This window comes from Nycticebus coucang, chromosome 16 (assembly GCF_027406575.1).
Source record: "Nycticebus coucang isolate mNycCou1 chromosome 16, mNycCou1.pri, whole genome shotgun sequence".
In the NCBI taxonomy this organism is placed as follows: Eukaryota; Metazoa; Chordata; class Mammalia; order Primates; family Lorisidae; genus Nycticebus; species Nycticebus coucang.
In genome coordinates, this window is record NC_069795.1 from 11,558,027 (window position 1) to 11,963,486 (window position 405,460).

Sequence of the window (405,460 nt, forward strand, 5' to 3'; positions counted from 1 at the left end):
AAGCAGCTCCCACAAAACTTGATGGTGGCGTTGGCAGGTGAGTCCTGGCAGCTGACTCGGGCCCTTCCCAGCAGTCAGGGGAAGGCCCTGGCAGGCATTTCAGCAGCCCAGGTACAAGGAGAACCAAGTGCTAGTTTTACCAAATGCTTCCTAGGGTGGCTTAGACTGTACTGTCCAAGGGCTTCCCTGAGCCACTGGTTTCCGGGGCTACCCATTATGCTTCTGTCCTGGATGAGCTGAGGCTCTTACATCTAAAAGCAAAACAAAAACATCCAGGCATGCTTGTTTTCCTTTCCTCACTCTCCAGCACGAGGTGTCTAAACTTGTAAAGTAAGTAAATCTGGACCAAGCAGAAACATTGCTAATCTCACACTTCAAGCCTGAAACGACTCTGTTATATCTAACATACACCAGGTGTCCACGTAAAAGTGCTAGAGTCTGCTATCAAGCATATCTCCGACCTCAAGAGGGAAAGGAGAATAAAAAATATCAAAGCCCCAGCCTGAGCAAGAGTGAGACCCCATCTCTACCAAAAATAGAAAAATTAGCCAGACATCATGGCAGGCCCCTGTAGTCCCAGTTACTCGGGACTGAGGCTGAGGCAGGAGGATCAGGGTCAGGAGGGGGCTCCTGAATCCAGGAGGTTAGGTTGCTGTGAGCTAGGCTGATGCCATGGCACTCTAGTCTGGGTGACAGAGTGGCACTGTGTCTCAAAAAAAAAAAAAAAAAAGGGGCAGCACCTGTGGCTCAGTGAGTAGGGCGCCGGCCCCATATACCGAGGGTGGCGGGTTCAAACCCAGCCCCGGCCAAACTGCAACAAAAAAAAAATAGCCGGGCGTTGTGGCAGGCGCCTGTAGTCCCAGCTGCTCGGGAGGCTGAGGCAAGAGAATCGCGTAAGCCCAAGAGTTAGAGGTTGCTGTGAGCTGTGTAAAGCCACGGCACTCTACCCGAGGGCGGTACAGTGAGACTCTGTCTCTACAAAAAAAAAAAAAAAAAATCAAATCATACTTTCTCTTTCCAATGGAAACTCTAACAATTATTATACATGCAAAGCACATTTTCCTCTTATGAATCAAAAAGGCCAAAACAAGTAGAAAAAACTATATAGAGTAGAGACATAGAAGCCTCTTTACCCCATACAAGGCATTGGCAAATACTAAAATACACTCCAAGATCTCCACCTCTCAAACCAGAAGTGAATTTCTCCTTTCTCCCCAGCAGCACTGGATTCTAGAACATTCATGCTCTGTACAGTCAGTAGCTTTATGTTGGCCCAGCCAGCATGCCTTGCCTCAAAAGGCAGACCTGCAATCATTCTAACCCAATGGCTCCAGCATCTGATCAGCCCCCAGCATCTCATCCCCCAGCATCCTAACCCAATGGCTCCAGCATCTGATCCCCCAGCCACTAAGACAGTGTCTTGCTCTGGAGGACACTGGGTACCAGGTTGCCACACTAAGATATTATATGTGTGGTCAATTTACCAATTTTCTAATGGAATTTTTTTCCAATTAAATTCAGGGTTACTTAAGATGAAATAAGTTACTGTCATATACTTAGGTCATACTTCAGGCTGTTCAAAGAACAGAAAAGAAAAAGATGACCCCTCCCTTACATTAATATTTTCTGGAGGCACAGCTTCCATCTCTCTTATCAGAGGACAGGGACATATTATCCAAGCAAATGAAGAAATCTGGCTCCACCTTCTCAAGGATTCCTAGTGACCCCAACCTAGAAAGGTCCCTTTTCTCAGGTCAGGCAAGGCCTGGATGGGAATGGACCACGTCTTGAGGCTGTGGTGGTCACAGCAGCCCTGGTGTTGGGATATGCTAACCATCTGTCTACCTGCCCCAGAGGGACCAGGGTGTGAACTGTCCCTTCAGGAGAGCTGGTCTATGAAGAAGGCCCAGCCCAAGGGCTCCTCTCCTTAGAGGTCCCAGAATCATTCTCATGTGACCAGGGAACCCCCTTCCTGGGTGAGCGGATGTCAGAGTAGGCAAGGGGAGCTCACAGGGGCTCAGGGAGGAGGAATGTTTGCAGAGGTATCTGATAGGCTGGGAACAGTGGCCTAGAGAAATGCTATATTTAGAAATCAACCATCTAGAAGACAGACTCCTTATTGGCAAGGGGCATTTCATTTCTACAAAATATGACCCAGATGGTCAAAAAAGTAGAAGTGAAGGCATAGAGGCCCAAGGGTTTGAGACTCCACATACCACCCACATTCCTCCTCCTCCCTGACCCAACCCATGAGTCTCATGGCCAGATCTGAGGGCCAGCCCAATTCATCTATCAGTACGATCGGTCACATGACAAATGACACCACTAAATACAAGGACATGAATCCAGAGCTTGCTACTTTGAAGGGCATCTCAAGAATTCTCAGTAGAATCACTTGGGAAAAGAAACTCACATATTGCTTTTTCATGCTACATTAATTGCAATAATGGGACACTGTGAACAGGTGATCTGGAACCTAAAGGTTTGTCATTGTGTAAACCATACCCTGCCATACGTGAATGACAATGTCCAATGTTACTATGCAAATAAAGTCAATGAAGAAAAGATAGAATAGAAATAAAAGGATTGGAATGATCACCCGGTACTCCTCCCATTTTCACATTTAACACTGTTTTTCCTATCATGACACCATGTTCTTCATAAATACATGGAACAAAGGCTATGGTTAGAGAAATAGGAAAGCATGAATTGTATGTCTATTTATAGATTTAATTTAAGACAGGTCCTTAATAACATCAAAAATATATAAACTTAAAGTATTTTAAGCTTGTTTTCTGCTGGGAAGTGGTAGACAAGTGCATGCCTGAAGTTAAACTTGGTCTATAACATGTTCTGTTGAAAGTTTCTAACATCTGCTTATTTCCAAAAATACTTATGTCTGTTATTCTTGATATAAAATTCTACATTATCTTCAATAAATAAATAATAAAGTATTTCTTAAAAGTATGAAATGTAAACTTTGTTGTCCTTTCCAACACACGCTTTAAAAAAAATTGCTTGAAACGTGACTGGGTTCTTACGGGAAATTAAGACACCACACATTCAGTTCCCAGCAAGGCGAGTACTCTGCCACTGTGCCGACACCATTGTTTAGAAAGCACGGCTATAGCCCTAATTAAATCCTCAGGACCTACAATCAAAAAGAAGACCATGTATGCAGGAAAGCCAGACTCTGGTACCAAGAGAACATGCGGAGAACATTTTGTGACCAGACACACTGGGATTATGAGAACATTCACATGCGAACAAAACACAGCTCATTCTTTTCATTAGCAAATCAAGTTAGCCAACTATCTAATTAGCCAACCTATCTCCTGGCGTTTAAAGGGAAAAAAAAAAAATCAAAGAACTCAAACCAAACAGGTTGGCACATGGTCATACATCCTGACTCTGACAATGAACACAAGTATTCCCATTACCGAGAGGTTGGTGTGTGCGCGACGGAGTGTGGGAAAGAGTCTGTGAGCCTCCTCCCACACCAGGTCCGCGGGCCCGTGTGCTCCTAGTGGCTTTCCTTCCTTTTCATTCATCACCTCCAGCTGACATTTTTCCTTTTCACATCTTAAGGATCCAGAACATGGCTTTTGGGGGAATATACTGCTGAGATTTCCCATGACAGTCAGAATCCAGCATATTCTAGCAGAGAACAGGCTCAGAGCTGGTTACCAGTAACTATACTTATATACTACACAAAATATCACAGGGCCTCTGAGCCAAAAGAGGATTTGCCAACATAGCTGGCAACCAGGACCTGATAACATCCTGAAATTGCCTCTCTGGTGACCTGTGATGATCTGACCCAGCAGAGTATAACTTTGTCGATAAAGAGTTTCAGTGGGTGGCACCCTAGCTCAGTGGGTAGGGCACCAGCTACATGCACCAGGGCTTCGAACTCAGCCCAGGCCTGCTAAAAAACAAAAAAAATAGCCTGGCATTGTGGCGGAATACCTGTAGTTCCAGCTACTTGGGAGGCTGAGGCAAGAGAATCACTTGAGCCTAAGAGTTTAAGGTTGCTGTGAGCTGCGATGGCACAGCACTCTACTGAGGGCAACAGAGTGAGACTCTGTCTCAGTAAAAAAAAAGAGTTTCTGTGACTATATTCCAAGCATACTAGGAGCCAGCACTGAATCACCCATGGGTGTGCCACTGCATTTTCATAAACATGTATTAGTACAAGGCCTAGAAGGGGATGAAACGGCTCTAACGGCACACCTGCCAGAACCTTCCATAAACCAGCTTTGAAAGAGCTAAGCCGGGGCCAGACCAGAAGACCATCACATCGTGTGAGGGAGTATGGGGGTTCAGACAAGAGGACCACCGTAATTGTTTCCAAAACACACACCAAGGACTGAGCAAGGAGTCTACTTGGGGGCTGTTGGAGGTAAGAAATGAAGGGGTGACATGAGTCCTCCAGACATTGAATTTATAAATCTACTTTATAGTTACCAGACACATCCCTCCAGCCCAGGGATGGGCCAGACTTTCAACAGCACCCCACTGGGGGCCATGGGACTGCAAACACCCTAGAAGCTGTGATGAGACTTGCATTGAGGACCAAGGAAAACACAGTTTTGTCTCATAAAATGGGAAACTCTTTGTGCAGAGTGAAAAGGATTGTCGAGAATTATTCCTAGAAGCTTCTAGGCGACCTGTCACTGCTGTCCCACATCCCAGTGGCTGAACACCCAACGGTGGTTTCTTAGAAAAGGAACACAATTTCCAGACAGCAGGTGCCGCCTGGGGCTAGAGCCCTGCAGAGCACACGCTGGGCCTGTCCCTACGGCTCATCAAACAACTGCAGGTCCAAGCGGACCACAATCTCCCCCGTGGGGACCTCGTGCAGTAGGAGACACTTCGTAACTGGCCCCTTGGAGCCCTGGTCTTTCTTGATGTCTGCCACACGGATCTCCGTCCGACCCAAAAAATCTGAAAGGAGAACAAAAAGACTGCTCAGACAGAGAGAATTCCTTCTCTTCAAGACACGTGTCTGGGATATTGGGGGTGTCACAGAGAATTATTATACACTCCCCTCTTCTCTGACTTCACATGTGAGACTAGCACTAGGATTTCCTGCTTACTCCCTAGCAGAGTGGTCAACATGCAGTGTTTTCAACCTTTTTTTTTTATTTTTAATCTCACAGCACACTTCAACCTATAGTTCAATTTCTGTGGCACATTTAAATTATGTTGATTAAAAAAAAAAAAAAGAGTTGGCTCGGCACCTATAGCTCAGTGGCTAGGGCGCCGGCCACATACACCAGGGCTGGCAGGTTTGAACCTGGCCCGGGCCTGCTAAACGACAATAAACTACAACAAAAAAATAGCTGGGCATTGTGGCAGGCACCTGTAGTCCCAGCTACTTAGGGGGCTGAGGCAAGAGAATTGCTTAAGGCCAAGAGTTTGCTGTGAGCTGTGACATCACAGCACTCTACCAAGGGTGACACAGACTCTGTCTCCAAAAAAAAAAAAAAAAAATTACAAAATTAATAAAATAAAAAGATTTGGGAGTTAAGAAAAAGAAAGAAAGCATTTCTGAATACAAGCCTCATGACAGGGAAGGAGGGAGGGCCGCAGGGGCCGAGTTCACTCACCATCTGGTGAGAACTGGTCTCTCTCGAACACAGTAATACAGAGAACCTCCTGCTCCAGGTCTCTGATGAAGAACTGGCAGTTGGAATTCCACTTGGGGTTCAGCGTGTCCTGGATTGTCTTGGTGATGTGGCACTGGGAGCCCATGGTCACTTCACAGTACGGGTTGCTCTTTCCTGGGATGAACAAAAGCCCTTGCCAGGCAGGAGGGACACTTCACTTTGATCCCCCTCTGCCACGCTTCCTAGGTGCCGTTAAATAGAACAGCTGGGTGAAAACTCCAATTTAACATCATGCTTAAACTGAGAACAGAGAATTAGATGAATGGGCTGTTAAGCCAGGCCCTTCCTGTCCCCTCACTTTGGCCTCACTTCACGTCACATCTACTGTGAATGCAGCCCCTCAGGTTGCTCTGAAAAGCAGAAAGGTAGAAAGAATTAAAAAAAAAAAATACCTCCAGGTTTTGAGCAAGTACTAGAAAAACCAGTTTGGGAAGGAAATGGGGAGCATGGAAATGGACATTTGGTTGGAAGCCAGTGGGGCACTGGGCACGCAGAACAGGCTTCCGGGCCTCAGTGGGTGTTTGGACGGGAGCTGCCCAGGGCCTTACCGTGAGACCGACAGGGCTTCAGCTCAATGCCTTCAACCACATTCACCATCAACCTTCCGATGCCTGTGGCCCTTTGGGAACGCACTATGACAGCAGGAAAAACAACACAAAATGCTTCATTTGAACGTCTGACACCTGTCCCGCACCTGTCTGCCTCACAAGCCATTTTATGATGTTCCTGTCCCCACTCAAAAGTAATTCTCGCCTCCTGTTCTTAAACTGTTACTTCCTGCTCCTGGAATTTGTCGTCTACCTCCCATCTGCAGCCTACCCCACACTCACATCCATCCCATCTCACCCCCCTCCTCTAGGACCAGGGGCATCCTCTACTCCCAGGAACCTGGATCCGGCCAAATGCCCACCCACGCCTCGCGGGGACATTACCGAGGTAGGCCTTCTCCCGCTTCTTCTTCTCAGTCTCTATGTAGAGTTCAGAAGCAGCTTTGATTTTCTGTACCCAGGCAGTTCTTGGACAGAAAAAGACAGAAAATTGCCAAACAGAACTCAGGAAAAAAGCTGCAGGTCTGCTAAAATTCTGTTTCCAGGACTCTATTTTCTTTGTTCGTTTGCTTTGAACAACAGTCTCAGGAAAAAGAGTCTGATTTTCATGTCACAGGATGCTAACACTCATTCCTACCATCAGGAAGAAAGGCCTAAGGGTCATGTTTATGGATGTACTCTGGCCCGGCTTCCACGTCCCGTCCCGTGGAGGGAGGTCTGCTGACTTGGAGGGCATGGCACGCGCCCCCTCTTCCTCCCTTCCTGGAGAGCATCACAGATTTGCCTAACCCCGTGAGGGCAGAGGGATCTCTCTTGTGAAATCAACCAAGGGAAGAACAAAACCATTTTCCCAGATTAAGAAGCACTTGATGTGAAAGAGCAACGCGCCCAGGGGAAGCATTTGGGGTTCTGCTTTCTCCTTCACTTTTCCCTGAGAACCATATGCGCAGTACCTTTAGCCAATTTTCTTGCTTGGTGCAAATGCTCTTTGGAATGTTGTTGGCCTGGTGTCAAGTTCACCCTTCAGAAAATAATCTATTTCATTTGCCTCCAGGGCAGAGTCTTGAAGACATGATTGAAGCAAAATACCCAGAGCTCTGGGATCCAGAATGCCTGTCTAAGTGAGTCAGGTAGGGAGGGGTTCAGGTCTGGGTGGTCCTGTTCATTCCCAAATCACTTCCTTATTGGTTTCTGTCACCTGGAAAACCTAGAGAAACTTGAGATGTTCCATTTATCTCAAAGTATGCTGACAACATCTAGAAAAAAAGTTCCTTTTTTGAGACAGAATCTCATTCTTTTGCCCTCAATAGAGTGCTGTGGCCTCAAACTCTTGGGCTCAAGCTATTCTGTTGGCCTTAGCCTCCTGAGTAGCTGCAACTACAGGCACTCACCACAACGCCCAGCTTATTTTTAGAGACGAGGTCTCACTCTGGCTCTCGCGCGGTCTTGAACCTGTGAGTGCAGGCAATCGCCCGCCTCGGCCTCCCAGAGTGCTGGGATTACAGGTGTGAGCTACCAAGCTGGGCCAAACAAACAAACAAAAAATTCTTGAGCAAAATTAGTTTCAATCTATTTTACTTTGAAAAATTCATACCATCATCTGTCAAACTTTTGAGAGGCTCTAGAAAAAAGTCCTGTGCCCTTCACCGCTGGAGGTTATGGCATTTCAAGTGGGGAATGTTGGACCTAGTGATTAACCAACCACCCCAGAGGTCCCAGACCCAGTGGCCCCGGGGCCCAGTGCCAAGGAGACGGCAAGTCTTACCTTTCATTTATGCTTTCAGCTCGGAGAGTGTAGACTCGGTCAATGTGGGAAATATGGAAGATGGGTTCATCTCCGGAAGGATCAGTGGGTAATTTTACTAGAACCTCGTTTAGGAAAATAGGCTGGAAAGTAATGCCCAGACATTACAGAAATCGGCAGTGGGTCTGTGAGTTCCAGTGAGCTACAAGCATGGGGTGTGTGTGGGTGCGCGCGCGCGGGTGTGCACACTTAAGTGAATATGTCCTAGAAAACGAGAGTGAGCGTCCGTGTTTCAGTGCACGTGCCTGTTTGTGGTGTTTTCCAGTAATCAGACTAAAGTTACATGTGTATTCCAGTAAACTATACCAGAAGAATGAGTTTTTGTGTTAATATCGGCTTTCATATATTATAAATAATAAATATGGATTTCTGCTCCCTCCATTTTTGCAGGTATTTTTAAGTCCTTCAGAAAAAGATCCGACTTGTCCATTTTTCCCAAAGTATCTAAATAGCAGTCTCAGTCCACTTTACATCCAAGCACCTCCCTCCAAAGATGTTCAACACACAGTTTCTAGTAGCAATCTATAGAAACACAGCTCACTTCCCCAAAATAGAGCCAACTGCTGCTTCAGAGAAAGTTCTTCTATACGGACGTTCTACAGGAACTTAGAAAAACAACATCCCATGACACAAAGACACACGGACACAGCCAGCCACGTATGAGCAGACAATAGAAACAGCTTAGGTAAATTCTCCGCGTATTGACTGTTTAGATAAGATTTGCTGGAAAGGGGAGAGGCACAGATGTTGCAAGCTACACTGAGAAGTTTGGTGGGGGCTTTAGGACTACTCGGAAGGTGGCATGGCCACTTGAGTTGATGGCACGTTGCACCTCTACTCCCAAGCCTGTTCCATCTATAAACTAGACCATGAGCTCCTTACAGGGTAAGGCATTCCTTTGTCACATCCCCCGGAGACTCACAGCAGCCATTCAGCAATGTATAAAAGTCTCATCAATCGAATTATGTGTTATTGGAACTGCAATGGGGTTCATACCACCCTCCACTTTGGTCACCCTAAATCCTGGCTCATCTTCTTTGCCCTCCGCTCCACCATAGCCCCCAATCCTGCTAAAACTCTGGCTCCTTCTGCACTTTTTTCTCCCCAAACACATTAGCCCTGACTAATGTGCAATGTACAATCTAGAATCGGACTTACTGTTTTGTACATTTTGTACTGCAGGTTAGATTTGGGGCTGAAGACCTTGTCGGTGCCAGAAGACCCCAAGGGCTTTGTGATTTGAGTCAGCAGGAGGAAGTCGTTGAAGAGGAAACCGTATAGCTCCTTGTTGCTCTTGGCCTTGTAGAGTTTCCCACTGTGCAGAAACTTCCGTGGCCCCAGGCAGTTGGTCACTGAATTGAACACAAGTTGCTAAGAAAGGAAAACAAAACCCAGAGAAGACACATAAAGGAAGGTCATTTTTTATGCTCTTGTGTCTCTGTATCTGACAGCTTGGGCTCCCTCAGGGTCTAAGGCCTGTGTCTTAGGCACAAAGCAAGGTCAACTTTGAAGACTTCAGCCAGTGCCTTTTGGAGCCAAGAAATCAAAGTCACTCGAAGGAATGTTTCTAGGGGTTCCAAATGTTAAGATGAGTCTTGGTTACCATTCAGAAGGCTTTTCCCATGGCGGGAGGGTGCTGGTGTCTTAGGGTGTAATCTGTGTGCTTGTTACCTTTGTTATTTACTGGGGAAATGGGGCTGCAGGAAGAAAAGTGCCCACTGGGCTCCCATCTTGAGGGCCACCTGCTTTGTGCCGAGCGCCGCACAGGAACAGCGTGGACCAGCTTTGCCAAGAAGGCTCCGCACAGGTGCGCGAGTCACTTGTGTTTCTGGAAATATCAGGAACTATCTGTGTACAATGCCCTGGGACAGATGCTACTTTCCAAGGTGAGAATGGAGTCCAGGGCCCTAGCACAGGTGTGATGGCAAAACTCAGGGGTGTTTAGTGACACCTCAATGCCAAACTGGACAGGCCCTGTATTGTATCTCACCCGAATCACTTACTCAGAAAGTGTGAGGGGACAGCCCTCTCCCCCCACTCCCTGACCCTCACAGATGTCTGCAGGTGAAGAAACGCAGCTCTAACATCTCACCGAGGTCTGTCACCTCATGCCAGAAGGTTCTGAAGGAGCAGGGGAGGACTGAAGGGCAGATGACCTGCTAAAGCTCCCTTTTTGACAGCAGAGGGAGAGACTGAGGCAGGCAAGGCAAGGCTGTGCACTGGCTACTGAGATGACCAGGCAGAGCCCAGAATTCCACGGCCCTACCTGGCTACACACCTGCCCAGGGACCTCCAAGTTTGAGGTGTGAGCTGTGAGCCCTGCAGACTTCTCTGAGGACGGTATTTGAGAAGGGGTGATGGGTTCACAACATATGTCCCCCCAGAGATGCTGGTGGCCACCATCCACCTATTCTATCTCCAAAGTGAGAGAAAAGATTTGGTGGCACCCATGTGACTGGAGATCTACAGGTAGCAAAGGAAGTGGCCACTGCACTCTGCTCTCAGCCCCAAAGAGGGATGACAGCTTCTAACCTCCTAGAGGGACTCTCAGAACCCAAAAGACCAAAGTTAACACCCCAACAGGAGCTTTCGAAAAACATTCTTCACCCCTTGCCCTCTGAAGAAGAGCCTAGAGACCAGTCTGGCCCTTCTTGTTTGCTAAAAGAGGGTTCAAGCCACCTGGGGACAATGAATCCAAAGAAGGCAAGTGTCATTGGAGCCAGTGACATGAAGGATGACATGGAGGCCAGGACAACACTGAACACATGTGAATAGTATTTACTTTTCTCTATTGTCAGATAAGAACGCTAAAGGCAGCATTTATTGGAAACTTCAATCACTGGTATGTGTCCCAACATGGATCCCCTGGGCCATGTTGTGACCCTAAGTCAGGAAACAGAAGCCAGTGTACCCCTTTCCTGTCACTGTGAATGAACAGCATAAAGACAAAAACAAAGCTGATGCACAATGGCTAGGAAAGACTGATCAATAAAGAAGGACAGTCATCTGATTCTGAAGAGAGCACATGAGCTGAAAAACAGAAGGGCAAGAACTTACTGACATCTTAGGATGAAGACCCCAGCCTCACTGAGTCCCTCTGATTGGAGCTGTTAGGTTCCGGGAAGGAAAAGGCCCTTTCTAAAGCACGTGTGGCCATGTCAGCATTTCTGCCTGGCAGTTCGGGAGCCACACAGGTCCCTGGTCTTCAGGATCAAGTTAACATCCCTTTGAATGACACATGGGCCTTCAGTGGCCAGGCCGCGGACTGCCTTGTTGTTCCTCTACCTTCCTCCCCGATGCTCTGTTGAGAGCGGGCCCTCCACACTGAATGCTCTGCCCCCAGCCTTTACTGAACAGATATCTTCACCCTTTGATGCCTGGTCAAGTTCTGCCTTCTCCAGGGCTCTTGAGAAGTGCCCTCCCATTACCTGTTCCCACAGCATTTGGAACCCAGCTCAGCCTCATTGCTCCTCACATTGTGTTATAAATCATGGCTTAACACCCCCCCCGCCAACTGCCCATCTTCCTCCAAGACCATAAGCTCCTTGAGAGTAGGGGTCACATCTTATATTTACATCCTCAGGGTTTAGTACTGGGCAGTGGCACATGGAATGATAGCTCATTGGCAGACATTCAATAAATGCTCATGGGTTGATGAGCAGGTGAGAGAATCATGAGCCAATCCACCAAAGACTACCCCCAGATGGTGCAGCCATCTAGAATGAGACTAGAGGAAAGCTTAAATGACAAGAAGACAATTAAAGACCAAAGAAGAGACTTCTGTTTCTAGAAGTATGGTGCATTAGATATTCTGAATGACTCACCAACAAAAACTAAAAAGAAAAAAACAAAAACTGAGTAAAATACAAAGATTCAATTTCTGAATGCAAGCAATCTGGTGAAAAAAAAAATAAAAATAAAAACAAAGTAAGAAATTTGTGGAGGCCAAAACCAGAATGAACACAGGAACCTTGGAGGGTAACTGAGCATCAGAGCGAGCTGTGGCTCTCAGGGCCTCTCTTGAACCAGGTGATGTTAAACTTCCATTGTAATGGCCATGTAGGGTGCAGAGACACATGTATCCAGGGCCAAAGTGAAGCGGAAGATCTTCAAGGTGAAGACCTTTCACAAAAAGCTGGACTCAGAGGAGGAATGACAAGTGAACTCAAGCACAGAAGGAATGAACAAGAAACCTTTTCTAGAAGGCTTTGACCATGGTGTATGGAAGGGAAATATGCCCATGAGAATTTGTGACCACCAGGCAGCTCTCACTCAAGTTTATAACCACAACTCACACAAATGGCATGATCCCACTCCCCCAAACCCTCTAAATTAATTTAGGTATTTCTCATAGCAGTCCTCCCAGGAGGAATGCAACTTCAGACAACAAAGACGCCCATGGGTCTTTCATGTTGTTTCAAGCAACATTGAGTTCACAGTTGAAAATCACAATACATGGCCAGGCATGGTGGTGCACATCTGTAATCCTAGCACTTTTGAGGCTGAGTCAGGAGCATTGCTGGAGGCAAAAAGTTTGAGACCAGCCTGAGCAAGAGTGCGAGTAGGGGCACACGCCTGTAGCCCCAGCCACTTGGGGGGCTGAGGGTCGCTCGAACCCAGGAGTTTGAGGCTGCAGTGAGCTATGATGATGCCACTGCACTCTAACTAGGGCAACAGAGCAAAATACTGTCTCAAAAAAAAAAAAAAATCCCTATATATAGAGAGAAACAGGAGTGTTCAGAAGAAGCTAGCACAAACAACAGACAAAAAAAACAAGACCCATAACTTTAGTGCTGTGATGATCAGTTTTGGAGTACATAGGAATATGTTTAAAATGTGTTAAGAAATAAATGAAAGCCAGAGCGGTGGCTCACACCTGTAATCCTAGCACTCTGGGAGGGCGACGTGAGTGGATTGCCTGAGCTCAGGAGTTCAAGACCAGCCTGAGCAACAGTGAGACTCTGTCTCTAAAAATAGCCAGGTGTTGCGCTGGGCACCTGTAGTTCCAGCTACTCGGGACACTGAGGCAAGAAGATCAGTTGAGCCCTAGACTTTGAGGTTGCCACGAGCTATGACACCAAAGCACTCTACTGAGGGCGACAAAATGAGACTCTGTCTCAAAAAAAAAAGAAGAAGAAGAAGAAAAAGAAAGAAAGAAATAAGAAACATGAATGTTTTAGCAAAAACTAAGGAACAAGAAAGAAACCAACAGAAGAAAATAAATAGGACTGGCAATGGGAAATAATATAATTGAGATACAAATCTTAGTGGAAGGAGTCCACAGCAGGTGAGAAGCAGCGGAAGGGAGGTCAGGCAGCTGCAGGTTGGGTCACGATTTCGCGTTTCCTCTTCCAGGCTGGCTGCCAAGGCCTAGCCAGGGGAGGCCCGGTCCCAGCCCGGGGCAGCTACCTCAGACAGGCCTTCGCACTGCACGTGGGCCTGGATCCACTCCAGCCGGTCTGAGTTCTCCTTCTCACGAACGCCTTCGTTCACCTGGGAGCACAGCTCTTCCGCCTTCTCCAGGGCATGCTTCAAGTGGCTGTGGTCGGGGTGATTTTCGGGAGTGTTTTCTAGGATCTATATAGGAGAGCAGACAACGACATCTCCTGGTCAGGCCATCCTCTCACGCGGTGCGGGCAAGCCTGCATCTGCTGTCCTGGAGGGCCAGGCCCAGCAGAGACAGGGCACAGTCCCTTCCTGAACAGTGCCCACTGGAGTGACCACAGCTCGGAGTGACTGCAGCTCCGAGTTCCCACCGCAGTTGCTTTTTGTTGGCACCAGTGGGTGGCCTTGCAGAAGCCCTCTCCTCTTCATGGACCCCCATGGGGGGCAATGGGTGGTCACACCCTAGAGGCCTCAGCCAAGGGTGGGAAACCAGCAACCATCTCCTTTCATTCTTTTAAGCACCAAAAGAAGCAAGAAAAGTTTTATCTTTCTCTGCTGCTCCCCCTTCGTTTTCTAATTTCATATTAACATGAGGGTACAAACAATTAGGTTACAATGTTTGCATTTGTTAGGTAAAGTCCCCATTGTAGTTGTGTACTGAACCCAGGAGGTGTGCCATAGACCCTTACATTGTGCCCATCAGGTGGGTGCTGCCCCCCTTTTTTTTTTTTTTTTTTTTGTGGTTTTTGGCCGGGGTTGGGTTTGAACCCGCCACCTCCGGCATATGGGACCGGCGCCCTACTCCTTGAGCCATAGGCACTGCCCATGCTGCCCCCCATTTAATAAAAGGATTTGTTCAGTAAAATTTGGATCAGTCAAAAGGCCACGCTAAGGACCTAAAAGGCCATATGTATTGAACCCAGGAGGTATGCCATATACCCCAACTGTGTGACCTGTCCTGCAAAATGCTAACATCCCAGGGTGAACCCTCAACCACACACGAAAACCCACAGCATCACAGAGGGTAATTGTAATCCTGGAGCCAGAAGCGCCCTTAGAATTTCTCTTTGAAAAATCTTCATGCTTGGGCGGTGCCTGTGGCTCAAAGGGGTAGGGCGCCAGCCCCATATGCTGGAGGTGGCAGGTTCAAACCCAGCCCCGGCCAAAAAAAAAAAATCAGCAGTAAGAAAACAAGTGGCTTAGTCCATTTGGACTGCTAAAAAAAAAAAAAAAGAAAGAAAGAAAAATCTTCATGCTCAAGCCTGAGCAAGAGTGAGACCCCGTCTCTAAAATAGCTGGGTATTGTGGCAGGCACCTGTAGTCCCAGCTACTCTGGAGGCTGAGGCAAGGGAATCACTTGAGCCCAAGAGTTTGAAGTTGCTGTGAGCTATGGGGTCATACCACACAACAGCAGGGTGACTAAGTGAAACTCTTGTCTAAAAAAAAAAGAAAATCTTCATGCTGTTCCATAGAGGAAGAAACTAGGCCCAGAGACCAGGACCAAACCCAGGCATCCCAGTCCCAGTTCTGTGCTCCTCTCCCGCCTGCTCACTCAGCCGGGGACATGCATCGGCATGCTGGTCTGTGATCTGACGACGTCCCACCAACCACCCCCTCCCCCCCCAATGAGGCTTGAGAGCAGCAGGGCACCACATTCCGTGTGTTTAGCAGGCAGCCTGGGGTGTGAGGGGAGCAGTGGCGCAACAAGGGCAGTGGCACCCTGCACTGATGTCCCCTACAGACTGGCTCCTTCCTGGATCCGTGCACAGCTGCAGGCACCCAGGCACCTCTGGAACTGCATGCAGACGGGACCATTGGAACAAACGTGCTTTTCTGAGTAGAGCTTCCCAAGTTGGCAGGTGACAGTTCTAGTTTTGACGCTAGACCTCCTGGGTTTCAATCCCTGCCCCACCGTGGGTCAGTTTCCTCCTATGAGAAATGGGGATGTTAACAGCACCTCTGTTATAAGGTCGTCTAAAGGACTGAATGACCTGGTGCAAGTGGAGCATCTTGCAAAGCACCTGGCTCAACAAGGGACAGCAATTACCATCCGATCCTTAAAGGACTTGGAGGCCCCTAAAACGATCATTACCCTGTGCTCTAGAATGTGCTCTAGAAAAGACCCTAAGCTGCCTCTGAAATGCACCAGGAGAATGTTGAGAGCCTACCTGCCTGGGCCTTGTCCACGTCCAAACAATTTAAGTGAATCTTACCCTGAATGATACCGCATTTCAAAGTTATACCCTGGTATAAAGACCCACGTGAGTGCTCACACCCTGGGCCCTGTGTGTCCACCAACCAATTCCAAGCAATGGCCTTGACCTCTGGACCAATCCTGACTGCACATTAGAATCCCTTTGGAAAACTTGATGCCTCATCCCCGACTGTATCAGAATCTCTGGAGGTAGAACTCAGGCTTATCATTTTTCTAGTGCTCTCCAAATAATTCTAAAATGTAGCCAAGTCTGAGGACTAACATTCCGACTGGAAGCCCACACTGCCAGCTGGTGTGAATTGATATGCTTTATTTCTTTTTTTTTCCCCCCTGTGATGCCATTTTTATTTTGTTATTTCTCTTATTTATTTATTTTTATTTTTTTTTTCACCATATACTGGTTTTATGTACCATTTGACAAATTTTCATCACACTGGTTATCATAGCCTTCCTGGCTTTTTCTTAGTTATTGTGTTAAGACATTTATATTCTATATTTAGTAAGTTTCGCATGTACCCTTGTAAGACGTACCGTAGATGTGGTCCCACCCATAACCCTCCCTCCACCCATCCTCCCCCGTTTTGTTTTATTTCAAAATGAAAACAAGTTTATTGACTTTTCTAATTATAAAAGTAATATTGTACAATGTACAAAATCTAGAAAATGTAGAAAGTTATAGAGAACCTAAAAATCACCCATAACCTCTCCACCTTGAGAGAACTTGTGTATATATTAGTTGATACATTTTTCTTAGACACATATATACATAATTTTTTCATACTTGATTTTTTAAAAATAAGAATTAGATCATGCTACCGTCGTATACACCCTGCTGTTCTGTACACTGCTTTTACATGTCTTTTTCATGCCTATTTCATATGGATCTATACTGTCAATGTTAAGGGTTCTATAATATTATCATTGCAAAAGTAAACCGCAATACATTTAAGTAGTTCCCTTCTCCTAAAAATTCATATTCTTTCCAATTGTTAGATATTTTTTAAATTATTTCCTTAGAATAAGTTCCTAGAGGTGGACTCTCAAAGCCAGGAGAAAGTGCAGTTTGAGCTATAAATTGCCCTACAAAGGCTGCACCTACAAATTTACCTTCCACCAGCCAACTGCCAACACTGGGGACCCACAGTCGGTCCAACATATGGCAATCTGGCAAGCCAAAAACAAAGCATTTCCTTGTTTTGTTATGCATTTCCTTTATTACCAATGAACGTGAACTTTGTGTACATTTAAAACCTAAGTATGCTCAGTGATAAAGCTAACACCCTGCTTAGTAAGAGCCAGACACTTCACAGATGTTAAGTCAGTTAATTCTCACATCACTATGTGGTAGGTACTAGTGTCCCCATTTTACAGACAAGAAACTGAGGCCCACAGACATTAAGCAACTTGCCCAAAAGCACACAGGGGTGGTACCAAGATCCAAACCGCGTTGGTCTGGCTGCAGACAGTGTGCTCTTTACTGCTTCAGGATAGAGAAGCAAGCGACAGCAATTACCATCCAATCCTTCCAGTTGTGTATTTCACCTATTTTTCTATCAGAACATTTGTCTTTTTTTTTTTAGTTATAAGAGTACTTGATGTAACTATAGATGTCAATTTATATTTTATTACCTATGTATTAATAGTTAAAAATATGTTTATCCAGTGTATATCTGTCAGCTGTCTTTTAACTTTGTTTACTATATTTTGTTGTTCAGAAATTTTGAAGAAAAATGTTTATGCAAATAATATGTTAACACATTCTTGATATGCAAGAGTCAATAGATTTGGAAGTACATAAAGCAAACATGAAGCCTTTCTTCACGATCTCAGCCAGGAGGTAACTACCACGATCTCAGCCAGGAGGTAACTACCACCTACAGACAGACGGGCATTCCTGTAGATATCCTTTCTATATTTAATAGTCACATGTACATTTTCTTCCCTCTTACTGCAAAATACCATTTTATAGATTGCTTGGTGAGTTTAGTTTTGTTTTTACATATAACAGCATTTTCTGGATATCTTTCCATGCTAATACATAGAATAGAAGTTGTCCTTTATCTTTTAAAATATAGCATTTTTAGAGTATAGATGTACCATAATTTATTTAGCCATTTCCATTAACAAACATCTAGGTTGTTCTCCAGAATAAACTTTTTCTTAGGTCCTTTTAAAGTTCTATCTTCGAAACCATGCTAAGAATTTCTCCACCTCAGTATTATAAAAATATTAAGTCTCGGCCGGGCGCAATGGCTCATTCCTGTAATCCTAGCACTCTGGGAAGCCAAGGTGGGTGGATTGCTTGATATCAGGAGTTTGAGACCAACCTGAGCTAGAGCAAGATCCTGTCTCTAAAAATAGCTGGTGTTGGGGCAGGCTCCTGTAGTCCCAGCTACTTGGGAGGCTGAGGTAAGAGAATCACTTGAGCCCTGGAGTTTGAGGTTGCTGTGACCTATGACGCTAGGCACTCTACCAAGGCCCTCAAAGTGAGACTCTGGCTCAAAAAAAGAATTCAGTCTTAGTACTTTCATGGCTTTTCATGTATGTCTTACAACTGGCCACTTTTTTCATCCTCTCCTCAGCTTTCAGTTCATTCTCCTGTGTTCTCTGGAGGGTAGCAATTATGTTTCCACAAATAATGGAAGTTTGTTTTTTCCTTCTGAATATTTATGTCTCTCAGTTTTTTTCTTGTTCTTGTTTTTCTCCCCCCTAGCTAGATCTAGGGCACCTATTTTAAAAACTTGTTCCAACTTCAATTTGCAATTAAACAAGTCTTGAAGTAAAGTGAGTATTGAGCTAATTAAATAGTAATAGTGGCACTGGAGGGGAGAAAACAGTAGGTTGAAAACTTCTTTCAAAACTTAATTATTTAACTTAGCCAAAGTGTCCCTGGTGTATTTTGTGGGGTCAGGCTTGGGTTGGACTGAGGAGATGACTTATGTGGGAGGGAGATTTGTCACATGTAAGGAAATTGAGCAAATAAGTAAACACGTTGAAGATAATGAAAACCAGACTCTTCAAGGAGTAGGAAGCTACAATATAAAAAGGGGAAGGCTGGAGTAAATTCTGCAGTATTGGGTTAGAATAGCAGGGATCAGCAGGAATTCATGGGTTTTAACATACATGGACTTATCTAGAAATAGATATAAATATACGTGCATGTTCATATGTAAATATATGTGCAGGAATAAACATGCATATATTTCCTAGCTCTGCTGCTGAGAAGCCCAAAAGGCAAAAACGCCTCAGTAACAATGAACACACCAGTGCCCACATCTGGGTTTCTAAATACCATTCTCCATTAAAAGGAACCAGACAGATCTAAAGCCTCCTTCCAGAACTTATATTCCCTATGGTTTTACAAATATAATCATAAGTTCAGAGAACATATCAGTATCAGTCTATTTGCTTGTTCCATAGAAAGGATATTGAAACCGTAATTTTGTTCTTTTCTTTTGGTATTGGCTTCCTGTAAGTGACAAGAGAAAATCAATCACCTAATATCAACATAGAGTATCTCATGATGGTCTCCTGAAGCTGAGCGGGAGGATCAAGGCATGGAGGCACCGTGCCTGTCTTAAAAAAAAAAAGAATCGAGAACTAAACTCTTCTGACTTCTAAGGTAGAAGCCACTTGGTTGCACAACTGAAGGATGTCTGTTATTAGCTGTTTTCACAGTAAAACAGTTTTTCTTTCCGAGTTACCAACCAGACACCCCCACGTCCTGTTGGCATATTCTATCTACACAGCAGACACCAGGTGTGCTGGCCGGAGGATGTACCTGCGACCCCAGCCCTCTGTCGCCAAGGAAGCATTCCTCTGCTTGAAAAGGCAAGGCAGGTACTTACATTTTTAATGATCAGTGGGTATCTTGTTACCCGTTGCATAGGCTTGAGTATGAAGCTAGAGAGTGGCATCCCTTTACAGCGCAGGTCCATTGCCAATCTCTGAAATACGAGATTTTTTTTTTTTAAGTGTACTTAAGAAATCTGCAAAATCCAAAGTCAGTGACATCAACGCTAATCTCATTTATCTCATTTATCTGGATGACAGCTGAGAGGGGTTGGAAGAGCCTGCCTAGTTATCCCACCCAGAATGAGACAGTTTCCAGATGCAGGCTGGGAGCCCTGGGGACTTGAGTTTCCTCTCTCAGAGTGATGAGATTATGGCTTTGCAGAGAATATTTCTTCTAATGTCTGCAAGAACTTTATAACATTCTTGGGCACAAGAAGAGTCACAAGACTCTTCAGTCAGAAGGAAAATTCCCCTCAAGTCTCAGAGATGCTGGAAGGGCTGAACCTCACTGTTAGCGCTGGGTGGAGCCTACAACACCTCTGGGAGTCTCGGGCAGAGTGGAGAGACACAAGCAGCGAGCTGTGTGCCCACCCTTGCCTCCCTCCCTCTTTTCCTCCCACACTTTTGCCTATTCTGCCAACCTTCTGGAGGACAATGGTCCTGACCCAAAAAGGTGAGTCCTGTCCTCAAGTCACAAAGCATTCTCTGGTGACTCAGCTCTTGAAGGCTCTGGTCCAGTTTAATGCCTATAAATAGGCAGCTGCCTCAACCCAGAGCCCTGAGACCTGAAAACAGTCCGTGCCAGGATCTGCCTCAGCTATGGACATCATCATTCCAGGCAAAGGCTAGCCACCCCCACCCGGCTGAGGCGGAGAGGGGTAGGGAGGGACAATAAGGTCCCACCCAGGGCTGGTGTCAGCACTTCCCTGAAGTTCAAGTGCATCCAACGATGCACTTCCTGCCAGGGCCCAGGAGGAGCCCAGCCCTCAGCAGAAACCCCGAGTGGCCCATGGCCCCCAGCAGCCCATCATCCACTGTCTTGTCTCCATCTATTCCAGGCCTCCCTAGCGATCTTCCTCACCTTAGACTAACCTCAGTGTCACCCTCCTTGACCAGCAAATCTGAGCATTTGAAGCTTACGTGAGGCCATGACCATGCTTGCACTTCACCTTGACCGCATGACTCTGGGGGAGGTGAGGATGGCCTGCCCCTAAAACATAGATGTGGCCCAAAGAAATGCTGGCTTATTCATCAAAATGTACCTGCTTACTGGGAGCTATTTTATTCTTTTCCTATTTTTTTCCTTCAGGAGAAGTGAGGGCTATTTGGATGGCCCAGCATGGCAAGCATGGACTCACCCTGGTCCAGGCCGAGTCCCAGTGCCTGGGGCCTCCCCAAAGATCCCCTGGGGGACAGAGGCCCTGGCATCCCACAATGACCCCCATGGACTGCCTAGAGCTGAACACATAAAGCAGAAACAATGGGAGATGAGAAAAGAGGCCACTGAGACTCCTGGCCACTCCCTGTGGAGGCAGAGGGCAAAGACCCTCAGAGTACTGGGGACTCCGAGATTAAACCAGAGAGGAAACCTGAGACCTGCCCCACCCGGCAATGAGAGATTTGCATGTGTTCCAAACAACACCACCAACTCCTGGAAAACATCCTTGAAGACACTTCAAAACTTCCAGGTCTGGGGCCAGCTCCTCCTCCCCAAGCCCACTCCTCTGCAACCTGCCCCAGCTGTGGACACCACGTGGCTATATCTGACAGTCCTGTGGTTTTGCCACAGCCTAGGGTCCTGCTGGCCTCCAGGGGGGATGCACTTGCAGAGCTGTACATGAGCCCCTCACACCCCCAGCTACCCAAAGTCATCACTCTGGGGAGCAGGGCCTCCAGGCAGCCCGGGCTCCTTACTTTGACAAACTCCTTAAAGTCAGGGGCCTCGTCCGTCTTCTGCTGGATCAGGGCGGCCCCGTTGAGCTGGCAGCTGCAGAAGCGGATGTAGGGCTGCATGTGTGGCAGCTGAGCGCTCAGGATGTCCCCGATCATCTTCACCGGCATCTTCTCCCCCGACATCTTCTTGCGGACTCGCAGAGCTCTGCACGGAAACAACAGGAGGTGAGCCCCTGCTTTCACGCAGTCGGACGGCGCCACCCCGTTTCCGGGGTTGTACAGAAACAGAATGCGCGTGAGGGCACAGACTCCAGGGCCACCCGAGGATCTATCCGGGAAGACAAGGCAGAGAAGGAAGTGAGCCTGGGCCTCAGAGAGGGGGCACCAGGGCACTTCTCTTTGGAGTGGTGGCTGTTTACCACAATTTGTTTATTCTTATGGAGAAATATGGAATCCTTTCCTTAGTACCTTGGACAGGATCCCTGTGTTGACGTCTCACTTCATAGATTATCTGGTATGGCTCAAGGACTGAGCCTATTTCTGAGGACACCGCCACCCATGGGAAGTTGCTTTCACCGCTGGAGGATAAGGAAGCTGAACTTCCAGCTCAGCAGAACATGGTTAAGATGGCAAAGCAACGGCCACAGAACAATAATCCTGCTATGTTCACCAAAAGCCAGTTGTATGTGAGTGTGAACTGTCACCTGTGCATTGCCTGTGGCTAATTTGAAGGTGACTAGAGTAAGAAGGTTCTGAAAAGAGAAGTCTGTCCCTGTGACAATGGGCCAATGCACCCAAATAATTCATATCCTAGAAGCCAGGAAGAGGTGTCTGTTGGGAATAAGACATATTTGTTCTGGGGTCCACCTGCAGGGTGAGCACTCAGGGCCATGGTGACCAGGACCGTGCCTGCATTCTTCCAGCTCTAAGGTTGGAACTATTAACAACCAAGATCGGAAAGAAAGACTTGGCTCTGAGCTAAGTACGAAGGATGGCTGTGTACTACATGGACAGGACCACAGTGTATGGGGCCATGGGTGCGTTCACCTACCCTAGTTTTCACAGGTGGGTGGGTGGATGGACAGAACAGAATAGTATGGCATATGAATTTATGATAACCTGAGGCTGGGAAGATGTCCCTAGGAATTTCTATGGCTGCTTTCACGGACATAGTGGAGAAGCCCTTGGGTAGGAATTGAACTATATTATTCCAAAGAGGCTCCCTGGTATTAGGATTAGGCTTTAAAAACTTCAGATCACTTTCTTTTCTTTCTCCCACATTTTGGGCTAAAGAAAAACTCCTTGGACTCAGCAAGTCAAGAAAAGAAGTCTCAGGGACCATTAACTATGTGGTCAGAGCAATCAGTGGTCCCACCACTAGTGCATGCCCTCCTGGGGGAGGTCAGCTCCGGCTGCATGGGGTGTGAGAAGGGGCAGCTAGGTATCCTCAGGACTGCCCAAAGCCTCTTCCGCCTGAGAAGTTGGTGTGGAATATCCTATAACACATAGAAATTTGATCAAGGGTCACATCACCAACAACGTGGAGATACAAGAACCTCAAATAACCATGTTACAAACTTGCCACAGATGGAAACAGAAAGAAATCCTATTATTCCATCGTTTTCCCATGAGGAGCACTTTTTTTGCAAGGGAATGAAAATACTTTCATCCTTTTCCCTGCTCCCCATTTTTGAATGATGAGGGAAGACAGGAAAAAAGGGAAAGAAGTGTAGTCCTTGGCTGGAGGAAGCTTGGACAGGACTGGATTCTGGAGGCCCACATTTGTAGCCTGGAGTTGCCCCCAAACCAGGGCCTGATTGACTACAGGCCTCTTGGGTTCAGTTGTAGGTCTCCTTCAGTGATACTCCAACTCGCACGGGCAAGACTTTTGGAGACCTCAAGGTATTACCAGGCCCAAAGATCACGTGACTCCCACATTCCTAGGAGTACTGGCCTTTTGGTGAGCTGATTTGCAATCTCGTAGAAAGGTTTACAGATTAGAGACCTTGAACTACAAAGGCTAATCGGCCATCTAAAGAATGTTTCAAAGAGGGCTCAATGTTTGCTGAATGCGCGAGGGTCCCTTTTTTTTGAAGTCTGAAGACCAAGTGCACAGTTATGCCCCTAGCACTTACTAATGCTTCTTAGGTGTTGTGTTATATACATATATGTATACGCACATACCATACACAAACTTATTGCTCCATTTCCTGTTGGGGAAACTGAGTCACACAGAAATTGAGTGACTTAACAGAAGTCCCACAGCTAACAGGTAACAGAGGCAGCCCTTGAACCTTGGGCTGAACCCAGAGCCTGCAGTTAGAACCACAGATCAGGGGCCCCACCACACCTCCCTACTACGGCTGCTCTGAGCCCCTGCTCATCTTCCCAGAGCAGCTGCCCTACCCCTGCCATCACGCCCTTGCGTGTCACCTGCTTTTCTGGGCCCCAGACCTCAGCCTCTGCTTCTCTCCCCACCGTCTTCTCCTCCACCAATGTTTTCTTCTTCCCTCTTCTCTTCTTCCCAGCCCACAGTTTTGTTTTTTCTTCTCTCTATTCTGTCTTTACCACCCAAGGTATATTAGTTTACTTCTTATTTTTATTTTATTTTAGAGACAGCGTCTCACTTTATGACCCTCAGTAGAGTGTTCTGGCGTCACAGCTCACAGCAACCTCCAACTCCTGGGCTTAGGCGATTCTCTTGCCTCAGCCTCCTGAGCAGCTGGGACCACAGGTGCCCACCCCACAACGCCCAGCTATTTTTTTGTTGCAGTTTGGCCGGGGCTGGGTTCGAACCACCACCCTAGGTGTATGGAGCCGGCACCCTACCCACTGAATCATAGCAGGCACTGCACTATTTTTTTTTTTTTTTTGGAGACAAAGTCTCACTATATTGTCCTCGGTAGAGTGCCATGGCTTCATAGCTCACAGCAACCTCAAACTCTTGGGCTTAAGCAATTCTCTTGCCTCAGCCTCCCAAGTAGCTGAGACTATAGGCAGCCACCACGAAGCCTGGCTATTTTTTTGTTGTTGTTCTTGTTGTTGCAGTCGTCACTGTTGTTTAGCAGGCCCACGCTGGGCTCAAACCCGCAGCCTCGTGCATGTGGCCAGCATACTACTTACTGAGCTACGGGCGCCGAGCCTATTATTTAGGTTTTTGTATTTTTCTTTTGTTTTCTTCATAAGCAAAATAAAATGGTGTCCATTCTTCTTAAATTAAAAGGAAGGTGAGTCAAATACCTTATATTTAAGAAAAACACTTTTTCTGGGGATAAGTTCTTTCATTTTTTTCTTTCCAACAAAGGGACAAGAAAGAATCTTGATTTAAAAAATAGTTCCCGATACCAAGGTTGGCTATCACCTCACGTCTGCTATCTGACAGCCGCCCTGAGTGGCCTGCATCTGGGCTCTGGACATAAAAGGTTCTAGGTCTTTCTGCCCCACCCCGCTTATAAAAGGCACATTTCTCAGCCCTCTGCCTTGGACAGCAGGAGACCCAATCCCAGTGGGCATCATTAATAGCAAGTCCCCGGGTTCCAGTTGACCAATTATTTTGGGGGGGCCTAGAGTGCAGTGGTGTCATCATAGCTCACAGCAACTCAAACTCCTGTGCTCAAGTGATCCTCCTGCTTCAACCTTCCAAGTAGCTGGGACTACAGGCATCCTCCATGATGCTTCCAGCTAGTTTTTCTATTTTTAGTAGAGATAAAGTCTCATTCTAGGTCAGGATGGTCTCAAACTCCTAAGCTCAAGGGATCCTCCTGCCTCAGCCTCGTGAGTAGCTGTGAATATAGTCATACACCATTTTACCCCGCTAATTTTTCTATTTTTCATAAAGACTGCAGGGTGGAGGTTTTGGAGTGGGGTGTGGGGGAGGGAGTCTTGCTCTTGCCCAGGCTGGTCTCTAACTTCTGAGCTCAAGCGATCCTCCCACCTCAGCCTTCCAGAATGTTAGGATTACAGATGTGAGTTACCACACCTAGCCCCATTTGGCCACTTTTAATTTTCCTTTTATTTACCTATCATTTATTTGATAGAACCTATGCTTCCCCCTAAGTACCAGGGGGAAGCATAGGTTCTTATCCTTGGATCAGGAGTAGCAGATACGTGGCTGCTCACTGGTGGCATTCCAGGGATTACTGTGTTCAATTCTCTTTTTCTCAAAACACCTCCCCATCCCAGGCTGCCAGCAGCCCTCAAACTTCTCCATCATCAGGGTTCTGCCTTTTCATGAAAAAGTCATGTCTATGTGGCCAAGCAAATATAGGAAAACATTCCTTGTCCAATTTATGATGTGAGTGTTCACTGTATAATTCTTCCCAGTTTTCTGTGTGCTTGAAATTTTTCATAATACAGTGTTAGAAAATGAAAAAGAAATTAGGTCCCCAGCAGGCTCCTATTAAATTACAAGAATTTTATCTGGAAGATGAAAACATTAGCCTGTTAGCCCAAACCAGCTAATATGACAATCAGAGAAACAGGAACAGAGGCAGGGACCTGGTGATGGGAGGAGGTTGGTCATGCCCATTCACGTTTACCCCTCTGATCGGCTTGCTCCTCGGAATGACCCTGAATGGTAGACAGACCTGGTATCCTGACTACAATCTCCCTGAAGCAAAGCCCTGCCCAAGGCAATTGCCCCAAACAAATAAAAGGTGCCAGAACCCAGGCAAAAACTTGGAACATCAGATTCTTTCCATGGAAACTGGACTTAGAGGAACCACAGTTCCAGGCCCCCAGGCATCCTCCACAGAGTAGCCACCTACTGTGGGACTTGGGCAAGTCACTCGACCTCTCTGAACGTCCTTTCCCCAGCTGCAATGGTGCTTTCATTTCTCACCTTCAGAGCCAGGGAGCAAGTCAGTGCTAATAAGAGGAAGAAACCTGTGGGCCTGGCCCCAACAGAGCCCTAGAAAGGAGCGGCTTCTTCCCTCACAGGGTTAAATTAGGAAGACAACAGAAAGGCTGGGGAGGGTGCCAGCACCACAGTTTCCCCCAGGCTAACCCTGATGGGAGGGAGGGAGCCCCCCTAAGGCGCACTGGAACAATGGGAGACACATCTCCGACCTCCTACGATGGCGATGGCTTCCCAAGGAGAGAGGTTTCAACTTACACATGTATTTTCAACAGAAAATCTTTGTGTCCAACACTTTAGGGTTAGTACTTGTAGATGACCCCCTTCTCCCAGGTGGTAGAGTAGCCATTCTCCAAAGCAAGGGTGCTCAGCTTCTCCCACGGGGGTCCCCAACACCCAAGCTCAGTCTCCCTGTGTACCAGGCATCTGTTGTCTGAAGATATCTGGTAACAGCCCTATGTGATATGCGATCATAGGTACACTATCAGCCCCATTTTACAGGTGAGGACACAGAGGCCCAGGGACCATATGGGAACTGCCTTAAACCACACAGCCAGGGCTACAACAGATGCCAGCCTGAGTGCCCGACAGAAACCTCAGCTTCCGCCTCAGGGGCACCTAGGGTCATCTTTGATTACTCATCCTCTGCAGAGCTAACGACTCGTGCCCACCTCTCTACGTCTCCTCTCTGCATCCCTCATCCACACCCAAACACACACCCAGGAAAATGGGGACCTGAAATTAGTTGCTGAGAACAATGCAGGGACCACATTTAGGAAATACTGGCTTTTAAAAAAAAAAAAAAAAAGGAAATACTGGCTTTTCACTGGTGACCATAGAGACCAGGAGTGGATGCAAAGTTCAGGGAGGGTGCACCCACTCTCAGGTCAGGTAGAGAGTGTCCCTCCTCCCCAGCTGGGTGTCTCCCAGGCCTTATAGGCTGTGACGCCATCTGTTGTCCTAGCAAGTGATGTTATCATGACAGCCTGGTGAATATAGATATTGACTTTTGATCTGTTTTCTTTTTAGAATTGGGAGGGACTCTTCTAATGACCTAATCTAAGCCCCTTGTTTTACAGATAGGGAAACTGATGCTCAAAGAGGATGGGCAGTGAGTCGGGCTCCAGGTCTCCTGACTCCTGGCTGCAGCTGCCTCTATGAACTAAAACGACTAAATATATACGGCCCCAGGCCAGCATCCACGAGTCATTCCGAGGAATCGCTGACGTTATGCAGGGAAGAGTTCCACACTTTTCCATTTGCAGGAGCCAAGGATGCCTCAAAAGAGCAACATCTCCCCCTGGGATTCTGAGTCTGAGGGAAGGAGGCCAGGAGGGCTGCCCCTCGCCCAGGATGAAGCTGGCCAGGAGCAGAAGCCAGAATGGGCCTAGCCCTGGAAATTCAGGAACCATAGGAGAAGCAGGAGCTGGGCTGCCCCGCCGATTGGTTCTCCACAGTCAGAGAATCAGGATGTGTTTCTGGCAAGCATGAGGGCACAATAAGGTGTGATGCTTGTGAATGGCAACGAGCAAAGAAAAGCAGGTGGACACACGGGGACACACAGACGACCCACGCAGAAGCACTAGTGGGTGACAGCTGGGCAGCCGGGCAGGCTGGGGGTTAGAGGAGAGAGGCTTACTTTAGCAGTTTGATATTACACATAATCAGCTCCTTCCAGTTGACAAAAATCATAGCAACCTCTTTCTCTGTCAGCAGCTCAGACTCCATCAGGGGTTTCTGAAAGATCTACAGATGCAGAAAATGAAGCAGTTGAGAAAGCAGACAGTTAGCTTCACGCCCGCACACACGCACACACACACACACCAGCCTGCTGAGAGCAGGGGGTCTCCAGTTCGCAGCTTGGCTGGGAGGCCCAGAAGCTGGACGCCTGGCTTCCTGTACCCCACGGGGGTCCATGTGGTTTCACAAGGAAGGGAGGCGGGCGGGATTCTCTAGGAGACAGGTCTTCACTCTGCCAGTAGGAAGCAAGTCCTGTGGATGGGCTGGGCAGTCTCATTAGGCCACCAGGAGGGGACAGGCCCAGCATGAAGAGTGAGGGCTTGAAAACACATGTGGGTGTGGGTAGCCCCTGCACTCTCGTGCAGACAAGCCTCGGACACCCTGACAATGACAGCCCAGGCCACGGGCCCTAACAAACTGACTCTATGGCCCCGTCTGCAACCTTCTCAGCTGGGCCGGGCCAGACCCAGCACTGGCAGGCCCATGACAAGGGGGTGTGCACTGAGCCCCTCCCATGCTGTGAGGTTGGACAACAATAAGGCACAGATCACAGTGCCACCCATGTCTGGGCCCTTGGGCTGCAAGGTTCGTTGTTATCCGCTGTTGGAGGCAAGAAGCTCTTTTCAAGCTTCTTTAGGGATGAGGACCCTGGTCCCTAATGGTTCTATTCCACATGAGTTGAATCTGGCATATGAGGTCTGACAATTAAGTTTACAAACTCATCCTAGAAAAAAGTGCTACATACCTCATTGCTGAATATCATAATGGTCACCTTCGAAACACTCCCCTTGGCCATCTGGTGACCATAGTGATATTCAGCAAGAAGGTATATACCACTTTTCCTAGGGTGAGTTCACAAACTTAATTACCAGACCTTATAGGATATCAGCTCTGATGGCCCTTCCAAAAAAAGGGGTCCAAGATTGCTTTGAAGAGTGGACAAGGTATTGGCATCAGCACACGGCTACCTTGAAGGTGAGCACAGTGATATTTGGCAGTGAGGTACGTAGCTTCGTTTCTCAGCCTTTTGGGTAAGAGCAAGCATAAGGAGGTATGTAGCACTTTTTCTAGGATGAGTTCATGAACTTAATTGTCCAACCTCATATACGAGAGCAATCACATACAGCTGTTTGTTTTGTATACTGCACCAAGGTGCCATATCTAAGGAGTGACACTCACAGCCTAGACATTCTAAGCTGTATATTTAGTAATAGTCAAATGCCTTAAGAAAGGGGCACTTTGTATAATTTGTGCCAACACTTCTATGTATCAATGGCAGTCTTGTGGGCTAGCAACCCATTGCTACTCCTCCAAAATTGGAAGGCCCCGCCACATCTTCTCTGGATGTTAAGACTATCAGAGGAGATGGTTTCACAGCCAGCGTGGTAGTGCAAGTCTGAATACCAGACCATTACAGCACTTTCCCAGTTGTAGGGTGTCCCTCAGCTGAGCTCTGGAAAGCTCTGCTTCCTGACACAGCAGCTTCACTGCTGAAAAGCAGTCGCACCCAACTCCGCACTGTCCATCTTTTCTTACAGGGAGGCCCTGGCCCTTCAACGGCTACCTGGGAGGGCAGATGAGATACAGTATTACCCCGGGCCCGGGCATTTGTGGGGACCTGAGAGGAGACATCTTCATTCTCAGCGACAGATTTTTCTCAGGGGTAATAAGTAACACTGGGAATAACTCGAGGTATCAGCCAGATGGCTGCCATTTTGCGATGCCAGTGCTGCGGGCCAGGGAGTGGATGGGCATGGCACCATGGCATCAGTTATTAGTGGCTGAGCTGCTACTTTCTCTAACTACAGCCCAGAGTTCCACTTCACAGTTGACACTTCTCCATCCATCAGCTCCTCAGGGACTCATTTGTCCTTTGACATGAGCAATCTCTGTCCCCTCCATGGGTGTGACTCAGAGTTGCCCACAGATAAGAATTTAACCACCTTTTCTGGGGTGAGAGGCTCCTGTGTAATCTGTCATCCAGATGCTCCCTGCATGTCAGAATCAGGGCACAGCCTCCAGGGCAGAGGTGCTCCCCATCCCTGAGGCCCGCTTCCCCTCCAGCCCCAGTTGTCATTACCTCTGTGACCAGCTGTAGGTCATTCACATAGTTCTCCTCCGTGACAATGAGTTCGTGGATGTACCCTTGTCTTTTTCTCTCAGTTGGGGTCAACATATCCAAGAGATGCAAGTCTGAACACCCTGGAAAACACAACCATTTGGGACAGTTCAGGACAAGTCTGGATATTGAAGGTCCTTACAGCTGCTGAGTCCTGGGTCCTCACGCCAGTCCAGTATGGTTGTAGGTTAAATTGTGTCCCCTCAAAAAAACATGTTGAAAGGACCTGTGAAAGTGACCTTAATTTGAAAGTAGGGTCTTTTCAGATGCAACCAACTTCAGATAAATTCAGACTTAATTAGGGTGGGGCCCTTATCCAATAGGATTAGTGTCCCTGCAAGAAGAGGATACAAAGACAGACAGGCAAACATTAGATTGATGTGTGTCCCAGTCAGGGCACACCAGGGATTGCCAACCACACCAGAAGCCAGGAGAGAGGTCAGAATAAATTCCACCTAGAGTCCTCAGAGGGAGCTCAGCCCTGCCAGCAACTCTAGCCAGACCACTAGACTCTGGAACTGTGTGACAATAAATTCCTATTGCCTGAGCCACCCAGTTTGTGAAACAAATAAAAGGAAACAGTCCTGCTTTATCAAAAACACTAAAATAATGTTGAGAAAAGACTTAGCAACAATTGGCCAACATTTCCTGAGGGCTCACCCCTGCCAGGTGGTCAACCACATACTAGTTATGCTAGTGTATACTAGAATTATCCCCTCTTAACAGATGAAGAGCCTGAGGCTTAGAGAGGTTGGCTCACCCCTGATCTCTCAACTTGGCAGTGGTGAAGATAAAAGCTGAACCTGAGACTGACTACAGAGGCTGTGCTCTGCCCTGGCCACCACTGTTGGACCCAAGTTCCGAGTGGCTGTAGGTCATCTGTCCTGAGGTGGGCTTTTGGAAGCTGAGATGTCGCTGCCAAGGCTCCCCCTGGGGACTGGGCAGGAGCAGGATGCATGGAGACAGTGCTGGGAAAACCCTGGATAAAGCCATCGCCTGCGCTGTGGCAGCCGAGCAGCAGGCAAACAGGGGAGCCCCTGCAGCTGCGGATAGTCAGGCGGAAACCATGACAGAGGCCAGGGCTGCCAAGGGAAAGGGCCACTCTGCTACCCTGAGATGACCCCTGCATGGACCCCTGCATGGAAGGTAGGGCTTGCTGGAGTCTGCTTCTGACTTAGCCCATTGTGTTGAGGCTTATCGGCTGCCCTTCCCCAGGCATGCTGGAATGAGGGGTGGGGAGGCTCGGCTCTCTGGAGTGCCCCACAGGCAGACCTGGACCCACTTTTTATGTGTGTGTTTTTTTTTTTTTGGCCAGGGCTGGGTTTGAACCCGCCACCTCCGGCATATGGGACCAGCGCCCTACTCCTTGAGCCACAGGCGCCAACCCTGGACCCACTTTTTATAAGAATTCTTTTTTTAATTACAGAAGCCAGACTTGTAAGAGGTGCCGTGAATGAAGGTGACAGTGTGGGCTGGAGTTCCCTTCCCTTCTTCTTCTCAGCCCCTATGGTCCCCACAAGGGGGCACAATGGCGAGCACAGTGTGGACACCCCTGCTTGAGACCAGTGACTCTCAAAGCAGGGTTCCCAGGCCAGCAGCAGCAGCATTACCATCACCTGGGAGCTTGCTGGAAAGGGAAGTTATCCTGCCCCTGCTGAATCAGCCCTGGAGTTGGGAGCCAAGAAGCTGCGATTCAACAAGCTCCCCGGGTGACTTTTCAGGCCCACTGAAGTTTGAGAAGCTACTCTGGGCTTCCAGGACTCCTCAGAGTTTCCACCTTCCTCAAGGGAGTCACTTGGGCGGCTTATGGCTGATTTAGCCTGTGGAAGTTTCTGCAAATAGAAGGATCCCTTTGGGGCGAATGATATTCTTAGACTTCCTGGCAAATGCGTCAGTGCTCTAGAGATTAACTCCAGGGTTGGGGTGCTCCCAGCCCTGGGTTTTGTCCCCTTTCCTGGCCAGTTGCCCTTTCTGGATGCTGCAGCTTCTCTTGTGGGAGCAGGAACATCTCAGGACTCAGGAGAATGCCGGGAAAGCAGCAGGAATGAGCTGTCGTTATATTAACACCCTCCACACCCTGCCATCCTAGCCCCACTCAGACCAGCACTCTGGCCCTGAGCTAGAAGGTGGGTACAACTGGTCAGCACAGGTCTGCAGGTGTGTCTGGGCTAAGGTTTGGCCCAGCCATTCTTCCTGCCGGAGGGTGTTGATTGTCATTTATTAAAACAGCTGCATCAACAGGAACTCTCAGGAAGGAAGCCAGCCCCCATGACTTGATCATTCAGTTCAGCTGGCTTCTGCCAAGTGGCCGTGTGAGCTCAGGTTTGTGGGAAGCAAACTGATGTCACTGAGTTCTTTGACTTTTATTAGGAAAGTCACCCAGGAAACACTCTTCAGTTGGTTGGGGTGGAGAGATATTTTGTTCCTATCCTATTTTTACCCCACTCTCCTGTGAATAAGTCAAAGGGCCCAGGACTCAGGCCAAACGCAGCCTTTGCCTGATGGGACTTGTGTCTCCTGTCATAGAAGTGGAGCGTCCTCTGGAGTACTCAGGACATTCCCTCCTTCAGGGATACTAGAATATTGGCACAGAGCAGTAGTTCTGAAAGTCACCCCACAAACACTGAGCAGTGACGTTTGCAGTGACACAAACTCAGGCTAGCCACGGATGCTGGTTGGACCAGCCTTCCAAATGTCCTGTTAAGAATGTCACCCAACTCTAATGGATAACATGGGTTCTTGCCCCAGAAAATGCACATGTACAACACACATGGCACACACACATTTGGCACTCAAGTGTTATCAGGCTCGCAGGCCCTCTTGAAGCCCCATCATGGATCTCATTTGTTCACGCGATGTCCTACCAGGAGTCTAGCACTGACTATGCTGGGGATTGGGGACAGAACAGGACAGACGCCTGCCTTCCAGAGGAGGGCCTGAGACCTCAGGACTCAGAGGTCCTCAGTTGCAGTGATCCTGCTCTGCCCTCACCTAGGGCTGGGCGTGTAATGTTGGTTCTCCCCACGATGAGGCGACTGCTGGAATCTGGCGGGCTGTGACCCACAGGACACAGAAGTGGTCACCCCAAATGCCAGCACAGTAGCCCCCTTGTTGAGAACATTGACATTACTTGAAACTGAAAACCAGACCAAGATTGAGCTCTGCAGCCGGGAGGTGTCAGTGAACAGAGGAACCAGAAGACTCACTAAGAGCAAAGGCCTATGAGGAAGGACAGCTGGCTTGCTTTGGATTTCAGAAGTTCCCCTGAGTCTTTGAGCCCCGTGCAAGTTGTAAGGAAGCTCCAAGCCAGAGCAACAGCAGAGGCTTCAGGGTAAATTTAGGCCACTGCTCTGAGAATCCCAGGAGCCCGGGGCCAGTTTGGGACAAGTTGGAAGGCTGCTGCGTGGCCTCCTGTTCCGGGCAGCACTGGCCTCAGGCCCGAACACTCTGCAGGGTCCCCAGGCAAAGCCGAGGGAATCAAGAGGTCCAGAGGTGGCACTGGCTGAGTCTGGTCCACCAATCAGCCTGCCTGGAGACAGAGGGATGGCCCTGAAGGCCTTTCCAGAGCACAATGAAAAGCAAAGGTTTTATGGGGAGATTCGCCTCTGCCTATGTGCCAACAGTGTTGGCTTGGAATAGGCTTCTTAGCCACTAAACTGTCCCCTGGGATGCCATTTTTAAAATGCTTTCTGGTGGATACCAGACCAAGAGAGCCATTAAAGACGTGAAATAGGTAATTTGAACTCAGAAATATCCTCCTTTGACAATTTAATATTTAGAAAAACAAGAGAGCTTAAAACCTCCATTATTCAAGTCAGCGTAAATGGGAAAGACACTTCAAATAGAAGAGTTTTCTTTAGGAGAGGAGGGACATGGCCAGTTTGCTGGCCTCTTTTCCCAGTGAGAAAGGAGAGCAGACAACACAGCAAATGATTTTCCATGAATATCTCAGTGTGAGAGGAAGGGGATCTCAAATCCAGTCACAGCTGAAATAATATTGCGAATGACTCCAGGCGGCTAAAAATGATCCCCCACTACAGGCCACATAGAATTCCCACTCTATGTGCCATCCCTTAGAATTTTGTATACTCAGACACATTTACGGAACAGTCCCTGTGGAAGGATTTGAGTTGGAGGCGCTGGAAATAAGTATGGGGAAAAACTTTACTCAAAAGCGGTCATCTTTTCCCCCTCAACTGATAGTCATATGAACGGCATCAATTTCAATAATTTGTTTTATTACAAAAGTAATACATGAGCACGTGTTTCTTGTAAAATGTCACAGACAGCAGAGCACTTTGGGGTCCCCTCCACACCTTTCCCAGTGAGGAGCTTAATTTGGAAAACTGAGGCAGCCCCACAGCACGCTGCCCGGTAAGCAAAACAAATAAACAGGCCTCCTTCCTGCTGCAAGGAACAAGGGCCAAAATATACAGTAAGTCGGTCAATAAATATTTATTAAGCTTCTGTGAAGTCCAAGACACACAAATAAGCAAGACACAGTCCTTGTCCTCAGGGAAACTTACAACCTTGAGGGTGGCTCGACAGGAAAATTAAAATTAACATAGCAAGGATTAGAGACAGCCAGTGGGCAGTGCTGATGGCGATGGCAGGACCTCAGCCAAGGAGCGGCTCTTCCTTGGGGCCCTCCTGGGGCTGGGTGTCCACCTGGGCTGGGAGGCTGAGGCCATATATGGAGGGTGTGGGTAGCAGCATTCGCCCAAGTGCCAGGTAAACAGATGCTGCGGGAGATTGTGTGGAAGAGGAAAGGGCCAGATGACAGGGGTTGGTCGTGATATTGGAATGAGTGTTCAGGGACAACACGCAGAGGGCCCAGGAGAGAGGGCAGCGTGGAAGCCCACGGTGCCTTTTCATCTTTAAGGAAAAGGACATTCCAGTGTGTCTGGGGACATTCAGCCCACATCTTCTGGCAGTATACCTGCTAATCGGGCTCCACGGCAGGCTTCCCCCCGCCTCCCTGGTCTGTCCCACCAGGTGAGTCTGCGCAGTACTCACTTCTCCAGGGAAGATGAAGCTCATGTGCTGCCGTCAACACCCGGGGCAGAGCCATACGCGTGGGTGGCCTGACGAAGGCCACGTGGATGTGACGTGAAGAGAGTCCTCTGGCCAGACTCAGGGCCGCTCCACCCTGCAGCTGATGCCTGAAACCCCGGCGCTCTCCAGGCAGTAAAGTTGGGTGCTCCTGTGGTGAGCCACATCTGCACTTGGCCCCGGGGTTCGGTGGGGAGCAAAGCAGGCTGGCTCTTGTCCTCTGGAACCTGCTACCTGCTGAAGGCTTGGATGTCCCAGACTGACTTAGATCACTGCTAAATCACAGGCACCTTATAAAGGGCATTGTGGCAAGTTGTCACCTGTCCTTGAGGCCTCAGAGTTGCAGTCCTTAAGATGACATTTATATGGGGGTCTGGAGAAGGCAGTAGGCAGAGAGGTGAAAGGCAGGGGATGCCACCCCGTGGCACCAAGACCCCTGTGGGTCCAGCGGAGCTCAGGTATCCCCTCCAGCCTGTCCTGGAGACCATCATGCCCCTTGTAGCCATGGGTCCCTTGGGGGTGGCCTCCACTCAGCTGTAACCCAGAAGCTTAAAAATGCCAAGGTGCATTCCACAGAAGCTTCATTTTTTTTCCAAGAAGGGGATTGCAGTGTATGTGGGTTGCTGGGCAGGTTAATGATTGTTGTGAGTGATGAAAATCAAATTCCTCTCAAGGATAAACCATCTATTAACTTTCCGTAAGTATGTATGTGCATGTTAGGGGGAACAAAGGGGCTTGTGGCTTCACAGCTGGAATTCCTGGCACGGCATGGTGTCCCTTATGGTGTCAATTCTCCAGTTCATTCCAGTTCCCTTTGTGTCACCGCCCTGGCTACTCCTTCCGAGTTCCTGCTTTCAATGTGCCCTCCCCTGAAGTATTTCAGGTATCCTTAGAGCACTGGAAACAAGGCCTTTGGTACCAAGGCAGACTGAGGTGGTCTAACAGAGGTGCAAGCGTGTTTGCATCAGAAGATGAGTCTCGACTGGAGGGATCTGGGAATGTTTAGCAGAGGGGGAGGAGTCTGAGCTGGATTTCATCAGGCGGATATCAGGCTGGCTGGGTAGAGGTGAGGGCTTCAAATGGAAAGAAGAGTTGGAACAAACAGGAGTCAGAGTGGGCACCAGGGGCGCTGGGAGCGGGTATGAGAGATGGAAGACAAGCTGGGCTTTTGGTGAACCATGAGTGTTGACGTAGGAGGTTGCTCAGAGCTCCACTCCAGGCGTCGCACAAATGTTACTCAGTGACTCCTCGCCAGAGTCCCATGCGGTAGGTACTGGTGTTATTCCACACTGAACAGATGAGGAAACTGAGGCACAGAGAGGGTAAGTCAATTAATAAATGGTGGAGTTCATGCTCTTCACCACCATGACCCTGGCCCTGCCAGACTGCTGGTGACAGATGTCTGCTCGGCCCCTAGAACAAAGTACCATAGACCGGGTTAAGCAACTATATTTTCTCACAGTTTCAAAGACAGCAAGTCCAAGATTCAGGCGTCAGCAGGGCTGGTTCCTCCTGAGGGCTGTCTCCTTGGCTGGCACACGGGGATCTTCCCGCTATGTCCTCACATAAACGTGCAAATCTCTGGTGTCTCTCAGTTGCCCAAGTTTTCTCTTCTTGTAAGGACACCAGCCAGATTGGATCAGGACCCACCCTAACGGCCCTGTGTTAACTTCATTACTGCTTTAAAGAACTTATCTCCAAATAAAGTCACATTCTGATGGACTGGGGGAAAGGGCTTTAACATTTGAGTGCTGGGGGACATGACTCAGCCTTAACAGATGGGAAACTCAAGTCAACAAGGTCCTGGCTGCAGAGCCCAGAAGGTCTTGCCTGTATTTTGGGAGATCACGGTGGCAGCTGTGTGTAGGAGGGTATAGGCTGTAGCCCTGGAGACAGGCTGCATACTGGCATTACCCAAGGAGCTTTTAAAAATCCCATTGCCCCTGCTGGGACCTGCGCGCCCATCATTTGTAATGCTCCCCTGTCGTTCCAGTCTATAGCCATGAGAGAGCCACTTGATCAGAGGAAAGACAGCTTGGAAATCAAGAAGCCTGGCACAGAAAGGGAGAGGGATTTGGAAGCTAGATCCATCTGGGCACTTGTAGCGTGAGAGTTGCCACAACCGCTGAGCCAAATCCAGCCCTTGGCAGGTCCCTCAAGCAATGATCCACGGGGGCTTGATGGCTGTGTCCATAGAACGGCGCCTCAGGAGGCCAGACCCCCTGCAGCTGCATGTGAGGTCGCATTGCCACCACTGACCCCAACTCTAGGGCTATAGCTTCAAAGGTCATGCTACTCAAAGCCTTTGTTTTATGGGTGGAACAGCGGTGCACGGTACCCTATGGTGACTTTCACCATCCAGAAGGAGACCTTTGCTGGTGGAGTCTCAGGAAATAGAGCCATGAGGAAACCACCAGCTTTTCAAAGGGTAGCCTGGGGGTGGTCCATACCCTTTTCCCTCCCAGTAGCTTCCTGCAAGATCTGGCTGAGGGGATGTGTTTGTTCTTGGTCCCCGGGTTGTCAGGGGCTGGCAGCCAGTCTGGGTCAAGGCAGCTGAGTCTTCTCTGAAAATGACCTTGGGCTAATGAGTCCTGGGACAGCCCCAGCCCATGGGAAGCTCTGGAGGCCAGACTAGCTTGGGGCTGTTCCAGGGCAGGTGTACTTCTCAATCCAAAGGAACTTTCTTCTGAAGAGTCTAAACACACACAGCCTGGTCCCGGGGGTCTCTCCTAACCCAGCAAACTGACCACATCAGAACACAATGTGCACCCGTGACGTGTCCTGTTCATCCCCACCAGCTGCAGAGATCCCCAGGCCCTGCTTCCATGGAGCTTCCATTCTGGTGGAGGAGACAGAAAACCAAACGTGAACAAAGATAGTATTGAGGGTGAGTATCAGAATGACCAAGGACAATTTTTATGATTAGGAAGCTCGTTTTCTGTTTTAGTGTCTTTTCATGGGAATTTATTTTTATAGAAGGCTTTATTTATGCTGGCTTTATGAGGCCACATGCAGTGGGAGCATGGACACTGTGACAAGCCCTGCCAGCAGGGCAGGAGGGCAGACCTGTGAGCAGGAGAGCATTCAGGACTGTCCACCACGAACACTTCCTAAGCAGATCCAGGAGTGAGGTGCCACAGGGGAGGCGCAGGTGTGAGAGGGAGGCCTGACCTTCTGGTTTATGATTAGCAGGGAGGCAGGCAACTGCAGTAGGTGGGCTGCAAGGTAGGGCACCATCACTGCTTATTCCTGTGGTGGCTTGATGGGGGCCTTGCCTTTAGCAAACTCACAGTCTTACTTTTTGTTTTGTTTTAGAGACAGAGTTGTTGCCTGTCTGACTCTGTTGTTCAGGCACCAGCTCACAGCAAACAACTTCACACTCCTGGGTTCAAGTGATCCTCCTGTCTCAGCCTCCTGAGTAGCTGGGACTACCACAATGCCTGGCTAATTTTCTTCTTTTTGGTAGGGATAGGGTCTCACTCTTGCTGAGGCTGATCTTGAACTCCTGAGCTCCAGGGATCCACTCACTTCAACCTCCCAAAGTGCTATGATTATAGGTGTAAGCCACTGCCTCCAGCCCCACAGCTGAATGAGAGGGGAAAAGTATCTATGTATCTATATATCAGTCTTTCTATCCAGTCATCATAATATATGGTAGGAAATTCAGGAAAAGAGCTGGGTCATGGCAAGTTCATGGAGCAGGGAAGGTGTCAGAGAAATCAGGAGAGGTAGAGGCCAGTGGGTGGGAGAGACGGGGAAGGTGAGGCAAAGACGTTTTCCTCCAGCTGGGGCTCACTAGTGGCTTAAACTTGATGCAGGAATCCTGGGGCGGTGGTTAGGAGAATGTGGTGATAGAAGACTCTGGACAGGCAGGGCAGGGCTGAATGATGAGGGCAACAGGGACCCAAGCAGCCACACACCACCCCGACTGGACAAGCAGGCACACAGGAGCCCTGGGAGGTGCATGGACTTGGAGAGGTTGGGTCACATTATCTCAGGGGCTGGAGAAGGTTCTATGTCTACACTGCCTGCCCACCCCTCACCTCCTCCTGGCTTGGGGCCAGTGGGAACCAGGCATGGCTTTTTTTTTTTTTGTAGAGACAGAGTCTCACTTTATGGCCCTCGGTAGAGTGCTGTGGCCTCACACAGCTCACAGCAACCTCCAACTCCTGGGCTCAAGCGATTCTCCTGCCTCAGCCTCCCGAGTAGCTGGGACTACAGGCGCCCGCCACAACGTCCGGCTATTTTTTGGTTGCAGTTTGGCCGGGGCCAGGTTTGAACCCGCCAACCTCGGCATATGGGGCCGGCGCCCTACCGACTGAGCCACAGGCGCCGCCCCCCAGGCATGGCTTCTAATTCCCTCTGGGGAAGGGGGTCCCGCAATGAATGTGAACCTCTCCTTACAGTAGTTAGGAGGTCAAAGAGCATGTTTTTTTTTCCTTTTTGGAGGTCAGAGGCATGGTTGCCCATTGGGGCAACAAAAGCCTAGACTTTTGGGAAGGGTCATGACAGTGACTCCAAGGTCCCTGAAAGAACCTGAGAGAATCCTGGGCCGGGAGCGTGGAGAGCAGCTCGTGATGGGCCCAGCCTGGGGCTCTGCAAATCCAAGGCCTGCATGGGTCAGGGAAGGCAATTAAAACTGAGCACAAATACAGATGCATGAGGATGGGAAGGTGAGAAGGCTGGGGAAGGAGGCAGCCAAGCAGGGCTAGTGGGCCAAGTGGGAGAGCTGGGTCTTCATCCATAATGACCCAGGCCCCCTGGATGGCTTTAAGCAGAAAAAGTTGTGTTTTTTAAAATAGCCCCCTGCCTACTGCATGGTGAAGGCTAGAAGGAGGTGAGAGTGGGTGAATGGGTACAGAAGAGACGGAAGCAGCTTGTTCACCCCAGGGCCTTTGCACCTGCTGTCCCTCAGGCTTAGCAGGCTTGACTGCCTAGGTCTTCACAAACACCTTCTCTGTAGTCAGGGTCCCACCCCCATGTCACTCTTTGGGAGGTGCCTTCCCAAGGCCATCGTATCAGCTACAGCCCTGGCCTTTAGTCACATTCTGTCCCTTTTCATCCATCACTTGCTGAAACAACTCTGCTCACTTCTCTGGGGCTTGTTTCCTGGCTCCTGCCAGCTCCTTTCCCTCCCTCACCAGGCTGGGCCCAGATCCCTGGGGGAAAGCCAGTGGGCTGGGCCCCTCCCGCTCTTATAGGCCACCCAGCAGGGGGGCGGGAAGACGGGAGGGAGGACGGGTGGGGTGAGGCTTCCTGCTGGAAACCAGGTCAGTGGAGGGCCCCTTGCAGAGGGTCCAGACACGAGGAGGCCTTCTCCTGGGGACTCAGGGCTCCAAGGTAACACCCCAGAGAGGAAAGAGGCATTCCTGGCTCTGCCTCCTCTGCTGGGCAGACTGCAGCCCCGGGCTCTGCTGGGGGCCTCATAAACAGAGGCCTCTCGGGGTGCACACAGACGGCACTCTGAGCGGCATCCCCGGCAGCTCATGCCCCTTCTCCAAGCTGCATGATTGCTTAGAAAAACCCAGTGGCTGGCAGGTCTGGGGGGCCGAACGTTCCATTCTTTGCTGGCAGGAGAAACACAAGGCCACAGAATGCTGTGATGAGAAATAAAGGACCCAGTGACTCAACGCATTTGTGACAGGTTTATTGTGGAGCGCCGCATGAGTCTGCCAACACAGTCCAGACATTTAAAAGCCTCGCACATTCCATTCTCCCTGTTGGCCTCCCCACCGTCAGCCGTGTGAAACACCGGCAGCTTGTCCACATCCACTGAGTCTGCTGAGTAGGCTCTGGTCCTAAGTCTAGAGAGGGGCCCTGCACACGGCAGGCGTGCGGGGAAGATGTCTAAAAGCTGCGGCTTCCACGCAGGTGGGCCTCCTGCTGACGGAGGAAAAGGGGCTGTGTGAGTCACGCACAGATGAATGGGGCAAACCTGGCAATGAGATTTTCAGGGAAGCTGTCCAATTTTTTCCTCTCTGAAATCCCTAATCCATAAAAGCATGTTTTCTATTAAGTCTTAAAATGCACCCAGCCCACCTGCTGTCCTGGTTTAATGTAAGAAGGCAAGCAGGAAGCCACTTGAATGGATTCTGTGATGCTCACAAGCCAGGCTCCAGTGCCTTTTCTCTCCAATAACAATAGTCACAAAGCTAATTTCTTCCTCTCTGCAAGGTGTCATCATCCTCTCTCTACATGTAAATGAAGAAACTGAAGCCCACCCACTAGCAAATGGCAAGATTGGGATTTGAACTTGTGCTCTGAGCTACCATCCTGACTCGCTCTTAGCCTCTCTAAGGGCCCAGGATGTAGTTGTGTTGATTTTTCCCTCTGAAACACCATCTTCCTATAGGCAGGTGGCCCATAGGATAACAAAATGTCCCAAAATTCTAAGAGAAATGGAATAAAATATTAGACTGAACTCGTAGTGAAGCTGTTATTACCATACACACACACGGCACAAAGCTTTTCTAGCGGAGGCCAGGAGTGAAAATTGAGAAGCTCCAGCAGCATGTGTTCTTACGCAGGCACAGAGCAGAGGCATCTTGGGCAAGCCTGTGCCTTTGGCAAAGCTGCCCACAGTCAAGGGGAGAACTGAAGTTTGAGGCATGCTGGCAGTGAGCTTGTGCATTGAAAATGTGCACCAGTGTGTTGGAATCCTTACCAACAGCTCCAAACTCCCGGAGGAGGGACGAGGGATGAATTCCCTATCATTCTGTACAGGCACAGGCCCTGAGGCTCTGAGAAAGACAGGGCTGCTCTTTTCAAATGTTACATCTGGAAAGAGAACTAGCCAGGGAGTTCAAAAGCTACCTGTGAGAACATCACTAGGTCCCCTAGACCCTCAGAATCCTCGTAAGGGCAAGGCTCGGCCCTTCATTGAATAACATGCAGGGAGCATTGCTGCACCCCACCTCCAGTCCGGGCACTTTGTAGGTGGGGTGTGAATACAACCCAGGATGCATGAGTGTGTGGGAATAGGGGGCAGAGAGGAAGGAGGGAAAACCAGGGGTGTCAGTGAAGCAGCTTCCTTAATGAAAACAGGCAGAAGAAAAGTGCTTTCCCTGTTCCTGGGTCAGAGTTGAGAGAAACCACAAGAGAAGGAACTGGTCAACTTTAAAAATATGATAGGGCGAGTCCAAGGAAGGGATGATTCCTCTTTTGAGGCTTGCAACATCATTTGCAAAGGATGTGCCAGGCCGATGTGGAAATAGCAGCTGTCAGCCTCTGCCAGCATCTTCCGTAAAGTGGCATCGACCTGCGTTCTGGCTGTAACCTGACCTCACCATTCAACTTACTATTACCAAGCTTCAGAGAGGCCTTTAAGTCAAGGTCTCACTGTGTCTGCCAGCCACGCACACACACACTGTTGGTACCATAAAGTAATAAAATCCTGCCTAACACAGCAGCTTCTAGGAGGTAGCATGCTTAACAGCAAACTGCATGGATGCTGTACATATATGATCTTAAAGCTGAAGCTCATTTTTTACAAACACAACCTTAATTTTCCAGAGTTAGGTCATGTAACTGAAAAACGCCTGGAGAACTTGCAATTTAAATAGACTCTTCCTGAGAGGCTGAGAAGCCTCTGGAATGGAATCACTAGTCTGCATGTGTGGTTTTCACGTGGGAGTTTTCCTTAAAGAAGGGCCCAAGAGAACACTGTCACACGTCACATAAGGCTCTCGTGACCTTTGCTCTTATTATTTGTTCCCCTGTCCTACCAGATCCAAACTATCTGGCACAGTGAAGAAGGGGCTCTTTTTCTGTGCATTTTGGGGATCATTGGCGTTCAATGTAGATTTTTTTTTTTTTTTTTTTTGTAGGGACAGAGTCTCACTTTATGGCCCTCGGCAGAGTGCCGTGGCCTCACACAGCTCACAGCAACCTCCAGCTCCTGGGCTTAAGCGATTCTCTTGCCTCAGCCTCCCGAGTAGCTGGGACTACAGGCGCCCGCCACAACGCCCGGCTATTTTTTGGTTGCAGTTTGGCAGGGGCCGGGTTTGAACCCGCCACCCTCAGCATATGGGCCGGCGCCTTACCGACTGAGCCACAGGCGCCGCCCCGTTCAATGTAGATTTTTAAAAAATCATCATGGGTATTTTTGAAACGGAAAAGAATGAATAGGATTAATTTATAATTTTGCTAAAAGAAAAAATACTGTCTCAGAAATGACTTTTAATGTTCCAGGGAGCAGGACTGACTGAGGCTTGCTGGGCCCGTCCCCCTCCCGTTACCTGAGTGTGCTCTTCCCCCACCCCGTGCTGGAGTGGGGACTTGGCCCAGATGAAGATCCCGGGTCTTCAGCCTCCTCCTTACACCAAATGAGCAAGAGACTCCAGGAAGCAGCCCCTTCCAAGGGCATTGTTGCTTTGGGGAAGCTTTCATCTAACAGGAAAGGAAATTAGAGAGACATCTTGGTTTCCCCTCTGGGATGTAGTGTGTTGAGAACTGAGACTCTGCTGCTCACTTGATCCACTCACTTGACAGGCACTTTTCACTCCCGAACCTGTCATGTGCCGGGGACGACATACCGTGCTAGGTGGAACCATAAGAAATCACTGTTTATAGGCAATTTCGTATAGCTAACCTACCACTTAGCGGGTCTTCCAAAGCTAGTGTTACTGAGTTTTTCCTCTGATGGTGGAAATAGCAGCTGTCAGCTATCAAAGAAGGCCTGGAGATCACCCAATTACCACCATTTGCAAAGGGAGTCTGCCTGGGTTCCCTCCTAGAAACAGGGCAGACACCGGCTTCTACCATATACATCATGGTACAACATTTTGTAACTTTACAAAGACCTGAGTCATTGCTTTGGACCAGCTTCGTTTGTCTGGGGCCTGGGAAGCCCAACCACCAAGGTCCCTGTCTCTACAAAAACTAGAAAAATTAGCCCAACATGATGGTGTACACCTGCAATCCCAGCTACTCAGGAGGCTGAGACAGGAGGATCACTTGAGCCCAGGAGTTTGGGGTTGGGGTGAGCTGTGATGACACCACTGCCCTCCAGCCTGCAGTCTAGCCTGTGCAACAGAAAACAAGACCTTGTCTTAAAAAAAAAAGCCAGGCTTGGTGGCTCAGGCCTATAATCCTAGCATTCTGGGAGGCCAAGGCAGGAGAATGACTGGATCCCAGCCTGAGCAAAAACAAGACCCTGCCCTACTAAAAATAAAAAAATTAGCCAGGAATAGCAGTGGGCGTCTACACGCCCAACTACTTGGGAGACTGAGGCAGGAGGATCACTTGAGCCCAGGAATTTGAGATTGTAGTGAGCTATGATTTCACAGTAGTGTAGCCTGGGCAACAGAGTGAGACTCTGTCTTAAAAAAATACATATGTAGCTGGGTATTATGGTGGGTGCCCTTATAGTCCAGCTACTTGGGAGGCTGAGGCAAGAGAATCGCTTGAGCCCAAGAGTTTGAGATTGCTGTGAACTATGACGCCATGGCACTCTCCAAGGGTGACAAGTGAGACTCTGTCTCAAAAAAAACCAAAAACAAAACCATACACACACACATATGGACATATGGGCTTGGCGCAGTGGCTCACACCTGCAATCCTAGCACTCTCAGAGGCTGAGGCCGGTGGATTGCCTGAGCTCACAGGTTTGAGACCGGCCTGAGCTAGAGCAAGATCCTGTCTCTAAAAACAGCTGGGTGTTGTGATGGGCACCTCTAGTCCCAGCTACACAGGAGGCTGAGGCAAGAGAATCACTTGAGCCCAGGAGTTTGAGGTTGCTGTGAGCTGTGCCACACAGCACTCTATCTACCAAGAGTGACAAAGTAAGATTCTGTCTTGAAAAAAAAATGTATATGTATGAAATGAGCTCATTAAATGATTAAATTTACTGAACAATAGTTGTCAGAGCAACTTTTCTGGTTATAAGCAATCAGGTGAACATGAACCAGTGGCCAGTGGGGTGGGACCAGGATTTCTTGAACTCAGCTTGGGCGACACCTGGGCCAGATCACTCTGTCGTGTGGGCTGTCCTGTGTGTTGTGGGATGTGGAACAGCACCCCTCTGGCTAAGAACCATTAGGTCAGAAGGAGGCTCTACAATCAAATGCAGATAGAATGACTTACAAGGAGGAAGAACAGTTTCCTGAGAACAACCTGTGTCAGTTTCAGAAACACAAAACAAGTCTGGGGAGGGAGCCACAGAAAGGGTATTTGAGAGAGTGAGGTATGCATAGGATGGTAGTTATTACCCACCTTGTCAACTGTATTCCTTCTAGCCCACATACAGGAAGGGGGCCTTCCTGACTCGATTGCTGCTCCACCAAGGAATAGGTCTGGGGACAGTGAGAAGGACGCATCTCTGCCTACCTCTGGGCCTTTGCACGACCTGACATCTCTGACTACAATAGCCATTTCTCTTCCCTCTTCCTCTGGCTCCTCCTCAGCCTTCAGGTCTCAGCTTAAATATCACTTGCTCCTGAAAGGGTCTCTGATCCTTTCCTTGTAGTCAACAACTCCCTGCCCCACTGGCCGTGCAAGGCCTGCTCAGATGGGTCTCACACCCATACTTCTAGCATAGAACTTAGCACCCATCACACACGTATGAGATTTACTTATATGGACTGCAGGAATTTGTTTTTCTGCTCATTCCTTCCATTAAAATACAAACCCATGAGGACAGGGACCCTATGCCACACTCTAGCCAGAAGCCAGCAGGGCTTATAACACACGGTAGATGTTGTCCCAAAGACGTGTGCCGAATTGATGAAGGAAATCACTTCCAACTGAATGGCGGGGAGGGGCCTAATACTTGAACTTCCTGTGGATGGAATCAAGCATGTGGTCATCATAGCGACAGCTGCACCGATGTGTATGCTGGGGAATTTCTGCAGAGGCAACAAGACTGAGTGTGCCAGGCAGAAGCTGCTCCTGCAGAATAACACGGAAGGTGTGCCAAGTCTGTTTTTAGGCATGTACTTGTGGGGTGTTGACCAGGCCCTCATGATGACAAATGTTTTGTATCCTGAGCCAAATCACACACCTTCAATGTGTCAACAAAATAACTCAAAAGCCCGATGAGATAGTTAACTGGTAAGCCAGGTGGTAGAGTCCTAGGCTTCAAATCTGGTATTATAAGGAGCAATCGTTTCATATTGATCAGGGGAGGGGGGAAACAGGGAGAGAGGGAGGACTGTTCCAGGAAGACTCGGTGAGACGCTGGTTAGGTTTGTATTTCCAAAAGCACACGTCACAGGTGCCACACGGGCAGCAGGCCAGTGGCTGACATCTAGTCTGCCTGGTTCCCCAACACCACTGCCAGGTTCCAACATCAAGAACACAGAGACATTTCCATCTAACTTTTATATGAAGAATTTAATTATCTATACATGTAACTAATTCAAAAGGTTGTATTACAGTTGTTAAAGCCGCAGGTTTATATATTTATATATTTTACATTCATATCCATGAAAATACTGAAGCGCAGCTGAGCGGGCAGGAGCAGTCCCCGCTCTCTGCACCGTGTGAATGGATAAAGGACCCTCACAACCGCCAGCACGGGCTCGGGACAACGGGAGGGGAAGACGTGTTACAAAGTCATTAGTAGGACAGCTAGATTGTGCTTGGGGCTCCCCCACCCCACCTTCTGCACTGTCAGCAGTGGGCATTTTTATTGAAAGCTTTCAACTAGGGTTTAAAAGACAAACAGGGCTTCGGCTACAGCACATCTAAACACATGAACAGACCATGAGCTCCATTTCATAGTAATCTGTAGAAATTCCACAGTCTAGTTAAAAAATGTAAACACTGGAAATTAATTGCAGGGAGACTTCTATACATTCTTTCTTGTCAAGAAAATTACTTGTTCAAAGTAATTTATGTCATTCCACGAAAAAGTAATTGGAATAAAATTTCACGTAACAGAGACTAAACGTCGATTTCGTTGATGGTAACAACCTCAATGGTGTTGTCTCCTGATTTCATGGCATGAAAACACACAAAATTAAAAACCCAAAACAAAACACCAACTCAACCAGATAAATCTGAGACCAAACAAAAACACAGAGTGCTGTCTCATGTGGCTACAAGGTCACTGTGCAAAATAAAATTAATGCAATACAATTAGAGCATCATACAAAGTCATAGCTTTTGCCATGGAAAGAACGAATTTCTTATGTACAGGATGTATTACATGCTCAACAAGGTACATCTGATACAAACAAGCACAAACCACCTTCTGTTTAATGGGCTCATTCTACACATCTTTAAAACAAATATACTAAACTCCTCTGAAATTCTACAGCGTGGGGGAACCCCAAACTACACAATTTAGTTGGTATCACTGGACAAAATAAAAAGTTACATCAAGTCTCAGATTTATGGACATTTGGAACAATTTTTAATAGCACATGCAGCATTCCTTGATAGTGGGTCTTTTTGCAAAACCAAAATAGCAAAGTAGGTCTTTATTTTTTTTATTAAAAGGCTAAAATATATATATATTTAAAAATAATTTTAAAACTATTGAAAACACCTGTGCAAAGGTGGGGGGAGTCAATTTGAGTAACTAGGAAAGCCACAAAAGGACCCACTACCCTGTGTATTTTCGTAATTTTTGCTCCTATTTCGGCAAGTAATAACTCAAACATTGCGATCACATGCAACTAAGGTAAAATGAGGTAAACTGCTCTGCAGTGAGTTCTTCTACTCAGAAGGCAGTAGGTGATCATGCTGGAAGTCACATGATCAAGGCTGCATCTCCCATCATCCCTCTGGGCAGTGATATGGGATAGTGGGTCTCTTTGAGGACTTTCAAGCCTGAGGGGGGGATGGACAACATATGATTCCTAGAAAAAGGAGGAAAACAACACATAAGCAAAACAAAACAATGAGCAAAATTCAAGCTAGGAAAATGAGTCAGGCATGTAAACAGCATGATGCCAAAATGATTAAAGAAAAAAGAAAAAAGGGGGGAGGGGAGGGAGGGGAGGGAGGGGACATGCTACAGAAGGAATGAAAATTAAAAAAAAAAAACCCACAAGATAAAGTCTTGCATTACAGAAGGTCTTCAAAGAGACTCTTGCAAATGCAGCAATGGTCTAGCTTTAAGTTCTGCAAACAAAGCTCGGCAGAATCAGAGCAATGCTGCATGTTTTACTGGAAGATACCAGAGAGGCGAGGCAACAGAGCCACCAGGGCACTTACATTGCTGGCTTGGGTCCATGTCTGTGGTCAGCTTCACATAATTGGACGGGAAGAGCCCCACTTGTCCATTCACTTCTCCTTTCCACCAGTCGGGGTCCTCCTTGTTGAGGACGTTGATGATCTGGCCCTTGTTGAAGGCCAGCTCGTCGTCATTCTGTGCTGTGTAATCGTACATCCCGATCACCTGGCACACTGCGGAGACAGGGCGGGTGAGCAGCCGCACACCCCCACGGGTGCAACAGGTGACGTGCAGCCGCTTGGTATTTTCCCGTATTATTTCTGTCTTTTCAGGAGAGGAGGAAACTCAGTGGAAGTGCTCTAATGGGATTTCAACAACGTGGCAATAAGAGGAAGACGAAGGATTAAAAACCAAGACAACAGCAAAATTTTCACACTGAGTCTTTGGTTTTTATAATAGCTTCCTCTTTTCATGTTTACTTGTCAGCAGAAAATTCACAGCGCTAATTGATCACCTCCGTTTCCAGTTGGCGGAACTTATTTATAATGCGGACGCTGGGAAGGCTGGCACAACCCCCAGCTCCAGGACAGCTGCACAGACAGTAAAGTCATGGGGACTTTGCTATAGTTTTTCTCATTTTTCTATTCTTTTTTTAGGGTGGAAGGTAATGATCATCTGACCTCCAAAACTTCCAAACCTTAATGAAAAGTAAAATCAGTGTTTTAAAAGATCATTCTGCTGTATCTTTGTGTCTCCAAATTTTGACGCGAAGAAAGAAATCTCCATATGCAAGAACAATTTTTCTTCTCTGGTTTTCACTCAAAACAATAGGAGGTAAAATTCTCCTTCTCTGGCACTTCCACTTTAGGAAAGTCTGCACAGTTAGGCCACAATCCCCAGTTAATCTGTCTTAACCAACCTATATATTTAGGTTTATGGTTTCAAATTCTCCAGGTAATTCAATCACTCCAGCAAATGGTGTCAGTGGGTTTCAGCCAACCCAATAAGGGGGCTGGGTGCTAACAATAGGGGGGACACCCCCCAGCTCTCCCCTGCTGGGAGAGCAGATCCAGCCAGTATTACCCCTCTCTGCTTGCACAAGGCAGATCCAGCCAGTATTACCCCTCTCTCCTTGCCCAAGGCCACAGGCTCAAGCAAAAGAAGCCCAGCTGGGATCGGGATTCATCACAATGGCGGCCGATCGTTAAACTTCTTGGAAAGGCTGCCAAGTTTTAATCTTATTTCACTGGGGACATAAAGTGCAGGCATTTAACCACAGGGCACCAAAGCAAAAATGCCACACTTTCCACAAATGCCACCCAAGAATAGGTGGCTTACAGACCTACAGCGGAAATCTGCTCCCCTAACCTCAACCCTCTCAGATATTACTAAAGCATCCAATTTAATCCCTTCAATCAGCAAAGAGCCAACCAGGTCAACTTCAGTGCTGTCCTTTTTCAGTCCTCTAGGAAACTGTGCACAACATCCTGTCCCCTCAGCGCAAAGGCCCCTCTGCTCACAGTGAATGTCACAGAGGTGTTATTTCAGCCTTCAGTGAACACCACATTACAGCCAACAGACCCCATGGCCTCCATCGCCATCTTCTAACCTCGTAAGAACCCAGCCATTTATTTTTAGGAGTCCCTTTCTGTGGTTTCACCCCCAGCCCAAATCCCAACTTAAATAGCTGGAAAGAAATAAGAGAAGAATCTGGCTTCACTGCCACGGCATTCACGACTCTGTCAGAAGAGTGTTCCAACAAGGGCTCTGTTGTACCCAGCACAGTAAAGCTACTTAGATATTTGGTCCTTTTGAAAAACATACTCCATATCACATTACTTGGGTGTCAGTCCCAGCAAGGACAAGAAGTGCTTAGAGCCCATGTGAAAAAAATGAGATATTTAATGAGAAAGTTGAGTGGAAAAACTCAAGTGACATGCAGACAGGTTCCAGTTAGAGACTGCAAAGTCCTTACCTGCTGGTAACGCTGCAGACTTTGGCGGCTCTGTTGGAGTGATTTTGCTCGTCCCAGGGCTCAGAAGTTTTACATAATTAGCTGGGAACCAGCCAATCTGGCGTTTTTTCCCACGTGCCTGATAAGAAAATAATTATATCAAGAAGTTTTAAAGGTTCATATTCTCTAACGATAAAGTTCACTTTGAAACACAGCAGTTTTGCAAAGTTTACATATAACTGAAAGACAAATAACATTAATAGTAGAATCTAAGGATTACTGTGTCACAAAAACAAATACTGTACCTAAAACTCAAATTGTGGCAGTCATTGATCAGTGAAGCCTGGGATATTCTTGCACAAGCTAGATTGGGTGGATCACAAATTCAGAATACACCACAGCATGTCTAGGATAGGATACTCTGTTGGTAACGCTGGTACTCAGTTGCTCACTTCAGTAATGTAGAGATTACACTTAATGCCAACCTGATATGTGGGTTTAGGAATTAGCTGTCCACATCTATTGCATGTATGCATACAACAATTCCAGAAGTATAATACTATTACTTTCCTCAATTTCCAGATGAAGAAAGTGAGGCTGATGGAAAAGTTGAGTGGCAGCCCAAGGCCACAGGCTAATTAGTGGCGGCTGAGATCCCCCCTCAGTGGGGCTCTTCTTTACGGTAGCATGCAGCCTGAGATGCAAGATGGCACACGTGCAGACACACAGAACATGAGGAGCCCCAACCTGACACTGTTTTCAAAAACCATCAGACCCATGTGATGGTGACCACCCATTTTTCATTGTCACTCTTCAGTCTGATTCAACACCAGATCCACCTATGGAGTGTTACAAGGTAAGGATTGTTGGAAAAGGACAGCAGGTAATGTGGAGGAATTTATGAGAAAGTTGGTGAGCTGAGGCCTGCGGTGATGATACAATCCCATGAAAAGACTCGAGTCGAGAAGGGCTATGTCTACCCTGCTGCCCACTACCAGGAAAGGAGACTTCAACACGCATGCACATACACGCAGGTGCCCGCCCACCTGCACACGACACAAGGCTACAATGACAACTGTTGCCTCTGGGGGACAGGGGCAGGAGGGAGACATCTGCATTTCTTTTATAACTTTTGAACTTAAAGCCATGCGAACATATTACTCATTCGAAAAATAAGGAAATAAAATTCAAAGAAAAGAAAACTCCCACCACCTCGGCCCCATCCTCCCACCTGCCACTCTATCAAGAGGGGTCCCTCTGGGTCACTTGAGAACACAGATCAAGTTTCCTTTCCTTGTGGTCTGACAGACTTCATGCCCTTGGCTCAAGGACCAAAGTTTTTCTTTAAATTAAGAAAAGAACTTTTCTATATTATTCACTTCAAAGAGCAGCCCAGGACTAAAGCTTTGATGCTCACGGTGAACCTGCGGTGACTGAGCCACGTGGTGAAGAGGGTCTATGTGTTTATCTACCTCAAGCGCTGCCATTTGGCTCACAGCCACCCACTAGTTAGTCCCCCCACGTCTGTGGTCACTTCCTCAGCTGTGGACCCAGCTGAAATCCACTGTGGTGAAAGTGCCAGGAGCTACCCCAGGCATGGTCACTCACCCCCCCCTTGATGGTGGAGTCTAGGAATCATTGAAAACTCTCTTTCGAGCCAGGTGCTGGGAGCATGAGGACTGAAAAGCATGGCTGTTGCCTTCAAGGAGTGGATCAATTACATGAGGAAATAAGAAATATGCACGGAAAGCTAAGTAATATAAAATACTAAAGAATGACCACACAGTTCAGGGGACAGGGACAGAGATGGCACAATTCAACACAGGGAGGGGGAGCTGCAGGTTAAAGGGCAGGCAGGGAGGGAGTGGATTTCTAGGACTCCAGAGGACGTATCTGGCAAGTCCTTCTAGACAGGGATTTTATGATAGCTGCGTACTATGAGCTCCCCAGGGAAAGCTTTGTCTTTGGTTGTGCTCCAGGCTGAGCCTCCCATTCTGCCCAAGAATCCTTTCTTAGGCCCCGCATGTTCAGCTCACCACAGTGTGGCTCTTTCCCTTCCTGCCCTTGGCTGGCCTGGACAAAGCAGTGAGTAGAATAGTGTTGTAACCACAGGCCTTCCTGAGCACCCCTGGAGGGGCCATCTTCCACAGCTAGCTCCTAGCACAGCAAACGTGCCATCTCCCTCCCTCTTAAATTTACCGAATGCCTACACAGTCCTGATCATGGCCCTTTGAGAGCCAGTGGTCCAAGAGGTCAGTCCACAGGCCCAGAATGGACACCAAGGTATTACACTATAGACTCCTTCCTCATGAAGCAGTTCTAGAAATCATTCTTTCACGTGTTCAGCCAATCCTTACAGAGACCCCTTGCTCAACTCTAAAGGAGGACGTCAGATTCTGTGCTCCTCTCTAAACGGCTGCTGGGAAATTCAGCCCCCTGTGCAACAATCATATGGGTGAGCCATGGAGGACAAGGTCACCCTTCACTTTGGGGGTTGGCGGAGATTGTGAGTGAGAAGGGAGACACGCTATCAAGGAAATGCTATTGTAGTAACATTTTCAAGGCAACTTTTTATTTAGAAATAATTTTAAACTTACAGAAAAGTGGCAAGAATAAGAAAAGAAATATTCTGAAATGAAATAAAAAAAAAAATGTACCCAGAGCACCCATAGCCATTTACCCCAGTGCACCTGCTCTTTGCACTTCATCCTGCCGGCTGCCTTTACGCACCTGCTTGCCTCCTCCCACCCCCTTCCCTAATTTTTTCTCTGAATCATCTGATTACAAGTTGCCTGCACCCTAGCTCTTCACCCCTAAATACTTCAATGTGTTTTTCCTAAAAGTAGGAATATTCTCTTACATAACCACAGTACAGCTATTGCTTTTAGTAAATTTAATGCTTGTACACAAAAAATTTTCTTTTGAGTCAGAGTCTCACTTTATAGCCCCGTAGAGGGCTGTGGCGTCACAGCTCACAGCAACCTCCAGCTCTTGGACTTAGGCGATTCTTTTGCCTCAGCCTCCTGAGCAGCTGGGACTACAGGCACCTGACACAATGCCCAGCTGTTTTTTTGATGCAGTTTGGCTGGGGCTGGGTTTGAACCCGCCACCCTCGGTATATGGGGCTGGTGCCCTATCCATTGAGCCACAGGTGCTGCCCTGGTACACAAATTTTAACCAGTCTAGTGTCCTTATCCCAATAAAATCCTTTAAAGTGTGATTTTTCTTTCATACAGGATCCAGCCTGGACTCAGATATTGCAGTCAGTTCTCATGTTTCTTTACCCTTCTTTTTACAGGTTTTGTCGTTTATGATATATATATACATATTTTTTTTCTTTTTTGTAGTTTTGGCCGGGGCTGGGTTTGAACCTGCCACCTGCAGCATATGAGTCCAGCACCCTACTCCTTTGAGCCACAGGCATCGCCCATGATACTGATATTTTTAAAGAATACAGTCACTGCCTCCCCACTTTCTAATTGAACATTTCTCGTTTGGGGTTTAGGTAATGTTTCCTCATGACTAGACTCAGGCCTTGCATTTCTGGCCAGAAGAGGATGTGAGTGACACCGTGTCCTTCTCAGGGTGCTGGTTTTGCACGTGTATAATGTCCACTCGTCTCTCCACTGGGGAGGATAATTCTGACCACCTGCTTAAGGTGCTGTCCTACTTTTCCACTGTATCCTTAATTAGCGCATTTCCCCTGCAAATAGTAAGTGATGTGTAGGGAGTCACTTGAAGACCAGGTATATTTTCTGTTCCTCTTCAAATATTCTCCTTAGATTTGGCATCCACTGATGATTCTAATAATCTTCACTTACCAAGATGGTTGCAAAATAATAATCTCTTTTTTTTTTTTTTTTTTTGAGACAGCGTCTTGCTCTGTTGTCCAGGCCTGAGTGCAGTGGTACAATCATGGCTTGTGGTAACCTAAAATCCCTGGACTCAATGATCCTCCTGCTTCAGTATCCCAAGTAGCTAAGACTATACTATAGGCATGCCCCACTATGCCTGGCTAAATGATAACCTTTTTAAAAGTAATTTTGTCTCTGGAAATTAGATTTTAAAGAGGTATCAGGAAAAGCAAAATGAATAATAAGATGATGCGAATAATGTGCACACACGGAGGAACTTAAAACACTGTTGCACAGACGCGGCCGTGAGTGCAAAGCAAGCCACGTCTGTAGCACACCTGCCAACACCACTGAGGAAATCCCCACTTTTTTTGGTAACATGTAATACTTGAGGGTGACTCATAGCAGGTATCCCCTTGTCCTAAAAATTCTCACCATCCCAATAAGCACTATCCGAGCTCAGGGAGGGAGTAGACAACTTTTCAGATGATTCTCCAGCCTGAGAATTCTGCTACCGGCTCTCTGAAGCTTAAGAACCAAACAGACTCAAAAAATGTGGTCTCTCCCACTATCCAAATACAGAATCCAGGCAGTGAAGGCTTATTTATACTTTACCACAAAATAGTGTCCTTTTGAGATTTTGCATATTCAAACTTGACAGAGAATTTGAAACAAATAAAGAATATACTAACTTGCAGCTCTCCTTCCCACCATCCACCTGGGTTCTTTTTCCGGATCAAAATCAGCTGACCAGGGGCCAGAGTGAGCTGCTCAGGACCAGTAGCAGTGTACGAAGCAATAACCTGGGCAATCTCTGAAAAACAAGACCAAACATCGCAGTGCACAGTTACAGTCAGGAGAAGGCAGGTCTAGGAAGACAGCCACCTGCCAGGTTCACATTAACCATCATCAAAACCAACGAATTAGGATGGTTTTCTACTAAAAATATGGCTTGCTGAATTGCCCCAGCTCCAGTTCCACTGCAAAGGCAGCATTTCAGGGCTTGGCTGACACATTTGTCCTGACTGGTCCACTGTAGGACACCCTCATCATCTCTCAGAACTTACCATCTTCCCTCCGTGAAGCCCCTTTCTTGTCCCCTTCCCTCTGCCATGTCCCTCCCACAATCACTGTCAACACCTCCATGCCAAGGGCTGGGCCTCATTCCTTGCCCCAGCGTGATGACACTCAATGACGATTAGATGAATAAAGGACTCAAGGGAAACTTTTCCACCTGCCAGTTAAAGCAGGAAGAGGAAGTCTGTTTTCCTCAGAAACCACTGGGAGCTTGGCAGGAGCTCACTTGTACATTGTTGCTGTAGGCCCTCACGCCCACCATGGCCATTTTCTTTACAGCTCACATTTTGAGAATGATCCCAGAATACCGGCAATGAATCATGGCAATGCAAATTTCTTTCTTTTTATTTCAAGTTAAAGGAAGAACCTGAAGCTAAGAAGGGAATTTTATGCAAAAAACAATTCAGCCCAGCGAATAAAAATGTACACAGTTCTGTACTTTTTCTGAATATGAAAAGTCCTACGGGAAAAATCACAGCAGTACTACAGAATGGGCTCTGAAAACTGCATTACTACTGGCCCAGGAGGTCAAGTATGAAAAGACAGAATCCTTCTCTGACTGCGTTCTGGTGCATCGGCATCAGCTGCTCTCTGAACTTTGAGAAGCAAGACAGAACAAACTATTCCATTCACTTACATGGAAGGGGGGGAGGGAGGGAAGGAAGGAAAGGAAAAATGAAAGAAAGGAAGGAAGGAAAGAAGATGGAATGAAGTCGATAGTAAGAAAGAAGGCAAAAAGGCTCCACTCTGATTGCTTTTCTCTAAGTATTTCTTACTTTTCTATTAACTCCAGGGAATGAATAAGATTCAGCCTCTTGGCTTGATGCCCGTAGCTCAGTGGTTAGGGTGCCGGCCACATACACCGGTGCTGGCGGGTTCGAACCTAGCCTGGGCCTGCTAAACAACAATGACAACTCCAACAAAAAACAAAAACCAGGTGTTGTGGCGGGTGCTCACAGTCCCAGCTATTGGGGAGGCTGAGGCAAGAGAATCTCTTAAGAGCAAGAGTTTGCGATTGCTGTGAGCTGTGACGCCACAGCACCCTACCAAGGGTGACACAGTGAAACTCTTGTCTCAAAAAAAAAAAAAAAGATTCAGCCTCTTTAACAAACCCTATTATCCTGCTCTGCAATAAGGAGCTGGTTGCCATGACAGGAGTGCCAGGCTGCTCCAGTGCAGGCCTGGCCCTGCCTGAGACTTCAAAGAGTGTGGGGAGGCAGGAAAGCCCAGTGTGAGCTTACCAGCCCTTCCTTGGATCTGACTGGGGCTCTCTAGTTGGGAAATCTATGCTGCAAAGAAGACTCTCCTGTCACGCCAATGTTTAGATTTTGGTTTGGAGAAAGCCCAAATTTGGGTCCTGTTTGGAATACTGTTACTGCTCCTCAAAGGACCTGGTGTGTGCAGTGGCAATGTGCCCCAACACTCTCTGCCATCTTTTGTGCCCCTGAGCAGCTTGCTACTTTCGGTACAAAGTGAAGCCCACCTGGGTATCATATATGACATATCTACGCCCTCTGGAATGACAGATGTTCAAAATATAGCAGAATCACACCAGGTGGAGCAAGTATCTGGAGCCTAACTAAAATCCTAGACAACCTGAAAGTCCTCTTTTCCTTGCCATGTAAGCCCATTTGGAGCTGAGCACCAGCCAGACACACAGATCCCTCTGTCAGCATTTCAGTGACTAATTCAACCTATAATTTTCTAAGGATATGATAGCAAAAGAGCTCAAATGACCTAGACCAGGAAGACTCGCCATACAAACCATATCATTTCACATCTGCTTCATTTTCTTTCTCGTACTACTATTTATAGAATGTGTGATTTTATTTAAATAAACTAAAATACTTTGAACTCCGAGGGATGCCTATAATTTTGTACCTTCAGCGTATACCTGAGGAAACCACTCAATGGCTTCTAAATTAATGGGACCTTACACTCCAATAATACTTTTTGTTCCTCTAATATTCTCCACAGTTTGTGTCCTGGAATTTAATGTGTTGTCAGAAAATGAAAAAAGTCTTCCCGAGACTAACAAGAAGATAACTGAGAAGCAGCTGACCTTGCAATCCTCCAGCTCCATGAATTAGAACTTCCCACCATCTTGTCTGAATTATTTCTTCGCAGTCCAAGAAAACACTCTGCCCAGTAACATCCCCACTCCCCATGTGTGAAGCAAGAGCCAGATTTCATAACCACAGATATACATTGTTCCATAAATTCTAAGGACAGGATCTGCTCTGACCACTCTTAAGAAAGATTCTTTTGTCTTTATTTTGGGCTTCTAGTCCTAATAAACAAAGGTTGGGAACAACTATCAATTACATTCAAAACATTGAAAAGTAAGCATCAGGGTTTGTAACTTACCAGGTTTTTTTCCTAAACTCCCTGTTTTCCCAGCAGTTCCAGAGCCCTTAAAACAGAGCAGAAGGTCTCATTTGCATGCTGAAGTTTTGATTGTGCAACTTAAAAAACGATTAATGATGATACAAACCCGCTTGAGCCCTCAGAACCCCTTTTCATTCTGGGGAACACGGCAGCACTGTATCATCTGACATGGGATGTGTATCAGGAAAACATAGGACAAAATCAGTCACTTAAAACATGTGGCTTTTACTCTTTTTTTTTTTTTTTTTAAGAAGTAAGAACAGCAAAGTATGTGGCCCCACAGGATCTCAGAGGGCCCAGTACTGACCATGTGTAGCACAGGTACATTCTGGACCCAGTTAAATCGAACAGGAGATTCTGTGCTAGGAAGACCACTAATCTGTGTCCTAAGCACTGTGCTCCTGCTTTATTTTCAAATAGTTAATTATGAAATACTTCACACATAGAAAGTACAGAGGATATGACAGACCATGAACCTACCCTACCCAGGCTTAATACATCAGAGTATTAACATTTTGCTACATCTGCTTTAGAAGCCTTCTTTTGTAAAGAACTAAAGCAGTACAGGGGCAGCTGGGACCTCCCTTCCCCCATCCCATTCACCAAAGGAGCTGCTGTCCTGGGTAGCCTTTCCACCCAATTTCACAGTGTTTAGACACTGAAACTTCTCTGTCAATGCTGGAAGCACAATCCATAGAAGTAGAGCACATTTCTTTTCAACTATTAAGCGTTCTAAAAGTGCTTCGGGGTTGAATTCCTCTCCTGGATACTCATGGAATTTTAAACCAGCTGAGCAAGCCAACAGAGACCCCGAGAGTCAGGACAGGAGCCAGAAAGTAATCTGTTGGTACAAAGTGCTTTATTCTGAATTAATTTACGCCCTTGAGTCCCTATCTTGCAGTAAATTAAGTATTCCAATTAAAACAAAACAAAAGGCTTAATAAACTCAACAAGAGTTATTTGAAAGAATAAAAATATGCCAGTTAGCTACTAGAAATACAACTTATCATAGTCCATTTATTTTGTTTATTGAAATTTAATAACTGTGTACCTGGAAGAGTTTGGGTTTAATTTTTACCCGGCTATACTTTATTAATGAACAAAGCCATACAATACCAATCTCTTCTTGCTATTTCTTTAAATAGGCTGTGTGTCAAATAAAAGAATACCAACAAAACAAGATTCCAGTGACCAGTTACTATCCCAAGAACAAAGCAATTGGCAATACCCAGCAATTCAAGTGGCTTCGATGTGCTCCCTTGAAAAACCACAACCGGCACCATCAGCCAGGACATACTCAGCAGCCAGGTTCTGCCTGCCCTGCACCTGAGGAAAAGCTGCCCCAGACCGCCCCAAAGAGAGAAGAAAAGCAGGAGGGGACAACTTCTCCTTGTGGCCAGACGTCAATTCTGCTGCAGGAAGCTATACTTCAGATATACACAGACATTTAGCTATACTACTACTATTTAAAAGTATAGTTAAATGTTTGTCTAAAAATCTTTAGTACTGTTAGTTTCCCTGTGGCCAATAATTTAAGACTGTGGTTAAGAAAGCACCTGACAACCTTGTTTACCTTAAAAAAAGTCATTGTGTTTTTTTTTTTTTAATTTACTAACACCAGATGGTTTTTAAAGATAGAAAACTGTAATTTATTAGAATACAACACAAATAATGTGTTTTGTATTTTAAGTGATCCAAAAGGTAAAGTTATTTGAAGCGTTTCATGCACGGTAGTAGAAATCGAGTTTAGTTTTTAGCGTTTTCTCCCAAACGTCCCTGAAATATCATCTGTATGGTTCTGATTAGATTTGGTCTGCTGGCCTGGGGAAGAGTTCTCCCTCTCCAGGTCTGTAGGATCCAACATGCTGGCTGTCTGATAGGGGGAAATCACTTTCTTCAGGCTGCTGTCAAATTCTCCAGGGGTGTGCAGACTTAGGTAAATCCACCCGTGGGAATTTCGGTAAGCTGCAAGACCACTGCAAGAAAACCAAGTAACAAAATAATGACGGCACCCCTTAGAAAAACAAAACCCAAGCAAATAAAGCCATTTCTGGGAACCACAAGGAAGGTGAGATGGCAGTCTCGGAAGCAAGTCACCAGGCCCAGTCTCACCAGGGAGCAGTTTTGAGCAGAGGGGGCTAAGGAGGAGGCTGACATTCCTCCTCCTCCTGGCATTTAAGGTAGAGAGTGAGCTTCATCTACTTGCTTACACTAAGAAAGCATCTCTACAGGTCCTTTGCCAGCCTTTTCTCTCTCAGTATCTAGGGGGTGTGAGGAGAAAAAGAAAATAACTGTGAATTGACTGTTGATGCTTAAAAAGAAAGCCCATTTTTGTTGTTGTTGTTGTTTTTTCATGTTCAATGGATCTGTTAAATGATTACATGGATTGCCTGAAACTCTCTTAACTTGAAATTGGCCACTATAAGACAGACCCTCAGACTCTGTGGTAGGTCCATCCTACCATTTCATTAAACTTGCATTATCTCAAGACTACAGTTTATGTAATCAAATTTTTACAGCTCCATTTAACAGCCATGGGACATTTCCAACTTATAACAGCATTTAAAATAAATTCAGCCCCTGATCACTAGATATAATGAGTCCTTGCCCGAGCCCAAAGTATACCAATCTCTCAGATCTTCTGTTCTATACTATGTAGGCAAAAATATAAATTTTAAAACACTGACTGCCACACTAGACAAATTTTTTTTTTCCTTAGAGCCACAGTGTTTTACTAAGTCAAGAGATACGTGACTTATATATGGTTCACGAGGGCTTGGACTCAAAACTAGCATCAGTTAAATATACCTCACATGGCAGTTAATGTGTTAAAAACTTTTCACCACCCAATATTTTGGAACAGTTTACATTGGCAAAATATTGCTGTATATCTATCTTGGAGCATCTAGAAATCAATGACCTTGAAGACATAATTAAGAACGTTCATTCCAAATCATAAGTCAGTTATAATTTAACAGATTAATACTGAGCATTATTATCCCAGCTGACACAGACCAGCCCATCACACGAAGCATCCACTGAGCCCCAGTGAGTTCTGCTTGTGGGAAGTCAGTGCTTAGCCTGCAGCACCAAATAACAAAGTCAAACAATTTTAGTCACACTGTATTTACTGTCACGTTCCAAAACCCAACAAAGTTCCACCGTCAAACATCATGATGCCCAACAGAGAGAATCACTGCACAGAAAGGGAGAGGAAACAGTTAATGTGGGTTTACCTCTGAATCTTTAAGCCTCACATAGTTAGAAGGGAAGACTCCGGACTTGTCGCCCACTGTTCCTGTCCACCAGTCACCATCTTTCTTGGTAACCAAAATCACATCCCCTTGCTGAAAGGTTAAATCTCCTTGCTCAGAACTCTCGTAAGTGTACATGGCAATAAATTCTGGTGGGGAGAAATATTGAGATACGGAGAGAGCTTGATTGTTTAAAGAAATCCCAGACAGCTTTGCAAAAGCAAGTTCATGAATAAGGAAGTTAGGATAAGATCCATTCAAGAGAAAGGCTGGTCACAGATAAAATACAGAGCTGCAGGATGCAATGGGCTACAGATTCCCCAAATACACATGAAACATCAGTAGCTGCAGACAGGGAGACAATTCCCGTGAAGACCCAGCCAAAGGGACAAAAACCCAAGAGCGTGTGCACTGACACCGAGTACCCAGAGCGACCTGTGATTTAGTGTCATCATTTCTTTGTAAATGAAAATGGCTATTATGTTTAATTTTAACTAACAGTTACTTAGTACCTACTACTTTGTACTGAGCGCTGGGTCAGATGTATTCACCAACAGGCTCTTGGTATGTACATCAAATATTTGCATTTCAGTTTTGAAGATATCAAGTCATAATTTTAGAAATTTTTTGGATAAAGTATATTAGTATATCCTTTATGTAGATTAGACCCACTTCTTTCATTATTCAAGTATCCTATCATGCCACACACATACATGGTACAAAGCTGTTAGAACACAAAAGAAGATATATGTATTATTTAGTTAAAAACAGGCATCTACTCATTCAAGTGTATAAACTGGTAGAGTGGACTAATGATAAAAGGAGTGTCTACTCAAGCCCCGAAAATAAGCAGGACTTTCACAGAAAGTTAAAAAGACAAATCACGGTTTTATATTATTATTCATGTAATTTAGTTTTAAAGGGTAAGAACTCATTAGTAACTTGCGTCTGAAGGGTATGCTTTCCAGAGGAGATTTTCTTGTTAAGTAGAACCCTGCATCACTCTTGGTTGATTTCACTAAGGCTCAGCGCCAAGTCACACACTCAGAAAGACCTTAGATGTTACACTAGTAGAATAAAGCTTTGTAGAAAGATGGACATATTTCCTATTTCTACTTTTTCTCCATTTCACCGTAGGCCTTTGTCTGTATATTTTAAAGCAATACAAAACATCATTTGCCCAAAAAGTTCATTTTTGTGATGGATCACATTTGTTTCTCACTAAGACCACAGATGATGCTGCTTTCATGTGGAGGCTAATGTTGATCAATAGGCAGATATTTAGTATGGAGAATCCAGTGGCTAATTACAAGGGCCTCTGTAGGAGGTACTGATGAAAACTAAAGCAAACAAAACGTAAAGGCTGCAACCCCTGCACTCACGTGGAACACTGAAGGGGAGCCTCCTTCAGCTTTACAAGGTTGACCTGTATGTGCCGAGGCTGGTGGCGACTGCTGGCGGAGATTGCTGACCTCCTGGCAGACACAGGCCACTCAAACATTCCAGAGAAAACAGAAGACTCTGTCTCTAGCCCTGCAGCTCTGGTAATGCATACCTCCACAGCAAAAGTTGGAAAAATGATTTCCCACACAAGGAAACAAAAGTTTGGCAGCTTTAATAAGGACATTCTTTTTTCCATTAATAGGCTCATTTTTCTGATTTCTCAATATTCTGACCCTTCCTTTTCCACTTTGTTCCCTGTTACTGTTTTGTAGTTCATATTTGGCTGTTTAAGATAGGATCATTGGCTTTTCCCATTGATTCCTCAACTTAAAAGTCACTTTAAGATGGATCCAGATTTTGAAATAACATTGAAAATGCTTAAGGAACTTCAGAATCATGAACTTTGGCTGAACTTGATACTGTAACATAAAATATAAAGCAGACTGAGAGACTTAGGTTTGCCTTGCCCTCCCCTGTACAGAGGCAACTGGGAGGGGGCTTTTAGGGTTACAATAAAACCCAGCGACAAGACGGTGGATGTGCAGAGGCTTTCCCTTCTCATGGACCATTTACCAGAGGGCACTGGCCATTCCTGAGCCAGGATTTTAAAAGCCACCCACTGAGGAGGCTGAGGTGGGAGGACTTACCTGAGCCCAAAGCAACATGGCAAGAACTCATCTCAAAAAAAAAAAAAAAAAAATCTTATCTACTTCAGCTGGTTTTCAGTTTACTTTAAATTTGATTGTTCAAGGCCAGGTGCGATGGCTCAAACTTATAATCCCAGCACTCTGGAGGCTGAGGCGGGTGAATTGCTTGAGCTCAGCAGTTCAAGACCAGCCTGAGCAAGAGCAAGACCCTGTTTCTACAAAAAAATTAAAAATTAGCTGGGTGTGGTGGTGTGCACCTGTAGTCCCAGCTACTCAAGAGGCTGAGCCCAAGAATTTGAGGTTGCTGTGAGTTGTGACACCACCACACTCTGAGGGCAATAAAGTGAGACTCCGTCTAAAATAAATAAATAAAATAAAATAAATTTGATTGTTCAATGCAGTATTAACAAGAGGCTCACTAATATATAACTAGCTTCTGCCAGAATTTCAAATGCTAATATCCTTTCATATCCCTCCACAATGCCAATAGTCTTCCCTAATTTCTATGCCTAAGTCATTCCAAAATAGATGTGATAAATAGTAAGATCAGAATTTAACTATTCTGTTGCTTAATTTAAGTATATGTAATTCATTTGTGACCTATTTATTCAGTCCTCAAGTGTTGAGGTATCAGTACCTATTTCAGATAAATATTCCTCCCTGCTACTGCTTGATGAGAATGCTCCCTGCTGTAAGCAGCTCCACCAGTAATCGGGGAAGTGAAACAAAAGAAAATAAAAGTAGCAAATATTCACTGAGCTTTGTTCCAAAAGCTTTATACAGAGGAAGGATCCCATAATCCTTGAATAACTGCCTGCCTCAAGGGGTGGTTCTTATGCCCACCTTACAGATATGGAAGCTAAGGCATGATCACACTTACAGGGCTACTAAGTGGGGGCACCAGATACAAACTCCAGCCCTCCAGTGAGCCTTAACTGGATATAAGACACTGAAGTTTGTTTTTTCTTGGGGGGCAGGTAATTTGCTTTTTACTATACTAACTGCACATATTGTTTTGTTCTCCTAATACTGGATAAAAAAGTCATTAAGGTAATGAGTTGTACAGAGAACTCTGCTAATAATTGTTTTCATGGTAATAGCAAAATTTAGATGCAGTAAAATGGATTTGTTTAGTGATGATGAGGTTTTAGAGAAAAATATTATTTTACTTTAAAAAGTCCTCTTGAAAAAGGAAGATTGTTACTGAGAATCTGAAATACCACCAAAACTTAATCCTTGGCTGGGCAGAATGGCTCATGCCTATAATCCTAGTACTTTGGGAGGTTGAGGTAGGATAATTGGTTGAGGATGGGAGTTCAAGACCAGCCTGAGCAAGAGTAAGACCCTGTCTCTACAAAAAATTAATACATTAGCTGGGCGTGGTGGTGTGTGCCTGCAGTCCCAGCTACTCAAGAGGCTGCTTGACCCCAGGAGTTTAAGGCTGCAGTGAGTTATGATTACACTACTGCACTCTAGCCCAGTTGAGAGAGGAAGAACCTATCTCAGAACAGAAAAACTTAATCCTTGCTGTCTCCATTGAAATAACTGTTTTAACAATCACATTTTTCAAAGTTTATAAGGAATGCAACAATCTCATTATGGCAAACAAACTAAATGAAACATTCTATCCTTATATAATTTGTTAAAGGTACCCACAAAAAAATCTCTATACAAGTGGTTAGTTATGACATCGGCTAACCAAAAACACTGTTCAGACTTCTGCATGGACAGACTAACTAAATCAGCACTCTTCAATTTGTGCTGTGATGCTGATTGTACTGAAAGTAGAAAAGACATAAGCTTTTTACCAGTAGGGCCTGAATTATGTAGGTTATGTTTATTTGAATATGATACAATACTTAGGATTGTGGTGCAAAGTAGAGATAGGGCAAGAAAGCAATTGATTATTTGTGTAACAAACACCAAAAATGAAATTTTTAGGCCTAAATAATCTAGGTTGGTTATTTACATGGAACATAGAAAGTGATCTTCTTGTTTCAGTTGGGATGGTACAGATGGCACTCGTGTTACTAAGAGATCTCTACGGTGGTGTTAGTTTAAAAAAATATACTTATCTAGACAAGTGAGACAAGACTAGACTACATTTTAGGGGAAGTAATGACCATAATTTAGCTATAGAGATGCTCAGAAAACTTGAGCCTCAGCAAACTGACTCTTCCAAAAGTCAAAGGGCTCATGATCAAACTTAATTAGAAAATTCAGTTTCTGATGATCAATAATTCTAACAGCACGTTGGAAGGCTTCATGAAGTACTTTGTTTTTGTAAAGACTTAAACTCTCACTTTACCTTAGAGTTTACTGATTATAAGTTAATATAGTCTATTTTAAAATGAAATCCAATCTCATCTCAAATGTTACTGTTTGTAGTTACACAATGCTCTTGACCCTTCTGAAGAACATAATAGACTCAGGCTCTCACCTTCTCCGGAAACGACTGGCTTGGCTGCTGGGGAAGCCACTCTCTTTAGACTAGCAGGACTCTCTGAAGAACCAGACTCCAAGCTGCAAGGAGGAAAACAATTGTATCTTAAAAGAAAATGGTACACATGACACTAATTTTTATGAAAACTGCTTAACTTTTAAAACTTTGAATAATCTGTAGCTGAAATAGTTGTACTTAGCTAAGTTAAAAATATATAATAGGGTGCCTCAGAAGTTGCCTCTACGCTCACCATTCTTGTTTTTCAGCACTTTGCTGTGCTGGAAACATAGCCTATGGTCTATTTCAAAGCAAAATTTTTACTTTTTTTATCTTCATAAAGCTTGTAATTTGTTTTCAATATCTATACAGTTGGAATAATTAAACAACCACCTTGTTATGGCTTCATGTTATAAAACCCTAATGAAAAAGATAATTCATTCTTCCAATTGCCCCAAATGTTTAGGGCTTCTAGGTATTCACCTAAATCTGGCATAATAATGGCTAGTAAGGATCAAAAGCATCATAATCTCCAACCAATGTGCAAAATTGTTCTAGGTCTCAGAATAAAATTCTTTCTCACATAAAGCAATGAAAAATAAGTCTAGGTTTCTATAAGAGAAGAAAAACGACCACTTATCTATAGAAGGCTCCCTTTCCGGATTTCACACACTCTAACTTTGGCAGAGCCCTGAATCTCCTAACAGTGAGCCTTAACTAGTGCAAACAATAATTTAATGTGCAATATTGTTTTCATTGAACAGAAGCGGATAACACAAATATACCTTGTAGATTTCCTTACAGGCCCTGAAACGAGTTTCACGTAGGACTTGGGGAACCAGCCCTTCTGGCCTTGGACTTCTCCAAACCACCACATGTCTTGCTGCTCCAGGACAGTGATGATGTCATTTTTGTTAAAATTTAAGTGGTTGTCTTTTTTGGCTCTCCAAGGATACAGGGCTTGCGCTTGCAGTCCCTCCACCTTTTCACCCTTGTGTGGAATGACATAAAGGACCTCTCATTACATTGTGGTTTGTCATCAATCATTGGCACTCCTCTCCAAGGAGCACCCACACAGCCACAAAAGGCCCTGGGTCCATAATTGTTTATTTCTAAGGGTGGGAGCATCAACCTTCCAGCCTATTTGCAAAGTCATTGTCTAGCCATCCAGAACTCTCTATTAAAACAAGTCAGGAGGTCATATTTATTGTTATACGTGGCTGTGTCCCTTTTATAATCTGGTTCTATTGTCCCTCTCAAGTTGCCCAGGACACCTTCCCTATTTCTGACCCGATTTGGATTTTTAGTGGATGATTAGCAATGGAGCACAGATTTTATGAAATTTCATGAGACAATCAACTAATATTTTAGTTCATGTGGTCACAGGGAAACAGGCCCCGTATTGCTTCAGTTTCTTTTGAGAGAAGTAGGGGTTTGGTTCACATAAATTCACTGTCATTACCATTTATTGTACATTTATATACAAGGTACGGTGTGAGATTACAAAGATAAAAAAGAGTTATCTCAGGCCCAGCGAGGTGGCTCCAGCCTGTAATCCTAGCACTCTGGGAGGCTGAGGCAGGTGGATTGCTTGAGCTCATGAGTTCAAGACCAACCTGAGCAAAAGCGAGACCCAGACTCTACTAAAAATAGAAAAACTGAGGCAAGAGGATTGCTTGAGCCCAGGAGTTGGAGGCTGCTGTGAGTTGTGACACCATGGCACTTTACCCAGGGCGATAGTGTGAGACTCTGTCTCAAAAAAAAAAAAAATCTCGGGGGAGGGAATTTGGTAAGCTCTCACCTTAAGAGGTACAATGTAGGGGTATATGGCAAATTTCCGAAGTGAAGGGCTCAACTACAACTTGGACTTTACTTAAAAAATCCAAATAATGTAACCTAATTGTATGTACCTTTACATTAATATGAAATTTTAAAAAAGAATAAAAACACTTTGTTTTCAAATAAAAATGATTTGTCTCCCAAAATAATTAGGGTAAATCACTTTATTATAAAGCACTATAAAAATGGACAGCAAGATACATGTATTATTAGCAAGAAACTCACAAGTGATGTGGAAGAAAGAGATAAAAACCACCAAGTACACCACGCTGCAGAATGAAACCTGCTAAAAAGACCCGACTAGTCACTGTGGGAACAAAGAGAAAAGAGGGATGAATTCTGCCTGGGAGCATCACAGAAAATTTCCCAGAGGGGATAGTATTTGAGTTGGGCCTTGAAGAAGGGGGATTTTGATAGCTAGGGCTTCGGAGGAGCGGCACTCCAGGCCGAGGGCACAGCACCAGCAAAGGCCTCGAGGCAGAACACAGCAAAGGGTCCAGGAAGAAGAGCACAGTCCGGGGCTGCATGTGGCCTAGGCTCAGGGAGGGGTGCAGGAGGAGATGGTGCTGCAAAGGCATGGTGAGGCATTTATTATCTTTTCCAGAAATACCACATAAAACCATTAAAACCTCTTAAAAGCATTTACTAAAAAATAAAATGTCAATTTTCAATTGTATGCATAATTGGACAAGAACAAAGCATAAGACCCAAATAAATTCAGATTTGTACTCGTCTTGTACGTTGTTTTTATACTGACATTAAGTTATGATTATATCTGCTAAATGGAGCGCTTACAGCAGGTCAAACAGTTCCAGGTCTATGCTAATAAGCTCTAAGTCCTGGTCTTTGTGGCTTCCCACCTTCTCAAACACACAGCACCCCTGTTTCCTTCCATTTTCCCACACACTCCTTCAAGTGCCTCGTAACTGACGGGGTTTCTCTGGATTTCAAACACCAGAGAAGAGACCTTGCATTTGTGAACTTCCATTTCTCTCTCTCTCTGGAACTTCACGCTCTTTTCACTGTGGAGCCCACAGCCCTACCACACTGTCTAATCCACTCAGTCACTTCTACAGATTTTCCTGCCAGGAACAGGGTCCAGGGCCGGCCATTTCAACTCTGCCCCCACTGGCAGTTCTCTCCCTCTGAGAACTCTGTCCTGGGTCTGCCCTGTCCACCTTTTCACGTGGGTGGCCCCCACTGAGCCCAGCCTGAGTGGGACAGAACATGCATTCTAGGTTAGAATCCCAGGCCTGTTTCTTACTAATTTTGTGACCTTGATCATTGTTTGGTCTTTCTAAGCCTCAGTTTTCACATCTGCAAAACAGATAATAATTTCTTCAAAAAGTTGTTAAGAAAGGTTAATAGGGCTCGGCACCTGTAGCTCAGTGGTTAGGACGCCACCACCTACATCGAGGCAGGGAGGTTCAAACCTGGCCTGGACCAGCTAACAACAATGACAACTGCAACCAAAAAACAGGCGGGCATTGTGGCGGGCGCTTATAGTCCCAGCTACTTGGGAGGCTGAGGCAAGAGAATTGCTTAAGCCCAAGAGGGTCAGGTTGCTGTGAGCTGTGACATTGTAGCACTCTACAGAGGGCGACATAGTGAGACTCTGTCTCAAAAAAAAGAAAGGTTAACAGGATCTGTGCATAATATTGCTATGACAGTGATAATAACAGCAATGGGTTGTATTTACCATTCTTGTTCTGTGAAGCGCTGCTCAGCTGAGATGACGTGCAATGGTCAATTGCTACACCAGGCAGCTCTTCACTCTCCCTGTCAAGATCCTGATCTGCCCACTCCTGGCTTCAAACCTCTGCTATCCTCCGCAGACCCCGGGGCTTACTGAGAATGCCACCATGTAGCCTCCCCTGACCTTCTCTCTCTTCTTATCTTCTCCATCCTCTCTTCGCCCTTCCTCACCCAGAAGGACACCCATTTTTCTTTTCTGTGCTTTCCGCGTTGCGTCCACCTCACACTTGTTGTGTCTTCTGACACTCCAGTCTTCCATCCTCACCTCTACTGACAGCATGGTTGGCTCGTGCCTTGCCCAAGGTCCCTCCACTCTGCCCTCCCCTTACCAGACCTTTCTACTTTCTCCCCACTCATTTCCTTTTGCCCCTGCAGCCGGGCCGCGTCCTGCTCCTTCCCAGGTCACAGTGCTGCCCTACTGCCACATTGAATGGTCTCTCCTTTGACCACAGCAACATCCCTCCACCCCACTTTCTGGAAACAACTCTCACCCCCATCAGAGAACCACCACAACTGAGCATGTGACATATGTTTCATGCTGAGCCAGGACAGCCGCAAAGGAAAGTGACATTTCCTGCTAAGCCACCTCCTACTGTTCCAGGCCAAGGACACAGGCATCTGTGGACTCGCTATTTCCTCCACACTGTCTCTCCTTGGATGACCCTCTGTGCTTCCTTAGATCTGAGAGTCTTCTGGAGGCAAGTGGCTCTACCTGCACCCCCAGTCTCGCCCTCTTCCACCCTATTAGCTGTGCCCCCCGGCCGCCACCTGGGTGTTCTTCACCATCACTCAACACGTGTAAAAACCAACTCTTTCCTCTAACGAAATTCCATTTCTCTTTCTGCCTTCCTCGTGTTCCTCCAAGTTGGACCTTTTTTTTCTCTGCCCCAGCCATTGTGCCTCTCCTTTGGCTCCCACAGGTTGTGACTCTGCCCTGGTAACTCTCCCTGTAGGCTCTCCCACCCATGCTCTCCGCTGCCACTTCCATCAGCACCTTCCTGCTTGAACTGAACTCAGCTGAGTCTAGGCCTCCACTGTAACCTGCCTGTACTCCCTCTCTTCCCAGATCGGAAACCGTCCCATCTCCTTGATGGGCTTCTGCCCTGTGGCTTGATTTTACAGAAATTTCATTCCTTTATCTTCACTGTATTATTACACAAAAGAGAAACATTCAGAAGAACCACCATTATCTTTTCCTTCTAAGCAGGGTTTTTCTGAGCTTCCCATTAACCTACAATTGGTCAATCTTTTCTGATAAACACTCAATAGTCTAGCCAAATGGAGTGACCCATGATTTTCCTTAAACAAATTCTTATTTTCTGCCTTGAAGTCCTCTCTTCCCAGCACTTTCTGTCTGACATGCAGGCCCTCTCCATTTTCCAGTAAGATCTTACCCTCTGGTCAAGATGCAGCTCCAATGCCACTTCTGTAGCAAAGCTTCCCTGATCAACCAACCCAGGCAGAAGTCTACCCCCTTTGGACTCTGGCTATTCAGTGAAAACGCCAGGCTCCAGAACCAGATCCCACCTGCCAGCCAACCCCGATACACATAACAAGGCTAAGTCCCTAGTGACACTGCTAGCAAGCATGTGCTGAAGTCGTTGGCACCAGATGACATGCTAAATCTTCACACTCCCGCTGGCTGCCTTTACCTGGCCGAGCACAGGAGACGGGGAAGAGCCGGTGGCTGTGGCTGGAGTGAAGGCTGACCTCTGCCTTAACTGGCCGGCACCAGGAACAGTGAGAGAGGGCTGGGCTGCCCACGCATCCCAGTTATCCGTTTCTGGTTTCTCATTTGTGCTAGTTGGCCACCTGGAGGGAAAAGCATGCCACCCCATAAATAGTGAGCACTTCCTAACATGCCAGCTCTTTACCCACAGTGCAGAAATACCCCAAGATGGCAGTGTAGGGGCTGTCCAGCACATATCCAGTACATTCGCACGGCCCTCTACGGTTAACTGGGCTTAGTTATAAAGTGATTTTCGTCTTTCGGATATACACCTAGTAGAGGAATTGCAGGATAGCACTGGGCTTGGATTTGAGTCTGAGCTTCACATGCTAGTGACATTGGTAAAATGGAACACTATTCTGCCACTTATGGTTAGTTGTGAGGGTTGCATGAACTCTAAAGCACCAGAGAAACGTGCTCACATGATTGCTATCATCATTTGTCATAATAATAGCTAAGTGAAAAAAAAAAAAAAAAGAAGTTACATGATGCGTATGAAAACATGCCAGCTAGGCAGCTGGAGCTTCTCAAGACCATTTCTCTGCCCCACCCATTCTGCAGTCAGCACTTGTCATGGGCCTAAACCCCCTGGTAATTACAAATGGCATCCTCAGAACAACCAGTTGCCCTGGATCTCAAGGACAGCTCTAATTTTGTTATTTTATAATTTTAGATAAAAACATCTGCATGCGTGCAGATCTAAATGCAATTTGTTTTTTTACCTCTTTACAAGACATATAAACACATTTGAGAATCAATATATTATAATTCCTTTGTTAGTTTACACATCCTGATTTGTGGTTTGGAAAATAAAATGATTATAGCAGGAAAACTACATAGCACACATTTACTGAGGAAGAGAGTCAAACTGACTTGATCCATGGCAAAAATAAATCCTGAGAACCACGGTATTAGCTTTCTATTTTAGCCTAAGCTTTAGTTTAAAAAGTCAAAACTTTTTAATCAAGATCAAAAGAGAAAGGGAAGCCAGGTGCGTTGGGCAACTGTAGTCACAGCTACTCAGGAGGCTGAGGCAGCCAAGACCAGGGGACCGAGGAGTAGCCACCTGGGCAACACAGCATGACGGCCCCCAACCCCCACCCCCGCGATGTCTCTTAAAGAATTTTTAAAAAAGAAAACAAAATCAAAACAAAGGAGGAAGGAAAAGCTTCAACTTGGAAGTCAAGCTCATGGGAGGCTTTTTTTTTTTTTAAGCAGAGATTAGATAGAGAGGAACTTCTTTAGCACCTTCAACTTTTTATATGAAAATATAAGTATGAAAAACTTGCTATTCCTTACGTCCTTCCCTCCACTTCCTCCTGCCCTGGGTCATTATTCTCCTTTCTTCCCTCTATCTGTTCCCTCTGATCTTTCTCCAGCAATACGCCTTGATTCCTTTTTCTTCTGAAAGATGATTAAACTTGAAAAAAAATTTAAAATACCTCTTATTCAAATCACTCTTACTTGTATTCTAGTAGAAAATAACTTTAGACAACTGTACATATAGGTCATGGCCCTATAACTAAAAGTTGACAGCACTTTCATCTGTCATTACAAACCTCTGCTTACACACTTTTAAAATGCCATTTCCTGATGAATACGGGCACAGAACTAACAACAGCCAAGGGCACGCACCTCTTCACTCCCCGATAAGTTTGTATAAGACTAATGACAGCGGAAAGCTTTATAGGAAACAGCTTTGTATCTTATTCAAAGCCATGTGACTAAATTCAATTTCTGCTTCTGCCCAGCAAAATAGTACTATTTGCATGCAGGAAATGACTGAATATTTGCTGACTGACATGAACCTCGAAACATTATTAGGGAACAGTATTTCTCCATTTCTTCTACATGAATGAAAGGTACAAATAAATTACTGACTAAAACAGATAACAGGCTTTATTTTGTACTGGGGTAAATCATTGTTGGCCAATGGTACCATGAAATCCAGTTCAGAGACTGTGATCTCCAATTTGCCAGCCAGAGAAAGGGGAAACGAAAATAAGCCAGCTCCCTTACAGAGGGACAGCCCAGGATTATGAAAACATTTAGAAGAAAAAAAATGAAAGACGACTAAATTGAGATTTTGAAAATTGTCAGAATAAGCATGTCTACACCTACGTGGAGCTGAAGTCTGCCCAGTTGTTGGGGGTCGTGGAGGGCTCTGCAGAAGTCACAGCCAAAGGAGCAGGGGTCTCACGCAAAGCCAGTTTGGGGGCGGGGGCAGACGTCAGATCAGTCACTGGTTTGACTGGAGCAGGAACCTCGTTTTCTGGGATTTTCTCTGCATAGTTTGCAGGGAACCAGCCTGTCTTTCCCTTCAATTCTCCGCCAAGCCATCCGGGTTCTCCAGTTTGGCTTTCATCCACCTGTGGGAAAGTCGAAACTTTAATTTAAGTGGAACCCGATCAACCCTGAATACACCCAACACTCTACCACAACAAAGCCCCTAGGCCTCTGTCCCCTTTAGACTGATATACGGCATAGACATTTATTTTCTCTGGAAAAATTCTCTCTACACATTAACTGAAGAAAAATGGCAAGTACTATAATTCAAGTTCTTATCCTGTGCTTTTTAAAGCCTCCCCATTCTAATAATGACAGTTGAGATAAGGGCATGAGGTTTAAATTGTTCAAGTTTCATCACTCAGGAAATCATGTAATTATTAAAAACAATTTGACTTAGGTTTATTAAGTTGAAAGCAAAGGTGTAATTAATATTAATTTAGTACTCTAAAAGCTTCCAATAACTAAGTAGTATTTATTCAGTGCAGGGATAAGAAAGATAAAAAATAGAGCCTTAGTAATCATTTCTAGGGGAAGCAAAGCTGACTGCTGAGGTTAGCTAAAAACTCCAGAGATAGGGGTGGTGCCTGTGGCTCAATCGGTAAGGCGCCGGCCCCATATACTGAGGGTGGCGGGTTCAAACCCAGCCCCGGCTGAACTGCAACCAAAAAAAAAATAGCTGGGCATTGTGGCGGGCGCCTGTAGTCCCAGCTACTTGGGAGGCTGAGGCAAGAGAATCGCTTAAGCCCAGGAGTTGGAGGTTGCTGTGAGCTGTGTGATGCCATGGCACTCTACCGAGGGCCATAAAATGAGACTCTGTCACTACAAAAAAAACAAACAAACAAAAAAAAACTCCAGAGATACATGATGAGGAAATTAAGGAAGTGATTATTTACGGCAAACAATCAATCTCATTAAGGTGCTACAATCTTCTTTTGTACAAATTGAACTTTAATATTCACAAAACTATACATGAGAATACAGAATTTTGCTGTTTAAAATTTCCAGGGCTATTTATTATACCAAATGCTTTTAATGTTTGTATTTTAATTCTCTGACTCAAAAAGATCATTCCAAATGACCAAAATGATTCTATTTATCTTTACCCCCCTTTATTTTATGAGCAATAAGAGAATGATTTTGGGGGACAATCACATTCAGTATTAAAAAAAAATCATTTTCATTACTGTAAGTCACATTAGAATCTACCTACCAGAGAGCTTATCTAATTTTTACTCTTTCATCTATTGGCTAAGGAGGTAAGACATTTAACACGTCATTGGACATTAATGCTGCTGTTTAGAAATCACAGAAACAGGTGATAGGTTTTTAGGCAACAATGATTTTCAAAAACCTGGCAAAATACCAGATCCTTCTCCAATACTGAATCCTTTTGAGTACTCAGTAAAAACAATAAAGCCAAAAGCCCTCAAACAAACCAAATACGTATCTGTACTCAACACAGAGTAACAGGGGCTAATACTTATTAGCTCACTTGAATAAACCAAAGCTTGAGATGGGGTGGAGAAAGTAGACTGCAAGTCTTTTACTACTTAATCCTGTGTGTTACTTGCAAAATAATCAGCAAGTAGGGGTTGGCCTGCTTGCTGATCCACTTTAGAGAATCTTTATTTTCATGGATAAAAGCAATTTTGAAAGCTGAGAATTCTCCAAACCACCAAAAGAGAGCTTCTTCAGGTAAACCACGGCAATGCCTCCAAAGGTTCTGTTTTTTCTTTATGCGTCTCTCATTCACGCTCTCACTTATACCAAGTGAACACATTAGCCACTTCTTGGCCAACTCCCCTTCATTGTTTTGTTCATACCGTCTTTTCTCTGGGCAGCCTCAACTGTTTCTGCAAATGAAGATTTAGGATAACATTTTTTCCACGTGGATCTTCTTTTATTCTAAACTCAAATGGCTAGATGCTTTTCATTCCTTGTTTGTTTCATGGGCATAATAAGGCATACTGTAATTTTGCAGCTGCTCTGCACTGGAAGCATAGCTGTTTCTATTTGAGCCAGGTTGTACCAGAGCCTCCCACACTTCTCAGTAGGTTCAATAGCCAAGCTCAGCCCCTCTATTCTAAGACCAAAGGTGAGGTCAGACAGGATGAGCTAGAAACTTGAGTCAAACACTCAATAATTTAATGTCAAGAGCACAAAGTGTAAGGATCAAAAACAGAGCTCTACGATTAGACTGCCTCAATTTAAATATTAGTTCTACCACTTACTAACTGGTCAACTTTGGGTAAATTTAATGTCATGATGCCTCTGTTTCTTCATCTGTAAAATGGGGATAATGACAGTAACTGTCTTATAATGATGCTGTGAGGACTGACAAATACTTAGACGACTGCCTAGCACAGGAGAAGTGTTTAATGACAGAAATTGTAAAACCATCTCTCCTGTTGTGCAGCTCTGACTTTGTGCTATTGTTCTCCTATTTGGGCTTTTATCTTGTTCTAAAAGCCCGATCTCTACTTTACCCCAGTTCTAGGTAACAATCTCTGTGGGGGGAGTGCAGGGGAGAGGCTGAGGGGCAAGGAGTTCAAGTCAATCCTCGATCACTACCTCTGTGGAACTCCTACAGGTCTGCCCAATTTGGACTGCTTCAAGTGTCAGCTGCTTTACTTAATAATGTCCTATGATACACAGTCACCCCAAGGAGACAAGGGTCTCATCAGATTATTAAGACTTCTGTCAGACAGGTGGAATGTGATCTGAAACCCTGAAGAAATATCCCACCCTATGGTTGGGTCGAGCTTCCACCCTAGTTAACCATCACCCCCGCCTGACCCCAGATATGAAAGTGCAGAGCCACTGCCAGTGCTGGACTTGGACACGGAGAGGGGCCACCTCAGCCTCTTACCTCTGCAAATAAGAGCTTCCACCAACCCTAAGGATAACAGTGAAATCAGTATTTCCCTTTTGACCAAGGAAATTCACTGGTTTCAACAACAGCCCAAACAAGAATCTCAATTAGCTTCATTTATGCTTAATAGGAATCTATTAATTTTAATGAATTATACTTTAATTTTAAGGTTCAGAGGATATAATAGAAATGCTCAACATCTAAATTAAATTAACCACTTAGAAAAAGCACAGAGGCCAAATAGGAAAATGAGAAATACTTCTTCCTGGATGTGGAAAATTTTAAACATACTAATCCAATTTAGAAAACATAAGATTATAGCAGACCAAGAAGTCAGGTACATGAACTTCTTTGTGACATGGCAGCTACAGTGTGGCTTTTACATAAACTATATTCACCCACGAGTGATTATAAAGGGGGTATTTTATTAGTAACAGTTTTGGTTTTAATACAATTCCATTTAATCAGGCCCACTGCAATGTACCACACTATTTGGGGGTAATTCTAGTGGAACATCACTAAAGGGAAATACAACCCCCAGATATCCCATTTCTGGGACTATGTTACAGAGCTTATCTATAAAATATTAGTAATTATACACTGTATGTTATAGGTCACTGATGCAATGGTGAAATGTACAGAGCAGCTTTTAGGTTTAAGTTCATTTGGCTAAAGCCTAATAATGCTATGCCTCTCTTCTCAATGTTTATATGCTCAATGGCTACTGTTTTCATTAGGTAGTATTAACATTCTTAAAACCTCAGACTTTGTCACAAAGGAGGGAAACATTCCATTTTCTCTCACCGAGTATGACAAACTGGGAGACTGAACAGCTTTAAACTGTGTGCACAGACCAGCTGGTCGTGGCTGAAAGAGATGTGCCGAGGAGTGCGGGTAGCGGCATATGTTTTATGAATATGCCAGTTTTGAAATATAAGCTTTGCCCATAAGCTCCTTGATGAAGATATAACTCTTTCCTAAAGCTCTAAGTTAGGCCGGGCATGAGGGCTCATGCCTGTAATCCTAGCACTCTGGGAGGCCAAGTCGGGTGGATTGCTTGAGCTCAGGAGTTCGAGATCAGCCTGAGCAAAAGCAAGACCTCCATCTCTACTTAAAAAAAAAAAAAAAAAAAAAAACAGAAAAACTGAGGCAAGAGGATCACTTGAGCCCAAGAGGTTGCTGTAAGCTATGATGCCACGGCACTCTACCCAGGGCAATAGCATGAGACTCTGTCTCAAAAAAATAAAGCTCTAACTTAGAGGTCAGCAAACTTTTCCTCTATTGCAATTTCTCAAGCTGCTGTTGCAGCACAAAAGTAGCTATGGACAATATATGAGCAAACAAACCTGGGCTGTATTCCAATAAAACTTTATTATAAAACAAGAAGTGAGTGGGCCAGGCTTGACCCATCCCTACAATCATATACACATACTGGTCCCTCAAAACAGCACTGATGTTATGGCTGAGCTCAGATGTTAAATTTATGGAAATCTAAGGAAAGTAGATGAAAATGGCATTGCTGACTACACTAAAAAACAAAACTGTCCACCAAAAGAAAAAGAGAAAGTGTAAGTTCAAGCTGTTACAAGACAGTTTCCAGAATTAATTGACTAGCCGTTGCACTGAGCTATGATGATACCACTGGGACACAGAGGAAGACCCTGTCTCAAAAATAAAATAAAATAAAAATGAAGAGGGGATTATTTTTCAGAAATTATTTAGGATTAGCCAAGACAGGAACAAGAGATCAGGTTATATCAGTGGTTCCTGAACCAAGCTCTTTAACAGAAACAATTGGTGAGACTTTTGCATACTATGATGGATTAGAAGTATCCAGAATCTCTGGGGGTGAGCCTTGGCATGGTTATCTTTCTTGAAGCTCCCTAAGCAATGCAAATGCCCTCAGTCTTGCACCAATCTAAAGAAACCATTTAGATGATCAGCCTGTGCTCTTAAGATAAACCTCAACGGAACAGCATTGAGCATAAATCTTCTCATTTCTTTTGTTTTTCCAATATGTTATGGGTATCAAATTGATTTTTTCATTCTCTGAGTACTGAGAACTCTAGATAAGGTGAGAGGCCATATATTTTAAAAAAATCCAAGCCTTAGCCATCAAGGTCAAACTCAACAAAAAAGCTTCCATTTATAAATCTTGGGTGGGCATGATAGTTTGTGCTTGCAATCCCAGTGCTTTGGGAGGTGGGAGAATAACTTGAGTACGGGGGTTCAAATCAGCCTGAAACAGCAAGACCTCATCTCCATTTAAATTAAAAAAAAAAAAAAAATTAAAAAGTAGTCTCCCCCGAGTGCATCAGTTTCTTTCCCTTCCTCTGATTCCTTTCCTCTTTTATTTTGTTTATTTATTTTTTTGAGACAGAGTCTCACTATGTTACCCTCAGTAGAGTGCCCAGGCTTCATGAGCTCACAGCAACCTCAAACTCTTAGGCTTAAGCGATTCTCCTGCCTCAGCCTCCCAAGTAGCTGGCACTATAGGCGCCTGCCACAACACCTGGCTATTTTTTTGGTTGCAGTTGTCATTGGTGTTTAGCAGGCCCGGGCCGGGCTCGAACTCACTACCTTCGAGGTATGGGGCGCCGAGCCATCCTTTCCTCTTTCAAATTCCTAGCAGAGTTAGTGGATATTCATTGAGAACTTCATCGCATATTGGGTTTTTCATGTATTTCTCTTTATTTTTCTAGAAAGATTTTAACATATAATGGCGATTTTTTTTTCTTTTTAGACAGAGTTTTACTTTGTCACCCTCAGTAGAGTGCCCGGGTGTCACAAATCATAGTAACCTCCAACTTTTGGGTTCAAGTGATTCTCTTGCCTCAGCCTCCCAAGTAGCTAGAACTACAGGCACCTGCCACAATGCCCAGCTTTTTTTTTTTAGAGACGAGCTCTCACTCTCAGGCTGGTCTCGAACTCCTGAGCTCAGGCAATCCACCCACCTCAGCCTCCCAGAGTACTAGCATTACAGGTATGAGCCACTGCGCCTGGCCTCATCTTAGATGTATCAACTACATTTAGAATAGGACTACATATAAGAAATCACAATTTTTGTTAACCATGAAAACTGGACTAATAATCAAGTTTTTCTAAAAGCAAAATATTTTAGGCTGGGTGCGGTACCTTATGCCTGTCTGTAATCCTAGCACTCTGGGAGGCTGAGGCGGGTGGATTGCCCTGAGCTCACAGGTTCGAGACCAGCCTGAGCCAGAGCGAGACCCTGTCTTTAAAAATAGCCGGGTATTATGGCAGACGGCTCTAGTCCCAGCTACTTGGGAGGCTGAGGCAAGAGAATCATTTGAGCCCAGGAGTTGGAGGTTGCTGTGAGCTATGACACTATAGCACCCTATGGTGGGTGACAAAGTGAAACTCTGTCTCAAAAAGTAAAAGCAAAATATTTTTTAAAACTTCTCCCCCCCTTGGGTGGCGCCTGTGGCTCAAGGAGTAAGGTGCCAGTCCCATATGCCGGAGGTGGTGGGTTCAAACCCAGCCCCGGTCAAAAACCACAAAAAAAAAAAACTTCTCCCCCCCAGACTGCCTCTATTTAAAAATGAAACATTGATGGACTTCTAAAAATCTAACACATATATTTAGCTATTTTTCAAAGAAGTTTGAGAAATCTGGGAATCAATGTGAACTCCTGATTATTCGACCATGAGACTGACAAGTTATGTTCTACTATATGTTTTTCATGTTCTTGTTTCTTTACTACAAACCACATGAAATTAAAAAAGCAAACCCTGTTGCAATTACATGTCCATTTTCATCTTTTTGCAGTGATTGCCGTTCTCACAAAGGTAATACAGTTGAATGTATTGTGGTGCTTGGAGCATCACAATGCATCTTGTAGGACAAAACAGGGACATAACTATCCTTTCAACAAGCCAACAAATTATGTCCAGTAGTACATTCCACATTTCATTACAGATTTGGGATGTCTGAGGTAAAGTAAACACTATTTCAGTCCTGGGTAGACATTCTCTGTTATACTTGCCTTTGATGTGTGATTTATTTTTAGTTTTATTAAAAATTACAAATGTGATACATTTGTAAATATGAAAATAATATAGAAGTAGATAAAATTCAGCATGAAATCCTCTTCTTTATTGGTAGCCATTAACAGTTAAATGCATATGATTCAAGATTTTATGCATATATGGACACACACATGCATATATACACGTAGAATTTTACTGCTAGCCAAAAATGCAATTACACTTCAAGTATGGCTTCTGTTTTTTATTTTTTTGAGACAGAGTCTTCCTCTGTCCCCCTGGGTGGAATACAGCAGCACCATACCTCACAGCAACCTCAAACTCTCGGGCTAAAGCAATCCTTTTGCCTCAGCCTCCCGAGTGGGTGGGACCGCAGGTGTGTGACACTACACCTGGTTATTTATTCTGTTTTTTTTTTTTTTTTTTTTAGTAGAGACAGGATCTCACTCTTGCTTAGGCTGGTCTCCAACTCCTGAGCTCAATTGATCCTCCCGCCTTGGCTTCCCAGGATTACAGCCATACATCACTGCACCTGGCATTGCTTCTGCTTTTTAATTGGAGGTCTTATTTGCATATGCAAATCTATTTAGTTTTTTAAATTGTATCATAATTTACTTAAACCATCCTTTTACAGATGGATATTAGGCTGTTTTCTCTTTTATGCTTTCACCTATAATACTGCAGTGAACAGTCATGTGCACATGTATTTGTAGATATGCCCACAACGGGCCTAGAGGAGGAGAAAAAACAGAATTCTTGGGTCAAGAGAAATGAGAATTGTAAGTGTGAACGGACATTGCGAGTACCCTTCAAACAGCTTAACCAGTTTATACAACCATGCTGATGATATATACTACATCCACTTCCCTACACTTTTGCCAAAGCTAGACATTATCAAACTTTTAAACTTGCTCACTTGATGGAGAAACAATGTTATCTTGTGTTTTTATCCTGCATTTTTCCTGCTCATCCATTAAGTTGAGCATCCTTTATTTATTTTTTTAAAAAACTTACTTTTTACTTTTCTTCACCTGTGAATGTTCCTTCCTGCTCTTCCCTGACATGTCTAAGTCCTGTGGGTCTCTTTCAAGACCCAAAGTCTTTCTGTAAAATGGCTAGTAACCTTTGACCTTGTGTGTATTTTACAAAATAGAAATATTAATATTTGTATGTTGTTAGATCTATCCATTTTTTTGCTTTTTATGGCTTCTGGTTGTTATAGCTTAGAAAACATTTCTTCACCAGAAAATTATTCTCATATTCTCCTTAAAAAAATGCTGTTTTTTTCCCCCCCTGAATTTTATCTTTCAAGTTTAATCTACTTGGAACTCTTCTTATCCATGGCCTGAGTTGGAGATTTGATCTAATCACTTGCCAAATACAGAGCCTTCGAATTAAGTCCTTTGATGGAATCTAGCAAATAGAAACCCAGTACACAAGCTCAGAATATTCACAACTTTCTTTTATTCTTAATTAAAAAGCACAACCTACTACACAGACTCAAAACATATTTTTACGGCCATGACAACACCCAAAGATATGTGTATTCACATGGAATTACAGTGATTTAAAAGAACAAAACATTTAATAAGATGCAGACTTCCTGACAGTTAGGACTTACCCATTCCCCTTTAACCTCCACCAGGAAAGCAAAGGTTTGAAAGCAAGGCAAAATAATATTTAATGAAATACTTTATTCTTACAGCATATCTAAACTCTACTCATCTAAGCAAAGTAAGCTGGTGCTTAAGTAGCCAATTCAAGGAAAAGGATTCACATCATCGTAAAAGGACTAGAATCATAGGGGCAGACCTGAGTATGTTCCAGAAAAAGAGCAATACTTTCTCATTAAAATACAGATCGCCTCTAACATTTCCTTGTCATAACATTTCATAGTATTTCCTCATTTTAAGAAGACAGTGTTACTTTTCTGCACCTTGTATTGCAACAAAATCCAGTTTCAAAAAACATTAGGCTTTTTTTTTTTTTTTTTTTTGTAGAGACAGAGTCTCACTTTATGGCCCTCGGTAGAGGCCGTGGCGTCACACGGCTCACAGCAACCTCCAACTCCTGGGCTTACGCGATTCTCCTGCCTCAGCCTCCCGAGCAGCTGGGACTACAGGCGCCCGCCACAACGCCCGGCTATTTTTTGGTTGCAGTTTGGCCGGGGCCGGGTTTGAACCCGCCACCCTCGGTATATGGGGCCGGCGCCCTACCGATTGAGCCACAGGCGCCGCCCCATTAGGCTTTTTTTAATAGTGACATTAGGCTTTTTTTATAGTGACAAAAAAGAATCGTAATGAGGTCCCTACCAATGTTACTTTGTATTTTCAGAAATTTTAGATTCCCACTATTGCATGCTTATTTATTTATTTTATAATTAAGTGGCTTTAAAAGACAAGCAATCTCGAGCGGCGCCTGTGGCTCAGAGGAGTGGGGTGCTGGCCCCCATATGCCGGAGGTGGTGGGTTCAAACCCAGCCTCAGCCAAAACTGCAAAAAGAAAAAAAAAGAAAAAAAGACAAGCTATCTCATGTATGAGGCAGTATGAGTAAAGAAGTTTGGGGCCATGAGGAGCCACGGTGCAGGAAACAGGAGACGGTGAAGTCAGAAGGCGCTGCTAACACACACTGCTGGCTCCAGTCACTGCTCTCATTCACAGGGGTGGTGTGTCCAAACTTGAAAGAAACCAACAAGTCTTTCTGTAAAGAGTGAGTGAGGCTGGCACTCAGCATGCTCTAGGCATTCAGTAGCTGTATGCTACTGAGTAAGGGCATGGAGTATATTTGAAGACTTTTTTTTTTTTTTTTTGGAGACAGAGTCTCACTTTGTTGCCCTGAGTAGATTGCTATGGTGTCCGGCTCACAGCAACCTCAAACTCTTGGTCTCAAGCGATTCTCTTGCCTCAGCCTCCCAAGGAGCTAGGACTACAGGTGCCCGCCCCAACGCCTGGCTATTTTTAGAGATGAGGTTTTACTCTGGCTCAGGCTAGTCTCAAACTCTGAGCTCAGGCAATCCTCCTGCCTCGACCTCCCAGAGTGCTAGTGAAGATGTTTTTGTTATTAAGGTGATTTTGACTGTTAAAGATTTGGGAACTGGGCAGCACCTGTGGCTCAAGGAGTAGGGCACTGGCCCCATATACTGGGGATGGCAGGTTCAAGCCTGGCCCCAGCCAAAAACTGCAAAAAAAAGAGAAAAATTTGGGAACTTTGGCTTTGGCCTTGGCCAGTCCAGCCCATGGTAATTACAGAGAGCTATCAGGAAAAAAAGGGGAGAAGGACTGATTTCTCTGAGTGCCAAACACATTGTTTTCTCTCTGTATTTTGGCCCATTTATTCTTCACAAAGACATATGATGGGTGCACACAAGACAAATGCCTGAGTAATGGTATAATGACCTGTCCACCTCATTGTACTTCAAAGACATGGAGAAGTGTGTGAGAAAGAGGTTTATTTCAATTTTTTTTTTTTTTGGAGACAGAGTCTTACTCTGTTGCCCTGGGTAAGTGCTGTGGGGTCATTTAGTCACAGCAACCTTAAACTCTTGGGCTCAAGAAAGAGGTTTGTTTCAATTCTTAACTTTCATACTCCTTTAGAAATTCTAAATCATTTCCACCTTTAAAAAAAGCACTACGAGTAATAGAAAGTTTCACCCCTTCTAGGACTCTTATTCTTAAATGAATAACTAGATTAAGTAACTACTGTTTTCTTTTAGAAAATAACTTAGGGCAACTACATTGCTTTATTCAGTTTAGGTTCCTACTAGATTTAGTCACAACCCTAAGATGATTATTATAGAGAAAGGCATTCAACTATAACAAAGCAAAACTGTGAATTTTTTCCATCTTTTAATTTACGGAGTAGGAAAGCAGATTAATGATTTCATTGCTTTTTACATAATTCAAAGTTCACACAATTAAAAGGAAAAAAGATAGGTGGCGCCTGTAGCTCAGGGGTTACTGTGCTGGCCACATACACCCAGGTTGGCGGGTTCGAACCCAGCCTGGCCTGCCAAACAACAATGACAACTGCAACAAAAAAATAGCCTGGTGTTGTGGCAGGCGCCGGTAGTCCTAGCTACTTAGGAGGCTGAAACAAGAGAATTGCTTAAGCCCAAGAGTTGGAGGTTGCTGTGAGCTGTGACTCCACAGCACTCTACTGCGGGTGACATAGTGAGACTCTGTCTCTAAAAAAAAAGAAAAAAAGATGCTTTGATTCAAAGATAAAGTTATTGTCAATTATGAGAATAATGACATAGTATTTTGCATGTAAAATAATTTCTTAAAGACTCATAATAGATATCATATATACATTATATACTTATAGTATGTAAGTAGCAATCTAAACTCCAAAATTACCAGGTATTCATAGATTTAAAAATAGAGTAAGAACACTGTCTTTACCAATTCTGTTTTAAAGTGATATGAAGATTTATTTTTAAATACCATCATTCATTCTGATAGTAAAGGAATATTGAGCTTACATTATTATCCTTCAAAACCTAAATGCTGGATTACTGGGTTTTACATTCACTGATAATTTCCCAACTGTTGAATAAGAGCATAAAAGAGGCCAGATGCCAATCCTCAACAGAAATGACACTCTCGCTGGACTCTTTCTTACCATGACTATGTCTCCCGGCTGGATAGTGATTTCATCATGACTTCTGGATTCAAAGGGGTACAGGGCTCGGTAGTATACCACTTTCACATTCTCCTGTGCAGAAATGGTTAGTGGACCTTTTTCTGTTTACAAAATGGGTTGGGGAGAGGAAAGGGAACAAAAATCAATGATTACAGGGAACACAAATTTTTGACAACAAGCCAAGCAACTGACATGTCCTCTATTGCCTACCTTAACATCTGAACTACCATCATGCAGTGAGCCAAATCTGACATCAACATCTCAAACCCATCAGAGAGTTCATTAGTACACTCTCCCTGAACAAAGGTCAATCCAAGGCTGAGTGTAGCCAGGCGGCCTAAAGGTCCCTTGTCTCTGCCTCTTGGCTCAGCCCCTAGCAGTCCACATCTGCAAAGCATCAATATCCGCCCCTCCCCGGCCAGGGAGTAGAGCACAATGTACCAGTGAGGCTATGACCCCAGATCTGAATCAGCCAAGGAGAAAACTTGCTTGGGACAGGACAGAGAAGCACAACTTTCCAAACTAAAAGACATGGAAATTCTGATGCTTGAGGTAAGATAAAACACAAATGCTGATTTCACCAAGAGCAGTTATTACTGATAATCCCTGGTGAATTAAGTCTTCCCCTACATTTTCCAGGGAAAAACACGAGCCTAAACATGGATCTTAGATGAAAATTGTTTAGATTTTAAATAAGATAAAGATTTCAAAAATGCTTGCAAGCACAAGATATTAACTACTAGCCCTCTCTAAGCTTCTTTACCCAAGAGTGACAAGTATTTTGACACATTATCTACTTATTTGAAAAGCAACGGGACATATTATTTCTATGTGATCCTGAATTATATGATATACAAAAATTTCCACTGACCAACAGGGAAAAACAAATCGTCATCTTATACTAGGCACTAAATCAATTACTAAGCTAATATCAAGTAATGATAAAATCATTTTCAGATTAAAAGAAAACTATCACAAAACAAATTCGCCCCTCCTATGCTATGGTCACTACTGTACAGGCATGATGACTTGGACTGTGCACATCTGTGGACAGGACAGTGCCTGGCCTGACTCTGCACCTCACTACCATATCTGCCCACCGTGCAGGCGAGAAAAGCGTAACCTTTATGGAATAGCTTGAAAGTGTTTTTATTTCCAAATGCCACAGCACTTTAAAAAGAGCACACTGGCAATAAAATTTTAAAAAACTGATATAACTTACCACACAAAGGAAAAACAATTTTTTTCAGCTATTATTGGCAAAACTGTACAGTATTATACAACCACATAAGAACTTGAAAATTACATACCAGCTTGCATCTGACACCATATAAGGGATAGCTTTTCTGAGCTATTTCAATTAAATTGCTCTTTCATTTATCTTTTTTTTTTTTTTTTGAGACAAGAGCCTCAAGCTGTCACCCTGGGTAGAGTGCTGTGGCATCACAGCTCACAGCAACCTTCACATCCTGGGCTCAAGCAATTCTCCCGCCTCCGCCTCCTAAGTAGCTGGGACTACAGGCTCCTGCCACAACACCTGGCCATTTTTTGGTTGTAGCTGTCATTGTTGTTTGGTGGGCCCAGGCTGGATTCAAACCCGCCAGCTTGGGTGTATGTGGCTAGCGCCTTAGCCACTTGAGCCACAGGCGCCAAGCATCATTTATCTTTTTTTAAAAAAAGATACATGGTACTATGTTCAAAGGGCACAACACTGTCACGTTTTAACTTTTCAAAAGTTAAAAAACAAGTTTTATGCAGAGCAGCCTGAAGACAGTGAGTTCCACATCACCGTGGAAGTAGCTCGGAAGTTTCTGGGGAAAAAGCAGGTTATTTTTGCAGAACAGGGTAAGAGTTCCATTTGGAATACCTTAATGTAATTTGCTAATGGAACTCAATACAGCTTTTTAAACTTTGTAGAGGACTTCAGGGTGACAGAGTAGTGAGGGCTACATAGGGCTACAAGAATTACACAACCTTGAACAAGTGAAAAGCTGTCCTGTCCCAAATCAGAGACTGATATCTTCCTCTGCTAACGCAGACAGGGCCTGATTAGATATGGGCATCTCGTAAGATGGTCTGGGAGAGAAGATGATCTATTTTCCCGAATAATTATTGGCTTCTGGTACCTGTGGTGGACCAGGGTGCTTGGATAGCTGGCTTAGCTGGCTCTTGGTGCTGATGGAAAAGCCGACCCAGCTTGTCTTGCACCTCGGGTCTGCCTTTTTCCTCACCATCCTTCTTTTTAACGCTGTCTTCCCTCTTCTGTCTTTCCTCATCGTGGAGTTTTCTCGGCCGCTGATGCTCCTCATCCTGCTGCACGTGCTCCAGCCACTGCCTGTCCCTCTCCTGCGCGCGTCTGCCAACAAAAAGGCTTGATTACAGCAAGGAAGCAATTCTAATTCTGCACCACGGTCGCCTCTTTTCACAAAAAACTCTGTCTAGTCAATGGGACAATAAACACCAAGGGAATATTGTTCTTCAGAGGGAGCATGCTGAATCAACGAGACAAAGGCTCTCAGGCTCCAGCTCTGAATGACAGGAAACCACGAGGTTTAACGAAAATTTCTGATGTGTTTTATAAAGTGGTTGCAAGAATAAGAAAAATATTTCTTAATGTCAAAACTGGTATTAAAGCACCAAAAACAAACAAGAAATCCATAAAACACACGTGAACACAACTTCTGTGAAAAGAAAGTATGCCCAATACTGTAAGCAAAATATTGCTTAAATAAGTCCATGATCAACAGATGGTTAAATTCCTCCCTTGCTAAGGATGCAGCACACGTACGTGAACACATATCGCTCCCTGAACCAGAAGCTGAAAGCAAGAGATTATTTTACTGATTCCAACTATTGTGTTTTTGTTTTTTAATGTAGCTAACGTAAATAGGTAACTGAATTTAAATTTAGGCTTTGAAAAATGTGATGTTCTCAACTTGAAACCCATAGGAAAAAACTGGGAATGATCTTTCTGTCATTCCATTAACACCTTTGTGCAATAACAAATGATAATGATAACAATAACTAGCTCTCCATACTATTGATGCCTCTAATCTTCACACTGGGTAGGTGGGTCTTAGAGATGGGGAAGCTGAGGCAGAGACAGAAAATGACTTGCCCGAGCCGCTCACACAGACAAGTGTGCCTGTGGCTCACTGACAGGCAGTCTGGTCCCTCCGTCTCCTCCCTGACTGGTGGCCTGTGACTCGGCCAAAGGACAGAGGTCACTGGATGGAATTAAGAAACTGCCACAGGAACATAATGTAAATAAATTATATTTTTAGTCTTCATTGTCAAAAAAAATCATATTTACTTGTGCTCTGCATGAATAGAAAAAAGTAATGCAAGATTTTCTGAGACTTAAATCTTAAACATTTTGCTTACACTTTTTAAAATGTCTTTTAACAAAACATAGAAAAAACATCCACCATTTTTGAACAGGTAGGATGCTCATTGTTGTTCATAACATCAAAAAAGCTATTATAAAAATTACTTTAAATTTTCTACCAAGAAAGGTTACCATTTATAGTGTGTAACTAACTTCTAAATTTGGGGTACTATTTATCTATGTAATTAGAGTATGTATTACATATTATATTTGCATTATGTTATTTTTTGTATTATGATATTTTATATTTATTTCTATTATGTAGGACTATAAAAGGTCAGTGCAGTATAGTGTGAATAAAAAAAAGCATTTTATAAACTCTTAAGAAAAGGATGGAGTTAGAGTTAGTCAATACACCCAAGGAGGTAATCCTTAGTCCAACCTTCAAGAAAACCATAAAATGGTCCTCTAAATTGGCTCGAGACTCCAGCCACCTCCCTACTAAAATTGAAAAAAAAAAAAAGTAAATAAACAGACAGAACCAGAAGAGTGTGTATGCCCTTAATAAAGCATGCACAGCTTTAGGACTGGAGTTCAGCCCACTACAGTCAATGCCTCGCCTCACGTATCCATTTCTTCATCCGTTTGCTCTAACTTCAATCAGCAATTTCTATAATTTACAGCATTATCATTTGGATGTACTGTCACTTTTGTCCTTGCAGTCTAAAATTAACAGAAAATTTAAAAGTAAATATCTGATAACACAATCAGACATACCAAAAGTTAGCAAATTTCTACAGTTGACTACATAAAGTTACAAGTAAAAATAATAAAAAAAAAAAACACAAGCATTCAAATAAAAATAGACAAAAACGTGTCTGTATCCTTAGCAGCAGTGCAAATTCTCCCCCTTTGTATTCCAGTTTAATTTGCAGTTGAAGGAAAGAAGAAAGAAGGCAGAAGGGCACACTCCAGCAGAAGCCAGGGGGGCACACTCCTGCAGGAGAAGCCCCTGCAGAGAGCTAGGCCAGTGGCTTTGACTTCAAACCAGGCACTCTACCACTGTTGTTAAAAGGCTGTGAACTGGAAACGTATTTTGGTCATTAGCATGCAAATGAGCATGCCAAGTGTCCCAATTTCCTTGTATAATTCCATTAATCTACATAGTCGTAGCTTGGGAGAACACTGCAAAACAACCAAAAACTTCAGGAGGTACCTCCCATGGAAAGGTTTATACATACATGTGTTGTGCTTGCGCACACGCTTCTAAAGGCTGGAGGCTCTTTCTGGTGCAGGCACTACTTGGAGACGTCAGACAAAGAACAGTAAATTCTCAAAGTTCCTTCCAGATGGGTCCACGATCCACTGAAAACACTCACCTTTGGGCTTCTTCTTTTTGTTTTTCTAATTCTATGATCTTTCGCTCTTGTTCTTTCTGTTTCAGTCGTTCAGCCTCTATGGACTTTTGCTTCTGGAGTTGCTGCTTATTATGTATTTCTCTTAGTTCCTATTAATAATTGAAAAACACTTCATGTAATGACACAGGGGATAGGCATTTCAACTATTATCAGCATGCAACATTTCATAGCGGAGAAGCATGGGACCCTGAGAAGTCAACATTTTCAGAGTTGGAAAGGTATCTACTTGGAAAACTAGAATCATTCTCCATTCTGACACGACTGATTTCCAAGAGCTGCTCAAGAACAGTCTAGAGAGCTAGGACCAAGTATACCATTTTTCATGGTTTGTTCTAAAAGAACCTTGCTAGTGAAGGGCAGGAGAGGGACAATACTGCTAAAGGCTCTGCAATAATAATGGAATGTAGTCAGTTCTAAGATATGGTGATGATAATAAGCAAAAACTCAAGGCTCTGGTAATCAATCAAAACCAGCCTCTACTGGCTTTGAAAATACATATACCTTGTCTTCATACACTCTCTCCACCAAATCTTATCACCTCCTTATGATACCCTGCCTTAGAACAAATGGACATCTCTCTGGTCCATGATCACCTCCAGGGTCTATTTTTCTTTAAATCATCTCTTTCAGAGCTTCTTCTCTTACAAAATCCATTCATGAATTTGCCAACTGCCTTAAACTAAACCAGCAATCAGGTTGAAAGTAAAAAGCTATAATTTGATCACTACCGGGGATCCCATTCTCTCACTTGACACTAGACGCAGGAACAGCAGTCATTTCCTTAGCAGGCTACTAAAAATAAAGTGTATTCTATGGCAGTTACAGAACACCAAATACCCAAAAGCAAGGAAGTGCCTGCTGAGGAAACTGATTCCATAGGCATCAAATGATCCCTAACAGATTAAGTTACTGGAACTCCTTACTTGGGCCAATAGTAAATCAGTTGGATCAAAGTGCCCAGAACAACCAAGAGTGTATTTCCAGTTGATTTCATGGTGTAATTAAGGCCAGTCCTCCCAGTGCATAGCCCAGGGGCCTACATGGGGTGATTTTTTTTTCTAATTAATGCAATCATGGGACACCATATACTGGTCCATGGGGTGATTTAAGGACTAAAGCCTGCCCTGCCTTCTACTACTTTGCTCATGGGCTCTAAATTCTTATCTTTAGATTCATTTGGATATTGAACAATGAAGGCAGAGTGTTTGTCTCTAGAAGGCAACTGTTGAAATACACTTTTTATTAGAAAAAAGCCCTAAGGGTTACGTTAACCTTTTCCAATTAGTTAGACCTTGCTGAGGTTAAAGTTAGACTGCATATACAAGTGTTTTGCATACTGTAAGTTATCTTCGACAGGCTCTTGAAAGGAAGCATGAGATACAAGAAAAAGTTTAACTGCAACCGGGGGATCGGGAAAGGAAGGTTTTTGGGGGGTTACATTGGAAGGAAGGCAAGGCAGGGAGGGAAGAACATCAGTGGGGAACCCAGGAGATGATGCTGGGAATATCAAAGGATGTAGAAGAAGAGGTAACTATGTAAGGCACAAATTAGTGGATTATTTCCTATGGCAACAGCTCTAGGTATGTCTCCACTCTTGGGTCATACATGTGTCTTGACATGAAAAGGAGAACTGATGAGTATAATTATGATGATGTGTTAGTTAGTTCAATGTAAGAATTTCACATTGTATATCAAAGCAGTACCCTGAACCCCATAAATGCATCACAATGCACAAATAATGATTTAATAAAAAATAAATAATATGAACAATTAAAAAAAAAAAAGAAAAAAGAAAAGGAGAACTGTAGTGGAAAGACACAAAATCAAACTCTAAGTGTCCTGAGGGAGGGACCAGAGCGCCAAAAGTCAGCACTGCAGATAGGGATGGCCTACACATTAGCACAATGGTAGAGAACCTTTGAAAGGAAGGGTAGAAAGTGACTGATTTATACTTTTTCTCATTTTAAAATTTCATTTTCAATACCATTAAATTCCTTTTTTTTTTTTTTTCCTTTTTGAGACAGAGTCTTACTTTGTTGCCCTTGATAGAGTGCTGTGGCGTTACAGCTCACAGCAACCTCTAATTCTTGGACCCAAGCGATTCTTTTGCCTCAGCCTCCCAAGAAGCTGGGCCTACAGGTGCCAGACACAACACCCAGGTATTTTTATAGATAAGGTCTCACGAAAGATAGGAGAACAGTCCAAGATGGTGGCTGAGTAACAGCTTCCCTACAACAGGGCACGGTTAGTGTGGGGAGATAAGACTCCAGGCATCTCTGGCTGGTGGGATCTGCCTATAATCATCCCTTTGAGAATACAGGGAGTCAGCAAGGGACTTCCAGACCCCAAGAGGAGGACAAAAACAGTGAAAATCTGGCAAGTGGTTGTGTGTGTTCGATCGACCTAATCCCGCTGGCAGCCGTTAAGTAGAAGCAGCAGTGAGACTGCAAACCAGAAAGGCCTTACCTGTGAACTGTTTCGGTGTTTTTGGACTTGGAACTAAGTTGAACTGCCTTGGGGAGAGCTTGAGCAGGAGTGCAGACAATTCTGGGCATTGTCTAGGGCCCCAGACTGAGCCGCTGAGCCAGATGGAGCTAATAGTGTTTGGCTGTGGGCCATAGGGAGCCATTCTGAGAGAACTGCTCTGGCAAGCTCTGCCCTCAGGGCCGCAGAGCAAGTATCGGGCAGGAGCTAGTAACCTAGTGACTGAGCAGCCTAAAGGCGGGGATTGAGCTGCCTTACAGCCTTAACCCTTAGGGGCAGAGTGAGATGGGTTTTGGCACTCTGGAGTCTTGGACTGTTGCCCTGAGTAGACAGCCGTGGCGTCACAGCTCATAGCAACCTCAAACTCCCAGGCTTGGCACCACCGGATGTCCATAAGCGCTGTGCCACAACCTGCGACCGCCGGGCCTACACATGCCCTGACCAGGAACTGCGGGAGCCACGCAACCCTGCATCCTTCCTCCTGTACCCTCCCTAACTCCACATTGGCCCACTCGTCTGGCCAGGGACTCCGGTCGCTGCGTGCCCTCCGGAACCCTCCCTGTCTCTATGAAGAGCCCTTCTCCAGGTGAGAGACTGCTGGAGCCTTGGGCTCTCTGTGCCAAAGTCACTGGGCGCCAGGCACTCCCAGAACCGTGCGCACCACCTCCCGCCCTGTTGCTGGATCCGGGTGTGTCACACTCCAGAGCTGCTTCAACAACCAGAACTCCCTAGCTGGGGAAGCCCCAGAGGAACTACACAGGATCACTCCTTACAAAGATCCCACTGGGGTCTAATCTTGGAGAGAAACCTCCACAACTCTGAGGACAGCAAGAGGCAACAGTGAAAAACAATCATGAAGTGAAATCAACAGAAAAACTCTGGCAATATGAATGAACAGAGTAGATCAATGCCCCCAAGGATCAATGGGGCAGACACAGCACAAGATCCCATGCACAAATAGTCAAGATATCAGAAATCAAACTCAGACTCTGGATAGCAAATATGATCGAATTAGAATTCCAAGAAGTAACCCAAAAGATATCTCAAGAATTCAACGAATTCAAAGACCAAATGACCAAAGATTTTGACACATTGAGACAAGAAGTTGCAGCCCTCAAAGATCTGAGAAACACAGTAGAATCCCTCAGTAACAGAATGGACCAAGCAGAAGAAAGGATTTCTGACACTGAAGAGAAGGCTTTTGAATGCTCCCAAACTCTCAAAGAGGAAGAGAAATGGAGGGCAAAAATAGATCACTCTCTCAGAGAGCTCTGGGATAATTCGAAGAAAATCAATATTCGTCTTATAGGGATTCCCCAAAAGCAACAAAGTGGCTTCACAAGGCACAGAGTCGCTTCTCCATGAGATTATGAAGAACTTTCCAGACATACCAAGAGATTCTGAAATTCAGATAACAGACAGTTTCAGAACTTCAGCACAACTCAAACCCAAATAAGACGTCCCCCAGACACATCATAATCAATTTCACTAAAGTTAATATGAAGGAGAAAATTCTGAAAGCAGCCAGATGAAAGAAAACCATACCTACAAGGAAAGAATATTAGAATAACTGTAGATCTCTCTGCTGAAACCTTTCAAGGTAGAAGACGATGATCATTGATTTTAATCTCCTAAAACAAAAAAACATTCAACCCAGGATCCTGTACCCAGCTAAACTGAGTTTCATTTATGACAGAGAAATTAAATACTTCAATGACATTCACATGTTGAAGAAATTTGTCACAACTAAACCAGCTCTCCAGGATATTCTCAGACCTATCCTCCATAAAGACCAGCGTAATCCTCCACCACAAATGTAAACCCACCCGGAAAATTTTGATCAAATTCCAACTTCCACTGTCACAAAAGGATTAAAAATGTCCACCAGACTCTCAAAAGGCTTATCAATATTCTCAATTAATGTAAATGGTTTAAACTGTCCTCTAAAGAGGCACAGGTTGGCTGACTGGATACAAAAACTCAAGCCCGATATCTGCTGCATACAAGAATTCATCTTACATTAAAAGACAAATACAGACTCAAGGTGAAGGGATGGTCATCTATACTCCAGGCAAATGAAAAGCAGAAAAAAAGCAGGCATGGCAATCCTATTCACAGACATAATAGCCTTTAAACCAACCAAAATAAGGATAAGGATGGACACTTCATATTTGTTAAAAGTAATACTCAATATGATGAGATTTCAATTATTAATATTTATGCACCCAACCAGAACGCACCTCAATTTAAAAGAGACACTCTAACAGACATGAGCAACTTGATTTCCTCCAGTTCTATAGTAGTTGGAGATTTTAACACCCCTTTACCAGTGCTGGATAGATCCTCCAAAAGAAATTTTAGATTTAAACTTAACCATTCAACATCTAAACTTAACAGACATCTATACAACATTTTATCCCAACAAAACTGAATACACATTCTTCTCATCAGCCCACGGAACATACTCCAAAATTGACCACATCCTAGGCCACAAATCTAACCTCAGAAAAATTAAAAAAATAGAAATTATTCCTTGCATCTTCTCAGACCATCATGGAATAAAAGTTGAACTCAATAACAACAGGAGTCTGCATAACCATACAAAAACATGGAAGCTAAACAACCTTATGCTGAAGGATAGATGAGTTATAGACGAGATTAACAAGGAAATCACCAAATTTTTGGAACAAAACAACAATCAAGACACAAATTACCAGAACCTCTAGGATACTGCAAAGGCAGTCATAAGGGAAATTTATAGCACTGCAAGCCTTCCTCAAGAAAATGGAAAGAGAGAAAGTTAATAACTTAATGGGACATCTCAAGCAACTGGAGAAGGCAGAACACTCCAACCCCAAACCCAGCAGAAGAAAAGAAATAACCAAAATCAGAGCAGAACTAAATGAAATTGAAAACAAAAGAATTATACAAAGATCAATAAATCCAAAAGTTGGTTTTTTGAAAAGGTCAATAAAATAGATAAACCTTTGGCCAACCTAACCAGAAAAAAAAAGAGTAAAATCTCTAATTTCATCAGTCAGAAATGGTAACGATGAAATAACAACAGACCCCTCAGAAATTCAAAAAATCCTTAATGAATACTACAAGAAACTCTACTCTCAGAAATATGAAGATCTGAGAGAAATCAACTAATACCTGGAAGTACCACACCTACCAAGACTTGGCCAGAAAGAAGCGGAAATGTTGAACAGGACTATATCAAGTTCTGAAATAGCATCAACTATACAAAATCTCCCTAAAAAGAAAAGCCCAGAACCAGATGGCTTTACGTCAGAATTCTACCAAACCTTTAAAGAAGAACTAGTACCTATATTACTAAACCTATTCCAAAATATAGAAAAAGAAGGAATATTATCCAACACATTCTACAAAGCAAACATCACCTTGATCCCCAAACCAGGGAAAGACCCAACAAGAAAAGAAAATTATAGACCAATATCACTAATGAATATTGATGCTAAAATACTCAATAAGATCCTAACAAACAGAATCCAACAACACATCAAAAAAATTATACACCATGACTAAGTGGGATTTATCCCAGGGTCTCAAGGCTAGTTCAACATACAAAAATCTATAAATGTAATTCAGCATATAAACAACCTAAAAAATAAAGATCATATGATTCCCTCAATTGATGCAGAAAAAGCTTTTGATAATATTCAGCATCCCTTCATGATCAGAACACTTAAGAAAATTGGTATAAAAGGGATATTTCTTAAACTAATAGAAGCCATCTACAGCAAACCCACAGCCAATATCGTATTGAATGGAGTTAAATTGAAATCACTTCCACTTAGATCAGGAACCAGGCAAGGTTGCCCATTGTCTCCATTGCTCTTTAACATTGTAATGGAAGTTTTAGCCATTGCAATTAGGGAAGAAAAGGCGATCAAGAGTTTCCACATAGGGTCAGAAGAGATCAAATTTTCACTCTTCGCAGATGATATGATGGTATATCTGGAAAACACTAGGGATTCTACTACAAAACTTTTAGAAGTGATCAAGGAATACAGCAATATCTCAGGCTACAAAATCAACACCCATAAATCTGTAGCCTTTACATATACCAACAATAACAAAGCTGAAAAAACAGTCAAGGACTCTATTCCCTTCACAATGGTGCCAAAGAAGATGAAATATTTGGAAGTATACTTAACAAAGAACGTGAAAGATCTCTACAAAGAGAACTGTGAAACTTTAAGAAAAAAAAATAGCTGAAGATGTTAACAAATGGAAAAACATACCATGCTCATGGCTGGGAAGAATCAACATTGTTAAAATGTCTATACTACCCAAAGCAATATATAATTTTAATGCAATTCCTATTAAAGCTCCACTGTCATATTTTAAAGATCTTGAAAAAATAGTACTTCGTTTTATATGGAATCAGAAAAAAAACCTCGAACGTTACTCAGCAATAAACACACAGCAGGAGGAATCACACTACCAGACCTGAGACTGTACTATAAATCAATAGTGATCAAAACAGCATGGTACTGGCACAAAAACAGAGACATAGATGTTTGGAACAGAATAGAAAACCAAGAGATGAATCCAGCTACTTACCGTTATTTGATCTTTGACAAGCCAATTAAAAACATTCAGTGGGGAAAAGATTCCCTATTTAACAAATGGTGCTGGGTGAACTGGCTGGTGATCTGTAAAAGACTGAAACTGGACCCACACCTTTCACCATTAACTAAGATACACTCTCACTGGATAAAAGATTTAAACTTAAGACATGAAACTATAAAAATACTTGAAGAAAGTGCTGGGAAAACTCTTGAAGGAATCGGCCTGGGTGAATATTTTATGAGGAGGACTCCCCAGGCAATTGAAGCAGTATCAAAAATACACTACTGGGACCTCATCCAACTAAAAAGCTTCTGCACAGCCAAGAACATAGTAAGTAAAGCAAGCAGACAGCCCTCAGAATGGGAGAAAATATTTGCAGGTTATACCTCTGATAAAGGTCTAATAACCAGAATCCACAGAGAACTCAAACGTATTAGCAAGAAAAGAACACGTGATCCCATCTCAGGGTGGGCAAGGGACTTGAGGAGAAGCTTCTCTAAAGAAGACAGATGCACGATCTACAAACACATGAAAAAAAGCTCATCATCCTTAATCATCAGAGAAATGCAAATCAAAACTACTCTGAGATATCACCTAACCCCAGTAAGAGTAGCCCACATATAACAAAATCCCAAAACCAGAGATGGATGGCGTGGATGTGGAGAAAAGGGCACACTTCTACACTGCCGGTGGGAATGCACACTAATATGTTCCTTCTGGAAGGATGTTTGGAGAATACTTAGAGACCTAAAAATAGACCTGCCATTCGATCCTATAATTCCTTTACTAGGTTCATACCCAGAAGACCAAAAATCACAATATAACAAAGACATCTGTACCAGAATGTTTATTGCAGCCCAATTCATAATTGCTAAGTCATGAAGAAGCCCAAGTGCCCATCGACCCAAGAATGGACTAGCAAATTGTGATACATGTATACCATAGAATATTATGCAGCCTTAAAGAAGGATGGAGACTTTACCTCTTTCATGTTTACATGGATGGAGCTGGAACATATTCTTCTTAGCAAAGTATCTCAGGAATGGAAGAAAAAGTATCTAATGTACTCAGCCCTACTATGAAGCTAATTTATAGCTTTCACATGAAGACTATAACCCAACTATAGCACAAGACTATGAGGAAAGGGCCAAGAAAGGGAAAGGGAGGGGGGAGGTTTGGGTGGAGGGAGGGTAATGGGTGGTGCCACATCTATGGTGCATCTTAGAATGGGTACAGGCAAACTTACTAAAGGCAGAATACAAATGTCTACATACAATAACTAAGAAAATGTCATGAAGGCTACGTTGAACAGTTTGATGAGAATATTGCAGATTGTATATGAAACCAGCACATTGTACCCCTTAATTGCACTAATGTACACAGCTATGATTTAACAATAAAAAAATAATAAAAATAAAATAAAAAGATAAGGTCTTGCTCTGGTTCAGGCTGGTCTCCAACCTGTTGAGCTCAGGTAATCCACCTGTCTTGGCCTCCCAGAGTGCTAGGATTATTCAGAATTTATGCAAAAGACTATAATTGAAAGATACAGAAGTGCAGCTAATCATGTGTTAGGAGGCACTGGAAAATGGAAAGCAATACAAAGTAAATTTAATGAATCTGCAAAAAAAATTATGACAATAAGACAGTTACAAAAGCAATTCCGAAATGTATCAAATACATGAAAGAAGATACTTAAAAAAGTTAAAATACAGGCTCCGTGCCTGTGGCTCAAGTAGCTAAGGCGCCAGCCACATACACCTGAGCTGGCAGGTTTGAATCCAGCCCAGGCCCGCCAAACAAGGACGGCTGCCACCAAAAAATAGCCAGGCACTGTGGCGGGTGCCTGTAGTCCCAGATACTTGGGAGGCTGAGGCAGGAGAATCACTTGAGCCCAGGAGTTGGAAGTTGCTGTGAGCTGTGATGTAACAGCACTCTACTCAGGGTGACAGCTTGATGCTTTGTCTCAAAAAAAAAAAAAAAAAGTTGAAACACATTTTGAGTATGGCAGTTTTATAGGACAGGTTGAACCAATCTTTGTAACTGTCGAAATACATGGCAACTTTAAGGCCTGCAAGGATGGAGTTTGCAGGAACCATAAAACGAGGGACATCAAATAAAACAAGAAGGCTCTAGCATCTAATGATCCAAATCTCAACACTGCAGAATTTTTTGTTGTGGTTGTTGTTTTTGATGGTTTCCTTCATCCAAGTCAAACACGGCTGACATACACAGTCAGTGGTAAGGAAACAAACACGCTGCGCGCAGGCAGGCATCCCAGGCTTTTTCTGTTGTTGTGCCCTCGGGAGTTTAAGATGGCATTAAAAAAAAAAAAAAAAAGGAGAACATGGATGATTTCTAGGTTGATAAAGTTTTTTAAAAGTTGAACTTCAAAAAAAAAAAAAAAAACATCAAACTTCTGAGAAGGCAATGTACAGAATGAAGGAATACAAACGAAGACCCAGCCAGGGACTCGCCTTCCTTTGCCATCACAAAGCCCTTGTGAAGCACAGTCCCTTCAAAGAGGGAGCAGAGGGCTGCACGATTCTCTCATTCTTTTCAAATACTGTTGAAATCCTCATGTGCAACTGCAGGTTACTTAAAAGTACCCTTTTAATTCCTTCAGGGAAGAAAATTTCAAGGTGACAAACAAATCTGGTGTCATTAAGTTCTGTATTTACCTAGGAAATGAGTGAAATATCAGGAGAAATGGTTAAGAAAAACTTCACCACACTATGTCAACTTTTCCTGGTGGGCAACCTGAATACAGTGACCCTGAAAATTCTGTTAAATCTACGTGCACTTTGTCACAGTTATTTCTCTACTATAACAAAGATAAAAAGAGAACAAATAAGAATTACTAAGAATCAAAAGTCAGTATCTCACATGCGACTTTTCCTCAAATTATTTTTTCTAAAATCATTAATTCTACAATCACATATTTCTTGGCTGGATATTTATCTAGAAGTAAGGTATTGCGTATATAATTCTGTTGACTTTTCCTCTATGAATTCAAGTGTATATGTTTTACACGAGATATACTGTGGAATAATTCAAGATTATCTTCCAATAAAGTATAATTACTGACTTAATAAATAAGAAATGATTAAATAAGCATTCAAGAAGTTATAGCTACATGTTACAAATACTTATATGGGAAAAATAAGACTATAAAATTTGTAGTATATATATAAATTAAACCAATAACATAAACAGAATTCTTAAGATAATAGAGCAAAGTTTTTTAATCAGGGTCCCTGAATGAGGTTAGGCCTTGTGAACACCATGAAACTGCATGAAAACCTGGAGTATTTGGGCATTTTTTTTAGTAGCAAAAGCTCATTTTTTTTTTTTGAGAAAGAGTCTCACTATGTCGCCCTTGGTAGAGTGCTGTGACATCTACCTCAAACTCTCAGGCTTAAGTGATTCTCTTGCCTCTGCCTCCCAAGTAGCTGGGACTACAGGTGCCTGCCACAACGCCCGGCTATTCTTTCTTTCTTTTTTTTTTTTTTTTTGAGACAGAGCCTCAAGCTGTCACCCTCAGTAGAGTGCTATGACATCACAGCTCACAGCAACCTCCAACACCTGGGCTTAAACAATTTTCCTGCCTCCGCCTCCCAAGTAACTGGGACTACAGGGCCCGACACAACGCCCAGCTATTTTTTTTTTTTTTTTAGTTGCAGCTGTCATTGTTGTTTGGCAGGCCTGGGCTGGATTCGAACCCACCAGCTCAGGTGGTATGTGGCTAGCGCCTTAGCTGCTTGAGCCACCGGCACTGAGCCAGGGCTATTCTTTGTCGTAGTTGTCATTGTTGTTTAGCTGGCCCGGGGTCAGGTTCGAACCTGCCAGCCTTGGTGTATATGGCTGGCGCCACAACCACTGTGCTACAGGTGCCGGGTTGAAAGCTCATATTTTTATTAGATTCTCTTTGATCAAACACAGACTATGAAGAACAAAAAAATATTGCCAAATAAAGATTTTGTTTTGTATTAGTTAAGGTAAACAAAAATCAGCTTGCTTTTAATTTTCTTCCCTTAGACCAAAGAGGGAAGTCAGACCAAAGAGGGAAGTCACTCATTTCCTCCAAAGAACTAAGATATTTGAACCAAAAAACATCTTTGGACGTACTATGGCATATAGCCAAAGTATTTCAAAAGAAATATGCTTGACAAATTAGATGCCCACATAAATGCAACTAGTTTTCCACTGAAAACTATGCCTCACTTTTAAGTTTACTGAAGATGGTTACTCTACTGCCATGCTAAAGGTCACAGAATTACTTGATTTAGTAACTGTGATGGTCTCTCTCTCCTTCATCTGGTCTTAAGAGACGCTCAAAATAGATGTTATTATGTGAAGTGATATTTCTCAAAACATAAAGTATTCACCTAAAAAATATGTATAGGATTCTTGTTAATATTACTTTGCACAAATATTTATGAAGAGAAAATTTCTTTTTAATTATGACAGAGTTGCTTTGTCACCTTCAGTAGAGTGCTATGGCATCATAGCTCACAGCAACCTCTAACTCTTGGCTCAAGCGATTTTCTTGCCTCAGCCTCCTAAGTAGCTGCAACTCCAGGCACCCACCACAATGCCTGGCTATTTTTAGAAGCAGGTGTCTCACTCTGGCTCAGGCTGGTCTCGAACCTGTGAGCTCAGACAAACCACCTGCCTCAGCCTCCCAGGGTGCTAGGATTACTGGTGTGAGCCACTGCACCCAGCCCCATGAAGAGAAAAATTAACTAGCAACAGGGACACATGAAAAGAGACTAGCACTTAGTGAACATTTATTTGCTAATAAATTTTTCCGAAGGTTTATTTTACTTTTGGTTTACGCTTCAGGCTGTACCTTGAAAATGAGAGACAAAAACAAAACATACCTTCATTAATTCTTGAAATTCATGAACCCAACACCATAAATCAGAATAATAATTTATAATAATTTTTGTACTGTTAATATTAAATTGACCTCATATGAAATTGATCTAGGTACCAGCATCAGAAATTTCACATGTTCTTTTAATCTATGACATAGTATCTATTCAAAAAGTCTGAGGCTAAGTGCTATTATATAAAGAAACATTATTTTCTCACCTAGGGATAATATGTCACACCTACTATCAAAGTTTATAAAAGGCCTATTTTGTTTTGTTTTTTTGAGACAGGGTCTCACTCTGTTGCCTATCATCATAGCTCATTGTAGCCTCCAACTCCTGGGCTCAAGTGGTCCTTGTGCCTCAGCCTCCCGAGTAGTTGAGACAACAGGTACACACCATCGAACCCAGCTAATTTTTTTCTTTTCTGGTATAGATAGGGCTTTTCTTCCTGTTGCCCAGGATGCTCTCAAACTCCTGGCCACAAGCAATCCTCCTTCTATATCTACCTCCCAAAGTGCTACAAGGCAGGTGTGAGCCACCACACACACCCTAAAAGCCCTTTTGTCTTTTTAAAATATGTTAACCTTTTGGGGTGGCGCCTGTGGCTCAAGGAGTAGGGAGCCTTCCCCATATACTGGGATTGGCGGGTTCAAGCCCAGCCCTGGCCAAAACTTCAAAAAAAAAAAAATAATAAAATAAAAATAATAACAAATAAAAAGAAAAAATATGTCTAAAAAAATGTTAACCTTTTGTCAAGTAAATGGCTGTGAAACAAATCATAAGCTATTAAAGTCAGTCAACAAACCCAACAAGGACTGAATTTATACCTGTGCAGACAAATTCAAAAATAACTCATAGAATTATGACCAATCAGGGTGGTGCCTGTGGCTCAAAGGAGTAGGGCGCCAGACGCATATACCGGAGGTAGCGGGTTCAAACCCAGCCCCAGCCAAAAACTGCAAGAATTATGACAATCAATACAAATTTATATTCAATTTATCAAAAAATTATAAAGTTTATTTTACTCATTTTTAATTCTTTTTTTTTTTTTGTAGAGACAAAGTCTCACAGTACCTCCCTCGGGTAGAGTGCCGTGGCGTCGCACGGCTCACAGCAACCTCTAACTCTTGGGCTTACGCAATTCTCTTGCCTCAGCCTCCCGAGCAGCTGGGACTACAGGTGCCCGAAGCAACACCCGGCTATTTTTCTGTTGCAGTTTGGCCGGGGCTGGGTCGGAACCCACCACCCTCGGCATATGGGGCCGGCACCCTACTCACTGAGCCACAGGCGCCGCCCAATTCTTATTTATTTTTATTTTTTGCGACAGAGTGTCAAGCTGTCACCCTGGGTAGAATGTCCTGGAGTCATAGCTCACAGCAACCTCCAACTCTTGGGCTCAAATGATCCTTATTTTTTTTTCTACTTTTAGTACAGATGGGGGTCTGGCTTTTGCTCTGGCTGTTCTTGAACTTGTGAGCTCAAACTATCCACCCACCTCAGCCTCCCCGGAGTGCTCAGATTATAAGCGTGAGCCACCATGCCTGGCCATTTTTAAAATTTCTATATTAACTTATTTTTAGAGATGAAGTCTTGGTACATTGCCCAGGCTGGAGTGCAGTGGCCATTCACAGGCATGATCACAGTGCACTGCAGCCTCAAATCCATGAGCTCAAACGATCTTCCTGACTGCAGGTATTTGCCACTGCAATCAGGTAAGTTTATTCATTCTCGATGCATGAAAAGTGAGAGAAGGCCTCTAAGCAGGGGCTCACACCTGTAATCCTACCACTCTGGGAGGATAGCGTGAGGTCAGGAGTCTGAAACCAGTCTGAGCAAAGTAAGACCATGTTTCTACTAAAAGTAAAAAAAATAGCCAGGCAGGGTGGCACATGACTGTGGTTCCAGCCACACAGGAGGATTGTTTGAGCCCAGGAGCTTTAAGTTGCTGTGAGCTAGTCTGAGGTCATGGCACTCTAGACTGGTGACAGAGTGAGACTCTGTCTCCAAAAGAAAAAAAAAGAAGTGAAGAGTGTAAAGAAAAGGATATATTGGTTAGTTATTTAAATTTTGAGTAGGGGTATACTAATGGTTAAAAACATGTTTAAATATCCTAAATTAGAAGGTAATATTTAACCTTTAACCCTTGGCACAAAGTGGCAGTCAAAGTTAAGCGCTAGGGGAAGGGGGTGTGTGTGTGTTTGTGAAGACACAGGGAGAACAGCTAAAAGGTCCTGCCCCTCTGTAACAGAAATAGGTTATTAGGAATCTTCTCCCACGAGGCTTTAGAAAGTACTAACCCTGGTATAACCAGAGAGAAAACTGACTTCAGTTTGTCCTAAACATCTCAGTCTTCTCCCAAATACCTCAACTTTATTGACAAAGCAGTATTTTATTATTTTAAATACATGTTGTTCTAAAGGGTGAAAGTATCAAGATGTTTGGCTTAATTAGAGAATAAAAAAAAAAAAGAAGAAAATATCTTTTAACAAGATTTGAGTTCTGCTTTCCTTCTTTTCCGAAATCATATTTTTATTAACATTTTTTTTTTACAACTTAAAAAGAAAAAAATCCACACTATAACAAAAAGTTCAACCAACCAACCAGTCTACTGGCATGGCACAGAACCTAACGTACAACATCTGTTAACTATTCTGATCTTGGGAGTATTCTATACAGTCTACATTCAAGGAATCTGTATAAAGTTTCCACAATCACAAGTAATGAGAGTTAGAATGAGAGTCAGAGGATTTTATTATTTCTATGCAGAAGAGGTATTTTCCAAAGGATTATACAGGTAAAAATAAAATTTTATCTTGAACAAAATAAGACAGCAAACCATGAAACAGCCAAACATTATTCCACTAATTAAGGGGAACATCGTTGTTATTTGAATTCACACTGATTTCTCTTGCTGTCTCTGTATCTCCTCTTTCTGGATCTTTTTCTTTCCTTCATTGTTTCCCTTCGCATGCATTTTTTTTCCTGACTTCTCATTCTGTTCTGTAGTTCTTTCTCCAGCTCTTTTCTTTTTTCCCCTGGTTGCTAAACATTATGCCTTTCACTGCCTTCATAATGAATGAGCCTGCCATGAAAACAAGTGTCTGAAACCAAGAGCATAAAAGCCTTAGTTAAGCAAACAAACTTATTTATTATAACTGGCATTCTCATTTCAACATCAATTCAGTTCTGAGGCACAATTTTTAGAACAGATATTGTTACAGGCAGAATTTACACTTCTAACAGCCCCATGTGTCTAATTTAAGAAGCATGGATTTCCCAAGTATTAAGAAATATAATTCTTTATTCTGAATTAGTCTAAAATACTCAAAGCTTGCTAAGAAATAAAGTATTACCCACTTTTGGAACAGTATACTGACCATAATATTGTCTCTCATATGATGGAAATATGCACATAGACCTAAATAACTGAGTGCTCTTTGATATTTTTTGCAGACAAATAGCAAATTCAATGATCTAACAAGCTTGTTATAAAGATATGTCTACAGTATACAGTACCTTGTCCAGCTTATAAATCAGAGCTTACCCCATCCCACACACAGCTTGTCAGGAGGAAAAATTCAATCATACTCCATGATAATAATAACTAATCATTAACTTTTACAAAAAAAGGCCTAGTGCTTTATGGTAAAGGCTAACTTAGACACTGAGCACTCATCTGCGTAGGGGAAAGTGAAGCACAGAGCTGGAGATGGTTCATCATTCTTAGTCTGAGAAAGATGTGCATTGCCTGAGTAGGGCATGGAGACCTTTAGAAAGAAGTCTAAGTGGATGACGCAGCCCAGGAGAACTGCCAGGCACTGCAACACTGCCTCCTCCACTGCCACTGACTGGAAGAAAGAAATGCTCAAATGTAAACGGGCATTCACATTAGGACTTGTCCAGTACACACCAACTAGACAGGAGCCAACAAGGACTTAACTTTTCAACATGAAACACAGTATCTTGCCCCTGTGGGTGTTGGACTCTCTTTATTTGGCATACAGTAGAGCCCTGAAAACTGTAAGCTATACTTTATGCTGCTGCTGTAGCTATAATTATAGCTAAAATATTACAACACAGAACATTGGGCTGTCAATGCCAAGGAGAACTCCTACAGTAACTGCCAACATTGCCAAAGGCAAGGTGAAGTCAAGTGCTACTATCCCAAGAGTCCTTATTAGTAATGTTCTATTTGACACTTGTTTAGAACCATAATTTTATACCAATAGGCAAGCTCCATATGTAAGAAAAATAATTATCAGAATGTCTCTGTGTGCCTTTTAGGCATACAGAGTCTCCAAAGGAAATGAAATTTTTATTTTCTTGTAAACTGAGGTATAAAGAAAAAGTCAGAGATAATCTATAATTTTACATTGAAGTTTCTGGGACATGAATTTGAAAAGACTATTTCCTAACATGAAAGAAATAAGTATCTTTTTTAGAATATATAAATACCACACTTATAACGTAAAGTATTAAAGTACATGAAAAAATAGCCTTTCTTAGAAGGAAAGAATGAGCCCTCAATTTTTAGGAGCTCAGATAGAAACTTAAAGGTTCAGGACTGTGGAGACATTACTGCTGAATCTGGAACCATTTAACAGCAGATGACCATAACTGTAAGTTTGCTTTATGTTTTCAATATGTTGCTTCCCATGTGCAATGAATACATGCTAACCTGACAATAAGGATAAGTTTTTCTCTTTAATCAATGACTTGAGAGTTTCCATCATTGCTTATCAGATCTTGGGTACGAAAGGCAGGAGTCTAATTCTTCCTGGAGAAAATGGGAGAAACCCACAAAAGAATGAATCTGAGGGTGGCGCCTGTGGCTCAAGGAGTAGGGCGCTGGTCCCATATGCCAGAGGTGGCGGGTTCAAACCTAGCCCCGGCCAAAAAAAATAGAGTTGGGCGGCGCCTGTGGCTCAATAAGTAGGGCACCGGCCCCATATGCCGAGGGTGGCGGGTTCAAACCCAGCCCCAGCCAAACTGCAACAAAAAATAGCCGGGCGTTGTGGCGGGTGCCTGTAGTCCCAGCTGCTCGGGAGGCTGAGGCAAGAGAATTGCGTAAGCCCAAGAGCTGGAGGTTGCTGTGAGTCGTGGGACGCCACAGCACTCTACTGAGGGTGGTACAATGAGACTCTGTCTCTACAAAAAAAAAAAAAAAACAAAAAAAAGAATGAATCTGAATTAGATTGGAAAATGGAATAAACCTACTGGACTGGAAAATGGAATAAATAGAATAAATCTATTCTAATTCAATGGAATAAATCATTCCATTTCCAGTGTAATTTAGATTAGACTGGAAAAATGGAATAAATCAGATTGTATGTGATAAAACAGACTTAATCTCTAAATTCTTTCTCATTAAAAAAACTGAGTACAGGGCGGAGCCTGTGGCTCAAGGAGTAGGGCACCAGCCCCATATACCACGAGTGGCAGGTTCAAGCCCTGCCAGGCCAAAACTATTAAAAAAAAAAACAAAACTGAGTGCACTTATATTTCTCAATCTCTGTCTTACACCTGACTAAACCAGGGTGCAATTATTCTCTATCTTACCTTTATACCTAAGAAACTAGACAAGACTTTGAGTGTGCATCAAAGTAAGCGAATAACATATTAGAAGCAGTTTTTCACCAAAAAAAGATGTGTATGTGTGTGTGTGTGTACGGAGAGAGAGAGAGAGAATCGGTCTTTGCTAAATGTTATCCTCATCTGTGGAGCCGGACATTTAATAATCTCTTAGTGAACTAATTTTAAAGTTTTGGACTCTGAAAGACACTTCTCCAGGGGCACTGTATTGATACACTGTAATAAGGGAACTGCATTTTATGCTTCCAGGTGAACAAGCTACATGAACCTGAGATACAATTGTTCAGTCCTAATTTCTTTTCTATACTTTCCAGCTGGTTTTCTTTTGGGAAAGGAAGGTTTAGGATAGTGAAGTCACACCATCTGGTTAGAAAACGACTGAATAATTGCCCATGTTTCACTCCTGGCAGGTAGAAGTAATTTTGGCATCATCAGTGTGGATGGTCTAAAGGCAGTGCTATAGCAAGAGAAGCATTGAAGAAATCCCACGGGACAGGATGCTGGCTCTTCCTGGTGTCCCTCATCATCCAAGAAACTATCATTGCTAATGAATACACTTTTTTTTTTTTTTTTTTTTTGGAGACAGAGTCTCACTATGTTGCCCTCAGTAGAGTGCGGTGAAGTCATAGCTCACAGCAACCTCAAACTCCTGGGCTTAAGCGATTTTCTTGCCTCAGCCTCCCAAGTAGCTGGGACTACAGGAGCCTGCCACAACGCCTGACCATTTTTTTTGTTGTTGCAGTTGTCATTATTGTTTAGCTGGCCTGGGCCAGGTTCAAACCCCACCAGCCTCGGCCCATGTGGTTGGTGCCATAACAACTGTGTTATGGGTGCCGAGCCATGAATACATGTTTTAAAGTCAAGGGAAAAAAAACGCTTCATATTTTCCAGGGTGGTTACAACAAAGAAGGTAGAAGATACTCAAGAGACTAAATGTTAAATCAGCCTCTGAGTCATCTCCATCAAATTATAAATTTTCGAATCTTCAATTTAACCGTTTCTATTTTGGTTTCACCATGTTTCAGAAAAATACAAGAAATAATAACTGTAGAAAATCTAACATATTCACTAAGCCCTCCAAATGGATGTTAAATAACAGAATAATAAAACTTTCCTGACTTGTAGTGCTTTTACTTACCATGTTAATTTACATGTAAAGTTAATAATGGAAAACCAAAATAAAAATTTAAAAGAAAGAATTGGCCTACTATAGAAATAAGTATATTTGGAAAAAGGGGTAGTGGGAAAAAAGGGCTAAAACCAGGCTTTCTCAAAGAAAATCTGATAGTGAAGACAGCACTGGCCAAGTGAACAGAGCAAGAGCGAGTCACACTGCAATTTAAGAGTGTTCTCTTCAGCAAGGGCAGCAGCAATTCAACTGCCATAATTATTTAGTAGTCCATGTATCTTCTAGGCATTTATCAAAAGTCTCTCATTTTTTTGTTGTTGTTGTTGAGACAGGGTCCCACCCTATGCCTCTGAGCAGAGTGCAGTGGGCATGGTAGCTCACCACACCTCAGACTTGGGCTGCGGGCACCCCGCTGCCTCAGCCTCTGGGATTACAGGTGCTCGCCGCGGCGCTCGGCTGGGTTTTTCCATTTTTTTTTTTTTATTTTTATTAAACCATAGCTGTGTACATTAGTATGATCGTGGGGGTCTCACTGTCGCTCAAGCGAGTCTCGAACTCCTGAGCTCAAGCGATTCTCCCTCCTCGGCCTCCCACAGTGCTGGGATTACAGGCGTGAGCCACCACGCCCGGCAAAAGTCTCTCATTTTTGATAATGAAAAGAGTGCATCATGTTCTAATACTTGAACCTTATCTGGGGAGGCAAATTTCAAGAAAAAGGAATCTTAACATTGAGGCAGAAATCTATACTATTGTCTGGATTCAGAAGATAACGGAATACTTAACATTTGATACCTTGTATTCCAAGAGACTATGAAGAAGCACTACCAGCTGGAGACAGTGTTATATTCTTTATGCTTAAAACAGTGACAAGTCACAAGAAGAGTTATTATGAGTATTTGTATTATACTCATTATCCTAGAGATGGAAAACTTACAGCTGTACTTCTAATACTGACAGACCAAACAATTATATACACATAAATATAGAACATATATAGTGGACACACACAATGTAAGCAGGAGAGTAAAGCCAAGAAAAACACTAAGTCAGCTCAAATAATATTTCCCCTAAGAGTACTTTCCTAGAATTGTACCATTGAGAAAAGATCATTACCTAATACTCTGAAGGAACAGCACGAATACCTGAAACTCAGATGTCTACACAATATGGCTTAGAATCTCAACCCAAAGGTCAATTAAAGTTTTAAATATGCTTTTTAATTAAAAATTTTTTTCTAGTAATTAAGAATAGAGTTTTACTTCTTTCTAGCATTAAAAGCTAAGCTTGCCAGAGTCAATATAAAGAATTCTAAATTAGAAAAGGAAAACAAAGTATTTGGGGAGGGGGGAAAGCATGACATCTAATTTCTTATAAGGATATAGTTGATAAAAACTTCAATATCTACTCAAATCTAAAGCCATAGAGGATTATTGTTTATAAGAAACGAACTGTTTGCATTCTGGTTTTATTATAAGAGTTATTAACATTCTTAAGATGATAAAGCTGTAAAGTCAAATTGAAAACACCAAATCAGGAAGGCTATGACCTAACCATTGTATAATTTCTCAGAGCTCTGGCATTTTCCTGGGTTTCACTGTGCCCAAATGTGACAAAACCATACACCACTTCTGTCACATAGATGAAAGTGATTACTCAATGGTAAAATTTTAATAATGTGAAGTAAAAAAATAAAGATCTACATTTAAGCACAATCTTGAAGGTAAGAAGTGGCAGAAAAATTCTTAGTTTAAAAAAGAAAATAAGCTCTTTTAGTAGTCTTCAAAGAACATAAGAAAGACAAAACTTGGAGCCTGGCTTTTGGAACTCAACTTGATGTGGTTATAAATGGACAAAAGGATAGAGAAGTACAAAAATATAATACAGGTTACAGAAAGATGTCATGCTGGGGCCACTCACTCAGCCCTAATTTATAGATGCCCAATTCATTTGTAAACACGAAGTCTTTCACAAAGGCTCACCAAGCAGCCAATACATTTTTCTGCCTGGGGTTCAATATCAACTAATCATCTGGACAAAGAAAAATTAAAGGGTAGCACATATACATAGGCACACACAGAATAGTCACCTTTAGCTGATTATTGAAAATATCAATCTCCTGTAGTTTTGATCTTGTTTCTTTTTCCACTTCATCCAGCTGGTCTCGTAGCTGTTGCCGGGCTAGTTCTTTTGCTTCTAAGGCTCTTTTAATTGTAAGAAGTGAATCTCCTATTTTAGAAAAACATTGTAAGAACAAATTGAACTGGCAGTGAGACAAGTGTGTGTGTGTGTGTATATTTTTTGTATTTTTTGGCCAGGGCTGGGTTTGAACCCCCCTGAGACAAGTATATTTTAATGTTCTTGTTTCACTCAAGGAAATTCTTGCTAGTTAAAAATAAAAAAGAGGTCAACTTTAAAAGTAAAACACCTACTGTGCAAACTGTTTTGCTGAACTTGTTTTAATTGGTCATTGAGTATCTGTTTTTCTGGAATAAGTCTTCCAAGCATCTGCTGAGATTCCTGGAAAGGAAGAAGGAAAACAGCAGTGAATGACAGGGAAAGTCACCATATCTACGTCAACACCAGGCAGAGCTGACCTCAGTTTTCTCATCCCTCAAAGACTTTTCTTTCTTTTTTTTTTTTTTATTGTTGGGGATTCATTGAGGGTACAATAAGCCAGGTTACAATGATTGCCATTGTTAGGTAAAGTCCCTCTTGCAATCATGTCTTGCCCCCATAAAGTGTGACACACACCAAGGCCCCACCCACCTCCCTCCGTCCCTCTTTCTGCTTTTCCTCCCCCCCCATAACCCTAATTGTCATTAATTGTTCTCATATCAAAATTGAGTACATAGGATTCATGCTTCTCCATTCTTGTGAAGCTTTACTAAGAATAATGTCTTCCACTTCCATTCAGGTTAATACGAAGGATGTAAAGTCTCCATTTTTTTTAATAGCTGAATAGTATTCCATGGTATACATATACCACAGTTTGTTAATCCATTCCTGAGTTGGTGGGCATTTAGGCTGTTTCCACATTTTGGCAATTGTAAATTGAGCTGCAGTAAACAGTCTAGTACAAGTGTCCTTATGGTAAAAGGATTTTTTACCTTCTGGGTAGATGCCCAGTAATGGGATTGCAGGATCAAATGGGAGGTCTAGCTCCTCAAAGACTTTTCAAATCTCATCCTAAAATCTCTATGGTGAAGCTGCATTTAATTGCTAGTTAGGGTGGCTCTTGCTTTCTTGCTAAGAAATTAACTCTGTTTGCCAAATGCTTTTCCCTAAAATAAAGTTAAGACAATTATAGCTCCCTTGGTATTTCTTGAATTTTTGTTGACTTGCTGGAGATTTATAAGCATTAAAGAATGTATTTTTTTTTTTTTTTTTTTTTTTTTTTTTGTGGTTTTTGGCCGGGGCTAGGTTTGAACCCACCACCTCCGGCATATGGGACTGGTGCCCTACTCCTTGAGCCACAGGCACCGCCCATAATAGCTTATCTTTATTCTGTCTTTTTTTTGTGTGGTTTTTGGCCGGGGCTGGGTTTGAACCTGCCACCTCTGGCATATGGGACCGGCGCCCTACTCCTTGAGCCACAGGCGCTGCCCTAAAGAATGTATTTTAACGACAACTCTACAGAGAGAAAATTGAAGAAATAATCTCTCGATGACACTGGGATAAAAGGCATATTTAATGACCCTGTTGGTAAACTATCTCAGTAGTTTAAATAGAAACTATTAACTTAATGAGGCTGAATTTAGCTTAAACTAAGTTACTAGAAGTTGAAAATAGAAATCAAAGATAGATTTTTAACAACTAGAATCTTTACTATTGTATGTATTGGATGGAGCTTTTAAACACATTGAGATATTGATGCTTGAAAAAGAATTTGAAAAAAGTACCACAAAACTTTTGAACCAACTATTTTAACTGACTCAAGAAAACAGTTAAATCACAGCGCATGGGCTATTTGGAGTTTTCATGGATAATTTGCCAAGTATAGTACTTGCTTAAGTGTAGCTGAAATTAGCCTGTATAATTCCTACACATTTCAGTAAAATGGCAGCCTTCCCAGGTTGTAATAAGAAATATTTAACTTATATTTCTACTTTTATAAAAAAAGAACTTTGCTTTTTCCTTATTGCCAACAATGGGGACCTGTTCACTATCTATGGCGAATGTATCTTGGTCTGTTAACCTATATCTTGCCCTTGCTCTATAAACCTGTCTTTCTCTTCCACAATAAACTTTATTTTACACTTTAAAAAAAAAGGATAAACTAATTTTAAAAAAGAAAAAAGGTTTATAAAAATGTTCTCTGTGCATTAAGGTTCAGTTTCAAAAAATAGAAATGACATTAAACATGTTCATCAGATGATGAGAACCAGTCTTTTAGAATAACTGTAGATATAGACTAGCTGATGTGGAATAAAACTTTTTGTAATATATGTTTGAATGGTAAAGAGATTTAGCTCAGTAGTAAGAATCTAGGAGCACTTCTATGAGTAAGCACACCAAATAAATTTTTTTGACAAAACAGAATATAGAAATCAGAGAGTTTTCCCGCCAAAAGTAGCCAACTCAATTTCTCCTTATCTTATTCTCCTCCCTAAATTAAGGCAAGACCTCTTACCCAGTATCAGTTTCTTTTCTTTTTTTTAAAGACAGGTCTTAATCTGTCCATAGGATCTGGATTATAGTGGCATCATCATAGCTCACAGTAACCTCAAACTCTTGGGCTCAAGACATCCTCCTGCCTCGCTTCCCAACTAGCTGGGACTACAGGCATGTGCCACAGCTCCTAAATTGTTACTATTGAGCTAATTTTTTTCTATTTTTGGTAAAGACAGGGTCTTAATCATGCTCAGGCTGGTCTGGAACTCCTGACCTCAAGCGATCCTCCTGACTTAGCTTCCCAGAATGCTTGGATTATAGGCATGAGCCACCATGCCTGGCTGTATTTTAAGACAATTTTTAGCAATGAACTTCTGGTACTTTTTACTTTATATGTTCATATCCTAAAATATCAAATCAATGAAAACTTTTTCAAGACATCGAAGTACATGAAACAGCAACTCAACAGAAGTCAAAGGAAAAGAGACAAATCAACAATGACTGAAATTTTAATGCTCTTCTCTCAATAGCTGATAGAAACTGCATTATCAGTAAGGACACAGGAGGCTTGAATACCTCCATGAATCACCTTGATCTGACACGTGACACTCCAACTAACTAAAATTTTGAGTACACATTCAAGTACACATAGAGCATTCACCAAGAAAGATCATATACTGAGGTACGAATCTCAATTAAGTGTAAAAGAATTAGAAGATAAGACAAAAGAAATTTTTCAAATTTCAATTAAGTAACTATTAAAAATACAACTTATTAAAAATTTATAGAATATGTCTATGGGAGCACATAGAAGGATATTTATAGCTTATAATGTTTATATCAGAAATGAAGAAAGGGCTTGGCGCCTGTAGCTCAACAGCTAGGGCGCCGGCGACATACACCAGGGCTGGCGGGTTCAAATCCCGCTGGGCCTGTTAAAAAACAATGACAACTACAACAACAACAACAAAAGAAAATAGCTGGGTGTTGTGGCAGGCCCCTGTTGTCCCAGCTACTTAGGAGGCTGAGGCAAGAGAATCCCTTAAGCCCAAGAGTTTGAGGTTGCTGTGAGCTGTGATGCCATGGCACCCTACTGAGGGTGACATAGACTGTCTCAAAAAAAAAAAAAAAAAGAATGAAAGAAATGAGGAAAGGTTCAAATTTGATTATCTAAACTTTCTCCATATTTAGCTTGAAAAAAAAAATGATGAAAAGAAAATAAGTAAATAAAAAGTAACAATAAATAAAAGAATATAAATAAAACAGAAAACAAGCATACCACAGGGAAAAATCAGTAAAGCCAAGAAATTGTTTTTTAAAAAAGAAATCGATGGATGGGCGGAGCAAGATGGCAGCCGAGTAACAGCTTCCTTGCATCTGGGCACCGTGAGTCTGGGGAGATAGGACTCCAGGCATCTCTGGCTGGTGGGAACTGCCTATCATCACTCCTATGAGGATACAGGGAGTCAGCGAGAGACTTCTGGACCCCAAGAGGAGGACTAAAACAGTGGAAAACCGGCAAGTGGTCGCGTGTGTTCAACCCGTCTAAACCCGCCCACAACTGTAAGTTCAGTAGCAGCGAGACTGAAAACCAGAAAGGCCTTACCTGTGAACTCTTTTGATGTCCTTGGACTTGACACTGAGTTGAACTGCCTTGGGGAAGGCCTGAGTGGGAGTGCGGAGAACTTTGGCCGTTGTCTAGGGCCCCAGTCTGAGCCGCTGAGCCAGACGGAGCTAATAGTGTTTGGCGGTGGGTCACACGGATCCATTGTCAGTGATCTGCCCCGGCAAGCTCCGCCCTCAGGGTAGCAGAGCTAGAAACGGGTGGGAGCTGGTAACCCAGCAACCAAGTAGCCTAAGGGTGGGGTCTGAGCCGCCTTGCAGCCCTAACCCTCAGGGGCAGAGTGAGACCGGTTTTGGCACACTGAGTAAGTGGATAGCCACTTCAGCAGTGATTCCAGCGAGAAAGCTGGGAAAGCTTCTGCTCAGCAAGTTTACAAGTTCAAAGTGCCTTTTAAGTGGGCTGAAGAGAGATTTAGGGTGTCTACCTGCTGGGGTTTGAGAAATCAGCAGCCTCCAGTCGTATCAGAACTGTGACTAACATCTCATACCCCAAAAGACCACGTGTTGCCCAGACAATATTCAACAACATATACAAACTGCTTTGTTTTTGGTTGTGCATTTTTTTTTTCTTTTTTTTTTGTTTGGTTGGGTTTTTTTGTTTGTTTATTTTGACGTTCTTGATGTTCTTTTGTTTCTTAATTTCAATCTTTTCCATACAGATCCCTTTTTCTTTCTCAATTTTTCTAGTTTAATTATAATTTCCCATTGCTGCCTTTTTTAATAACTACAACTTCATTTTTGCTAGTGTTTCTACCGCTATCACTTGGTTTTTCACCCAATTTTATCGCCATAAAGTTTTCTGTTTGCTTGTTTTAGTTTGATTTATAGCATTTTTGTCTTTCCTCTCTACTTGGTGGAGGTGGGGTACTGTGTCTGACCAGGTTAGCAAAGAGCTGCTGACCTCAAGGGAACCACCCAACTGGGCACCCAACCCCCAGAAGGTGGGGTTTTTTAAGGTTGTGTCAAAGTACCCTACTGTACACCTATACTGCCCTGTCTCCCTCTTTCTGTGCCTCTCTTCTTTTTGTCAATATTCCTTACCCCTACCCCCTCTCCTTTCTCTATCTTTCTTTTTTTTCTTATCACTCGGTCCTCCTTTCTTTCATCCCTTTTTTGCTCTTCAACCTTCTCACCTTTCTGGTCCTGTAACCCTTAGTCCACAGACACAAGAACTTAAAGAGCAAGAGGAAGTGAAAGGAAAATTAGGACAAGGAAACAGATAAAAGAAATCACTCATGAGGAAGAATCAGCAGAAAACTCCAGGCAACATGAAGAACCAGTCCAGAACAACCCCGCCAAGGGACCATGAGGTAGCTACTGCAGAGGATTCCACCTATACAGAAATGTTAGGAATGACAGAAAGGGAATTTAGAATACACATGTTGAAAACAATGAAAGAAATGATGGAAACAATGAAGGAAACTGCTAATAAAGTGGAAAATAACCAAAAGGAAATCCAAAAACAGAATCAAATCAGAGATGAACGATATGAAGAATATAAAAAGGATATAGCAGAGCTGAAGGAAATGAAACAGTCAATCAGGGAACTTAAAGATGCAATGGAAAGTATCAGCAACAGGTTAGACCATGCAGAAGAAAGAATTTCAGAGGTAGAAGACAAAGTTTTTGAGATAACTCAGATAGTAAAAGAGGCAGAAAAGAAGAGAAGGAAAGCAGAACGTTCACTGTCAGAATTATGGGACTTTATGAAACGTTCCAACATACGAGTTATAGGAATTCCAGAAGGGGAAGAAGAATGCCCCAGAGGAATGGAAGCCATACTAGAGAATATTATAAAAGAAAATTTCCCAAACATCACCAAAGATTCTGACACACTGCTTTCAGAGGGCTATCGGACCCCAGGTCGCCTCAACTCTAACCGAGCTTCTCCAAGACACATTGTGATGAACCTGTCCAAAGTCAAGACAAAAGAAAAGATTCTGCAAGCTGCCAGGAGTAAGCGCCAGTTGACCTACAGGGGCAAATCCATCAGAGTGACCTCAGACCTCTCTAATGAAACTTTCCAAGCAAGAAGACAATGGTCATCTACCTTTAATCTACTTAAACAGAACAATTTTCAGCCCAGAATTCTGTACCCTGCTAAGCTAAGCTTCAAAATTGATGGAGAAATCAAATCATTTACGGATATACAAACATTGAGGATATTCACCACAACAAGACCAGCTCTACAGGGAATACTTCAACCTGTTCTGCACACTGACCACCACAATGGATCAGCAGCAAAGTAAGAACTCAGAAATCAAAGGACAGAACCTAACCTCCACACTGATGCAAAAGATAAAACTAAGCAATGGACTCTCACCAAATAAGACGAATAGAATACTACCACACTTATCAATTATCTCAATAAATGTTAATGGCTTGAATTCCCCACTGAAGAGACATAGATTGGCTGACTGGATTAAAAAACACAAGCCATCCATTTGCTGTCTGCAAGAAACACACCTGGCTTCAAAAGACAAATTAAAGCTCCGAGTCAAGGGTTGGAAGACAATTTTTCAGGCAAATGGAATTCAGAAGAAAAGAGGAGTTGCAATCTTATTTTCAGATACATGTGGATTTAAAGCAACTAAAGTCAAAAAAGACAAAGATGGTCACTTTATATTGGTCAAGGGAAAACTACAACAAGAAGACATTTCAATTCTAAATATCTATGCACCAAATTTAAATGCTCCCAGATTCTTGAAACAGACCTTACTCAGTCTGAGCAATATGATATCTGATAATACCATCATAACAGGGGACTTTAACACACCTCTTACAGAGCTGGACAGATCCTCTAAACAGAAATTAAACAAAGATATAAGAGATTTAAATGAGACCCTAGAACAATTATGCTTGATAGACGCATATAGAACACTCCACCCCAAAGATAAAGAATATACATTCTTCTCATCACCCCATGGAACATTCTCCAAAATTGATCATATCCTGGGACACAAAACAAATATCAACAGAATCAAAAGAATTGAAATTTTACCTTGTATCTTTTCAGACCATAAGGCACTAAAGGTGGAACTCAACTCTAACAAAAATACTCGACCCCATCCAAAGGCATGGAAATTAAACAATCTTCTGTTGAATAACAGATGGGTGCAGGAAGAAATCAAACAGGAAATCACTAACTTCCTTAAGCATAACAACAATGAAGACACAAGCTACCAAAACCTGTGGGATACTGCAAAAGCAGTTTTGAGAGGAAAATTCATCGCTTTAGATGCCTACATTCGAAAAACAGACAGAGAGCACATCAACAATCTCACAAGAGACCTTATGGAATTGGAAAAAGAAGAACAATCTAAGCCTAAACTCAGTAGAAGAAAAGAAATCTCCAAAATCAAATCAGAGATCAATGAAATTGAAAACAAAAGAATCATTCAGAAAATTAATGAAACAAGGAGTTGGTTTTTTGAAAAAATAAATAAAATAGATAAACCATTGGCCAGACTAACTAGAAATAGAAAAGTAAAATCTCTAGTAACCTCAATCAGAAATGATAAAGGGGAAATAACAACTGATCCCACAGAGATACAAGAGATCATCTCTGAATACTACCAGAAACTGTATGCCCAGAAATTTGACAATGTGAAGGAAATGGATCAATATTTGGAATCACACCCTCTCCCTAGACTCAGCCAGGAAGAAATAGAGCTCCTGAACAGACCAATTTCAAGCACTGAGATCAAAGAAACAATAAAAAATCTTCCAACTAAAAAATGCCCTGGTCCAGATGGCTTCACTCCAGAATTCTATCAAACCTTCAAGGAAGAGCTTATTCCTGTACTGCAGAAATTATTCCAAAAAATTGAGGAAGAAGGAATCTTCCCCAACACATTCTATGAAGCAAACATCACCCTGATACCAAAACCAGGAAAAGACCCAAACAAAAAGGAGAATTTCAGACCAATCTCACTCATGAATATAGATGCAAAAATTCTCAACAAAATCCTAGCCAATAGATTACAGCTTATCATCAAAAAAGTCATTCATCATGATCAAGTAGGCTTCATCCCAGGGATGCAAGGCTGGTTTAACATACGCAAGTCTATAAACGTTATCCACCATATTAACAGAGGCAAAAATAAAGATCACATGATCCTCTCAATAGATGCAGAAAAAGCATTTGATAAAATCCAGCATCCTTTTCTAATTAGAACTCTGAAGAGTATAGGCATAGGTGGCACATTTCTAAAACTGATTGAAGCTATCTATGACAAACCCACAGCCAATATTTTACTGAATGGAGTAAAACTGAAAGCTTTTCCTCTTAGAACTGGAACCAGACAAGGTTGTCCTCTGTCACCTTTACTATTCAACATAGTGCTGGAAGTTCTAGCCAATACAATTAGGCAAGACAAGGAAATAAAGGGAATCCAAATGGGAGCAGAGGAGGTCAAACTCTCCCTCTTTGCTGACGACATGATCTTATACTTAGAGAACCCCAAAGACTCAACCACAAGACTCCTAGAAGTCATCAAAAAATACAGTAATGTTTCAGGATATAAAATCAATGTCCACAAGTAGCCTTTGTATACACCAATAACAGTCAAGAGGAGAAGCTAATTAAGGACACAACTCCCTTCACCATAGTTTCAAAGAAAATGAAATACCTAGGAATATACCTAACGAAGGAGGTGAAGGACCTCTATAAAGAAAACTATGAACTCCTCAGAAAGGAAATAGCAGAGGATATTAACAAATGGAAGAACATACCATGCTCATGGATGGGAAGAATCAACATTGTTAAAATGTCTATACTTCCCAAAGCAATCTACCTATTCAATGCCATTCCTATCAAAGTACCTACATCGTACTTTCAAGATTTGGAAAAAATGATTCTGCGTTTTGTATGGAACCGGAAAAAACCCCGTATAGCTAAGGCAGTTCTCAGTAACAAAAATAAAGCTGGGGGCATCAGCATACCAGATTTTAGTCTGTACTACAAAGCCATAGTGCTCAAGACAGCATGGTACTGGCACAAAAACAGAGACATAGACACTTGGAATCGAATTGAACACCAAGAAATGAAACTAACATCTTACAACCACCTAATCTTCGATAAACCAAACAAGAACTTACCTTGGGGGAAAGACTCCCTATTCAATAAATGGTGTTGGGAGAATTGGATGTCTGCATGTAAAAGACTGAAACTGGACCCACACCTTTCCCCACTCACAAAAATTGATTCAAGATGGATAAAGGACTTAAATTTAAGGCACGAAACAATAAAAATCCTCAAAGAAAGCATAGGAAAAACACTGGAAGATATTGGCCTGGGGGAAGACTTCATGAAGAAGACTGCCATGGCAATTGCAACAACAACAAAAATAAACAAATGGGACTTCATTAAACTGAAAAGCTTCTGTACAGCTAAGGTGACGATAACCAAAGCAAAGAGACAACCCACACAATGGGAAAGGATATTTGCATATTTTCAATCAGACAAAAGCTTGATAACCAGGATCTATAGAGAACTCAAATTAATCCACATGAAAAAAGCCAACAATCCCTTATATCAATGGGCAAGAGACATGAATAGAACTTTCTCTAAAGACGACAGACGAATGGCTAACAAACACATGAAAAAATGTTCATCATCTCTATATATTAGAGAAATGCAAATCAAAACATCCCTGAGATATCATCTAACCCCAGAGAGAATGGCCCACATCACAAAATCTCAAAACTGCAGATGCTGGCGTGGATGTGGAGAGAAGGGAACACTTTTACACTGCTGGTGGGACTGCAAACTAGTACAACCTTTCTGGAAGGAAGTATGGAGAAACCTCAAAGCACTCAACCTAGACCTCCCATTCGATCCTGCAATCCCATTACTGGGCATCTACCCAGAAGGAAAAAAATCCTTTTATCATAAGGACACTTGTACTAGACTGTTTATTGCAGCTCAATTTACAATCGCCAAAATGTGGAAACAGCCTAAAGGCCCACCAACCCAGGAATGGATTAACAAGCTGTGGTATATGTATACCATGGAATACTATTCAGCCATTAAAAAAAATGGAGACTTTACATCCTTCGTATTAACCTGGATGGAAGTGGAAGACATTATTCTTAGTAAAGCATCACAAGAATGGAGAAGCATGAATCCTATGTACTCAATCTTGATATGAGGACAATTAATGACAATTAAGGTTCCGGGGGTGGGAAGCAGAAAGAGAGAGGGAGGGAGTGGGGTGGGGCCTTAGTGTGTGTCACACTTTATGGGGGCAAGACATGATTGCAAGAGGGACTTTACCTAACAATTGCAATCAGTGTAACTGGCTTATTGTACCCTCAATGAATCCCCAACAATAAAAAAAAAAGAAAAAAAAAAAAAAGAAATGAGAAAAAAAAAAAAGAAATCGATGAAACCCCAAACTTCAGCTGGATTGATCAAGAAAAGAAGAAGAAGGAAAAACAGGAAGGAGAAGAGCAAAAATGGGAGAGGTAAGGAGGAAAGAAGAGGAAGAGGCCAAGAGAGCTGAAAAGGCAAGTTACCAACACAATAAAAGGAACGAAAGAAGAGACATCAGTACAGATACTACCGGTTTACAAAGAATAAGACATTATAAACAACCCTGTACAAATAAATCGATAATTTAGATGAAATAAATTCATTGAAGAGACCCAAATTATTAAAACAGATTCGAGAAGAAAAAGAAAATCATAATAGCATATTTACTTATTTATTTAAATTTTGGATTAATATGAGGATATATATAATTAGGTTACATTGTTTTTGTTTGGACCTAGAACTATTAAATAAATTTTACAATTAAGTCTTACCACAAAGAAAGTCCAGGCTCAGAAGGCTTCATTGGTAAATGCCACCAAAATTTAAAGAAATACCATTTCAAAGCACACATTTTTTGAAAAGAGAAGAGGAAGGAATACTTTCCAATTTATTTTCTAAGGCCAGTATTACCCTGATACTAAACTAGATAAAAACATTACAAGTCAACTACAAACCAATGTCTGTCACGAATTCAAATGAAAAATTCCTTAATAGGCTCAGCGCCTGTAGCTCAGTGGCTAAGGGTGCCAGACACATGCACCAGAGCTCGCAGGTCTGAATCCAGCCTGGGCCTGCCAAACAACAATGACAACAGCAACCAAAAAAAAAAAAAAAGCTGGGTGTTGTGGCGGTTTCCCGGCTACTTGGGAGGCTGAGGCAAGAGAATCACTTAAGCCCAAGAGTTGGAGGTTACTGTGAGCTGTGATGCCAGAGCACTCTACCAAGGGTGACAACATGAGACTCTGTCTCAAAAAAAAAAAAAAAAAAAGAAGGGCGGCGCCTGTGGCTCAGTTGGTAAGGCGCGGAAAAAAAAAAAAAAAAAAGAAAAATTCCTTAATAAAATGATACAAATTGAATCCGGTTAATTCAAGTTTATATATGATGACCAAGTGTAGTTTATTCCAGCAATGGAAGACTGGTTTAATGATCAAATTGCAATCAATGTAAATCACCATATTAACAAAATAAAGGAGAGAAAACTAAATAATTATCTCAATAGATGCAGGAAAAAAAATGGCCCATTTCAACAACTGTTCATGATAAAAACTTTTGGCAAAAAGAGAACAGAAAGTAAATCCCTCAACCTAATAAAGGGGAGCTATAAAAATCTGGTTTCCATAATACTTGATGGTGAGAAAGCTTTCCTCCTAAGATGAACAGGCTATATGCAAAACATACATGACAGATGACTTGTTAATAAGAACATATGGGGTGGTGCCTGTAGTTCAGTGGGTAGGGCACCAGCCACATACACTGAGGCTGGCCAGCTCAAACAACAATGGCAATTACAACAAAAAACAAAAGCCAGGTGCCTGTAGTTCCAGCTACTTGGGAGGCTGAGGCAAGGGAATCTCTTAAGCCCAAAAGTTTTAGGTTGCTGTGAGCTGTGATGCCACAGCACTCTACCAAGGGCAACATAGTGAAACTCTGTCTCAAAAAAAAAAAAAAAGCAGCAGCACCTGTGGCTCAAGGAGTAGGGTGCCGGCCCCATATACCGGAGGTGGCAGGTTCAAATCCAGCCACGGCCAAAAGCTTCAAAAAAAAAATTCAGCCTCTTTAACAAATCCCTACTACCTTGCTCTGCAATAAGGAGTTGGTCGCCATGACAGGAGTGCCACACTGTTCTGGTGAAGGCCTGGCCTGGCCACAGTAATTTCACTGCTAAAAATTTAAACTAGAGAAATAAAACATTTCCACATAGAGACTTGTATACAAATGCTCATTGAAGTTTTATTCAGACAAATCCCAAATGGAAAGTACTTGAATGTTAATCAACAGGTGAATAAACAAATAAGGAAATACTACTCAGTGATGAAAAATAACAAACTAGTCACGACATGGATAAATCTTAAAACATCATGCTGAGAAAAAGTAGTCTGACATAGAAGCATCACAAAGTTCAAATATAATGAGCTACAGATAATATTTATCTAAATTTGATACTCTGGCACCCGTAGCACAGTTGTTATGGCACTGGCCACATGCACCGAGGCTGGTGGGTTCAAACCCAGCCAGGGCCAGCTAAACGACAATAACAACTGCAACAAAAAAATAGCTGGGCATTGTGGTGGGCGCCTGTAGTCCCAGCTACTTGGAAGGCTGAGGCAAGAGAATAGCTTAAGCCCAAGAGTTTGAGGTTGCTGTGAGCTGTGTTGTCACAGCACTCTACTGGGGGCAACATAGTGAGACTGTCTCAAAAAAAAAAAAAAAAAAAAAAATTGATACTCCGTAATTCAACACTTGATACCAAACCAGGTGCAACAGCAATAAAACGAAGTCAAACTAACAGTACTCCACTGTATCTCCAACTATTTTATATGCATCTCTCTCTCATATCCTCCCTAAAATACTTAATTGTGCTAAGTTATTGCAACTATCGTGTAAAGCCAAAGTTCTGCTGGTGGTCTGCAGATTCTATGTGATTGGGCCACCACTAGGTCTAACTACAGTGGTCTTTCTGGGGTAACTGGTATCCGAGACATGCTACAGCCTCGGGGCTCTGGCACTGTTGGCTCCCTGCCCAGAGCTTGCTCTGCCAGATATCCACCTATTTTAGTTAGCCCTTCACTGCTTTGAGGTCTTTGTTCAAACGTCACCCTCACAGAAGGCCTATGCTGATTCCTTCCCCAAGACTCTCTTTCCCTAGTGGCTCTCCACAGGACTTCTTATCTTCTACTAGAGTAGAGACTTTACTTATTTTGTTAGTTTCTGTCCCTCTTGTGGAGGGTCTGTAAGGCAGGGTTCTCGCCTCTCCCCCACGGCTGTACTCCAGTGACTGCAGCTGTGTTCCCCAAAACTCTGTTGAGTTTATTTACTTGACAGCCTCTTTTACAGACAAGGACCCTGTCTCCTTCATCTTTGCTTCCCAGTACCTGATACATGGTAGACGTTTAATGTTTGTTCAGTAAAAATAAATAAAATGAATTCACATAGGCCTGCCTAAAAGCTTTTAAGGGACATATTTCCTCACCTGCAATTGCTGCTGTAGATGGGTGATTTCAGCAATTCTCAACTCTCTAGATTTGTTTGTACTCTCAATTTCTTGCCTTTGGGTGGTCAGTCGACATCTGATATCTTGAAGTTTTCCTTCCAGTTGATTCTTTTTGTCATTCTTTAACAAATGAAAGATAATAGGAATTATTACCCTTTTTAATGGCTCAGTACATTTCCAAAGTGTAATCAAACTTCACTCACTAGAGCTTCTAATTCAAATTCCAAAGTCTTTTTCTTTGCTTTCAGTACAACTATGTCTTCTTGTTCTTTGTTTCTCTGATTTAGCAGCTCTTGCCTTCGGTTCCGTTCCCACTCAAGTTGTCGTTGCCTTTCAAGTTCCCGTTTTGCAGCCTGTGACATTTACAGACAATATATTAATTTTTCAGTTCTTATACTATACAGTATCTTTCAACAAAAGTGACATCTAGTAAGTCTTTCTTTTCAGGGATGGAATATTATTAAACAATGCAAGAAATCACATTACAAACAACAGAAAGAATTTTATAAAAATACATTATTCCTTCTATTGAAAGAGGAATAAAGAGAACTATTATACTGATAGAAGATGAGAACTGACAGGATTATTTCACCATTAGAATTCCATTCTTTTTTAAAAAAGGTTTTACTGACACAAAATAACTCTACACACTTATAGGGCATATGTGATATTTTGTTACATGCAGAGAGTATGTAATGGTTAAGTCAGAGAATTTAGGGTGTTCATTGCTTCAAGTATTTAATCATTTCTATAAGCTGGGAACATTTCTAGTCCTCTGGTCTAGATATTTTGAAATACACAATACAGTGCTGTTAACTATAGTCACCCTATTCTTTTTTTTTTGTAGAGACAGAGTCTCACTGTACCGCCCTGGGATAGAGTGCCATGACGTCACACGGCTCCCAGCAACCTCTAACTCTTGGGCTTACGAGATTCTCTTGCCTCAGCCTCCTGAGCAGCTGGGACGACAGGTACCCGCCACAATGCCCGGCTATTTTTTTTTTGTTGTTGCAGTTTGGCCGGGGCTGGGTTTGAACCTGCCACCCTCGGCATATGGGGCTGGCGCCCTACTCATGAGCCACAAGCACTGCCCTAGTCACCCTATTCTATCAAACATTAGAACTTATGGAATTCCATTGTTTAAGCCTTCAACAATGCATAATAAAAGTGCTGTTTCTTATTTACTGACTCACAAAGAGGGAAAATTTTTTATCAAGCATAGTAAAGCCCCCTAGAATAAAAATAAATGAACACAACTTGATTTTGTTCCATCAAAAGAAAAATTCTTATTTATCCTTAAAAAAAAAAAAATATTTTAAAAGTGCGTGGCTTGGACCAGGTACAATGGCTCAGGCCTGTAATCCTAGCACTCTGGGAGGCCGAGGCGGGTGGATCGCTTGAGCTCATGAGTTTGAGACCAGCCTGAGTGAGACCAAGATCCAGTCTCTACTGAAAAATACAAAAACTGAGGCAAGAGAATCACTTGCGCCCAAGAGTTAGGGATTACTATGAGCTATGATGACCCCGCGGCACTTTACCCAGGGTGACAGCTTGAGACTGTCTCAAAAAATAAATAAATAAATAAATAAATAAATAAAAATGTATGGTTTTGCCAGGCAGGGTGGCTCACGACTGTAATCCTAGCACTCTGGGACGCCAAGGCGTGTGGATTGCCTGAGCTCACGGGTTTAAGACCAGCCTGAGTCAGAGCCAGACCTGGTCTCTAAAAATAGTTGGGTGTTGTGGCAGGTGCCTGTAGTTGCAGCTACTTGGAAGGCTGAGGCAAGAGAACTGCTTGAGCCCAAGAGTTTGAGGTTGCTGTGAGCTGTGACACCACGGCTCTCTACCCAAGGTGACAAAGTGAGACTCTGTCTCAAAAAAAATAGTAAAATAAAACCCAAAAATGTATGACTTCTACCTCCTTAATTAATCATTCATTTCCTTTTACCACAAAAGCTTCAGTAATTTCTTGGGAAATCCCAGCTCTTCTCAACACTAACTCTGGTAACTAGAGCACATGTCAGAGTACTTGCTACTGTTCACTGGAATTGTCTCTGACTCATGGATCTCCTAACCACACTGGAAGGTCCAGGAGGTATCTGCAGGGACAAATGATTCCTGGCACATGGTAAATGTCTATTATGCAATTCTGAATAAAAACTCAAAAATCTTATATTCTTCACACTGAAGAAGAGAAGGCTGTCTATCTTTTGGTTGTCCATTGTAGAAATTAAAATCTTCTTAGTGTTTGTGCCTATCTGCCTGAACTAAAAGCAGCTAATGGGTACAAGCTTTCCAAAGCAATGAGCGAAGTATTATTTTCTTTCTTTCTTTTTTTTTTTGAGACAGTCTCGCTTTGTTGCCCCCAGTAGAGTGTCGTAGAGGCATAGCTCACAGCAACCTCAAACTCTTGGGCTCAAGCAATTCTCTTGCCTCAGCCTCCTGAGTAGCTGGGACTACAGGCGCCTACCACAACGCCCGGCTATTTTTAAAGATGGGGTCTCACTCTGGCTCAGGCTGATCTGGAACTTGTGAGCTCAGGTGATCCGCCTACCTTGGCCTGCCAGAGTGCTAGGATTACAGGCATGAGCCACCATGCCCAGCCAAAGAATTATTTTCTTATAAAGATAAATCCTTCATCTTTATATTCCATTCACATGAGAGTCATGGCATTGCTTCTGTAGTAACATACCAAAACCAGAAAGGCAGACAAGAAGATTGGCTTGTCTAATCTCTCCAGGTATGGCATCAAATTTATGAAGCCGTCTATAGAAGTCAGGGAAGATTTCCCAGGCATATTTTTAAGAGTGTTAAAAAAAAAAAAAAAAGTTGCAGGGGGCGGCGCCTGTGGCTCAGTGAGCAGGGCCCCATATATGGAGGCTGTTAGGTTCAAACCCAGCCCCAGCCAAACTGCAACAAAAAAGTAGCGGGAGTTGTGGCAGGCTCCTGTAGTCCCAGCTACCTGGGGGGCTGAGGCAAGAGAATCACCTAAGCCCAAGAGCTGGAGGTTGCTGTGAGCTGTGACACTACAGCACTCTACCGAGGGCAACAAAGTAAGACTCTGTCTCTTAAAAAAAAAAAAAAAGTAGGGCACCAGCCCCATATGCTGGAGGTGGCAGGTTCAAACCCAGCCCCAGCCAAAAACTGCAAAAAAAAAAGAAAAAAAAAAAAAAAAAAAAAAAAAAACAACAACAACTAGGGTGGTGCCTGTGGCTCAAAAAAAAAAAAAAAGTTGCAGAATAATGTAATTGGTTATAGCCATTACGGTGGTTTTAAAAATAAAAATTACACAACCCCCACCCTCCCAATCACATAAAACTTTGTATTTTTATATAGATGTATAAATACAAGGAAACAGTCTGGGGGAAAAGCACTTTACTGGTAGCAGGGATTTCTAACAAGACCGTACCATCAAAATCTTGTACATGAATGCTCATAACAACAGTATTACAATAGGCAAAAAGTAGAAACCACCCAAAGCCCGTAAACAGATGAATGGTTAAACAAAATGTAGTATGTCTGTGCAAATGAAATATTATTTGGCTATAAAAAGGAATAGAATTCTGATTCATGACACAATGTGGGTGAACCTTGAAAACATTGTACTAAGTAAAACCCAGACACAAAACACTACATGCTGTCTGATTCCATTTGTTAGTAATGTCCCTAATAGGCAAATCTATAGGGACAGAAAGTAGTGGTTGCCAGGAGTTGGAGGAAGAGAGGATGGGAGTAACTGCCTTGCAGTTAAGGAGCTTCCTCAGGAGGTCATGAAAATGTTCTGGAATTAGATAGAAGGGATGGTTGTACAACTTCGTGAATATATGAAAACTCTTAAATTATATATAGATATATAATTTATAAAAAAATATGTGTATGTATATATATACTTTTTTTTTTATTGAGACACAGACTCACTTAGTCACCCTGGGTAGAGTGCTGTGGCATCATAGCTCATAGAAACCTCAAACTCTTGGGCTCAAGTGATTCTCTTGCCTCAGCCTCCCTAGTAGCTGGGACTACGGGCGCCTGACACAAGGCCTGGCTATTTTTCTTTTGTTTGTTTGTTTAGCAGGCCTGGGCTGGGTTTGAACCCACCAGCCCCAGAGCATGTGGCCAGTGCCCTAACCACTGAGCACAGGTGCCTGAAAACTCCTAAATTATAAAAAGGTAAAAAATAAAAGGCTATTAACAGATCTTTGGGCTAATTCTGAAGGTGGGGGAGCTCAAGCACTGACCACGGGGCAGCGGCTCACCTCTCGCCTCTCGATCTCCTTCCTCCTCTCCTCTTCTCTCTGCCGTTCCAGCTCTCGCTGCTTTTCCAGCTGCTTTTCCAACTCCAGCTGCCTCTTTCGCTCTTGCTCCTGCCTCTCCCGCTCTTTCCTCTCTTGCTCCGCCCGCTCCAGCTGCGCCAAGCGCTCTTGTTCTTTGCGCTGCTGCTCTAAGAGAGCTTGTCTCCGTTTCTCCAGTTCCAGATTGCCACGTTCAAAATTCTCCCGCTTTTTGTCTTCGAATGTTACTTTCAAACAAGGAACAGACCAATTATGAAAAATCATTATTTTCAACATGTTATTTCCAAATTCCCTGGTCTACATAAAACTTTCTGTACAAACTCAACCCTGGAACTCCCTAAGCTTCCTGACTGTTACTCTTGTTAAAAGGCACTACAAAATGTCCTTATCTAACTTCTCTCCTTCTATCCCCTTCCCTCCATGCCAAATGCTGTTTCTAGAAGAAAACCCTTCCTCTAATACTTCCAATTCATCACCCATCTCCTTTCCTTCCCTGTTCTTCTGTCCTTTCCCTTCTCCATGACCTTGCTTCAGCAACTGATCTCCTTAATCTCTGCCTCTCTCTCTCTCTCTGTCTCTGTTAGCTGGTAACTGTGCTGATGCGTCTTCTGACAAGACGATGTCTCTAACAGAGGCAGAAGGTTAGCATTCCATGTTTCCCACTGTAGAATAAGCCCTGCCCTAATCATCATGTAGACCAAAATCACTGAATAATTTTTTCTAATCCATAATTCAGTTTCTATTTTTGACTTACCAATTATGAATTTTAGACCAATTACTCAGACCTATCTTTTTTGTTTCTCTAATCCTTGCCAACCCTTTATCTATTTTCATATTTTTTTACATATTCCTTTCCTAAAATCCCATCTTCCCTGTCCTTGCTGTCTTCAGCACTGTCTACTCGTTTTTGGTTTGCCTCACATGCTTCTTGCTACTAACCAACACCAGCCAAGGAAGCTCTCCTTGCCAGCCTATGCAGCATCCCTCCCAGTGATCCAGCTCTATTTAGGAACTGTCATTTCTCACTGTTGTCTCTCTACAAAGTGAGATCTGTAGGTGTGAGCATCCTCCCTTGGCCTCTTCCCACTTTGCTATTTGGACTCCACGGCTGTAGACAGACTTCCCTCAAATACTGTAGTCAGGGATTAGAGATCAAAAAAGGCAAAGTCTCTTGCTCTTCTTGTACCTTTCTTGATTTCAGAGAAAGCAGCAAGCTCTTTATTCTGACACTTTAAAACTGAAAGCCCTTCCAACATGGAAAGAAATCAAGTGATGACCTATGCTACGAGATGAATGAATATCAAAAATATTGTGCTAAGTGAAAGAGGCCAGACACAAAGGGTTCGCTACTGTAGGATTCCATTTATATGAAATATCCACAATAGGTAAATCCATAGAGACAGAAAGCAGATTGGGGTAGGCAGGAGCTGAGGGGAAGGGAAAACAGGGAGTGACTGGATAAGGAGCTTTCTTCTGGAGTGATGAAAATTTTTCAGAACAAGATAGAAGCAGTGCCTGCACAACACTGCAGGTATACTAAATGTCATAGCTACGGGCTGAATGTTTGTGCACCCCACAAATTCAAATATTGCATTCCCAACTACCCCAATCTGATAGCATTTAGAGATAGGTCCTTTGAGGGTTACATTAGGTCATGAGGGTGGGGCTTTCATGATGAGTAGTGTCCTCATACAAAGTCCTGTATTCAATCAGTGTAACCTGGCTTATTGTACCCTCAATGAATCCCCAACAATAAAAAAAAAAAAAAAAAAAAAAGAAAGTCCTGTATTCATATACCAAGGAAATGCCATGTAAGGATATGTGGAGAAGGCTGTTGTCTGAAAGCCAGGAAGAGAGCTCTGACAGGAATCAAAGAGCCTAGTATCTTCACCTTGGACTTTCCAACCTCCAGACGTATGGAGTAAGTTCCACTGTATAAGCCACTCAACCTGTGGTACTTTGTTATGGCAGCCAAGCCACTGAAATGTACCCTTTATATTATGTGAATGTCATCTCAATTAACAAATTCTGAAAGTCTCTATATATCTTTTTAATTCTAGCATCTGGCACTATTCCTGGGCTGGGAGGAACAGTGATAAATGGCACATGCTAAATGGCCAATGAAAGAATGAATGTACAAACGAAATACTATGATAATATTGCTTCCTGTTCAAAATTTAAATGAATATCTACTACAACAGAATAAGATAACTCCAAATTCCAAGAATTCCTGTCCTTATCTGCCACTCAGACTTCATTCTGATTCTTATCAAAACCTGAAATGCTCCTCACTTCTACGGTGATCCTATTCATCTTCAAGTCCAAATTCAACTATGACTTCTTCCAAGAGATTTAATTTCTCATGTCCCTCCCAGTCAACACCAACCAGTCGTAAGTAAGGTCTGTTGTACATCTAGAATACTCTCTAGCCATTCATCCCATTTATGCACTATGTTTAAATGATAACTTATATGGATGTCTTAAATACCCTATTAAAAGCTTCTAGAGCAGTGGTTCTCAACCTTCCTATGCCATGACCATTTAATACAGTTCCTCATGTTGTGGTGACCTCCACACATGAGGAACAGTGTCTCGGTTCCTAAGACCATCGGAAATATGTGTTTTCCAAAGATCTTAGGTGACCCTGTTAAAGGGGAAATGGGGTCACGATCCACAGGTTGAGAACCGCTATTCTACAGGTATGGACCATGTATTATTAACATTTAGGTTCTTTCCTGTACTCAGCACAGAGCCTTACACATAGAATATCCATAAGAAGTACTTCATCAGTGAAGAAGTGATTTCGTTTAGAGAATAAACTGGGAGAGCTAGTGTCTGGAGCAAACCAATTAATTGCCAACTGCGTTACATGCAGCAAAATGACAGTGACAAAGTATTTACCATAAAGAGACTCCATAATAAACTCCATTGGCTTCTTAGTAATATTTCTGTCTCATCATTAAGAATTCATAGCCACCTTAAAATATGTTAATAGTATGGGATTGGCACCCATAGCTCAATGGTTAGGGCGCCAGCCACATGCACCAGGGCTGGCAGGTTGGAACCTGGCCCGGGCCTGTTAAACAACATTGATAACAGCAACACAAAAATAGCCGGGCATTGTAGCATGCACCTGTAGTCCCAGCTACTTGGGAGGCTGAGGCAAGAGAATTGCTTGAGCCCACGAGTTTGAGGTTGCTGTGAGCTGTGACACCACAGCACTCTACCAAGGGCAACGTAGTGAGACTGTCTCAAAAAAAATGTATATATACATTTTACTGTAAAAAATGTATATATACATATTAATGTAAATCTATTTAGCATTTACAATGACAAACCCTTCATACCATATATATACATGTATATATAATATATAGACACATGTGTATATATACATATTATATATTATTATATATGTATATACATATATACACATATGTATATATTATAGATATATCTTATTATATATTATATATGTATATACATATATACACATATGTGTATATATATATTATATATACATGTATATATATGGTATGAAGGGTTTGTCATTGTAAATGCAAAATAGGTTTACATTAAATCCAAACAAGTTTCCTGCTAATAAGCAGTTGCTAATTCTCCTGCAATAGGAGAAAAGAACAGTAGATAATTTTACTTTCGCTTCTGTGTGGTTGGCATTAAGCAATCACCCGAAAACTTATTAAAGTTGTCTCTTTCTAAGATCAATTAAAAAAACACAGCCAAAATGTCAAAAACTGATTTATTTTTACCTCCATCTTTGCCTGAGGATAGACAATCTCTAAATTATTTAACTCAAATATGTAGACTGCCTTACCAGGTAATTTCTTTTCTAATTGTTGTTGTTCATCTTCCAGAACTGGTTCCTCTGGTAGCCTCTGATCTGCAGATGTTGAACTTATGACAGATATACCACTGCCAGATCGAACTCTTCTGTAATTGTGGGTGGGAGGAAGAAAGGGAAATTCACACAGAGATGTCTGGTTAACACTGGACAAGTTATGAAAAAGAATTTTAAAAGATTATACCACATCTTGGAACAAATTTCATTTAGACTAAAGAAAGAATAAAGATTTGGTCTTCCTTCTCTAGTTACAAAGAGTTTTTTGAAAATGCATATCTGCACAACATCAGACTCTGAGCGTGAAACTGAAAATGCTTAGAAGTGTGACCAAATTTAGGACAATCCCAAAGGTCTGACTTATAATTTGTAGTCATAAAGTGGTTAGATCAATGCCTGGGACAAAGTGGTCACTCAAGGTCAGGTGCTATTTCTATTGTCCTTGCAAGTAACTTTAAATTCCTCCAAGGGGAGATCAGCATCTCAGCTAGCTGAGAGAATCTCTTTTCTAATCATAAAGTATCTCCATTTCATCCCTTAACAAACATGAAATGTCTATACTTCATAGTTCTTAAAACAACTCAGTTTATTAATTTGTTTCGCTTTAAACCTATAACCTCTCTCTGTTAAAACAATCTCTCTATCCTCTTTATACTTTTATTATCTGCTTCCAGCATAAATGTCTCTCCCAGTGATTGCTGCAGCTATGAGTTTTACTGGCAAATAGTATCAGCACTTGCTGCTTTCTACACAGTCCTAGTTTCCTCAGCTTGCTCCCATACCACACATGTGCTGACAGAGATGGCTCTGTTTCTCTCCACATGTGCTGACAGAGATGGCTCTGTTTCTCTCCATTGGAGGGAGATTTTGCCCCAGTCTTCTGTCAAGCTTAAGAAATCAGGACAGAAATTCTTATTGCTGTTTCTTTAATTTTTCTTTGTCCTTCTAAGACCTCATGTTTAAAGCCAGGAGACTGAGCTGTCCAGGACAGGGTGTGCATGCAGAAATCATGACAGGTGTCTCCCAAGTGAACCTCAGGGACTCTCCTGACATTTCTACTGGGAGTGCTTTTCAGACCAAGATAATTTTCTCCATTTTCCTAATTCCAATTAAAGGTGGAAGCAGTGGCTTGCCCCAGTTTTACCAGCTACTCCAGAGCTGAGGTAAGAGGATAGCTTGAGGCCAGGAGTTTAAGACTAGCCTGGGTAATACAGAGAGACTATCTCAAAGAGAAAACAAAATAAAAACAAACTAAATTTTCTACATTGCCAGCATTTTTTTTACCTCTTGAACATGCAGAATTCACAGGCATGATTTCCTGGCTGTATTTATTTTTCTTTCTTTCTTTTTTGTTTGTTTGTTTGTTTCTGTTGAGACAGAGTCTTAACTCTGTTGCCCAGGCTAGAGTGCCATAGGATCAGCCTAGCCTCAAACTCCTATGTTCAAAGCATCCTCTTGCCTCTGCCTCCCAAGTAGCCTGGACTACAGGCGCCCATCAGAACACTGCTAATTTTTCTATTTTCAGTGGAGATGGGGTCTCAATGTTGCTCAGGCTGGTCTTGAGCTCCTAAGCTCAAGAGATCTTCCCACTTCAGCCTCCAAGAGTGTTAGGATTACAGGCACGAGCCACCATGCTCAGACTTTTTTTTTGTTTTTGTTTGTTTTTTTATTAAATGAGATAGGATCTTGCTTTGTTGTCCTCATGCATAATCATCTCACTGCAAACTCAAACTCCTGGACTCAAGTGCTTCTCTGTGCCTGGCCTCTTTGCTTTATTTATTTATATTTATTTTTTAAGACAGAGTCTGACTCTGTCACCCTGGGTAGAGTGCTATGGCATCACAGCTCATAGCAACCTCATACTCCTAGACTCAAGCAATTCTCTTGCCTCAGCCTCCTGAGTAGCTGGACCTACAGGCCCCCACCACTACGCCTGGCTATTTTTTCTTTTTACACTTGGGGTCTCCCTCTGGCTTAGGCTGGTCTTGAAATCTTGATGTCAAGCTGTCCACCTACCTCAGTCTCCCAGAGTGCTAGGATTACAGACATGAGCGACTGCATCTGACCCTTATTTGCTATATATGAGCTCATACCATTTCTTTTTCACTGTAAGCATCTGTTGTTAAAATTTTGGTAAGGTTTCATTATATAGGTTGGTATAAAAATAAAAAAATGGTTTGATATTTTATTTCATTATTTCACTAATATATTACACTACTGGTATACTAAAGAATAGAATGGGTTCAGGATTAATATAGAAACTGGATAAGAAGATTCTCTTTAATTCATGGATATTTCATTTACTTGCTAGGAATAAAAATCACTATAAGATACATAGCCAACAAAACCAAGTTTGGAATTCACATACTCTACACACACTTTCTTACAAGACACAAATGTTCTTTACCTAAAGGAGGGTGGAATGTATTCAGGAGGAAGGACAGGTGGCAGTGGTTGGCCAGACATAGCTACATCGATTAGGTGCATAGCCAGGATAAATTCTTCTGCTGTGAGTTTTCCATCTTGATCAATGTCAGAAAGATTCCTATTCAACAAAAAGTGCATTGTAATTTAATTTTATGAAAGTGCATGCTTTTAACAATTCATGAGTGATTTAAAAGTGTTGTTTTCTTATTCAGAAATAAGGCCAATTGAGTCTCTCAGTGCTTCGGTTTGTAAAAACAGTACCTATTTTGAACTTCTGCAAAGACAAAATTCCATATACTTGAGATGGTACTCTGCATCCAACAAATGCTGTGATTATAGTGATATTCCTCTCAATCCCTGCAAGTCTACTTAACATATAGCATATTCACATTCTATGTATCTTTATTTTACTTATTTATTTTTTTGAGACAGAGCCTCAAGCTGTCACCCTGGGTAGAATGCCATAGCCATCACAGCTCACAGCAACCTCCAACTCCTGGGCTCAAGCGAGTCTCCTGCCTCCGCCTCCCAAGTAACTGGGACTACAGGTGCCCGCCACAACACCCGGCTATTTTTTGGTTGCAGCCATTGTTGTTTGGCAGGCCCAGGCTGGGTTTGAACCCGCCAGCTCAGATGTATGTGGCTGGCGCCTTAGCCGCTTGAGCCACAAGTGCGAGCCCATTCTATGTATCTTTAAATGCTAAGTCTTATACCTGGGATCAATAAATTATCAGTAAAGGGTCTTGTAGTAACAGTTTTATGGTTCGTCAGGCTTTGAATCTCTACCATAATGAATTCTGCCCTTTCATCAGGAAAGCAACAATAGATAATATACAAACCAGTGTGAGTATTTTTACAAAAAAACTTCATTTACAAAAACAGGTAAAGGCCAGATGTGCCCACTGGACATAGCTGGCCACCCTAAAATTCAGACCTACAAGGTTGGATCTTTATGGCCTCCACCCTCAGCCAAGGTGTCTCCTCCTCAATCTCGGGATTCACTCTCCATGATTCTTCACAATGAACTTGCCTAAAGAACTAATTACAGTAAACAGATGTTCCTAGCAAACCCAAATATGTGATTTTATTTAACAACTTCTGGACACCAAGAGAAGATACAACACTTCTGTTCAGAGAACATCATTAAGAAAGTGGCTACATTAAGAAAGTGGCTTTGCCCATGCAAGAGGTTAAGAAACTTTCTGCTTACTTCTGAAATTTCTTTAGGTTCCGCATTTTTTTATTAACATATAATTTGCATGCAGTAACATTCACCCTTCTTAGAGTAGAATTCTGCAAGTTTTAAGAAATATATTCATGCACCCCCATTCCTGGAGGACCCCAGCCAGCTGCCCCTGAAGGAGGGAACCCCAGCCTCAGGCTATCCCAACTATCAGCAATACCACTGAGGAAGCTGCCACCTGCCACCACCACCATAGGAGCCGCTCCTCGCTTCCCTCCCCGCTGATCTACCTCGAAGGGAGGGCTGGCTCCCAGTTAGCCCTGGGACCCTCCAGAAAAGGCTTCTACTGTGCTCCCTTGTCCCAGGGTGGGGGTGGGGCACCCCAGCTACCCTGACAGATGGGTCCCCTGTTTCCTCAGGGCACCCTAGCCCCACACTGACATGTAACAAGCTCTCACCCCAGCTCCTTTGTGTGGCACCCTGATGAGTATTTAAAACCAGTTTTGAAATGCCAAAAAAAAAAAAAAAAAAAAAAGAAATATATTCACTTGTTTAACTAACACCACAATATAGAACAGTGTCAGGACTAATACCAATTCCCACATCTTAAAGTCAGCTGTAAAACACTGACCTCTTTTCTGTCTCTCTAGTTTTGTCTCTTGTAAATGCCAGACAGCAATTGTTATACAGAACAAAAATACAAATTAAATGAAATGAAAACTCCCTGCTTCATCTTCCTTATTCTATTTTCCTTTTCATTTCTCACCATTAACAACTCCTAGGTAGGCCAGGTGCAGTGGCTCACACCTATAATCCTAGCACTCTGGGAGGCCAAGTTGGGTGGATTGCCCTGAGCTCACAGGTTCCAGAACAGCCGGAACAAGAGCGAGACCCCACCTCTTAAAAAAATAGCCAGGCGTTGTGGCGGGTGCCTGTAGTCCCAGCTACCCGGGAGGCTGAGGCAAGAGAATCACTTGAGCCCAAGAGTTGGAGGTTGCGACGAGTTATGATGCCACGGCACTTTGTCTCAAAAAAAAAAACAAAAACAAAAACAAACTCCTTAGGTAAATCAGATTAGAAGGCAACTGGAATTTATACTCATTCATTGCCAAACTTTCCTGAATTAAAATATTTAATTAAATTTAGTTAAAATATCTTAATTACAATCTTTTTGATTGATTGGTTCAGACAAAGTCTCACCCTCTTGCCCTGGGTAGAGTGCGGTGCTGTCACAGCTCACAGCAACCTCAAAGTCCTCGGTTTGAGCAATCATCTTGCCTCAGCCTCCCAAGTAGCAGGGACTATAGGCATATGCCACCATGCCCAGCTAGGCTTTTTCTTTTTTCTTGTCTATAAGACAGCAGGCTGGTTTTGAACTCCTGAGCTCAGGTGATCCATGTGCCTAAGTCTCCCAGAGAGCTAGGATTACAGGAATCAGGTATCATGTCTGGCCTAATTAAAATATTTTTCTAGCCTATAGAAGGAGAATAATAACATTCTAACAGGAGGTTTTCAAGTGTTTTTTTTCTTTTTTCAAAGAGGTCACATTAAATATAAGAAATTTAAAATAAACATTTTTATATAATCTGGTATCATGAAAACAACCTAATAAACTTTCACTTTACCCCCATAAATGTTAGATCTCAAGTTTATATTTCAGGGGGACCTGGAATACTGGTACATACCCAGACTTAAAAAGGTCTGGGTATGTAAGAGATACAAAATGTTTATTAAAGATCTATGCTGGTGCCAAAGCACAAAGGAAGAATAAGGGCATAAGGAGTTGTACTAGACCTTGATCACTTATGAAGCAACTACAGCAACGTCCCTTGCAGGAAAATCATGAATGTGGCATGTGAGCAGTATAGACTAGATTTATTTTCCAGACATAATCATTAACACTCAACTAAAAAATGCAGCCTTTTTCTTTGAGATAGTCTCATTATGTTGCCCCAGGCTAGAGTGCTGTGGCCTATGCCTAAGTCAGAGCAAGCGCAGAATCTTTAGGCTTGTAGGGAACAACTCTGGTCACACAACAAGGCTCAAGTGATCCTCCTGCCTCAGACTCCCAAGTAGGCTGAACCCTGCCTGAACCCCTCTCTAATTTTGCTATTTTTAGTAGAGTCGGGGTCTCACTCTTGCTCAGGCTAGTCTGAGACTCTTGAGCTCAGGCAATCTTCCAAGATACAGACTTCTTACAGAACCATTTTGATTAACATTTAAATGTAAGGCAATCTACAGGATCTAGGCAATGCTCATTAATAACTATGCAGAAGCATTACAAAATGAGAGAAATTACGTGTCTCCTGATGTCACACAATAACATGTCTGGCCCAAAAATAAATAAATAAAAATCAAACTTCACTGATCCATGCTTTTTGGCCAGGGATGATTTTGTGCCCTAAATGTCTTTTGTCAGTGTCTGAAGACATTTTTGATTGGCACAACTATGGGCAGGGTCGTGCTGCTGGCATCTAGTATCTAGTGTGTGGATGCTCCTACACACCTCACACGGCACAGGACAGTCGCCCACGACAAAGATTTACTGGGCCCAAAATGCCATAATGCCATGTTTGAAAAGCCTTGCTCTAGATCTAATTACCAATATATAGGAACAGATTAAATAACACCACAGAGGAGCAATCATCAAAAGTCAGGACAACAAGACACTACATGACAAATGATCTGGTTTGTTTTTATAGGGGTTTTGGTGGAGGGTAGAGAAGTAAGTGGAGAACATGATAAAGGGAAATTTATAGATTAAAGGAGACTTCAAAGATGTATCAATGAAATATTACAAAGTAGAGATTTATTTCAGTCTTGATTTGAACAAACTACAAAAATTTTGAGGCAATCTAAGAAATTTGAACACCATTTGATTAATTTAATGATAAAGATGACTTACAATTTTTAGGTACACTATTGGCATTATGGTTATGTTTCAAAAATAACTATCTCTTTTGAAGACACAGATTAAACATTTACAGAAGAAAAAATACAACTACTGAGATTTGGCTTAAAATAATTGGAAAAATGAAAGAGACAACCAAGACTGGTCATTAGTGGAGAATTGTTAAATTGTGTTATGAGTTCTTGAGAATTCACTGTATTAATCTCTTTGAATTAGTATTTTTCATAATCAATAGAGGAAAAAGTTAAGAGAAAATCACTATAACAAATCATTGAAAATTAAGCATATTCTCGGGTGGCGCTTGTAGCTCAAGTGGCTAAGGCACCAACCACATACACCAGAGCTGGCAGGTTTGAACCCGGCCCAGGCCTGCCAAACAATGACGACCACAACCAAACAATAGCTGGGCGTTGTGGCGGGCACCCATAGTCCCAGCTACTCGGTAGGCTAAGGCAAGAGAATTGCTTAAGCCCAGGAGTTGAAGGTTGCTGTGAGCTGTGATGCACGGCACTCTACCCAGGGCAATAGCTTGAGGTTCTGTCTCAAAAAAAAAAAAAAAAAGAAAAAGAAAAAGAAAAGAAAGAAAACTAAGCATATTCTAAATATACCCCTATAAAAATGTAATCTAAAAATTCCTGAGGCCATACCAACCTAAAAAATAAAGTTTCCGTTTTATCCAAACCAAGGAACCTTTCACTCCTTACCATATTGAAGCCAGCTGAGCCTGTGGTAAACTTGATTGCATAAGAATAGTTCTTGCTTGGGGACCTAAACAGAAACCAGGGAAAGGATACACAGATGAGTCAGCAAATATTCATTGTACAGGAAGCTCAGGATTCTGCACATATGCATTCTGCAACTTTATGCAATCATAGTGCTTTAAACATTTGCTTTGACTCTGGGGGCTTTGTAAAAAGGAAATTAAGTGCCAATGAAAAAGGGAACGAACATAGCACAGCATCTGACACATATTTAATGAATTTTTGCTAAATAGATGTTTAATAAAGAATGAGTGGCTGGGGGCGGCGCCTGTGGCTCAGTGAGTAGGGCGCCGGCCCCATATGCCGAGGGTGGCGGGTTCAAACCCAGCCCCGGCCAAACTGCAACAAAAAAATGGCCGGGTGCTGTGGCGGGCACCTGTAGTCCCAGCTACTCGGGAGGCTGAGGCAAGAGAATCATTTGAGCCCAAGAGTTTGAGATTGCTGTGAGCTACGACACCACAGCATTATATTGAGGGTGACAAAGTGAGACTCTGTCTCAAAAAAAAAAAAAAAAAAATATATATATATATAACCTGCCGTTCTGTCTGGAGTACCATCTATATTTGTATAGGGCATTATTACTTTTTTTTGTTTGTTTGTTTTTAGAGACAGAGTCTCACTCTGTCTTCCTTGGTAGAGTGCCGTGAAATCAAAGCTCACAGCAACATCCAGCTCTTGGGCTTAGGCGATTCTCTTGCCTCAGCCTCCTGAGTTGCTGGGACTATAGGCCCCTGCCACAACGCTGGGCTATTTTTTTGTTGCAGTTTGGCAGGGGCTGGGTTCGAACCTGCCACTCTTGGTATATGGGGCTGGCGCCATACTCACTGAGCCACAGGCGCTGCCCCTGGGCTTTATTTATAAAGCTAAGAGTTATTCTGCCTAGATTTAACATTTTCTGCCATAATAATATTGGCAGAATATTCTGCATAATGGCAGAAAATGTTAAATCTAGGCAGAATAACTGCTGACCTCCATGACCATCAGGAGACAAATACTAGGAAGATTCAGAGAATCTTAGAGGATGAAGGGACCTCAGAGGGATCTCTTCTGTTTCACCATAGAGATTTTTTTTTTCAAGACAAAGTCTCACTTTGTTGCCCTAGGTAGAGTGCTTTGGCATCACAGCTCACAGCAACCTCAAACTCTTGGGCTTAAGTGATTCTCTTGTCTCAGCCTCCAGAGTAGGTTGGATTATAGGCACCCACCACAATGCCTGGCTATTTTTTTGTTGTTGTTGTTGCAGTTGTCATTGTTGTTTTAGCTGGCCATGGCTGGGTTCAAACCTACCACCCTTGGTGTATGTGGCTGGCACCCTACCCACTGAGCTACGGGCTCTGCCTACTGTGGAGATTTTATGAAACTTTTTCCTTTCAGTTTAAATCAGGCCCAGGAGAGGCTTGAACCCACGACCCTTGGTTTGCAAAGCCAGTGCTCTAACCACTGTGCTTCTAAGTTTTTTATCCTGCACAGATTTTTTTTTTTTTTTTGAGATAAGAGTGTCAAGGTGCCACCCTGGGTAGAGTGATGTGCTGTGGTGTCATAGTTCATAGCAACCTCCAACTCCTGGGGTTCAAGGGAGCCTCTTGCCTCAGTTTTACGAATTTTTTCTTTTAGTAGAGATGGGGTCTCACTTTTTCTCAGGCTGGTCTCAAACTCATGAGCTCAAACAATCCACCTATCTCAGCCTCCCAGAATGCTAGGATTACAGGTGTGAGGCACCACACCCGGCTAGCCTGTACAGATTTTAAAAACCAAAAATAGGCAGATTACTTAAGGTTGCACAAATGGCTAATATCACAGCCAGGATAGATTACTCGAGATTGTGCAAATGGCTAATATCACAGCCAGGATTAGAACATGCGTCCTATGTTACAAAAAGAAAAAAGAAAAGGTAAAAAGAAAAAAAAATTCCTGGAATGTTAACTCTTCTTTCAAAATCAGCACTCATTTCCCCCCCCACCATAAGGTATAGCTCTCTTGCCCAGGCTGAAGTACAAAGACTCAATTACAGCTCACTGCAGCCTTAAATTTATGGGCTCAAATGATCCTCCAGCCTCATCCTCCTGAGAAACTGAGACTACAGACATATACCACCACACTTAGTTAATTTTTTAAATTTCTTATAAAGGTGGTATCTTGCTGTGTCTTGAACGCCTAGCCAGGTAATCCTTGTGCCTCAGCTCCAAAAGAGCTAGGATTACAGACATGAAACTCTCATTTTTTTAAATAATCTTAAATATCTTCATTTCTGCCATGAAACTAGCCTTAGATATCAGATGAAAGCTAGAAAGTGAGATTTAGAGTGCATGATTAAACTAGTGAGATGGAAGGCAAGATGAACATACTTTATCATCAGTACCACCTCCTAAAGCATGGTCTCAGGAAAACCAATGGGCCAAGGAACAGGAAGTAGTGACAATAATATTGGAAGGATTTTTCAAATGCCACCTCAACAAAAAACAAAGAAGTGGGCAGTGCCCATAGCTCAGTGGGTAAGGTGCCAGCCACACGCACCAGGGCTGGTGGGTTTGAACCCAAAAAAATAGCCGGGTGTTCCGGCAGGTACCTATAGTCCCAGCTACTTGGGAGGCTGAGGCAAAGAGAATCACTTAAGCCCAAGAGTTTGAGGTTGCTGTGAGCTGTGACACTACAGCTCTCTACTGAAGGCAACAAAGTGAAACTCTGACTCCATTAAAAAAAAAAAAACAAAAACCCAAAGAACTGGATATGTGCTTTGCATGGCAAATAGTAGGGGTTAGGAAAATAGGAAGGAAGCTGTAGGATCCAGCCAGGTTCAGTCTAGACTTTGCTGAGTAACTTGGGGAAGGCGGTTGCTTCAGTTATTTGAACCCTAGTTTTCTCATTTCAGAAGTTTTTCCACATTAACAGGTCTATGATCCACTGTACAAGAAACTATAGTATTTGGGCGGCACCCATAGCTCAGTGGGTAGGCACTGGCCAGGGCCACATACACTGAGGCTGGCCGGTTCAAACCTGGCCCGGACCAGTTAAAACAACAGTGGCAACTACAACCAAAAAATAGCCAGGCATTGTGGCAGGTACCTGTAGTCCTAGCTACTTGGGAGGCTGAGGCAAGAGAATTGCTTAAGTCCATGAGTTGGAGGTTGCTGTGAGCTGTGACGCCACAGCACTCTACCCAGGGCGACAGCTTGAGACTCTGTCTCAAAAAAAAAAAAAAAAAGAAATGAAACTATAATATTTGAGCTTAGCACAGTGTTGTTAGCACATAAAAAGTGCTCCATAAATGGTAGCTAATCATTACTGACAATATGTTAACTTTTATTTACATAATTCCTGACAGAAAAGCTGTATTTTTATTTATAACTTTTGAATCATTTTCAAGTGTTTAACTTTTCATGGAAAAGATTTTAAATAGTATCCTAAAATTCTTCTCTACCCTTCTGATATAAAAGAATCACCATTTTTTCTTTCTTTTTTGAGACAAAGTCTTACTTTGTCACCCTCGATAGAATGCTGTGCCATCATAGCTTCTCACAGCAACCTCCAACTCTCAGGCCCAAGAGATTCTCTTGCCTCAGCCTCCCAAGGAGCTGGGACTACAGGTGTCCACCACGATGCCTGGCTATTTTTAGAGATGGGGTCTCGCTCTTGCTCAGGCTGGTCTGGAACCTCTGAGCTCAGGGCAATCCACCCACCTTGGGCTCCCAGAGTGCTAGGATTATAGGCATTAGCCACTGCGCCTGACCAGAATCACTACTTTTTTTTTTAAATTCATTGAGAAGTCTTCTTCATAAAATCTTTCCCCAGACCTATAGCTTCAAGTGTTTTCCCCCAATTTCTTTGAGGATTTTTATTGTTTCAAGCCTCGGATTTAAATCTTGAATCAATTTTTATAAGTGGTGAAAGGTGCCGGTCTAGTTTCAGTCTTTTACATGTGGTTATCCAGTTCTCTCAGCACCATTTATTGAAGGAATTCTTTTCCCCGGTGTATGTTCTTGTTTGGTTTATCAAAGATCAGGTGGCTGTAAGATGTTAGTTTCATCATGGCACACCTTTTGTGTGTGGGACAGAACCATAAAATGAACTCTATCTAACAAAATCAAATATTCTGACCTGGTTGCTTATACCCTCAACATTAACCTGAAATAATTTACTTAACAAAAAAAAAATCCATTGAGATCATGTTAACACTGACCTTTTATAGACAAAGAAACAAGATCAAAAGTGGTGAGCCCCAGCTAGTCCGTGAGTGAACTATGCTCCAAACTCCTCGACTGGTTACCTTTCACCCTACATACTCTCCCAAACTAATCTGGTGAATAGGCAGCTTCAAGTTCATCTACAAGGTTGAAATTGAGAACCTGAAGCTGAGTTTTGTTCACAGAAGTATTATTTTGCTACTGTCTTGAATTTGCATATGTGGCTTTCAATACATAGGAAGAAGCCTAGTCTAAGTTCTTCTTTACCAAGAAGCAATGGGGCAAAGGCAGGAGGTTTGGTAGAATAAAGTAACTATGGAAGGAGTTGCCAGTAGATGAGAACATAAGATAACAGAGATGGTGAAAACACTACTTAAAAATAAGCGAACAGGCGTGGCGCCTGTAGCTCAGTGAGTAAGGGCGGCTGGCCACATACACTGAGGGTGGCGCATTCGAGCTCGGTCCAGGCCTTGCTGAACAACAAGTGCATCCAAAAATAGCCAGGCATTGTGGTAGGTACCTGTAGTCCCAGCTACTTGGGAAGCTGAGGGGGAGAGAATCGCTTAAGCCCAAGAGTTTGAGGTTGCTGTGAGTTGTGACACCCCGGCACTCTACCAACATAGAGACTCTGTCTCAAAAAAAAAGGCAAACAGGCCAGGTGTGGTGGCTCACTCCTATAATCCTAGCACTCAGGGAGGCCAAGGTGGGTGGATTGCCTGAGCTCAGGAGTTTGAGCCCAGCCTGGGCCAGAGCGAGACCTGCCTCTAAAAAAAAAAAAAAAATCCAGGTATGTGGTGGGTGCCTGTACTCCCAGCTACTTGGGAGGCTATGGCAAGAGGATTACTTAAGCCCAAGAGTTTGAGACTCCTGTGAGCTATGATGCCACAGCACTCTACCAAGAGTGACAAAGTAAGACTCTGCCTCCAAAAAACAATAAAATAAGGCCCGGCGCGATGGCTCACACCGAGCCAGGTGGATTGCCTGAGCTCACAGATTCGAGATCAGCCTGAGTCAGAGCAAGATTCTGTCTCTAACACAGCCGGGCCTTGTGGCAGGTGCCAGTCCCAGCTACCTGGGAGGCTGAGGCAAGAAGATTGCTTGAGCTCAAGAGTTTGAGGTTGCTGTGATACCACGGCACTGTACTGAGGGTGACAAAGTGAGACTCCATCTCAAAATAAATAAGTAAATAAAATACAATAAAATAAAAATAAGCAAAAAAAGAAAGACATTTGGAAAATATCTTTGACCAAATATCTAGAAATAAGTTACATTCAGAACAAAGATCATATTTCACAAAATTAATTTTTATTTGTAAATAAATACCTGTTAAATGTCCACTCATAGTTTTGTCATGACTATTGAATAATTGTCTATATTTCAGTCTTGATGACTGAGGAACAGCCCATTCTGCCACTGGAGGGGCACTGTGAGAAACAAAAAGAAGAGAGACAGGATTAATCATAAGGAATAACCTATGAAGTTCTTTAAAATCAGTAAACTAAGAACTTCTCCAGATAACAATACATAACTTCAACATTTTATTCATTTTCTAATTACTATTTCTGAATCTCTTCCCATGAATATTTCCTATTTTTAAGGTTCTGAACATTTCTCTCAAAATAAATAAGCTCATTATTTTTCTAGAATCAAGGTAAACACAACAGACCAAGTGGGTGTTTCACATTAATACAAATGATTTAGAGTTCTATAGCAGCCCCAGTTGTGCATTCAGAAGCAAATAAGAAATGATCTTCCTCATGGGAAAGAAAGGGTGTTTCAGGTTTTCTAAGATGTGATAATAGCATTGTGGCTTTTTAGAAGACTGTCTTTATTCTGAGATTGTGCTGAATGCTGAAGCTTCTACAGATCAAATGTGTGATGTCTAAGACCTACATTCCCAGGATTCAGGGCGAGCCTGTGAATATGGCAGAACGGTGACAGCTGTTGAGTCTAGGTGGCTGACCCCTGAATTTTATCAAAAAACACATTTGGGGCGGCGCCTGTGGCTCAAGGAGTAGGGCACCGGTCCCATATGCCGGAGGTGGTGGGTTCAAACCCAGCCCCGGCCAAAAAAAAAAAAATCACAAAAAAAACCCAAAACACACATTTGTAAATAGGACAAGAAGAGAGGCATAGAATTAGAGTATGAAATAGTCCATAATAAAGTGGAGAATCAAAACTACACCAGCTTCACCAATGAGACACGAATATCTCAGCACTATGTATATGCTGTTGATCCCTAGACAGAACTAACAAGAGCAACCTTCACTTTCAACAAGTGTAACCATTCTGCTGCTAGAGATCAGCTAAGGACTTTCCTCCAACCCCCACCTCGTCCTAGCTAAAGGAGGCCTGTCTGGCTGAGATAGGCTACTCCTCCCCTGTTCCTCTTCCCCTTCCCACCTAGGGGTAAAAAAGCCACCCCCTTGCCTCAAGATGAAAATATCTATGTATTTAAGTGTGTTTAAGCCACCAGCTTCTTTCAGGTTTTGATAATCAAAGGCAATTAGACAAACATTTGAGAATAAAAAAAACTATTAACGCTAAAAAATGAAATAAAATAAAATGGTTCTAAAAAGCCCAGGAATTTCTAATTTCTAGAAACATTTCTCTTTCAGTTAAAAAGCAATGCTGACAGCAAACAACTCCCTAATTCTTCAAAAATGTTTAACTTTTATTTAAAATTTTAGCCAATTTTTGCAATGCAGGCTACCCAATCTAACTTTTGGGTAACATATTAATAAGAATTCAGTTTATTTAAATTCTCAGAAATTTGGCAGAAAACTGTGAGATGATAAGTGTAATCTGGAACAACTTCTGTGTGTAACACCATCATGCCTGGCAAGATAGTCAGCTTCTTGATGAATAGGCAGGACTTGAAATCAGCAAAATACTAGTTTCATTTCATTTTGTATGTCATTAAAATATAGGATCCATTTGTTAAGGAAGTGAAATTACTTCTGGGAATTTTAAATCCTATCAAATGGGGAGTTTCCTAAAGAGAAAACGTTAACATTTCCAGGGTCATGGGAGATCAGCAGAGCAAGAAAGGACAGAGCTCAGCTGTCTTGACTATAATCCAGTACCAACCTGTCCTTGCCAATGTGCCATAACCCTGACCTAAGGGAAAACCTGCCAGCAGTCAGTCTGGGTCTGGACATTCTTAGTGATTAGCTCCTCAGATCCCACTGCCCACACAAGTTTCATATTGGCACTACTGACTCTTTAAGAGTCTGATGTATAAACTAACTCTGATTAATTAAACACAAAGGCTGAGCTAACAGTAAAAATGACATTCCCCTTCTGGGACATATTACAAGTAATGCCCATTCATTTCAACAAAAATATCTATTTCAAACATGTAAAAGCAAAATCTTAATCATACACTGAACCTCTTAATCATCATTTATATGTTATCTATGCCCTTATTTTTAATATGTACAGGTCACCAAGCATAGGAAAACAGCTCCCAAACATTTGAAAAGTACCTATATGAATTCATCTTTTCAATTTTTATAAATTTCTTAATAAAAAACACCATAATTTTTTTTTTTTTTTTTGTAGAGACTGAGTCTCACCTTATCGCCCTCGGTAGAGTGCTGTCGCGTCACACAGCTCACAGCAACCTCCGAATCCTTGGGCTTAGGCGATTCTCTTGACTCAGCCTCCCAAGTAGCTGGGACTACAGGCGCCCGCCACAACACCTGGCTATTTTTTTGTTGCAGTTTGGCCGGGGCCGGGTTTGAACCCGCCACCCTTGGCATATGGGGCCGGCGCCCTACCCACTGAGCCACAGGCGCCGCCCAACACCATAATGTTTTTTTCTGCTATTTTTTTTTTTTCTGCAACAACTCTCTCATTTTAAACTAGTATTTTGCTGATTCCAACTCCCACCTATTCATTAAGAAACTAACTATCCTGTTCCTGCATGCCAGGAATGTTGGGTGTTATACACAGAAGTTGTCCCAGATTACATTTATCAACTCACAGTTTTCCGCCAAATTTTTGAGAATTTAAATAGACTGAACACTTATTAATATGTTATGAAAAGTTAGTTTGGGTAGCCTGCATTGCAAAAACTGACCACAAATTTAAATTATTGAAAAGGTGACTACTAACACAATAATCCATTTGTAGAATTAATGTTTGCTAATACTGTTTATTCATTCTGGTTTTTTTTGTTTGTTTGTGTTTTGAGATGGAGTCTCATTATGTCACCCCTTGGTAGAGTGCCATGACATCACAGCTCACAGCAACCTCAAACTCTTGGGCTTAAATGATTCTCTTGCCTCAGCCTTCCAAGCAGCTGGGACTACAGATGCCTGCCACAATGCCAGCTATTTTTTGTTGTAGTTGTCATTGTTGTTTAATAGGCCTGGGTCGGGTTTGAACCTGCCAATCCCAGTGTATGTGGCCAGAGCCCTAACCACCACCTAATGGGTGTCGAGCCTGGTTATTCATTATTATTATATTTTTTTTTTTTAGAGACAGAGTCTCACTCTGTCACCCTCGGTAGGGTGCTATGGTGTCACAGCTCACCGCAACCTCCAACTCCTGCGCTCAGGCAATTCTCTTGCCTCAGCTTCCCGAGTAACTGGGACTACAGGTGCCCACCACAACGCCCGGGTATTTTTTTGTTGCAGTTTAGCTGGGGTTGGGTTCAAACCCACCACCATTGGCATATGGGGCCGGCGCCCTACCCACTGAGCCACAGGTGCTGCCCTGTTTATTCATTCTAATGTCACAAATTCCTTCTGCAAAGTCAGAATAAACTAAAAAACTTCAGCATGATATAGGAGAAAGAAAAAAAAGCTTGTCCCTAATCTCTAACAGAGAAAATAAGAGTCATCTTAATTGCAATCAGTGTAACCTGGCTTATTGTACCCTCAATGAATCCCCAACAATAAAAAAAAAAAAAAAAAAGAAAAAGAAAATAAGAGTCATCTTATAGGAAAGAATAGTTAATTAATGTGCATAAAGCTTTTGGCATTGTGCTTTTCATGTCACTGATTTTCTGTAAATTTTTAAAAAAGGGGCTGGGTACAGTGGCTCACGCATGTAATCCCAGCACTCGAGGAGGCCAAGGCATGTAGATCCCTTGAGCTCATGAGTTCGAGACCAGCCTGAGCACAAGGAGACCCCCATCTCTACTAAAAAATGAAAAACTGAGGCAAGAGGATCGCTTGAGCCCAGGAGTTTGGGGTTTCTGTGAGCTATGATGCTATGACACTCCACCAAGGGGAACAAAGTGACACTATCTCAAAAAATAAAAACAAAAATAAAATAAAATAAAAATAAATAATTTTTTTTAAAAAGGTGAATATATTACTGAATTACATTCAACATATTCTTCTCATTAAAGTGGGAAAATGGCTTGATTCACCATGCATATATTGGTTTTGTCCACGATTCCTGGTTCCTAACTCCCATAGCCCTGTTACAGTGAACAGAATCCCTGTCTCTAACCTTCTCCTATTCTCCTTGGACTTGTCCAAGGCAGCATTCTAATCTGATAGTGAGTCCTAGACCATCATACCAGACAGTCTTGCACTATACCCTGGAGGAAGGAAGGATCTGAACAGACAGGCATGGCTGGGTTTCCCCACTCAGTCTATTAGTATGAAGATCATAACCTTTTTACCCAGTCAAATTTCTACACAGCTGGCAATCATCCCTCTGTAATGAAGCCTCCATACAAACCAATAGAACAGGGTTTAAAAAGCTTCTGGATGGCTAGGGGGGTGGGTAGCATGCCCAGGGAGGGCACGGTTGCTCCAGGTCCTTCCCCCATGCCTCACTCTGTACATCTTTTTGTCAATATCCTGTGTGATATCCTTTAAAAATTTTTATACATAAACTTTTAAATAATTAACACAATATAGTTTATTTGCTTTTCTTCCTCTACCCAAGATGTCTATTTTACTATTTAAAACATCTTACCACTTCCGATTTGTTATCCTCTTAGGAAATGCTATATCCTTGATTTCTGTCATCTCTACAACAAATTACTAAACTTAGTGATATTACCCAGAATTAAGAAAATTATTCTTAGCACCCTACAAAAGTCTATAAAAAAGAAGATAACAAAGAATACAGATAACTCTTATTCAAACTTATAAGTTAATCTGATAATGGTTTTAACCAAACTTTCCATTTAAAAACAAGCAGACTAGCCGGGAGCTATGGCTCACACCTGTAATCCTAACACTCTGAGAGGCCAAGACAGGAGAATTGTTGAAGCTCATGAGTTAGAGACCAGCCTGAGCAAGAGCGAGACTCTGTCTCCACTAAAAATGAAAAACTGAGGTAAGAGTATCTTTTGAGCCATAGAGTTTAAGGTTGCTGTGAGCTATGATGCCACAGCACTCTCCTCAGGGTGACAAGAGTGAAACTGTCTCAAAAAAAAAAAAAAAAGACAACATAAAAACAAGCAGACTTACCTGGCCACATCAAATGATTGTGCCTTCTGTAATTTAGTGTTTAATTGTGACCCAGGACCAGATCTACTAAAGGAAGAACTCTTTGGCAATGTGGCTGCTGTAAAAATAAATAAATTTGAATAATTTTAAATCTACAAAGAAAAACTTATTTACCAAAATCAGAACACATAGCCATCAAATCTGAGGCTGAAATAATTCCTCTTTTCTTACCAGCCTGGACTTAAAAAGAGCTATTCCCTCCTTACTTTCTATCCTCCTGCCAAAAACGTTTCTAGACTTACTTGTTCTACTGAAAATTCACCTAAGCAGTAACGCTGACATCCGTAACATTTTACTCTTCATTAAACATTTAGCATTACATTTTACAGAACCTGTTTCAATAAAGAGGTAACAGCTTAAATATATAAAATACCATTTTTCTTAACTGCACTGAGGGAATTGAAGTATTGGTTCCAAATGTAAGTCAGAGCCAAAAAGTCACAGACTGGAGTCTCGGCCAGATAACATGTGATACTAGGAAGGGTCAGTTTTTGGGTCTGATTCTCATTCAGGCTGGTTAGTTGTATGTCAGAAAAATATACCCTAATCTCAGCCATGTTACCTTGCCCTTGCCTAAAGTCTGGCGACATTTGCAATTAATTGGCCACGAAAGAAAACAATATTAAAGAATGTGTGGATTCACTAACACTTTGGGAAAATCAACTACATACTCTTTCTCAGCTGCCGTAACATGTGCAGTTGTGATCATATATGAAAGATGTGTGACAAGAAAATCTAAAAACAAGGAGGTGCATTTAGATTCTCTGTCTATAACTTAAGAGCCATCTTGTGACATAAAACAAATTCTGGGGCTGCAGACACAGAAATGTTTGTAATACTAAAACCTATGTAGTCATTGCTATTAAGTTTACCCAGATATATCCAAAGTACTTTTTATTTTTTTTTTATTCTTTTTTTTTTACTTTTTTCTTTTTTGTAGAGACAGAGTCTCACTTTGCCGCCCGTAGAGTGCCATGACGTTACACGGCTCACAGCAACCTCCAGCTTTTGGGCTTACGCGATTCTCTTGCCTCAGCTTCCCGAGCAGCTGGGACTATAGGCGCCCGCCACGGCTATTTTTTGGTTGCAGTTTGGCCGAGGCCGGGTTTGAACCCGCTACCCTTGGTATATGGGGCTGGCGCCCTACTCACTGAGCCACAGGCGCCACTCCCAAAGTACTTTTTAAAAAAGTATTATCCATATTGATATGACTTCATTAAGAGACTAAGTACCTACATCTATAGTTAATGCTTTCTATTAACTAAAGGAAAAAAGACTTTGAATAAAGTTTCAAAATGAAATTAATTAAACCAGGAACTGTTAAATATTCCTTTGTTTAGGCAAGCATGTAATACTATAATAGTATAAAATGTTCTTTTTTCTTCTCCCCACCCCATACATAATTCTATTCCCAGGGGATTGGCTTATTAGCAACTCATAGCAGCTAATGCAGAGTAGTAACTAATACATAAAAACACAAAATATTCAAATACTTCAGGCCTTAAAAGGAAATTATACTCTTGGCTTTCACTGTTGAATTGACATTTGTCCACAATGATACCTGGAAATATATATCCCATTCCTTTTCCCTCTTTCCACCCATTTAATATGTTGGGGAAAAAATGATAAATCAAGAAAAAAAAAAGGCCAGGCACGGTGGCTCACGCCTGAATCCCAATACTCTGGGAGGCCAAGGCGGGTGGATTGCCCTGAGCTCAGGAGTTCGATAGTAGCTTGAGTAAGAGTGAGACACCATCTCTAAAAAAATAGCTGGGAGTTGTGGTGGGCACCTATAGTCCCTACTACTTAGGATGAGGCAAGAGAATTGCTTGAGCCCAAGAATTGTAGGTTGCTGTGAGCTATGATGCCATAGCAAGCACTCTACCAAAGGTGACAGAGTGAGACTCTGTCTCAAAAAAAAAAAAAAAGGTATTTTCCTATGGAATATCATTTAAATATAATCAGAAGGTATAGGCAAAAGATTTAACAACAATGATAATGTAAAGATTTTACAAGTTGTAAAAATTTATATGGTTTTAGCAGATCACATACCAGGATGAGCAAATGCAGGCAGAGGTTGTATGACAGGGGGAGCCCCATTAGCCAGGGGAGGCACTGCTGCTGTTGGAACAGAAGATACTAGGGGTGGAGACATTCCAACAACTGGAATGGATCCCATTGGCACTGGAGCAACAGCTGTAAGTGGTGGCATGCTGGCGATACCTCCTATACCTACGAAGGAAAAAAATTCCAAGAAAATTCATTTCTGATGACATTACTAAACTCAGTGATAATTAACCCAGCACTGCTTAAAGAAGAAAATCACTTTCAGGTTGTAATATATTCCCATTTAAAATATGGTTTCCGAGCGCTGGGATGGTGAACACATACATGAAAAGTGTTGAATCGGTCCTGCCTGAAGAAGGCACAGAACCTCTTCATCCTTTCCAACATCCTGAACTATTCCTCTCTGCTATTTGGCTTTTATTGAGAGGTATCCTATAAAGTTTAGAATAAACCTTTAGATACAAAATAAGTAAATAAAATACGGTTTCAGATTTATTGTCTTAGAGAGTATCAAAAATTATGTTAAGGATCATATCAAAAGGACTCAAGACCGAACTTCAAGAGGGATCAAACAAGATGAGGATCAATAAGAATAATGTGGGATAGTTAAAAGCATCAAATATAATTAGAACTATGAATTCAAAATGCTGTTTAAAAACAAAATTCTAACTCGTCACCATGGGAAGATGCTAGGTAATCAATTTATTATTTTTTAAACTAGTAAATGGGCTCAGTGCCCATAGCTCAGTGAGACTGAGGCTGGCACGTTTGAGCCTGGCCAGTGCCTTCTAAACAATGACAACTGCAACCAAAAAATAGCAGGGCGTTGCGGTGGGTGCCTGTAGTCCCAGCTAGTCAGAAGGCTGAGGCAAAAGAATCACTTAAGCCCGAGAGTTTGAGGTTGCTGTGAGCTGTGACACCACAGTACTCTACCGACGGTGACATAGTGAAACTCTGTCTCAAAAATAAATAAATAAAATAAAACTAGTAAACAAAAGGAGGGAAATCAAACATTCAACCTGACTTTTCAATAATACTATACCTCAGGATGACCGGTAATGTAATGGTGGGAAGCATCTCGCTTTTTCTAAGCAATAAGTGAAGAAGAAATGATAAAACAAAAAAAATGTTTTTCTTTTTTCTGTCTTAATTTAAAAAACTTCTTTTATGTAAAGTACATGTATTTTACTGTTTAAATTCCTATTATTTTTTCTTTCTTTCTTTTTTTTTTATTTTGAGGCAGAGTTTTACTATGTCACCCTTGATAGAGTGCTGTGATGTCACAGCTCACAGCAACCTCAAACTCCTGGGCTTAAGCATTTCTCTTGCCTCAGCCTCCCGAGTAGCTGGGACTACAGGCATCTGCCTCAACGCCTGGGTATTTTTGTTGTTGTTGTTGCAGTTGTCATTGTCGTGTAGCAGGCCCAGGCCGGTTCTGAACCTGCCAGCCTACTTCCTGCCTGCAAATAGGTAGATAGATAGATCTAAAGAGTGGATCAGAGTCAAGGAGGTAGATCACCTGAGCTCATGGGTTTGAGACAGCCTGAGCAAGAGCAAGACCCCACCTCTAAGCCAGACATTGTGGCAGGGGACTGTAGTGCCAGCTACTTGGGAGGCTGAGGCAAGAGAATTGCTTGAGCCCAAGAGTTTGAGGTTGCTATGAGCTATGAAGCCACAGCACTCTACCAAGGGCGACAAACTGAGACTCTGTCTCAAAAAAAAAAGACGGGCGGCGCCTGTGGCTCAGTCGGTAGGACGCCGGCCCCATATACCGAGGGTGGCGGGTTCAAACCCGGCCCCGGCCAAACTGCAACCACAAAATAGCCGGGCGTTGTGGCGGGCGCCTGTAGTCCCAGCTACTCGGGAGGCTGAGGCAGGAGAATTGCTTGGGCCCAGGAGTTGGAGGTTGCTGTGAGCTGTGTGAGGCCACGGCACTCTACCGAGGGCCATAAAGTGAGACTCTGTCTCTACAAAAAAAAAAAAAAAGACGAGTGGATCAGGCGCAGATTTGGATCTCTTTGGCAAAACTATAGAAAGCACATAAAATATAGTTGTCTTTCTGTGATCTTGGCAGTCACTGATGTTTATTGCATATATTTATTCATTTATAGAGAGTTGCAAAATAGTGATATTCTAATCTTACCATCTCTTTGTCATTAATTAGCGGGAATCCTTTTATAAAGAAGTGCTTTTTTTTTTTTTTTTTTTTGTAGAGACAGAGTTTCACTGTACTGCCCTCGGTAGAGTGCTGTGGCGTCACACGGCTCACAGCAACCTCTAACTCTTGGGCTTACGCGATTCTCTTGCCTCAGCCTCCCGAGCAGCTGGGACTACAGGCGCCCGCCACAATGCCCGGCTATTTTTCTGTTGCAGTTTGGCCGGGGCTGGGTCCAAACTCACCACCCTCGGCATATGGGGCCGGCGCCCTACTCACTGAGCCACAGGCGCTGCCCAAGAAGTGCTTATAATGAGGATATATTAGTTGGCTATTTAGATGTATAGCTAATGCAGAAAAAGTATAATAAATGCTTAATTCTTTCCCTTTGCCTGTTTTCAAGATAATGAATTGGTTCTCTATGATCCCCCTATGGCAAATTTTAAAGTAAATATCATTATTGAGTCATACATTTAAAGATATTTGAGTTTTAATCCATGGCACTTATTATCATTCTTGAGGCTCAAACTGTCCAATCTTTGGGCTTCTGAGCACTTCTGATATCACCCATGGATTCTTTGATAGCTTCCTTAATGACTAGTATTACAAGATGAGTCCCTCCAAACTCATTATGTACATGTCATACTCTAGACTTAGATTCAGCTGTTTTTCAAAAAACCTCTGGTTTCTTTTAGTGAGAAATGGTTTTTCAAGTTCACAATCTGGGTGTTAGGGATGCTCACTGCTGCTGTGGTAGATCATTTTCAGTTCACAGAGCTAGGAGAGGAATGGATGGATAGATGAATAGGCAGAATGAGGGGCAGAGAGAGCAGCTTATGAGTTCATGTGGATACTTGTGATTCGAAAGTCCAAATCTAGGACTATAAGAGCTTTTGTTTAATATTTGACACCTTTTCTTCTAGACTTTTTTTTCTTTTTCTCTTTCTGTAGCTTCCAGGAATACTTTGCTGAGAACGCCCACATTTAGAATAGAGATTTTTCAAAGTATATGATAGAAAGGAATGTTAGAATTAGACTATTCTATAATTACTCATTTTTTAACTACATATCACAGAATAACAACACTAATACAACCACTAATAAACACATAATTTCTGATAGCATTAAATCATTTTGCTTTTCTAACATTTCTGTTATATATAGTTTTATCGTTTCTACATTGTCAGAGCTCATAGGAATTAGATCTTATATTCTCTCCTTCATAGCCTTCATTTACTATTAGATGTACAGGTAACTATGTGTTTAACACTGGTCCTAATGCTGATGTATCGCTAGCTAGTCTTGGTTATCTAGAACTAATTCAACCTGGTGCAAGCCTGTGGCCTATCAGGAACCAGGCCACACAGCAGGAGGTGAGTGGCAGGCTAAGCTTCATCTGTATTTACAGAAGCTCCCCATTGCTATCATCACTGCCTGAGCGCTGGCTCCTGTCTCATCAGCTACAGCACTAGATTCTCATAGGAGTGCACACCGTACTGTAATTGCACATTGGAGGGATCTAGGTTGTGTGCTCCTTACGAGAATCTAATGCCCCCCAACCCCAGAGAACCTCTGAGAAAAAATTGTCTTCCATGAAACTGGTACCTGGTACCAAAAAGGTCAGGGGTTGCTGCTCTAACAGATTCTTTAAGAAAGTTCTTATTAATATTCCCTGAGTCCTTCTAAACTGATAACAGTTTGTCTATGTTCTTTCTACCTGAAAGTCAGTTTTTCTGGACACAAAATCCTTGGCTCATTCTTTCCCTGATAATTCTAAATATGTTACACCATTTTCTTCTGGCATAAAATACTGCTCTCAAAAAGTCTGAAGATAATCTTATTTTTCCCCTTATAAGCCATGTGCTTTTTTTCTCTATATGCCCAAATAATTTTTTTAAAAGTAGAATATATCTTGGTCAGGCACAGTGGCTCACTCCTGAGCTCATGGGTTCGAGACCAGCCTGAGACAGAGCAGCAAGAGGATTGCTTAAGCCCAAGAATTGGAGGTTGCTGTGAGCTATGATGAAGCCATGGCACCCTACCGAGGGTGACAGCTTGAGACTCTGTCTCAAAAAAAAGAAGTAGAATATATCTTAGTATTGGTCTTTGTAGATCTATATTCGCAGCCATATGATACTCTCTTTTAAATATAGTGTCAAATCTTTTAAGAAAGCTGTCTTAAATTCATATTTAGCATCTGTTCTGTCCTCTTGCTTTGGTATTCTTCTTCAGGGACTCCTACTGACCATATAGTCAATATTCTTTGCCTTAAAATTTTGCTACTGTTTTTCAAATCCTTTTTTATTTCCTTCTCCATTTCCTTTTAATTTTAAACATTTTCCTCTTTTTATCTTCTATTTCTCTTCAGATAGTATCTCTTGTTTGTTTCCAGTTAAGTCTTCATTTCCAATATGAATTTTTCTTTTATTGCTCATTATTTCCTGAGTTCGGTCACCTTTTCCTGAAATTAACAATTCTGATGCACATTGATCTTTCACGTTTTCTATCTTTTTATAGCAGCTTTTAGCTTATTTTGAAGTGGTGGGGTGCTGGTATACTTTCATTGCCTGTTGGTAATATGGGGGACTTTATTTTCTTTTTTTTAATAGTAACACTATATTATTTGGCCTTGTCTGATAAATATCTTCCACTGTGGATTTGCCTGTGCTTGAAATTTTCTATTGCCTATTTTCAAATATCCCCTGCTTTCTGGGATTTCCAGTCTCTGCCCTCCTACTTAATGCTACGGTGTGTTAATATCTGCATTAAAAAATGCATGCAGGGTGGTGCCTGTGGCTCAGTGAGTAGGGTGCCAGCCCCATATGCCAAGGGTGGGGGGTTCAAACCTACCCTGGCCACACTGCAACAACAAAAAAATAGCTGGGCATTGTGGCGAGCACCTGTAGTCCCAGCTACTCGGGAGGCTGAAGCAAGAGAATCACCTAAGCCCAAGAGCTGGACGTTGCTGTGAGCTGTGACACCACAGCACTCTACTGAGGGTGACAGAGTGAGACTCTGTCTCTAAAAAATAAATAAATAAATAAATAAATACATGCAGGGGTGGTGTCTGTGGCTCAGTGAGTAGGGCACCGGTCCTATATACTGAGGGTGGTGGGTTCAAACCCAGCCCCGGCCAAACTGCAACAAAAAAAAATAGTGGGGAATTGTGGCGGGTGCCTGTAGTCCCAGCTACTCGGGAGGCTGAGGCAAGAGAATGGACTAAGCTCAAGAGCTGGAGGTCGCTGTGAGTTGTGATGCCATGGCACTCTACTGAGGGCGACAGAGCGAGACTCCTAAAAAGAAAAAATACATGCAGGCAAAGAACACTGGAAGAGTGACACTACATGTCACCACACTGGTTTGGGGTTAATGAAGGTGGGGAAAAAGATAATAAGGAAATCTAGATCCTTTAGAAAAACTGCAGGTTTAGACAGGCTTTACCTCCTTTTGTTAAATTGACCTTAAGCAAATAGCTCAAGTTCTTATAGCTTCAATTCCCTCATTTATAAAACAGGGCTAATTAATTTCTGCATAATTTTAGGATTATTATTGTAATATAAAATACTATATATATGAAAACCCATACTATATGTAAAGGCTAGGAAGTGCATAGACAGAGTCTCACTGTACCGCCCTCGGGTAGAGTGCCGTGGCGTCACACGGCTCACAGCAACCTCTAACTCTTGGGCTTACACGATTCTCTTGCCTCAGCCTCCCGAGCAGCTGGGACTACAAGCGCCCGCCACAACGCCCGGCTATTTTTTTGTTGCAGTTTGGCCGGGGCCGGGTTTGAACCCGCCACCCTCGGCATATGGGGCCGGCACCCTACTCACTGAGCCACAGGCATCGCCCAATAATTTTTAATATTAATTAGAAAATAAAGATAATAGTAATAAACTATTTTATTCTCAAGCAGCTGGAAAAACTATTAAAAAAATTTTTACCCTAGCTTGAGCAGGGAACCAGCAATTCTAGTAAAGATCAGATCTTCGCAAAACTTGAATAAACTTGATCAGGGCCACATAATTGTAACTTCTGCTTGTGTCCATATATTCCCTCATGGCTTATCCTCTCGAAAGTCATTTCCTGAGAATGCTGATGTGATGAGAACAGATGAGGAAAGGCAGTGGGGAAAGCTCTGGGCCGGGTGGCTGGGTATCAGGTCAGAAATCCCTCTGGGTTCCATTCCTAACGTGTGGCAAGTTACTTAGGGACTATAAAAACTGCTCAGCAGTGAGGCCACACCTCCTGAAGCTAAATCAGCATTTTTTCCACACTTAAAATTCCTATAGCAGAATAGAATAAGAAGAAACAAATTAAATGCAACAGGAAAAATTACTGACTACCAGGTTTGAGGGAAAAAAGAAGAAAGGGGATGCCTCTGGTCATCCGGCCCTTTCTCCACGCTGAAGTTTCTCTTGCAGTGCTGGAAGGAGGCCAAAGGAGAACTAAATACCCTTTTACTATTTTAGCACATGGGTCCTGACCAAAAAGTGGCTATAGGGACCTTCAGGGACTCAAAGTGAGTTCCACTTAAATAAGCTAGTAACTAAAGGTTAATTACTGTGAATATACAGTGAACAACGCAAATAAGGCCTTAGGTCACACAGAACTACTACACTCCTCACTTCTGGTCTTCCTAGCCTTTGCTCATATATGAGTTCCCTTTATTATCTTGGTTGGTCCTATTTGTCTGAAATTCTTCACCAAACCTGTATCTTTCCTCTTAGAAAACTAAACCCCACCAAAAGAAAGCCAATATGTTGTTTGCTTTTAATCAGAGATCTAATAAGTAAAATCAGAGTACTCATTTATCTTATCACTAATTGTATCAGAGACAACCTGAATTACTGCTGACTGCCCTCTCTCAAATCTACTTCATTTTATTTTATTCATTCATTTTTGAGATAGAATGTCTCACTGTGTCGCCCTTGGTAGAGTGCCATGGCATCATAGCTCACAGCAACCTCAAACTCTTGGGCTCAGATGATTCTCTTGCCTCAGCCTCCTGAGTAGCTGGGACTAGGCACCTGCCATAATGCCTGACTATTTTTATTTTATTTTTTTACTTTTTTGCAGTTTTTGGCCTGGGCCAGGTTTGAACCTGCCACCTCTGGTATATGGGGCCGGTGCCCTACTCCTTGAGCCACAGGTGCCGCCCTGCCTGACTATTTTTAGAGATGGGGGTTTCACTCCAGCTCCAGCTGGTCTTGAACTCGTGAGCTCAGTCAGTACCCCCTCCTCGGCCTTCCAGAGTAATCCTAGGATTACAAGTGTGAGCCACCGTGCCCAGCCAAATCTAATTCACGTTATTATCTATCATCAGATATATCTGATGAAGAAAGGGAAAGAAACTCTAGTCACAGGTTTTGTGTTTTGTTTTAAACCGTGAAAGAAGCTCCCCACGAATCAGATGTTAGATCTGATTACTACAATCTTCAAATCAACCTAAATAATTAAAGTCTAGGCTGAGAACAGAGAAGAAATCAGAACTGTTGATGACCTCAGTCAACTAATTACCAATTAAATTTTGAGAAAAATACCTGGCAGAAAGATAACTTTTAATGAAATTATGTTTTTAATCGGATTACAAATATTTTTATTTTCCATTCCATTTTGTTCGAAGAAAAAAATTTAATGTGGCTATCTGACCCAATATTGTGCTTAAAAAAAAAATTTCTAGATACCATACCTAAAAAAAACTTGTTTATGCATGAGAAGAAATAAAGGCAATATGGAAACAGAAAATCAAAAGGAAATTATGTGACAACATGAAGGATCAATGTGAAGAGCAAAAAAAAAAAAAGAAGAAGAAAAAGGGCAGATTACGCAGCAGATTACCAAGCTGTTCCCAAGCAACACCTGCCACCCTTGCACTCGCTGATTTCTTTCCCAGCCTGAAGAACATGCTCCTTCTCCTCAGCACTACCTGCCTGCAGAGGGCCATCATCTTTTGGACAGAATTACCTGCTAGAATTTCATGCTATAAACCATGAAAGGAAAAAGGGAAACATTTTGGCCCAGCCTAGTGGCTCATACCTTCCTAGCACCCTAGAAGGCTGAGTTGGGAGGATCACTTGAGCTTAGGAGTTCAAGACCAGCCTGACCAAGAGCAGGACCCCCGTCTCTGCTAAAAATAGAAAAATTAGCCAGGTGTTATAGAAGGCATCTGTACTCCCAGCTACTCAGGACACTGAGGCAGGAGAATCACCTAAACTCAGGAGTTTGAGATTGCTATGAGCTAAGCTGATGCCACAACACGCCAGCCTGGGCAACACTAAGACTTTGTCTAAAAAAACAAAAAAGGAAACATTTTTCGGGTGGTGCCTGTAGCTCAAGGAGTAGGGCGCCGGTCCCATATGCCGGAGGTGGCGGGTTCAAATCTAGCCCGGGCCAAAAAACCAAAAAAAAAAAAATAAAATAAAATAAAAAGGAAACATTTTTCAAATATACAATGAATATAGGAACTAATTCATTTTCAGACTTACCAAATGCTGGTGCACTAGAAATAGCAACTGGTTGCTGTTTCATAACAGGGGGAAGTGTGGAGGGGAGCTGATATCCTTGCAGCTTCAGTTTGATAAGTTTCATAGCTATGGAAAACTCCACTTGATCCATTCTTCCATCATTATTCATGTCAGCTAGTGCCCTGCAAACCAAAAGCATGAACTCAGAACAACTGTGACCATAAAAGAACCTTTCTGAAGCCCCTTGCCCCACTGACAAAGACAAAATAATTACCTCTTTTACCCCCAGGGAGAATAACACAAAACAAAATTGTTTACCAAGCTACAGGGAATAACTTGTAAATACTGCCAAGTCTTATATAAACAGAAAATAGTTTTCACTCTACTACTTTTACTTATATGCTACATCAGGGAATTTTCAGCCACATTGTGATGATTTATACTTCAGACATAAAAAGAGATTTCCTTTCGGAGGTATGAAAATGTTATAAAATTAGATAGTGGTGATGTCTGTACAACTCTGTCAATAAACTACCACCCAATGAATTAGCTACATTAAAATGAGTTCATCTTATTATGTGATTTATGTCACAATAAAGCTATTTGAGAAAAAGGATTTAGAAACAGAGTGTCATGGCTAGAGATTCTTGGTTAGATTGCATCAACTCCTCTGTGGAGTTCTACAAACCTCAACATGGGAATATGACTAGGTATGACATACTATCCTATGCTATATTGTACAATAATGCTATTAATACTATACTTGCAAAAAAACTATACTTGTAAAGCTCGTAAAACTTAAATTTTCTGTAGAATGCTGCCCTCCTATATAACTCAACAACTCTGTAATGAGCTTACAAATGTGCTTGCTGTTTGAAAACTGTACTTTATCACACATGATCCAAGCGCAGCTTATGAGCTTCAATGCAAAGTTATTTTCTCTCAAGAGTAAGCAAAAGGAGGAAATTTTGTCCTTGCAATAAGAAACCAAATTATACAACCCAAAACTGTGCATATTCATGACTTAACCTCTTCATTTCTTTTTTAATCCAGATATTAAAACCATGAATATTTATATTTTAAACCAATCTTATAAAAATGGATTATAAACCAGCTCCTTCAATTAAAATGGATTAAAGACCAGCTCATTCAATTAAAATGCCATGATTAGCAAACTGATACAAATCCAGATAGTGTCTACTAAAAAAAAAAAAAAAGTTATATAAAAAATAATCTGGGCGGCGCCTGTGGCTCAGTCCGTAGGGTGCCGGCCCCATATACCGAGTGTGGCAGGTTCAAACCCGGCCCCGGCCAAACTGTAACCAAAAAATAGCCGGGCGTTGTGGAGGGCGCCTGTAGTCCCAGCTACTGGGGAGGCTGAGGCAAGAGAATTGCTTAAGCCCCGGAGTTGGAGGTTGCTGTGAGCCGTGTGAGGCCACAGCACTCTACCGAGGGCCATAAAGTGAGACTCTGTCTCTACAAAAAAATAAAAAATAAAAAAAAAAATCTTACATAGCTGAAGTTAAAGAAATAAGACATGTAACAGAACAAAAAGAATGGCATACAATAAGGATTAAAATCTGTGTTACAAATTGTAAAACCGCAACTATTTTAGAAAAGATCAGAAAATAGGAAACAAGGGTCCCATGCTGTAGGAACCCACTTTCTGCCTTAGATGGGGGATCCTGGCTCTTCTTGTACTCAGGACCCCTTGAGCAAAACACAGCAGCGGTGTCAGAATTTCTCTCAGTACTAGTAAGTAGTGCTTTTCCTGTGTTTTACGATCATTTGGCTTTGTACTTGTACGAAGCACTTATACATATTCTTTGCCAAGTTTTCTGATGGCTTGCATGTATTTTTCTTGTCAGTTTATAAACTCACTGTGTATAATATGTTAATAGTTTATCTGTAGGGCACGGTGGCTAAAGCCTGTAATCCCACCACTTGGGAGACTGAGGCAGGTGGATTGCTTGAGCTCAGGAGTTCAAGACCAGCCTAAGCAAGAGTGAGACCTGCCTCTAAAAAAAAAAAAAAAAAATAGCTGGGCACTGCGGCAGGCACCTGCAGTCCCAGCTACCTGGGAGGCTGAGGCAAAAGAATTGCTTAAGCCCAAGAGTTTGAGGTTGCTGTGAGCTGTGACGTCATAGCTCTCTATTAAGGGTGGACAAAGTAAGATTCTGTCTCAAAAAAAAAAAAAAGGTTTATCTGTGGATAATTCTAAGACCTTCAAAAATTCACTATTTGTTATTTTTGTACATATTTACTGTATAGAAATTCTACATATTTATATATAAAATATTTTTATTTCCTTCCTGTCTTGTTCCCTCCCTTCCCCGCTCCTAACACAGATTCTGGTTCTGCTGCCCAGGCTGCAGTGCAGTGGGCAACACCACAACGGACTACGGCCTCAAACTCCGGGCCACAGGCAATCTTACCCCACCACACCCCCAGGCTCTACAAGTGCTCTGACTATAGGCATGAGTCACCACACTTTTATTATATAGTTTGCAGGGTTTTAGTTCTCCCTTTTCTACAATTGTTATTATTTTATTACATTTCAGTCTTTAAACCACCTGTGACTGTGCGTCAGGGGTGGATATGTCATCCCAAGGTCCAATCATTACTTCATGGATCTCTCACTTTCCCAGCAACATTTCCAAATTAATCTGTACTCTTTGTACGAACTAAAACCCATTTTTGTCACATTTTAAGTGTTCATATTAAGTGAGATCTGTTCTGGATTATCTATTCTGACTGAACAGTCCCCAGGTCAGTATGACAGTAATGTGCTCGTGCTGACTCACAGGTACATTCTGCTGTCTGCCAAGGTTTTTTAAAAAATCTTTTCTTGGCTATTCATGGATATTTATTTTTTCTCTTAAACTTTAACAACATTTTATCTATTCTACAAACAACCTTACTGGGATCCAAAAACTGTATTAGCTTTATACAATAATTTTCGGAGAGAACTGGTATATTTGTGATAGTCTTCCCACCGAAGAAAATGGTATCTTTCGATTTGTTCAGTTCTACAAATTAACATTTGCTTTAATAAAATTATATCATGTTTTTCATATAATATGCTATTTATATAATATTAAATACATTATACAAAATTAAATATCAGTTTTGCTATAACATTATATGAAACATTACCCCTCACCCTGGCTCGGCATCGGTAGCTCAGCAGCTAGTGTGCCAGCTATATACATTGGAGCTGGTGGGTTTGAATCTAGCCTGGGCCTGTCAAACAATGACTACAACCAAAAAAAAAAAAAAAAAATGGCCAGGTGTTGTGGTGGGCACCTGTAGCCCCAACTACTTGGGAGGCTGAGGCAAGAGACTTGCTTAAACCCAAGAGTTTGAGGTTGCTGTGAGCTGGGACACCATGGCATTCTACCCAGGGCAACAGCTTGAGACTCCATCTCAAAAAAAAAAAAAAAAAATTCCCCCATTAGCATTTTTAGGTGCTTACTTTAAGCATAGAAATGATTTCTAAAAATTTATTTATCCCATATTTACCATAAATACCATAAAAGTTAACAAATTTCAACATATTAGTTTTTCGAAACTAAAATCTCTTGGTTTTAGTAAGTATACAATCACATAACTGGCAAAAAAAATAGCATTATCCTTCTTTTCCAATATTTATACCAATTTTTATTTATTTATTTTTGTTTGTAGAGATAGAGTTTCACTTTATGGCCCTCGGTAGAGTGCTATGGCATCACACAGCTCACAGCAACCTCCAACTCCTGGGCTTAAGCGATTCTCTTGCCTCAGCCTCCCGAGTAGCTGGGACTACAGGCGCCAGCCACAACGCTCGGCTATTTTTTTGTTGCAGTTCGACAGGGGCAGGGTTTGAACCCACTACCCTTGGTATATGAGCCCGGCACCCTACCGACTGAGCCACAGGTGCTGCCCATTTTTTCTTTTTTTTTTAATTTATAACAGAGTCTCACTCTATTCCCCAAGCTAGTCAGCTGACCATCACACAACCTTAAACTCCAGGGTTCAAGTGATCCTTCTCCGTCAGCCCTCCAAGTAGCTGAGACTGTAAGCACAACACCTGGCTAATTTTTCAGTTTTGAGTAGAGATGAGGTTTCTTTCTTGCTCAGGCTGGTTTCCAACTCCTGAACTCTAAGGGATCTTTCTACCACGGCCCTGCAGAGTGCTAGGATTACAGGTGGGAGCCACCATGCCTTGTCTATGCCAATCCTCATTTTCATTGGTCTTATGGCCTCTCAACATTACTGATCCCACATAGTCTAGCAGTCAGGAAAAAAATAAATAAATAAGACATTACTGAATGCTTTCCTGTTCAGTTCTGAGTTTAAATGAAATGGATTTAGTATTTCAATGTTTAGAATGATACTTGGTCTGATTTTTAGAAAGTGCTCTAACATGGCTCGGTGCCTATGGCACAAGCGGCTAAGGCACCAGCCATATATACCTGAACTGGCAGGTTCAAATACAGCCCAGACCCGCCAAACAACAATGACGGCTGCAACCAAAAAATACCCGGGCGTTGTGGCGGGCGCCTGTAGTCCCAGCTACTTGGGAGGCGGAGGCAGGAGAATCACTTGAGCCCAGGAGCTGGAGGTTACTGTGAGCTGTGATGCTACAGCACTCTACCCAGAGCGACAGCTTGAGGCTCTGTCTCAAAAAATAAAAAGAAAGTGCTCTAACATATTTAAAAGTAGTTCCCTTTTTACTTAAGAGAAGCAGTTACTGAATTTTTTATCAAATGCCTAATCCAAAGTTGTTTATGTGATCACAAGTTTTCTTGTTTTTTATTTGCCAAAATAAAGATAAATGTTGGCAGAACTTGATTTGGAACCAATCTTGCCCTCTCTGGCATAAACTCAAGTTGGAAATAGTATATTATTATAACTCTTTATATATTGTAGAATTCTATTTGTTAGGATTTTATTTTGATTTTTTTGCATCTAGATTGTAACTGAATGGTCTCTGGTTGCTTTATTTTTGTAATAACTTTCAGTTGTTATAAAGGAAATTAAGTAAATAAAATGGAAGTGGTAACTTCACCTACTTTTGCTGAGAATGAAAAAGAAAGTCAGGGCGGCGCCTGTGGCTCAAGGAGTAGGGCGCCGATCCCATATGCCGGAGGTGGCAGCTTCAAACCCAGCCCCAGCCAAAAATCACAAAAAAAAAAAAAAAAGAAAGAAAAAGAAAGTCAGCAAATGGTTTTCTTTTCTTTTCTTTTTTTTTTTTTTTTTTGTGATTTTTGGCCGGGGCTGGGTTTGAACCCGCCACCTCCAGCATATGGGACCGGTGCCCTACTCCTTGAGCCACAGGCGCCGCCCGCAGCAAATGGTTTTCAAGAGAAATAAATTCCCTGTCATCAGCCTCAGTGTGCACACTAAAATCAACACCACAAAGTCCCAAATCTGCAGATGATGGCATGGATGTGGAGAGAAGGGAACATTTTTGCACTGCTGGTGGGACTGCAAACTAATATAACTGCTATGGAAAGAAGTATGGAGACTGTTAAAAAGAACTAAAAGTTAACCTTCCATTTGATCCTGCAATCCCATTACTAGGTATACACCGAGAAGAAAAAAAATCATTTTACCACTAGGACATCTGCACCAGAATGTTAGTGTAGCTGAATTCATGATTGCCAAGACATAGAATCAACCCAAGTGTCCACCAACCCATGAATGGATTAACAAACTGTGGTATATGTACATACACCATGGAGTACTATTCAGCCACAGGAAAAGATGGCGACTACATCTTTTGTGTTTACCCGGATGGAGCTGAAACACATTCTTCTAAGTAAAGTATCTCAAGAAAGGAAAAAGTATCCAATATACTCACTACTAATATGAAGCCAATATATAAACAACTACACATGCACGCAAAAGAAAAAAACACAAATATAGTCTAGGGAGGGGGAAGGGAGAGGAAAGGGGGGAGGACGGAGGGTGATTGGGGGGGATTTCACCTAAAATGCACAATGTATGGGTGTTTAGCATGCTCTCCTGGGTGAAGGGCTCAACAACAACTTGAACTTTACCTTAGAATTGAAAGCAATGTAACCTAAACATTTGTACCCTCATACTAATCTGAAATTGAAAAAAAAAAAAAAAAAAAAAAAAATCAACCAATCAGCAGATTCCAACTCCCTATCTCCCATTACACTGCTCCCAAACACGTTTTCTAGTAAAAAATGGTAATATCCAATGTGAAATTATGAGTGGGTTAGGGGAGAAGAGACTTTATACCCTGTTTTCCCCAAAATAAGACATCCTCCAAAAATAAGACCTACTTACAGGAAAGATAAGACATCCCCTGAAAATAAGACCTAGCGTATGTTCGGGAGCACACCTTAAAATAAGACACTGTCTTATTTTCTGGGTAACAGGGTAGTAATAGCTTAATTAGAATTGACTGTTTAAAAAAACTTTCTTAGCTGGGCGTTGTGGCGGGCGCCTGTAGTCCCAGCTGCTCCGGAGGCTGAGGCAAGAGAATTGCGGAAGCCCAAGAGTTAGAGGTTGCTGTGAGCCGTGTGACGCCACGGCACTCTACCGGAGGGTGGTACAGTGAGACTCTGTCTCTACAAAAAAAAAAAAAAAAAAAAAAAAACTTTCTTACGCAAGTGCTTCCATAAGTGATGAGAAGAAATATGTAATCATTAGGTCCCAAGGGCTTAATTTGAAACCAGTCACCACAATCCCAACATCGGGTTGAGAACTTTGTGGTTCTCAATTAAAAAATAAAAAAGTTTTCAGGCGGCGTCTGTGGTTCAAGGAGTAGGGCACTGGCCCCATTTACTGGAGGTGGTGGGTCCAAACCCAGCCCCAGCCAAAAACTACAATAACCGTAACAACAACAAAAAAAGAATTTCATTTTGGCTCGGCGCCTAAGGTACTAGCCACATACACCAGAGCTGCTGGGTTCGTATTCAGCCTGGGCCTGCCAAACAACAATGACAACTACAACCAAAAAATAGCTGGGCGTTGTGGCGGGCGCCTGTAAGTCCCAGATACTTGGGAGACTGAGGCAAGAGAATTGCTTAAGCCCAGGAGTTGGAGTTTGCTGTGAGCTGTGATGCCATGGCACTCTGCCCAGGGAGACAGCTTGAGATTCTGTCTCAAAAAAAAAAAAAAAGTTTTCAATTAACAAAACAATATTGAGGGGCTACCCAAGTAATGAAAATTCACAGGGAATTTACGGAAATATAGTAGTTGCTCCTAAAAAGCTCAATACCCCTTGCCCCCAATACATGAGAGATGGTATTCAGTTTCAAAAAGCTTCTGTGCAAAAATCTGCTTTGCCTCTGCCATCCATTCCATTTCCAATTCATAATTATTTCCCCAGTTTATCTGTTTCTAATAATCACCCCCAAAAGACTCACAGTAAGTCTAACAATACTGAAATTAAACTCACATAACTTCCAAAGTAAAAAATACACTAAAAACATTAAGTCAAATAATTACTGTCCATGACTCTTGAAAAACTCTTTTTAAACACAATGTTAAACCTTATAATAAAATCTATACATAACCACACACAGGGTTGAATTGAGAAAGGGAACAGAGATATACTAGATACAAAGAAAAGGCAAGCTTTCTGTATAATCTGTAGAAATAAATTATTTATCATTCTTTTTTCTTTTGGGGGGACAGAGTCTTACTCTGTTGCCCTGGGTAGAGTGCTATGGTGGTGTCACAGCTCACAGCAACCTCAAACTCTTGAGCTCAAGTGATCCTCTTGCCTCAGTCTCCCAAGTAGCTGGGGCTACAGCTGCCCACCAAAATAGCTACCAATTCCCTTCTATTTTTAGAGATGGGGTCTCGCTCTTGCTCAGGCTGGTCTCAAACTCCTGAGCTCAAGTGATCCCCCTGCCTCAGCCTCCCAGAGTGCTAAGATTATAGGTGTAAGCCACCTGCACCTGGCCCCACGTATCACTCTTATGCACTGGTGGTAGGAAAAGTGCAGCAAATGAAGGACAACTAAGTACAAGTAGTCCCCGGGTTATAAATGAGATAGCTCTATAGGTTTGTTCTTAAGATGAATTTCTATGTAAGCTGGAAAAGGTGCATTAACATATTACCTTCATTCATGAGTGCAATTGCCTGCATGTATTTACTCTTTGAACCAGTAATTGTACACCTAGGAATTTACACTGAAGACACACCTCCAATACAAAAACCCCATGTCTAAAAGCTCATTCATTCTTGTCTTATTTCTAATTGCAAAATATTGGAAATAACCTTAAATACATGCACACAGGAGATTAGCTGAATAAATTATGGTATACCCTCCACAATGAGTATTATGTAATCATAAAAATGGGAAAGATCTCTATGAAATGATATGTGTGATTTCCAGGATATCATTTATCCATATGTTAGTAAATGGAAAAAAAAAAAAAAGGAAACAAAAGAACATTTATAAGAAGTTCCTTAACATAAGGAGGAAGAGGAAGTAATGTAAATATGAATACATGCACATTATACATCATATTCCTGCTTTTTTCCACAAAAATAAACAAATGAAGGATAACAGGAAACTAATAAAATAGATAGGAATAGGTATAGGAGAGAGAGTGACCTTGTCTGAGTATACCTGCTTGTATACTCCTGGTTTTTAAAATCTTATTAATGTGTTGCATATTCAAAAACTAAAATTAAGTACACAAAGATGAAGGGGGAAACTTAAACGAATTAAAAATGAAAACAAACCTAATAGTATTCTAAATAAATAATATCCACGTGGGAGGAGAAAAAGATTAATCCAAATAACTTTTTAACATATATGTCCACAGTTTAAAAACAAAAAGAACTACAAAGTAATCTTAAACTCTATTTAACAGGTTTGTGGTTTGTAGTGGACATAAATGTAGCAATTCTAAAATTACTTTGTGTAGAATACAGGATTACCGGAAGAGAGAGGCTCCTCTTGGCCAATTACTGCACCAGGGCAGATACTTGCAGATTTCTTTTGGAGGCCACCTCATCCACTAAGGCTTGGTGCAGGATGCTCACTTTCCACTTACAACCCTCAAGGCTGGAAGTAAACCCAAGCAACGTGTAGATTCATCCAGTCTACTCTTTCATTTATACAAAAAAACAATTATTTGGGAAATGGGGGAGAGGACACCTACAAAGGTTGGCCCTACATAAGAATTGGAATTAGAATTGTGAAAAAGACAGGCAAGGTTCCTGCCCTCCCAGAGTTTATAGACACTAAACAAGAGAACAAACCACATCATTCTACATGGTGATAAGTGTTATCATAGTAATGAGAAAGAGAAGACAGGTGGGCAGAGGTAACCACTTTAGGCTAGTTGATTAGGGAACATCGCTCTGGGAAGGTGACACATGAAGTGACACCTGCAAGGTAATGAACCAGCTGGGTGAGGATCCAGCACTGTACTACAGTACGTGGGAAGACAAACTGCACCGACCGTGATGCAAGAAGGAACCTGGGCCGTTTAAAGAACAGAAAGCTCCCAAAGAGGCCTATGATTAAAAAAATAAAAAATGGGGCAACGCCTGCGGCTCTGTGGGTAGGGCGCCAGCCCCATATACTGAAGGTGGAGGGTTCAAACCTGGCCCTGGCTGAACTGCAACAACAACCAAAAAAATAGCTGGGCGTTGTGGCGGGCGCCTGTAGTCCCAGTTACTCAGGAGGCTGAGGCAAGAGAATCTCCTAAGCCCAGGAGTTGGAGGTTGCTGTGAGCTGTGTGATGCCACAGTACTCTACCGAGGGCAATAAAGTAAGACTCGGTCTCTACCAAAAAAAAAAAAAGTCATTGTAGCTGGAATGCAGAAATTGAGTTAGAGGCCAGGAGCTCACACCTGTAATCCTATTCCTTGGGGAGGCAGGAGGATCCCTTAAAATCAGATGACCAGCCTGAGCAAGAGCAGAGACCTCATCTCTACAAAAAACAAAAACAAACAAACAAAAATTAGCCAGCATGGTGGTACACACTTGTAGTCCCAGCTACTCAGGACACTGAGGCAGGAGGATTGCTTAAGCCCAGGAGTTTGAGGTTGCAGTGAGCAGAGTTGATGCCCATGCATGTTAGCCAGGAAGTCAGGGTAAGACCTTATCTCAAAACAAAAACAAAACAAAACAAAAATGAAGAGCAGAGTAACGCAAAATGGTGGGAAGGGAAAAAAGCAAGAGCCAGATCATACTGGATTTGTAAGGTGTGGTGATGATTTAGGATTTTATTCTCAATTCAGAGTTGTTGCTTTTTTTTTTTGGCCAAGGCTGGGTTTGAACCCACCACCTCTGGTATACGGAGCCAGCGCCCTGCTCCTTTGAGCCACAGGCGCCACCCTCTCAATTCAGAGTTTTAAATGGGGGCAGTGCCTGTGGCTCAGTGAGTAGGGTGCCAGCCCCGTATACCACGGGTGGCAGGTTCAAACCTGGCCCCAGCCAAACTGCAATAACAACAACAAAAAAAGAAAATAGCCGGGGGTTGTGGCGGGTGCCCATAGTCCCACCTACTCGGGAGGCTGAGGCAAGAGAATCTCCTAAACCCAAGAGCTGGAGGTTGCTGTGAGCTATGATGCCATGGCACTCTACCGAGGGCGACAAAGTAAGATTCTGTCCCTAAAAAAAAGAGAGTTTTAAATGGATTAAAAAGATTATTCCAGATGCTATTTGGAGAATGGAATCTAAAGGGGCAAGTGTGAAAGAGAGATTCCAGTTCAGATGCTTAAATATTGAGACCAGGCAAAATGGCAGGTTAGAATGGGGATGGTGGAGACAGAAAGAAGTCATTAGATTGGGGATAAAGTCAGTAAATGCAGTCAGCTTATATGCTGATGGATCAGATGTGCAGGGCAAAGAAAAGGCAGGAATCAAGCATGCCTCCCAGGTGTTGGTCTGGGCAGCTGAGCATCTCAGTTCATGGCATTGAGATGGTAAAGATGCAGGAAAGAGGGATGAGAGAAAGGGGATCATGAATCCAGGGTGCCGTTTTTCTGTTTACTTTTATAACTTACCAAAATAACCACATAAAAACACAAGTTTAGTATGAGAGAGAAGAGGAAACTGATTAGTTAGATTAGTTTTACTACTTGTAATTTTTAACCGAGCTTGAAGAGGCCAAGTATTCCCCAGGGTTACTAAGTGAACTAGTAGATGAGCCAGGCTGAAAGACAGACCTTGCTCATAGTTTATACTAAATTATTTTATCACCTGAGCAGAACATCTGTGGTTAATGGAATTTGGAATGACCTTTAGAAGATATTTTTTTTGGGAAAAGATGATTATGGGATTTTTAAAATTATTTATTTATTTGAGGCAGAGTCTCTTCCTCTGTCATGCTGGGTGGAGTGCTGTGGTGTCATAGCTCACGGCAACCCCACACTCCTGGGCTCAAGTGATGCTGTTGCCTCAGCCTCCCAAGTAGCTGGAACTACAAGTGCAGACCACAATACCCAGCTAGTTTTTCTATTTTCAGTAGAGACAAGGTCTGACTCTTGTTCAAACTCCTGAGCTTAGGCAATCTATGTGCCTCAGCCTCCCAGAGGTCTAGGATTATAGGCATGAACATGATGCCTGGATTGTTTTTTCCTAATAGCAATTCTTAATAAAAGTGAAACATGCAATTACAAGTTTACTTAGTAAAATATTAGAAAAAATTCAAGACAAAGAAAATTTCTGATTCAACCTAAGACTGCCAAATCACCATGTTTAATGTTAACAAAAATTTTCATGATAAAAATAACAAATTAGTAAGAATGGCTTTGGGCCACTTAGGTAAAAAGTTTGGGAAACTATCTTGGAGAAAAAGTAAAATTCATTAGATAATATTTTAATTTTCCCTATAATATTTATTAGCATGACAATTTTGATGCTGTTATCAACTACCTCTTTCCAAAGGATTGTGATGTCAATGAAAGCACAGATTTTTTCTATTTTTTCCACTGAAAGTCACTGCCCCATGGTAGACATCTGATAAATGTTTTTTCAAGGTTGAATTAATAAATGTGGAGTGAGGTTTTATTGCAGCAGAACAGTCATCATAAGACTGCTTCCTACATGAAACTTCAAAAATTGGGAATACAATTTGGAAGCGCAATTCAGTGGAAGAAGTTAAGTCTGGAAAAGAAGATTCTTATGAGAGGTCTGGATGATGGTGTACCGCACAATCAGCACAAAAGAATAGAACCTTGTTAAATTTAAAACAGGCGCACCAGTCTCTCGCAACAGTGCTCCTGTGCTGACATGTGTGTGATTTCTCCCTCACATGCTCTTTCTGTCTCCAAGCCTATTACTTTATTTATTTTATTATTTTTTTTTTGCAGCTTTTGTCCGGGGCTGGGTTTGAACCCACCACCTCCGGCATATGGGGCCGGCACCCTACTCCACTGAGCCACGGGCACTGCCTATTTATTTTAAAAGTAATTCCCATACCACCTGGTTATCTGATTTGTCAAGCTCTCAGAAGTTACAGTTCTCAGAACTAGAATGGCTTCATAGGAGCAAGCTCACTAGTTGAAAGAGACAGTCTGGTAGCCAATATGCTGACAACCAGGAAAAAAAAAATAAAGCAGACACCCAAAAAAGCACAGGAATCTGATATCATGTGATCTCAATTCAAATATATCCAACCATACACACACACAAACATGCATATAAATATATATATATATATCCATCCCATGGAAGTTTTGCTATTTCAGAACACAGTCAATGATTTTCATAATGATGATACAATCGAGGAAGGTTTAATTTGTGTTCTACAGAGGCTGGGCATGGGGCTCATACCTGAATCCTAGCACTCTGGGAGGCCAAGGCAGGTGGATTGCCTGAGCTCATGCGTTCGAGACCAGCCTGAGCAAGAGCAAGACCCCATCTCTAAAAATAGCTAGGCGTTGTGGCAGGCACCCAGCCACTCCAGAGGCTGAAGCAAGAGAATTGCTAAAGCACAAGAGTTTGAGGTTGCTGTGAGCTATGATGCCACAGCACTCTACCAAGGGCAACAAAGTGAGACCCTGTCTCAAAAAAAAAAAAAAAAAATTGTGTTTTATAAAAAGCAATGAGAACCTATTTTGACTTTTATTAAATTCCATAAAATTGTAAATAAAAAAGGTTGGTCATTTTAGAAGACAAGTAATTAGCTGGAAAATTTGTTATAATTGTAGCAGGTGGCTACAGCTACTTTCTTTGGGTTTTGTTTTGAGGGTCTATTATGTGCCAGGTCCCATACTAAGTCCTTAATGTAAATGGTTATTCTGTGAATCCTCTCGTCAAATCTGTAACGAAACTATAAGCATTCCAGTCTTCCAGATTAGGGAACTGAAGTTTAAGAGGATAAATATACATCTCTCTTCCAAATCAGAGAGATAGAAAGTGGTGCTAGGGGCCAGGACATGGTGGCTCATGCCTATAACTTGGTGCTCATCCCAGTACTTTGGGAGGCTGAGGCAGAAGGATCACTTGAGTCCAGGAACTCGAAGCTATACCGAGCTATGATAAGGCTACTGCAATCCAGCCTGGATGAAAAAGTGAGACCCCATCCCCTCCAGAAAAAAAAAAAAAGTGGTGATGGAATTCAAACTCAGGTGTATGACTGCAAATCATATACTCTTTCCATTATAGTGAGCTGCCTCCACAACACTGTTAAAGTCAGAGAAATGAATGAAGTATTAGGCATACTTTGTGAGAAAATGTGGCTTCTTATAGGACAGCAGAATTCCCCATGACCCCCTAAAGTCATGAACCTAGAATCCAAAACTACATTTGCCACCCATGTTTACTCTCTTTTCCTTCTGGAGGCTTCAAAATATTGACACTTATTGACAAAGACTTCAACAATATCTATTATGTATTCACTATGTAGTAACTTTCAAATATATTCTCTGCCTTTTTTTCTTTAAGCAATGAAAGATAAAGCACCATTCCATTATGAAGCAAGAAATGTGAACATTCAAATGAGTATGGGCAATATGGATGAAAGTAAGACAAACTGGTGAGAAAAATATCAACATTTAAATGTCTCGACTGAAAATTCAAAATCAACTTTTGCCAGAGTGCTATCATTAAAATGGCACTACTTTATTTTCTTAAAGTTCCATATTAGAATAAGACGGTTTTCAAAAATATTTCTACGGTAAGAAGTAATAGAGTATTTCAGGTAAGAGATATATATTCTTCTCCTATAACATAAGAAATCATATCACTAAATAGGACTAGCTAATATTTTATTTTATTTTCTACTTATATAAAACTCCAACTTACCATATCTGTGCTAAAACAGGTTGAGGTAACCCAGATTGAAAAAAAAAGTTTCTAGCTTGATCACCTGTAAATTAAATGGAAGAAGTTTCAGAAAAAAAAATAGCTGACAGAAATCCTAGAGCAAAATTACAGAACTAAGAAAGAGGCTGGTATCCCTATAAATACTGGATTGAATATATGATAAAAGTCAACTGGTAAGCCTATAAACATTATTAAAAGGAATCCATCAGCCCTGACTTTAGAATGCTTTTAAAACTTACCACAAAAAGTGTCTTCCATTTGCTGGGATAGACTGCCCACCTGAATTAATATGTTATTAACTAAGATGTTAACAGCTACCTATGTGCCACAGCACATTTACAGGACTCCTCGGAAAACTGATGACCCACACCTCTCCTTTGTAAAACTTTAAAAAAAACCCAAAAGGTGATTGCCATGCCCCATACTTAAACTCTAAATTCTGGGTGCTTCTGATATATTTATGGAGAATAATTAACGATGATTTTAAAAGAAGCGCCTCAATGATGAAGAATTAGTAAATTAAAGAGGACTATGACACAAACACATGCAGAAATAGTTCCCCAGGAAATCTATATGTTATTTTTCTTAAAGTGGATTCCTAAGGAGTGAAGTACAAACGGGGAACTGTACGGAGACAACAATGCAAACAATCCTTTTTTTAAAGTGCTCAGAATCTTTTAATTTACTAACTAGTTTCTCAAATAGGCTTAAGACTAGAATTAAGCAAATATTTAGCTCAAGGGTCACTGTCTAATCCTACATTACCTAAAGAGCGTAGTCCTTTAATCTTAACCAACTCCCAACAACCATATGCCCCAAACAAGTGGCCTGACATGCACTACGGATTGTAAACAAGCTATGACCACATTTCATGAAGACCAGTTATAAAAATACAGGCTCGAGGTTAAGGCAAAACCAGTAAAGTATTTCCATGGTCATATGCACCCACCGGAACTTTGCATAATAGATTTTCCACAGATATATGCACTACTGATAAGTACAAATGTAAAAATACTGACTCCAATTACCAGTAATAAATCCAGATATTGGCTTTAAACTATGGAACTGCTGATCATGCTTCGCTCTTTCCTCTACAGTTATGGCCCAGATATCCAGGCTGCCTATAATCCAAAGAAAAAACAAATTACTCAGCAAGAAAAGGAAAACAAAGTGGTCTCATACACTATTTCTGTAGCACTTTAAGATTCTGTACATGTGTTATACATCATTTGATAAATTAACATCTGTTTTTCCTTGGAAATTATGTATATAAAATTAGACAAGAGTGAAAAAAGACAGAGAGGAAGGAACAAATTCCTCTTTCAGAAACTTGCCCTACAATCCTATAGGTAGCAGGATTATATGAAGACATATGAGTTAATAATTTACTTACATAAACTTAAGCAAAAGACTAAAACATAAACTTAAAAGTGTACTCTTAGGTGCCTTAAATGCCACAGATGAAAGTTATGAAAGAAGCTGAGCCTTCCAATTAGTAATCTGTGTGATTCCATGATTGCATGTCAGTTTCAGCTCTTAGACTGACCAAATGTCCACTGGAGACTGAGACTTTACTTATTTTAGTCCTAGGTCTCCTCAAACCAGTTCACTAAGATAAGTCTAAATTACAGACATGAAAAGCTTTCAAATGTTCAAACACCTTCCAAAAAGATGGTAACACACGATACGTGTGTTTCACACCAAATGTGCATGTGCTCAGCACAAAAGAAAAATGTCTCAACACTGCATTGCCCTTCTGTATGACATGAACAGGTATAATGGGAAACCCTCAGTCATAGTAAACATACAGAAATATTTACTATAGGGATAAAGTGGTGCTAGAGGCAAATGGGACTCCCTCTCCCCCATACACGCCTTAAAGTCCTGCAACCTCTAGAAGGGATTTTCATTGCCTTGTCAGAATTCGTCGCTGCAAATGTAAAAGGAAAGGAAAGAAAAAACAAAAGCCCAAATTCATTTAGGAATTAAAAGGAGGGGAACAAAAAAAACCTCCCCAAACAAAAACAGAATAACGATTTTTTTTTTTTTTTTTGCAGTTTGGCCAGGGCTGGGTTTGAACTTGCCACCCTCGGTATATGGGGCCGGCACCCTACTCACTGAGCCACAGGTGCCGCCCCAGAATAACAATTTTTAAAAGTCTGCAGATCTCTGCATTGGATCCTAGAGATCTTTACAGATGCAATCAGAGGAGGGTGCTTTGTGCCTCCCAACACTCTTCAGGACGACTAGATTACACAACTGCTGAGAATAATCAGTAAATATGCTATGCTTTCGTTTGTTAAAAAATACTTGACTTGGCCAGTAAGTAAGTAACAATTGTCTAGTAAGGTTAGGAAAAATTACTTGAAGAACACATTTTACACAGAGTGATGTTTCAAACAGATAAACTAAAGTAAAAATAAAAAAAAAAATCCAACAAAATAATGGCATGCTTCAAAATCTGGGCTTTGAAAAAATATAAATGACTCAGTCATTTCAACAAATAAAATTGCAAAGAAAATAAGGGAAATGGGGGAGGGTACCCTAAGAGGACTTAGGAGACATAGAAATGAATTGCAATGTATAACTCTCATTTTGATGCAATCTGAACAAACTGTGACAAAAAATTTCTAAAGACTATCAGTGAATTTCTTAAGAGACAGAATCTCATTTTGTTGCCCTTGGTAGAGTGCCGTGGCATCACAGCTCACCGCAACCTCCAACTCCTGGGCTTAGGCGATTCTTTTGCCTCAGCCTCCCAATTAGCTGGGACTACAGGCACCCGCCACAACGCCTGGCTATTTTTTTGTTGCAGTTTGGCAGGGGCCAGGTTCGAACCTGCCACCCTAGGTATATGTGGCTGGCCCCCTACTCACTGAACCACAGGCACCGCCCATGGCTATCAGTGAATTTTAACATGAACTAGATATACTAAAAGTTTTAGAGGTTTGATAATAGTACTGTGGTTATCTTTAAATGAGTTATCTCTTAGATATACATACTAAAATATTTATGGATAAAATAATAAGATGACTGGGAGATGCTTCAAAAGAATCTAGATGAAACAGGGTTGGCCATGAGTTCATACTGAAACTATATAATGGAGTACATGAGAATTGATAATATCATTCCCTTTACATTTTTATTTGCAATTTGCTATATTATCAAGTTTTTAAAATCTGGTCCCAAAGTACATTAAAAAGGTGAAATTTCTGAAAACTTACCACCAAAAGGTGTTGGAAACTGAGCCATGGTTCTGTTACTTTTACCTTGCTAATTGATGCCTGCAATTGAAATGCAACATTTAAGTTTATGAAAACTTCACTCCTGTATACTTATCAACACACTAGCATACTATCTTTAATTATCAGAGAACTAATACTAGAGCTAGAGTACAGCTCTACAAATGAAAAGTTACAATTAAGGGGTTCATTGATTTATTCATTCCCTGTATGGTTTTTAGTGCCAAATATAATGATGGGCACTGAGGAATGCGGATGAAAGACTAGCAACAAGAAGCTCCAGTTTGCTGAGTGATTAGCTGCGGCCTGCCTCCTTACTACACCATCAATACTGTAACTGTTACGTTTTAAATACAGTTGTCCCCTGGTACTCTGGGGGATTGGTTCTAGGACCTTCCGTAGCTATAAAAATCTGAGGAGGCTTAAGTCCCTGATTTAAAATAATAATATAGTATTTGCATTATCAACTAGGTACATTCTCGTATATTTCAAATCATCATAATTGTATACTAGATTACTTATAATACCTAGTACAATGTAAATGCTATGAAAATAGTTGTTATATGTATTGTTTAGAGAATAATGTCAAGGAAAAAGACCTGTGTACTTAGTACAGATACAGTATTTTCCATCTTTGGTTGGGTGAATCCATGGTATAGACAACTTTACCTTTCTCCTAATCATCTCCTAATACATCAAGGGCATCTATTTGGTGTAGTTATAATAACTGCTTCTCTTCACTGAACACCTAGTATGCCATACACATGGCCCTAAGAGATACGTAACTATTATTACCATCCTATATTACAGATAAAGAAAATGAGAATCAAAAAGGGTAGGTGACTGGAGCAATATCACTCATTTGGTGACCACGTTGAGACTTGAGACAGGCAGCTAATTTCATGGCCTGTGTCCCCCTATGAAAAACACCATATGAATTGCTACTTAAAGACTGTGGAAAAGGCTATAAACAATGTATATTACACTAATATCTGCCCAGAACAGAAAACACAAATCTAATGCTCCAAAAATCTCCATCAGGTATTATTTATTCATGAACAGCCAATGTTAACAAAGTCAGTCCTCTTCCTCAACGTAAAAAAAAAAAATCCAAATTTAGTATTTTTCCTTATGTTCAATTTTAACAAATGAGTAAATGTACATGATTTAAACAGAATACTAAATACAGATTAAAATTTTTACATAAATTTAGATTTAAAGATAAGATAGTTTGTTTCTCTAATACACTTCAATTTCATCTTCTAATCTGTCCCTGGAATTTTTTCCATGTTTCCACTATCATGTTTTTAAATTTCTGGAAGTACTTTCTTGTTCTCAACTCTTTATTCCTAGTATTCTGTCCTTTTTTTTTAAATGGACGCCTCAACTTCGTCTGATTTTTTTTTTTTTTTTGACATTTTAGTTTTCTCCTGTTTCTTGCCTCTTTGGATTCCTCTAAGCTCCTTTTTGTTCGTTGGCTCATGGACTAGTTTGGGTGTCTCTCTTTGACTTGTGAGGCTTTCCTTATATATTCAGTGATCCCTGGGTGCTCCTTCATATTTAAGAGTGAGGCACCAAAAAATGACAGGCTGATGGGCTTCTCTGTGAGTTGCTTTCTCAGTGGAAGACCTCCAAATGTTCAGGATGCCAAGGGTTTTTTTCATTGTAGCTGTTCAGTTTTGCCCGAGACAAAAGAAAGCCTGGGTGAGATGAGAAAGGAACTCATTGTGGTGCTGGCTTGTGGAGCGCAGAAGGGAGGAGGAGGTGAGGGTCCTACACTTCAGCGTGCACACTCGTTGATGATCCCTTCATTTTCAGGACCGTGCCTCACGCTCTCGTCTGGAGAACCTACAGGTTCTGTGCTCCTTCATCTCCCCAGAAGAAAGGGGACTAACGTCGTCACCAATCTGCTGGAGGTTTAAGTCAGGATGACCCAAAAGATAGATCTGAGCATAGACTTTGAAAGAATTCCCATTTTGAGGTGCAACACTGATTTCTGCCTTTGGAAATGGATAGAGCCTCCAACCACGTGGAAGCCTCTCAAGATACCTGTGGGCCAGGGGACTTGTGGCTCCTGTGTATCAGCCTCTGTTGGCACTTGGGCGTAACTTCCTCTGTGAACTCAGTCACTACTCCTCCATTCACTTGCTATTTGGCAAAAAGTTAATTTCTTTAGTCATTGTCTCCTCTACTGTTATTTTTTTCCAGTTAACTGGAAGTCTGGAATCCAGTTTTGAAGTGGACTACTTCTCATAGCCAATTGCCCTCAGAAACTGCAGCTGATGTTCTTTCCCCACTATTTATCATCATTATGTAGGCAAGCTTGATAATTTTTTAAAAACTTTCAACGTGTTTTATCTCAATCATCATAAAATTCTTTTGAAACTGACATGTCATACAAATAACCATCTTTTCATTGAGCTTTTCAAAAATGGCAAATTCTGAATTTTAATAGCATAGTAAAACAAATAATATTATCTAAGATGAAAATACATTGTGTTCACAACTAATTCTTTACTATTTGTTGCAAAAAAAAAGTTATCAATTTCTCTTCTTACTAGCCAGGCATCGGAGCAGGAGCCTATAGTCCCAGCTACTTGAGAGGCTAAAAGGATCTCTTGAGCCCAAAAGTTTGAGGTTGCTATAAGCTATGGCGCCATGGCACTGGGTGGGGGGGTGGGGGGAGTAATTAAGTAAGATAAAACAACAGTAGTCAAAAACTTTTGGTATTGTTTTAAAGATAGATCAATGAAACAGAAAAGAAGAGTTTAGAAACAGACTGACACCTTTGATTTTTGGCAAAGTTGCAAACAGAAATCACTAGAGGGGGGAAAAAATCTTTTCAACAAATGATGCTAGATCAGCTGCATATGTAGGTAGGGAAAAACATTAGAGTGAATCTTAATTTACATAATTCACAAATACTAATTCAAACTGGACCAGGGTTCTAAACATAAAACCATATATGCTTTATTTATTTATTTATTTTTTTAGAGACAGAGTCTCACTTTGTCGCCCTTGGTAGAGTGCTGTAGCATCACAGCTCACAGCAACCTCCAGCTCTTGGGCATAGGTGATTCTCTTGCCTCAGCCTCCTGAGTAGCTGAGTCTACAGGCGCTCACAACAATGCCCGGCTATTTTTTGTTGCAGTTTGGCCAGGGCAGGGTTCGGCTTCCGAGGCCGGCACCCTATTCACTGAGCCACAGGCGCGGCCCCATATATGCTTTAGTTAAAAATTTTAAAGAATTGGGGAGTATCTTCTTGGGAGACCTTGGGCTAGACAATTACTGAAAAAAACAGAGAAGCATGATGTAGAAAAAAATAACGTAAAATGGGCTTCATCAAAGTAAAAAAAAGCAACTCTTCAAAGATATCATTGGGTGGGTGCAGTGGCTTATGCCTGCAGTCCTACCACTCTGGGAGGCCACAGCTAAAGGATTACCCTGAGCAACATAATGACATCCCATTGCCATAAGAAAAAGAAAATTTAAATTAGCTGGGTGTGGTGGTGCATGTACTTGGGAGTCTGAGGCAGGAGATCACTTGAGCCCAGGATTATGAGGTTGCAGTGAGGTATGATGACACCAGAGCACTCTAGCCTGGGAGAAACAAACAAAAAGTTATCATTAAGAAAACTAAAAGAAAAAAAGAAAAAAAAAAAAAACAACTAAAAGAGCAAGTCAGAGACTGGGAGAAAGCGCTTGCAATATATACATAAGACAAAGAACTTGTATCCACAATTTATAAAGAACTCTTACAACCTAAAAGTATGACAACTATGTGAGGAAATGGCTAAGAAATATAAGCAGACACTTTACAAAGTAACTTCTGGAAATGGGCTATAAGTACATGAAGCAATGTTCACCATCATTAATCATCAGGGAAATACAAACTAAAATCATAATGGTATGCCACTACATTTCCACTCGAATGGCTAACATGAAAAGAATGTCCCTACCTAGAGACAAAAAGCGTGTGAGCAGGCCAGGTGCTCACATACTGCCTGTGGGAACTTTGGAAAATCCAGTTTTGTTTTGGAGACAGTCTCACTTTGACACCCTTGGTAGAATGCCAAGATGTCATAGCTCACAGCAACCTCCAATTCCTGGCTCAAGTGATCCTCTTGCCTCAGCCTCCTAAGAAGCTGGGAGTACAGGCGCCCACCACAACACTAGGCTACTTTTAGAGACAGGGTCTCACTCTTGCTCAGACTGGTCTCACCTCCCAGAGTGCTAGGATTACAGGCGTGAGCCACCACACCGGGTCCCAGAAATCCAGTTTCTTAAAAAGTTACACAGCTAGGGCAGCGCCTGTGGCTCAAGGAGTAGGGTGCCGGCTCCATATACTGGAGGTGACGGGTTCAAAACCAGCCCTGGCCAAAAACTGTAACAACAACAACAAAAATTATACAGCTACCATTCTAATTCTAGGTATTTATCGAAGAGAAATGAAAATTTATGCCCACACAGTATTTCTACACAAATTGTTTATATCAATATTTGGCTCTTGGCTTGGCGCCTGTGGCTCAAGCAGCTAAGGCACCAGCCACATACACCTGAGCTGGTGGGTTCGAATCCAGCCAGGGGCCTGCCAAACAACAATGATGGCTGCAACCAAAGAATAGCCGGGCATTGTGGCGGGTGCCTGTAGGCCCAGCTACTTGAGAGGTGGAGGCAGGAGACTGGCTTGAACCCAGGAGTTGTAGGTTGCTGTGAGCTGGGATGCCACAGCACTCTGCCCATGGTGACAGCCTGAGGCTCTGTATCAAAAAAAAAAAAATATTTGGCTCTTATATATTTTCAAGAGCCAAAAACTGGAAGTGAAATGCCAATCACGTAATGAACGAACAAACTGTCATTTATTCATACAATGAAATACTACTTTGCAATTTTGTTATTTTTTTTTTAAATCATTCATCTTTTGTAACTTCAGTTTTCTGCTGTTTATTTTATTTATTTATTTTGTGGTTTTTGGCCGGGGCTGGGTTTGAACCCGCCACCTCCGGCATATGGGACCAGCGCCCTACCCCTTTGAGCCACAGGTGCTGCCCTACTTTGCAATTTTGTTAAGAAACATGTTTAAAACGTACTTTATCTGTGATTCCATTCTCACAAATTCTGGAAAATTTAACTAATCTACAATGATGGAAATCCCATCAGCAGCTGACTGCAGATAGAAAAGATAAAGAGAAACACAAGGAAATCTGGGGGGGGAATGGAAGCATTTGCTGTAGGAAGACACCTGAAATGTAGGAGACACCTTAAAAGAAATACCTTGGTAATAAGGGCATGGGGAAGAGACTGGTCTCGTTCAAGAGCATGAGAGCACCGACATTATTGCATAGCAGTCTCCACACCTGTGGTGTATCACTGCCATAAATAGCCACGGGACAAGTTAGTCTGGCTCTGGCTACTCCTATCAAGACTGACTGCTGGGGCCATGCCTGTGGCTCAAAGAAGTAGGGCACCAGCCCCATATGCCGGAGGTGGTGGGTTCAAAGCCAGCCCCAGCCAAAAACTGCAAAAAAAAAAGAAAGACTGCTGCACTGTTGAGGCGTTCTGGCGTCTCTGACCTGACCGAGACAATAGGCTCCACCTGATGGGGAGCCTTACCAGATTGAGACAATGGGCTCCCCAGCATTTAGGGGAAGCCATTCCCCCAGTGAGCATGTAGCTTGTACAGCGGTCCGCACCCTGACAGTTTCATGGGTTGGGGCCAGCGGTCTGGGGTCCTGGCTCCCACAATTTGCTCTCTTTGGAATCGTGACAGTTTCACTGGAATATGCTTATGTCAAAAGTGACCAAACTCTAGACTTTAAATATATGCAGTTTTGGCCAGTGAAGTGGCTGACACCTGGATCCCACTTTGAGGCAAGACAATCTCTTGAGGTCAGGAAATTTTTTTTTTTTTTTTTTTTAGAGACAGAGTTGTACTTTGTTGCCCTCGGTACAGTGCCGTAGCGTCACAGCTCACAGCAACCTCCAGCTCCTGGGCTTAGGAAATTCTTTTGCCTCAGCCTCCTGAGCAGCTGGGACTACATGAGCCCGCCACAACGCCAGGCTATTTTTTGTTGCAGTATGGCCAGGGCGGGTTTCGAACCCACCACCCTCAGTATATGGGGTTGGTGCCCTACTCACTGAGCCACAGGTGCCACCCCGAGGTCAGGAATTTGAGACCAGTCTGGGGAACATGGTACAACCCTGTCTGTATAAAAATTAAAATAACTACATAAAATAATAATTACATAATTATTAAAAATATATAGGTACACTGGGTGGCACCTGTGGCCTCAGCGGAGTAAGGCGCCAGCCCCATATGCTGGAGGTGGTGGGTTCAAACCCAGCCCCGGCCAAAAACTGCAAAAAAAAAATATATATATAGGTACACGGTTTAGTGCACTTCAATTATACTTAAATAAAGGTTAAAGAAGATCACAAGCCACAAAGAAAATACTAAGAATAACAGTCAAGAGTTTTCCATTCTTTTTTTTTTTTTTTTTTGTGGTTTTTGGCCGGGGCTAGGTTTGAACCCGCCACCTCTGGCATATGGGACCGGCGCCCTACTCCTTGAGCCACAGGCGCCGCCCAAGAGTTTTCCATTCTTAACAGTTTAATACAAATTGGAATATCTATGGTGGAATTCAGAGATCTCCTCTGAGAGAAGTAGCAATTCTGAAAACTCTCAACTAAGATTTTATTTAATTTTTTTAAATTTCAACCCTATGCGCAACTAAATTGAAAGGACAGAACAAATGATGGGCAATAAGCCTTTTGGGCTGGGTGCCCGAAGCTCAGTGGGTAGGGCACTGGCCACATACACAGGGGCTGGTGGGTTCAAACCTGGCCTGCTAAACAATGACAACTACAACAACAAAAAAATAGCTGGGCATTGTGTCAGGCACCTGTAGCCTCAGCTACTTGGGAGGCTGATGCAAGAGAATTGTTTAAGCCCAACAGTTGGAGGTTGCTGTGAGCTATGATGCCACAGTACTCTACTGAGGGTGACAAAGTGAGACTATCTCCAAAAAAAAAAAAGGCTTTTGAGGAACAATTATGTGGTAGATGTCAGAATGTAAATAGGAATCCTACATGATGCTATGTACTAAAGCCAACAAAGAAAATTTATTTATTTATTTATTATTTAAATAAATTTATTTATTTATTTATTATTATTTTTTGCAGTTTCTGGCTAGGGCTGGGTTTGAACCTGCCACCTCTGGCATATGGGGCTAGTGCCCTACTCCTTTGAGCCACAGGCGCTGCCCAAGAAAAATTTTTTTAATTTCTTTCTTTCTTTTTTTTTTTTTGAGACAGAGTCTCACTTTGTTGCCCTCAGTAGAGTGCTGTGGCATCACAGCTTAGAGCAACCTCCAGCTCTTGGGCTTAGGCGATTCTCTTGCCTCAGCCTCCCGAGTAGCTAGGATTACAGGTGCCCACCACAACACTTGTCTATTTTATTTCTATGTTTCTCTTGAGACAGAGCCTCAAGCTGTTGCCCTGAGTAGAGTGCTGTAGCATCACTGCTCACAGCGACCTTAACTCCTGGGCTCAAGTGATTCTCTTGCCTCAGCCTCCCAAGTAGCTGGCACTAGAGGCGCCCGCCACAATACCTGGCTATTTTTTGGTTGCAGCTGCCACTGTTGTTTGGCGGGCCTAGGCTGGATTTGAACCTGCCAGTTCAGGTGTATGTGGCTGGGGCCTTAGCTGTTTGACCCACAGGCGCCAAGCCAAGAAAATTTATTTTTTAAAAAGGATTTTTTCCTTTTCTAGGCAGAAGTGAGGACCAGTAGAACACAGTTTATGTTAAAACCAGAATTTGCAAATCACTAATTTTAAGTTCAACATGTCCAATGTGTTTTGTAATGAATGCCTTTTATTAAAGACACAAAGACCAGTGATTTTTCTAAATACATTGATGACCAAATTAACAAATGCATATAATAGCTATACTCAGATTTAAAATTTCATATTGCTGGGAGGCTCACTCATATAAGACTAGCACTCTGGTCTGAGGCAAGAGGATCACTTGAGGGCAAGAAGTTGAGACCAGCCTGAGCAGCAGAGGGAGATCCCATCTCCACAATAAATAGGAAAAATTATGGCAGGCATACTGGCTTGTAGTACTAACTAGACAGGAGGCTGAGACAGAAGGATCATGTAAGCCCAAGAGTTTTAAACACAGATCAAATTCTGAATATACACTAATGCAAGTAAGTGAGAAAAAGATGTGAGGGCCAGGTGCAGTGACTCACGCCTATAATACTAGCACTCTGGGAGGCCTAGGTGGGTGGACTGCCTGAGCTCCCAGGTTTGAGATCAACCTGAGCAAACGCCAAGACCCTGTCTCAAAAACACAACCAGGCATTGTGGCGGCCAACTATAGTCCCAGCTTCTTGGGAGGCTGAGGCAAGATAATTGCTTAAACCCAAGAGCTTAAGGTTGCTGTGAGCTGTGATGACAGAGCACTCTACCAAGGGTGACAAGTGATACTATGTCTCAAAAAAAAAAAGTGGGAATATCAAAGTATTCTTATATTCTTAAGTATCTGAATAAAATTCAAATACAACTGAAGAATGGATATAAAACTTCACAGATCTGTGTTTGATTTGTATGAGAAAAAAATATATATATCTGGAGGTAAGTTATAAAGGCCTATAAGAAGGCTTTTACAAAAAATATTAAAACCATTTTCATTGTCATCACACTGAACAAAAATATATAATTCAAATGAAACACAAATTTAGAATTATAGGAGGAACGTAATCTTCAGTGACTCTCTCTAATGGAAGAATATTTGACTAGACTTTCTGTTTAAAGTTAGGGAGCATAAATCTTTCAGATTTAGTAAAATTTTCAAATGTTAATAAGATCATTTAAAAAATGGTGGCTTTAACTTTCAAGTCAGAGCATTAGTGTATTAAATATCTTTCATAGTCTTTCCATTTATGATCAGATTATCATCTCTGTTTAGAGCATACTTGAAAAGAACCCTTTTTAGCTTTTCTAGGTCTTATTTAACTTAGAAAAAGTTTTTATTTCCATGAAAAATACACTATATATTTTTATTTTATTTTATTTATTTATTTTTTGAGACAGAGTTTCACTTTGTCACCCCTGGTAGAGTGCCGTAGCATGATAGCTCACAGCAACCTCAAACTCTTGGGCTTAAGTGATTCTCCTGCCTCAGCCTCCCAAGCGGCTGGAACTATGGAAGGATGGAACTAGCACAATGCCCAGCTATTTTCAGAGATGAGGTCTCACTTTGTCTGAGGCTGCTCTCAAACCTGTGAGCTCAGGCAATCCACCCAGCCTCCCAAGTGCTGGAATTACAGGCATCAATCACCACACTGGACACAACAAAGCTGGTTTGTTGATCTAATATACAAACAATGGGCTGGTTTCAGTGATTTTTATCTCCCCTTTAAAGGATTTTATGATTACCCCCAAAGCTGATTTCTAGGTCCTTATCTCATTCAAAGGACAACTTAAAGTTCTAGTCCCAGAATTTGAGATAATGGTCTACATTATGCCAAAACAATGGAGTCAGCTTTGGTGAGGATTTAGTGGCACATTCTTGCTATTAAGGAGTTTATAACTAAAAAGGCAATGGAGACTACACATTGTGTGTGTGTGGTAAGAGAGGGAGGGGAAAGGACAGAGATATAAAAGCACCCAATAACAACAAAATCTTCAAGCACTTACTATAATAGTGCACCTGACCTATAATAGCTAATTCAATCCTATTAACCACCATATGGGTTAACATAGTATTCCATCTTACAAATGTGGAAACTAAGGCAGTTTACATAGTTATTAAATGATGGAAGAGGGAGTCAATCTGTTTTCAGTACCCATGATCATAACCTTATACTTTCAGGAAAGTTTAGTCTCATAAATAAACCAGGTGGAGCTGGGGGCTAGAGGTTACTGCTACATGCAATAAAGACACTGGAAACAAAAAGAAGGACCAAAAGGAAACCAAAATATAATTTTAAGTGTCATAGAAGACCACAAGAAAAAAAAAAAAAAGAACACCAGAATGGGGGAAATAAGATTAAGAGAATATTGAAATGTAAGCCTTAAGAGCTGCTATTTCTTGCACAATAAAAGGAAAGCTTCTTGAAGCATAAATATCATATGAAAGCTGGAAATCAGATATTTCTACAAATCTAAAGAAATCCTAGAGCAGTTTAAAAAAAAATAATTGAAGTCCGGGCCTAGAGGCTCACGCCTGTAATCCTAGCACTTGGGAGGCTGAGGCGGGTGGATAGCCTGAGCTCACAGGTTGGAGACCAGCCTAAGCCAGAGTGAGACCTCGTCTCTAAAAATAACCGGGCTTTATGATGGGTGCCTATAGTCCCAGCTACTTAGGAGGCTGAGGCAAGAGAATCACTAGAGCCCTAGAGTTTTAGGTTGCTGTGAGCTATGACACCAGAGCACTCTACCGAGGGTGACAAAATGAGACTCTGTCTCAAACAAACAAACAACAAAAAAAATAGTGATGGCAGATCTACTTCTATGATAGGATTTCAACAGCATAAGAGAATAAGGTAGGTCCCCTAAACTGAAACCAAACAGAAATGCAGAAACCTACCTAGAGAAAAGCAAGGAAAAGCCTCCTTCTCTCCAAGTGTCTGGCCCGACTGCCTGGGAAGCAGGGAAGCAGGACTGTTACCCCAAGAGTGCAGAAAAAGCAGCAGCGAGAGGAGGCAAAACTTCTGGTGTAAAGGTCTGGAGACAACACAGAGGAGGCGGTAACCATTACCATTTACTGTGCCTTCCTTCTGGAACATTCCTAGTTTCTAGTATTCTAACCTTTAATGAAAAGGGTTATAGATGACCTCTGTGTTAAATTTAGACAACTGAAAAAACAGAAGGGGGGAAAATCCATGATTTTAATAAAGGCAACCTTTATTAACAGCTTAGTATTGATATTTCCTTTTTATCTTTTGCCAAAGAATAAATATCAGTGGTTTACTTCTTTTGCATACTTCACATAATAATATATGCTTCTGGCAAATTTTTAAAACCTTTCACAGACATGTTGCTGGATTTAGATATTAATGTTTAGACTGAGGCAAATACTCTTATATTTACATACCAAAAAGAAAAAAAAAACACAGAGACTAAATATTGAGCAATGAAGAAATAGGTAAACAGGCTCAGTGCCTATGGCTCAAGCGGCTAAGGCGCCAGCCACATACACCCTGAGCTGGCGGGTTCGAATCTAGCCTGGGCCCGCCAAACAACAATGACAGCTGCAACCAAAAAACAGCCGGGCTTTGTGGCAGGTGCCTGTAGTCCCAGCTACTGGGGAGGCAGAAGCAGAAGAATTGCTTGAGCCCAGGAGTTGGAGGTTACTGTGAGCTGTGATGCCACAACACTCTACCTAGGGGGACAGCTTGAGGCTCTGTCTCAAAAAAGAAAAGAAAAGAAAGAAACAGGTAAACAGTTTTCTTAAGTTTGGATAATTTAAACTTTTTAAACTAAAACTAGACTATGTTAGAGAAGTCTTTTTTTTTTTTTTTTTTTGTAGAGACAGAGTCTCACTTTATGGCCCTCGGTAGAGTGCTGTGGCCTCACACAGCTCACAGCAACCTCCAACTCCTGGGCTTAAGTGATTCTCTTGCCTCAGCCTCCCGAGTAGCTGGGACTACAGGCACCCGCCACAACGCCTGGCTATTTTTTGGTTGCAGTTTGGCCGGGGCCGGGTTTGAACCCGCCACCCTCGGTATATGGGACCGGCGCCCTACCGACTGAGCCACAGGCGCCGCCCTAGAGAAGTCTTTTATCTGTACTTTAGCTTCAGAATGAAAGGCTAATAATAGAAGTACAAAAGAATAAATCCTTAATTTTGATATTTACATTAAAATCCCAAATGTTGATATATTTACAGCAGAAGACCTCCAGAAATGTGTATTGTATAGAATGACCACCTCAAAACAGTATATATATTTTTTTGAGACACAGTTTCACTAAGTCACCCTCAGTAGAGTGCTGTAGCATCACAACTCACAGCAACCTCCAACTCTTGGGCCCAAATGCTTCTCTTTCCTCAGCCTCTCCCGTAGCTGGGACTACAGGTGCCTGCCACAGGCCCAGCTATTTTTGTTATTGTTGCACTGTCATTGTTGCTTTAGCTGGCCTGGGCTGGGTTCGAACCCACCAGCTTCGGTGTATGTGGCCAGCGCCCTACCCACTGAGCTATGGGCACTGCCAAAACAGTATTGATTAAAACATTACTTACATGATAAAATATTACATTGAAAGAGGCTTGTTATTTGATTTTCAATGTTTTGCTATCATAAATACTGGAAGATTATTCAGAAAATATGAAATAATTTCAAAAACAATCAAAATAAAAAACAAAATACATACAATTAGGAATTTTGGTTTCAAGCACATAAATACCAACTTGAGCAGGACTAAAATTTCTCCAGTCTAAATTACTGGCATAATTAAAAACTTTAAGCTGTACATCAAATCACTCAACTGCATAATTAGTTTTTAAAAACAAGCATGTGGGCGGCGCCTGTGGCTCAATGAGTAGGGCGCCAGCCCCATATACTGAGGGTGGTGGGTTCAAACCTAGCCCTGGCCAAACTGCAACAAAAAAATAGCCAGGTGTTGTGGCGGGCGCCTGTAGTCCCAGCTACGGGGGAGGCTGAGGTAAGAGAATCGCCTAAACCCAGGAGTTGGAGGTTTATCACACTCTACCGAGGGTGATAAAGTGAGACTGTCTCTAAAATAAATAAAAACAAGTATGTCAGGGCGGCACATGGGGCTCAGAGGGTAGGGCACCATCCCCATATACCCAGGGTGGCGGGTTCAAACTTAGCCCCAGCCAAACTGCAACAAAAAAATAGCCAGGTGTTGTGTGGGCGCCTATAGTCCCAGCTACTTGGGAGGCTGAGGCAAGAGAATCGCTTAAGCCCAATAGTTTGAGATTGCTGTGAGCTGTGACGCCAGGGTACTCTACTAAGGATGACATAGTGACACTCAGTCTCAAAAAAAAAAAAAAAAAGAATAAAAAGTTTTAAACATATATTTTGTTTTTCGCTTAATTAACCATTTCTCTTACAAAAATCTTACAATCCTCTCATTAATATATAAATAAGTAAACTGGGTCCTAACAATTAGCAAGCAAAGGTTACAGAAGGGGAGAGCAGGGGCCCAGCAGAAGATGCCACCTATGTTGCTGAAGTCACAAAGAACACCTAGTCTCAAGACTTAACAAGCTCTGTCGTCTTAAGCCCACTTTATGGTGTTCCTTCCCAACCTTCAAACTCATTTATTTCAAATAGATTTCCATGGTACTAAGGCAATATACTTACCTCTTATAAAGAAATATTTTAAAAATTTTCTTTCAAAGTTGTTCAAAAGGTTTAGTTTTAAAGAACCTATAGGATAGCAAAATATAGAATAGAAAATTAAAATTGATAGAAATTTAGAATCAATAAAACATTGAAGAGAAAGAAGTGTCTAAAAGTGCCCAAATGTGGGAGAACAGTAAAAATAAATGTCTATTTTTAAATGTCTTAAGTACATAAAAATATCCTCAATAACATAAAAAACTTATACTCTATAATGATAATGTCTGATATTTGAAAGTCGCGTGGGTCTAGTTTAAGGTATTATTCTATCTATATTTATTCTTGATCTAGAATAAACATTCAAAAAAATCACACACAAAAACTGGTCCCCACATATTTCCCTTTTGCATCTCTAAAAAGTCAAACTGAGGGCGGCGCCTGTGGCTCAAAGGAGTAGGGCACGGGCCCCATACACCGGAGGTGGCAAGTTCAAACCCAGCCCCAGCAAAAAAAAAAAAAGAAAGAAAAGAAAAGTCAAAATTGAAAAATGTTCTTAAAAATTCAAGGAAACTTTTTTCCTTATTTAAAAAGTCTGCAATAAATGACAACAAACTAGAAAAGTCTATAGCCCTGTTCTCCAAGTGACTCTCATACCACATTCCACTCTTGTGATAACTGTTTGAGCAGGAGATGAACCAAAAGCTGCAAGTTGCCCTGTCAGAGCACACATACAGGCAAGAGGTACACAAACCTCTTCTGAAACACAGAGAAAAGGTACTAAAAGCCAGACAATGAATGGACAAAGGAACTGACAAATCCCAAATATATACCCAACGTGATCAATGCCCTATTGTCACATCTTAAGTGCTGAGCTATAAATGTGTCTCCTACATGTGCTGCCATTTGAAGTAGAGAAAGATGACCTGAAGAAAATATGCGGCTTGCTCACAAGCAAGGTTTTTAAATTGCGTGAAGGGCAAAGAACCAGATAAAAAAAGAGAACTTTACTAAGACGGAAAAAATTTAAAGACATTATTGACATTCTGTCTGAAAAACTATAGTGATCATTCAAATTGTCCTCTAAACAGGGAACAGCATCCTTTCCAGAACTTTGTTCTTTTGGCAGGAGTAGTGGCAGAGGATGAGGGATGAGAATGGGACAGTGAGAAATTATCAGTGTCCAGTAATCACTGTCAGGTCCAGCTGTCAGCATGTCACCTGGCAACATTCACTGGCATTTCAGAGGGTTTGTCCATTCATTCCTCCTTACTTTCCACAAAGACAGATGTCAGAGTATCTAGCCTAGACAGTTCAATAAATAGATTTTAACCTTAGTCCTGAGTCATCCTCACTTTAGTATCTGTAATAGCAGAGAATTCCTCAGGGAGCAATTAAACCCCAAACAAGCTACAATACAAAAAAAGTGAAAGATGAGGGCTGGCAATGAGAGACACAGGAAAGGAGTTCCTGTTTAAGAGATAAATGGAAGTAATACTCCCCTCTATGAAGCTCTTATTTCTACTTATAAACCAAAATCTAACTGCAAAATAACATCTGAGAAGTCATTATGTATAGTTTATCTAATTTGTTTTGAAAAATCAAATTGCAAAACACTACGGCTGCAGATAGGAAAGCCATCCATAAAGCTTGAATAAAGTGAAGGACTTTATTTTTCTAGAAGGCTCCACCTTCAAGTGGGTCATTAAGAATAAAATATTATATTGAGGTACTGAAAGCTGAAAAAGAAATTCCCGGAAAAAGCATATAACTCAAAACCAAATAACAGTAATTTCAAGAACTATGAAGTAAGAGAAGAATATTTCAAATCAAAATTTTATTTTAAATATGAGTTACATAATAATTTCAATATTGACAGCCTAATTAATGAGATTGTATATGTTCCATTTATTTTCAGCTCACATACTTCCCAGTGCCCTCTCAAATATAAATAAATAAATGATGGAAAAACAGCGAAAGTTTACCAATAATTGTAAATACTTTGTCACACGAAAAAATGTAATGAACCAAGTAAAAGGAGAATAAAATGCTATCTGTCTAATGTGAATATAGTCACTAAAGAAGAGATGAAAAGGTTTCTTCTAAATAAAAACTGAAGTTTCAACACATTACAAACCACATGCATACATAAAGGAAAATATTAAAATAAGTTTTCACATTGCAGACATTAACGGTCTTAAGTCAATGAAGTGTATTAATTTGCTACTTTCACCCTTATCTCTAGGTAACTAACTTGTTTGCCTCTAACCATACCAGCCACCAAGCCCAGTATTATCAATGCATTTGCAGGAACAGGAGTCAACCCTAGGCTGAGAAGTCTCAGAACTAAGCCTTCAGCGTTAGGAAAAAAGTCAAGAAATGGCACAGAAAACACTAACTGCGCAAAATAACACAGCTACACTTGAAAAGAGCAAGTAATGAGACTTTTTGCCTGACTTTTAGGTCTGCTTTGACGAAACAGTGCCAACAGCTGCAACTGGATGAATTAAATATGGGCTGACAGACTGTAGTAAAAGAAGGAAAAAATATGTATATACTGTATAAAAACAACCATGACAGGTAATTATAAAATGCTCTACATTCAAGTATATTCATCAAACTGTAATGAGGACACAACCGAGAACCCAGACCTCTTCACTGACGCAGTGCCACAGTGGACAGCAGTAACAATTAGACAACCCTCCTGTCCCATACAATGGACTCCTGCCACTTAGAACGAGCGGAAAACTCAAGGGAGATATGTTTTAATCTCTCTTTCCTCAGGACTGTTAAACATTTGCCCAGTCAGGACATAAAGGAAATCTGCCCAGGTACATATTGATTATTCTGATCAGCACATAGACACTGGTGCCTTCTGCTATAGCTGAAGATTATTCACCAGTGTCTAAAAGAACAGAAGTCCAAGAAAAAAGCCTTACTGCAACTTTGATGCGCAGCAAGATTTATCACTACTAGAAGTTTTAGGACTAAAAACCATTCAGTAACTTTAGCATCACTAAAACACTAAATAGACTGCAGCCAAGAGAAAACAGACCATTTTCAGAAGGCAACAAATACATGACTCAAATATTTCATTTCACTGAGATATACTGAAATATGCTTACTCCTGAGAAAACAGGCTGAAAAGAACCTTGCTGATGGTCATCTTTACTGGGAATTTCACTCATTTCTTTAAATAATCTGGTTACACCATTAAAGTACAGAACAGGAAATTTGGAAGTTAATGTTAAAAATCACAAATACATTGTGATCTGAAATAAAAGAAAAAAGAAGAAATTCCTAGATTTCCTCAATTGTGTATTTTTCTTAGAAAGGTTTAAAGTCTCATAAAAAAAAATTTGTCAAAGCCAATTTATACTCAAAATTTGCTTGAATTATAATCCAATTGACCTAGAATTCCAGTTTAAGTACACTTGCACACTCAAAGTCAACTGCATTTTAATTTCACTCTTGTGAAATCTAGTAGAGCTATTAAGCTTTAAAATTCCAAATAACATTGAGAAGATTTTGAAAGATAACTATTGTTTTTGAAGGGAAGAAAAGTTAATGCATTCAATATGTACTTCACTGAATAACATTCATCTTGATTTGAACATTGTAAAACTAGCCCATTCATTCCCTCTCTAACAAAGGTTTTCTTATTTCCGAGACACTCCAACTTCTAATAAAGTTTTTGTCAAAGGGAAATTTTACTTGGGGATCCGAACCAATTTACTAAAGGTCAAGCTAGTTTGGAAAGTTCACCACAAGGAAAGAAGTAAGGCCTTGAAATAAATAAGTTAAATGCAAATTTCCAGCATTAATAATGGTATGGCAAAGAGGGTCCTGTCTCACACTGCTGGTGGCAGGGAAAACTATTAACAATTCCTTTAGAAAGCGTGATGAAATATGTAAAAAAGAAAAGTAGGAAAAATAGTCTTACAATTGTACCCAATAACTCAACTCCTGTGAATCTGCCCTAAGAAAATAATCCAGAATACAGCGATTTATATGCATAAAGACATTTACCACTTAACAATTAAAAACTGGAATAATCAAAAAAAAAAAAAAAAACTGGAATAATCTGAAATGTTCAACAGAACAAGAATAGTTGGGTAAATTATGATATATCATATATCCTTACAATAAAATGTATAATAATTAAAAACATAGAACTTCAGGCCAGGTGTAATGGTTCACACCTGTAATCCTAGCACTTGGCAGGTAGATTGCCTGAACTCACGGGTTCGAGACCAGCCTGAGCCAGAGCAAGAACCTACCTCTAAAAAAAAAAAAAAAATAGCCAGGCATTGCAGCGGGTGCCTGTAGTCCCAGCTATTTGGAAGGCTGAGGCAAGAGAATCACTTGAGCCCAAGAGTTGGAGGTTGCTGTGAGCTAAGATGCCACAGCACTCCACCAAGAGTGACCAAGTGAGACTGTCTCAAAAAAAGGGGGGGGGGGAGGCGGTGCCTGTGGCTCAGTTAGTAGGGTGCCAGCTCCATATGCCGAGGGTGGCGAGTTCAAACCTGGCCCTGGCCAAACTGCAACAAACAATAGCCGGGCATCATTGTGGGCAGGCACCTGTAGTCCCAGCTACTCAGGAGGCTGAGGCAAGAGAATCACCTACACTCAAGAGCTGGCAGTTGCTGTGAGCTGTAACGCCACAGCACTCTACCAAGGTTGACAAAGTAAAACTCTGCCTCTTAAAAAAAAAAAAAAATACATATATATAAATAAATAAATAAATAAAACTTTAGATGAGGTATTATGTCTGCCATGTTTTTGTTTTAAAAATAATACACAGAGGCCAGGCATGGTGGCTCACACCTGTAATCTTAGCACTCTGGGAGTCTGAGGCAGGAGGACTGCTTGAGCCAGCAATTGAAGAATGAGATTCCTGTCTCTACTGAAAGTAGAAGATTCAGCCAATTGTTGTGGCAGACACCTGTAGTCTCAGCTACTTGGGAGGCTGGGGCAGGAGGATTGCTTGAACCCAGGAGTTTGAGGTTGCTGTGCTGATGCCACAGCACTCCAGGCTGGGCAACAGAGTGAAGCTCTGTCTCAAAACAAGAAGAGAAAAAGAAAGAATACAGAGAAAGAAAATATACCAAAAAATTAAAAGTTGGATAAAGTGTTGCAAATATTCTAATATGAAACTTATACAATTCAGTTTCTCCTTTTATATATATTGTATCAGATGAGATAATCCTGTGGCCTTCATAGCATAGTGAAAGCCCAGAAAAAAACAAAGCTACCAACCCTGAGAGTAAGAAACCACTTTACGGACTAGCAATGTGTATGATTTAAATTATAAGCACTATAGATACAAGAGGGAACAGCATTCTAGGCAAAAGAACAGCATGAAGGGCATAAGCAAACCACCATATTAAAATGCAAAATATATCCAAGAGCTAGTCCAAAATAGCAGGAATGCAAATGGATAAAAGAATACAAGGGATGCTCTGCAGGGATATAGAAGCCAGCAGCAGAGGGTAGCTTCCACAATGCTGTTAACCAAGGAAATTTAACTTTGTGGCCTTCCTCTTCACACAGACCACAGCTCAGAAACAGGAGCTATACAAGCTACTTGCTTTAATTTTCATTCTTCATAGAAAATTGAATAAAACCACACAAAAATGATATTTCACTTATTACCATTTAGAAAACAGCCGATACATAAGGGTAACTCACATATATATTGAGGAGCTTTCTATTGAAACAGACTACTGATCAATGTTTGAAATTACTTTTTGTAGTCAGAGATCCAAAAACATAATCTGTATATTTTCTTCCTTCTGAGATTGTATTTAATGGGCAAGACACAAAAATATTTTGAAAAAATTGTTATGCAGATAAAAACTTAAAGAAAATAGGATAAATATAGATTAGATATTGATACTATCTTTTTAAAATTTCAGTAAAGCTACTAACATTTTAATGTCTTCCTGAGCTGAGTGCAGTGGCATGTACCTGTAAACCTAGCTACTTGGGAAGCTGAGGCAGAAGGATCATTTGAGGCCTGGAGTTTAAGACCAACCTCGTCAACATAGCAAAATCCTATCCTAATAAAAAAATTTAAAAATGTGGGCAGCGCCTGTGGTTCAACGGAGTAGGGCGCTGGCCCCGTATGCCAGAGGTGGTGGGTTCAAATCCAGCCCCGGCCAAAAACTGCAAAAAAAAAAAAAAGAGAGAGAAAAAAAGAAAAAAAATGTTTAAGGTCATCCTGCACTGTAACCTGAGTATGTCATTCCAGTGGAAATCACAGGCTTCATGACAACACTGACAACGGCACTTCCAGGAGCCATTCTAAACAGAAATAAACTTCTATTAATTCTCACATTGGGTTAGCAAAAACAAATTAAGCCATCACAGTCCAGAAGATAATAAGGTTATTAGATGAAAAGTATTCTAACAAGCATCTAGCCAGGTTACTTATGGCTATGTACCTTCTATGAACTATTTAGCCTCTTTCTAAGCCTCAAATCCTTCATCTATAAAACTAAGTTATTAATAGTACCTAACTCGAAAGACTCCTAACAATGACAAAGATTTTTCTCCTTGACTAACCTTCAGTCAGGGTCCTCTGAGCCCTCTTTTTGGGTAATCTTCAATCTCTTCCAATCCCCCTCTGTCTTTAACCTGCCTAGCTCAGTTTTACAAAGACTCCTGCTAAGTCAGTTTAGGAAGAATCCCCCTAGCCTTAGTATCTGATCACTCTTAATATTTGATCAAGTTACTCACCTCCCACCTTCAATGTTAGATCTAGGTTATGGACTAAACGTTTGTGTCCCCTCAAAATACATATGTTGAAGCTCTAAGCCCCCTGGAGCTCGGACTTTTGAGAGGTAATTAGGTCATGAGAGTGGAGCCTTCATGAATGGAATTAGTGCCCTTATGAGAACACACACCAGAAAGATGATTTCTCTTTCCACTACGTAAGGATATAGCAAGAAGGTGATTGTCTACAGGAAGAGAGGCCGTACAAGGAACTGAATCCATTAGCATCTTGATCTGGGACTTCCCAGCCTCCAGAACTGTGAGAAATAAGTTTCAATAGCTTAAGGCACTCGGTCTATGATGGTTTGTCACGGCAGCCCAAGCAGACTAAGGCAGTCTACTTTACAAACATCTACCCTATGCCTGATGTCTTCTCTTAGTAATCTCCCATCCACTGATTGTACTTGCCTTGAGTACAAATCCCCTCTTGTCCTTACTGTTTTTGGAGTTGAGCTCAATCTCTCCCTGCTATTGCAGTAGTCTTCAATAAAGTCTTGTTTACTCTTTAACAAGCATCAGAATAATTTTCTCTGTAACAATAATAATTAAGTTTAGATACAAGTAAAGCTACTGAAATAGTCTCATGCAGAGTAAAAAGATAAAAAATGGTCACTTTAGGGCAGGCCTGTGGCTCAGAGGAGTAGGGCGCCAGCCCCATATGCCGGAGGTGGCAGGTTCAAACCTAGCCCCGGCCAAAAGTGCAAAAAAAATAAAAAAAAAAAGTTTGCTTGGGTGGCACCTGTGGCTCAGGGAGTAGGGCGCCAGCCCCATATACCGAGGGTGGCGGGTTCAAACCCAGCCCCGGCCAAACTGCAACAAAAAAAAAAAAAAAAAGTTTGCTTTAGGCTTGGCGCCTGTAGCTCAGTGGCTAGGGCATGGGCCAAATACACCAGGGTTGGCGGGTTTGAACCAGGGCTGGTGGGTTGGAATCTGGAGCGGACCTGCCAAACAATAATGACGACAACAACAACAAAAAAAAAATAGCTGGGCACTGTGGCAGGTGCCTATAGTCCCAGCTACTTGGGAGGCTGAGGCAAGAGATTCTTTTAAGCCCAAGAGTTTGAAGTTGCTGTGAGCTGTGATGCCACAGCATTCTACTGAGGGTGACATAATGAAATTCTGTCTCCCAACAAAAATGTTTACTTTAGATCAGTCAAAATTATCAGCCAGTAAACGTAACAAAATGTTTAAACATGACACTGCTCAGCTTAAATCAATTATTGACTATTCACTAGATGACAGTTACTGTGAAAAACATCAAGGTCCAAAGAAAGACATAGGTCCTGCCTCAAAGAGCTCACATTTAGAACAGGAACAGAGTAAACAATTCTGACACAGTGTGTTTCATAGAACAATGGAGAGGAGGTGGAAGTATAAAGACAGCAGAGAAAAGACACTGATGCACTGAGCATGGAGGAAAGGCCTCCGGTGTCTAGGCATCTTAGATGATGGAAGATGAAGAGAAGCTCACAGAATTGCTTCTTAGGTGGAAGATGAACACTCAGGAGCAATGAAACTATCCCAAGGGCAAGCAAGGGTATAAGGGTAAAGATGAGACTACTATTGGGGCAAGGAAGCCGCTGAAGATTTTGGACATGAACGTGCACCTTTTATGCCCCCCCCTCCCCCCCCCCCGGGTGCAGCACAGAAGCTGGCTTTTGGGAGGTGGCAGCTTAAACCTAAACAAACACATATTACTTAATTGTCAAAAGAGACTGTAGACGCTGCCCATTGACAAATTCAAAATTGAAAAGAAAAAACTTGTACATTGGCAGTTTGTAGAACTACACCAAGAGAAAGATAGTCAAAATTAGTATGTCAACATTAGGTGATCCTAAACATTTGATTTACTGTACAACTTCCACAGACTGGTAACTATGGACTGGTGAACTATTCTTAGAATTAAATTTACCCTTTACAGAACACTGCCCATGCTCCCTGTCTTCCCTCTCCTTGCCATTATAAACTTGGGCCACAGGTCCTGTTGGGAGCCTAGAATGTTTCAGCGGATTTCTTCTATTGTTTCTTATGCATGTTCTATGCCTAGAACTGGATCCATTGTAAACTATGTTCACTATTTCTCAAGACAAGACTATGGTCCCTTGAAAACAAAGACTGTATTCCCAGCATCTGCCACAGGGTTTGGCCCACAAACCATTTGTATTGAATGAATGTGCTTTACTGTACAAATGAATGAAGGAAAGATTGAGAAATCCCTGTGATCACCCACCTTCCCTGGTCACTTAGTCCTCACCTTCATAAACTCACAGCTAAACAAGGAGTCTTTTCTCATTCAGATTCCTGTTACAGTGTAGCCCCAAATGTTTGAGAACCAGTTTTAATTTGAAATACCAAAGGAGAAATGTTTTTAAGTTTATTTTGATCCAAAATATGTTCTAAGAAAAACAACAGAAATGAACCTCTAGTTTCCTAAACCTCATAGTACTATATGAGCCATTGTGAACTAAAATAAAATCTTAAGGACTCCCCCTCACCAGGTCTGACTGACCATACCCCCTCTTGGCCAAGGGAATTCCCTAAAACAGAGACAAGTGGATTGCTCAAGCTCAGGAGTTCAAGACCAGCCTGAGCCAAGAGTAAAACCCCATCTCTACTAAAAATAGAAAAACTGAGGCAAGAGAATCTCTTGAACTCAAGAGTTTGAGGTTGCTGTGAGCTGTGGTGATGCCATGGCACTCTACCCAATCTGACAGTGAGACTCTGTCTCAACAACAACAACAACAAAAACAACAAAAAACTAAATACATATATAAAAGCAAGGTGGTGTCAATGTATGCCAAATCAAGTTGTAAGATTTAATGAGGGCCATTTTCAAACATTTCAGAAGCCACTAACAACTGCACATTTGGAATGCTGCCCTGAACAAGGCATCTTGTTGAGTTTCAGGGCAACTGCCTGTCTCCTAAAATGTCAGGGTTTTAAGCAGCAAACTGGGTCCTTGGTTCCTGAAGTGCTCTTCGTCAAAAAATAACCCTACACCCCAAAGTAAGGCAAGCATGACACAAAGTTTATTGAGTAAGAGAAAGATAGGTTACAGGTTTGGAAAAGCTCAGTTACTCAGTGGGTGCTGCACTCAGGAAGACAAAGAAATTTCTCTAGGTCAAGGTTAGGACATAAAGGTTTAAGTTTATTTTATGTCAGAGAAAGGAAGAAAGTGGGAGGAAGAGATGAGAAAGAGAGAGAAGAGTGTAGAGAGCAGGGGATGAGAGAGGAGAGAGGGAAGGGAGCCGGAGGGACGGACGGGGAGTGGGAGGGAGAGAGACAGAGACTGAGAGAAGGAGCAGCCATCCCAAAGAAAGAAAGGAAGAAAAAAGGAGCTGGGGAAATGCAAAAGAGAGAGAATTTACATTTCCCTTTGGTCTGTGGGGGTTCCTTAACTGTTTGTGATAACAGAAATCCACAGGTGGGGTGGGGGCACCAAGAGAAAGAAAGCAGGCCGAGAGACACATTTTTAGTCTCACAGAAAAACTACGGGTAAATAATTTTTCTATTATCTTGCTATAAAAACCAACCATCCTTATAATAGGGTTATAAAGTAAGGAAGTTTACAAAGCAGGACACATTTGCCATAGACAGCAAATAGGTGGCCAATGCCAAGACAAGTAGCAAAAAGACAAAGAGGCAAAGGTTATAGCTGGTGGTTCTCTTTTATACCTTGGGAGTCAAGCCTACCTCATGGTTCAAGGTTAACCTTGCAACCAGAGTCTTAGAGCACTGTCAGACCTCCCAGGAGCCTCTTAGAGAACCCACAGGGGGAGTGGAACACATGATAATTAGTCTTAAGGATGTTTTAGGTCACTTGGAGACTCCATTGTACCTACTTTTTTTTCACAGTACCTATTGTTAGGCTAGAGAGTCTTCTACATCCTTTTGCAGCTGGCATGCTAAGTTCTGATTGGTAGGCGCCCTCCTTCCCAAGAGAGCTGTTCCTAACTACCTAATAATTTCATTTGTTCCTAAACCTTAATTCATTTTCAAACCTATTTGACTAAGTCAATGTAACAATGACCACCCTGATAACAAAGAGACCACAGAGAGAAAAAAGGGTTCCCTAGAAAAACTGCCATCCACCATGCTTAGGCCTTCAAGTTCATCTACACTATAAACAGCAAAGCCCAAATCTATCACAGATGATCTCATTATATGAAAAGCTCATACCTATAAACATCTCAGTGAAGCTAGAAAATTCGTTAACTACTGTATTAACGTTGACCAGCTCCGGTTAGGACTAAATGAAAATGATTGTTTTGCAAAATATATATGAAGCATGTCCAAACTGTTGAGGAAAAAAAAAAAAATCAACCATATTGGTCATTAACAAAACAACCCAAACAAAATAAAAACGAACAATTTAATCCACAGACACATAATGGGAGTTCAAAGAAACTGGGGAGTCTGGTGACCCAACTCCAATCTCAGATCTGTTCATTTGTTAGTTCTATAATTCTCTAATTTATGCCACAAAACATGAAAAGTCAATCTCATTTTGACAAGGTTACCCATACCGAAATTTAAGACATAAAATGAGGTGGGGAAATCTGACAAAAATTGAACTCAAGACAGCCACACAACAGGCAAATGATTCAGACTGCTCAGTCTCGCAGACAGTGAAATGTGTCACTGTAAATAATAACTCTACCCTGAAAGTGGAGAGGCCAGCATCCACAGACAGCACTTAGCACAGTTCAGTTACCTTGCCATTAACTTAGCCATCTATCCAGACTCATCACTACATACGAAAAATAGGGCACAAGAAAGCTAACAAAAACGTTAAGAGAAGAAATTTCAAATTATTTATCAGAATATACCAGGAAAAGAGATAAAGCAACATATATTTCTAGTGTCAAAAATACAAATAAAAAAATGAGGATATAACACTTTGCTTTCAGATAGTACCTATCTGTGAAGCTCGAATTGAAAGAACCAGACCAGCCTATCTTAAGAGTTAAGTTTCGCTTTCCCTGCCATTTCACTCAGTACAAGCCCAGGCAATTCCCCGAAATCATGAGACAACCACCCACCAATCAGGGACCCCCACCTAACCAATCCAGAAGCGCCCCCTTTGTTTCAAGCTGTGCACGCCCACCCGCTGTGCAGGACCATAAGAACCCCCTGCTCCAGAGCTTGGGGCTCGGATCCATTGCAGCGGAGTCGCGGGGAGCCCAAGTTCGAACTTGCAATAAAAGGCCCTTTTGCGGGGCGGCCATGTGGCTCAGTCGGTAAGGCGCCGGCCCCATATACCGAGGGTGGCGGGTTCAAACCCGGCCCAGGCCGAACTGCAACCAAAAAATAGCCGGGCGTTGTGGCGGGCACCTGTAGTCCCAGCTACTCGGGAGGCTGAGGCAAGAGAATCGCTTGAGCCCAAGAGTTGGAGGTTGCTGTGAGCTGTGTGAGGCCATGGCGAGGGTGGTACAGTGAGACTCTGTCTCTACAAAAAAAAAGAAAAAGGCCCTTTTGCTTTTGCATCGGACTCGGCTCCCTGGTGGTCTTTGTGGGGGATTTCGAGATCTGGGCACAACAAAATATCACTGCAAATTTTCAAAAAAATCTAATCATAGTAATTCTAATAATATCCCTATGAAATAGGTAAAATATAATTACTTCTGTTTGGCTAGTCAAGAAAAGTAGGCACATATTTAGTCATGCTGCTCATCAGATTCCTGATCTACTACAGTCTAGCACTCAAGCACACCATACAGCCAAGTCACCAATTACCCAAACTGTAATAAAGTAAAATATAAACATGAAACCCACAGTCTTCCATGTTCAAGAACTATAACAATGAATAATTATAGCAAAATTTGATTTAGCTTTAGAAGGAAAAAACTTCAAGTATTCTACTTTGATGAATGTACTTGTTTCGAAGGAAAATTAAGAGTAAGTTATTATGATTATCATTAAAGCCACTTGAAATACAGAAATTAGAGAAAAGTGAAAATTCTTTTCCTATACCCACCAAGAGGAACTGACAGCTTTATGCCTCCTTCAATGGACAAAAGGAATCCAGTTGAAAGTGTAAGGTCAAAGTACACAAAAGACGCACCAGCCTGGGAAACCAAGAGTTCAACAACAAAGTAGGAGTGAACCAATACTTGCAGATCTCCAGTACTTAAAAAAAAAATTTTTTTTTGTATATTTTATTCTGATTCAGAAAGGAATTAATTTGTCCCACTGACAGTTCGGAAAAATTATCACCCATAAGAGTGTTAGGCTTTTTAAGAGGTATATTTAACATTTAAAAGCTGGTATATTATAGCATTAAGGAGTACTTCCTAAATACACCCAATATATTTAACTCCTTTCAAAGCCAACTCTTGGTGAAATAATTCTTTCTTATTACTTAGATAAGGCACCACCAAATCAGTACAGAATGACTAAACCTGAATGTGCTACGACAGTGTTTTCAACCTTTTTATCTCAAAACACACTTGAACCTATAGTTAAACTACCAAGGCACACTTATAAGGGTAAAATAAAAAAAAAAAATTCTTACTATGCTTTGAACGCATTGTGAAAATAATTTAATCAATGATCTTTAAATTTTTTCGTAACATACCTAAGATTCTCTTCTAGCATACCAGTTAAAAATCACTGTGCTATAAGAATTTCCAAAGAGATAAAAACTCCAAAGAGATAATGTCCCCAGTTAAAAGACAGGAGAAACCTGAAGAAAGTCCCTGATTCCCTGAACACTGAGTACACAGTAAAACTATGAGCTTCTTTCTCAAAATGTGGGCTGATCAGTGCAGAGACTTATTGCTTTAAATTTTATTCAGCACTTAGTGTCTGTGCTAATGCCAAGAAGGTAAATGTCTTCTACTGTCACTATCAAAAGCAACTTGGCTTTAATAAAACGACAGGATGTCTAGAATTCGCTTCAAAATAATCTGAGGTGGCAGATTGTGGGATAAATGAAACCGGAACGGTCAAGAGTTACTAACTGCTGAAGCTGGGTGATGGCCACTATTTCCCTTTGCTTTGCAGATATTGAAATTTTTCATTATAAATGGTTAGAGAGAAAGAGAAGAAAGCTGGTTTTAGAAAGTAAATGCCACTCAACTAGACAATTTCTCTAGAAATCACTTAACCAAGAATTCAAAAGGCATATAATACAGCAATTTAACTTCTTAAAATCTTTAAAAGTTATAAAACTATTAGGATGACCCAACAGTTCTTTTGTTGTTCACACTAGACGGAAAGGTCGAATTAGGGAATTACAGTATCCACTTCTAGATTAATGTCTTCTTTCTTTTATGTCATTGAAATTATGCCTGATTTTGAAGAATGACTGGTCACTTTTTCATCCATCCTGATAATAGACACTCTTTCTGAGATAATTAAGGGAAAATAAGATTACCCTAGGAAAACTGTTTCTACCCCAAATCTAGGCTTTCTATAAAGCTTAGTAAATTTTTAACTATTTCTTATCTCAGCTTCCACAAGCTAACCTTAAACTAAATTAATGATTTTTCACATAACATCTTTATTTTATTTTATTTTATTTTTTTGTAGAGACAGAGTCTCACTTTATGGCCCTCGGTAGAGTGCCATGGCATCACACAGCTCACAGCAACCTCCAACTCCTGGGCTTAAGCGATTCTCTTGCCTCAGCCTCCCCAGTAGCTGGGACTACAGGCACCCGCCACAACGCCCGGCTATCTTTTGGTTGCAGTTCAGCCAGGGCCGGGTTTGAACCCGCCACCCTCTGTATATGGGGCCGGCGCCTTACCAACTGAGCCACAGGCGCCGCCTTCACATAACATCTTTTTTTTTTTTTTTTTTTTTTTGTAGAGACAGAGTTTCACTGTACCGCCCTCGGGTAGAGTGCCATGGCGTCACACGGCTCACAGCAACCTCTTAACTCTTGGGCTTACGTGATTCTCTTGCCTCAGCCTCCCGTGTAGCTGGGACTACAGGCGCCCGCCACAACGCCCGGCTATTTTTTTGTTGCAGTTTGGCCGGGGCTGGGTTTGAACCCACCACCCTCGGCATATGGGGCCGGCACCCTACTCACTGAGCCACAGGTGCCACCCCACATAACATCTTAATCTTAATGAGTATTCTGATAAATCATGCTATTCTACATTTGGACAATTTCGTTCTTTCAGCTCCTGTAAAGAATTCCAACACAAAAGAGACGCAAAGGAAACCAAACCCCTGACCGTCTTTTCAATGGAACCAGTGCTCAAATGAGTGCCATCAAGATCAATTTAGTCTCTAGAAATGATTTGAGACACTTGACACTCAAGTTTAATGTCTGACTTGTGAGTTGACCTTAATAATCAATGCTTCTTTCAAGGACATGAAGATAAACAGCAGTGCAGAAACATTACGACTGAATCTTATTTCTCAAAGAAGTTATCAACACTACTAATATAGAATTAACCAAACTGCTTTAATAAAACAGAGAAAATGAAAATAAAATGTAGGACGGGAAGCAAAGACTGACTTGCAGGCTCACACTGGTCTCTGATACAGATGTTACATGGTGGGTTCATTCTCCTTTTTTCCCCCTTTCTCCTCTTTGATCTGGTAGCTTTACTTAGGGGCATCTGCTTAAACACAAAGCATGAACATTATTTAAGCTGTCATTCTGCACACATTCCAAACCTATTTGGCAGAGCGGATATTTCTAAAATGGAGAGCAACTATAAAAATTAAAATGGAGAAATTCATCAAAACTCAAATGAAAACTGGTCACGAGCTCCCTGAATCTACATTTAGCATTTCAAAATATTTGGCATTAAATACAGGAATCATTTAAAGAATTTAATAGGCCGGGCGCAGTAGCTCACACCTGTAATCCTAGCACTCTGGGAGGCCGAGGCGGGTGGGTGGCTTGAGCTTGCAGATTCATGACAAGCCTGAGCAAAAAGCGAGACCCCTTCTCTACTAAAAATAGAAAAACTGAGGCAAGAGGATTGCTTGAGCCCAACAGTTGGAGGTTGCGGTGAGCTATGACGCTATGGCACTCTATCCAGGGCAACAGCTTGAGACTCTGTCTCAAAAACAAAAAAATAATTTAATAAATAGTTTGATTAATGATGTCATCTCTGCCCTGAGCAGACTTCTTTGTAAAATGGACACAAAAGGTATCTTTTAGTAACATACTTAGAAGGGATTCCATCTGTTTGTTAGGGGAAATAAAACAGTTCTCAGATCTATACTGAGAACAACAAATATTTCACACATTCACCTCAGCAGGGTCGATTTCTAGCGCTGTGAAGAGCCAGATAACTCAAGACTCAGCCGTGTTTCAGTGGCTAGAGAAAAGGTGATTAATGATGCAAAAGAACTGGCATGAGGAACTTGTACAGTGGCTTGCTTACACAAAAGCTCAGCTACTAGCAAAAACAAAAAAAAAATGCTTCAACCTTTGATAAATAGGGGCCTCAACAAACAGGGTCAAGCAGGGCCTTGTTTTTTTGGTTTTTGTTTTGAGATAGGATCTCACTTGATTGCCCAGGGTGGAGTGCAGTGATGCCATCATAGCTCACTCACTTGATCCTTCTGCCTCAGCCTCCCAAGAGCTGGAACTACACGCGTGCACCATCATGCCCAGCTCATTTTTGTATTTTGTACAGACAGGGTCTCACTATGTCGCAGAACTGGATCTCCAACTTCTGGCTTCATGTGATCCTCTTATTTCAGCCTTTCAATATGTTGGGATTATAGGCATGACCCACAGTGCCCAGCCTTCAGTTATTGAACAACCCATGTTAAACTTACCTAGTACATCAGTCACAAAAACAAAGTAGATCTAAAAAAACAACTTATTAAAAAATATATTTATAAACCAACTTATTATCAAGTTCTTGACTTTTAGATCATCCAAAAGACTGTACAACTATTAAGATTTAAAAAAGGGATCTCTGAGTAAAATAAGGAAAAGTAACATCAGAGCTTGATTCCCCAGAAGCTCATTATCCACCCTGAGAATCTCCAAGGCACCTTATTTTTCATGCCAGTTGTCTGCCCTTCTTCAATCTGGTCCTTTCCACTCTTGCCATGGTGAGAGAGAGAATAGGATGAGAGCGTAATTTATGGATTAAGTTAATAGGTCGTATGAAGGAGGAAAGTCGAAATGTGACAGAGAACAAGGGTGAAGTTAAAACTGTCTTTATACATATATATGACCCTTACGCTGTTAAGCAATAGATACAAAAGTACAAAACTAAGTGATGCCGAAGTGATAATAAACGTGGGCCATGTTCAAAAACTACATGGAGAAAAAAAGAAAGGAAATATAGGAACAAGGTCTACTACACTGATATGTACATGTGGCTCATGTCCAGTTTATGAAAATTAGGGTAACTTAAGGAGATGGTCAACTATGGAAGTTCTATTATACAAGGTGGCCAATTTTAAATTGCACACGAATTTTATGGCCACTCTGTATAATAAAACATTAATGGTTGTCCTGAGTAGCCAGATAGAACACAATCTTCACATTGCTTGTGCTATATTTTTCAGATTTTCTATAATGAATGTGTCTTTTTGGTATAGCAAAATAATCCCCCCAAAAGCACTTTTCATTATATATATATTATATAATATTATAGAAAGTGCTCTGTGAAACTGTTCCAAGCTAAACTGTGAAAGTACCAAGTACTACAAAAAGAATTAACTTATTTTCTTGTTATTATTAGAAATCTTTGTTTACTAATTCAACAAACATTCATTAATCATTAATCGTTTACCATGCATTAGATCCACATTATGCAGAGATCCCAAAAATGATAATGAAGATTTTAACTGGGGTGGTGGGAGGATTGCCCGAAGCCAGTTGTTTCAGACCAACCTGGTCAACATAGCAAGATCCTGGTGTTTACAAAAAAATCCCTTTTTAAATTTAGTTGGGTGTGGTGGCAGGCACCTATAGTCCTAACTACCCCAGAGGCTAAAGCAAGAGGATTACGTGAGCCCCAGGAGGTCAAGGTCCAGCCAACTATGATGGTGCCAGTCTGAGTGACAGAGTGAGACCCAGTGTCTAAAAAAAAAAACAAGTGAATTTTCATTCTGTAAAGTTTGACAGCATAGGCTGCAGGTTGCAAACCTTCCTGCCCCAACCTCACAATGCCCTTCAAAGGCCTAGAAAACTTTTTTTAAAGTCATTACCTCTACCTATAAGGCAACAGATAGTTTTTAAGATATCTGCTGCCCTTCCCTTATCAGACCTTTCCCTATCTGCCCATCTCTTGAAGAGCAGGGGGCAGGGGAGGACCTTTCTTCCTCAGTGAGGTCATGCATGGTTCTGTGACTTGCTTTCAGCCAATGAAATGGAGCAGATGTGCCTTATGCCACCTTTGAGGTTCTGCCTTGGCTCTTACTCTTTCATCCTTAGGCCGTGGAAGAAAACCCACAGAGGGCATTAACATGTGAAATAATTTTTTTGGGGGGGTTGTTGTAAACTACTGAGATTTGGAGATTGTTACTGCAGCAAAATTGAGCAAAAGCTATTCCTATACCCGTGACTAAACCTTAGTATATAAAAGAACATCACAAGCCAGGTGAAGCAGCTCATATATATAATGAGTACTCTGGGAGGCTGCCAAAATAGAAAAAATTAGCCAGGTGTGGTGGTGCACGCCTGTAGTCCCAGCTAGTAAGGAGGCTGAGGCAGGAGGATAGCTTGAACTCAGGAGTGTGAGGTTGCTGTCAACTATAATGATGCCACTGAACTCTAGCCTGGGCAACAGAGTGAGGCTCTGTCTCAAAAAATAAATTAATAAATATAAGATGAAAGAATACCACAACCTATGGACAGGAGGTAGAAAAAAAGTAATCTCCTCCTAGTTGGCCTCTTCTGGTTTACATGTAACCACATAATGACAATACTGTGACTCTCTGAACCACAGAGTCATGAAGGAACTGATTGCTTTGCTATGTTTTCTCTCTAAAAGTCTGAACTTAAGACATTTAGAGCATTCCTTGAAGAAACCCTGAAAATATGGCATCAATGAAAATATTCCACAGGACACAGAGAACAAACGTCCAGAGGAATGTTGCCTTTTGAAATAAACTAATTCGAAGTGATTGTTTTAAATTAGCAGATACTTAGGGAGCAGAAACCTGATACACATTAGAGCACCAGTGCAGTGAGGAGTTACAAAGGAAGAGTATAAGGCAGAAACTAGAGTGTTTATAATTTAATAGAAAACACAATATATGTATATACATATAACTCAAGGAAAACTTATGTCTATATGTATGAATAACACACCTGAAACATAAATATTGACATACTAAGGCTATACAAATGTTTTGGCTTGCAACTGATGAAGTACTCTTTTTAAGATAACATCTCATAATCTCCCTAATTACAGGATACAACAATCTATGGTATGCAATTCAGCATGTAAGGAAAAAGTACTCTGGGGCAGGAAATGTTTAAAATCATCATGCTATATTCCTGTTTATTCCTTTAGGTTAAAAAATTAGGAACCACATCCCAACATGTTTATGAAATAGAATACTGGGCGGCGCCTGTGGCTCAAGGAGTAGGGCGCCGGTCCCATATGCCGGAGGTGGTGGGTTCAAACCCAGCCCCGGCCAAAAAAAAATCACAAAAAAAAAAAAAAAAAAAAAAAAGAAATAGAATACTCCAACAGAAATAGCAAATTACAATCTTTCCTTCCTCATAATCCTTAGAATAAATTATCTTCTAAGAAAATTATTTTCAAACAGAATAAATTATCTTCCAAGAAAATTATCTTCAAACTTTTGACAACCAAGAAAACCTTCCATAAACAAAACCTCACACAAAAGCTCAAGATATAAAAGCTTTGGTACCAGTTAGATGCCAAAAAACTTAAAAAGGATACAAAAGCTAAGCTACTAGGATTAAAGTGCTGGTAGGGGGTGAGGGATAAGGGTTATGGGTAGGGACAGGGGTAGTTCCACAGATAGTTACCTGGCACTACCACTAGATCACAAGCCAGGCACAGGGCTGAGTGCTGGGGATTCAGAAGTAAACAAAACAGAATCCGTGCCGCCAGGGAACTTACATTCTAGAATGCGAAGATAGCTAGTAAGTTAAGAAACCAGTTTGCAAACAGAGAGCCGTCTAAAGAAAATAAGGCAGGGTGATAAGGCAGATGATACTAGGGGTAGTATTCTTCATGAGCCTGAGTGGTCGAGGAAAACCTCTGAGAAGGCATCAGGGTTGTTTCTGGGACGTTCCAGGAGGTTTGGCCAGTGCAAAGACCAAAAGGAAGAAAAGAATCTGCTCAAGGGATAGAAAGAGGCCAGCTTTGCTAGTGTAAAGTAGACAAGGGGAGTGCAGAAGGAAGAAATTGGAGAAGCACACAGGAGACAAATAGATCTTTCATAGTGAGGCTTGGATTTTATTTTAAGTGTAATGGGAAGTCTTTGAAAGGTTTTAAGCAAGGGAATAACATGATCTGATTTACATTGTAGAAGCTACTGTGTGGAACAGATTACAGGCAGGCAAAGTGAAATCAAGAAAACCAGCCAAGAGACCATAGCAGACACCCACATGCGCGATGGTGGTAGCTTGGACTAAAATGTTAACGGTGGAAGTAATTGGGAATGGTCAGATTCAGGATATATTTTGGACGGAAAGCCTGTATGATTTTTCAGTGGAGCAGAAGGTGGTGGGAGAGAGAGAAATCAAGGACAGCTATGATGCTCGTGCCCTGTCCAAGGAGGTGGAACACAGTACCATGTATTAGAGTGGGAAAAGTCCAGGGTGGCAGATTAGGGTGGGATGGCATCAAGGTTTCTGCTCTGGCCATGTTACCTTTGAATAGTTCATAAGTAGGTGCCCAAGAAGATTTGCCTACTAGACAACTGGCCATCTAAGTCATTTAGTTCTTGGGAGAAGCAGCTGAAGCTGGAAATACCAACACACTTGCTCAGTTCTCCCCCCAACCCACTTCCATGTAAACCTTTTAAGGCTTTTCAAAATTACCAGTCCTCCTCAGAGATATTTAATGCCTTTTCTCAAACTTGTCACCTAAATATGCCCAACGTTTGTACAGAATGACCAAAATAATATATTAAGAAAACAAATGAAAATGCATTTGCTTGCACCAAAAAAATAATAGATGGTTTAAAGATTCTAGTGAAAACTAAAACCATGGAAGTGTGCTAGAAGAAAACACAGGTCAATATTTATAAAATCTTGAAGTGAGAGAGGACCTTCTCATTTGACATCAGGGACAGAAATCCCTAAAAATGAAAAATAATGGTTGGTGGAAAGAGGAATTTAAACACTCCTAACATCACAAGTATATTTTAAAAGCAAACGAAAGCTCGGCACTTATAGCTCAGCAGCTAGGGCGCCGGCCACATACACTGGGGCTGGCAGGTTTGAACCTGGCCTGGGCCTGCCAAACAACAATGACAACAACAACAACAACAAAAAGAAAAATAGCCAGGCGCTGTGGTGGGCACTTGTAGTCCCAGCTACTTGGGAGGCTGAGGCAAGAGAATCACTTAAGCCCAAGAATTTGAGGTTGCTGTGAGCTGTGACGCCACAGCACTCTGAGGGCGACATAGTGAGACTGTCTCAAAAAAAAAAACAAAAAAAGCAAATGAAAATCTGAGAATAGGCTAGGCACTTGTGGCTCAAGCAGCTAAGGCGCCAGCCACATACACCTGAGCTGGGTTCGAATCCAGCCCTGACCCACCAAACAACAATGACGGCTGCAACCAAAAAATAGCCGGGCATTGTGGCAGTTGCCTGTAGTCCCAGCATTTTCAAAGGTATATGCCTGTTTTCTTTCTTTTCAGGTTCCAAAACCAGTTGTATTTTTTTTTTCTTTTTTTTTTTTTTTGTAGAGACAGAGTCTCACTTTATGGCCCTTGGTAGAGTGCCATGGCATCACACAGCTCACAGCAACCTCCAACTCCTGGGCTTAAGCGATTCTCTTGCCTCAGCCTCCCGAGTAGCTGGGACTACAGGCACCCGCTACAACTCCCAGTTCAGCCGGGGCCGGGTTTGAAGCCGCCACCCTCGGTATATGGGGCCGGCGCCTTACCGACTAAGCCACAGGCGCCGCACTAAATTTTTTTTTTCAAAACCAGTTTTTTTTACTGCTCTATTATCTTTAGGGAACTTAAAGGGATTCTCTCTCCAAACACAATGGGCACCAGATGGTCTTTCCCATTATTACTTTTAGCTATCTTCCACACATTAGCCCAGTGGTTCTCCAAGCCTGGTCCCCAACCCAGCAGTGCTACCAATAATATGGAACTGTCTAAAATGCAAACTCTTATAACCTGTCCCAGACCTAGTAAATATATAATGTTTGAAAATCAATTTCTCAAAATTCTAATAGCAACACATTAAAACACTCAAAGAGACTGAGTTGTTAAATTTCTAACAGCTGAAAACTTTTAAAAGAAAAAAGAATTTACAGTGAAAGAAAACCATACCTTGCCTTAAAGGTGCCAAGTCCTGGCAACATCACTTCAAGCCTTCTACAGTTTTAAGGTAAACACCTGGCTTCCCCTCCAGGAATACACTATATGCAAACTCATTTAATTACAGACATCAAAAGCAGAGCTACACAACATTTAATCAGGTTCCAGAGTAATAACAATATTTAAGCCATATCTAGACCAAAATTCAGGTGTGCAAAAAACTTCAGAAACATATTTCTCCTAAAAGAACAAATGATCCTATTTAGGACAAGGTCTACTGAGGTTTGATGTGGTACAGGCAGACTCTGAGTTACAAACATCTGACTTACATAGATTGTGCACTTATGAATGGAGGCTATTACAGCAAGACCCCAAGTTACAAACATCCGACTGATGTTCAACTTCCACTTACAAATGGAGGCTATTACACATAATAAATAGGTAAATGTACCTGTTTCAACTGACATACAAATTCAACTTAAGAACAAATCTACAGAACCTACTTCATTCATTACCTGGGCACTGCCTATAATTAATACAGTTGTTTACCTACAATGGAGGTATAACCATCATAAAACTAAAACAAAGTTTATTTACAATCCAGCACCAACAAGCAATTTCCTGCCACATTCATTTTGTTCACTGGATAGCGAGTCAGGTCCTAAGGTAGTGCCAGAGACAAAAGGAAGACTGAGATATCCTTGCCTGCTGGTCTCTAGAAGCCTGCAGACCACTCAGAGATTATCAGAGAACAAAGAGGGATTCCTTTCCCCCAACCTCACACAGGGTACACACTTACATGTAGTTCCTCTGAAACATGACAGATAAGAAAACTGAGAATTTGAGTAAATCACTTGTTCAAGGCCATCCAACTCCTTGTAAGTCCATGCCAGGGTGCCCTCCAAATCAAAATCAATCTTTTTTTTATTATACATGTTTAAGATATACAACATGATGTTTTGATATACCTATAGTGAAATGAGTACGACAGTCAAGCAAACTAATACATCCTCACATAGTTACAGTTGTATATGTGTATAAGAATGTCTGAAATTTACTCTTAGCAAATTCCCCATGTATGATACAATATTATTAACTGCAGTCATCATGCTGTAATAGATACTAGATTTATTCATGCTCCATTAACTGCAACTTTGTACCCTGTGACCTAATCTCGTATCCCCTGCCCTAGTAACCACCATACTATTCTGTTTCTATGCATTTGCCTTTTTTTAGATTCCACATATTAATGAGATCATGCAATATTTTTCTTTCTGAGTCCAGCTTATTTCACTTAGCATAATGATCTCCAGGTTCAAATGGGAGGATACATTTTTTAGAGCTGAATACTACTTCATTATTTATAACGTCAATTTCTTTCTCTGGTGTATGTGCCTGGCGCCTTAGTTGCCTGAGCTACAGGCACAGAGCCTATAATGTCAATTTCTTTATCCATTCATCTTTCAACACTTATTAAATTGTTTCCATATCTTATCTATTGTGACTAATGCTACAATGAACATGGGAGTGTAGATATCTTTAGGAGGGGCTGACTTCATTTCCTTTGGTATATACACCAGCAGAGGGATTGCTAGGTCATATGGTAGTTCTATTTTTAATTTTTCAAGGAAACTCCCTACTAGTTTCCTTACTGTCTACACCAATTTAAATTCCTAACAGTGTACCAGGGTTCCCTTTTCTCCATAACCTGGCCAATACTTGTTATCTCTTGCCTAGTTGATAAAAGCCACTCTAAGAAGAGGGAGGTTATATTTTACTGTGGTTTGATGTGCATTTCCCTGGGTAGCACTAGTTTTTTTTGTTTGTTTTTTTGTTAGATTTTATATTATTCTTACTTTTCTTAATTTATTTATTTTTATTGTTAAATCATAGCTCGGTAGCACTAGTTTTCACATTAAAAAAGACAAGAATATACTTTGTTAAATTTTACATGAGATCATGCTAATCTTATGATCAAATCAAGAATAAAACTGATTTCATTATAACAAAAAAAAGACATGAATTAGGCAAAATCAAGTAGCATCAAGTCAAGTCTTTTAAGTTTTTTAATGATCCCATTTTTGCTGTTTTTTTTGGTTTTTGGCCGGGGCTAGGTTTGAACCCGCCACCTCTGGCATATGGGACCGGAGCCCTACTCCTTGAGCCACAGGCACCGCCCCAATGATCCCATTTTTGAATAGGAAAAATGAAAGAGCAACAAAAAAGGCAAGATAAACATAGAAAAAAATATTAATACTGATTATACTTGGTGTTAAGATTTAGATAATTTCAGTTCTATTTTGAAATTCTTTTAAAAGTTATTTTAAAAACAATCATCCAACTTAAAACAAAAGAAAGCAGCCAAGACTCTATTAATCAGTTGTTCTTAATAGGTGTGTTCCATTCTTTAAAAGGATGCTTGAAAATTGGTGCAGGTATTTTTGGTGGTCTAATTCACTGAGAGGCACTACTGTCATTTAACAGGCTGAGCACGACAGTCCCATACAAGGAACTGTCCTATGTGACTTTTGAATGTTTCTGTAGATATTCATGTAGGGGAAAACCCCATTTATAATTATGTGTGCCTAAAAATGCATTCCATTTCATATAGAAAAACAAGACCTTTTGCAGGTTTTATTACATATTCAATTCACTAGGAATATAATTACCATACAAATCAAGACTGTTTTGAATTCTACCAAAAGTTACTCACGATTTTAGAGATCATGCCATTAACTCCCTTCTTGATATTTGAAAACCAAGTCATGCAACCTCCACCAGCATGGATTTATAGCCACTGCATTCTCAGTGAGCATCTGAGACTGTGCACTGACACACTGAACTATCATCATTTCATTGTAAATCATTATTTTTATTTTAAAAATGCAGGGCATTTGTTGCTATCTTTGAAATTATCTGTACTGGGGTGGCACCTGTGGCTCAGCGGAGTAAGGCACCAGCCCCACATGCTGGAGGTGGTGGGTTCAAACCCAGCCCCGGCCAAAAACTGCAAAAAAAAAAAAAAAAGAAATTAATTGTACTGGTTGTTGTATTACTGATGCATTTATTTTATGAGACTAAAGGAACTACAAAGACGTTTTTTCCTTTTTGTAAAGTTTCAGCTTCAAAAACTGTTTAGATCAGATATTTTCAAAGAAGCAGGAAGGAGGGGCCACCTACTGCCCTTTGACACATTTCCCTGGAACTCTGGTGTTAAGCAAAGCACAGGGTCACTGGAGTCACTGGCGTGCAAGGCTTGGAGCTTGCACTGCTCAGCTGGGAAGGTATAGGGCTGCCACCTGCAATGCAGTATTTTCTTTCCCTCCAGGGTTCAGGAGACAGTAATGGATACAGTCACAGAGAAAGAAAATCCTTGAAGTAAAAGCCTTTAACCAAAAGTACAAATGGAGAGGAAAAGCACTGTAAGGTCCAATTTTATGTATTTATTTTTTACTTATTGAGACAGGGTTTCACTCTGCCACCCTGGCTAGAGGGCAGTGGCATCATCATAGCTCACTGAACTTGAGCTTCTGGTTTTGAGTGGTCCTCCTGCCTCAGTTTCCGAGTAGCTGGGACCACAGCTGCATGCCATGACACCTGGCTAATTTTATCTTTTGCAGAGACCGGGTCTCATCATTGCCCAAGTTGGTCTCAAACTCTTGGCCTCAAGTGATCCTCCCTCCTGCCTTAGCCTCCCAAAGTGCTAGGATTACAGGCATGAGCCATCCCAACCAGCCGGGCCCAATTTTCAACTAATGGAGCCTCTCCTTCATACAGGGATGGCCTTCCCACTTCACCCCAGCACATAACTAACAGAAAGGGATCTCTGGTAGTAGGGCTGATACTACGAAGAGAAAATGGGAGGTAGGAGTGCACATCCTTTAGCCCCAGTGCAGATCGCTCAGCCAATACTCCCCACTTCTAGCCCGTGGCTGGAGGCCCTAGGTTATTGGCCGTGGCAGAGACATCCTAACCTCAAGGACAAGCATGGGGGAGCCCACAACTCAGCAGTGTGACAGTCTTAGAGCGGCTGATAACCTTCAGTTGAAATATATGAATCCCTAAGATGCCAATTCATACCTGTTAGTTGTTTCTCCCTTCAATCTTTTTTTTCATTTCTAGTTGGTAATAAAACCCCCCAGTAAATTTAAATGGTACATGTGCTCCACTCAAGTACAGAGATTGGGAGAAAATGTGAAAATATATGTTGTTCCAAAGGACCCCTGAAGGGAGAGAGGTCTTATTGTAAAGACCTTTTAAGCTGAACCAAACTCTAGCAAGGGAAGTGCCAAAAAATGTCCCAGGAATGAGGTTCAGGCCCCTATGACTCCCCAGTTTCCTGTCTTTGCTCATTATCTTTCCCCCAACCACCTCTTTGCTGGAGCCCGTACCATAGGCACCAGAGCTCAACCCCCCTCCTAACCACAACCACCACTATCAGTACTACAACGCAATAGGAATACTGGCCTTCCAAGTGGGGATTTAACACATGTATTCCCAGGGAGCCATTAAGACACAATGGGCACATGGAAAGATACTATATAGATAGCATAGTGGGACAGTACAAATCCTGGAGCCAGACTCCATGGACCCCCTACACACACACCTCAGATCTGCCACTTACTAGCTGTGAAACAGCAGAGCTGCTGGGAGGATTAAATGAGTCATTACAAGCAAAAAAAACCCACCTAGAACACTACGTGCACATGGTATTCACTCAGTAAATGTTAGCTGTTATTGTTATAATTAAAATATATTGTGGATTTTAAAAGCTTTGGGAACTGATTACGGGAAAGTTAATCATCATGTCTAATATCCTACTGTAAAATGTGTTCAAAACTATAGACTTGACCAAGAGCAGGAATCCTTTTCCTAAACGGGAGATCTACAGTGTCCCAAAAAGAAAATCTTGGTTCTAAATCTAATAACCTCTGAGCAGTAAAGATGATAAAAGCTAAGAGACAAAAAAGAGTCATATGGCCTACAATTTATTTTCCTTCTGTTTTCCAAAATATGCACTATAGGTATTATGTATATTTTTTCATTATTAGCACATATCTTTTCACTAAAGCATTTGGTTCTTAAACTTTTTGGCCTCAGGACTCTTTCAACTTAAGAGAGTGTATGTGTGTGTTTATGCATTGAGACAGTGTCTCACTTTGTCACCTTATATGGATATAACCCAGATACATACATATATAAAAACCCAGATATATACAAGTACTTAAACCATTAGTTACCAAAGATATGACACCATCAAACCTCAGATAGCCTCTGGAAAACTACACTGTACACTTGTGAAGGATAAGAGCAAAAAAAAATAAAATAAAATAAAAAACAAGTAACTTTCAACTATTATGAAAATAATCTGAACTTGCAGACCCTTTGAAAGGGACACAAAGAGCCCCAGGTATTCCTTATTATCCTTTGAGAACCTTGTCACCACGGGAAGAAGGAGTATTTAAAACTTTCATAAGAAAATTCTACCCTTTTTAGGTTTATGAGAGAATAAAATAATTAGGATATATCTCATTGAACTATATATGAACTGAAAATGATCTTATCCTAAAATTTCCCAAAGGGGGGGAAAAAAGGTTTAAGAAAAGTATTTTGGCAAAATTATCCATAAGTTAACCTAGGAATAAATATCAGGTCTAATTAATTTTTTCCTCTTTTTAAATTGTGGTATAATACATAAAATTTAGCATTTCAACCATTTTGAAATATTCAATTCAGTGACACTTAACAGAGTCACAATGTTGGTGCCAGGTGTGGTGGCTCATGCCTGTCATATCTCAGCTCTCTGGGAGGCTGAGGCGGGTGGACTGCCTGCACTCACAGGTTGGAGACCAGCCTGAGCCCGTGCAAGACTCCACCTCTTAAAAAAAAAAAAAAAATAGGCAGGCATTGTGGCAGGCATCTGCAGTCCCCGCTGCTCAGGAGGCTGAGGCAAGAGAATCACTACAGCCCAAGAGTTTGAGATTGCTGTGAGCTATGACACCACAGCATTTTACTGAAGGTGACAAAGTGAGACCCTGTCTCAAAAAAAGAAAAAAAAAAGTCACAATGTTGTACAACAACCCACAGTATTTAGTTTCAGAACATTTTTATCTCCTTGAAAAGAAACTCTCTACTTTGCCCCAAGCGACTGTTAATCCTGCTTTCCATCTTTATAAATACCTATTCTGGATATTTCATATAAATGGAATAACACAGCACAAAGCCTTTTGTGTTTAGCTGCTTTCATTTAGCATGCTTTAAGTTGCATCCATGTGGTAACATGTATCATTCATTTCTTTTTATGGATGAATCACAATCCACTGTTGGAATATTCTATACTGTCCTCTGATATACAAAAGTTGATGGACATTTAACTTGTTTACACCTCTTGGCTATTGTGACTAATGCTGCTATGAACATTCATGTACCGATTTTTGTTTGAACACCTGTTTTCTTCTGGGTGTATACCTTGGAATGGAATTGCTGGGTCATATCACAATTCTATATTTAACTAATAGAGAAACTGAAAAATTATTTTCCATAGCAGCAGCAGCATGTTACATTCATACCAGTATGAGGATTCTGTTCTTTTCTCGTCCTCTTCAACACTCATTATTATTTTTTTTTTCAATAATAATCATCCTAATGGACGTAGAGAGGTTATCTCACAGTTTTGATCTCTATTTCCCTAATGACTAATGATGTTGAGCATCTTTTCATGTTCTGGTTGGCTATTTGTATATCATCTTTTTATTTTTATTTATTTATTTATTTTTGAGACAGAGCCTCAAGCTGTCGCCCTGGGTAGAGTGCTGTGGCATCACAGATCACAGCAACCTCCAACTTACGAGCTCAAGCAAGTCTCCTGCCTCCACCTCCCAAGTAGCTGGGACCACAAGCACCCTCCACAATGCCCGGCTATCTTTTTTTGGTTGCAGCTGTCATTGTTGTTTGGCGGGCCCGGGCTGGATTTGAACCTGTGTATGTGGCTGGCGCCTTAACCGCTTGAGCCACAGGCACCGAGCCAATTGTATATCATCTTTTGTAAAATGCCTATTCATGTCTTTTACCTACTTTTTAATGGGGGAGGGTTGTTGAGTTATTTGTTTAATGATTTTTTTTTTTTTTTTTGTAGAGACAGAGTCTCACTTTCTGGCCCTCAGTAGAGTGCCGTGGCCTCACACAGCTCACAGCAACCTCCAACTCCCGGGCTCAAGCGATTCTCTTGCCTCAGCCTCCCGAGTAGCTGGGACTACAGGCGCCCACCACAACGCCCGGCCATTTTTTGGCTGCCGTTTGGCCGGGGCCGGGCTCGAACCCGCCACCCTCGGTATATGGGGCCGGCGCCCCACCGACTGAGCCACAGGCGCCGCCCTGTTTAATGATTTTTTTATAAGCAGATAAGAGTACTTTAAATCTACCACGTATCTAGTCCTGTCACCTCTCCCACGCTTAAAACAAATAGCAAATCTTCCAGGTGAAGGAAAGAGCAAACTGAGAAGTTAAAAGAGGTCATATAATCACTGGCACAAAACTACATATAATGCCTTCATTTCTGTCTTAACTGGTCAATTCCAAACTTAGGTCACAGATGATAATAACATAATAATAGTAATTTCTTACAGCGTTTACTGCTTAGTAAGCCACTGTGCTAATTACTTTAACATCTTCACAGCAATCTCATTAGGCAAAGAACTATGATCAATCCCATTCTACAGATGAGAAAACTGAGGCACAGAGAAAGTTAAATATGGCTTGCTTATGATTTTACAGTTAGTAGCAGCTATGGTATGTTTGTCCCCACCAAATCTCATGTTGAAATTTGATCTCAATGTTGGAGGTGGAGCCCAATGGGAGGTGTTTGGAACATGTGGGCAGATCCCTCAAGAATAGATTAAGGCCTTCCCTCTCAGATCCTTGAAGAGCTGGTAGCTAAACAGCCTGACACCTTCTCACCCTCCTTCCTTTCCTCTCTGCACAACTGGCTCCTGTGTACATATGGGAGTAAGTGTGGGGTGAGGAGCAGGTGGATCACAAAACACCCTAAGTCCTTCTATGCATACTCATCATGAACTAGGACATTTTGACCTGTCCTTTATCTAAAAGCCATTTATCTGATAAACACAGCTGCATAAAACCCAGAACCTAGATAATACCAAGAAAGTTTCCAGGTTAGGAAAATGGGTAGCATATAAATAGTTGAGCTTTGGGGTGAAAATAGGATTTGGGAAAACCTGTATCTGCCATTTAAGCTAGACTGCTTCCCAACATTTCAAGAATTCCTGAAGATGGCTGGAGATATTAACAAATGGGATTTTGTGAGGCAGCGCAGTGGTTCTGGGGGGCCAAGATGGGCAGATCGCTTGAACTCAGAAGTTGAGAACAGCCTAAGCAAGAGCAATGCCCCATCTCCACTAAAAACAGAAAACTAGCCAGGTGTTGTGGCAGGCGCCTGTAGTCCCAGCTACTCAAGGGGTTGAGTCAAGAGGATGGCTTGAGCCCAGGAGTTTGAGGTAGCTGTAAGTGAGAAGCCATGGCACTCTACCCAGGGTGACGGAGTAAGACGCTGGCTCCCAAAAAAAAACAAAAAAAAAACAAAAACAAAAAAACCCCAGAAAGCTAGTTGCAACTCAGAAACAGCCAAATGGAAGAGACTTACAGGGCGAAGTATGTGGGAGGGGAGATGCACACCTTCCAAACCCTATCCTCCTCTCCAAAGTCCAGGTACCTACCATTCCACACAGTGCTCACCAAACAAGAAGAAACCTCATGGCTCCAGGGTGCTCATTTGCAATTTCATTGTATAGACAACTGTATTAAATTGCACATGAATTTCATGGCCACTGTATATAACAAAGCATTGAACATATTTATTGATAATACAGTAGGTAATCAAGAAATAAAAGGATGGATAATATCATCCGCCAAGATGGGATCTACAGGCAGAAGAAGAGGTGTCAGAATAAAGGTGGTAGGTGAGCTCTGTTTTAGACATGTTAAAGTTGAAGTTCTCCATAGAGACAGTAAGTACTATGGTTGTAGACTGACATTTCAGCCAATGGCGGCAAAATAGCATATTTTTACTGTACATTTTCTATGTTTAGATATGCAAAAACCATTGTATCCCACTGCCTACAGTATTCATTACAGTACCATGCTGTACAGGTTTGTAGCCTAAGAGCCTTAGACTATCCCATCCAGTCTAAGCATGTAGTAGGCTATACTATCTAGGTTTGTGTAAGTACAAGAGACTCTTGAGAGTCATTTTTCACTTATTAGACAAAGGAAACTAGATTTTTCCAGTAATAGTTGGAACTGCATGGGTCTACTTATACATGGAATTACTCCTGCCTCTGTCACCCCCATGAATGTAATACCAACCCCTTCTCTTCCTCAGCCTACTCTATAAGAAGACAAGGAGGATAGGGCAGCGCCTGTGGCTCAGTGAGTAGGGCACCGGCCCCATATACCGAGGGTGGCGGGTTCAAAACTGGCCCCAGACAAACTGCAACTAAAAAGTAGCCTGGCGTTGTGGCGGGCGCCTACAGTCCCAGCTACTCGGGAGGCTGAAGCAAGATTGCCTAAGCCCAGGAGTTGTAGGTCAAGATATAATCCAGATTAAGCCCAGGTTGCTGTAAACTGTGTGACGCCACAGCACTCTACCGAGGGCAATAAAGTAAGACTGTCTCTACAAAAAAAAAAAAAAATAGCCAGGTGTTGTGGTGGGCACCTGTAGTCCCAGCTATTTGGGAGGCTGAGGCAAGAGAATTACCTAAGCCTAGGAGTTGGAGGTTGTTGTGACCTGTGACACCACAGCACTCTATCCAGGGTGACAAAGTGAGACTCAGTTTCTGGGGGAAAAAAAAAGGAACCCTTTATGGTGATTTTCTCTTCCTTATGATTTTTATTTTTTTTCTTTTTTGGAGACAGAGTCTCAGTAGCCTTGCGGTTAAAGGATTCCCTTGCCTCAGCCTCCTGAGTAGCTGGGACTACAGGTGCCTGCCACAACGGCCGGCTATATTTTTAGAGATGGGGTCTTGCTCTTACTCAGCCTGGTCTCGAACTCCTGAGCTCAGGCAATCCACCCGCCTCAGCCTCCCAGAGTGTGAGCCACTGTGCCCAGCCCTTATGATTTTCTCAATAACATTTTCTTTTCTCCAGTTTACTTTGTTGTAAGAATATAGTATATGATACATATAACATGTAAACTATGTGTTGATCAACTCTTTATGTTACTGGTAAGGCTTCGGGTCAATAGTAGGCTGTTAGTAGTTAAGTTTTTGAGGACTCAAAACATTCATACATAGATTTTTGGCTGCACAGGGGGGTTGGCACCTCTAATCCCCCACCTTGTTCAAGGGTCAACTGGACATCCTATGATATTCCCACAATGACATAATCACCTAACAACACATTTCTCAGAACACTGTCATTAGGCAATACATGAATGTGTAGCTAGATAAAATGGAATTAGAATTCAGAAAAAGGGCAGGAGTCTGGGTATGTACAGATAATAGAGTGGAAATGACTGTTCTCAAAGACAGTGGAAGGTCAAAAGAAGGGAGAAAAAACAGCCCTAAGACAGCAATATTTTTAAGGATTAGGAGCCTGAAAGGAGACTGCCCTAGCTATAACAGAACAACATGGCAAGGAAATGGCTGAAATGACCCACTCTGAGGTCCCAGCAGCATATTGAAGGAAATGAAACCATGAGGAAACTAACAATCAGAGATAAAAGGGAGAAGGTCAAGAAAGTTTCTGGGTGGGACTGATGACCAGGAATTGCTGTTATCAGGGGTAAAGTAAGCTACTTTATAGATCTATTTTGCAAAAAATAAAAACAACGCTGTTCAAGATTCCATAACCTTTACCATCTACTTTTATCAGTCTCTTAGAATAAAAAAAAATCTCAAAATTAGGCCCATGTCTTTCTAAAAAATGTTGAGTTGCAGATGGCTGGCCCAGTGTGGTGGCTCATGGCTGAAATCCTAACACTCTGGGAGGCCAAGGCGAGTGGAGTTTGAGATCAGCCTGAGCAACAGTGAGACACCATGTCTCAAAAATGGCGTGTTGTGGCAATCACCCGTAGTCCCAGCTACTCAGGAGGCTGAGGTAAGAGAATCACTTAAGCCCAAATGTTTGAGGTTGCTGTGAGCTATGATGACATGACACTCTACCCAGGGCAACAAAGTGACACTCTGCCCTCCCCCCAAAAAAACACAAAACAAAACAAAACAAAAACAAAATAAATGAAAACAGATGGCTGGAGAAAGAATATCACTTTCCAGTACCCCCTTTTCCATAACACACACTTTTTTCCAGCAGTTGCAGATGAACTGCAATTTAAGGAGCCACTAAGTATGAGCCAAAAATAAAATGCTAACACACCTTTGGGCATTGAAAAATCCTAGAAAATTTTCAATTACAGAAATAGTCAAACTGGTGAAAATGATGCCTGAAGTTCTAAATTAAAGCTGACCTAACCAGACTGCAGATGAGTCTCCCAAACTTTATTCTATCTAGATTTTCTAATAAATTGGTGAACATATGTATACATTATTTAAATAAACAAGAGACACACAAAATTCTACTCGGGAAGGCTGGGAGTGGTAACTCATGCCTGTAGTCCTAGCACTCTGGGAGTCTGAGGCAGGTGGACAGCCTGAGCTCAGGAGTTAAAGAGACCAGCCTGAGCAAGAGTGAGACCCCCATCTCTAAAAATAGCCAGAAGTTGTGGCAGGTGCCTGTAGTCCTAGCTACTTCAGGAGGCTGAGGCAAGAAGGACTGCTTGAGCCCAAGAGTTTGAGGATGTTGTGAGTCATGACACCACAGCACTCTACCAAGGGTGACACAGTAAGACTCTGTCTCAAAAAAAAAAAAAAAAAATTTCCAGTCTGGGCAGCATATTGTACATTCACATTTTGTTGTTTGCATTGTTCTATTAAAGAATACCATTTAAGAAAAAAAAAAAAAAAGAGGTCACCATATTCCCTTCCCGTAAGATGGCTATATGAAGACTGTGTTGGCCATCTGTGTCACCGACCAATCACTCCTCATAACAGATGCCACTCCTCCTTTATACCCTCTGCTAATTCCAGTTTAGGTACTGACCTCACCAATGAGAGCAATAGGTAGATGACCAAAGGCACAGGACAGTGACTAAGAAAGAGTATGTATTCATTCCCTGACCTTATGATTGGTTCAGGCATGTCATCAAGCCAGGCCAGTCAGAATCCTTAGACTTGACAGGATGCGAGTCAATGCATTTCTAGTTTGTGCTCCTCCTACTGGCAAACAAAAAAGGTCAGAGTGATACACTGTGATTGTCTCTAGTATCTTTTTTGCATGAAGTTAACATTTTGTATGTGTCCGAAAGGAAATACCACCACTGAAATTCTAGGACATTTAGAAAAAATTTAGAGATTTAGCTTCAAAATCTCTCCCTTCCTGTTTTGCCTCAGCTAGAGATCTGCACTGGTTTAAAAAATCAAGCCAGGCTCGGCACCTGTGGCTCAGTGGCTAGAGCACCAGCCACATACACAGGAGCTGGTGGGTTAGAATCCAGCCTGGGCCCACCACACAATGACAACTACAACCAAAAAATAGCCAGGCGTTGTGGTGAGCACCTGTAGTCCCAGCTACTTGGGAGGCTGAGGCAAGAGAATCACTTAAGCCCAAGAGTTTGAGGTTGCTGTGAGCAGTAACGCCATGGCACTGTACCCAGGATGACAGCTTAAGATTCTGTCTCAAAAAAAAAAAAAAAAAGCAAGCCAGGAGGCAACTGTCACATTTGCAAAACAGCCTGTTCAATCAAACTGTGATTATCTCAATTAGATTAAATTTGGGTACTTCTGTGCTTCTTGCTAACCTTAATTTTTAATGTTGTTATATATTTACCTGGACAACAATCAAGAAATATAAGAGATAAGGTGGTATTAAAAACAGAAACATAGTGCTGAGAACAAGAAGAATGTTTAGATCACAGTAACAGAAACCACCTCCAACTAGGGGTAATCTCAAGAGTTTGAGAACGAGAACGCAGCTTGAGGCCTCAGTGGCTTACAACTGTAATCTTAGCACTCTGGGAGGCTGAGCAGGTACGTTGCTTGAGCTCAGGAGTTCAAGACCACCCTGAGCAAGAGAGAGACTCCAACATTACTAAAAATAGAAAAAAACAGGGCGGTGCCTGTGGCTCAGTGAGTAGGGCGCCGGCCCCATGTGCCAAGGGTGGCGGGTTCAAACCCAGCCCTGGCCAAACTGCAACAAAAAAATAGCCGAGCGTTGTGGCAGGCGCCTGTAGTCCCAGCTGCTCAGGAGGCTGAGGCCAGAGAATCGCGTAAGCCCAAGAGTTAGAGGTTGCTGTGAGCCGTGTGACGCCACGGCACTCTACACGAGGGCGGTACAAAAAAAAAAAAAAAAAAATCAGTAGAGTAGGCACCTGCAGTCCTAGTTACCTGGAGGTTGAGCCCAAGAGACTGATGTTGCTGTGAGCTATGATGACACGGTGGCACACTACTCAGGATGATAGATTGAGACTGTTTAAAAAAAAAAAATCATTTCCACTTAGATCAGGAACCAGGCAAGGTTGCCCATTGTCTCCATTGCTCTTTAACATCGTAATGGAAGTTTTAGCCATTGCAATTAGGGAAGAAAAGGCGATCAAGGGTATCCACATAGGGTCAGAAGAGATCAAACTTTCACTTTTCGCAGATGATATGATCATATATCTGGAAAACACTAGGGATTCTACTACAAAACTTTTAGAAGTGATCAAGGAATACAGCAATGTCTCAGGCTACAAAATTAACACCGATAAATCTGTACCCTTTATATACACCAACAATAACCAAGCCAAAAAAACAGTCAAGGACTCTATTCCTTTCATAGTAGTGCCAAAGAAGATGAAATATTTGGTAGTATACCTAACAAAGGACGTGAAAGATCTCTACAAAGAGAATTATGAAACTTTAAGAAAAGAAATAGCTGAAGATGTTAACAAATGGAAAAACATACCATGCTCATGGCTGGGAAGAATCAACATTGTTAAAATGTCTATACTACCCAAAGCAATATATAATTTTAATGCAATTCCTATTAAAAGTTCCATTGTCATATTTTAAAGATCTTGAAAAAATAATACTTCGTTTTATATGAAATCAGAAAAAACCCAGAATAGCCAAAACATTACTCAGCAATAAAAACAAAGCAGGAGGAATCAAGCTACCAGACCTGAGACTGTACTATAAATCGATAGTGATCAAAACAGCATGGTACTGGCACAAAAACAGAGAAGTAGATGTCTGGAACAGAATAGAGAACCAAGAGATGAATCCAGCTACTTACCGTTATTTGATCTTTGACAAGCCAATTAAAAACATTCAGTGGGGAAAAGATTCCCTATTTAACAAATGGTGCTGGGTAAACTGGCTGGCAACCTGTAGAAGATTGAAACTGGACCCACACCTTTCACCATTAACTAAGATAGTCTCTCACTGGATTAAAGATTTAAATTTAAGACATGAAACTATAAAAATACTTGAAGAAAGTACAGGGAAAACTCTTGAAGGAATCGGCCTGGGTGAATATTTTATGAGGAGGACTCCCCAGGCAATTGAAACAGTATCAAAAATACACTACTGGGACCTGATCAAACTAAAAAGCTTCTGCACAGCCAAGTAAGTAAAGCAAGCAGACAGCCCAGAATGGGAGAAAATATTTGCAGGTTATACCTCCGATAAAGGTCTAATAACCAGAATCCACAGAGAACTCAAACGTATTAGCAAGAAAAGAACAAGTGATCACATCTCAGGGTGGGCAAATGACTTGAAGAGAAACTTCTCTAAAGAAGACAGACGCACGATCTACAAACACATGAAAAAAAGCTCATTATCCTTAATCATCAGAGAAATGCAAATCAAAACTACGTTGAGGTATCATCTAACCCCAGTAAGAGTAGCCCACATAAAAAAATCCCAAAACCAGAGATGTTGGTGTGGATGTGGAGAAAAGGGCACACTTCTACACTGCTGGTGGGAATGCACACTAATACATTCCTTCTGGAAGGATGTTTGGAGAATACTTAGAGACCTAAAAATAGACCAGCCATTCGATCCTGTAATTCCTTTACTAGGTTTATACCCCGAATACCAAAAATCACAATATAACAAAGACATCTGTACCACAATGTTTATTGCAGTCCAATTCATAATTGCTAAGTCATGGAAGAAGCCCAAGTGCCCATCGACCCATGAATGGACTAGCAAATTGTGGTACATGTATACCATGGAATATTATGCAGCCTTAAAGAAAGATGGAGACTTTACCTCTTTCATGTTTACATGGACGGAGCTGGAACATCTTAGCAAAGTATCTCAGGAATGGAAGAAAAAGTATCCAATGTACTCTAGCCCTACTATGAAGCTAAATTATAGCTTTCACATGAAGGCTATAACCCAACTATAGCACAAGACTATGAGGAAAGGGCCAAGGAGGGCAAGGGAGGAGGGTGGTTAGGGTGGAGGGAGGGTAATGAGTGGGGCATCTTAGAATGGGTACAGGCGAAACTTACTAAAGGCAGAATACAAATGTCTACATACAGTAACTAAGAAAATGCCATGAAGGCTACATTGAACAGTTTGATGAGAATATTTCAGATTGTATATACCACCAGCACATTGTACCCCTTGATTGCACTAATGTACACAGCTATAATTTTTTTTTGGCCAGGGCTGGGTTTGAACCCACCACCTCTGGCATATGGGGCTGGCGCCCTACCCCTTTAAGCCACAGGCGTTGCCCCACAGCTATGATTTAACAATAATAAAAAAAAAAAAAATAGAATGCAGCTATCCCTAGAAAGTCCTGGGAGAGAAAGGCTAAAACTGTCAGACACTTGGATAGTGTTCTCTCCCTCTCCTGCTCTTTCCAGATACTTGTTTTATTCTCTCCATCCATTATACACCTGTCTCAGGGCCAGACACAACAGAACATATCTACCTGTTACCTATTACGACTTTACCTTGTGGCTCTTCAGGACACAAAGGCCAAATCCTTCTCTTTGGGACCGAATTTCAAATTTCCAGAGAAGAGACACTAATTGGACCACTGTGGTCTTTGTGGGGAGGAAGATGTTGGAAAGATTGGATGTGTAGGGTAAACGTCAGTTAAGGGATCTGTAATGGGGTCAGGCAGATAGCTAAGGTTCCCATTACACAGTCCCAGCTTTATACCTTGATTGTCACAATCAAAATAAGAAAGTAGTACTAGTACCTTATTACATTCAAAAGTCTAGAGTAGACTATAATTGGTTATAATTACGCATTACTGATGAACTCAAGGGATCCTCCTGCCTTGGCCTTACAGAGGCAGGTGGATTGCTTGAGCTCAGGAGTTCCAGACCAGCCTAAGCAAGAGCAAAACCCCAGTCTCTACTAAAAATAGAAAAATTAGCCAGGCATTGTGGCAGGCACTTGTAGTCTCAGCTACTCAGGAGAGTGAGGCAAGAAGATCGCTTGAACCCAGAAGTTTGAGGTTGCTGTAAGCTAGCTAGGCTATGCCACTTCAATGTAGTCCAGAAAACAGGTGAGATTCTGTCTCAAAAATAAATAAATATATAAATACTACAAATATATTCACAATATATTAAGTGGAAAACATATAGTATAAATCTGTACATACCCGAGGTTACAACCTGTAAAAGCCACGAAGACGGAATTTAGCCCTCATATATGTTTTGCTTAAATTCCAGTGTGCTGTTCAAAATTATGGCCCATGTAAAAATCAGAAGATTTCATAGTAAGTCAACATTTCTAGATTTCTAACTTCTCTTGAACTACGAGATATGGTAACAGCAAAATGCATTCTCCCAGGACTACAAAAATCTGGGCTGAGTTTCTGAGCTGCCCCTCTGATGAGACCACTGTCACTGCCCGTTGCTCTCAGGTCTACTAAAAGGTTCTCAGGTCTCCCAGACTAAACACCTTCACACTGAGCCCCTACTGAATAATTCACATATTGACTATGTGAATTAGTCATGACTACGTTAAATACATAGGGTATTAACAGTCATCATCAGATGGTGAAATTCTTGGTAGGCTTTTTGTTTTCCTTCTTCATCTCTACTTTCAAACATTTTCTTCAATAAACATGTATTGCTTTTGCAGTGCGAAAAAAACTTTTTGTTTTTAATTACAAAATCACAACTATATAATATCACTTCTTCTAATGGAATCAAAACAACTAAAAATAACAGATAATGACTGTGGTTTAAAACTAATTTAACAAGAAGTAATATAAGGTTACAATTACTACAAGATTTCCCTTCCTTTGTTACTAATTAAAACTACAGATTGGACAGATTGGACAAACAACAGTAGGTTTCAAAATAGGTTTCAAAATAGACCTTCCCCTATGGAGCTCAGGAACTGTATTAAAGGGCCGCGGCATTAGGAAGGTTGAGAATCACTGCTCTAAGAGAACAGCTTCTATAGACATTCAACTCACTACTATTTAAGGATTCATATGCATACATTTAAACTTTCTTTCACCAGGAAAAGCAAACAAAATCTCTTCTATCAGAAACTTATACCCATTAACCTCAATTAACTTAATGTTTATAAAGTTAAATATTCTCGATCTTTATTTTAAATTACTGTTTTATTGATCAATAGTAGAAGTTGTATGGGGTTCTCTTTCCTTCAGAGAACTTCACAAAACTTTATACAAATCACCATTCTTTTCACTCTGTCTCTGAGGCTTCAAAGATCTGATCATATTATCCTCATGATAAAGAAAAAGTACAAGTCTAGGGAGAAATGTCAACATCATAGATAACAGCAGTAGAGTCAACAAGTTCCTCTCTATCCCACCTCCAATCCACTCCCCACATAACATCCAGAGGGAGCTTTTTAAACAAAAGCAAACCGTGGGAATACCTATTTAGAACTTAACTCACTGGCTTCCCACCTCCCAGTGACTCTGAATAAAGTTCACACCAGGCCTCTCTCCTTGACTCCTCACTCATCTTTCAACACACACCAACCAACCAGCTGGGTGTCCTCCAGGTAGCAGATGCTCCTCTAGGGCCTGGGAATGAGATCATGGCCAACACAGACACACTCCCTGCCCTCCTAGAGCTGACATCCTGGTGACCTTTATATCAAGTTTCATCCTCCTCGCTTTCTCTAATCATTTAAAAAATACTAAAACAACTGTAATAACTATAACGGAAGGGGTCTAAAAAATAATTGTACTACATATAGATTCTTTACCACTTATTGACTTTATTTAATATTAGTTCTTTATGATAAGGTAAAGAAAAGAGAAGAAATAAAGGGGGGGGGGACTATTTTTCATTGAAACCTGCTGTATATGAAGAATGAACTAATTTTCCTGTATATTGCTCAAGGTTTCTCTCATTACTAGCTATAAAGCTTTTATTTGTCAGTGGCCAAAATATAATACTTCAATTCTATAAGAATAGGGCAGTGGAGTTTCCAATAATTTCAAAAACCGAGGCCAAGCGTAGTGGCTGTGATCCTGGCACTCTAAGAGGCAGGAGGATCCCTTGGACTCAATAAGTCCAGAGGAGTCTGAGCAAGAAAGAGATCCCAGTCTACTAAAAATAGAAAAATCTGCCAGGTATTATACCTGGCACCTGTAGTCCCAGCTACTCAGGAGGCTGAGGCAGGAGGTCAACTGAACCTAGGTGTTTGAGGTTGGTCCTCACACACAGGAATGGCATGTGTGTTTATACGACGGCTTATAATATGACACACTGCCCTTATTAGAATCATCAAAGTCCCTTAGAGAGAAGTAATTAGCCCTGCATGCACACTGATACACACCAAATGAATGGTTTGAGGGGCATCTTGTTTCAATGGTTTTCTTTTCCTTTTTTTTTGAGACAGAGTCTCAATATATCACCCTCGGTAGAGTGCCCTGGCGTCACAGCTCCCAGCAACCTCAAACTCTTGGGCTTAAGTGATTCTCTTGCCTCAGCCTCCTGAGTAGCTGGACTATAGGCGCCTGCCACAATGCCTGGCTATTTTCTTGTTGCAGTTGTCAATGTTGTTTAGCTGGCCTGGCTGGGTTCAAACTCACCAGCCTTGGTGCATGTGGCCGGTGCCCTACCCACTGAGCTATGGGCCACTGCCTTTTGTCAGTGTTTTATCTTAGTCTGCATCCTCCTTAGCTAGGTTGGTTAAAGCACAGCACTCAAAGCCAGTTGACTGTCTTGCAAATGCATGCAACCAAGTACAAGAAGGACTTGCAGACAAAATGAATACAAGGAGGAACAAATTAAAAGCTCACCAAAGCCACAGAGGATCAAAAGCATTCCCCTACAATTAAGAGAGGACATTTAATTTTAACCACCAAGGATAAAACTTTGACCACCTGCTATGAACTTGTTTCCACATTCAAATTCAGTTGAATCCAAAACTGCCACCTCCACAGTTCAACTCCTGGTTCCAAGCACTAAATGAAGGGAAATGCACTCAGTACCACTCCCACCTGGCCAAGTGGAGCCCCCCAATGCACAAGGAGAACAGGTTTTGGTGACCAGCTGCAAAGTGAGCCACAGCAGCCCCACCTTACTAGGCAGCACAAAAAGCTGAAGCCAAAACAATTTCACTTATGTTCTCTCTGAGCAGTAAGCTGCAAAGGCAAGCTACTTATCATTAATTCTATTGAAGAAAGGTTAAATAGAGCCATGATGACTTGAAATAGAATAACTGGCTTATTTTCATATTGTTACTACAAACTTTAGTAACTAAACTTTAATGATATTCTACATTATCACATTAATTTTTTTTTTTAGACTCTCACTTTTTAGCCCCATGGCAGCGTAGCTCACAGCAACCTCAAACTCTTGGGCTCAAGCGATTCTCTTGTCTCAGCCTCCTAAGTAGCTGGGACTACAGCTACTACTACACAACCCCCAGCTATTTTTAGAGATGGGGGTCTCACTCTTTGCTCAGGCTGGTCTCACACCTGTGAGCTCAGGCAATCCACCCCCTAGGCCTCCCAGAGTGCTGGGATTACAGGAGTGAGCCATGGGGCCCAGCCTTCACATTTATTAATAAAAGCTTTTTAGTTTACTTTTTAATGATCTTCCCGTGGACCTGTGACATTGCTGTACACTGAGACCATTGCATCCCTGAAGTGTACTTGCACAAGCCACTTCCAATCTCCAAACTGGTCAACATGGTAACACTTGGATACACCCTTGGCTGCCCCCTCATCACACTTCTGTGGAGTCTTGTATTTTTTTTAAGGCAGGTCCACACCTCAAGTGAACTGCCTTTTCAAATTTCACTAGTCTTCCCTATCACCCTAATCCTCTTTTTCATGCAGGGGTACTTCAAAAACTACTATAGGAAAACCACTGTAAAGTAAAGGATAGCAAGAATACTATGAGGGAAGAATGCTGCCAGGCAGCTGATAGGACTTATTTCTGAGCTAACATACAGGACCAAACAATGAAAGGTATTTAAATTTGTGCCCCACCTAATTTATACATTAATACACATCAGGGATACACATCAATCAGGAAAGCTCTAAGTTACTCTACAACAGAAATCAAGAACATAAAAAGTAACACAATAACTAAGAAAATGCCAGGAAGGCTATGTTAACCAGTGTGATGAAAATATGTCAAACGGTCTATAAAACCAGTGTATGGTGCCCCATGATTGCATTAATGTACACAGCTATGATTTAATAATAATAATTTTTTTAAAAAACATAAAAAGTGCCAGGTGCAGTAGCACAAGCCTGTAGTCTCAGCTCCTCTGGAGGCTGAGACAGGAGGATTACTTAGCCCAGGAGTTGAGCAACATGACAAGACCCAGGCCCATTCATTCATTCATTCATAAATAAGAATGTAAAAAGTATCTAAATACCTAAAAAACATAGGGAGACCCAGTATATAAAATAAATAAACAAGAATGCAAGAAAAGGATCCAAGTGCCTATAAAACATGTCCAGAAAACGGGCTGAGAGTTTTGGACTCCATAGTTAAAAATCTGCATCCATTTTGCTGGCTCTCTCTGCTGGTATCTCAGTTTCCAAGGCATCTGTAAGATGAGTTTTTTTGAAGGTGAAGTAAGTTTACATATATAGAGTGCTGCAAAAGGACTTTACAAATGTTAGCTATCACTATTACAGGTGCATGAGTTTTCTGACTTTCCATACAACACTACTAAACAGGTTGTAAATTGTACTAACATCCCATTCTTCTTCCTTAAAGTAAAAAATTCACTAGTTTTGTCACTGGTTGAGTCACTCCAAAAAAAGGGAATTGGGGGTGGGTGGGACTGGAACTCTCATATATCATTGTAAAAGTATAAATTGCTACCATCTTTCTAAATGGCAAATTGCAAATAAGCATCAAAAATCTTAAAACTTGTGCTTGCATCAGCCGCACATATATAAAGTAGCCATAAAGTTCATGTGCAATTTAAGATAGACAACTATTTGTTCAAACTATTTGTTTAGTTGTCTATTTTAAATTGCACATGAACTTTATGCACACATTGTACTAAAAAAATTTTAAAAACTTCAATCCTGCAATTCTACTTCCAGAAATTTATCCAAAGTAAAAAAATCTTACAAGTATATACAAAGACATACAAGCGTAGAAGGATAGTCACTGCAGGGTTGTGGATAACAGTGGAGGGAAAGAACAAACAAACGTTTAATAAAAATAAATTGGTTAGGGTGGTGCTTGTGGCTCAACGGAGTAGGGTGCCGGCCCCACATGCTAGAGGTGGCTGGTTCAAACCCAGCCCTGGCCAAAAGTGCAAAAAAAAAAAAAAACCATTGGTTAATTATCCATAAAATGGAATAGTATTCAGTTACTAAAACTTAGAACTGAAACTACAGACACAGAACGACACCCATTATAAGATGCTGAGCCAAAAAAAAAAAAAAGGAACAAGTTAGAAAACAACCACATGTGTAACAAGATGCCATCTTTGTTACCAAAAACTATGTTATCAATAACTACATGCACACACAAGACAAGGGTTTAGAGAGAGATGTATGCAGGTTATAGACTTAAGGGTATTTTTTTTTGAGGCAGAGTTTCATTATGTCACCCTCAGTAGAGTGCCATGACATTGCTACATGCACACACAAGACAAGGGTTTAGAGAGAGATGTATGCAGGTTATAGACTTAAGGGTATTTTTTTTTTGAGGCAGAGTCTCATTATGTCACCCTCAGTAGAGTGCCATGACATCACAGCAACCTCAAACTCTTGGGCTTAAGCAATTCTCTTGCCTCAGTCTCCCAAGTGGCTGGGTCTACAGGCGCCTGCCACAACACCCAGCTATTTTCTTGTTGCAGTTGTCACTGTTTTTAGCTGGCCTGGGCTGGGCTTGAACCTGCCAGCTTCAGTGCATGTGGCTGGTGCCGTAACCACTGTGCTATGGCTGCTGGGCCTAGTTTCCTGCTTTTTACTTTTTCTGTATTTCAATGTTTCTACCATAAACATATAATTATCATTATTTCCATTTTTAGCTGAGAAAACTGAGACCTTGAGAAGACAGATCAAACTCATTATGTGTGCTCTAATCCGATTTTCTCCAGAGTTTATGCTCTTTTTTTTTTTTTTTTTTTTTGCTGGGAGTACGGGCACCCGCCACAGTGCCTGGCTATTGTTGCAGTTTGGCTGGGGCCGGGTTCAAACCCTCCACTCTCAGTAGATGGGGCCAGCACCCTACTCACTGAGCCACAGGTGCCGCCTTAAAGTTTATGCTCTTAACTATCCAGCACCCTTAACCACATAAAAACGTGGTAGTGTGTGGTGTACTTTTCATAAAAGGAAGTGAAGGTCAAATTTATTAGCATGAAAAATAAAATTCGAAAATATACCAATTTTCTATACTTTTAGAAACCAATTTTTATAGTATTTTATGTAGGACTTATCATAGCTTATAAAATGGTATTTTGATATAATGATAATAAAATAATTTGCTACTGTGCCATGATTTAAATTTATATTTTGAGTCTCTATGCAAATATTTTGCTACTAGTCCTCTTTCCAGCCTGCCACTCGGAGCATACTATGCCTGATAAAGGCCCTCTCCTTTTAAAATTAACCAAACTTACAGAAGTGGCTAAGGGATAGTACTTGTGATTCCTAATTTATAAAATCAGTGGCTATTAAGTGATAAGATCAATTGGACAAGTAAAGGTTTAAAAAAATGGCCTCAATACAATACAGTTCACTCAACAAATATTTTATCACTTTCCTCCAAGCACTATTAGGTACTAGGGATAAAAGGGTACAATCACATATCTGACGGTCATAGTCAATAGTTTTTAATTAGCAGCCTAAGGTATAAACCTTATTCTGCCCCTTGAAAAACTTGCTATCCACTTCAGGAGCCAGCCTCAGGGGATGCTCAGTAAAAAGGAAGCTTAAGGCCAGTGGTTCTCCAATTTTCCAGCGCAGGAGAAATTCCTAGAGAACCTGTTGAAGATATCAATTCCAGGGTCTCACCTTCAGTTATCTGATTAAGAGGGGAGGGGACAGAAACTTGTATTTTTAACAAATACCCCAGTTAATGCTGATGTAAGTGATCTAAAGTCCAGACTTTGAGAAACCCAACCAGTAAGTGGAGCCATTCCAAAGTGAATAATCATTTAGAAGGAAAAATCTCTATGGCAGAGCAATTTGAACTGAGTGATAATAAACCCAACCATCACTTGAATAATTCTCTGTAACTGTTAAATTTAGCAAATTAAAAAGATGAGTAAGAGTAGAGGAATTTATCAGTTCCTCCTCCTAATCTCTTACAGCTTTGAGAATCTGTCCCAATCTAGGGATCTGGGGAAGAGATAAACTTAAGCAGAGTTTACCAATATTAGAGATAAACATTAAGAAAAAAAAATTGGGCAGCGCCTGTGGCTCAAGGAGTAGGGTGCCGGTCCCATATGCCGGAGGTGGCGGGGGTTCAAACCCAGCCCTGGCCAAAAACCACAAAAAAAAAAAGAAAAAGAAATTGTTAGTCAACTGCAAAAAAAGAAACCAAAAAAACTGCTAAAAGGGACAAACATTTCAGGGAACTTGCTACCACTCCTTTTATGCCCTATTTCACAATGCTTCCTATCTGAACAATCCACAGGGTGCCAAAGTACATTAAAACTTTGTTCATTTCCTCTATCAGGCACAATAATAGTTTTGGGAAGGTACCATGTACCTCAGAAATTTCAAAAGATACATTCTTTATTTCATTCTCCAAAGCATTTCAGGGAGATATATTCTTAAAGAAATTTCAATTTAAAAAAAATAGTATAGCCGGGCGTTGTGGCGGGCGCCTGTAGTCCCAGCTACTCGGGAGGCTGAGGCAAGAGAATCACCTAAGCCCAGGAGTTGGAGGTTGCTGTGAGCTGTGTGAGGCCATGGCACTCTACCGAGGGCCATAAAGTGAGACTCTGTCTCTACAAAAAAAACGAAAAAATAGTATCAGAAATGATCCTTACCGGGCTACTTAGGTGTCTAAAATAATTTTAATACCATCACCAAATTAGTGTCCCTCATTTCTTAATTTAGATCACTTAAAAGTTCCTGGGTTCTTTACTAACCCTCTTGCAGAAAGAATTTCTCTTTTATGTACTCTGTGTGTGTGTGTGTGTGTGTGTGTATGATGTATGCGTGTGTTTTTAATGTTTCTAGTTATAAGCAAACTCTCATTAAAACAAAAATGTTTCACGCAAACTAGTAAAAAAAATTATAACAATAATATTCTGGGCTCAGAGACAGACAAACAATAACTACGAAGAGTATAGTATTTAAGCTTCTAAATCTTAACCTTAATTAAAGTCACCCAAAAATAAAGGTATCCCAACAAATGTATCTGTTCTATTGGGGGGGAGGTTATAGTGGCACCAGGCAACCAGCTGGCCTGCTGGTTCCTGCCCTCACATCCGGTCCACTGCATAATCCATGAGATCTCTGCGCCTTTCTCTTCGTCCATGCAACTGGATTAGTAAAACTGCATCTACGCTGACAGAATTGAGATTTTCCAGATGCATTAGTTTGTACCGTATTTGCTTTTATTGTCTACTTTTTTATTGCCCTTGTTTTTATTATCTGTACGTTTTGACCACGGGGACAGTCAAGAGAAGGATGCCAACAGACAAGCACAAAGAAACGCATCTGGCCGGAGCCTGCATATATTTAAATGTTCAGGTTGGTGCTGCTTTCAGAACAGCACTGACGATGACAAAGTTCTAAAGGAAACTTTCATATTGAAGAGGCTATCAAAAAGCTCCACAGCCTCCAACTCAACAGAGAAGCCGCTAATCGATTTCTTCAAAAGCAAAAGCCTCCTTTCCGTCAGAATCACAACAAAAGATTGCCCGTAGGAAGTGTAATCTACGAAGTTGCCTTCTAATCCAAAAGCAATAAAAGCCAACGGAGATGTAGCCTATTTCTCGTCGGTTTCCTTTCCTTGGGAATTCTGAGTACACGTTCGGGGGAGAGCCCGCAATTGTGCCGTGGGTCTGCACCCTAAGACTGTGTCGGTGCGAGGAGAGAAGGCGAAGCGGCAGACCCCGGAGATGCGCGCCCACGACAAGGGGAGCCGCCTTCCGTTAAATACCGACACAGCCGGCCCGGGCGGCACCACTCAGGGCCGAACGGCATTGACTGCCCTTCACTGACAAGGCTTTTTCAGGCAGGCGAGAAGGAAGAAGGGGGGATAAGCTGGGCTCCAGGCTGCGGGAGAGGCGGGAGGCGCGCTGCCGTTCTCCGCGAGCTCCGCTTCCCAGGAGCGGGAGAGGCTGGGTCTGCCCGCCACCCTCCGGCAGCCCAGGGCAGCGGGGTCAGCCCTGCAAGGACCGTCCGTCCCTACGTCCCCCACCGGAGGGAACGAGCCCGCTCGGCTGGCCCGGGCTGCAGAAGCCCGTTCAGCCCAAAGCCCGTCCCACGGCCTCCGGCGCCTCTCAGCCGGCTGCCCCGCTGCCGCCCCCGGGAAGATGGGAAGGATGAGGCGAGGGGCGACCGCGCCACCAGCGCGCGCGGCGCTGGGGTGAAGGGCAGCCGGGGGAACGCGCGCCGGCCCGCGAGATGGACGCCCCGGGCGGCCATCGCGCCGACCCCCGCCGCGGCCGCCGCCTCCAGCGCCCAGGCCGCCGCAGTCCAGCCCGCTCCTCACCTCATCTCCGGGCGGGTCCGCTCTGCCGACCCAGGGACAAATCAGTGCAGCTCACACGCCGCGGGGAGAGATACCAGAGCCTCAGCCCCACACACCATCCCCGCCTGCCCTCCTCCGTCCGTCCCGGGGCCAGCTCGGGATTGCCTTGCGAGCCGCCGTACTACGGAGCAACCAAGCTGCGCTCCCTCCCCTCGCTCCTCCACTCCTCTCTACCTCCGTCGCTCCCTCCCTCGCTCCCTCGCTCCCGCCTATCTCTTCATCTCCCTCAGCTGCCTCCTCCACCCCATCCTCTTTTTCTATCTCCGCCCACCGGTGGGTGGGGACAACAGCCTACCAATCGGAAGGAAAGCCCGATACCTCCTCACCGCCCCCTGCTGCTGGCCGCACCCACCCCAAGAACGAAATGAGGGGGAGTCGAAAAACTGGCCGAGGACTCAATGACAGACAAATAAGCCAATCAGCAGGTGCGGAGGGGGCGGGAGTAGGCCTCCCCCCCCACCCCCCTCTTCTTTAATTCCAGCCTGCCCACACAGAGGCGTAACAGGTTTCCGGTTTGAGGTTTCTCTATAGTGGCTTTGGTGATTTTGTTCTATGTCACCGCCTTGCGAGACACTAGATGTGATCCATTCAATTTAGGAAGGTTTTAAAGGAGAGACTAATATGGAGAAGGAGGCGGAGCACAGTGCTAGGAAGGTGGTAGGATAAACGAACGGCTGGAATGAGGAAGGGTGTGACATTTAACTCAATCTGCATAAAAGGAATCCATCCAGGTTACAGAGCTTCTCCCGAGCGCGCCCTTGGGGCGCTGCCTCTTGATCCCCGAGGGTAGCAATTTAGGACTGTAGTTTCGAGGTCGGTTGCTATGGCGTTCCCTACAGCCTCCCGGAGGCCAACCCCGCCCCTCAGGACTGACGAGCGGCCTGACCAATGGGGGCAGCGCCTGGATTGAGAGGGCGGGTTCTCTGCGGAAAAACTGGAAGGTGGCGGCGGTGAAAGCGCAGGTCGTTGGGGCCGCTTAGAGGGAGGTGAGCCCAGGGAAACGCGTTGTGTGTCTTCGGCAGCAGGACTTGGGGCGAAAGATTGAGAGGCGCCCCGCGGAACCGTCCGGCCCGGGGGATTGGGGGCGGGGGGTTCGCGTTGCACCTCCACCTGAGACCGGTTCGCGCCGGGGCCTAGCTTAGCGGTGGCCGCTGAGGGGCGGGTAATACTAGATTAGACCGACGATTTCCTGGCTCTTTGCAGATTTTGATGGTAGGTTTCATTTTGGTTTGCTTATCACGCCAAGTTTATGGAGACAAAGGTCTAGAAGATCCTTTCTACTTAATCTCCCAGGTTGATTTCCCTCCCCTGCTTATTTTTGTACCTATAATTTTAATTTCTTTTTCTTTGTCTAGTACTCTTTCCTTGCCACTTCTTCCCTTTCTCGTTCCTTTTTCGGAAAGCAGTTACCGAACAGGGTATTCGCGTTTGTGTGGCTTTTGGGCCAAATTGCCCTCTTCATTAAGCTCAACGGCCGAATGCTCTGTAAGAAGCTTCTCGGGATCACGTTAAAAGTGCAGATACTGATTCTGTAAGTCTGGGCCTGGATCTGAGAATCTGCATTTCTAATCTCAGGTCTTGTCCGTCCACGTTCTGAGCAACAAGGTTCTAGTTCAATTCAGCCCAGTACAGATAAAATGCGAGCCAATTATGTAATTTTCAATTTTCTGGTAGCTACATTAAAAAAGTGAAAAGAAATGTGTGAAGTTAATTTTAATGATATGCTTCATTTAACCCAGTGAGTCAAAAATATTATCATTTCAATGCTTACTCAAATATTTAAAAATTGAGATACTTTTTTTTATATTAAGTCTTGGAACTCTGGTGTGTAATTTACGCTTAATAGCATTTAACCCCAATTCTGACTACACAGAGTTTTGGTGCTTAGTAATCACCTGTGGCTAGTGGCTCTGTTACTGGACAGCGCTGATCCACTGATTCCTGTGTATAATAATCCACTGCAGAAATTAAAAAGTTAAAAGTATATTGCAGTGACTAAACCCTTGGCTACTCACTGAGATGGGCTTGAGAACTACCTTAGAGGTTTTTCTCTGCCCCCAACTTACAGAAATAATTGTATAAATCGCTGACATTCATTGAGCACATTGTGTTGTGGTGAGTGCTTTGCAAATATTATATAATCCTTACAGCAACCCTTTGAGGTAACTACTATTATCCTTATTTTACAGATATGGGATCTAAGGCCCAGAAAAGCTAAAATTAAGTAGCCTGAAGTCATACAGTTAGTTTGTAGGAGACCCAGGATTCAGACTGGGTCAGCTAAGACTAAATCCCATCCATCTGCAGTGTAAAATTATTACCTTTTATTACAAATTTCACTTTAGTGATGCCTCTGTTCTAGTTTATGACAGGTGATAAAATGAGGTTTCCTTCTGCAAGATCAAGTTGCCAGTCATGTGCAATGAAATATTTTGGTAGTTTTACAACTCTCTGTGTGCTGTGCATTTAAAAACAAAGTTCTGGACTGAATAAGAGTTGAAAACCTCTGGACTCTGGAGGTAGTGAGGGAGTCCTTTTTCATTTGTATACTTCCATCAGGGAGGAAGGCAGGAAAGCTTAGAAATTCTTAAAGTGCCTCACCGTAGAGTCAATCACAATGTTTGTTTATTTTGTTTGTTGGAAGCTTTTTCTTTTTCTTTCTTTTTTTTTTTTTTTAGAGACAGAGTTTCACTTTGTTGCCTTCAGTCGAGTGCTGTGTCGTCATAGCTCACGGCAGCCTCCAGCTCTTGGGCTTAGACGATTCTCTTGCCTCAGCCTCCCAAGTAGCCCGGACTACCAGCGCCTGCCACAATGCCCAGCTATTATTTTTGTTGCAGCTGTCGTTGTTTGGCGGGCCCAGGCTGGATTTGAACCTGCCAGCTTAGATGTATGTGGCTGGCACCTTAGCCGCTTGAGCCACAGGCGCTGAGCCAGTAGTGATTTTCAGTGGAAAAAATAGACAAAATCTGTGCTTTCATTGACATCACAATCCTTTCGAAAGACTAACAGCATCAAAATTGTCATACTAATAAATATTATAGGGAAAATTAAAGTATTATCTAATGAATTTCACTTTTTTCCCATTAAGAAAGTTAAATTTCTGTTGTTCTGGATTATGCTATATTAAATAGCCCTACATTGAATAGTAACAGGATCAGAGATTTCCTATCTTTGGGATAATGACCATCCCACCTCCTGCTCCCACCTTCAGAGATAGGGGAATGCTCATGTAAGAAATTCTAGACTCTTAAGAGAAAGTATATTCTGAAAATCAACAGGTAATAAAAATAAAGCTTTCAGATGGCGCCTGTGGCTCAGTGAGTAGGGCGCCGGCCCCATATACCGAGGGTGGCGTGTTCAAACCCAGCCCCGGCTGAACTGCAACCAAAAAATAGCCGGGTATTGTGGCAGGCGCCTGTAATCCCAGCTGCTTGGGAGGCTGAGGCAGGAGAATCACAGAAGCCCAAGAGCTAGAGGTTGCTGTGAGTCCTGTGACATCATGGCACTCTACTGAAGGCGGTAAAGTGAGACTCTGTCTCTACAAAAAATAAAAATAATTAAAAAAAAAATAAAGCTTTCATGGAGGAAGGGTATTTAGAGACTCAAAAGAGGTCTATGTTGAGAGATGCTGTGCTAAATAGGCACATGTTGGAAACCCTGGTGACATAGATAAGCAGCAATTTGACATCTCCAAGCAAATGGTGCCACTCCCCCACTTTTTGCTTCTGCTGAAAAGCTATATCCAAAAATGATAATGTTTTCTTTTCTGCTTTTTTATCTGTCTATCTATATATATATTTTTTGACACAAAGTCTCACTTGGTTGCTGTGTAAAGCCATGGCATCATCATAACTCACAGGAACCTCAAACTTTTGGGCTCAAGAGATCCTCTGTCTCAGCATCCCAAGTAGCTGGGACTACAAGTGTGCACCACAACAGCCAGATATTTTTCGAGATGGGGGTCTTACTCTTGCTCAGGCTGTTCTCGAACTCCTGAGCTCAAGCAATCCATCCACCTCAGCCTCCCAAAGTGTTTATCTATCTTTAGATCTCAAGTTGTATCAAATATAGAAATTATGCCACACATATATAAATTCAATTTAATGTGTCTTTATAATATTCATAGAAATCTAGATTGTCATATTTAGAAGGGACCTTAATGTCATCCGATCACCATGTCTCACTAAACTGATGATTGAATCTCTTGTTAAGAATCCCTTGTAGAGTGGCACCTGTGGCTCAGTGAATAGGGCACTGGCCCCATATACCCAGGGTGGCGGATTCAAACCCTGCCCCGGCCAAACTGCAACAACAACAACAAAAATAGCTGGGCGTTGTGGCCAACGCCTGTAATCCCAGCTACTTGGGAGGCTGAGGCTAGAGAATCGCCTAAGCCCAGGAACTGGAGGTTGCTGTGAGCTGTGTGACACCACGGCACTCTACCGAGGGCGATAAAATAAGACTCTGTCTCAACAACAACAACAAAAAATCCCTTGTAATATGTATCTAGCCTCTGTTTCAATCCCTCTAGTAATAGGGACCAAAAACTTCATTAGGGGTTAGCCATCTTACAACAGACACAGAAAAACAGTGCAGTTATATGTAGCAGATACCTGTGTGTTTGCACATTGCTTATGCAAAAGGTCCTTTGAGTATACAGATTTCTGGAGATTCTTGCCTTCCATGTAGAGATTTCCTCCAACTGTTATAACAAGGCATTTACTACCCACTTTAAGAAGCAGAGCTGGCCCATCTGGTTAGGACTACCGTCTTCCATAGCTTACATAGTATAGTATTTGAACCAAACTTCTTGCTAGTTGTAGTTATGCTAATCATGTTTTTTAGCTAAATATTTGTGCGAGGAGTTTGAAATTGTTTTCTGATATGAGATGTGTATGCAAAGTCTCATGGATTAATAAGAACTTTGTTAAAACAATTCACTTCTCTGCAAATGATCAAAATATAACTGAATATTTCTCCTCAAGAATCCAACTAGTATTATAATACTATACACAGGTCCTGACACAGGGTGAGGAATAGGGCATTGTATACCCACACTGCTCAAAAGAGCCTGATATGACCAGGTTGAGCATATGGAGCTAAGTTTCAGTTGATTTCATCTGTTTTTCTGTAGCCTGGCTGTTTTACAATGTATCTTTGTTTACAAAGTATCTTTCTTTAAAATAAAAATGAGAGTGGGTTAGACTCATAATTGAACTCTGAATCTGGAGCTGCCATAGTATGGCAAAGTTTTTGCTGGAGAATTAAAAAAAACATTGAGTATGTAGGAAGAGTTTGGACTTTCAGGAATTTAGTTGGCCACAAGATAACAGATTGAATAAGGGAGAGAAAAGAAGACATTCAACAGCCTGGGGCCATTGCCCAAGCCTAAGGCATTGAGGTGTTTGCACATCATGTGTGCAAAGGTGATGGCTCTTAAAAATGAGAAGGCCAGGAAGGATATGATAAAGGAAAAGAATTCTTTATGGCCAGTGATACTGAAGGAGTTATGATTGAATCTAAGGTCTCTCTGATGACTGAAGATTACAGTAAAATCTTGTTTAGGGGAAAGATGAGTCTAGTTTTTTTTTTTTTTTTTTATTGTTGGGGATTCATTGAGGGTACAATAAGCCAGGTTACACTGATTGCAATTGTTAGGTAAAGTCCCTCTTGCAATCGTGTCTTGCCCCCATAAAGTGTGACACACACCAAGGCCCCACCCACCTCCCTCCTTCTCTCTTTCTGTTTCCCCCCCCATAACCATAATTGTCATTAATTGTCCTCATATCAAAATTGAGTACATAGTACAAAATTGAGTACTGTTGCATATTCTTTTACTATCTTGATAACTTTATGCAAGAATGATTATCTAAATTTACTTATTCGAAGACTATTTATAGTGTTCATTTTATCTTTCCCAGCAGTACTTTTCAGTTTTTGGCTTTCGTTTTGTCTGGAAAACTTATTTTTGTTTGTTTACTTCATGTGAGTGTGTGTGAGTGTGTGTATATATATAAAAATATATATAAATTTTTTTTTTAGGTGACTATGAAAGGCTTATATTTTCAACAAAGTTCCACAAATGAAGAAATAACATTTGTATTTCAAGAAAGGGTAAGAAATATTGTTTAATTATTAAATGAAACAAGGTAGTGTATCTTCCTTATGTAACAGTCACTTTTAAATAACCTGTTATAATATTTTGAGTGGAAATAAATAAACAAATTACTTAAATGAAACTCATCAAGTTATAGTACTTTTGTTTAATCTTTTTGTGAAAATGGTAGTTCATATTATACTATAACTTTTTATTTTTTATTTATTTTTTTACTTTGTATATACTATAACTTTTTAAAAGTTTTGTTTTTAATTGACACATAATAAAATTGTATATATTTATGGGTAAAGTGTGATGCTTTGATACATGTATATATTGTGTAATGATCAAATCAGGGTAATTAGCATGTCTGTCACCTCAAACACTTGTCATTTCTTTGAGGCAAAACTATTCAAAATTCTCTCTTCAAGCTATTTCAAAATATACACTGTTGTTAAGTATAGTCACCCTCCTATACAACAGAACGCTAGAACTTACTCCCCCTATCAATTCATAATTTTGTACTCATTCACCAACCTCTCACTGTACCCTTCCTGCTTATTTTCTTCAGCCTCTATTAACCATTACTCAACTCTCTACTTTTGTGAGATCAACTTTTTTAGATTCCACATTTGAGTTAAATAATGCAGTATTTGGCCTTCTTTTTTTTTTGAGACGGAGTCTTACTATGTTGCCCTCGGTAGAGTGGGATGGTGTCACAGCTTATAGCAACCTCAAACTTTTTTTTGAGACAGCTTCAAGCTGTTGCCCTGGGGAGAGTGCTGTGGTATCACAGCTCACAGCAACCTCTAACTCCTGGGCTCAAACGATTCTCCTGCCTCCACCTCCCAAGTAGCTGGGACTACAGGCACCTGCCACAACACCCAGCTATTTTTTGGTTGTAACCGTCATTGTTGATTGGCGGGCCTGGGCTGGATTTGAACCCGCCTTCTCAGGTATATGTGGCTAGCGCCTTAGCCTCTTGAGCCACAGGTGCCGAGCCAACAACCTCAAACTCTTGGGCTTAAGCAATTCTTTTGCCTCACCCTCCCAAGTAGGTGGGACTACAGGTACCTGCCACAATGCCTGGCTATTTTTTTTGTTGTTGTTGTTGTTACAGTTGTCATTGTTTAGCAAGCCCAGGCTGGGTTCAAACCCACCAGCCCCAGTGTATGTGGCCAGGGCCCTAACCACTGAGCTACTGGCATCAAGCTAGTATTTGGCCTTCTTTGCTTAGCTTATTTCACTTAACATAATATCCTCTAGATTCATCTATGTTGTCACAAATGACAGGATTTTATTCTTTTTTTTTTTTGTAGAGATAGAGTCTCACTTTGTCACCCTCAGTAGAGTGCCGTGGAGTCACATAGCTCACAGAAACCTCCAGCTCCTTGGCTTAGGCGATTCTCTTGCCTCAGCCTCCCAAGTAGCTGAGGGTTTTATTCTTATTTGTGGCTGAGTAGTATTCCATGTATGTGTGTTTGTGTAATATATATCCCACTACCACATTTTCTTTATCCTTTCATCCATTGTTCAGTACTTAGGTTGATTTCATATGCTGGTTATTGTGAATAATGCTGCAGTAAATATGGAGATATAGATATCTCTCTTTTTTTTTTTTTTTTGAAACAGAGTCTCAAGCTATCACCCTGGGTAGAGTGCTGTGGGTGTCACAGCTCACAGCAACCTCAAACTCTTGGGCTTGAATGATTCTCTTGCCTCAGCCTCCCAAGTAGCTGGGACTACATGTGCCTGCCACAATGCTGTTTTTTTTGGAGTTGTCTATTTTTTGGTTGGAGTTGCCAGTGTTGTTTGGCAGACCCGGGCTGGATTTGAACCCACCAACTGTGGTGTACCTGGCTTGTGCCCTAGCTGCTGAGCTACAGGCACCAAGCTGAGATGCAGATATCTCTTTAACCTTGATTTTATTTCCTTTGTATATATACCCAGTGGTAGAGATTATTGGATCATCTAGTTATTCTTTTAATTTGTTGAGAAACGTCTGGGAGTTATCCATAATGGCTGTACTAATTTATATTTCCACCAACGGTATATAAAAATTCACCTTTCCACATCCCCTCCAGCATTTGTTGTTTTTTGTCTTTTTGATAATATTTATTGCTAACTGGGGTGAGTAATGTCTCATTGTGGATTTGATTTGCATTTCCTCAATGGCCGTGATCAAGTGTGATCTACCACAGGGAAGAAAGGATAGTTTAACATATGTGAATCAATAAATGTGATATATCACATAAACAGAATGAAGACAAAACCCTGTGATTATCTCAGTGGACACAGAAAAAGCATTTGAAAAATATAACATCCTTTCATGATTAAAAAGCCTGAACAAGTTAGGTATGGAAGGGACATACATCAACACAATAAAGGCCATCTATAACAAACCCACAGCTAATATCATTCTGAATAGAAACAAGAATGAAACTTTTTCCTGTAAAATCTGGAACAACAAAAAGATGTCCCCTTTCATAACTTCTATTCAATGGAATACTAAAAGTCCTAGCCAGAGCAGTTAGGCAAAAGAAAGAGCATCCAAATGGAAAAGGAGGACATCAAATTGTTGGCAGACAATGTGATCTTAGGTGTAGAAAACCCTACAGATTTCACCAAAAAACTGTTAGAACTAATAAACAAATTCAGTAAAGTTGCAGGATACATAATCAATATAAAAATCAATAGCATTTCTATATGCCACCAGCAAACTATCGTAAAAAGAAATTAAGAATGTAAACCCATTCATTTACAGTAGCTACAATACAAATAAATTTAACTAAGGTGGGGGTAAAATATCTCTACAACTATATGAAAACTAAAGTATTAATGAAGAAAATTGAAGATATTAATAAATAAATGGAAAGATAGCCTATGTTCATTAATTGGAAGGTTTAATATTGTTAAAATGTTCATACTCCCCAAAGCAATCTGTGGATACAGATTCAATGCAGTCCTAATCAGAGTACCTTGTTCTATATCAAAATGAACAAAAAAAAAAAAGATGTTTTTCACAGAAATAGAAAAACAATCCTAAAATTCAGATGGACCCACAAAAGACCCTAAAGTAACCAAAGCAATCTTAAGCAAAAAGATGTGCCTGCCACAATGCTGTTTGAGCAAGGCTGGGGACATTTCACTATATGATTTTAAACACACACACATATATATAGGTGTGTATATATATATATTTATTTTTTATTTTATTTTATTTTTTTGAATAAGTTCGGTCTGGATGACGGTCTAAGAAAAATTCTGACTCTTCAGAAAAATTCTGTCCAGGTTCACACAATCATGAGTAAAATTTATAAATTCATTAATATTATTGAATATCTATAAATTCATCAATATTATTGAATATCACAAAATGTTATCAAATCTGAGATTTGACAGGTTAAGGGGGCGCTATATAAGTACCTATTCTTAGCCAGTTTTTGATCTAATTTTCGGCATATGAGGACTGAGAAAAGTAATTTAATTATTGGTACCAGTATGGTTATTTAGAGGAGATGATGTTACATTGGCTAATATAGGTGGATGACATTGTCTGAATTTCGATTTTTTTTTTTTTTTTGAGACGGAGTCTCACTCTGTTGCCCCAGGCTAGAGTGCCATGCTGTTAGCCTAGCTCACAGCAACCTCAAACTCCTGTGTTTAAGCAATCTTCTTGCCTCAGCCACCTGAGTAGCTGGGACTGTAGGTGCCTGCCACAACACCTGGCTAATTTTAGTAGAGATGGAGTCTTGCTCTTGCTCAAATCCATCTCAAACTCCTGAGCTCAAGCAATCCTCCCATGTTGGCCTTCCAGATGCTAGGAAAAGAGTTGGAACACAAAAACTTTTAGTCACCAGGATGGTGGTGTGGAAAGTATTAGGAAAACAAAACAATCTTAGTACCCTTATGTTGCAAAATTAACCCAATTCATGCTGAACACCACAGTTAAGGAAGTTATCAAAATGCAGTCATATTTTAGGAAATACTTTTTTCATATAAGTTTCAGAGCTTCTCAAAGTTACTTCATTCAATAAGGTTTAAGTGATCTTTAGTTTTGTATTACCTTGAGCATATATATAGTAAAATTTTCATATAATTAGCAATTATAAGAAAGGTTTGTGGCAAGCCAAAATCATTCCACTGTAAATATGGGGATGAAAAACAAATGCCATATATATATCAGTATTTCATAGTAATAATAAGAATCTCTAGATCAAGAACACAATCTACATTTTCTCCCTTGCCTTTTGCTACCTCCCAAAAGCATTTAGGTCAGGAGTCTAAATCTCAAAGATAGCTTGGCTTCTACCATTCGGTCTGGATGACGGTCTAAGAAAAATTCTGGCTCTTCAGAAAAATTCTGTCCAGGTTCACACAATCATGAGTAAAATTTATAAATTCATTAATATTATTGAATATCTATAAATTCATCAATATTATTGAATATCACAAAATGTTATCAAATCTGAGATTTGACAGGTTAAGGGGGCGCTATACAAGTACCTATTCTTAGCCAGTTTTTGATCTAATTTTCGGCATATGAGGGCTGAGAAAAGTAATTTAATTATTGGTACCAGTATGGTTATTTAGAGGAGATGATGTTACATTGGCTAATATAGGTGGATGACATTGTCTGAATTTCGATTTTTTTTTTTTTGGAGACAGAGTCTCACTGTATCACTATTGGTAGAGTGCTGTGGCGTCACAGCTCACAGCAATCTCAAACTCTTGGGCTTAAGCGATTCTTTTGCCTCAGCCTCCCAAGTAGCTGGGACTACCAGCACCTGCCACAATGCCCAGCTGTTCTCTTGTTGCTTTTGTCATTGTTTAGCAGTCCCTGGCCAGGTTCGAACCTGCCAGCCCCAATGTATGTGGCCGGTGCTGAGCCAAAATTTGGAATATTTTTTGCTGACGTTTTATCTAGTGGTGGAATTTGAGGGGTAATTAAATACCATCAAGTTAGTATTTTGATCCTAGAATCCTATGGGGCATGCTGAAATGTCCAAGACAGATGTTAAAGAAGAGATGAACAGATGCCTCTTAGAGAATCTGAAAAGTTTTTCTTTCTTTTTTTTTTTTTTATCATAGCTGTGCACATTAATGCAATCATGGGGTACAATGTGCTGGTTTCACATACCATTTGAAATATTCACATCAAACTGGCCAACATAGCCTTCACCACATTTTCTTAGTTATTGTGTTAAGACATTTATATTCTACACTTAGTAAATTTAACGTGTACCCTTGTAAAATGTACCGTAGGTGTGCTGAAAAGAGTTTCATTTATAGGATTTGAGAAAATTCCCAGGCCAGGAGCTGTGGCTCACACCTACAATCCCAACACTCTGGGAGGTTGAATTAGGTGGATTGCTTGAGCAAGAGGGAGACCCCTGTCTCTACTAAAAATAGAAAAATTAGCCAGGCATTGTGATGAGCAGCTGGAATCTCAGCTACACTGGGAGGCAAAATGATGGCTCAAACCCAGGAATTTGAGGTAACTATGAGCTATGATGCCAAGGCACTCTACCCGGGGGAACAAAGTAAGACCCTGTCTCAAAAAAAAAAAAGAAAGAAAGAAAATTCCCAAACTTAGTAAAGGCTATTTGTTATGTATATGTGTGTTTAAAGATATCCGTGTAAGTGGGAAGATCTGATGTTTAGAGATTAATTAGGTTGAAATAAAGTACAATATTCATTGTTCTACTTTGTTATCGTAACTTTGTTGTCTAAACATATATCCACGTTGGTATCTAAGTGCTTTTCAAAATATATACTTTAAAGCTTTTAAAAAAATTGTGCCCCAAATTCCCTTTGTTCTTTTTTGATTACATACTGTTGAATAATTACTTGTAGCTTTCTATTTTTTTTTTGAGACAGAGTCTCATTATGTCACCCTGGGTAGCGGTCTATGGTATCATAGCTCACAGCAACCTCAAGCTCTTGGGCTCTAAGTGATTCTCTTGTTTCAGCCTCCCAAGTAGCTGGGACTACAGGTGCCCACCACAACACCTGGCTATTTTTTGGTTGGAGTTGTCATTGTTGTTTGGCAGGTCCAGGCTGGCTTTGAACCCGCCAGCTCCCGTGTATGTGACTGGCGCCCTAGCCGCTGAGCCTACTTGTAGCTTTTTAGTTGTTAGCTGTAAGATTGGGGGTTGGTTTAGTTTTGTTCAGTTACACGTGAAAATGTTTAGAACGAAAAGTCATGTTCTCATGGAAATGTGTAACACGTTTTTATCATTTGGTTCTAGGAAAATCTTCCTGTTACAGAGGATAACTTCGTGAAACTTCAGATTAAAGCTTGTGCTCTGAGCCAGATAAATACGAAGGTATTGATTTTTTTATTATGACCAAAAGTCAAGTGAGATTGTTTAGTATATTTAATGTACAAATATAATGATAACTGACTTCTGAGTGTCATAAAACGATTATCCTTAGGTGGCACCCATAGCACAGTGGTTACAGTACCAGCCACATACACTAAAGGTGGTGGGTTCGAACCTGACCTGGGCCAGCTAAACAACTGTGACAAAAATTAAAAAAAATAGCTGGGCGCCTATAGTTCTAGTACCTGGGAGGCTGAGGCAAGAGAATCACTTTAAGCCCCAAGAGTTTGAGGTTGCTGTGAACTGTGGCTCCATGGCACTCTACTGAGGGTAACATAGTGAGACTCTGTCTCAAAAAAAACCAAACTATCAAACAAACTATCATCCTTAGAGGAACTGAAAAGCTAGAAAAAAAAAATTATGCATTTTTGTATTTTTTCATTAAGGGAAATTATTAGTTATATTGAAGTGATGTATATCCTTATATGAAAATTTTTTTTTTTTTTTTGTGGTTTTTGGCCGGGGCTGGGTTTGAACCTGCTACCTCTGGCATATGGGACCGGTACCCTACTCCTTGAGCCACAGGCACCACTCTATATGAAAATAATTTATAAACTCCTTTACTTTGTAAAACTCTGAGGGTTTATAATTCATTTTTTATTTGTTTGTTTGTTTGACAAAGAATCTTGCTCTGCTGCCCAGGCTAGTACAGTGGCAGGATCATAGCTCACTACAGTCTCAAATTCCTGGGCTCAGGCAGTCCTTCTACCTCATCCTCCCAGGTATCTAGGACTCCTGGTGTGTACCACCACACCTGGCTGATTTATGTTTTTATTTTTTGTAGAGACAGGTCTTGCCATGTTGCTCAGGCTTGTCTTAAACTCCTGGCCTCAAGCAGTCTTCCTGCTTCAGCCTCCCAGAGTTCTGGAATTACAGGCTTGAGCCACCACCATGTTTGGTCTGAGAGTTTATAATTCGTAAGGCCTATTATCAAGGAAGAATTTACCTTTATAAATATAGTAAAGATAGAAACCTAATAAATTAATTTATCAACCATCAATTCTATAGATATTTCTAGTTATTCTTGTCATTTCTCTTTCTCCCTTTCTCTCAAAACACACACCCCCCTGCAGATCTTTCATCATTGCCTATGAAATATGTGGAAATTTTTCTTTTTTTAGTCAGAGTCTCACTTTGTCACGCTTCATAGAGTGCTGTCATGTTACAGCTCACAGCAACCTTAAACTCTTGGGCTTACGGCCACGCACAGTGGTTCACACTAATCCTAGCATGCTGGGAGGTTGAGGTGGATGGATTGACTGAGCTCAAGGGTTTGAGGCCAGCCTGAGCCACAGCGAGACCTCGTCTCTAAAATAGCCGGTGTTGTGGTAGGCACCTGTAGTTCCAGCTACTCAGGAGGCTGAGGCAAGAGAATCGCTTAAACCCAAGAGTTTGAGGTTGCTGTGAGCTGTGACACCACGGCACTCTACCAAGGTGGACAAAGTGAGAAAATACTCTTGGGCTTAAGCAATTCTCCTGCTCCAGCCTCCCAAGTAGGTGGGACTACAGGCACCCACCACAATGCCCAACTATTTTTTTTTTAATTGTTTGGGATTCATTGAGGGTACAAAGAATTTGTTTAAATTCCCTCTTATAATTGTGTCCTGAAATTTTTCAGATGTAAATAAACTACAGTTAAATGTGTCACGATAGGGGCGGCGCCTGTGGCTCAACGGGTAGGGCGCCGGTCCCATATGCCGGAGGTGGTGGGTTCAAGCCCAGCCCCGGCCAAAAATAAAAAAAAAGAAAAAATGTGTCACGATAAATAGAACAAGTCTAGTTACTTACTAGTTTTCTAGAGATTAATACTATACTTATTGGACCCTTAACTTACTGGATTTTGATGTCACCATAATTTTCAGAGATCTAAACATTTTCTTTGATGAAACTCTCTCTGTTAGAGAGTTGCGGAATGAGGTATAGTTGTTCCTCTGGACAACTCTGTAACATGAGCATGATTTCAGAAATTAATGAGTGAGATCCCTGAAGTGTCTTCACCAAAAATACTAGTAATAGACCTTATCTGAAGACTTCTGTATTCAGAAGATGTTCTTACTAAAACTATGGAAAATCCATTAAAAATTGAAGTCTAGGAAATAATCTCCTTGTCTAACAGAAAGAAATGGTAAGTTATGGTAAAATCTGTTGAATGAAATATTGCACATATGTTAAAAATAATTGTTTGTTTTTTTTTTTTTTTTTTTTTGTGGTTTTTGGCCGGGGCTGGGTTTGAACCCGCCACCTCCGGCATATGGGACTGGCGCCCTACTCCTTGAGCCACAGGCGCCACCCGTTAAAAATAATTGTTATGAAACCCAGCCCAGGCCAAAAACCACAAAAAAAATAAATAAATAAATAAATAATTGTTATGTTGGGCGGCGCCTATGGCTCAAAGGAGTAGGGCACCAGCCCCATATGCAAGAGGTGGCAGGTTCAAACCCAGCCCCGGCCAAAAACTGCAAAAAAAAAAAAAATAATAATAATAATTGTTATGTCTTGGCGCCCGTAGGTCAGTAGGTGGGGCGCTGGCCACATACACTGAGGCTGGTGGGTTCAAACTCAGCCAGGGCCAGCTAAGCAACAATGACAACTGCAACAACAACAAAAAAATATAGCTGGGCGTTGTGGCTGGTGTCTGTAGTCCCGGCTACTTGGGAGGCTGAGGCAAGAGAATTGCTTAAGCCCAAGAGTTTGAGGTTGCTGTGAGCTGTGATGCCTTGGCACTGTATCGAGAGCACATAGTGAGACTCTGTCTCAAAAAAAAAATAGGACGGTGGCCACATACACTGAGGCTGGCGGGTTCAAATCCAGCCCCAACCAGCTAAGCAAAAATGACAACTGCAACAACAAAAAAAAATAGCTGGGCGTTGTGGCAGGCACCTGTAGTCCCAGCTACTTGGGACTGTGAGCTGTGATGCCACCACACTATACTGAGGGCGACATAGTGAGACTCTGTCTCAAAAATAAATAAATAAATAATAATAATAGTGGTTATGAAAAGTCATAGTAATGATAATGTAAGATAATGCTTATGATATGATAAATGAAGGAGGTAGCCTGTAATTGCTAAAACCATGATTATAATTCTGTAAAAATTTCGCGAAAGAAATACTGTAAAACTGGGAGGTGCCTGTGGCCCAGTGGGTAGGGCGCCAGCCCCATATACCAAGGGTAGTGGATTCGAACCCCACCCTGGCCAAACTGCAACAAAAAATAGCCAGGCGATGTGGTGGGCACCTGTAGTCCCAGCTACTCAGGAGGCTGAGGCAAGAGAATTGCCTAAGCCCAGGAGTTGGAGGTTGCTGTGACCTGTGATGCCACGGCATTCTACCGAGGGTAGCAAAGTGAGACTCTTGTCTCTAAAAAAAAAAAAAAAAATACTGTAAAACATTCAGTATTTTTTTATAAGAAAGTATAAAATTCTGTGTTTTAAAAGAGACTTTTGACAATATATGGTATACATACAAGAAATAAAAATTGAAATATAAGGAAAACAGAAAAGATAAGTATTTCAATTTCTTTTCATTTATTTATTTATTTTATTTTATTTTATTTTATTTATTTATTTATTTTTTGTTGCAGTTTGGCCGGAGCTGGGTTTGAACCCGCCACCCTCGGCACATGGGGCCGGCGCCCTACTCACTAAGCCACAGGCGCCACCCTCTTTTCATTTATTATTCCCTAAATAAATACTGTGATTTCTATACACATGTTCAGAACCTCTAGTATTATTATAAATGGCAGGAAGTTTGATAGTAGGCGTATCTGAATATACTCTGTTACTTCAAAAGACAAGTACTTAACAATTAATTTGGTCAGAATCTAACAAAATACTCATCTCTTAAAAATAAAATTTTAGCCTTAAATAAAGAAATTCCGATCACAATCTGAAATCCTATGGCAGTTTCCCTGTGAATATTCATGACTTCTTCTCACCTACTCCCTAACCCAAAGCTTGTGAGAAAAACTCTGGTGATTTTAAAGGGTGTGGGAATAGAGAACCTTCTTTTCTCACTGGCCACATCCTCTTTATTCAACAGTGTCCGCTCCTTCACTTTATCACACTTGAATAAGGTGACTGATAACAGTGTTTAGCTAACCAAGAAATGTTTGGCCATAATTTCTCTTCATACTTGGCAAAGTAAAGAAATTAAAGAATGTTAATGGTAATTTGAATAATAATACTCATTCCTAAGTCCTATATATCAATTCTTCAGCAAACTCTTGGTTTTCTATTCTAGTTTCTGAAGTTATTTCCTTTATCTTAATTCCAAAAATTGAATCGTATTTACCCTTTGTGTGGTTTGATTTTTGCTCTTGACTTCCTCATGTATGAGAGCCTAGGATTTATTCTTCATAATAACGTGTTAACAACCTTTGTTATGACTTAGCTTCTGGCAGAAATGAAGATGAAGAAGGATTTCTTTCCTGTTGGGAGAGAAATTGCTGGAATTGTGTTAGAAGGTAAGTTGACAGATATAAATATCTGTATTTATTTTCTAAGGTAAAAGAAATTTAAGGCTGGGTGTAGTGGCTCGTGCCTATAATCCTAGCACTCTGGGAGACCGAGGCAGGTGGATTGCCTGAGCTCACAGGTTGGTGACCAGCCTGAGCCAGAGTGGGACCCTGGCTCTAAAAAAGCCAGGCATTGTAGTGGGGAGCTGTAGTCCCAGCTACTCGGGAGGCTGAAGCCAGAGAATTGCTTGAGGCCAAGAGTTTGAGGTTGCTGTGAGCTATGATGCCACGGCACTCTGTCAAGGGCAACAAAATGAGACTCTTTCTCCTAAAAAAGAAATTTAATGATAGCTGATTCATTTTCCTGTATGCAAAATTATACTTATCCCTTCAAATATAAAATTTAATTATGCAAAATGTTGTCTTGTTTTGTTGTTCATAGGGCAGTCATAACTCATTGCAGCCTCAAAATCCTGGGCTCAGGAAAGCCTCTTGCCTTAGTTTTACCAACTAGCTGGGATTATAGGCACACGCTACCATGCCTGGCCTCTTTTGTTTTATTCTTAATTACAAAGAAAAATATAACCTAACTGATATTTTATAAATGAAGGACTTACTACATTTTAGTACATGTTTAGGAATTATGTATTTAAATCCACAAGTAATCATATATTGAATAGAGTGACAGATATCATCCTTTTTATGATGTTTACAAACCAGCATAAATTACTTGGGTAAGTTAGCTTTGGGCCAGAATTCATTTAATAGAAAGTATGTCAAGCTGAATTTTTTAAACTTTGCCTAGCAATTTCTTCTTAAAAACTGGCTATTATGATTTCTGGGGAGAAATAACCAGTGAGATTTTACGGTTGTCTTAAAGTATATTTTCAAGGCTCGACGCCTGTGGCTCAAGTGGCTAAGGCACCAGCCACATACACCTGAGCTGGTGGGTTCGAATCCAGCCCAGGCCTGCCAAACAACAATGAAGGCTGCAACCAAAAAACAGCTGGGCGTTGTGATGGGAGGCTGAGGCAGGAGAATCGCTTGAGCCCAGGAGTTGGAGGTTTCTGTGAGCTGTGAAGCCACGGCACTCTACCCAGGGCGACAGCTTGAGGCTCTGTGTCAAAAGAAAAAAAAAAAAGTGTATTTTCAAGTTTTATTTAGTAAATAATGATCTTAACATGCAGAACAATAAACCTAAGTATTTTATATAATTTGTTTCTAAGTAGACCTATGCTTAGTGTTCACTGATAAGAGTTCATGATTAACTAATGTATCTTTGCTTTTACTGCATACATGAATATGTTAACATGGGTTAGACTATATTTGAATTTTACCTGTGATTTTAATTTACAATATATTTGATGTACTTCTCGATGCAATAGCTAAATGATAATTACAATTACCCTCTTTTTTTCTACTCAGACTGTAGAAAAGTAAAAATAACAGCCAGATGATCATCTATTTCACACTTGAGCATTTGCTAAGTGTTTAGGATATGAATATGATATTGAAGAGTTCAGTAGCTAGAGAGGCAGATAAATACTTATGAGCAGATTATTATGAAAACTCCAAGGAGAAGTGCTGAACCCAGCAGAAGGAACAGGAAAGGTTTCTTGGAGTGAGTAGTCCAGATGGTACATAGCAGGCAGGTGGAGAGTCATACTCAGCGGAGAGGATATCATGAGACAAAACAAAGAAGCAAGTACAAATGGGATGTATGTAAGATTACAAAGAGCTTGGTGTTGCTGGAGTGAAATTTCTGGGCGGGAGTCAGAGGCAAGATACTTCACAGGAGCAAAACATTTTGTCAAGAAAATTCTCCTCTAAATATTGAGATACATACTGTGTCAATGGTGATGGCCTAAATTTTCTAGAGAATCCATATTTGAGATGTTCTATCCTACAGTCCTTATAAACCATCAAAATGCCCTGGAGGTTCTTGGCCTTTTCTCTATGATAGTGACACTTTATAAGCCCATGGATTTTTAAATTTTATTTTAATAGTTAATTAAGGATTATATTTAAAAACCTTATAATATTAACTATTAATTTTCTTCACTCTTTAGTTGGAAGCAAGGTATCATTCTTTCAACCAGATGATGAAGTAGTTGGTAAGTTATAGTTCATGGTCCTGTTTTATGTCATAGATTTCATTGTCATCTCCTTTTTTTTTCTCTACAACTACAAATGTTTCTTGTGACCTGCATGATACAGAAATACTTCCTTGGCTGAGCACAGTGGCTCACACCTATAAACCTAGCACTTTGGGAGACTGAGGCAGGAGGATTACTCGAGCCCAGGAGTTTAAGGTAACTATTGCACTTTAGCTCAGGTGACAGAGTAAGAGACCCTGTCTCAAAAACAGAAGTACTTTTTTTTGGAATTTTCTCAAATATGCATCAATGATGAAAATTGAGAGTTTGAACCTAATGTTTGAAGAACATTAAAACTTTTCAGTATTGGGCTGTGGAACAATTTTATAGATAAAAAGATAACCATAGTTGATACTATGCTTGGTGCAAAACCCTTTCCTGACAGGTCCCCAGTCTGTGGCCAGACTGAAATTTATAGAAAAAGAAAGTCATGTTGGATGGGAAAGGTGGCTGACGCCTATTATCCTACCACTTGGGAGGCCTAGGCAGGTGGATTGCCTGAGCTCAGGAGTTCCAGACTAGCCTGAGCAAGAGCGAGACCTCGTGTCTAAAAAATAGACAGGTATTGTGGTGGGTACCTGTAATCCCAGCTACTTGGGAGGCTGAGGCAAGAGGATGTCTTGAACCCAAGAATTTGAGGTTGCTGTGAGCTAAGATGCCATGGCACTGTACTGAAGGTGACAAAATGAGACTCTGTCTCATAAAAAATAAAAAGAAAAGAAAAAGTCACAGCTGACAGAACCATATAACAGGTTTGTTCTCATTCTATCTTAGATCACACAGATCTTTCTTGCTACTTCTGTAAAACTAAAATTTCCTTGAAACATTTAATGTTTTTAAAAAATGCTAATAATAATTATTTTTACAAAGACATATATTTATAATTGTATGCTAGACAGTCAAACATGAATAGCATATGACATTTGTAATAGTTTTTGATACTTTGATATTTTCATTCCAATGTAGAAGATATAAGCTTAGAAAATATGTATATAAACTTAGAATATGTTTACCCTTGAAGCTGTGGAAAAATAGGTTTGTAAGAAAATTTTCAACAGCTTTTTACAGTATTGCCTTTGATTCAATTATTTTCCTGGAGAACTGATGATTTCTTTCTTATCATTTTTTCTGCTTGAGAAGTTTGTGACACTGTGTATTATATTACTCAAGAAAACAAAAATAACATCAGACTAAGAGAAAAATGGGATTTTGTTTTATTTGGAAGCATACTGAGGTATGTTGTGGAATTAAACTATGGAAAGGTAGCTATACATCAGGGACAGTTTTTTTGTTTTTGTTTTTGTTTTGAGACAGAATCTCACTTTGTAGCCCTTGGTAGAGTGCCACGGCATCATAGCTCACAGCAATCTCAAACTCTTGGGCTTAAGCAGTCCTCTTGCCTCAGCCTTCCGAGTAGCTGGGACTACCCGGTCCCACCAACTAATGCTGGCTATTTTTAGGGACGGGGGTCTTGCTCTTGCTCAGGCTGATCTCGAACTCCTGAGCTCAAGCAGTCTACCTGCCTCAGCCTCCCAGAGTGTTAGCTTATAGGTGTTGAGTCACCGTGCCCAGCCTTATCATCAGGGATAATTTTAACATGGAATCTAGGTTCCCCAAGACTCTGCCTTGGTTTATAACATTGGTTATCATCTTTACTATCACTCAGAGGTGAAAGAAGAGATAGAAAAAGAAAGAGATATCACAAGTGCTCATTGCAGAAAATGAATGGTCACTTTCCTCCCTGCTTCTGAAGTCTATCCCATCTCCATGCTAGTAATTAGCTGGAATCTTCCTCAAAATTCCACTGAACAAAATTTATAGTAATACTTACTGGCTTCTCACTAAGAATGAATTTATTTTGTCATCATTTTCCCTTATATTTCTTGTTTTAATTTTTAGGAATTTTGCCATTGGACTCTGAAGACTCTGGACTTTGTGAAGTTGTTAGAGTACATGAGCATTACTTGGGTACGTGACAATTCAATCTTTTGGAGCTCATATAAGTCTTACTTTACTGATGTATGGTGTTTAATAACATTTTAATTTTTTTTAATCCACCATGAATGGTGTACTATTAGCTGGTCAAGTAGACAACAGATAACTATTGGCTGTTCATGTGAATACTTTTAGCTTATAATTACTATCTATAAAATTCATATTCAGGCTAGGTAATATATAGACCTTTAAGCTTTACTAACATTGCTCATGGTTAGATCTTTGAAAAGTGGTTTGTCTCTTGGCTCTGAAATTATCCTTAATCAGAAATTTTAAATTTCGTACTCTTGGTTTGAACAAAAATGTACAAAATCTAGACAATACATGTTGAATCTGATGCAGGGAAGAATCAAGAACGTTCTTCTTTGGTTTCTATTGCTTATTATCTTTTGATAACTGTTCAGTTTCACTGAAAGGTTTATTTCTAATTTTTCTTACAGTAATTTACTTTTTGAATATTTATACTTAAGGATATATACACATATATATATTTCATGAAATCACAGTAAAAAGATCCTGCATCTCCTAAATAATCAAGAAAAAGCAACTTAAAACAATTAGAGGTGTGATTATGTACCCACTAAATGACAAAGGTTACAAAGTCTTACTGTTATGAATGTTGGCAAGGATATGGAGTAATGGAACCTTTAATGCACTGGACTCTAAGTTGGTACAAATAATGTTAGACAATTTAGCATTATCTAATAAAGGTAATTTTGTATATCTCCCAGACCTAATAATTTTACTGGTAGTTGTGTACCCTATAGAAGCTTGGTGTGTTCCAGGAGATATACTGCCCAGGAGTTCATAGCAGCATGATTTGTAATAGGGAAAAACCTGAAAATAGCCCAATGTCTATCACCAGGAGAACTAAAGGTATTTATAGATGGAGAACATCCTCCTAAGTAAAGTATCACAATAATAGAAAAGCAAGTATCCAATGTATTCGACATTAATATAAAACCAGTAGAGGAACAGCTACACTCCCACATGAGAGAAAAACACAATTACATCCAAATTGTGGGGTAGGGGATAAGAGCAAGAGAGGGGAGGAGGATAGAGTTTGGTGTGCTACCACCCAACAGGCACAATATATGGTATGTGGCACAACTCCTGGTAAAGGGCTTAACTACAACTTGGACTTTACCTAACAAATACAAACAATATAATCTAATCGTTTGTACTCTTATGCTCTTTATATCAATCTGAAATTGAAAAAAGAAAGGGGAAGAATCCAGACACAAAATATGTATATATTTATAGAATGAATTTCACTTCTATTCAGAAGTGAAAATAAATAAGACCTAAGCATATTCAAATGGGTGAATTTCACAAATAGGATGGAGTGAAAAAAGCAACTTGCAGAAGAATATAGTCTGATAACATTTATATAAAGTTCAAAACCAAAATTAAGCCTATATTATTTAAGGATATAAAGAAAAGGCAGTGGGCACTCTGGGAGGCCAAGGTGGATTTCCTGAATTCACAGATTAGAGTCTGAGCCAGAGCGAGACCCCGCATCTAAAAATAGCTGGGTTGCTGGCTCAGCACCTGTAGCACTGTGGTTACTGCGCCAGCCACAAGCACTGAGGTGGTGGATTCGAACCCAGCCCGGATCTGCTAAACAACAATGACAACCGCAAAAACAACAACAAAAAACAGCCGGGCATTGTGGAGGGTGCCTATAGTCCCAGCTACTTGGGAGGCTGAGGCCAGAGAATTGCTTAAGCCCAAGAGTTTGAGGTTGCTGTGAGCTGTGACGGCATAGCACTCTACCGAAGGTGACATAGTGAGACTGTCTCAAAAATAAAAAAAGTGTGGCACCTGTGGTTCAGTGGGTAGGGCGCTAGCCCCATGTACCAAGGGTGGCCAGTTCAAATCCAGCCCCAGCCAAACTGCAACAAAAAATAGCTGGGCATTGTGGCAGGCACCTATAGTCCCAGCTACTCAGGAGGCTGAGGCAAGAGAATCGCCTAAGCCCAGGAGTTGGAGGTTCCTGTGAGCTGTGATGCCACCACATTCTACTAACGGCCATAAAAGTGAGACTCTGTCTCTAAAAAAAAAACACACGCACACACACAAATAGATGGGAAGAAAATATATAGCTGGGCTGGCTGGGTGCCTGTTGTGCAATGGTTAGCATGCTGGCACCATGCACCAGTGCTAGCCAGTTCAAACCTGGCTGGGCCTGCTAAACAAAAAAAACCCAATAACTGGGTGTCGTAGCCTGTAGTCCCAGCCACTTGGGAGGCTGAAGCAAGAGGATCGCTTGAGCCCAAGAGTTTGAGGTTGCTGTGAGCTGTGATGCCATGGCATTCTACCAAGGGCTACAAAGTGAGACTGTCTCAAAAAAAAAAAGAAAAGGCAGCGGATGGAAAGTGGGCAAAGGTTACCTTTGTGAATAAGGGAGGAGAATGTGATCAGAGTACTGCCAATATGTATTTTTTATTCTGGGACTCATTATCTTATTCTTCATACTATATCTATAAGGTCAAAATATATTCTTTTATGTTGATGAACTATTTAATTAAATTTTTCCAGGTTTTTTTTCTTCAGTAATATAATTCCTAATCAGACCTTTTGGGTACAGAGGCCAATTGGGAATTTGGTCTACCAAAAATACCGGAATTACTCAATTAAGTCCTATGATAACTTGAGATAAGCTAGCAAATCTTTGGCATTTCATTTATGAAATTATAAATTTTATAATTTATTATAAAATTTACAAATAATACTATACTATCTTATTAAATATTCATTTTCAAGATACTGTTCTAGAAATTTGAGACCCATTCGTATTTATATGTATAATAAGCCCAGATATGAAAGACAAGTGTGTGTTTTCTTTTAAAAGATAAAGATCTCGGACGGTGCCTGTGGCTCAGTGAGCAGGGCGCCGGCCCCATATACCGAGGGTGGCGGTTCAAACCCAGCCCCGGCCAAACTGCAACAAAAAAATAGCTGGGCGTTGTGGCGGGCACCTGTAGTCCCAGCTACTTGGGAGGCTGAGGCAGGAGAATCGCCTAAGCCCAGGAATTGGAGGTTGCTATGAGCTGTGTGACTCTACAGCACTCTACCGAGGGCAATAAAGTGACACTCTGTCTCTACAAAAAAAAAAAAAAAAAAAAAGATAAAGATCTCTTTCAAATACCATGCAGTGAAAGTCTCTAATCCATAGCTATTTTGATATTGTGCAATATGAAAATTGAGTACTACCACTGGCTTCTTTATAGGAAACTGTCCTATTTTTGGCCCTAGAGTTTCCTTGGATGGCTCTTACTGCTGTGTTCTTTTGAGAACTTTTTGAATATAAAGTCAACTAAAACCTTTAGTTTGAATTCCCAGGCTTGAATTCCCAGGCTTGAGGGGTTTTTTGTTTGTTTGTTTTGAGACAGAGCCTCAAGCTGTCGCCCTGGGTAGAGTGCCGTGGCATCATTGCTCACAGCAACCTCAAACTTCTGGGCTCAAGTGATTCTCCTGCCTCTGCCTCCCAAGTAGCTGGGACTACAGGTGCCTGCCACAATGCCCGGCTATTTTTTGTTGCAGCCATCATTGTTGTTTGGCGGGCCCAGGCTGGATTTGAACCCACCAGCTCAGGTGTATGTGGCTGGCACCTTAGCCACTTGAGCCACAGGCACTGAGCTCAGGCTTGAGTTTTGATGAAGTAACTAAATTGCTATCGAAGATGAACTATTAAAAACAGCAAAACAGGGCGGTGCCTGTGGCTCAGTCGGTAAGGCGCCGGCCCCATATACCGAGGGTGGTGGGTTCAAACTGGCCCTGGCTGAACTGCAACCAAAAAATAGCTGGGCATTGTGGCGGGCATATGTAGTCCCAGCTACTTGGGAGGCTGAGGCAAGAGAATCGCTTAAGCCCAGGAGTTGGAGGTTGCTGTGAGCTGTGTGATGCCATGGCACTCTACCGAGGGCCATAAAGTGAGACTCTGTCTCTAAAAAAAAAAAACAAACAAAAAAAACCCCAGCAAAACAAGGCCTGTTCCTTTAGGCATTGCTGAACACTGGAGATTTTTTTTTTTTCCCTGAGTTTATAACAGTTTAAACACTGGAGAATTATTAAATATAATATGAACCAGGAGGAGAAAAACAAGTCAGAACATTAGTTTCCTAGCTGTAAAGTTTAAGCTAAGAAAGACAAACTACACAAATGACCTTTTATTTTTCTGATGTATTTGTAAATCACAGGATAAAGTCCAGAAATCAACAAAGTATGTAGGGAAAACCATTACAGATATTCCTTGAAAAAGAAAATACAATGCTTTTTTAAAAGAAGTACTTTAAGAATTATAACAAGCACAGCAAAGGAAACAACATTGTACAAAGATAGCCTACAGATTGAGAAAATATATATTTGTAAGCCATATATCCAATAAAAGGTTAATATTAACAATATATAAGGATCTCAAATAACATAATAGCAAGAAAACAATAAACCCAAGTAAAAAATGGGCAGTAGATCTGAATAGATATTTCTCAAAAAAAGACCACAACTGGACAACAGATACATGAAAAGATGTTCAACATCACTCATCATTACAGAAATGCACATTAAAACCACAATGACTAGCTTGAGCAACATAGTGAGACCTCGTCTCTAAAAAAATTAAAAAATATTACCCAGGTATGATAGCATGCATCAATAGTATTAGCTACTCAAGAGGCTGAGCTGTAAGGATCACTTGAGTCCAGGAGTTGCAGTATGCCATGTGCCTTCCAGCCTGGGTAACAGAGTAAGACCTTGTCTCATAAAACAAAAACAGTGAGATACCATCTCACACCTGTGAGGATGGCTAGTAGCAAAAAGATGAAAGATAAGCATTGACAAGGATATGGAGAAAAGGGAACACTTGTATGCTGTTGGTGGAAATGTAAATTAGTGCAGTCATTATGGAAAACTATATGAAAGTTTTTTAAATTACTGAAGATAGAATTACCATATGGTCCAGCCATCCTACTTCTGGATATTTACCCAAACGATTTGATACCAGTTTGGCAAAGACATGTCTGCACTCCTGTATTCAGTACAACACTATTTACCATAGAGAAGTTATGAGAGCAACCTAAGTTTCCATCAAAAAATGAATTGATGAAGAAAATGTGACACCTTTGAGGAAGACAGGGTGGCCATGCGGACCAAGAGGTTGCTCGACGTGACTATCAGCCCCCTCCAGGGCTTCGCTGGCAAGTGAGACTACAAGAATGAGTGGAAGAAGAAAGACCCTGCCGTCTACACAGCTGGACCTCACCTTGCTCTGTCATGTAATGGGGCATAATTACTGGAAACCTGTTATGTCTAACTACCAATGCTAATAAATGACTAGTTCACATGAAACAAGAAATGTGGTATAGATACACAGTAGAATACCATTGATCCTTTAAAAAGCAGGAAAGGGGGCGGCGCCTGTGGCTCAAGGAGTAGGGTGCCGGTCCCATATGCCAGAGATGGCGGGTTCAAACCTAGCCCCGGCCAAAAACCAAAAAAAGGCAGGAAAGGTTGTCATTTGTGACAACATGGATTGAGTAGGAGAACATTATGGTAAGTGAAATAAGCTAGGCTCAGAAAGACAAATACTGCATTTCTCACTTATATGTGGATTCTAAAACAAATCAACAGAAGCAGAGAATAGAACAGGGGTTAGAGAGGCTAAGGGATGAGGAGAATGGAGCAATGATGGTAAAAGTGTATAAAATCTCAGCCAGAAGGAATGTTTTTCTTTTAATTCTATTGCACAGTGTGGTAAGTATAGTTAATATTAGAGTATTATACATTTTACAACTGTTAACAGCATAAATTCCAAACATTGTCTCTACAAAGATGTTAAGTATTAGAGTTGATATTAAGTAGTTTAGTTTAATTATTCTACCTTGTATTCATGAATCATAGCATCACTTTCTACCCCATAAATTTATACAATTATAAACTGTTAGTGACCACTAACAGCATGATCTTTAGGCAAGATCCTAGGCACACTAACTACATCTATAAATGAGGACCCTCAACTAGATAGCCTCTAAGCCAGCAGTTCTCAAACTGTGGGTCATGACCCACAGGAACTGTATTAAAGGGTCATGGCATTAGGAAGGTTGAGAATCACTGCTCTAAGCTCTATTGCAGCTCCAGTGTTTCGTGAAGAAAGAATCATATCAGTACGTTTTCTGAAGCTTTGCAGGGGAATTTTCAGTTTACTACAACTCTCTTTTAGTTCCTATTCTTTGTCTAGTGATTTGTTTAATGAGAGCTCAGCATTCAGTCATCTTCAACTCTAGTAAACCAAAGAACTAAGTTCTGAAAAACCCACCATAGATATAGTTAATCCTGTTGCACAACATTGATGACAGAGTTAAAAAAACAGAGTAATTCTTCCCGCTCCTTTATACTTTCACTTCTTAAGCCATTCTGTTAAATATAAAAGTAATTTTGGCCAGGCACAGTGGCTCAAGCCTGTAATCCTAGCACTCTAGGAGGCTGAGGCGGGTGGATTTCTCGAGCTCAGGAGTTCAGGACCAGTCTGAGCAAAAGTGAGACCTCGTCTCTACTAAAAATGGAAAAATTCGCTGGGCATGTGGCAGGCACCGATAGTCCCAGCTACTCAGGTAGCTAAGGCAGGTGGCTTGCTCAAGTCCAAAAGTTTGAGGTTGCTGTGAGCTATACTACCATGGCAACAGTGTTTTAGCATTGTTGTTCTTTTGTTTCTTCTGATGTAAACTAGAAAGAAATGAAATTAGAATTCTTTTTTTTTTTTTGAGACAGTGTCTCACTTTGTCACCCTCGGTAGAGTGCTGTTGCATCACAGCTCACAGTAACCTCTAACTCTTGGGCTTAAGTGATTCTCTTGCCTCAGCCTCCCAAGTAACTGAGACTACAGACACCCACCACAACACCTGGCTTTTTTTTGTTGCAGTTGTCATTGTTTAGCTGGCCCAGGCCAAGTTTGAACCCACCAGCCTTGATGTATGTGGCTTGCGCTGTAGCCACTGTCCGAGCCGCCGCCAAGCCAAGCTTTCTTTTATTTATGTGTTTAGTTTTTTTTTTGTAGAGACAGGGTCTCGCTTTACCACCCTTGGTAGAGTGCCATGACGTCACAGGACTCACAGCAACCTCCAGCTCTTGGCCTTTTGCGATTCTCCTGCCTCAGCCTCCCAGCAGCTGGGACTACAGGCGCCCACCACAACGCCCGGCTATTTTTTGGTTGCAGTTCATTTAGTTTTTTGTTTTTTTTTTTTTTTTTTGTAGAGACAGAGTCTCACTGTACCGCCCTCGGGTAGAGTGCCGTGGCATCACACGGCTCACAGCAACCTCTAACTCTTGGGCTTACGCGATTCTCTTGCCTCAGCCTCCCGAGCAGCTGGGACTACAGGCGCCCGCCACAACGCCCGGCTATTTTTTTGTTGCAGTTTGGCCGGGGCTGGGTTTGAACCTGCCACCCTCGGCATATGGGGCCAGCGCCCTACTCACTGAGCCACAGGCGCCGCCCATCATTTAGTTTTTATAACAGTAAACACCTGTTGACTACCAAACACAAAAACAAGAATCTTGACATTAACTCACATCGAATCATGCAATTTTAGAACCTTTGAAATCTTTAGAGTAGTTTTTTTTTTTTTTTCGTTTGTTTTTTTGTGATTTTTGGCTGGGGCTGGGTTTGAACCCACCACCTCCAGCATATGGGACCAGCGCCCTACTCCTTGATCCACAGGCGCTGCCCCTTTAGAGTAGTTTTTGTTTTTTTTTTTTTCAGACATAACTCTCACTCTGTTGCCCTAGATTGATATGGTGCCATAGCTCACAATAACCTCAAACTCCTGGGCTCAAGTGATCCTTTTGCCTCAGCCTCCTAAGTAGTTGGGACTACAGGTGCCCACCACAATACCTAGCTAATTTTTCTATTTTAGTAGAGATGGGGTCTTGCTGTTGCTCAGGCTGGTCTTGAACTCCTGGGCTCAAGCAATCCACCAGCATTGGCCTCCCAGAGTGCTAGGATTACAAGCATGAGCCACCTCACCCAACGAAATCTTTAGTGTAGTTTTACTGCAGTTAACATTTTTAAAGGATTGCATGCTAATTTTCTTTTTTTTTTTGAGACAGAGTCTCACTTTGTCGCCCTCAGTAGAGTGCTATAGCATCGTAGCTCACAGCAACCTCAAACTCTTGGGCTCAAGTAATTCTCTTGCCTCAGTCTCCCAAGTAGCTGGGACTGCCACAATGCCTGGCTATTTTTAAAGATGAGGTCTTGTTCTGGCTCAGGCTGATCTTAAAGCCTGTGAGCTCAGGTATTCCACCTGCCTCTGCCTCCCAAGTGCTGGGATTACAGCCATGAGCCACAGTGCCTGGCCTGCATGCTTAATTTTTTGATTAAAGTATAGCAATTCCTGGCTGGGCACCCATAGCTCAGTGGTTAGGGCACCAGCCACATACACTGGGCCTGGAGGGTTTAAAACTGGCCCAGGCCTGCTAAACAATGACAGCTACAAAATAAATAAATAAATAAATAAATAGCCAGGCACTGTGGCAGACACCTGTAGTCCCAGCTACTTGGGAGGCTGAGGCAAGAGAATCACTTAAGCCCAAGAGTTAGAGCAGTGGTTCTCAACCTTCCTAATGCCTCGAGCCTTTAATACAGTTCCTGTGGGTCCACAGGTTGAGAACCGCTGAGTTAGAGGTTTATGTGAGCTGTGACGCCACAGCACTCTACCGAGTGGGCAATATAGTGAGACTGTCTCAAAAACAAAATTAAAATTAAGCATGGCAATTTCTAATTCTTAAGTTGGCAGATATTCCCCCGAAGAAGCCAGTAAGTAAATCATGTAGATTACGCATGCCTTGTTAAGAGTAGATGTGCTTTGGAATCATACATTTACCCTAAGTAGCTATATGGCCTTAGACAAATTGATTCATTATCCTGAACCCCATTTCATAATCAGTAAAATTGGGAATAGTTATCTTTTGGGAAGAAGGGGGGAGTAATCATTGAGGAAGATTACAAAGCCACATTACACTGTTTGCATTTGCTGGATAAAGTCCCTGGGATAATAGTATCCCACCCTCCAAAAGGTGTGTCATACACCGTGCCCCCCCCTCCCAATCTCTACTCCCCCATTCTCCCTTCCCCTACCATGTACTAGCATCAATTGTTGTCATATCAGAATTGAGTGGGAATAGTTATCTTTTATCTTTTTTTTTTTAGGACAGAGTCTCACTTTCTCATCCTCAGTAGAGTGCTGTGGCGTCAGAGCTCACAGCAACCTCCAACTATTGGACTTAAGTGATTCTCTTGCCTCAGCCTCCCAAGTAGCTGTGACAGCTTAAAGAGCTTAAAGAGTTTTGTAAGTAATAACGTACTATATGTGCTGTCACCTGATACTCAGTGTGTTTTTACTGCTTATTCCCCTGAGCACTTTAAACCTGTGTGCTTGAATCCTCCACTTCCCCACCAGATGGCACTAGTTTGCTGGTGACTACCCTGAGGCTAGACTGCTGTTCGAGGAAACATTTTGAAAGAACTGGTAAAGACTGAAAAGGCATTATAAAGCTGACTGTAGGTAAAATGAGAATTTCCTTGTATTGTGAAAAAAAATCACAGCGTACAACATAAACACTAAGTAAATAAAGAAACCTATTAAGGAATAGTTTAATAGTCAGATCATATGGAGTTTTTTGTCTTGTTTTGTCTTTTTGAGGAGAAGGAAAGAGAAATGAGCCTGGCAGACGCCTATCTCAAAAATACCAGTAACTTCCCTTCTGAGAAGCCCATTTTGGGCTAAAACAACCTCATGGCCTCTGTCCAGATTCACTCTATCTTCAGCAAGACACTCTGTTTTTTTTTTTTTTGGTAGAAGACAGAGTCTCACTTTATGGCCCTCGGTAGACTGCTATGGCGTCACCCAGCTCACAGCAACCTCCAGTTCCTGGGCCCAGGCAATTCTCCTGCCTCAGCCTCCCAAGCAGCCAGGACCACAGGCGCCCGCCACAATGCGCGGCTATTTTTTTGCTGCAGTTCGCCAGGGCTGGGTTCGAACCCGCCACCCTTGGTACATGGAGCCAGCGCCCTACTCACTGAGCCACAGGTGCCGCCCCAGCAAGACACTCTTAAGACCTCATATGGAGCATCTTAAAGTATATTATGACTTTATATTTTGTTCAACATTGAATGAAAAGTTTAAAATTGATGAATTTTAAACAGAGAAGTGTTCGTATATTATTTATGTTTTTTAAATATTCTGACTTATGGCGGCGCCTGTGGCTCAGTGAGTAGGGCGCCGGCACCATATGCCGAGGGTGGCGGGTTCAAACCCAGCCCCGGCCAAACTGCAACAAAAAAATAGCCGGGCGTTGTGGCGGGCGCCTGTAGTCCCAGCTGCTCGGGAGGCTGAGGCAAGAGAATCGCGTAAGCCCAAGAGTTAGAGGTTGCTGTGAGCCGTGTGACGCCACGGCACTCTACCTGAGGGCAGTACAGTGAGACTCTGTCTCTACAAAAAAACAAAAACAAACAAACAAACAAAAATAAATATTCTGACTTATTTTTTCTTTTTTAGGGACAGGGTCTTGCTGTGTCACCCAGGCTGAAGTGCAGTGGCACTATCTTAGCTCACTGTAACCTCCAACTTCTGGGCTCAAGGGATCCTCCTACCTGAGCCTTGCAAGGTATTAGGATTGCAGGCATGAGCCATCATGCCTAGCTGACACTTCTGTTTTTCAGAGACATTTTTAGACCATGTGTAGTGGCTCATGCTTGTAATCCCAGCACTTTGGGAAGATCAGGCAGGAGGATCTCTTCAGCCTAGGAGTTTGAAACTACCATAGGCAACATACAGAGACCTTATCTCTACAAAAAATTTAAAAATAAAATGTACCTGGGCATGGTTGCATGCGCCTGTAGTCCTAGCTACCCTAGAGGATGAAGTGAGAGGATCACATGAACCTAGGAGTTGGAGGTTCAGTGAGCTATGATCACCGCCACTGCACTCCAGTCTGGGTACCAGAGCAAGACGCTGTCTCTAAAATAAAGACAACATTAGATTAAAAAGAGAACACATGAAGTTGAAAATAATATTTACAGCATATAAATAGGCAAATAACTCATCTAAATATACAAAGAAATCCTATAAGTCAAAAAATAAAAGACAAAATAACAGGAAAGTTGTTACAGACTTGAATAGTCGCTTCACAAAAGGAATTCCAAGTAAACTTGGAAAGGTGCTCAACCTCTTTAGTGGACAGGAAAAAGCAAATTAAAATAACAGTGGGAAACCATTATGCAGCTTCATGATTGGTGAAAATGTATAAATCTGATGATACCAATGGTTTATAAGGATGTTCACAGCAACAGGACATTGCCATGGGAGAGTAAGTTGGTATAACCGCTTTGGAAGTGTATAGTTAAATCAAAGGTGCCCTGGGACCTGGGATTTTCACCCCAGATTAAATATCCCAGGGAAGACCATACACACTGTAACAGTATCTTTTATACAAGAATGTTGGCTCGGTGCCTGTGGCAGCAGCCACATATACCTGAGCGGGTTCGAATCCAGCCCAGGCCTGCCAAACAACAACAGCTGCAACCAAAAAATAGCTCGGCTTTGTGGCAGGCACCTGTAGTCCCAGCTACTTGGGAGATGGAGGCAGGAGAATCCTTGAGCCCAGGAGTTGGAAGTTGCTGTGAGCTATGACGGCACTCTACCCATGGCGACAGCTTGAGGTTCTGTCTCAAAAAAAAGGAATGTTCTTAGCAACATTGCCAGAAACTAGACAAGACAGAAGTGTTCAGCTGGACAATGGATTAGCAAATGAAGCTGTTTTCCGTATAGTAGAATACCATAAAATAACAAAAGTGGAAGCAATACAGGAGCCTCGTACACAAAAACAATGTCTTAAAAATATGATGTAGAGCATATAAAGCAAGATAGAGAAGAAAGTATATGGTACAATTCCATTGAGATAAATTTCAAATCTAAGTGAAACTGAATTGTATTATTTGGAAATGCATACTTAAGTGATAAACTATAAAGGCAAATAAGAAGGGTGGCGCCTGTGGCTCAGTCGGTAAGGCGCCAGCCCCATATACCGAGGGTGGCGGGTTCAAACCCGGCCCCGGCCAAACTGCAACCAAAAAATAGCCGGGCGTTGTAGCGGGCGCCTGTAGTCCCAGCTGCTCGGGAGGCTGAGGCAAGAGAATCGCTTAAGCCCAGGAGTTGGAGGTTGCTGTGAGCTGTGTGAGGTCACGGCACTCTACCGAGGGCCATAAAGTGAGACTCTGTCTCTACAAAAAAAAAAAAAAGAAATTACGTTAGCGGCCAGGCACAGTGGCTCATGTAATTTTAGCATGCTGGAAGGCTAAGATGGGTGGATTGCCTGAGCTCAGGAGTTCAAGACCAGCTTGAGCAAGACAGGTCTTGACCCTGTCTCTACTAAAAGTAGAATAAAACTAGCCAGACATTGTGGCAGGTACCTGGAGTCCCAGTTACTTAAAAGACTGAGGCAAGAAGATTGCTGAAAGCTCAGTGCTCATAGCTCAGTGAGTAGGGTGCCAGCCACATACACTAAGGCTGGTGGGTTCGAGCCCAGCCTGGGCCTGCTACACACAATGACAACTGCAACAAAAAAATAGCCGGGCATTGTGGTGGGCACCTGTAGTCCCAGCTACTTGAGAGGCTGAGGCAAGAGAATCTCTTAAGCCCAAGAGTTTGAGGTTGCTGTGAGCTGTGACGCTACAGCACTCTACCGAAAGTGTCATAGTGAGACTTTGTCTCAAGAAAAAAAAAAAAGAGGATTGCTGAAGCCCAAGAGATTGATGTGGTTGTGAATCATGATGCATGGCATTCTACCCAGGGTGATAGAGTGAGACTCTGTCTCAAAAAAAAAAAAAATTTATGGGCAGAGCCTATGGCTTAGTGAGCGCCCTGGCCCCATATACTGAGGGTGGCAGATTCAAACCTGGCCTCAGCCAAACTGCAACAAAAAAAATAACCAGGCATTGTGGCAGGCGCCAGTAGTCCCAGCTACTCAGGAGGCTGAGGCAAGAGAATCACCTAAGCCCAAGAGCTGGAGGTTGCTGTGAGCTGTGATATCACTGCACTCTACCGAGGGTGACAATGTGAGACTGTCTCTTAGAAAAAAGAGAGGGAGGGGAGTGGGGCCTTGGTGTGTGCCACACTTTCTGGGGGCAAGACATGATTGCAAGAGGGACTTTACCTAACAATTGCAATCAGTGTAACCTGGCTTATTGTACCCTCAATGAATCCCCAACAATAAAAAAGAAAAAGAAAGAAAAAAGAAATTGTATTATAATCATGGCAACCTTTAGTGGGGAGAGAAAGGCTGCTGGGCTGATGGCTATGTTCTTGCTGCATACCAAAATAGTGACTTGTATATTTGCTATACATTATGTTTCATGTACTACATGTATTTTCATCTGAATGTATTTTATTTTGCAATTAAAAGTTTTAAAAATGAAAAAAAAAAAAGTTTTAAAAATGGACTTGGCGCCTGTGACTCAGTGGCTAGGACACTGGCCACATACATCCAGGGCTGGTGGGTTCAAACCCAGCCCTGGCCTGCTCAACAACAATGGACAATTGCAACAAAAAAATATAGGCAGGCATATAGGTGCCTGTAGTCCTACCCTGTTTCGGGGAAAATAAGACAGTGTCTTATTTTAAGGTGTGCTCCCAAAGATGCGCTAGGTCTTATTTTCAGGGGACGTCTTATCTTTCCTGTAAATAGGTCTTATTTTCAGAGGATATCTTATTTTCAGGGAAACAGGGTAGCTACTCCAGAGGCTGAGGCAAGAGAATCACTTAAGCTGGAGAGTTTGAGGTTGCTGTGAGCTGTGATTTTACCGCACTCTACTGGGGGCGGCATAGTGAGACTCCATCTCAACAAAAGTTTTAGAAATGGACACACACAGGGATGCAAGGCTGGTTTAACATACGCAAGTCTATAAACATTATCCACCATATTAACAGAGGCAGAAATAAAGATCACATGATCCTCTCAATAGATGCAGAAAAAGCATTTGATAAAATCCAGCATCCTTTTCTAATTAGAACACTGAAGAGCATAGGCATAGGTGGCACATTTCTAAAACTGATTGAAGCTATCTATGACAAACCCACAGCCAATATTTTACTGAATGGAGTAAAACTGAAAGCATTTCCTCTTAGAACTGGAACCAGACAAGGTTGTCCTCTGTCACCTTTACTATTCAACATAGTGCTGGAAGTTCTAGCCAATACAGTTAGGCAAGCCAAGGAAATAAAGGGAATCCAAATGGGAGCAGAGGAGGTCAAACTCTCCCTCTTTGCTGACGACATGATCTTATACTTAGAGAACCCCAAAGACTCAACCACAAGACTCCTAGAAGTCATCAAAAAATACAGTAATGTTTCAGGATATAAAATCAATGTCCACAAGTCAGTAGCCTTTGTGTACACCAATAACAGTCAAGATGAGAAGCTAATTAAGGACACAACTCCCTTCACCATAGTCTCAAAGAAAATGAAATACCTAGGAATATACCTAACAAAGGAGGTGAAGGACCTCTATAAAGAAAACTATGAAATCCTCAGAAAGGAAATAGCAGAGGATATTAACAAATGGAAGAACATACCATGCTCATGGATTGGAAGAATCAACATTGTTAAAATGTCTATACTTCTCAAAGCAATCTACCTATTCAATGCCATTCCTATCAAAATACCAACATCGTACTTTCAAGATTTGGAAAAAATGATTCTGCGTTTTGTATGGAACCGGAAAAAACCCCGTATAGCTAAGGCAGTTCTCTGTAACAAAAATAAAACTGGGGGCATCAGCATACCAGATTTTAGTCTGTACTACAAAGCCATAGTGCTCAAGACAGCATGGTACTGGCACAAAAACAGAGACATAGACACTTGGAATCAAATTGAAAACCAAGAAATGAAACTAACATTTTACAACCACCTAATCTTTGACAAACCAAACAAGAACATACCTTGGGGGAAAGACTCCCTATTCAATAAATGGAGAGAACTGGATGTCTACATGTAAAAGACTGAAACTGGACCCACACCTTTCCCCACTCACAAAAATCGATTCAAGATGGATAAAGGACTTAAATTTAAGGCATGAAACAATAAAAATCCTCCAAGAAAGCATAGGAAAAACCCTGGAAGATATTGGCCTGGGAAAAGCCTTCATGAAGAAGACTGCCTTGGCAATTGCAACAACAACAAAAATAAACAAATGGGACTTCATTAAACTGAAAAGCTTCTGTACAGCTAAGGAGACAACAACCAAAGCAAAGAGACAACCTACACAATGGGAAAGGATATTTGCATATTTTCAATCAGACAAAAGCTTGATAACTAGGATCTATAGAGAACTCAAATTAATCCACATGAAAAAAGCCAACAATCCCATATATCAATGGGCAAGAGACATGAATAGAACTTTCTCTAAAGACGACAGACGAATGGCTAACAAACACATGAAAAAATGTTCATCATCTCTATATATTAGAGAAACGCAAATCAAAACAACCTTGAGATATCATCTAACCCCCGTGAGAATGGCCCACATCACAAAATCTCGAAACTACAGATGCTGGCGTGGATGTGGAGAGAAGGGAACACTTTTACACTGCTGGTGGGACTGCAAACTAGTACAACCTTTCTGGAAGGAAGTATGGAGAAACCTCAAAGCACTCAAGCTAGACCTCCCATTTGATCCTGCAATCCCATTACTGGGCATCTACCCAGAAGGAAAAAAATCCTTTTATCATAAGGACACTTGTACTAGACTGTTTATTGCAGCTCAATTTACAATCGCCAAAATGTGGAAACAGCCTAAAGGCCCACCAACCCAGGAATGGATTAACAAGCTGTGGTATATGTATACCATGGAATACTATTCAGCCATTAAAAAAAATGGAGACTTTACATCCTTCGTATTAACCTGGATGGACGTGGAAGACATTATTCTTAGTAAAGCATCACAAGAATGGAGAAGCATGAATCCTATGTACTCAATTTTGATATGAGGACATTTAATGACAATTATGGTTATGGGGCGGGGGCAGAAAGAGGGAAGGAGGGAAGGGGGTGGGGCCTTGGTGTGTGTCACACTTTATGGGGGCAGGACGTGATTGCAAGAGGGACTTTACCTAACAATTGCAGTCAGTGTAACCTGGCTTATTGTACCCTCAGTGAATCCCCAACAATAAAAAAAAAAAAGAAGGGCAGCACCTGTGGCTCAGTCGGTAAGGCGCCGGCCCCATATACTGAGGGTGGCGGGTTCAAACCCAACCCCGACTGAACTGCAACCAAAAAATAGCTGGGCGTTGTGGCGGGTGCCTGTAGTCCCAAGCTACTCGGGAGGCTGAGGCAAGAGAATCGCTTAAGCCCGGGAGTTGGAGGTTGCTGTGAGCTGTGTGATGCCATGGCACTCTACCGAGGGCCGTAAAGTGAGACTCTGTCTCTACAAAAAAAAAAAGAATAAATATAAGGCCGAAAAATGAAAAAGGAAAAAAAAAAAAGAAGAAATGGACACACAGTGGTTCCTATGTGGAAAATGGATTATGCATTAATGGAGAATGGGCCTTAATGGAAACCATAACATGGGTGAGAAATAATAGGAGTAGGGCTTGGATGAGGGCCATGGTGATAATAGTTCCAGGAGGTAGGACTAATGGGACTTACCGACGTACTGTTTCCTCTTATTTTTTGTGATAGTTCATAAACCAGAAAAGGTCACTTGGACAGAAGCAGCTGGAACCATTCGGGATGGAGTGCGAGCCTACACAGCACTGCATTACCTTTCTCAGCTCTCTCCTGGAAAGTCAGTGCTGATCATGGATGGAGCAAGTGTAAGTGCTAATGCTATTAAGAATCAGACTCACATGCAGTGCGCCTGGGGAATTCAAAATCAGCTATACATTTGCTAATATAATTCTTTGCCAATAACCTTAGTGATTTTTTTTTTAAACACCTTCTCATTTTGTTGTAGTAAGTAGCTTTTAGCAATAGGAGAGAAATGTTAGGCCTAGTGTGATTAGTTTCTTACTACTTTGAATCTAGTAGATTAAAAAAAGACAAACCATTTTTATTCATTCCTTCTACACAATGCCTAAAATAGTTTGAGTCTTCAAAGTCCATACTCCAGAACTCTACCAGTTTTGTATCATATTTCTCATCTGTAACCTTTTATTAGTAAAGTGTTGGCATTTTATAGATTGATCACATACAGGATCAAAGTGTGCTGATTTAAACATTATTACATGTGTCATCCAAAAAAACAAGTTCAAATCAACAGTAAAATACATAAAAATATTATGATCTGAAAATGTGGAGACGAATTTATACTTTTCTATGTAGCTTTTGATGAAAATGCTTTCTCCCCTGCTTTTCTTTTTTTTTTTGTAGAGACAGAGTCTCACTGTACCGCCCTTGGGTAGAGTGCCGTGGCGTCACACGGCTCACAGCAACCTCTAACTCTTGGGCTTACGCGATTCTCTTGCCTCAGCCTCCCGAGCAGCTGGGACTACAGGCGCCCGCCACAGCGCCCGGCTATTTTTTTGTTGCAGTTTGGCCAGGGCTGGGTTTGAACCCGCCACCCTCGGCATATGGGGCCGGCGCCCTACTCACTGAGCCACAGGCGCCGCCCTCCCCGCTTTTCTTTGAAGAAAAGGCAGAGCTGCTTTCAGCATTGTCTTCAGCCTGATACCCAAATCAGGATAATAATATTTCCCCAAACTTATGCCATGGGTCCAAAATAGGAAGGAGCTTTTGAAGTGCTTTGTTCTTCAGGGAAAGGTAGCTGTACTCCCATATGTACTTTATAATTAGCTTGGATCATCTTGCAGACAAGGCCTGTAAAAGCCTATTCTGCTCTTTCCAAGCCCATGTCTCTGAATGTGGCCTTCCATCCTTGAAATTATGTGCTGTGGTCAGACTGGGTGAAAGCATATGACATGTGCAGCTTTTCCACCATCCCTTCTGAAGAAGAAAGTCAATCAAATATTTCCCCTACTGAACTTGCCTATATCTTTTCTCTTTTCCTATTAGATAACATTTACAAATAGACTTAAGGTGGGTGTAGTGGCTAATGCCTGTAATCCCATGACTCTAGGAAGCTGCAGTGGGTGGATTGCTTCAGCTCAGGAATCAAAGACCAATCTGAGCAAGACCTCATCTCTTTTTAGGTGCCTGTAGTCCCCAGCTACTTGGGAAACTGAGGCAAAAGGATCACTTGGGCCTAAGAGTTTGAGGTTGCTGTGAGCTATGATGCCATGACATTCTAGCATGGGGCAACAGAGTGAGACTCTGTCTCAAAAAGGTAAAATAAATAATAAAAATATACCAAAGTAACAATAAAGAATTAGACTTTATTAAACAAGCCACAAATTGGATATGGCCTCTGCCCTATAAATATAAAACCATTGTATGTTTTTTTCCACACAGGCATTTGGTACAATAGCTATTCAGTTAGCACACCATAGGGGAGCCAAGGTGATTTCAACAGCATGCAGCCTTGAAGACAAGCAGTTCCTTGAAAGACTTAGGCCTTCTATAGGTGGGTAATATTATTCAGCAGACTTTAAAATACGTAATTTTGAAGGGAAATCACTTTAAAAACTGTACTTAGAAAATAAAGTACAAAATACCCCCAAATGTATTTGGCGGCCAGGTGCAGTGGCTCACACCTGTAATCCTAGTACTTTGGGAGGCGGAGGTGGGTAGATCACCTGAGTTCAGGAGACCATCCTGAGCAAAAGAGAGCCCATCTCCACTAAAAATAGATAAACTGCCCGGGTATTGTGGCAGGCACCTATAGTCCCCAGCTACTGAGGAGGCTGAGTGAGACAGGAGGATCAATCACTTGAGCCCCAGGGTTTGATGTTGCTGTGAACTATGATGACACTACGCTCTACCCAGGGTGACAGAATGACTTGAGACTGTCACAAAAAAATAATAAAATGGACTTGGTATCTGTGGCTGAGTCCAAATTTACTTAAATGATGGTTTTAATTTTACTTATTTAAATTTTATAAACCTAACATTTTTCAGTGTTATTTTCTTCTTTCTTCCACTGTCATCAGCAACTTGTCCAATTTTGAATTAGGTGAACTTTGATACAACTTAGAAATACCCAATGCCTCTTTGGTTTTACCAGTAAATCAATATATTTTTGCACCCTTTTGTATGTTTCTCAACTTCTTTTACCCTGTGATATACCTCTAATGTTATCTACTTTCTGTAATAGACTAGGAAGGGAGGTGATCCACTTACACAAACACACAGGTCATCAGAACATAGTTTATGATGGTTGAGGTTGAGGCTAGTGAAGTCTTAAAAAGAGGGAACCTAGGAGCAGCACCTGTGGCTCAGTGGGTAGGGCACTGGCCCCATATACCAAGGGTGGCAGGTTCAAACGCTGCCCCGGCTGAACTGCAACATAAAAACAGCTGGGCGTTGTGGCGGGCGCCTGTAGTCCCAGCTACTCAGGAGACTGAGGCAAGAGAATCGCCTAAGCCCAGGAGTTGGGGGTTGCTGTGAGCTGTGACACCACTGCACTGTACCAAGGGCGATAAAGTGAGACTCTATCTCTATAAAAAAAAAAGAGTGAACTTATCCAAACAGCAATGAATAGGGAGAGGAGGAAGAAACTGAAGACTGCAAATAATGTAAAAGGAGAAGAGAAAGATAGGAACAGAAAAACTTTACAAATGAAGAACAATGAGAAGAAAGAGAGTAAATGAAGGGCAGACAGGAGGGAAAGTAATAGTTTTTTGAGGTTAATTTGGATGTTACTTCCTGAAATCCTTAATAACTCTAGGTTGGCCAACCAGGAAACAGCATCTCAGAGCATGTATCTAGTATGTCAAGGATACACAGCTAAGGACTGGAAGGAGATTTGAACCCAGGCCTATCATTAAAACCTATATTATTTCTGTTATTAACATCATGCTCTGGCAGAGATAAACAAGAAATGAAAGGAAGGTAATACACAGGCTGGAAAAAGGAGAAAAGAAAGAAAAAAAGATTTGAAAATAGAATGCAGAAAGAGAGCATTCTTACTAAGCGGTCTTGCTGAAGGGAAAGTTTATTTGTTCATTCTGCCCTTCTTGAATTTCTTCAGACCCTTGCCCTTGTGGCCTCTTTGTCCTTTCCCTTCCCCCAAATCCTAATTACTGTTGTGCTGCACCTCTAATCTGAGCAACACTGAGAATAATTCTCTTCAACAGAAAGATGTTAAACAGTACAAAAATGAAATACAAACATGTCTTATTTGCCAGTTCAAAACTCTGAGATTTTTTAATGTAATTTAGTAAATAATTTCTATTCTATTAATATAATTATTCTATTAATGTAATGCTTTAAAGCAGGCGTCCTCAAACTTTTTAAACGGGGCCAATTCACTGTCCCTCAGACCGTTGGAGGGCCTGACTATAGTTTTTAAAAAAAAAAACTATGAACAAATTCCTATGCACACTGCACATATCTTATTTTGAAGTAAAAAACAAAACGGGAACAAATACAATTCACACCGCCTCAGGGCCGCAGTTTGAGGACCCCTGCTTTAAAGCAACCAGTTAAAATAAGTTTAATTTTTACTAACTCTGCTAAAGAGGAACAAGGGGGGATGTGGGAGGCATTTTTATGACTGAGAAAGGATTAAATAGCTTCTAGTGGATAATTACCATATTGCATGAGTAGAGATGATCCTTGACTTAACAGTATTTCAACTTAAGACTTTTTTACTGTACAACGGGTTTAAATGTGGTATTAAATGCCTTTTTTACTTAGGAATTCATTTTAACTTATGGTGGGATGTAACCATTAAGTTGTGAAGCATCTGTATATTTTGTACTTTTTAGCTCTAAATGCTATTAAAATATAAGCGTACTTAAGAAACTGCTTAATCTTCCAATTCATGGTTCGGTGCCTGTAGCTCAAGCGGCTAAGGCGCCAGCCACATACACCTGAGCTGGCGGGTTCAAATCCAGCCCGGGCTGGCCAAACAATGACAACTACAACCAAAAAATAGCCGGGTGTTGTGGCAGGCGCCTGTAGTCCCAGCTATTTGGGAGGCTGAGGCAAGAGAATCACTTAAGCCCAGGAATTGGAGGTTGCTGTGAGCTGTGATGTCACAGCACTCTAACCAGGGCAACAGCTTGAGGCTCTGTCTCAAAAAAAAAAATTTGTTTTTACAATTCATGTCTTAGTTTGTGTATGTTCACACACCTCTGTGTTTTCAGATTCTCAGTTCTGACTACGTATCCTATAAATATAGAAAATACTCCTATGTGTCAACAGACCACCCTTGGATCACCTTAACAGGAAATTTTTTATTTTATTTACTAGTCCCCTCATTTGGATTGATCTTTACCAATATTGAGTTAGATGAGAAAAAAGTATAATTTGAATTGACTTTTTCCCCTTCAAATTCAGTAATTGTTTGAATTGCTTAACTCATCTCAGAGAATGGGTATTTGCTTTTCTTTTTCTTCTTACCCGATTTCTTTGTGTTATTTATTTAGAACAATACAATTGCCTGATTTCTTGTCTTTACAGCCCGAGTGATTGATGTATCTAATGGTAAAGTCCATGTTGCTGAAAGCTGTTTGGAAGAAACAGGTGGCCTAGGAGTAGATATTGTCCTAGATGCTGGAGGTGGGCACCTTATGAAATCAATAGCCTATACAATCAGGGAATAATTAGTAATGCATTTATTAATGAATTTGGATGTTTAGTGCAGGTTTTCTTTTATCATCATCATTATTATTATTAGATTACTATGAAGGTACAAACTATTAGGTTACGTTTGTTAGGTAAAGTCCAAGTTGTAGTTCAGCCCTCACCCAGGTGGTGTGCCATATACCTTTTAGTTTTGGGTTTTCTTTTTAACTAAAGACTTATTTCATTTTGTATTTATTTATTTAGTTAGTTTGGAGGCAGAGTCTCACTCAGTCACCTTGGGGTTGAGTGCCATGTTGTCATAGCTCACAGCAACTTTAAACTCTTGGGCTCAAGTGATTCTGTTGCCTCAGCCTCCTGAGTAGCTGGGACTATAGGCACCTGCCACCAATGCCTGGCTATTTTTTAAAGACGGGGTCTCGCTCTTGCTCAGGCTGGTTTGAACTTCTGAGCTCAAGCAACCTTGGCCTCCCAGAGTGCTAGGATTACAGGCGTGAGCCACCGCACCTGGTCCTAAAGACTTATTTTCAATGGAGCATCTTCCCTTTACTCCTGTGGTAAGCACTGTCTCTCTGTAAGAAAAAACATAGTTGCCCTTTAAAACACAGACATTGGCTCGGCGCCTATGGCTTAAGCGGCTAGGGTGACAGCCACATATACCGGTGCTGGCAGGTTCGAATCCAGGGCCTGCCAAACAACGACAACTACAACCAAAAAAACTAGGCATTGTGGCAGGCGCTTGTAGTCCCAGCTACTTGGGAGGCTGAGGCAAAGAGAATCACTTAAGCCCAAGAGTCTGAGGTTGCTGTGAGCTGTGATGCCACAGTACTCTACCAACGGCGACATTGTGAGACTCTGTCTCAAAAATAAATTAATAAAATAAATAAATAAATAAATAAAACAGACATTGCAATTCGAGTAACAAATGACATATCTCTACAAAGAAACCTATAAATATGATCTTTTTTAGTGATTCCCAGATAATATATATTATCATTCAAATGCTTATATACAGCTGCCCTCTAGTGAATGGTTGACTTCTGCAGTCTCTATTTGGAACATGTACAGAAGTTTGTTCTAGTTTCACTTTTCTTGAACATTTTTAAGTTAGCAGTATCTATTTTAACACTTAGGTAACACTTAGTATCTGAAAACACTAAGGTAATACCATTGCTCCTAAAGGATAGGTTTTTTTATATTTGTACTGTTTTTATCTTATAAAATGAGAAAGGATAGATAAATATGGCTTTGACTATATGTGATTTTTTAAAACAGTATTTTCCAGATTTGAAATCAACTGAGATTTTAAATACATTATTTAAATACATTTTTAATACATTATTAAAAATAAATGTATATTTAAAAAAATAATAATAAAAAATGTATATTTCATTGACACTATTTTTTCAAATCAACATTTCAGTAATTATACAAAATTATCTTGGCTGTCTATGGTCTGAAACTCCTGGGCCCAAGCTCCCCTCCTGCCTCAGCCTTCCAAGTGGCTGGGTCTCAAGGCCAGGTCACCGAGCCTGGCTGATCTTTACTATCTTGAGTCTATGAGTTCTTTAATCAGAAATCAACTCATCCCAATATATAAAGCCATCAACATTAGGATTAAAAATATCAGACTTAGTTATGTGTTATGTTGCCTTGCCTGGTTTTCAAATAAAGAAAACCTTTATATATTTCATTCATTTACTTAAATATAAAGTTAATTCGAGAGTAAATTTAATGTTTTACAAACGATTAGGTTACATTTGTTAGGTAAAGTTTTAATGCAAAAGGTACATTTTTAAGGTATCTGAATGTACTTTTTCTAATGTTGCCTTTTTCTGTTTGTTTGTTTTTTTGTAGAGACAGAGTCTCACTTTATGGCCCTCAGTAGAGTGCCATGGCATCACACAGCTCACAGCAACCTCCAACTCCTGGGCTTTAGCAATTCTCTTGCCTCAGCCTCCCGAGTAGCTGGGACTACAGGCGCCCGCCACAACGCCCAGCTATTTTTTGGTTGCAGTTCAGCCGGGGCCGGGTTTGAACCCGCCACCCTCAGTATATGGGGCCGGCACCTTACCGACTGAGCCACAGGCGCTGCCTAATGTTGCCTTTTTCTAAGAAAAATGCTTCTTCACTCCTACATTAAAGTAAAAGGCCAGGTGTGGTGGCTTATTGCCTATAATTCTAGCACTTTGGGAGGCTAAGGAGGGAAGGTTGCTTGAGCTCAGGAGTTGAAGATCAGCTTCAACAAGAGCAAGACCCTATCTCTACAAAAAATAGAAAAATTAGCTGGGCAGGATGGCACATGCCTGCAGTCCCAGCCACCTGGGAGGCTGAGGGAGAATCACTTGAACCCAGGAGTTTGAGGTTGCTGCAAGCTGCATGCCACTCTGTCAAAGAAAGAGAGGAAAGGGGAAGGGAGGAGAGAAGACTGGAGGGGAGGGGAGGGGAGAAAGGAAGGAAAAGGAAATGAAAGAAAGGAACAACTGGGCATGGTGGAAGGCTGAGATGGAAGGATCACTTGCGTCAGTGCTAGCCTGGGGCAACATAGCATGACCTATTTCTAAGTAAATAAAAATTTTTAGGCGCCGGCCCCATATACCGAGGGTGGCGGGTTCAAGCCCAGCCCCGGCCAAACTGCAACCAAAAAATAGCCGGGCGTTGTGGCGGGCGCCTGTAGTCCCAGCTGCTCGGGAGGCTGAGGCAAGAGAATCGCTTAAGCCCAGGAGTTGGAGATTGCTGTGAGCTGTGTGAGGCCACGGCACTCTACCGAGGGCCATAAAGTGAGACTCTGTCTCTACAAAAAAAAAAAAAAAAAGTAAAAAAGAATTTATGTGAATAATACATTTCTATCAAATTATTATATATTTCTTCTCTTTTAACCATTCTCTTACAAGTGAGATTGTATAGTAAAGATGATGAACCAGCTGTAAAATTACAATCACTACCACATAAACATGATATTATCACACTTCTTGGTGTTGGAGGCCATTGGATAACAACAGAAGAAAACCTTCAGGTACTGTCAGAAACAATAAAGCATTACTATGACTACTCAAATTAGTTACACAAAAAGAGCGTAACTAACAATAATGTCAAAGTCTTTTGAGGCAAAGTATGGCCAGCTTATAAATTTTGAATTATGTCCTATATTTAAACAAATGTAGCTTTTTCTTTTTCCATTTCAGTTACATGTTGGTCAGAATGTTAGAATACTACCTAATAGAGAAGTTCTTTCAATGAGAATGAATTATAGTTTTATTTAATGATTCAGAAGTAGTGACTTAATTTTTATTAGTGTTTCAAACTTTTTTCCTTAGTAATAAATATAATTGATATGTACTTAGAAACACATTTCTGTATAAAATTATCACTATATTATACACATATAATATAGTAGTTCTAATTTGAATAATCAACGTCGTATTTTCCAACAGAATTCTAATAAGGTATCTCTCAACGTTGTATTTTCCAACAGAATTCTAATAAGTATTTATTTCATGGCTGATAGGCAAATACCATAGTTCTCATATACTAGTCTGCATTGATTTTTCTTTTTTTTTTTTGATTTTTCTAAAGTCCTCATGAAAGTGACTGGTAAGTAGTAGCCAGAAAAGACTAACATGCCCTACCATTTAATCACCAGGATTCTAGGTAGATTCAAGATTCTGCCCTATCACCTTGCTTTCATCATTCTGAACCATCAAACAGAAAACATTATACTTTACATATTGTTACTAATTAAAGTTTGTATGCTGATTATTTGTTACTTGGACATTGTCTAATTTGAGAAGTTTCCCTGTCTTAAGATATCAATCATCCTTCTGCTCTTTAATTCACAGTAATTGATCGGTCTTTGTTTATTCTATCCAAGTTGGATCCTCCAGATAGCCATTGCCTTTTCCTCAAGGGAGCAACAGTGGCTTTCCTTAATGATGAAGTTTGGAATTTGTCAAATGCACAACAGGGAAAATATCTTTATATCCTTTATCTACTTCAGTTTTTGCCTTGAAATTTACCTTATACTCTACTAATAAGTTCTTTCATTATGCCCATAGGAAATAATAATAGAAGTTAACTTTTATGTGTATGGCAAACAATGTTTTAAGTGCCTTGCAAGTATTAATTCATTTAAACATTAAAACAAGCCTTTCAGATGTAAGTATAATACTATATTATCTCTGTTTCATAAGTGAAAAAACGGAAACATAGACAGGTTAATGTCTAAGGATAGAGCAAGTGACAGAAAATCATATCCAGGCAGTCTCACTTCTGTCCAAACAGGAGAAAAACCATAAGATAAATGGAAGATTTTCTTTTGTTATTTGTATGACCTGACATTATGGAAGTAACATGTTACCTTGAATGGTTGCATATTTCTATGATGGTGGCATTGCACAAAACACTTCAGAATACTTATCTAAATTAAAGAGTTTGTGGGTGTTTTATACATATCAGTGCTAAGAAATCTTCAACAAAGTCTCACTTTATCACCCTCGGTAGAGTGCTATGACATCACAGCTCACAGCAACCTCCAACTCCTGGGTTTAGGCGAGTCTCTTGCCTCAGCCTCCCAAGTAGCTGGGACTACAGGTGCCTGCCACGATGCCCAGCTATTTTTTTTGTTGTTGCAATTTGGCTGGGGTCTTGCTGTCCTGCCCAGGCTAGATTGCAGCAGCTAGGTCATTGCTCAGTGTTATTCTGTAATCTTGAACTCTTAGGCTCAAGAGATCCTCCCACCTACTTGGGTAGAAGTAGCTGGGACTATAGGTGTGCATGTTTTTTTTCTTTTTCCCCAATTTTTTTTTTTTTTTTTGTAGAGAAGGCGTCTTTATATGTTGCTCAGGCTGGTCTTCAACTCCTGTTTTCAATGTTGCTCAGGCTGGTCTTCAACTCCTGTTTTCAAGCAATCCTCCTACCTCATGATTTTTAAAAACAGATGTCATTCAGAGCTAAATCTGATAAACAAAGCCAAATCATTCCGGTTTGCTAAAACTGATGAAAGTTTTCCTGTGAGGAAAACTAAAAAGAAATCTAAAAACAAAAGTCAAAATCTTTTTAGAGCAGTGTCAAGTTAAGAATTTTTTTTATTTCTAAAATGAGTATTTTAAAGGCAGCGGCACTTGGTAAAGTTTCATATATTGAAAAAAGAATAAGACCTCATTACTCATTAGAGTATATGTGTGTATGAAGAAAGAGATTTTTTTTTTTGGATATTTATTTTTTTATTTTTTTTGTGGTTTTTGGCCAGGGCTGGGTTTGAACCCACTACCTCCAGCATATGGGACCGGTGCCCTACTCCTTAAGCCACAGGCGCTGCCCAGAAAGAGCTTTATATAGCCTTACATTTGTCTCCACTGAGTATCATACTTTACTCACGTTTGGTAAATGTGTTGTTACTGGTACATATATATGATATGTATAAAGGTCAGCCCTATATAGGAGGAGTGATAGACTGAATTCAAAACTTTAAATGGTAGCCTATAATTAGGATATTGCATGTGTTGAGTTTTTTCTTTTTGTTTTTGAGACAGAGTCTCACTTTGGTAGTGCTGTAGCATCACAGCTCACAGCAACCTCTAACTCTTGGGCTTAAGTGATTCTCTTGCCTCAGCCTCCCAAGTCGCTGGAACTACAAGTCCCTGCCACAACACCTGGCTATTTTTTTGTTGCAGTTGTCATTGTTGTTTAGGAGGCCCAGGTCGGGTTCAAACCCACCAGCCATGGTATATGTTGTCAGCACCCTAATCACTGAGTTCCGGGCACCGACCCCATGTGTTGAGTTTTAAGATTTCAAAAGCCCTTCATGTAGTAAATATATGAGTTTAAAGCATTTCTGATTAAATATTTTCTGATTAAATTTGGAAAATACACTTTTACCTGTCAAAAAGAATTTTTAATTTTATTTTTAAGAAATTCAAATGTCCGGGCGGCGCCTGTGGCTCAGTCGGTAGGGCGCCAGCCTCATATACCGAGGGTGGCCGGTTCAAACCCGGCCCCGGCCAAACTGCAACCAAAAAATAGCCGGGCGTTGTGGCGGGCGCCTGTAGTCCCAGCTCGGGAGGCTGAGGCAGGAGAATCGCTTGGACCCCGGAGTTGGAGGTTGCTGTGAGCTGTTGTGAGGCCACGGCACTCTACTGAGGGCCATAAAGTGAGACTCTGTCTCTACAAAAAAAAAAAAAAGAAAGAAATTCAAATGTTCAATAACATTGTATTTATCAAGAATAGTGAGTTGCTGCAATAAAGAATACCATAACGCTATTAAAAATAACATTAGTTAGCATGTTTTTTGTTTTTTTGGAGACAGTCACTTTGTCTCTACCCTTGGTAGGTGACATAGCCCACAGCAACCTCAAAAACTTGGGCTCAAGGGATTCTCTTGCTTCAGCCTCCCAGGTAGCTGAAACTACAGGTGCCCGCCACAACTCCTGGCTATTTTTAGAGATGAGGTCTTGCCCTGGCTCAGGCTGATCTCAAACCTGTGAGCTTAGGCAATCCACTCGCCTTGGCCTCCAGAGTGCTAGGATTAAAGGTGTGAGCCTTGGCCCAATTAGCATGTTAACATGTGTTGGATCTCACATGTTAAAAGCTAGACTACTTCCCCTGTGTTGTATAACTTATTTATCTCAAACGTCCTCTCTCTATGACAGTGTGATTTAACCTATTTGTCAAATCCCTGGACCAAATTGAAACATGACATGTTCATATGAAATAATGTTACATTTTCCATGTCAGAAATACATGCTATATTTTCTCTCAGGACACATACACACAGGTGGCAATTTCATTAACAGAAGTAGAAAGAGATCTTGCAAAAATATGAATAAGTGAATTAATATTCCTTAGGTCCTTTTTCAATTTTTAAAATGACTTATCAATTTTTTTTTTTTTTTTTTTGAGACAGAGCCTCAAGCTGTCACCCTGGGTAGAGTGCTGTGGCATCATAGCTCACAGCAACCTCCAACTCCTGGGCTCAAGCAATTGCCTCCGCCTTCCAAGTAGCTGGGACTACAGGCGTCCACCACAACGCCCAGCTACTTTTGGTTGCAGCCTTCATTGTTGTTTGGCGGGCCCTGGCTGAATTGGAACCCGCCAGCTCAGGTGTATGAGGCTGGCACCTTAGCCGCTTGAGCCACAGGCACCGAGCCTGACTTATCAATTTTTTAATTTACATTTTCTTTCTTTTTTTTTTTTTTTCTGTTTTGTTTTTGTTTTTTTGTAGAGACAGAGTCTCACTTTATTGCCCTTGGTAGAGTGTCATGGCATCACAGCTCACAACAACCTCCAGCTCTTGGGCTTAGGCGATTCTCTTGCCTCAGCCTCGGGGCCAGGTTTGAACCTGCCACCCTCGGTATACAGGGCCAGCAACCTACTCACTGAGCCACAGGCACTGCCCTAATTTACATTTTCTGTAATCTTAAATTGGATTTTAGTTCTCACTTCTTGTACACATCCCCTTCAGTCAGTTTATACATAAGCTAGTTGGTGCTTAGACATCTGCTTCCTACTCTGTGATTCTAAGCCATAAATAATAAACCGTACCAGCGATTATATAGATTATATAACAATCCCAATGTTATAATTTCAATTAAATTATCAAGATAGATTTTTTCTTCATTTTTGCATCATTTTCTGATTTTGTTAGTGACATTATAGTCACGCATCCGTATCTGCAGACGCAACATGTTGGATTCAATCAACCAAAGATTGGTTGGACCCAGGTGTTTGAGGCCGCAGTAAGCCATGATCATGTCTTTGCACTCCAAAAAGAGTACAACAATAAAAAATAATACAGTATGATAACTTTACATAGAATTTATATTTCATTAGGTATTATTAAGTAATCTAGAAGTGATTTAAAGAGGATGGGCATAAGTTATGCACAAATACTCTGCCATTTTTCTAATGGTGTATCCACAGAGTTTTATATTCTTAGGAGTCCTAGAGCCAATCCCTTATCAATGCCAAGGACAACTGTATGTTGTATACACACAAAATTTATTAACTTTCCTGCAAATTTTGAGCCTATTATCAACCAGATTAGTGAATAAATGTATATGTGAAGTAAAGGATAAAATTGTTTTGAACTACAAATGCCATGTGTACTGTAGAAATGAAAACTAGGCACTCTTCTATTACCACCATTTGGTTAATGGTAGTTATCATTTAGGACAGGTGTTAGACTTGCGGCTCTCATTACTCACCCTTAGTAATTTAGGCTCTATTACACCACCAGCTCTCTCAAATCATTTCAAAACATCTCTCAAATGCTTTAGAGGTAAATTTGACAGCCTGCAGAATTACTGCAACTAAACATTTTGAATCTCTAAGTGCAAAAACTTCAGTAATAAAGTTGCCTAACATCTTACACTTATTGAACAGTTTTATTTAATCCTCTCTCCTTTGCATTGGCACCTTAACAATCCTTCCAGCTACGTATCTTAAAAGATGTGATGGAGAAGTTATCAAATGGTGTTTTTAGGTATGCTAACGTAACCAAATCATTGTGTTTATCTTTTTATTCTTTTGTCCATTTTTGTTTCGGTTCTCAGTGTACCTGTTGTCTCCATATTTTACTATTTAGTTTAGATAAATAGCTGCTATTCTTTACTATTATCAAAGTGTATCTGGTGGTACACCAATTAGTATTCCCAGAGACAGAAGAAGCTTGAGTTTCCCTACTCCATTCCATAGTGCATCTCACTGGTTTTCCTCATCACTCCTCCCAAAGCAAAGGAAAATGGCCCCTAGCTTTAAAAGAGGAAAAAGTACACTATTTTTTTTTTTAAGTTGGATCTGTTCATCACTTTCAAAAGAGGGAATAAAGTGAGTATTTTCTCTTCAAAACTTAATCACTTTTAACAGTATAAAAACTTATAAATACTTGAATTATTTAAAGTAACAGAATTGAACTATAACAATTGTCATCTACTACCCTTTGTGTTCTACTCATCTTTAACTAGACCTGACATTTCTAATAATTTCCTTCTTCCTTAGACCTCATATGGATGAAGCCATTCCACTGTATGAGGCAAAAGTTTCCATGGAAATTGTTCAGAAAAATCAAGGAAGAAAAAAACAAGTTGTTCAATTTTAATTTTCTTCTTTCTCAGACCTCAGTTGGATGAACTATCCCATATTTGAAGCCAGAGTTTTCCTTGGAAATTGTTGAGAAAAATCAAGGAAGATAAAAGCAAGTTCTGCTTGTAAGCATGTTTTCCTGCTAAGACAAGATGCTCAGTTATATGACATATTTGAAAACTATTTGCAAAATTATTATGTGGACGATCAAGATAATCCTATAACATCTGAAGGGAACAGTTTGAAAACCTTTTAATTATTGTTTCTATATACATTTTGCCTCTGCTATAACATTGTCTGTCCATGAAGAAAACTGCTTTCAGCAAAAGCCACACTACTCTACTGATAAAGCTGTTACAGGCCTTTGCTAAACTATCAAAATAATGTTATTAATTTTGTATCAACTATGTTCTCAACACCTTCCTTACCTAGCCTTTGCTGTCATAATTTAAGCATTGGAATATAGTTTCAAGTCTCAAAGGATCTAGCCCGTAGGCACTTAAGTATTGTCTTTTCAAATATTCGTTCATCCAGGGTTTCTCCAGGATCTAACAAGAGGATTACAGTTACTCACCAGTGGCACTGGCAGTGTTTACAGGAAGGGCTGGGATGGCCAGGCACTGGGAAGGAGGAGGGAAGGATTGTTGGGACAGACCCATTTATCTAAGTTCTCCATTTTGAGGAGGTTGCGGGAGGAGGTCTAGTCCCCTCTCCTAGAGGGGGGGACACCTCTTGGCTGAGCCACAGCCACTGCCCTCTAAATTTGCTGAAGGAAACCATCACGACAGCTCAAGTACTATGTTCCCTTTCCATCCAAACGCCATACCCTGGAGTGATCACACCCTTCCTTCAGGTTTAAATAGCGGTCATCTATTACGGTGCCCGACAGGGTAATGCACACCGGTACCCCGGAACGCACGCTTTCCAACGTCGCCACAGTTGGCGACTGGACTACGGCCGATGACCTGGCGCAGCGCCATGGCGGGGTCACCTCTGGGCCACCGGGCGGGAGCGGCCTCCGAGAACGCTTAGAAGCCCCAAGCCTCGCGGGCGCCTGTCGCGCATGCTCTGCTGGTCGGCACGTGGGGGCGGGGCCGACTGGCGCTCGGCGCGTCGCCACGTCGGGGGCGGGGCCGGCGCGCGCGGGAAGTGCTTGCGGGCGGCCGGCCGGCCGGCGGGCGCGCGTTATGGCCCAGTCGGTGCCCGGCTACTCGCCCAGTTTCAAAAAGCCGCCCGAGCTATTGCGGCTCCGAAGGAAAAGGGCCCAGAACCGTGGGGTCGCCGTCTCCTCGCCTCCTGAGCTGCCTGAACCGGCGCCTCGCCGCGCTGCCTCGGCCGGGCTGCCCCTCCGCCCCTTCCCGGTCGCGGTAGGCAGAGGCGGCGCTGGGGGCCCTGCCGCGACCCGAAGGAACCCCTTCGCTCGCTTGGACAACCAGCCTTGGGCTGCCGCGGAGCCCCCCGACGGGCCGCCTGGCGGCCAGCAGGAGGCGCCGGACCCGGTGAGTGCTCGAGCCTCAACCGGGGCTCTTGTCCGTGGGTTGACCCAGGTGTGAAGTCAGGGGTGAAAGGATCTCGCGTTCCAGGCGAAGAATTTGGGCCACCCGTATCCTTAGGATGCCTTGTTATGCGAGCGGGGGTCTTCTGAAAGGTCGGATCTGTGAGCAGTGCCCTGCAAGCTGCCCTGGTGCAGGGTGTGCTCATCTAGCGCGTCGTCGCGTTCGGGGGAAGGTGAAGGGCGCTGGTGTGGGCCACACTGCTGGAATCCAACTCAGATCCCTGTCTAGCGGACTTAGAGGTAAATTGGAAGATCGGTAAAAAAATCATTGTAACAATCCATCCTGGCAATCAGCTGCTTGATGTGGCAGGTTAGAAGACCCTGCTTTCCCACCGTGATTCAGGGGCTTCTGTCATTCAGAATTATTCCTGGGATGGAAGAATTTTGATTCATGGGGATCAGAATTTACTAGCATTTGCCTTTCCACAGAACCTTTTGGATTTGAAACACTGTCCTTTCTTCCCTTCGTTTTGACATTAAAGTTCAGACACCGGCCAGGCGCGCTCAAAGTCTGTAATCTCAGCACTTTGGGAGGCCATGGCGGGAGGAGCTCGTGAATCCAAGGTTCAAGGCCAGCCAGAACAGCCTGGACATCGTTAGCAAGATTTTGTCTCTACAAAAAATAAAATTAGCCACGTATGGTGATGTTCACCTGTAGTCCTAGCTACTTGGGAGGCTGAGGCATAAGATTATTTGAGGTTGAGGTTAGAGTGAGCTATCTTGCCACTTCACTCTAGTCTGAGTGACATAGTCAGATCCTGTCTTCTAAAAATAAAGTTCAGGCACAAAACTTAAGTGAAACTCTAGTAGATTGATTTAGATTTGTATGAATATGGATGCACTAGTATTTACTGAGGAACATACATGCCAGATGAGGCTACACATACATGGAACTGTAACATCATTTCATTTACAACAGACATTTTTTTTAAATCTCAGTTTTTAGATTCTCATCAAGAAAATGACTTGCTATGGGAAGAGACATTGCCTGAAAGAAAAACTGTTACTCAATTACCCCAGGTAATACATTTTAAATATTAAATATTAGAGTGTATATTTGTATAACTTTATACTTCTCATAAGCATTTGGCTTGGAAAGTAATTTTACAGAGAAGCTTAAGAGTAATCATCTCTTTGGAGATGTACGCTAGACAGTAATCATCTCTACCAGGAATGAAAAGATGGCCAAGGTAAAGGTCTTGTTTGGGTATAGTAACCATATCTATAATGACAACCAACCCTAAAGGAGGCTGAGTAGATGTGCATTTTTTCTTCTACCCAAGAGTTTTTAACTGTTGCCCTCTTGAGTAGTTGAATCCTCCAGGTCATCACTGAGAGTAGCCCTTCCGGGTTCAGGTATTTTTCTGAACTTTGTCCTTTACCAGATCTTCAAACCAAATCCACAGGTTGTGCACAAGATTGAAGTTCATTCCCCTAGCACAAGCAGGCTTCTACCCCCACCCCACTTCTGTTGTAATACTAGTTTGATAAATGCATACTTTGTCCTAATGGGCTAGGAGAGTTCCCCAAGGCCCAAAATAAATGGCCTTCATATGGTCTGCTGGAGATAATTCCCTCTTTCCTGATATTTTGTTGTAATGTTTCCTAAAAGAATCCTTGTAGTATGTAGAAAATTGACCTGAAAGGACAGTAAATAAGTTGAGGGAAAATATTTAAGGTCAAGGAATGTTTCTTAAATGTGGTCCTTAAAGGCCTCTGTAAGTTACATGCAGAAGAAGCAACTTCTTCCTGTGTCTGGAAGTTCGGAGGCCTAAATGGTGCTTTTTTAAATATGCAGAAGATTTCTAATTTTTTAGCAATATCTATAGTACTGTAAAGAACTGTATAAACTAAAAACTAAAATGTGCCCCTCTCCTACTGCCACCTCCAACAACAAGAGGTAACCACTGTTAAAAGTTTAATGTGGGGGCTCGGTGCCAATAACTCACTGGTTATGGTTCTAGCTGGCAGGTTCAAACCTGGTCCAGGTCCTGCTGAAAACAACAGTGACAACAAAAAATAGCTAGGCATTGTGGCAGGCGCCTATAGTCCAACTAGTTAGGAGGTTGAGACAAGAGAATCACTTAAGCTCTAGAGTTTGAGGTTGCTGTGAGCTGTGACATTACAGCACTCTACCAGAAGCAACAAAGTGAGACTCTTGTCTCAAAAAAGAAGTTTAGGATGGCGCCTGTGGCTCAGTTAGTAGGGCGCCGGCCCCATATGCCGAGGGTGGCGGGTTCAGACCCAGCCCCGGCCAAACTGCAACAGAAAAATAGCCGGGTGTTGCTTCGGGCACCTGTAGTCCCAGCTGCTCGGGAGGCTGAGGCAAGAGAATCACGTAAGCCCAAGAGTTAGAGGTTGCTGTGAGCCGTGTGACACCACGGCACTCTACCCGAGGGCGGTATAGTGAGACTCTGTCTCTACAAAAAAAAAAAGTTTAACGTGGTTGCTTTCAGACTTTTCACAATGTGCACTATATTTTTAATGTTATTTTATTGTATAGTTAATATAGTTTTGACTTTTCAGTCACCATTACTTTGTTAGGTAATAAACTCTTTAGGTTGAAGAGATTGAAGATTTTTCTTGGTACTCTGCTAATTTTTTGTCTCCTTTTCTCTTTTCTAAAAGACTCCCCACATAGTATTCTCCAATTCTGATATTGCATCCTCAGAAAGTACTGAGTTACCTGTGGACTGGAGTATTAAAACTCGGCTCCTTTTCACCTCTTCTCAACCCTTTACCTGGGCAGAGCATTTGAAAGCACAGGAAGAGGCCCAAGGTCTCATCCAACATTGTAGGTCAACTGAAGTTACTTTGCCTCAAAGTATTCAGGTAATTTTGAAATAGCTGTGTGTTAAAGTAACAAATTAAGTATAAAATGTTCTTTTTATAATATTCCAGATACTGCTTCCCATTAACTTTTTCCCATAAAGACTTAGGAAATTTTGTTTTTCCCAACTAGCATTTTTTACAGTTTTTTTAAATTTAACTGCCCATTTAGTTTAGAAACCTGTCCTGAGGATTAATTAGTTTTGCAGGCAGGATTCCGTTTGAACTAAACCATTTTTTTCTAAAGTTTTTTTTTTTTTTTTTTTTTTTTGGAGAAAGAAACACAAGGAAAATAAATGAAAAGCAATTGAGTGGAATTACAAGAATAGATTGCTTTTACTGGTATTATGTTGATATGTACTTTGTTTTTTTATGCACACTGATTTTTGCTACCTCTATAATGGTCTATTGTAAATTTAGTGGAAGAAGTGAATTCTGGAATGGTTTTAGAGAAATACAATGTGATTACTTTGAAGTATCCCATAAACTCAAACCAGATTAAAAAGGATTACCTAGAAAGAGGTCTTTTTACATACATCTTTTCAATAAAATAAATCAGGATAATTCCTGATGCACCTTATTAGTGTTAGTTGGCTACTTTTGAAGCAGCGTTTTGGTGAGGGTGAAGTGGTGGGGTGTTGAACATAATGTTACCAGCATACACACACACCTCCTTAAGATAAAAAAAGATGGTCATTGTTCTCAGGCATGGTAGAGACACGGGAATTCCCATGTGTATGTATGTTTAAGTGTCCCTTCTGCTACGTGGTCTAACAGACTGTAATTTCTGACTAGAAAGTTTCCCCAAAACTTCTTAACCCCTCTAAGCAGTGATTAATGCTTTCCTATATGTAGTAGAAAACAATGAAGATTCATAGACTAAATGTTTAATATTTTCGGTGTTCCCTTAATGAAATTCTGTTTCTCATGGGGCAAAACCCACCCACTATCACTTCTGGATTTTAGGATCCCAAACTCTCCACTGAGCTCCGCTGTGCCTTCCAACAGAGCCTTATTTATTGGGTCCACCCTGCCTTCCCTTGGCTACCACTGTTCCCTCGTATTGGAGCTGATAGGAAAATGACTGGAAAGACAAGCCCATGGTCAAATGATGAAACTCTGCAACAAATTTTAATGAGTGACTGGTAAGATAAGTTAAAACAAACAAAAAAACTTGTGTAACTTGTGAATTGTGGAAACTTGTGAATTTTCATCTTAGCAGTATTCTCTTATCATATTTTGTGATGTGGATATGCATAGTAATAGAAAGATACCTACATCCTTCTGAATTTTATTTGATTCTACCCATAACTAACATATAAACATATAAAATGTTTACTTTTTTTAAGCTCTTATTCACTGTTCATCCAATTGTAGAATGTATAGGAGCGTCATAAATACATACAAACATTATTCTTTAAGTGACTTCTTGTCAGTCACTGCTTTTCTCAACAGCAGAAGTTGCTCAGAGAAAGTCAGCAACCAGTTATCAATTAAGATTTGTTTAAAGAAAAAATGATCAGTGTTTAAATAGTAAACACTGTTGAAGTTTGGAGAAGTCATCAGCATTTCTCCATTACTAATTTTAGTCCTTTACAACTAAATTTTATATAACCACAAAAATTCAAACTACTGTCTGAAATGTTTGTATTGTATTTTAAACCTGGTAATTAAACTAAATTATACAAAGTTATATTTTAAACAAGTTAAATGTTTAATAATTGCCAAAGAATATTTTTTTGCTTTATAGGTCTGTGAGCTTTACTTCTCTCTATAATCTGCTGAAGACAAAACTTTGCCCCTATTTCTACGTTTGTACCTATCAGTTTACTGTCCTATTCCGAGCAGCAGGATTAGCAGGAAGTGATGTGATCACAGCTCTCATATCTCCTACAACTCGAGGTTTAAGAGAAGCTATGAAAAATGAAGGTAAAAGTTTAGGTTTACAAGACTATATAGAAACATTTGCATTAAAGTTTAAAAGCTGAAATTTGACTCGTCTTTTTATCAATTGATTATTACTTTAAGAAATATATTATTTCTTGGCTGAGCACCTGTACCTCAGAGGCTAGGGCGCCAACCACATACACCAGAGTTAGCAGATATGAACTTAACCCGGGCCTGCCAAACAATGACAACTACAACCAGAAAATAGCTGGGCGTTGTGGCAGGCACCTGTAGTCCCGGCTACTTGGGCGGCTGAGGCAAGAGAATGGGTTAAGCCCAAGAGTTTGAGGTTGCTGTGAGCTGTAACGCTATGGCACTCTACCAAGGGCAACATAGTGAGAATCAATAATAATATATATATTATTTATTTTAGGTTTTTTCCCCTATTATTAAGTTGTTGCTAATGTATACCTTTAAGTTAATGGTCACCTGTTCTTTGGTCTCTAACATAAAACATGTGTTGGACAGAAAGCCATTATCTGAATAGACTCTTCTGGAAATTCTTTTATAGTACAAATTATACCTTAAATAACATTTCAAACTCAATCAGCCCATTCGTGGATCATGAAGTCTATTTAGTGGTCCCAATCAACATTTTAAAAAATGAACTGGAATACAATAGGATATATAAAAGATTATCACTTACATGTATTGAGTGTACATATTCTGTCCTGAACCTTTTGTTTCTAGATGTCTTGTGTATTCACAAGTTTATGTGTTGTGAGTTGCTATTAAGCAAGCTTGAAAACTACTGCCTTAATAGACTAAATGTAAAAACTCACATTTCACATTTTTTACACTCTAAAACTAAGGCATGTCTGTTAAATACTTTTTTAAAGAACTCAGTTAAAATTTTTTTTTCTCATGTAGGTATTGAATTTTCTCTGCCTTTAATAAAAGAAAGTGGCCCTAAGAAGAGAGCATCTGGAACAAGCTTGGGATATGGGGAGTATGTGATTACAATAACCTTTTACATCATCCAGTGACTTATAGACTCAGTGAAATAGATTGGTAAAGGTAACAGATTTATGAAATGGGAACTCTAAATATAGTGATTTCCTAGGGAGCAAGCAATCAGTGATGAGGATGAAGAAGAGGAAAGTTTTTCCTGGCTGGAAGAGATGGGTGTGCAAGATAAAATTAAAAAACCAGACATACTCTCTATCAAGCTGTATCCTTTCATTTGCTATTAACTAGAATTAACTTTTGTTGAAGTAAGTTAGTGAAGAATTTAACATTGGCAGTTTTATGATTATAATCTTAAATTCCTTTCAGATTATATTAAAACTAATTCTCCCTTTTAACATTAAATAACAAGCCCCTAAGTATCAATAAACCTTGAACTATAACTTATTTTAATGAAAACAACTGTGGTTAGATTTGTGGGAAACTATTAAAATAAGTTTAATAAACGGGTACATTTTTGACTAGAAGAAATCTTTTGTTAGGGATCATTTTTTAGCAAATTCAGATGGTAAATATTTTGATTCAAACATATGCCTTGTGGCCACAGATAAGAGCAATAGCATGAGCATTTATTTCCATTTTGTTAAGGAGAAAAGCCCTTTGTGATCCAGGTAACTGCCTTCCACATTAGTGTGGAATTTGCTTTTGTACTTTCCTTGATTGTCATCTTCAGACATAAAGAGAAACATGAAGTAGAAATGGATCACAGACCTGAGTCTGTTGTGTTGGTGAAAGGAATCAACACCTTAACGTTGCTCAATTTTTTGATAAACTGTAAGAGTTTAGTTGCTACCTCAGGTCCACAGGCAGGGCTTCCACCAACCATCTTAGCCCCTGTGGCTTTCCGAGGTGCTACAATGCAAATGCTTAAGGTAATAAAGATATTTAACACTTCACTGGTCCCTACAACCTAGCTTTCAAGTTCTTTACTTTTTCTTTCACAGGGTAAATTCTTAATTTTTTAGTAACTTCTTATAGCATTTAACTTGCAACGTTTGCTTTCCTCTAAAAATCTCCACAAAAACCTTTTAAAGATAGTTATTTCAAAGAAATGATTTTTCCAGTATTCTGCAGTGACAGTGAATGACTACATCAAATAAGATGGTATACGAAAAAATTATGTTAGTCTAGAGTATACTTCTCTGAAAATCTAATGAGGAGAGAGTGCTGGAGACTTTTGAGAATTCACAAAAATTTTTACTCACTTAACATTGTTTTAGATGTCTTAGAAAAAATTTTTTAAACTTGTAAATTTTTTTTATTGTTTTGTAGATATGGGGTCTCAATATGTTGCCCAGGCTGGTTTTGAATTTCTAGGCTCAAGTGATCCCCTCAGCTTGGCCTCCCAAAGTGCTAGAATTAAAGGCATGAGCCTCCATGCCCATCCAGAAAATACTTTTGTTTACAACTGTTAAAAAAAAAAAGAAACCACAAATGGAAAAACTCAACCTATTTTTAGCTAAGGGACAAAAGCTTGAGAGATGGTGACCGTAATTGTCATTTTCTTTAAATTTTCACGAAGGCCCGAAGTGTAAATGTGAAGACACAAGCTCTTTCTGGATATAAAGCTCAGTTTAGTTTGGAAATCACAGGTCCTGTCATGCCTCATTCTCTACATTCTGTGACCATGCTACTGAGATCTTCACAGAGCGGGGCTTTCTGTGTAGGACTGTATCCGCATGAACCAACTGCTGTATTTAATATTTGCCTACCAAAGAACAGAGTACCAGACAAGGTAAGTAGACACCTATAAACACTCTATTTTAGTTGTTGCTAGTTTCCTCAAATTAGGTGTAGGAAGTAGGTCATTTATGAGTCTTTTTTTTTTTTTTTTTTTTTTGAGACAGTGTTGCCCTTGGTAGAATGCTGTGGCCTCATAGCTCCTCACACTTTGGGCTCAAGCGATTCTGCTCCATCAGCCTCCCAAGCAGCTGGGACCATAGGCACTCATCACAACCTCCCAGCAATTTTTTTTGTTGTTGCAGTTGTCACTGTTGTCCAGCTGGCCTGGGCCAGGCTCAAACCCACCAGCTTTGGTAATGTGGCTAGTGCCCTATGGGCGCTGAACCTAGGACTCAATTGTTTCAAGTTATAAAACTGTTACTACTTTTTTTTTTTTTTTTTGAGACAGAGCCTCTCTAGCTGTTGTCCTGGTTAGAGTTTCATGGCGTCACAGATCACAGCAACCTCCAACTCCTAGGCTTAAGCGATTCTCTTGCCTCAGCCTCCCAAGTAGCTGGAACTACAGATGCCCGCCACAACACCTGGCTATTTTTTTGGTTGTAGTTGTCATTGTTTGACAGGCCCAGGTTGGATTCGAACCTGCTACCTCTGGTGTATGTGGCTGGAGCCTTACCCACTTAAGCTATAGGTGCTGAGCCAAAACTGTTACTAATCAGTCATAAATTGCTAAGAGGAAGGAATATATGTTGCTTTTGTGAGATAAATTTTATTCAGTCCTTTGTAACAGTGACTAGAGAACTTCCCAACAACTTACTTTCATCGTCCTCATCTAAAATATTAATCTACTTAATTGTATTTGCCTTTGGTTTTGAACATAGTTTTTAAAAACTTAGAGGATCATACTAATTAAAGCTTTTAAAATTGCCTCAAACTTACAAGTTTGCCAGACTTGAAAAACATGGATACTTCAGGATTTCATCACTGCAAAAATTCTTAAGATCAAGTTCTATTGATAGGATGAGTTATGTGAATGAGCCAGTTATTTGTCAAAATCTCCACAGTAATTATTAAAAACTCAAGTGTTCAAAACTAATGTGCTTTTTACCAAACAGGAGGTTGTACATAAGGAGCTTGCTAACTGTGGTTTACACCCTAAGACTTTGGAGCAACTTAGTCAAATACCATCACTGGGGAAGTCATCTTTACGGAATGTTGAAATGAGAGACTACGTTTATAACTGGAGATCCTAAACACCAAAGTAAGCCTAAAAGGAATCTTTGAGGAAAAAAGCCTTCTAGCAAGGAAATTCAAGATTTTTGAAGTTAAAGAAAGGAATATACTTAAAAATATTGACATGTTTGTAACATTTAACTTTTTCCATTAACTTTTATTACATGCAGTGAATAGGAGCATCAAGGTTTTAAATCATTTTCTGCTTTTACTATTTTCAGATTAGATTTTAAGATATGACAATAACTCACTTTAAAAAAAAAAAAAACCCTCAAGTAAACGTGGATGAGAAATCCATATCCCTACAACCTAATTGTAAACCAAGTAGAAAACTGAACGTGTTATGGGAAACTGAAATTAAAACTGTAGCAATTATCTTATGGCATTGTGACAAACAGCAGAACAAAATTATGTTATATTAATATTTACCCAATATTATTCGCAAGTTCTTGTTTTACAAAGGTAGAAAATAAATAACACTATCTACTGAGCTGACTGTTGATGCTTCTACCTTAGCATCTTACCTACTGATTTATGATTATTCTCAAGTATACTTAAATTTGTCTTTTTTAATGCATTAAGGGTATTTTATATTCTACATAGAATAGTTAGGGAAGTTGTAAACTTCTGCTTAACTATCATGGTAAAGTATTTTAATGTGCTTATTAGTGAGTGTGTGCATGTGTGTAAAACTCAGTATTTTTTTAAATAAAAGTACTTAGAAATCAAAAGTACTGAGTAAAGATATGATAGTACTTAAATGTGTTCACTTTATGATTCAGAAAATAAAACAACGCATTTATTCCAGAGAAGTTTGTATTTGGGCCTTAAACTTTTGAAAATAAAGCTTAGAGACATAGCATATGAATACCACTGTAATACACATGAAATATTCTATAAGACCCTAAAAATTAACATAAATTTTCTCATAGTCAACAAAATAGCGGCTGGTTGCCAATTTTATTAGATAAGTTGGTTACAGCATTTTAATTATCATTTTACGTCTATCTAGGTGTAGCTGAAATTCAAAATGCACATCAAAGTAAAACTATATCACAACTCAATGCCATACTAAATGTACTTGGTTTCTGCAGAATCCTAGTCAGACTTCATTTTGACTCCCTTTGACCCAAGTGGCTTTAACAGGAATGCAGGACTGAGTGCTGATCATCACACAACATACCACTTTCTTTTTATAACCTCTACAAAATTTTAACGGGAGATGGTGGCATTAGCCCTGTGGAACAGATCTTGCTTGATTACCTCAATAACACTGGCCCAGTATCTGTCCAGCAGAACCCATTGTGAAATAGTACAAGGTGCACAGCCCTTCTCTGATTACAGGCAAGTGTTACAGCAGCCTAGCCATAAGGAAGGGAAGTTACATCATAGTACAAAATACAGTATAAAAGCGTTATTCAACATTCCACACTGAAGATTACTGATGCCTTCAAACAATCGTTTGGATGTTAGCCACTTAAACAAATACATCACTAAGGTAAACAATATAAACATACCAAAACCCTGTATGGTTAAATACAATTTCCATGGTACAAAAATCAAAGCCTGGAGATGTTTGTACAGATTGCTTTTTTACACAATGTCTTAAATTGCCAAATATTTACAACATTAAAGAGGAAATACATTGTGATGCAGAGTAAAATTATCTGAAATGATTATTATAAAACCTCAATCTATCTACGTGAGGCACTCCTGAAGCAAGTGGCATTAGCCATGAGGTCCTTTGGTACAAGGCCCATTGCTTGAAGAACCACAGTAGCTGCTGTGGCTTTAGCATGCTTCTTATTAGGGCTGGCAAAGCTGGGCTGGTAAGCGCTTCCATTTATCAATACCTATTCAAGAAAAACATACAATTGGGCTGGTAAGGGCTTCCATTTCTCAATACCTATTCAAGAAAAACATACAATAAGAACAGCATCAAACTTTAATATCTATTAGGTTTGTATTTTTTCACTAAATGCTAGAAAAAATAATTCACGAAAACATAAAACCCATACTATATCAGTCAAAATAATTTCAACCCAGAAAAAGCAAATCATTTGGGAAATTAAAAGCAGGTATCCATTGGAAAAAATAACACTTAATAAAAGTACTAATAAATCCTCCCACATTCCCCTAGAAAATATCAACAAATTGTGCACCAGATTTTGCCTACACTTTTGTCTAGTTTATTAAAAACAGGACATTCACAAGTCATATTAAAGCACCCTTCTGTGTTTAAAAACCCAACCACTTACCCACACATACACACCCCCACCCATAAACAGAATCTTAATACTGTGATAATGTTCATCCCTCACCCTCTAACACTATCAAATTAATGTATACAATTAATGCAAAAATTCATATTTACCCTAAAGAGAAAATGTTTGCGATGATCAGGGCCACTATCATGGACCAAGAGAAATTCTGGTGGCTGCCACCTTCTCTTATTACAGATTTCCATCAAGGCAGACACAGGATGCTTGCCTGCCAGGAAAAAAAAAAAAAAAAAACTTAGTTACACATTATTTCCAACAACTTTTACAACAAATTATGAATTCAAGGCAGGGGTGGAACAAGAAAAAATTCAAAAATAGCTCCTACCTGACAGATCTTTCATTGCTGCAGAGAAGTTCCCAGACCTCTTTTGTGCTCTTTCTCCTACTGCAACAAGTCCTAAAAAAAAAAAAAAAAGCCCAGTTAACTAAAAATTTCAAATCATTTAAAATTACAATACAGAAAAGCAAAGACTCCTGTAGGAGCCTAAACCTAAATCTATGCTTCACAAAAACCACTACACTTAATTTCTATATCAATCTTAACTTCTCTTGCTATGTTTCAATATAAAATTTTTTATTCATACGCTTTAGTGTTACAAATCATATACATACGCTTTAGTGTTACAAATCATATAAACAGCAAATGTCCACAAAATACAATGTATACATACACACACATACACACATACTCATATTCCAGGTAATTAACACCTCAGGTCTGTTTCTCTGTAAGTTTAAAGCAGTGGCTATTTATTGCCAGTTATTTCTTTCTCTTAAAAAAATGCTTAGGGTGGCACCTGTGGCTCAAGAGTAGAGTGCCGGCCCCATATACCAGGGTTGGCGGGTTCAAGCCCGGCCCTGGCAAAAACTGCAAAAAAAAAAAAAAAAAGCTCAGTTATTGGCTCTGCACTGATAGCTCAATGGGTAGGGTGCCTGCCACATACACCAGGGCTGGTGGGTTGGAACCCAGTCCAGGCCTGCTAAACAACAACTACAATAAAAAAATAGCTGGGGGTGGCGTTTGTGGCTCAGTGGGTAGGGCGCCAGCCCCATATACCAAGGGTGGCAGGTTCAACCCCGGTCAAACCGCAACAAAAAAAATAGCTGGGCATTGTGGCAGGCACCTGTAGTCCCAGCTACTTGGGAGGCTGAGGCAAGAGAATCGCCTAAACCCAGGAGTTGGAGATTGCTGAGCTGTGATGCCACAGCACTCTACTGAGGGCCACAAAGTGAAACTCTGTCTCAAAAAAAAAAAAAAAGCTCACTTATGAGTATGTTTCCAAAAAGGTTAGGATGTAAACCACCAAAAAAAGAGTGAATAAGACAGTTGTCTGCAAGGATAAATGGGTCCCTTTCTCCCCAGCAACAGTCGCTTTCTTGACTAATGTGAGATGTTCTCAAAATATAAACATAACCTCCTCCCTCCCACACGTCTATTTAAAAAAGAACTATATTAGCTCTCGTTCGCTCAAACAAAATAAGAGAAAAAAATATATTACTAACACAAAATAAAATAAGGTTTTCCCTTTATCCAAAATGCTTGGGACCACAAGTGTTTTAGACTTTTTCAGGTTTTCAAATGTTTGTATCATATTTACCAGCCAACCATCCCAAATCAGAAAATCTGAAATGCTCCAATGAACATTTCCTCTGACCCCTATGTGAGCACTCAGAAGTCTGGGTTCTGGTAGCACTTCAGATTTCCAGGTTTAGTATGTTCAACCTATATATTATAATTAATTCCTAGGAAATGAGTTCTGTTCTCTTGAGAACGTCCATCCAGACCATGTTGCACAACTCCAAGGAGAATGATCCCTGGCTTTTTGCAGTACATATTTGGTGCAGAGCTAGTCTATTTCCCAAAAACTGCACGATGGAGGTTCTACTGTATTTAAATACAAACTACACAGACCCCTCCCCACCCTCCCCAATTATCTGAGGACAGTAGAAAACTGCAAAAGCTAAAAGTTCCAAAGTGACCTAACACAAGACAGAAAGAGGTAAGGTTGTTGGCAGTTGTCTACTTTTCTCCAACCCAACCTAACTATTGAGCTTGAAAAGAAGGACAAGCAAAAAACCTTTAGAGTGAAGACAAAACAGCACTCAAACAGGATATACCAAATATGTGTAAAATTAGCTGACAAAAATAAATTCTAGAAATAAAGACAAAAACATGGTCCCTGTCAAGAGAAAAAACTAAACAAATTCTGTTTCCTAAACATGAAATCTAGTTAAATTTGTAATCATAATTAGATACATGCATATTTTCTAATACTTAGCAACTAGCATGACAAAAGTTAGCTTTTATAAAAATTAAGCTTTTGTGTGTGAAAATGGGTTAAAGTTTTTTTCTGACACATAGCTATACATATAAGAAATGACTCCAGTTCAGGATCACTGGGATTAAAAGAATGTATAAAATGAAACCCTACATGTTAAAAGAGGTATAATAAACATTCCAAAAAAGAACATGTTACCTTTTCGGTCTGTCTTAAAATCAACTAGGATCGGTTCCTTATTTCCTTCTTTGTTTTTTCCTAATCCTTCTCCTTCTCTCCAGCCCATTTTTCTCATCAAAACGGCTCCCATTCCTCCAGTTACCGGGGCTGCTCTTAAGAACTGATCCTATCCAAGGAAAAGAAAGGTAAAATGTCCCCATTTTACAGTTAACTGGACTACAGACTCACTGGTTACTTTTTCAAAAGAGGATTCTTATTTTATACTTTTATATCTGTTACAGTTATAGTAATTAAATGCAAATGCTTCTATACTTAAAGTGTAGTGTGTATGTTCTAATTATTTTCACATTAACATAATGTTACTTTGACAGTCAAATAAGGCAAGTAAACGGCAGTCTTAAAAAATTAAAACAGTATCCCTCATGCCCCCCTCCAAAAAAAAAAAAATTTAGAACACTCCTGTTTTCGTCCACTATTTAGGTTCACTGGTATCTCTTCTTAGCTTGCAAAATAAAAAGAAGGCGATGTTAAAACAGTCAATAATATTAATTGTCCCAGGTGTACCTAGTTCGTGAATAAAGCCCAGAAAGCATTTAGAAATAAATAGTTTGGACACTGAAGAAGCATACTGTTGTCATCCAAAGTTTTCTTCCCCCATTCTACTATAAAGCAAGTGTAAATATTTTACTTAGAAAATCCCTATGAAGCAAGAAGATAGCTCTTTAAAATAAATTTACGCAGTAATAAATAGAAGATAATCACATAAAATGCCCTGTAAGTACACCAAAATGAATTTGAATTCTTTTAAAACCTAGCTTGTTGTTAAAAGACTTAAAAAACTCCTTAAATGTTTACATACCTAGGCCTCGGTAGCAGCAGTGTTGTGAATAGTACGGCTGGCACTGACCGGGGCAAGAAGACAGCTACAAGGATTTGGCCCTGAAACAAGTTTCCATACAGAGGGGTGAAAGTTCACAGGTTATTCTGTGAACAATCATCTCTCTTGTATCCAACCCACTGAACCATAATTTCCATCAAAGCAGCAAACCACTTAATGTCCTAAGATGCACAATTTATATATATATATTACACACACGTTAGCATGGTCAACAGTCCATTATTTTCACATTAAGAAACATACAATGCCTCTTTTTAAAGGGCATCCATGTACATACAACAGTATTGAATTCCACTGTTGATCTTTAAGGGCATTTTTTAAAAAAATTTAACACATTATCTCCAAGTTATGATTTCCCCATGGCTATGGAATTTTAGGTTTATGTTTGCAAATATATAGCAAAAGTCATTAACTTATCAAGAGAGGGAGTTAAAATGTCTGATAGCTAAGCAAATAGTAGGCATTATAATTTCCTATATTGATAAGTTAATATTAAATGTAAAAAATCCCATTTGTAAACAATAATAAAACTGCATAATCTCATTTGTTTCCCAGCTTTATAATTAAATGCTGGGGAGAAAACATGCCAATGATGTGTGACTAGACATTAAGTTCATCAAGGTGCTCTGATGGAAGGAGGCAACTGTGGAGGTAAAAACATACCCCTGGTTCAGTTCCTTATTTGGTGCAGGCCATGCAGAGTAGATGTATAAAGAGAAAAGTTAGCTGATGCTTGGATATCAACTGCCTTGATGCTACACACCTAGAATGACTTTTACTTACTTCCAGGTTCATCCGCCCCTCCTTTCCAAGGAACACTCCTAAAAAAAAGGGCAACTGTGCAGAGTGCGATATGAAACCCCAGATAACCCAGGTTTCCAATTTTGTTTCCATTCTCTAATACCTTAATCTGTTTCTCTACCCCAGAGTATATTATGTTTACAAAAAGATCCAATAAATCTAATGAGACCACATTAATAAACAGTGTTTCAGGTCATGTCCAAATCATTACATTCCAGAAAATGAGGGGTCTTTTAAAACAGTAACAATTTAAAATGTTTTACTGACATTAAGAATACTGGTACAACTTTTCTTTTTCATCCAAAAATACACTACAACAATGTAAGAACATGGAGAATGTTGGCATTCCATGTGGTTTTTAACATACAAAGAGGATGTTAGGCTATATTAAAGCAACAAAAAAGCTGAAATGATCATTTGAGCAAGTTTTCTAAACACAACTAAATAACGCATAGGCAGTATTTGTTATATTCAACAGCAATGATAAATTTTAAATTTGCAGTTGCCTATTTCCTTCTGTGTTTTGGCCAATTTTTATTTATTTATTTATTTATTTATTCTAATTGTTAACAGCATCAAATTTTCTTCAGTAATTGTGTACAATTGGATGTTTTCCTGAAAGTGTTGTTTTTTTCTATTATTAAAATTTGGTCTGCAAAGTGTATTTTACATTAAATGTAAGGATGAAACTTTCTTAAGAGGTCCTACAAATATTTTTAATTATTTAAAATCTGTGAACTGCCTATAAGATCAAAAATACGAAAACAATTATTTTATGGGATAGGGGAAAGCCAATTTACTTACTAAAAAATTCTACTTTGTAAAAGGATTTAGGTTGTTAACCATGTCACCATGGTATTTAAAAGTATACAAAAATTTATGGATCAGCATATCATTGTAACAAATTTCAATGGAAGCACATTCAGAAGTTTCTACCGACCAATGTATGTGGAGTGTGTCTTATATGCCTAAACACCCGAGAACTTCTAGTTTTAACTTCCTGAAATAATAGAGTACTGTTCAAAACTAAATAGTATTAAGCAATTAAAATAGTAAAGAATTAAATATACATTTATAATTCTTCCCACTTTCACCTGAAAGCCATTTTTCAAATACATAAATCATTCTCATTTTTAACTATATTAGTCCAAAACTAATCAAACTTTCAGTATTTTACTAGATTATCACTTTTTACAATACCAGTCCCTGCAAGCTACATAAATTGTAATTTTTTACTCTCTATATGTATATTATTGGAATTATTGCCCCCAAATGCTTGCCCCCCAAAAGGCAAGCAAAATGAGTGTTTCATTTTCATTTAAGATGATCAGAGATAAAACTCTCAGAACTGAAATGTTACGAGATTAAATAGTCCAAAGCAACCAATCTCTTTTTTTTTTGAAAATCCACCTCATTCACTGGCACTCATAGCAACTCTCCCTAGATAACCATCACATTATTGATTACCATTCTGAGGCAGTAGTAAGGACCCGTCTCCACTTGACACTTGGGAGACTTTGAAATTCCAAAGAATTACTTGCCCACGATCACACAAGGAGCCAGGAGTACAACTGGATAAAGAAACCTTCCCAATCCATTAGACCACGCAGCCTCCCAGTTTCAGACTGCTATGCATGCTGCCAATACTCCTGAAACAAATTTGTCACTAAGCTCACCAAGCAAGATTCGTCCCTTTACCAGAACAGATTTCGTCAGAATACCTTCCTCAACCACCTAATGATGAGGCAGCCATGGGTGGAGGTCACAGGTCTCAATGCAGGAATCTGAAACCAGATGCACCTACATCTTCGTGGTGCAAGGTGTCCGTTCTGTCCCTTGGTTTTGGGTCTTATATTTTTAGGGCTTTTTTTTCCATAAAATTAGTGGTTCTCAAATTGAGTCTGTGGATCACCAGAGGCCACCAGGGCCTAAATAGTGGTCCACAGATTAACCACCCCACCCCCATGCTATTCCCCTCCCTTCAGCATGGCCCATCCCACTCCAGCCATCCTCCTTTAGCCTTCCAGTACATGGCAAGATCACCACATGCAGTGCTAACACTAAGGCCCCCCAATCACTTGCTATAGCCAGCAGCTGACCTGGGACTGGAAGTCACAAGAGGAGTAAGGAATAGGGGCGAAGGGATCTTATAGGAGGGCGCAGGAACTAATGAAGGACAAGGACAGAGGAATAGACCAATGGAAAATTAAGAGTGATAGAGGGCTCTTGGGGACGGTGATCCACCAAAATAAACCTGTAATAAAGTATCCCATGATGAAGAAAAATTTGAGAACCACTCCCTTGAAATAATTAGGTTAGTAGTCCAACAGGAATTAGGGAATACTCTGAAGAGCACCTAATATGTTATTAGTGGTCAAACCAGAGTTAAATAAAACAAACAAAAAAAACCCCTCCCTCTCAAAATCAGCAGCAACAATTTAAAAAAATAACCTCAGGATATAAACTGGCTCTTTAGCCATATTTATACATCTGCCATTCTCTCATGAATTCATCCATCTTCAGTGTCCATCCTGGAGCATATACACAAAGCATATTTACTCAGGAACTTTGGTTACCAGAGTCACTGGCTTCCTCATGCATTCTTAATAAAACAATTTCCAAAAAAATTTTTAACTTTGTACTTCAACACCTTTGTGTGTGCACATATTGTGTACCTTTTTAATCCAGGCTTGGGCACCAGTATTGGCCAACTGTTCTTGTGTCAGAACCTGTACTCCTGTACTTCCTGTGAACTGGCCAGGAATAGAGTTCAGCTGAGCCCAGGCATCAATCTGAAGAAAGGAAACCACTTCAAATAAGTAAATAATATTATTAATTGATTAAAATGCCACTGGCAATAATTTAATTCACTTTAAAAAAGGCTTAAACTTTCAACTTAAAACAATATATTCAATCCATACAAATTTAAAATTAAATATTCCTCTAAAGTTAAGTAGTGTGTTAACTCCGTGAATCCCATTAATAACAAGATTTTAGAGGTATCTCTAACTAAAAAACATAGCTCTAATATTCATTCTTCAATATCACACAGATACATAAAAAAATATACAAAAGAGCTTGTGTAACAAAGGATCCCTACCCTCCAGTCTTACCTATTTCATAAAAATGCACTCTAATATGTGTCACAATAGCCTGGATTTTTAATTACTTCCTTCGAGATACTATAAATCCAGAATAAACTTCTAGGGACAATTTAGTTATTTTTATATATTGACTATAAACTACAAGGGCAGGAAATTTATTCTATTTTGTTTGCTCAAGAAATAGTTCCTTGGGCGGCGTCTGTGGCTCAATGGTTAGGGCACTGGCCCCATATACCAAGGGTGGCGGGTTCAAACCCAGCCCCGGCCAAACTGCAACAACAAAAAAATAACCGGGCATTGTGGTGGGTGCCTGTAGTCTCAGCTACTCAGGAGGCTGAGGCAAGAGAATCACCTAAGTCCAGGAGTTGGAGGTTGCTATAAGCTATGTAATGCCACAGTACTCTACCAAGAGCAAAAAAAGAAATAGTTCCTGCCACATAGTATGCAATTAACATTTACAGAATCGTAAGGAGGCCTCAAATTATTTTCATTTAAAATAAGCCAGCTAATTAAGGTAAATTATTTTGTTACATCTCAACCATCCAGTTAGTGAAATTCTCCTTTATACATTAAAGACTGCTACATACCCTTTCCTGAGCTCGGTTTAACATACTCATGGCTTCAAGATCAAATGCATTCTCACTGAGTCTTTTCTGAGCAAGTGCCCGTTCACTCATTGCTGTAGAGATGTCCACAGGCTAAGAAAGAAAACATAGATAATTATCTCAAATTACCAGAGCCCCCTAAATTCTGAAAAGTCCTCATATCTTTAGTTGCTGTATGTCAAAAACAAAATAGTCTTACATACTGGAAATCTTATAAAATATGGAGAAGAATCAAAAAAGTAAAGAAACCTTGTTAAGAAGAATTAAGGTAAATTACAAGGTAATTAATATAGGCCGCAGAACCAAACCAAAACTCGGACTGAATTTAGTATATTTTCTATGGCATCAAACCATAATCGTGGAATGTTCCATTAAGAATTTAAAAATCTCTAGCCTTCATTAACAAAAGGTCATTTATAATGAACTCGGAATTTTTTGAACCATTGTAAGTTTTATACTCCTTAGCAGTTTAAAGAAGCAAAACACTTAAGTAGAAAAGCATTATGATCATTCCTTTACACATCAGCACGTCTCTTTCGTCGTCGTCTTCTTGTTCTTAAGACTATACTTTGGTCTTAAGAACTCAATTTCTTCAAGAAATACACTGAAGATATACATAAATGATCCTTTTGTTTTCAGTTTATATACATTACCAAAAGTGAAAATATTTCTGTGGAAATCAAAAACATCAACTGAAACACTTTTAAAGGTTTGAAGTTGTAGGTCCTCTTCAAAGCTCATAGTCTACTCTTTAAAACCTTATGCTAAGCAGAGGCAAATTTTATAATTTTTTACTTTAAAAAGTAATCTTTGGAGCAAATTCTCAATATGTTTGTGGAAGCTTTAACTACAGAAAGAAAAACCCACAAAGTATCTAGAATTTCTTATTTTAAAATTAAGAGGTCAATTTCATTTATTTATGTTTGCTTTTAATACCTCTTACTATTTTAAGAGGTATTAAATAACTGTAAAATGCTTATCTGACATGGAAAGTTTTGCTGTTTTCACATATAAAAAAATGACTAGTAGGTACTGCATGACATGTATTAAGTCAGTAAAACAGTTAACAGCTATGGGTGTTCTTTTCAAAAAGTAGAGGCTGACTTCACGTATAGTGTATGAAATATTTTTTTAAAAATAAGATGCAGTACACACTATATGACTGTGAGAGAATAATTATACCTCATTAATGAGGATCTACTGATCTTTCTTTTCTTACCCGTAGAACCCCTTAATCACACCATAATTCTTAGTTCTCTTGCTGAATAACAATGTTCTTTTAGGTAAACCAAGGTTTTTCTTCTACGAAGTATAGATTTTTATACAATACTTTCTTAAAATGAAGGCAAAATTAAACTGAATTCTTCTGAAATTGTTTATTACACAGTTACCAATTTCATGAATTGGAAACCGTAATTTCTTAAGTCAATTTAGTAAATCACCTACACCAGTTAGAATATTTTTAATGCCTATCAGAATTAGTTAGTCTAAACCAGCGGTTCTCGGTTCTGGTTCTCGGTTCTCAACCTGTGGGTCACGACCCCTTTGTAACAATGAAAATACATCGGGCATTAGGAAAGTTGAGAACCACTGGTAAGCAAAGTATGACTGAAACACTAAGAAACTTTGTATTCTCACTTTTCACTTCTACTTTACTTCTGATCAATTCCTAATACTTAAATGGTATTGAAGATATTTCGGGCCAAAATTTGTATCCCCTAGGCCTACCTTGCATGTTTCCTAAAATTGGTGATTACTAAAAGATTATCAAGGCAGTTTTTCAAGGCACACCAAATGTGTCTCATTACCTTCAGGCTTACTTTGGTTTTCACAGCAATCTATAAATCTTAAATGTTAGAGTGCTTTGTCATAAATAAGAGGTTTTTATTCTGAAAAGGCTAAAATCTGGGAGAATACTGGGAAGAAGCCCTGATCCCAACCCTCCATTTCCAACAGTAAATTACTCATAAAGATATATTTAGAAGGCTCTAAAAATGCTGACTTTTCTGGAATAAAACTAATTCTTTCCAAGTGGAAAGCAAATGAATGTAACTTTGTGAACTCATCCTTCTTGAGAAGTTTTATATCTTTACATTTTTCTTTTTTTAGCCTTTATTAAGCAGGTAACCTAAGTGCCTCATCTTTTATCTCTAAAATGGAACTTCTTTGATGTCTCAGGAATGTTTCACATTAAAATCACATCTAACTCTGAAAGGAATATAGCTACTTGATATTTAATTCCAACTATTATTTTCCTGAGGTAGTACAAATTTCATCTGTTTTTCATCAGGCTTAGCAAATGAGCTGGAAGTTCTTGTAAAAAATATTTATTACCACAGCAATTTGTGTATTAATTTCTTATTTTTAAATATGAAAAGATATGCCCAAAATAGAATGAATCAAAATTATCTTAACCTCTAAGGATCTTCAAAGAGTTTACATCAAAATCCTATTTCCAGCTTTTCAAGGTAACTCACATTATGGAATAATGCCTAAAAAGCCAACTATAATACCAAAACCAGTTATATTCAAGGGTCAGACCAGATGTTTTGTATCCGTAATTAAAACACTCATAAAATCCCACAGCTACTCTTTAGAGTAGCACTGTCCAATATAACTGTCTAGGGTGACTGCTACTGAGCACTTGAAATATGGCTATTGTGATGAAGAAATTGACTTTTTTAGTGGCTGGTGACAATTACATTGGACAGTGAAGCTTCAGAATCTTACTCATACTTTAATATTTAGAAACAAGAAATGTGGGCTAGGAACCAAAATGATGCTAAAAGCCCGTCTAAGAACTGGGAAAAATAATTTTAAGTTTCTATATGAAAAAATTTCTTATGAAGTCATAACAAATCTTATTTCCTTCCACTGATACACTATAGATTGGCTCACTACCTAATGTATAAAAATGTGTAGTACAGTCTAGGTATTATAATGGGAAATGTTTAATTACATTTTCTCTAAGACAGAAAGTTTCTAAAAGGGGAAATTTTAAACTATCCTGAATTAATCTGTAATTTTCACATTAGTAAAAACTGACCAAGTTCCTTTATCTCTTTATCTTAGCAAAAATGCAGATTACTACCATGTCTGAAACCTAAAAAGGTGTCCCAGGTGTAATAAAATTCATAATGCAACTGGTACCATGTAACATGCATTTCTTGACCTCTATTATATGTGTGCCTTTTATATCTTCATTTCTCATGTAAAAAATTCTTTTAAGTCTATTTACCCTTTTGTTAACCCAACTATTTACATAAATAGAACAAGCATCTTAACAATTTTGAAAGATAATTGTTACAATGGGGTGCATCAGGTAAGGAAAATAACTCCTATAAGCCAGAACACTATTTTCTACAATAGTAACTGCAGATACCTAAAAATTAAAAAAATAAAATGAAAACTTCAATCATTAGAAAAGAGAACTAAAGGAAAACCATCTGGCCTGTATGTAAAACATGTTAAGACAGTTAGTAAAAATTAATGAAATATAAAGCGGTTCATATGTAAAAGAGCAAAATGACAACTACAACAACAAAAGCCACAGTAAATACAAATGTTCCAGTTAGTATGTGTTTAATTGAAAAGTGAATTATGAATCTTCTTATTATATCATTCTAAATCTCTACTGGGTTAATTCTTACATTAATCTAAACAAAGTGTAACGTGAAAACAGATAACCTATTAAATGGCTTAGAGAAATTCAGTATTAAGCACCTAAGAGAAATCTAGGGAGAAAAGAATGAATAACAAGGCTGTACATTACATATTTCAGCAGTGCTAGGACCTAAGTGTTTAATTTCTGATTAAAATTTTCATTTTATACCAAGAAGTTAGCTTTCCTAAACTTCATATATTTAGAGCTTTTATAATTAAGAGAATTTTAGTTACACTGGGATGTGAAAATATGATTCAATAATACAAGGTAGCAAACTGCTTAAAATAAAGATAACATCTAAGCAATCACTAGACCTTAATGGAGCTAACTATGGATGCCTAAAGCATTTATTATTGATATTAAATCCACAAAAACTCCAGACTAGTAATTAATTATAAATGGAGCCATCACTCTACTTATGTCAATGATTATGTTCAAATCTACACAATAAGTCTTTCCTAACTTTATTACCAAAAGTTCATGTCCTTGAGGACTACTTTTTTTGTTCACAAATCAAATGCTCACAAATAAGATCAAAGTTCTGTAGTCTCTCCTTACTGAGGATGATGCTGGCTGGTTTCTGAGTAGGAAGACGATGCTATGGCAGCAGGGATCACAGTCTGATGTGTTGTTTTCCCATAAGAATATGGATTTATGCTGCTCCATCCATCCATATTGTCTATCCATTCATACTTATGTCAAAGAGCACTCATGCCAGACAACTGCCCTTATGGAGGTAAAATCTATGACCTTGGTCTAAATGTTTTACACTCAGCACTAGAGAACCACAAACTTCATTTAAAACAAGAAAGACTTAAATAAAAAAAATGCTATCCAGTTAAGTAGTTGACTATTAAAAAAAAAAAACTTCCTTTTACTCTAAAAGCCTTTATTTTAGACCTTAAGAAGGGAATCATAAAGGTCAACATTCCCAACAAAATGTTACCAAAAATATTTCACACTGATATACAGAACATTGTCTTTACAAATGTATTTAAATGGTTGCTAAACAACTAGAACAAAATATTTTATACTGTGAACATTTCTTTTATATGTCTAACATTATTATTGCTAGGTAAAAATGCAAGAAATTTGAAAGCAAACCAATCCTATCTTTCCCCCCTAATATTTGCAGGGGATTTTTATTTAGAACTAAAGTTAATCTGTATCTTCTGTGAGTCTTATCTTCTAAGTAAGCAGCTTAAAGAGTTCTGATAGCAAATAGCTGTACTTTCCCAAAAAGATGCTGTTTGCTTACTTTAGCTCTCTGAACAGAACTTATTTTTCTTCTATTTTCACAAGACTCCTTTACTCAAATATATAATTACTTAGGTATACTTTCTCTATCTAGTTCCCTCCACCCCAGATATCTTGAGAATAACTGTCAACCTTTAATTAAAATCTGACAACTTCTGATAACAGATAAAGCTAAGACATCACACTTTGAGTGTTAAGACTGAAAATGGTTAAAGACTAAATTTCAAATACACACTCTCAATCAGAAGTGTTATCAGGATTTACTTTCCCCATGTTCAAATGAAAAATTTCAAAATAGTTTTATCTTCTCAGGAAAATCCCTTGGAACTTTGCAATATTTATAGTCTTCACTCTATTGGAAAATAATTCACATGTAATGACTCTCCCTAGCTATGGTTTGTCCTGCTCTGTTAAGTGCTTTATCTGTAAGAAATTAGTTATGAAAAGCATACATACTGAGATTTGTAAGTTAAGTTTGTTCAGCCTTATCATGGTTTACACTGAGCTACCACAAGAAGATTAAGTCATCTGCAAATATCAGTTAGCTTTTTCCTCTTGAGATGTGAGGTAGCCTGATTTGGGGATTACAACAGACCTACTCAATAGGTCTCACCTAAATTACTGACTAATCCAGCTATCCTTCCCTCACTGGTGATGGTATAACTTGTTTCAATTGTTGAACCCAATGTGAATATAGTTCATCTGTGAATTAAAGTTGCACAGGCTAATAATCAACACCAGCACCAGCTTTATTGTAAAGAACTTCCCTTTCAAAATGCTACATGTCTTAAAAAAAAAAAAAAATTGGTGAAAATGTCTCCTGTGAATAGCCTAGGGAGAAAATAAAATGCTGCTATCAAAAGGTTTCTGATTTGGGTTCTGTTCACTTTCTGATTTTCTAACAGAATTTATTTGTAGAATTGGAAGTGTTTACTGGAAGATGATGATATGGTCAATGGAACCTGAAGTGAGGTACAGTTCTCTTTGACCTACATATCCCAGAACTGAGTCTGTATGGGCATTGACTATATAGTCCAGTCCTTAGACAAATGTCTGGGCTTTGGAAACCAAGGGCAAGAGGTGATGACAACTAATCTATAGTAGCATTTAAAACTCCCACCTCCCCCTAGTAAGTCTCCACCCTCCCAGATCCCCCAAGCGTGATTTTGCACAACAAGTTAAATAAAAGTAAACTGTTTATTAAAAGATACAGCAAAGGTACAGATACAGAGATACATACAAAGATACAGATATATATATATTTACATATATATACAGTCTTGCTGTTTTCATGTGCACTATATTTAGCAGCACATTATTTAATCAGGCGGCATTTTAATGGGGTTGTTTTGACACTTGGCATTATTACTACGTCATTTTGACAAGTTACAACTATAGCCTCGTGGAAATCTCAAGGTGTGAATTCCACTTCTCCAACTTTTAATAGTAGCAAAGAGGGGAAGGAGAAGGGAATGGAGTACCAAGGCTGAGCATTAGGTTAAACACAAGATTCAAAAGGGCCAAGGTAGCACAGGTAAGGGAAAATGATTAAAATTAAAGGCTATCTGACAAACAACCCAGAGAAATAGTTAAAAAAAGAAAAAACAACAAAAAACATCAATTAAGGGCAATGGGCTATGTAGTTAAGATGCTCACATCAGCCTATAATGACCTTTTCCAATCCAGTTCTTGTGTTGAACCTGAGGGTCTGCCTCTCTCCGCTCAATCCCTCCACCCAGTAAATTTGCTACCACCAAAATCTAGAGCTATAGAGCCTTGAAGCAAAACGGGAAGCTAAATAGTTGTACCTTGGGCTACCTTCCCACAAGTGCAAGGAGGGCCCAATGTTGGGTAGGGATGTGATAACACTGTTCTCGGCAATTCGATGCTTTTCACTTTGTGGCTTGGTTCCACAAAGTGAATTGCATCGAGTTACTGTCAAATGAGAAGCTGCGGGTTGTTTCATCTGTCGTCTAACCCGGCCCTGCCGTTTAACCCGGCCCTAAGAAGAGTGAAACAGAATCCAAATCAGATATAAAATAACAATAAAATGACAGATTCAGGTATAAAAAAGGAAAAAAAGAGCATAATATTCCTCTTACTTACCTCTGAGGGCAAATTGCTGCTGAAAACATTGTCATCGTCTTTGTTCTCTTCACCGTTTTTCTCTACAGGAACCCACTCTCCATAAACACTATCAGCTTCTTTTTTCCGGTGTTGAGATCCAGATGAGACAGGAAATTCTTTTGTTAATGTTACCTGGCTTTTGGGTGGAGTTGGCTTTGCTGCAGCAATCTAAAAAATAAAGTGTTTCTTAATTAAAACTCAATGTAACAATTACCTACATTAAATGGTTTCTCAAGATTTTCAAAATAATCAGAAAGAAAATAATTAGCCTTATTATTTCTCACAGTATTTAAACCAAAAATTGATAAACTAAATTCTACTTGGGTTTTATTTAAATAATTCCGTAAGTTGTACTGTTTTACCAATCCACAAGCACTAATACTCACATTCAAATTGAAAAAAATGGGTTTGGGTTCATTGAGTTTAAAGGGATGATGATAAAAAGGAGGTTCTTCTTCCTCTTCATCCGAAACATGAGGTTTATTCACTATTACATCATCATCTTCTTTACTCTGTGCGATCTGTTTGCATTTCTTTAAAAGTAAAAACAAACAGAAGATAAATCTTAAATGCTTTATGTAGAACAACATATAATTTCTTAAGAAGACTCAAAACCACATAAAAGCAACTTTAAAAACAAACAAGATTAATGATAGGTTACAGATAATCTGGCTTATTAGTTATTACTTAAACACACTCTGGCTGGTCAGTCAACAACATTTATTGAGCACCTACTATGTGCAAAGCACTGTACTGGGCACTGTCTGGGGAATACAAAAAAAAAAGTAGAAGACATGGTCCCTGCTCCCAAGGAGCTTACAATCTAGTACAAGAGACAGAATACATATACATGAAATAATTGAAGAACGCTTTTACAGAGCAACACAATAACAAGTGCAAACTGATATAATACAAACTGATTACATAAGTGCTAAAAGAACAAAAGCTTACGAAAGAATAGAGGTCAGGCAGGGTTAGAGAATCAAGGAATATTCCTTGAGGAGTCCTAAGCCAGATTTTCATAGTGAAGAACAAGGGATTGGTAGAGAAAGGAAAAATCATCCTAGTTAAGTGTTGGTTAAAAAGTGAGAAGAGGGCTGAAATGAGGCTAAAAACAGCAAAATACTAAGTCGTATTTTGGATAAAGAGCTTGGATTTGGTAAGTAAGCAAGATAAGCTTTTACAAGGTCCTTAATTTTTTTTAAAAAAGTTGTAATTCATATTATAATAAATCTAAGTGAGGAAACAAATTAAGAAGCTTTATGATCCTCAAAATGTATGGCAAAATAGCAGATTGGAAATATTTGCAGTAAATTAGATAGTAACATTTTGTAGGTTGAATCTCTTCATGAATAGAAGTTAAAAATGAAAAATAAGGCATGATGGAGAGGGTACAATTCATGAGGTCTGACACATAAAGCAAAGTCAATTCCTTCCTAAGAAGCAAAGGAACAGACTCCGACTCCATTACCTGGCTTTATAAAAAGGTCAGAGTTAATTTTGGGTAGACCTGTCTCTATACAAGCAATAGAATTCATCACATCTATCATCAATTGAAAATATTACAATAGAAAAAAAGCTCATTTAGCCAAAAACACAGAGTATATCAAGCTTGTAACCAAGGGGAACAGAATATATTGACAGTGGCAGGCTGGCATAAGGCTAGCCAATAACAAGTTTCAATATATGAAACAGTGTGGTATTTCTGGATTCTAGCAGCAATATTTCAGCATCACCCCCAAAAAAGTAGTTAATAATAAAACAAGCCCCCCAAAGCCTCAATTGAAAAGACCAAATTTTTTAAAAACAAAAATAAGTATGTTTAAAATATATATGTTACTGCCAAAACCCGAACCGCAGGAAGAACTGATAATGGTCGGCCATTATCGCCAATGGCTGGTACCAAACAGCCAAAACCCGAAATGTTGATGCGAAAGAAGTTCCTTTCAGGCAATGGCCAGCTAGTCTTAATAATTTCCAAGCTCCGGTGGCAAAAGATCATTTCTGAAGATTGTCTGTGTCTTTGCGTATATGTAGTACACTCGTGGCGATCAGTGAACTCGTCGTGAATGGATACGAAACTGTAGGCGAGCTTCTGCGTGTTGCTCACTCAACACCTCCTCCATTCAAACGAACCGTCCCACTCCTCAGTCAGTTTGGCTTCTAAAACTGGAAAGCAAAAGTAATGGGAAGTAACTTTTAGCTAGCGGAGCTTAGCCATCCCGGATAATGGCCTGCTAAACAGAGCTTCTGCCGCTGCCACATCTGTATTTCGGGTTTTGGCCACTCGGTGCCAGCCATTATCAGTTCAGCCCACAATTCGGGTTTTGGCACGCTCCAGAGTCAACATCACTGGAATAATCCATTTAAGAATGAAAACAAATTCTGTCTAGCTTACCTCAGTTAGTTCTTCTATAGTAGCTCCTCCTGACTTTTTAGCAACTTTCTCTTCTATTGTAGGTGGAGGTGCAGGCTTTAGGTTTGGCGGCAAAGGAACACCAGCCTTAGCACACATGGCAGCTGCATTAGCTTTGGCTATTTCAAGTAATTGAGCCTTATCTGTAAGAGGAAAAATATAAGAAGCAGTTTTCCTAGAATGCTGTATGTTTTTTATTACCAAAAGTTTTATTTGCTCACAAAACTGAAGGCATCAATTTTCATCTCTGTCATATCTATATCAAACCACTCTGGCTCAAAGTGTTGTTAAGCAGTGGCCCCTTATTTTAAAGAATTAAGTCGACAATGAGCTTCCCATTCAAATACTACACAAAACAGCTGACTCATTATACAACTATGATAACCACCCTACCATACACACTCTGAAGATACAAACTTGCAAAAGCCAACTTTTACTTCTTCAAATTACCACAACTTAAATTACTCTTCTAATCTGACATCTTAAAGAACTCTTTTGAGTCCAAGTTCAAGAGTCACCTCTTCTAACAAGTTACCATTAAGTCACAATTAACTCTCCTCTCCATTGCACTCTAATCTCACCTATAGCAACATTATAGTAATCATCTCATTCTGCCCTTTATGGAAGGTTTTACTACTTTGTAAAAAAGACATGCATTTTACTCATGTCTTCTTCGTCAACTTGTCATCACTTTTAGAATTACATAATGTTCCTTTGCTCTGAATAAAAAAAAAAAATCTCAAAAAACTTTTGTTGAACTAAATGCAGATTCTTCCTTATTACTCTTAATATCCTTTTCTTTTTTTTACTCAAGAGTCTCACTATGTTGCCCTCAGTAGTGCGCCATGGTGCCACAGCTCGCAGCAACCTCAAAACTCTTGGACTTAAGCAATTCTCTTGCCTCAGCCTCCCTAGTAGCTGGGACTATAGGCACCCACACAATGCCTGGCTATTTTTTTGTTGTTGTGGTTTTCATTGTTGTTTTAGCTTGGCCCGGGCCGGGTTCAAACCTGCCTGCCTCAGTGTATGTGGCTGGCACAGTAACCACTGTGCTACAGGCGCCAAGGCTAAATATCCTTTTCTTTAAACAATCTTGACCTGGAAGTGTCCAATATACTGGGATAACAATAAATTATCCATACTTATTGCAGGTAATCATGCATTATCCATCAAGTTTTAAGCATCTGTAACCACTACTTAAAATTAAGGAAAATTGGAGCTTATTTTGAGATGGTGTCGCTCTGTTGCCAGGGGCTAGAGTGCAATGGCATCATCATAACTCACTACAACCTCTAAACTCCTGGGCTCAAGCCATCCTCCTGCCTCAGCTTCCCAAGTAGCTGGGACTACAGATATGTGCCACAATGTCTGGCTAAGTTTCCTATTTTCAGTAGAGATGGGGTCTCTTGCTCAGATTGGTCTCCAGCTCCTGAGCTCAAGCAATCCTCCTGCCCTGGCCTTTCAAAGTGCTAAGATTAAAGGCATAGGCCACAACCGCACCCGGGCAAGCATTTATTTTTAAAGTACAACAGATTATTAAAAATTACTGATTTAATAAATTTACCTTATTTGGCTAATCACCTACCCAGTTAAATAACCTCCCCCATGCAAAATTCTCTACTCCAGTTATCAGAATTACCTTCTATAGTATTTTAAGTTCTGGAATGCCATTTTAAGATATGTTAACTTATTAAAAAAGAAACATTGTTATTTTAGGGTTATTTGCAAGATGTATATTGGGATACATATAAACAATCTGAGCTTTGTTTTTGATGACTAGACCGCTACATCTGCTGCTACTTTCCATGCTGCTACTTTCCATTTTTCGTCATGGCAAGATGACCAAAACAAAATAAAACACTCAAGTATGAAAACACCTTGATTCTAATTATAGGCTAAAGCAAGTCCTTTTTTTTTTTTTGTAGAGACAGAGTCTCACTTTATCTCCCTCGGTAGAGTGCAGTGGGGTCACAGCTCACAGCAACCTCCAACTCCTGGGCTTAGGCGATTCTCTTGCCTCAACCTCCTGAGTAGCTGGGACTACAGGCGCCCGCCACGACACCTGGCTATTTTTTTGTTGCAGTTCAGCGGGGGCCGGGTTTGAACCTGCCACCCTTGGTACATGGGGACAGTGCCCTACCCACTGAGCCACAGGTGCCGCCCCTAAAGCAAGTCTTTTTAACGCCAATTACAATACACTTAACCCTGTATTTTCTTATAAATACAAGCTCTTTAAACCATAAAAATTTAAAGATAGAATATTTACACTAAAATAACCCAAAGTATTTCATTTGATTCAAGATCTGCAAAAAATTCAGGTTTAAATCATTCTCTAGCCTATTACAATGCCATTAAACTTTAAAAAAATGACTCACCCAAATCTGTCAGACGTTTGGGTGATCTGCCTCTTTCAGAAGACCTGGATCTTTTACGACGGATGGGAGATCTACTGAACCTTCTCCTCAAGGGTGTTCTTGATCGCCTCAATCTGATTGGGGATATACTGAAGCTTCGTCGTCTTGCCCCAGACCTTGATCTTCTCCTACGGCTGGGGGTCCGACTCCGGCGGCTGGGGGTGCGGCTCCGGCGGTTGGGGGTGCGGCTCCGGCGGCTGGGGGTACGGCTCCTGCGGCTGGGGGTGCGGCTCCGGCGGCTGGGGGTGCGGCTCCGGCGGCTAGGGGTACGGCTCCGGTGGCTGGGGGAAATGCTAAAACTCCTTCTTCTACCCACAGATCTAGACCTTCTTCGCCGACTCGGAGTGTGACTTCGACTCCGACGACTTGGGGTGCGACTTCGAGCTCTAACTGTTTTCCGGTTATCCCTGGAGCTTGATCTTTTCCTTTTTCTTTCCCTAGACTTGGACCTGTGCTTTGGAGATCTTTTGCGCTTCTCTTTTGATACAGATCGTCTTCCTCTAGACTTTGATCTTGATCTGCTGCTCCTCCTCCTACGTCTGGAACGTGACCGTGATCGTGTTTGAGAGCGACGTGACTTGGACTTAGATGATCTCTTCCTTGCTCTAGAACGAGATTCACTGGTTCGCTTGCGTGATTTGTGTTCAGAAGACTTGGACCTTTTACTTCGAGATCTTAATGAAGAGTCTCTTTTCTTCTCTTTCTCACCTTTGTCACGGTTCTTATTTTTCTTGCTTTTTTCATGTGTGTCCTTAACTTTTACAAAAATTTCATAATCATCTTTTTCCTCTGAAGAAGATTCTGAAGCTCTTTCTGGCAAACTAATTATAACTGGACTGGCAGCAGATTTGTCACGTTCAACTTCACTTGCAAGTAAAGGTCCTTCAATACCAGCTCTAAGGCTTGTAAGACGCTCCATGTCCTTAGGAAGTAATGGTCTCACTAAATCTGCTTCATTAATAGCCTCAATGTTTGCAGATAATTCTGAATCAGCTATCTCTGTAGGAGGGAGAGGTGCCTCTTTTTCAACTCCACTAGTTTCTTTAGGGCTGAGAGCAACTGCTGATGTCTGGTCACTCTCTCTTACAGGTAATGGTTCTTCAGCACTAACAAGGTTATTACTAGATGGTAAATCAAAATGAATGTCTTTAGCCAGCAAAGGTCCTTCTATGTCAGCTTCACTACCACCACTGGGGCTGGTTGAAATTACCATGTCATGTTCAGTATCTTGAGTAGCTAAAGAGAATTCAACATCATATTTATTAACTGAACTGAGAGCAGATGCTGTGATAAATTCAATACCTTTAGGAGTTCCCACTGCATCAAGTTCCAGAGCAAGAGAATTAGTAGAAGATAGAGTTTCTCCTACATCAGCTTCACTGACACCAGGGTAGGTATCCAATACTGGGCATTGTTTAGTCTCATTGGTAGGCAAAATTTTCTCTTCACCAATTTCACCAACAGGATCAGTGCTAACAGCAGACACTGTATTATGTTCCATTTCTTTAGCAATTAAATCATCATTTATATTAATGTCTGTATTTATTCCATGCTCACTTTCATAATAGTCACTTTTCTGGTACCCTTCATGTGGCTCGTCACCTGAATGCAATGGTATCTCCTGCATACCTACCTCTGGAGCAAGATTTTGATCACCAGATAACATATTCATTCCTTTCATAACATGTGCTGAGGACATAACACTAGACTCCAGTATCAGTGGTGTAGACTCTATAACCATTTCAGTTGATATTACCTGAGTCTGCTCCGAGACATTCACAGCAGACTCTGAAATTGTCACAGAGGATTCCTGGGTAGAAACAGATGGTTCTGAAATAATCATAGCAGGTTGGAGGACTGACACCACTGGTTCCAGGATAGGGACAGTAGGTTCCAGGGCAGAAACAACTGACACAGGAATGGTAACATGCTCTGGCTCAGCCACAACTAGAGGCTCTGGGACAGCCATGACAGGAGGCTCAGTCATGGCCACAGCAGGGGGCTCTGGAATGGCCAAAGCAGGTGGCTCTGGGACAACCATGGCTGGAGACTCTGGGACAGCCAAAGCTGGTGACTCCAAAATGCTGCTCTCTGCTGCTTCTGGAATAGTTACTGCTGGCTCTAGCAAGGACATAGATACCTCTGAAGCAACATGTCCTGAGGCTCTCATGGAATCAAATGTTTCTGCTGTCTCTGATGTAAGAGGAGGCTCTGATGTTAACATAGTAGGTTCAGCTGACATTATGGGAGTTTCAGACACCACACAAGTCATTGGTCTCTCTGGAATAATTTCATGTTCCTCTGCTAGTACTGTAGACTCTACAGGTAACTGAGATGTAACTGAAGACTCTGGCTCTAGCAATGGTTCTGGAACAGTCACGGCAGCCTCTGATGCTAACACTGAGGGATCTGATGCTGACACTGAATAATTAGCAGGCAAAGCCGAAGACTCTGAAATCTCACTTTGACTCACAGGAGGTTCAGGCTGTGATACAGATTCTTCAGGAGGTAATGATGGCACCTCTGAAGGCCAAGTATTTTCAGCTGTTAATGCTGACTGCTCAGTGGGTAATGCTGGACCCTCTGGTGGCTCCTCAGGAGGCAATGGTGGTGTCATTGGTGGCTCCTCAGGTGGCAATGGTGGCATTGTTGGGGGCTCTTCAGGAGGTAAAGGTGGCACCATATACGCCTCTGTGTATGTATCAGTGTAAGAATCAGTATAATCAGCAGCCATAGACATCATTGAACGATCAGCAGTATAAGATGACATCATAGATCGGTCAGCTGCAGAGTACGATGACATCATAGACCGGTCAGCAGCAGAGTACGATGACATCATAGACCGGTCAGCACCCATGGACATCATCGATCGATCAGCCATTGGGGACATCATGGAGCGCTCATAAGCTGACATCATGGAGCGTTCATAGGCTGACATCATAGAGCGCTCGGCCATAGGGGACATCATAGAGCGCTCGTAGGCTGACATCATAGAGCGCTCATAAGCTGACATCATAGAACGCTCAGCCATAGGGGACATCATAGACCGCTCATAAGACATCATAGAGCGTTCATAAGATGACATCATGGAACGTTCTGCAGCATAGGACATCATCATAGAACGTCTAGATGCTAACATCAGGGGTCTAGGTGCTAACCTGTATGGCCTGGGTGCTATTCTATAGGACCTGGGTGCTATCCTATAGGGTCTAGGTGACATCCTATAGGGATCAGGAGTTAGTCTGTAGGGATCATGGCCTAATCTGTAAGGGTCCTGTCCTAACCTATAGGCATCATGACCTAATCTATAGGGGTCATGACCCAACCTATAAGGATCCTGAGCTAACCTGTAAGGATCCTGAGCTAACCTATAGGGATCAGGAGATTTTGAATCCAACATAGAATCTTGGGTACTAGATGCTAACATCTGGGCATCCATTGTACCAGACGCTAACATCTGAGCATCCATGGTGCCAGAAGCTAACATTTGAGAGTCCATAGTACCAGATGCTAACATCTGTGAATCCATAGAGCTACTTGCTAACATCTGGGAGTCCATGGTGCTGGTTGCTAACATCTGGGAGTCCATGGTGCTGGTTGCTAACATCTGGGAGTCCATGGAGCTAGTTGCTAACATCTGGGAATCCATGGAGCTGGTAGCTAACATCTGGGAGTCCATGGAGCTGGTTGCTAACATCTGGGAGTCCATGGAACTGGTTGCTAACATCTGGGAGTCCATAGTGCTAGTTGCTAACATCTGGGAGTCCATGGAGCTGGTAGCTAACATCTGGGAGTCCATGGAGCTGGTAGCTAACATCTGGGAGTCCATGGTGCTAGAGGCTAACATCTGGGAGTCCATGGTGTTGGACGCTAGCATCTGGGAGTCCATGGTGTTGGAGGCTAGCATTTGGGAGTCCAAAGTGTTGGATGCTAACATATGGGTTTCCATGGTGTTAGAAGCTAACATATGGGACTCTTGGGCCATCAAGGGATCCACTCCTACTGTTACAGAAGTCTCCCCCACTAATGTAGTAGGCAGCTCCTGTGCTACCGTATTATAGGATTCCAGCGCTGTCGTCGAGGGCACCTCCAGGGACTGCGACACGGTCATCGTTGACAGCTCCGATGTTGTCACCACAGACTGAACAGAGATCTCCAGCGCCACAGTTGCCACAGGTTGCCCAGGCAACTCTGGCGCTCCAGGCTGCCCTGGCAACTCTAGCACCCCTGTTGCCAGAGGCTGCCCCAAAAGCTCCAGTGCTCCAGCTGCCCCAGACTGCCCCGAGAACTCCAGTGCCCCAGTTGCCATGAGCTGCCCAGGCAACTCCAGTGCCCCAGTTGCCACAGGCTGCCCTGACAACTCTAGTGCCCTAGTTGCCGAAGGCAGCCCTGGCAACTCTGGCACCCCAGTCACCGAAGGCTGCCCCGGCAACTCCAGCGCTGTTGTTGCCACTGGCTGTCCTGGCAACTCCAGCACCATTGCTGCCTCAGGCTGCCCCAGCAACTCTGTTGCCGCTGTCACCTCAGGATGCCCAGGATGTTCCACCGTTGTCATCCCCACAGGCTGCTCCAGCTCTGTCGTCGTCACAGGTTGTTCGGTCAACTCCATTGCTACTGTTACCGCAGGCTGCTCGGGCAACTCTACTGCTGCTGTCACCATAGGCAGCCCTGGCAACTCCTGTGCCATCACAGGTGGCTCTGGCACCTCCTGTGGTGGCTCCAACCCCATGGATGGTGCTGGAAGCCCTGGCAATTCCTGTGACAACTGTTGCACTGGTGTCACAGAGGGCCCCAGCAACTCAGGCACTGCTGTCGCAGGGGGCCCTGGCAACTCAGGCACTGGGGTAGAAAGGGGCCCTGGCAACTCGGACACCGGGGTAGCAGAGGGCCCAGGTAACTCCAGCAGTGGAGTCACAGAGGGCCCCTGCAACTCCAGCATGGAGGTCGCAGGTGGCCCCGGCAACTCCATCACTGAGGCCACCGACGACTCCGGCAGCTCCAACGCTGTGGTCTTAGGTAGCTCCAGCAACTCCTGTGGTCTTGTCTTAGATGAATCTGCAATCTCCGGTGGTACTTCTACAGGCTGCTCTGGCAATCTTTGCGCTTCAGTTGCAGATGACTCTGGAAAATCCATTGTTGTTGATGTGCTTGGTTCAGGGTACACCTCAGTAGGTGTCTCTGATGATACCACAAGGGTTTCTGATGGCTCTAATACTTTAGCTACTGGGGGCTCTACCAACATGATCTTTGATGGCTCTGGAGATGTGCTCTCCAAAGATTTCAGCACAGACTTCATCTGATACTCCGACATTGTTACAACTGGCTCAGATGACTTAAGCACCACTGTTGTAGTAGACACTGGTGCTGTTGCAGAGGAATCCAGGATCTTTGTCACGGATGGTTCCAGCATTACTGTCACAGACTGCTCTGAGATTACTGATGTAGATGCAACCGACAGTTCTGTAGTTCTTGCAGCTGACTTCAGAGTTTCTAAGATGTGTGGCTCTGATACCTGCATTGATACTATAGGTGGTTCTAGCACAACTGCAGGGGATTCACTGGTCTCAGATGGGACAAATGGTCTCATAGGATGCTCCAGTGCCATCGCTGAAGGTTCAGAATCAAACTTTAAAAAGGAATCAGACTCTAAATCTATGTTCCCATCATGATGAGATTTCGGCTTTGACTCAGACTCTTCTGGCTGTCTTTTATACTTTTTTTCCTTTTCTTTCTTCTTTTTCTTCTTTTTGTTTTTGTGCTTTTTATGCTTCTTTGACTTTTTGGTGGGAATTTCATCAGTAGGATCTGTTTGTACAGATACACATCTACTTTTTCTGGAGGCCTCTTTCATGTCTGAAAGTAACAAATTAATTGTCAGATAGTGTCCAAAGAAGATTTAGATAAATCATACAAACCTTTACTTATATTTCATGTTAACACAACATAATACCTCTTGTTAAATGAAAAGTTATCAAATAAACTACGTATTTTTCACAATCCATTTATACTGAAGGTTGCCACTTTTCCAATGTCTTTCTTTTTTTTTTTTTTTTGGTTTTTGGCCGGGGCTAGGTTTGAACCCGCCACCTCCGGCATATGGGACCGGCGCCCTACTCCTTGAGCCACAGGCGCCGCCCTCCAATGTCTTTCTACAACTAAAGCCTAGGTTAAAAATACAGTTTACCAGCAAAACTTACTCAGAATTATATTAAGATATAATATTTTACCTAATTCTATTAAAATGATTTCCTCCAGCTCTCAAATTGTAGCAAATCACTTTTTTAAACTACATTTATCTTATTATTATTATTTTTTTTTTTGGCCAGTGCTGGGTTTGAACCTGCTACCTCTGGCATATGGGGCCGGTGCCCTACCCCTCTGAGCCACAGGTGCCACTCTAAACTACATTTATCAATCAATTTATCTCACGTTATTAGTTGTCACAATTTCTATTAAAAACACATTAAATAATTTTTGTGATTCCTGTATTAAACCCTTTATACAGAAACATGGCACTGACTCTGGAACAGAACTGCCTGCGTTTAGATCCACCACTTACTAGATGAACAGCCTTAGTCAAATTATTGACACACTTTATCTTCCAGACTCAGAATATGAAATCAGTTAAAACATGAAAAATCTATCACACAATGCCTAATACATAGTATGCTTTTAGCAAAGGCTAGTGAACAGCTTTTAAGTAGTATACAAACACATGATATATCTGAACAATAAATAAAAAGCATCAATAAAGACTTCAAGTTTTATCTTATCATACCTACTTCACGCCAATAAAAATAACATCTTTTCCCCAAAACTCTTCTAAACCTACTAAGAAATAATTTCTGAAATGCTTCTCTTTTATAAAAAACAAACTGATTTGGGGGAGGAAATTCTCACATGTAACTTTGTAACATTGCCAAATGTATTTCCTAAAAAATAGTTTATATTCCACTTTACAAGCAGATAGGATTTCCTTTAATGCCAACATCAAATCAGATAAATCTTAGGGATCCTAGAAAAAAATGATCAGAAATCTAGGCCATTAAGACTATGGGGGAAAAAAAAAACCAACACACAACCAGACACATGCCAAAACAAAACTAATAAATTTCTATTACTTATTTCATAATAACAAATTTAGTTAAGTTAAACTTCAATGTAGAAAAGGTTGTTAGATTATTCTGTGCTTTTTAAATCACACGCTATGAAGGAAAGAAAACACAAATCTAATTCCAATACTATGTGAAGATAGTAATTATTATTTTTGTAGCTAATCATAAATACTTTATTCCTCAACATCAACCATTTAATTAATTCCAAAAAAATTAAATATCCAAGCAATGATTCTCCTCCATTCGTCACACAAGTAGGGATGAATGCAAAAAGTAAGACAACCTCTAGGCTTGGGCTTTAAACTAAAACCTCTCAGGGTATGTTTTTAAAATCACTAGATGTGGTCCAGGCTAATATACCTTCCAAAATTGACATTAACACAATTGTTTGATGAAAACCCCCATTCAAATTTCTGGTATTGAGAAACTGAATCAAAACAAAATCAAATAAAGATAAAAATTATATTCTACCAACAGAGTAAACAAGTACATTACTTACTGTTCTTGTTTCAGTACAAGTAAACAAGGTGTCCCAAAAGTCATCCCTGAATGAGAAACTGTCCCATTCTCCCTATGTATGGTGACTTTTGGGACACCCTCTATTTTTGAAGCAGGATTTAAATAAGGCAGTCTCCAGTGAATCGTTGAACAAAAACTTAAATTTACTGACATTTTAGACTTAATAAACATTTTAAATACACTGCAGTCAAAAAATAATAATCAGTCTTCAAATTTAAACAAAAGTCTTTTAAAAATTCTGAGACAACTCATTATTTCCAACTTACCTGGCTTACATCGTAGTTCAGTATCTAAGACCCCAGAAAGTACTTCCTCTATCTTCTGTACTATTTCTTCATTTGGCAGGCTCCTGGCAGAGGCAGCTGCATCACCCGCTTGGTTTCCTTCAATGGGTGTATTTGTTTCACCATTCAGCTGGCCTTCATTCCTTCCACTTAACATGAAAAGTTATCAAACTTCATTAATATTTGATCACACCATACAATAAATCAACAAATTACTATTAATAATTCAATAAATTAAGATAATCATGTATTATATCATCCAGAGATTTCACGTTTTCCCTATTTCAGATATTTGCTATTAATGCTTCTTTAACATTACTTATATTTAGAACATTTTCATCTTTACATAATTGCTTAAAAGTTTTCAGAACTGTAAAAGCTAAGTCTTTAAAACAGGTATCTAAATACACCCTTTTTAAAATTAAATAAATCCAGAGATCTAACTTGAAGCTTTTTGGTTACCTATAGACTATATTTCTCTCAGGCAAGAAAAATTAATAAGAACTCAATCACAAATCCCAAGAAAAATTTATTACTAACATTATGGTAGAAATCATGGCCACAATAAAGCCATACCTGTGAGTAAATCACAATCACCATCTACAGTTACAAGGAACACAGTTAGGTACAGGCACAGAGTAAGAAGAGTAACTTGTAACCTCTGTTCAGGTTACCAAATGCCATAAAGTTTAAAAAGAAAAATATTTATATAATTTTTACCCAATTATCAAAAATCCTTCCATTAAGAGATTTCTGGTGTTCAAGAAAACTCACAGACTTCAACAAATGGCAATTCATTTATGCTAACACTAAAAGGATGGATGGGCAGGTAATACATTTTCAATTCACGGGGCCAAAAGAATCTTAACACAGATAAGAACATGTCATTCACCTACTCATTTTTATTATTTTTGCAAACATTTGCAATTTCTACAACGGCCCAAATTTTTTTTTGTAGAGACAGAGTCTCACTTTATGGCCCTCAGTAGAGTGCCGTGGCCTCACACAGCTCACAGCAACCTCCAACTCCTGGGCTTACGCGATTCTCTTGCCTCAGCCTCCCTAGTAGCTGGGACTACAGGCGCCCGCCACAACGCCCAGCTATTTTTTGGTTGCAGTTCGGCGGGGCCGGGTTTGAACCCGTCACCCTCGGTATATGGGGCCGGCTCCTTACCGACTGAGCCACAGGCGTTTAACTTTTATTTTAGCAAATGAAAACACATCAATTTTGCCCCTGTCCAGGTGAGATGGGATGGCCCCTGTAATCCTAGGAAGCCAATGCTTGAGCTCAGACCAGCCTGAGCAAGATTAAGACAGCTATCTCTACTAAAAATAGAAAAATTAGCCAACTGTGGCGGCACACACCTGTAGTCTCAGCTACTCAGGAGGCTGAGGCAAGAGGATTGCTTGAGCCCAGGAGCTGGAAGTTGCTCTGAGCTAGGATGCCAAGAAACTATATCCTGGGGCAACAGAGTGAAACTCTTGTCTCAAAAAAACAAAAAAACAAAAAATTATGTTCCTACACTTCATAAGTCTAAATGATCAAACACAAAAAATTCAATAACTGAATGTTATTAAAGAACACTTGGTTTTCTAATACAGTGAACCATATAATAATTAACATGTACTGACTAGTGTCACATTTTAAAAAACTCATTTAATCCTAAAAAAACTTTAAGATCACCACTATTATTATTTTATAAAAGAGAAAAATGAGGCACAGACAAGAAACTTAGCCTACCAGTGAAAATGGTAATCAAAATCATAGCCCATGCTCTTGCCATTCACTTAAATAACTTATTTTAACATCTAAATGTCAGCCTCAGTACCCACACTAATTTATGTAAAAGAACACAGAAGAAAAAAAAATAGCTCACTGAAAGGAAAAATAATCAAAAATTTGTTTTTAGACTGAGTATCATTACATGTTGTTTTAGAAGTTGCATATTCCTCTACTAATAAACTGCTTTGTCTAATTCATTTGAGGCAGCTTTTAGGGCGCCAGATTTTAAACTCTTTAATTAGGCTCTTATACATACATAACTATCATGGCTTTAAAAATCAGAAAACTATGACTGTAAAAAGTCAGTCTATGGTAATAAGGATTCCATCTTAAAACTACCTGGATGTTAACTGCAATTACTGAAAACCAATGAAAATTTCAAACTATCAAAATATCCAGCAACATATTCCTGCATTGGAACTCCAGAAAGTCATGAAGAACTCCCATTCAGACTATGATAAACAAACTTGTTCACAATATCAGGTGGAAAATGATCAATATAAAACAAGATGATCACATTTCACATAACATATAAATAACACGTGGAAAATATTGGAAAATATTAAAAGACATTTAAAACATCAGAGACTGGTAGGAGTTTTTTTCTTTTCTCCTTAGTTATGTTTCCTAAATTTTCTACAATGAAACATTTTCTAAAAGAAAGTGGCTTTTCAAAAAGCTATATAAACAAAGCAAACACAACTACTTACTGCAGATAACCTTGTGTTTAAATGTTATCAGAAAAACTGTATTCCCTTATCTCTGGTTTCTTTCCATCCCACAATACTACCAATGTAACAAAAATTTAAAAAACAATGCAATGAGTAAATATATTGTGCATTTAAAAAACAACACATTCTGTAAAAATAATTATTCTACCAATACTATATCATCACTCAAATAATCCTACATCACTTTTAGGCCCTAAATTTACAACTGGTCTTTCAGCCGACTTTCAAATTCACGTATTGCTCTTGGTTTCAACTTTTAAAGTACAATTAGCAAACATCTGAAGTCAAAACACCTACATTTCAAAGTTTCTTTCCTACCTCTGTAGTTCAAAGAAATGAGTATCTTGAACAATGCAAAAAATATTTAAAGACAACGACCACTGAGCAATATGACCCATGCTATTTTCCTTTTTGAGTAAGCAACCATTTCTCTGAAAATACCTTCCCCTTCAAATTTCGTGGAACTAAGGGCAATTTATGTAAAGTCTACCGGCAACGGCAACAATAATGTACTGGTGAAATTTGGCAATTAGGCCAGGGGTAGCAAGAAAAAAATTGATCCATAAAATCCACCTTCCACTGAAATTTATCATTAGTATTGCAAAGTTCCCTTTCATTCTTGATTCTAACATTTTGTCAGAGTAGTGAATATCAACTTGAGCTGTTTTAAATCTCTAATCTACTAGAATGCTGCCTAGTGGAAACCACAGAATACTAAGGCCCAAATAATCTAATTAATGGATCCAGACCCTCCTAGCGATATGAAGTTGGCAATAATAAACAGGATTTAAGATTACCCAAGAAACGGCCGTTAGAGACCCTTTCCGGTTATAGGCACTGGCCGGCGAAACCAGCGGAGGTGGAGAGGGGGAGGGGAAACGCGGCGGAGGAGGGGCTGAGCAAGAAACCAGGCCCGTCCCCGGTGGACAGCCAGGCCTACAAGTAGTTAAATGGCAAGGGGGGGACCAGACGTGGGAGAACGGTGAGTATCTTAACACAGTTCTAAAGGAGAGTCTAAGATTACCTCGGAAAAGGCGAAGTTCCTCCGGGGGAAGGAAGGGAGCGGATGGGAGGTTGAGGGGGGGGGGGCCGGAAAATGGATCCCAGGCCCAGGCGGGGCCATAGCGGGGCCTGAGCCGAGGAACGACAGCGTCTCGGAAGAAAGGCGTCATGGAAGGCTAGATGGAGCCCTAACGGTCCGTTGGGAGCAGAAAAGTCTGGGAGGCGTTTACCTGGAAAGTTCCTGTTGAATTTCCCGGAATTTACTGACCACGAAAGACCTAAAAATCTGCTCGATGTTGGTCGCCATGGCGTCCGCTCCGTTCTCTCAACTCTTCCTCGCTAGTCCTCCAGGCTCCCAGCATGCCTCGGGAGGAGGCGCAGTGGCCAATTCCATCTCTCGCCTTCCTGATTGGCTCCTATGGGAACGCCCGGACCGGCACGTTCCACGGACCAGCCAATCAATGAGCACCGCCCCGCTCTCCTCCGCTGTTTCTGAGCGGCTGGGGTAGAGGTGCTGACGTTTGCGCCGCGCACGACTATGTCCGCCATGTTAGTGTCTGACGCAGGCGCCATTACAGGAGAAGTCTCTCTTGAAGTGACTATGTCCGCCTAAGTTGTCAGTCTCCAACGGTGTTTGGGTGCTTTAAGAGGCTTGCCGTAATGACTGACCACCTAAGATAAAAGGCCACGAAGGAAGGGAGCAAAACGGGCAACACGGTGTTTGATACAGGGCCGCCAAGTTCTGATTCGTCAGTGAGATGCATCTGAGAAAGAACTAACCAGACCAATACCCCCCACCGTGAGAAGCACACGTTGTTATCCCGTGTCTTGTCAGTGCATCCTGTAATCAGGTCTTTCTCCCCGCCCCCTTTGCATTCGGTCAGAGGTCCTGGTGCATTTTAGTCTCGTCAAGAGCCAAGCATGTCACGAGATTTGTCCTTAGTAGCTGATCAGTTCTGACCCTCGTGAGTAACAATTGCTTAGCCGTAGTTTTAACATCATGGCGCTCCCATTCTCCACAGTTCAGGAGGCTCTCGAAAGAATGGTGCCGATACGTGGCACCGCACACTAATGCGTTACTTTATAAACGTTTCAAGGCTTCGGTGGCTTTGCTGGGGAGCGGTCTCAGGCCGCGCCCTAGGGCGGGAGGGATGGGCGGGACGGATGGCCCAGGACTCCGGCCAATGGGGAGGGGCGCCTGCGGTGCGGTGGGCGGGGCTCCCGCGCATTCCCGCGGGGCCGACTTCCGGCGAGCGGACAGTGCGAGCGGCGTGGTCGTCTGTTCGGTGCGTAACCCCTCTGGGCTTTTATGTAGAGTACCCTTAGGTTTTGGTTGGGGCATTCAAAATCAGGAGCCCAAGGGAATGAATATGGAAGCTGTTGGCACTGGTTTGACCGTAGAAATTTTCGTCTTATTTTTTAAGTGCGGTGGATAGGGGTTGGCCATGTGACTTTCACTTTTTACTGTTGGATCTATCACTTTCTCCCTGTTCGTAAGCTGTGCCTTTTTGTGTTTTTATGCTTTTTTAGGCTGTAACCCTAAACTGGTATCCTTATTGTATTTTCGTCCCGTGTCCCCATTGCCTCTGGCAGATTATTTGGCCCACTTTGTAGTTGGCTTCTCCTTTATTTTATTAAACAAATCTTTGGAAATGGCTATATCTTATCTGGTTCTTTTTCTCCTTAATGTCACCCATTCTGATGACTGAGTGTCAAGGATGTTATTTAAACCCCCCCACGGTCTCCTTGCTAGTATGGGTCTCAACCCAAGCCAAAGCACTCTGCCCCTGGAGCACAGGCTTCCTAACCTCGCCTGAGGTAGATTCGTTCCTTCAGCCTGCTTAGTAATGCTATTTCTGTGATCCACTAATAAACAGAAAAATTTTGCTATGTCGCTGTTCTTATTCAAACCAAAGATGTAATGTTTGCTCTAGATTTATTTCAGATATACATTCAAGTAAAATGTGCTATCCGTTAGTTGTTTGTTTTTTTCTTAGACTATAATTTAACAAGGTTTTTTTTTTCCCTTCCTGTTATTAATGACCTTCTCAATTGTTAAAAGAAACTGCATCAAGCCCGGCGTTGTGCTGGGCACCTGTAGTCCCAGCTACTTAGGAGGCTGAGGCAAGAGAATCACTTAAGCCCAAGAGTTTGAGGTTGCTGTGAACTGTGACGCTACGGCACTCTACCGAGGGCGACAAAATGAGAGTCTGTCTCCAAACAAACAAACAAACAAAAAAAAAATAACAAGAAACTGCATCAAATATCATTGCTGGAGTACACATTCCACCCACTCTTGGTTGGTTGGTTTGTTTTTTTTTGCAGTTTTTGGCTAGGGCTGGGTTTGAACCCGCCACCTCCAGCATATGGGGCCTGCGCCCTACCCCTTTGAGCCACAGGCACCGCCCACCACCCACTCTTAGCTAGGTGACCTCCTGCAAGTTATTTATGTAAGGGGCCTCCACTTCTTATGCATGAAATGTTGATTAGTAATTACTATTACTAATATTACTATTAATACTAGTTAATAGTAGTAGTAGTAATAGTTATGACTATTACTATTATTACTCAGAATTATTGTAAAGATTACTTTAGATAGTTCATGAAAAGCATTTTAAAACAGCACCTGGCACAAGGTAAGGGCTGAAAATGTTTTTTACATTATCAGCTTTAATTTTTCTATGAATATGTAATGCTAGCACCTCAGGAAACAGGAAGTTATTAATTTTAGTTTTCTTCTATTACCAGTTTGCTTTCACGTGTGAGTAAATGTATTTGAAAATTAATAAATCATTCTTTCCTTTTTTCTATTAAAGTAATTACTGACTTGAAAACCTACTTCTATCTCTTAAGTCTCAATTTAGGTAAAAGTAATAATAAAATATAACAAGTTACAATTTACTGTTGCTGAGTGCTAGAAATACTGTTATTTATAAATGTCATTTCAGTTAATTCTTATATTTTAAAGTTTGATTTTTGCCTTATCTATCAATTTTCCAACATACTGACTACTTAAATCATGGGTCAGCAAACTGGCCCACATGCCAAATCTTTCTGCCACGTCCACTAAATAAGAATAGTTTAAAAAAAAAAAAAAGGAAAAAATGTTTTATGACACATGAGAATTATAGGTAATTCAAATAAAATTAGAGTGTTCATACATAAAGTTTTATTGAAACAGAGTAATGCTTACTTGTTACAAACCTGTGATGGCTTCCTATTGCTTAGAACACTGATACTCAATGATCTCTGGCTCACTGTGTATGTCAGTTAAGACTTTTTTTTTTATATTGACACATTCATCCATTTATGTATTATCTACTACTGCTTTCACACTTCATTGGCAGAGTTGAGTATGTGGGTTTGTTTGTTTTGAGGTAGAATCTGTTACTCAGGCTAGAGTGCCATGGCCTCAGCCTAGCTCATAGCAACCTCAAACTCCTGGGCTCAAACTTCCTTAGCCTCCCAAGTAGCTGAGACTACAGAAGTGTGCCACCATGACCAGCTAATTTTTCTATTTAAGTAGAGTTGGGGTCTCACTCTTGCTCAAGCTGGTTTCAAACTCCTGATATCAAGTAATCCTCCTACATTGGCCTCCCAGAGGCTAAGAGATGTGAGCCACCACACCTGGCCAGAGTTGAGTAGTTACAATAGAGACCAGATAGCCTTCAAAAGCTGAAAATATTCATGATCTGGCCCTTTATAGGTAAAGGTTGTTTACCCCAGTCTTCAATATTTATTTCAATATATGATGACTTTAAGGTCTCTTATCTATAAGAGCCCAAGGTTTAAAACCAGATATTTTAAATTTGGGGTCTGAATTTAAAGCATCAGAATTTCATTTTTTCTCAACTAAAGTTTGTGATCATAACTTCTAAAAGTGAAGCCCAAAGAAGGGAGATTATTCATAGAATATTATTTAATCAGATAAAACCATTCGACTCCTTAAACTAGCTTTCTAGGATAGTCAGCCTTTTTTTTTTAAAACATCTCTCTTACCTGTATGACTGTAGTCATACATTGCTGAAATTATGATTCCCCAATTTTTCAAAAATGAATTGCTAGATGAAAATGTCATTTGTATGAGTCCAAATGATTACTTTAGTCATATTTAGAATTCATGATTTCTAAAGTATGCACATTCTAAACTGTGGTTTTCTTTCTGCAGGTCCCCCCTCCCCTTTTGAATTTCTGATTTACAGACAGCAATGACAGCCAGAGTACTTATAATTGGTAGTGGAGGAAGGGAACATACACTGGCCTGGAAACTTGCACAGTCTCATCATGTCAAAGAAGTGTTGGTTGCCCCAGGAAATGCAGGCACTGCCTGCTCTGGAAAGATTTCAAATACTGGTAATCATGTTTTAAAGTAAGGAGTAACAGTTATTAACATGTTAGTGATAAACCATCAACAATATCTCTCTTTTATAATTATAATAATAGATTAATATTCAGTATGAATGCTTTCCTTAACCTTAAGATTTATGTGGTAATTAGAATACTTGCCTATATTATACATTTAAGGTACCTTATATTGAGAATGTGCTATTTCCTTATTTTTTAAAACCTTGTGAAATGCATCCATTGAAAAAGCAGTGAGTGTCTAATACAATTGAAAAGATACTGGTATGTATTTTTGGAAGTGGAAAGTTGAACAGAATTAGCAAGTGTAAGTCCTGACAGTTGTAACTCCATAATAGATTTTAACCCTATGACTTTAAGTGGTTAAAATCTGTCTTCTGCCTGTCTTGCTAGCCTTATCTTTTATATCCTTTTTTCTCTTTTCACTGTATTTTCTACGTGCTGTCCTGCCAATTTCCCGGATAGCTGCCTTGAACTTTGTTTTTGTTCCATGCCTTGCGTGATTTGCTCCTAACTCTTCATATTGCAACTTATATGTCACCTCCTCAGTGAGGTCTTTCCTAAAATTTCTGACTACAGCAAGTGTCCAACCACCATCTCATTTCTTTACCATCATTTTCTACCATCTTTATTGAATTTTTGTTTTTCTGTTGTCTTATCTCCCATCTTCCTCTCCTCCCACTAGAATATAATAAGCTCTAGAATGTAAGGCACTCTTGTAAGGGCAAGGAACTCTTGTGTCTTGTGTACACAGTGCTTAATTCCCTATGTGGCACATAATATTTATGGAAAAACATACACCCAACAAATCACAAACTGGGAGGAGATAGATGTATGTATGTAAAGCCAAAAATAATAAGAAAAGGGCAAATTAGAAAATACCTGCTGTCTTGGAATCTTTAGCTCTAGAGATGAGATGTTGTATCTGTTCATTGAAGAACTGACCCATACTGAGGTCATGCAGGTAAGGCTATAAAAATCTCTTAAGTACCATTTGAAGCAACTTTACTGCCCTTTCTGGACATAAACCATATACAGTAGTACCCTACTATACATGGTTTTAGTTTCCACGGTTTTCAGTTACAGTCAATTGTAGTCTAAAAATATTAAATGGAACGTTCCATAAATAATTCATAAGTTTTAAATTGCACACCATCTGAGTATCATGATGAAACTCATACCATCCCACCTAAGACTTGAATCATCCCTTTGTCCAGTGTATCCATGCTATATAAGCTACCCACCCATTAGTCACTTAGTAGTCCTCTCTGTTACCAAATTAACTATCATGGTATCTCGGCACTTGTGTTTAAGTAACCCTTCTTGTACTTGATAAGTATAAGAGTACCCCAAGTGCAAGAGTAGTGATACTGACATACAGTAATAACTGTTCTGTTAATCTCTTACTGTGCCTAATTTATTAATTAAACATTATCACAGGTATGCTTATATAGGGAAAAACATAGCATATGTAGGGTTTAGTACTATCTTGTGGTTTCAGGGCATCCAGTGGGAGTCTTGGAACATACCGCCTGAGGATAAGGAGGCACTACTGTACGTCACAAATACCACATCTTATCTAGGCAAGGTGGCTCATTCCTGTAATCCTAGCACTCTGAGAGACTAAGGCCAGTGGATTGCGTGAGCAAGAGTGACACCCTGTCTCTACTAAAAAATAGAAAAACCAGCCAGGCATTGTGGCAGGCACCTGTAGTCCTACCTACTCTGAAGGCTAAGACCAGAGGATCACTTGAGCCCAAGAGTTTGAGGTTGCTGTGAGCTATGACTGTACAGTACTCAACCTAGGGTGACTAAGTGAGACTTAGTGACTAAATGAATGAGTGAATGAAGTCATTGTTCAGCTCTTAAACAGCTTTACCTGAAAAAGGCCCTTACCAGCTCAGTCAGAAATACCTTCTCAATTCATGTCCTATCAAGTTTGCTTATTTTTTTCATGTTTGCTATCTTTTGTTTGTGTATTTATTACCCAATATTTCCAGGGTAGATTATAAGCATCCTAAATGTAGGGACCCTGTTTGTATTAACTTCTCAATGTCAGTGCCTAGGACTACACTGAGCACAGAGTAAATTTTCAATAAATTTTGAATGAATAACATTAAGAGGCTGGTTTCTGAACGTATCCTTTGTTGTGTTTTTGGTTTGTTATATAATTAACACTGGTGACATGAACACCATTATTGAGAAGGTACTTTCTGGTCCTTTGGGAAGTTTACTTATATTTTCCTCTGACTGGCTACATTGATAGCACAGAACTAAGCTTTGTTGGTTAGCCAAATTCACTCTACTCTGAATTTCATATAATGAAACTATTATCTGTACCAATAAAAGAAAACCAATTGTTAATAGGCATACTAAAGTAAAAGCAAAGCATTTAGTTAAATACGATGTTCTTGTAAACGTAGTGTATTTGAGGATTGTTTTTCTCTTCACAGCCGTCTCAGTCAATGACCACACTGCCCTTGCACAATTCTGCAAAGATGAGAAAATTGAATTTGTATTTGTTGGGCCAGAAGCACCTCTGGCTACCGGTAAGGTTCATTTCTTTTTATTGTTAACAGTATATTCAATGCCAATAGGAGTTTAAAGATCATCCCAATTCAATTCATTTTACAAATAAGGCCTTGCAACGATATATTGAGAAAAGAGCTTTTACCTTCTTGAAATTTAGGGATTCTAGGTTTTTTCCCCCAAGTATCAGTTGTGTGATAAGTTAGAGATCAAATTAGCAACCGTGGGAAACATCTTATGTGTCTTTATTCTGCTCTATGGTGTTGTCTGTTCAACAGTTCATATATTCAGATATACCAGATTTTAATTTAAATAACATGAGTAGTATGTATTTTTTTATTCCAGTAGATAACGTTAAAAACTTATTATCCTCTGCCAGCAGTTACCTGCCTGGTGTAAACGTAGATATAGTCTAATGCTGATTTGCTTTAAATCTGAAAATCCTCCAGAGAGACCTTGATTCACCTAAGGCTACTGTTTCCATCAATAGGAATTGTTGGGAATCTGGCATCTGCAGGAGTGCGATGCTTTGGCCCCACAGCAGAAGCAGCTCAGTTAGAGTCCAGTAAAAGGTTTGCCAAAGAGTTTATGGACCGACATGGAATCCCAACTGCACAATGGAAAGCTTTCACCAAACCTGAAGAGGCCTGCAGCTTCATTATGAAGTAAGTAAAAGTCCACCTATGAAGGGCTGTTGTTTTATTCTGAGATTTAAATGTACAGGTCAGTTTTATTTTGAAAATGTAATTCTACATTCAAAGATTATAGTAAGATAATTATAGGGGGAAAATTTTTTTTAATTCTCAATAAATAGATAAACTATCTTTTCCCAATACCAAAATAAAGTGATATTCAGTGCATATTTAATTTATATGATCTTGTGTACTTGCAATGGGTTAAGTTTTTAATAATTCATTACTAACTATGGCCGGATGAGGTGGCTCATGCCTGTAATCCTAGCACTCTGGGAGGCCAAGGTGGGTAGATTGCTTGAGCTCACAAGTTTGAGACCAACTTGAACAAAAGCAAGACCCCATCTCTAATAAAAATAGAAAAACTGAGGCAAGAGGATTACTTGAGCCCCAGAGTTAGAGGTTGCTATGAGCTAGGACACCCCGGCACTCAATCCAGGGTGACAGCTTGAGACTCTTGTCTCAAAAAAAACAAATGTTTATTACTGAATAGTTTCTAGGGAAGAAATACACTTGCTTGAACAGTTGTGCGCTCTTTTCACAGAGAAATTGGCAAACGCAGTTGCACGTTACAACATAAAGGATACTGATTTTTGTCAAAAGTAACTAAAGTGAGAAATCATCACGTGGTCATCTGCCACAACTAGTCTAATTCTAAATCTTAAAATCCTTTGTTCTCTATTATATGGAAAACATGAAGCAGTTAATGAATGATGGCCTTTTTCTCTTCTTTTTTTTTTTTTTGAGACAGAGTCTCACTTTGTCACCCTCAGTGGAATACTGTGGCGTCATAGCTCATAGCAACCTCAAACTCCTGTCTCAAGTGATCCTCTTGCCTCAGCCTCCTAAGTAGCTGGGACTGTAGGGACCTGCCACAATGCTCAGCTATTTTTTAGAGACAGGGTCTTGCTCTGGCTCAAGGTGGTCTTGAACTCCTGAGCTCAGGCAATCCACCCTCCTCAGCATCCCAGAGTGCTAGGATTATAGACGTGAGCCACAGTGCTCAATGACTTTGATCTTTTCATTGACACTTTTTCCTGCTAGTTTGATCAGTTTCATTCTTTATTCATTCTCCATCCTACAGGGTTTCTTAGGCACAGAACATCATTATTTGTTAGTAGCCAGATACCTTGTTGAAATAACTGTTTTGTTACTTATTTTGGGTAAGTCTCCCTCCAAATCCCTAGTATCACTGCTTGACTTTTTTTCTTTCATTTGAAACAGGTTCTCACTATGTCGCCCTCAGTAGAGTGCTGTGGTATCACAGCTCACAGCAGTCTCAAACTCATGGGCTTAAGCGATTCTCTTACCTCAGCCTCCCAAGGAGTTGAGACTACAGGTGCCCACCACAATGCCTGGCTATTCTTTGGTTGCAATTGTCATTGTTTAGCAGGCCCAGGCTGGGCTTGAACCCGCCGGGCCCCGGTGTTTGTGGCAAGCATCCTACTCACTGAGCTACGAGGCACCGAGCCATGATTTCTTATATGTACTTCCAGAACTGGTCTGTGTCTCCGTGCTTGTATTGGTCTTTTACAACATCTGTTTTATTGATAGTACAACTCACTACTTTATATCTTAACAATTATTTCATATCTGCTCTGTACATCTGTTTATTCTTCCAAAGATTTTGCTTATGTGATCTGATAAGCGAAAACATACTATATGATTACAACCATAAAGGAATACATAGGGGGAAAGTTTTGGCAGGAAAGACATCAAAATGGTGTTGGAATGATAAGTAATTTCTTTTCTGCTTTTTCTTTGCTGTAATAACATACTATTACAAAATCCCAAAGCATTTTAAGATTTTGAGTTGTAAGGATTTATTAGACATTGAAGATTTCTCTGTCTTCACAGTGCGAACTTCCCTGCTTTAGTTGTGAAGGCCAGTGGTCTTGCAGCTGGGAAAGGGGTGATTGTTGCAAAGAACAAAGAAGAGGCCTGTAAAGCTGTACGGGAGATGATGCAGGTAGGTGGATTCTTCTGAAAAAGTGAATTCTATTCACGCTGGATAAATGACTCTTTTAAGTTAACAAAAATAGACTCAGCATCTGTAGCTCAAGTGGCTAAGGCACCAGCCATATATACCAGAGCTGGCAAGTTCGAATCCAGTCCAGGCCTGCCAAACAACGACAACTACAACCAAAAAATAGCTGGGCATTGTGGCAAGCGCCTGTAGTCCCAGCTACTTGGGAGGCTAAGGCAAGAGACTCGCTTAAGCCAAGGAGTTGGAGGTTGCTGTGAGGCTCTGTCTCACATACAAAAAAAAAAGTTAACAGAAATATTCCTCAAGATAAGGCAAACCTATCTTGCAAATGCATGGGTGAGTTATTTTTCACGTATCTTTTTTTTTTTTTTTTGAGAATCTCCAGCTGTCACCCTAGATAAGAGTGCTATGGCAGCAAAGCTCACAGCAAACTCCAATGCTGGCGCTCAAGTGATCCTCTTGCCTCCATTTTTTTATTTTTAGGCAAGACAGGGGTCTCGCTTTTTGCTCAGGCTGGTCTGGAACTTGTGACCTTAAGCAATCTACCCGCCTCAGAGTGCTAGGATTACAGGTGTGAGCCACCGTGCCCGGCCCTATAATATCATATATTAAATCCATCTCTGTAAAATCAGGTCTGCACTGATGACTAAACCATGACGCCATTCTTCTAATATCCTTCATTGTTTGCTATGGAAAGGTGGAAAATCCTTGGACTAAGGAGCATATAAATAAATTCTCCAACCATATCTGAGGATAAAAGTATTTGTCCCATGTGTCCCTTATCTAAAAGAAGTTAAGCAATATTTAAATAAATAAAATAAAAATATTTTATTTTTCTCTTTGATCCATCTTGCTGGTTGTAGGGTTTCTCCCCTCATAGAATATACTTTTCACTGGCTTAGTGCCCACAGCACAGTGCTTAGGACACCGGCCACATACACCAGGGGTGGCAGGTTTGAACCCAGCCTGAGCCTGCTAAACAAAAATGACAACAACAGGGTGGCATCTGTGGCTCAGTGGGTAGGGCTCCAGCCCCATATACCGAGGGTGGCCGGTTCGAACTCAGCCCCGGCCAGCTAAAACAACAGTGCCAACTGCAACAAAAATAGCTGGGTGTTGTGGCGGGCACCTGTAGTCCCAGCTACTCAGGAGGTGAGGCAAGAGAATCGCTTAAGCCCAAGAGTTGGAGGTTGCTATGAGCTGTGACACCATGGCACTCTACCGAGGGCCACAAAATAAGACTCTTGTCTCTTTCTTTTTTTTTTTTTTTTGTAGAGACAGAGTCTCACTTTATGGCCCTCCGTAGAGTGCCATGGCATCACACAGCTCACAGCAACCTCCAAATCCTGGGCTTAAAAGACTCTTGTCTCAAAAAAAAAAAAAAAAAAATGAAAACAACAACAAAATAGCCAGATGTTGTGGCAGGCGCTTGTCGTCCCAGCTACTTGGGAGGCTGAGGCAAGAGAATCGCTTAAGCCCAAGTTTGAGGTGGTTGTGAGATGTGATGCCACGGCAACATAATGAGACTCTGTCTCAAAAAAAAAAAAAGGAAAGAAATTATTTTCACAGTCATGCTTTAAGATAATTGTTATAAGCAAATACATATTTCTTTGAGTTTCTCAGAAAGGGAAAGAAATGACAGTACTCACATACTAGATCATAATACAAATGTTAGACAATGAGAGAATTCAACTAATTACATAGAAAACTTACCAAGTCTATTTTTTTTTTAATCTACAATTAGAAGAAAGCTTTTGGAACAGCTGGAGAAACAATTGTCATTGAAGAACTTCTCGAAGGAGAAGAAGTATCTGTATGTATGCTCATCTTTTGAGCTTTTGTAAAAAGCTTTTGTTTTGATTTATATGTTGATTTATTCTGTTTGCTTCGTCTGAGAACATAAAGCCAACAATTACAAAGCAATTTTTGTATATATTCAATATTGGGGAAATAAAAAAAATTCTGTTGTCTTTCATTCATCACCAGAGGCATTTGGACTTAATCACATATTATTAAAATTCTGGATTGATTAGAGCATTCATGATTTTTCTTTCAAACACAGTTTATTAGGCAATGACTTTTAGAATAAAGTCACATTAAGTCAAATTTTAATGCCTTAATGCTTAAAGTGGGGGAAAGTTTGAAATGGATTAGTTCAAGAATAGCTTGGTGGCTCGGCGCCTGTGGCTCAAGCGGCTAAGGCACCAGCCACATACACCTCAGCTAGCGGGTTCAAATCCAGCCTGGGCCTGCCAAACAACAATGACGGCCGCAACTGAAAAATAGCCGTGCATTGTGGCGGGTGCCTGTGGTCTCAGCTACTAGGCAGGTGTAGACGAGAATCACTTGAGCCCAGGAGTTGGAGGTTGCTGTTAGCTGTGAAGCCATGGCACTTTACCCAGAGTGACAGAAAAAAAAAAAAAAAAAAGCTTGGTTTTTCCCTAACCTACCTTAAAAATTATGAATTTTTCAGAAATAGAGTATGTAATATCTTATAATTTTTGATGCATATAGCTTGGGGTTATTGATGTTTTCTTTTTTTTTTTTCCCCAAAAAAAATTGTCCAAAAAGAAGAGTTGTGTATAATTTGCTTTAGTAAATTATTCTTTTTTTTTTTTTTACTTTTTATCATATAACAAGTAGACTATTGTGTATTCTCTATAGTGTCTGTGTTTCACTGATGGGAAGACTGTGGCTGCCATGCCCCCAGCGCAGGACCATAAGCGATTATTGGAGGGAGATGGCGGCCCCAACACCGGGGGAATGGGAGCCTATTGTCCAGCACCTCAGGTACTTTTCAGAGTTTATGCTGGAGTCTTTTGACAATTGTTGGATCTTCTCAAAGAACTGTCAGGTGATGCTTTTCTATTTTGCTTTGGTTTTTATTTATTTATTTATTTTTTGGCAAAGATGACTATTTTATTTCATTTTTTTTTTTTTGGTTTTTATTTATTTCTATAAATTATATTACAAGTCAGTTTGATTTTTCTATAAAATGAAAAGTATCTCTAATGGTCTCTGAAACTAGCCTTATCTAAAAGCCTTTGAAGAACTGCCTGGGCTTGGTGGCTTATGCCTATAATCCTAGCTTTTGGGGAGGCAGAGGCCGCTGGATTGTTTGAGCTCAGGAGTTTGAGACCAGCCTGAGCAAGAGTGAGACCCTGTCTCTACTAAAAATGGACAAACTAGCTGGTGTGGTGGCAGGTGCCTGTAGTCCCAGCTACTTGGGAGGCTAACGCTAGAGAATTGCTGGAACCCCAAAGTTTGAGGTTGCTCGGAGCTATGATGCCACAGTCCTCTAGCCTGGGCAACAGAGTAAGACTCTGTTTCCAAAAATGCCGTGGTGGCAGTGCCCGTAGCAGTGGCACCCATAGCTCAGTGGGTAGGGTGCTGGCCACATACACCCAGGCTGTCAGGTTCGAACCCGACCCGGGCCAGCTAAACAACAGTGACAACTGCAACAACAACAACAAAAAAATAGCCGGGTGTTATTCTGTCTCCAAAAAAAAAAAAAAATGCATTATTTTCAGAAGAGGTTCAAAACAAGTAAATTTATTCTTTTTTTAATTGGTTTTTGTGTGTGTTTGTTTGTTTGTTTGTTTGTTTTGAGACACAGCCTTAAGCTGTCACCCTGAGTAGAGCGCTGTGACATCACAGCTCACAGCAACCTCCAACTCCCGGCCTTAAGTGATTCTCTTGCCTCAGCCTCCCAAGTAGCTGGGACTACAGGCACCTGCTACAACGCTTGGCTATTTTTTGGTTGCAGTTGTCATTGTTGTTTGGCAGGCCTGGGTGGATTCGAACCTGCCAGTTCTGGGGTATGTAGCTGGCGCCTTAACCGCTTGAAGTACAAGCACCGAGCCTTTAATTCTGTTTTTGATCACCATAATTTAAGTGTGCCGTGGAAGTTTAACTGTAGGTTCAAGTGTGCTGTGATATTAATAAGTTTGAAAAACACTGGTCTGGACTCCAGATTGTAATTATTCTGGGCGCTAGAGTTAGCTTTTATTCATCTTTGGATAAAGTGTGTTTTCAAACATTTTCTGGACAGTTTTTATATGAAATCTGTATTGTTAGAGTATATTTTAAGTAGATTAGCACTCCAGAAAATCACCTTCTTTTTATTGATGATAGTCATAATCATTTGTGCTAATACATTGTAGTGCCGTTTACATATTTTTCTTGATCAAAAGATTAAAAATAAACCAAACATTTTTGGAGGGGGGAGGGAAGAGTCTTAGTATGTTACCCTCGGTAGAGTGCCATGGAGTCTTAGCTCACAACAACCTCAAATTCTTGGGCTTAAGCATTTCTCTTACTTCAACCTCGTAAGTAGCTGGGACTGCAGGAGCCCACCATAATGCCCAGCTATTTTTTGTTATTGTTGAAGTTGTCATTGTTGTTCAGGAGGCCTGCGCCGGGTTTAAACCCTCCAGCCCTGGTGTATGTGGCCGGCACCCTAACCACTGAGCTACAGGCGCTAAGCCCAAACTTCTTTTTTTTTTTTTAGAGTTTACAGATGTTGGAACTACCTTTTGGTAATAGTGATTTTAATAAATAGAACTATTTCTGTTCTTATCTTTACAATTATGTTTATAAACTCAGATTTATAAGTATATAGGTTTATGAAACATGCATAGAGAATTAAGAGGATGCAAAGGAGACTCAGGGTGGGGAAGCAATTTCTTCATTTATATTTTCAGAAAACTACTGCTTTTGGCAAACAGTTTTAAGGGCATATGTTTTTGACAATCTTAAGGCTAAAATACCTACTTGATGGGGTCATTCTGAGGGTTTTAAAAGTTTAAATCCTTCAAGTTTAAAATGCTCAGCCTGTCTCAGATAATAAAAAAAAATTCTCGTTGTCCCATGTAATACTACTTACAAGAGGATTTTTTAAGTGAAATATTTTTGTATGTTCTCCAGATTTCTAAGGATCTGTTACTAAAAATTAAAAATACGGTTCTTCAGAGGACAGTAGATGGGATGCAGCAGGAGGGTACTTTGTATACAGGTAAGCACATTCATATTATGGGCATCATCTGTAGAGTAACTTTCCACCTTTTTTTAATTTTATTTTCTTTAAAGATTAGGTCTTGCTTTGTTGCTCAGGCTGGTCTTAGACTCCTGGTCTTAAGCAGTCCTCCCACCTCAGCTTCCCGAATTACTGTGGTTACAGGTGTGAGTCACTGCACACTGGACCTAGTTTTGATATAACCTCCATTTTCTCTTTTCACCATGGCTTCATTGACTGCTGTTGTAATGTTTATGATTCTTCCAAAACATTCAGTGGTAGAGATTTATGTGGTAGATTTTATATAATCATAATACAGTGTTTTTATTAGGTTTCTTTTCTCTCTCTCTCTTTCCTAATGAAGGTATTCTCTATGCCGGTATAATGCTGACCAAGGATGGCCCAAAAGTTCTTGAGTTCAATTGTCGTTTTGGTGATCCAGAGTGCCAAGTGGGTAACAATAATTAAAGATAATAAAATACTCCTTTTTGAAGATGTGTTATTTTAATCTCAGGATTTATCAGCCTTGAAATACAGTAGAACCTCCATAGTTGAACATTTCCTTAAGTTGACCTAATTTTCATAGACCAGTCACATACCACATGTACAAATCAGTATAGTCGTCCTTGTTCCTTATTTTGACCAACTGTTACAGTTCCTTGGGTAGTCAACTTAGAGAGGTTCTACTGTAAGTACCTTTGGGAAATACATCCTAGTTCTGCTGAAGAAAACTAAAATTTATCTCAACTGCATGCTGATTGTATTTTTCCAGGTAATCCTCCCACTTCTTAAAAGTGATCTTTATGAGTTGATTCAGTCTACCTTAGATGGCCTGCTCTGCACATCTCCACCTGTTTGGCTAGAAAACCGTACTGCCCTCACTGTTGTCATGGCAAGTAAAGGTTATCCTGGAGACTACATCAAGGGTGTGGAGATAACAGGTGAATTTGGGGGAATAGGAGGTGGATTACAGTGTGAAAAATGACAGTGCCGGGCGGCGCCTGTGGCTCAGTTGGTAGGGCGCCGGCCCCATATACCGAGGGTGGCGGGTTCAAACCCGGCCCCGGCCAAACTGCAACCAAAAAATAGCCGGGCAGGGTGGCGCCTGTGGCTCAGTGAGTAGGGCGCCAGCCCCATATGCCGAGGGTGGCGGGTTCAAACCCAGCCCCGGCCAAACTGCAACCAAAAAAAAAAATAGCCGGGCGTTGTGGCGGGCGCCTGTAGTCCCAGCTGCTCGGGAGGCTGAGGCAAGAGAATCGCGTAAGCCCAAGAGTTAGAGGTTGCTGTGAGCCGTGTGACGCCACAGCACTCTACCCGAGGGCGGTACAGTGAGACTCTGTCTCTACAAAAAAAAAAAAAAAAAAAATAGCCGGGCATTGTGGCGGGCGCCTGTAGTCCCAGCTACTTGGGAGGCTGAGGCAAGAGAATCGCTTAAGCTCAGGAGTTGGAGGTTGCTGTGAGCTGTGTGAGGCCACGGCACTCTACTGAGGGCCATAAAGTGAGACTCTGTCTCTACAAAAAAAAGAAGAAAAATGACAGTGCTGGCTCCACACCTGTGGCTCAAGTGGCTAAAGCGCCAGCCACATACACCTGAGCTGGTGGGTTCGAATCCAGCCCAGGCCCGCCAAACAACAATGACGGCTGCAACCAAAAAATAGCCAGATGTTGTGGCAGGCGCCTGTAGTCCCAGCTGCTTGGGAGGTGGAGGCAGGAGGCCCAGGATTTGGAGGTTGCTGTGAGCTGTGATGCTACAGCACCACCACCACCACCCCCCAGGGGGACAGCTTGAGGCTCTGTCTCAAAAAAAAAAAAGAAAAGAAAAGTGACAGTGCCATATACTAGGCCTCCTCCTTCCCATGGTAAGGTCTTTTATAAGGGTGTACACCCAGGATCTTTTTTTTTTTTTTTTATTAATATAAAATCACAGCTATGTACATAAATGCGATCATGGGGCACCATACATTGGTTTTATAAACAGTTTGACACATTTTCATCACACTGGTTAACATAGCCTTCCTGGCATTTTCCTTACGCCCAGGATCTTAATATACCCACCTTGCTTATTAGATATGTATGTTCAAATATCCACAATTACTGTATTTAAAGAACCATCTGCTTCCCTTTTGGCATGAGGAAAACATAAGCGGCCTAATCAGGTTTCCAGAGTATCACCCAGTGTACCCTTTCACTTTTACCCCCCTGGAACTGGAGTGATAATGGAAATCTATGAGACTCAGAAGAACATTAGTGTAGACTACGTCAATAAAATGAATTTTATGATTTCTGAATGATTACAAATGGGTACAAACTTGTATGGCTTCACACACACACACACAATTTATAATGCACCCTACAGTCATTTGGATGGCAGAATTTAGTTTCAAACACATATCCTTCTCTTCCTTTTCTCTTTATAGGAGGTGAAACCTTTAATTACGTTTAACAGTGTTTCAAATAAGTTTTGGTGCCATAAATCCAAAGCGAGACCTCCACTACCCCTGTCCAGCCTCTCTCAGGACCCTAACAGTGTGTTTTATTAATTGCTTTTTGAAAATGAACAAAGAAAGAGATGAAATAGAACTCAAATCCCTTGCAGTGGTGAAATTTTCCTAAGATTGAGGTGATAATAGTCCCTTCCACCAGAGCAATATTGGGTATTACCAATACCAGCAGGCATGGTGGCTATTGAGAGCCACTGAATGCTTTTGGTTTTTTGTTTGTTTTTATCTGACAGAGTCTCACTTTGTCACCCTCAGTAGAGTGCTATGGCATCACAGCTCACAGCAACCTCCAGCTCTTGGGTTTAAGTGATTCTCTTGCCTCAGCCTCCCAAGCAGCTGGGACTACAGGCGCTCATCACAATGCCCAGCTATTTTTTTATTGCAGTTGTCATTGTTGTTTAGCAGGCCCAGGCCAAGTTCAAACCCTCCAGCCTCAGTGTAGGTGACCAGTGCTCTAACCACTGAGCAACAGGCACCAAGCCAACATTGAATGGTTTTGTGTTATAAAAACAATCAAGGCATTACATTAACAAACTACCAAATAGAATGCTAAGAAAAGAAATGGAGAAGGAAAATGAAAAAGACAAAAAATTGAAGAATAAGAAACTATCTGCTGTGATCATTTTAGAATTGAGAAAATGTGGCCTAATATGGTGTGTTAAAGTTGTATCTGAGAGCTTAGTTAAATTATTTAAAAATAATTTAAAATGAAACCAGGGATATGGGGCTGACCCCAAAACTTAATTTAATTCAAATTGGTCTTAAATTTTAGAATTAAGGAAAAGATAACTTAAGAATATGTTTTACGGGGTAGCACCTGTGGTTCAGTGAATAGGGCACCGGCCCCATATACTGAGGGTAACAGGTTCGAACCCAGTCCCGGCCAAACCGCAACAAAAAATAGCTGGGCGTTGTGGCGGGCACCTATAGTCCCAGCTATTCGGGAGACTGAGGCAGGAGAATCACCTAACCCCAAGAGCTGGAGGTTGCTGTGAGCTGTGACACTACGGCACTCTTCCAAGGGCGACAAAGTGAAACTCTGTCTCTAAAAAAAAAAGTATGTTTTATGGCTCTGTGTCTGTAGCTAAGTGAGTAAGTGCACCAGCCACATACACCAAAGCTGGCGGGTTCTGCAACCCATTCCTGGCCAGTTAAACAACAATGACAACTGCAGCCAAACAGTAGTTGGGTGTTGTGGCAGGCGCCTGTAGTCCCAGCTGCTCAGGAGGCTGAGGCAAGAGAATCACTTAAGCCCAGGAGTTTGAGGTTGCTATGAGATGTGATGCCATGGCTCTCTACCCAGGGCAACATAGACTCTGTCTCAAAAAAGAATATGTTTTACTAGCACTGTAGGAGGCTGAAGTGGTTGAATTGCTCGAGCTCACAGGTTTAAGACTAGCCTCAGCCAGAGCAAGACCTCTTCCCTAAAAAATAGCTGGGCGTAGTGGTGGGCACCTGTAGTCCCAGCTACTTGGGAGGCTGAGGCAATAGAATTGCTTAGCGACAAAATGAGACTCTGTCTCAAGAAGAAAAAAAAAAGTATATCCTACATCGCAGTGATCTTAATTGGTTATTTTAAAAAGAAAGAAAGTGGCTTTACTTGAATGACTATGATAAAAAGAAATTTCTTTAACAGATAGGTGTGATCAGGATTCATTCATTAATGTTTGGGGATTTTTTTTTTTTACTTCTTATGAGGAAGAAATTTTTAAGTCTCAACCTTTTCAGGCCTTAGTTACTTCATTTGTCACCCTAAAACAGAATAGCTCATTCTTAGAAGAAAGGGACTATTTACTATTATATTTTATTAATTCCTGCCTGATCGTATTCTTATATTTAAATGAGATAAAGATGTAAAAGTTTTTAAAGACCTTGTGGAAATCATGAATCATGTCAGTGTGAAATATTGTTGTTATTTTAAATCACATGTCAAGTTTGCTCTCTTACAGGGTTTCCTGAGGCTCAAGCTTTAGGACTAGAGGTGTTCCATGCAGGCACTGAGCTCAAAGATGGCAAAATAGTCACTAACGGGGGTAGGGTCCTTGCAGTAACAGCCATTCGGGAGAATCTCATATCAGCCCTTGAAGAAGCCAAGAAAGGACTAGCTGCTATAAAGTTTGAGGGAGCAATTTATAGGAAGGATATCGGCTTTCGTGCAATAGCTTTCCTTCAGCAGCCCAGGTAAAATCTCATAATGAGCTGGTTATAGCACTGTTTCATAATTGGCCTAAATGACTGTGTAAGAGATTTCATTAACCCCGTCCTAAGTCATTCTGTATTCTTTTCTCTCTATGGGGCTGATTTGATCTTGTTTTGCATTTCATTTGAATCAACACTGGTTATAGCAATATTCAAATTAAGTAGAAAAACTTTATAATAGCTTTTGTTTGCAAAGGTTATCAGAATCACAGACACATTAAGGATGTTTGTTTCTTAAGTTTTATCAGTTAAAAATTATTACATTTGAATCATAGTTTCTGGTTTTGTCAAAGTGCTTAAGATGGGAATATTGGTCATAATTAATTAACTTGATTTAATTATGCTGTACGTTTTGACGGTCTCATGTTATCACTACATTTGTTATCTATTACTGAAATGTATTTTTGACCTCTTATTGATTCATTGTTGGTATGTACAACTATTCCCTTGTAAGAACAATAAACTTTTAGTTGTAGGCGTGGGTGTTTTGATTTTCTAAGAATATATTACATTTGCTGTTCATGAACTTTACTTATGGGTGATAACTAAATTGTAGGACAATATGAGAAATTTTTAACCATTTAATTCAAGCTATTCTGTTACTGAGACAAATTTTTGAAGTTTTAACACTAGAATGTTTTAAGAATCAAGACAATTCAAGTGTCATGCTAAAAATTTATTTTTCATTGTAAATGACTGGATTCCGGCTGGTGTCAGTGGCTCATGCCTGTAATCCTAGTACTCTGGGAGGCCAAGGCAGGTGGATTGCTTGAGCTTAGTAGTTGGAGACCGGCCTAGGCAAGAGCGAGACCCGTCTCTAAAAATAGCCAGGCATTATGGCGACCATCTGTAGTCCCAGTTACTCAGGAGGCTTGGGCAAGAGAATCACTTCAGCCCAAGAGTGAGGTTGCTGTGAGCTATGGTACCATGACACTCTAGCCTGGGCAACAGAGTGAAATCTCTCTGAAAAATAAGAAAGAAAGACTAGATTCCACTGAAATAAATTTATTTCAGCAGACTGCAGTTTCATTTCTGGTCTGAGTTCTTTAAAGATGAAGGAAATGAGATGCTACAACATTAATTGCTGCTGGAGAAAAACTTTTGAACCAGTAGGACTTTCTTTCCTATCTGAGAGTGACTCTATTTCAGTTGCCTACCAAAGCTTCTAACTCTTATTTTTACCTGGTAGCTTGTTTTTAATAAAACTTTACATGTTTATTCATGTGTCCTGCATCCTGGTAGGCCACAGTTCTCATGTTTGTAAGGCAAGACTACTGAATCAACAGGATCATTCACAAACTTGTGCTCTAAATGTACTGCTCCAAATTATTGGCCCTACATACAAGGAAATGGTGCGTTGAATATCATTACCTAGTTTTGCTTTTTTCATAGTGCTTGATCTTGTTTGAACTGTCCTCTGTTATAAGGATAGTGATACAATTATTTATTTTTGCAATACGAATTCAATTTGAATTGAAGTGTTTGCAGTAATAGCGCTTTGTCAGAGTACGGTGTGAGAATTGCTTGAGGGCAAGAGTTCGAGACCAACCTGAGCAACATAGTGAGACTCTACCCAAAAAATTAAAAAGATAGGAGTGGTGGTACCCCTATAGTCCCAGCTACTCCAGAGGCTGAGGCAAGGAAGATTGCTACAGTGCAGGAGTATGGGGCTACAGTGAGCTATTATAACACTACTGCACTCCAGTCTGGGCAACAGTGAGACTCTTATCTTGAAGAAAAAAGAACAGCCAAATAACTCAGTTTGGTTATTTAGGGATATTTGTATGCAGGTCGCATAACCCTGATTTTTATATTTTTTACTTGGTTTTGGCACTCCTTTCCTGCCCATACTGAAATTGAACTAAGTAAGGCGGGGAAATATCAGTATATATCAAAGTAGAATAATGGCTGCCAGAGGCTTTGGGAGGAAGGAATGGGGAGTTATTGTTTAATGATACAGAATTGTAGTATTACAAGATGAAATATGGAGCTGGATTGATGGTGATGGGTGTATAACATTATGAATGTATTTAATACTACTGTAACTGTTCACTTAGAAAACAGTTAAGAGGGGTGGCGCTGTATACCGAAGGTGGTGGGTTCAAACTCAGCCCCTGCCAAACTGCAACAAAAAAAATAGCCGGACCTTGTGGCTGGCACCTGTAGTCCCAGCTACTCAGGAGGCTGAGGCAAGAGAATCACCTAAGTCTAAGAGCTGGAGGTTGCTGTGAGCTGTGACGCCATAGCACTCTACCGAGGGCAATAAAGTGAGACTCTCTCTTTAAAAAAAAAAGAAAATAGTTAAGAGGCCAAGCATGGTGGCTTACGCCTGTAATCCCAACACTCTGGGAGGCTGTGGCGAGAGAATCGCTTGAGCCCAAGGGTTTGAGGTTGCTGTGAGCTATGATGCCAGCCACTAAACTGAGGGCAACAAAATAACACTCGGTCTCAAAAGGCTCAGTGAGTAGGGCGCCGGCCCCATATGCCGAGGGTGGCGGGTTCAAACCCGGCCCTGGCCAAACTGCAACCAAAAAATAGCTGGGCGTTGTGGCGGGCGCCTATAGTCCCAGCTACTTGGGAGGCTGAGGCAAGAGAATCGCGTAAGCCCAAGAGCTAGAGATTGCTGTTGAGCTGTGTGATGCCATGGCACTCTACCCAGGGCCATAAAGTGAGACTCTGTCTCTACAAAAAAATAAAAGATGGTAAAATTTATGTTGTAACTTTACTATAATAAAAACATTTAAAAAAACTCGGTCTATTTAGGAGCCTGTGAGAAGTACTTCTAGAAGAAATAGATGATTAAGTTAGAGCAATAGTTTTCAATGGGGATAATGCCAATCAAATCAGCGGAGGAGGTTGTTTAAACATTCCCATTCTCAGGGCCTGCCCTACACCAGTTAAATTATAATTTCAATGGGGCCCCGGCACCTGTGCCTTAGTCGTTATGGCGCTGGCACCATATATCGGCACCATATACCAAGGGTGGCATGTTCAAACCCGGCCCTGGCCAAACTGCAACAAAAAAATAGCCGGGCATTGTGGCAGGCACCTGTAGTCCCAGCTACTCGGGAGGCTGAGGCAAAAGAATTACTTAAGCCCAGGAGTTGGAGATTGCTGTGAGCTGTGTGATGCCATGGCACTCTACCGAGGGCCATAAAATGAGACTCAGTCTCTACAAAAAAAAAAATTCAAGCACCTTAGGGGATGTAAAAACCACTTGGGATGTCTGCTGCTTTAAATAATACTGTATGATTAAAATAATTTTGTCTGGCATTTAGGTAATTTTTTTTTTTTAATTCATTAGGGGCCTAACTTACAAGGAATCTGGAGTAGACATTGCAGCGGGAAATGAGCTGGTCAAGAAAATTAAGCCGTTAGCAAAAGCTACCTCTAGATCAGGTAAGTGATCCTATACTTTAGAAATTCATTAACTTCCCCCATATAGCTAATGCAGCTCTTGGTGATAAAAATAAAACTGGAGGCGTCACCATACCAGATTTTAGGCTGTACTACAAAGCCATAGTGGTCAAGACAGCATGATACTGGCACAAAAATAGAGACGTAGACATTTGGAATCGAATAGAAAACCAGGAAATGAAACTAATATCTTACAACCACCTAATCTTCGATAAACCTAACAAGATCATACCGTGGGGGAAAGACTCCCTATTCAATAAATGGTGCTGGGAGAACTGGATATCCATTTGTAAAAGACTGAAACTGGACCCGCACCTTTCTCCACTCAAAAAAATTGATTCAAGATGGATAAAGGACTTGAATTTAAAGCATAAAACAATAAAAATCCTCAAAGAAAGCAGAGGAAAAACACTGGAATATATTGGCCTGGGGAAAGACTTTATGAAGAAGACTGCCATCGCAATTGCAACAACAACAAAAATAAACAAATGGGACTTAATTAAACTGAAAAGCTTCTGTACAGCTAAGGAGACAACAACCAAAGCAAATAGACAATCTACAATCTACACAATGGGAAAGGATATTTGCATATTTTGAATCAGACAAAAGCTTGATAACTAGAATCTATAGAGAACTCAAATTAATCTACATGAAAAAAGCCAATAATCCCATATGTCAATGGGCAAGAGATAAGAATAGAACCTTCCCTAAAGAAGACAAACGAATGGCTAAGAAACATGAAAAAATGCTCATCATCCCTATTTATTAGAGAAATGCAAATCAAAACCACCTTGAGATACCATCTAACCCCAGTGAGAATGGCCCACATCACAAAAATCTCAAAACTGCAGATGCTGGCGTGGATGTGAAGAGAAGGGAACACTTTTACACTGCTGGTGGAACTGCAAACTAATAAAACCTTTTTGGAAGGAAGTATGGAGAAATCTCAAAGCACTCAAGCTAGACCTCCCATTTGATCCTGCAATCCCATTACTGGGCATCTACCCAGAAGGAAAAAAATCCTTTTCTCATAAGGACACTTGCACTAGACTTATTACAGCTCAATTTACAATCGCCAAAATGTGGAAACAGCCTAAATGTCCACCAACCCAGGAATGGATTAATAGGTTGTGGTATATGTACCACATATATGAATAGTATATGGAATACTATTTAGCCATAAAAAAATGGAGACTTTACATCCTTTGTATTAACCTGGATGGAAGTAGAACACATTATTCTTAGTAAAGCGTCACAAGAATGGAGAAGCATGAATCCTATGTTCTCAATTTTAATATGAGGACAATTAAGGACACGGCGGGGGGCGGCGCCTGTGGCTCAGTCGGTAGGGCGCCGGCCCCATATACTGAGGGTGGCGGGTTCAAACCCAGCCCCGGCCAAACTGCAACCAAAAATAGCCGAACATTGTGGCGGGCGCCTGTAGTCCCAGCTACTCGGGAGGCTGAGGCAAGAGAATCGCCTAAGCCCAGGAGTTGGAGGTTGCTGTGAGCTGTGTGAGGCCATGGCACTCTACCGAGGGCCATAGGATGAGACTCTGTCTACAAAAAAAAAAAAAAAAGGACACGGTTGGGGTGGGGAAAGGGGAGAGCAGAGAAAGAAAGAAGGAGGGAAGGGTGGGGAAAGGAAGAGCAAAGAGAGGCAAGGAGGAGGTGGGGTGGACCTTGGTGTGTGCCACACCTTTTGGGGGCAAGACAGGATTGCAAGAGGAACTTTACCTAACAAATGCAATCAGTGTAATCTGGTTTCTTGTACCCTCAATGAATCCCCAGCAATTAAAAAAAAAAGAAAGAAAGAAATTCATTAACTTGCACGTTATGAATTGATTTGAGCTTCATTAACAAAGGAGAATTTTGCAAATTAGTGCCAGGTTACTATAAGTCTTGCACCAAACCTATAGTCTTCTTTCTCATCTCTAATATTAAGGAAAGCATTTCTTGTGTATGATAAACTCAAAAGGATATGTATGCTTCTTTAGTATTTAATTACTTTCTTGATCATTTCTTTGAGCACATGGTAGTCTCCCATTCTCAGGAACAGCATTTCATTTAGCCATTCTTATGAAGAAATGGTGTTTATGTTTAAATAATTATTGAAATGTAGCAAGTAATTTCCTTCCAATAGGCTGTGATGTTGACCTTGGAGGTTTTGCTGGTCTTTTTGATTTGAAAGCAGCTGGTTTCAAAGATCCTCTTCTGGCCTCTGGAACAGATGGTGTTGGAACTAAACTGAAGGTAATTAGACGCATTTGTAAATGGAGGCCTGTTATAAAAAATAAGGAATTTACTGTATATCAAATGTATGTTTTTCCTCCTTGACATATAGGAGCTAAAAATAACTATACCAAGGGGCAGCGCCTGTAGTTCAGTGGGTAGGGTACTGGCCCCATATGCTAAGGGTGGTGGGTTCAAACCCTGCCCCCGCCAAACTGCAACAAAAAATAGCCAGGTGTTGTGGCGGGCGCCTGTAGTCCCAGCTACTCAGGAGGCTGAGACAAGAGAATCACCCAAGCCCAAGAGCTGGAGGTTGCTGTGATTTGTAGCCCCACAGCACTCTACTGAGAGCGACAGAGTGAGTAATATGGCAAAATGTCTGCACATTTTTAAGAACAAATTTTTGTTTAGGTTATATTTGTATGCAAAGATATTTTAAGGGATAAAAGAAAAGACAGTACTTTTAGACCAAGTAGCTTATCAGATTTTAGTGTCCTTTTCTCTTTAGATATTAAAAGCTGCTGTTTGAAGTCAGTGGTATTGTTAGCCTCCATTGATAAATTCACAACATAGAATTTGGTACTTATTCCCTAATGTAGATGTTTTTATCATTCTTCTATAGATTGCCCAGCTGTGCAACAAACATGATACCATTGGTCAAGATTTGGTTGCAATGTGTGTAAATGACATTCTGGCACAGGGAGCAGAGCCCCTCTTCTTCCTTGATTATTTTGCCTGTGGAAAACTTGACCTCAGTACAGCTGAAGCTGTTGTTGCTGGAATTGCTAAAGCTTGTGGAAAAGCTGGATGTGCTCTCCTTGGTATGATCAACACCCATTGTAATCATGTGTCCTTTCTCTTACTCTGTTTTTGTTCCATAAATATGTTCAGTGCCAATATAGATAGGAAGATAGACTATCTCAACCTGTAGGTCACAACCCCTTTGTAACAATGAAAATATATTGCGGCATTAGGTGGAAGGTTGAGAACCACTGGACCAGATAGTAAGATGCAGCAAATAAAATATGGGTAAAACTACATGGACTGGATGCAGTAGCCTAAAATCCTAGCACTTTGGGAGGCCAAGGCAGGAAGATTGCTAAGGTCAGGAATTTGAGATAAATCTGAGGAAGAGCACAAAATAGAAAAATTAGCTGGGAGGCAGGAAGACCATTTAAGCCCAGAATTTGAGGTTGCAGTAAGCTATGGTGATGCCACTGCATTCCAGCCAGGGTGACAGAGCAAGACCATGTCTCAAAAAATAACTATAAGTGAATTACACTTAACCTTGGACGCTGGTGCTCCCTAACCCCGCCTCAAAGATTTGTTCCTAGACCCATCCTCCTACATCATCAGGAAGCCCTTATTATCTTTCTCCCCAGTCTTTGGCACCTTTTATGTCCCATCTTTCCTCAGTAGCCTCAGCATAGAGACAGATTGGAGAATCAGCAGGGTTATTTTTCCTTACTGTCCCAATGGCAGAGGCAGATGGGTTCGTGGCATTCCAAATATTAACTTAAGCCAAATTTAGCCACAGAAGTGACATAAAGAATAAAATACACCCAACTCTCGTAGAAGTATTGCTTAACTATGAGATTTTTGAGCGAAACAAATTTATAGATTGATAAAGGGACATTACTACCTCTTTATGTTACCATTTCTGTGGACAAGTTTCAAAAACCAAAAATTGCCTTTCATCCACCATTTAGAACATAGTTTCTAATTTGGAAACTGTCTGCCTGTATCTTACATCTTTACATGAAAGTATATACTGTGTTATACTTTTTAGGCCAGGGCATTTGGAGTTGGACAGTCCTGGGTAAAATAAACTTCTACCATCACCTGGAAAATGGATTATAAAGATCAAATGTGCCTGGCATGGTGGCTGTGCCTGTAATCCTAGCACTCTGGGAGGACGAAGCAGGTGGATTGCCTGAGCTCACAGGTTTGAGACCAGCCCGAGCAAGAGTAAGACCCCCCCCACCTCTAAAAATAGCTAGGTGTTGTGGCTGGCACCTGTAGTTGTAGCTACTCAGGAGGCTGGAGCAAGAGAATCCCTGGAGCCCAAGAGTGAGGTTTCTGTGAGCTATGATGCTATAGCACTCTACTAGGGACAACAAAGACTCTGTCTCAAAAAAAAAAAGAGCAAATATATATGAAAGCCTTTCTTTTTCTTTTCTTTTCTTTTTTGGGACAGAATCTCACTTGTAGAGTGCTGTGGCATCATAGCTCACAGCAACCTCAAACTCTTGGGCTCAGGCAATTCTCTTACCTCAGCCTCCCAAGTATCTGGGACTACAGGCGCCCACCACAATCCCCGGCTACGTTTTTTTTGTTGTTGTTGTTTTTTAAGAGATAGGTTCTCACTCAGGTTGGTCTTGGAACTTCTGAGTTCAAGCAATTCACCCACCTCGGCCTCCCAGAGTGCTAGGAATATAGGGGTAAGCCACTGAACCCAGCAATATAAAAGCATTTATGAAACTAAACTGCTATAGAAATGATGTTTTATTCAACTGAGTATTCACCCTGTGAAAGTAGTGATGTTTAGAGTCTTTGTTCATACCTATAGAGATTACCTTATCTCAGTCTTTGTGGAAACTAGTGCTATCTTCCCCTGATCATATTCTCCATTGAAAATTATATTAGGAAATTAATAGATAATGGCTTACATTTTATTGAATGTTTATAGGATATGGCCAAAATATTATGTGATTATTTGTGTTTGCCTTACCCTACTAGGAGGCGAAACAGCAGAAATGCCTGAGATGTATCCTCCTGGAGAGTACGACCTAGCTGGTTTTGCCATTGGTGCCATGGAGCGAGATCAGAAACTCCCTCATCTGGAAAAAATCACTGAAGGGGATGTTATTGTTGGAATAGCTTCATCTGGTCTTCATAGTAATGGATTTAGCCTTGTGAGGAAAATTGTGGCAAAATCTTCCCTCCAGTACTCCTCTTCAGCACCTGATGGTTGTGGCAATGAAACTTTAGGTGAGCTCACTCAGCTTTAAACTGGCTTGGGAATGTCTGAGCAACCACTTAGTGAGTTTAGTCTCTCATTACTTAAAGCAAGAATGCAATGAAGTACATTATGCTGTAGTTCTGCTACTTGGACATTATAGAACTGGTGTGTATCAGCATGGTCTTTTTATGTCATTTTATATTCATAGGCTAAGTTTTTGCTTTTCTCTCCAATATACAGGAGACTTACTTCTAACTCCAACAAGAATCTACAGCCGTTCACTGTTACCTGTCCTACGTTCAGGACATGTCAAAGCCTTTGCCCATATTACTGGTGGTGGATTGCTAGAAAACATCCCCAGAGTCCTCCCTCAGCAATTTGGGGTTGATTTAGGTAAGATCACTAAAAGAGGACCGCGCCTGTGGCTCAGTGAGTAAGGCACTGGCCCCATATACAAAGGGTGGTAGGTTCAAACCCCACCCCAGCCAAACTGCAACAAAAAAGTAGCCAGGCATTGTGGTGGGCGTCTGTAGTCCCAGCTACTCGGGAGGCTGAGGCAAGAGAATCGCCTAAGCCCAAGAGCTGGAGATTGCCGTGAGCTGTGACACCACAGGACTCTACCAAGGGCGACAAAGTGAGACTCTGTCTCAAAAAAAAAGATCACTAAAAGGAACTTTTGTTCAGAAAATTGTTAAGGGAAAAAATACATTGTGTGAGAAAACTCTTATGGGTAGTTGGTACACATATGATCATATATGGAAAATTCTTAATTTTGGCAGGTTTGGGGGGAAATAAGTTGCTTTTTTTTTTGCTTCACTGTCTACATTTATAAGGCATAAAATATTCTCATGTAATTGGCTTTCATAAAGATGAAGTGCTATAAGCAGATCATCCAAGCGGTTGGTAACTTCAGGCTCTATCAAAATGGAACCCTACATGCCCAAGAAAGGAAATAGTAGCTATTAATCAGTCCACATAGGAGATAAAAGGCTTTGAGAAGGGAGACAGATTAGAGAATCATCTTATGCTTAGAAGAAAAAAGAAGTCGCAGGTTTCTAGTTAAGCAGGTGAGTAGATGCTAATATCAGTGACATAGAAGGAAGAGTAGGTTTGGCATAGAAGTGAGAATACCTTTTTTTTTTTGTAGAGACAGAGTCTCACTTTATGGCCCTCGGTAGCGTGCCATGGCATCGCACAGCTCACAGCAACCTCCAACTCCTGGGCTCAAGCAATTCTCCTGCCTCAACCTCCCGAGTAGCTGGGACTACAGGCGCCTGCCACAACGTCCAGCTATTTTTTGGTTGCAGTTCAGCCGGGGCTGGGTTTGAACCCGCCACCCTCGGTATATGGGACCGGTGCCTTACTGACTGAGCCACAGGCGCCGCCCGAGAATACCTTTTTTTTTAATCGGCAATGTGTTTATTCCAAGGTGACTGGGCAAAAGCCCAGGGTTCAGGGTAAAGATAAGTTGAGTTGTGGTATGCACATAGAATGGATATAGCCCAGAGAATTAAGTAGGGCCACCAAACGGTTATTCCAGGAGGTAGAATGACTGAAGGGGACAATCGGAGTGATGAGGGATTAACCATGGGAAAATATCATCATTAAACCCAGGCAAGATTTTAACATGACACTGGTCAGCCATGTCAGGTGCAACACAGAGAGCTGGGATAAGGACCAGAAAGAGGCCCATGTATTTCAGATTTAGATTTAAAAGCATCTTGTTAGACATAGATGCCACCTACCAAATAATAGTTGTGGGCGGGGGAGAGTGAGTGGTGGAGATAGCTATTTCGAGAAACTTACTGTTAAAAGGGGGAATGATTTTTTGCATGTGGCAAAAGTGATAGACAGGATTTTCCCTCCCTGTCTTTATAAATAGACAAAGTCAGAGAACCTGTTCCACCTATCACAGTTAACAAATACACATTGGTTTAAAGGGGGAGAAATGGAGGAAATTCATGTAAAATAAATTTCCAATAAAGTATTAAGTACATGGGTGGTGCCTGTGACTCAAAGGAGTAGGGCACCGGCCCCATATACTGGAGATGGCGGGTTCAAACCTAGCCCTGGCCAAAAACTGCAAAAAAAAAAAAAAAGTGTTAAGTACATGATTACATGAGCAGACCTAGTGAGGGAGGCTGAAGACAGGAGTAAATAGTAAGTCAAAGTCGGAAGCAAGAATGAGAAAGGAGGTGGCACTGAAAGCATAGGTGAAGTTGAAGCTGGTTATGTAGTTTTTCTTCCAACCTCTGGCCCTTAGGCCATGTGCTGATTTTGTGTTGATTTTTTTTTTTTGCTTATCTGTGGTGTCAGGTGTCACAGAAAGTATGCATGGACTTTTTTTTTTTCCTAATCAGTTTTCATTTGTGTTTGTGTATTTACTGCACAACCTAAAACAACTCTTAATTCTTCCAGTGTGCGGCAGAATAGAAAGAAATTTGGACACCTTACCGTATGGGCTTGAAGCAAGAACAAAAAACTAATGGGTAGACCTAGTTGGGCTAAGCAGATCTTGCAGTTATTCATGAGGGAGATGCAGTTGTAGGTAAAGGAGAGATTTGATGAGCTGATCGTAGAGTCAGAGTATGTGAAGTTGGGAGAGAATCCAAAGAGTCAGAAATAGGTAGTGTAGGAGTAAGGAAATGGGCAGTGTAAGCTAGGAGAGTGGTCAGATGGGATTTCAGCCTAGTTAGGAGTGTAGAGCAGAAAGGCTCAGCCCAGCTGAATGGGAATCCTACCCAGATGCATGGAATGAGCTTAAAAAGGAGTTGAACCAGCTCGGAGCCTGTGGCTCAAGCAGCTAAGGCGCCAGCCACATAACATCTGAGCTGGCAGGATCAATTCCAGCCGGGTCTGCCAAACAACGACAGCTGCAACCAAAAAATAGCCGGGCATTGTGGCAGGCACCTGTAGTCCCAGCTACTTGGGAGGCGGAGGCAGGAGAATCACTTGAGGAGTTGGAGGTTGCTGTGAGCTGTGATGCCACTGCACTCTACCCAGGACAACAGCTTGAGGCTCTGTCTCAAGAAAAAAAAAAAGAGTTGAACAGTTCATAGAAGGGTTAAATTAGTGGTTTGAGACATTCCTTGGATAGAATGGGCATAAACAATTTTAAGAACGCCTCCTTCTAGGCGGTGCCTGTGGCTCAGTCGGTAAGGCGCCGGCCCCATATACTGAGGGTGGCGGGTTCAAACCCGGCCCCGGCCAAACTGCAACCAAAAAAAAAAAGAACGCCTCCTTCATCATCCTCTTCAGATAGTGAAGACAGTGGGCTGCTGATAAATGGGGAAAGGAGATAGGCCTGATTTATACATTTTCTAATTTCTGTAGTGTGAATGCTCTCACCATAGCCAATTTAAAAAATAGATCTATAGGCTCGGCTCCTGTAGCTCAAGCGGCTAAGGCACCAGCCACATACACCAGAGCTGGCGGGTTCAAATCCAGCCCGGGCCTGCCAAACAACAATGGCAACTACAACCAAAAAATGGCCGGGCATCATGGTGGGTGCCTGTGGTCCCAGCTACTTGGGAGACTGAGGCAAGAGAATCGCTTATGCCCAGGAGTTGGAAGTTGCTGTGAGGTATGATGCCATGGTACTCTATCCTGGGGCAAGAGCTTGAGGCTCTGTCTCAAAAAAAATGGATCTGTTGACTCGGCTCCCATAGACCAGTGGTTTAGGGCACCAGCCACATACACCAAGGCTGGTGGGTTGGAACCAGCCCCAGGCCTGCTGAACAACAATGACAACTGGCTTGGCACCTGTAGCTCAAGCCACTAAGGTGCCAGCCACATACACCTGAGCTGGCAGGTTCGAATCCAGCCTGGGCCTGCCAAGCAACAATGACAACTACAACCAAAAAATAGCCAGGCGTTGTGGCGGGCACCTATAGTCCCAGCTACTTGGAAGGCTGAGGCAAGAGAATCGCTTAAATCCAAGAGTTTGAGGTTGCAGTGAGCTGTGACACCACGGCACTCTACCAAGAGCGACATACTGAGATTCTGTCTCAAAAAAGGTGGGGGGGGGGGCTCTGTTTAACAGCCTATGCAAGCTGGCTCTAGCACACCAATATTGACATAATGTAATATTAACATAATTGTTGTCTTATTAGCAAATTGGAGTAGATATATAGCCAGATTCCTGGAATGTTTTCAGTTATATAAATGTCTGTATCCTAATAAAAAACCCCAAATAACCCCTTGTATCTAAGCTTTCTTCCGTGAATCTCAAACTGCTGGGCTCAAGCAATCCTCTTGCTTCACCCTCTCAAGCAACTAGGATTACAGGGATGTGTCACCACCCTCTGCTAGTTTTTTTGTTTTTTGTTTTTTTCTGTTTTTTAGTAGAGACAGGGTCTTGGTCAGGCTGGTCTCCTGAGCTCAAGCATTCCACCCAACTCAGCCTCCCAGAGCACTAGAATTACAGGCATGAGCCACCATGCCTGAACTAAGTAAGGAATTTTCAACATTAAAAATTAAACTTGTAGGCTTGGCACCTATTGCTCAGTGGTTAGGGCACTGGCCACATACACTGGTGCTGCCGGGTTCAAACCTGGCTCGGGCCTGCTAAACAACAATGACAACTATAACAAAAATAGCCAAGCATTGTGGGCAGGTACCTGTAGTCCCAGCTCCTTGGGACGCTGAGGCAAGAGGATCACTTGAATCCAACAGTTTGAGGTTGCTGTGAGCTAAGACGCCACAGCACTCCACCAAGGGTGACAAAGCGAAACTCTGTCTCAAACAAAAAAAGAAAAGAAAATTAAACTTGTAGACCAGACTGGGAGGCCAATGCAGAAAGATTACTTGAGCTCAAGCATTTGAGACCAGCCTGAGCAGGAGCAGGACCCCATCTCTACTAAAAATAGAAATACTAGCCAAGCATTGTGGTGGACACCTGTAGTTCAGCTACCTGAAAGGCTGAGGCAGGAGGATGGCTTGAGCCCAAGAGTTTGAAGTTGCTGTGAGCTAGGCTGATGCCATGGCACTCCAGCCTGGGCAACAGAGTGAGAATTTGTTTTTAAAAAAAACTTAAACGTGTATTACTCGCAAAGTACTTGTTTGATTGTGGAAACCAGGCTCTTAACCTATCAGTCTTTTTTTTTTTTAGGCTGAGCCAGGGGAGTGCTCAAGCCCAGGAGTTTGAGGTTGCTGTGAGCTATGATGCCTTGGCACTCTGCCAGCCAGGGCAACAGAGTGAAAGGAAAAAAAAAAAAAAGAACGGACATTTCCTAGCTAGTAGAAACATAATTAAATCTAATAGGGGAGAAGATTCATAAACATGCAATGTGCTTTTTTTCCGAGGCAGAATCTTGCCCTGTCATGTGGGCTAGAGTGCTATGGTGTCATACCTCACAGCAACCTCAGATTCCTGGGTTCAAGCGATCGTCCTGCCTCAACCTCCTGAATAGGTGCCCACCACAACTCTTAGCCTAATTTATCTATTTTATATAGAGTTTCTCTGTGTTATCAGGCTGGTCTCAAACTCCTTGGATTATAAGTGTGAGTCACTTCTCCTGGTCCATCATAAGTAATTTAATTTAGAATATTTTTTTCTAAATCAGATCATGTAACTGCAGATTCCAAAGAATTATCCAAATTCTTTTATTATTCAGGAATTATTTATTTATTTATTTTGAGATAGAGTCTTACTTTGTCACCCTGGGCAGAGTGCCATGGCATCATAGTTCACAGCAATCTCAAACTCGTGGGCTCAAACGATTTCTCTTTCCTCAGCCTCTCGAATAACTGGAACTACAGGTGCCTGCCACAACACCCAGCTATTTTTAGAGACCAGGTCTCACTCTGGCTCAGGCTGGTCTCCAACCGGTGAGCTCAGGCAGTCCACCCACCTCAGCCTCCAGAGGGCTAGGATTATAGGTGTGAGCCGCCCATGCTAAGGGCACTTTTTTTTTTTTTAAAGAGAGATGAGGTGTTGCTCTGGCTCAGGCTCATCTCAAACTCCTGAGCTCAGGCAGTCCACCCACCTCAGCCTCCCAGGGGGTTAGGATTACAGGCATGAGCCACCATGCCTATTATTCAGGAATTCCATGTGTATATGTATATAGGCCTTTACCTAATAAATTCTGTTGACATTTTTAATTTCTTATTTGTGATAATAGAAGATATGTTTCTATAGCCAGCCTAAAAAGCCTAAACTGTACGGGGGCAGTGCCTGTGGCTCAAGGAGTAGGGCACCAGCCCCATATACCAGAGGTGGCAGGTTCAAACCTGGCTCCAGCCAAAAAAAAAAAAGCCTAAATTGTAAAATAGTATGAGAGGGGCAGGGTGGTTGATCTTAAACCTTTTGTGCTGTGTAACTTTTCTTGAATGCTATGTCATTTCCTCCAGATCTGCGTATAAGTCATCTAGTTTTGCGTTGTACTTAAGGTGTATTTTGGTTATCACAAAGACTCAGGTAAACAGGGCGGCGCCTGTGGCTCAGTGAGTAGGGCGCCGGCCCCATGTGCCGAGGGTGGTGGGTTCAAACCCAGCCCCGGTCAAACTGCAACAGAAAAATAGCCGGGCGTTGTGGCGGGCGCCTGTAATCCCAGCTGCTCGGGAGGCTGAGGCCAGAGAATTGCGTAAGCCCAAGAGTTAGAGGTTGCTGTGAGCCGTGTGATGCCACGGCACTCTACCCCAGGGCGGTACAGTGAGACTCTGTCTCTACAAAAAAAAAAAAAAAAAAAAGACTCAGGTAAACATTCACAGAAGGATGGTATGCCAGCCTTCCTGCAATTCAGCTATTAGCACCTCTACTCCATTAGGGAGTTTCTAGGGATCAAGTTAATGCAGCATAAAACCTTACTGATTTGTGAATACTAGCCAAGTCAACTGAAAGCATTCCTTATAAGGCACAAAAGGTTCCAAAAAAAATACTTTTGAAGGGCAAATTTATAATTTTACCTTATATAAAACAGCACAACCTGATTGCCATTTCTGTATCTTCTTGTATTTGTATGCTTTTATACTTTGTATCAGACAATAGATAAATCAAACAATTCTTCTCTGTTTTCAGATGCCCGGACATGGAGTATCCCCAAGGTCTTCTCATGGTTGCAGCAGGAAGGACACCTCTCTGCAGAAGAGATGGCCAGAACATTTAATTGTGGAGTTGGGGCTGCCCTTGTGATATCAAAGGATCAGACAGAGCAGGTTCTGGGAGATATTCAGCAGCACAAGGAAGAAGCCTGGGTTATTGGTAGTGTGGTTGCACGTCCTGAAGGTAATGGCTCCTTACTTGGTTTTAGGTGTATAATCTTAAATATAACTGTACCGTGCCTCATGGTTTCTGCTGCCTTTTATTCCAGCCATTGTTATGGAAACTATCTTTACTACCCAGCCCGGGGACATTGCATATCTCTTACTTTCTGCCTCAGGACTGTGGCAACTCTGTGTACTGTTCACATATCCACAACCACACCCCACAGGATTCCCAAGTAATCTCCCTGCACACAAGACCTGGTGGGTCTGCTTTGTGATCCAGCTCAGTTTAAGGACTAGTGAGCAAGGACCCTAACAAGTAGTGCATTAGTCAGCACTCTTCTACAAGTGCTAGAACTTGGCAGTGGCAGAAAATCCACTTAGATTAGCTGACAAAAATGTCAGAGCTGGTTGACTTTGCCTGTATCTGCCTTTCCTCTATTATGTAGGATTCATCTTCAAGTTCTCCAAATATCAGAAAGAGAATGTCCTTCACCTTATATTACAACAAGAAAGAAAGACACTCTTCAACATCCCATACAAATCTTTGAATAATTTTGCTGGGTCACATGCTTACCCCTGAGACCCAGAGGTCACAGAACTATCATGGACGGTCTTGCCAGCAAGATTTGGGGAGTGGGCACAACACTGGCAGGCATAATATATCCGCAGTATACTTGAGTGTAGTGATGTGCTTTATAGCTCTTAATTGACATAGCTGATTATGTATGTCTATCTTCAGGAAGTTTTTATGAATAAGTAATATTGATACAAACCTGTTATTCATTTTAATCCCTGCATATCTTTTTAGACTAAAATGTATTCTAAAGTTTTCATAAAATATTCTTCTTTACATTATTCCTGTTAATTCACAATTGTTCTTTACTTATTTATGGATATGTTTGAAACAAAGGTTCCCCTCGTGTGAAAGTCCAGAATCTGATTGAAAGCATGCAAATAAATCGGTCAGTGTTGCAGAATGGCTCCCTGAAAAATCACATTTCTGTCCAACAAAAAAAGGCAAGAGTGGCTGTCTTAATATCTGGAACAGGTGAGATGTGGCTTCCTCTTCACTGTGAAGATAAAGGAATGCTCTTCCCTTCTTCCCTGTGCTTTGAGATTGTAAGGATACTCTCAGCAGAGTCTGAGCAGGGAAAATCATTAAGGAGTGTTATTTGGGGCAGTGCCTGTGGCTCAGTGGGTAGGGCGCCGGCCCCATATACCAAGGGTGGTGGGCTCAAACCCGGCCCCCACCAAACTGCAACAAAAAAATAGCGGGTGTTGTGGTGGGTGCCTGTAGTCCCAGCTACTCGGGAGGCTGAGGCGAGAGAATCACCTAAGCCCAGGAGTTGGAGGTTGCTGTGAGCTGTGTAACTCCAGGGCACTCTATCGAGGGCGATAAAGTGAGACTTCATCTCTACAAACAAAAAAAAAAAAAAGTAATTTTTTTTCAGCATCCTAAATCTTCCCACTTTTCATGGGAATTGGAGATATCTCTTAAAGGAAAAAGTAGAGAATGTCGGAAAGGTGGTTTGTTTTTGTTTTTTGGTTTTGGGGCGGGGGGCTTGAACCCACCACCTCCGGCTCCGGCACATGGGGCCAGTGCCCCACTCCTTTGAGCCACAGGTGCCACCTTTGGGGTTTTTTTTTTTTTTTTTTTAATTTTTTTTTTTATTAAATCAAAGCTGTGTACATCAATATGATCATGGGGCACCATACACTTGGTTCATAGAATATTTGACACATTTACATCTCATTAGTTGACATAGCCCTCCTGACATTTTCTTAGTTACTTTGCCAAGACATTTACATTCCACATTTGCCAAGCCTCACATGTACCCTTGTAAGATGCACCACAGGTGTGATCCTTTCAATCCCCCTCCTTCTACCCATGTCCCCCCTCCCTCCCCACGCTTTCCCCCTTCCCCCTGTTCTTAGGTTGTAACTTGGTTATAGCTTTCATGTGAAGGTCCTAAGTTAGTTTTCATAGTAGGGGTGAATACATTGGATATTTTTTCTTCCATTCTTGAGACACTTTACTGAGAAGAATATGTTCCAGCTCCATCCATGTAAACATGAAAGAGGTAAAGTCTCCATCTTTCTTCAAGGCTGCATAGTATTCCATGGTGTACATATACCACAATTTGTTAATCCATTTGTGGATCGATGGGCACTTGGGTTTTTTCCATGACTTAGCAATTATGAATAGGGCTGCAATAAAGATTCTGGTACAAATGGGGTTTTTTTTGAAACAGAGCCTCAAGCTGTCACCCTGGGTAGAGTGCCATGGCATTACAGCTCACAGCAACCTCCAACTCCTGGGCTCAAGCGAGTCTCCTGCCTCAGCCTCCCAAGTAGCTGGGACTACAGGTGCCAGCCACAACGTCCAGTTATCTTTTGGTTGCAGCCGTCGTTGTTTGGCGGGCCCCCGGGCTTGATTCGAACCCGCCAGCTCAAGTGTATGTGGCTGGTGCCTTAAGCCGCTGGAGCCACAGGCACTGAGCATTTCTTTTGTATCATAGAGTTGTTATCAGTAAATCTTAAAACAGTCGCCCAGACGCTGGCACCTATAATCCTAACACTCTAAGAGACTGAGGCAGCTCCTGATTGCTTGAGCTCAAGAGTTCTAAACCAGCCTGAGCAAGAGTGAGACAAAATAGAAAAAGTAGCCAGGCGTTGTAGTATGCTCTTCTAATCCCAGCTACTCAGGAGGCTAAGGCAGGAAGATCTCTTGAATCCAGGAGTTTGAAGTTGGTATGAGCTATTATACCACAGCACTCTAGCCTGGGGCAACAGAGTGAAACTCTGTCTCAAAAAAAAAAAAAGAAAAGAAATTTTATGGCAGTTGAGGAATTTTTATTGTTAATGTAATAGTGGTACGAATGAGAAATCTGTTTGATCTTTGTGCATAGGAGAGGTAAAATATTATGAGTATTTATATTCTCTCAGGTAAATACAACATGATTATTTTTCCCTTTGTAAGTAACATTGCTATGAACATTCTTGTAAATATATAATTTGTTCTGATTATTTTTTATTTTTAGATAGTCTCACTCTGCCGCCCTGCTAAAGTGCAGTGGTGTCATCTTAGCTCACACCAACCTCAAACTCCTGGGCTAAAGTGATTCTCCTCCTTCGGCCTCCCAAGTAGCTGGGACTACAGGAACCCATTACATGGGATCTTGTTCTTGGTCAGGCTCATCTTGAGCTCCTGAGCCCCAGCTGTGTCCCCTACCTTGGCCTTTCAGAGTTCTAGAATTACAGACATGAACGACTGACCATAATAATCAGCCACCTGGCCTGATGATTATTATTTCTTTAGGATATATACCCAGAAAAGTAATTGTTTTACAAGTCAGTTTTAAGGTTTCAATGTTTTAGGCCCAAGTTGCTGGTAAAGCAAAGTAAGTATGGTCGGTGCCTGTTGCTCAAGCGGCTAAGGCGCCAGCCACATACACCTGAGCTGGCAGGTTCGAATCCAGCCCGGGCCCGCCAAACAACAATGGTGGCTGCAACCAAAAAATAGCCGGGTGTTGCGGTGGGCACCTGTAATCCCAGCTACTGGGGAGGATGAGGCAGGAGAATCGCTTGAGCCCAGGAATTGGAGGTTGCTGTGAGCTGTGATGCCATGGCACTCTACCCAGGGCCACAGCTTGAGGCTCTGCCTCAAAAAAAAAGCAAAGTAAGTAGTATAAGGGCCATCAAGAGTCGATTTTTCTTGCTTAATTAAACAATTTATTTTTCAGTCAGTTTTAAAATCATATTCCACTGTTTGAACTGCAATGGTAGATCATAAGATGGTATTTTACAAGAGCAATTATATATCAAAAAAGCAGGAATATCTGTTTTTCATGAGTTCTTGATTCCTTAAGCTAATGGGATTAAGGGAATTTAAAAGCCTCATATATGCCACCAGTCTTTTTCAAGACATTTTATTCAGAAAGCTTGACTGTTCCCAATTCAAAATGGCATGTGTCTCTTCTGTAAAAGTTTAAGCTCAGTTGTGTTTTTCTCCTCTTTTAGGATCAAACCTCCAAGCACTCATAGACAGTACTCGGGAACCAAATAGTTCTGCACACATTGTTGTTGTTATCTCCAACAAAGCAGCAGTGGCAGGGTTAGAGAAAGCAGAAAGAGCTGGTATTCCAACCAGAGTAAGTTACCTGGAAAAGTATCTTCTCTTACAAGCTGTATTTAAACTCATAATCTGCCCTCACAGGACTTGGGTCTATAGGGCACTTGTTCTTTGGATTTCTGCATTTGGGGTGGTATTGGGCTTGCCTCTGTACTTGATCTTGTCCCTAATTTTTTGTTTTTTGAAATAGTCTCACTTTGTCACCCTCTGTAGAATGCCGTGGTGCCACAGCTCACAGCAGCCTCAAACTCTTGGACTCAATCAGTCCTCTTGCCTTAGCCTCCCAAGTAGCTGAGACTACAGCCACCAGCCACAACACACCACTATTTTTAGAGACCGGGTATTGCTCTTGCTCAGGCTGGTCTTAAACTCATGAGCTCAGGCAGTCCACCTGCCTCAGCCTCCCAGAGTGCTAGGATTACAGACACGAGCCACCACTCCCAGCCTCCGTCCCTTATTTAATAATCTGTCTATATTGGGTGTGTTTTCACAAGGAAGTGAAGTATGGTCCATGTAAAGATTTGAGTTTTAGGGGCGGCACCTGTGGCTCAGTCGTTAAGGTGCCGGCCCCATATACCGAGGGTGGCGGGTTCAAACCCGGCCCCGGCTGAACTGCAACAAAAAAATAGCTGGGTGTTGTGGCAGGCGCCTGTAGTCCCAGCTACTTAGGAGGCTGAGGCAGGAGAATCGCTTGAGCCCAGGAGTTGGAGGTTGCTGTGAGCTGTGTGATGCCACGGCACTCTACCGAGGGCTATAAAGTGAAACTCTGTCTCTACAAAAAAAAAAAAAAAAAGATTTGAGTTTTAAATTAGTTTTGGTAATTCACATAAAATTGTGTGCTTATCTTTTTCTGTTACAGGTAATTAATCATAAATTATATAAGAACCGTATAGAATTTGACAATGCAGTTGACCAAGTCCTTGAAGAGTTCTCCACAGACATAGTATGTCTTGCAGGATTCATGAGAATTCTATCTGGCCCCTTTGTCAGAAAATGGAATGGTAAGCAAAAATTGTTTGACATCACAAAGGTAGATGAACTAATATTCCAAAAAACTTTTTTTTTTTTTTTTTTTTTTTGTAGAGACAGAGTCTCACTATACTGCCCTCGGGTAGAGTGCCGTCACACGGCTCACAGCAACCTCTAACTCTTGGGCTTACGCGATTCTCTTGCCTCAGCCTCCCAAGCTGCTGGGACTACAGGCGCCTGCCACAACGCCCGGCTATTTTTTGTTGCAGTTTGGCAGGGGATGGGTTTGAACCCACCACCTTCGGCATATGGGGCCGGCGCCCTACTCACTGAGCCATAGGCGCCGCCCTCCAGAAACCTTTTGTTACTTGTTTAAAAGAGAAAGTGATTGCCTGTGTTGTAAAATGAAGAGTTCATCCTTTCTTCAGAAAGCATAAACCATTACCAAAAGATGGAAAGAAAGTCATTGTTGCCAGAAAACACAATCTTAAGTAATGCCAGTAATCATGTATTACTGCCTTTTTCCCCACAGCTACATAATTGCATCCTGTTTTCCTTGTTTGCATACACATTTGGGTAATAAATGCATTTTCCCTCCAAGAGGTTTATGTTTTCTTTTTTTTTTTTTGTAGAGACAGAGTCTCACTTTATGGCCCTTGGTAGAGTGCCGTGGCATCACACAGCTCACAGCAACCTCCAGCTCCTGGGCTTAAGCGATTCTCTTGCCTCAGCCTCCCGAGTAGCTGGGACTACAGGCGCGAGGTTTATGTTTTCTTATAAGAATATAGTTAGAGGGCGGCACCTGTAGCTCAAAGGAGTAGGGCACCAGCCCCATATGCCAGAGGTGGTTCAAACACAGCCCCGGTCAAAAACTGCAAAAACAAAAAGTAATAATAATATAATTAGAGCATGTGTGATGTAATATAAAACAGCCAGTGCCTTCGTTGACACAAAACTAATCCAGGATCTGGCTGGTAGACATGTCACTTTGTGGTTAGAAGTCAAGGACATAGTGGCCAAACACCGTTGCTCATGCTGAGCACAGTTGCTCAGCACTTTATGAGGCTGAGGAGAAAGAAGGGATGCAGTGCAAGAGTCTCCTGCCTCTTCTTTTTCTTTCTTTTTTTTTTTGATATTTAATAATAAAATTTTTTTTATTGAGATTCATCAAGTACAAAGAATTAGGTTACACTGATTGCATTTGTTAGATGAAGTCCCTCTTACTCTTATAGTTGTATTGCGCCCCCACTCTTGGCTCTTTCTAATAGCATGTGCCAACAACAAACTAAAATTTCAAGAGCTTTACCTTCCAGCTTAAGACCCAGCCACCAACCCCCCATCACTGCAGGTGCCTATTCAGAGCACCCCCGCTGCTACCAGGGCCTCCTTAGATGAGAATTTATTTCCCTTAGTTCTTGGGCAAAGAAAACACCCATTCCAGAAATCCAACTCCTATTTGACTTCTAATCCTAGCCAGGAAAATATATATTCCTTTTACATAATACATAAGATTTTTAAATTCTGACCATTGTTCTTTTTCGTTTTTAGGAAAAATGCTGAACATTCACCCATCCTTGCTCCCTTCTTTTAAGGGTTCAAATGCCCATGAACAAGCCCTGGAATCTGGAGTCACAGTTACTGGCTGCACTGTACACTTTGTAGCTGTAAGTATGTCTTTTTTTTTTTTTTTTTTTTTTTTTGTAGAGACAGAGTCTCACTGTACCGCCCTTGGGTAGAGTGCCGTGGCATCACACGGCTCACAGCAACCTCTAACTCTTGGGCTTACGCAATTCTCTTGCCTCAGCCTCCCAAGCAGCTGGGACTACAGGCACCTGCCACAATGTCCGGCTATTTTTTTTGTTGCAGTTTGGCCGGGGCCGGGTTTGAACCCGCCACCCTCGGCATATGGGGCCGGCGCCCTACTCACTGAGCCACAGGCGCCGCCCTGTAAGTATGTCTTTTTCAATAAAAACACTACTAGCGTTCAGATGTAAATTGCACTGGCTAAAAGGTAATGTTCAAAACTTCTGCTTCCTTTTCCAGGAAGAGGTCGATGCTGGACAAATTATTTTGCAAGAACCTGTTCCTGTGAAGAAGGGTGACACTGTTGCAACTCTGTCTGAAAGAGTAAAAGTAGCAGAACATAAAATATTTCCTATAGCCCTCCAGCTGGTGGCCAGTGGAACTATACAGCTTGGAGAAAATGGCAAGATTTGTTGGGTCAAAGAGGAATGAATCCTGAAGCCAGTTTTGAAAGAATTATTTAATTATAAGTCATACAATCCTCCCACCTTGGCCTCCCAGAGTGCTAGCATTGTATCTGGCTTTGTTTGCTCACATTTGGTGAAATTCATATTGTTACATGTATTTATAGATCAATCATCATTCCATGAATGAATATATCATAGTGTATCCATTCTACTATTGATGCTAGTTTGGGTATTTCCAGTCTGGGGCTATTATATAATATTCCTGCTACTATGAATGTTCTTTTAGGTACTACTCAACATTTTCCCTAAGTCACTGGGCCAATTTACACTCCCATAGGTAATATATGAGAGTTCTAGTTGTTCCACAGTCTGGCCGAAACATAGTATGGTCTTCTCCCAACCCTCATTTGTGAGTTGGTAGTGCTTTTACGTTGCTGTGGTTTGTATTTCCCAGTTAACTAATGAAACTGAGACTTTTTGTTTGTTTTGTTTGTTTGTTTGAGATAGGTCCTGGCTTTGTGGCCTCAGCTGGAGTGCAGTGGCATCAGGATAGCTCACAGCAATCTCAAACTTCTGGGCTCAAGCAGTTTTCCTGTCTTAACATCCCAAGTATCTGGTACTATAGGCACACGCCCAGCTAATTCTTTGTTTTGCAGAGACAGGGTCGTCTTGCTCTTGTTCAGGCTGGAGAGAATGAGACTCTTTTCTTTTTTTTTTGTAGAGATAGAGTTTCACTTTATCGCCCTCGGTAGAGTGCCGTGGCATCACACAGCTCACAGCAACCTCCAACTCCTGGGCCTAGGCGATTCTCCTGCCTCAGCCTCCCGAGTAGCTGGGACTACAGGCGCCCGCCACAACGCAGAGCTATTTTTGTTGTTGCAGTTTGGCTGGGGCCGGGTTTGAACCCGCCACCCTTGGTATATGGGGCCGGGGCCCTGCTTACTGAGCCACAGGCGCCGCCCGAGAATGAGACTCTTTCAATGTATACTTGACCTCTTTTCAAATCTATGTCATCAGCACCCCCTTGCAAATAGCCTTTAGTTTGCTTATTTTTGATAAGATCCATGTTCCTGCCTTGGTGCTTGTAGCTCAGTAGTTAGGGTGCTGGCCACGTACACGGAGGCAGGCAGGTTTGAACCTGGCCTAGGCCTGCCAAACACAAATTACAACTACAACAAAAAAATAACCAGGTGTCGTGGCAGGCACCTATAGTCAGTCCCAGCTACTTGGGAGGCTGAGGCAAGGGAATCACTTAAGCCCAAGAGTTTGAGGTTGCTGTGAGCTGTGACACCACAGCACTCTACTGAGGGTGACATAAGGAGACTCTGTCTCAAAAAAGAAAAAAGATCCATATTCCTCTTCCCTCTGAGCTGCTTCCCAAGGTATTTTCTCTACTAGAATCTTCTTTCTGCTGACTCAAGGAAAACTTTGGAGGGAGTCTTAGATTATTAAGAAAGGCCAGGCTTGGTGGCTCATGCCTTTAATGCTAAAACTCCGGGAGGCAGGAGGATCACTTAAGGTCAGTAGTTCAAGACCATCCTGAGCAAAGCAAGACCCTATCTCTACTAAAAAATGGGGGAAAAAAAAAAAAACCCAGGCATAATAGCACAACACTGGTAGTCCCAGCTGCTTGGGAGGCTAAGGCAGGAGGATGACTTGAACCCAGGAGTTTGAAGTTCCAATGAACTATGATGAGGCCACTGCACTAGTGACAAAACAAAACTGTCTTTAAAAAACCCTTTTTTTGTATTAAAATATCTTCCTGCTTTCTATGTATTTCTCATAAACAGCCAAATCTTGTTTTTAAATTCTGAGTCTATAGTTTATTTTTATTTATTTATTTTTTTTTTTTGCAGTTTTTGGCCGGGGCTAGATTTGAACCCACCACCTCCGGCATATGGGGCTGGCGCCCTACTCCTTTGAGCCACAGGCGCCGCCCAAGTCTATAGTTTTTTGAACATTACATGACTTAATTCCCATTTTTCTTTTTCAGTGTATTCTACTTCAAGTCTCCCACTTACAATCCCAAGAGTCCTGGCAAATACAAAAAACACCCACTATAGAAGGCACTCTTGGGGCATCTAGGTTAACAGCAGAAGAGACTTTTTCTATAATCTTTTTTTAAGAGACGAGGTCTCACTCTTGCTCATCTTGCTCTGGTCTTGAACCTGGAACTGCTGAGCTCAGGCAATCCGCCTGCCTCGGCTTTGCAAAGTACTAGGATTACAAAATTATAGGCATGAGCCATAATCCTTTTTAAACTGGAGGAAAAGTTAGGGAACCATCGCAGGGATGCAGTTTGAATACCATGAAGGACACTTCATCTCAGGGCTGGGTTCAAGACCTGAATTCCATTTAAAAGGCAAAGAAATGTCACTAGTCACAACCTCCCCAAACCTCACTTTCTTAATCTATAAGAAAGAAACCGTCTTTACCTCTAGCATTGTAAGGAGGAATAAAAATGTCAAGTATGGACAGGAACTAAGGAACCTGAATATAGAGCAAGGATGAGCAACAGCCTCATGTAAGGAAATTGTAATAGGCTGGGCCTCACCAAAGTACCTTCACTGATGTTCACCAACAGTACCTGGCTCCCAGCAGGAACCTAATAAAATAGCATTTGATGAATGAACAGGCTCAGAGCCAAAGGAGGTGGGATGTGATTCAGGCCAAGGGTAAACCCCTACTATTACATTTCATAATTTCTCCATGTCTGTGCTCTTTTTACCATTGTTCAGTTCTCTCACACTAATAAGGGTACACCACTTACCAATCATTGTGCTCACTTTATCTTTGGAAGTCACCAGGTAAATGGAGCTTTAGGGAGGCTTCCCTGGTTCTTGTTACGAGAGAGATCACAGAAGTAGTTTGAGGGCCGAAACTATTTTCTAGCCACTAAGAGGCCCTGAATGTGATAAACCTCTATATATTGAGAAATATAAGAAATTTTTACAAAGAAAAAGGCGAACGTGTCAAGAGTTTAATTAAAATTAAGGGACATGGCTCGGTACCTGTAGCTCAGTGGCTAGGGCACTAGCCACGTGCACCAGGACTGGCAGGTCTGAACCCAGCCCAGGCCTGCCAAACACAAATGACTATAACAAAAAAATAACCAGGCATTATAGCAGGTACCTTTAGTCCCAGCCACTTGGGAGGCTGAGGCAAGAGAATTGCTTAAGCCCAAGAGTTTAAGGTTGCTGTGAACTGTGATGCCACAGCACGCTCTGAGCGTGACATGGTGAGACTGTCTAAAAAAAAAAATTAAGGGACAGGAGGGGAACTACAGAAGTAGCATAAAGCTATTTTCACTGTCCTTTCCAGGGGTGGCCAGAACAAGAACTTGTTCTAAAACTAATTTGTTAACTGTAAATTGTAACTGCCTTTTGTTTTTTTTTGAGTCTCACTATGTAGCCCTCAGAGTGCCATGGTGTCACAGCTCACAGCAACCTCAAATTCTTGGGCTTAAGCGATTCTCTTGCCTTGGCCTCCCAAGTAGCTGGGACTACAAGTGCCTGTCACAACACCTGGTGATTTTGTTGTTGTCCTTGTTTAGCAGGCCTGGGCCGGATCCAAACCCACCAGCCCCCGTGCATGAGGCTGGCACCCTAACCACTGAACTACAGGCACCAAGTCTATAACCACTTTAAAACAAGTGTATAACTCAACATGGTTCAGGTCACAGATGCAGCTGCAAGTAATTCAGGGTAATGAAATTCTAGTTTAGTTTTTTTAAGTTCATGTTATGCTGACAATTTCTTTTGACTTTTTAAACCTAGATTGTATTAATATCCCATGTTCTTTTAGCAGTGGTTCTCAACCTTTAATGCCGGGGCCCTTTAATATAGTTCCTGTGGGTAGTGACGCATAGGTTGAGAACTGCTGTTTTAGCAGTTTTAATACATAATTGTATCCCCTACTACTGTTTAAAAGAGAAATCTCTTGGCTCGGTGCCCATAGCTCAGTGGGTGGGGTGCCAGCCACATACACCAAGGCTGGTGGGTTCTAACCTGGCCTGAGCCTGCTAAACAATGGCAACAGCCTGGCACTGTGGGGGGCACCTATAGCCCCAGCTACTTGGTAAGCTGAGGCAAGAGAATAGCTTAAGCCCCAGAGTTTGAGATTGCTGTGATCTGTGACTCTACTGAGAACAACTTTGAAACTGTCTCAAAAAAAGATAAAAGAAATCTCTAGGCTGGGCACAGTGGGTAACTCCTGTAATCATAGCACTTTGGGAGGCTGAGGCCGGTAGATAAATGCTTGAGTTCAGGAGTTGGAGACTAGCCTGAGAAAGAGCAAGACCTGTCTCCAAAAATAGCTAGGCATGTAGTGAGCACCTATAGTCCCAGCTACTTGGGAGGCTGAGGCAAGAGGATCATTTGAGCCTAAGACTTTGAGGTTGCTGTGAGCTATCGTACCACAGCATTCTACAGAGGGTGACAAAGTGAGACTCTGTCTCCAAAAAAAAAAAGATTAAAAGAGACATCTCTGATAGCCATTCTTTCACAAGTCATATAAAGCTTATATTAACTGCAATGTAAGACAGATTTTCTTTTATCTGGTAATTGTTAATTAACAAAAAAAATAATTCCTCCTGTAATCCCAGCACTTTGGGAGGCCGAGGTGGGCAGATCACCTGAGCTCATGAGTTTGAGACCAACCTGAGCTACAGCCAGACCCCGATCTCTAAAAATAGCTGTAGGGCAGCTCCTGTGGCTCAAGGAGTAGGGTGCAGGTCCCATATGCCGGAGGTGGCGGCTTCAAACCCAGCCCCGACCAAAAAAATAAATAAATAAATAAATAAAAAATAAAAATAGCTGTAGTCCCAGCTACTGGGAAGGCTGAGGCAAGAGAATCGCTTGAGCCCAAGAGTTTGAAGTTGCTGTAAGGCTGAGGCCATGTCATTCAACCCAGGACAACAGAGTGAGACTCTGTCTCAAAAAAAAAAAAAAAAAAGTTATTTATCATAAAAGTAAATTAAAGAAAAAATATTTAGCACTAAAAATCATTTTAGAAATACTCAGCTGACACATCTATTAGATCCTCTTTCACTTTTGTTGAAAGGCAAGTATTGGAAACCATTCAATTTCAAAGTATCTAGTAAGATTGGATGAGAGGTGTGCCTTTCTTTTGAAAAGCCAGGGAAGGATGATATTCAAAGGGAAGGTAGGACTTTTTTGTACACAAAGAATACCTTGATACCATTCCTGGGTAGGGCCTTAGCTTCCAAACGGAGGATCAGGCTATAAACTAAAGATCCTAAGCCTCACAGTGATTCAACAGAGCCTCTCTTGGCCAAGAAACCCCAGAGAAACCTTAAAACTGAGTTCCTGGCCATGACAGGATGGGAGATCAGACATATCTCATAACCCCTCACAACAGCTGACCATCATTAATGTTAAAATAGAGATAATACTGACAGAACAGACTCTATGTGGCAATAAGATACCAAATTAAAAATAGGATCAGGGCTGGGCTGAGAATGTCTTTGTTTTGAGGAAATAAGTACTAAAGGTTTGGGGGACACATATGCAATTAACATTTTTTTTCAGAGACAGAGTCTCAGTTTGTTGCCCTCAGTAGAGTGCTGTGAAATCACAGCTCACAGCAACCTCCAACTCTTAGGCTCTTAGCTATCCTCTTGCCTCAGTTTTTCCATTTTTAGTAGAGAGGGGAGGCTCACTCTTGCTCAGGCTGTTCTTGAATTCCTGAGCTCAAGCAATCCATCTACCTTGGCCTCCCCGAGTGTTAGAATTACAGGTGTGTAGTCCCAGCTACTTGGGAGGCTGAGGCAAGAGAATCGCTTAAGCCCATGAGTTGGAGGTTACTGTGAGCTGTGTGAGGCCACGGCACTCTACCGAGGGCCATAAAGTGAGACTCTGTCTCTACAAAAAAAAAAAAAAAAAAGAATTACAGGTGTGAGCCACTGTGGCTGGTCTTGACTTTTAAGTTTAAAAAAAAAAGCATGTATGTATGTGGAGAAAGTAAAAAACTGGAAAAGCAAATGTGTCAGCTCTAGGCAGCTGAACCAATACCAGCAACTGCCCACCTCTACATTTCTCGTACATGAGAAAAATAATCCAAGTCCCTGTTAGCTAGTTTACACTTTGTAGTCTAAAGTGTTTCATAACTTGGCCCACTCCAATTCACCCTCTACATGTACACAACATCATACTATAAAATTGAACTCTGAAAAAGAAATAGACCTAAGAGTTCTAATAATTCTTTTTTTTTTATATATTCTTTGTTTGTGTGTGTGTGTGTGTTTTTGGCTGGGGATGGGTTTGAACCCGCCACCTCTGGCATATGGGACGGCCACCCTACTCCTTGAGCCACAGGCACCGCCCAAGAGTTCTAATAATTCTTTATTGGCCATTTACCAATCTAACCAAGTCACTATTCAAGACTAAAATATAAATAAGACATAGGGCGGTGCCTGTGGCTCAGTGAGTAGGGTACCGGCCCCATATACTGAGGACGGCAGGTTCAAACCCGGCCCGGCCAAACTGCAACAAAAAAATTGTGCCGCCCAGGCATTGTGGCGGGCACCTGTGGTCCCAGCTACTCCGGAGACTGAGGCAAGAGAATTGCCTAAGCCCAAGAGCTGGGGGTTGCTGTAAGCTGTGACGCCACTGGACTCTACCGAGGGCAACAAAGTGAAACTCTTGTCTCTAGAAAAAAAAAAGATACAGACATTAAACAGAGATGTGTCCAGGCACGGTGGCTCACACCTGCTATCCTAGCACTCTGGGAGGCCAGGGAAGATGAATCCCTTGAGCTCAGAGGTTTTGACACTAGCTTGAGCAAGAGCAAGACCATCTTTACTAAAAATAGAAAAATCAGGCCGGGCACGGTGGCAAACGCCTGTAACGCTTCTGAATTAGAATTTATACTGTACCCTTTTTTAGCTTGTACACCACATAGAAAACAATAAACGATTACGTTGTTTATAACTGAAAAGCTTTAAAGACTAGTACCTATTTCTGGCTCCTTTTATGAGAAACGGTCATAAAAAATATTGCACAATGTGCCAGACCCCATACCAAGTGGCATTTATACACTGCAAGGGTGGCACCTGTGGCTCAACGAGTAGGGCACCGGCCCCATATGCCGAAGGTGGTGGGTTCAAACCCAACCCTGGCCAAAAACTGCAACCAAAAAAAATAAAAAAACAAATATACACTGTGCAATTCTCTCACACACACACACAGAAAATAGTAATTCTGATGCAATTATCTCATCAGATGTAAAATGAGGAAAATAATGGCCTTTATCTCATAGCACTGCTGTAAAGATTAAAATATACATAAAGCACTTAGCACAGTGCCGGGCAAATATGCACTAAATTTACCTTTACTAATTACTGGTACTCTTAGTTCACAGACACAGATAATCACTTCGCCTAAGGTACATAGCAACTGGAAGAAACAGGACTTTCAACCCAGGTCTGAAAATTCCCAAGCCTCTGCCTTTCTTTGTTTTTATCCTCCCCCCGCCCCGCCCCGTACAATAGGAGCAATGTTGAACCTACGAGTTCAATGTTGAACCTTTGAGTTCAACCACGTTAGTGGTTGAACTCGAAGCCAGAAGACCTGCATTCTGACTTTGTCCTCTGGCCTACCGAACTGCTCAATATTACTTGCCTAATTAATGAAACACCAAGTTTCAATGACCAGTTTAGATACCAAGCAGCTTCCCAACCTCGGGCAAGATGGTCAGGTACCTGCGGAGGTGTTCCCTTCTGCAAACCCATTTGGTTTTTGATGTTAAAGTAACTTTTGGAGAAACTGCCCAGTTTTACCCTGCCCAAAACAAGTTACGAACGACCGCTACCCTTCCAAGGTCTCAAATATTCGAGTTCACCCCACGCTCTGCAACAAAACCCGCGACCGGCCTCTAACCATTTCCGACGCCCCCTCGTCCCTCCTATCAGGCGCGGGCGCGCATCTGCCCGGGCCTTTGCTTCCCACAATCCCAATCGGCCGAACCACTTCCTCTGGTAAGAGGGGACGGAGGTGGGGCTAGTGCCGCGGGGCGGGACGGAACCTCCTGAGCTGTCCTGCTTGGGTCTTCTTGGGTAAAGTTCGTTTTAAGAGAGATTTTCAGTTTCCCTAGTAAGGCAGGTTACCCGTCCCAATCAGGTAGGATTCTGCTCTCCGCACCCTCTGGAGTCCCCTCATTGTAAAGCTACAAATGGTCTAGCCCTTGCGGAGATACTGGCCGCCAGCCGTGGCGAAGACGCCTGCAAGTGAAGAGCGCGGAGGGGCCCGCTTAGTGGGCGGCAGCCTTCTGTCCCCTTCCCGGGATTTGTGAAGGTGAGTAGGGGGCGGAGTGGGGCGTGAGCTAGGAGGGCACTGACCTCGCTCCCAAGGGCCACCGTTAGCATAACCACCACCATCCCAACTCTAAAAGCCGTTCACCACGATTGTCTAGAAAATGGAAGTTGGGATGGAGGGGTCCCAGGAGCTCCGTTTTGGGAGAGATATATGTATGTCCCAGATCCAAGTAAGCCACTTCTGGTGTTTCATTGCCATTGTCTGTGTACACGTTTTTCTCTTTTCCTGGACTAGACCTTTTGGGGAGGGCTCACCATCCATCCTAGTTTTCCCGGCACCTAGCAAATCGCTCTTCCCAACTCAAACTACCGGGCTAAAGCGATACCCCTCCTGCCTCAGCCACCGGAGTACCTGGGAGTACAGATGCGTGCCACCATACCTGACTAATTTTTATTTCTTATATAGGCGAGATCTCACTATTTTGCTCAGAATGGTCTTGAATTCCTGACCTCGAGGGATCCACCCACTTAGGCCTCCCAATGTGCTGGTATTACAGGTGTGAGTCACCATACCTGTATACTTTAAGTCTTTTGGACACTTGATTTTAACCAACCTAGTGTCAGTCTAGTTGTAGACTTTGTAATATTCTCTGTTTAGCATACCAGTGGGGGGGCGGGGGTAGGGTCAGGAATGGTTTGTTTTCACCATCTCCTTTGACTTGACACTGTTAAGTCTTCTAAGGAGAAGACTCCTTGAGAAATTGCAATGTGTGTTAAACTGCAACACAGTAATTGAAGAAATGAGGTGTTGAAGAAATTTATAATCTGGGGATATGGACAATTGAACAAGAGTCCTTATTATTATGTCCCAACCCTAACCATTTTACACCTTCTATGTTTTCTTGTAAAATAGGAAGATTAGATTAAATGATCTCTAAGAACTTTCCACCTGTAAAATTCTGTGATTAGGAGTAGAATCCAGATCTTATCACAGTATGTTAATGCTAAACTTCAACTTCCATTTCGCTGCTAACATCAGGGAAATACAGTTACAAGAATTTTGACTGCAGTGTTAGTATTACTGTACTAGGAGGTTCACACCCTGTCATTTTCCTCTTTGCCAAAAATAAGAAATTAACTGATGGCTCGGCGCCCATAGGTTAGTGGTTAGGGCACTGGCCACATACACCTGGGCTGGCGGGTTAGAAGCTGGCTCGGGCCTGCTAAATAATAATGACAACTGCAACAAAAAGAATAGCTGGGTGTTGTGGTGGGAGCCTGTAGTCCCAGCTACTTGGGAGTCTGAGGGAACAAGAATCATTTAAGCCCAAGAGTTTGAGGTTGCTGTGAGCTGTGACGTCATAGCACTCTACTGAGGGTGACATAGTGAGACTCTGTCTCAAAAAAAAAGAAAGAAAGAAATTAACTGATAATACAACTTTGTTCAACCTTGTTATTGTTTTATAGATCATTACAAGGAAGAACTCTGGTTATAATAACGAACACAATATACATGATAATGGCACAAATCTTAAGATCTCATCTAATAAATGCTTCAATGATTCCTAATCGAATGAAAATGCTTCCATATGTTGGTGTCATTAGAAATAGAATGATGTCAACTCTTACATCCAAAAAGAAGATCAGAGAGTATTATAGGCTTCTGAATCTGGATGAAGGATGCTCTGCGGATGATGTCAGGGAATCTTTTCGTAAGCTTGCCAAGCAATACCATCCAGACAGTGGCTCTGATACCGCCAATTCTGCAACATTTATAAGGATCGAAGAAGCTTATAGAAAGGTGCTTTCCCACGTGATAGAACAAACAAATGCCAGACAGAATAAAATTGAAGAAGCAGAAGAAGAAAAATTCAAATACAAAACACCTCAACATCGGCATTATTTAAGTTTTGAAGGTATTGGTTTTGGTACTCCAAGTCAACGAGAGAAGCAATATAAGCAATTTAGGGCAGACCGTGCAACTGAACAAGTGATGGAGTATCAAAAACAGAAACTACACAGCCAGTATTTCACTGATAGTGTAACTGTTAAAGATGTAAGACAGAGCAAAGAACAAAAGATAACTCAAGCTATAGAGCGTTTAGTGGAGGACCTCATTCAAGAATCAATGGCAAAAGGAGATTTTGACAATCTCAGTGGGAAAGGAAAACCTCTAAAAAAGTTTTCTGGCTGTTCCTATATTGATCCTATGACTCACAACCTGAATAGAATATTGATAGATAATGGATACCAGCCAGAATGGATTCTAATGCAAAAGGAAATTAAGGATACTATTGAACAACTCCGAGAGGCAATTTTAGTGTCTAGGAAAAAACTTGGAAATCCAATGACACCAGTGGAACAGAAACAGTGGGATCGAATTTGCGAGCAGTTTCAAGAAAACATCAGAACACTAAATAAGCGAATTAATGATTTTAATTTAATTGTTCCCATCCTGACCAGGCAAAAAGTCCATTTTGATGCACAGAAAGAAATTATTAGAGCCCAGAAAATATATGAGACTCTTATAAAACCAAAAGAAATCTCAGACAAAAGCCCAAATAGCATTGATCAAGAAGATAAAATACCTGGAATCAAGACAGGTTTTTTTAATTGGATGTATCTGTGGAAATTTATTAAAATATGATCATTTTGATGTTCACTATCACAGTACTGCCCAAGTCATTTTCAGTTCCAGTGATATCTGACACAGAAGCTGAGAATTTAATAACTGTCTGCAATTGTAGTTTTCACAAAACTAATCACATCCCCAGTAATGTGTGAGTGAGAAAGCTATCAGGTTTGCTCTGAACATGAGAAGAGAACTTGTTTCTGAAGACAACAATTTAATCATCTCAGAGTTTAAATGTCAATTATCAAGTGAAAGGAGCTAGGACTGGGTCTCAGACTTGGAAATCATACAGGATATTCCAAAAGTCTGAATGCAGGCTTACGTTCTATTAAAAGCAGTTACTGTGGGCGGCGCCTGTGGCTCAGTCGGTAAGGCCCTGGCCCCATATACTGAGGGTGGTGGGTTCAAACCCGGCCCCGGCTGAACTGTAACCAAAAAATAGCTGGGCGTTGTGGCAGGCGCCTGTAGTCCCAGCTACTCAGGAGGCTGAGGCAGGAGAATCGCTTGGGCCCAGGAGTTGGAGGTTGCTGTGAGCTGCATGATGCCATGGCACTCTACCAAGGGCCATAAAGTGAAACTCTGTCTCTAACAAAAAAAAAAAAAAAAAAAAAAGCAGTTACTGTTGGGCGGCACCTGTGGCTCAGTCGGTAAGGTGCCGGCCCCATATACCGAGGGTGGTGGGTTCAAACCCGGCCCCGGCCAAACTGCAACAACAACAAAAAAAAAATAGCTGGGCGTTGTGGCGGGCGCCTGTAGTCCCAGCTACTTGGGAGGCTGAGGCAAGAGAATTGCTTAAGCCCAGGAGTTGGAGGTTGCTGTGAGCTGTGTGATGCCATGGCACTTTACCTAGGGCCATAAAGTGAAACTCTGTCTCTACAAAAAAAAAAGCAGTTACTGTTTGCCATTTTTATGACAGCAGAATATAAAAATGTTTTATCAGAGCCAGGTGCAGTGGCTCATTCCGGTAATCCCAACGCTTTGGGAGGACGAGGCAGGAAAATTGCTTGAGGCCAGGAGTTCAAATTAGCCTGGGCAGCACAGTGAAACCCTCATCTATATGAAAAAATAAAAAGTATATATTTGGGCATGGTGGCACATGTCTATAGTCCTAGCCTAGCTACTCTAGAGGTTAAGGTGGAGGATTGTTTGAACCCAGGAATTCAAGGTTACATTGAGCTATTATTACTTCCCTGTCCTCCAGCCCAGATGACAGAACAAGACCCTGTCTTTAATATATATATATTTTATGGCTCGGCACCTGTTGCTCAAGTGGCTAAGGCGCCAACCACATAGACCTGAGCTGGCGGGTTTGAATCCAGCCCAGGCCTGGCAAACAACAATGATGGCTGCAACCAAAAAATAGCCGGGCGTTGTGGCAGGCACCTGTAGTCCCAGTTACTTGGGAGGTGGAGGCAGGAGACTTGCTTGAACCCAGGAGTTGGAGGTTGCTGTAAGCTGTGATGCCACACCACACTACCCAGGGCAACAGCTTAAGGCTCTGTCTTTTTTTTGTATATAGCCAGGCGTTGTGGCAGGTGCCTGTAGTCCCAGCTACTCAGGAGGCTGAGGCAAGAGAATCGCCTAAGCCCAAGAGCTGACGGTTGCTGTGAGCTGTGATGCCACAGCACTCTATCAAGGGTGACAGAGTGAGACTGTCTCTAAAAATATATATATATTTTATATATATAAAAATGTTTTTACATACTTGTATATGTAAAAATATACAAAAACAAAAAAACATTTGGAGGTTTACCTAGTTTTCATTACACTTCTCCAGTTTTGTGATTTCCAATTATATATATATTTTATACAAATATATAAAATATTTATATATTAAATATATATTTCCAATTATATTTATGTTGCCACAATACATTTATATATATAATTGGAAATTACAAAACTGGAGAAGTGTAATGAAAACTAAGTAAACCGGGCGGCGCCTGTGGCTCAGTCGGTAAGGCACCAGCCCCATATACCGAGGGTGGCGGGTTCAAACCCGGCCCCGGCCAAACTGCAACCAAAAAATAGCCAGGCGTTGTGGTGGACGCCTGTAGTCCCAGCTGCTCGGGAGGCTGAGGCAAGAGAATCGCTTAAGCCCAAGAGTTGGAGGTTGTTGTGAGCTGCATGAGGCCACAGCACTCTACAGAGGGCCATAAAGTGAGACTCTGTCTCTACAAAAAAGAAAACTAAACCTCCAAATGATGTGTTTTTTGCAAATTGTCTACATTTATACTCTTGAGCTTATTAAAGCCCAAAACAGTTCTAAGGTATTTGGGTAGAAATATTAAGAAGATATTAAGAAATTAATATTTTAGGGCGGCGCCTGTGGCTCAGTGAGTAGGGCACCGGCCCCATATGCCGAGGGTGGCGTGTTCAAACTCAGCCCTGGCCAAACTGCAACAAAAAATAGCCGGGCGTTGTGGCGGGCGCCTGTAGTCCCAGCTGCTTGGGAGGCTGAGGCCAGAGAATCGCGTAAGCCCAAGAGTTAGAGGTTGCTGTGAGCCGTGTGACGCCACGGCACTCTACCCGAGGGCAGTATAGTGAGACTCTGTCTCTACAAAAAAAAGAAATTAATATTTTAAAATCTTAAAAAATTAAGAAAAAGAAATTAGTCTACTGGAGTTACTGCACCAGAATTTGGCCCTCCTGATCCCCAGGTGTGATCCCTTTATTGAATCTAAACTTCACAGAGTGAAGAAGATTTGTAAAGTTTGGATTCAGTCAGTAGACCACTCTAAATGATCCAGAAGGCCACATAAAGGCCCACCCTTTCATGATTTATTGGCTGCAGAAATCAATCAAACTAGTTGATGTATCAATTCTAGAAATAGACTCCATTGTCCACTTAAACCTATAAGTATAATTCAGCACATAAACAAATTACAAAACGAAGACCATATGATTCTCTCAATTGATGCAGAAGAAGCTTTTGATAATGTACAGCATCCTTTCATGATCAGAACACTTAAGAAAATTGGTATAAAAGGGACATTTCTTAAACTGATAGAGGCCATTTACTTTTATTTATTTATTTATTTATTTTTGGTTTTTGGCCAGGGCTGGGTTTGAACCCGCCACCTCTGGCATATGGGAGTGGCGCCCTACTCCTTGAGCCACAGGCGCCACCAGAGGCCATTTACTTTTAAAGAGTTTGTATTTTTCTAATCTTACAGAAGTGATAAAAAAAAAAATCCTTGGGAACAAAAGATTTCACTTTTAGCTTCATCTCTAATCAGAGAATCTACCTTGAGCCTCTCTCTCTGTCTTCAGTCAGACCCCCTCCAGTGCTTTTCAGTGATCTGAAAATCCTAACTTACTGTCTTTAGTAAACAAAGACAAGATTCCTAAATTTTGTGTATTTGCATCCTTGGCAAATGACAAGAGATTGACATTCATGAGATTGTGCCCCATCCACTTTCGGAAAGTCTGACATGTTTAAGTTTGGATAATTGCTCTCAGCATAGAAGTATAACGAGAAGGATATGGAGTGTGGTCAAAAGAGCCAATCTGTTTCCTTTTTTAAACCAGAGTGCTGTTTTATAGATGTGGTTCAGAAGCATTGCACTTGCCGCCCTCAGTTTGGATGAACAAGTTATTTTGTGAAGTGTGTGACAGTTAAATCAACAGATAAAACTACACTTCCAAAAGGAAGTTTTCAGCCTTCTCTGACATGCTGGGGCTCTAAATGGCATAATAATGTGACCATTTAATTGAGTGAATGATCATTTGGTTTCTGCAATGATAGTATTACTCTAAATAAAATTGTGAACTATACGAAATAATATCTTAATAATAAGTCATATAGGCTCGGCACCCGTGGCTAAGGGCTAAGGCACCCGTGGCCAAGAGGCTAAGGCACCAGTCACATACACCTGAGCTGGTGGGTTCGAATCCAGCCCGGGCCCGCCAAACAACAGTAACAGCTGCAACCAAAAAATAATAATGATAATAACCAGGCGTTGTGGCAGGCGCCTGTGGTCCCAGCTACTTGGAAAGCAGAGGCAGGAGAATCACTTGAGCCCAGGAGTTAGATTTCTGTGAGCTGTGATGCCACAGCACTCTACCCAGGGGGCAACAGCTTGAGGCTCTGTCTCAAAAAAAATAATAATATTTATAATAATAAGTCATATATTTCCAAAAACATTTTAGAAACCTGTAATTATGTAAATTGTCTTAAAAATTAGATGAAAGAGGCCTAATTGCATTGCAGCAACATAGATGAATGAAACCATTTTCAATATTGGTCAATGAGAAAGTAAGATTATCAGAAAACTATTAAATTCTTAATTTCAGCACAGCATACTTTATGTTTGTAAATGTCTATATTAAAGTTATTTTAATGATTATTCAGTGTTCCATTGTTGTAATAAGAATTATATTTTGGCTTACCACCTAAATAAATGGGGTTTTTTACTCTTTTTTTTTTTTTTTTTTTTTTGGTAGAGACAGAGTCTCACTTTATGGCCCTCAGTAGAGTGCTCACAGCAACCTCCAACTCCTGGGCTTAAGCGATTCTCTTGCCTCAGCCTCCCAAGTAGCTGGGACTACAGGCGCCCGCCACAACGCCCGGCTATTTTACTCTTTTTTGATTGGTAATACCCAAAGTGACTATGACACGGATCCTTCTAGTCCAGAGGGAAATTTTCATTTATGTAAAAACATTCACTTATTCAACCAAATTCCAGGCTAGAAAAGGGATTTTTGGCCAAACTCTATCAGAGTTTGTTGTATGGGAAATACAGACTCTTACTGTGTCTTATGATGCACCATTAACCATCTAATGTTAGTTTTCTATTTTTTTTTCTCCATCCTCTTATTGTCTTCTTCCAAACCATTGACTATTCTCTCTCTCTTGTCTAAGGACTCTTGAGTGTTGGGTTAACTTCGATAATCTGGTATCAAACTCTGCCCTGTTCCTAGCCTTTTCATGGCTGTTATTTCTATACCCCATTCCTCAAACTTTAGGAGCAGGACTCTGGCCTAACCCCCTGTGGATAGAGCCTCAAATGAGTGTGCCTTCTCTTTCCCAGCTGTGTGAGTTGGGCTTTTCCCTTGTTCTCTATGTCTGTGTCTTGGTCTTAAAAGCTTAATTGGCACCTCAGGACTAAAGTTTAAGTCCCCTGAGAGAGCAATTGCATTACTATTCATTTTTCCATCATTGTGTCTCCAGGACATAGCTCTGCTCTTGGGGGAACCCCTTTCAGGCATGGGATTCCCTCAACCTTGCTTCTGTGCTTGGGCCTATTGCTTCCCAATGTACTTCCTTCCTACCAACCACCTAGGTGCCCATCACTGGGCCTCAGCCACCTTTTGAGACATTCCAACCTCCCAGGGATGACTCATGCTGATTTGCCTGTTTATAGAAGTATTGCTTTTCTCTTTTGATAATGTTTTGTTCATTTAATGTATATTTATTAAAGAGATCTGTAAGTGAGGGAGGGCGATTAGAGCCTCCATTCCTCAAAGGCTCAGGGGTAGCATAGGAAATGAAGACAGTCCCTAGGATGGAATAACATGGCCTGTGGCTCTTCTCTAGTTGGCCCCTGACTCTAGTTCCTACTTGCTGTGAAGTGGCAGAATCCACCCATTCTCCTACCCTGGAGTGGAGCTCCCCAAGTATGCCTCTACTCCCCTAAATCTAGACCCCAGAAAGTAAGGCCCAGGGATACAGAGATTTGCCTTCCTATTAAGAGTCACATCTTCCCCAGATGGTTGACATGTGTGCTTCTGTCCCCCAAACCCCGTAAGAGATAGACCTACCCCAAAATCTCAACAGTCAGATATATCTGAGTACACATACACCCCAGTAAGCTTAATATTGTTACCAGCGAGGCCTACTCACTGGTGGGGAGGAGGTCCTACCTAGTGTATAAATGTAAAGAAAACATCTGTGCCCATAAGGACCTTCTAGCAAGGAGCACTTGGTCTGGTGGTGACTCTGCTTTAACATTATTATTATCATTATTATTGATAGAGTCTCACTCTGTTCCCCCAGGCTAGAGTGCTGTGGCCTCAGCCTAACTGACAGCAACCTCAAACTCCTTGGTTCAGGTGATCCTCCTGCCTCAGCCTCCCAAGTAGCTGGGACTCCAGGTGCCCACCACAACACCCAGATAATTTTTCTATTTTTAGTAGAGACAAGGTCTTACTCTTGGTCAGGCTGGTCTCAAACTCCTGAGCTCAAGAAATCCTCTTGCCTGGGCCTCCCAGAGTGCTAGGATTACAGGCATGACCCATCACACCTGGCCATGCTTTGCATTATTTATAGCTGGGTCTACATGTCCCCTCATTCTCCCAACTCTTCTGCTCAGCCACCATTTGCCCTTTTGAATGACAAGATTCTCAGCTCTGCTTAAATCAGCAGTTCTCAACCTGTGGGTCGAGACCATCGGAAAACACATATTTTTGAAAAACACATAGTTTTGCACACTGAAGTAGCAATGAAAATAATTTTATGGTTGGGGTTCACAACATGAGGAACTGTATTAAAGGGTCGTGATTACGAAGGTTGAGAACCACTGGCTCAAATGATGTGGTGGACTCTTGGCTGCCTGTTATCTTTCACATGGCCCATGTTGAGAGTGGCAGGCAGCATTCAGCTGGGGTGTGGTTCCTTGCATAAGAACTCAGACTTTGAAGTTGGTCTTGGCAGGAAAGAAAATTCCTAATTGTCTTCTATATGCTCAGAAATGGGCATGTGACCTAGGCTGTGCCAATGAGACTTGTCCTTGGGAGACGTGGATTCAGTAAGAGGCAAGGGAAGCAACACACAGGCTCTTTGTGGAGGCTCTGCTTCACTGGTGCAGAAAGGTAGTGGCTGCCAGGTGGAGCTCCTGGCATAGGAGAGTCATCAGTGCTCATGGCAATGGCAGCCAAGTTTCTGGCTTCAAGAGTGTGGTAACCACAGGAGCGGTCGTTTTCACATCAAGGCCTTCAGTGTGGTTGTAAGCATTGTTCCTGGAACAACAAGGGCTGTCATTTGCAACTAATATTTGCAACTAATTACCTTCAGGAACTCAGCTTAGAAAAAGTGCCACATACCTCATTGCTGAATAGCACTATAGTCTCCAGATGGCCCAGGGGGGTACTTTGAAGGTGACCATAACGATATTCAGCAAAGAGGAAAGTAGCACTTTTTCTAGGATGAGTTGGTGAACTTAATTTGTCCACCTCTATGACTGAGGTAGATAAGATCATGAAAATTTCATGGCTCTAGGGTAAATGGGAGCTATAAACTGAATTGTAGCACATGGAACACATGGGCTCTAGCTAGAATATCATCAGCTCTGCCACTCTTTTTTTCTTTCTTTTTTTTTCTTTAGAGACTCTTGCTTTGTCATCCTTAGTAGAGTGCTGTTCCGTCACAGCTCACAGCAACGTCCAGCTCTTGGGCTTAGGTGATTCTCTTGCCTCAGCCTCCTGAGTAGCTGAGACTACAGGTGCCTGCTGCAACACCCCACTATTTTTTTGTTGCAGTTTGGCCAGGGCCCTCAGTATATGGTGCTGGCACCCTACTCACTGAGCCACAGGCACCACCCAGCTCTGCCACTCTTTTTGTGTGCAATTTTGGGCGAATCACCAAGTTTCATGACCTATAGCTCTCTCATGTGTAAGTTAGGATAACTATCAGTATTATTAGGGTTAAAGAGAAGTTATGTGTAAAGAATTCAGCATGGGCGGCGCCGGTGGTTCAGTGAGTAGGGCACTGGCTCCATATACTGAGGGTAGCGGGTTCGAGCCCAGCCCCAGCCAAACTGCAACAAAAACATCCGAGTGTTGTGGTGGGCACCAGTAGTGGCAGCTACTCAGGAGGCTCAGGCAAGAGAATCACCTAAGCCCAAGAGCTGTAGGTTGCTGTGAGCTGTGATGCCATAGCACTCTACCGAGGGTGACAAAGTGAAACTCTGTCTCTTAAAAAAAAAAAAAAATTCAGCATGGTTTCTGACACATAATGACCACATAATTTAACACTAAGTATTACATTATGTATACTCTTGTGCTAATATAATCATAATTTCTTACTGTTATTTGTGATTGTTTTTCAAATGTTTCATTTGAAACATGTTCATGTTCTTTTGGTGAACCCTCGATTTCAAAGCCAGTCTTGCCCGTTTCAATTGATTTCTTCAATTTACTGAAACTTGTCATGCCTTCAGCTTGCAGAGAGCTTTAAAATAAAATATAGAAGCCACTGACTAAGGGCCACATATTGTAGGATTCCATTTGAATGAAAAGTCCAGAATAGGCAATCATTAGAGATAGAAAGTAGATTAGTGGTTGTCCAGGCCTGTAGGTTTTGAGGATAAATGGGGAGTGACAGCTAATGGATATGAGGTTTCTTTTAGGGATGATAAAAATGTTCTAAAGTTGGTTGAAGTGATGATTGCACAACTCTGTAAACATTCTAAAAACCATTGAATGATCTGCTTGCCAGAAGTGTCTAAAAGTAAAACCTTTGAATTGTACATTTTATAATAAATAAGTGACTTTATGGTATGTAAAAAGCTGTTTTAAAAAAATGGAAAATGAGGGTGGTGCCTGTGGTTCAGTGGGTAGGGCGCTGGCCCCATATACTGAGGATGGTGGGTTCAAACCCAGCCCCGGCCAAACTGCAACCAAAAATAGCGGGGCGTTGTGGTGGGTGCCTGTAGTCCCAGCCAGTCAGAGGCTGAGGCAGGAAAATCGCGTAAGCCCAAGAGCTGGAGGTTGCTGTGAGACCTGTGACATCATGGCACTCTACCGAGGGCGGTAAAGTGAGACTGTCTCTACAAAAAAAAAAAAGGAAAATGAAAACAGGAAATATACTCAAATTTGGAAGGCTGATTACTACTTTTTTTTTTTTGAGACAGAGTGTCACCATGTCACCCTCAGTAGAGTGCTGTGATGTCACAGCTCACAGCAACCTCTAACTCTTGGGCTTAAGCCATTCATTTTTTCTTTTTTTTTTTTTGTAGAGACAGAGTCTCACATCGCCCTCAGTAGAGTGCCGTGGCGTCACACAGCTCACAGCAACCTCCAACTCCTGGGCTTAGGCGATTCTCCTGCCTCAGCCTCCTGAGTAGCTGGGACTACAGGCGCCCACCACAATGCCCGGCTATTTTTTTGTTGCAGTTTGGCAGGGGCAGAGTTTGAACCCGCCACCCTCAGTATATGAGCTGGCACCCCACCCACTGAGCCACAGGCGCCGCCCTTAGGCGATTTTCTTGCCTCAGCCTCCCAAGTAGCTAGGACTACAGGCGCCTGCCACAATGCCCAGCTATTTTTTGTTGCCAGTTGTTTAATTGGCCCAGGTGGGATTCGAACCCGCCACCCTCGGTGTATGTGGCTGGTGCCGTAACCACTGTGCTACGGGTGCTGAGCCTGATTGCTGCTTTTCAATAGGGAAGAAGTGTCTTTGGAAGCATTAAAAAAAAATGTTTTTTTGTTTTGTTTTTGTAGAGACTGGGTCTTGCTCTGTTGTCTGGAATAGAGTGCAATGGTGCCATCATAGCTCACTAAAGCCTAGATTGCCTGGGCTCAAGCCGTCATCCCGATTTGGTCTCCCAAAGTGCAGGGATTGCAGATGTGAGCCACTGTGTCCTGCCAAGAGAACTGTTTTAAATTATATTAAGAATAAAAATGACTGGGCGGCGCCTGTGGCTCAGCGGGTAGGGCGCCGGCCCCACATGCCGAGGGTGGTGGGTTCAAACCCGGCCCCGGCCAAACTGCAACAAAAAAATAGCCGGGCGTTGTGGCGGGCGCCTGTAATCCCAGCTACTTGGGAGGCTGAGGCAAGAGAATCGCCTAAGCCTAGGAGTTGGAGGTTGCTGTGAGCTGTGTGACGCCACGGCACTCTACCAAGGGTGATAAAGTGAGACTCTGTCTCTACAAAAAAAAAAAAAAAAAAAAAAAGAATAAAAATGACTGCCAATGTTTTGAGAATTAAAAATTATTTTGGAGCTGGGGGTTCTCAGTGTGTAGCACAGGCTGGACTCAAACTCCTGGGCTCAAATAATACTCCTGCCACCTCAATCTCCTGAATAATTGAAATTACAGATGTGCACCACCACACCCAATTCATGAATTTAAATTTAGGTGGTTTTACATCAATAGCAAAAGTTAATTATTATGTAAAAACTTCAGGAAACAAACAAAAAAGCTGCGTTAGTATACTCAGGTATCTACTAATGAATCTTTTTTTTTTTTTTTTTTGAGACAGAGTCTCACTTTGCTACTCGCCCTCAGTAGAATGCTGTGATGTTATAGCTCACAGCAACCTCTTGGGCTCAAGAGATCCTCTTGCCTCAGCCTCCCAAGTAGCTTGGACTACAGGTGCCCACCACAACACCCAGCTAGCTTTTCTCTTTTCTAGTAGAGATAGGGTCTGGCTCTTGCTCAGGTCTCTAACTCCTGAGCTCAGGCAATTCACCCGACTCAGCCTTCTAGGGTGCTAGGATTACAGGTGTGAGCCACTGTGCCTGGCCTGACTATCACTCTTCACCATGGCATTCAGGAGGTGGGGTCAGAGATGCTGGGTGTTCTGCAATTCGCAGGATAGTTAACCAAAATGAGAAATTGTTCTATACCCTGCCCAACTTACAAGTTTCTCACCAAACATTCATGCAAGTGAAAAATCTGCTTGTAATCATCCAAGCCTAGAACAGAATTATATTTTACATAACAACAATGCATTTGCATGATTTTTAAATACATTAATATTTCACAAATACAACTATTGTGAAAACTTGTGAGAAAATTTCACTTTATTTCCTTAGGAATTTTACCAAGAGTTGTACCCCATTTCAGAAAAACATTGCTGGTGGCACCACGGCTTGTGGTGTTTTAGGTATCAGTATTATGCACCCACTGCAGTTTGCATTTGTAGTGTTCAGTGTAAATATGTACCAGAGGAGACTAGAAATCCTTTTTTTTTTTTTTTTTTTCAGTTTTTGGCTGGGGCTGGGTTTGAACCTGCCACCTCTGGCATATGGGGTCGGCACCCTACTCCTTTGAGCCACAGGTGCCACCCCGGAAATCCTTCTTTTTATTAAATCATAGCTGTGTACATTAATGCAATAATGGGGTACAATGTGCTGGTTTTATATACAATTTGAAATATTTTCATCGAACTGATTAACATAGCCTTCATGGCATTTTCTTAGTTATTGTGTTCAGACATTTATATTCTGCATTTAGTAAGTTTCACCTGTACCCTGGAAATCCTTTTTAATTTAGAACCAACTATTACTAAATTAGAATTAGAGGTATGGTAGCCAACTTCCTGCTGCCTCAGTCTACCAAGTTGCTGCAACTATAGGCACTCTCCACAATGCCTGGCTAGTTTTTCTATTTTTAGTAGAGATGGGGTCTTGCTATTGCTCAGGCTGGTCTTGAACGCCTGAGTTCAAGGGATCCACCTGCCTTGCCCTGGTGGTGAGGGTGGTGCCCAGGCTCACTGGGACCTCTATTATAAGGGCACTTATCCCCTTCAAAAGGATTACAGGCTTGAGCTACCACACCCAGCCCATTTCCATTTCTTTTTAGATAGTCTCACTTTGTCATCCTTAGTAGAGCGCCATGGTGTCACAGCTCACACCAACCTTAAATTTTTGGGTTCAGGAGGTCCTCTTGGGCTCAGCACCCATAGCACAGTGCTTATGGCACCAGCCACATACACCGGGGTTGGCGAGTTCATACCCAGCCCGGGCCAGTTAAACAACAATGACAACTGCAACAAAAAATAGCCAGGCATTGTGGCGGGCACCTGTAGTCCCAGCTACTCAAGAGGCTGAGGCAAGAGAATCACTGAAGTCCAAGTGTTTGAGGTTGCTGTGAGCTGTGCTCCCAGGGCACTCTACCAAGGGCAACATAGTCAGACTCTGTCTCAACAACAACAAAAAGTCCTCTTGCCTCAGTTTTTCTATTAGTAGAGACAGGGTCTCATTCTTGCCCAGGCTGGTTTTGAACTCCTAAGCTCAAGCAATTCACCTGCCTCAGCCTCCCAGAGTGCTAGGATGACAGGCTCGTTTCCATTTTAAACAGTAATTTCTGAGGGTACCTCTGACACGGAGTATTTGTGATATTTCATCACCATCTTTTCCTGTATCATAACATATATTATTAACTAACTCATTCGTCAAAGTATAATACTCCCCATTTTCTCCATATGTATCTCTATGGGGGATAACTGAAGTTATGTCCCCCTTTTTCTGTCATATACAAACACATCTGCTGTGCCATTCCTATTCTAAAACTAGGTTTCTGGCTGTGTCTCAGCACTTTTGTTTTTCCTGTACTTCTTGATCCGTACTTTCCTGATTTCTTACTCCTCTAAATCCAGACTTATTCAATATAAGTGGATGCAAGCAGCTGTTTCTTTCTTTTTTTTTTTTTAAGGTACTCAAATGTCAATTTTATTGTCTACACACACTCTTATCTGCTACTACAAAGATACAACACATCAAAACTTCCTTTCATTGCCATTTTTGAAAACCAGAAACTCTAATCAATTATTAAGCTGTAGCCAAACTGCCAAATGTTTCCTTCACATTCTTTTCCCACAAGTTACTTTGCTGCAAATTCTTTTTTTTTTTTTTTTTGGTTTTTGTCCGGGGCTAGGTTTGAACCTGCCACCTCCGGTATATGGGACCGGCGTCCTACTCCTTGAGCCACAGGCGCCGCCCTGCTGCAAATTCTTTACCCTGCAGACTTCAGGCTTCTAAAACTCATGGGAATACTTGAGACCTATTGGTGATTCTTCAGGTCAAATCAAAAAGTAGAGCTAAAGTATACAGGTTATTCAAATACATGCAAACTACACTGATCCTTCATCAGTTACTGGTATTGAAGTAATAAGGAAAAGATAGAAGAAAAAATCCTTACAGAACTCATTGTAGGTTATCAGAATTATTGGTATACATCCTATGTCCTTATGTAGCAAGCTTTCTCAACTTGCTGAATAAAAGTACCAATAAAAACCAAAACTACAAGAATGTTTTTGGTGAAATTGATGCAGTGTCATCGTTCCCTATTCTAGCATTTTCAGAAGGATCCCAATTGTGAGACATGCAGTAACTGCAGCAACATATGAATGGCTTACTGTAGTCATTCTGAACTCCCTTAAGTCCAGTGTCTTCAGTCGTCTTTCAACCGGAGAAAACTTGACTAAAATATATCTCAGTCTTGCCAGCCTTTCTCTCTGCATAGATAACAGCGTCTGCACTCCTCTTCTCCTCCTTACAAGAGACCAGCCATCTCTAATATCCTGGAAGATGCTTTTGCTATCTGTTGCTGGGTAAAGCCTTCTGGTACAGCGGAGGGAAATCGGTGCCTGGGTTGAGAGACAATTTACTAAGATTCTTTATTTTTTCATTTATTTTTTTTTATTGTTGGGGATTCATTGAGGGTACAATAAGCCAGTTACACTGATTGCAATTGTTAGGTAAACTCCCTCTTGCAATCGTGTCTTGACCCCATAAAGTGTGACACACACTAAGGCCCCACCCTCCTCCCTCCATCCCTCTTTCTGCTTCCCCCCCATAACCTTAATTGTCATTAATTGTCCTCATATCAAGATTGAGTACATAGGATTCATGCTTCTCCATTCTTGTGATGCTTTACTAAGAATAATGTCTTCCACGTCCATCCAGGTTAATACGAAAGATGTAAAGTCTCCATTTTTTTTAATGGCTGAATAGTATTCCATGGTATACATATACCACAGCTTGTTAATCCATTCCTGGGTTGGTGGGCATTTAGGCTGTTTCCACATTTTGGCAACGGTAAATTGAGCTGCAATAAACAGTCTAGTACAAGTGTCCTTATGATAAAAGGATTTTTTCCTTCTGGGTAGATGCCCAGTAATGGGATTGCAGGATCGAATGGGAGGTCTAGGTTGAGTGCTTTCAGGTTTCTCCAGACTTCCTTCCAGAAAGGTTGTACTAGTTTGCAGTCCCACCAGCAGTGTAAAAGTGTTCCCTTCTCTCCGCATCCACGCCAGCATCTGCAGTTTTGAGATTTTGTGATGTGGGCCATTCTCACTGGGGTTAGATGATATCTCAGGGTTGTTTTGATTTGCATTTCTCTAATATATAGAGATGATGAACATTTTTTCATGTGTTTGTTAGCCATTCGTCTGTCATCTTTAGAGAAAGTTCTATTCATGTCTCTTGCCCATTGATATAAGGGATTGTTGGCTTTTTTCATGTGGATTAATTTGAGTTCTCCATAGATCCTGGTTATCAAGCTTTTGTCTGATTGAAAATATGCAAATATCCTTTCCCATTGTGTAGGTTGTCTCTTTAGATTCTTTATTTTTTATTTATTTCTTTTTTGTTGCAGTTTGGCCGGGCTGGGTTTGAACCCGCCACCCTCGGCATATGGGGCCGGCGCCCTACTCACTGAGCCACAGGCGCCACCCACTAAGGTTCTTTTTTTTTTTTGTAGAGACAGAGTCTCACTGTACCGCCCTCGGGTAGGGTGCCGTGGCGTCACACGGCTCATAGCAACCTCTAACTCTTGGGCCCACGCGATTCTCTTGCCTCAGCCTCCGGAGCAGCTGGGACTACAGGCGCCCGCCACAACGCCCGGCTATTTTTTTTTTTTTTTGGTTGCAGTTTGGCCGGGGCTGGGTTCGAACCCGCCACCCTCGGCATATGGGGCCGGCGCCCTACTCACTAAGCCACAGGCGCCGCCCCCCACTAAGGTTCTTTATTAACGTTTCTGCGAAGTTGTGTGAAGACTCTGAAACATCTTGCGAATCTTCTTCAGTGACCATTTCTGAAGACTCTGGGGTCAAGGTTGGGTCAAGCGTTTGTGATAGATCCATTGCAGCCTCCGCTGAGCTGTTAGCTCTTCCAGGACCTGTGAGTCCCTGTAGAAGCACAAGGAAGTCTCCTCCACCGAGAACCTCTTTCTTTCTTTTTATTTCTAAACTTGCCTATCTATTTCATTATGTCCTCTAGGGTAATCGTTCCTGATCATTTACATATTAACACATGGTTAAAATTATAAATTATTTCCTAGCTGATTTTCTTGCATTATGGTTAGGATATTTGACAGTATTTTAAAAATTAAATGCCTGAGCAGGTTACATTTTCCAGAAATTCCAACTGAAGATAATTAAGGGACATTAAAAGATAGTTACAAGAAGAGAATTGACATTAGGCCTCAGAGAGTTGAGAAATCCTTTGTTCCAGTGGTGAAGTAACTAAGCCTAAGCCAATAATTGCCTGCCATTTTATCTGGGCTTAGGGCTTGGTTCATGAGTTAGTACAGTCAGGAGAAAGCTTTTTAGGATTTGACCATGGGAGGCTTTAGATCCAACAACTTCTAGCAAGCAGAAGGGAAGCCTTAAGAAGAAACAGTACTGTGGACAACACTGTGCAGATAAAGATTAATGGTTCGGCTTGGCGCCCATAGCACAGTGATTATGGCGCCAGCCACATGCACGGAGGCTGGCAGGTTCAAGCCCAGCCCAGGCCAGCTAAACAACAATGACAACTGCAACAAGAAAATAGCCACACATTGTGGCGGGCACCTGTAGTCCCAGCTACTCGGAAGGCTGAGGCAAGAGAATCACTTAAGCCCGAGTTTGAGGTTGCTGTGAGCTGTGACGCCAGTGCACTCTACTGTGGGCGACATAGTGAGTCTCTGTCTCAAAAAAAAAAAAAAAAGAAAGAATGGTTCCTTAGAAAGAGCTGCTCTGCCAAGGAAAAGGGAAAAAAAAAAAAAAAAGATGGGCGGCGCCTGTGGCTCAGTGAGTAGGGCGCCGGCCCCATATGCCGAGGGTGGCGGGTTCGGACCCAGCCCCGGCCAAACTGCAACAGAAAAATAGCTGGGCGTTGTGGCGCGCACCTGTAGTCCCAGCTGCTCGGGAGGCTGAGGCAAGAGAATCGCGTGAGCCCAAGAGTTAGAGGATGCTGTGAGCTGTGTGACACCACAGCACTCTACCCGAGGGCAGTACAGTGAGACTCTGTCTCTACAAAAAAAAAAAAAAAAAAAAGATGAAAAGGCATCAATGAATCTGTGGGTAAGTTAAAGGCCACTGTCTCACTCCATTTGGTTTACTGTAACAAAATACCATGAACTGGATAGCTTATAAACAATAGAAATTTATTTCTCATAATTTTTTTTTTTTGTAGAGACAGAGTCTCACTTTATGGCCCTCTGTAGAGTGCTGTGGCATCACACAGCTCACAGCAACCTCCAACTCCTGGGCTTAAGCGATTCTCTTGCCTCAGCCTCCCGAGTAGCTGGGACTATAGGCGCCCGCCACAACGCCCAGCTATTTTTTGGTTGCAGTTCACCCGGGGCCGGGTTTGAACCCGCCACCCTTGGTATATGGAGCCGGCGCCTTACCGACTGAGCCACAGGCGCCGCCCGTATTTTTCTTTTTTTTGCAGTTTTTGGCCAGGGCTGGGTTTGAATCCGCCACCTCCAGCATATGGGACCCACGCCCTACTCCTTGAGCCACAGGCACCGCCCTCTCACAATTCTTGATGTGGAGTCACTTCCTAGTTCATAGATGGCCATGTTTTTACCTTACATCGTGGAAAGGGTGAGGATCTCTCTAGCGCCTCTATTATAAAGGCACTTATCCCCTTCGTGAGGGCATGGTCCTCATGACCTAATCACTTCCCAAAGGCCCCACTCCTAATACTATTGTTACCAACCACTGTTATTTCATGCAGGATACTGTTTGCTGTGGTGAGGTCCTAACAAGGCGGGATGTACCTATGTGCTGACATCTAGAGGTTGTTTATTCACGTCCAGGGCCTGCTATCATAGATAAGTTAAGGAGCTGGACTCCATGGTATAGGTCAAGGACACAGGGCACTCTATGCACCCAGTGAAGTCTTGACTAACTATAAAGTATTCTAGTAAATTTTAAAATGCTCTGAGGATACAACCACTAAGATAGGAAGCTATTGTGTAACCTTGTAACCTATCAGAGGGGATCTGTTTGACATATACTACAATGACTAATAACATTCCTAATGCTTATTGTGAGAATGTAAGAGTAACAAAGGGAAACAAGAAGACAGAACAGCTCTTTGAGGAGATAGATA

At 41.4% G+C, this 405,460-nt stretch overlaps 6 protein-coding genes across 35 annotated transcripts; 4 read left to right on the top strand and 2 right to left on the bottom strand.

Moving 5' to 3' along the window:
- Positions 1 to 4,597: 4,597 nt before the first annotated feature.
- Positions 4,598 to 239,774, bottom strand: ITSN1 (intersectin 1). Of its 10 annotated transcripts, XM_053565715.1 has the most exons (39): positions 239,526 to 239,774; positions 177,843 to 177,902; positions 175,647 to 175,739; positions 174,598 to 174,661; positions 160,383 to 160,543; positions 151,725 to 151,904; positions 149,634 to 149,730; positions 144,517 to 144,617; positions 138,956 to 139,019; positions 134,138 to 134,275; positions 131,707 to 131,822; positions 127,836 to 128,098; positions 123,783 to 123,932; positions 123,559 to 123,699; positions 110,248 to 110,335; positions 109,905 to 110,044; positions 89,096 to 89,223; positions 86,515 to 86,744; positions 84,368 to 84,489; positions 72,700 to 72,947; positions 70,502 to 70,661; positions 66,041 to 66,246; positions 65,256 to 65,338; positions 60,708 to 60,874; positions 57,451 to 57,496; positions 54,699 to 54,820; positions 50,174 to 50,291; positions 48,240 to 48,431; positions 29,988 to 30,109; positions 27,807 to 27,913; positions 21,334 to 21,517; positions 19,473 to 19,571; positions 13,434 to 13,601; positions 9,183 to 9,395; positions 7,986 to 8,107; positions 6,605 to 6,687; positions 6,221 to 6,304; positions 5,613 to 5,786; positions 4,598 to 4,947 (listed from the first exon to the last, which is right to left on the bottom strand). In XM_053565715.1, the coding sequence occupies exons 2-39, from the start codon at positions 177,868 to 177,870 to the stop codon at positions 4,799 to 4,801; spliced, it is 5,151 nt and encodes a 1,716-aa protein (XP_053421690.1). In that variant the 5' UTR covers positions 177,871 to 177,902; positions 239,526 to 239,774; the 3' UTR covers positions 4,598 to 4,798. The 10 variants fall into 10 exon arrangements, with proteins under 10 accessions (XP_053421690.1, XP_053421682.1, XP_053421683.1 ...); XM_053565707.1 differs by lacking the exons at positions 4,598 to 4,947; positions 5,613 to 5,786; positions 6,221 to 6,304; ... (6 more) ...; positions 27,807 to 27,913; positions 29,988 to 30,109 and adding exons at positions 46,391 to 47,881; positions 188,455 to 188,591; XM_053565708.1 differs by lacking the exons at positions 4,598 to 4,947; positions 5,613 to 5,786; positions 6,221 to 6,304; ... (6 more) ...; positions 27,807 to 27,913; positions 29,988 to 30,109 and adding exons at positions 46,391 to 47,881; positions 191,195 to 191,260.
- A 334-nt stretch (positions 239,775 to 240,108) lies between these two features.
- Positions 240,109 to 291,926, top strand: CRYZL1 (crystallin zeta like 1). Of its 6 annotated transcripts, none has more exons than XM_053564571.1 (13): positions 240,109 to 240,550; positions 245,607 to 245,678; positions 251,913 to 251,990; positions 256,439 to 256,511; positions 258,572 to 258,616; positions 260,558 to 260,626; positions 277,381 to 277,514; positions 279,109 to 279,220; positions 282,223 to 282,321; positions 285,240 to 285,361; positions 286,217 to 286,322; positions 290,779 to 290,824; positions 291,340 to 291,926. In XM_053564571.1, the coding sequence occupies exons 2-13, from the start codon at positions 245,613 to 245,615 to the stop codon at positions 291,437 to 291,439; spliced, it is 1,050 nt and encodes a 349-aa protein (XP_053420546.1). In that variant the 5' UTR covers positions 240,109 to 240,550; positions 245,607 to 245,612; the 3' UTR covers positions 291,440 to 291,926. The 6 variants fall into 6 exon arrangements, with proteins under 6 accessions (XP_053420546.1, XP_053420548.1, XP_053420547.1 ...); XM_053564573.1 differs by lacking the exon at positions 240,109 to 240,550 and adding an exon at positions 240,566 to 240,776 and having other exon boundaries at positions 290,775 to 290,824; positions 291,456 to 291,798; XM_053564572.1 differs by lacking the exon at positions 240,109 to 240,550 and adding an exon at positions 240,566 to 240,776 and having other exon boundaries at positions 291,456 to 291,798.
- Positions 291,927 to 292,072: 146 nt separating this feature from the next.
- Positions 292,073 to 302,290, top strand: DONSON (DNA replication fork stabilization factor DONSON). 6 transcript variants are annotated; one of them, XM_053564562.1, is made up of 10 exons: positions 292,531 to 292,922; positions 293,918 to 293,998; positions 295,607 to 295,810; positions 296,816 to 296,952; positions 297,558 to 297,736; positions 298,625 to 298,703; positions 298,818 to 298,925; positions 299,394 to 299,592; positions 300,243 to 300,455; positions 301,516 to 302,290. In XM_053564562.1, the coding sequence occupies exons 1-10, from the start codon at positions 292,611 to 292,613 to the stop codon at positions 301,651 to 301,653; spliced, it is 1,650 nt and encodes a 549-aa protein (XP_053420537.1). In that variant the 5' UTR covers positions 292,531 to 292,610; the 3' UTR covers positions 301,654 to 302,290. The 6 variants fall into 6 exon arrangements, with proteins under 6 accessions (XP_053420539.1, XP_053420540.1, XP_053420541.1 ...); XM_053564561.1 differs by having other exon boundaries at positions 292,533 to 292,922; positions 296,774 to 296,952; XM_053564563.1 differs by lacking the exon at positions 295,607 to 295,810 and having other exon boundaries at positions 292,532 to 292,922; positions 296,774 to 296,952.
- Positions 302,291 to 302,431: 141 nt separating this feature from the next.
- On the bottom strand, positions 302,432 to 335,445 carry SON (SON DNA and RNA binding protein). 7 transcript variants are annotated; one of them, XM_053564550.1, is made up of 12 exons: positions 335,325 to 335,445; positions 331,561 to 331,727; positions 323,622 to 329,513; positions 321,229 to 321,389; positions 319,217 to 319,363; positions 318,810 to 318,998; positions 311,765 to 311,875; positions 310,749 to 310,865; positions 306,393 to 306,540; positions 304,241 to 304,312; positions 304,008 to 304,123; positions 302,432 to 303,486 (listed from the first exon to the last, which is right to left on the bottom strand). In XM_053564550.1, exons 1-12 carry the CDS (start codon positions 335,399 to 335,401, stop codon positions 303,328 to 303,330), a joined length of 7,356 nt encoding a protein of 2,451 aa, XP_053420525.1. In that variant the 5' UTR covers positions 335,402 to 335,445; the 3' UTR covers positions 302,432 to 303,327. The 7 variants fall into 7 exon arrangements, 6 of the variants coding, with proteins under 6 accessions (XP_053420525.1, XP_053420526.1, XP_053420527.1 ...); XM_053564551.1 differs by having other exon boundaries at positions 302,432 to 303,539; XR_008374876.1 differs by lacking the exons at positions 302,432 to 303,486; positions 304,008 to 304,123; positions 304,241 to 304,312 and adding exons at positions 307,234 to 307,313; positions 308,056 to 308,093 and having other exon boundaries at positions 306,524 to 306,540.
- A 382-nt stretch (positions 335,446 to 335,827) lies between these two features.
- Positions 335,828 to 381,981, top strand: GART (phosphoribosylglycinamide formyltransferase, phosphoribosylglycinamide synthetase, phosphoribosylaminoimidazole synthetase). 5 transcript variants are annotated; one of them, XM_053564556.1, is made up of 22 exons: positions 335,828 to 335,945; positions 339,263 to 339,447; positions 341,910 to 342,005; positions 342,476 to 342,650; positions 344,535 to 344,646; positions 346,409 to 346,477; positions 347,329 to 347,454; positions 349,591 to 349,678; positions 350,043 to 350,128; positions 350,451 to 350,619; positions 354,129 to 354,360; positions 357,683 to 357,777; positions 359,938 to 360,047; positions 360,649 to 360,847; positions 362,766 to 363,017; positions 363,229 to 363,381; positions 370,007 to 370,213; positions 371,105 to 371,242; positions 374,215 to 374,345; positions 375,186 to 375,327; positions 376,844 to 376,959; positions 377,339 to 381,981. In XM_053564556.1, the coding sequence occupies exons 2-22, from the start codon at positions 339,303 to 339,305 to the stop codon at positions 377,528 to 377,530; spliced, it is 3,033 nt and encodes a 1,010-aa protein (XP_053420531.1). In that variant the 5' UTR covers positions 335,828 to 335,945; positions 339,263 to 339,302; the 3' UTR covers positions 377,531 to 381,981. The 5 variants fall into 5 exon arrangements, with proteins under 5 accessions (XP_053420531.1, XP_053420533.1, XP_053420532.1 ...); XM_053564558.1 differs by lacking the exon at positions 335,828 to 335,945 and adding an exon at positions 335,949 to 336,059; XM_053564557.1 differs by lacking the exon at positions 335,828 to 335,945 and adding an exon at positions 336,272 to 336,380.
- Positions 381,982 to 385,527: 3,546 nt separating this feature from the next.
- DNAJC28 (DnaJ heat shock protein family (Hsp40) member C28) lies at positions 385,528 to 388,478 on the top strand. Its single transcript, XM_053564569.1, has 2 exons — positions 385,528 to 385,817; positions 387,245 to 388,478. Exon 2 carries the CDS (start codon positions 387,291 to 387,293, stop codon positions 388,422 to 388,424), a length of 1,134 nt encoding a protein of 377 aa, XP_053420544.1. The 5' UTR covers positions 385,528 to 385,817; positions 387,245 to 387,290; the 3' UTR covers positions 388,425 to 388,478.
- Positions 388,479 to 405,460: the final 16,982 nt, after the last annotated feature.

What these genes read in the sequence shown, in the direction of transcription:
- ITSN1 (XM_053565715.1), bottom strand. Translation starts at nt 177,870, where the DNA reads ATGGCTCAGTTTCCAACACCTTTTGGTG. An exon ending in GCTCAGCTGGCTTCAATATG is followed by an intron (nt 134,276 to 138,955) that starts GTAAGGAGTGAA and finishes TTTGTTGAATAG; the next exon opens with GAATCTTTCTGACATTGATC. An exon ending in GGTGGGAAGGAGAGCTGCAA is followed by an intron (nt 50,292 to 54,698) that starts GTTAGTATATTC and finishes TTTTCTTATCAG; the next exon opens with GCACGTGGGAAAAAACGCCA.
- CRYZL1 (XM_053564570.1), top strand. An exon ending in TGCTGGAATTGTGTTAGAAG is followed by an intron (nt 256,512 to 258,571) that starts GTAAGTTGACAG and finishes TTCACTCTTTAG; the next exon opens with TTGGAAGCAAGGTATCATTC. An exon ending in CAACAGAAGAAAACCTTCAG is followed by an intron (nt 285,362 to 286,216) that starts GTACTGTCAGAA and finishes ATTCTATCCAAG; the next exon opens with TTGGATCCTCCAGATAGCCA.
- DONSON (XM_053564561.1), top strand. Translation starts at nt 292,611, where the DNA reads ATGGCCCAGTCGGTGCCCGGCTACTCGCCCAGTTTCAAAAAGCCGCCC. An exon ending in AGCAGGAGGCGCCGGACCCG is followed by an intron (nt 292,923 to 293,917) that starts GTGAGTGCTCGA and finishes TTTAAATCTCAG; the next exon opens with TTTTTAGATTCTCATCAAGA. An exon ending in CTGTTACTCAATTACCCCAG is followed by an intron (nt 293,999 to 295,606) that starts GTAATACATTTT and finishes CTTTTCTAAAAG; the next exon opens with ACTCCCCACATAGTATTCTC.
- SON (XM_053564550.1), bottom strand. Translation starts at nt 335,401, where the DNA reads ATGGCGACCAACATCGAGCAGATTTTTAGGTCTTTCGTGGTCAGTAAA. An exon ending in CCATTTTTTTCAATTTGAAT is followed by an intron (nt 318,999 to 319,216) that starts GTGAGTATTAGT and finishes TTTATTTTTTAG; the next exon opens with ATTGCTGCAGCAAAGCCAAC. An exon ending in TTTTAAGACAGACCGAAAAG is followed by an intron (nt 304,313 to 306,392) that starts GTAACATGTTCT and finishes TTTTTTTTTTAG; the next exon opens with GACTTGTTGCAGTAGGAGAA.
- GART (XM_053564556.1), top strand. Translation starts at nt 339,303, where the DNA reads ATGACAGCCAGAGTACTTATAATTGGTAGTGGAGGAAGGGAACATACA. An exon ending in TTGGTGATCCAGAGTGCCAA is followed by an intron (nt 350,129 to 350,450) that starts GTGGGTAACAAT and finishes GTATTTTTCCAG; the next exon opens with GTAATCCTCCCACTTCTTAA. An exon ending in TGTCTTAATATCTGGAACAG is followed by an intron (nt 371,243 to 374,214) that starts GTGAGATGTGGC and finishes CTCCTCTTTTAG; the next exon opens with GATCAAACCTCCAAGCACTC.
- DNAJC28 (XM_053564569.1), top strand. Translation starts at nt 387,291, where the DNA reads ATGATAATGGCACAAATCTTAAGATCTCATCTAATAAATGCTTCAATG.